The sequence below is a fragment of the Vidua chalybeata genome, chromosome 19, assembly GCF_026979565.1.
Source record: "Vidua chalybeata isolate OUT-0048 chromosome 19, bVidCha1 merged haplotype, whole genome shotgun sequence".
NCBI classification, from domain to species: Eukaryota; Metazoa; Chordata; class Aves; order Passeriformes; family Viduidae; genus Vidua; species Vidua chalybeata.
In genome coordinates this window covers 9,129,258-9,703,226 of record NC_071548.1, presented here as the reverse complement: position 1 = coordinate 9,703,226, position 573,969 = coordinate 9,129,258, and the positions used below count along the sequence as shown (strand labels likewise).

Genomic DNA, 573,969 nt, shown 5'->3' with positions numbered 1-573,969 from the left:
AATCTGGATGCCTTATGGGAGGTTGTCAGTGCAGTAATAAGAACTAATGAAGAATGAAGGGAAAGATTTAAAAAAAAAAAAGAATTCAATTCTAAGAAAAATATTTTTTTTTTACAATTCAGTTAGAGTCTCCACCTTTTAAAAAGCCACTTTCTGAATGCAGCTGGCATGTTTTTCTGTGTGTAGTTGAGGATTGAATTCTTTTGAAACTGTGAGCTTTCCCCTTGGCCATCGTCGGTCAGGAGCAGCCGGAGGTGATGCTGCCCTGCAGCGAGCTCAGCCTGGCCTGGAGCTGCGTTCTGAGGTAACATTCCCACCTCCTGTGCTGCAGGACCTGCCCGTGGTGTCCTGGCTCATCTGGGCTATGCTGTGGGACGTGGCTGTGCTTGTCCCCAGCCTGGGTTGCCCTGACCCTGCAGCTGCCAGCCTGTCCTCAAGGACCCGGCGGGCTCGGGCGGAGGTTTTGGGGCACGTCCCTGTCTCTTGGTCAGTGCTCTGGCTGCTGGGGCCCCTCCAGGGTGTGCTGGTGTCCTCTGAAATACCTGCAGGGCTGGTGTCCCCAGGATGGCTTCAGTGTGTCTCGGGTGTGTCAGCAGTGCCAGGCTCCTCAGAGCCCAGAGTGGGCTGTAGGGACAATTCCCCTCCATCCCCCTTTGTGCTCACGTGGCAGCTTTCAGTGTTTCCACAAGACAGCTCATAAATTGCTGTTTTGCATAAAGCTGGCTGCTTAGAACCAAGGCCCCAGCATCCATATTTTCTCCTGGAGGTTGTCATCCAATACAGTTTGTCCTGGATTTTTAATTGTATGGGCTGTGGTGTTGCTGACCCTTTGCAGGATGTGAGTCCTGCCACTGACTGCGAACCCTGCGAGTGCCATTCCCTACTTTGATTAATTAATGTTTTGTTCCCAGATTTGTCAAGTTCAGCTGTTTTTTTTTGCAGAGATCGTGCTCCATAAGCAATTCTTTTGCTATGTATGTAGTACCTCAGTGCTATAAGTAGCACCAAGAGCAGTGTTTGACCACTCCAGATTTTCCTTTTAGACTGAACTCAAGCATATCAGAACCTGCACATTTCCAGGGCAGCGAGCCCAAGATGCTTCATGCTCTGCCCATATCATCCTTCAACTCATTTGTTTTGTTAGTTTTTAAAGGTTCTAGTTTTCCTAGAAAAACTGCAGACAATTAACTTGTCAAGACAGATGGTGATGATCTATGGTGCCTATGAAAATTTGCACATCGTATTCCTTGACATGAAATATGGGCTATTTCTGTTGGTGTAGCAATACTTGCGCCAGTCTCTTTTTGCTGGCTGTGTCAGGGAGCAAGAGCTGAATCCTTCTAAATTTGTTTTTTTCTTTCATTCAAGAGGAGTAAAAGGATTTGCAGCAGCAGCAGAAGCAATGGAAATGTCAGTTTGGTGTGGGGGTTTTTTGGCAACTTTAGCTGAGAAATGTTGAGGAGTTTTTACCTCATTAAGGATTAATAGATGCTTCTGACAAATTATAGAACGCTCAGTGGTATGAATTATCCAAGACTGGTTAAAAGATGTTGTCAGTCCCTTTTCCAGAAGACTTGGCTTCCTGCTGGAGGGTAAATACCTCAACAAGACCAGCTGTAAAGCCACTGAGGTGCTCCCAGTGAGACTGGTGATACTGGGCACGAAGCTGAGCCACAGCCTGCGTGCAGCCTTGCCAAACAGAATTGTGCTGCTGGTTCTGTTACGTAGAAAATAGTCCAGAAATCCGAGTTTATTCCCTTCTCTGCATTTCTTTGAAGAAAGCAGCAAAGCAGCTCAGTGTCTGATGCAGAGTGGGTATGTGTGATGTCTGCATGCCTTGAATTTATGTTCAATAGCTTCAGTGGAGCCCGAGCATCGATCAAGTGTGACAAAGCAATGACAATCTCATCCTCTACTTCAGTCAAAACAAAGTTGTGACGCTCTTTTCTTGTCCCTTGGTGACAATGGAAAGGGGAAATAATTGGAATGGATGCTTTTAGAGCAGGTCCCACTGCTGAGTGTGTTTTATGGTACAGAGCAGCCTAATGCTCCTGTAGTTAAGTTATAAAGTAATGCAGTGTTCCAAGGGGCACTGTCCCACTGTGGACAGAGGAAGCTCGTTTTAAATTAAGTTTAGGCTGAGGTTTATTCTCTAACAGTTTCTGCCTGTGGTCAGGTTCCTGGCATGTGACTGCCCAGCTGCAGCTCTGGACAGAGCCCAGGGGTTCCATGTGAATCCCCAGAGCCCTCCCCAGGGCTGGCAGTGCTGCAAACTTCTCCTGACACTCCAGTATCAGGTGTGCTCCTCAAGAGCTGGCAGGCCCAGGTGAGAGTGTCCCTCTGCAGTAGGGCCAGGGATCTCATTGCAGGGGGCAATATTCCCAGATCTTCAGGGCTTCCTGGAAATAATTTCTGAGTGAGGAGAAAAAGGTGGTGACCCCAAGGAAGTCACAGAGTGGAAATGGCATCAGTGAAAAAACAAAAAGTAAATTAGTAAATACTTGTGCCTTTATAAACAGTTTGATCAGGGTGATCAAACACCTGAGCATCCTGCATGTGCTGGCTCTTTCTAGGTTTGGACTAAAGGAGAAATAGGGGTGTGTGCCAGGATTTCTGGGTGAAATCCTCGCTCATGCACCCGTCTGTGCTGAGCTCTTCTCCCCCCACCCGCTGGTGCTGGGCTGTGCCTGCAGAACCTCGTTGCAGATGAAGGGTGTTCAAGAGCTCGGCTTGCTGCTAAACAGGCAGTTTTCTTCTTCAGGGTTGCTTGTCTGACACCTTTTCTGCACATTAAATTCACACAGCACAGCATTTAAAAACAAGGGAAGCAGATTCTCTCCACGCCTCACAGCAAATCTTACATAAACAAAAACCTTCACGTCTTCTGTTGCGTTGACTGTGATTTAACACTGGGGCTTTGGCAGACTGGAGCAGCCCAAATCTCAGCACTGTGCCCTTGGGCAGTGCCCTGGGGCATCTCTCCGTGGCTGTCTGAGGAGGGGACAGGCACTGGTCTTGGATTAGGGAGTGACAAATGCCCAAGGAGCCCATGACTGAAGGTGTCTGTGGGTCTGGCAATGGCAGGGCCAGCGCTCAAGATCTCGTGGTGGCTGGTGGTTGTTCCTTGTTCTACAAACTGATTTCCTCTCTCTCTCTCTCTCTGGTGCCTGTTTCCCACTCGGTTCTTTGGCTGTGTCCCAAACCCAGGAGTGCTCCTGTTGGATGTGTAGCAGCTGGGTTCCCATCCCTCTTTGGCTCTGGTGATTCCCTGCTGGTGAGGATATTTCCTTCACATTTTCATGGTACATTCCTGAGGTTCTGGTGGCTCTTCCCTGCTGTTTGCTCAGCTGAGAGAATGAAAACTGGAACTGGTTACAGCTCCCCCCTCCAACATTATATTCCCTTTCCTTTATGAAGGCCAATTACTTTTATTAACTCTCTTAAAACACATTATCAGCTCTGGCAGAACAAACCTGCTGCAGGAGCAGAGCCCTTCCCACCGTGAATACCAATGCCTGATTTAATGGATGGGTCCCTCTTCAGCAGTTCTTAATATCAGGAAGAAGAAAATGAAGTTATCCATGTGCTTCTCAGTCTGGGAGGGACCATACAGAGCAGGGAATGATCACAAAGCCTTAGCCTGGAGCAGAAAGAGAATAAAACTCAGTGAATCTTAAGGGCTTTAGGAGGCATCTGGCTGAGCTGCCTGAGCTCTGGCTGTGGGTGTGGGTTCTTGATGCCATGAGCTGTGTGTTTTCTCTGCCTCGTGAGTAAAGTGATCCCAGAGAGGCTGTAAAACCTTGGCTCCAGGCCAAAGCCCAGCACTCACCAGGAATCTTTCCACTGCCCTCACTGAGGCTTGGATGAGGTGGGTCAGGAGAGTGCAGGAGATGGGTGAGACCTTCCAGGGTGTGTTTGTCTGAAATGTGAACGTCTTGCTCTTGAGTATCACGAAGGGGACTGAGCGGCATCTTGACTGGGCAAAAAGTTGGCCCATCAGGATGAGAACCCACCTAGAAATTACTTTCTCCCAGCAGAGGTATTGAAAGAGAGGCATGGCACTTCAGAAAAGGTGTGGATGGGTGAAGGGCTTCCCAGGGACACAGGATGTGCCACTGCTCTGTGTGGGGTGATGAACTCAGACCCCTGTCCCCAAACCTTGCTTATCTCAACCCATGGTATGTCTGAGGTGATGATGAGGATGATGATGATGGCTGAGCTGGGAATGCTGTTGTTCCTGCCAGCTGCTCTGCTTAGATAATCTTTGCTGTGTAGGTTTGGATGTCCCAACCCAGGGTCAGCCACCCTGGTGGTCACACTGACTATTTTCCTTTCTGTTGTTGCATGTAAAGGTTCTCCCTAGGAACTAGCCTCTGTTTTCCTGAACAATGAAAATGCAAATTCAGGATGTCAGCTCTGTACCCAAAAATAAGATTTCAAAACCATTTAGCATTTCAGAGTGGTTCTGTGACAACGTGAAGACTTGCAGTTGTCTCTCATGATGAGAGACAGGCAGAGCTCCTCAGCTCACACTCAGATCTGAGCACCAGTGAGTGCTTTATCCCAAAACTTTATAATATATGTGTTATTTGTAGTGCTTTTCAACTTCAAAGAGCTTGGAAAACATTAATGCAATTTCACAAAAGGCTTCTGTTCTCGCTGCCACTCTGCTGATGGGGAAAATGGAGATGAGCCTGAGTCTGGCTGGGGCTGCTGGGGCTGAGCCCACCCCGACGGCGGGGCCGAGGGCAGCCCCTTGAGCCAGCACGGAATTGCTGGGGAATTTCTCCACATGTTGAACATGCCATGATTTCAGACCTCTTCAAATCGACCAGAGATTTTTCTGTTAGGAATTCTGGTTTTCTTTAGGATTGTGGACAGAGGAAAGAGCACTTCAGTTCCCCTTTCTCCTGATTTTTTAAATGGCCAGGTGAAAAGAGTACACTGTAAGCCAAGTACTTTTTTCTGCTTGGTGGGAAAATGCTGAGCAGATTCTGAAAATTGAACTGTAAAAAAAAAAAATAAAAGAAGAAACACCCTGCCTCTTGGTGCTGGGGGACCGTGAGGGTGAAAAGGGCTTGCCTGGAGGGGCTGGGTGAGGGTGTGGGGCTGGGGGACCCCAGGGCTGCTGATGGTTGGATTGGGGGACCCCCCAGCCCCCAAAGTGCTTCAGGCAGCTGTGGCAGAGCCCTGGAGGCTCTCAGCAACAAAGCAGCGCCCGCAGCATCCCCCAGCCCTGCCCGGGCTCTGTGATTCTGCAGCAGCAGCGAGGGAGGCACCGCCAGGGCGCTCTCAGGGCTGCCTCTCCCGGCTCCTTCAGGCAGAATCCTTTCCCTCTCGGCAGCTGTTCTGAAGGATTTTTCCTGAGATGTAGCTTTGTGTACACAAGTGCAGTGAGCAAAGCAGGGTGCTCTTAAAAAGCTCGTTCACGGGGAAGAAACGAGAGCTCCATGCAGCAAACAGCACCCAGCACTGCTCTGCTGTCCTGGACCTGGCAGGATCTGATGGGCCAAGTGATTCATCCATCAAAATGATTTTCCAGAAGATCATGCTACCAGAAAATTATGCTTTTTATTAAAGGGAAATATCACTCTTCATGTTCTGTACTTCTTGGCTTTGCCACTGAAGTTTAAGCAAAACACAAGACTCTGTTTTGTGGGGTTTTATGGTTGATATAAAAGAATGGAACTGCAGGGTGTAAATTTGGAGGGAGGATTTTTATCCCAATGCTACGCAAAGTTCTGTTTTGTTTTTTATCAAATGTTAACATTTTAATAGAAAGCATAAGGATCTCCAACTTACCCTGGGGGAACAAGCTAACCCTTCTGAGGGAAGGAGTGTGGCATAAATGGGGACGTTGATTCCCCACAGAGTCTCTCTCTGACCAAGTAAGGTATAAAAACCTGATATCCCTCATGGATCTATGCCCAACTGCACCAAACATCTTCCCCATGACAAAGCTGTCTCCTCTGTGGCCCAAGCTGTCTCAGACACACATTTCCCCTCCACTGCATCAGCACAGGGCAACCCCAAATTGGTACAGAGCAGTGCCATTTGCAGGCACCCATGGTGGCGTTGACTGGTCTTTCTGCTTTCTTAAAAAAAGAAAAGAAAGAATCAAAAAAGAGAGAAAAAAGAAAGGAAAACAAAGAGAGGGAAAGAAAAAGAAAGCAATGATTGCAATCGAACATGCCTTGGTTCAGTAATGACTCACTTGATGGAGAGCACATTGTGTAGTGAGACCCAGACGTTTTAAAAAATACAAATATTTTCAGAACAATTTCTGGATATTTTTCATGGGTGCAGGGAACATCAGTGCTCGGGTTCTGCATCCATGCAGGTCTCCCAGGGGTTCTGGGGGAAGCGGGGCAGCGCGATGAGGAGGAGGGCGATGCCGCAGACGAAGAGCAGCACGAAGGAGGCACAGGCACAGGCGAAGGACCAGGAGTAACTGTACTTGATCCAGGCTGTCTCCTTGCTGTCAATCATCCTCTTCACGGATTGTCTCATGACTTCAACAGAGATGATGATGCAGAGACCTGAAGGAAGATAGGAGCAGTGGGTTGAATAACCAGCTGTCAATTTTTCATCCCTAATTAACCGCCTCATCTGTTGTTTTGCATACAGGAACTGCAGTGAGATTCACAGGTGAGTCACTGACTTCAGTGTTTGAAGGAACCAGTGCTCAGAGCTGCCAGGAGCTCTGCCATAACTGAGGTCAGCCACTGACTTGTTGAGTGTGATCTTTTAGGCAGTCTTGGATGGGAAATTCAAAGTGGGGGAGGAATAATTGCATTCCCTGGGGATCTTTTTCAGAGGTTGAGGAAGATTTTATATTGAGGTGACAATTTGCACCTCTGTCTTTCGCTCATTGTGGCCTGTCAAAGTATTCCTGGCTCATGTACAAGTGCAGTCTTTGTGTGTTTGGGAGACATTCGTGTATTTTGAGCCTGGATCAGCAGTTTTGTTGGTTTGAATCTTAATAAATGAGATAGAATATTGTGTGTCCCTGGTTCTGACTGGGACTGACAGTGAATATATTAGAAGGGAGTGAATATACTTTTAAAGGGGGGTTGAAGAAAACACAGACCAGCTGGACGTTCTCACACCACGCAGGGACCTGCAGTCTGTGGCCAGGAAGAAAATGCTTGCAGGGCATTTTTTGAAGTGTCTCTGTCCCTTTGGGATCTATCTTAAGTTTCTCTGTGTTGTCCTATAAATGAGCACAGAAATGTGAGCAGCCCTGTCCGTACCTGCGAAGGTGTAGAACATGGATGCTGGCTTCAGCAGATAATCCCTCTTCTTCCTGAAGGACAGGAGCACACAGATCGTCCCAATGATGGCAAAGCCAACGCTGAAGATGGCAATGGCTGCAGCTGAGATGCTGTATTCTGCCAAAGGGAAAAAAAACACCCAAAAATGACACAGTGTGCACATTTTGAGCCCGCTGCCATCAGCTGTGGGACGTTGCAGTAGCTCACTCTGAGAAATACGTGCACCCCTGATGCTAGGGAGAGGTGGTTTTGGTGAATTATTTCCCTCAAGTGAAAATGGGGGCAAGTATTGGCCATGTATCTTTTGAATGTGAAGGGTATAAAAGCAGAGCAGAAGGGGAAAACACTTTCTGAACACACCCTGAGGTAGCCCAGGGCACCTTTGCTCACCAGCCCACCTGTATGGGGCTGCTGGAGCTGCTTTGGCTCTACCGTGGAAATGTTCTTGCCAAAGCCTTGCTGGGCTCCGTGCTCTCGTCCCTTGCATCACCCCACACTCTGCTCCCAGAGTAAATAGGCAGCTCTCTGCTGCTTTTATTCTGTGCTTTCTGCAGAGCCCTGGCCCGTGCACGGTGCTGCTGCTGTCCCAGTGCACGGAGAGCTGAGTGCTCCGTGGGCCCAGCACACCAATGGGCACAGCAGGCTAGGGGTGAAGTGTTTGCACAGCTCATTTTTTATTCCTTTGCCTTTACAACAGTGATTTCCAGCTCTGTAAAAACCCAGCTTCTTCAGGACACGGGATTAAACCCTCCCCAAAAGTCCTGGTTTTTGTAAGCCCTGTGCTGGACACTTCCCCAGCCCAGCACTGCTCAGGGCCTGGGTGGAGGGGGAGAGTCGCTAATTGAGTAATTCAGGCCTTCATTTGCATGTTGTGTTCGTTTTCAGATTGGTTTAATGTTTAACACATGTAGCCATGCATGGACATCACAGTGCCTGATGATATTTGCTTTTCAAGCCATTAAAAAAAATATCTCCCAGGCAAAATCATGAAGAATTTTTTTGCCAGTTACTAATTAGCTACCATCCAAATGAGCTATTTCTGCAAAGGGGAACAGCAGATCACTCTTTGTTCTCACTGCTTTTCATATCACTGTTTTATTATCATTTTCTAAATGTTTCTCTTTTCTCTGTGCTGGAACTGCCTGAAAGTGTTCGTTTCATTGTAAAGTCTTTTGCTGGGCTTAAGATTTTCTTTTTGCCCCAAAGAAAAGAAGTTCTTCCTGTTGGTGTTTTTTTTTTTTTTTTTTTTTTTTTTTTTTTTTTTTTTTTTTTTTTTTCTCCTGAAGAAGAAGTTCTTCCTGGTTTTTTTCTGCATTGCCCTGAAGGCATTGGGTGCATTTTGAAGATCAGGTGGCTGGATCAGATAGCAGAGAAGTGAGCAAAAGCAGGTGACTCAGATATATGCTTTTCTGCCTAGTTAAAATTCCTGCCTTTCCTGTCTTAGGAAGCTACTTTTTTAGGAAACCTATCTTCAGGGTTTTCCACCATTACAATTTCCACTAGAAGCAAAGCAGAGTAATACATGCAATGTATCCAATGGCTCACATTTTCCACAGTAAATATGTTGTGTTGCAAACTATGAAGGAGTTTGTCCCCAGAGAGAGGATGAGAAAGAGAAAGGACCATGTAAGGGGAGCCCTCAAAATATTTGGATTTATTAATGATGTGAAATTTGTCCATGGAAGACAATTTTGCTGTAAACACTGACAGTTCATGTCTTTGCAGGATCCCTGTTCCTTCCATTCATCGATTGCTCTATTTTTTAACGTGACTTTAATATAAAATCAATATGAACCATAAAATTCCTAATGGTCTTCAGAGAGCCTCTGCACTTCTTTTCGGGTCAAGACTCTGCTTGGGGTATGTTTTATTCATTTAGGTTTTATTAATATCTTCCCCTTCAATGGCAAAGGCTGAGTGTCATGGATAGTGCCAATGTTGTAAAGTCATTTTTATCCTGGAAGGACTTTTTGCAATTTTCCTGGGTATTGACATTGTTATATATTTGTGGGACAACTTATGTAAAATCATGTTTATGGGTGTGATCATATATAAAAATAATTGTCCCCAGGAAGCTGGGATTTAACCTTGTCCAGGGCATTTTCCACATTTTTCCCAGCTGATGGTGCTTGTTAGAAATCCTGCATCTTTCACTGAAATCAACAATGAGCCCTCATTTTGGGGACCCCTTTTCCTTAGATCTCGTGTGCCCATCACTTCATACAACATTAGGAAAATATTCTTTTGGAATTGTACCTTTCTGGGTGGTCACTTCAAATATCTCTGAGGTCTCTCCTGGAGTGAAGTGCTTGAAGTAGGAGCAGTTGTGGTCTGAAAGAGAAAAGAAAATTCAATTTCGTGTTCTTGGAAACCTCTGATAAAATGTAGTAAGACTGAATTAGCTTTTTATTGATGTACCAAGCTTGCAGTGGTTTTGAGGCTCCCTACCCTTGGTGATACCAAGGAACTGGGTTGGATCTGATTTCCTTGGGAGCAGATGAGGACACCAGACCCAGCACAGACACGGCTGGAGCCCCTCTGATACCTTTTGTATCCCTCTCAGAGCTGATTGCTCTCCTGTTTGAAATATGAATTACAGATGATTTTTCTCTTTCTGTCTTTGGCCATCACTCATTTCTGCCTCTCAGTGTTGCAGCATTTCCTGGGAATGGGCCCTGCCCTGCCCACAGCTGAGCTGGCAGCTCCCTTCCCTCAGCAACCCACACCATCGGGGTGTGGTGACCTTGGAGTGCAGGCAGGGAGGATGGAGTGTCCTCACCCACCTTTCCCTTCTGGCTCTTCCCTTCTGCAGCTCACAGATCCTGTGTGGCACTGGCGGGGGGTTGCTGCATGCAGGAGGTTTGCTGATCTGGGGGTCCCAGAGATGAGGCTGCTGCAATGCAGCAAAGCACATGGTGTTTTACTAAAATAGGGATGCTAAGAGCTTTTTTTTTTTTTTTTTTTTTGGCTGTCAGTAAAAAAAGAACAAAGCAAAAAAGACCGAAGCTTTTTGAAGCCCAAGCAGTTGCCCAGGGAAGGGAAGGCTGCATGAGCCAAGGGCAAAGAGGGTATCATGCCAGGCATTATCCAAGTTTGATCAGCCTATTAAGTTAATTTGATAGGACAGCAGAGTTAGATAGAGGGAGCTTTATGAAGTTCCTGTCTCTGGACTGCACATGAGCACAGTGCCAGGTACGGGGTGTTTGTAGGGGGGTGGAGAAGCAAGCAGGGATCAGGACTGTGGGGCAGCGGGGTATGGGGATGAGGGAAGTTGCTAGCTGGGTCTCTCGAGGGCCACAACCCTGTTTGCTCCTCAGCCTGGCGAGGGTCAGCCGGGGCAGCAATGTCACTGCTGCCAGCAGACACAGAGACTTCAGCCCCGGCCCCCGGCGGGACGGGAAGGCTCTGGGGAGAACCTGCTGACTCGGGGCTTTGGCAGCAGCAGGGTAAGGGTGGAGGGTGTTCTTGCTATTTATAACTGATTTAATTGAGGCTTTGGAGGGGTGTGGAGCTGGGAGAACAGTTGCTCACCAGGAATTTGGCTGGAAGGGTGCACTGGTGGGGACATGCTGAGCAGCACCAGCCCCGACCCCGCCGTCCTGCTGAGCTGGGCTGGCTGGGGGGACACACTCAGCACCTGCCCCAGCACCCCTGCAGCACCCAGGGGGCTCCCAGTGGCCCAGGAAACAGAGCCAAGGCTGCCTGAAACACAAAAATAGGGGCCCCTTCCCTTAGGGGCATCTCTTCTGTTAAGTAACCAAGTTAGCACCAGCTTCCAGAAGATGCTGCGAGGAAGCCTGGGAGAAGTTGTGGCCCTCTCCACATCCAGGCTGGGACAGGCTGCTCCAGCACAGGGTGAAGCCTGAGCCAGGCTGGGTGCAGGAGCATGCAGGGACTGCTGTGGGTTTCTGCCTGTGAGCATTTCAGTGGTTCCTTGCATCATTAATTTCTCTGGCAGAAGATCCCTGTGCTCTACCTGTTGGTTCTTGTGGGTTTTTTTTCTGTCACGTAAATGCTGGCTGCTGGAGTTGGTGACTCAGGGAGGATTTATTTTCCCTCTCCCAGGAGATAGGTAATTGCAAAGCAGCGTTTTTAGGCCTGCTAGGGGAAGATTCCTTGGAGAGACTCTTATCTACTTAAGTTTATAAGCTGACTTTTATTTCATCTGCAGATTCTCCTTGCTGGAGACAAGGTTAATGTTTAGCTCTGGAATCTCCTGACCTACTCTTTATTATCCTTGCAAATCACTGGAAGAAATACATTTGAACTTAGCCCTCAGTGACTCTGTGAATTTTGGGCCTTAAAGCAGTGGTTGTGTGCCTCCACCAGCAACTCAGTTGGTGGCAGAGGCTGAGCACTGTGTCTGGGACACTATTTTGGGATTGTTTGGTTGAGCTTTTAATGAATTCTCTAAAAATCCTGAACTCAAAGGAGGCCCCCAGGCGTGCAGTACAAAGGTGGGGTGGTGGGAGCACAGCACAGCTCTGTGTCCACTGCAGGGGAACCAAACCAGGCCAGTCCATCCTCCATCCTCATAAACCTTTCAGAGGTGGACTTGTCTGCAGGAGATGGAGCTACCTCTGTCCCTTATGGCCCTTAGCAAAGCTCTGCCAGTGTATGATAAAAGGGGTCATCACACAAGTGGGTTGGTGTTTTTGGAAAATACACTTGTGGGAAAATAGAGCTAGATTTGTTTTGGTGAAATGCTGAATTGTTTCCAGTTTGAAGATGCTCCCATGCTCTCTTGAGCTGGGGATATTTGTTTCAACAAGTGTGTTATTCAGCAGAACTGAGGCACTGCAATGACTCTGGTGCCACCACGAAAAAGAGAAAAGCCCATTTATGTCACAGCACGTTCACCTATCAGACAGGATTTACACTGGGGCCGATAATGGATGGACACTGTGGCAATCTTCCTTTCTCTCCACCCCAGCTGCATTATCTCTGCCACAAGGTCATCCCAGTGTGCTGATGGGGACAGTCCAGGGGCTCTGTGGTTGCACAAACTTCAGGGTTGTAATGTGGTTTATCACAGAGTGTCCTCACCCCTCCAAGACACCCCCTCACAGCCTTCCTGCTCCCTTCCCTTCAGATCCATCACTCCTGGATGAAGCCATGGGATGCAGAAGTGCAATCCCACTGAACTGTGGTTGAACCTTGGGGAGCTGCAATCTGGAGACTTTGTGAGGGAAAGAAAGGCTGGAAAGACCATGAGATGATCAGGCCATGCAGAGTTTCAGGTGGCAGCTGTCCCTTGTAAGCATTGGAGTGACAGGCTGGGAAAGGGCTGGAGCCCACCTTGCTCTGGAGCCCGAGACGGGCAGAGCACGGGGAGTTTGTGGCAGGGTGGGTGGTTGGAAAATCCTGGGTTTTGTGTGGGGTTTCCACTTGTGATGAGTTTGGGAGACAGGACCTTAGAGGATGTGTTGAGGTGAGGGCTGAGCCGTGGAAGGGGCCAGGCCTTGGGCTCTGACCTGGCTGATGAAGCCTTTGACACACACGGAGTTTTGGAGATGGTCTCTCCAAGCAGTTTCATTTCACACCTGTCTTGCAGGGTGAGTCTCGTGTGACAGGGAACAGAGCCCTGCTGACAGCCCATTTGCTCGAGCACTCCTCCTCTCCAGTTGCCTGTGCTCAGGTTCCTGTATTTACAAGGACCTGTTTAAGCTCTTGAACACCCCTGCTGCTGCCCAGGAGCCACTCTTCAGGACAGCACCAGCACCAGAGTTATGGGCAGTGACACTGAGCTGGCAGTAAAATGCCCCAGTGCCCACTGACCACAGTTAAAAATGTCTCAGTATTAATCTGAATTTGCCTGGTTTTAACAACCATCTCCCTGATATTTTTATTTGTTACAGCAGGATGCTGAACCCTTTTCAATTTGTCAACGCCCTCGGATGGGTGCTGTAAAATTTTAAACCTCTGCCTAAATCACAGCCCTGCTTTGTGGACTGCGAGCCAAGTCATCCTCCCCACTCTGCACTGTGCTGAGCTCAAAACCTAATAAATAACGTTAATCATGCCATCCATTTCCTCCACAGGGAGTGACTGGTAAATGGTTATTAATTCAGTGATAAATTCTGATGCCTCTTTCCCAGTCCTGGCAGTAATGTCTGGTTATATCTCATGATTTTCAGGAAAAGCAGCGCCTGCATCTGCTCTTTTACTGCGCGTTTGTTCATTCACATTTTCTTGGCTGCTGCAGGTTTCACAACCCTGGTGTTTCCCTGCCGACATCCCTTCCCAGAAGTGTGAAATCAATCGAGCAGGAGCCGTGCGGCCGCAGCCTCACTCAGCAGCCCCAGCCCCGGGGCTCTTCTCCCCTCCCCTTGCTCCGATCCTTTCCCGGCTAAAGCAGGGATGAAGGTATTTATGTTATAATTGAGGTGCGAATTTCACCCTCTGGAACGTGGTTACCATGCAGGCTGTCATCCGAACTCCTAAATATCTTTAAGAATTGGGTGAACCAGCTCTGGTGTGGGGGGCAGCCCAGCCCCTCCGCAATTCCCAGTTACTCTGTGCCTGGCGGAATGCGGCGCTGGGATGTGATTCAACGTCTGTGCAAGCACATGCTGATGTCTGTCAAAGATAGTGGCTGCTTTCCTGTGCCCTGCCTGCGAATCTGCTTTGTGCAGACAGCTGGATATTTATGAGTTTTATATTTACCCCACGGTCGTGCAGTTTTGCTGTTTATCCACCAATTTCTATTGTTTTTCCTTTTGTGGGAGTTCTCTGTGCGTGGGGGAAGGCGTGCAGCGAGGGATACGTCTCTAGGCACGTAAGTACCTTGCTGAGAGACATTAAGCATATGGATGACACACTCCCAAGTTTGGTTAGAGGCAGATCCACATGCTGAGGCTCAGCTCCTCTCTTCACAACATGTAATTTGGCCAAAGAGATAAAGAATTGCAGTAATACAGGCAATATAGAGTCAGCCCAAGCAGGAAGATTTTTCACAGGAAATTTTCAAATATGTGTTAACATATATTTCATTTCAAGCAGTGAGTCTAACACGAAGGCAATCCTGTTATTTCTGTTCTGGAAAGCATCCAGTACCCTCTAAGCCTTCTAAAAAAGCAGCGTGGCTCAGTCACAGAGGGAGCGTATTAGAGCAAACAGCGCGGATGTTGCTGACTTGGCAATCAGCAAAAACATAATGAGCTCCTTTAACCATGGGAATGGAGCAGCCTTCCCGGAAAGCTGCCGTGCCCACTGCCCTCCCCATCGATTGAACTGGAGGTGGAGACGTGTGTGGGAGCAGGTGCCTCTGGTGAGAGGTGAGGAGGCTCTCTATGTCCTTGAGAAATTGATTCAATCTCCATTTATGACTCTTTTTTTTCTGGAAGTTGACAAAGCACCCTGCAGGTCCTCTCCCTCCTTGCCCTGAGGAATGGCTGTTATTGGAGCAGCTCAGAGATAACCTAGTGCCCACCGTGGATGGGCTGTTCCTCCGGGATTATATGGATCTGGAAATCCTAAAGATCCAGCTGTGTTTGGTGGACCTGTAAATCCTCTCTCTTGCCCGCTGCTGTCAACATGTCTGTAGGACCCTTGGCTGGGGTTCATCAAGATTCCCTCCATCCCAGTCTCCCTTTGTGATTCCCGCTGTGCCCAATCCTCCTCCCCTTCTCCCCACCACTGTCACTGCTGCACGGGAGACTCAAATATGGTCACAAACAGACCCAGGCAACAGAGCAAAGCAACCCCAGCAGGAGCTGGCAACGAGGTGTGTGTGTTTGCACGCCAACACGAAAACAGCCCAATGCACCCCATCCCAAACTCAGTGCCCGTTTTCCTTCTGCCGTGAGGGACATGGAGCCTGTTTTCCTTTGCCATGTCCTCCAACCTCCTAAGCAAAGCCTGCTGTGAGTCCTGGTGCGTGTTCACGTACCTCCTGGCAGGCTGATGGGCCCACAGCTCTTCTCTTTGGGACCTTGCTCCTGCATGAAAATGCGCTTGGTGCAGAGTCTCCAGAGCCCGAAATGCGCCGCCTCGCAGGCGGTGGTGTTTTCCTCCACGCTGGGGCTGAGCACGGCCCAGTGGTCAGTCACTACGGCCGCGAAGAGCAGCGAGATGCCCACCAGGATCACGGAGAACGTCAGCCGGACCTTCAGGGGTTTGCTCTCGTCCATCTCGCTCCGGACCGGCGCTCCCAGCGGAGCGCGGCGGGGGATTCGCGAGGGCTCCCGAAATCCTGGCGCATCTGAGTGCCTGGAAATGTCAGCCCCGGGCCGCGGGCAGCTGCTGGGCTGTGTCAGGAGGCTCCCGACGCACAGCTCAGCTTTCGGCCCCGTCCCACCCGGTTCGTTTTGGATTCCCACGCCCGGCCGGGCGGGCGCTCGCCGGAGTGGCTGCACCGCCGCGCAGGGGCTGAGATCTCTTCACTTGCAGCATGCCCAGAAATAGGCATTAATAGGATGATTAACTTTTCAGCGAGGTTATAAAAACATCTGTGTTTATAACAGTGCTAGGCCTGAGTGCAGACTGATCCTAAACAGCATAATAGCCCTGGAGCCCTGTCACCCCATGCCTGCGGCTCGCAGGAGCTCAGAGGTGGACCTGCCTCCAGAGCCCAGAACTGTGGCAGAGAGTGATAAAATAAGCCAGCTAGTTTATGTCTATTTTATTGTTTATTTTTATCATAGTTATTTTTATTCTAAGCTTTTATTATAATATTTTTTAATTAACCTGAACTGTTCTGAGTTGTTGCGGGCTTTTTGTGGGTTCCAGTTGTCGTTGTTGTTGTTGTTTTTTTTTGTTTGTTTGTTTTTTTTTGTTGTTTTTTTCTTTTTCTAATGCAATACCTCTCAAATACTTGTTTGCTTTCCTATCAACCAGGTTCCCCTTGATGCCTGCAGTAGCTCCAGCAGCCACCCAACACATCCATTCTTCTCTCCAGAAGTGACTTCTCTCTTAAGCCCAGGTTGCTGGAGCTGGGCCAGCCTCTCTCCTTCCCTTTGATATTTCAGCTGACTGTAAAGCCAATTTGATGGTAATGTCAATGCAGAGGCCACTGTGGAGGTGACATTACAATTGTGATGTCAAACTGAGGAGGGTGACAGTACCTGAATGTTAAAATAATGGTTAAAAAAAACGCCAGTGGAAAGCTGCAAATATCATTGTGTCAAGATAATGTCAGAGCTACTCCAGTCCTGCTTTATTAACACTCCAGTTTGATGTCAAAATAAAGGTGCAGAGGTGTCAGCTCAGGTTGATGAGGACTATGTGGAGCAAGGAATTAAAGTGTAGGGAAAGGGAGAGAAAATAAAGTGTAAATTCAAAAACTTACACTTAAAACTTAGTAAGTAAGTAACTGAAGTAAAATAAAATAAGCAATTGAAATATAAAAATTGAAACATAAAATAAAATAAGTAATTGAAGTATGACTTGGGTTAACATTACTCTGCTTGATGTGTGACAGGGACGGCTTAGACACCCCTGTGGGGCTGAGGGACATGTGGACACCCAGGATGGCATCTGGAGCCCCATTCTTGCTGGGATGCAGGGACTGTGGGCAGGAGTGAAGGTACCTGGTGCAAAATTGGAGGGGAAGGGGACCAGGGAGGGCAGTGGGGACATGGAGACAGGGACCAGGGACCACAGGCACATCCATGCTGGGGCTGGCAGAGATATTAGAGGCTTCCATTTAAACCAGAACCAAGCGTGAAAGCAGAAGGACCTAAAAGGAGCAGACTTTAAGCCTGAAAAACACATTAAAGATGTAATGCTTTTTCCCTTGAGGTAGACTCTTGTTAAATTTCACTAGACATCAGCTGATCTCAACTTCAATTCCTTGATGCTACAAACTCCACAGGTGGAGCAGAGGGAAGTGGATGTGCGTTTGCAAATGTGGGCACAAAGTGAGGCTCTGGTTGCTGGAACATCAAGTGCTAATGATCCTGCTTTAGACTAATTACAACCTACAAGGACTGCAGGGGTGGGAACTCATTCATTTTTTTCCCCGGTGTTGGTCTTTGTGCCTCTTCCACTGTTGGCAAGAATCACGCTTTTTGTTCTCATTTAGATCCTTCATTCTGGAGAAGTTCTGTGGGTTTGGTTTGGCTTTGAGTTTCCTAATTTCCAGGGAACTGAAGTGAAATCAGAAGTGAATAATTGATCCTTTCCTACTGCTGAGTGGAGCTGGGAGTGTGAACAGGTTTCAGTGAGCCCCAGCATGGGCAGCAGTGGCTTCCCAAGCTCACATTGCTGCAGCTGAGGTGAAACACTCTGTCCAGCCTCCAAAAATGACCTAGAGCTGCCAGCCCATGGAAATAAATGGGGTTTGTGGGTTATTTGTGAGCATTTGGCAAATGCAGAAACAAAACTGATTTCTGGAGGAGCACAGGACTAAAGCAGAGCCTGCAAGTTTTCTGCACATCCAGAAGACCACGATACCTAATCCTCTGGGAATGGTTCCTGCAGCCTCCCTGTGTCAGCTGGTAAATATTCACATTTAAAAATCGATATCACATGAAATATAAACAAACTATTAATGAGGACCTGTTGGAAAGCAGAGAGGGCTGCAATCAGTTGCACTTCAGCAGCAGTGAGTGAGGGACACAATTCTGTTTCTCTTCTGGAGAAAATGCCAGAGGAGGCATCTGAAGCCCAACTACTGTGTTGGTTTTTTTCCCTGGCAGAGGTGGTGACTTGGCTCTGCTCCCCAGCACTTGCACTCTTCTGTATTTCTTCCAGACCAGCCTCAGCGTTTAGCACAAGCAGATTAACCTCACTCTGTGCTTCCCTGCTTGCAGAACAACGCTCTGCAGAAAACCCATCCCAGTCAGAATAACCCAGAGAGGGGGAGGCAGCACCTGCTCTGCTCTCAGCTCAAATGGGAGTTCAGCAAAGAGCTTTGTTCAAACAGGGTCTCCTCAGTACTATTTGGGCTCCCCAGCATGCATTGCCCCAGTGTGGTGAGACCACTGGGATCGGGGTGGGGTCTGCACAGCCAACACCTGGGAATGCCACCAATGGTACCCTCCGAAAGCTCCCCGATTCTGGGGTGGCAATCATGGAACACAAGAGCTAAATGTGTGAGTTTTGGCTGGCTGCTTTATTTTGCAGTAGACTCCCACCCCGCTGTGTGTAGCTGGCCATCCCTGCTGCCCCTGTGAGTGACCCACAGCTCCGAGCTCCCCAAACACCGCGGGCGGTGCCGGCTGTGCCGCTGGGGAAAGCGATCCTGGCTCTGGGGGCACGGCAGTGCCGGCTGAAAGCTGAGCTGGGCTGCAGACAGATGCACAAACTCTCCTTTCTCTTTCAGACACAGGCACTGCCCGTGTCTGTTGGTTCTCTCATTCCAAGGAAATGCCTTTTTTCCACTTTCCGAAGTCTGTCTCTGTTTCCCCCTCCTCAAACATCACTTTTCCCAACACCCCTGTTCACAGCGAGGCAGCCACAGCTCCTGGGGTCACCTTTTACCCATGGACTTACTCATAAATGTGGGAAAAACCTTTATTTATTTCAGTCAAAGGGAAGCAGCTTTGGGCCTGAGCTTTAAATGGCTTCACTACGGCGTGTCAGAGGCGTTTGAAAAGATGAATCCTCTGCCACCCTCCAGACGTGCCAATTCATCGTGAGCCTGGGAGAGGTGGGCAGAGACAGGCAGCCAGTCCTCATCTTTGGAGACAGTCTGGAGGCTGAGGAACTGGGAGGTGAAGTTGAAAGAAGTATTTGAAGAAGGAATCCTGTCTGTGACTGGGGGATGGCTGGGGCTGTCGGGGTGGGGAGAGGCTGCTCAGCTGCTGACCCGCGTTTGGCACCGCTCGTCCCGCCGGGATTTCATGGTGCTCATCAGAGCAGGGCTGTGTGGAGCTGCAGCACCTGGGGCCAGGCTTCCTTCAGGCAAGATGGGAAAGATCAGGGAGAGGAGGACGCTCCAGGTGAGTTCATAAGAAAGCTCAAAAACTGGAGGAACTTAGAACACACTGGGCTGTTTTCCTCAAGGGTGGTTTGCAGTGGCCTCTGGCCACCACAGCAGGCTCAAACTGGCCACTGAGACCCATATGGGACAGGTTTAAGCTGGAAATGAGAAGGTTTTTCTTGATATCCAACCAACTAACCAAAAATATTGTGAAGGTAGCTAATCTTGGAGATTTTGTGGTCTCTGGGACCACAAGAATAATTTTATCTCCTCTGAAATACTGGCACCCAGTAACATGGCCAGCTGCAATCAAACAGTGAAAAACGTGAAAAAATAACCTGAAATCTCAGCTCAGAGAATCTGGAAATTAAAAATCTGTATACCTTTCTCCACACAAAACCAAATACATTTAAAATGGTTTATTTAAAAAGTAAGGATTAAGTACATTATACATGGTTGTGATTATACCAGTAGAACTGAAGCACAGTGGAAATAACACTTTAGAACTGCAGACAGAAATGTAGCCTCAAGGGACATGATATATTAGCCCTTGTGGATATGTGATCCATACAGAGAGAAAAAGAAACAGAAAAATAGGTTATTGTTAGATGTCTGGGCAGCTGAAGTGATTTCTCCTTTTACTCCTATTGTGTATGAGAAACAAGGAAAAAAGAGCTCATGGTATACCTGAAATTTTTGTTTCTTGGAAAATCAAATCTGATCCAATAGCATTTTTTTTTTTTTTTAATTCTGTTGCTACAGTATGTTATATACCAAAAGACTGATTATTGTTAATGATATGGGTTTATGATATCTGCAGGCTTTGCTGGGAAATGGGGCTCATTTGTTCGATGGTGTCCAGGGAAACCAGAGAGATGTGGAAGAACAGATTATTTTTTTAAACTATCACTGAGTGGTTTCAAATCACAATCTAACTCTGTTCAAATAGATCAACCATGGAGCAAGACTGCTCTTGGGCAGGAAAGCTGTAAATTTTTCAGCTTTGTCAGAATCAAAGTTTTTCATGGGAAAGGACGGGGGGGTTGAGTTTTTTTTGTGGTTTTGTTTTTTTGTTTGTTTGTTTGTTTTCTGGAATTGTCAAATGAATTTTTTTTTGTTTTGACTTTGGTTGAACAATTTGCTGCACTGCAACTTAACTGCTGAGTTTTCAGTCGCAGCCCTTGTTCCACAGGACAAAACCTCTGGTCCCTGTTATGTCCAGACGATTTTGTTCCCTGTCCAGACCCCATGAGCATCTCCTGATCCCTACTCTAGCTCCATTTCTTGAAGGTGCCTGCTGGAGAAGGAGCAGATGCTCCAGCTTGGACCAAAACAGGGCGTCACTCCTGGAGAGCTGCTGGACCCAGCCCTGCCCTGGGGGAGGAGGAGGCTCTGGCAAAGAGCAACATCCCAAAACGCTCAGCAAGACTTTCTTTTTTCTGCCAAAAAATACTGCATGTGCCTCTGCAGGTCTGAGCTGGGCTGAAGAAAAACCTTGGACTTTGGAATCAGATGGGTGGTTTGAAGCACATTCACTGGAGAACGACGACTAAAAGAACAAAACCCACGCGCGGAGCAAACCTCACACTGTCCACTTCCAGTTCAAGGTACATGAGTTTAGAGAAACAGCCTATATCTAACTCCTGGTTTGAAAGGGAATGGTTTTATTCTTAATTACAGTAAACACGGATGAGGACTTAGTTCTAACTATTAGTTTTTTAACACAGTGGGAAACAAATAGTTCTGGGAAATTGCACTTGAAAAATACATTGACTATAATTAGATGTAAATTAATTAGCACTTAGTATGACACACTAATGAGACAGAAGGTTGGTTTTTTTTTCATTGCAAACTTCTACTTCTATCATAGCTAATCAAAGTATTTTAATATTACGAAGTCTCAAAAAGTAGGAAATAATTTATTGTTTGAAAGCATAAAGATTCTTGTAAAAAAAACCTTTCATCAAGAACTTTAATAATTTTAGAACCCTTTTATGTTGTCCTAGCCGAAAAGTAGGTAAAAAAGTTTTCTTTTCTGCCTCTGTTTGAATTTTTTTAAAAAGCTTGTGTAACATCTTTCTCCATAGTGTGTTGATACAGAAAGTAGCACAACATTTTCTAGTTTTAAATCGTTCCCATCGCTCCATTCGCTTTAGCTCTCAGAGTTCAGAGGTTTGAAAAAAGGATCCCAGCGGAGTTTTAACCTGAATGGAAACTCTTAATGAGCAGGGATGAAGGCTCCAACCCACCCCTGCCAAAATAACGATGTGGCTGTGCCAGGCTGAGGGCCAGGCAGAGCTTAACAGTGACTAGGGGAAGACTGTCGCTTAAAATTGAGAATTGTGTCTTGGTTCTTGCAAGGAGAGAGGCTTGAGTGGGTTTCTCTGGGGGGAGAGGGGGTTCAACTTCCTTTTTGGGATGTTAAGGCAGCTTCTCCAGGATTTCCCTGGAGGACTTGGTTCCACTAGCTGAAAGCCTCATATCCAAACCACCACTGAGTCTCTGGCCCTGGGGCCATCATAGGATAAATTAAGACTAAAGAGGTTTTAACAGTTTGGCTGAGATCTCCCACTACCAGTGACCCAAACTTTCCAAATTATGGATTTTTTTTCTTGTCACCACTTGTCTAGTGTTCTAGCAGAGATTTTCTGGACAAAGATGATGGGGATATTCAAAGGAATCTACAGGAATTAGATGCTCCTCTCTCACTGCATCTAATTCATCTGAGGGGAATCGGGCACCTCATTCTCATATGGCTTGGTCGAGTGGTCACTAAAATCAGCATGAGTACTATTAAATTAAATTACCTTTGAGTCAGGCCATCAAGCTTTGAGATCCAAGCCTAAGTATAAAAATTGAAAGCAGGAATTTATAAGAAAAGAAAATAATATTTCGGACTCTTTTAGAAACATACAGAAGCAAAGGGTACAAATTAGTTCCCTCCTTACGTGATGCATAGAGTTTGCTGTGGGCTCTCTGCACGTAAGTAGATGCATCATTACAAAATAAATTAAATTAGGTCGAACCACCATTTCCATCTAGAAGCAACTATACCTTGCACCATGCGGCACTTAATTCATAATAAAAAGAGTTTAATAAATATCTCATAAACGGTGAAATTTTTTTCCTTTTTTTTTTTTTTTTTTCTTTTTTTTTGTTCTGTTTTAAAAAATACAAAGTTGTCATCTGCTCTGTTAACACTCGGCTCCCGTCGCTGTGGGAAGTTTCGCCAGTCCGGGCGCGTTCTCTTCTCGTTGCTCAGAGATCTCCGTTTCCAGTAGCGTTAGTGTTGCACTTGTGAAGCGTAAGGAAAGCAGGAGCGCGGTGGCGGGGGAGCGGCGGCTCAGCCCTGCTCCCTGCCGCGCTCGGGGAAGTCTCCAGGGGCTCCTGACAGCACTCAGCACCTTGCCGGATCAGGCACTAGGGCTCGTCAAAATGAGAATTCAAGTTTTCTAAACGTTAGGCAAGAAATGACACTTGCAAATAGGCTCAAGTCCCACCTACTTTAATCTTTTTCCCTTTCTAGGTGTTTCAAGACGCACCCACCCTCTGCTCCTTGGCCTGTGTTGCCCCAAGGGATGCCTTACCCCAGGAATGGGAGACCCCCTTCCCACCCCATCAGAGAGTCTGTAATGCTCAGTACGTGGGTGCTCTATGGTTTCAGTGGCACAGGTCAGTTTTAGAAAGTGTTGCCTTCAAAAATATTTTCTTTTTTTTTTTCCTTTTTTCTTTTTTTTTTATTTTGAAAGAGGCAAAGCTTACGCCGTGTTGAAGGAAAGTGGCTCACTTGATGAGTAGCTCATTTTCATCCTTGGGCTTGGTTATAAATTATATTTGCAAGTTTGTATTAAGGGATCTCAATATTAGAAAAAAAAAGTACAACAAATTTTCTGTAATCCTTTAAAACACACTGGTGGCCAGTCCTTTGCAGTTTCTCTAAGACTGTGTACACACTACAAAAGTGCAGGAACATGAACTGCCTTCATCTTGTGACACCAAGAACGGAAATAAACAAACTCCAAATAGCTTCAAAAAAAGCTACGAGCGTGTAAATATCTTTATGTTGGTCCAGAGGATCTCCACTTGCTACCTCAACACATGCCACAATTAAAGAGGTGAGAGGGTATTTTAACATCGCTCCTGACAGATCCATTCTGTTTGGGCATCTCTTCAAAAAGCACGAGGAAGGAAGGTGCTTCAAACCGGTGTTGTTCTCCTGTTGACCATGTTGACGTGGAGTCCTTCCTTAAATTCCTTCTGGAGGAAGTTGTGGACCTGCAGGAAACTGGCTTCTTGGTCTGCGTTGTAGCTGGCAGCCGTGGTAACCTTCAAAGGCTCCCTGGAAAGGGTGTACATGGAAATTTCGTTCATGGGGATGGTGCCTGCTATCTTCATGCCAACTGGAGAAATGTCCCTGGATGGAGAAGGCTCCGTGGAGCGGGAGCTGGATCTGGATCTCCGCCTCCTGTACCTATAGCTTGGCATCCTGGCATAAGGAGAACTGGAAGAAGTCTTAAGGAATTCCCTCTTGGTCTTAAACCTCAGCTCTTTGTTCTTCTCAATATAAATGTTCACAGCCAGAACACCTATGGTTTCGGCCACAATAAAAGACAAGGCTCCAAAATAAAAAGACCAGCCATAGTTGTAATGGTTCTTTTTGTCCTCATCTCGCTTGTCACTTGGGTCACCTGCATTGCTCGAGATGTAGACAATGATCCCTATGATATTACTTAGACCTGGAGGAAGAAAAACATAAATCAGTGTTTATGTGGCTGGGGAGGTAAGACTCAAGCCACGTAACTTTCTGGACCTGAATGGTTCTAAGACTGGGACAAGGAAATTTTGTTACATTTATTTACTCTTACATTTATGTCAAGGACTCATTTATTCCTGAAAAACAACCAATAGATCAACATATGGATCACATGTGCTCACATTGATCCCAAAATACTCAGCAGGACTTTTTCCCATCTCTTCATTGCCACAGTGGAAAAGCAGCAGCTTGTGAGAGCTTGCTAATATTGTGAGGGGGGTTCTAACATCCAGAAGAATGATAAAAATACATTTGGAGCTTAGGGCTATGGCTGTTCACCTTGATCAAAATAAGTTCTCTTCCACCTTGCTGAATTTTCATCTAAATGCTGCATGCTTAATCCAGGCTGCAGGGAGAGCTATGAACAATGGGGCTGACTCTCTCAGATGTTTCTAGTGTGAAAAACGGGCTCACCTATCGGAGGTGAATGTTTTCTGCCTTCATATTAAAAAAAAAAAGGCCCTAGGTATAAGGGATGCCTGATTCATCTAATGTTTAATACATTTTAAATAGTGTAAAACAGGCTTGTTACTGAAATTCGCTTCCTTCTGCAGGAAAACCAAAAGCTTTTCTAGAATATACTTATTGTGGGGCTTCAAGAGCATAATTTTGTCTTGAGAAATTTGCCTGCTGTGGTGTTGTTAATGCCCTCAGCCCAGGAAAGGGATGCAGGGAAAGCACTGCTGAAAACAGCAGCACTTCTTAAGAACTCAATTTAAACACAACATACCTGCTGCCACAAAGAGAATCCCAGCACTGAGAATAATGTTGTTTTTGCTGTTGTAAATCCTTCCTGCTCCGACACAGAGTCCTCCCAGCAACAGCAAAATTGTGCTTAGGATGGGGAACACGCTGGAGGCACGGACGATGCCTGCAGGGAGACAGGGAGGAAGGGAATATAGAGCAATCATTTTGGGTGCCTCCTCCAGTGCAAGTGTGGAGATCAGAGTCTCAAAAGCCCTGTTTTTTTCCTAAAATTGTTAAGAAGAATGATTTAATAGAACCAGAGAATTGTTAAGGTTGAAAAAGACCTTTAAGATCATCAAATCCAACAGTGAAACCAGCACTTCCACCATGCTTACCACTAAACCATATTCTTGAGTGCCAGCCACATCCACACATTTTTTGAACATACTCAGGGACACCTGTCCCAGTGCTTCATAACCCTTTCAGCAAATAAATTTTTCCTAATATCTAACTTATTATATTCTTTATTCCTTTTTGCTAGAATTTGCACTGATTCTGCATTTCTGGGCATGCTTTTAGGACGACAAAGCCACGAGGTGGCCAGTGTGACACAGACTCTCAACTGAGTGGCTTCAGCCTTTTGAGCTTTCTGCCAGGAAGTCCAGCATTATTGGCATTTTCTGATGCCACCGTGTGCAGAATATTTCTGGCAAAGCATGAGATAAGTGACAGTAAGACCCAGCACCATGCAGGGAGTAGCAGTGAAAAATTCATGAGCTGGCTATGAACCCTACAACGTTTGGGACAGCTGGCGCAGACGAATCTGTTCCGTGGTGCACACACAAGGTGAGCAAATTACAGCTCTTGAAGTCAGCAGCATCCACGTTGCCAGCAAGCACAGCTAATAACCCCTTTTTCTTTTGCTGGATATTAAGGACATTGAAACCTTTCAGATTTCTAAGGAAGGAATTTTAACAAGTGTGTCTTAGATGTTTGTGTTTAGTTTCCCGACAGCAAAGTAGTCATTTAAAATTCTGCATGCTTCAGTCCATTCATCAGCATATTAAACCCCCCACAAAAATATTAAAATATCACTTCAAGCCAGCTTTCAAAGTCGGGTCACAACAAGACAGAGCAGCAATCGACTGGGAAGTGGCAGGGAGGGAACAAAAGGGCTGAGAAAAAATAAACAAACATGAGAAGAGAGATGTCTGTATTGTAAAAACCAAAGGGGTAAAAGATGGCAGGGGTTCCTGAAAGGCAGAGTGAGGAACCGAGTTTTATTGCTGTAGAGAGAGGATTTATTTTTTGAAGAAGGGGAGATAAGGTGCTGAACACTGCTGTGGAGAATGGGATCACCCTGAAGCTGGGGAAAGGCGAGGGCACGGAGGGCAGCCCTGCCACAGCGAGGGGTGCCAGGCTGGGGGGATCCCAAGGCGAGGGAGAGTCAGAGGCTGCTGTCACAGCAGCATGGAAGCCCCTCAGCAGACTGGGAGGCCGCGGGCACCCCGGGGCTGAGTGAGCGGAGAGGAGCAAACGCCATCTGGGCCGCTGCGGTGCCGTGATGCGGGTGCATCCTCCTGGCTGACGCGCACGGCCAGCGGCGCCCGTTTCCCCGCGAGAAACGGGCAGATGTTCCAGCTGCTGCTTTCTCATTTTGCTCTCGATGGCCGCGGCGTTCCCGACCCAGTGAATCTCTTCCTGACGATTCCCCTGGTAAGTGGTGGCAGAGCTCCCAGTGGCTGCGGGAGGGACGGGGCGGGGGCTCCGCACCGGCATCGCTCCCTGCGCCCCGCACGGCCCCCGCTCCGCCCGGGCCTCGCAGGGACGGTGCGGACACAACCCCAAAAAGACAGCGCCTGCCTGGGAAGCTCCTGCCTCTATCGATCTGCAGCGGGGAGAAAAGTCCATCCTTTCCCAAAGTGGCAGCGTCGCTGCACGTGTCCTTCACAGATGGGGCAGTTTCCAGCCGGATCTGAAGCCGGGCCAGGCGGGTGCATTGCTATTCAGACAGCGTCTCGCAGGAGCTGCCAAACCCAACTGATGTGAGTGGCTGTAAGGTTTCTTTCTGCTCAAAGCCTGTTGAGAGGTGAGAGCCTGTTCCCTTGGCCTGGGTGTATCCCCACGTGTGTGGTATGAATTAACAGCACTTTGGCTTTTGGGTCAGTTTTTTTCAGTCAGTTAGAAATTGTTAGATTCAAAGTCAGTCTCTGCTGCTGGACTTTAAGGCACCCCAAATCTCTGTCTGTTTTTGTGCCCTGGCTAAAGGCTTAAAATCGCCTCTGGCCTGCCCTTCCTGGTTATTGTTTCCTGCACTTTATGGTCATGCTATTTATAATGATTTCAGTTAAATCAAAGAGCTTTCCCAAAATGTTTCAGTGATATCATTGGAAGGAACTTGTCAGATGTATCAAATTTAGGGGGAAGGTTGTTTTATTTGTACTAATAATCTTCAGAGATAATTTTTCTATAGTAGGTAATTAATGCAAAGAGAAACAAAACACACAGTGTTCTCTTCCTGAAAAATTCCACAGTATATTTTTTTCTTACAATGTGTACTTTTAGCTCTGAAATTTCAAAGGAAGCTCATAAGGTACCACGTAGGATTTACATATGTCTCCTGATACTGGTAATAAAGTGACAGCACATCAGAAAACATTAAGGCAATCTGGTTTTTGCTTTCTCCCTGGCTTTTCTCCCGCCCTTGTTTACCGTCCTGTCGGTTTGCATCGCCTGCTGTGCACCGCTATGTGTGGTGACACCTTCGGTGCAGCCGCGGCGCTGCTCCTCCCCATGGGGCTGCAAGCCCTGCTCGGCTCGGGCTTTTAATCTCCAGAAAGGCAGGAGCCGAGAAATGGCTTTGAAAAGAGGATGCTGTAACATGCAGGGAGGAAGGGCATGAAAGTGTAGAGATGCCCCTGAAGCAGGGTGCTCCTGCTCAGAGCCCCGACATCCCCAGCGCACAGCGAGGGTGAGATCCCCCTTCTGCAAAGGGAGAGGCGCCCGTGCTTCGTGCGGTGCTGGATGGGAGCAGCTCGGGTTTTGTGTGCTCAGAGGGATGCGGGAGAGGAGGGAAGCAGGAGACAGGGAGGCAGGAGACCGGGGACCAGGGAAGCCGGGCCACGTTTGCCGCTGGGGATGTGGTGGCAGCCCGGGGTCTGTGCTGGCACTGGGACATCTGCTGCTCGCTGGGGCCCTGCTCAGGCATGTGAGGGGGATTTTTTTACACACACAGATGGGCGTGTGTTGCCGCGGGGAAGGTTTGGATAGGAAGGGTTTTGTCTGAGCTCCTCTGCACGGGTCAGCTTGTCCCATGCTGTCCTTTGCTTGGTGTTGCAGGGAGCAGCTTGAACATCAAGGGGCAAAATCCAAACTCCTGCCTCTACCCATTCCCTAGACCAGTCTCCCAAAATTAGTCATTTTTTGTCACTGATTTCCATGGGGTTTTGAAGCAGGGCTCGATCCTACTGGCACTACAGTGTTTGCATTTCTCTGAAGCCCGAGTTAATTTGGGGGCTGTGGAAGAGGCTGAGACCCCTCATGCTGCTGTTTCAGGAGCACAAAATACATGTGTGGGTGCCTTTGTCTAAGCCAGGCAGGAAAAAGAAATATTAGTCCCAACATGTCCCTCTGAGAAACTGTGCCAAGAAATTGCCAGAAATAGTGGAGAATGGACCCAGTAGACTGCAAAAGTGTTGCAGAGGGCAAAAACAGGACGGAAGCTCTCACGTCCCCGTGAAACAGGATGCAAATATTTTCCTGTCTTAGACAATGATTTGGTCCCTATTACATATAGGTATGAGCTCATCTCCTCTGGATTAGACATGTTACCTTCCAGTAATCTCTAAATCAACTCTGTGCATGGGAAACTGCAGTTTTCTTATGAAAGTTAAAGCCACGGAGCCTTTTCTCCATGCAGACTCTGTGAGTCTCCCTGCTCTGCGGCGGGGGAGACACCGGAGACTGATTTTGCAGAAGACATAAAGGGTTGGACCAACTTGTTTTTAAGATCTGTACTTAGTCATTTTTGCAAACAGCTTTTAGGAATACCTGTCACAAGCACACTTACAAACAATTTACCAGTCTCATAGCTTAACGTGGAGCTGGAGACTATTTTTCTCAATTCTCACTTTTCTCCATATAAAGAAGGCATAATGTGCTTTTATCAAGATGTTACTTAATTCCTCTTTCCTTTTACTAATGATGTTTGTTTCCTAAAGCTGACTTGGCATCAATTTAACATTAGTTCCAAGGCTTTGTATGAAAGATAAATTCAGCTGTGCTCACACTCTGCCTTTGCCTGAGCTCTGAAATTGTCACCCGGGTGCTATGACTGATCTAAATCGACAAGAGCAAAGAGGAAAAAACATCTGGGTTTTCTGGTGAGGCAAACTTTTTGGAGATTTTTTTCCTTCTTAATGTCTTAGCAACAAGAAGTTGTTGCCCAGAAGTGAGCAGAAGGGCAGAGTGGTTCTCTAAGTGGTGTTTCAGGTAATGAATATTGTAATTGAGGAGTTCTCTGCCTTGCCAGCAGTGTTGTTCTCTGCTCCCTGATTTCCCAACACCTTGTGAGCTGCAGTTCCTCTCCCTGGCAAAGGGCACTGCTTTCAGCTTGGCTGCTCAGCTCTTTCATTCACAAGGAGCAACAAGGCAAGGAGTCCTCTGGGGAAGGGGAATCTAACTCCAACTTGCAGGCTTCATGGGTGGGTTCCAAGACCTGCCATCAGCTGAGAGAATGGTCATGTGGAGGGGATGAAACAACTGCCCTGATTCCAAGCACCAGGTTGGTGGGTGGAATCCCTTCTGGGGGGAATTACATGCCAGCCTGGAGCAGCAGTGGCTGGCTGGCCAGGCAGGGAAGCCACAGCCCCTGATCATGCTGGGATTTTGCTGTTAGCTGCAGAAATTTCAGCTTCCTTCTTACAGTGCAGTTATTTCACTGCAGGGGGATGTGGCTCACCAGCTGCAAAGGCTGAGGCTTGAGTAAGGGTTAGGTTCAAGCATTTGGTAAAGCTTCCTAATTGGCTGGAAGCCATTCCTCAAACCTGTTTTGTTACACTAACCCTATAAATACTCCCTCTGTAAAATGTCCTTGCTGGTCTGGGCATGATAGCTGCAGTTTTCATTTGACATTTTGTCATATGATGTATAGACAATCGGCACCAAAATTGTGAGCATTCCCCTGGCTGAAGGAAACCCTTGGAAAAAATCCTTGAAACCCCATGGCAAGAGGGTTGGAACTAGATGGTCTTTAAGGTCCCTTCCAACACAAACCATTCCTTGATTCAATGACTCTGTGAAGTGGGGTCCCCAAGGGTGGTGATAGTGTCAGCTGCTGCATGAAGTGGACACGTGGCACCACTGGGCTGTGCAGCCCAGTTTGGGCCAGTCTGGCAGTGAGTGAAAGTGGGGTTGCTCTCTGCAGAAGAAAAGCCCAGGGAAGCCCCTGTGGCCACACCTGCGTGTTAGGTATCACTGCTCACTTACGGAGAAGGTACTCTGAGCTGTCGTGGTCGTAGTCGTTGTCTTCAGGGAAGTGGTTGATCCGGAAACAATGTCCTTTGTAGATTCCTAAATGGAAACAAAGCAAACAGAACCCATAAGGAACAGAACCAGGTAAATGTGCTTTATATAACTGGTCAAGAAACCATCTCTAAAGTAATGAATTTTGGGCTGAAGGAAGGGATAGCCAGGATTCCTGGGCTCTTTCCTTCAGCCACTTATATCGTTCTCTTGAGTTTTTTAATCTCTAAGTGCTTCACTTTATCAGCACTGTGCTTATCTTACACTGAGTTTGCAAACCTTCTTTTTGTTCCCAGAGTAGCTGTCAGGCTGGGTCCCTGCTCCATGGCTGGGGCTCCCAGTGCCAATCTTGCTCCCATCACCCTTCCCATCTCACCCCAGTGAAGTGCCAGTAAATGCTGAATTGTCTCAGGCCTCTTCAATTACTCTCTAGGCTGCAAAAACAAGTCCATAAATCTCTTCCTGCTGCAGTTTAAGCCTGTATGTCCCACTGAAGGTTGGCTCAGCTTTTAATGGCATATTTGTTTAGCTAACTGGGAGCCTGTGCAGTAAAGTCAGAGCATGGTGTGCACTCCTGCTCCCTGGAGAGACAACACCAGAGCTGGCCGGACAAACCCCTGGCTCGACTGGACACCTCAGCACTTTGTCCATGTAGGTAAAGCTGTCCATGAGCATTTTGTGCTCTTTCCTGTCACAGCTATCCACAGTCTGAGCTGCAGTTGGGTCGCTGTGGTGCAGGGAGCTACACGGGGAGCTCTCCCCAGAGAGCTTCCTGCAGGAGTGAGCCCTGAGCTGTGATTGTGCCGTGCTGCTTTCATTATTCATTAACCAGTGCTCTCCTGCTCGGGAGCACATCACCCAGGCTGAGTTATCCCTGCACAGGAGTCTCGGTGCTTACAGCTCGAGCTGGCAGAAGGATTTAAAACCCATCACTTAATACTACTTTAACAGAAGCACAGCTGCAGTCTGTAGGATATAAATGTGGATTTATTTCACTACCTATTACCAATGATTACAAAAATCTCAAAAGAATTACTAATCCGGAGGATTTAAATTGCACCCTGTGAGTGTCAACTGCAGGTTTGCTACTACAGCGCATTAAATTCTTCCAGTAAATGATGTATCAGCTCTAATTGCAGCAATGGCTCAGGCTTTCTCTGCGCAGCACTTCAAAGGCTGGGAACAAGATGCAAGTGGCTCATGTCACATCTGGAAGTGACACACCTGTCCTGGCTGCCAGGTGGGAGAGCACTTCAGCTGGGCCTGCTCCTGCTGAGCCTGTGTGCCTGTGCATCCTGTGCTGGCCACCACGGGCTGCTGCTTGCCACGGCTCTCGGGCAAGGCAATGCAAAACTCAGATTTTAAAGATCCCAGTGCTTATTTTCAAGGCAGTTCACACAACAGAACTGAATCACCCCCAGCATTACAGAGCCTTTGAGACTGGATGGTCATTTCATTGAGTCTCTCCATTAAGGTGTGCAATTTACAGGAAATACATTCAGAGTGTGTTTTTTATCCTATTTTTTAAGGAAAAAAAACTCTAAATAATTTTCTCATCCTAATTTCCTGTGGAAATAGGCGTCTCAATGACTGTGCTTGTATGTGTATGAGTGGGGCCATCTCTCTGTCTGAGGGTGTTGTATTCTGTGTCCTTCTCACACTAACAGAAGGCAAGGTTAGAGGAGATAAAGGGTGAAATCCCTCCCTGTGCTCAGAGAAGCTGTGGCTGCCTCATCCCTGGAAGTGTCCAAGGCCAGGTTGGATGGAGCAGCCTGGGATAGTGGAAGGTGTGGGTGGAACTGGGTGAGCTTTAAGACCCCTTTGAACCCAAACCACTCCATGATTCTATGGTTCTCCAATAAAGGTTAAGGCAATTGGCTGAATTTTTCCAGAGCTGATATAAAAGCAGAAGTATGGCAGGTCACTGAGCTGCAGTGCAGACAGGGAGATGCCTGAAGGAGGGAGCTCTGTGTCCCCACCACAGGCTCCTTTTGCACGTTCACAGTGTGGACATGGCAACAGCCCAAACACCTCCCTCCAGAAACTCACTGAACAGATGAGGAGTCTGCAGGACTGAAATGTTCTCAAAGCCTCTTGTGTTGCAGCACTGATGGACTGATGGAGGGGTTTGGGCTCTGTAAAATGGCTCAACATAATTAAACTGCTGAGTGAAATGGGCCCCTCAGCAGAACTTTCACAGAGGCCATGAAGCCATTCCTTCCACAGCAGGGCTGGAATGCACCAGCAGGACAGCACTGATGAGACCTTCATTTCCTTTCACATGGAAGAGTATTAGCAAGACTAGCAGAGGTAAAAAACAGGTTAATCACCTCTCTGCCCTGTCCCCCTCCCTCAGAAAAATCTGGGTGAGCTTGAGAGTTCCTTTTTATTTTCAGTTTTTAGGAATACTGGGATTGGTCATTCTAATTGGTCATTATTTATCTGGCTAAATTATTATAGAAATTGCAAATGACTGTGAAATTTGGACCTGTGTCAAAGCCTAGGAATTCAAAATATTCAACCCCAGTATTTTTTATGTAGTTCAGACCAGAGATACTGGTTAAGGGTTCTCTCTAGTGTCTGTGATGTTTGATAGCTAATAACAGCAGCACACTGAATAACTTTTTTCTATAAACTTAACAAGTGCAATGTAATTCAGCAACAGCTTATTAAACTCTCAGTGAGGCTTGAAGTTGCTATCAAGAACTCTGATGACCTACACAGTATTGAGGCCTCTTTCAATCCACAAAGTATCTGAAATAAAGGTTTGCTAGGAAAAGTAACAATACCTCTTCATAATGATGGACTTTGAAACTCAGATTTGGCAAAACTAGCTGGAGAGGCTACTGAAGCAGTGGTCAGCTCTAAAAGCTGACAGCAGAGTCTGAGTTGCATTTATACATACAAAATAGGAGCAAGTCAAAGCTGGGCTTTGGTGGAATATTCATCTCCATGCCCTGGCATGTAAAGCAATGCATAAAGAATAAAAGTCATGGAATGGCAGAGGTGGCAGAAAAGGAAAACCTCAATTTAACTCAGTAACAATCATTCTGCAAGCATCTGCACGAGGGCTGAGCTCCTTGAACCTCTTCTCCAAGGCTTCTCAGGAGCTGCCCTGAAGAAATGTGCAGGCAAATGTGGCCACAGGTCCACACTCACTGAGGCACACAAAGCCATTTCCCACCCCAGGAGGGGATGGGGGAGAGAGATTTTCCTTCTTGCTTGAGTTTGGGGATACAGTCCCTTATATCCTTGGGAGAGGAAGATGGAATATTTAACTCCTACTGCTGTACCCACTAGAGAGAGATAAATAAACTGCAATCACTGCCTAACAGATACTAAAATATTGAGAAGCCTTCTGGATACCTCTTGAGAGTGAGATATAATATCCCACTGAGATGCTGTAAGTATTGCTTCTTTCTTTGAATGATTACTGATACGTTTTTAATGATGCTTTTAGAAATACAAATATTAGAATGCATTTTTTCCCCTCATAATAACAAAAACTTTGTTCTGAATTTTGAGCCAGGACTTCAGGATCTGTGTTAATGATAATGAAGAGGTAAATTTTCTGAAGTGTTGTTGATGGTGTAAGAACAATTTTTTTCCACTGGCTGCAGCATACTTAGCTGGCAATTAGGAACTAAAAAGCATTTCTGACTTGGTTCTACTCTGTGTTCAAGGGCTTCTCTGGCAAGGTTAGTACTTCTCAATCTCACTAAGTGTTGTTCAGACAACTATAATTAGAGTGTGATGTACTCAGATAACATGATAAGGGAGGCAACTGTAGTGCCTAAGTGAAGATTAAGCTTTGTTTTGGGGTTTGAGATCTCAAAATACATAAAGGTTTCAACAGCAAATCAAAGTAGTGATCCCAAATTCTGATGATGTACTGCCTTCTCCTTGCTCTTTCTCAAATAATCCTTTAATAATCCTGCCTCTACCACTGCAGATTGTTCATTGGGTTTTTATTTTTTGATGACTGAGAGTGAAGGTTAATGCTTAGGATGCAAATGCTTATTAATTTGGTGGCCATGCATTACATGATCCTGTTACTGTCCATACCATCAGCCATGTCTTTGAGACCAGCCATTTCCTGTGGTTAGTGTTTATCAGTGACAGCATTCCCTGATGCCCTGGAAGTGTTTGCAAAAATCAGCACTGGAAAACAGAGTCCTCAAATGTCTGACAATATTTGTCAATACAAAGCTGGACTTTTGTTTTCTCCCTGCCCTAATCTTGAAAACTCTGCACAACAAGATCTTCCCATAGCATTACTGCTCTGTTGTCATTTAAAATAGGTTTCCACCACTCCAGACTCGAGCAGCTCTGCAGCAGAGGGCCCTGTCTGCGGGGGACTTCTGTCAATAGCGATTTTTGTCTCCCCGTGCTGAGCAGGCTCGCGGGAGGCGATATCTGATAGCAGTGGGAGACTCGGGGAGAGGGGGGCTGAGCTGCTCCCTCCACCATCATCTTCTGCAGCTGCCAGCCCTCCTTTATGCAGAAAACACTGGGTTTGGGACCTGGCAGAGAAGCCTTTCTCGTTTTCTCATGGGACACCAGACATTTGCAGTATCTTGGATCAAACCTCCCCTGCCAACACGCCACATTCCTGTGGCTCTCGAGCAGCTCTGGATACTTGGAGCACACACGTGCACACTATTAATAGTGTGAGGCAGGGGATCCTCCCAGAGGAGTTGCACTGGTGGGATGAGGGCTGTGAAAGTCAGCTGCAGAAGTGGCCACTTGGCTTCAGCAGTCACCTGCAGGCAGGTAAATACACCCACAGCCATCCACCCCAAAAGCTCACCAACCAGCCCATCGCTTTCTGGCAAATGTGGGACTTCTGGGATGGAGACATGGAGTGAAATTATTTTCAGGATCATTTGACAGCAAGTGCTTGCGGAAACAGGGAATACAAGTTGCAAGGAGCTGACTGTATATTAAAAACAAGGCAATTAGTAAGGTACCATGGGAAATTTGGACTGATGGTTCTGCTTGTTGCATCTATTCTGTGATTAAATACTGTGCCTCAGTTCCAGAGCCAGCTGTCAGCCTGATTTACTGCAACACATGAATATCTGAATGTTTAAATGACAAGTTTTCTGAATATATCAGCACAGAGAGGGCTGACTGACAGACAGCGTCACAGACCACGAGAAAAGTGTGACAAGCAGAGTGGGGCTGTTGTAACAGGAGTTGCCTGAACACAGTGTCCATCCCAGCACGTTGTGCAGGACTGGGTTTCCTTAATGGCATGGCTTTACACTTCCCTTGGACATCAGTGGAGAACCTCTATTTATAGGGGTGAGAGTGTCTCAGTGCTGGACTCTGCCAGGGGAGAAGAGAAACAGTTGTGTATTTTTTCCTTAGGAGGATTTCTCTGCTGACAGGTTCTGAAACCCTTTGCTGAGTGATTTGAGCAATAGTGAGCAAAGGAGATCAGACATGCCAAAAAATGTTCATCTCCACAAAAATATCTATCTGTGCACTGTGTTCATTTGTTTGATTTTCCACCAGTACAGCTCCCCTGTCTCACTGCACTGACACCGCAGCACATGCAGCTGCTGCCTTTGCTTTCTTCTCATTCCTCTTGTCACAAAATAACCCTCGAGAAGAGGAATCAAGGGTGCACCTCCTTTTACTTTCAAAACCTGCTTTGTGGTGCTGCTGGTCAGACAGGGGTTATTCTAGTCCTGAGCTCTCCCCTCAGTCCACAAGGAACAGCATTAGATATTTTCCTGTAGCTTGGAACTTTTTGTGTTAAGCTGTCCCAAGTTTGATTATTTGTCTCCTGCTGGTTGCTGAGGGTTTCACAAGCCTGTCCTTAAGTTACTCGAATGAGCACAGATCCCACGAGCCTCTGCCTGGAGATGTTTAATGCTGTCGTTATAAAAGAAATCATGAACTATTGATGCAGGTCATGTGCAAAACACACCTCATGTGAATTTGCTTCTCCACAATGCTGCTGTGAGCCACCTTCATCACTGTGGAGGATGCAGACAGCAGAGGAAGAAGCCTCAGGAGGTTAAATACACATTTATTGGATGTCTGCCTTTGAAAAAAGTTTGGCTGTTGTAAGAGCTGGAAACTTCAAAGCACAGGCTGGTTTTGAGACAGATTCTGTCTGACACCCTCGGAATCCTGCCAGTCCTGGAAATTTGTCCATATGACAGTTTGTATTTTTGTTTCATCCTGAAGATGAATTTGATGAAGAGCACTGCTTGTACCTGGGGTCATTGCCATACTTTTGCCAGGGTTGATCCTGTGTTCGGAAAATGCTCAGGACATAAAAAGAGTAGGACTTTATTCCCATAACTGTGGGCAACCCTGGTGCCATAAACCAGCTGGGCAGGACAAACTGCCTGTGTGTGTTGTGGTCAGGCCAAAGCAAATTCAGCTCAGCTTTAAAAGTTAGAGTCTTTTTTCATCCTTATTCCTAACCATGTTTCTCTACAGGTCTTGAGACTGTGAAAAAAAGAATATTTTGTTTCCCTTATAGAAGTCCTTTTCTTCTTTATTGTTCATTCCCTAACTCAGAACTCATTTGTTTCTCATTGCAGGGAGAGGAACTGCCTACTTTTGGGCCAGATTCTGATTTCCCTGTACTGGACTCAAATCTGTCTCACCCAGTGATATCAGAATCTGGCCTACTCCCTTTCGTTTGCTTCCCATCTACTTCCTGGGCAGAAAGACAATTATTTTAAAATGTTGAAATGTATGAAATTTGCCCCACTTTCTTCCTTAGGAGCTGTCATCTCAAACAAACCCTTTGGGTTCTTCTTTTGATCTATTTTCAATTGTCTGGTGGGCAAAGCAAAACTCCTCCTACAGTCTCTTATTTTCTTATCTTCTGCTGTGACATGAATTTCCCCTTTTTCCAGTCCTCCCCCTCTGCTGCCTACAGACCTTCCGCTGCTCGGAGCTTCCTGGCAGTCCCCTCCGTGTCAGGTGAGGAGCAACCACTCAGGATTTGCTGCCTGCTCCATTTTGCTCCTCTTTAGGGCTTTTAAAGGCAGAACACCTTCCTGGTGTGCTCAGCACCTCGGGAGGGCTCCCAGGAGCTGGAGGAGCCGCCGGAGCAGCTGCTGCTGCCCACGCACTGCAGAGGAGCTGGGGCTGGCAGGGAGCTCTTGCCTGGCCTTTATTTAGTGCTCCCCATTCCCCTCCAGCCTGGCAGGAGCACGTTTTCTCCAGGAACAGGTCTTGGTTCATCTTGTCATTGATGTGCTCACTCCATTCTCTTCCCTTCACATAGTAAATGTTCCCTCCTGTATTTACTGTAGGCTTTCTGTGAGAGAAGAGACTTCTTACACCACGAGTCTCCAGTATTTAGAATATCCTGATCTGCTTTCCCCAACTTGCCTGCACTCTGGCAGTGTGGTCCCATTCCCTTTTGCTGCCTGCAGCCTCTCCCTGGTGCTCCTGCACAAAGCCCTCTCTGTTGGAGGAGAGGCTGCTGACAGCCCTTCTTTCAGCCCAGCCCCACAGAAGGAAGGCTGTGCTGCTCTGTCCTTGCATTGCTGTTTTTGCAGTGCTCTCAGACTGCAGTGGAGCTCATGCCTGGCGTGGCAGAGGAGCCACCTCCACTGCTCTGAGTGCCAACTCCAGAGCTGCAAATAGCGACTGGAGAGGTTCCTGTTTGGGCAGGTCGACCTTCATGGCACAGCCACCCCTTTTTGAACACTCCTGAGTTTCCTGTGGCCTTAGCTGATCTCCTCCAGATGCCAGGGGATGCTCACTATTTCCCAGGGAAGTTTATTCCATAGCAGAAGGGGTACTTTGCTTAGGAGGTAAAAAAAATCCACTGCTCATGGAACAACAGAATGGTTTGGGTTGGAAGGGACCTTAAAGCTCATCTTGTCCCAATCCCCTGCCATGGGCAGGGACAGCTTCAACTGTCCCAGGCTGCTCCAAGACCTGTCCAACCTGGCCTTGGACACTTCCATGGATGGAGCACCTCTGCTGTTGTGGGGGGGGGTGACTTCTAATTCTGGCAGGAACAATTTTACTCTCTGAGCAAAGTACTCTTGGTTTTTGTGACATTCTGCAATCCAGGATGCACCAAGCACTATTTTATACAGCCTGGTAAAGCATCTCTAGATTCTGGATCACCTACACCAGAAGATATCCCAGGAAATGCCTACAGAGGCTCAGTCACTTATAATTCATGTGGAAAACACAAAGCCTCAGCAGCTGACCTCCTGTTTTCAGCTGGGCAAATATCATCAGAGATGTTGTGCCTTTGTATTTCTGTGTAAGAAATGAACAGATTCAGAAAAGATGCTTTGCCAAAGATGCCTTTCAAATTCCACGACAGCCTTTTGTTCCATTATAAGATTTTGAGACCTTGAGCGATGTTAGAAAACTCATGGCAGCAAAATTAATTTCCCAAAGATTCACCTCACCTGCACATCTGGGAGCTAATAAAACACATCATAGTGTCTGGCTGCTGTCCTTTGAATTCTCTTCAGTCATTACAAAACTCCTGCCAAAAGTACGAAGTGTCCTTGTGCTACCACAGTGAATACCAATGGTACCAGGGAAACGCAGGGCAGTGGCAGAGCAGGGGAGAGTTGTATGTTACCTGTTGGTTTAGGCTTCTCACTTTCCAGTTTCTTCAAATGTTTGCCTCATCAAGCAGCATTTTGGCCATGGAATTCATGACTGAGGTTATTCAGCAGTGCCCCTAGCCCTTCCCAGCTGCCTTTCCTTGGCCAAGCAGCAGATAACAGAGTGTGCTGTGTAATTCCACAAGCCCTGCTGATGGGTCTTCCTACTACAGTTTGCAATTTTCTCCTGCTGCTTGGATGGCAAAGTGGGGCAAATTTCAGGGGGTTCTGTTTTAGTCTCTTTTGTTGTACCTTTTTACAGAGCTTATTGAGGGAGTGACTCTGTGTTTTCTAGGGAGGAAGTCTGACAAACTTCCACCCCTGATGCTCAGTTTGCATTTTGTAAATTAACAGCACAGGGAAATAGGGGCAATCCCTCAGCCTGGGTATGCCGTGGTTGTTTTGGGGCAACACTGGTGATGCTGTTTGAGGAACATTTTCAAGTCAGACACGAGTCAGCCCTGCCACGGTGAGCGTTCTCATGCCTGGCTCAGTCCCAAGAAACTGTCAACATTTCTGGTTTGTCGTGGGGTTGTTAACTCACTTCTCTGTGTCTGCTTTTCTCTCCACCACCCCGGCCCACACTCGCTGTGCTCTGCCTTCGCACCTCGTCTCGTCCTGCGTCTCCTGCCTCAGTCCTTTATCCCGGCAGCCCAGAAGTTTGTCTCACCACTCACTTCCATATTTTGCTCTGCTGCCACTTTGCTGAGGCTGTTTCTGGGTGGCTGATATAATCCCCCTCATCCTTTTCAAGTGAATTTGGAGCTTGGATAGAAACCTCCATTAGAGTTCTGTAGCTGGTTTTTCCACCTTAGCTAAAATTAGTCTAACACTTGAGGAGCTGGTGTTGGCTTCTTAGGTGAGAGCCTCCATCCATCAGAGCTCTGAGCTGAGAGTCATCCTCCGATGAGTTTCCAGCTCTTACTCACATTCTAGCTCCAAATACCTTAATTTAAAAATGTACTTTAGTAACTGGCAGTGATTTTGGCACAATATACCAGAGACTGAGCTGTTTTTCAGAGTTGTGAATGGCCGCACAGTGACCATCACCGCCCCAACACCTCAGTGTGGGAAATGAACCGCACTGGCCTGAATCTAGCCAGGATTTGCACCAAAAGCTGCTCTTTCCCCCCAGTATTCTTGACCCTGACATAGATTCAGTGGTACAAAGACTCATGCAGGGAGGCTGCTGCCAGTCCATCAGACTGAGAGGGCTGAAGTGCCAAACTGTATCGGGTGCAGTTCTGAGAACAGGCCCTCGTTCTGCCTGGTGAAGTTCTGCAACTGAAGTTCTGAATATGCTGCAAAATGACAATTCATGTTTATTTTCACAATGTCAAACCATGCCTTTTTCCTGCATCTGCACAATTGCAATCAAGTTTCCCTTAAGGGGTAGTTTGGTTTCTACCCATATGGTTTCCCTTCCTTTGGTAAGTCATCAGTTCTCCCTCATTAACATCTGATCAACCAGGGCTCGGTGGCTTCACCTTTTAGGATCACAGCACATCTGCACATCCTGTCCCATGGCTAGGCATTGCCTGGGGGTGGAATTCAAGCAAAAGGACATTGATGTCTCTTTAAAGTCTCTACTGAGTTTGTAATTTGAATCACTGTCATGGTCACCTCTGGGGTGCTTCCTGAACTACCTGAAACACTTCCAGTGCAATGTGTGATGCTTAATCCCCTCTATTTTCTGCCACTTCAACTTTCACATGTGCACAACCTGCAGCTGTTGCCTTCCTGCTCTTAATTTCTACTTTTAGTTTCTCTTAAACTGCCATTTCTCCCCCATTTTCTGAAACATTTTCATTTCACACCAGGCAAGGTTTGCAGCTGGCATACAGCAGTCTAAAATTTAAGAAACAACTCTCCAGAATTCCCCTGGGAAAGCCTTGGGGATATTTGGGGTAACTTGCACAGAGTGCACCTGGTGTCTTCTTCTCTGATGGAAAAACCTTCCAGATCTAGTCAGTAGAGAAAATTATTCATATCATTAATGCTTCATACTATTGATATTTTATTAATAAGGAGATGGTTCATATTATTGATGCAATCAATACTGAGAATTGATAATTGATTGTTCTGATTTTTGATGGTGAGATCTCTTGGTGTAGCAGAAGCTTGCAAGGCACTAAATAATTACCTCTCTGCATTAAATGAGTTATTGTCAGCTCCAATAGCAGGGAATGTCTGTAACCTGACATCTAGAGCTGAACTTTCTTTACAAACTTTCTTTTGGCTCATTCATACATTGCAAAGTTGGGTTTTTTTAATGAAAAGGCATGAAGTTTACACTGGAAAGTAGTGATATAAGACCTTGCTAGCGAATTGATTAGGAATATGCAGGATATTTGGACATTCCTGGAATCTTGTAATGATTCCACATCTCTTCAATCCATGCAGATTCATTGTAAGATGATGGCACTCAGAAAAATAGTTGGATATTGAAGAAGCAATAGGGAAATAACAGTCCATAAATCATCTTAGTTGAAAGGAATGCTTGTAATGTGTCTGTCTTTGGAATGCAGTGACCTTGAGCTGGATCTCCATTCGTTTTGGAGCACACAAATGAGTCTTCCAGGTCTCTCTGCCAGCTTGTTGAGTTAAACATAGAAGCGAAGCCTCTAGAGATTGATCATGCACAGTCAGTGATGCGGGACAGAAACAAGGCAGATGACAACAGGGAATCTAAAGGTTGGGAGAAAGGGTGGAACTGCCAAACCCTGCTGATGGCTGGATTTGGGAAATGCAAGGCAAAGGTCTCAGTAATCATCTACATGATGTACCAGTGTGAAAGACACTCCACCAAGAGAGATTAGTGCTGTGCACACTGTCGAGCTGAATACCCAGGGCTGATATCTAACCTTGGGAACAAATAGCAGAGCTGCTGGAGAGACTGAGCAGCTTCCAGTGGGAGAAAATGAAAGGAACAAGAATATTTCACCATTGTTAAATCCTGGAAGGGAATATAAAGGCAGCATGTAGGATTTTAACTTGAATTAGAGTTACTACTGCCTTGGTTATTCCTGATTCCCAGCAGTGTGTGCAACCCAAAAGGTGCTGCAACTCGTGGAGAAAGGCTGAGAGTAATGTGAAAAAAAAGAGCAAAGGAGCAGAAAAAGAGCAAAGGAGCACTTTGGGGCAGAACATGGAGGAATGGGAGGTGGTTCACAGAGGAGGAGGAAAAGAAGCTTGGGAGAAAGTGGGAGGGAGAGAAAGCTGAGGAGATGGGAAGGGCAGGCAGGGGGTGGCTGGAGGTGAGTGAGGGGCTTGGGAGGAGAGCAGGGGCTTGGCTGATTGGAGGGGCCTGTGGAAATGGGGAGCAGAGGGTGACCCAGGTCCTCCCTGAGATCCCTGCCTGCATCCCAGCCCTGCCTGCATCCCAGCCCTGCCTGCATCCCAGCCCTGCCTGAATCCCAGTCCTGCCTGCATCCCAGTGTTTCTGAATCCCAGCCCTGCCTGAATCCCAGTGTTTCTGAATCCCAGTCCTGCCTGCATCCCAGTGTTTCTGAATCCCAGCCCTGCCTGAATCCCAGTGTTTCTGAATCCCAGTCCTGCCTGCATCCCAGCCCTGCCTGAATCCCGGTGTTCCTGAATCCCCACCCTGCCTGCACCCCATGTCTGCCTGCACCCCAGCCCTGCCCAGCTGAGGAGCCAGTTCTCCTTCCTGCCAGAAGGCAAAGGGATGCACAGCCACTGCCTGATGAAAATTAAAAGCCTTAAACTTTCTAATTCCCAGGACTGATTGAAATGATTGCAGCTAACAAATGACCTAATACATAAAAATGGAGACAGCTACCAAATAGATCTGTTTAAATGAACACATGGAGAAGAGATTCCATTTGGCTCCTGCACCTGAAACTTCCTATTTCCTAATGCAAACTAAGCAGTGACAAATAAAAATGAGGCTGCAAAACCAGCATGACCTCTTTAAGCTTTAATTATTCATGAGAACTGTTTTCTTCTCTGCTGAGATTCAGAGCAACACATTCAAGCGGGTTCCTCTCAGGTTTATGGGAGACGTACGTTCCTTGTTACACCAGCTAATAAATGCAACTAAACACAATGACCCAACAATATTTGTAGAAACAGCATTTGGGAAAATGTGTTTAATGAATCAGAAGAGCCTTAATCTAGTCAGTCTTGAAAAGCAAAACATATCATGCAAAATTACAATGCACCAAAGCACAGACTCATAAATATTTTATGGTCGAGATTTCTGAGTTTACTTTCAGTATTTCAGGATTGTGTTCTACTATGAAATGTCTCTACCTGCACTGGGGAAGGGCAGTGGTGATGGGAGCTTTGAGCAATCCAATTTAGAATCCCAGAATTTGCTTTAAATAATGTATGTGAGACTCCCAGCCCTTACCATCATCAGGCACATCTGCCATTGTAACCAGAATTGCTCCCTGCCTTCTGCTGTCCTGGGATGGCATGGAAGAAGCCAGGAATATTTAGAGCTGGGAGGAGAAAACCAAAACATTTTCCTTTTGCTGGGAAGACTGGGCAAAGGACGGGTGCCCCGTGCCTGGCTGTGGTGTCTGTTGTGCCACTGACTCCCTCAGCCCTTTGTGTTTCTCCCTGCCCTTGGATAACAGCACCCTGGGGACCTGATTTCCCACTGAGTTTAGAAAGCAGGGGAGGACCAGTCTGTCACCCCTGCGGTGACACCTCCTGCCAGATCCACATCAGGAGCCATGCAACAACTCTGAGTGCCCAGGAACGCTGCCATGCCCAGGGGGAGATTTACAGCTCCTCTCCCCTTCAGACACCTCATCTGGCGTGGTGCAGAGCTGACAGCTCCTCATTTCCATGGAGTGCAACCTCCTCTTCCTCCTCAGGAGCCTGGGTGGGCTGTTTGGGGTCCCTCAGGCTGAGTGTCCCAGGGCAGTGTCCCTGCCAGGCCCTGGCAGCCGGGCAGAGGCAGCCAAGGGGCAGCTTTCCAAAACCCGCTCGACGGGGCCGTGCTCTGGTACTTACTCAATCTTTACAACTCAGTGATATGCTGCCAATATATTTTTGCCAAGGAGACAAAAATACGTCTCTTCTTCCTACTCCCTCAGCCTATGAAAAATCTCAGTTGTGTGCGCGAAGAGACGCTCTGTGTGTGTGTGTATGTGTGTATATTTAGAGGGGGGAAAAATAGAGTTTCTGTTAACTTATTTTCCAGTTGAAAGTCTGCCTTGTAGCCAGGGAAGCACTGTTTTCATTGGTTATAACTTTGGGCAAAAAAGCCTTACTTTGTGCTGAGCAGAAATGGCAGTGAGGGAAGTGGGAGCAAATCCTTTGACTTCTCCATGGTTTATGTTCTCTGCTTGAGGATGGATGTCTGATGGCTTAAAAATAATTTGGGGATTGATGGGCCCTGTATGAGCAAAGTTGCCTAATAATGGGCAAAGAAGAGAGGCATGATCCTTGCAGGGTGGTGGGGTTCAGCTCCCCAGGGGCCTGAGGGACTCCAGGTGTTTCACATGTTAATTAAGACTCTTCCACCCAGCCATGGCTTGGAATTCCAGCTTTGTTTTCTGAGTGGTTGGGGTCCTTTAAAACCACCTGGTACAAAAAGGAGGGACTTGAGGCTTTTTCTAAGCTTCCCAGCAACTTTACTCCAAAAAGGTATATTCCTTTTCCCTCCTTCCCCTCCCTTTCCCCCCAGACCTTGCATGACTTCAAGGCATCAAATGTTAATGAAAGTTTGCCAGGCTTCAGGGGCTGTGAAATGGAAGTTAAAAATCCTGCACTATAGGATGGCTCTAAAAATACTCAGTCATGTCGAAACATCACCCAGCTCCAGCAGCTCTCCTGCACCCAGCAGGATGCAGCAGGGCTTTCTCTCCCAGATAAGCTCTGGACAAAGTTTGCCCAGTGACTGTGGATTACTTCTGCTCTACAGACTGGAATCACCGGGTTAAGGCCAGCAGATACCTGCTGGGGACTGAGGATCTGCTGCATCAGTGAACTCTGGTGGTGCTGCCAGGGCAGGGATGGGCTGGGCACTCCTGCACTGCTGCCTCCAGCCAGAGGGCTCTGAGATGGGATGTCCATCCCTGGGGATGAGCACAGCCCCAAACAACCCTGTGGGCTGGAAAGGGAAGGTCTGATGTCAGCCTGCTCACCATGAGGGTCCAGCTCCTGACTCTGCTCTTCAGTGTCATTTGTTGTCCAGGGTGCTGGGGTTTATAGGCTGAGCTTTGACTTTTTAGGCACAGCATCACCTAAACTCCTCTGCAGACCTAGTCCTGCAGGCTCTGGAGCAGGAGAGACATCTGTGCTTTCCTGCAGCAGCTCCCTACAGTCCTACCCAACATGTCCTGCTAACCTGCAAATGCTGGATACACCAGGGGTCCCTTCATGGACTTCTGGGGGGCTCCAGCAGGGATAGTGCCATCCCCTTGTGCTTTAATGTGGTTTTTATTGGATTTTTTTTTTTTTCTAACAGTGTTCTCATGAGTGAGAACCTGGGAGTTGCTTTTCCCACACCACAGCCTCCTTTTTCTTCTCAGAGAAGTGCAAAGTCCTTTCTCCCCATGAAGCAAAGGAGGAGCCTGAGCACCATGGCTTGGATGGTGATTTGAAGGCCAATCCCAGCAGGGTGTCTGAGCTGTTCCCATCACAGGAGGAGCCACGGAGGCTGTGACAGCTGCACCTCTGAGTCACACAGCCTGATGAGCCCCTGCTCCTGGGGGACAGCACTTTGCCTTTGGCCTCCAGTGACTCCAAACGACGGCTCAGAGCTCAGCAAGATGTCTGGACCCCAACCTCTGGCTGTTCCCTGATGACCCGTGCCCAGGAAGGGACAAGGGACACTCAGAGCGTGTCCCCAGCCCACAGTGCAGGGATGCAAGGCGGGGCGCATGATCCAGGTGTGTGCAGAAAGTTCTGTGTGCCCAGGCCTGGCCAGGCTGCCTGGCCACGCCCCAGCCCTGTGTGAACACATTGCACAGGCTCAAATCGCTATTTTTGAGCCAATCACTAGAAATAATTCATGTATGTGCAAGTTAAGATTCTGCTTAAAAATTACCCTCTGCCTCCGAAACTTAAAACCTGAGACATCTACAGAGGCAGATGCAGAATTTCATTTTACAACTTTCTTTCCAGCTGTTATGGTAAGCTTAGAACCTCATCCTGCATTTCTTCACTTTAAGGATCTTTTTTTCATTCAAATACCTCCACGTTAATGCTGGCAGGAGCCGGGGCAGGTGCAAGTGTTGTGAAGAATCTGCCCCTTTTACTGGACTAGATAAAGTCTTGCACCAATTGCCAAGATCCATGATATTTCTTAAAAGGAAAGTTCAAGTAATAAACATTCAACTTTTAAGGGCTTAACAATAAATTTGTGCATGTGTCATTAATTTATTTGATGGTATGAACCAAGGTTTTGGAAAGCTCAAGGTGCAGGTTTGTGTGTGTTAACTGTAAGCAACAGTGCAAAAGGAAAATGCTTTTTTATCCATATGAGCTTCTGTAAAGTGTGTTCTAGCCTTAGGAGAGTAAACATAACACACACACACACAAAATGTAATCATTTAAACCTTGCAGGAAAGGAAGAAGGAGTGATGGCAACCTCTGAAATGATAAATGTATGGATTTATTTCACTGCCACTATGGGGTTTTAAATTAGTTTTATTTTTCTTTTATTTCTCCTTGTTGACAAGCAGGGCTGCACTGCTCTGCAGATCTAATGTTTACAGATAAGGAAATATTGAAGGTCAAAAATTCTATTCTTAGTTATTCTTGTATAAGGTAATCTCCTTGTGCTGGTACAATGCAGAGTGATCTCATGTCGCCATGGGTACCTGAATCATGCCTGTCTAACAGCAACATTCCCCATTCCCATCCCCTCCCCTGAAGTTCTTACGTAGAAAACCCAAAGATATCTCCAAGAAAAGCTTCATGTGTGATGCAAATGATGGACTGGAGCAAACACTTCCCTTTGAGACAGTGCCCTGTGCCAGTACCTCCCTCATGCACAGTTGGGGTGATGAATTAGTTTGCATTTGACTGTGACCAGGAAGAATTTTGCCAGGAATGCAGGCTGAATCCAACGTGTTATGAGTGTTCATTTAATCCCTGCAAATAAACATCAAAACTGATAAATTCAGAAGGGTAACTTTGTCCCTCAGATGGGTGACTTTGTCCCCATGGCATCCTCGGCCAGGGGGATGCACAGCAAGCTGAGCTGAAATCCAGATTTTGGGGGGGAGAAGCGACACCAGCATCTGCCCACGGCAGATCATGGCAGGGAGGAGGCAGGGGAGCACAGAAGTGTGGTGAAAAGAAGTGAAAAAAACGCCAGAGAAACATTAATTACGTCTTCCCATGTCGCTGTAGGTTCAGCTCAGTGCTCTCTAATACCCACAGGATGTAGCTTTCCTTGGCAGTTCTGTAACATCTAAAGGGAAGAAAAGAAACCAAAGAGGAAGCAAAGGGGGCCTTGGTGGTGACAGGGCTACAGCTCTTTGAATGCCAGCTCTTCTCCCTGCTGCAGCATGGAAGCTTTTGGTCTCTGCTTTGAGCCGATGTGGATGGAGCAGGCACATGAAAGACCAGCAGCAACAGCTGCTAGAGGCTGACAGCAGGGCTGTGGATCAGGACTTCTGCCTTTTCCTATAGCAATGGAAGGGACTGAAGTCTAAATCTGGGTCTTTGTGCTCACAGCCTTGATATGAACTTATTTTAAAGGGAAAAAAGAAACCCACAAGAAGAAGAATACTCTCTGGGAAGGGGGATTGAGCACTGTGAGCTGCACATTCTTCTTAACATCAGGATTCCTTTTTTACTAAACCATTTCTGACCTCAGCAGTGTGCAGCAGGCAGGAAAACCAGGTTGGACTTGGAGCTTCTGGAGACAGGATAGAGGAAATCAGATAAACCAGCTTGTACCTAGCACCTTGCTGTGAATTAGGGCTGTCCTTGTGTTTCACTTTTGTACAATCAATTTTCAGAATAAAAGCCTTTCTTCTACACGGCCAAGGGTTTTAATTCAACCCTGTAATAAATGGCTGGCTAACAATGGGCCAAACTCAGCTTGGATGTTGCTCTAGTTAATTAAGAAGAGCAGCATCGGGGCTACATTTGGCAAGAAGTGTGAAGTGACTGCCTTCAGAGGCAGGGAAGAAAAACCCTTGCTTAGCTCACTGCACCCAGCTCTTCAAATGCAAATTAACCTGTCAACATCTGCATGCAGCCACCCAGGACAGCTGCAAAAAGGAGCATCCTGCACCCAAAAGAAGGGCTGGAAATGTTTAGTTCCAAACAGCTATTTTCTAAAATAATTTCTAGTAAATAAGAATACATTTAAAGTAGTAAACTGAGCATCTGCTGCATGAAATGAATGGAGGACAGCATGTGAAAAGAAACATATGTCAAGTATGCACTTCAGATGCATTGACTACTTGCCTCTAAAACAGAGAGAATTTAAACATATTTGCAGCAAACACACACAAAAAAACTGCCTCTGCAACCCAAAGAAAAGCCTCCAATAACAGCACAAGTTCAGTTTGGCCATACCTTGCCTTTCCCATGGTGGAAGGGAGCAGTTTGCTGGATTTCAGCTGCTGCCTGGCTTCTTTTCCTCAGGCACCTGTCAGGAATGCCAAGCCCAGGCAGCTTTTGTTTGGAGCAAACAACGCCCCTTTACCAGTACATTTAAAAACCCAGAAACCAAGTCACTGCTGCAGCCAAACCCTACCAGATTTGCTTCACTGGAGGGAAGACAGTAAAACACCCCTGTGCCTTTCACAGAGTGCCCTGTCTGCAGAGGTGACATCCTGCCTGGGACCGAGTCGCGCTCCGCGGAGCCGCTCCGGCGCTGGAAGGGCGCTGCTGGTGACTCAATCTCTGCCTTCAATGCCCTGCGACTCGGGGAACTTGCATTTCAATATTTCCTTGAGCCCATCATCCTCAGACAAAATCTCTGCTGACTTAACTGAAGCTCTTACTTGTAAAACAAGTACAGGGCAAGGCCCCTTCAGAGGAGGAGATTCCAGCTCTACAGGGTGGAACTCTTCTTTGTGAAGCAGCATGTGGGAATATTTTCCAATATAACAGGGCATGGGATAAATTCTGATGTCCCCTTTTTTTAGGTCAAGGGAATAATCTCTGTTCCAAAGCTGGGAGAGGTGTGCTGTCCTTCTGTCTGTCTGCTGAGGCTTTGCTAAGGGTTTGGTTCTGCAGCAGTAATCTCATGGTGCAGCCATCTCCTGTGGTTCCCTTGGGAGGGAGGGGAAACAAGCCATGAGCAGCTTTTGCAGAAACTGCTTTGCTATGGTAAATATGTGGTGTAATTAAACAGGACTCAAAAATCTCAGAGTTATAAAAACCCATGGCTTGTACCAACACTTTTACTCATCTGTGGGTTTTCAGGCTGAATCAGGGCTGAGCAAAGAGATCATGAGAAAAAGATCTTTGACTCAGTTGATGGCATTGGTCCTGTTCACCTTGGTATGTTGTAGCATCTTGATAAAGCAATTAAGAAGAAAAAAAAAAAAAAAGAGAAAAACCTCTGGAAGATCCAGAAACCTACTGGTTCTCAAGGAGAACCTCAAAATGGCAGTATCTCTTCCTGTCCCTCCTTTGCTTGGGTTTGCTTCAATATTTTTTTCCCCTGATCCTGGAAGTTACATTTCCAGGAGCGATGAGCTGCCATTGTACTGGCACTGAACTGACAGGGCCCAGCAGTGGGGCTGGGGCTGCATCCCCTTGGCTTGCAGGGCAGCACAGAGTTGCTATTGAGTGTGTGTCCACATGGCAACAGCAGTGGTGCTCCAAGAATTTCATTTCCACGGTGCCCCTGGAGTCTTCACTGCCTTGACATCTTCATTGTTCCACAGAGAAATAAAAGGATTGAAATCCATGGGTAGGGTAAATGCAGTGCAAAATACAGAACACCATAGGACAGGGTTACTTAATGGTTAATTTAGAAAGGAACATATCATTAAAAACGTATGAAGGTGGCTACATATTGATGCTGTATAAATATTTAAAGGGATGCTTCTCGTAAGGGCAGAGTTCCAAGCTACACCTAAAATAACGTGTGCGAAAGAAAATTAAAAGAATATTTCACCATTTGGACTTGTTTAATCTGCCTTGGAAAGGCTTTTTATGCCCAGCTACTGAGCATTAGTATGGGAAAGGAAATCAGACAGAACTCTTTTCTGGTGTAATTCTACTAAAGTCAGCAGAGTTAAACTGAAGATGATTTTTCTGGCCTTTTAAATAGAGTGTAATTTTCTCCATGGGTAGTTATTAAATGCTATTGAGAGAGACTGCGGCTGCTGTTGGAAGGGCTTTCTGGAGAGGTCACTCTGTCCCATGTGAACAGCACCAGTGAAAAACCAGGAGCTTTGTAGGTTTTTACAACTTGAAGAGTTCCTGGAGGCTCTAACTCCACCACACGTCACTGCCTGACCCAAAGCTAAGAGCACATATCTATTCTGAGTTGAGATATCCTGGCTTGACATCCACTCCTACATCACAAGAATTCTGCCTGTAGAAATTGCTTAAAATATTGGAGGGGGCATTGCAAAAGATATTTGTGTGGACATTTGGTCCATCTCTGTCAGAGAGGACATATTCCTTAAATACACTTTCTGAGGCTCAACTGCTCAGTCTTGACATTTTGGGGCTGTTGGGGTTTGTGTGCTTTTCACCAGCTCTCCTAAGCACTGGCTGAGGTGGCCCTTCCCTGTCCTTGTTATTTGGGGCCCAGATTCCTGCAGCCTTGTCTGCACGTGGACCAATTTGAAGGGTGTCAAAACGCCCAAAAGGTACCTCCTGCATGGACACAGGGCTGAATAAGTCCTAGACTAAAAGGTTCCTATTTTGGGGGGGATTGGGAAGATGTCAGGATCTCTCAAAAGGCACCTCAAGGGTCTGGCTCTCCCATGGGTGGCTCTGTCCCTCACATGGAGTGCTGAGCCAGGTACCCAAAGTGTGGGGCTGGGCAGGATCCAAATGGGTTTTCCTCCTGCCTGCACACCAAAGGACTCTGCCCTCTCTTACAGAAATTAAGCTCAATCCTCAGGCAAAGCAGCAGCAAAATTTGGATCATAAATCAAGATAAATCTTGGTTTTAACGGGGGGCAGAGCCCAGAGAATTATTTAGCCATTTTACAAAAAGCCTAACATCCTCTTGGGATGAAATGGGAACACATGAGACCTCATAATTTATATATGTATTAACTTCCCACTGGTGAAATTAAAATGCAAAATAGTGTCTCTAAACAAAACTGTGAAGCTCTGTCCCTCGAGAGAGTTAAAAATGAAATGGGCAAAGCATCTCCCACAGGATCTGTTCTTACCCTTGTAGGGCTTTGGGCTGGATCGTAGGTATTTTCTTTCTCACAGGCACAATGCTGAGCTCCAAGAAAGGATTTGCCTGTGCAATACAGTGAAGCCCAGCAATAATTACCCATTGTGCTCTGTGATGAGCCATCCCTTTGGTTCTTCAGTAACCCGTGCACCTGGACTTTAACTAAAACCAAATAATATGCACAGAAAACATTTTTATGTAAGAGGAGGTGAACATCACTAAAAATCAGAGAGCCTTTGTACGGCATGCCAAACTGCTGAAGCGAAAAAATGTCTTCAGTGAAAGGGCTCAGATGTGAGCATGTTTCAGTGCACAGCTCCAGGAAAAACTCTGATAATAAATGTGAGCTTGTTATCGTTGCTTTTCAGTGGGAAGTAAAGCCGGAAGCAGGGTCGTGCTGGCTAATTGAAGCTTACATTTCCATTCAAGCACTGCATTTTAATTATAAACTGGTGACACAAGTGTCACTTAGTTCCTACCCTGTTTTAAGTGTGCACACGTATAAAAAATATTTTCAGTTATTAATTTATTCTTGTGATCATGTTCATTATCCTGCATTATGTGTACCAGGCACGTGTCTAATGACATGTTTGATACACGCTAATTCTTATGCCTCTTTTAATACAGAGCTTACACAGACATTTTAGGCTGAGCATGGTGCCAGTTGGCCACCAAAACAGGTGCACATTAATGCTATAAAATCAGCATTAGGAACTGTGTACCCATATTCTGGCCAGCTGCAAGCACTTGCTCAGCCCTCCCAGGGCACAGCAGTCATGCCAGAAAATGGGATAACCTGTGGGAGTAGCTGCATCCAGTGCCTGGAGATGCTGATGGTGAGGTCCTGCTGCCCAGGTCTGGCTCTGATCCTGGACCAGGGTCCAGCTCTGGCGTGTGAGCTGAGCGTGCTGGCTCTTTGTGTGGCCAAAGCCCAGGGTTAATGCTTAAAATTCAGGTGGAACATTTCTGGCCTGTTTTTTCCTTCCCTATGGGGTTTTTGTGCTGTGCCCAAAGAATGTCTCCAGCTAGAACACTGCCATTTATACACAGAAATTAAAATAAAATGAGCAAAAAGGTCACTGGGAAATGGCTACCAAGAGACACCAAGTAAGTCATTAAGAACTCAGGCCAGGAGCACAAGTGAGAACACGGGAAATATCCCTAGAAAGCAAATTATGAAGGTAAACATCTTTCAAAGGCATGGATAGAACAGGATAGCTGCGTTTTTCCCCTCTTAATTTGCTGCCAAACTATAAAGAGGATTCTGTTTTAATAAACACAACCATAGAGGGACACTGCAAATGAATTGTTCGAACGGCTGTAATTAGAAGTGGTGCTGTGAACATCATTCCTAAATGCGACATGGTTTATTTCAGGTCTTGCATCTTTAAGGATCCCAAAGCACCTCGGAACCATCTGCATTTGTCAGTGCTGAAGGCAAGGACAAGAGCACAGCAAAACGTGCAGAGCAAAGGAGAAAAGCTTCCCATCCTCTGGAGCAAACCACAGGATGTTTAACCTCACAGTGAGCAGGTATTGGCATAGTCACGGAGAAATATCTTTTGAAACACCCAAGTAACTTAAAAAAAATGAAATTTGGCTGACTCTCAGTGCGATGTAAGCTTGGATAGAGGTCGGAAGCCTCACCCTTTGGAAAGTCTGCTCACTGTCTTGGAGCATCTTTTGTCCACAGACAAAAATGTATTTTCACAGTGGGCAGAGCTGGGGGGATGTGGAGCAGCTCTGATCCAAACACAAGGTGGGAACATCCAAGCAGCTCCAAGCATGAGCCAAGAAAGTCAGCTCCTTGCTACGTTCATTGGCTTGGGTTCAGTGTGTGCAGAGGGGTTTTTGCACTGGGGCTGTCTGTGTCCTACTGCTCCATCTGGAAGGGGTCAGTCTGCTGCAAAGAGCACTCTGGTAACCCCCAATTCGCTGTCATGGCAAATAACTGAGCCCCTGCTGGCTGGCAGAAGGATGAGGGTAAGGACCCAACTGGTTTGGGTTAGCAGCTTGGTTGTAAGAAACATTTCCAAATTGTTACTGAGCTCCCAGATTTATTACTTGGTATTTTATCATGTTTAGGAGAGCTCTGCCTGATACTGACATTTTCCAATAGTTCCCCTAATAAAACTCAGTTGAAATAGTCCTGAGCTCCAGCTGTACAGAATAACCTGCCTTCAGCCAGGTGTACATCAGGTGGCAGAATGGGAACAGGGGATGTTAAATCTGGGAGGAAGCAGAGCCTGGGCCTCTCCCTCTGCAATGGAAATCAAATTCCTGAAGTTTTGGTAGTTCACAGCTGCCTGCAAATCACCTTCCCACACTCAGCAGAGCCATATCTGGAGTTTAACTATCCATTTTGGGCTATTGGCTTCAGTGGCTCCAGTAACAGGCCTCTGTTCAGTGAATTTGAGGGATTCAACCCTGTTCACAGTCCCCGTGGATGAAAATGTGATGTGACAATGCAACTTGCTGTTTCATCATCTGGCTAAAACCAATCCAACACACAAAGAAACCAAGTCTAGCGAATTTTGCATTAAAATATACACATTATGTAAAGGAGCATTGCTATGGCTTACTTGAATTTAGAATATCCACTGGACAAAGATGATTAAAGCCCACTACTGCCATTAGTGAGTCATGCACGGAGGAGTATCACAAACTTTCATATCTGGGTACCTTTGAAAGCTCAGCCTAAATAGTCACACGGTCTTCCAGCATTGAGAGTTCATTATTTCATTTGCTTGCAGGCAGTTGAATGCTGGGGGCTGAGCTCTAAAAAACCCCAACAGCATGACAATTCTTCCAGCAAAGTCATCCAGTGCCTTGCTGTCAGCTATCACTGATAGGCAGCGAGCTGTGAGATAGGTGTGCACAGCTCTGATGGGTGTTTGCTATAAGTTACAGTTTAGATTTGATTACATTTAGGCAATGTTCCTCTGGCAGGATCCTATTTCAAGTCATAATTGCGACATGCCATGGTTCCTTTTTAATGCCTTGCAGCACCAAGAGATAAACTGTGCCTCTGGGATGCAAGGAAGACAATAACAACCCCAGTGTTATTGAATGCTATATATTTGGACAGGAGAAGACATCCAGTCATCCATATTCCACACAAAACTGCATCATTTAAAAAGTATAAATTGGAGACAACTGATCTGAAACCCCGGTAGAGAATTGGCAGTGACTTAAAAATGGTTATTAACTTAATCTGAAAAAAACCCTGGCAGCTAAACAAGGGTGCTAATTCCTGCCTGAGCTGGGTCCCTCTCCCACTCGAGCAGGGGATGCTCAGTGCTGCTGAATATCTCAGAAACATTTGGCATTATCAAGCTAACAGGACTGGCTAAGTGAGAAACATTCAAAGGGCACAACTAAGTGGCACAATTCCAAAACAGCAATTAAAAGGCGGAATGCTTGAAAAAGAACAATAAAAGAGGTTAATTTGTATCAGGGCTTGGCAATTGGTACAGGAAATACTGTAATTCCATAACGTGATCTCCCTTCACCCATCTCTTCATACCATGACTGTGTGTTAATAATCTATCATTCCTTCATGGACAACATTTGACAAGAAATGACTCAATTCTATTGAAGGAGAATTTACAGGGCTATTTGTTAAGTAGGCAGGAGCCTGGATAAAGCCTGGGAAACAAGTAAAACAGGTAGAGAAAAAGAGAACCCAGACTATACCTTTGGACAAATAAGTGATTACACATTTTTCATTGGCAGGATGGCACAGAGATGGTCAAGAGTTAAGAAGATAAATTTAAAAAATCTTAATTTTCTACCTAGGGTGGTATCTACTTATTTTCTAGAGAAGGACTCATGCCCTGTCATTGAAGAGCTAATTTCAAAGGTATCTCTTTAGCAGAAGGAAGGTTATAACATTTTAGCAAGGTGAGGAAAAAAGAGGAAGAGAACAAAGATGTTGAGATGACAGGATGCCACAGGAAGGAGGAGAAAGAGGGGCTGGACTATCTGCCAGGCTAAATCAAGAACTGCTCCAACGCTTCCACTGCATTTGACTCCCAGCATGCAACAACTGGCAAAAATGCCCCCAGATCTGAAGGGAAATCTAGCTAAGTCTGTCTAGGCTGGGCTATCCATCCTGCAGGCAGCTTGCCTGGAGGCTTGCTATTTTGAGATAGTAGAGAGGCTACTTGTCATTAATATTATGATAAATCTTAATATAGAGGAAACTTCAAATGTTGCTGTTGTCCACAGCACTTCCATGTGCCCTGCAAAAAAGAAAAACCCCACACTGAAAAAAAAAAAAACCAGCTGAAGCCCAGGACTGAGCCACCTTCCGTGTTAAAATGTTGAAGATAAAACGAGCTATGTGAGTGAAGACAAATAACTAAAGGAAAGAGCTATCTGGGAGTAGAAGAGGGAGGACAAAATATATTGCAATTTAACTGATCAAAAGCCACTGAAAAAGTGAGAGGCTTCAGAACAAGGCAGAAAAAACCAAGAAGTCCTGCCCAGTACTGGTGCTGTCTGCTGCAAACACCCTTTTGTTCTGAAGTCATAAATGTGTACCAGCCTCTCAGACATATGGGCAGTTGTGCATTTATCCTGTTTATTTTACTACTCCTGTGCATCCTGCCTTGCCATCTGTTGGGAAGAATTTGGATGCTGAACCATAAGTCTGAGACATAATAAATACCAGTAAACAGAAATCTAAAATGAAGATAAGCACCAAGTAATGTTTGGAAGCAGGACCAGTTTTTCAGTTTGATAGTTTGATTTATTTCCTGAGATGAGTTTTGGCTCAGAAAAGAAGGACCAGCAGGAAAAGGTCCAATTGAAGGGACAAATCTGCGATCCCTTCTCTTATATTGGCTTCATATTGGCATAATTCCACTGCCTTCCTAGAAAGCAGTTAACTTTACGTAGGTGGAGAATCAGACTTAATCCTGTCCCTCAAGGAAGACATGCTTAAACACCAAATATTGCATGTATAAAACATAAGTTGCAAGCAGAACGCATCAAACCCAGTTAAAGCCCTGTTCCTGCATCTTCCCCGAGCTGGGCAGCCCTCTCGCCGTGTCCCAGTTTCTCCACATCTTCGTTTCCATTTTATTATTAGAATGAGAGGGAAGTGGGTGGAAAGGAAGCACAGTTATCCCTCCTAGTCAGGGGCAGGAAGAGAAAGCAACTGGCCCCAGATAAAGCAGGAAACCTACCAAAGCCCAGAGTCACAAGCCCATCCTCCTCCTCCTCCTCCTCCTCCTCCTCCTTCCTCTCAATTTTCAGTTTGGGGATACAGAAATTCTACAGAAATTGCTGCTCTTTAGCACATAAACCACAGAGACACCAGCTAAATATCTGGGAGCTGAGAGGTGTTAATAACAGACTTCAGATTACACTCAGTACCTAAGTACTCCTACCTCCTCAAAGGAATTAGAGATGAGATGAAAGCACTTGCTTCTCTTCTTAATATTTGTTCTTTTTTTGCTCTGTTTCTGCAAAAATACACAAGACTACAGGATGGAGACATCAGGTACACTCCCCTTCCCCTGAGTTTTTTACAAGATGTTTTGTACCTAGCAAGACTGACTGAAGCTTCAGGTGGGACAGCACGACCTGAGCAGAGGTGACACTGTGTGACCCAGCAAATGGGACAGGGTGTACTGGAGGAATAATCACTGTGTTGAAATGTCACAGGAGCAAAAGAAATACCTTGCTGTATTGACTTGTTTTACCAGTTTACACTGGTGAGGGTCAGTAGAGCTGCCAGAAGGAAGGGCAAGCCCGGGCAGTATCTAAAAAGAGCACTAAAAGCCCATAAAGGTAACAGCTGCTGGACAAAGCCCAAAGACTGCATTACATCATTGCAAAGGTCCCCACAAACCCCAAAATGAGTTACTATGGCTCTGACAGATCCTACCACAAATGCCATCTGTCAAGTCCTCAGAACATGCAGTGTAACTATATACAGAATAAAACAGTAACTGCAGCACAACACAGCCACGAGGATCCTGTTTGTACAATCCAGTGCCTCCTTGACTCCTCACAAAACATTTCTGAAACCCCCCCAGAACAATCCTGAAACCCAGGTGAGATTAATATCCTCCACATTGCATCCTGCACAGTAGAAAAGAGCTTTACAGCTGGATTACAAATGTGCTTTCATTGGTCTGCAGCCTTGGGGGAGCATCACTAATGCACACAGAGTCTTTGGGATCTAAGTTTTGCACTGGGATATCTGACATGCTGAGAGCCACGGAGGAAAAACCAAAACCTTCGTGTAGCCTGATAGCTCCCTACTGGCTATAGAGTAGATCGAGTTCAAGAAAGCAAATTAATTCATTAAAGTGACATATATTCAGTCAATTAGCTTCAGATCCTTGTTTCATAGGGCAGGGAAGAACGGATGTTTTCTGACATCAATAAGATCATTTGAGAGCCTCTGTATAAACGTTCAAAGAAGTGCATTGAGGAGACACATGCTCTTTTTTTTTTTTTTTTTCATTTAAGAATAGATAATACCTTAACCCATCCTCTGCTGGCAGATCCTCCAGCACCAAATTTCTCAGTATTTTTAAGTATTTTATACAATGGACAATATTTCAAAGGGATTGAACTCTGTGTCCATAAAGGCAGCTCCAAATTCAGAAACTCTAACAAATTGAATGCTCCTGAAAAAAAAAAAAAAAAAAAGACCTAAAACTGGTGTTAAAAAAAATCCGTCCATCAGTTGCCAGCAAATCTGCTCTGCTTCAGCCAGGGTTGCAAAGCTGACATTGGAGTGCTAAGAATTGCTGTTGAAAACAGTGAGTAAAGCACATGGACCTTATCAAGAGCATGTGTTGTACCAAGGCAACGGAGATGGCATGAGCAGGATGTATGGAATGAAAGAGTTACAAACATGGTCTGCAGCTCAGCAGAGTCCTTCTCTGGTGGGTTTATGTTTGTGTTGAAAGATTAATGGGTGAAAGTTCACACTTCAGGAGTGCAATAATAGGTATATATTGTCCTAGAAACAGACTACAGCATCACAAAATAAGTTTTTCAGAGCAGAGACACCCATTTGGGTATTCTTCATTTGCAACCACTTTTCTTTCACAGTGTGAGCACAGGCTCATGTGCCTGCACAGACTGAGAAGAGCAACCACCTCTTAATGTGCCTGTGGACACAACCTCCAAGGCAGGTCATGTCTGATCTTAGAGGGATTTAACATTTGCTCTACACCAAATAACACTTAGGCCACAGCACTGGAAGAAAAAGTCTGCATTATATTCAGTTTATTACAAACAGTGGTGGTGCTGGAGCTTCATAGCTGTGCTTGGAGAATACTAAGGAATATTCATTCTTTTCAGATGAGCCATGAATTTGCAGTATTGATGGACAGCAGCCTGCCTTTATTTGCTTGCCTCAAACATTGGTATAAGCATTTTCATTTTGTTTTCAGGGGTATCCATGGAAGCGGCGCATGCGGGTGCCGCAGTTCCCGTGTTTGTGTGCATTCATCCAAGCTGGAAGACTTGCAAATAATTGTGCAAATGTGTGTTTGTGCAAGTTTTTAAATCCATAAATGATTTTACTCGATCCTTCCTCCCCATTATAAATGTTCCAGCCATGCAGCCAGGAAGGACACGTGGGCCCACGTGAGTTAAATAGCCAATTGCACCACTTGAAAAGTAAATGGCAAACAGGGAATACTAAAAGCAGTAGACACAATGGGTTCAAAGAGATTCATGTGCTGAAGTGTTTAATAAAATACTCTTTGAATAAATTTAAATTACAAGTACATTACTTGATTTCCTATCTTGATGTCACAGAGCCTGCAGAGCGCTCTATTGTGAGCTGTCCTATTAACTTCGGCACGATTGTTCACCAAGATAAGCAGTTTCAGTGGATAAAGTGGTGTTTTTAACATTGTTTTTTCCTAGGCAAATATTTTAATCAGATCCTCCTCGTGAGAGAGACCATGCAAGCTGTGCTGCACATTTCCCATAGGGGCTGCTGGGAAATCAGAGTGGTTTCATCCCTTTCTGGGCTTAGGTTGACCACAGAATGGTTACTCACAGGACACAGCATCTGCGGGGTTTGCAAAACCCTGCTCTGCACCCAGGGACCCAGAGCTTGTGACAGCCACCACAGCTCAAGTGTGGACATGGGACAGAAGAGCAGGACCCAAAATGGGGCTGGTTTGCTCTTGTGAATCTGTGGGTTGGGGTGCAGGTCTCAGGTTGATTGGCTGCATGGGATCTGTCAGAAACTCCCTACTCCAGTGGCATTTTAACTTCAGCTGCCGAGGCTGCAGCTATTGTGGTTATCTTGGGCCCAGAAAACCAAACCCCAGCTTTGCCAGGGAGCCCTGGGCCACCCTCAGAGGCTCGGCCACTTCTGTTCCTCACATCCACACCAGGAATTATTTCACTTTCCCACTGAAGGCAATTACCTTGGATAAAACTTTTAAAAATCCACACAGAAACGGCACAATTATTTAAAATCTGCTCAATGAACCTCCTACCTCCACCTTTGACAAACACACTAAAAGAACAAAATTGGGATTAGACAGGCAAGAGTTTGAGTGATGGATCATTAATGCTGCCTCTTGAGTGACTAAGCTCCATAGTAGTATCAACTACTAGAACTGAAACATGATTTCATCCCTGCAGCTCCAAACAAAGATAATGTGCTTGATCCCTAAGCTGCATCACTCCAATTACGATGCCAATTTGTTGTAAAATATTGTTTCAAAGAAAAACAGGAAAACATCGAGGAGCACCTGATAATTGAATTATCAGGTTACCCTTTTACATCCTGTTTCAGCAATTTTGTTTGAAATCTTGGAACCGGGGCTACAGAAGAAGTGATTGCTCATAATCCAGCATACAGTTTAATTGATAGAGCTGAGAAACATTTTACTGGGAAATTTCAATTGACCTGAAATTTGCTCAGCAAAATGCTTTATGTATGTCAAAAGCAATTTCAGAGGCTGTTAAAGGCATTTTCAGCTTCTGCACATTTGTGTTTCAGATTTGTCTTTTTGACATAAGAGTGAAATGGCAATAAAGACTATTAAAATAAATTAAAGAGGTTTTAACAATTATTTCTCCAAAACACCAGAAGATTTCTAAAAATAGGTTTGAAGCCAGACCATTTAAACACATGTAAAAATCCATAACTGAAGCTATTTCCCTGCTATGTATCTCCTCAGAATTGCAATATTACCTTTAGATTACTAAAAGTCTCAGCCACTTCAAATGAGCGAGGCTCTGAAATGGTCAAGGGAGTGTTGTTTTAAATCAGCTTCTAGAAATGGTTTTATTATTTTATAAAACAAAGGAATGGTTCCATGTTGAAATCCAAGTCCCATGGCATGGTTTAAAACATGAATAATTTACTGTATCTATAGATTTTATCTTACAAAACAGAACATACTGAAAAAGGAGGAGAGAATGTAGTCTTTGCTCCTCAGCTCTGTGAACAGATGACAGCTTTCTCAAATTGGGCATTCTTAGCACATATTTGACAACTTTAAAAATTGTAACTTTATAATTTGATTATGAGCATTTGAATTTTGAGCAGAACAGCTCCCTTGCTGTCGGATTGATACGTCCCATGAAAAGGCTTTTTATCCCCTGAACTGATGGGGGTTTGAGCTTCATTGGCACACAGCTCCTGGGTGCAACTGTTCAAAATCCCCTGGTGAGTGCCAGGAGGGCACCGGCGCTGCCCAGTGCTGCAGCCAGGCTGGAGCTCGGCCGTGGTGCTGGGAGCTGCCTCAGCACTGCCCGTTCCCTACGGCTCCCCTGACTGCTGTCCTCCTAAATAAAGTTCTGACTTAAGCCCAGGTGAAATCAAGGCAGAAATCCCACCAGTTTCAGTCAAAGCTGCACTTCGCTTCTATGAATGGTGTTACTGGGAGACCACAGAGAAATCCTGACATTGGGAAACTCAGGGATTTTTCCCAGAGGTGACAGGTCCAGCCTAGCTGAACAAGCTCAGCAACTCCTGCAAGATACAAACGAACTTATTTTCCATGAAAAACGGAGGCTGAAGACACTTAGAACAAGCTCAGTGAAGATCACAAGATTCAGTTCAAGTGGAGGATGTTCAGCACCTCTCAAGCAAACTCAGGAGCTCTCAGATGCAAGCCCTCATTTTCCAGGTGCCATAAAAGCCCATGCTGAGTGTTAGATTTCCTTTAAGAGTCATAAAGCCAAGCATTGCTATTACCCATAAACCTTCACATTTCAATAATTCTTTCTCTCTTTAGCATCTAAAAATATTTCCTTTTCCTACAGCTCTTCTATGTATGCCTACTATTACTAGGTAGCAAATCCGGTATTTTAAGAGAAAAATCATGTTACACTGTAGCCTTAAATCATTAGCTAGAGGAGAAGATGAGAGCAGACGTGAGAATGAGGTGTTTTCTACCATGCCACAGCCTGTTCTGGGCAGAAAAAAACCATCTGAACACAGCTGCGACTCTGAACCGGAGCTGGGCTCGTCTGGGCTGAGCCGTCTGTCAGTTGGAATAAAGCACAAAGGCGGGTTTGCAAAGTTCCCGTGAGCTAAGCCGTGCTGATGGAATGAGGTGCGCAGCAGCCCGCCCGCCCAGCGCATCCCTGTGGGGAGCAGGGCTCCGGTGCCCCCATCCCCCGAGCCACAAAGCGGCTCGGCACAAGTCACCGGCGCTCCTCCGCCCTCCCTTTCCCCCACGCTCTCCTCCGGCACCACGGAGGCTCTGCTGGCCGTTCTCAGAGAGAATGGACCAGCAGGTGAGAGGCTTCAGAGCCACCGTGGCCACAGCCCCCGCTGCCAGCGCATGTCCCTCCTTTCCCAGGGATGTGCCCCATTCCCGCGGCCGGAGCCCGGCGCTCTCGGCTGACAGATGTGCCTTCCCATCTGGGCTTTGCGACCTGCTCTGCCAAATGCTCGCAACACCCATGTGCTTCTTTGTCCCCGCAGTTACCGCCGCGCCTTCCCCACAACTCCATTTTCAGAGCGGGAGCCACATGTTCGGCCTCTGCGGGGAGCGGGGTCCTGCTGCCCAGCTCAGCCGCTACAACACCCATCTTTTTATTGTTCCCATCCTTCAGCCTGGCCCTCGGGCTGTATCGAGGAACCCCGAGTCCACACTGAAGCACCTGAGCGGTGGCAACACCCCCTCCACGCGAGCTCCCGGTGTCTCTGTCTGAGGGCAGACTGGGAGGAACTGGAGTTCCCGCTGTCCTGCCCGAGAGCTGTGGTTGAGCTCCAAAGCTCCTAAAGCCGAAGTCCCGGGGGGAGGGGGGACAGGGGAGACCCAGCCCGAAGCCCGCAGGGCTCAGGTGCGCCCCAAAGCACCCAAAGCCCCGACCCCGCCAGGAGCCCCCCAAAGCCCCGAAGCCCCGGCGATGGTCGCGGAGCGAGGTCGCTCCCCTGGGCAGCGCTCCCCTGGGCAGCGCTCCGCATCCCGCCGCCGGTTCCCATGGCAATGTCGGAGATGCCGGTTGCCACGGTAACGCCATCCTCCTCCTCGGCCGTGTCCGAGGCAGCGGCGCGGCTCCGGCTCCGGCCCCGGCTCCGGCGGGGCTCAGCCCGGCGGCCCCGGCTCCAGCTCCTGCCGGGCTCTGCCCGGGCGCTGCCCGGCGGCTCCGGGAGCGCAGCCGGGTCCCCCCGGGGGAAGTCGCTTCCCCCCTCCCCGGCGCGGCCCCGGTACCTTCGAGGCAGCAGATCCTCCAGAGCCCCGAGTGCGTGAGATCGCCCCGCGCCCGCCGCGGCGGCCCCTGCGCCTCGTCCGTCGTGATGTTGGTGCCGTTGCAGATGTGGGCGCTGGAGTAGAGCCAGTAGTCGGTGCCGATGGCGATGGCCATGAGGCTGAAGGCGGCGAAGGCGCCCACCGTGGTCAGCAGCATCTGGACGCCACGGTCACACCACACCATGGTGCTTCATAGTCCCCGCACGGGCGCGGGGGGCCGCACGACACCGCCCGGCAGCCGCCGCGCCCGCGGGAGGCTCCGAGTCACGGGGCGGGGGGCGGGGGCGCGGCGGGCGGGCCGGGCGGGGGGAGCCGCTGCCGCCGCCGCGGGGCCGGGCTCCGCCGCCGGCCGCGCCCCCGCGCACCGCCCCGGCCGCGCAGGCACCGGCCACGGGCGGAGGGAAGCAGGCAGGGAGGGATGCAGGCAGGGACGAGCCTCCCGACCCCCGACGTGCCGCCGCCCCGCCGGGGAGAGCCTGGCCCCGGGCCCCCGGTGCGCGCCCGCCGAGCATCGCTCCGGTCCTTCGGTCTGAGCGGGCTCCGCTGCGTTTGACGTGTTCCATCCCGGGAAGTGCTCGAGGCCCGCTGGACGGGGCTTGGAGCTACCTGGTCTAATGGAACGAGATGGGCTTTAAGGTGCCTTCCAACCCAAACCGTTCTGTCATTCTATGAAATTCACAGGGGATGAAGGTGTGAGTGTGAACCAGGTTGGCTCTCCGCCCTGCAGCATGCCAGGATCTGTCTGGAGAGCAGGGAGGTCTCACCCACTCTAGAGGTGCAAAGCTCTGCACCTTCACTGCTCTTTCTTGGGGGGGTTCTCCATACCTTCCTTCTGCTGCATGGGTCGCCCTGGAAATCACCGTGGAAACGGTGCCAAACACAGTGGGGATGAGGGGTTGCAATTCCAAGAAGATGCCCACATTGCCAGGGAGCTACAGCAGAGCCATCAAGGGGGTTTAGCCATGATTTCCTCCTGCAGCCTCACTCTGCAATTAATTACCCAAGGAGGTTGTAGGCAAATGTTTGGGTTGCTGGTTTGCTCCTCTTTGGAAGGGTGTGGAGACAATCCGGCACCTGAAAATATTTTCCCTTGGAAAACCAAGGGGAGAAATATCTACACCATTTCTGTCGCACTATCCTGTCTTCCACCCCTCACTCTCATCACCACGAGTTGACAAGTCGGTCCTGCCTCCACCTCATGCAAGTGACAAGCCAGATGAATGGGAAGGCTTCCTGATCAGCTAATGCATTTGTGTGGAGGGAACGTGGCAGCACACCAGTTTTATGTATATGAATTAGGGAGTGGGAGGACAAGAGCTACAAACCTCGAGAAATACAGTGCTCTTGCCGAGCAGTGCGTGGATGGCTGCAGGTGCTGGTGTGACTCCAATGCTCAGCATACCAACGCAGAGAGGCTTTTCAGCTGCTCGTCCATTTCAGAAAAAACCCTGGGAGAACAAAAAGCAAATACAAATTAAAAGCTGGTCTTTATTTTGCAGAGACTTCGGCAAATTGCTCAGACATGAAGCCTATAAACATAGAACAGCTCCAAAGTCAGATGCTTGGTTTAAAAATGTAAATTATGCTTTTCTTTTCAGTTGTGGTTTGTAGGTGTATCAGTGCCTTTGCAAAAATCACCTTCTAAATTAATGTCTCTCTTAGAAATGGAAGAATGAAATCAGGTAAATTCAAAAGCAGAGTGAAACATCATTCTGGAAAACTGGATTGAGCATTTAAGTTTAATGAGGTTCAACAAACTTCTCATTTGAAATATATGTTTGTACCTCTGGGCTTTGGGGGTTTGGACAGAGTGGGGAAATGAGATACTGAAACAGCAGCAGAGAAGCTATTTCCATTGCTTTTTAAACCTATTGAGCCTTAATTAATATTATTTATTTGTGTTACTGTATTGCTGGGAGAGATGCTTATGGCTGGAGCAGAGGGAGGGGGAGGGCTGGGTGGGCTGTACCCACAGCAGGGATTCCACATGGCACTGAAACATCCTCCTTGAGCACTCCCAGTCCAGACATGCCACAGGACACAGGGAGGGTGGCTGTCCTGGTGGGTTCTCTGCAGCCTCCACCAGCAGAAAGGGGACACACAGCACCAGGGTTTCCATGGGCTCAGAGCCACCAGCCCTGCAGCAACGCTCCTATTGACTGTGCAAGGTAACAGCACATTAATGGCATTTATTAATAAAATATCTTGCTCCTCTTCCTCCTCCTCCCATTTTTGCAAAGAAGACATCTGTTTCTGTTTCTCCTGCCCTGAGAGAAATAACTTGGGCTCCTGAAGGGTTACAGAGCGGCATCCAAGGCAGGCAATCATTTTCTGCCCAAGCTATCTTCTTTAGTTTAAAAATGTTCTCTATTCTTTTGAAATGCATGAAGTAGATTGTGGGAGAGCTAATATTATATTCCACTACAGAAAGCTGGTGGAGTATTTTACATTGATGTCTGGCTGTAGTGATTTTCTAAGGATTTTGAATTCATTAAATCCAACCATTGAATAATCTCCATTCGTGGCGGAAGGAAGGCAAAAGTGCTTACTCTCTTCAGCAGCAGAAAAGCGTGTAGTCTTTTCTGAAACACAAGATCTCTCTGACCCACTGCATGCAGCACAGGTTGCCCACCATGTCACCTTTGATTTGCAGGCTTTGCTTATGATACAGCCTTACAAAACTGCCACTGAATGTAGCAGCAGAGAGCCTTGGCAGGGTGTTTTGCACTGCAGTAGCCTCCTCCATCCTCAATCAGAATTAAGATCCAATTGTTCTAAGCTCAGACCAGAGGCAGAAGCTCAGGACAATGAGAAGAGAAAGCCCCACAGGGTCTCCCTGTAATTCAGCACAACAATGTGCAAGGACAAGAGTCCAAACCCAGAAATAATTTTTACCCTGGAGAAACAGAATCTTGAAACAGAATTGTTTTGATTCCTTGACGTTGATGTTCAAAGCTTTAAATGAAATCTTGTGCCTGATCATTTTATTTCTGAACTGAATAACAGTTACTTTGGAGACAAAACTTTGGCTTTAACTGAATTCAGTGAGAGCTGTCACTAATAAAATCCTGCCCCAGAGACACCACTGATATCAGAAGAAAACTGCAAGATGTTACCATTTAGCATTACTGCTGGTAAGTGTCAAACATATTGAGTTTAACAGATTAGGCTTTCTTAGATTTTTTTTTTTTAATCTATCATCTAGAAAAATAACACTAGCATTTCACTGAAAGAAACTTTTGGAAATTGCTCAAGAAGAACTCAAGAGAGTTCTTTCTCAGAATGAAAATAATCACTTCAATTAAATAGGGCTTTTGATGTAGATACAGTCTAACCATCATCAAAGCCTGGAACAGATATTTCATCCTCCCTTGTTCTCTCTCAGCTTTTAGCTCTGTGCATGTGAGAATGAATTTTAGCATCTAGGAATGTCCTAAGACTGTTGGTGATTGTCATCTTCCATGGGTCTTGGTGTCTTTCCTATCTAATTTAATGCTGATATTGGGGAAAAAATCCTTAATAACCTCCTTCAGATTATGCTGTGTATGGAGAACTGGATGTTTCATCCATTTTGTACAGTGTTGGATAATCTCCTTTTATCCCCAGGGCAGTAGTGGGATTTGATTAAACCACGAGCTCAGCAGCAGAGCTTCACATCTCCAGCCTGAGCACAGGACCTTGGAAGACCCTGGGATGTGGCAGAGGGTGTCAGTGGGTCACAGGTATGTGTAAGAAGGAGTACTACTAAAATTGTTCCTGCAACTATGTTTTCATGCACTTTGGATCAGATGTTGCAGAATATTGTGATATCTACTGAACTACCTTAGGGGATCTTTGCAGGGCTGGATCCAAATGATCAATCTCATAAATTCTCATTTATGTAGTGAAACAAAGGTTGAATTCACTCATATTTAGGGATGGCACAGAACCTGACCCACAGACTCAGCTATTCCTTCGATCATAATTCATCATAAATTGCAAGGACATTGTGCCTTTCACCTCTGAGGGCCCCACTCTGTGCAGAGGGCATTCTTTCTGCAGCCAGGCTGGCAGACAAGTCACCATCACATTTCAGAGTGTTCAGTCTAGGAAAGAGTGAACTTGAGTTTAGTTTGAGGCGCTAAAAAGCTGAATTTCTTTTTTAGTCCTTTCAAAGAGCATCTGGAGTGAGGGCAAAGAGTTTCAGATTGTCCTTCAGAGCAGAACAAATGGTCATTTTAAAGGAAAGATATTGTCATTCCTTGCCACTTCAGGGACAACAGCTTGGCCTAGATTCTATTATTCCTTTTAATATATTAAATATTCCTTGGCTTAGTCATGGGAAGAAAAGCAACACAACTGCTTTCTAATAAATAAAATGTGCTCAGAAGCAACTCTGAAGCTTTCCAGATAACTGCATTTTGAGTTTGCCAGGAAGCCAGATGCTGCTATTGGAAAAGTAGCTGCTATGGTTTGTCATCCGAGCCTAGAAATTGATACCCAAGAATGATATGATGAGACAGACTCGATGACAGCACTGCTCTTTCTATAAATAATCTGAAGAAAACTTTTTTCATTAAAAAAAAAGAAATGTTTTTTGTTAGAGACTTGCACAGCAAACCAGAAAATTAAAAAGGATAGGCATGCTGTGTTTGAATAGGGCCAACAAAAGAACATGATATACGCAATTTATAGAAGAATATATAGCAGCTCTCACACATTTTACACTACATAGGCTCTATTTTTTCCTAAAATACCAATAGTTATGAAACTCATTATCTTTTTGACAATGGAAAAATGGAATATTATTCCTTTACTGGCTTGATCATGTCAAATGTCAAAGCAAATTATGAATGTTTGTCCTTCAAACACTCAGCCCTCCTGGTAAGATATTTAATATCAATATCATTCACATCCAGCTACAGAATGAACTAATATTGCACACGTCTCACAGATCTAAAGTTCACTGTACCTGTTGCCTGCCACTGCAATTCCATGTCTCAAGTCCTACCTCTTGTCCCTGTCCTAAGCATGGGAAAATTCATTGCAGTGCCAAATGGCACATTAAAAATTATGTGGAGAAGGAGTTAAATCCATGAGCAGGAGTTATTTGTGAGTTTAAAGTGCTAAAAAGGCAATGGGAGAAAGAGCAATTGGTTAATAGGAGTCGTGATTTTCATCATACTTCAAAAGCTTCAGAGAGGAATGTCCTGATGAGACGTTATGGGAGTTTCTACACAAGAAACCTGCTGAGGGGCCAGTGAAAAAAAAATCATAATCTTTTCAGTGTTGGAGAAACAGATGTGCTGGGTGAGGGTTCACCCAGACAAGGCACTGCTGGAATGAGCTGTGTTCATTCTCAGGGCAACATCCAGAGGGAAATACAAATTCTCCTTGGGAATACAGTGCAGTGATGGGGAAAGTGGAGAAAGGGGAAAAAAATCGTGTGAGATCCTTTCATTCCACCCATTATGAGCCACCTCTAAGAAATAATTCTGCACCTGTTTGTGCTGTACAAACACACCCAGAGCTACTCCACACAACCCTACATGAACTGCAGCCAGACTGGGAGGTGGGAAAGGGAATGGGATGTCCTGCTCCCAGTGGACTAGGGAGTGGGATGTCCTGGAGATGGGTGGTGTTTCCAAGGGCTCTCCCTGAGCCCACAATGCCTGAGCTCAACCTGCCGGCACTCCTGGGCACCAGCTCCTGATCTCCCCACAAACAAAGCAACATTAGTCTCTTTAATGGCCCTTAGAAAATAAATATATAAATCCTCTTTGGAGCAAATGCTCCCTGTCAAACCCAAGGGGGAAGATGTGTAGAGCGGCGTGGCTGGAGTCACAGGAGGGTAAAAAATGAGGCAATCTGGTGGAGAGCTCATTGCCTCTGAAGCACTGCATCACCCACAGCCCCAGAGGGGGCAGGAGAATCACCCCTGGCCAGCGAAAGGGAAATTGCTGCACTCAGGTGGCTTTTAAACCTGAAAAAAAGGAGCTTCAATGGAAGCGTGTTAGGAGGCGGATTGAGCGAAACAGGTTTTTAGGATAAGTCTTAAATACTTAAATCAATCACGATAACTTGCTGCACTGAATTTATCTCCTAAGCTGCCTAAAGTAAATTCCTCAGATCTGTCTGAATAATTTGGAGCTGATAATGCAGCATTTGAGTAGGAAGGCTGTTGGCCACTGGAAGGATTTTCTCATTAGAATTTCAGCCGATTATTCACCAGAGAAATGGCCTTTCAGGAGCACACTCCAGCAGCTCCCTTGAAAAAGTTTTATAAACACTCAGCCTGCTAAAAAATGAAATTAGAAGGTGAAATTACAGCTACTCATTGCTTCTGAGAGGTCAGGGATAAAACAAGCAGCCACAAGTGGGTTTATCTACTCCTCCCTGTGCTCTGGCTTTTTTATTGTACACAAGACCAGGAAATCCTTTTGGATCATTTGGACCTGCAGCCTCTGAGCACGAGCTATCAGAAACATGCTCTTGATCAGATGTTTGTAACAGGGGTCTGAAGAGCTGTTTTTCCATAGAATGACATTTAGGAGATGGATGTTGAACCAGGTAGTCAGAGCTTTGCTGGGAGGCTCCTAGCTAAGAGAGAGGCTAAAGAGAGAGGCTTTAAGCCTGTCCCTGACAAGCATTTCTCATTCCATCGCTCTTCTCCACTTTCAATGCAATTATTTTTCCAGACAGAGAAATCAGCAAGTGAGGGGAGGTGGGAGGTGAGAAACAGGGGAACTCAAGGGGAAGTTTTGCCAAGAGGAAGAACAGAACTTTAAACCTAATCCCAATTCATGGGTAAATTGAGGTGGAATAAATGCTGGAAGAATCCTTTCACCTCTTCCTCATTTAGCAACTGTACTTGGAGTGGCAGAAACACCTTTCCCCAGACCATTATGTGCCAGAAGCAGTGAGAAGAAGAGAAAGAAAAGCTGTAGCAATAATTACAAAACACGGTGTTTTAAGTGAGCTATAAGTACAGCCAGCAGAATTCCAGGAAGCCTTGCTGTCCACATTGCACTGGAACTGGAATTTGTGCTCTCACTTCTTAAAGCCACACCAATGTCTCCATGAAGTATTTTGTTTGGGCTGAGTAAATGGTAAATGGTGTATTTATTGATTTTTATCTCTCTTCACACCTCAAATGCTGCCTGTCTGCTCAGAGCCAGGTCACAGCGCACTTACTCAGCAAACACCTCCTCCATGGCTGAGCCATAAACTCTCTGGGACAGCATTTAATCACCACAAGGTCCCAGGGGTTTCCTCTCCTCCCCTTCTTTTTCCAAGAAGACTCAATGTTGCCCCTGATGTTTTTTTGGAGGAAAAGCTGGTAGGACCAGTAACACTTTGCATCCTGTTAATGCCATGTGTAAAAATGGTTTAAACTTGGCACAGTTTAAGCTGAAGTTTCTGTACTCAACACAGTGATTAAGTACATCCATCTGGTAGCACCTGTAAGTTGTGTTTAAATTCTTCCCTCATGGTGGTGTGGATTTTTTTTTTTTTTTTTTTTTGGGAGTGGGAGAAGAGCTCTACAACAGACATTTATCAGTAAACTATAAATGCAGAAAATTCTGTAAGAGGGCTTTTGTTACAGCAGCCAATATATGAACCAAATCAAAAGCAACACCAAATAAAAACCTCTTAAAAATGTCAAAAAAATAATAAAACTCAGAAGCACCTTGAAGCAACATGACCTTCTCTGTTCCCCAACAAGCTCTTCTCAGAAAAATAATTAGAAGAATGTGGAAGGGATTAAGAGATGCTGGTGGAGCTTCACAGCCCTTCAGGGATGCTGGTGCTGAGCTGGCCGAGCTCCAGCACCACCAGCATTGCTGCTGGGATGGATGGGGTGTGCCAGGGCTGGGAGAGCCCAGCCCAGCACCTCCCTCATCCCAGGGGAAGCACTGATTTGTCACCAGCTGGGAGTGCAAGGGTAGCTGCACCAAGGGAAATTTAGATTAGATATTAGGAGAAAGTTTTTTGCAGAAGGAGTGATAAAGTTCTGGAATGCTCTGCCCGGGGAGGTGGTGGGGTCCCCATCCCTGGGTGTGTTTAACAAAGCCTGGATGTGGCACTGGGTGCCAGGGTTGAGTTGAGGTGTTGGGGCTGGGCTGGACTCGATGGTCTTGGAGGTCTCTTCCAACCTGGTCATTCTGTGATTTTGTGAATTATTTGAGGAGCAGCAGAGCCCCATCTGGTGGGGTGGGCAAACCCACAAGGTGCCAGCCCTGAGCTCCTGCCTTGGCTTCCCCGTGCTGGGTGTGCAAGGGGCAGTTCCAGGCCGTGCCCTCCAGAGCTCACGGCACCGGGGATGCTGCCCTGGCACAGCGCGGCTCTCAAGGGCTGCCAAAGAGCATCCAGGAAACAGGAGGTTCTGCCCAAGAGAAAAGCCTCATCAGCTCAAAAGGAAAATGACTTTTGGAGAAAGACAGGGAGCTGCAGCAGCCAGAGTTGTGAAAAGCCTTGACAAAATATTTAACACAGAGGGACAGAAAACGCTTGCCAAGTGTTAGAGCCTTCCTAATGCAGGTTATTAGATGGTTACTGCCACTGCTATTAAAAAGACACAATTTTCTGAGTGATCCATGCAAAGAAGGGCTGGAACACACCTACAGCTTTTCCGTGTGCTTTTAGCTCTGCTAATGGAGGGAAAAAAAATCCTCGTATATAAGACTCAATTGATTAATTATTCAATTCAATTAACAAATAAGTAATGTCCTGTTTTGTGGTGTATCCATTAAACTTGTGCAGAGGAAATTCAATAGATAAATCTCTAGAAAATCTTTTAGGTTCATCACACGAATGTTGGTGCAGCCAGATTTTTTTTTTTTTTTTTTTGTGATCTATGAGTAAACTGTTAAAGAATGAGCATGGGGTTTCAAAAAGATGGAAGGAATTCCTTTTCCACTGAACTCCACACAACAATGGCATCATGTGAATAATTCTACTATAATATACTTAGTAGAATGAAAAATAGCAGCAGCGATTCTGGTTGTAAATAACCCATTTTCTCATAGCAGAGAACCATTACCAGGTCAACATCTACTGTCAGACTTCATGATTAAACTCATTAAAACTGTCCTGCTTAATTCTATTCTTCAAAGAAAAATCATGCCTTCAATGGGATTTTTTTTTTGGCCAAAAGTGCTCCCTTTTCTTGAAATAGATACATGTTCTTACACAGAACTTAGAAATCCAAAATATGAACATCTGATCCTTCCCTATCCTCCTCCTGTCCCTGCCCCACCTATTCCCATTCAGGTCCTTTTTTTTTTAATTTTTTTTATTTTTCATTATTTAGGTGAACATTTCTAAATAAATGTTTTTACCTTTTACAGGATATTTTACATTTTTTTCACAGGAAAGCATTCCAGCAAGATCTCTGTTAACACAATGGTTTCTAGGTAGCAAGAAAAAAAAAAAACAACAAAAAAAACCAAAACCCCACAGCATCTCTACTGCAAGAGCTGGCAGATGTTGACTTTTTCCCTATAACAGTAATGCCTCTATAAAAAAAAGTCCATTCCAGTCTTACAAGCGTTAAAATGGAAAATAAATAGAAGTGGCAAATACGGCACAGCGAAAATTACATGTGAGGGAACAGAAATTCCAATCCCCTCTCAGAGGGGACATTGCGGGGGTAATGAGAAGATGCAGAAGCTTTTCGATCTCCCAAATCGGTCCCTGGTGGAACATGGTGGAGGCAGACAAACCAAACGGGGCAGCAGGGGCGGGCAGGATTATTTAATGAGCATTGGCTGCTGCGAGACACCCACGGCCACCCCAGACTGCAGCCTCGTCGAGGAAAGTGCCAGAAGCCGTTCCCATTTGCCACAAACTGACGATGTGCCGGGGGTTTTCTTCTCGGTGAGACAGAGTGTGATGTCTTATTTACAGTTCTGTGCAGGCTTGTGGAGGTGGGGAGGGTGTGAGGGATCCCTGGGCAGTGCTCAGCTGCAAACCCCACACAGACCCCGTGGGTTTGGTGACGGGCAGAGCAGGGGCTCCAGCACCATGCTCACAAAACGATATTTTAAATCCCCCACAGGGCTGGGGGTGCACAGGGTTTTGCTGTTCTCCATCCTGGGGCCAGGTAGGGCAGTGGTTGTCACGCGGTGTGGGGACAGGCTGGGGGACCGCAGGGGCTCCCTCCCTCCGAGGATGGGCAGCGGGGTGTGATTGCTGAACTCTGAAGCAAGCCCAGCTCAGTCAGCGTGTGGAAACCTGCCTGGCTGAGAAGAAGGGCACAGCCAGGTCCAGGCTGCACACACACACTCTCTCTCCTGCCTTCTCTGGGCTTGGAGCCTGCCAGGCACCTTTTTGTTCCCCCCCACTTCTGTAGCACAGCCAGCACCTGTCCCCACAATCCCGACCCAGGGCTCAAGACAAAACAAGGTTGGAGAGGAAAGAAAGGTCAAATGGATTCCACTCTGTTGCTAAAAGCTTGGAGTAATTTGCACTGTTATAATTCCAGCAGCTGAGACAGTCAGAAAAATACATTTAATATTTCATTTTTTTTCCTGCTTTTTTCCCCTAAGACATTTTTTCCCCAGTTGAGGAGAGCACTAACAATGACTTCAATAGCAGAACCAAGTTTAAAGCCCACATCTTTCCAATTCTGCTTATTCCTTTAAGCTATTCCAATCCCCTTTATGTTCTTTCTGCATACACACATCTGTCTTCTTCAAAGCCTTAACCATCTCTGACACACCTGACCTTTCCATCCAAGTGCAATGGTTGGATGCAAAGAAAAACCCTTTACCTGCAGCAAGTAACTCTTTGTTTTGCCAGTCCCACGCCTGGAAATTTTGCTGCTGCAGGAAGTAAAACGGTGAGCAGCCTTCCCTTGGCTTTTGATAAATGGAACTGTCATCTCTTTGAGAGAAATAACAGCTTGTCTTTATTTTGTCAGACATGACTGTTAGTTATTAGAGTTGTCTTAAGAACATGCTACAAGTAGAATTAGGACAGTATTGTCACAGAAATGTCAAGAGTTCAGAAATTAATTTGACAAGATCCGGGAGATCTCAGATATCTAATTAAACTTCCTGTGACAGTTATGTTGTGTAAATACTGGAAACCTCTTAAAAGAAAGGATCAGGTAAAACTAGTTCCATATTCAATTAATAGATATTAGACCCATTCAACAGCTGTTACTCTGATTAAATCCATTCAGTTCATGCCAGTAAATATAATTTCATCTATTCAGGCACAAAAGGTTCATCCATTTTTAACAAAAACATTCAATAAATTTATTGCATTAGGTAACACTGTATTGTTTTTTATACCCTATATATACACTATATTTTTTGCTGGAGTTTTTATAAACACCCTTCTCCTCCACTTAGTGAATGACAGCATACATTGCCTTATGATAAGAGCACATGCAGTTCTGGTTTTGAAGGTTTTAGAATAATTTCTGTAGGAAAAACATATTCCATAGATGAAGGGAATTTAGGCTAAGAGGAATTATGGCTAATAGATTCTGACCTCAACAGGCTATAATGCAGGCTGGATTTGCACTCAGCAATACTTGCATCAAGCCCATATCTCATAGCTGTGTTAAATCATATCAATTCATCATTTAAAGAAGCCACTACATCCATTAGTAAATTGTTTTAATAGTTAATTATTAGCAGAATGAAAAGGATGTGATTATCCCCAGCCTGAGTCTCCAGAGGCACTCTCAGCACGTGGATCATGCTGCTGCTGCAACTCCCATTCAAAGCCAGCAGTTTAATGAAACACGAGAAACGCTTCTGAAGCTAAAGGTGTTGGACCAAAGCTGGGTATTGGAGCCACCAGTCTGGGCTTAGAGCCTAAACGGGGCTCAGACTTAAACACAGAGCTGGCCCAAGCCCATCCTCAGTTCCCTCTTGCAGCCCAGCACTGCTCTGCCTGGTGTTTCTGCCCGAGCACGGGGAGGCTGTGCATCCCCAGGGATTGCTGCCAGCTGGGATGAGGTTGCTAAGCAAGTTCATCAATACCCATTAATCCTGGAGGCGACACTCCTGCACACGAGCGCGGCCGGGAGGGGCAGGGTCTGCAGCTGGAGGTGATTAATAACCCCGGCCACCGCGGTGGCCCTGCTTCCACAGCACCGTGAGCGAAGTGGAAAGTCACCAGGGCAGTCCTTGCTGCCAGCCAGACCTGCAGAGTCATCCTCGGGGCAGGCACACGGGCTCGGTGTGAGGAGCAACGCTCAGACACTGTTCAGTGCACAGTGCTTGTGTTTGACACAGAACAATATCACAAACCAGTTGAGTCCATTATTTGCTGTGATTTCTCTCGCTGATCACTCATCTCCTTAGCACTGGGGCTGGCTAGGAAGAAAGCCTGTAAAGCTTTTGAAAGACATTCCAATCATTTAAATCAATTCCCTTCCCAAAGTGCTTTCTGATTCAAAGACATGAAAATTATGAGCTGAATTTCAAGTTCATTCTGTTGATAGCTGAACATTGCTTATTTTTCAACTGGTGTTTTCTCTCTGCACCCTCAGCTGTTCCCATCTCTTTTCCAGTTAAGCTTCATGTTTGCATTGCTTGGCCAAAAACACCTCAGAGGGCAGCTACCTCTGCTGGTCCTTTGGGGCTGGCAGTCACCTCTGCTTAGGTGGCCAGAGGGGAAATGTGCATCTCTCCAGCAGCACTCCCAGCAGAGCAGCTCAATGCCACAGCCTTCATCACCAAACAAACCCAGTGAACCTCACCCTGTGCTTCCACTGAGGGGGCAGGATCAGCCTGAGGAGCTGAGAAAGAGGAAGGTGCAGCCAGTAAAAGGATCTGAGACTAAGAAGGAAAAAGAAAGAATGAAGATAATTTTTTTTTTTTAAGTTTAGAGTGAAGGGTTCTTCTTTAAAGGTTTTTCTAATGATTAAGAAAGGAAAACCCAAACCCCCTACCAGCATGAATTGTTCTGGAGGCAGGATAGAACAACAACAAATCCCATAAGCAATTTTCAGGGCTCTCTTACCAAGCACAGCCTGGCAATCTTAACTCCCCGCCTCACTTAAAACAGCATCTCTGTTCCTGGATAACCCCCAAACCCATGGCGAGTAATGAATAAGAAAACAATTGTTTGTTGTTTTCTTTCTCATTCCCAACACTCACTCTGCATTAGGCTCCATCATTTCACAACTCCCTTGATGTAACACGATGTGGCACAACGTACCCTGATCCAGAAGTGAACCCTGATGCAAGGCAGAGCAGATGCCTTGGACTCAAACTGCTCCTTCCTTGCCTCTCCTACCTTTGATCCACCATTTCTGCTTGTGACAGGCTGTTAAATAAATATCAGTGACAAGGCTTGGTATGCATTTGTTTTTCTGCAGCTTGTTTTCTTTTTGTTCAGCTCTCCAAGCCGAGCATCTTGTTGACAAATATACACACTCCATTACCAATTAATGACTTTATCCTGGTGTCCTCTACTCTCCTTACTCCCCAGTGCCAGTTCTACACATTAGCCTGGGTAACATTCAAAGATAATTGTGTTTTGTTTATTTGTTTTGGGAAGTAACAGCAATCAGACGGGCAAATCCCAGTCCTTGCCAAAGCTGCAATTCTGTTTTCAATGTAGCCTGCTCCGAGGAGAGCTGGGGAAGCACACGTGGCATTTGCTCAGGGTGAAACTTCACTTTTCTTTCGCTCTTCATTTTTTTGTTCTTCCAAGGAAAGGACGTTTTTCTCAGCACTCAGGGCTTTCTGCAGGCTTTGCACATCTAAGGCCAGGTTTTCTGCAGCCTCTGTGTTTGTTTAGTCCCTTTTTAAAGCTCACCCTTGTTGCATACTGCAGTTAATTGGAAATGTGAGGTCATTCTCAGTAGTACACAGACTCACAGAAGAGGCTGAGGTGGAAGGCACCCACAAGGATCGAGCCCAACTCCTTGCCCTGCACAGGATCATCTCCGAGAGCCCCACCATGACCTGAGAGCTTTGTCCAAGCTCTCCTTGGGCTCTGTCAGGCCTGGTGCTGTGACCACTTTGTCAACTCCTGCACACACATGTGGTCAGGATCCCATATTTATGCACAGAGATCTATTTCAGTGCTTGAAGAAACATCTCATGGATATTTTCAAGTGGCCATTGACTTTGGGTACCTCAATTTCCAACACAGTTGAAGTAATGTTATTTTTGAGAATTGGGTACTTGGGACCTTTGTAATGAGAAAACCCAGAAATCCAACCCCCTCAGGAATCTGTGTAAATGAAGTCCTCTGTGGAAGAAAACCCATTTGATTAACACTAAGTGCAGGCAGAGGTGGTACAGCCTGAGCTAAATTCAGCCTCCTTTTTCCTCCTTTTTGTGCTTGCAGAGATGTAAAGTCTTGCTGAGCAGCCGTGGCCATGCTGCACATTAACCGAGGAGACACGGACACAGTTGGCGGAACACATTAGCATCTTCCGCTCTGATAATTAGTTTAGTGAAAAATTATTGCATTATCTGTTTGGTTTCATTAGGGACCAATTGCATTCTTAAAAAGAACGGCTCACATTAGGTGCTTTTAATAAGACAATAAGCCCTATAGTGTTTCCAAACAAGATTTAAAGCCCATTCAGCACGTGAGTAATTAGCACAAGGCAGGTTGGAGGCCAAATGCATTATTTAATAATGGAATTAAATTTCCTTAGAAAGAAAGAAGCCCATTAAAATCCACAGAAATGCAGAAGTGTCAAGGCACTGTGTTTAAAATATACTGCAACAGAACCCTTAACTTCACAGTAGGATGTGGCTCAGATTTTAGCAAACAGGCACCCAATCTTGCAGGTCAACAATGGAGATTTTACTCCAGCTATGTAAAGAGAATGAATCCTACAGAGCCATATTGCACAGCAGGTGTTCATCTTGCAGATGGGTTGAAATCAATTATCAGCACTGACTGCTGTGCCATTGGGTAAGAAGGCTGAGATCCTCTGAATTACCCTCAGATTGTCCCCATTTTCATCCCCAAGACTCACCAGAGATAGCTTACCTAGCACAGAAAGTACTGCCCTTCCTTACAAAAGTAACCTTTTCTTCCCAGGAATGTGACACAAGGCTGCATTTTCCTACATGCTGTATTTTAATTTTTGTGTGGCATGAGCAAATATAATTATCAGTACAAAGGATTCAGAAAAAAAGCCCTATGCTTAGCAACCTCCAGCAAAACTAGCAGAATGCACTTGACAAAACTTGCGCTCTGTAATGAAATTCCTACGAAGGCATTCGGTGCTTAAAAAACTGGGACAAATTATGCTGTAAGGAGCAGAATATGTAAACGTGGCAAGGAGCTGCATTTTATATTCTGGCTTCAGAGGGGTTACAGCCAGCTGACAGCAGTGTGAATGAGACCAGGGCATGACTCACGTCCACCAGCAGAGAGACAGTGCTGGATTTCCGTGTGGGAATACAGAAACATCCCTTAACCAGGTCCATGTGTAGGGAGTTCTGAGAAAGATGGAGTGTTTGCATCTCTGCCATGAGTACATGCAGACCCCCTCTTTTATGGCAGCCTAAGAAACAACAACAATTTTGGAGCCAAACTACCAGCTCAAGCACACGAGTGACTTGCCAGCTCATCCCTGTGGTAATTCTGCAAGCCCAGTGATGCACGTACCATGTACCAGGACCATGATCATTTCCATAACAGTCAGCCAGCAGCGACAAACGGAGAACAAAAAAGAGAGGAGAAGCAGGAAATATGGCAGCTCACTTGGCCCTAGGGCTGGTAGCCCTGGGAAAAGGAAAAGATGACTGTTGATCTCTGCTGCAAGAATATGAGGCTTCCAAGAGTTCCAGGGGACCCACAGGTTTTTCTCCTTCAGACCCCTCAGCTCTGGGGCTTTTCCTATGAATGTGCCTCTCCAGGTTCCTTCAAGGCTCAGGTTCTCACTGCAAATCTGTAGCAGAGCTGGGAATTGGAAGAGGTGCCTGGCTCTTCCCATCAGGGCTTACAGATAAGCACTCACTGCAGAGTGATTTATGTTCCCAGGATTTGGATGTAATCCTGCCTCCCTGGGGTAGCTGTTTACTTTCAGAGCCAATTTCCCTGATGGAGCAGGAATATCCACGTCTTGCTTTTCCTCCTTTTTTCTTTCCATCTCTGCTCAGAGAGCAGGGAAGGGATGGGGTGTTCAGCACAGAGGGACTGTGCTCACCCAGCCACACACCCTGATCCTGGAGGAGTTCTTGCTGCCTTCACAAAACAGGCACAAAATGCAGAACATCTCTGGCTTGCTATAAAATTCAATATATTGAATTATGTCAATTATATTCAATCAATTTTCCCCAAGCAGCTCATGCTGTTGGCATCGTATTCTGCAGCTTGAAGTCAACCATATTTACTTCTCAATCAGCCAAGTGGAGAACCCAGAGCTGGCTGGGACACCCCTCACCAGAGCCCCTGCCAGGCCTAACCCATGGGCAGGGCTGCAGGAAAGGACTTGTGCACATCTCCAGCCCACTCCAAACCAGCTTTTGCTCTCTGTTCACAGCAACACACTGAGACACAGAGACTTCTCTGCAAGGTCTGAATAAAGCTTAAGCACAAAACAGCCTGACAGTCCTGAAAGAAGCCAGGGATCTAAGGAAAATGGGTTTGTAGGTGATGCAAAGCTCTCACAGATTCACTCTGAAGCTGCTGAGCCTCTTAACATCTTCAAAACCTCTTTTCTCCTCTGGGGTCACAAAGGAAGCTGCGTTTCCTGGAAGGCAGCTTTGAGAGGTTTGAGACTCCAGGAAAGTCATGACATTAGCAAAAGTTCTGACACAGCTGCTTGTAAAAGCTGGAGATTGAGCTCTCTGCAGTCATTCATCCTCCTTTGAGGCTCTTGCCCTCATTTCTGAGCTGTCCACTGCAGCGAGGAGCCATCCTGCCAGTGCTGTTGGACTCCACAGGCAGATTTTGTGCTCTTTTTTTTTCCACACTGACCCTTCAGGCACATTCTCCAAAGGCAGCAGCATCTCAGGGGTCTTCTGCTAACAGTGCCAGCCTGGCAGCAGCTGGGCTGGGCAATGCACAGTGAGGTTGGCATGGGCAGGCAAAGTCTCATCTTCCAGCCAACCCCCACTCCCTGCTGGCCCCAGGAAGAGCTCAGAGCCCCCAGCCCAAACTGGAGTGGCAAAACCTCAAACTTTGGACTACAGGTCATTAAGGCCATGAAAGCATTTCACCATCTTATGAGTCAGGTTGGGCTTTTCCAGCATCTAACCTATTTATTGAGAGCCTTGGAAATTTGGCCAGAAGTGAGTGTGTGGCCTGAAAAGCAGTTTTCCATCAATACCTCACCCACTAAGAGCCCTTTTCCCAGCACTTCTAGTGAGTTCAGCCATTGTGCAGCTAACAATTGCCACACCCCAAAACCCAACCAGAGTCCTTGGCTGGGGAGAAAATGAGACATTTTAATCACCATCATTACTAAAACAGAGACCTGTGAAGGATTACTTGCATATTATAGCAAACTTCAATTGAAATGGGCCATTACTTGCCTCATTAATATTTCAAGTGTGTTTGAATGCTCTATGGCAAAAATATATGACTCGGAAACAAATCCAGGTGGAAGGAAAAATCCCCACAAAACAAATTTCATTAAATAATGAACATGCATTACTCAAACCCATCCTGAGATTCAGCCCAAGAGCGTCACAGACAAAAAAAATCCTGGTGCTCTACTTATAAATAAGGCAAAATTATCTATTCATTTAGGAAAAAGTAATCATGCTCAGTTAGACACACCAGACAAGCATATGAAAAGAAAAATGGCTTTGAAGCTGCTCCTGATAGAAGCCTTGACAGCTTTGGAAGAAAATTCTGCAATCCACTTTTTTTTTTTTTTATTTTTTAAAGTATACATTAGGAAGTCCATTAAGGAAGTGGCATGAATTGGTAATTTTTTGTTGCATAACAGTTTTGAATCTTTAAGAGAACATTAATGCAATACAGCTCTTTTTGCCAGCACCCCTGCAACTCATTGGAAAACAATTCCCAGCTAAAGGTGCTCCTTATAAATTGGATATTAGCAGGGAATGGAGTAGAAGATACACCCCTGCTGCTGTCCTGTTTGTCTCTAGATAAAGCATGGCCTACTCATTTTCTAAAGTTACAATTCAGCAAAGTTTTCTCTCATTTTACAGTTTGGAACTACCAACAATTGTTCTAACGTGGGTAGGGGAGGTTTGTTACTCACCTTTATTTGTTTGTAGTGTCAAGGAGTGCTACTAAGATCAAGCATTGAAAAAATAAGGCTTTTGGTCAAAAACCTCCACCACGGATTTCAAAGGATCCAGATCTACCCTAAGTTCAAGGCTTTCCTCTGAATTTGATAAAGAAAATAAACAAATAAAGTATCCTGGTATGTAAAGAACAATCATCACCTGGAAATTCCCTGTTTTGGGAGATGGCAGCTGAGTGAAACCCTCCTCAAAATTAGATTTTGTCTGAGATACAAGTTTTGACCAACAGAGCAGAGGGAATGGGTGATGATCAACATCAAGCTGCAGCCTGACAATTAGGTGAGAACTGAAAATCCCAACTGCCACACAAGCTCTGCTGCAGTGAAAGATGGTTCAGGGAATTAGCAGCAGGGTTTATCCACTCAGGAACTGACCACCTGATCACAGGATTCTCTGACTGAGAGCTGCAAGAGCCCATTTGTATTTTTAATTCAAGTATTTCTCACTTAGACCATAATTATTTTCTCTGGCTTGTGTCCCACATCCTTCTCCTGCTCTGGGTGCAACATCTCTTGTCTTTATCCACATATGATCCTAATATATAGATATATAAGTATATACATGTGTAGGGATAGGTAGCTAGACAGAGAGATAGATATAGATAGGAGAGCTTTTTTCTATTTTTGAAGACAGGAACATTAAAATATGACTTTTAAAGCCAACAGACTTCCCACCAACAAGCCCTCTTCCTTCCCATCAGGCCCATGGCACACTCCAGCACAGCTTGGACCTTGCAGCAGCTGAGACCACAAGATCCAGGTTTGCTACCCCAGAGCAACTTTATTTTCTAGGCAAGAAGCCTCTCCTGAGACTCAAAGTGCAGCCCCAGCAAGTTCTTCAGCACTGCTGGGCATAAGCAGGGCACCTCTGCTGATGGTTGCAGAGGCTCCTGAGGAAATCAGGTTTAAAAATAAGATAATTTTTAATTAGGAAGCAGCAATGCCAGAGCAGAGAGGAGGATTCTTACCTGAGCCACTGCCCTCCTCCACCCAGCAAGGCAGGTCCCTGTCCACAGGTGCCTCAGTGCTCACTGCAGAGCTTCTATAGCCCCACACTTCCCATCTTTTTGGCTCAAATTGCAGGGACCAAACCACACAGGAGCCTGGGAGCAAACCTGCTGTCCAGGGCAGGCAGCAGCTCAGGGGAACAGGATGTACCTGAGCCTGGCTGAGCTCAGGGCTCTGAGCAGCTCTGGAGGAGGCAGCAGGCAGAGAGAGGCACCTCCTGTGCTGTCCTTTCTTGCTAATGAGACCTTCTGCTGCAGGTGATGCTGTGGGCACTGCAGTTGGAGCAGCCATCCACAGGGAAGTGATGTCTTCTCTTTTCCTGCACTGGGAAAGAAAAAATTACTGTCCTGCAAAGATGCAGAGAAAAAAAAAAGAAAAATGCAGATTTGTCCTGCCTGTGTTGCTTCTTGCATGGGCCATGCCAGGATTGGTTCCATTGCTCTGTTCTCGGATGTCTCTTGGGTGCTGGCTATATGAGCACCTCACCAAAAAAAACCCCAAAGACTGAGAGAAATGTCATAAATGGAAAGATTTTATTAAATCCTGATTTGCCCTGTTCTTTTCTATGTCTGTAGCTTAACCACTAAAAGCTAACAAATAACCAAGATATTTTTCACAAGAGAAGTTCTCAGGCTTTAGCAAACCCAGCCTTGTTTCTCAGCTTAGCTCAGCTGTGGGTGAGGTGCTGCTTTTCCAGCCTGTGCCAGGCACCGTGGGGCTGCTGCCCTGGGCTGGGGGGTGGGAGCCACCCAGAAATTCAATGTTCCTAAACTTCTGAGTAATGTCACAGCTACTCCTCCAGGCACTCAGAGCAAACTCGTCTGCCACCTTCTGTCCCTGAAAGGATACAACTCGCATGGAGGAGGATTTTGCCATTTTTTCTGTGGGCAGGTTTGGTATGTGGGGAGCAGTGAGAGGAGTTTTGGGGCTGTTTGGATGGTTTGGGGTTCATCCCATGTCCCGTGCCACAGCTTGGGGCACAGCCACAGGCCAGAAACACGGGAAGCACTGGCATTTCCAGGCTAATTTCCAAAGAGAAGGAGGCAGATGAATGATGGGTGCCAGGGCTCGCAGTGTGTGTGGAGGCATTTCCCGGGTGGAAATCTCATGGAGACAGGAGCTCCGACCCAGAGAGAGCCCGGGCTGGCTTTGTGGCACAGCAATGAAAAATGACAGCTGAGCATGGCCACAGGGCCACAGACCCTCTGCCTTCAGCCAGACTGATGGATCAGTGTTTGCTTCATGATGGAGCTGCCAAAGAGGCAGGAACGAGCCCTGGTTCCCAGGGAAGCTGAGCTACCTCTGGAGAAGGGATGAGCACCCAGCTGCCTCCCCAGGAGCAAGGCAAAAACCAATGGGGCACTTTGTCCACAGACTTGTGACTGAAGGGAAAATGGAAAAAAAAAAAAAAAAAAAAACCCAAAATCAAGAACAACCAAGGCTCGACAATGGTGGCAAATTGGGTTGGTTCTCTCAATGCTCCTCAATTACTGGGCACAAATGCTAATTGCAATGGTTCCTTTCTGTGCCTCAGTCAGCACAAATCTCAAAGCCTGAGATAGTTTTTCTTCTGCAAGCCATCTGTCAGGCTAATTCTCTTATTGCTGAGAGTTGAGGCTTGTTTTTTTTTTTTTTTTTTTTTTTTTTTTTTTTTCCTTTATCACCATTACAAAGAGAGAATGCTGTTTCTCCCCAGCCCAGCTCCAGGCTCCTCCATGGATGCACAGAAACCAGCAGCTTTCCCCATGGCCTGAGATCTGTGTGCTGCAGGGGGTTATTGGAGTCAGGGGAAGCAGGTGCCCTCCTGCAGCACTGACCTGCACACCTTGAAATTGCTCTGAAGAGTGCTTGAAAATAAGAGCCCTGGCTGATGCTTCTTTTTCTGGGGGATTGATTTATCCTGGTACCTGTGACTGCATCTCAAAGTGCATTTAATGATTCATTCCCTTTAATACTGCAAGCAGATATTGAAGAGGTCTTTGGCTTCCTCAGACAGGCTCTTTTAATAATAAAAACTACTTTCATTTGTTTTCTTTTCAAAATAATAGCAACAGATAAACCCAGGGGAATTCTTGCTCTCTGCACATCCTTAATTTATGAGGAATTTTCTGAGCTCTCTCCTCCTGCCACACTCTGGTCCTCAGCAAGCCAGTGTTGGATGAAGGAGGATGCATTCACCTGCCCTTGTACAGGTGCCCTTGCATTTTCTGCCCCATCTTCCCTCCTTTTCTTGGCCTTTCTTCCTTCTTTCCTTGCCTTTGGGGAGAACTTTTTGCAGTTTGGATTGTTTAAAGAATGCCAATCTGATTCCAATACTCCCATTTTACCTATTTGAAAGCCTGATGGGTCATATTGAGTAGTACAGGATCTAAGGGCTGTCAACAAAATAACAGAAGATCTATATCCCAGGGTAGCAAATCCAGATACTTTGCTAGCCTGCTTAAGACCTGAGTTAACTTGGTTTACCGTTTTATATCTGAAAGATGCCTTCTTTTGTCTCCCTATCCATGAAACCAGCCAGAAAAATCTTTGCATTCAAATGGGAAAGCCCCAAAAGTGGGCGCAAAACTCAGCTCATATGAACGGCGTTGCTCAAGGATTTAAAAACTCCCCCCCTTTGTTTGGAGAGCAGCTTGCAGAAGACCTAGAGTCCTGGGAAGCTCTGTGGGTTCTCTGCTTGTTTTTTCTACCTCTGTCGAGGTTGGGATTGAAGGCACTTGAGACGGTGTTTCATGTTTGGACTCAGGTGTTTATTATTTCTGATCAGTGAAACAGCCTCACAGCCGTGAGTTCTGCAGCCTTCCATTTGCAAGGCACAAAATGGCCAACTATCTCTTGTCACGAGGTCTTTTAAGACTAAAATATCCAGTTAAGAAATGACACCTAGATTATTTTCCCCTTTTAACCCAATAACTGATCCTGCAAAGCCCGCAGTACGGACCTTTCTGTCCAGTTACAAAACATCACCCAAACCCATGAAGAAGAAGGTGAAGAGGAACAACTTTCTTCTGCCCTAAAACCTTCATCTTGCTTTATATTTGTTTCTATATTCTAAAACCCCAAACTCTAAGTTTTCCACCCTGTGACATTACACACTTCTAGCCAACTACACACCCGTAACCCCAGTGCTGTTAATCAATTTTGGAAGTCTTCTCCACAGCCTCAGGTCAAATGCTCTCCTGAAGGTCTGTGCCTCTCAGCACAGAAAGTTTAAAATTCTCAGCACCCAGGATTCCAGCAAGCTCCACCAGAAGAAGGAAGGCTATTGCAGTATGTAGATGATCTAAATGCCACCCAGATGAGAGAGGTGTGTGTGGCCTGGACAGAAAGCCTCTTAAATTTTCTAGGACTCCAAGGGTGCAGAGAATCAAATTCTGTGGGATCATTTCCCCTGATCCCCCTGTCTGGTGTGTCCATAGTTAACCAGGAGCTGCCCAGTGCTGCAGCCTGGCTGGAGCAAGGCAGCTCTTATTAGGACAGCATTTATTAAAGGGTCAATTCTGTCCACACTGAGGCTTTCAACTGTTAGCAACAAAATCCATGTGTTTTGTGCAGCTGTCAGCCCGAGGTGGCTGCAGAGGCCACACAAATCAAAGCTCAGCTGGCAGAAATCACACCAAAGAGCTGTTTATTGACACATTTCTTTGCCAGAATAAAAAAAAACCTGCTCCATTATTGTATGATAAATATAATGCCCTGGAGCTATGGACCTAGAGAAGGGCAGGATATTCTCTGTGGCAGGCTCTTTCCCTTTTGGGGCATCTGCTTCCATTCTGCCTTCTCATGTCCAGCAGTGTAAATGTGGAGTATCCTCAATGTCTAAGCAGAAGCAGGAGTGAGATACCTGTCACTGGATGTCATAGACTCAGCATTTCTACACTGAAAATGTGGCTCCACTGCAATCCCCAGCAACCACATGTGACAGCATCTGGCAGCAGGGTCCTGACACCCACAGGGAGGGTTTCCTGCCAGACCCAGTGCTCAGAGCCACCAGTGAGCTGAAAATACAGAACAAAATCAATTATCCAGGTCCAAGGTGCTCCACGTGGGGACAGGAGGGCTGGGAATCTGTGCTGGATGGGGTGAGACCAGCACCAGGGGGTTCTCAGGCTGTCAGGAAAGTTTTACCTGCATATTTGCTGCTATGGCTTTGATGCTGCTTTCCAGAAAATCCCTGATTCCACTTTTCTGCTACCACCAGCACAGGCCTGGGTGCTGCCCCACTGGTTCCTCTATTTCTGTGCCTTCTGATCCCTTTTTCCAAGCCAACATTCTTGTTTGGCTTTGACTGCTCGAAGGTGCAACATCTCCCCTGTCACAGCACTACTTAAGTGACACTCCAGGGGTCCCTTATTCTGCCCTTTCATATTTTATTGCCTTTTCTCTGACTGCTAAGAATTTATAACACTTTCAGCTTATTTTTATTTTCCATTCCTTACGAAGAAAGCCTGTTTTGTGTGGTCACTGTGTGATGGTCCACAGACCTGCCAGTCTCTGTCTGCACCTTCTGAGCTGTTTCAGTTTGCTGCAGGATCCCAGCTGGAGCAAGGTAAGAGTGCTGCAGAGTCACTGCAAACAGCTGGATGGAAGAGGAGGAGGCTGCTGAAGCCTCTCCTGGAGGAAGGATTGCTGCAGGAAGGAATCTCCAGCAGACATCAGAGAATCCACCCACAGCCCCATCAGAAACCGGCCTCTGGTGGTGCTTTCATTGCTTGTGTCTCCCTTACAACGTTTTTCACACCCCTCCAGCAGCCCCAGGGTTTCTGCTGGAGCAGGGACATGCCTGGTTTAAACCACAGTGAGCAGCTGGGACTGTGACCACTGCAGGACCACATCGGGAGCACTGCCCAGAGCTGGGGAAGGTTTTCTTCCTCTTTGGTCACTGTTTGGTCCCAAAACAACAGTTTTGTCACCAGCTGAGTGATTTTACATTTTTTAATGCCTATTAGTTGTTCCTTTCTGCTCTTAAGCAGTATTTATCTATACTTTTTAAAATCTAAGCCTACCCTAGCATTTTTCTTGTTCCAGTTTTTGTCTTCTTGTTGTCTTTAAATATTTTTGCTTTATTAAATTCCTGACAGCCTGTGCGAATTACACCTGAGAGAGGACTCTGAGATTTGCTTTTACTTTTTGAAAAAAAACCCAAAGAACTTCCTGCAGGAGCAGCATCATTTCCAGAGGGCAGCCCCCTCCATCGCCTCTCCAGAAAGAGTTTCACCTGCATTTTTAGCAGCCTGGGCTCCCAGAAATGATAAGTGGGGCTCAGGTCGCTGAGGAGCATTTATTTACAGGATCGGTGGAGATGGAAAAAGCAGCTTCTGGGAGTCTCGCAGCCCTCGCGGCTGCTGTTCCGCCGGAGGAGCAGGAGAGGGTGCTGCGAAACCAGCGGCGGCGACTGCGGGGACGGGGACAGGGACCCCCGGTGTCCCTCGCCCCAGCGTCCCCCCAGCTCCAGACCCTGAAAAGATATTTTCCTCTAAGGGGGAAAAAATTACTAATTAGTCCCTCTGGAACTCAGCGTTTCAGCTACGAGCAGTTCAGGGTGGAAGCCGGTCCACGTGCTCATTCATCAATATTTTTTATGTAAAAAATAAAAAAAAAAAGGAACATGAAAGTGTTCAAAACTCCACATTTTAAACATTCTCAGCTTTTCTTTCTCTGGGGTTAAAGATGAACTGTACAACCTGTTGTGTCTTTCATGAAGGAAGGATGGGTGGGGGCTCTCCAGCTGTTATTTATCCATCCCTGCCTGGACCAGGTGCCAGCACTGGAGCTGGCAGGGGTCGCTCCCCCCGTGCCAGAGATGGGCTCCACAGGCTGCTCCCTGCTGACAAGCCCTTGTCCCAAGGGTGACAGCACCTTTCAGCTGGGTACTTGGCAGCCTGGGGCATTTTGCAAGTGAAAAAAACAAATGTCATGGATTTCCAGCGCTGAAGCCCAGCCCTGCACAGGGCTGAGAGCCTGTCCTGCCCCTGGAACTGCGGGAGGGATGTGCTGGGCAGGGCAGGTCCTGTGTCCTGGCACTGAGGAGGTGCAGGTTTTACCCCTGCAGCTCCCTGCACAGAGCCTGCCTGGAGTCAGAAATCCCCCAGTGTTTGGGGAGGGAGGAGCCCAGCAGGGGCTCAGCGATGCTGGCTGCTGGCACACACTGATCCCACACTGCCAATCATCCAGTGAGTCTGTCCCACATCACCCCCAGCTGCTCTTTGCTGCTCTCCTTCAGCCACAGCTGGAGCACAAATAGAGCCTTCAGAGCAGGACAGGCCCTCCTTGAGGTGGCTTTTAGAGAACCATCCTGGCTGCTCCTCAGTATTTCAATCCCTGGGCCTCCCCTCAGCCTTGCTGATGGTCCCTCAAGGCCCTCCCAAGCACTTCTGGTGTCACAGAATCACGCTGGCTGCCTGGAGTGTGACCTGCTGGCACATGGGCAGGGGGCAGGGAGCTCCCTGCATCCCTCTGCACCACCAATAATTGATGCACTGATTGCTGCAGCTGGGATGCCACAGCAGCCACTGCTGGCCCCAAGCCCCACTGTGTGCCCAGGATGTTGGGAACAGCCTGAGAGCCTGAACAGCAGCACGGCTGCCGGGCTGAAGCTGAGACCAGGAGCTGCTCTTGAACACTTTTAGTTGGATTTTGCCCCATTCCATCTCCTCCAGCCTTTGTCCCCTAGACTGGAGGGTCCTGTTGTATCCAAAGTCGTTCTGTGTCCAATATCTTCTGTGCTGTGCCCATGGTCCCCCCAGGCTCTTTTTGTTTTAAACACCAATTCTTTACAAAATTCTTTCCCAATTTCTTTGTATATTGTGAAACTTGTTAAATCCATTGCTGAGGGAGTGTGAAATAGAGACTGGACTTCCCAGGGGCTTCTGACCTCTCTGTCCTTCCCAAGCGTTATCCCCCTGATGGGAAGCCAGGGCCCCTGGGGTGGGATGAGCAGATTCCTTCAACACCATGAGCAGGCAGTGGGATGTGCCTGCTCCTCCAAACTCTGGGGATGCAGAGTGAAATTGCTTCCAATGAAAGAGGCTGGAGGAGCTGATGATGGAGAAAACCTCCTGAGGGAGAAACCCCCAATATCCCAAGTCAGAGACCAGCCAGAGGGTCAGGAAGGGCAGTTGTAGGGTTGGCTGATGGAAACACATGTTGGATTAGTGCCCTCACCTTCAAAAGTCCCAGTCTAAAGTGTTCCCAGCATGACAGGAACAGTGGAAGATGAAGGTACATATCATTTATGTGCCAATCTTTTAATTGATTTGCCTAAACAGGCCCTGATCGTCCCAAGTTTTAATTGTTACTCTGAGCTAAATGAAACCTAATTTATTTTACAGCATCTTTCCTGACACCTTAAAAAATTCAAACAAACACAGCCCAAGGACCCTCAAGCAAATAGGCCGGGCTGACAGATCTATTTTCACACTACTTGAAACTGCATTTTGATCTTCCTAACCTCTTTTTCCTTGTGCAGCTCCAGCATGGGGCAGGCAAACAGCTGCTCCTTGCCAGCTGGGAAAAGGTGATGTGCATGGAAAGGACAATTCTACCCCCAACACCATGAGGAATAACTAACCAACCAAAAACTTCCAGCTGATGACATCAGTTGATACAAGGGCAGACTTGAGAAAGGAAAGGAAATAAAAGTTTCTTTTGACCATTAGTGGCCCAGTGATGGCTGCAGAGGAGGCACTGACCTGAACCCACAGCCCTGTCTTTGGGAACTTCAGGGCATCAGCTTCTCACCCTCCTTCTCAAACCATAGCCAGCTGCACCCAAACATTTTTTTTTTCCCCCTTATTACAAATAATAATTCCTGCAGAAAATTAGGAAAATGTGGCAGAAAGCCCCATTTTTTAAGCTTTTTTTTTTTTTTTTTTCCCTTCTGCCTCTACTGCAGGCCACAATTTTTTGGTAATGCAGGTCCCTAAGACAGCCCTGACCCTGTTGGGACAGTTTCTGTAAGCAGCTCCAATTTCTGTTGCAGGCCCCACGCTGGGGAGGGAGCATCCTGTGAAGAGGAGCTCAGTGCTGATCACCATGCAGCACAAACGAGCCATTAAACCTCCTGAAAAGAAATCATTCATTATCTGTGTGCATGCTAAGGGCAACACGCTTCACCCAGAGGTCCCCAGGTGCCAAGCTGCCAATCAAGAGCACATTTTCTGGTTTATTAATAGGAAAGCTGAGTCAGAGATGTGTTTTCTTACAGGCTGCAGCCCCACACATTCAGGGCAGTACCTGTGGGGTGACCTCAGCCTCAGAAGCAGCTCTGATTTGCCCCAAAATATTTTCCTGGACTGGATGACAGTGCAGATGTTGCTGCTGAACAGAAGTCCAGGTACACAGCAGGAGAGGGCCTTGTGTTGTCCCTTGTGCAAGGTGATTCCCAGCTTGCTCCAGAGCTTTTGGAGCAATGGTAATTGCCTTGGGAAAATGCAAATACACCAGAACTGGCTGTGGGGTGGGAGTAGGGAAGAAGAAGCCCCCAGGAGCGTGGAGGTGGCAGTGTTGTAATCTCAGCCTGTCATCAGTTTAACATTATTAAACAACTCCTTAAAATAGCAGCCAGAGTTATTCCTATATGGAGCTCAGTCTGGAGAGCTTTAAGCTCCTTCACTCCTCTGCTGCTTCACTTTCCTGCTCCAAAATGTGTGGTTTGGGGTCCCACAGCCACAGCAGAGGCGTGAGGGAGCTGCTCATCCCTCAGCAGGGCTTTGCCCAAGGAAAAGGGGCATCAGCCTAACCCAGTTTCACCAGGCTCAGCTCTGTTGACATGAACATAGTTTTTGTTGCATTTTTAATTGTAAAAATGTATTTACATGAATAAAATACAGCTCACTTGGGGATATGACCTACTTTTTATGGGAAGATAAAACAACTGTAGGTTTGTGTTTTTATTTCATGTATTTCAGCTGTTCTCAGTCAGACAGGGCTGCTGAAGCAGATCAATAGGAGATCCACAGCCACCAGGATGCTTTTTTCCTGTAAATAATCACATTCTGATCAAGATGACAGCGAGCTGCTGCATTTCCATGATGAAGCCCTTAACCTTCAGATCACTAGAACAGTTTTGACAGTACATAATTTATATGAAAATAAATAATTTGATGGGTACATTTTATATGTACGTGTTCTCCACTGCTGGAGAGGCCTTCTCTGCTTATCTGAATTATGAATAATTACACTAAATAATATATAGTCCTACTGTCCTGGACAAACACGGGTCATCCCAAAATTCAAATGCAACAGGAGCTGGGGATGCTCTCTCCAGAAATAGACCCTGTAATTTCTGCTAAAATAAAGCACAATTTGCTTTTCCAGGATAATCAAGAGCTCTCACTCAGATATTTGACCTTGTTTAGTGTTGAAGGAAGGCAGCTTTAAAAGCCATATTATCTGAATTGAATATGTTGGATGGGCACAGCACAGCCTTGGCCACTGCCACTGATTCTTCTCTTATCCCCTCACTTCAGCAGCCTTTGGTGAGCTGAGCTGGAGACAGATTAAACCAGCATTAAGACCCCACAGCACTCAGTTATGCTAAAGCTAAATGCCACAGATTTACTCATTAAACATAGATAATTGAGCAGGATCTGACCTGCACTGACAGGACAGACTCTGCTCCTTCTCCTGCGTGACACCGATCGTGTTCGCTTTCCCACGGAGGTGAACTCCCCACACTCCCCTTGGGAGCAGCTGAGTGACATTCCAGTATTTATTCAAATTAGCTGTTATTAATTAAATAACACCTTTCAGCCTCCTTGGCAGGTTTTCCCCTGCAGTTGCAGCGGGAAGCTGGTGTGTGTCAGGATGTCAGGCAGATGTGAGATCCTCAGGGTTATATTTTTGTGAACATGCACCTCATTAAAAAAGTTATCACTGTAGAAAATAATAAATTGATGGTTATGTCTCTGTACTGTCTCCTCTTTTGTGCCTGCCAGCTCCTCTATACAAAACCCAGCTACCAAGTGCTGTTAAACAAAGGCAGCTCTTGTTCAGCAGAGCTTTGCTTGGCCTTAATTTTGGCTCTGAGGTGGATCCTGCTGGAGTCCGAGGGGCTTCAGCACGTGCCTAAACACTTTGCTAATTAGCAACAAAGCTGAATCTCAGCTCTGGGGATTTATCTACATGCATATTTAGAGGTGTTTGATGGTGTTGGGGACTAATTGGGGTAGGAATGACTTTGATCCAAAATGAGCCATTTATCCAGGACTGGCACTGCCCTTTGGGCACACGGAGCTGCAGCAGCCTCAGTTTGAGCAGCTGCAAACCTGGGCAAGCACAAGCCATGGAACACCTCCTCTGCACCCCTGTCACACCTGGTCTGCCTTAAGAAAATGAATGCACACTGTCCCAACATTAAAGATTAAAAGCAGCTGCATCTCACCACAGCCAGGAGATTTGTCCAGAGCTGATGACAAAAAAAATGGCTTTTTGGGGAATAGCCTTGACTGCTGGTGCTGCATATTTTCAAGGCATATTAATCACAATTTCTGTGTGAATACTTCTCCTTTCACTGGAAATGGAGAGAGGGATGAAGCTTGGGGAGTTCTGGAGTGGTTTGATTAAAAATGCTGGGCAGAGCCCACAGAACATCACGGCACAAACTGCTCAAGACATGAAAATGTCCAGTTAGAATCAAGGCATTCCTTGAATCCAGCCCTTGGGATAAAATCTGGCAACACAGGGGTGTGGGGCTAATTTTTTGGTTGAAATAGTGCTTTCCTGTATTACGAATTATAATAATAATTTTAAAAGAGTCTTTTTTCTACAAAGGCTGAATTGACCAGAGATTCAAAGATGAAGTGGCGTGAAAAGCAGGGTTATGTTTGGGAGACTGGCCTGCAATTAAAGACACACGGGGTAATTGCTGCAGCCACCTCCTGCCCTTTATAGCCACTGCCCATGGAGGCCACCATAACCCAAAACCTGAGGTATATAAAACCCTACATGAAGATAAAGCAATGAGGCAGCTCTTCTCTCTCTACTTTCCACTGTATCCATGGGAACAGGCTGGGATTTGACATCTACACAGTAGCTGTAGACAGAAACCCTGCAGTGCACAGAGCATTCCAGCCATGCTGGCACCCACGGAGCAGCTGGGGCACTGGGGACACCCTGGGGACACCCTGGGGACACTCTGCTCCCTGCCCAGCAGTCACAGCTTTCCTGTGTGCTGTGGTGCAGCCAGTTTGCAGAAAGAAGAGTTAAAGAGCTGATGTGGTTCTTGGGCATTAAGAGCTGGTGGAGCAAAGGGTGGGGTGAAGGAGACCCTACCAAGACCCCAAAACTGGATGAGGAAAACAAGAAGGAAAAAAAGCTGTTTTTTCTAGATAGGTTTGACTGTTAAATTGGGGGGGGGGGGGGGGAGGAAATAAGTAAATAAATAAATCCCATGAGGAAGGAAGAAGAAGAAAATAAATATCTCTCAGCTACTTCTCATTAGTGGAGGAGTATTTACTCAGGTGAATATTCTGCCTGCTCACACAGCATCCCCAGCACAGGCACACCAGCTCTGCACAGCTAACAAGCTATCAGCAGGGAAGAATAAGACTATTTAATTTCTTAGCACACCTTGAATAGCCCATGGGGCCAACTCACATTTGGGAAAATGAATACACAGCCTTGATGAATAGCATTAATAATGCAACACAAGGACTTGAGAGCAGAGCACTGTGAGCTGGAAACCCCCATGCTGTGTACACCAAGTCAGCTCCTGAGCCTGCCACGGTGATGTGTTTTAGGGAAAACACCCTAAAAAATACCTTTGGGTCTTATCTGCTTGAAGCTGATAAAGGGCACAGGTCTTTCACCTGTGCATCCAGATGATGCAACAGCAAAGTTCATCTGGGGCTTCCCCAGCAGAAGGATTTGCTCTCCCCCTGCCTACCTGACCAATATCTCCATGGCCCCTCCTGGGCAGGAGCAGCACCAACCTGCCTCAAAACACCTGCCCAAACATCTCACCACAGCAGCAGCTTCAGCAGGGCTCTTGGTCTGCATCCTTGCCTGGAGTGGGGGGGTTACTGCCTCACAGGACCTCCTGCCTCACCTGAACCTTCCCAGTGGCTCCTTGTGCCCACTGCCACTGCAGCTGCAAGGGGAGCAGCACTGGAGGGCAGGTCATCTACACCTATTTGTGAATTTATGTATTTAATCATGGTTTTTTAAGTGTGCAAGAAAGGACTCTGGAGCCTCAAGATGCTCCAGCAGCAACTGAAGGAGAGCAAGACCCAGCACATCCTTGTTATTCCTGGCTACTTCATTACTGCTCGTGATTGGTCTTTAATGAACCTCTTACATCCACACCTCATGGTTCAGTGAGGGTAGTCAGGACACTACTAATGGGAAAATGGTTCCCCCCAGGGCCCCATCACACCTGGGGCCATGGGAGTGTTGTGGTGTAAAGGGGGAATGAGGAGAGTCCTGGGAATGCTGGCAGAGGAGCTTTCATGTCCTAGAGATACCGGCCACAAAATGCCTTTTTGGGCTCACAGAAAAGGGATTTGATTAGAAAAACCCAGACACAAAGGGGCAGGGTGGCTTCTGGGAGTTCCCTGAGATCTCAGAGCATCCACCACCCTAGGCAGCCTCCCCTGAGCTGGGGGTTCACTCACCTCCCAAGTGTCATTCCATCAGTCAGCATCCATCTATCCACCTGTCCATCCATCCATCCATCCATCCATCCATCCATCCATCATCCATCCCCCATCCACCCATCCATCCATCCATCCATCCATCCATCCATCATCCATCCATCCATCCATCCATCCATCCATCCATCCACCCATCCATCATCCATCCATCCACCCAACCATCCATCCATCATCCATCCATCCATCATCCATCCATCATCCATCCATCCATCCCCCATCCACCCATCCATCCATCCATCCATCCATCCATCCATCCATCCATCATCCATCCATCCATCCATCATCCATCCATCCATCCATCCATCCATCCATCATCCATCCCCCATCCACCCATCTATCATCCATCATCCATCCATCATCCATCCATCATCCATCCATCCATCCATCATCCATCCATCCATCCATCCATCCATCCATCCATCATCCATCCATCATCCATCCATCCACCCAACCATCCATCCATCCATCCATCCATCCATCCATCCATCATCCATCCATCCATCCATCCATCCATCATCCATCCATCATCCATCCATCATCCATCCATCATCCATCCATCCATCCATCCATCCATCCATCCATCCATCCATCATCCATCCATCCATCATCTATCCATCCACCCACCCATCCATCATCCATCCATCATCCATCCATCCATCCATCATCCATCCATCATCCATCCATCCATCCACCCATCCATCATCCATCCATCCATCCATCATCCATCCATCCATCCATCCATCATCCATCCATCATCCATCCATCCATCCACCCATCCATCATCCATCCATCCATCCATCCATCCATCCATCCATCCATCATCCATCCATCATCCATCCATCCATCCATCCATCCATCATCCATCATCCACCCACCCATCCATCCATCCATCATCCATCATCCATCCATCCATCCATCCATCCATCCATCCATCCATCCATCATCCATCCATCCATCCATCCATCCATCCATCATCCATCCATCCATCCACCCATCCATCATCCATCCATCCATCCATCCATCCATCATCCATCCATCCATCCACCCATCCATCATCCATCCATCCATCCATCCATCCATCCATCCATCCATCCATCCATCCCCAGGATCCACAGGACACCCAGGCTGTGGGATGGAGGTGTGTGCTTGTGTCCCTGCTGATGGCAGGGACAGAAAAACCTCCACCTGCTGCAGGCCTGAGCAGCACCTGGAGCAGGGAACTGCACCAGGATCAGGCTTTATTTACCCCTTAATCCTAGGCTTTATTTAACCAGGCTTTATTTCACCCTTAATCCCAGTAACTCGCTCTGCTGCTGCAGTTCAAGGAGCTGCAGCCCTGTGCACGAAGACTCTGACACCAATTAGTCATTCATGCAAAACAAGTTTTTTGTGCTTCTCAGTACAAACCATTTTCTGTGCAGTGTCAGACAGCAGTCACCTTCCCACGGGCCTGGGGGAGGCTTGGCTCATCTGTCGTGGGGACAGGACATTTTCATGCTCATTATCCCAATCGTGGTTTTTGTTCCCTGTCCTCAGTTTGTTTTGTCTTCCTTCCCCCCCCCCACCCCCGGGGCTGGCTGCTGCCTTGCCGCTTAGCTTGCTTGCTGCTTTGCTTGCTGCTGGCTGCATGCTTTGCTGGCTCTGCTTTCCTCTCTTTTTTCTCTGCTTTTCGCTGGCTTGCTTTTTGGCCATTTTTTTTTTTTCCCTTTTTCCCGGTTTCCGTTGTTCCCTTTCCCCCCCCCCCCCCCCCCGAAGACATCGGACCTACTCCGGGCAGGAGCTCCCCCGGGGTCTGCGAAAGAAGCTCCGTACCCTCTGCGGCGAAGAGAGATACAGCTCAACTCCCTTGGACTGGTGAAAACATCTGTGGTCGTCTTGGGCTATCTCTCTTGTGCTGGGGAGTGTTTTTTTGTTGTGCCTTAATAAACAAGTTTTTTCCACTTTCCCCTCTGAAGGAATTCCTCCCGAACCCGGTGGTGGGGGGGAGGTTGCGGAGGGTTTGGTTTCCTATAGGGGGCTCCTTTGGAGGTGTTTTCCCCTAATTTGTCCAAAACCAGGACATCATCCCATTGGGTGAATTTAAGGACTCATGGGGTAAAACCTCTAATTTAATTGGTAGTTTACACTCAAAATCCACTTTTTGTTTATTGCAGTCAAAGAAACAGACACAGAACACAGCGAGAGGGCATGACTGAAGTGGGTGGGAGAGAGACTGAAGGAAGGGACTGAGTGCTGTTCCTCAAGAAGGGAGGCTGTGGGGTAAAACCACGCCAGGTGATTAGAAGAGGGGATAAAATGATTAATTGGTGTCCTAAGGGGGTGCTGCATGTATTTACTAAGCATTTATTGCTTGGGGAGCTGCAGCTCCAGGGTGGTTCTTGGGGCAGGTGAGCCTGGCAGGGTGGCTGGGCTCACCCCAGCCCCTCACCCAGGCCACGGCTCCAAGGATCCAAGGCTCTGGGAAAATTTCTCCACAGCCCACGAAGGTGTGATAACTGCATTAGGAGGCCCACAGCCACCCACAGCGAGAGCTGCTGCCACAGCAGGCACTTTGGGAGGGACAGAGCAGCACCCAGAGGCACAACCATTGCTGCCTGTGATTTGCAAACACCACGTTATCCTACCTAAAATATACATTTACTGAACCAACAGCAAGCATTTATTTTAACAGATTTTTTCTGGCAGTCCTGCACTTGTGCTCACTGGGTGAATGTGTGAACTCCCAGGCTCACAAATGCAGCCACATGATGAGAATCTCTCCAATGAATTAAAATAATTACTTTTCTAATTTGCCCCTAGACTCTGCTAAACCTTCAGGGGCCTTGAGGAAGGCATGAAGTTCTTCTAATTTCTTCTACTTGTGTAGTCAAACATTTAAATTTACAAAATGAATAATTCTGTATTTAATCAGTGCAAAGGAAAATTCCACTCGGGGACAGGGACATCTCGTGATGCTGCACAGGATTAACCACAGGATGACTCCCCAGTGTGAGGAACGTGGCCATGGGAGAGCCCTTGTGGCTCTGGCCATCAGCAGTTTTGGTGACCCTGAACATCTCCCTCCCAAGAACCGAGAATATCAGCACCCATCAAGAGTAACATGCAAAGGCAACAGCCTTTGAGCCACCAAAAATCACCAGCATCAAGCCCAGCAAACCAGATCAGCCCCTGGGAAATTCAAAATGATTGCTTGTAAACTCCAGTGGTTTTTTGGAGCCAAATTCACACTGAATACGGGGATCCTGATGGCAAACTGATGGTTTGTCAGGCTGGGGGCAGTTGAGGACCAGCAGATTTGTTCCTGGAGGGTGGGGCCGCATTGTGCTTTAGTGCTTGAACCTTCCCAGCAGCCAAGCTGTCACGTAGCACTTAAAAACTGGGGCTTAACTGAGAACACAAAAATGCTTGAGGGTCATACAGAAACTGAGGGTGAATAGAACTGTGTCTACAAAAAGATGCCCTGATTTTAAAACTTTGCAAATTAGGAATCTACCCAGATATACACTAAATATGCATTACTTGCTTCTCTGGAGGAAGTGGAGAGGAGTAATCCTGTTCCAGAGCTGGCTGGATACACTCCTGCAGTGATGTCCTGTGGAACAGGTGCTGTAATGGATGCAAACAGTGGTGCTGCACCAGGACTTGACCCCTACTTTGGAGGAGTTTCTAAAGAATAAATATTTAATAGCAAATAATAAATAATAATATTGAATAATAACAACCAAGAGGTCCAACATTCATAACGCAGTGTGCTACAAATGAGGTTAAAACTGCATATATTCTATTTCTTTTAATTAACAGTAAGACAAAACAAGCTCAAACATACCAAGAATCCCCAGACAGTTTTGTTTTGCAGAACGGAAATTTTCAGGAAGGTTTAAAATAACAAGAACAGAAATAAAGTTTGGGCAAAGCTCTTTCTCCTGCAAGGTGACAAGCTGGGGCTCGCTGGAGGGATCACAGCCTTTTCCTTCCGTGCCCTTTGTTTTCCACCAGTGGCAGTGGTGTTTTCCCCTGGCAGCTGGCTAAGGCCAAAATGCCAAAGCATCAAATGGAATTTTCAAAACTAAAACCTCAAAATAAACACACACACACACACACACACACACACACACACACACACACAAAAAAAAAAAAAAAAAGCAATGAAAATACAATTTTCTTGCCAAAATGTAAAATAAGCCAACTACTTTTCTGCAGTGGACTTGTACCAATGATCTCAGCTACATCACTTGACACCAGTTTGGGGTCCTGCCTCTCACTTAAATAACTTCTTTCCTCTAAATCCTGCACCTGGCGTTTCCCATGGGAAAGGTTTAGGTTGTTTTCCACCTGATGCTGCATTGAAATTCTCCCATTTATGCTTCAGGCTTCTTGTCTATAGGACAGCAGAGGAAATTTGGGTGCTGGAGCCATCCCTCCAGTCCAGCTCCCCAGAGTGCCTCCAGTCTAACATGGGATATTTAAGCAATAGTTTGCAAGGGGCCATAGAGGAACAACAACCTGCTGGTGTCCAGGCCTGCTGAGGTCTCATGGAAGGATGGCTATTTCCCATTCCAGCAGTGAGAGGTACCAACCAGTAAGTGTTCAGTCAAGACAAAATTTGTATTTTTCTAATGCTGGTTGTTTCTTGGAAAGTTACACAAATCTTTTATGCCTGCTGGCGCTCAGGCCAGTAAATATAGAATTCAATGATACAGTCGAATGCACAAACTTTATCAGCCTACCTACCTACACCAAAAAAATACACCTTTTTTTTCCTTAGTTCTACTCTGTTTTCTTTTTCCTGCTCTCGAGTCCAGCCTAGATTTATCCCCCAGGCAGAACTGCTGTTTGCTCAGCGGGATGAGCTATGAGAGGAGGACTTTGGAGAGATTCTTAGTTATGCAGGGAGGAATAAAACAACCCAAAAAACAAAGAAAGGGAAACATCCCAATTCTCTAGGTTACACTATTGGTTATATAACCAATCTCTCTGGTTATATTTACGCTCCTATAAATAGAGAATTGGCCAGAAAGAGCGGCCTAAAAAAAACGACAAACGGAGTCGGGGCGCGGCGACCACCGGAGCGGGCGCGGGGCCGCGGGGCTCAGCACGGGGACGAGGACATCTGGTCGTAGTCGGGGCACTTGAGCAGGGCTGGGTAGTTACTGTTCATCTGCAGGGACGCCTCGCTGGAGATGTCCGAGGGGCTGCGGCCCCGCGCCCACGCGTCCGGGTGCAGGAACTGCCCCGAGTAGTCGGAGCAGTTGCTCAGGCGGGGCCGGTAGAAGCCGGGGTGGGGTCTGTAGAGGTCCTCGGCCGTGTAGCGCTTCATGAACAGGTACACAGACATCACCCCGGCACTCTGCGGGACAGAGACACACGGCTGCACCGCCACCCGAGCAGGACAGCCCAGAAATCGCCCGTTTTGTGCTGTGCTGATGCTCAAAAGCACCCGAGCGCCGTCACGTCCCTGCCCCGTGCCTTGGGTCTGTGCAATGAATAGCGTGGCACAACCACATCTCTGCTTTTTGTGCCTGGCATCAAACTGTGACCAAATGTCCCATCAGTGCTCCAGGTTGGGATTGTCCCCCCTTTACGTTATACATAACCCCCCTACCCTCACAGCCCTCCCTTAAACCCTGTCTGAGCCCCCTTTTTGCCAACAGCCTCAGTCTGCCCACCCCTGGGAATGGGATACACTTATTACAGGGCGTGGGTACCTCTGTGAGAAGGAACGAGATGGCAGAGAAGGCAAAGGACCACCCATATTTGTAATTGAAGAACGACTCCGAGTCCTTGGTCCTGTTGAGCATCTCATCATTAATGCTGGATATGTAGAGGACCAGCCCCACCACCAGTGACAGACCTGGAGAAGGACAGTGGGAAATGCTTCAGGGATGAAGCTGCTGAAGAAGCACCTTCCTGGTGCTTTGGGGGAAAGTAAAGGCCTGGCTTTGGGGGAAAGTAAAAAACTTGGGAGTGTGCTTGTAATAACTGGGGAAAGGAGCTGCCCTCCTGCTGCTCCAACACAGGGCACTCCTCTCATTCCAGTCAAACATTCCCTGCTCAGGGAAATCTGTGAGCACTGGGAGGAGAGATCTGGCTCCAGTAGGAGCTGCTTCAAAGCTCAGCTGTCACAGCTATTTGTTTAGCACTTGCACAACACCATGAATAAAACATTCACTTTTCTCATGTAGACACAGCCCAACTGAGCAGTTTGAAGTTTCAGATCTCTCCTGTGACTGATATGCCATGAGAAGCGTCCTCTCCCCCGGCACCTGCTCCTGCACGGGCTGGGGGGGCCCTTTCCCACATTTCCACAAAGCTCTGCATCCATCCCATGAGGTCTGATCAGGTTGTGGGACTGAGCTGGGAGTGATGAGCCTGACAAGGAGCCAGCAGGGCAGGTTAGGAGAGCAGCAGCAGCTACTAAAGCAAATGTGCTCCACGATCAAGGGCTGTCAGGAGAAAACCTGGCTTGCAGAACTCACCTGAGAGGATGAAGAATATCCCCGAGACGAAGGCGAGGATGGTCCTGTGAGGCCGGATGTGGCCGATATTGCTCAGGATGAAGCCGATGAACATGAAGAAGAGGCTGACCAGAGGGAAGGGGGTGGCAGAACGGATCATCTCTGTTGAGAGAGGAGCAGAGGGAAGTGAGAACAGGTTAATATTCCCTAAACAGTCTGAGAAATGTGCTTTGCTGGGTGAGAGGTTGCCAACCCTCCTGCTCAGACCATGCTGTGTTTGAGTTTTTCTCCTTGCTAATGAGCTGAGTAAAACATAGAATTATGGAATCACAGAATGGTTTGGGTTGGAAGGGACCTTATGTTCCAGCTCTCTGCTATGGGCAGGGACACCTTCCACTATGCCAGGTTGCTCCAGCCTCCATCCAACCTGGCCTTGAACATTTTCAGGGATGGAGCATCCACAGACTCTCTGGGCAACCTGTGCCAGTGTCCCACCTCCATGGTGATGACTCTGCTGATGTTTGCATTTCTGAGGGTTCCTGTGTGAAGTGTTGCATAGGCAATCATCAGAACCTGATTTTTTTCTCTAGCTTCACTGCATGTTTGCAAAACACTTCTATTTATTAATTCAGAAATAACTGCAGAATTCATCGTGAGAGCTGTGACACTCCATCCTCAATTCATCCTGCTATATAATGTGTAAAATTGCAAGGGAATAAATACAGCTGCAAATTATGGAGAGGAGACTAAAAAGCCAAACACTTTGATAAACATTAGTGCTGAATAGCCAGTGACAGGAAACTGTACAGCTTAGAGCCTCCGTGGCCATCCTGCCATTAGAAAAGCTTATGAGCACTCTGTGCAAGTCCCGTAGTAAAAAACGTAGTTGTGTCATTGTGTGGCAGCACTGTCGAGGAACTCAGAGCTTCTTTGGCAAGAACACAAAGGGGGTTTCTTGGGGAGGGTCCCTAGTGCTTGGGACTTGGTGATTTGCAGGATGTAAAGGGTGGAACCCCACCAAATAACTTACTCAGGACATTGATTGTGGATTCAGATGTCAGCTGGATGTTCATGGGCATGACGTATTCGATGGTGAAGCACCGGCCACGCTCCTCACCTGCGGCAGACACGGACAAAAATGTGACCTCTGAAGCCAGGGGGTTTAAGGTCATCCCAGGGGCCATGTCAGAGCTCCTCACTTCTCTCCTGACTTCTCCAAAGCAGCTGAAACTTTGTGACATTTCAGGTTGGTCACTTTGAGATTCCCGTTCCCTTGGGTTCTATTTAACTCTGTCCCTGCAGCCAAGTTGCTTCATCAAACTTGGCACAGGCAGAGGGAATGGTCCTGCTGACCTGAATCTGAATTTTGCAGGGATGAAATGGAAAGTTTGTAGCTGCTGCCCAAGGCATTGTGGCTACAGCTCTGGAACAGGGCAGGGAGTCTGGCAGGGCAGCAGCAAACTCACCAAAGCCTGTGTGCAAAGGCAGATTTATCCTTTGGGCTGTTAAAGTCGGGCATGAACAGATGACATTGCTTGCCAAAGGTTGGGCCTGAGTTTGGAAGCAGGGATGGGCGGAGCGTCTAAAAATCCCATTTTTCTCGGCCCTTTCCTGCCGGGTGGCACTGACACACAACAAACCAAGGGGATGTTTTTGGCCAGGAGACCGTACCTGCCAGAAAGCAGACCCTCCAGAGCCCCGAGTGCAGCGAGAGCTTGATCTCGGCCGTCTGGTTTTGGGGCTGGACGATGCCCTCCTCCAGGTAGAGCCAGTAGTCGGTGCTGACGGAGATGCCCAGGAGGCCGAGGCCGCAGACGGCGAACACGCTGCTGAGCAGGGTCAGCGCCTTCCTGCTGCAGGCGCTCATCGCCAACAGCATCGGCGGCGGCCGCGGCTGCGCGGGACGGGAGGAGCGCCCGGCACGGAGCCTGCAAAGCTCTGCCCTGAACCCAAAGGAGCCGACAGAACCATCACTGACAGACCCAGAGCTTGAACCAAAGCCCAGCCCACTGCTGCCCGCGCCGGGCCGGGAATGGGAATGGCACAGCACGGGCGGGATGGGAATGGCACAGCATGGATGGAATGGGAATGGCACAGCACGGATGGGATGGGAATGGCACAGCATGGATGGAATGGGAATGGCACAGCACGGGCGTGATGGGAATGGCACAGCACGGGCGGGATGGGAATGGCACAGCATGGATGGAATGGGAATGGCAGAGCACGGGCGTGATGGGAATGGCACAGCATGGGCGGGATGGGAATGGCACAGCATGGATGGAATGGGAATGGCACAGCACGGACGGGATGGGAATGGCACAGCATGGATGGAATGGGAATGGCACAGCACGGGCGTGATGGGAATGGCACAGCACGGGCGGGATGGGAATGGCACAGCACGGGCGGGATGGAAATGGCACAGCATGGATGGAATGGGAATGGCAGAGCACGGGCGTGATGGGAATGGCACAGCACGGGCGGGATGGGAATGGCACAGCATGGATGGAATGGGAATGGCACAGCACGGACGGGATGGGAATGGCACAGCATGGACGGGAATGGGAATGGCACAGCACGGGCGGGATGGGAATGGCACAGCATGGACGGGAATGGGAATGGCACAGCATGGGCGGGATGGGAATGGCACAGCATGGATGGAATGGGAATGGCAGAGCACGGGCAGGATGGGAATGGGAATGGCAGAGCATGGATGGAATGGGAATGGCACAGCACAGGGGGGATGGGAATGGCAGAGCATGGACGGGATGGGAATGGGCAGAGCATGGACTGGAATGGGAATGGCACAGCACAGACAGGATGGGGAATGGGGATGGCACAGCATGGACGGGATGGGAATGGGAATGGGAATGGCACAGCACAGACGGGAATGGGAATGGCACAGCATGGATGGGATGGGAATGGTACAGCATGGACAGGATGGGGAATGGCACAGCACGGACGGGATGGGGAACAGGAATGGCACAACACAGATGGGATGGGGAATGGGAATGGCACAGCACGGACGGGAATGGAAGCAGCTCTTTCCCTGGCTCCTGTTGGGTTTGCTGCAGGTGAATTCCTGCTGCTCCAGCCAGAGCTGGCACTGATCCCCCCAAGGATGCAGGCAGCATCTTATCTTATCTCCCTGCAGAGCCTTATCAAGCGCTGCCAGTCCCTGGCACAGGAGCTGCTGATGATCACGGACACCACGATCAGGGATTAACAAAGCTGCTCATAACTGCTGGACCAAGCCCAGCCCCGAGCAGTTCCCATCACCATCCCACTTCCCTCCAACACTGCCACTGTTCCACTTCCATGGTAGATCTACCAATTAGGAGATCATACTAATTTTGCAAAAGCCACACTACATTTATGACACCATCAAACAACTTAATGGCATGACACAATAATCTGCTTTTTTTTTTTGTTGTGTTGCTCTTGCCAGAGCTGCCACTACCCTCCCTTGTCCAAACCCACCTTGTTGTGCTCTAGAGGAAGGCAGGGAAATGGGCACAGAGAGCTACAGCCAGGCCCTGGGCAAACTCTAGAGGAAAAGCTTCCCCTATCCCCATGTCAATTGTGTAGAGCATCTTTTTAAATTATTATTATTTTATTGCACATTTGCTACTTTGGGCAAATTAGAAGTTCCTATGGTGCCCTGCAGACTGATAAAATAGAACCAGAAATCAGAGTTCTTGGTGCAGGGGAGAAAAAGTGAAATTGATATGGGGGGAAGGGGTGGGGGGAACCCACAGCAACACAAGATTAAAGGAATAAGAGCAAGAAGGAAAAAGATGTGTGTGAGAGATGGTCTTGTGTGGAGTAGCAAGGAGGCAGATAGTGCTACTGACTGCTGCTATAAAGGCAGAATGAATCACAGATAAGTGCCATGTCATGTATATTTTCCAAGGCCCATTTTGCTACTATTCAGCACTGCAAGCAATGAGGAAAAAAAATCTAAATCCAGCTAGACAACAAATGCTACTGACTTTCTAAGCAGGCTGCATCTTCCTTGGACTCCCTTTAGAACTGCACTGGTTTTGTTCCACACTCTCAGGAGTGGCTCCATCACTCCTGTGCTCCCTTGGTGAACAGACTCCTTGGGAGAGAAGTCCTGTTGCTATTATCACTGCAGTAAAGGTGGTGGGTTTAGTGATTAAATCAGGAGACACAAATCCTGCCTGACCAGGAGGTGACAACTCTCTGTTCCAACACGGCCAGACTGGAGGAGGGTGTTTTTTTTCTAATGCCTCTGATGCAAATAGATTAATTCTCCCTTGCTTACACAGACTCTCAGAGATGCCAAAAAGTACACAGCTTGTACTTTTACACCTGAAAGCCTCCAAGGATAATGTTGTGCCATAATTCCCTCATGGTGAAGGTGAGTAGGTGATGCTGAGAGAGGTTTCTTGCTCCTCCAGTGCTCTGGGGAGCTCTGAGCTCTTGCAGTGCTCATCCCCAGCAGTTCTGTCTCACAAATCCACAGCAGCAGCTCCCCACACCCATCCTGGGTTGTGTTTGCAGCAGTTTCATTTAGATTAACATGAAGGAAACTTGTAGTTACTGTGGAGTCCAAAGAAAAGGCATTTACTGAACAGATGCAACATCCAAGGTCTGTGTGCCCCTCCAGCTCACTGCTCTGGGCAGCAATAAGAGAGAAAAGCAGGAAATGCTGCTGGAAGAGTATCAAATTCTTGAGTGAAAGACAGAGAAGGAGAGAGAGTCTTTAATTATGGGATCTGACCCCGAGTCCAAAGCAGGCAAGTACATCTTGGTAGGAAGCAGATGTACTCGCACCCTCAAGCGCTGCAACAGCTTTGACAATTCCCTTCCATATGAAATTAAGAATTTGGCTCTTCCTACGTTCACACTGTGCCTTTTCCCAGAAGGTTCCAGCCTACAGGAAGGGGATTGCTGTCTCCAGACAGCCCAAGAAAGTGCTCCAGCTCACACTCCTGCAAGCTTTCCCTCCACCTTTGGCTTTGCTAACCAGCCTCATTTCAATGTTATTTAATGCTTCCCTCAGCTCAAGAAAAGTAGGATGTGCTCCCAGGAGAAATACCTCCCTGCTAGGGGAGCAAGGAGCCAAGTGCTGAGAGGATGCTCAGATTTTTTTTCCCTGAAGAATTAGGAGGCAGCAGCCTCCTGTGGTGGCTGTGGGGCAGAGAAGCATATCAGCCCTGTGCCTGCCATTTCCCAGGGAAGATGCCATTTCCCATCTCTATGGATTCCCATTGGATTCAGCAATCAAACAGCCAAAACACAGATCCTCTGGCTCATCCATTCTTCTCCCTAGCTCGGCCAGAGCCATATTTTCTAGCTGCTGCCTCAAAATGAACAGCATTTACTACAGGGTGTCTCATCCCTCTTGGCATTTTGGTGCCAAAATGGTAGAAGGAACTGGAATCTATTCTTGGCTCATGTATCATCAACAACCATCTTCCCTGCACATTTTAGCTAATAACAAGCCAAAAATCATAATAGAGAGTATGTGAAGGTCCAGATAAAGACACTTAGAGGGGAATAATGAAGTATTTCCTGTGATTTGTTGTCCACCAACATCAGGCACTGGAAAATAGACCCATTTGGGCTCATTTCTGCTGGTGTGACGTGAACAGCAGGGACAGGAGTCGGGCATCAGAGCTGTACATCTCAATTGCCTCATTCCTTTCCCTCTCACACTTCAATTTCCATGAAATCATGGATGTGTTAGAGACTGGTATCTATTTCTGCCTCGCTGGCACATAGAATTCAACCTGATGTGATGGGGAACAGGGGTAGGGGTGGTGCAGAACATCTGCCTGAAACAAACCTTCCCCAGGTCCAGCGCCTGGAGGATTCACAGGGCTCCCAAGTGAAAGGTTTTTCAAGGACAAGAACAGGAGCTGGCTTGATTATCAGGAAGGATTTAGTCCACAGTGACCTTTATCAATTGTATTATGCTCCCTATGGCTGTTTGGTTTCCAACAGGAGCTGGATTTTAAATTAAATGAATAGAGCCCCAACGACTTCCAGGAAATAGAACCTTAGAACTGCTCCTGCTCCTTCGATCACACTGGGCATCCTGGTAGTAGTCCAGGGAATAATAAAGGCAGTCTGCAACGTAATCTGCAGTCTTTGTAATGAATTTCTCCTTGCCTTGGAGCAACAGTTGCTGGTGGAAACAGCACACGGCCCTTGCTGGGCCTGAATCCTTTGGGAAATGAAATGAGCACTGGCTTCGTTTCTAACGCAGTTCACCCAGATTTGGAGTAAGTTCTTACCTGATGCTCCACAGTCACAGAAAGGAAATATCCCGGGCAGATTTCTGAGCCCACATCTGTGGCCTAATGCCAAGCACCAGCCACTGCTCTGGGCTGTGTGGGTGGGCTGAGAAAAATGAATATATCACTGGTCAGCTGCCTGGACAGGATGGGTCACCTCAATAAATCACTGCTCTGGGTTCACCAGAAAACAGCAGCTCCCTCCTGCCCTGGGTAAAGGCAGAAGGAGCAGGGCCAAGCCATTGATTTTTATGTGACATCATTTCCAATTTCCTGACATTTGTGAGAAAGAGAAGCGCTGCCAAGGTTATCAGAGCAAACAGGAGGGAAGGGTTTCTTTGTGGAGGGGTGCTAAGGTCCAGGACAAGCCTGCTGGCCTGTGGCTGTGAATATCTGGTCCATGCTGTAAACCAAGGGCCAGGGGAAATCAGAGATTCAGCCATGGATCTGGAGCAGTGGGAGAGGCTGAGCAGAACATAAAAGAGAAGGGATGAAGCCAGTGAAAGGGGAGTAGGAAACCCTCCGAGTGAGCAGTGGATGTACAAAGAACACCAGGGACCTGGGTAGGAGCAATCAAATGCTGGAGAGCGTGAGCAGAGATGGAGCTGAACTGAAAGGACCAGATCCCACTAAGCTGCAACAAGAAATTGGGCTGGCTAAAAATAAAGGGCCTTCGAGCAATGTGATCCCTTCATCAGGACACAAGACAGGCCATGGATGTGTGCAAAAAAAAAAAAAAAATAGGTCAAGGAGAGCAGCTCTTGCAGAGTAAAACTTCTCAGAGCTGGCAGTGCTTAGGCAGGCAGGACTGTGCCCAGGCCACCACTGCACTGTCACCCTCCAGACAGCACAACTCACCCTGGCTCCCTCGGGGGCAAAGCCAGGAAAGGCTGATTTGGTCATTAATAACCCTGGTGAAATACAATGATCCCACTGAGCTCGTGGAACACCCAAAGGGTGCAAATTCCTCAGTCCCAAAACAGGGTGTGAAGGATGCAGCCTGAGGGCAGCTGAACTGGTGCTCTTTGGGTTGGCAGAGAAGGTTGGACCAGTGTGAGGAGCACATGGGGAGCTGACTTTAACCACAGCTGAGGAGAGGAAGAGGAGGAGATGGTGAGGGCAGCACCCATGGCTCCACCTGGGACCGCAGGAGAAGCAGCTCCACAAACCTGACCTGGAAAACTGGGCAGCTGGGAAAGATAGTTCTGGTTTTGGAATTACTGCTTGGGAAGAAACAGTGCCTCCTGAAGCTTGGAAAAGGTGTGCTGCAGGCAGGAGAGGAGCACAGGGCTGCTCTGCTTCCATACAATAGCTGAAGAGAGCAGAGATGGCTGCAGAGACAAGCAGTGTCTCCTGCTTTTCATTGAGAAGGAAATTTCCAAAGAGGATATGGGCTGGAGCTGGCCCACAGAGTTCCAGGTGCCCTGTCCTGGGCTGTTGGCACCCACCACCTCTCCTGGCACATGGGGAGACTGAAATACATCAGGGCAGCTTTAAGAGCTGCATTAGTGTCACACAGAAATGTCAGCTCAATTTCTGAGACCAAAAATACGTGTTGGAAAAATTAACTGCAGAAATAAATCTTTTTGATGTGGAGGATGTTTAGCCTGATATTAAGAAATAAAACAGCCCATCTCATGGCAGTTTGAACAAGGGCTTGTAACTGTGACTATGAGCAAACAAACTTCAAAGGGATCAATACTGGGCTTGAAAGCTTCCCCTCAGCTGGGAGCAGCAGCGCGGCGCTGCCATTACCGACACATAGACACAGCAGCGCTGGATCAATGGGCACACAGGCTCTCCAGGGAGGCTTTAAAAATAAATAAATGAATAAAAAGAAGGCTGGTTATGAGTTATTTAATCCCAGATTGAGCCACAGCAACAACAAACCTATTAATTTTGTGCTTGTCATCACACACCAGGAACACCTGATAAATAATCAGTAAGAAACCACATGTGAGCTCACACTCTGCAAGGCTCACCACTAACTGATTTTGGTAATGAGATTACTTGGGATTGTCTCTCTTAAACTTGACTTACATAATTTTTCTGAGAAGTCCTCTTTTCCTTTCCACTTCCTGTGCTTCATTTCTTGCCAGAGTTATTTTTTGCAGTTTGGTGAAAAAAATCTGGCTATGGCAGTGCAAGAGCGATGGAAATGCTGTATAGAAAGCACCATAACTTGAATCTCCAAGGCTGACCCACTTCCCTCTCCTTCTTTATCTCACACCAGCCTTTTTGCTGTGGACTGCTCCAAACCTGCCCTTTTGCCTGGGTCAGGTTTGCAGAGGCTTGTTACTGATAACTCAGCCCACCTCAGCTCCAGCACCAAATACAAGGAGATCAAATGATATTCCTGAGGTCAAAGGAGAAGTTACTGAGATTTATTTCCCACCCCAGCCCTCAATGCAGACCCTTTCCCAAACTGGGCACCTCTGCCACGCTGCTGCACTCGCTGGCCCTGCTCCAGCTCTTTCACACGAATGGCTTGGGATGAACCCAGCAACTTCCACAAATAAAATCATCCACCAAGCAGCCCAATGGTCCTAGTTCACAGGCTGCTGGCACAGCCCATGTGTGTACAGCCAGTCTCATTCACATGGTCCTTCTGGATCCACAGATATCCCCCACAAAACTTTTATAGAACCCATCCCACCCACGTGTCTCCTTTTTCCTTGGTGTTTCAGGCTCTTACCTCTGTTAGCCCCAGCTGAAGCGATGCTTTGGCAAGTGGAGAACCTGTGATGGGGCTGAAGGTGGGAAGAGCAGTTCTGGCAGATCAGCTGCAAGGATGAGGGTCCTCACTGGAGGCTTCAGCTGCTGGATGGTCTGGGAGGAGCTGGGAGTGGGATGGCTTTGGAAACAGGCAGGACCTGAAGGGAGGGCACAGCCTCAGCTCTCCCCCTCTGACTGACCCACAGGAGGGCTGCAGGGTGCTGGGACACAGGAGGGCCAGGCAGATGGCAGGCAGGTCTCTGCATCCACGTGCTGGCAGCTCCTGCCCTGGGGTGTTGTAGAAAAGCATTACACAAAGTGCATTTCTCGAGAGGGAAACAGGAGCTAAAGCTCTGAGATTGCAATTTTGCCCACACACCCGGGTCCAGCTCTCCAGGCCTAACCTAAATATATCTGTTCAAAGTTTACAACCCTAACAATAGCTGAGCCCTGCCCTTTGCAGAGCTCTTCCCAAAGCCCTCTCTCCCTACCAAATCTGACACAGAATTCTCCTACTCACAGTGTGTCTGAATGCTCACAGGCAGGGACCTGAGCCCAACTGCTAGTTTCAATACCCTACAAAAAGCTACAAAAGCAGAATGAAAGAGGGAAATATCTAATGGTGCAAAGCAAACCAGCTGGGGACTGTGCTAGAGGAGCTGCAGAAACCTCGCTGCCATGGGAGCCGTGCCTGCCCATTAACCTCTGCCTGAGGTGCATTGTGGCTTGTATTTAGATCCCAAAGACGTGAACTGCAGTACCCCCACGATCCAGTGACCCTGTTCAGGCTGCAGCACCGTGCTGCCTCCTGCTCTCCTCGGCTGGCACAGCGACAGAGCCAGGGATGAGGGAGAGCAGCTGGCTCAGCTGTGCACATCCACTCACTCCAGCACCAAGCTTGGGCTGCTCCGGTGGGCTATTAACAAGCTGGCTCTTGTTCACTTCCAAGTATCATTCAAGTTGGCACGAAGTTCTGTAAGAGCCTTGTAGATTAAAAAGGGGAGAATAATCCTCTTCCTTGCAGCTTTTCAAGGTTTCTGTGTCCTTCCAGCACAAGGCAGGTTACGACTGAAGTACTCAAGCCCCACTCTGTAAGATATTGATGTTGTTTTGAACTGAAGTGGGTGTGAGCAGAGCCCCCAAATTCAGTGCAAGCACTTCAAAGGCTGTCCATGAAATGTCTCTGGGCTATAAACATTCCCTGCTGTGGAAGGTCTAAGAAAAGCCCCAGGTGCAGCCCGAGCTCAGGAGCTGAGGCTGCTCGGCAGAGAGGGGCCAACACCCCCGGTTCCTTCTTTTCCCCTTAACGATCAGTGCATAACAACTTGAGCTAAATTAAGCTTGCTAGGAGGTAAAAATAGCATCAAGAGCTAATTAAAGCTCTTGCACTCCCTGTGTCGGTGGGTACCTGAGCTGGGGAGGCAGGAAGCCACAGCTCTTCCCCCACTCCCGCTCTTCTCACCAGTGCTGGCAGCTGGAGGGGTTTTATGAACATTTTCAGAGTGAGAAATGAGAGGAGGCAGAAATCCCCCGAGGGCCCTGGGCTCTCTGAGCACTGAGGGCTGCAGACAAGTGGCACACTGGGCAGGCAGCACGTGCTGCCCACGGCTGCAGGGACCTGCGTCCCCTCGGCGTGGTTAAAGATGATGGATAGAGGGAGCAGTGCCTCGTTAGCCAGGAGACTGCATTCCCTCTTCCCTGCTTAGAAACCAGCTTTACTGCAAAGCCTCTGAGCAGCCAAATGATGGCATAAAGTGCACAAGGGCTGTGTCAGCCACACCTCTGGCAAACGACTTCACAACCTGGTGACACTCGTGGCTGCCACTCAACCCAGTGACCAAGGCCAGCAGCTGCTCCATGTGGCTTTGCCCCAGCATCTTGGGACACAGCTCCTTGGAAGCTGTTGGTGATGTCTTCATGCACAGCTCCCCAGGTCTGACGCTGAGCAGCCGCTAAAGTTTGGTCCCATTTTCACATTGGAAAGGTCTTTATGCAGCTTCTTGGGTTTCATAATTAGTAATTTAATGTACATAACATGTATTTATACATCGCTGGAGGTACTAAACTTTCTACCACCCAGATTTTAGCAAGGTTTATTACCAGTTCCAGTATTTAATAGGTCAGTCAGGGCAGGAAAAGCCATGCATGTGGTGGAGCAGCCTGAGAACAGGCACAGGCACCATGGGCTGGTCAGGAGGCCATGGGCTCAACTGTCCTGCTCAGCACAGGGAAGTGCAGTCACATCCTGGGAAAGTCTGTGGGAGCAGGCAGGGAATGGACTTGGTGTCACTCTGCTCCATCTTTCCCCCAGGCCAGCACCTCTTCCCTGGTGAAACCTGGCCTGGCTGTGTGTGCCTGGTCTCTGCCTGTGCTCCTCTCCCGTTCCCTTTGTACCCACCCAGCAGCACCTCTCCTGCCACCTACACCCGACCTGATATTCCCAGCCAGAGCTGCTGCAGGGACAAGGAACATCTGTCAGAACCATTTTGTGTCTCCTGGGAAGGAGCCAGGGCCACCTGTAGGGCTCTGGGGCAGGTCCTGCCCTGGCAGACCTGAGCCTCTGCTCCCCGAGGATGGGGATGTCATCAGGAAGCACTGGATGGGCACTGGGTGGGGAAATGAATTATCCACAAGTTGTCCTGGGTCAGTGGATGCAGCTGCTGTGCTGCTCCAGTAACGCCCTCGGTGCAGCCTTGACACAGCTCTAGCAAGGGTTTTCACTGATAAGCAATATCTGTCTCATTAATAAAAGAAAAACTGTAATTCCTGTCTTCCTAAAAGACCACACACAAACTGCACTCATCAGTGACCGCCCATTTTCTGAGCCTGATGAAGGCTTGTGTGTTGTCCTTTCACAAATTCCATTTTGCCAGCAAATATTTTACTACAAATATCAGAAGTTGTGGCTCTACAGCTTTAAAAATCAGTGTGACTTTAATGCCAAACCATCTTTCTAGAACACACCTAGAACCCAAACTGTCTTTAATTTCAGTGAGTTTAAGATCCCCACATAACTAGATGACGGGGTCTAGGTCAAAAGTTATTTTTAAAATGTCATGTTAAACCCAGGGGTTTAAAACCCAGGGCTTTAAATCTCCCCAGCTGATTTAGGCAAAACTCCTGGTGCTCACTCCAGCCTTGCACAGCTCACAGCTCACTGATACCATTGAAATCTCTGCAGTCTTGTACATTATTTCTCTTTTGTATTTTATATTCCCTCCCCTCACCATAAATAAAGCTGAAGCTGCAAAAGCTGTGCTATGGATGCTGCCAGGTGGAAATTCATTCAGCTCAATGAATATATTCAACAGCTACAAGAATACAGCAAGGGATCGGAGGAACCCCCACGCAGAGACATTTCTGTCCCCTGGATGTCACTTGGGGCAGCCTAGGGGCAAGGTGTGATGGCACAGGATGGGCTGCTGGGAGCCAGTCTCCTGCCCTTGGGCTTTTTACGTGGGTCCCGACATGACAGACTGAAATGTGCTGCTCAAACAGTGGCAGAGGAGCCTCTGAAAGGAGCCCAGACACGAGGCACTTGTGAGACCAAAGGGCAGCAGTGATGGAAACACGGGAATGCTCCTCCAGCAAAGCTGCCAGCCTGGGTCATGCCACCAGCACTCACTGCTGCTGCAGGAAACTCAGCAGAAATTCTCTTCTTTAGCTGAAATAGCTTTTGCAGTGTTCTGGCTGAAGCTGTGCTATCTTCAGGGAGTGCAACTTGCTGCCCTTTCCAGCATTCAGGGAATGCCCTTGCTGCCCTTTCCAAAGGCTCACCTGTACCGTGCAGGAGCCCACCAGCTCCGACGAGTCCTCCTCTCCCCCAGGGGGATTTGGGGGACACGGGGACACAGTGGTGACAGCGGTGCCGAGGTCAGACCCGCTCCCCGGGCACCCTGAGGAGCTCCTGCAGCTCCGTGCCTGGAAGCCCCAACCCTAAAAGCTGCAAGCAGCATCCCGCGTCAGGGGCTGATGAAGTTCTACGAACATCCGGCAATTAATCAAGAGCCAAAGGCCGTGTCAGAGCCTCCCTGCTCGCCGCGGTGGCTGAACCACCACATCTCACATCTCACATCTCACATCTCAGATCTCACATCTCACATCTCAGACCTCACCACCTTCCCCAGGCTGTGGATAAGGAGCTCGTGGAGTGAGGACAGGCTCCACGTCCCCGTTCCCTGTTCATATGGTAACACGCGATCCAGCCTTTCCCCTCACCCCCGGCACTTCACTTAAGAAGCAGGTCAGGTTTTTCTCAGATAGCCTCGCTCAATTCTCACTCCCCTCTCCAAGGGGTTTGCTACGCTGGAAAATATTCACAGCCTGACTTCCCGCAGATTTCATATTCCCTGGGAAAAATACACATCCGTTCCTCAGCAAAACGTTCCAAACTCGCCGCTGAGGACGGGGATGCTCTCAGCGCCCGAGACATGGCCTCAGTTAGAGCAGCCTGCGGGGGGAAAGCCCAGGGATGAGGTTCTCAGGGAAGAAGTGCCGGGATTTTCCGGCTTCCTCGTGCTCAGGTCCTTCCGTCGGGAATCGGGCGAAGTCAAACGCCGCCACCCGAGCGGTGCCAGTCCCCGGGCAGGGCACACGGGCACCTCACCCGGGCACCTCAGCGCGTCCGGCCGCGCCCGCCGGGGCTCGCTGAGCTCCGGGGATGCGGCGGATGCTGCCCGGGGCGGTGCCCGCGCCGCCCCCCGGCCGGTCCCCACTCCAAGGGGAATACGGAAAGCACAGGGATACCTGCCCTGAGCCCTGCGGCTCCGCACCCTGATCCCTCTTCCCTCGCCTTTAAACTTTCAGGGCTTTACATCCAATTCGGAGCCCCCACGAAGCCACCTCCTGGACCGTCCCCCCCCCGCTCCCGGGGCAGCCTGGTCCGGACACGGGAAGGAGCTCCAGCCTTGCCCTCCCCATGCCAGTCCCGGCACTCACCGGCCCCGCGGGAGCTGCTCCGCGGCGGGACGCGGCCGGCGGCCCCGGGGATGCTCCGCTCCGCTCCGCGCCGCGCCGGGAGAGCCCGGGGAGGAGAGGGCATCACATGGCGCCGGCGGGGCCAGCCCACCTCTCCCTCCCCTCCATGCCCCCGTTCCCTCCCTCCCTTCATCCCTCCTTCCCCTTCTCCATCCTCCCCTTCTTCCCTCCCCCTCCCCTCCCTCCTTCTCCATCCACCCTTTCTTCCTCTCTACCCCCCACCCTCCGCTCACTTCCCTCTATGCCCCCTTTCCCTATTCCCGCCTCTCCTTTCACCCTTTCTCTGTATTTCCCCACTTTCTCTCTATTCCCCGCTTTTTTCCTCCTTTCCCTTCTGCTCCCACCCATCCGTGCCCAGTCCCGGAGCTGTGGCTCCCACTGGGGCAGGGCTGGGAGCCAGCCCTGCTCCTGCCCCTCTGCGCCTCCTCCCTTCCCTGCACCCCACACCTGCAAAAACTCTGCTCCAAGCGCTGGGGAGGCTGCGCTTCCCGGGACACGGCTCCTTCGGGAGCTGGGGAAGGGGAAGCTGGCTCTGGCAGCAGTGTGAAATGCACAGCTAAAGACACAGCAGACAGCGGGCAGGGCTGGAGGGCAGCAAGCCCAGTGTGCTGGACAGAGCCAGCTTGGCAGGGCTGGGACCGAGGCAGGGAGAGAGCCAGGGCTAAAGGAGAGAGGGACAGCAGGGGCAGATGCTGTGGGCTCTGGAAACCCCTGCCAGACTGGGTGATTCAGCCAAAACACATCGAAAATAAGAGGCAGAGCCAAGAAGAAGGAGGCAGCTCCATGGAGGTGTCCAGCAATGGGACACTTCATTGAACAGAGCAGGAAGGGCAAGAAAAGGGTCATGCACCATGCAGGAACTCCTGCTGCAGGAGGTGCCAGCCCAGGAGCAGGGCCCAGGGTGCTCATGGACCCCATCCCAGCACCTGGAGCTCGGGACTGTATGGAAATATCTGCAGGGACAGCTCATTCTCTGCAGGGGCTTTGCTCACACACCACAGTCCCCAGCTCCCTGGCTAAAACGTGCTGCATCTTCGCCGAGGCGTCCCCAGTTAGCAAAACAGGACTGCTTTAAATAGAATAGCTCAAAATAAAGTGAGATCTGAGATGCGGAGGAGGTGTTGTTGGGTGGCTTGTTTGAAATCAATGGAGCCGTGTGCTCAGGCTTGGTGAGCTCTGTTTGATTTACAGAAAGAACAGAAGCTGATGCAGATGTGGAGGTTTGGATTTCTTCAACCAGAACGTGGTAGAGCCCAAAATAGGCAAGTTCCAGATCCAGACTGGTAGAAAACTGCCTCCCAGTAAGAGGTTTCTGCTTATTTATACATATTAAACTCATACCATAACATAGATAACTTATATAATAAGTTCTTTCACACAAAGTTACAGTAATACTTAAATTATAGTGAATTCAGCATGTTTTCCTGGGCTCTTATTCCCATTTGAGGAATAATTTAAAGCAGCAAATCCCTTGAGAGTTTGACAGTAGGGACAAAGCAGGGATTTGGTCAGCAGAATAGATTCTGCACTGGAAAAGCAGCCAGAGAGGGGCAATGCCCTCTGGGGATCCCAGGAGAAAGAGGTTTCCCTGGGATGGAGATCATGAGCAGGGAATTGCCAATAAAACCACAAATCTACAGGAGGCTTGTTAGAACTGGATGTTCCCCATGTGCTATCAGGGGGGATGATTTTATCACAGTAATTGGCTGCTCATCGTTCTTCTTTTCTCTATATCATTAAAAAGAAACCCAAACAAAGCAGACCTTCATTTTTCTTGACAGACAACCTGCTCTGCTGCTGCCTGGGCTCTGGGCAGGATCACTGGAGTACAACACAAATAAAGCTACAGCTCGCACAGTGACATAATTAACCACACAGTGTGAGAGGCCCCCAGCAGCCATGCATATAATCAATTAGAAATACACATTTTGAGCTTCAGCTTCTTCCCCTCCCCTTTGCTTCCATGCAGATGTAGTTGCACTGAAACACTCGGGTGGATTTGCTGCTGCTGCTTGTCCCACACTGCAGCTTTGGCCCTGGCAAAGCACGTGCACAATGGCAGCACTCACACCACAAGCGTTTCCCACAGCCATTCCCGGGCCAGGATCAAAGAGAGCACCAGCGATGCCTCCCAGAACCCCAGCAGCACAGCTAAACTCTCCCACCTCATTAGCAGCTCTCCAGAATTCCTCCCCATAACATGTGTTTCCCTGATGATGGGAAAAACCAGTGAAGTGGAAAATCCTTCTCTTGGACAGAAGCTTGGCATGGCTGTCCCAGACAGGACAATCAGCACTTTACATCTTCTCAGCATCCCCCCAGGCCTTGGGGCAGGACTTTGCTAAATCCTGCAATGGCTGTTTCAGTTTATTGTTTCACAGAACACCAGCTGGCAGCATCATTTATCCTTCCCAATTTTCACTGTTCCTTCTGGGCTCTTTCCTCCTGTGGATCCTCCTCTACAGCCACACGTGGGGCAAGTGAAGCTGGGTGGGACCTTGCCCAGGTCAGGATGTTCCACAGCTGTGCCAGACTCTGCAGGGCTGGGCTCTGCCCCAGCCAGAGCAGCTCTGCCAGCCCTTGGCCACTGCAGCAGCCTTTTGTACCACCCTTTAATCAGTGTGGAAGCTTGAAGCTCCATGGACACCTCAGCAGCAGCTTTTAGGATGCACCCAAGGTCAAACCTTATTACTGAGGAGGGATTTGAGCTTCATTAGTGGCTCAGAGCAGAAGTGATTCGTTACAGCAGCTCTCCCTGGGCTGTCAGCAGTGCACTGGGGGTGGTGGGCACGTCTCATTTCAGCTACAAGAGTTTGATTCTGACAGGTGACATCTGCAAGGATGCTTTTCCCTGGTCTTTTCCCTATCAAGAGAAGCCACCTTGAAGGCACTCAGGTTATTATGAAATAAAAGGTCTGGTCCTGTCAGCTTGGGCCACCAGCTGGTAGGAAACCTCAGGTTTGCCTCCCCTTCTATTCCCTCAAATTTGATCTGTGCTGAATTATTTGGACAGCAAATCCACCCAGCAAAGGGCAGCCACCGCTGAGCCCACCCATGGCTCTGATCTGGTGTCAGACTGACAATTTTACTGAGCAATTTTACCTGCACACCAGGCTGGGAGAAGCATTCTGGGCACAGGGAGGGGAGGCCAGCCTCAGCCAGGGGTTGCAGCGTTTGCCCGAGGGAAGAGGAGGGCGAGCAGGTGAATGCAACAAGCTGGGATGCTGGAGCTGCTGTGACTTGTGTGGGAGGTGACGGATGCTCCATGCCAGCTGTTCAGCTCTTGCTATTTTTTGTCATTTCGTGGGCAGCATGGCCGGGGGGAGGCCCGGGGGATGCCGGAGCACGGCAGAGACGCAGAGCAGCCTCAGCAGCCTCAGCACCACGGCCAGGGAAGCCACGGGGCAGCTCCCAGAGGCTGGGAGCCACTCGCTGAGGGAGACTTGAGAGATTTTTGTTTCTCCTGGATGGTGTTTGTGGGGTATTTCACACTGGGCAGCAAAACTGGCACCGGCATCTTGGCTTTGAGATCCACACCTGCAGCACTCGTGGCACTGTGCAGGTGGGACGAGCTGCTGCAGCCAGGTCCTGTGCAGTGGAAGGAGTTCTGCACAACTTCTGCTCCTTAACCCAGCAGCGTTGTTGTTTCATTTTTCAAACACTGAAAACAGGGAAAGACGTAAAACTCACAGCACCAAAGAACACCAGCCCTTCCCCTCTCTCTGGGAGGGTTTTCACATCCCGCTTGCACCATGACTAAAATAAAGGAATTAACTCCGTGGGCTGTTGGAGCTGCAGCTCCATTTGCTGTTTCCCCTGCACATCCCTCTGCCTGGATCCACTGTTTGGGAGGAAGCTCAAGGAGAGGTGCCACATTATTTTTAACCCAGCACCCACATGCTGTGTGAAAGCCTGAAGAAAATAAATGTGTGGAGCCTTTTGCAGCCTCCCCAAGCAGCTCTGACTCACAGAACAACAAAAGCACACGTGTGAATGGAAGTTAGAGAGTTTATTTCAAATAAAATACCCTCTGTCATCATTTGGGGCTAAACTGAGCTCAAGAAAGAGGAGGATGTGCCAGCTGAGGAGTTTTCCAGGTGCAGCCTTTAGCCCCGTGGTGCTCCAGGGCTGGCAGGCACCAGCAGCCCAGGCTGCCCGGGGATCTGAGCAACCCCACACAGGAGAGAAGGAGTCTGAAAGAGCAGGGAGTGCCCACATCACCCCTTTCACCCTGCAGGGCAGTGCCCTACAACCAGACAAGCTGGAACTGATGCTGGCAGTGCTTTTTTCTCACTACTGGTGTTTTCTGGTATCCTGCTGCACAAGGAGTGGAGCTTCCACCAACACAGGTTCCCTCTGGGAGCTGTTCCTGGAACTGGACCCATCCAGGTTCCCCAGCACAACCCCACTGGAGCCACCAGACTGACTGGAAAGCAGCTGCTTGCAGGATGAGGGATGGCTCTGGCCACAGCAATCTGATTTCAAAGGTCATGTTTTGGAAAGAAGTTTAGATGACATTAATTATTAAAGCCTCGTAACACTGGTATTAAGGGTAATAGTTTTCCGTGTGATTTATATAGCACTGAAATTCATTACCAACCTTTTAATGATGTTAGTGTCAATCAGGCACAAGAATGCTAAATGACTTATCCCAAAAGGACCAGGAACTGATCCAAGGGCTTTTGGGATGCTCTCACTGCTGGCCTTTCCTTCCTTCTGCCCTTGCTGGTTGCTTTTATAGCTGTTTCTGGTGGATTTTCCCTGGAACCTCACCTAATCAGTGTCCCAGACACAGTTACACTTGAAGGAGAAGCAAATGCATCTTGTTAAAAGAGTGCTTTTCTTGAGCTGACCCTGGAAATGTTGAAGGTTTAATGAGGTTTTATAGAAATTGTTGCAGCATGTTTTATGTGGATTTGGAAGTCTCCCTGTTATGGGCACTGACTTTTATGAAGTGTTCTGAATAGAGGAGCAAGGTAAGGGGGGATGGATCAAGGCCCCAAATAGGAAAAATAGGAAAGATAGGACAGATGAGGACCAAACTCTCTCTCTCTCTCTCTCTCTCTCAGACACACACACAAAATTCATGCCCAGCATGTGAAGAGATAAATGATTTTTGCCAGCCTTGATGGGCAAGAGTAAGATCTAAAATATTTCTAAGCAAACTTCCACTATGGGGTTGGTTGTTTGACTTTTTGTTTTCCTCTCCCAGGTAGGGTGCTTTAAATTGGCTTTGGAATTATTTCCTGTCCTTCATCAGCCTGTGCAACAACCTCTGCTGGGGTAGGATGTCAGGCACTGGCTCAGGGACCAGTAATGAGCACTGGAAGTGGCAGCTGCTGTCTGACACTGTCACCCTGGCAGCAAATGCAGCAAGTCCCCAGAGAAGGAACCAGCCTTGACTCATTTCCCATGAGATCTGCCTCATTCCATGCCCTTCTTTTGGGAAAGAAGGGAAAAAAATGAAAAAAACCTCTGTAGGTAACTCTGTGGGTCCAGCCCTGCCACTGAGTGGTCTCCCCATCACATCCCCATTTCTTTGGTGCGGCACCACTTTGGGAAGGTGACAAGTGACAGATGCAGCTGGGGAAAACATCCATTTGAGGACAAGCCATCCACACATGGCAACAGCTGTCCTGATTTGGGCCCCTGACTGATTTGCCTTTGCTTTACCACAGCTCCCCAGGGAGCAGGTGGGATTATAATTACCTCGTGGTAATTAATGCAGTCATGATTTCAGCTACCCAAGCAGTTCTCGGAGGAGCTGGTTTTATTTGCAGCTCACACACCAGCTCTGCAAAAATATTCTGAGATTTCTGAATCAAATACCCAAATCTCTGAAGAGAGGCTGGGGCTGGGGGAGGCAGGCATGAACACTGGGTGTGATTTATTGTGCTGGAAATATTCCTGATGGAGATGCTCTCAAACATGGATGTGGCAGGCACAGAGAGCTTCAGCCTCTCCCGCAGGAGCTTTTAACACTTCATTTTCCCCAGAACCACCAGCTTCATCTTGCCTGCTTAGAAAGAGTCAAAGATGCAGTTACAGGCATTTTCCCCTTTTCCACACCCCATCGCACCAAAGCAGCCCACACAGGCTCTCACCACCCTCCTGTGACAGCTGACACATCCCACTGTGAGCTGGGGGATTGTCCTGCTCATGAGACCACCAGTCTGAGGTGGGAGGGTGCAGAGTGTGGCCATGGGGTAGCCAGAGGCTCTCCCACCCCTGTGAGTCCATGCCCAGCCACCCATGGCTCTGCCAGACTTGTTTTTCCCCAAGGAGACAGTTCAGAAACTCATGTCCAAGCTGTCACCCCAAAAGCCAACAGCCCCTTGGATGGGCACTGTGGTGGTTTGGCCACAAATCCTGGCCAGCCAAGGGGCTGGGGGTGCAGCTCTGGCAGAATGGAGAGCTGAGGACCCCCTTCCTCCTGCCCTGGAGGCACCAACTCTGTGTCCACGACACAGAGCTCAGGGCAGTGATATATCCCCAAAGTCCCTGATCTGCTCTGCAGAAAGCTCCCAAGGCCTGAGGTGTGTTCATGGGCTTCAGAAGCTGAGCACGTGAGATGACAGACGTGAAGTAGCCTGCAAACACTGACTCTTTGGAGAAAAACCCAGAATTTAACCATTCCTTAGGGCAAACTCAGCCAGACTTCTGCAAACGAAACAAGCCCAGTAAGTGAATCAGCATGAGCTTCAATCCTGTGAGAGCAGGCAGGGAAGGGAGCTGTCTGTCAAACTGTCACAATATTTGGACATTGCTTTCAAGTTTTGAAAACCAACGATGTCGGTGTGAACGAGGCTGGTGGACGGGGCTGGTGGGACTGGGACATCGTGTCTGGTCCCCCAGGAGCCAAAGGGAAGTCAGGAGTGCTAAATCAGCTATTTCATCACACAGGTGGGGCCCTGGGGCTCATCAGTGATCAAAACTGAAGGATTTTCCTTTAATTTTGCCTGTTGGAGTTCTGGATGCTGAGAATTTTAGACAATCAATCACTGAAACAGCCCCTACTCCCAGGAAGAAGCAGCAGAGGGTGGAATGAACCACTCAGGGCTCCCACACTCAAAAAGACAAATTGAATTTGAGTTTCTTGGGTCTGACTGCTCCCAAGGAGGGTAAATCCCTTGACCACCAAGTCCCACACCAAGTTTTGAAGCAAACCCTCCAATCTGAGACCTCCTTTGGCTCCTGGGGCTGTTTTTCCCTTTGGCTTTCACACCTGGAGCAGCCCAGCACCACCAAGGTCAGCACAGAGAAATCCTCTTCCAGACACATCTTTTTTAGGTAAGCTGTTTTTTTTCCTCTTGATTCATTAATAAGAGTTAAAACCAAAAAGCCAGGTTAAAATTCTGTCTCTGAAGAATCAAGGTCCAGACTGGGCAGTTTCTGTGGCTGATCACACCAACCTCTCTGCAGCCTCTGGCCCAGGGAGTCAGTTTTGAAAGCAAATTTCATCAAGGCAGACCAAACTCTCACAAAAGTAATGATCAGTATTTTTATTCATACACACTTGCTTTGAAACTACAATTAATACTTAACAAAAGCATTTCATGCAAACAAAGATTGAAGATACTGTGAATTATGAAACAAACAAACAAACAAACAAAAGATGCTGGAATTTGTACATCAGTCTTGCCCACTACACTTCCAATGGTTGGGGTTTTTTTTTAAATCTTTTGAAAAATGCATGACCTCTCCAAATTTTCTGGTAGCATCTTGCAGATAAGTATTATGAAAATAAATAATGTTGTCCTCTATATAAATACAACATCTGGGTCTTAAAATAATATTAAAAATATTATTGAGTTCAAGGTGGGATTACTTAATGTTTAAAAGAATTAAGCAGCATACAGTCATTTGAGAAGTTTCAGGTGTTCTCTGTATTGCTGTGCAAAACCACAGAGTGTTGAGAAATGCACATTTTAGAAAGAGCCAAAGAGCTTCATTTTGTTGATTTTTTTTTTTTTAACATATATTTTGATAACATGGGAAAGAACAAATGAAAGGTCTGGGGAACAAGCCATAGATTAAATTTTTATTACCCCTGCAAGAACATTGTTTTTATACTCCAAGGCCAACAGTGGGTACAAACACATAATTGTCTTTATTTAAAATTAATATTTTCAGTGAATTGGGGCTGTTGGCCAAGCATTCAGCACCCAGGGAGCTCTGTGGTTCCTGGGTGCCTTGGAAGCTGTAGTGGTTTTGGTTTGTTAATTTTAAGATTTTTAAGCCAGGAGTTTGTGAAGCTCTGGAAGGAACTCTGGACAGTGTCACCTCAAGGGGTTCAGAGAGAAGGAAAAGAAATTCAAACAGTTCTCAGGAAAATGTTTGTAAAGATCATGAACATCATCTTCCTTTCTATGAAACGTTCCTGTCATTAATAATTATAAAACGAATGAAACATCAGCTGCAGAGTGTCCAATGTAACCAGAGTGAGAAATGAGCTTCAATGGCAGCTGTGTCAATGTTGTTGCTACTTATCCTGCAGTGTTTCAAATCATTAACAGACTTAATTTATTTATTTAGGTCAACTGACATCAGTGGAAGAAAAAAAACCAGCTTCTGGAGCAGTTTTCTTTTAAATTTGAACTATGGTGTCACAGACAAGGAAAAAAAAAGAAGCACAAAGACAGATTTACAACACAGAAATACATTAAAATATCAACAGAAAATATTGACCTGTCATGGACAAACCAGCTGCACAAAGAACAGAGCTCCTCCTTCAGCAGGAGTCAGTAAAAACTAGAAAAAAGCTGTGCTGACTTTATTTACCCAAAGGGAATCTCCCCCTCCAATTTTTAGTTCTGTTAAGACTTCCATCCACACGGAATTTTTAAATTGCACATAAAAATCTCAGTAGCTGGAAAAGAGCTAAGTGCAGCTGACCTAGACAATCAGCAAGCATCACTCCCTGCCACACCCTGACTCCAGGTACAAAAGCTGCACTCCAGATTCTGTAAGAAACGTATCAGATCTGATTTTATTTCTCTTCAAACGGTTTCAGCAGAGTTACTAAAGTTCTATAAAAAAGTAGAAACAGCATGGCATAGCCAGCAGTACCATGTGAATCCAAGAAGCTGATTTAATATTAAAAATTATAATAATACGTACACAACTCTTTTCAGGTTAAAAGTGAATTAGAAACATTGCCTAAGAAGTCCTCAGCCCTCCCTCTGGGGTCAGTCAGCGTTATTACCCCCATGCTGCAGGTGAGGTAAGTGAGGCAGAGAGGTTAACAAGTGGCCTCTCCCTCTGAAGGATTTCCTGGGAACAGGAGGGCTGTAGTGCATGATCATCATCCATGATAAGGCTTTTTAATTCCCAATTGTTACTGGCACGGTGAGGGAATCACGCATCTTTATGGAGTCAAATCTTGCTTATTTCTGCAACTCAGCTATTTCACATCCCGTCTACGAGTGAGGGGCTGAGGGAAAAAAGTGCTTTTTAGCTTGTCTACTTTTTGACTACTTGGCAGCTCAGTGCCCACCTACAGAGGGGACACATCAAACACAGCCCACGCTCACGTCTGCAACGAGACAAAACCCCTATGTACAACAACTTATGCTAATGACTAAAAGAACTGAAAATCACATTAAATATTTCCAGAAGTTTCCTGGCAGGTCCAAACGCCTACTGTAAACTCAATATACTGTAGATATGCTTTCTACTTGTATCAAAGCTTTATTATTGGATTATTATTATTACTAATTCTTTCCAAAGCTATGCTTTGCGCAATAAGGAGGATCTGTCCCCCTGCTCACTGCATGTGTCTCCTATGGCATTTAACTGGGACTGCATCCAGAGATACTGGCTCAGAAAACACTTTTCAACTGGTACCACTCCACCCTTGGATGTGTCATCTTGCCAGCTAGGAGACAAGTTCCTCTCTTGCTCGACCTTATTAATTTTATAGAAGCCCAGCATTACTGAATTGGATTCACCCCAAAAGACAGGATGGATTTCAAAGGCCAGCAGCATTCAGACGTGATGAGTTTTTTTAAACTAGCAGCTGATTTCCAGAAGAACCTTCTTTAGTTTGTAAAAGGGAATTCAATTGTATTTCTGGAAAGAATGAAGAATCAGAAAGCTGAATTGCAGTTCTCTTCCAAATAGGACTAAGGAGAACTATTTTATCATGGGAATGTGCTTTCTCCTTCTCACATATGTCCAACCTTGCTCAGAGCACCGAGCCTGGCTGGTGGGTGAAATGGTTGTCCTGGAATGCCACCACCCTGCTCTGGTCACTCAAAGGTGCACAAAAGCATCCAGATGCCTGAATAATGACAGAATTTGCCTAGGAGCCAGTTAAGTCCTGTTTGATCCCTGAAAACCCCTAGGAAGTTTTATATGGCAAACCTGTGCCTCTCCCAGCAGGAATGGGGCTGCCCTGGAACCATCTGGGACTCAAGCACAGGGATGGGAACACAGCTCCCAGAACTTCCAGCCCAGCTTCAGTGCAATACAATTTTTAATTACAGCTCCCAAAACTTCCAGCCCAGCTTCAGAGCAGCACAATTTTCAATTTGCCTTTTGGGAATCTTGGTGTAGTCCCGGTGTGGGTGTTGGGACTACAGTTGCTGTCAAACACAAGTGAAAGAGAAGCAGCTCTAATGCCTCTCCTTCTGTTGATACATGTTCTCTAGAAAACCAAATCTTGTGAAAAATATTATATAAATAACATCTGTCTCTAAAAAGATATGAAAGTTCTGGCTGGATTCTTCAGGTTTTCCTTGCCATGGTAAATTTCTGGATTCTGAGCAGCCAGTGGGAGTTCTCAGGAAAGGTCAGAGCATGTGAGGGCATCAGGAAGAGCAGAGAGGGGTAACACAACAAATCCCTGCTTTATCCAGCCCTGCCTGGCTCCTGCAGGATCCATGAGTTCACAGTACCTCTTCCTAAGTGTTTCAGAAACCTCCAGAAGGCAGCACGTCTGTCACAGGCCCGGAGACCTCAGGTAACGATGCTCAAGAGGAATTTCTGCTTCTACGTCAGAAAAACTGGGAGACAAACACAAGGGCTGAAGAAATTGGGTATGAAAAGTAGCCAGAAAATGAACAGCTCTGTCCCAGTGTCAGAGCAGCCCTGTGACACCGTGTCCTGGTGTGAACAGCATCAACTGTCACAGCTGTGCCAGCAATGGGACTTCCTTGGAAAATTCAGATTTCATCAGGAAAACAGAACTGTGGCAACATCTACCCTGGAGGGGAGCTCCTGCCTGGTTTCTGGCTTGGTTCAATTCTGCCCTTGTTCTTCTTTGCTCACTCCCCAAACCTGTATACTGGTATTTCTCCCTGTATTTTCCTTTTTCAAAAGTGTCTTTTTCACTTCACATTTTAAAAACAAGCACAGTGGCACCTCTTGGCAGACTGGCATAGCTGAGAGCCCCTTCTTTATTCAAATTTGAGACTCAGTAATCTAATATCTTAATTCAATATATCGTCTTCTACAGCATTTTACTAATCATTGCCAGGCTAATAATAGTCAGGAAAAAAAAAAAGAAAAGAAGTCATGAATGCTGCATCAGGCCACATGCTTTATGGTGAATACCATCGTTTTTGAAGTACATAATACACAAAGGAGAAAATGAACTCCCAGTCTTGGATGACAACATATTTGACACAGAACAGTTTAAAAATCTTACTCCTAAAATGTTTGAAAAGTTTGGAGTCCTGTTTGTTTAGGCAATGACCTGAGTTCCTGTCAGCTGGCCAACGCCCCTGGTGAGCCACACCTTGGAATGTCAGGCTTTGATCACTCCAAGATGCCCCTCGTGGGAGCTGGGGGTCCAAAAGGACTGAGACAGGGCAACAATTGGACTTCTGGAGTGTGGAAACTGCACCTCCTGGCCCCAAAGCCGCGTTTCCCAAGGGCCCTGCAGGTGCAGAAGCTCGACACAGTCACCCTTGAATCCAACCACGTCTCCCTCAACAACTGCCCAGCTCACCCAGGCCACCCCCAGGGCCAGCCCTCCCCTCTGGCAGGATTGGATCTTTCTGACAGAATCTTTGGCACAGGTTCCATGTTTTATTGTCATAAAAGATGATTAGAAAGTAGGTTCCCCTCCCACCCCACCCCATTACATATTCTAGTATAAATTGAAGTATTTTATGGCAAATATCTTACTTTTTCAATATGTTTACATGCTGGAAAAATTGTACCCAGTCTGCATGCAGCAACAGAGACATCATGCTTCTGGCATCATCATGCACATCTGACAGACAAAAAGTGCCTGTGGCTGCTAATGGGATCAAGGCAGGAGAGGAAAAAAAAAAGGAAATGGACCAACTACTATTTTACATGCTGTAACAAAACCCAAATATGCACAAAACATTATTTACTGATATTCGAGTTAATATCTTCTGGTAAGTATTAAGAGGAAATATCAAAATTTTTTATCTAAGTGATAGGAGAGGAGAAGATTGCATTAATTACAGTGTTCATCATTGCAAATAAAGTCTATTTCCTTCTCTGCAAGTAATAAGCAGATGTGAAATGAAAGCCTAATTGAACCTCGTATAAAACCTGCAGGTAGCAATTATTGTTTAAAAGTATATCTACTTTTAAAAAAAGAGATTATACCCTAAGCCAGTAACAATATTTAAAACCTAAAGTAAAAATCAAAACAATAGCAAGAAAACATTGAGCTAAATCTAAATGGAACAAGAACTTTCACAAATAAAGCACAAGTTGTTTTATAAAATTTTTATAATACTCTTTATGCTTGATACGATTATGTCAATAATATAGATCTGCTTATTATTTATTAACCCTTATTATTAAGAGTTATTACTAAACATGCAAAATTCATTGCATGAAGCATATGTAAAACGTATTAAATTCCATTCTATCAATAAAACGAGTTTTAGGTGCTGCTTCTTTCAGGCTTGATTATTCTACAGCCCAAAGTTTTCTGAATTAAAACTGATTATTTAAGACTAAATCTCACTTGATTTTCATGAGTTATTCTGGAGAAATCAGGAAGTCACTTGGGGCTGCATTTTTTGTTAATTTAGTATACATGATGATTTCTTCAATTTACTGTCCTATGCTGCAGACTATAAATAAACACATGTACATAAGATATAAGGAATTACAGTTTTGTTTTACATTCCAGGTTAATAAATTTCATAGTAAAATATTGGTATTAGAACCAGTTAACAGTAAACTTGAGGAGTGGTGTAAATGAAACCAACTGAACAGACAATGGTACCCTGGATCACAGAATAATCTCATGGAGATTAAAAATTCACAAAAGTATTATTAAAATTATTACTATTATCATTATTATTATTATTATTAAAGACAAAATTTCACCCTCAAGTTTATCACATGCTCCTCCTAGCACAAATCCTAGAGACGTGGCCACCACCCCAGCGCTTTTCTTTGGGATTTTACAGGAATGGTTCACCAAGCCTTGGGGTCTAATTTGATTTCATCCCCCTCCCCACCCATTCCCAAGTATTTTTTTTTCTCCTGCCACATTTTGCAAACACTTTCAGTGATGTTTTTGCAATGCCTCTCCCCCCCGGAGCTGACCCTGCTCAGTCTCTGGTGCTGCCCCTGAAGTCCCCGGGAGCGCGGGGAGGAGCTCCCACCTCCCAGCATCCGCCCCCAAGGAATAAATACTTGAGGTGACTTCTGGTTCAGACCACCATCCTGTGTCAGATGTTTTTCCAACACAACGGAGTGGAAAAGGGAGCAAAAGGACAGTGGGAAGTTACAAAATATAGAACGTACCAAAACATGGGTAAGTTTCGACAAGTCAGTGGCGACTTCTAGAAGAAAAAGTGGGCACCGTACACTAATTTATCTCCTCTTAAGACAACATTGCTGCTGCAAAGCCCAAATCCTGACTAAGTGGCCCTTCCCTCATCTTCCGCCCTCTAACCCTACAATTTCCAGGGCCAAATGGAATCAACGAGGCGAAAGCCTAAAAATTGTAGGGTTACAGCTGTTCCCCCACGGCGGGATTTGTTCTGCTGTCTCATGCTACATTTTCTACAAGGGGGTGCACGAACTGGGGGTTGACGTAAGAGAACCCTTCAAAATCTGTTTGGTCTATGTTGGCAATGACCAGCTGATCTGGAGGCGTCAACACCGGCTGTCCTCGTGTGAAGAACTTATCGAAGTTTTCAGCCCCTTTGCCGCACTGCAAGGAAACAGAAAAGCAGAAAAACAGGCTGAAAAATGTCAGCAGTACAACAGGAGAGTTGTCAGGATACATGCAAGGCTTTCCCTCGTTTCTTATGAGTAGCTGAGGGAAAATTTTCTTTTCAGGTATTTCGACAAAGAAATCCCAGACAAACAGTGAAATTTTAATAGCTGAATCCTGATAAAAAGCAGTCAGAAAGGTTTCCATCCATCAGCATGAGGTGACGAGATAAAGAGCTTAAATATTCAGCATTACTGGGATACAAAAGGAAGAAGGAAATATTTTGATAAACATATGTTGGCAAGAGATACTTTCTTTGTCAAGTTGTTTCATTCTTTTTAAAAGCCTTATCATAGAAAATTAAATTTTTTGTGTTAGTCTCTGTTTCCTTTAAAACCTGCAAAAAGCTTACTGCAATTCATTTATGTGCTTTGATTCTTCACTGAACAGGCTTTGAACTCCTGAATTCCTATACATTCATAAATTTATTTTTACTTATAAATTCATAAATTCCCATAAATTCACTGAACTCCTATAAATTCATAAATTATAGCAGGGTCTCAGTCCTTGGGATGGCAGGAGGGCTGGGCAGGGAGCACATCCCAGGACAGGTCCTTGTTCCAAAACTTGCTATCACAGGTTTCCTCCTTTATTTTCTTAAGAGACTCATCTTTGGGCAAAGTCCAGCCAAGAATGGGGCTAAACACAGCTACAGCCTGAGCACAATTCAGAAAACAAAAGAAACCAGGTTTGTAGAAAGAAGAGTTTTGAGGAATGCAGAAAAGATTTGATAAGCAGAGAAGTATGACCAGAAGCATGCTAAAAAAATAGGAAGGTGGTACCAGAATGAAATTAGCTTATGTGCAAGAAAAGAAAGAATTTTTGAGGAAAATTAGGCATTGAATATTGTGGAGAGGTGAGGAGGAAACTGGTAAATGTGGTCTTTTCAAAATTACTGTAACACATCTTTGGACAAAGCAGCTGTGAGATAAAGGCAGTGAATGTTTCTTCCCATTGCTCCTCACCCTTTCCTCTCTGTCCATCCCTTCAACATCCCTGCATGTGGATGTAAAGGGTAAAATTCCATTATTATCTTCAGACTCAGAGGATAACTCGGAAAGGGCAGAATATGGCTTGTACAACAGACCAATATTAAATATTGATTTTTTTCTGAATTAATGCAACACGAGTAAATCTGTGCATTTGTAGGAGGATGTACTGGAGAGGAGCCCACTGAGGGGATTCAGAGTGAGAGGTTTGGAAACAGCCCAGGCAGAGTTTCCAACCTTCCCACAGAGCACCTGGCAGGTGCTGGGCTGGCCCTGCCATCTGAGCTGAGCTGCAAAGAACTTCTGCTGCCTCGGGCACACGTTGGCTCCCATTTCAGACCATGAGCTCAGGTTCTGGAGCCCAGTGCTCACAGAGGACACTTGTCCAGCCTTGGAAGAACACCAGCACAGGGATGCTGCACCACGGTCAAGCTAACGGGGCTCTGCTCTCTCCACCCAGGCTTCTGCACCACTCATCGAATGCCCTGGTGCCCATGAGCCTCTGCATTTTGGGACAGAATCTCTGGAAAGAGCTGAACTTTGACAAGGAAAAAACCTCTGAATTATTGGCATGTAGCCCCAAATTAAGTCGAATTAATTTAGAGGCACAACAGCCAGCTCAGAGCAGCCACAAAAGGAGATTTTTTTTATTGCTAAAAAGAAATTTTTTGCTAAAAAGATGTTCTACAGATAAGCATCATCCTGCAACAAAATTATGCTATTTTCTTTCTTTTTAAAATTTTTTCCCCTCTTCTTTTTTTTCAGCAAGTGGAAAGTATTCAAACAAGCTGGACATTGAACCCCTGAGACCATGAGGTGTCTCACATTGCTTATGCTAGTAGAGGCTAAGAAATAAATCATACAAAATATGGGTATATTTTGGGTGCAAACAGAGTAGCTTATAAATAAATTTGTATCTTCAATGATGTATTTGTCTTCACATTAAAGAGTAGCACTGAACCTTAAGGCAGTATTAGAGTACAACTGAAATTACAGGACTCCTCAAACCCCTAAACTTGGAAATACGAGTCAAATGTCCTTGCCAAATAATCAGTCTATGCCTATAACCTGTGAAATGTCAATCTGGAAGGGAACATGCTATTTACAGCACCCAACTGCTGACCCAAAATCTGCAGCTCTGTGTTTGAATGAGGACTGTGGAAGCAGCAGGATTATTCCTGCAGGAAAGCACTTCCTTGAGAAGATGTACCTACAAAGGTTTCCCAAAAAATATCACCCCAAACAAAAATACATCCATATCTTCAAACAGATTAAGGGCTGTGTGTTCTTTGCTTTCTAAAGTCAATATCCATTCCTGGAGGGATGTAAAACTTGTGTAGATGTGGTGCTTAGGGACACAGGTTAGTGGTGGGCTTGGCAGTTCTGGGATAATGGCTGAACTCAATGAATTTAAAGGTCTTTTCCAACCTAAAGGATTCTATAACTGTATGATACTGATACAAATAGAATCAGCAATCACCATAAATGAGTTGTGCATAGGGTATGTAAATACTGGACTTGGATTTTAAGTTATTTTTGTCAGGAGAGTCGGGCTCCGTGTGAATCCGCCTCGGTGTATTTTAATAGCAGCCTGTGCAAACAAACCAGGTCATGATAACCAGGGAGACAGAGCACAGCTGCTCTGAGGAGCAGCCAGGATCTGCCAGGAAGCTCTGATGGAACCAGACCACACTTCAAGCTTTTAGCACCTTCATCCTGGTGTTACTTTTAACTTCAAGGAGAGTCTAAGCACTCAGCTCCTGAGCTAATAAAAATTACAGATGTGAAGGTAGATCTGCTTTATGATCAGCTTTAAATTTGACTTGAGAAGCATGTTAAGAAAAATCTCAAATAAAATAAGCTCTATGAGCTCCCCTTTGCACAGCCAGCTCTGGGGAAGGGTTGGGCAGGGCTGGCAGCACCACACAAGTTCTTCACTTATTTACACCCTTCCCGGCCTGCAAAATCCACACCATAGCAAAAAGGTGTTTCCTTTAGCAATAAACACCCTTCTCAGCTTCAACTCTCCTCCTGTTCATGCGAAAAAGTCATTTGTATGAAAAAAGTGAGGAATAATTCAGGTATTGGTGTCTCTCTGTTCATTAGTTCGTGACAGACACTGGTGTGTCTGTATTGGCAAATAAATCAATGTAAAGAGCAGTCATCCTACACCTGAAGTGCTAAAGCCAGCCAGGATTCTCAGCTGAAAAATAAAAGGGTTAGAGAAGAAAGGTTCAATGTTAGGACATAACAATTTACAGCTGTTCCTTAAAGCTTGTGTTCTTGTGTGCAAACTCTTCTCGTTGCCTGTCAGTGAAGCACAGTACATGCTGAAAGAAATTCTGGCTCAACAAGCAAAGCTCTTCCAATTCTATTATGCAAACAGCTTTCAGGGTAAGGACATCTTTCCACTTGCTTGGATTTCTAAAATGTTCCTGTAGATACATGTCCAAACCAGTAATAAACATGGAAAATAAACCAGGGATTAATCTTGCAAACTGAGCAGACATTGCTGTAGGATGGCGAATAAAAGCCCCTGTGCTGGGCAGCCAGCCATGGAGAAATTCACCCCTCTAATCCAAATCCCTCAGTCAGATCTTGCCTTTAGATGCTGCTCAGAGGAGACAGTTGTTAACCACATTTATGACCAGTCTCAAGTGGCTGATGTGGATGTGCCAGTTTTCCCTGTGTTCAGCTCCTCACGTGGTGTGTGCCCATCCAGGCAGGGCCCAAACCACTGTGAGGCTTTTTTGCAAGGCACAAAGTTCCCCAGGTTACACCAAAGCATGAGCAGGCTCACAGACAGCTCTGCCCTCATCAAATGGCCTCATTTCAGCCATGCCCCAGATCTGCAGCAGCAACCCCACCCCTCGGGGAGCAGGGCTGCAGCCACAGTCAGCGAGGGAAATGATGCCTCAGGTTTGAGCTTTTCTATTTTTCACATTCTGTGCTGCTTCAGTCTGGGCTTCACATGAGGGGATGCTGAGCTCTGTGCACAGAGCAGGGAGACAAAACAATTCCTGCTCCAGCTGGGCACCAAGGACAAATGATCCAAAGCTCAGGCCCAAGAGCACAAACAATGTGGAATGAAGAGAGAAAAACAAGCAGGATGGGACTGCATGGGCTGGAGCTGGAATTGGACAATTAACTCCAATATGCAAATGGACCAAAACTTATAAAAATGTGAGATCTTGTGACCAAGCCCTCTTTTGCTTCCATCTTGGAGCCATCCTGGCAGAGCCACAGCTGTGGCTCTGGTACTGCCAGGGTGTGGCATTTGAAGGCTCTTCAATAAATACTCTCTTTATTCCCCTTAACTCCATCTAGCCCCTGTTCCAGCTCCTCAAGGCATCAGTTTTGGTGACCCAGATGGGACAGTGAGGCGTCTGGACCTCTGGCATCTCACTCACCACTTTAGGTTTGAAAGGTGGCTGAATCTCTCTGTTCTCCAATTTCTCCCAGTCAATTCTCCTGAAGAAAGCATGTTCCCTGATGTCTCTTTCACCTTCCAGGCCACAGCCAAGGCGTTTTGCAGGATGTTTAGTCATTAGCTGTTGGGAAGAAAACACCAAATGATTCGGTTTAATGATGGAAGGAAAGTGAGAGGGACTTTCCCCTGCCTGCAATGCTCTTGCTCCTCTCCTGAAGATACACACTGCTAGTAAGATTGTTTAGAAAAGCTAAAATTAAATTTTAAAAGAATTTTCTTGCTTCATCAGTGGAGACAGCAAATCAGCAGCAAAATTAGGGGCTGCACTGGGGAAATTTTTCCCACTGGGCAGAGGTTGCTGCTGGAGGTGCAGGTGGTGCCCAGGACACGCTGCCATCCCTGCTGTCACAACCCACTCCTGAATTTCACCTCCAGTCTCTCAGTTCAGTCTTACAGATCTCCAGAACAGCTCCTGCCCTATCTCAACAATCAATGAAACATCATAAATTCCAATGCACTAAAGCTCCATGAAGTACAACCCCCCCACATTCCCATTTCGTTTTTCTGGGGCTTGTTCAAGACATCTCATTACAGAGCCTCCAATTCTTTGGCACCCAGCTGACAACATCTAATCTGTGTTTCCTCCCTTGCATTCTTAATGACATCCTGGTCAATACTATACCCAGTTACAGAGATTAAACAGACTTGGGGAAACAAACCAGCCCCAAATCCACCAGCCTGGAGTGATTAGAAACTGGAATGTGCTCCCTAATTAACAAGTTCCTCAGCATTTTCCAATTGGTGTGTTCATTGGGAATTGTGCAATGCAGCCTTAAACCCTCACTTCCAGTTTCGTGGGGACTTTTTAAAGCTCTGTTACAAATTCTGTGTGATTAATGTACTGCTGGGAGTGATACCTCAACAGATCTTCTTAAAACCTCAGTACCACTTTAGTCTCCTTCCAAATGTTGAATTGATCTGATTCCGATTTTGAACCTAAAATAAAAGTGACTCTAAGGAGGTTTGGGAAGCAGCTGTGCACTGGGCAGGAATCACAGCCTTCTTCAAGATTTACAGCAACATTCCCATTTTTGTTACCTTTTCCAAACCCCTTGCTTTAACAGTAGGTGATAAAAGAAAATGGGAGTATTGATTCCAGTAGTTTTAATTCTTTCCAAAGTTGCTGCATTTACCAAAACCAACAAACTCTCAATCAGTGGAATGGAAGTCAAGCAGACAAATCAATTCCAAGAGCAGAGTGGGCACGTTTGTCTTGCCCAATGGTGCCCAGTCCTGGGACTGCTGAGCTACCACTGACTGCAAGGGTCAGAAACCTTCTCATATTGACTTCTTAGCTCAGGAAAAACTCCCACTGAAACCTGAGATCAATTTGTCAGTTTAGCAGATGAAGAACATGTCAGTCTCACAGAGACTTGCCCAAAATCTCAAGGTGCAGGGTAATTTTAGCTTTCTGCCCTCCCTTGACATGAGCACAGAGAAAAAGCAAACGGGAGCTGAAAACAGGGCAATTTCATCAGGTTCAGACTGTGCTGTTTGAATATGTGATTGTCACGACAAGGCAGCAATCTCAATGTACTTTACAAAAATACATAATGTTTATTTTTTGTTGGCCAGCACATCTACACTGGGATAAGCTCCAAAATTAGCATGGTCTTTCATTTTACCTTCTTGTTCCAAACACCTTTTCCTTGATGATTTTCTTTAATGGACTAATATCCAGCTCATGTATAATACTTCATAAATGGTTGAAAAGGATAGGAAGAATGTAAATACCAAATTAACTAAGTGCAGTGGTGTTTTATCAGTGTAAGTCAGACATCAAATAACCCCTAACAGGCAGTGGATTGGAAAAGCTACAGACTGATGGTGCTCTAGAGAATCACATGGAATCAAAGGAAAGTCAAATGAATTCTTTTTTCCTAAGCTAATCCCCTGAAGCCAAATCTATTATTTTCCTTAAAAGTAATAAAAAAAATAATTTCGTACCTAAGAGTAATTTAGGCCACACAGGTACCACTGGGTGAGAATTTTCCTATGGTTTCCTTGCATTTATGCTAAAGATTTTCACATAAGCTCATCTTCACCTGCATTTAAAAATGATTCTCCTGAACTCCCATGCTCTGATCCTGTCATTAGGCATTCTGGGCTGAGGACTGGCTGGAGCACCTCCAGCCAAGCTGAGAAGTCTCACCCTGCAGAATCGGGGCTGTGCTGCCGTGGTCGAGAGGCAAAGCAGGGGGAGACTCTTCACACCATGGTCCTGTTTATAAATTCTGCTCTGGATTTGGCAGCCACTGATTCTGACATTTGTTCTTTCCATAAAACAAGCAGGCACAGCGGGAAGAGCCCAGCACTTACCAGTGACACCAAGTGACAACACAGCTCAGCACTGCCTGACAGAAGTTGCACTTTAAAATACTACAGTGCTGTGTCAGAGCCAAGCAAACCCAGTGACTCACAAGGATTGCCAAAAAGGAACTTAATGATAAATAACATTTTATCTCACCCCCTTGCAGATGGAGACTGCTTCTTTGGACAGTGATTTTGGGTAGGAAACATTGTGCTCCATTATGGACTGGAACAGTTCATCTTCATCTTCCCCATCAAATGGAGGCTGTTGAAAATAAATCAAAAGTGAGTAACTTACTGAGTTTTCCTTTTAAATTCTCCACTTTTTCTGAAATGGCGTGACACCATGCCCAAAGAGATCCTTATACAGCAGTGCTCCTGGTCCAGGAACACCTCCCAAACTCACAGAAATCTGCAGCCTGGATATCTGCTGACCCAGAAGCTTAGTGTTTGACAGTCTCAGATTAAAATCAAGGAGAAATGTTCATTTCTGTCCCCAAAATGGCAGCCGGGTTAATGAAATGTGTGCAGGATTATCTTTGTGATCAACTTTAATCAGTTTTTAAAGCTACTGTGCACCAGACAGGCAAAATACTTCAAAGGGTGAAGTTTGGAGAATAACTTTCAATTACCTGGTGCTAAGGTATATCCATTCCTCACTTAATTCCAGTTAAAGTCCACTTTGTTTTATGTCATGGCTGTAGATTCTGCTTCTGAGACTATCACAAGAAAGGGCTGCACTATATTTTAAAATACAGGGTGGGAAAGTGCCCATGGATAAATCCCCAGGATATGTGCAAGACCCAGCTAATGGCAAATCTCCTTTCCTCCAAAGCATTCAGATGGCCAATATTTGCAATTCAGCCTGCAAATGTTAACAGCTGCACTTGCTACACACGAAGACTTTTAAATGTCCACTGGAATTCTGCAGAGAAACTCTTAAAGGTATTTGTTACAAATGTATGTTTTAAGCTTGGGAAATGCCTGCCTTTACCTACCACTCACTGAAAGCCAACTGCAAGAATCTTTTTCAGCTCAAGACTAACAGAGCTCCTTTAAGTTGGTGCTTATCTGCCATTTTTTGCAGCACAGTGTTGTTTCCCCACCCGAGTGACTCAGAGAGCAGCCTTTCATTAACTGTGCAGAATGAGGGGTCTGCAACTGAGCACATTTCCAAGTGCTGAGACCCATATTTTACCCCCAGGACATACAGTACAAAAACTGTATTCCTGGGACTTAACTGCAATGCAGAGCTTATCCACGCTCTTATTATGCTTCCCCGTGGTTTCAAACTCCTAAATGGTATTTTTTCCACTTGACATGCATTTTCTTGCTCAAGTGTCTCCCTTTCAATCCTGAGGATGGCTATTTATAACATTATTGCAGTACAAAGGAGCCGTATTCAAAGGCAGAGCTTGATTATGTGGGTGCAACATAAAGAGCTTAAAGCCTAAATACATTCTCAGTTGAGTCAGTCAAGAGTACAAAGAGATAACAGCAGAATGAAAGGCTTCAATCCTATCCTGTAATGGTCTAAACCTTTAGGGAGCCCTGAAACAGAGCAGCCTTGGAGGGCAGGAGGAGGTCACAGCAAGCATGGGAGGCAGAAGCTTACCTGGCCAGCCAACATCTCATAGAGCAGCACACCATACGCCCACCAATCCACAGACTTCCCATAGGGCTGGTAAGCAATAATCTGCATAATCACAAAAAACAACAAAGGGAAAACCCCTGTGTTAACTAACCCCAGCCTTGTGGTGCATTAGGTATATGTGTGACATGCAGAGAAGGACAGATTTCCTTGAAAAAGGCCAGGAAGACAATCCTGTAATCCTCACTCCAGCTAATCATGGGTTTCAGTGGGAGTTAAGATTATTTTGCAAGTGTTAGGCTAAACCCACCCACGCCCTTGGTACCCTGATATCTTGGAAAATACAGCTCAGAGACTTCTTGGGATGTGATTTGAGGGCAAAGGAGGAAGTACGGCAGCACAATGTAGGAGACAAAGCAAAACTATTATCCCAACTGTTTGTGTCAAAGTCTGAAATCATGAGGCTCACTTAACTTATGGACTATCAATAATTAAACCTTTCTTTTCAATTTTTATATTTTTGTTTTGCTGTAAAAGGAATCAAAACTTAGGAAAAGAGCAAGACTCGAAAAACCTCAGTTAAGTTTTCCCAAGCTGCATGATTGTGATACTCAGGATGAAATACCAGCTACGCCAAAAAGAAAGGGGGTTCTGCTGCTCAGACTAATGGAAATGTCAAGTATTTTCCATGCTCTGGGTTCACACCTGACTCACAGAGCAATACAAATTGAGTTCTGACACAGGGAAAGGCTGCAAGCGCCAGCAGCGCCCAGGTCACCTCCTGCGTCATCCTCTTTAATCAGGGCCTCCTCAGAGATCAGAGTTCATTTATTGAAGAGCTGCATTTGGTGATGGTGTGGAGGAGTTTGGAGGTGCAGGTGTTCCTCAGATCTTTTTAAACAACTGTGAAGGGATACTGTGAATTGTGAAGGGATGCAGGGCATGCCAGTCCCTGCCCATCCCCACTGAAGGCAGCATCAGAGCCTTCGACTCCACTGGAACGAGCAGGGAACTGAGGCAGTCAGAGCTCCAGAGGGGCTTGCATTTCATCTTCCTGTTTGCTCCTGTTTTTATGCTTTGTGAAATAAATTGCCCAGTCAAGTACACATCACACATCCTAAATTTTTTAGTAGTCTGAAAGAGAATTTGAACTGCCAAGTTCTGTAGTTGCTCAGGAAAATAGTGAGTCACCAGTGCAATAAAACAGGACTGCCTGGCTACTAAATAAAATTATGGTCTCTGTGTGGATATATGTCCTTGCCTGAAATACAGCAGCACATAATTTAAAAATTACTGCAATGTTTCTAACCAAAGGATTTCAAAATCAATTGTGCTTTGGAATGTATTAGACAAGCAGAGATAATAACAAGATTCTCATCTGGAAGACCCTACATAAAGGCAGTCCATGTTAGTTGTCTCTTAGCAATAATATGGGCTTAAAAATATATATTTGGGACATTCATTTCATCTTATAGTAACATACTTGGTTACTCTCCCTTCATTTCCATCACCAGTAAGTTCCTGCCTTTTGATTTATTAAATCAATATTGCCTTTTGAAACACCAAACACTTTCAAAGTTTCATCCAGGAAAAATACTGGCCTTTACACACAGAAAATGACAAAACATTTCATCCTCAGTCCTTTTCTGACAATGTCTTCCTGCCTTATGGAAAAGAATATTTTATATGAAAAAGGGGATATTTTTCAGGTCATTGATTTGTAAGGGCAGAACGTTTTGTACAACAAGCGCAGTCCAGGTATGTGGCTTTGGGAGGAACAGCTTCCTTCAATTAGCAAATGAGAAAAAATGGATCCACAGCAGTGAGAAAGAAAATGCTGCCACACTGCCAAGGTTCTGTACCTGGCAGCCAGGTCTGTCCAGGAGCCCACAGTGCACTTCTGTCCCTGTTGTGAGGGAGTCTGACGGGATTATTGAGAGGAGGAAATCACTTAAATGCTGCAATGCAATGTCCTACAGTGAGAGTTGCAGCAAAGCACAGACTCAACAGTGCTGATTTTTCTCCAGCAAGAGGTGAGTCAAGAATGGATTCTTCTCTAAACAGCATTCCCATCAGGAACTGCAACCTCCCCTATGAAATCTGCCTTTGGGAGAGAATATCACACAGAATCATCAGGAGAGGCAGAATTAATATGGAAAAAGCTCCAATGGATGGTTAGAATCACTCCAATTTTTCTGCTCTCCAATTTTTTTTTGATGCCACATCTGGTGAGCATAGCAGTGCCCCTCTGAGCTGGCACACACCTCTCTGACCTGGATGGAAGAGTGGGAATTGAGATGTAAATACAGCCACCAAGGCTGCAAAAGTCCCACTGCAAATGCAATGACACCACCTTTTCCAGTGAATTATCTCCGTGTAGGAAAAGGTGGCGCTGTCAACTGTCTGCTGCTGCACGTGGGGAGTTTTCTACCTTTAATCCCATCTAAATACCCCCAGTCTGAATCACCAGCTGGGTCCTGGTGAGGCTGTGGCTCCAGGGAAACCCAGACCAGCCGTTCGCCGCGTCCCGCGCGGAACCCGCGGATGAACTCCTCGGACTGGGAGCTGCTCACAGCACTTACTGGGAAGTGCAAGCCAGAGGGAAGAATGCTCACTTCAAAGGGAGGAATTACATGTGGGAGGAAGCAGATGAGCCTTCAATGTACAGTCAAACATGCATTGGTACAAAGTCAGCAAGTTCTAAACGTGGCGTTTCCAGTAGCTCCCTCCTCATCACCCAGAATTCATCGTGTGCCACCTCCCAGCTGCTGCACTCAAAGCCCTGCGCTCAAACCCCTGCCTGCCCTGCAGCAGCTGCCAAAGCCATTCTATCTGCATGTACAAATTCTGGTGTCTATCAGAGCAGCTGGGGTATGTGAACCTGTCCTGTCTCACCACAGTGTGCAGAGCAGACCCAGCAGTGAGGGAGTTCCTGTCCCTAGAAATGAAGAACTGCACCCTCCTCCTCCACCTATGATTTCTGATTTTCACTGGCCAGACAGCAGTGGAAAGCTGATGGGATCATTCTCTTCCCCTCCTTCTCCATCATTAATTTAAATAATTGCCTTTTTCATGTCCTTTTGCATTTCAAATGTCTCATTTCACCCATCTATTGCCATGCATTAAGAGCTTCTGCCTTTCCAGGTTCTGTGGATTTGAGCACTCAGAAAGAGCTCAGGAATTTCTCTCATCAAGCAAAATTGGCAGAAGGAGTTGGTTTTTTTCTTTTTTTTTTCTCTACTTTGCCTCCAAGGAAGGCACAGTTAAGAGCAAGACACAGAGATTAATATCAGCAATTTGTAAGAATGTTTAGATCATTGCAGCTAGTAGCCAGTTGGGATGAAAAGATTGTATCCCAGAGGCAAGAGGAAATCTTTTGTGAGCATATATGATGTCTGCTGGAAAAGTTAAAACTCAGTTATTAAAAGAAATAAATATTACTATCACAAGAAACAGTCAAATGCACTTTCCAAATCTTTGTAATACCTATTTGCCTCCCACAATCCTGGCAAATTCAAGGTTGGAACTGAAGGTTTTGCGGCTGTGAGATGGAAGAGAAGGGAAATGGAGTTTCTAATTTGAATTCCTCTGAAATTCAGAATCAGCACTGAGGCTGCTGCAGGGATGCTGATGGTGGGGTTCTGTGCTGGCAGAATCCCTTCCCCCTAATCCTCTTGACATCCATCTCCTCCTGTCTCTCTTGACTGGTCAAGGAAACACAAAGTACTAATTGATTTCACAGCTGTTTTGCCACTCTGACCATAAATATTTAAGTTCAGCACATCAGGAAATACTCTGTACAAGATAACCACTTTCTGCCTGAGAGAAGCTGTCAGACCTGGGATCCCAATCTCTGCACACTCCTCAAATTGCACAGTGTAAGAAAATTAACAATAATTCCAGCCCATTATACACCCAGGTAATAGCAAATGGCAACTTTCCCACTCAGAAGAAAGGGAAAACATTATTTTGCAGCACACCAAATTGGGGGGTTCACTTGGCTGAAGGCAGCACTGCATTCCCCTGCCTTTCCACGCAGAGCTGGGACAGGGGACCCCAGCTGAGCTGTCCCTGCAGGGTCCTGGCAGCTGTGTGCTCCCTGATGCATCTGTGGGCAGGTCCTGCAGAGGCAGCGTGGGCTCCCTCGGGCCCCACGGGAGTCACCACATTCTTCCCCAAATGCTGCTGAAAGAGCTCATTCTCCATGCTGGAGTGCAGCCCACTCACAGGATTCTACTCCAGATACCTTCAAGAGTTTATTTAGATTTAGCTCCTTTATCTCCACCCAGCAGGGAATGTGACGGTGCAAATGAATTCTCATTAAAATCTATTAGAAATTTCTAAATTTTAGCCCATGGAAACATAGGCTGAAACACCCCTGCAAACAAAACAGGAATCCTCCTTTGAAGTTCACCACAGAGCTAGTTAGCAAACTGTCAGTCACAATAATGTCTTCAGAGACAAAAGAAAATCAGCCAATTAAACTAAACAAAATCAAATCTGTTTGTACGATAACAGACAGATTTTCTCTCACTTACTGGATGTTTTGGTAAAAGGTTTATTTCTTTATACGAAATTTTCAAATAAAGTAAAATAATTTGCTCCAGCATTGAGGCACACTGAGCATTCTGGTATTGACAAAATGTTCTTTGGCATTAACTGGCACAAGACAATTGCCACAGAAAGGACACTTTAATTTGTAATATTGGCTTCATTTATGTTTTGACAGAAGAAAATGAAATACTACTCTGGTTCTGATATCCTGCTGCAAGCAACAGCAAATGGTAAAAAAAACAAGGGTGTTTCACTCTGAAAAGCATGAATTAGCAACCGGGAAAAAAACCAAACTATTTTTCATTCCAATTTCACAGAGATGACAAAATTCAACTTAGACACTAATTTACTTGTCTGTGTATAAATCTCCCCTATTCCAAGAAACATTCAATTACAGCCAGAAATGCTCCAGCCAGAGCTGCCTCTTGCTCAGTACCCAGTGAACAACTGAGTCTCTTGGATCAGGATCCAGCCTCTTGCATCAAATTTGCTGCCAAACAAATCAAGACTCTTGAAAGCTCAGTATGCACAAAGACCAGATTTTAATATTCATATATTTGAATTATATCCAAATCACCACATGTGCTTGTTTTCAATTCTTTAGACCTCAACTACTGAAATACAAATCATATCCAGACTCAAAGTCTTAACTAAGCTTTTATTTATCCCAGTGCCTTAAAGCACAACTGGGCTTCTCACGATCATACTTTCATTTTAGACCCACTGCAGTTGGTTCAGGCTTCAATGTCATTTTCAGTGGCTTGAAAGCTGCACAGGTATGGCCAAGTCATGGAAAACTCGAGGCAAATTATGGATTTATTACAACAACTCCACTCAAGGCTTGATGTCTCAGCTTTGGGAAGAGGCCTTCAATGACAGGAGCTTTCCTGAGGTGAGAGCAGCAACTCGTGGCACCTGTGCAGCACCTGCAGGACATGGCCTGGAGGAGACCACGGTGGTTTTACAGAGAAGTCTGCAAAAAGCTTCAAGACCTCATGAGTCCCTTCCCAAAAACCGGTGAGTGGTTTGTGATTTCCTGAAAATGCCAAATAATCCTTTCAATAAATGTGTGTTGGCAGCTGTGTGAACCTATGGAGGAGCAGATTAAAGCAGCATTGTTTGCTCCCAGTGAAATATTTGCTGATCTCAGCAACAAGCTCAGCAACACCCATGATGTTTGTATAACCTCACAAATTGCAAAGTTTGGTATAGTAATATTTCCAGGCTACAAATTGAAGATCAGAAGTTGGTGAGCCTGTTTTTTTAAAGTTTTTTGATAAAATGAGCAAAATCTTATCTCATAAAAAGTTAGTTTTTCAAATAACTAGGTATTTCTTAAAATAGTGAATAGTCTTGTTGATTACATTGCATTAATTCACAAATATACCCAATACACCTGCAGAAGTTAAATGGTGCCATCCATGGAGAATCTGGAGTTAGAGCCATCCAAACCCAGTGGTATAAAATGTGGAGGGACAATTTCCTTTAAGAGACTAAAAGGTTCTTGAAAGGGTCAATGTTTACCTCTGGTGCAATGTAGTCTGGAGTGCCACAGAAGGTCCTGGTTGTTACTCCATCTAACATGTGCTCCTTGCACATTCCAAAATCAGCAATTTTAATGTGTCCTTCTGAATCCAACATCACATTATCTAATTTCAGATCTCTGAGAAGAATCACAGTAATTTAAGGTTAATGTTTGGGATCAGCTAGGGTGAGCATATTCTGAGTAAGGAATATTTGCAGCTCTTTGGGGGTGGAGGTTCAGGGTGCACACGTGGGGCTGGCTCAGCCTGGAGAGAGCTGGGCAGACATCTAAGAATGACTTTAAAATCCTGGAATGGGTTGGAAGGGACCTTAAAGCCCATCCAGTGCCACCCCCTGCCATGGGCAGGGACACTTCCACTGTCCCAGGCTGCTCCCAGCCCTGTCCAGCCTGGCCTTGGGCACTGCCAGGGATCCAGGGGCAGCCACAGCTGCTCTGGGCTGGACAGTGAATGAAGAGGTGGCTGTGTCTGACCCCTCACCTGAGACTTTTGAATGTGTAATATTATTAAACATCACACAGAAATACAAAACATGAAGTTTCCCATTTTCAAGAGGTTTGATTTGAGCGGGGCAGAGCACAGGTGTCAGAAAGCTCAGGTAAAACAGGGCTTGGGTTTCCACCTCACCAACAGCAACACAACAAAAAGAGCTCTACCCTGATGGCTTTCTGTTTTAAAAATACACTGAAATGTTAAAGAAACTGATCATTTGGGGATTTTAAAAATAGTTCAGAAATTACTTATGTCAGATCACACTCACCTATAAATAATCCCTCTGTTATGGAGAAAGAATAACCCAATTGAGATCTCAGCTGCATAGAACCTGTGTGGGGGGAAAAAGAAATCAACAGATTTCTTATTGCCTCATGATTTTCTTCTGGCAAAATAAATTGGAAATGAATCATGGTAAAGGATGATAATATAGTAGCATATGAAATATGTAGTTTATAGTGTCTATATACAGGTGACATAAGAGACATATCACTTCAGCTGGACCTTAACAGATACATTTTGAGTATTTGATGATAAAATAATGCAGAATCTAAAAAAAAAAAAGGAAAACGGCTCCCTGGACCACAAAGAATGGTGCAGATGGAGCACAGCTTTTTTTGCACTAACTGTGCTGCACAGGTCCTTATCTCTAATCACAGATTGATGAATTCAGGATGCAGCTCCATGTACATTGCAATTCATATGGCATGAAATAATTTGCAGAAATAGCGTTCCTTTATACAGCCTGTTAATGGATTAATTACAAAAAGCTAATTAAAATGATTACCATATAAAATATAATTGCTGAATGCAGTTAAGAGGTATGGAATTCTGGTGGCTGTTTGAAGCTGGTTGCCGTGGAACTGTGCAAATTATGAGCAAGAGGATTATTTAAAGATGAGATTCATTTTTAGGCTCAGCACAAGGGAGAGGAAGCAACTGAGCTCTGCAACGCTCGATCAGAGGTGTTTGTGAACACGTGTGAAGATGCAGCACGGGCAAAAGCTGTCATGAAGCACCACAGATTTTGCCAAGTGTTGGCAAGTTGCATTAGCTGGAGTCAAGGATGATCTGCCACCATCTTGGCTTGATTTGGTGAGTTGTTAAAATGTTTATCTGCATCTGAAACACTTCTATTTAGAAGGCCTCTCCTTTAAACAAGCCCTGATTGCTTAAATCAAAATGAGAAATTATTTTAACTGAATGCTTGAAGCAGTTGGTCACCCTTGATTTTGAAGTTTCATTAGTAAATGACTTATGAAACACTAACAAGTGGTGATGAGGTATTATAAGGATGGCTAAAATGGTACTGATGGATCTATTCACTCTCAAATATGCTACAGATCATTTTCAGTTGCTCACTGATGTGCCAGATGTACAATTACCTGAAAAGAATCATGTAGATAAACAACTTCTAACTCCTTATTAATTCCTCACAAATATATCACAGAAATTCTTACAAGCCATACATTGAATTTATCTTGTATAAACTGTAATTTATATTACAGTGCTGAGTCTATTTGTACTGCCTTTCTCTATAGCACTAATTCAGACTGAAGTGTTCCACTCACTTTTTTTTTTAATATTTGCTTTTAAAAACAACATCAGAATATGAAGTAACATCTTTAATTTCCTGCTGCCCTGCTTAAATTCTTGTCACTTTTCAATACGCCTCTCCTGCCTTTGTTTGTGCTGCATTTTTGAATAAAGGCACAGCTACCTTTGGTCTGTGTGTTCAAACAACATTTTCAACACAAAGTTCAGATTTTGGGCCTTGAAAACAAACAAAGGCCAGCCCGGACTTCATCCTGAGCCTGGGAAGAAGAAGAAGGAATCAAATCCTCCTACAGTGTAGCATCAAGATGATGGTATGATTTAAATACATGAACACTCACACTGCTTGTGGCTCCTTAAATTTTCCTACTTGCTGGATGTGATACATGAGATCCCCACCATTGACATACTCCATCACAAAATACAGCCGGTCCTAGGACAAAGTATTAAAGAGGCACATGAATACATTAGAGACAGTATTAGATATTCACTGATCAGCCAAAAAAAAAAAAAAAGTCACTAGCATGTTATTAAATAGCTTTTAGGATTATTAGGACTGGGAAAAAATTATAGATCAGGAAATGGAAGTGGAATGTTTTGTGAAACCTTCAAGAGTAAATGATTGATGAGATCTGTCTAGTTTTGCCAATTTTAGTGCCATGCTTTTACAGATTATTTGTCTCCAATGGTTTCAAGAATTATACAAATATAGCTCAGTCTGAAAAATCTGTTTCTAAAAATAAATGAAAAAAAAAAAACAAAATCAAAGATGGTCAACAATTCCAAATTGCTTTGAGGCCATTTCTGACTGATGCTAGGAAGTTTTCCTTTGGAAGATGGTGGATGAGGCACTTCAGGACATGGTTTCATGGGGAATGTGGGCTGATGGCTGGACTTGGTGATCCTAGAGGGCTTTCCCAGCCTCAGCAATTCCATAATTCCATGTCATCCAAGAGGCTGGCACAATGACACTGGGCCATCAGATCCAACCTCAAATGTGTCACTGGGAGATGTTTTGGATGTGATGGGCCAATATCCACTTCATATATTTATAAGGAAAGAAGAAAAAAAAGCCCCTGTGTGGCACCAAGAAGTGACAGAAAACGAAATTAAATCCACTGACACTGATTCATGACTAATAAACCCACGATGTAATAACAGCCCTTAAGACTTTTCAAGTACTATCCTCAGAGCTTTAAAAGTATTTGGGAACCTTTGGGAATCTGGGTCTGAGGCTCTGACTTAGCAAAGCACATTTAGGAATTGTCATGCTGGCCTGCCCCAATAAATGCATGAAGGAAAATCTTTAAAATTATTTTTTATATTTAAGATACAAGGATTAATTATATGTGGGATTTCTTCACCATTTTCTACGTGCAGAGGCTACCATACATGGGTTGGATGATAATAAATGTTTATTGGAGAGATAAAATCCACGAGCACGCAGCCTGGGAAACATTGGGGTGGCAAGAAAGACAGAGCTCACGTACAACTGTCTGGAAACAAGAGTGGAGCTGTGTCAGGAACGGGGGCTTATCCTGCAGTGCCAGGACTCGTTTCTCAACCATGGTGCACTCCACATCATCATCCTGGATCACCACGTCTTTCTTCAGGATTTTGATTGCATAGAGCTCCTCTGTGCCCTTCCTGTCCGCCAGCATCACCTGCAGGACAGAGAAACAGCAGCGTGGAAATCCCCCAGGGCAGGGAGGGAAGGTCACTCAGATGCCTGAAGATTTAGAGAGATGCCAAGCCAGCTTTTCCTTTAATTTGTACAGACAAACTTGATCAAAACTCCAAAGCCATGATCCTTGCACAGTTCAGACAGCCTGTGCCCAAACCCGCTGGTTGACTGCGGGCTCGCTGCTGAAGGGCTGATAAAATGTTAAGTCCCAAGAGACTTCTTCAGTAAAGGGCAAAACTTTATCACCTGAGTTTTGTTCAAACAGGCAGGAAAATAGCAGTCTGTTCTCTCAGCTGCTGGATTTCTAATATATATACACACACTATTCCTGTTTTTTTCCAATATTCACCCTTACCAATGTTGGTGACTTCCAGGACTGGCAGAGTGACCTAGGTATTAAAGCCAGAAAAGTAGATGTGATTTCCTTGAAATTGCCTAGAAGTGCGGATCTGAAAGTCAGCAACAAGTTCTCATCTTGCCCAACAGTCTGAGTTTTTAAATTTATTTTTATTTTTTCAATATGCCAATCAGGACTAAAGTCTGCTAAGCCTTAGGGGGAATGACCTTATTCCTGTTAAGAAATCCTCAAAAATGCACATCCTTTTGACTCTGGACTTTGATTCTTAGAGAGCCATTTATTCATTCTTCCTCAAGGAAAAGAAAAAAAAAAAAAAAAGAAAAAAAGAAAAGGAATGTGAGTGGATTAATTCTGAGCAATTCCTACCTTCCCAAAGCTCCCCTTTCCAAGAACCATGAGAAAGTTGAAATCTGTCAGCTTCACCCTGTCCAGATTGTTGGATGGCACACTTGAGTTCTTGTCTTCTGTTGAAGTAATGACTTTGTTACCAGCTGGCCCAAGTTTGGCTTTCTGAAGAACATACACACACATACACACACAAAAACAGCAAAGTGAGAACTGCCCGTTTTCCTGGCAGAAGGGAGCTCTGGGTGGAAGTTAGAGCTGGAAATGGCCAGGTCTGAGGTGGCATTCCCAGGTGAAAGTCTGCATAACAAAATATGCACAGACACACCTTCAAAGACTCATTCCAGCAATACTGTTGACATTATTGAGGGAATTAAAGTGGAAAACTGTGCTCATGTATAACCAGATAAAGCAGATACACTTATCTGGTTAAAAGAGCAAAACCAAAGCAAAGCCCAGAAACGAAATAAAAAATCATCATTTATTTTCATGCCAAAAGCACCTTAAATGGTGCTTTTGTTCTGAAAGATAAAAAGAAAAGAAGAAGCTATCCAAAAATACCATGCTGTAATGCACATTGGGTATTTTAGGATATAAACAACCTCCTCAAAACATTCTCTTTTCAAATGGAGTTCTTCAAGTCACTGCATAGCAAGAGTTAAGAGAATTTTGACATGCACTAAGAAGAAGAACCTGCATTAAAAATCCCACAACACGTGAGAATTAATGCAGATGAACATGGCCACTTTCAAACCAGCAGTACAATCAACTTTGATTTTCAATCAGGGGTTGATCTGGAAAAAGGAGGAAGGGGAATATTACAGACAAGGGCTCTACCAGACACTCTGGTTTACAGGAGGCTGCAAGTCTCAGTGTTTCACATGAGACCCCATGGCATGGCTCAGGTAAGCTGCATTTCAAATCTCAGAGTTAATAGAAGAGAAAAAAAGTAAGACTCACCAAAAGATAATGCAGGCTACAAGATAATATCCTGTTTTTCCTCAAAATAATCCCATAAACCAGCAGAAGCAAAGCCAATAAGGTTTAGTAATTCTTTGGGATATAAGTGCTTTCCCCATCTGTCTGGTGTGTTGGACTGGTTAATAACCTCTAATATGGTTAATTTACTTTTTGCCAGTGATGTATGTTGGACAATTCAGGATGACTACTCTTCTCTCTGCTTCACAAAAGGGCAATATTTGTATATTATCCCTCTTTCAGAGATAAAGAAAATTATGGAAATGGAGGTTTATTCAAAGTCACACAATACCTCCCTTTAAAAGCCATGCCTGGCTTACACCTTTAGCACTGGAAACTGGGAGTTACAAACTTTCCCATCCCCAGAGGAGTTTAAAACCATAAAATTGAGAGGCACTTGATTCACAGCCTCCATCTACTCCTGCAGCAATGCCAGATAATCATCTGCCAAAATAACCTCCTGTCACTTGAAAACCATATTCAGCTTGGATGACTCTTCCTGCAACTTTATAAGTGCAGAAAATCTTATGCCCTGCCACAGGGATATGAATTTTGCAAGTTTAGATCTCTTTATTAAAAAATTTGTAATACAGCTTAGAATGGGGAATTTCCTCCACAGCAATGCTATTACTTGTTTGCATGAAAGCAGCACTTGGAGCTGCTGATCAGGATCAGGTGCTGTGCAAACATTTAGGGAGAGCCAGTCCTGGATGTCAGCTAAAATCCCTGTTTCTGCAAGGGATGTTCCCAGGACAGGTCTGGCTGCTGGGACAAATCTGTGCTGGAGCTCTTTGGCAGCACAAAGCTCCTTTTGAGGCCACACAAGATTGAGCCATGAGCAACAATAAGGAAAAAGCCCCAAAATCCCAATATCTGTTATTTGTACAAGATACAGTCGTGGCTCAAGGGAGCAGCCTTGCTGGCTGTGCCTTTGTGATGTTCCACAAACGGGATCTCAGATAAAGATCTTGCTTTTCTCATGCACAAAGCAATTTCAATATCCTCCTTTTCACTGAGTAATGGAGATCCAAATCAGGCCCTGAATGGAAAGCACCAGCTTTATTTCTTACACGTTTAAACCCACTGGGCAGGTTGTTGGCAGTTTGTTTGAAAAACAAAAATCATATTTTGCTCCAAGGCCATTTTTTTTTCCGGGTACAAACCTGCCAACCGGGCAGGGAGCGCTCTCTGCAGCACTTCAATCCCAGGCTCTGGGGTTTCCAGCACTTTTTCCATAAAAAAGCAAGGCAGATTCACCAGCAGGCTCCTGTGCCTGCTGCTGGCTCCAGAGCTGGAGGCACTGCACTCAGAGTCAACACGGGCTGGAATTGTCAGGATCTGAAGGCAGGATCTTAAAATAATATTTGAGAACCCAGCCAAGGCCTCCCTGCATCCTCTGAGCACTTCGATTCAATGAGCAACAGACATGCTCCTCTCACTCCCATTTTTCAGCTTTTTAAAAGTCAGACGTCACTCTGGTTGAGAATCTCTTCTTGCAGATGGCAGATTTTTGAGGAGAACACGGGGTTCCTCCTGTGTGCTCTGAGCTGTCTGACCCAGGCAGGAGGTGAACAGGGCAGGAGTTCATGGATGTGCTGAGCTGTGAGTGACCTGTGCCCGTGGGACGGTGACAATCCGGGGTATCTCCTGCCTGAGCTGCCATGAGAGGGGTGAAGAGAGAACCCTGCTGCCAACCATCTGGAGAAACCAGGGACAGGGAATGCTGGGGAACAACCAGACTGACTCAAAGGAAGCACATAGCCCCAAAGTGGCAGGAAGTCATTAAATAATCATAACCTTATCAAAGGTCCTTATTTCCCATCACCTTGACCAGCCACCACCCTCTCAGAAGCATGCAAAACCCCCTTTTTCACATTTGGCATGTGAATTCCTGTTACTGCTTTTTGGCTTAAGGTCCTAGTGGAAATAAGAGTGAGAATTTCAAGACGTTTCACTGAGCTCTATCATGAGTTTTATATCTGAAACACCTTGGCTGTAGCAGACAGAAAATGCCATGCAGCCAATATCCTCCTCCCGACTGCCAGAGCAAAACCAATTTTGCAGCTACAGAAGGGACATAAACTCAAATTATTCCCAAAAGCTTATTGCAAAAGACTGATATTTTGCCTTTCCTACCATGACTAAAATTGAAAATTGCAGAATCCTAATTGAACCCTCCTTTATTTTTTATGGATATTAAAACTTGCTGAAGTTGAAGACAGTACTCCAGGCCCTGGATTAATTTTCAATCCACATTCCAACTCCTTGGCTTATTACCTCGGATAAAAACACAGTATTGTTACAACGAAGCCAGCTTGCAGCAAACCAGCCAGGAAAACAGAATGTTAAAGATAAATTAGTCTGCACTGGGAGCAGGAAAGTTAATCTAAAAAGAAAACAAGACATGCACATCATCTTACTTCCTCTGCTTTGGACGCACCTTATCTCGGCCAGTTCTTTTACCCTGAAACCACAGGTGAGACACATCTTATATATTCAGCCCAAACTCACTTCTCCATCGAGTGCTAAGAAATTAAAGTGTGCTACACTGGAGAGACTCTGGGAATTTGGTAGGTGCTTTTTGGAAAAGATATCTCAGGTTTAGCAGTAAAAACGTTTCAGATTTCTTATTAATCTAAGAGTAACAATTGTACTTTTAATTAAATAGGAAAAAAAGTTATCCAAAATCTAATGAGAAGTGTGATGCAAAGAAGAAACAGAAGTGATTTAGGGAATAGTAATTCTTCAATTTTTATGGCAGTTGCAGTAATTTTTGATGATTCTTTTCAAAACTTTCTGATTCTCCCCTGTGAAGAAAATTGAATTGGACAAAGCAATAAATTTGAATGTTGGTTCTTCTGCCCTCTGTGTATATCTGTAGTAGAGAACCTTAGGAATTACAGAGCTAAAAGACTGAATTGGTCATTTTCCACATTAGCCAGTAATAAATAAAAGTTGTGAGGATTAAAAATAAAAAAAATACAAAATTCCCTTTCTTACTCCCAATCTCTTTAGGGCAATGAGTCTCTTTCCAAGATGTCAGTGCTTTAACACTTTGCACTGCTCTCCTCCACTGCTTCTCTGCTGGTGGGTGAGATTGGCTTTGTTCCCACGTGGGAAACAAACACCAGGATCCAAACTTGCAGCCATCCCCTCCTACCCCCCAAGCACAGCTTCAGGAGGGAGAAACCCACACCCTCTCCCATGGTCAGGCATCCAAGCAAACACAAAGCTTCGTGTGCAGCTCACTAGAGAATGTGTTCCTCGGTTGTCAGGGAAACTCACTCCCAGCGAGTTCCCAGGATCATCTCTGGCACCACATTTTCAAGAGGAAAAAGTGATAAACGAAAAAATACTTAACAACAATGCTGAATTCCCTCCACATGAGCAGAGTGCTGCGTGGAGAGCCACAGTCCATCCTTTATTTATTGGCCCAACCACACCTGCTGGGGAGGTAAATCCAGAGCTCTGCTCCCAGCAGCTGAGTGCTCTGGATTCTCCCAGCTCTGCTCCACATGGATGCCAGCATTCCCTCCTCATCTTTCCAGGTTCCACCCACCACCCCTGCTCTGCCCATGCTGAGAACAGTGAGTGTGTGATGGAACAGGAGTCTGTCCAAACCCCACAGCTCCTGCACGAGGCTCAGCAGGCCAAGGAGTGACTGCACAGGGCTTGTCTCAGGTCACAGAATCACAGAACAGCTTGGGCTGGAATGGACCTAAAAGATCATCTCATCCCTCCTCCTGCCATGGCAGGGACACTTTCCACCAGAGCAGGCTGCTCCAAGCCCCAGTGTCCAACCTGGCCTTGGGCACTTCCAGGGATCCAGGGGCAGCCACAGCTGCTCTGGACAGCCCAAGAATTGAGATTTGTAGAGCAGGAATGTCTCCTTGCCACAACTTAATACCTCTAAGAATTCTAACAAAATCCCTGCTTCTCACATGGCAAGAAGTTCTCAGCAGCTCTTTGCCAGACCCTCACGTGCTCCTCAGATGTCCCTGAGTGAAGGAATCAGGCACCTCACACTGCCACACCTGGAGCCAAGGCTTCTGCTCCTAATTCTTGAATTAACCCAAAGCCAATGCAGGTAACACTCTGCATAACACTTAGAAAAACTGCAAAATGGATGGTGAGAGGTGAGGATGGAACAGCCTGAACAGCAAAATTCCAGCTTCACTATTCCAGCCCAGGGGGCTGCAGGAGTGAAACAAATGCTCAGTTCTGCCTGTTGCTACCTGGATCTTGCACAGGGAGCATCAGAGCAGCTCAGATCTCAGACAAACATCAGAAAATGTCACTGACAGAACCAGCAAAGCTCAGACTAAGGATGGGAAAACTGAAATAATAACGATTTCTTCAAGTCTCAAGGAAGGACCCATTCAGGTTTCCAGTCATGTACACACCAAGTGGGAACTTTGATCAATGTGTTGAGCCATTAGCAAGCCTTTAATAAAGCAAATAAATCCAATAAATTTCAAGTCAAAATCTGGAAGAAAAGCCCTCCCATTCAGTGAAATGTTCTCTGTCATTGTGGCAGCTTGTTTCTCACATTATTGCATTTCCAATTCCACGTAATTATAGGTGCTATGATAGACTATCAATTTCCTACTTTCCACAACTTAATTACCAGGATGCTGAGAATTTGAAATGAGGAGAGTCCATTTCTAAGCCCCAGCAAGACCTAATGCTCCACCAGGCTGAGGTTTAATCTCCATGCCATAACCTAAGGCCAGTTTGTAACTCATCAGCAGAGTTTTGTTGGAAACCAGGGAGGTGCCCGGTACCAGGGACAGCATCAAGGATTCAAGAGGTTCACACACAGATTTCAGCCATTCCTTGGTGAATTTACACTGCAGCAACCCTTCTCTGCAGCAAGGGGAACAGTGGAGAGATATAAATAACCGAAAAGCTGTTTATCAGCACTCTGAGATTCATTTTCATGATGGCAGTGTCACTATGGTGAACTAGGATGTAATTAGTAAAACCCACAATATATCAAAATGAAAATGCATTTTTCCTTCAATGGCTAAAACAGTTATTGAAAAAAGAGCTGGGGAAAAAATCATAGCATTCCCATTGCTAGCCAAAAGGCATGAGGGTAAATGGGATGTTTCATAAAGATATAAATGAGTGTGTGATAAAAACTCTACCTGGGACTTAAATACCAACTACTTTATATCTTTAGTTTACTTTTCCTCCTCCTCTTAAAATTGTTTCATATTTACCCCGTTAATTACCAACAGTAAGTTTATTTAAAGGATTTGCCTGCAACAAATATTTGTGCTGTTTATGAACGGGATTAAAAATGCCTTTTGCAGAAAGCATGTCCAAGGACAGGGGAACCCCACTCCTGAAGCCACCAAAGTGCTGGGCTGAGCAATCCTGAGGTGAGCAGAGCAGTGCCTGCTTTTACACCTGCAATTATGAAATATTTTGATTAGAGGGAAAATTCTCATCAGTGCCAGTTATCAAACGTGAATAAAGGGCTGTGTGAAAAAATGTTATACCGAATTTAACTGAAATTGTGGATTAAATTAACGGGTTTGTATTTTCTAAGGATATACATACACAAACAATGTGGCTGATTTCCTTCTCTTCGGGCCTTTTGCAGGAGCCAGCTCAGCTCTGGGAGCTTTTTTCCTGTTCTTTGCTGACCTCTTGTGGTTTCTCACTCTGAGGAGAAATTATTTTCTCAACCTCAATTTTACTTAGGATAAAGGAAAAAAAGGAATCTGAAAGGACAGGACCACAATTTAATAGATCATGGAGCTCCTCAACAGACCTTTTTTGGGGGGTTTGTAACAACATTCCCTATTCAGTTATTTTTCTTAAACTTTTTTTTGTCCTGCTGGATTGAAGTTAGAACTGTGTGAAGTACCTGAACATAAAATTTCTAAAATATTCCCAAATGTGCCAGGCACAAGGTGAAGGTAACCATATGCCCTAGAAAATGGAGACAGCGAAGTCAAAGGACTATGAAAGGCACTGGGAAAGGGATGGATCTATCCTCAGACAGGAATTCCAGGGGATATTGTCCTGGACAGCAATGTCTGTCTGTGTGAGCTGTGAAATCCAGAGAGGGAAGAGTTTCCAGGTCCCCATTTGGCACTGTCAACATGTTTAATCTGTTTAATAATCCTGCAGCCACCTGAGTCCACTTTGTTTCCTGCCTTTATTGCCAAATACTCTCTCTCCTGCAACAGAGCAGTGCCTAACGAGATGAAGTGTAATTAAAGAGGCTGCCTAGGAATAATATTCAAGAATTCTTGCAGAAGTATCCTGTGGTGGTGGTAATAAAAATCCCCAAAAGGAAATAGGATGCTACAAAGCAAACCCCTAAGTGTCAGAAGAAGAATTGCTTCTCTATATGTTCCTCCATTCTTTAATTATGCAAATTACTGCTAGCTCTCAATAATAAAAAAACCTAGAGTGTGGAATTTGCTTTTAAGCATAAACCTTATTTCAATAAGGGAAAAAGAAAATTAAAATTATGTTCTAAAAGAATTTTTAAGGACTTCAGTTCTCCCTGATCTTAGAGCAAATCCCTGCAATCAAATCCCACCAGCCACACAAAGCTGCAGAGCAGGACTGACTTTAAAACCTTGGGATTCTGTATCCAAATCTTAATGTGCTCTGAGGTGATTTATCTCTCTCTCTCTCACACACACAGATGAAGGTGTTTTCTGCATGATGCTGAGAAATAATCTGTTTAAACACACACTTTGCAGTGGGACAAAAGCAGGATAGGTGTGTGGCCCTTCCCGGTGTCTGATTATTCCATACACAAGTACTCACTATATCTCCCATCTGCTGTGATATTATAAACTAATTTTTGTACATCTACGGGTTCCTCCTAGCTCAGAATTGTTGTGTTCTCCTCAGGAATGCTGCCCTTCCTCCTTCACTTGCTCCTGCTGCTTCCTTTCAGTTCCAGCCCTGCAAACTTGGGGATGAAACCTCCCCAGCAGCCCCACAGGTCACTGCCAAAGATGCTCCTGGAACAGGGAGCTCCTGGACCATGATCCTGACCCAAGGATGCTCCTGGGCTGAGCTCAGGGCTCGGCAGCAGGGAAGGGGAGTGGTGGTGATTTACTGAGAAAAGACAGATCATAAACAAGGAAGCTTTTTTTTTTTTTTCCATGAAATACCCTGAATTCCAGAGTGGCCCCACAGAAACAGAATGCCAGCTTTCCCCGATGGAATTCATGTTTCTAATGCACCAGGACTAAACATGAATTCTGCCCCTGAAGCAGCAGCTGTGGGAAACCCTTCAGTCCTTTTTTTGGGTGCACTCCTGTGGTGGAAACATGAATTAACCAAGGACTTTTGTCAGCTTCTATCAGTGCTCTTCAAGGCCTGGATTTCACAATGAGGTGACAAAACTTCCTATTTCTGCCAAATGCATTTTATCAGGGTGACTTTTGCTCTGGTTTGAAAATGCATTTAAGTAGAGAAACTTTCAACTTCCAGCATCAAACAGGTTTCACCAATGAAACCACCATGTGATTTTATTTTCAAAGTGAAGAGGTGTAAAGGATTGAGGAAGGGCAGCTCTCTTCTGTACAGGCTTTTCTGACATAAAAAAATCAAGGTTAAAGAAAGTGATTCATTTCATTTTTCTGGTTCAGTGTTAGAACATTTGTTAAAATCATGCATCAATAATATAAACAACTCTTAAAAAATAACATCTGTTTTTTAAATTAAGTATTATAAGCCTTGAGTGATAATGCAAAGTGCTCCAGGTCAGCTTCAGTTGTAAAAATACTATTTGAAGATGATAATGGCTTCAATAATCTTAGATCCTTAGAACACAGTTTGCAACACAGGAGCTTCAAATTTTAATTCAAATTGTAACTTAACCAATGTATGAAACGGAAAGTGTGGTTTGTGCCAGTGGCCTTTGCCCTAATAAAGCAAGAGAATTTGTTAGAGATACATGCAAATATAAACAAAACACATGTAAGTTCTCAATGCTGAGATGTAACTTTTATGGCAGTAACTCAGTGATGTGGGGAGCAGTGAAAGGAGCAAAATGAGAAATAAAACAGGTGAATTGGTATTTCAGGTATCAGAGCATCTGTGCACATGGGTAATATCTCCTACAAGATAACAAATAACATCCAGCAATAGATGTGCTATGTGAAATCATAAAACATGCATGCTCTAAATTTATCTATTTAAATATACAGTGACCATGAGCATTCTTTTATCTGTGAGTTATTGGAAGTTCCATGAATGTCTTTCAAGTTAAAGATGCACCTTTTTCCATTATGCATGAGAAGGTGGCACTCATTTAACTAATTCCTCCAAAAAGAAAGGCACACTGCACCTGCTCACGTTTGATCACTCTTTTTTTTTAGTAAAATTCTAATCTGGGGATCCTTTTATGACAAATTATGGAACAAACTATAAATACTTCATACTGAATTTTTTAAAATATTTTTTTAAAAATATTATACTTCACAATAGTTAATGAATATGAAAGATCATTATTATGAAGCATTATACAGATGAAGTATTTCATGAATATGAAATATTATGAAGTATAATACTTCAATTATTTATTGACAATTAAAATCATACTTCAATTTTAAATTTTTTTAATACCAATTAGAAAAGCTTCAAGTGGAAAAAAATCAAGTGCATCCTTAAATGACAATGAAATTACACTGAATAAACTTCAGATGCTGGTAAAGGGGGTTGTGTGTAGGAGAACACCAAGGAGAAAACTACCTTGAAGAAGTGGATATTTACATGACAGTCCTGGAAGAGACAGGAGAGGGAGAAACACTGCGTGGTTAGTAACGGGCTGGCACAGCACAGCAACCACAATTAGTAGCAGAAATAAACAAATACAGACACAGCAGCAGCGGGAATACAGAAATGGACACGTCTGTTAAGCACAGGAAAAACCCAGGACAAAGAAATCGCTGTTGATCACCCGAGCGGGGCAGGGAGCACAGGCAGGGGCTGTGCTGCTCCTTGCTGGGACCTCAGCTCACAAACACACACCCCATGCATGCAACAGCCTCGTGGCAAAGCCTCCAGCTGTGCACAGCTGGCCAGGGGCACTCGGGGCTCTCAGCCCTAAAAGAGCTCGACAGGGTGACAGCACACAGGGATTTGGGATCTTTGGCCTTGCCTTGTTTTGCAACACACGTTTCACCTTCACGGGGAAATCCCTGCCATCAACGTGGTTTTTGATATTCTTCACCTCAAATCACAACCCACTGAGAAAAGCCTTAAGGAAAGCAGCAAACCGGAGGCAGAGATTTGTGCCATCTAGTTAAGGAATTTCAAGTTCTCCAGTTTGAGTCGTGCAGAGTGGATGGGAAACCTCCAGACAACTGCATATGGGAATTCCCCCTGCCAAACTATAGTACAGAACAGATGGAGTCATCTAACAGCATCTCTATAAGGCTGCAAACTATTCTCTAATGATTAAATATGCACAATTTAAAAATAGGAATGAGTGCCATGGCCAAAAAAAGCAGCTCTTCTTTTTATATCTCTTTATGCATAATGAGTGTGGATTGATGTGCCAGTGATATTTTGGCTGGTCATGATTTCAGTGTGGCTTAGTTTCTGTTTCCTGAAAAGTAAATTTCATCTTGTCATTTGCAATTTGAAGTGTCAGCAATGTTATTTCTCTTTCCAAAGGTCCCCTTTGCTGACCTGCCTGAAGCTTCAAAGTGGGGATGCATACTGGTTAGAGACAGATATGGAAAATACTGTATCTTTTATTTATTAAAAAAAAAAGAAAAAAGAAAAAAAAAAGAGTAATGTAACTGCAGTATAGCAGCTCTGGGGCAAAGATGTAAAGTAATGTTTCCTTCCCAGCCCTTACAACATTTACAAAGAGCTGGAGAATTTAACGCAGAAATTGACAAAATCACAAGCTCCTCTTCAGTTCATCTTGGGGGTTTTGTGGTTGTGTGTTTTTTTGGGGTGGATTTTCAGAATGAAAACAGATTAAATTAGAAAACTCACTGGGCTCTTAAGAAGCCACTGAAACAGTCCCTGGAGGATCTGCTCTGGCCCTGGCTATGCAACTGCAACATTTCCACCCAGCCTCCAGCTCACACTAAAAACAGCTCTAGGATGTCCTGGCTATTGATTAAAGGAAAGAAATACAATGTTCTTTTAACCTGAAGTTTTTGTGAGTATCAGAAAAATTCCAGATTAAGAAAGTTCTGGCCTTCTCATTTCCAATGAAGCAGACAGAAATGGCTTTAAAAAAATTAAGAGGAGTGGTTAAGATCTAAGAAATGCAGGGCCTGCACGGAAACAATCTGAGCTGATGTACTGATGCTCAAGAGAAGAAATTATAAATAAAAGAAAGAAAGAAGAAATTATAAATAAAATTAAGGTTTTTCAGCATTAGAGTGTAACAGCAACAAAACTCATCAGAGAGTTTTAATTGTGCCTTGATCTCTGGGGACAGTTTCTGGCCTGTTTAGCACCAGCTGTGCTGCCACAAGGAGAGGCCTGATGGTGTAAATCCACATGAGCTGTGTGCACAGATACACAGCCCGAGGCTTCTGGCTTGGAAATTCGGGCTTGCACAACGATTAACACACAAGTTTGGTCAAACAAAGTGCTGCCCTGCATCCTGGAGGAGCTCAGGAGCAGAAATATCTCTCAGATCCTGCGTCACTGGAGAGGTTCCAGGTATTTGTAACCCAGCCTGATGGCCAGCTCCACATCCGTCCTGTTATCTTTCAAATGAGAAGGTATTTCAGAAGACATTTTCTTTAGGATCACAATAATGATAAGGCATTTCAGAAGACATTTTCTTTAGGATCATAATGATAGTTTTGTTTAGAAGCACTCAGAGGTCACCGAAATGTCACCACTGATTGACCACTTCCAGTGCTCAGACACGACATCCACCCTGTTCTCAGCTCTGCTCCCTCTCCTCGTGTTCTGGGCTGCAAAAAGGAACTCCATCAGCAATTCCATGGTCAAAGCAGCTGGAATCTCTCACACAAACAAGACTCAAAGCCAGGGATGTGGATGTGGATGTTTGTCCCCTCCCAGGGTCCAGGGACAGTCCCTGTGGTGGGACAGCAGTCGGAGCTCTCAGAAATTAAGGGAAGAATTTTATTTCTGCCAAAGCCACCCAGAGAGCTACACTAAAGGAAATAATTAGAACAAAACAACACATCTGACATGTGAAGAGTGTGCACCAGGAGGACCATTGTGTGTCTTCCCAGAGATGCTCTAAAATGAGGATTTTACGAGCAGAATCCCATTCCCTCACAGCAGTGTGCTTGGATCACTGCAATTGCCAGAGCTGGGTGTAGTGACTGAGCCTGCTCCCATCACCAACACACCTCGTGCTCAGTAAATGTGTCCATGGGTAAGGATTATGGCTGCTCTGTTCTTTGTTTAATTAAAAAAAAATCCTTTATATGGACCATAACAGCTGCTTTATTTTTAATAGCAGTTCCCAGTGCTGGTGATGTGGAAAGAAGGGGAAAGATCATAAAACAATTCACCAGCCTACTTTTAAATCAGTATTATTCTGTTATTACTCTATGGTGATATTTAAGTATCAAGAAGTGCTTTACTAAGCAGGAAAAGTAAAAAGGGCTTGGCCAAACTCAAATAATTTCCCACAATAGAAGTTTTAGAATTTGCACATTTTTTCCCCCAAATTCAGGAAAAAAGGAACAATGCCCTAAGTGGCAAAGGCATCTAACTGCTCAAATCACAACCAGGTAGAAAAAAATACCAGAAGGTTGCATTACTTCAATATTCTGCTATTTTCTTTGACTAGAAAAGTACTGGAAGAAGGAAACAAGTACATAACCAAGAGTAGATGCTGCAGTTAGAAGATTTCCAGATTTCCTAGTGTGGGTCCATGGAGGCACCTGGGACTGTTGGGAGTTCCCATGGCAACTTCAGCACGGACAATTATGGAGCAGCCACAATTATTCTGAATATGCCTGGTGAGAAGGGAGTTCCATTTTGAGATGGCCACAAATAATGCCATTCCAGAGAGAAAATTCACAACTAAAGGTTAAAACCAACTGAAAAATAGTGACAGATTTTATCCTGCCTCCACTTCCTACAGGAGTATATTTTTATCTCTAAATATTAATAACGATGTATCATGTATAAATCACTGAGGACAGATTTGTTCACACTGCTAAATGAGCAGATAATACATTTGTTTAGTTTTAGTGAGAGGTGAGATCCAGAAAATATGTAGATTGAATACAATTTGTTGTGCACAAAATACTGCATTGCACCTCTGCATAATATCCCTCAATTTCTGCACAGGCTCATAGAGATTATACACAAAATGCAATAAGAAAACTCCTTGCAATAAAATATAAAAGGTAAAAAAAGCACAATTCTCAATTCTTTCTTTTCCAATTTTGGTCCCATTTGTTGGAGAGGATCCATTCTGGGCAAAGGTTGGGTGTTAATTTTTCAGCTGATTCAGATGTGGCAGAATGGGCCATGAGGAAACTTCTCATGACAAATAGTTTTTAGCATTCAGTTACAAATATAAGTGAAGAGAAGGTTTCAATCTATTATTATTTACTTGTTTAGAGTCTTTAAAATATTTTATAAAGATTATATTATATTATAATTGTATTTTATAATATTTTACTGTAGATCTACATTGAATAAATGACTTAAGAATAAGTGCCAGGAGGTCCAGTGAGCAAAACAGCATTTCCATGAGATTTGTGTGGCTAAGAGCCACATTTCCAGAAGAAATCTGGGCTGTGAAAGTGATGTGCTAAGAAGGATGTGATGATACTGTGCAAATGGTTTGAGATCAATGAGAGCTTGAGGCCGAATCCTAAAGCTGCCTGTTGAAATACAGATGTAGGCAGATATTCTTAAAATTCTCATTTAAATGGGAGGTAGCTCTGAAGTGGTCTTGGAGGTCCTCCTACCCACATTTCTAAACTTTAGTTAAAAGGGCAAAGTCAATTTTCAAAACATCTTACAATTTTCAAGATTTCAGAAATTCTACATTTATTGGCTCTCTGGTCTTTTCTAAGCTGAAAATAATCTTATTCTTCCTTAATATGAAACAAATAAACCCTAATTCTAAAGTTCCTCTACTCTTGTGTAGCTTAAGTTTGTATACGGCCCTTTACTCTGAAGGTCACCATTATTTATTTTAAGTATTTGATATAAGTAATGCAGTATTTTTGTGGAAATTGTTGTCATTTTGTACTCAAAGTTAAATCAGTGTAGCTTGGCTACCAATTACATGGTCATATATCAAAAAATAGACCAAGCACTACAAGTGCAGACTGGACTGGGAAGAACTCTGGAGTTACTCTGTCCCTAAACTGATAAATAGGAAGGTGGTGCAGTGTGACCCCTGGTCCATCTGTATTTTTAATCTCCTGACAAATTCACTCCCCCAGGAAAGTGACAGTCGAGACCTGCCATCTTCTTCCTGTAAGGCTCCAATACTGATTTTAGAACAGTGGAAGTATTTATTTAGATGATGTCATTAAGTCACAAATAGCAGCATTTTTCTCAGTGCTGTCTACTTCTTCCTTATTACAGGGCACTTAAAATAAGATGCCTGTGCAAGCCAGGATATAAATGATAACAGAAATAAAGGAAAAGATGATCAGAGTCAGCAGCACTTGTGTGCCATACCAGAATAGCTAATAAGTGAAATACCACCATTCAGACATCTGTGCTGTGAATTTTCAGAAGCCATCACAGTGATGCCCCTTGAAACCAAGGAAGAATATTCCATGGAGGGCTCTGCTTCCCTCTGCTCCTTCTCACAGTGATAAACTTTGAGATGGGAAAGAGAGTGAAGCCAAACCCTTCAGCCATGGAACACCACACTACACCAGCCTTGGCCTCGGGACAACTACAGGGTTTGTTCAGCGACCAAGAGTCTCATTTATCATCACTAGGTTTTAAAAGTGTTCATTGCCCAGCTTGGGAAATTGCAATTATTGCAGACACCATGTGCCTACTGAAGACCCAGTCCCTTCCCCTGGATTAATTCAGTCACTCAAACAGCACCAAGCAGACTAGCCCAGAACAGGGAGAGCCTCAAATTCAAAGGGCTGAGGCTGAACTAATTAGACTTTGAGACAGACTAATTATTTCTGAGGCAGAGCTGCCCCTTGGTGAAGCTGCTGGGACTAGGTCCAGTAGTTTTACATGAATCCTCTCAGGATTTCTACTCCACTTCATTGCAGGACATGGATAAACATGGAGGAACATGGACTGTTCCTCCTGCAACCAAAATATTTACAGCAGGATTAAGAATCAGCCTCAGAGACTGTAAATTCAAGATGCAAACACACTGCATGTAATATCTGACATTTTTAAGTGGACAATTTTAGTGACTTGTCTCTGTGCTGTCTCTGACCTGAGAAAAAACAGGTAAGTATTTATACCTATATCACCAATACATAAATATCCACCCAATTCCAGACTCTGTATAATGCACAGAAACATGGACAGGATTCCTTTTGAAGCTATTCTTTCTAGGGAGGATAAAAACCAAAAAATGATCTTGAATAGCAAATGACCTAGTGCAGCAAAATGAAATCACACTGGTCAGATCACGACTATAAAGAAAGGAAAATGGAATGGAGGCTCAAATACTTTTCAAATGTGTAACAAAAATCATAGTTCATGCTGCAGACATGGGAGCTGATCCAAATGCGTTCAGAAGAAATTGGTGCACCTTTTCTTTTTCCTTCTTGAAAGTTGAACATGTGCCGTTTTTCCTCACCTTCCTGGGTTAACCCATCTTTTATAATAACAATGGAGAATTCTGCCTGATGGTGAACATAGAAAATTGCCATTTCAGGTGGAAAGGAACAGGCAGGTTTGTTTATGCACAACAGGTACATTCATTATGTTTTGGATAAACAGCTTGGCTAAGGTTGTACACTGTGCAGACTGGAATATCTCCAGCTCCCGGCTGTGTGTGCAGCTGGGAGGGCAGGCAGGGGAGAGGAGCTGCACCAGCAAACCCCTCCCAGCCCAGGCCATACCTGTCCTGCTCCTGGGCTCAGTGGCCAGCAAACATTTGGCTGTAATTCTGGCTGTGGTTCTCAGAAGAGGCAGGGTCTGATCATTAACAAAAAAACTCCTTTGTGTGGCACATGAGACCATCCTTGTGGCTACCAACTTCCCCAGCTGGCACCACAGGAGGCAAGACACTGCAAAAAGCATCACTTTTCTGTGGATTTTCTTTTTTTGTACATACTCAGCAATACCTCTGATCCTTAAAAAAACATCAACATCCTTCCCCACACTACAGAGATGAGAGTTTCACATAAAAACCTTCTGCAAAGACTTTAAAGCTCCAAAGTGTGAACATTGAAAGTATTTTCTTAAAACACCCCAAGCTGCAGTGTGAAACATTCAAAGTATTAAAATACCATTGTTTCTGAGAATTTCATTTGTCAAATAATGCAGATATCAGTGATAGTGGCTGGCAGATTTTGCAGCAATTGTTAAAAGACATTGAAATTATTACATATACTTAACATATTTTAAAATACCAACTTCCAAGTGTCATAGCAGAGAAGCTGAACTGTCAGGAAAATGATGCCATCTCTGAATTAAACCATTTGGTCCAATCTTCAAGAAAACCACAGACACACAGAGCTGTCACAGGGACAGAAATAGGGACACTCTAACATATCCATCATTTAACAGATTTTTTTTGTAGTGAAGTGAAAAATAAAGGCAATATTTAGTTGCACACATCTGTGTGTAATCCTCACCTCAAACTTCTGTCGGAGTTCTGCATTTCCATCTTCATCAGCATCTGGAATGGGAACGTTGTAGTATTCACCCTCCTCTTGATTCAGCAGCTTGTACCTGTGGTAGATTTCAGAAAAAAAATGGTGACTTTATGTTTTTTTCCTGATAGATTCAAAATCTGATTTCGTTGTTTATGTGTGGCTTCTATCAATGTCACAGTTATGCAAAGAACTGATCTCAAAGACCTGAAGCAAACTCAGAAATGGAATATATTCCACCTGAAATCACACCTTTCATTCCAAGCTATCTGTCAAGGCAGTTTAACGGCCAAGGAGATTCTTCCCACTCCTCCTGGGGTTTGATGGGAGACACCAACCCTGAGGAGGAACCTTTGCCTTCCACAGCCCTACACAACTGTCATTGAAGCGATGTCCTTTTTGAGATGGGATGAGTTCTACCCTCTCCTGGCAGGTAATGAGGTGGCATTTTACGAGATCAGTTTCCATGTGCTTTGAATTTGCAGAGCTATATATAACATGATACACTTGGTATTGAACACATCGTATTGGAGATAAAAATAAAATTTGTATCACAAGACTGTGTTCACAGAATTGAGTTTGCAGCAGCTCTTGGCTCCAGCAAAAGTTTCAGGAACACCATAAAAGAAAAGGAATTGTTTTATTATCCCCCTTTGATATATATAGCCTGTGTTTCCTAGGTTTAGTTGCACTTCAGTGAATTTATAGCCTGAAACACAGTGAAAAGCTCAAAAAAAAGGTAGATCACATTGAAAAAAATGATGGGTTTAAAACTTTCGGTGATATATTCTCTCCTTCTCTTTTCAGAAACTCTTACCATCCACTGGCTGGCATTTTCATAAGCTCTGACACTCCAAAAGAGAGCGACCCCATGAAATCATTCCTGGTGGTTCGATCCCAGTCCCAGACCTCCACGGATAACCGGCGATCTTTATCTGTGGGTTTTAATTTACTGAACAAGGAGAGAAATGGAGGAGCTGTCAACACCAAAATAAACTGAATGCATCCAAAGACCCCCCAGGAAATCAGGGTGCTGAACTCACAATGTGAATGACTCATTCCAGTCCGGATTCAGGGTAGAACGGATGGTTTTTGTTTTTTGTTTACTTTCATTCTTAGGATCTGGGATGAGCTTCAGTTTGACATAAGGATCTGAAAGTCCATTTGGATCCATGGGAATGAGGTTTTTTGCTTCTCTCACTGTCAATATAAAACACAGGATTACACATCACTGTTAAGAAAGAAATTACATGTCAGACCAGAGCTATTGAAGCACGCTGACAAATAAATAAGATGTGAAACCCACCTGTCAGACTTGGCATGGGAGAAACTACTTGTTGTAAAGAAAGGTTGTACTGAGTGATATTTATAAGAATAGCAGGGAGCAATGACAGGAGAGAAGAGTGATTCACAAGCAACACACAGCTTCCAGGCAGCTCTCCCTGCAGTGCAATGATTAAATACCCAAATCCATCACTGCAATTTTTCTAAGCAGGTACCAAGTCTTTGTGCTTTTGTTCCCTCATCACTGTTAGGTTATACAACCACAGATTAGGAGGCAAATACTGTAAGAGCCACGGGCAGAACACAGGGGATTGCAGGGGATCAGGTGTTTGACACAAGCCCTCTTTGGAAGGTTTCTACCACCACCCTTCCCACGGATTCACGGCTCATTAGCTGTCAGATGGAATCCTTGGGAGCATTGTCATGACAGCAACCCAAGGAAAAGTGCAGGGAACACAAGTGGAGCTCCAGCTTCACAAAAATCCCAATGCAGCTTTCTACTTTGCCAATGCCAAAGCAAGAAACAAAGGGAGTTAATTTATCTCGAGCTGTTCCTGATCCCCAGGGAGAGAGGGAGCACTCGGGGAGCTGCAGGGGGGGAGTGCAGGGTGTCCCAAAGGGTGAGCACAGCCAGCACTGCCCTCCCTCTGGCACACACCTGAGCAACAGGTACACATCCTGGAAGAAGAATGCTGAAGAGTAAAAGGTGAATTTCCCTCATGCTGTGAAACCCACCCAATCCCATGATGGGATCCCAATCCCAGCCTGATGAACTGGGATCAAGCTGGGATGGGGAATTTGGAGCTCACAGCTGGGCATCTCAAAACTTGGGGGCAGCAACCCCCTGGGCTTGTTTGGGAGAGAAAACAGCTTCCAGCCAGGAATTCCCTTGTGACAGTCAGAGCTCAAGGTTAGAACTGTCTCTGAAGGAGGACTCCAAGAAGCTTTGGGGTGCCATGGCTCCTAAGGGAGGAAAGAACTCCAGCCCTTGGGAGCCACCCAGAGATTACCCAGGGCTGACACTGCCCTCTGCCACTGCCTTCATTCAGGAGGGCTTCCTACAATTTACCTGCCTAACTGAACAAATCTGAAGGGAAATTTAGGAAAGATCAACCGTTAAACAACTTAGTATTTCTCAGTGTAAAGTGTTTCCTACAGGAATTTGGAATTTAGAACCACTTAAAAGTCAGTTAGAGCTAATGAAAAGAAAAAAAAGAAAAGGTGTCAGGATCTTCAGCAACAAATATTTACTGTTTGCTCAAGACATTGTCCTCCTCTTCCCCCAGATTTAAATGGCATTTTCATACTACAACCCCAAAATTCTAGACCTTCCCAGGATTTCAATCTGTTGTTTCCCAGCATGGAGGTTAAAAGACATCCAAACAACAGATATATATAGAATAAGAGGAGTACAGGCATGTGAGCTACTGCTTTGGAAGACTCTACTTTGTCAAGATAATTCTCATGCAGAACAGATACTCTGATGTAAATTAATTAATGAAATTAGATCATGGCTGGAAATGAATCACATTAACTTGACCCAACAGTTGATACTGATTAAGTTTCTTAAATTTCTGGCTTTAAAAGTAGAGACAGAAAATGCTTATGGGCTAAAATTTTAGAATAAAGTGTAATTCTATTCACTGTGTGTATTCCTCAAAGAATTCTATCAGGAAAATAATCACTGTGTGTTAAAAGAAAAGAACAGAACTGTGCATTTTTCTTGCAGACCATTTCATTTGTACTTTTCTACAATCCATGTGTAAAGCTCACAGGGTTTTGCAGCTGGGGAAACGATTAAACAATTCCTTTCAGGCCAGAGAAATTGTCCCCATTCTCATTTACTCCAAGTTTGCCCTCTGGGGGTCTTCACGCCTGTGGTCAGCTGGAAAAACATTTCTTTTCAACCCATGAAAAAAAACAAAACCACACAGTTTTTAAAATTTAGTGCACTGAAAAGAATCTTCACATACTTCGAAGGAATAACATTGAGATTAAATAACTTATTTTAGCTAAGTTTTTACAATCCCAAAGGGACTAAGAACCATGAAGCAAGTGAAGGATGAAGTGACAGCTTTCAGTGCAAGCTGCTTTCTCTCATCCTATATTTGGGTTTATTATTGCTTTTTTGGTGGGCTTTTTTTCAGTCTTCTTCTGCATGGTTTTTGTGACTGCACTGCCAGGTTTGGCACAAGAGATACTACTTAAAAATCCACTTTTTGATTTTTATTTCTATGCTGCACTTTGCCATAAGTGAGGAGCAGAACTCTCCACGTGTTCTACAGCTTCCTAAAAATACACTAGTAACTTTTCTGCTAAAATTCTCAGAACAAAATTGCTTAATTTTACCATCTCCAGGCTGAGCTTTTATGTTTAAATTTTCCCTGCAGAGGCCCAGCGTGAAACAGGCAGAATTTTGAGTGATGGGCTGGGTGGATGTGGAGGTTCTGCCACAGAGAGATCCCTGGACAAAGCCACCCCTGCCCAGCCCTGATAAAAGCTGCAAATCAGCTCTGGCAGCAGGAGGACGTGGCAGCATGTGTAAAATTGCTGCTTTCTCCTGCAGCAAACACAGAAAATAGAAAAAAACCCAAAAAACTCTAAATGCAAGAAAGAGAAGCTCAAAGATTAATTGGGAAGGAAAAATGCAACATGTACTAAAACCAGGCTGCTAATGAAGTCATTATCTCACTCCCTGGTTTAAGATATCTGGCCCATTTGTACTTTTGTCTGCATAATTAATACCCTCAGACATCTTTTTCCAACTGACTTAGCACTTCTTTTCCTGAGGAAACAGCGTGATGATACTTGTGCTAAATAGTGCTTATCAAGAATTAGCATCCAAGTGGTTCATCTCTTCAATGTGCTCTATTTTTAACAGGACAGATCAGGTTTCTCTTGGAGAATTGACATGAAGAAGAGATCCCCCTCCCCACCAAAGGCAACATCTCTTGTGTGTGGTTGAGAAAGGTAAATGAAAAATAACTCCACGAAAATAAATCAATGTACAGCGGCTGAATTCTGCTCTAAGTGTAACCATAGCAAGCAATCTCATCCTGCTTGCTAATTATTGGTTAATTAAACTCAACACTGTGACAGAGATGCTACTCTAAATTAGAGAAGGTTGAAGGGAGGTGAAGTTCAGCCTCAATTTTGGTAGAAACCTGAAATACTGCGTGTCAGTTTTCTGTCATAAATATTAGGGATGATAACTGAGGAAAGCAGCTGCCACCAGGTAAATTCATTAACATTTTGTCCAGACTGGACTCTTAATGGGGACTGAGAAAGCCCAAAGATAAAAAGACAAGAAAGAGAAGCATGGATTGATGTCTCCAACAAATCCAGTCTTGCTCAGGTTTTCTTCTAAAACCCAGAAAAAATGATCAACTTGCATTATGGACAAGATGTGCCATTCTCCTCCTCCTTGTTAATGGAGATCATAAATGTGTATTCAGTGGAAAATCCAGATTATTTGATGACTGTCCTACAGCTCTTCTCTCAAGTACTGATTTTAAACCTGCAGTATGTATCCAGGAGCCATGGCTAAAATTGGGACACCCACTTTTCCAGGAATAGTGTAAGGACATGAGCAAATACAGAGCTGGTTCTTAGGTATTCATCCTTTAAATAAAAACCTAAATAAAACAGAGTGGGCTGACAGAGAACAACCAATATTTCTTGTAAACAGAAGAACTTCAGGCAGGATTTTAAGGAATTCAAAGAGGAGATGACAAAGCTGAAACTTTTTCTATGAGATTGTGCAGGTCAAGAGCTGCAAGCCAAGCTGTGGATTTACAGCTTCTTGAGGTACCAGCAGATAAATTTAAGTCATGGGAGTGACTAAATAAATGTTTCTGACCTAGGACAAAGCTGAATGATTCAAGCAGGAGTCCACTCAGTTCCTTCACAAGTGAGTCACAGCCCCCTTTTTCCTGAATTCCCAAATGTGGATAATAGAACAGTTTACTAATCCCAGCAACCATTTCTTGCCAATCTTTTAGTCCTGCAGGCAGCTGAGACGAGCAGAAATCTCTCACCCTCGTGCCAAAAGCTGCTTTTAGGAGACACTGCAAGACTCCAGTGGTCTCACCTGGCATGGTACCCAGAGAAAAGAAGGAAAAGTGGGACTGCTCTTAGCTCCAATACATCATAAAGTTCCTCTCTTCTCCCAACAAAGCATTCCTAAATTGTTCCAAAATTCTCACTGCCTCCTCAAGAAGTTTCTGGTGCAGATTTTCTGACCTGCCCAGTTTCCAGATGCCTCAGTGAGTGACAGAGGATCTTGCATTCCCAACCAAGGAAGTTTCTCCCCACTATCCTCCTGCACCCCTCAATCACAGTTTAAAAGATTTACCCATTACTGAAAATAGTCTTTCTTCCCATTTTTTGATTGGTACTCATCGCATGCAAAACCCAAAGCTGCTGCCAAAACTCAGCTTTCATGGAAGATTTATTAGGAGATTTTATTAAAAAATCACTGCACTCTTCCTTTCTGGAGCTGCTTGTGACTCACAGGTACAACTGACTGAAACAAATCCTGCTTTCCAGGCAGTTTTCAGTCTCTATGGTTTTCATCACTAAAAGGGCTTTCAGAGATGAGACTCTTCTCTATTCCATAACTACTCCCCTGCCCAGTGAAGATTTCTTTTCATGCCTTTCCCAAGCCTGAGCCCTGGAAAATGGCAGCAGAATGAGCACCTGCACTGTACAGGTGATGTACAAGGGACAGCTGAAGAATATCCTTGTCTAGAACAAGAAGAAGAATGAACCAATGTTGCATGAGACTTGATTCCTCTCCATTTATTGAGATATTCTCTCCTCCTAACAAAAAATGTGCCATCATCCCTAGTACTTCTTCCTAAGTTCTTCTGTCTGCAATAGGTTCTCCAGCTTCAAGTTCACCTGGAAATCTCTTAGAAACAATTCTATTTTAGTTTTGATGGAGATTATCTTTACAAAAAATACCATCTTAAAATATATGCACTACTGAGCAGGACAACTGCCAAATGAAACAAAAATCTTACCACAAGATGGATCAAATAATCTGGAAAAGGCTTCAGGCTGTTACATTTCTAATTCTTATCTTATATAAATATATAGGATCTAGTTAATATTTTTGGATGCATGCACATGGCCATTACTGAAAAATTAATGTTTTTTTTAAACACCTTGCATTGCCTGTTCCTTCATGGTAAAGTAAATTTAATGAGTGAAGTGGGAAGGAAGCTTTTAGTTGTCACCAGGGCTGGCATTGCTAAAGGCACAGCTTTTCCTGTAATGACTGCAGCAACCCTGCAGATTCTGGGAATGTCAGAAAGAAGATATTAGTGAAGTAAAGCATGAGATTCGTGGTTTTTGAGACGTTAAAAATGTCTCTCACATGGAAACGGTTATTTGGGATCCCTTTATAGGCATTTGGTACTAAAAGCTGGTCAAACAGCCAGAATATTCATTTATGTTCCCTTTTAAAATCAGCTGCAGATACTATGAAATTAATGCTAACAAAGACAGACACTACCACTGACCTAGAAAATCAAAATAAAATTATCAGAGTGTGCACGGTGGGGTCTTTTAAAGAAGCAATTTTGATGAGAATCTTGAAACGTGCCAAAACTGCAGTTTGTGTCCCCAGCCTGTCTGGGTGCAGGCTCCTGCCCCAGCTGCATGACAGGACATTAATATACAGTGCCAGGAGATGGCTCAGCATTCCTACTCATAAAAAATCTGGGAGATGTCCAGTGGGGAGCACGGAGCTCCTGGGGAGGTCGTTGCTGCAGAGCCTCTCTCCCGTGTGCTCCCAACCTCTGCAGGCATCACTCACAGCCCTCCTTTGCTTTTAAATAACAGAAGCACCACTGGAGAATAAAACCAGATCTTCTGACCCTTGCAGCTTAGGAAAATACAGTTAAAACCCCCTTGAAAATTCTGGGCTGTGCCTATATGTGTTTTAATCATGGAGTCACCACCATCCCGTCTCTCAATGAGTGTCAGCAGGGCAGATCCTCCCTGTCAGCTGCTGTCACATCCAACTTCCAGTGCCTGAGAGGTCACAGTTTAAAGTCCCAATATCGTGACAGCTTTTTATATATCAGTGCACCAGATGGGGTTATTTTTCTCCTAAAGGTTATTGTTCTTTCACTATAAAAATAATTCAAAAAATAAAGTAAAAAAAATCAGAACTGTGATTCAACCACCTACGAGCTCACTCAGAAGAGCCCTAAATTATAAGATGGGTCAAGGAGTAAACTAAGAGTGAAAAAACTTTTAGCACACATCAGGAGGAAGAAAATTCAGTGTAAAAAGCAGAGATTAAGAATAGCAAAAAGCACTTTACTATGCTTAAGAGCAAACCCCCCACGTCAATCCAACCTGTGAAAGGGTCACGAACTCAGAGATTTCAGAAATATGCAAGAGTGTTTCTATAAAAAGAAAACTACCACATTTCTGTACTGCAAGTGCCATAAATTATTAATATTCAACTCAATTCTCAAGCAAGTAACTCAACCATTGAAAACAAACCACTGATGTTTAAGAATTACAGCACAAGTGAGCATTGAATGGGGCAGATTGAGCAGCCCTGGAGAGGATGGTGAGGTTATGGCACAGGGTATCAATCCAAAATTGCACCTCCTCTGTGAAGAAGTGCTGCAGAGTCTCTACAGTTCCCACAGAAAAACCTGGGTGTCCACACTGATGCACCTGGGCTGAAGATCTGACTTCACTAATTGGAATTAAATGTGTTTATACACAGGACTGAATTATTCCCACCATTAACTGCATTCAGAACCTGCCAAGTTGGAGATTGTGGATAATCTGAGGGAGCCATTGGGCAGCTCCTTCCTAGAATTCACTGGGAATTAAAAACCAGCCCTATTTCCAGCATGTTCTCAGGAAAACACTCAGAGTGTGTGTGTGCACTGTGGGGCTTCTTGGAAACAAAAGGCACCACAAACCCCCCCAGAGAAGCAGGCAGAAAAGAGAAATTGGGATGTGCCAGATAAACCATAGATCAGTAATAGGTTAGATCAGATCCAACCAGATAAACCATATCCCCCAGAGGACCACACCCTGCAGCTGTGCTCTGCCAGCCGTGCCCTGGCGGGGCTGCCACGCTTGGGGTGCCCAGGGAGCTGCAATTTGCCAACACCAGTGGCAGGTTCCCTTCAGCAGCACAAATGCGTTGCATGCAATCAAGGCTGGCTGGGAAGGAATCAGCAGGAACTAATTAACAACCCAAACAGGATGCAGAGCAGGGATATTGAGGAATTCAGCTGAAGGAGTTCAACACCTACAGAGCAATTCCTTCGCAACAGATTCACACAAAGGCTCAAACCAAACAGTCAATCATTGGTTATTTTTCCTGCTGTTCCTAAACCTCCTGGACATTTAATTCACCTCCTTTCCCAAAGCTAAAGGCAGTGATGTTGTGCCTAAGAGCCCTGAGAACTGCATATTCTAACAAAGGTTTTGTCAATAAGTATTTTAGAAGCAATGGCATTCTAGGAGAATATTTTTGCATTTTGTAATATGTCCATGAACTGGGAATTGCTAATTTCCTTTTCAGTTAAACATACACGAAAGGCACCTGAAATGTCATTTTGGCTCGGTCCATATGGTATTTTTATGTAAAAAACAAAAAAGCAGCTTACTTTCAGGACAATCCTCATTTTTATTTAAAGCGAGCTTGGAAGTGCTGACAAGCCTCAACGACAACAGCACTGTAATTGTTTTATACATAACAAAGTTATAGTAAACATTGTTCTTGTTGTCCAGAAACCTACTTAATTGGGGGAAGGAAATGTTTTCTTTATAAATACAATAGAAATGCCATTTGCCAAGTACACTCACACCTAAAAGAGCCTATGGAGAAAACCTGTAAAATATCTGCTACATTTTTTCCATGCTCACCTCCCAGACAAGACCTTTTCAAATAAAACTCTGAACTAAAAGAATCCTTGTTTGTATAATCACTTTACAATGCCTTGGTTCCACAATGACTTGTGATAAACGCTTTTGTCCCTAAAAGGATTAAAAACCAACTGAATCATCAGGAAATAAGCACATGTTATTTGTCAAATTATGTGTTTTATTGCAGAAAGTTTAAGCCATATTTAAGAGCCTTGCTGCAAAGCGGCCCAGAATAAAGCAAATATTAGATTTTGTCACTTGGATGATTTTTAAATTAATTCCCTCTCATGGTACAATTACTTTTAGAAGCTGCATCACCATCTCTGAAACGCCTCATTACTAAGTGAAACCACCTTCTGCTAATGACAGTACCTTGGACAAATTTCCCCCTCCCACGTTGACAGGAAGCTCTTTGAGAAGTTAAGCCACAATTAAGCATCGCTTGGGATCTATTCTGATCCTTTCTAACTAAATTTTATCAAACTTCTCCTTTTCAATGCATTTTACAGGCTTTGACAGGAGAATATGGAGGTATTTGGATTTAGAGAGAACAAAGCCACGGAGGAATAATGTCAGCAGGGCAGTTTGCTGGGTCTGGAGGCTGTGAAAATTCAGTGATGGTCTGATTTTCTCTGTGCAAAGGAGATGTTCTAAGAAACCTCCAAATTTCTCCTGCTCTGACTTTGCCCCCGAATTCAATTCCATTTTACAACACCAGACAGGCAGCAATAAAAGCACTGTACCCTGTTCTGGCTTCAAGGAGTGTGTTGTGGAATTCCAGGCTTGGGGTGGGTCTGTGGGGCTGTGGGTGTGCACCCCTGGGTGTGCACAGCCACAGGTTATCCACAAATCCTAGAGAAATGCTTCCAAGGAAAGCAACTGCCACCCTCTCCTTCCTTCCTTCCTTTCTCTGCCTCCTCCCCATCTTGGTAACCTTCAACTTATAAAATGTGAGAACTATCTCTTTTTATTTTAAAACTCACTGGAGTAGTATTTGGGATTGAATCCCAGTTGCCTTTGTTTATTCAATACTCTCAAATACAGGAAACAACTCCTCAGCTGATGAAGGTTTAGTGTATCTCTCATGCTCTGAAGATGATGGGTAACTTCCTGAGCAGCAATTCATCCTGCTGGGCTGCTTCTGACAAGGGAAACTGACAATACAGTGATTTTCTAACTAATATTTCCAAGTTTTTAAAGCTGTTACTACAGATTTCTTTTCTACTTATTTTTATGAACACGACTTCATAGGGTTTCTTGATCCAAAGCCATGCTGTATGAAATTCTCGCCTTTCTGGAAGAAAATTCTCCATCAGCAGCTTTAATGCACAAAGATCTGACCAAGGTACGCAAACTCACAGTGTGTATCACACTTTTATAAAACCTGAAACGCTCCAAAATGAGCTGTTTACCTGTCACTTCCAGTTTGTCACCAGTGACTTCAGCTTTCAGATAAATCCTTCCTCTCTTCTCTGTGTGGTCCATGCCACAGAGGCTTGGGACGTTTATCACACATTGCTTGTGGACGTTCATATCACAGGCTGTGGACATAAAAATGGTTCAGACACCCACGAGAAGCTAAAAATTTAGTGAAAATCTAATAAAAGTGAAAATTAAGACTAAATGCTTAATTCTTGGCAAGACTTTCAGATTACAGCTGCCTGGTTTTCAACCAAACGCCACGGCTGCTTTCCATCTTGCAATTCTTTCTGTAGAGAGTTAATACAACAGAAAATAAAATAATCTACTTCAGAAATCTAAACATATCATTAATGAAGTGCAAGGGGGGAAAATGTGAAAATGGAATAAAGACTTGCTGGGAATATGACTAAGAAAACAGAGCATTCACGTCAGCAATGAAGGAAGGCGGGTTTAATTGATTATTTGGTTTTGATAGTGGGAGTCTTCCAAGACAAATTAAACACAAGGAAAATACCAGACCTTGACTACAAACTGAATTGAAATTCCAGTCTTTGAGAGTGTATTCACCCAGACAGTGCAAAGAGAGGCTTTCTCAAAATTGCCATGACAAAGGCTCTTCAGCCACAGCAAACTGAGTACACCATGTTCTCAGCAGAAGAGGTGATTTTAATTACTAAGTTATTATAGTACTGAAATACCCACTTGAAATATACCAAGACTATAAATAGCTGACATTTGAAATTGTATTTTCCAGAGAAACGAAGTAAGAAGCTGTTATCCAGGGCTTCCACTTCCTTTCTAGAACAGCCCTCTGGCAGCAGAAGGAAAACTTCACTCACTGTCACATTTCATCCCCTGGTGCAGGAGCCCGTAGAGCAGAGACCCACAATGGTCACAGAAGGTGGGGCTCCCATAGGTGTGGATCTTGAACTTGTGCTTGCTTCTGGGATCCTGCAGGCAAAAAAAACACAGATTCTGAGTCCTGAAAGATAAATTGACACACCTTTAATTTATTACTTCAAATACCAAAAGCTTTCCAGCTTTGCAAATTATGCTGCAGGAAACTACGTTTCGGTGTGCATCTTGTTCACAGCCTTGCAGTGGTACCTGCACTGGCATAGGCACGTTGCCCTCAATTCCTAATTCTCCTTTTTATGGTGCTGTAAGAAAAAATGCATCAGCTCAGGCTTGTTCCCATGTTTTATGGACACTAAAATTCATTTACTGACTGCTCACATACATAAAATTTAATGACATTTATTTCAGCCTGTGGCTGAGGACTCATAGACTAATTACAGAGTGTTACTGTCACTGTTCTGAAATGTGACACAAAATACAGCAGGAGAACTGAGAAGAAACTGTCCATGGGCTAATCTGGAATACATTCCAACAACTGTAAAATCAGGATTTTACAGATGGGATCATCTTGAAATGCTGCAACTTTATAATCTCTATTGTTGTGAATGAAAGGGAATGAATTCTAACTTGGCATATGGTAAATGTTTTACAGAGATTGCTGTACCCATCTGATTTTTGAGCAGAGAAACTTAAGAGTGAGGACATTTTAAGGCCGCCAACAGCTTGGAAATGTTTCCTAATTTAGGCCCAGTGAAAGGGAATACACCCAAATCACTTAAACACTCGACACATCCAAAGGCATCTGCTGTTTCTGTAGGAGTAAGGGTCCCCTCTGGAAAACCAGGAACATTTATTTCAGAGGAAGAAACCACATCTTCCATATGTTCACCCACGCCAGGCCCATTGCAGAGCTCCAGATGTGCACTGCCAAAACAAACGTGGTGATGGCCCTGTCCTGGGCACACCCTCTTTATCCTCAAATCCTTTATGACCCCTCCCTGCTCCAGCTGCACTTTAGTCAGACCCATCCCTGCACAGCCTAGGTCAGAAACTGGGGAGAGCAGTAACTCTTCATTAAAAACCACACTGGGCTTTAAAAGCCATCCTTGCTAACTCTTTTCAGAAAGACCTTGGAAATCATGAAATGCCAGGTCTAAAACACCCTCAATGAAAACACAGCTGCAAAACGAGACATTAAAATGTTTCCCTTCTGTCTACATTTTGTATGATACCTTTGTATTGGGTAAGAACTGTTGAATTGCCTTATAAATATACTGATTTTTAAAATCTACCTGCCTATCAAAGCTTTCCAAAAAATCAAAAGGGAAGCCCAGCATGTTACTCAAAAGGGAAAACCTGCTGAATCTTTCCTCAAAATGAAAAGGCCTCTCTAGTATAAGTGCTTTCTGAAGAAATTTGGGAGCTTTGATTAGTAATTCTCACAAAAATATGTCTATGAGAAGGCAAAACTTTGCCTTCAAATTTTACTATTTTGCCATATTATCCTTTGTGAAGGTTTTTAGGGTTTTGGTAGCATTCTTTATGTGAATTCATTTTGGTATTGATTGTGAGTTCTGCAGTGAATCTATAACCACTACTTTTCACTGTATGGAAAGAAATCATAGAGCACGCAGGATAACAAGTAAAGACTTTACATCACAAATTCCAGTCAAAACTATTTCAATAATTCTGCTCGTTGTACAGCCTGAGACACGAAATGCAAACTGCTACCAACTGTATTTATTTTGTAAACACAGTGAACCTCAATGGAGTGACAGCCAGGGCTCCAGAGAACATCTGCTTCATTATTTATTAAAGGCACAGCCACGGGCCTGGTGGCTCAGGGTCATGGGAACGTGGCTGTGCAGAAGGGCTCTCTGGTGGCTCGGTGACTATGTGCCTTCCAAACAATTTAAACCACAGTTGGGAAGTTAATTCTTCCCTAAATTGTTTTGTTTAGATGACAGAAGGGGACTTGTTGCCTTACAAATATCTACACTTAAACATGACTCTGGTAAGACATCTGTGGCTGAGAAGGACAAAAGCCACAGCTCCTAAGAATAAACAGTTTTAAGGTTGTGTTTCACATCTGGCACAAGTGCTATTTATTAGTATAAAGTAATGGTATAGAGGGGGAGGAAATTATTACAGTCAATGTCTACTAAATAAAGTGAACCTGTGTATTAGACTGAAATTATGGAGCACTGCCAAATAATTTCATTCCAAACAATGGAATGTGCTGGAATTAAGTTAAGCAGGGGTGTGTGTGGCTTACAAATGTTGTGACATGTAAGGACAATGTTCTGCACCCACTGAGAACCAACAGAAGTGAGGGCTCATGCCTGACTATGAAGCTCTGTGTGGCTACAAAATCCCAGGAAAAGCATTCTTAGAAAACAACAAAAACCAGCCACATGAATAAATAAATAAATCAAGCTGGATCAAACTTTCGGAGTGTGAGTTGAGTTTTGAGCCCTGTAGGACTCAATGGATATAATCTGAATCAGTGTTTGCTTTCTATACTGAATCTTAGTTTTCTATTCTTGTTTGAAAATTCCAGCTGTGGGGCCTTTCAAATCAACAATTTTGATATGGATTAGATTTTGTAAGGAGAAACAAATATGTTCTGACTTATTAGCTATTATTTTATATGCACACACAAAGTCCTTCATAACAAGAAGAGGACAATGGAAAATAGCACCAAAACTACTCCTGAACTGGAAACTTTGTAGGAAATCTGTCTTTTAAGATCCCTTTAATAGAATGTCCTAAAAAAACATTTAAAGCCTGACACATAAGAGAATACATTCTTCATCAGTATTTTATCCTATTTTCTGCTTCAATCAAATGTTTTTTGAGTTTTTTTTTTTTGGTAACTTGAAGTCCAGAAGGTACTGTTATTTAGGAAGCAAGTCCAAGACCATCTAGAGAAAGCCCAGAGATCACTATCCACCTATCATAGATGACAACATTTTTCAACTTCCCATATTTACAAGGATTTCTCATGCACTTAGAACTACCCTTGAATCTATACCTCACACTTTAATTCTAAGCAATCATATTAATAATAATTACTACATTGCCAGCTGTAATTACTTCTATTAACAGCAGTTATTTTATCAGTTGTTAATACAGGTTCATACTTCCCAGTGTTAAATATGCATGAATGAATTTATGTGCATCATAGAGGAAATCATGTTGTCCTCAGCATTTTTTTTTTTTGCTAAAGGCAAACTGTGGAGCTAAAGGAAAGCTCCTGTAAATTTTCTTCAAAAATCCCTTTTTCCTCAATGTAAACTTTCAATAATTCCCAAAGCAGAGCTGGCAGCCCCATTTTGTAGTAAACACAGGGAGCCAAGCCAGGATCTGACAGATGAACTGCCAAATAATGGCTGCTATTTGCAAGAGAATTGAACTTTGCATTAAACTTGGCATAGATTAATTGTGAAACTCTAAAGGGAAAACCTACTTCTGTTTCCAAAATCCATCAAAGTTCTGAGCAGGGAAAGTGGCATTGGGAAAGCAATGGGGAAGTACTTGTTCAGCAGTGATGGATGATGTGCTCTATTAAAATTCGTGCTATTTTCCTGCTAAAAAGTGAATTCTCCAGTCCTCCATTTTTGCAAGTACAACTTAATGCAATACAGTGTAATTAAATGGGATAAAAACTTCTGGGCAATTGACATCACAGACATTTTGTTATTTTTCTTTGAAAAATCTTTGAATTTTGACAAAAGTTTAGCTCTGCATTTGTATGCTTTCTAATAGACTAGAGTTTCAGAGCCTGCAATGACACACAGGGGTGTAGCACCCCTATAAAGATGAACCAGGCATCTACACCCCACACAGCTCTGCAAAAATCAGAATATTATCCACCAGTCTCAAAGCTGAGATGTGATTACAGAGAGGAGCAGCCCCAGAGGGAGGGATCCACCAGGAGAGGGTTGTACACACTGGCACCAGGTGGAACAACTGAAAAAAACCCAGAAGTGGAGCAGAAACAAAATAAATAATGAGTTTGCAGAAATGACTTGCCCAGACAGCTCAGAGGGGTTCAGCCAGGAATCCTGCCACGCTCCAGCAGAGGGAAGCAGAAGAACACAGAGGCATCTCCCCAAACCCCACACATTTTTCCATCTATCTGCTGCCTCTGAGATACATCCTGCCCCCCTGCCACCATCCCTGCCTTCTTCCTTTGTTTAGCACAAATGAGCCCATTTCCTTTATTGAGCAGCAATGGAAAGCACCCCCCTGTGAGGAATCATTCCATCATTTCTGTGGCTCTGAGGCGGGGGTGTGCAATAATTGAAAGTGCATGGTTAACCAGCAGCACATGTCACACTGTGCCTTAACACAGCACAAAACAGCTCAGGAGCATTACAGCTCAGAATTCTTCCTAAAAGCTCCCTTTTGATCAGAATTTTGTTCCCCCTGATAGCAATACTGAACCTGCTATAATTCTGCAGGCATTAAATCACCACACTGCCTTTCATTTTACAACACACAAACCCCACTTTGCATGATGGTGCATCAGTGCAGGTTTCACATCGGATTATTCATTACTTGGGAGCTCTTTTCATGGGATGCAGCTTTGACTGTGCCAACAACTGCATCAGCAGGGCCAGGATCCACCCTGCCCTGGGCTCTGATCCCCAGCATGGGCAGCAGGGCAGGGGGTTCTGCCCTCTGCCCCTCAGCTGAGACCCCACCTGCAGAGCTGCCCCAGCCCTGGCCCGGCACAGGAAGGAGCTGGAGCTGCTGGAGAGAGCCCAGAGGAGGCTCCAGGATCATCCCGGGGCTGGAGTCCCTCTGGAGCCAGGCTGGCAGAGCTGGGGGTGCTCACCTGGAGAGGAGAAGGCTCCAGGGAAACCTCAGAGCCTCTTCCAGGGGCTAAAGGGACTCCAGGAGAGCTGGAGAGGGACTGGGGACAGGGGCTTGGAGGGACAGGACACAGGGAATGGCTTCCCACTGCCAGCAGGCAGGGATGGATGGGATATTGGGAAGGAATTCCTGGCTGGGAGGGTGGGCACACCCTGGTACAGGTGCCCAGAGCAGCTCTGGCTGCCCCTGGATCCCTGGCAGTGCCCAGGGCCAGGCTGGACGGGGCTTGGAGCAGCCTGGGACAGTGGAAGTGTCCCTGCCCGTGGCAGGGGGTGGAATGGGATGGGCTTTAAGGTCTCTTCCAGCCCAAACCTTTCAGTGACTCTGTGACCTGTCAGTGCCAGAGCCTGGGCTGGTGATTAAGGTGTAAGGAAAAAGGACCCTTTTCAGTCACAATGCCAACACATGAATGTTAACAAGGTGTTAGGCAGGAGATAAGATTAACGTATTAAAAATTGCCTATGGTTGGTAAAAGGTTTTTTTTGCCTTACCTGAACAGCTATTTCTGTGATCATGAAGAAGCAGAAAATGCAAAAATGCATATGTAAAAGCATTTTTGGAGCAACTGAGAATTATATTATTCATTACAAAAAAACCCTAAAGGAGTTCTGCAGATGAGTTGTGAGGTCCTCAAGTTGTATCAGGGCCTACTACAACAAAGAACAATTTTGTGCAAAGAAATGCAAATGTACCCAATTTTCCATATTGTATTTCCATAACAGAACCACAAGATTATTCTTCATCCCCAGTCAAATTTCCATGTATATATGTAGTTACTAATTTAAAAGGTGTACAGGGAAAAAAAGCCTAACATTTTCCAACTACTTCACTTAGACAAAAGAAAAAAGTAATTCCTGAATGTCAGTAGCACAAATTTTGGCATGTTTGTGTGTTTCTACTGAAAACATGGGTGGCAAAACCACCAAAAAATATATGCAAAACTACTTACAAATGGTTACAAGAGATAGGAGGTCACTGCTCCTCTTCACCAAGGGAAAAGCCCAGAAGGACTGGCAGGTGTTTTCCCCACTTTGAAACACAGCCTTTAACCATTCCCTGCTGTGACAGCACCACTGAATCCTACATCTTTCTTTGTCCCCCCTCCAAATAGCTTCAGAAGCATGGACCTGCTGCAGCAGACCGAGGAAAGCACTGCAATTTGTACTGCACATATTTCCCTTAAAAGAGCTTCAGCTTCCCCCAGCGAATACCAAGTTAATAAAACATATTTGAGAATATATTTGAGTGTGGTTTGCTCTGTACAGAGCCAAACCCTACATTCAGCCCACGCTGTCCTCAGGCAAATTTCCCTCTCAGTTCTGAAGGTCTCCAGCTTTTCTCAACACCTTCCAAGCAGTGACTGCAATATCCAGGATCCTGCTCAGATACCACACCTGTCTGAGACACTCTCCTCTGTTTGCTATTTATTTTTGCACTGAGAAAACAAAAATATTGAGTGGTGATTTGCTCTGCATCCTAATTTAAGAAAACAGCTTCAGCTTTGAAGCTGCAAGAGCCAAGGAGCCAGATGTGTCTACTGGAAAGAACTTCCAGGGCTTAAAATATGGTTTCTGTCATCAGAGCTCAGGAGAAAGGAAGAGGAAAAAGTCCTTGTTTAACTGGTCAGCAGCTTAGTTCTTCCCTGGCTGAGTGAGACTGGGAGCAAAGAGAATCTGAGACTCTTGGGAAGGATTAAGATCATACAAATTTTTAATATAAAATATAGAAATGCTTAAATCTTGTTTGTTATTTTCCCTCTCAGAGCTGCAGGGCAGAAAAGCTTTATTGCTTTCAGAAAAGTGAAATAAAAGATCAGACTTCAAAATCAGACTTCTACTGCCTCAATATCAAAAAAAATATCCCAAAAGGGCTGAGGCTGGCTGGGATCTCTGAGACTCCTGAGCCCAAACTGGGCTCAAAGTGGGGCAAATCAGCAGGGTTTGGTTCATGGGGTTACTCCTCCCCAGCTGCGAGACACCTGAGAGCTCCAAATCCACCTGCAAGCACCCAAATAAATCTTCCCCAGGCTGACACACCAGGAGCTCCTTCCTGCAGTGGAGGAGGACAGGAATGGCATGAGTGTGCTTTCCTACTCAGTGAGGAATTACACCCAGGCTCTTTCCAGGAATCTACCTCCAGGCAGAATGTTTGGAGTGACTCAAAGGAATAACTTGGAGAAAGAATTCATTCATTCAATCCACTGACACCTGCAGGATGGGAAACCTGAACATACTGGGAGATGTTCAGAGCATAAATAGAGTTGTAGTCAACTCTACAGTAACAGTGTAATGTGCTGGAGGGGTAGGGAAATAAAGACTAAGCAAAAATAGCAAAAATACAGGTGATTTAGCCATTGCAAACCCTGCTGTGCCTCTGCCAGACCTGCACCAGCACCTGAAAGCAGCTGCAGCACAGCAAGTTCAAAATCCAGCCATTCCTCCCTGGCCTCGAGGGCTGGGATGACATTCAGAAATGAAGAACGATTTTCAAGTGCTGCAGAAGAAAAGTCTTTCATGATTATGAATGACACCCCAGCCAAAAACTACAACAAAAATATCTTTTCCCATTGTGTTAATAAGACCACTTTTATTCTTTACTACTCTAAAGAGAATTAAGAAAGTACACAAACAGAAAAAAAAAACCTGTCTTTAAAGAAAATTGAATTTTTTCAATCAACTGTCTCTTCTCTGTAATTGTACAGAAGAGCACAATGTGAACACAGTTCAAAATGATTCAAAGGCAGATTTTTCAGTCCCCTCCTGGAATTCACAGTAAATTATTATTTTTAATTAAAAGAAACAGGTGGTCATTGAATCAACTGATTTTGATTGCTGCCTTTTGTTCATGTTCTTCCTCTACAGAATAGAACTGATTGGGCTGGCAAAGGGAGAAAGAAGATCTGCATGACTCTACTCCCAGGGATTTGTAATTTCCTAATTACTAGAAAGACACATAAATCCGGAAGGGACTCGGTGTTTACTGGCTATTTTTTCTTTATTCTTTTTTTAATGAAAAAACTGCAGTATAATTACAGAAAGTGCACAAACAAAAGATCCTGTTAGAAAATGATTCACGACTTGGAGAAAGGGAGAGAGAGCTTGTTTCAGACACAACTCACCATCGTGTTACTGTGTAGAAATCATTTCAATAAAGATGAAATCCAGGGATCTGGATTCAAAAGGAGTACTAGAAAGCCAGAGACAGTCTGTCTATGTCTTGCTTAAACCCCTCATTTACTGGCTTTATAATTTTGTAATATGTTAATTAATTTGTCAAACAGGTACACTTTTCAACACAGAGCACGCTTTACACCTTGAATACATATTACAAAATACAGGTTAAACTGATCAGAAGCAAGAAGTAATTTTAAGAAATTCCTGCTGTGTAGAAGAGTATTGCTATTTCTCCATAGGTACAATATGGTCAATTGTCCAATATTCCAAATTACAGTGGAGTTTTTGTGCTTTCTAATGGATCTGCAGTGGGGTTGGGTGCAGTGATAAAGGACTTAATTGTGTGACAGTAAGTTGCATGAGAATTATTCTACATTAACATTTCTGTACAATAATTTCTCATCACTTCTTAAATATTTCAGTATGTTTGAGTACAAGACCTTCCCATCATTTCTTAAATATTTCATTACTGGCCAACTTGCTCCTGATAGAGATGATACAACTTTGTTTTTCCTCATTATCCTCAGCTGGAGCTCGTATCATCCATCTCTCATTCTCCTAAACAGAGAATGAAAGGAGGTAAAGGCTGAAAACCAAAATCACCTGGAATGCCCCATTTCCCTGCCAAAGTGGTGACCCTGAGGGCAGAGGCATCAGGTCAAACAACTCAACGTGTGCTGGAGCTGGAACGCTGTTCCTGCAGGGAATTGTATGGACATTGATCCAAGAATTCAGAGGCAAATGAAACTGGCTCCAGCCACTCTTTAGGAAGCAATCCCAGCTCTAAATGAAGTTCACTGCTGGCAAATGAAAGCTTCAGAAAGAATCTTGGTGACCCCAAACTTCCTGACCGCAGCCAACGGCAACACTGAAAGAAACTCCAGCTTTTATTTGTAAAGCCAAACCAGCCTTCAGCTACTCCTCTCTAAGATGGTTTGAATGAAGGTTTTTACGACTATTAAGTGACAGATTTGAGCCCAGAATCCTGAAATGATTTGCCAAAAAACCCCCAGAGCACAGCGGGAGCGGCGCTGTGAGCGCAGATAGGGAACGCAGCTCGCTGAGCTGCTGCCTCTGCCTCTGAGCTGATTCAATATGCAAGGCCCTGAATAATAACTGGTTCACATTTCCCACTCCTCCTCTGTTTTCCCCTCTAAAATGCTGAAGAACCCACCAATTTGTAAAGGCACACCTTACTTGTTCTCACTAAACCCTTACCCACCTATTTACATCGCTCCTTCTCTTCTTCCCACCTCCCACAGCAGCAGCTGCACACTCCAGCAGATCTCCAAGGGAAAACATTTTTATGTCTGGATGCATTGCTACCAAACAGGAACGTGCAGCATCCATACATGCACCAACATGAGCTCCAAAAGCTGAAGCTAACCCCACTAACTGCTGTACAGATTTGTTTTGAGGGAACTGAGTGCTGCAGGAGGGTGTTCCTTGTGCAGTGAGAAGGAAATCCAAGGAGAAGTTGGTCTGTCCCAGGGAATTACACAGAATCAGGGAACATCCTGTGAGACACTCCCCAGAGCCCTGCATCTCTCCTTTCCTTCTATTTCAAGTTAAGAACTGGCACATGCGTCGTTATTTTTCTCCTCTGGAATCCTGCGTTGATGTTTCAGCAGGTATCACATCCCTGTCAGTCACACACAAGCTAATAAATACATTTTATAATTTTCCTGCCTTTTACAAAATGACCCATCTGTTTATTCTGGTACAATGGCAAAACAGCGCTGAACTGAGCAAAAAAAAAAAAAAACAAACCCAAACCAGAAAGAGTGATTTTTGAAAAGCCTGAGAAATTTTTGATTCAGAATCAGTCAGAATTTCACAACTCAACAGCTCCCTCACACAAGAACCTGTGGGGTGGCCTGCTGCTTTCCATTTGACAAACTTTATTAGACAGACATGAATCTGAAACACCCGAGCAAATTGCCTTCAAAGTTACTCACTGAATAATTCATTTTCTTGCCTGATATTTTATACATTGGTTAAGCACCAAAATAAAGGCAGGAGGGAGGGTAAAATATGCATAATTTAAACCCCCATGTCTCTGTTCTGTTCTGCATCTCAGCTCTGTGTTTTCAGGGATATGAATGTTACCACCTATAAACCAGGCAGACATTTCACCACACAGGCAGAATTTTGTCCTCCAGAGACAAAAATTCCATGAGAGATCTCTACCTACAAATCCCATCAATGATTGAAGGATTTGATTCAAATATGTTTATCTCCAAATGTACAGCTCAGTGTGAAAAACACTGCTCTCAATAAATCATAGCCATGATCACACCATGGGAGATGCTCAGGCACAGAGTCCTTGGATGGTCTTTTACATTGTATAACCACTCAAACACTATTTATTTCTGCATGGAACAGATGTTTTTCCATATGTCTAAATAACCCTTCTTCAGAAAAGTAATTCAAGCATATTAAATTTTGCAGACCAAGGAATATAGACATCAGATTTGTTAGTATTTATAGAACATTTGGGATCTTTTCTATAGGGAAGTCAGTATTTCTCTTTGTAAAAAGTCACTAATCCTACTCCTCTGTATAAAACATAAATAGGCAGCTAGGAGTGAATGTGCAAGATGCTCTGACATGCTTTAGCACTCAGATCCTGACCTTACAATGGCAGAGATCCCAGCCAAGCTGTCTGGCCCGTAACATTTTCCCATGCCAATGTAGCAGTTGCTATTTATTAGCTAATTAAAAATTCAGAAAACAATATTGAAACTGGAAAAAAGAGTTAACGGTGCACAGTAAAACCCCTGAAGGAAGGACAGGCTTTTAGCACAGGTTCCTGATCCACCAACATTTGGCAGCTGTGTTTGTGCTTTAAACCCAAAATTCGATGCCACTCTCAGGGAGAGAAGTGTTTCACTGAGACCACAGCTGAGGGCACACTCAGATTAAAAATAGGAATTGACACAAATCTGTCCCTTGAGTCAAATTTGACCCTTTTGAGGTTTTCTAATCAAAAATCTGAACACAATAAGGACTCTTTAATCACATCAGAGGAGTGCTGGGAGCCCTGGAAGAAGGATTTCCTCAGGGCTGCCATCGCCGTGTTGCTCCCAAGGCTGGATGAGCCTGAACTGCTTCACAGCACCAGGAAAAGTCCTCCCAGCATTTAGCAATGAATTATAATGAAATCTATAAATATTTAATGTCTGGCAATTAACTCTGCCCTCTTCAAAGGGGAAAAAAAAAGGAAGTCTAGAAAGCCTTCACCAAACCAATTAGTAACATGGCAAGTTCCTCCCCCAGCTATTTCGAGTGTGCCCATCCCAAACCAATCCATGGACACAAATTTCAGTAATAAGCATTTTTCCTTCTTCTTTAATGAGAGTGTTTTTCTCAAGGCTGTTGATGGTAAAGGAGTTTCCCAGATTACACTGAAGGCTCTGGGTTTGGAAGAGAGCCTGCACAGAAATGTTTTGCTGGCACAGTGCTCCCAACAAAGGGAAGGCGAGTTTGGATTCCTACTTTTTATTTCTCAGAAATCACTTTGTGGATAAGAACATCCCTCAGAGGAGTCTCTGATGATGAAAATCTCGCTGCAGAAAACACTGCAGTGTTCACCTACACTAGGGCAACATGAATCTTTATAAATATTTCATTTTCCTTGTTATTTGGAACATAAACTAAAAAAGCACAGCCAAACTCTCCAGGAATCCTCTTCTGTGACACTGACTGTAACAGTTCTTGATTTTACAGGTCAAGTAAGACTCTTCAGCAGACATTCCTCTTTCCTCCTCCTCCTCCTTGGCCTGAGAGCTCCCAGTCAGTGTAAATTTATGGTGTCCTCAATGCTGCTGTGCCTGTCATCCATCATTGCTAAAGTTCGTCCTCTTGAGTGCTACCAGGTCTGTTTTCTACAGAAAACATATATGCATGAGCAACAGACCAAAAAAAACCAAAAAAAGAGTGAAAAATACATAAAAAGCTTTAATTTAATAAATAAATAGCTTTGTTTTGTTCTCTTTAAAAAGGGGAAAAGTTGCGTCCTTTTGGCTCCATCCTCATTTCACAAAATTCAGTCACCAAACACGGACTGGGAGTCCCTGCAATGCCAACTGTAATCACAACTGTAATTAATTTGCCAGCACGAGGCTGGACACTTGTCTGCTGGTTGCATCATTTATCACTTAGATTCAGCCTTTAGCTGGGAGCTCTGATATTGCCGTGGAGGAAATAAAAAATTGGAAAGATCTTATGTTCTATTCCTAAAAGGTATTCCAGAGCAATGTTTATCAGGATTACAGCAGGCATCCAGGAAAATTGCTTGCACGGATGGCAGCAGCGTGAGGGCATTATTCCTCATCTGCAAGTAACGTAATTTTTTAAAAGAAGAAGAAAAGAAACTGCTCTTCCTCTGTAATACCAATCTACAGATTAACAGAGGCTTTTTCTGGCACTGCCAGCTAAGCCTTTGTAAGGCTGCATCAAAAACAATTATTAAAATTAATCCCAGGTACAAATGCAATTGCATAATATTAATCCTGCTGAAGGGAAAAGCTGCTGTGATAAACCTGTAGAAAACTGACATGAGGAGCAAAGAAAACACCTTTGAAACCCAGTTTTGCTAACACTGCTCAGGTGCTGGGCCTGTAGGAGCACAGGAACATCCTGGTGGCAGTCAGGTGTCCATCCTTCCTTCTGAGGTGGCCACTTTGGCAACCATCTGGATTTCCACAGCCAATCAAGAAGCAGCTGGAGGTGTTTTTTTAGCTGGAGATTAAACTAAATTTAAAACCATGGGAGAAAAATGCTTCCATGACTAACAGCACTATGTGTACAAGATAGAAAAGCTTAAATGCAAAGCAAATATTAATGAATTAGCAGCCAGAAATTACAATTTCAGGGGTCGTTAAGAAAATTCACTTCATCCCAGAAAATGTGTCCTCGCCATTACATGAGGCAAACCCAATGTGTGCCCTCCAGATGAACTTTCACATTCCAGAGACAACAAATGGTTTCAGATAATACTTTTACAATGTGCATAATCTAAATTATTCGATGGCAACATAATGCAATTAGCATGACAAATCTTAATACTAATATAAATCCTTCTGTTACAGCTTATATTGAGAATTTAATACTCAGGAAAAATTCTGTTCATTGCTCCTCACTGGGCCTTTGGTTTTTATAAAAATAAATTAATTGATGGGTTTTAAGTTTGCACGAAAAGCTTCATCTGTTGCAATAAACCAAAGATGTGCTGCATCAGGCAGATACAATATTTTAGTGCATTTTATTCCCTGTGCTGCACAGGGATCAGAGGTTTTGCACAACAGAGCTACAACCATGGTGCAAAATGTACTGTAGTTCCTCTGGCCCAGGACTGCCATGAGGTGTCTCTGATCAGAGGGGACAGGGGAAATCCATAAACTTCAGCAAGTGGAGAGGACAGAAGACACGAAGGTGTAGGACTAAGCCTCACATGACTGCTGCATTTCCAGTCAGCTTCAGGGCATCTCCATCAAATTCATGGAGTGCTTGTGCAAACAGAAGACAATACCTGGTGCAAAGATTTTTTTTTTTTTTAATTCAGATAAAATCAACATCTGAACCTCTTTCCCACATTTTGGATATTCCTGTTCACTCTAGATCATACCTAAGTGTTAATGCTGCTTAGATTTTTGTTAGAGCCCTCTCCATTACCCCTTCCTGAGACTTATGGCCAGCTTTAATGCCTTGAAACAGAGGCAGGACAATGACAAAGCACTTCTGTGCTCCAGCACACTCAGCCTTTGCAGGTGCCTTTGGAATTTGACACATTTTTGAAGCCAAAAGTGGTCGCTGACTTTGCACCTCCCACCCTTGGGATTAATTCCACACAAATAGTGTGGGACATGAGCCAAGGAAGGGCAAACCTCAGCTCAGCCACGAGGCACAAATCATCCATTCCACAAACAGGGATTTTGCCCCGCAAATGAGGATAATTCTGGCTGCACTGCAGGGCTGGAGGTGCTGAGAACGAGCTGCTCAAGCATTTTCTGCAAATGAGTCGCTGAGGAAGGACAGGCCACGCTCTGGAGATCCTCTGACTCCAAGAAGTTATCTGAGAATTTCCAACAGCCCTTCATCACAAGGAAATGAATTTCTCTGGTACCAGAAACACCACCACCAACCCCCACTAATTCAGCATTTCTGCTGCCACGCAGAGCAGCAGCAATCCCCATCTCAGTGTGCATTTGGGGCGAGGCAAGGGTCTGACCCACCTTGATGTGAACGTACTCTGACATGCAATCAAAGCCAAATCAAACCCAATTCCCAGCCTAGACAGACTTTTTCTGCACCTCTGCCAATTATTATTGCTGTGCCTTAAGATTCTCCTCCAGCACTGCAACAGGCTTGGGCTTAACATTAAAAAACCTGCCCTGGGTTATTGTGAGCAAGGTGACAAAAGTCTAAACCACAAGAAATCCACAGCTGATCGTGACTGACTGCATCTAGCACAGAAATCTATAAAAATGCATTATTTAAGAAAAAAAAATTGTAGCTCAGAAGTAAGATCAGTTCAAGCTGAAATAAAAATGTAGTTTCATAAAAAAATATCAGTCAGAAAAGTCAAATTAAATTTGCAGTAAAATGAAACATGGTTACAACATATAAAAAGTAATGATAGTGTTAAGTATTTACAAAATCGTATTATCTCCCCTAAGATAAACATGGTTTTAAAAGTGGTTAAAACAAATGTGTCTCCATGAACCACTGTTACTTTTAGTCCTAAATTCACCAATTTGCTTTAATTCATTCACTGCCTTCTCCCCTTGCCCACAGTTTCTGCCATTACCTTTGTGCCTGCCTTGTCAATCACAGGATCAGAGACTGGCACCTCTCTCCTTCCATTCATCACTTTCCCATTTGCCTTCAGCACTAGGCATCATTAATTTATCAACTCTCATTCCCTCCAACTCCCACGGCTACTTTAAGTGTGGCAGAGCATGGTCTTGTGCTATTATTTTTATTTTTTTTACATATTTCCTGTCAGGCAAAACAAATGAGGCTACTCTGCAGCAGGAACACAACATCAAGAGAAAAGCTGTTACCAGAGCTTAATAGAAGTTTAAGTACACGAAGTATAAACACAGCTCTGTGCTGTATTATTATTTTTATTATTAATTTTATAATCATTATTAATGGGGAAGCACCTCAAAGAACTCCAGAATTTTCCCTACACAGGCAGGCACATTCTCATCTCTGAATTATATGAACTATCTGTAAAGCTCTATTAAAGCATTTAGACATGTTTTATTACCACAGCAACGACATTTTTTTCAATAAGTTCTTCAGAAAAAGAGTAAATTTTGAGCCTGTCAACCAGTAAAATAAATTGTCCAACAGAAAACAGCAGCGGGCAGTTCAGCACAATCCAGTTAACTTATTAGTCAATGCCAGGCACGGTGGAAATCTTCCCCACAGAGTGCTCTGGGCAGCCTCAAAGGTCACAGCAAACCTGGTTTTTGACATGCCACATCACATTCCCAGAGCAGAAGCTGTACCAGCATAGCCAGGGTTTTTTGGTTCTTTTTTTTAAAGATTTTGCAGTTAACCACTGTTCTAAACCCTCAAAAGTAAATTTAAAAAAATGCAAAATAAAGGTCTCCCACCTTTTTTTTTTTAATCAATAACAAAACAATTCCATTTGGAAGGCACTGAACTATTTTGCAGAGATATGACATTATACAACTGACAGTGCTCTACCAGCAAACCAGTCCATACCTAAGAGAAAGAATTACAACAGGTTTGATCAAATATGACATTTATCTGTACAACAGCCACCACTGAGCCATTTATTTCACAGCTAAATACAGATGCTGGGAGTCAGATTTTCTCTTCCTTATTATTTTTTGTATGACACTGCATTATAGATAAGAAAGAAAAAACACCTGAGTCTCACCCTGCAAAAAGAACAATTCCCAAGTGCCCCATAAATAAAACCCCAGCAGTTCTCCTGATGGAGAGATATTAATTTGAAGTCCCACATCTCTGCATTTTTTTTTCCCCCTATTATATTTGACATGGTTCTAATACTGCACTTCATCTCCAGCAGGGCTTTGGCTGGGCCTCACTGTCTGCTGGTGATCCATGGGTGGTGAGAGAGGTTAATAAAATAAAGACTTAAAACTGTACAAGGGACTTTATCCGAGCACTTGGCTGATCTTTTTTCCCCTAACTACCAGCTCCTCTGTCAATACATTCACCACTCGTGTCTGACTTCTGCTCCTGATGCAGCTCAACCTTCTGACTGACTGAACAATTTCATTTTTTAGTCTGGCTTTAGTAGGATTCAGCCCCAACACTCACAATCAGCACAGATATGCTCAAGTGTCTCTTAAAATACGCAACCTTGTGGGACTTAATTTTTTCATATGCCGTGGTTGAGAGGCCTCAGTTTAGAAAACAGGTTATCACCGAGCCAAGCTTTGATTTTGTAGAGAATAAGCTTGTAAAAGCAGTGGTTCCCAACAAACACACAGAATGTAATTAATGTAATGCAATTAAGCAGTTTTTCTGCCTCTCTCAAGACTGTACTAAGCAAGTCTATTAAACCCAACAGAAAAAATGTTCTCATGTCTAATCAGACACAGTAAACCAGGTAAATACTTTTTAAAATCAAAGATTTCCCTGTTAAATAAAGAAATGTTGAATACATGGACTGGAATAAAGCCCAAAATACAAATGCTGAATGTTTGTAAAGTAAGATTATATATTTAAAACCTCCTCTGTAGAGAACTGTCTTTACATAAACTGCAGGTTAACAACTGAAAAATGACAAAAGCTGTGGATGAAAAACTCTACAGGAATGTATTAATTAGTCTGGTGTTAATGAAAAAGAAACAAAAATCCTTAACCTAAAGTATCCTATAATGCTCCTTGATAAAACATGCATTTGTGCTCACATGTTTCCAGTTTACTTATCATGCCCACAGCATCATGAAATGGAGAGTTCAGAGTAAGCAGTCAATCCAATAGAATGCTGATTTATTTGGAAATGCAGGGTTAAATGGCAATATTGATTTGAAACACAGCTCCCCCATTCAGAGAGAGACATCTCTGCACAGAGTCACTGAATGTGACAGGATTGTTTGGGGGAAAATATGGCAAAGGAAGAAGGAACAGAAATTGGAGACAGTAAAACTGAAGCAGAAATTTGGAGATGTCACAGTAAGTGGTATGGGAAGAGCAGGTTCTCTTTGCACCATCCTACAGGGATTGGATTACTGCTCTAAATACATAAATACATAAATACAAATGCATCTCCTTTCCAGCCCAAACCATTCTATGATTCTATGATATAGCTGAGGATGCTGGATCAACCTGGAACAGTGATTATCCCAAGCAGTCAGAACAAATTTCAAAAACCACCACCACACCCCTGATGTCTGAAAATGAAGTTTTAACCAATGGAAAAAGCAATTTGTCCAGTGAATTGGTGGGTGCCACACGACTCTGAAATCAGTATGCCTACAAGGAGATACTCCCAGTTTTGGGGCCTTATGATTCCTGAAGCAGACATCTGCTTCCAGATCCCTGGGGTTTTGAATTATTTTTAAACTCTGAACAAAGAACACTTAGTACCATGTACTTCCAGTTTCACAGCTGGGTTATTTTAAGGAGACAAAAAACTTATTGGATTTTTTTTTTTTTTAATTTTGCAACATTTTAGCTTGAAGTTATTAATCTGTCCCTGGAGAATTCAGGACCTCCTAGAACACTCATTTTAAATATTCTATGTCTTTCAAAGATACAGAATATTTCAAAGTCTTCTCACATGGCCTTGAAATAAATGCCTGAAATATCTCACTGCAATAACCCAAATGGAGCCCTTGTTAAGGAAGGGGTTGGGTTTCTTCTTGATTAGAGAATCACAAAATGTTCTGAGGTGAAAGGGGCCCACAAGGATCGTCGAGTCCAGCTCCAAAGGGAACAGCCCAAACAGGGATCAAACATAACCTTGGTATTTCTGGCTCCAACCAACTGAGATCATGTCAGACACCAGAAACCTTAATCTCCAAATCTCCAACTGGAAAATGTAATCCCCATAAACATTTCCTGAGGCTGAGAAGCAAAGACCTTTTATTTTCACAATGCTCTGTGAAGGCACAGAGAGCTCTGCAGAACAGGGGGTGCAGAACCCATCTGAGGTCAGGGCAGTGGGAATTCTCTCCAGGGTCCTGTGGGATCCAGGCAGGACTCATTTCCTCTGTGTCTAATTAGCAGTTTGGAAAACCCCTGTGTGTAAAGGTCCTTCCCCTGCAGGGATGTGCTGCCTGGGCAGTTTGGGGTGTCAGGCTGAGCCCTCCTGGCTGGGGCTGCAGAGCCTCAGGGGTGCTCATCACCAACCCAAACACAGCTCCTGACTCCTGGGGAAAACGTCAGGAGGACAAAGCAGCAGATGGAATCATTGCTCTGACATGGCTTAGGAGGAGAAGTCCAACCTTGAGGATGCACTGAGTCCCCTGACATGACAGAGGCAGTTTCCTCCCAGAATCAGCCCAAAAAGTAGAAATGAGAGGCAAAGCCTCAACAAAACCTGGGCTAATATTGAAAGCCTGCTTTTGCATTTGGTAATGATTCATTACTGACTTGATGATTGTTTCAAAGTTCTTAATGAATTCAAACTCAATTTACTCGCAGTCACACGGAGCTTTAGTAAATTTACATCTTACATATTTACAATGGAATTAAATGTCCCTCTTTATTGCAAGATGATGAATTTTGTAGCTGTCTCCAAACTTCAAATTGCTTAACAGATGCTCAGTCAGCCTCCACTGAATCACCCAAATAGTCAGTAAAGATTACTGCTTGTCTTCTCTGCTGTTCTGTATCACAAACAAAAATATTTTTTCTTTTTCTGTTTTTTTTTTCCTTTTTTTTTTGGAATAATTCAATTTCTTTTAAAAGATCATTAAAATGAGTTGTAAAGAAAATGATGGAATATTATTGCACAGTCTCAGGATATGACCACAGAGGATATTCTGGAAGCAGCAAGTTTATGCAAGGTCAGGGCAGTGAATATCCCAAAGGAAAACCCAACTCAGTAAAGCAGCACAAGGCACAAAGTGCTTTAGTCTCAACCATGCTATTAAAGATATGTTTCCTTAAGACTGACAGTTCTTGAAGTTTGATGAAGAGTTATTTACAACTAATTAATCTGAAGAATAAAAAATTTTACTTTTTCATTTTTATCTCACTCTCCTGGATGAACTATAAATAACAGAAGTATGGGAATCTCAGGAAATTCATTCCTGTTGACAAGACCTGAGCCCCTTGCTGTGTTCACCAGTTCTCACTCCTCCAAGGAGAGCTGCAAAGGAGCTCTGAAGGCCATTACATCTAAATGATTTGCCAAACAAAAAGATTTTATCATCTGAGGGAAAGGTGGTCAACTGCTCAAAACTTCTGCCAGCCAGTTCATGAGGACACCTTGGCAGCATCCTCTGCAGAGACTATTCCCAGCAAGAAATGAAACACCATCTGCATGGCCAGAGAAGGGCAAACAGGGGGTTTGTGTTGAAGAGGAATCCCTGATCAGTCATTCAGGATGAGGGCAGAGTCAGGGCTCAACAGGGAAACAAACATTTAAAAATGAATTCTGTTAAAAACTGAATTAAATAGAGGAAACAAACACAGAAATGAACTAGAAGTATCAACATCCACTGAAGTGAAATGCCTTGAATCACAATAGAAGAATCAAAAATCTTATTTCATTTTACCCTGAGAAGAAAAGAACTATTACGTGTGACCACCACAGTCAGTGAAGGCAGGTCATAACTTTAAAAGCCATCAGCAGTCCCCACACTTTACTGGTTTTATCTTCTGCTGTTTATCAAGAGGACATGCCCAGAAATCCCTTAGATAGGCATAAAACTTAGGACACCACCTAAAGCACAGATGTAGTGGAATAATTCAACACTATTGATTATCATTAGAAAAGTTAGAGAGGAAATACTGAAACATGTCAGGATTTTCACATCTCCCCGTTTTAGGCATCGTATGGAGCATCTGCCAAGTCAGGATACAAAAGGAACATTTCTGTTGGCCAAGTAAAATATTCTGTCTGCAGTAAGGGCAGCTTTGTTATTCCTTGTGGAAAACTGGTCCTTTCACCCTCACCTGCCCAAAGAGCCCTGAAAACAAACAAACAAACCAGTAAAACCCCACAGCAAAGAGCTCAAGGAGAATAAAGGCTGAGATGAAATGCCATTAAAGGAGGGTGTCAAAGACTGCTTGGACTGGTTGTACTGCTCCTTTCCACCCGATGTACCTCCACAGGGGTTTCACTCTTTTCTTTGGTTTTAAATGAAAATATGAACATTTCTTTTTCATTTTCATGCAGCACCAGCCAGTTCAGCACAATCCACTTAACTTCTTTAAAAAAAAAAAATAACTGGCATTTTTTTCCCCAGCTTTTTTCAAGCAGACAGCAAGTATTGTCTCAGGAGGTAACAAGTTATCTTGAAGAGACTCTGCAGACTAATAAAATGCTTTGAAGAGTATTCAGGAGGTCAATCTGTCCAATTTGTTTTAATTGAACTAGACACAGATGGTATATGGTTTAGTTTAATTAGGCTGTAGATAAAGAACATTTCAACTTGCCAGTGAAGGATAAATCACTAAATAGCAACATATACTTGAAAATATATAAGGCAGAAACCTTTGCTGCATAACTGAGAAATTGGAGCAATTTCTATCAAAGGATCAAAAGATTAGTCCCATTAGAAAGAATAAGGAAAAACTTCACGAGGCCCTACGTAAATGATGGGTAAATTGAGAAAATTGAAAAATACATTCTGAGAAACATTTATTTACTACAAAAGTAATGCTGGTTCTTTCATTACAGGGACATAATACAATAAGGCACAGTAATCTATCACAAACTATAGTTACAATTAAATAGATTATTCTACCCATCCATTAAGGAGATCTAATTATGGACTATCATTAGCAAGGACATAATTCTTTTTTTTCCTTTGTTTTTTCGATTACTACCTATTTGTTTTCTTGCTTTATTGACAAACTTCACTTCTAAGTCATCATCTTTTAAGCCAGAATAACATTAACAGTCTTTTAAAAACTGGCTATAGGCAGATGATTTTGCACAAGGCTGGGAAGACTGGAGAAATCCAGTTAAAGCTGTTTTCCCTATTCTGCTTTTTGAAATTATTATTCCAGGAAGCTTTTTGAACCAACAGTTTCCTGCCACTGGCCTTATTTACAACTCCACCTCTTTTTAATCTCAATGAATAAAACATATACAAAAGCTGCAAAGCTTATAAAAAAAAGATGGGGTGACAACTGAGCTCTGTATTTTAGGCAAAAAAGATGGGGATGATGGGCACATTTACTCAAATAAACTGCAGCAAATGCCCAGCTGATGGTGGTGACTGCAGGAACAGAGACCCCAGTTCCACACCTGCAGAAGGAATTTCTCCTTGCCGCGGTTTTTTGAGTCTCCTAAATGCCAAGGACTGCGGGAGGACACCCGAAACCCACGGCAGCATCTCCAATTCCATTTCCTACTAAATGAAGTATAAATTTTTTATCTGGTTTTATTAGGCATCACTCCCTATCATTTCTCCAGCAGTTGGTGCCATCACCACCAAAGCCAGAGCTCTTCCTGCCTGGGATTTTGTAGGAAATGCTCTGAACACTTTTGTATAATCAACGTTTTCCTGAGGGCTCTGAGCAGAATAGATGCAGCACAGTTTATTTGGCATCTTTTTAGCTTTTCTTGCAGTTGTAAATCTCACACACTCTTTATTTCTGCGTTAAAGAAACAGTTTAAATAACCAAGTTTGTAAATCAAGCACAGTTCATTAAGCACCAAAGACTCCCACTGACTCAGATGCAAATTTTGTACAAATGTTAGAAATGCTTGGAAACCCACTACTTCCCAGACCTTTCCCTGAATTTCTCTTTACTCTCCAGACTTCCAAACAGTACCTTGCATTCTGAACATTCTGCAAATCTCAGAATTTGAACTGCAGTTAAGAGCAGTTCACATTTTTACTGAGCTTTCCCCTGACAAACAAGTGATTTCTTAAAACTGGAATGCTGAGCCACATAACTTTCAGTACTGCAGGTTTTTTCCACCCAGGTATTTGTGGAACTGCAGTGTGTTTAAAATAAATATATGCCATAAATACTTTTAGATATATGGCATCTCTGCATAAGTAGACACACAACTGCATAACAAAAATCCAGTGCAAATAGTAAATATCTTGTATTTTGAACAGCACAGAACACCCTCACAAACTCCCATATCAGGTGTTGATTTATTAACCTAATTTTCAAAAGCACCAAGTGCCTCCTTGCAGCTCTGCTGGGGAACACAAACACTAATGAGCATGGAAAATGAACAATATCTGTGTGCACACGCCTGCGTGTGCATGGATGAGGAATTCCACATCCCCTTTAGAGCAGGGCACAATTTGCCAAAAGGCCTTAATGAAAAAAATAAATCTCATATTCCAGATACCTTCATGCATGACGTTCTCAGAAGGCAACAAAAACCTGCTACTTGTGAAGGAGGAACTCGAGTTTTAATGGGATCCTTTTGGACCCCCAACTTCAGGAAGTGTTTAATTTTTGGAAGGCTGCATTGATTAAGATGCATTGGTCTTTTATTGCAGTGAGTAATAACCCAAATTCTTGGAGTGCATCCCGAGAGTATTGGCAAAACAAGCAGTAATGAACCTGAGGAGGGGATGCTGTGACAGGAGCGGAGCGACAGGAAAATGAAATGCAGTGCAAGGACGGCTGAAGGGAGAGAAAATAAAACGCTGCTTTTTTCCTCATTTATTTTAGAACTACTTCAAAATAAACTTTTATTAGAGGAGCCATTTCTGGCCTGTTATGTCACTGAAGTGACTTGATTTAGATACAGAACTCCTCGTGAGGAGCCTGGAGGAGTTGGGGTCTGTGCTGGTGCTGTCTCCTCGTTTGACCCCAGGGCTTTGCTGCTGCCAAACACAAAGCTCTGGGAACCACTTTGATTTGATTTGAGCTTGTAAGATCAGTAAACAGCTGCACCTTCTCACAGAAGAGCAAAGGATTAGTCTGGAATGGGAGAATAGAACATTTTCTACCCCTCTCTCTAATGCGCTTCCAGCAAATTAAAAGGAAAAATAAAAAAAAAAAGTGTGTTTCTATTTCTCTTAATTTTCCCTCCGTGTGGGCAGGTTTCTAAATAAAACATGTTAAATATAAACCCATTTGTGTCGGACCAAAGCCTTTCGTATTATTTATGGAGAGTCCCCTTTGTGCAGGAATATTGAACAAAGTCTGTTGATTGCAGAGTTCTTTTTATTTTCCTGAATGGTCCAATCATGCTCTTGGCACACGGAGAGACAAGGAGCAGATGTTAAACAAAACTCGGAGGGATTTATGCATTTCTCCTAAAAGTTACAGGACTGCTTTATTTCTAGTGGGGTTGGGGTTTTTTTTACTAGCCTTCTATGTTTTTTGGTTCTGCTTCTCCCAAAGGCTAAATACCAAAGTATTTTGACTCCTATCCTCTTTGGTATTAAAGCAGAGTATTGACTTCACTAAATTTCAAAACTGACAACTGAATTTTGATAGAACAAGATCAACATGACCAAAGGGAAAAAAAAAAAAACTAAAAAAATTTGAGAATAACCACAAAAATCAAAGCCTTTGGTCACTGAAATTCTTATTTTTCTTTCTCAAGGGAAGTAAAAATAATATAGTTTTAATATAGTTTAAAAAAGGGAATGCCATTAATATGCATTGAGGAATTGGACTTCAGGCTTCAGATTTAACAATCCAGTGTCTCTACTCATAACCAGTTCAATCTGTAGGTACTAATACAGACCTTAGAAAATAGAAGTGGATTTTGACTAAGAAAGAATTTCACAAAGCTATTTATAAGAAGGAATGTCCAGGTCTTCTTCCTGCTGTGTGGTAAGACTGCAGGACTCAAATTATCTTTAAATGTAAATAATTTTTGCAGGAAGGCAATAATAATTTGGGATAATCCCAGATTTTAAATGATTCTAGGGGGAAAAAATATTCTAGAATAAAACCTGGGACAAAGAAACAAAGAATGTTCTCCACAAACAGTCCATGTATTTATGTATGGCCTATTTAACATAGGTTTTCTATATATTCTCATGCCAGTCTGTTCCCAACTCCCTCAAACCTCATCACTGCAGTCAGGTTGCTTTTTATCCTATTTTTGGCCAGGGTAAATCAGAATTTTTATACATCTCTACTTGTACATGCACACTAAAAGGAACCATTCTCTGGTGCTCACTGGAGTCCCTGTCCAATCAATCATAATTTGCTTTTCATTCCAAGAAATCAGACTCTCAAACTGCACCTGCCTGTGATTTTCCAGGCCACTTTTCCCACTGGAATGACCAAAGTCCATCTGAAAGATGGAGGAAAAAGCTTTTTTTCCTTTTCACGTATTTTTACCCAATCTCTGGCAACACAAAGACGAAGAATATTGACCCCATGGACTCCCAGTCTGTGATTTACAATTCCCAGCATTGCAATTAGACACCAAGTGCTCAATTTAATGATAATAAGGCAATTAGGTGGATAGGAGAAAAGGCTATTTGCAGAGCAAAGATAGATCATTTCTCATCTTATTGTAACTTTTATAAAAAAGAATGAAGACCTTAAAATTCAGAAAATGCCTTTTCAAGAGGAGTTACATAGAAATCACTTTAAAAAATATACTGTTTCATTTAAGTTTAGATTTAAGACTTTCTTTTTTATAAACTCCTTAATTAATGTCCCTGAAGTTAATAATTTACTACATTCTACCAGTACTTCACTGCCAATAGGGTTTGACCTAAATAATAACCAGCTTTCAAAAAATTCCAAGTTTTGGGCTTTTTTTTTTCTGCTTTTTTTTTTTTCTTTTCTAAAAAAAGAAAGAAGAGTAGCCAAAGCTATGCAGACACTTCTAGCAGCTATTTTTGTAGAGGCTTTTATCTCCTTTCTGGTCCGTTCTCTGCTGGTCTGATGCTCCTGTTGCCATAGAAACAGACCTGAAGGTGCTTTGATACAGATTACAATGGTGTTCCCAACACCGAGACATTTCTTTCATCCTCAGTTCAGCAGGTACTGTTCTCATGGGGACAGAAAGGGAAAGGAATAAATCAATCTCTGACTTTTCCATCAATTAAGTTCTCATTAGCAGAATTTATGATATGATTCTGCCTTTAGTTTATGAGCTCAGCACTGATCACTGGTACTTTAAGGACTGAGGTTCATCAATTACACAGGCCATGCCACAGTTAATTTATTTGCAAGGGAACAGCAAAAATCAAATTATGAAGGGAATCATGACTGGCATCGTCTTAACTTCAGCAGAAGCATCAGGATTTGGTTTTTCAGCACAGGTGATGCACCACTGCCTTAAAATCTGTTTGCATCAAGTGTCATTGGGCTGCTAGAAAACGACAGAATATTAAGATAACACTTAATACACATTCCCTGAGGTCACTGATTACTTCAAGACAAATCCTATCTTTCCCAAAGGCTGAAGAAAAACCTGTGAGCTATTTGGATCTCTTCAGTGTACGACCCCAATAATGGACAGTGAAAATTAGAAAATGCAAGAGCAATGGCCGAGAAGGAAACCAAACAGTTCCTGTTCATGCAGAGCTTCCTCGACGCTCTCCCAGCAGCTGGTGGATAAATGGAGCTGCAGTGGAAGAGGGTGGCAGCTGCTCCCTTCCCAGCCAGGATGTCCCCACCTCCCCTCCCTGCTTTCCTCTCTCTCTCATCGCTCTCTTCCAGGGTCACAACACCTCACATCTCTGAAGAGCTTTGCTCCTTCCTAAGAGTGCAAGTTGTTCTTTCCTGCCCACCCCCGGAGGAGCTTCACTGCAGCTGGGATTTACACCAAGGAGCTGAGGCCACACCACTTCAACTCAGCAGAGATCAGCAAACCTCTCCAGAAAGGACAGAGCCCCAGCCATTCCCAGAGATGGGGACACTCTGGTGACACATTAAAATCACTCTGAGCATATGGGATCTGCAGTGCTTTTCAAAATTAGCCCACTTGTTTTATTCCAAATTAAGATTGAATCTAATTTTGGTGCAAGAACTGCCACCTCAACAAACAGACAGTGCTAAAATTTGCCAGCATTCTGCAAGGCTCTCTCAGTGGTCTGTCTGTGTCTCTTCCAGCTACTGAGTTCAGTGTGCCATAATCACTCTTTTTTTCTTTTAAAACCCACATAGTTTTGGGGGTGGAACCTGATAGAAATGTCTATCTATGGTGCATTTTACACATGAGATCTCATGTAACAAAACAGGTTATTAGTAATTCTTAGGCATTCTTCCCCCCTAAACCCAAATATCAGCACATTTACATGGAGTTTTAAGGATTGACACAACAGACTTTTGCCAAGGGGAAACAAAAGCTGACTAGGAAATAATGAATCTCAATCCAAATTGCACAAAACTCAATATATTCTTAACAACTGGAAAATAAGTGCTGTTGGAATCATGCCAACTTCAATTTGGGGAGTTAGAAAAAGTTTTGATGGTGAAAATCAGCACCCAGGAGCTGCTGCCACCACAACTGCACCCCATCCACAAGATTTCTTTTTACTATTGGGAATAACTTAGCTGTGAGTTCTCCTTTTATAGTCCCACTGCCTAATTGTTCTGCAGTGCTAACTTGTGAAAATCTGGGATATTTTTAGGTTCATCATTTATATACATTTCCTAAGTGTCTGAGCAGAGCTCTGTTCAGTGATTAACTCTTACCAGCATCACCTATGTTATATTATCTATTGCACAGGAAAAAGCTAGGAAGAAAAATATAAAGTCTAAATTTTATGATACAGCTATTCAGCACTTGCACTGTTCTGGATTGGGAAAATAAAAAATATACTCCTTATAAATAAAAAGCTATGAACTTTCAAATCTCAGAGGCTGTAACAAAAATCTAAACTGCACTCCCGGTGTCTCGGGCACAAACTCCATGAACTGAAAGCCTGAAGGGCTGCAGTGGGGGATGTGAGCAAATGTTCCTTTGGAGTCACACACTGTGCAGGCAGCCACCCACCACGGATTGCCTTCCCATGGGGAGTTCAAGGAGAGGATCCACACAGCTCCTTTCACGCCGCAGGGAAAACCTTTCCATGCAAATGGCCACAGAGCCAGGCTGGAGGTTGCATTGCAGGGAAAAGGTGGGATTTACCAGTACTTATAAAAGTTCATGAACCACTTCCTTTGTAATTTAATTCTGCTTTTGCTGAGGATTGTTCACTGTAGCTAAAAGCCATTTCAGCTGCAATAAAAGGAGCCTGTGCTTTAATTTAGAAATAGAAAGTACACATGTTTTCTCGGGGGATGATTAATTCAAACACATTCCAGCACAAGAACTGCTTTCAGGTAAGCTGGGAAGCTGCTTGCAGCTACTTAAAAGAAGGCATTTAGGAGAGCCTAAAAAAACATGTTTTTTTGGCCAGGGATGGGCAATGTCATGAACCTCTGTGCCCAGAACCTGCTCCCAGGGCTGGAGGAAAATGAGCCCAATATACCCTCAGGGTGCACAGAGCCCTTCTGGGCAGGTTTCCTTCTTTAATTTCTCTGTCTTCTATTAAAAAGCATCTTTCCTCTGCCCTGATTCTGTTCAAATTGGAATTTCACTGTCAACATAACCACACTTTGTAACGAGCCACTGTCACACAGCACCATGGAAAAAAAAAACAATTAAAACATTACAAAACCGAGCAACTTTCCCCCACTATTAAATTTTAGGGCTTTGAAGTCAAAACCATAGGCAAGAAACCTTTATTTCTCCATAAACTACTACTCTTCAGAGATTCAAAAGTCAGGGTAACCACAAGACAGAAAATGTTTATTTTTGTAAGAAAAATTACCTTGCTGTCCTGTAAAATTTGTTTTAAAGTACTGATGATAAATAACAAAAAGAATAAAAATTTTCAACTCCTTTATCACTTACTGCACTGACTGTGAGCATGCTGATTTTGGTATCCAGGACATGCTTCTGGGGAAAAGACTGTCATAATATAGCAAGGAACACCATATTCTGACAAAAATATGTTTGCATTGTAATAGCTTTTTATTAAGAATATTACCTACTGCCTGCATCTAATAATGTCTATTGCAAACAAAATCAATGTGATTAATAATTATCATAATTAGAAAGCACAGACTGTATATACAAACCCATTGTGTTGTTTCCTTAATCTGTAAATAGAGGGGGCTTTACACTTTCTCTGTTTAGGGAATGCAGTGAAAAATTGCATCAGAGCTGTTTAAGAATCACTTCCAAAATCTCATACAGGCTTCTTTTTAAGAGAACATTTTTGTTACTCTGGCAAGCAGTGAACTGCTTTTCGCCAGGTCTCCCTGCATGTGTGTATCTTTTGTGATGAAGCAAGAAGGTTTTCCTCTTAATTAAAAAGAAAATATTCCTGGGACAAGATTGCCTATTACTGAAAATTCAGATTAGCAATAAAACCTGGCCCCTACACCTTAGTGAGACATGGTTGGACTTGATGATCTTCGAGATCCTTTCCAATCTAAGTGATTCAATGATTCTATAATATTTTATCAAATTATATTTGTTGCTGCTCCAGTCTCAAGATGTCCAACATTTATAAGAGTTGTTTTCCATTGTAAGAAACAACTACAGAGTTAAAAGCAAATCAGACAAGCCCTGCTGCTGCATTTCATTATCCTTGGAAAAAGACTGCAAAGCTTTTTGATTAAAATCCCTTTTTAACTAGTTCTATAATAAATCTTAATACTGTGCTTCCAGTTACTGCCTTTTCTTCTCATGAGTTTGTTTTGGTTTTTTTAATTCCCTAGGCCAGTCAAGAAACCCTCTTTTTCCACTCTAAAAACAAGCCTCCTACATGTAAATATGATCTAGAAACACGATTAAACGCCAGTGGGGGAAATAAAATGGAAAAAAAAAAAATTTTTTTTTCAGCATTACCTGGAACCGAACAGAACAGAAAAAGAAATCTGGTCAAGACACCTAAGCCCTCCGGGGCAGACCAGTTATATTAATTTATTCTGGCTTAGTACAGAGGTGATTCTTCAAATCATTTTTCTCAGAGCCCCAGCCATCAAATGAGCAGTGTAACAGTGCAGTAAATGTGGGCATCAGCACTCCCTGAGCCTCAGGGCAAACCCAACCTCCTGCTGCCACTCTGAACATCAGCATTTCTGAATTAAGAGTTTCCCACTGGTCCCCCAGCACATGAATTTTTAAGGGTCAATTTTTCACCTCCCAGCTCTAGAATCACAGAAACTACAAAATGAGAATCACAGTGGAGCCTCACAGGGCTCATGTCCCATCTCCCTACAGAGCACTCAGGGAATATCCACAGCACTGTGGAGAGAAGGAAACCCCAAGAAAAAAAATCTCAATTTCTTCTATTGGCAGCCCCTTGCAGCAGTTCCCCATCTCCACACCCAAAAACCTGCACTGTTAGGAGTTATTTGTCCCTTGCCACAAGCTGTCCTTAGGAGACCTGGTCACAGTTTAAGAGACAAAAAAAATACTCAAATATTGTGCTTTAAAGATCTTTAACACTTTAGTTCTTTCCCAAATTCCAAATGAAGAGCTGCAGAATTCAACGTAAAACATCTCCCTGAAAAACAGAATCATGATTCCTGTCATACCTCTGCCTTTGTAGCAGGGGTGCACAGCTGGCCAGCACTGAGTTTATGATCCACTGGAAGTCCTGCTTCAGTTTCTTCTGAACCATTGTCTTCATGATCAGTTCACACTGTTACTTTTATTTTTGCTTTTTTATTGTTTTTTCTTCCTCTCACGAGTGATTTTTTTGTTGCTGTTTTAATAAATTGTATCTTAACACATAGAAAAAAATCTGAAATATTGTACTCTAGAATTGATTTATCCCAATATCCAACCCACTGATGAAAATAGCCAACTCCTGCAGCATCCCACAGAACCTCACAGTTGTCCACGTTCACACTGAGCTTTCAAATGTGCTTAAGATAATAAAGCTGCCAAATAATTTCAGTATCAAGAGGATAACTGACTTGGAAATTGCAATACGTCACCTTTGACATCCCTGGGTTCAGTTACCCTGCAATGATGAGAGGGTAAAAAAAAAAAAATTGCTGTTTGATTTTATGTAAGGACACATCTGGATCTTCCCATCCATTCTCCCCTAGGTGCTTAAAGACTAAAAACTCACCAAGCCCAGTCAGATTTCACATCCTTTCACTATTGAGTCACTTGCTCTCATTTTCATTTTTTAATTTCTATTCGTAATTCTCCCTTGGATTCTCTATTATTATTATAATCTGAAAGGGAAATAGAGGCCACAATCTGTGAGCTCTTGTGCACTCAAAGTCTTATAAACTTGTACTGAAACACATAATACAGTCAAACACTATTTTAAATTAATGCTTGGGGTTTTTAATTATATGCAGCATGTAATTAGGAACATTTTAATATATAACAAAGACACCTTCTGGTCACTGAATTCCATTAACAAAGAAAACAAGTATTTAACTCAATTTTTCAAGTAACTGACCAATTATCCCTTAATATTGAACAAATCCTAATAAAGGTCATTACAGCAGCACTCCATTTCTGAGGCCGCTCTTACAGTTTTACACTGATTTACCAAAGTTTGAAGTGTTTCATCTGTGACTTTGTTTAGTTTTAAGAACATCAAGCATCTCCCAAAAGCAAACACCTGAACTGGAGATGAGGCTTCCTGTGACTCTGGAGGGCACCAGCAGCAGGAACTGTTAAATTCTACTCAGCACCATCACCATAAAGAGGTGGCCATAAAGAGAAAATGAATAATTTCTGTTGAGAGCTGTTAGAGAGCAGGAAAACAACTGCCTGAGCTGCTTTTTGCTAAGAAACCAGAGCTCACACCCTGCCAAGTAATAAGGAAATGCACGATTTTTTTGATTGTGTGACTTCTTGTTTCACTGAAACAGGATATTGCTCCCCAGACACCACCACTGCAATGCCACTCAAGGATGAGCACTTTATTCCCAAGTATTATTTTCCTTTTGGCACAAACAGACATTTCAACCTCACATTTCAGCCACTCTGAGTAAAACAAGAAGAGACTCATTTTAAGCTTTCCTCTTTTACACTCACCTTTATTAAGGCATTATTTTCCAAGGACTGCCTCATTTATATTAAAAGTACAGGGCACCATAATTTAACATTATTCCGATACACAACAATTATTATTATAAAATGATTATAATTATTATAATTATTGCTCTGGAAAATTAATTTTATTAATGGCAGTATTATTCTTACAATTAATGGAAAGGTTACACTGGAACATTTGAGTACACAAAATAATTGTGCACCTGCACAAAGTAATTTAGAAAAGGATGTTTTAATATTTAAAAATCTGCTAAATGTTATGATAAGCTTTATAGCACACTACATTTCAGAACAAAGCTTGTAGCAACTGGGAGAGGAATAAATTGCTGAGTTCTAAAAGGGTTGAAATTATAGTCAAACATTTCAGTAAATTAAAGTATAATATTCTACAATCCTCTTTGTGTAATAGTCCCCACTAATGTAGCACAGTTTTAATAAAACATATTTATATTCTGATTACTTTTAATCTTCAAACTGGTTTTGAGCTATTGCTGCTGTGTAAATATTGAAAATGATCATTTGGTAACCCAAATACAGAAACGAGGCATTAGGCTGATTTATTTAATTACCAAGCCCAAAAACCCAAATCACTAAATGCAGTCAGCAATATTAAAGGCCATTAACAACATCTCACAGATTCTGTCACATGAAAAGATTCTCAATAAAATTAAATGGTCTCACACACAAATGTGTGTTCTCATTTCTGAACTTCAGGTGAACAACCCCACAGAACCATCTTATGAAAAAAAACCCAAATAATCAAGAACACTTTTGAGAGCCAAACCATTCATTATGGACACAGCAGAGCTACTCATGAGTGTCACCTCTCAATCAAGAATAACTTCCATTAATATCCTACACCACAACTGAGCACTAAGCTAAAACCAGATTTGGGTTATTCTCCTTGTGGTTTTAGGACTGACCAAAGTTTGTCAGAAATCATCTTCTGATTAGAAAATGTAGGTATATAGTCCATGCCTACAAATCATTGTTGTAGGTATGAACTGTATTCAGAGAACGAGGAATTCAGCAGATATTCTTTAACTGTTCAGACTTTTGCTGAAATTGTGGCCCCTTTGGGCCCAGCAGGAGTTTTGCCATCAACAATCTCCATCCAGATCAGGGATGAGAACATCACCCATACAGGGCTGAGCTGGGTTTCAGCCTCTCTGCAGCTCCAGGCACTTCAAATACATAACTCCCCGACTCCAAAAGCCTGCCTTAGCTGTTAACTACATTTACAGAGCCAAATGCCCTGCTGCAAAGCTTAAAGAAATCAGGAACTTTCAGAAAAGCAAAGGTACGAAGAACAGTTTTGGTTTCTTGCTCTTGCCTAATGAGTGTTTTATTAGTAAGGTCTGTATCAGCTAAACAAGAGATACTAAACAGGGTAATTACACTCCTAACTTTAGCATTTTTCTTCTGCACCTAAATAAAAATTATGTGAAATGTATTAAAATGGAAGTTTTAAAAATTCTTCTCAGTTCTTCAACATTTCCCCATATTTAAATTTAAAAATGAGAGAACTTTTTAATATCTGAAATTTTCCAAGACCCCTTGTGGCTTCTGCCCCTATATTGTTCACTGACCTCCTGGCTGGCATATTGAAACAATTCATGAGGAGCTCATTAAAAGCTAGCAGGAAAATTCTTCTGGTGCATTTTATCAGAGGAGATAATAGCCTACAATCTAGAGCATGAATATGTGATAAGAAACAAAACAAAGCCATTCAGACAAAGAACACTTGGAATGTATTGTTCCCATAAGCAGATGTTCAATTACTTCACTGTAAAGTGGGATTTATAAAACCCAAAGAAATGTTATTTTTATGTGAACAAACGAGATCAGTTTATTATTTCAGCAGGGTGACACAAAGATCCTGCTCATGTGTCTCACTAGGCAGGCAGATGTGTTGAGAGGAAAAACTGGTTGTGGACCAAAAATGCTACAGAAGTACTGACAGAGCAGGATGGAATGGGAGTAGCCAGACTCCTAGACTAGCTCAAACATGAAAATAAAATAAAAACCCAGTAAGCCAGCTGGCTCAAGATTAAATTGTCCTTTAACTGGAGCTACAGATCTTTGTGTGCAGGGAGACAAGGACCAGAGACAGCTCAAAAGATACACTTTGAGATAAGAGAGATACTAAGAAAGCTCAGAAAAAGCTTCAGCCTTTCTGGGAATTGTTAATGTCAAATAAATCCAACATAAAGCAAAGAAAATAAAATGCTGATTCATGGCTGGGTGAACACCTCAAGGTTATCACATTCTGAGGATATTGTTCTTGGTCACACATTCAAGCTTACTGCTCTTACCAAAAATAGATTTTTCAGTCCATAAATGTTCACTTCACAACTGTTAAAACCCACTTGGACTCAATTATCTGTCGTGAAGAACCCATTGATCCTGTCTGTAATCCTCTCTCATGGGTGCAACAACATAAATCTGTGTAAAGCAGTGTCTGAAATGTCAATGTACTCACATCAGTGTCGGGCCCCTTGTCAGCCCCAGGACAGGAGAAGGTAACGAATTCATGGCACCTCTTATGAACCACAAAACAGCAAACTGGAAAAAAAGGGGGAAACAACAGTTAGAGTGGTTGTTGGTGGTGTTCTTTTTTTTTTTATTTTGTAACAAATATAAAATAAAACTTAAATATTTCACCTGTAAGTCAAAGAAATCAAGTAGAGTCCCATGTAAAATAAAGACACAAGCCATCAAGCAAACACTGTGATTAAAGAGGAGATAAGCATTCACATTTAAAAACCAAGAGACTCTACACAATGATAAATCTTTAATGCTGGAGACAGCCCACAGTGCTCAAATACAGTGTGGGATAAGCAGTTCTACAAAGCCACATTTCCTGAATCTCCATCCTGCTCTGTCACAGGAACTGTCAATGTGCATCCAGGAGGCAGAAGTGAGGAATGTGAAGCTGGAATGAAACCCATCCTTGGGTGTGGGATTTGCTCCCCTGCATGCCTGGGGAAGGTCTCTACGAAAATCCAAATCTTTCCCAGTTAATTCCTTCTGTGAGGGACCAGATCTCTCTCTGAGTGAGGTTGTTCTAAGAGAACAAAGTGTTCTCATAGCACAGAATGGCAGGAGATAATGGGAAAAGAAAATGAGCTCCTGATTGCAATGTGAAGACCATTTAAAATTTATTAATGATCTCAAAGAACTTTTTCTTTCTCAGATAAAAAAGCTCCTGCCAGGGGATCAAGGCCATAGGTTGTCACACAGCATAGGACACACAGGTCCCTCCAAACCACAGCAAAAGAACAGTCTGCTTCAGGGTGCTAATTTAAGAGTCAGTATTCCAGCTTTTCACCCCCACTATGGGCTCTTTCATAATATTAAACTTAGTTCAGGTATTTTGAAATTGGTCCACATTTCGACGAAACAGACAATCAAGATTTGAGATTGAAAAAACCTTGTAATAAACAACGTGCCATCAAACAGTGAGTCAGGAGACTATAATGAAATGATTTAAAAGTAATTCACAGCTTGTTTATAGGTAATGCATTCTCTGTATACTTGAAATTTTGCATTTCCAACACATAAAAATACACTATTTCCCAAATCTCAAGAATAAAATAGACTTGAATTGCTTTAACAACTGCAAACACTGGATTTCCTCAACTTCAGGGGAAAACATATTAAATTTACTAAATTGTTCTAAAGAGCTCATTGCATGAGGCAACGTTAACACTTTTCTTTCCCATTGAAAACAGCCATGACTTTATTTCATAAATAAACAGTGAAGAGAGCTGTGACCAGGTGCACCTGCAGGTCACTGCAGACACAGCCATGATCCCATTAATGCCAGCCTGGCCTCATCCCCACCCCTAAGTCTGCCTTTAGAGTCTGATCACCCTTCTCTCCCTCCCAGCTATTTTTCATCAGTGTCCCATGCAGAAATGGTTTCCAACTGTTCTATTTCCGATGTGGCATATGTTCATTCTTTGGGCAAAGGGAATAAAGTGGGTTTTGCTCCTCTGATTCCAGATTAGCTCTGCTGACTCCACTTGAGCCACAGCTCTGGCTCAGTGGTGCTGCCCACTTGGTTGTCTAGTTTGTTAATCAACCTAAATCCCAGTGAATCCTGCAATTATCATTTTGGTGGTTTGTTTTCTACCAACTGAAAGATCACTAAGTGGCAATTACCATTAATATTACTTGCAGCTGAGTCATATTTTACTTTCAGATTATATTTTTGGTTCCAGATCTCCCAGTCCCAAGGACAATAGACTGATTTGCGTTTTCAGAAATGAAATACATGCAAAAAAAGTTTTAAAAATTAAAATCTCGGTATATCCTTCAGAAAATAATGAAGTTAACTAATTATTTTTGTAGAAGTTGCAAAATATAATGTAATAATCAATGCAAAAGATCTCAGACATATTATGGGAATATCTGGAGATTTGTAGAATGGAGCTGCTTCACCAATGCCTGCCATTCCAATTCAGACCTTGGCGTGGCTGCTCCAGCTCTGCCTTTATTCAGCCATGTGTGTAAGGAAAACTGAGTATCTGGGCATCTACTTTGGGCAGAATTTCTGGAACACCACAGCCACGTCCTATCTCTGAGCTGACAGCCTCTCAGAGCGTGTGAAGGAATTCATTCAACCAGAGACAATGTCAACCTTGTTTTTAATATGATTTAAGCATCGAGATAAAGACATGGGAACTTTAGCTGTGAACTTCCCTGGAAATGATGCTCATGACACTGCAATGGAAAGGACAATTCAGCTGCCAGAGTAAGCAAGCCACAGAATATTTGTCCTTTTGGACTTGGGCTACACCTCAAAACTGCGTGCTAACGCTTTGATTATCAGTGTTGGTTCCTGAAGGCTCAAAACTGAATTTGGGTTCAGCCTAATAACAGACTTTGACAGGAGTTGAGGACAACTCAACATGGACAGCCTTGATTCTTTCTCGTTTATTTCCCATTTGTAATGGGTGACTTATCTCCAAAGAGCCTGGTTCCTTAATAGGTGATCCAAAAGCATCAGACCTGTCTCACCTTTTGAGAATACTCCAAAGAAAACCAAAGAGTTCGACACAGAAATAAACTATGCAACAAGCAACTTTCATGGAATCATAAATCCAAAGGGAGAAGAACAACTGAAATCCATAGGACAGCCATCATTTCTGTACATATAATTTAACATCCAAATTTGTAAGCTGAAATCCAGCCATTGAACTGTATTTTAGCATTTGTTTTTAGTGTTTTCTTTATTTCATGGAGCAACACAGACCTGGAGAACTCATGTAAAAATTTACTTAGTTCAGCTAAGTGCAAACAAAGTGTCGTCTGCCTAAAATAACGTGCCTTTTTTTTTTTTTTTTTTTTAGGAATAGAGATGAAAAATAACCTCTCACTTGTTACTTGTTTTGAAGATGTTAAGAGCTTCACATCACTTACTGCAGCTGTAACGAAGTCACATCATGTTCACCACCTTCATGTAATGAAAGTTGTATTACACTGCTTGGCAGAGGCTGCCAGGAAATTTGTTCCTTTACACTTTACCATGAGCTGAAGTGAGCTGGCACACATTATGCAGAGTAGCTCGAGAGCAAAGTGGCTCTCGAGGCTGACAGCTAAAATGAAAAAGAAAATTATTGAGGTATTTTCGTGTTTTGACAGCGTGATTTTGATCTGTGGTGTATATATAGAATCTGGCAGCGAGCTTCCATCCCCTCCAGCTCTGGACTTCCTGGAGCCAAAGGTTCCCTGCAGCCCAGGGAGGGGAACAGGGAGGGATGCAGAGAACAAAACAGGCCTTGTGCTGCAAACCCAGACTAAGTGCTTGCTCTCTGCTGGCACGTGGCATCTCCCTGGCTGCTCCCTGCCCTCCCAGAGAGCAGAAAATGCCAACTGGGCAGCACAAAACCAAGGAAGAACCTGGGAAGGAGCACTCAGTGCATTCTCAGAGAAAACAAGCTGAAGATGTTCCACAGGGCTTGTGGGATTTATGGTACATAACAGAGGGCAATTCATCCTACCCAACACTGCTCTGTCCAGGCACAGCACTGAAAAGAACATGTTGCTATCAATAATACATATTTATATATATATATATATATATATATATATATATATATATATATATAAAATATACTGTTGTCACTCAGAGTTACAAGGCTCCACTGTCAATTTCCAGCTTTATTCCAAATTATGTGGAGTGAAAAGATTATCATGATATATGGTCAGGTGAGAGTTCTCTGCTAAAAAATACTGCTACTAATGGCTTTCATATATGACACAGATGGATGGGACCAGAGTGAAGTACTGCAATCATAAATAACAGAAACAGAAGCAATCTTCCCTATTAGATGATCTGTAAAGAAGAAAAGCCTTTGCTGAGCCCACACATCACTCAGCCATATGTCTGAAGAGCTCCACAATCACAAGCACTCCAAAGAACAAGGGGTAAAGAATATCAAGACAAAAGTCACATGCTTTACAACTGAGAACTATTAGAAAAGGTCAAGAGATTTTTTTTTTAAATCACTTGTAAACTCCCACTTTTCGAAGAAAAAGAACAGAGTAGGTGAGGCTTTCCACTAGATATAAATAGCTCTACTACACCACAGTATTTATTTATTCAGTAAAACAAATTCAGCTGCAAACCTAAAGGGTGGAGAGAATGTATTTGCCAGAGAGTCCAACTGAGCTGCCAGTTACCATCTACAGAGAAATCAGTGAGGCTTTTTCAAGTAATCTTTGACTCATTTTTGTAATCATACAATTATTAAGGTTGGAAAAGAGCACCAAAACCATCAAGTATAACCTTAAAACAAATCCCACTATGCCCACTGACCAATGGTCAAGACTACTGTCCCAATTCAAATGGGTAACATTTTAACCAGTGTAGAAATCACATCTTTGCCTATCTAAACCAACTCCAAAGCTGTGGCTCCACTGCCATGGCATTACTGGGTACCCCACAACAACAGGCACATAATTTGTTTCCAGGTTTCAAGAGTTGATTGTCCACAGTGTTGCAATAAGGTAGAAAAATAATTTAAAAAGGCTTCATAAAATCAAGCCTGCTCTCCTAAAATCAGTGGCTGGACTTGTCAAGGTAGCCTTTGCAAGTTCCCAAGTGCAAGCAATCCTGGTGTGAGCAATTCATTAACATAACAATCTATTCCTGGGTGAAAAACAACCAGCACCTGTATGAGCTGTTTTTATACTGTTTGATGGAAAAATAAAAGCTATCTCTCAAAAACAACTTTTCCTGCAGGTACACCCCAGGGGTTTGAGTGACCAATCAATACAGGATAACAACTTGTTACTAACCAAGAAAGTAATTGGCAAGAAAACTCCTGACCAATTGGAGTCACCCATGAGGTCTGTAAAACTGTATAAAAATGAGTTATGTGAATAAAGAATGGGCTTTTTCCACCATGAAGAAAATGGAGTCCTGTGTGATTTATTCCCATAGCAGAGGAAGCAGCATTGGAGCTCTCGTGGGCAGCAAGAGGGAATTAACTCTGTTCACACTCTGTATTTGTTGTTGGGCTCCTGCTTTGGGGCTTTTAAATAAGAACTGATCCTGAACTGGACTGAGGAGTTCCCACAGAGGTTCAGTAAGAACAAAGCCCTCTCTGGGTTACTCTCAGAGGGCTCCAGAGCACTTTTGAGTCTCTGCAGGAGTGTGGAGCAGGGAGTCATTGCTGTGCTGCTGTTCCACACACTTTGCATTCTCACTGAGGCCACAGAATTTCCCCAGGGGCCCATAGCTGTGGCTGGCCTGTGTCTTCTGCACAGCACCAAGCAATGAATGAATGAATGAATGGGGCACGTGGCATGTGTTAGATCATCCCAAGATTAAATATAGCAATTACAATCAACAGAAATAGGGTAGTACTTCAAAATAGACAAATCAATTAAATACCAACTACATTTGTTGTTTGAATAAGTACTGTTTAAATAAGTTTACTAGGAATAGATAAACAAGAAGAGCAGCAATTAAGATATAGGATGTAGCAATATTTGTCCTTCTCCTCTTTGGAACATATTATAACTTGTGAAAATATAATAAAAATCCCTTTTACATTAAATATAAGCAAGACTGCAGATTATAGCAGTCACAAGCAGCCCTACCTTTGACTTCCACCAACATACTGAATCCACTGAGAATTTTTAAAAACTGAATTATCCTAACTTTTCCAACATATATAATTTATAATACACCAGCTTTCTTTTGTGCCAGTGTTTCACCCCATCTAGAAGGAAGTGCTGTCTCAGGAGAGTAGCCAGGCTAACACTTACAACTGCTTTATGCAATCTTTCCACTTGGCATTTCCCACTCCTTTCTGACTAAACCAGCCTGGAGCCCAGCAAGACACAGTCTGTTCCAAGCTAAGACAGAGAATAAGAAAAACAACGTCTCTGCCCATCACCCTAACCTGTTCCTAAGCTTCTTAAAGCTCTTTTGTGAGCCCACAAGGTCACACAGCACCTTCTTTCTGCACTAATCTGTGTAGGGCTACACATCCCCTGGCTCGTGGGCTACCTTCATTTTCATTGTGGTTTCTGCAAAACTCAAGCTACCTTCTCAGAAACCTGCCCTGGGGGCAAGGTACAGAAATACATGAAATCAATATTGATAAATTGTTATTTCTATTTCTAAAGCTCCATGTGTACCTGCTAATAATTGCTCTGCCTAATCTCAAGTTCATACCTCTGACCTTGCCACAGATTTTCTGCTTGGTCAAGTTCAATTAGATTAAAAAAAACTCAGGTGGAGGACAGAAATAACACCACTGTAAACTCTGCTGTGTGATTTAATTTTTTTTTTTTTTTTTTTAATTTGAGAGAAAGTAACGGTTAAATGCAACAATATCTTATTTGTGTGAAAGGATTATACAGATCCTCTGGACAGTCTTAACTACTCAGGTCATTAACTCCTTTACACTAAGTAGAAAACAGATGGATGTCTCTGGTAAGCTGGCTTTGCAACTCCACAACAGTGTGAAAATACAGGCTGTGTGCCTGGCAGGGAATGCATATGCATTTACATTTACCCAAATAACTTTGGCAGACCTGGCAGGACCGTGGGATAAAATGATAAATATATACCTGCACATTTTAAATTAGAAATATATACCTAACACGCTTTTGAAACAGTTTGGATTTAGTAAAATACCTCACATAACATATTCAGATCTGTCTGAATACTATATTCAGATACATATTATACCAGATTTGTAATTTCTGCCTTCCATACAGGAAAAAGAAGGTACATTATATATTTTATTCTACTGAAACTGCAGCACAATATTTGCAAAACTGAGGAAGAGTTTCAAAATATTAGAGGATTTAATGTAATATGAAATATTCAGCACTGTTTCAATCTACTTGTTAATTATATACTTTCTGAGACAGAGACCACTGTTTCTATGTAAAGCCCTTGCTAAAATTTCACAAAACCATTAATCTCCCTCCTTTGCAGTGTCCCATTTTATAAATGAATAATAACCCAGAAACCATCTATCAAAACCAGTGCTGAAATAGCTATTTTGAGAACTCGTACCAACAAAAAAGGTGACCCACAATCATAGACTTTTTTTTTTTTTTTTCTATCACTTCTGCAGTTTGAATTCACTTCAGCTGAAGAAGCTGCTGCTGTTAATGTGTTTTCTGCAGCCACAAAGCCCCTCTGGGTGCTGCTCTCTTCTGCTCTGGAGCTGAGCACAGGCACAGCAGTGAGGAACAGCACAGCTCTTCCAATTAAAGAGCCAGCACAATAGGAGAGCCCAGAACGGCTTCCTGTGAACGCTGAGCAGTTGTTCTTCAGATTTTTCAGCTACTTCAGCAGTGACCCCAATTGCAGAAATGGGATGTTTAAAACAGAGCAGCTCCTTCAGTTTGAGGCATCAACCAGCACAGAACCCCAGGGCTGGGAGAGGGAGCAGGAGGAAGCAGCACATATTAAAATTACGTATTTTAAGGCTGTATAAAATGATGGGATACAAGCTGAAACCAACTCTCCAGAATGCAGCTGTTGGGATGCATTTTGTTCTGTAATACAGCTGGAATTCCAGACACTGACAGCAAGCAAAGGGCTTTTGGAAAATTACAGTGGCAGCCTCTACAAGAGAATCTCCCACAGCATGAAAAATGAGGTGCTCAGTGAGTAAATAATCTCTAGAACCAAGAGCAAGTGCAATGGCTTTGCTCCTACAGGAGCAGCCACTGTCCCATTGTGCCTTCTCCCAGTTCTGCCTCCAACCCCGAGCCAGGACCAGCTGGGCAGAGCCTGGCCCAGGAGCTGCCCAGAGCTGCTCCTCGCTGCCAGCCGAGCTGAAAACAGCTCCGATCACTCGGGAATGCATGAACACGAGCTTCTGAAAGACTTCTGTGGCTTCTTAATCTTTCACCTGGTGTTAAATCACCCCACGGTCAACTGCACACGGCCTGGGCCACGCTCCCCAGGAATGGCTGAGACCCCCACAGCTCCAAGCGTGGAAACCTGATGGAATAAGGCAAGCACACTCATACAGCTCTGAGGGTCTACCATGAACCCTTTAGCAGCAAGCTTATAGCTTCTTGTTCCCAGCATCCCATCCCCATCTTACTTCACAACTGAATGATCCCGAGCAGTAAACCAAAGCATTTCCTGTGAGTACCATTTGTAAGGACACCAACACAATAAGGGAAATGCCAGAGCTGACTGCCAAGAGCTGAACATTCAAGTATTTTGGGGTATTTTGATTTAGCCTTTCAGTTGTGTTTGAGAAACCCTATAACATGCTAACAAAATTAATGAACCTCCCTTGCCAGCAAACACAAGCCACGCACTAATTTCATTATTGCCAAATAATGTTTATTTTTCTTCAGGGTGGCAAGAAGTGAGGCCAGGATGACACTGAACAAGCTGTTTGAAATACAAGCAGAGCCATACCCTAAGCACTGAACCACAAGAAATAAACTTCCTGCAATACCTGTTAGGACACAATCCTGACTGCAGATTTGTATGAGGAGAGTCGAGAGGCTTCAAGGTGACAGATGATCAGCAGATGACTTCAGATGTGAAGTGATCCCCTGGAAGGTGCGAGGGAGGGGGTGGGATGATGTCACAAGATGTCACACAGCAGCAACTCGTGTTGCTCTATGGTAATGAGCCTCTCACCTCCTCTCCTCTCCAGGTTTTTGGATGACTACAACCTCACAGAGCCAGCAGCCTCCTGCCATCCCTGCCCCGAGGCCTCCACACGTTCCATTCCAAGAAAACAAAACCACACATTATTTTGGTTTGTTTTGCCAGTAATTATTCTCTGTCTGTCTAAACCTACCAAAAGTGCATCTTGAATAGAGAAAAGCATTTTAAAAGAGGAAGGTTCGAAAGACACAGATGAAATTTTCAAAGGATATGGAGGAAAAAGATCAAGTTCAGCTCCTTTTGCACGTAAGGGTTACTAATAAAACCAACTGATCATTCCTGGTTACTAATAAAAACCAGATAATAACTCCTTTAGACAATTTTCTCAAAGAATTCAGGCTAATTTTTTAAATCCTATCCACCCATTCTCTTTCAGCAGTAGTATTACATCAAGAAATTGAAGAGGTTTTGTTAATTAAAGATTTTTCCAGTTCCTGTTTCTCTTCATTATTTCCATGTTACCCAACAGATGCCCAATATTTGTTGCAAGTCTTATCCAATTACATACATCTTATTAAAGGGTCATCTGCTAGAAACTTCAATATCACTTTCCTGCTCTCATCAGTCACTGTAAACATTTCATCTCAAAGAAACTGCAACTTCTCAGGAAGAAAAACAACATACACAAAAAATGTGAACTCCACATTAGACTAATTACAGCTAGAAATTTGTTGCCAATGTAAGACAACACAGAAGACAAAACACACATTGGGAAACCAATTAAAGAATTAAGAATATTCACCCTCAGATGTCTTTTCCACAGTATGTTTGGTGGGTATATTATTTACTCATAACAAGCAGATTAATTTTGTAGGTTTGGAAGTTATCAAAATTACATGGTTGACTAAAAGACATAAGTTACATTAAATCATTCCAATAGCAAAAGTGATATTTACAAGAATTACCTGTGGGCTCAGAGATTGGCAGTACATAAATAACAAAATATGAAACCATAGAAACATATCATTTAATTATGAACGAATTATTTATATTTGCTCTAAACCATTTAATGAAAAAAAAATTCAAAACAAAGAAGGAGCTGAGATGGGAGGCTTCCAGCAAGAAAACCCTGTGGCAACAGTCAATGGAATTTTTCACCAGGTAGAATCACAGAACCATAGACTGGTTTGGGTTGGAAGGAACTTTAAAATCATCCAGTGCCACCCCTGCCATGGCAGGGACACTTCCACTGTCCCAGGCTGCTCCCAGCCCTGTCCAGCCTGGCCCTGGGCACTGCCAGGGATCCAGGGGCAGCCACAGCTGCTCTGGGCACCTGTGCCAGGGCCTGCCCACCCTCACAGGGAAGGGTTTTTCCTAATTTCTAATCTAAATCTTCCATCAGTTTGAAGCCATTCCCCCTTATCCGGTCACTACAGACTCTTGTGAACACTCCCTTTATATTCCCTGTAACTTTTAAAGGTACATTTTGAGCATGAATTGAGAACAGCTGACCAGACAGTGCCCATCAGGCTATGATCCCAGCAGCAGGAGTGCATGCAAAGCCCTCCTGAGCTGGCCCAGCCTGGCTCTGTGCTGGCCCAGCCTGGCTCTGTGCTGGCCCGGCCTGGCTCTGTGCTGGCCCAGCCTGGCTCTGTGCTGGCCCAGCCTGGCTCAGCGCGGGCCCAGCCTGGCTCTGTGCTGGCCCGGCCTGGCTCTGCGCTGGCCCAGCCTGGCTCAGCGCGGGCCCAGCCTGGCTCTGTGCTGGCCCAGCCTGGCTCTGTGCTGGCCCAGCCTGGCTCTGCGCTGGCCCAGCCTGGCTCTGTGCTGGCCCAGCCTGGCTCTGTGCTGGCCCAGCCTGGCTCTGCGCTGGCCCGGCCTGGCTCTGCGCTGGCCCGGCCTGGCTCTGTGCTGGCCCAGCCTGGCTCAGTGCGGGCCCAGCCTGGCTCTGCACTGGCCCGGCCTGGCTCTGCGTTGGCCCGGCCTGGCTCTGTGCTGGCCCGGCCTGGCTCTGCGTTGGCCCGGCCTGGCTCTGCGCTGGCCCAGCCTGGCTCTGCGCTGGCCCGGCCCGGCTCAGTGCGGGCCCAGCCTGGCTCTGTGCTGGCCCAGCCTGGCTCTGCGCTGGCCCGGCCTGGCTCAGCGCTGGCCCAGCCTGGCTCAGCGCTGGCCCAGCCTGGCTCTGCGCTGGCCCAGCTCAGCTGTTTGCACTCCTGGGGCAGCACATCCTCGGCAGGCACAGCTGACAGAGCCATCATTTCCTCAGTCACTGCTAAGAAACCACTTCACTTTGACATATGGCACACTGCTGTCAGAACCAGTGGCCCTGCCTGCTTGTTTCCATGTCCAAACACTTATGCAGTGCATTTTTTTTTGGCAATGCTAGGTTTTAGCTGGAGCAGCTCCACAAGTTAGCTCAATGCACAGCACATGGAAGCTCAGACAGTACAGAAATAGAACTGCAAGACCACCAGAGTAGCTGAGATTTATACCAGAAAAAGTATCCATCTGATAAAAACCTGTATCAGTATCAGTGTTGAAACTCAATCCTTCTGGCACCTTCAGGTCAAAGAACTGAGACAATTTCTCCACTGTGTCCATGTGGCTGACAAAGATTTCAAAGCATTTTTAAGCAGAGATAACATTTGTAGAACCTGATAATTATCTCAGAATGCTCTGCAAAATTTAGTCTATGTTTGAGCTCTTGATTCTGAGAAACAATCATGGTTATTCTTGCTACTAAGTCATATGAAACCCTGACTGTGAAAATTGTATAAGAGCATTTTCCACTGCATGCTCATGACATATTTGTGCAGTCTTTCCTGGCTCACTGAAGCAGCAATATAAACAGCATTTCTTAGTTTCTGTCAGATAGACTGAGTAGTATTCTCATGATATGGAAAGGTAAACACTAGTCCCTCTCCCATGTATTTACCAAAAGCAATATATTAGCACAAATGAAAAACGAGGCACGAATGTCAATGATAAATTAGCTGACATTCACCTGAGAATATTGCTTCCAGCAGGCCAAGAATCTTCAAGCAGCAGTAAGGGCCTGGAATTCAGTAAGCCATGACTCAAACCAAAATAAAAAAACAACAAGAAAGATGAGATTTCAACTCATTCCCACTCACCACAGAACATGCATTAAGGGTCTGCAGAGCAAAAGTGAAGCAAATCAATTTTTGTCATTACAGTCTTTGCAGAGTGCTTTTATTCAAGGCTTTACTGCATGGCATTGGCACTTTAGAAGTCAGGTCAAAAAGGCATAAAGGCAAGTGAAAAAAAATTAAAGCAGTCTGTGATTAAACATCAAATCTATAACTTGGTAAGGAAAACAAGAGCCAAAGTTTGAGCTTCAGGTTGACAGTTTTTAGAAGCACTGATTACTAACAGTTAAAGTAAGAAATCCTTCTATTTTTCATGGGGGTTTAAAAATATAACACCTTTACTAATAAAAAAGAAACCATTGAAGCCACTTGCTTTTGAACTTTAAAGTTTGTCTGACCTGAATAATACCTATTTCCCCTAACTAGCTGTCCCCCTTCTTTCTTACACTGCAACAAAGCGATGCATTATCTTACAATATGCATGTAACATAATTAGAAACTACAGCTTAACAAAGTCTCCATAATACACTTGTGGGTGCCTGAAATGTCATCTTATTCCAGAACTATTAAAAGTACTAGTGGATGTATCCATTTTAAGTGATAAGTCATTGCTAGAGGTGTCATATATATAAATCATCTCACTAGGTCTGAGGAGAAGTTAAAAAAGGCCTATTTTTTTTTTTTTTTTTTTTGCAGAAAGAATTAAACACATGTCAGAAATTTTTCACTGGACTCTCTGCTTAACTGTAGCACTCTGCTAGGCTTCAGTGAGCCAGGGGAAAGAAGGGAAAAAAAAAAAAAAAAACAATCAACAGAACAGAAACCCCAATCAAGGCACCTGTGGCACGCAGCCCCCAGGTGACATCTGGGAGCTGTTGTCACTGACACAGAGCACAGGGGCACGGCCCTGCAGGGCAGCACAGCTCAGGGGCTGCTGCCAGCCTGCTGCCACATGGCCAAACCCCTGTGCAGGCAGAACGGCGTCCACGTGTGCGAGGACAGCACCGCGAAGGCAAGGAAACACAAAGAACCGTGGCAAAGGACATATGTCAGCAGTGCTGGTGAGTGGCTCCCAGGAGCCCACTGGGAAATGACACAGAGACCAAAATTAAAGCACTGCAGAGGGACAAGGTTTCTTTGTTGGGCTCTACAGCCCGGGCAGTGACAATGGGAAAAGAAGAAAACTGAAAGGAGAACAAAATCTCCAGCTTTAGTGGACACGGTACATGATGCAGGGAGCCTGGGCCAAGTCACCCCACTGCAGCAGTTTCCTCAGAGCTCCTGTCTGTGTTTTCACACCTCTTGCTTCCCAAATCACAGAATTCAATGTTGAATTCAATATTCAGTGTTGAATGTCCAAGTTCTAGCAGAGCAGTGTCTCTGCTTGGTAATGTTGCTCATTAGACCTCAGTTTGGAAACAAAGATCATTCCACAGCTAGTCTGGAGCAAGATAAAAAAGCCACTTTTTCCCCTTGCAAGATTTGAATTTAAGTCCTTATAATTAATAGTTTGAGTAATACCCTTTTATATAATGCAGCTCATTCATTACATCTCACCCGCACTTAAATGCTGTTTCATATTTCTGATGGTGAATATTCCATTATTTCAGCCAAAAATAGTTTTTATTTTCAATCACTTTATGCCTTGTAATGCTGCACACTGCAGGGTGCTTAAATCCTTCACAAATTGAGTAAAATAATGCAATAAAACTGTATGAAAGCAAAGTGACTTATAGAGAACTGCATGCTCTCTCCATAAACAATGTGACACTGTTAGAGATGCAGATGGAAAATAACAAATTCCATGAGGCTCCAAGTGGCATGCAAACAGATGAATTCTGCATGAGTTATGCTGAAGGGATATAATAAATGTACAAGTCATTTCAGGCTTCGAAATTTGGACAAGTGCATCCCACACACAGAATAGTGTCACCCATCAACAAACTACTAGAGAAGAGACTTCCATTAATACCTGGATGCACTGTGGATTTTCAGTGTAGCTGGAACTTTGCTTTAAAGCCATCATGGTTAATTTGCAAATAGGTAATTCCTAAAGTCAGTGGAGAATGGGGCTTCAAAAGGGACTGAACTGTCTTAGACAAGCAGAGAATGTGAGAGGTCACCAAACACTCCAGCCAGATTCTTTCCATAGAAAGCTTCTTTAGAAAATCAATTTCTTCACCAGTATGGGTGAAAACATCCCTTCAAATTGGAGGGCAAAGCTACAACACCCAAAGCCCACAGTTGCAGTGCAGCAAGAATTCTCCTGTGGCACAGACTGACTGTGTTTGGTGGGCAGAAAACAATTAAAAACAAGCTTAAAACAAGCTAAAAACAAGCTCAGCCTGTCAAACCCTGCTGAAGAAAGGAGCTGTGGTTCCACAGCTGCTTCACATGGACACAAAGCAGCAGCTCTGCTGAAGGAAACCTTTCCAGCTGCTCTTTCCTGCCCTGGACCAGACCCTTGTTTTTGCAGACACTCCTGGATGAGTGGGCACAAATGCATTTTCTCATCCAAGCATTCCCTCCGGGGCACATTAGCATGGATTTTATGCTGATGTAGCAAAATATTCCAAGTTACTGCTCAGGAAAGGATTGGTGAGCAGGAAATCAGCCAGGGAAGTGCCTGAACTGCAGCTCCAGGACAGGGCCAGGCTCCTTCCAGTTTGGAGCAGCTGACCTGGGTTGTGCAGGGACACCAGAGCCCTCAGCACCTTCACGGCAGAAATCACACAGGAAAATGGGGTTTTGCCCCATTTCCCCAGCCATCTGCTTGCCCTTTTTCTCATTATCTACCCCTAGAGCCAAAGGGTGGATTTTGTAGCCACTGTTTAACTGACTGTTCAATTCTAGGCTGCCTGAGTTACGGTGGATGCGGGTGGTGAGGATTTCTACAGCTGGAAACCCAACGCATGCATTTGTTCTGCAACTCACTGACTGGCTAAAACTCGTTAAAAACAGATTTATGAAAGTGACTCAGAATTTGGAACAAATTGAAGATGAGCAGCAAAACACAATGAGCAGAAAGAATGTGTTCTATTATTTTTAAAACGTGTGGCGCTGACAACTCGCACCGACCCTGCTGAGGACAGAGCCCAGCTCCTTTCTTTCCTTCCCTTCAGATTTGCTTCCTTCTCTGTACTTCCTTAACGTTCAACTGCAGAATTAAAAGGGTTTTTTTTACATTTTTATCTTGGACATATTTCTGCTAAGCAACAGCTGACACTACCACTAATAATAGTAATGCCAGGTATTGCTGTGATCAGGAATTCATGGTTCATTTCCCTGCTGTATAATGGAACCTCATTCCCATCTCTGCAAAACAGAGTTTTTTAAACAATTTAAACTATTTCAGTTATGTTAAGCTTCTGTAGAAAAGCCACAAAAAATAGAAACTTTTCTTTGAAATTACTGCTGTGTGGTGTAAATTGGTATTTAATATATTTATTTAGTTAGTTTGTGAGGGACAACAAGAGATTGTATTTGTCTTAAAAATACAAAAAGGGCTTTTTTTTCTTTGTTTGGGTTTTACAACTGTTCATAGAGACATTAACACAGTACATCTATTAACAAGTGCAAGGGGTATCACAAGTTCAGTTGTGGTAATTAGTCATATTTCAGCTTTAAATGACTCTCTGCTCCAAAGAAAAAGATTATGGTTTTTCCTCTTCCTCTATTACCCAACTGGCATTTAAGTCAATCTGCTGAAAGTGTGTCTGCTTCAATGGAAGCTCAAAATAACCCATTAAAGTTATTCCATTAAAGGAATATGCAAATCTCTGAGCATTTTGGGATTTTTTAATACTTTAATCTAATAAGAACATTTTACATGACTAAGAAATTCCGGCTGAATCTGTTATTCAGCTCTCCTTTAGCTCTGCCATTAATTTCATTTCTGCTGTCATGAATAGGAAAAAAAAAAAAGGAAAAAAACCCCTATTTTACTGGTAAGATGTTTATAAGAAATGTCATGTTCTTGTACAGGTTGCATGAAACAAAGCTTCATCCCAAGACATATTCCTGATGTTTAGCACAGTAAGGAAAGCCTTTCCACAGTAGAAGGAATCAAAGAATCATTGAAAGATTTGGGTTGGATGGGATCTTAAAAATCATCTCATCCAATCCCCTGCCATGGGCAGAGACCTTCCACTGTCCCAGGCTGCTCCCAGCCCTGTCCAGCCTGGCCTTGGGCACTGCCAGGGATCCAGGGGCAGCCACAGCTGCTCTGGGCACCTGTGCCAGGGCCTGCCCACCCTTCAAGAGTTTCCTCCTAATGTCTAATCCGAGTCAAATGCTGGCACACACACAAGTGTTTTATTTCAGTTCAGATGGGATCCAGCACTGCAAGGCCTTCAGGGCTGCCCCCTGCATGAAAATGCTTCATCAAAAAGTTCCTATTCCCCAAATCCTAGCAGGAGAGATGACCTTTCAGCTCTGCTGTTAAAGCTGCACCAGGAAATTAATTTGGGGTGCTGTTAACAGATTTTATGAGTACATGCTGAATATAAGGAATATGGAAGGATATTGATTAGCAAGAGGTCTCCATTGCCAGCTGGGTTCTGCTCCCTTGCAGGAGTCAGTGAATCACCAAACCTTACAGAGAGGGGGGAAAAGGAGGCTGCTGTGGATTAGTGACAAAGTGCAAGTTCACTAGACTCATTACTAAAAGAAAAAGAAAAGAACCAGATCTACACCTTCAAAAAAACTGATGTGGATGAAAATATTGGCTCTTTACACTTCATAGCACTTGTAAATTAGTCATTTGATGTAAAACAAATAGAAACAAAAAGAAATAACATAAGTAAGAGTTTAACTTTGTAACAGTTTATGTTACGCATTAACTAGCTCAATTTTTTGGACTAAGATGCAACCAAATCCTGTCAAACTTCTATTATACTTGTGTTGTTTTGACAGCAGCTGGCACACACTGTTCTGATTTACAGAGATGCAGATTTTAGCTTGTTTTCAGGAGCTTTTGTACAATAAATATTGGCCTGTCGTGCTTTCTGTTGGCATCTTGATTTCCGGATCTTACGTGTAAGACTTGGTTAAAGGGTTTTAAAAATGGCCTATGGCAAAAAGAAAAGGACAAAAATGAAACCCCACACCACCTCTTCTCTGAAGTAGGCAAATTATTTCTACTTCAGGGTAGTTATTCAATTTGATTCAGGAATTGTTAAAGCCTCAGCATCCTCAGGAGACTTTCAGCCTTCTCAGTGAATGACCCCTCTTTGTGCATTTAAATTCTACTTCCAGCTATGCGTACACGTTCATCGTTCTGTCAGCCAGGAATTTACAATAAACCTTGATTTGCTTTAAGAGGAAAAAGCATTTCTGTTCATGTGATGGCTTTGCTCACAATAGTGCTAATAAATTTGTGTTAATGCCCACCCAGCTCCTCCAAACACCATGGGAGCGGAGCTAATGGACAGTGTCAAAACAGAACCAGGTTTTCATTTTTGCTGAGCAACTCATGCCTTGGTTTCTCTCTTGTTTACCACTGACATCTCTTTGTAAATAAAATTGTTATCCTTCCTGGCTGGAGCACTATGATTCAGCAGGTCACAGCAGGGGAGACCTGTCCTGGGCTGCCCAATGATTGCAGGTTTATAAATGAGCACCAGTGGGATTTATTGCATGTGCATGTTGAGACATTGAACAGAGGTTGGGTTTGTTTGAGCTCACGGCTCTGTAATCAATAGAGGGAAGCAGGCATGTCTGTTAAAGGCAGTGCTTCATCCTGATGTAAATTGCTTGCATTATGTGGAAAAGTAAAAAGGAAAAGTATTAGAAAGGATGGATGCTACTCTCTTAAAATAAATTCTTCAGGATGAGATGAATCACATCTGAGCAGAGCTCACTCCTCTCCACAGGCTACAGAGGGATCCCAGACATCTCTCAGTGTAACATTTACAACATTGGTGTTTAAATGTGAGCAGACTGATCTCATGGTATAGGTTGGATAAAGTAAAATAAGGTTTAAATTAATAGGTTAATCTGTGTGTGCACTGAGCTGGGAGCCACTCCTGCTGCTGTGCCTGGCTCTGCCCCGAGCCAGGAGGATCCCCTGTGCTGCTGGGACCAAACAAGAACTGATGCTCTGCCTCCTGCTTCCATCAGCACCACACTCACTGAAGACTTCTGTGCTGGGTTTGAGGTTAAAAACTGCTTTATCTCTGTTCTGGAGCCCGAGTGCTGCCCTCCTTCCACACAGCCAGGGCTCAGGCATTGATCATGTTGCCTTTGAGCCTCCTCCAAGCACAGAGGGAGCTGCAGGGAGCTCATTTAGGGCCTGGGTGTGTGTAAAGACAGGCAGACCAAAGTCCCCTATAAATAGAGCACCCTGACTTTCAGCCCTTTCAGTTCATTCCTTCCCTTTCTGGACCGATTTCTGGCGATATCACGCACGCTGAAAGAATAGATGCAAATTCCCCGGTGGCTATTAGTGTGTCTAGACTCATTCATTGACCCAGATGATGTCTTAATTGCCTCTTTTCTATCTGATGGGGAAAATACACTCTAACTTTTCCTGGTTGCAAGCTTTGCCATTAAGTTTTCTAACTGAAATCAGTGACTTTAATGAAAATTGGTGATACTCGGTGTTCTCTGGGATTGAGTTATGTGCAGCACTTACCACAGGCTTAACAGGACTCACAGGAAGCCTCTGCCCATCTAAATGTTTCAGAACTTCAGATTTTTGGGCTCTTGGCTACTAGGCAAGGTAGTGGCTGTTACCTGTGAAACTTATACCTTTTTATACAATATACTGGGTTAGCATGAACAAAATCATTTGAACTTACATGTACCTTTTTAGCAATATTTAACAATTTCAGGTAGTAGAAATTTAGTAATTTTCAGAGGTGTACAAATTTACAAACTGCCTGTAAATTTACAAATTCACAAACCAATACTGTCTGACCATGCTCTGCATAGAAATTCCAAGATGAAAATAAAATGGAGCCAGAAGTTTTGGTGTAACTTCTGCTACTATTATTTTTCAAGAGGAGAATTAATGTATTTTCTCTTTGTATGGCTGGGCAAACCCCGAGAGTAGCCTGCCAGTACCAACATTAGCAATGCAATTTTTGGATTAACTGGTAAGAAATTTGCATTTCCAAGTGGAAATCTGTGTTCATGTGATAGGTCTTCATTTATAGCAAGGAGCCTGCTCCTCAAATGAAGCAACACACTGGGCAGTTGCATCATTTCATGGTTTTAAGATTAAAAGAGCCTAAGAGGCTTTTGGACTGCATGCTGCATCAAATTTACACTGCTGCAACAGTCAGCACTAAAAGCCAAAAAAGTATTAGTAGATTTAGGAGATTAAAGCAAGGATGCATTTCACTGATTACTTCCTACTCATGTAATTTTGTTTTAATCACTTGAACTATTAATACATCACTTGTATCATGAAGATAATAGAGGTTCAGTGCACACTGTGCATCGTGGGTCACTTACTGAGTGCTTCTATCCCTGTGGAATTTCCACTTTGAATAACAGGCTTTTATACAAAAAGCAATCAGCAGGTCCTAACGTTAACCTTTTATTCCAATCCCTTCTCTGTGTAATGCCCAACAGAAACAGTAATTGAAAACTACTTTTAAAAAGTCTTCTAGGTCTCCAAACTGAAAGAAAGCATAAGGACTTTGCTGTTGCATTATTTGGGCAAAACAGGGAAGAAGTGGATGGCCACAAGGATGGATCAACAGCTCACCCCAGCTAAGGTGCAGGAATTCTCCTCCCTCAGTGCTTCTTTTGTGGGAGCAGTGTGGCTTAGCTGCCAAAATAGTCTTTTTTATCCATTTTTAGGACTTTATGTGTGTTCCAGCATATACATGCACACAGAAAAGGCAATAAAAAACATCCCAAAGCTGTATTACAATAAAAACTTGAAATCAGCCATGCTCCCTAACATGAAATTTTTGCTCCTTTGCTTAATGCACTTAATACTCTTTTCCATTCTTTCAACTACTATTTTTATTCTGCTCAAAACATGACTGTCTTCAGGGACAACGTGATCATTCAAAGATGAATGTTTCATTCACGGCCTTCGACAGCCTGGAAAAGAATTTGACTGCAGAATACAGAGCTGTGTATTCCCCTTCAGCCCAGTCCCATCATGAATGATACTCTTTCACACCAGTTTAAGTAATTTCCTGGAAAAATATGACTACTACCATCCTTTGCCTCTTCGTGTTTGTAATTTTTCCCTTACCATGTTCTCAAAAGTGTATTCATTTTTCCACTTACCGTTCTTCTCTAAAACGGATACATTCAGGCAGCAAATCTCTCCTTGGTGTGCCTGATCACAGCACATTTTATATCAGGGCATCTACAGAACATTTAGACTAGAGGAGGTTCTGTATTTCTATTTTGGGGGAATTTTCTTGCTTCCTAAGCTGAATTTTCAAACTATTAACATGAACTCTGAACGTAATTTTCTCCTGTAATAAATCAGTATTAAAAATGATCCAGCAAGAACATAAACAAAGTCTGTAACCAAAACACAAGGAGCCTTCCTGCCAGTCTAAATCTTGTCATTTAATTCACTTCAGAGATGACTTCTGCTGGCAGCTCTGTCCTGTCTGGATGCAGGATTTTCCCCCCACCTCAGCTCCATGTCAGGCAGGAGGAAGTTTGTAAGCAGCAAGTTACAGCTAAATTCTGGGTGCTACATAGCAAAGATGTTTTCAAAGAATTCCTGATTTAGGCCTAATAAAATAGCATTTTAACAGAACAATTATAACGGGAAGCACTGTGAAGAACTGCATGCCAAAAATGATTTTTTAAGAAAAGTTTTCTGTAAAATATGGCTATATTAATGACTCATATAGGTCCTCTTATAATGAATTTCCAGTACAGATTGAAATGAACATTTTTTCAGTAATTTTCCAGTAAAAAACTTACTATAAACATCATTCTAAAGAAATTATATCAGAAATATGTGAAGTCTGAATGTTTCAAGAGTTGAGTAAGAAAAGAAGAGCCTACAAAGAGATCCAAATAACTAAAGGATATTTATGCTGTAGCTCAGCATCAGGGAGAACAAGCTGAAACGACTCCTGAGGTTTCTCCCTTTTTACAAATATATGAAACACTTCAGTGATCTGAGGGAGCAGAACTATTACAACGTTCTCTGAGAGACATTCCAAACCTTTTACAGCTCTCACCAGAAAGTCATCCCTTTGCAGAGGACGCTCACAAGGTGAATTTTGCGGGGTGAGAGAATGAAACCACCGCCATCCCCCCAAACTGAGCAAGGGAAAAACCCCAAACACTTTAACGTTAGTCCAGCGCTTGTGGGTTTTATTTTAAAACAGCAAGAAAGCATTTGAGGCGAGGGCCTTGGAGTCCTGGATGCTCCTGCTGCGTGGAGCAGACAGATTCCAGCAGAATGCCATTTCCATTATGAGCTCCCTGCAAAATGCCAAGTTGCTGTGACAGGTACAGCCATGGAAGACAAAGAGAATCTTCTTGCACTGTGAGCCCTTAGATTAGAAATGCCTGGATGAAAACTGCAGGAGATAAAGAAAAATTTGCCTCGTTTTCTTTAGCAATTCAGAGTTTCACATTTATAGCTAAAAGGTAATAAATGTCCTTTTCTATTGTCCATATTGTAATACTTTAGAGAAGGATCATTCAAGAGTTCCCAAATATGGACAGATGGACAGAACAGACACATTTACTGTGCTTTTAATAATTACAGACAAAACCAATCAAGTGATTATCATGTCTACATTTTAAAATTAACTATGAGTGGAATCAGCTGCTGCCAGTTCCAAGACAGTTCCCTATGTACCAGAATAGTTACTGCATTTTCTTTTTAACTTTTGATATCCTTTGCCCGTTCTTTCCCCTCAACTTCAAAATACAGGTTGAGATCTGCAAAAACTGACTTGTAGCACATTTTATCTTTTGAGTTATAGCACTTCATTCTTGTGTGACAATAAAAAGAATATTTCTTTTGGACAATTGCAGAAAAGCTTGTTGGAGTATGAAGATGTCATTGCTAAAACTGGAATCAAGCCAGTGCAAGGGTTTCCTGCTGGAAACTTTTTTCTACCTTCAGTTTGGGAAGTTTTAACCTGTATTTTGGTTAAAACTAACCTGTATTTGCTAATTCCACAAATTATCCTAATTTGTAAAAACTGTGGTGAAGTGATGTAATATTGTAACCTGTACAGTTCCCAAACTATGTTTGGTAGTGTGGTAACTTGCAAACGGCTTTAAAAAAAAACTTAAAATTGTTGGCCCTTATTGGAAATTTGTATTTAAGAATTAAAGTACCATTCTAATGGCTTGTTACTGAGTTGCAGCAGAACTTCAGGACTCACAGGTTTCCAGTTTAGGCTTTCTAAGGACCCTTGTTTTCTGTCTGGTTTTGCATTTTTCATTAATGTCTGAATCAAAAGCCTTTGGAAGTTGCTGGGTGACTGCACTGAAAGAGTCCAACCAAACAGGAACAGCCCTTCTGGAGGATGAACTGAAAAGGGAAGCAAACACTGTTCACCTCGCTGCTGCCTCAGCATGAATAAAGAGACCTTCAAAGTACACCAGGACTGTTTATTCAAAACACAAATACCTCCTTTCTTTCCTCTTTTGGCACAGCCTTTGAACAACCTAACCCAACAGCAAAGCATGGTGTTAATGAATTAGGGAGCTTACACCTATGTAAGTCAGCTTCTTATAAAAAGAAATGCCTAAAATTCCATTTTTCTTGAAAGCTATAATGCTGTTCCCTTCTACAGAGAACCCATTCTGAATGTGAGCTCAAGCATTTGATTTTTGACATATTTTGTCATTTGTCATTAGTTATCATCAACCTGGATAAATTGGGTTATTTGGGAAATCAAAGCAGACAACTGCAGAACAGAGATATGAACAATAAAACAGGGAGCAGTACAAGTAAAAAAAAGGAAAACAGTAATTTAAAATAACCCCAAACACTTCAAAGAACATTACTGGTGGGCTCATGGCCAGGGTGTGGGGGTTGCTGTCCCCAGCTTCAGTGAGGAGGCCCCTCAGGACACAGAAGGACCAGAAGGTTGAACAGAATTTGCAGAACCTCTCCCCAGGTGCAGCATGAGCTGAGTGATGCTCACTGCTGTGCCATGCTGACCTCAGAGCACTGCAGGGCTAAGAAATAATGCAGCAATTTAGCCAAGAACACTGCTGGACTGCAACCCCCAATCTTTATGGCCCCTGCCTTTAAATCCACCCATACAAGAAACACTTGGTTTTAGGAAGCTTTTGACAAAAAATGTCCAAAATTTTGGACTAAAACATATTCTAGCTGCAGATAGACCTTAGACCTTTTTCCTTTTGTTCCCAAAATTTAATATTTCAAGTATTGATACATTAAAATCAGCTCTTTATATTTTTAGCTTGAAGTCTTGATTTTAGCTAAGATGAGTGATAGGTTTCTCCTCGAGCCAGGTCTTATGAGCTCTCAGAGAACTTATCACACCTGAGATAGCCCAGCTACCCCAAATGGCATAAAATTAGCAGGATGGTTTCTGATGTTGTGTTGGAAAAGAAAAAGTTTTAATAAATGGCAAAATAACAAAGCTCTTACAGAGAAAAACCAAGCCAGGGGCAAGAGGTTCTTGCTCCTGCTGAAACACCCCACAAAAGCGATTATTTCCTTTGTTCTCTTCTTTTTCTAGTGAATTACCTAGGTGGGACCTTTTGGCCTCTGTCCAATTCGGCAGCCCCAGGTTTGAGGTGAAGTCCCAAAGGTCCTATGAGGTATCTTTTTACCAAATTGAGGAGAGAAGCTCCTGGGCTTTTTGCCTTTTTAATTAGACAAAGAATAATTTGGTCACTCCGTCAACAGGAGGCACATTCCTGCAGATGAGGTTCAGAGAAACAGACAATTTTTACCTATGTACACTAAAACTTGAAAATCCATCCTGAAACACTGAGGAAGGGTTTCCCCATAAGAGTACATTTCAAATGTTTTGGAGGTTTAACCTTCCTTTCTGAATTGCTTTTGTTGTCATGCCATCCTTTGTTTCCAAGGTAGCAGGAGCAAACAGGAATCAGTGCTGAGCCAATCTTGTCTGTTTTGTGTGGACTCACGTTATTCCCCTAACTCCAATCTGTTCTTTTGTGCAAAAATACCAGTGCTGAGTTCATGTAAAATTAGGATACAGGAGTCTTTTCGAATGGTGGGGGAATTTTTTCTTCAGTCATTAGATGACAGCTAAAACCAAATTCACTGAATTACTGTATTACAACTGAATTAGGAAGAGCTACAGAACCTCTGGCTTAACATTTACAGAGAATAATACAGTGAGTTCCATATGGGAAAACAACTCTTCAGTGTCCAAGTACTTGGGTGGTGACAGCCCTATAAATGCAAGTCAGAGCATGAATCCTGAATCCCACTGCTTCCCCCAGTATTATAAGGTGTCTATGGCATCTGAATTCTCCTTATTGGCACAATATTTGCTGATTCCTGCCAGCTTTGAACAGCCAACCCACTACCTCTACATATGACAAAGAAAACTGGGGCAAACATTCCAATCTGACAGCTTGTTGGAGAGGGATAGAGGAAATCAATTAAGAGAGAGGTAAATATCTGCTCCCTCTGCTCTGGTGTGGTTCAGAGGAGCCAAGCCATGCCCCACTGTATGGGATGGCAGCAGCCCTGCTCAGTCAGCTGGCTCCAAAAAGCAAGGTTATTGCAAATAACACTCCTGACTCTGCCTAGACAGACTACTTTAAATAAAATCCAAAATGTGAATACAGCACGAATGTGTCTGCCAACAGTGTTCACTTCTTTTGAGGCTGGAGCTTAAAAAATCTGTGGAGACGCAGACGAGCAACTAGATTGCAAGGAAACAAACTTGGATTTGTTCTGAGGTCATTCTAGAAGTTCATATTTCAATTTGTCTTGCAAAAAGCCTCAAAAACAGTTCATCAAGGTAAAAGAACACAGAGATATTATCAAGAATTTTATACCTTTTGCCTCTGCACAGACTGGAAACAATGCAAGTCACCTCCTTCATGTTGCTTATCAAGCCTGGGACTGAAAAGGCACGATCACAAAAAGAAGGAAGGGGAAAGGGAGGAGAACTTGTGCTGATTTCTTCACACCAAATATATGAGAAAAGTTCTGGCCTTCATAAAAAACTACTCTTGTGCTCCATGGCACTGAGTAGGAAGTGTTCTCAGTTCACCTTTGTAACACAATAGGATTTAATCCCAACAGTCAGGTATGGCACCATATAATGTGATCAGTCTCAGGAAACAAAATTCTTCAGAAGAAGCTTATGAGCAATTGAATGACTTCTCCATTCCCAGATCCAATTACAAAGCTCCTTGTCATTACTTTAAAAGATCCTTTTCCCTACTTATCTAACTGGATTTTCTTTCTCCCCTTTTACATACATCTCTGATATGACTTTATCTTCATTTTTTCCACAACACACTCACTGTTGGGGAAATATCTAAATTTCTATAGTGAACTTCACTCATTCGATTTATTTTCAAATAAGAATTTCAAGGAGTTTTGTATTTCCTTTTTTCTCCCTCCCTTGTAATTTTCTAAATCTTTTTATTCATAACTTTCTTGTAGTATTTTCTTTTCCTGAATTTAACTGTGAAAACAACTTGACATGCAGTCAGAAAGACACCACACAAAAAGAAGTTATTCCAATGATGTAATGCCTCAGAATTTCATCATCAAGGTAGAAATGTTACTAAAAGTAACGAGGTTTTCCACGTATATTTAGTATTTATGCAATTTCACTCTGGATAGGGTTATAAAAAAATGCGCAGAGTGAAATGATAGCCACAGCCTCCCCCTTTAGTTTGTGTTGCCTGCAGAAAGAATTCCAGTCAAACACCAGATAACCCCAATCCAACAGGGAACAGAACTCTGATGTCTTTTCACATCAGTGTGGACAATCCCAACAGTATTCATCTTACTTAATATTAACTAGAAAACATTATGTAAGTCTCTTTAAAATATTCAAATGAAGCTTTGTTAAATTTTTATTTAGAGCTAGAACATATGATCATCTTAGCATCACCAAGCTATCTAATTAGCCATCTGCTTCTTGGAATTTTGTAAAATATGTATTATATACTTGTAACAAAGGAGCTTTTATCAGCCTAAATAGCCTCCTGTAATCACATTAAAGAGCAGGACCAATGAAGCATTCTCTGGACACTGAGCTAATGGGGAACCAGACATCTCAAACAATTTGCAAAAACTCCCTGAGAGCCAGAAGGAATACTGAACAACACAACTGCCCACACCAATGCCACCCATATTCTGCTCAATAAACAATGTCTGGAAACCATGGCCTGTAAAATTCATTTAACCCTTCTCTCTACTAGGATACTTGGCTATTTATTCCTTTTGATTCTTCTCTCCAGACATGAGGGCTTTGGCAAAATTTGTATTTTCAGAAATTGCTCACTGGAAGTCTCAAAAAGTACCCAGAAGTTTATTCTCCCACTTCCCAGGGGTTTGTGACTGTGTGAAAGATCCCCTTTTAAAGCTGAAGGACCAAGACTGTGAACAGAACCTGAAAATCTTCTCTGTGCTGGTACAACCGTCTGTGCCAAACCTCAGGGCTGACCAGAAACTGAAATGTGCAGCTGTTGAAGCAGTTATGAAGCAGCAATAAAACATTCCCACTGAACTGAGTCAAACAATATAGGAAGTATATTCAGCATTTTCTTCTGCAGCCCCCTCCTTTTCTTTCAGGGGCAGCATTCTCTGAGGAGCAAAGACTCTTCTCTCAAATCTGAAGTTTCTCTGCATTCTGCTGCTTTACTGATCTCTTAACCAGCAAGGGCCATTAGAGCTCAGCTAAACCAGCACAACAACCCTAATGCTATTAAGCCCACAATCCAATTAAGCCATTTCCAAGTAGTGTTTGTCATTAAAGAGAGCTGTAAGTGAGCAGCAAGTCCATATCCGAAACCCAGTAATGGGAATTTTCTAGAAATGGTTCTGCCAAGGCTTTTAGCTCAATAGAACAAGAAGCAAGAGGATACAGTTCCTGAATATGCTTATCTTTAACACTGAGGAGTATTTGTACTCTATGATAAAGAACCTTTTGGGGTTTTATACAGTGCAGTTTGGTCACAGTCAACACACAGCAAAAACGTGCTGACAAACAAGCAGAGAACTTTGCCAAAATTCTACTGGTAAAATTCTGCTGCCAGGCAATATTATCCTCTAGTAAATCTAATTCCAATACTAACTTCAACTACATCTCCAGTGGTTGTTATTTCTCTAAGTCATCCCATCCCACAATCTACTCTGCCTCTTCAGAAGATTTTTTTTTGTCTCTATATTTTCAAAAATGAAACCAAAAGAAGCTTCAAATCTGATGGTGGACTGAAAAGTCACCTTTGCAGAATACAGAAGCCACAGCATTGTGTGTTCTTAAAAACAAAACACTGCCAGCTTTCCATCTAGAGCTGCTTAGATATAAAAAGAAATGGACAGGGTGGAACCAGGAAGACACACACACACGTGCAAAGTTATCTGCTAAGCTACAGGAGAGCAATTTTTTTACTATCAGGTAATCCTAGAGGTTAGTTAGCTAGTTGTACTTAAAGAAAAATCCAACAGGAGAAATTTTAAGTGTTGGCAGATTGATCACAGGATAGGTAAGACACTACTGCTAGTTTAATTATTGTGAAATTCAATTAAGTATTAAGTCAATTGAATATTAATTAATTAATAACAATTGATAATTACATCCTTGTAATATTTAAAAAGCCAAAGCTTCTGCAAACTCCTACTGGACAAAATGGAATTATTGCTGTTGAATGTAAGAAGGCAAACAATTGCTGCTACAATATATTTTTTTTTTTAAAGGGTAAAAGAAGCCATGAATGGGCAAAACCACATCTCTGCACTGAAGTAACACCAGGATCACAGAACCACTGAGGTTGGAAAAGCCCTCCAAGGTCACAGAGCCCAACCTGTGACCGATCCCAACCTTGTCACCCAGCCCAGAGCACTGAGAGCCACACCCAGGCCTTCCTTGGACACCTGCAGGGACTCCACCACCTCCCTGGGCAGCCCCTTCCAGTGCTTTGAGAGACAATAAAAATGGCTGTTCCATTCCTTGCAGTATTAATGTTAAATCAGCTTAATATTTAAGGGCAATTTGGGCAACATGCCTTACCAAACATGATTAAAGAGCTGGGGAAGACCAGAGAGAATGATTTCTTTCTCTTAAGGAAAGATTTTGCTACTCTTTAGTTAAAAAATTACACTTTTAACCATAGATTTTTAACCATCAAGGCAAAAGAAAAAAAATTGTCTTAAGTCCCTCCTACCTGGAAAGTGTGAACAACACTTCACACTTGCAGTTCCTACTGATTTCAGCTTCAATGTATTGCTCCAAGCTCGTGTTGAAGAGATGGAAAGAATGTGCATCTAATTTCATTAAAGAGATAATTTAGCAAATGCAGTTTGTATTGATTATTCAGGGCATCAAAAATCCCAGCTGACACTGTACTACGAGGTCTGAGGTGAGTGGAAGAAATGAAACTCTTTAGAAAAAATGCAGGAGGGAAGGGAGAGAAGTGAATTTATCAAAATTTTGATCCATTTCCAAGAAATAAACATGAACAAAAGATTATGAGCTTGTGCTCTAATTGCATCTGAAAATTCTGCCATTTCTTGGAGATGACTGAATAAAGTTTTAATCATAAACCTGTATTTTTAATGGATCCACCAAAGACAACGTCTCTACCAAGCATTTTGAACCCACATACTGAGCCATGACTCATCTGAGTTACAGGCAGTGAGAGCTCCTTTGTCTTCCCCAACTCGTGCATTGCAGGAGAGGAATTCTGATGCTGAATGCAGCAGGACTTTTGCACTCTGAAATTCAGTGTATGAGCTACAAGGGGATGTTTTCAGAGGAGGCTGCACAGAGAAGCAGCTTCCAGAAATGCAGGTGTGGCTGTGAGAGCAGCCTGGGTGGTGTTTTTAATCAAACAGCAGCCTGAAGCTCCAGCCTGGCTCAGTACATCTCCCAGGATATTTTCTGCTCAACTTCACAGGAAACGATGCCAGCTAAGGCAAAAGGAGACACTGCCAACACTCTTCTTTCACAGGTCTAATACAGAGAGGCCACAGATTTACTAAATCTTTTGCCTAAAATTTACAGACAATGAAATTCTCACGCTAAACCAAAAATCTGACACCTTTATAACAGTTCCACCACTTTTTAACAGTTTGCTTATTTTACCTCCTAAAAAATTCTTTCTTTCGTATGGAAAATACATTTCTAGCCAGACCCCACTGCTTTGTTTCAACGGGAAACAAGTGGCCAAAAGACATCATGTTCTTCTCAACAAACTGCTGGGCCAACACCAAAACCCCCACAAACTCCAAATTTTCCTTGAGATGAATAATGCAACACAAGCAGGAGTTGTGGTGGTGGTGAGGAACACATAGGACATGTAACCCAGAATATTGTTTCATATCCCTGCTTGGGTTGTAAGGAAACTCACAGCTCACAGGACACATCAGACACAGGTAGAAGCCACTTAAGTTTAGAAGCAAACTACAACTCTCTCTAATAAAAATGACTATTCTTTATTTCTGCCATTACAAAGTCACAGAGAGCTACAGAAAAAAATGCCCTCCTTTAGCACAACAAAAAAAAAGAATAAAAAAATCTAAATAATGCTTTTAAAAGGAGAAAAAATGAAAATACGAGGTAAAAAGAAATGAGAAAGGTTATGAGGAATGCAAAAATTTGTTTAGATAGACAGATTTAGATAAAATTTGTTTATATAGATAAGTAAACACGGGTAGGACTAATAGATATTTCTGGAGTGGTTTTTTTGTTCCCCAGGCACATCATACAGGAAGTAATTTGGGCTGCTTGCTGGGCCATATATCCGGGTCTGCAGAGGCAATAAAGATCCCAGTCGTGCACCTTGAAGCCACCCTCGTAACAAGCCTTGTCCTCAGGACTGGCCCTGCCCTTTCCCTCCCACCCAGGACAGCAGCAGAGCCCAGCCCTGGGATCAGGAACTTTTAATGAACAGAACAGAGGCCCTGCATCAACTCCAGGTCCAGCTCAGCCCATGGGAGCACCAGAAAGCCTCAGGGCCAGACTGGTTTTACTGGGAGGGAAGAAGTAGGATTAGACTGGGCCAGTGTCTGGCAGCCAAGTGACTCAGCCTGAGGTTCACAGGATGCAGGAGGGGAAATTCCAACAAGATACTATGAAAAAACACCGGAACAGGGACGCTCTGCTCTTGGGGATATCCCAGCTCCAACCAGACAGGACCTCCAGCAAACCAACAAAACTTCAGAGCTGATCCAGGGCAGAGGTTGACCAAATGACTTTAGAGGTCCCTCCCACCTCCACTTAGCTGCGTTTCTGTTCCATTTCACGTGGAAAAGTAAAAGGTGGGGGTGGGGGGAAACAGTTTACTCTCAAAATACTCAGCTGCTTTAAAGCAGAGTGATGCAAAAGGTCAGATTATTAGACGGGGAAAGGAAAGAAATGTCACGTTCTACTTTCATTACCGCCCACTGCAGCTCTGCCGTTGACTGATGCTCACAAATAATGCAAAGAGTTAGATAAAAGCTTCATCTTGAGCTTCTGCTGACAGTGCTGCCCATACTACTTACTTATCTGTTAATTAGAGACGATGGCAAGAGCACAATAATACAGCTCAGTTGTAATCTTGGATCATTCACCATCTCCCTCAGCAGTGTGGATCAGCACTGCCTGTGTCAGTGCAGCAAATGTCTAAAAATGCCAGAAAAAATTAATGTGTGGATAAAGTGCTGAGTTCATACGGCTGCAGCTGATTTTAGAATGCTGTGGTGCATTATCTTCACCAACATCTGGATTAAAGATGAGGCTGATAAAGCCCTGAGCAGCAGGGTCAGACACCACTGGCAGGGCACCTGCCTGGTTTGGGGCACCACCACCTCTCAGCTAACACGGGGATGAATGCTGCCTTTTATCCTCATTATTGGCCTCTGTTTTGACTTCTGAATTTCTGTCATTAGTGAGAGCCAGGGTAGGGTGTCACCCATAAGCCATGGGCTTAAGCTGCTCTAAACCCATAAGCTGCTCTAAACAGCCCCACACTCAGCACTGGCAAGAGCTGCCAAAATTAAACTTAGAAATATCCCCAGAGCACAATCACACTGCTTCAGCCAGCTCAGAAAAGTGATTTCTTTGAACACTGACTAAGCCAGAACTACCAGAAGGCCGGGGCAATGATCCTGCAGCACCAAGAGCAGAAAGATTTATTCTCATTCCACATGGATTTCTAGTCAACTTCCACACATAAAAAGTGTCATTACATGTTACTTTATGTATTATTGACATTCCAGCCAAGCATGGCATGGCCTGATGTAGCTGGAAGCAGTGTAATTGTCTTGTTTGCTTTTTGTCCCTGTTCCCATTACTTTCACCACAACATTTACACTTAAGAGACATTGGGGGATGAAAAATATATGGCTGTGATTCAAGCATAAAAAAACCTACAAAAACATTCATAAGACAATACCACTGCCTGATGTACCCATAAGGACACAGACCATATTCTTGACAACAGAACTACATGAAAAAGACAGCAATTATTTTCTTTTCAAAAGAAAAAAAAAAGGGAAAAAAAGGCGAAAACTGCCTGCAATTAAAAAAGTACACGTGACAGCATCCTGCTCTTTCCAGATTTTCGTACTTATAGCTTCAAAGGAAGGTCTTAATTGTGCTAGAAAAATATATCAGGGGAAATTAATACATCTGAATATTGCCAGTGCTACTATGATTGATTGTGACTCTGCAACCAAGGAACCTGAGCACAATACACTTTTCAGGACATACTTAAGTGACTGCAGCAATACCAGATTCAATACCTTTGAAGCAGCAAGCTCAGGAAGCAGTGTATTTGTTTCTGCAGAGGAGAGTAACCCAGTTTAAGTTTTAAAACTCGCTTGAGAGACTGCACAAAGACTTGGCTGCCAAGCCCTGTGTCACCCTGAATTTATTGGCTGCAGAAGTTTAAACCTTGGGTACTTCCACTGTTTGCAGTCACTGCAACACCTCCCTGAGGCTCAATGAGGACAGCATGGAATTGATTCCATGTGTTCCCAAACCCTCAGCCAACAAGGAATTCCATGTAAGAATGGGATTTCTGTCACCTTGCTGCTGGGGACACCCCAAATCCATTTGCTGGATCCTGCAGTGCTCCGTTCCTTGCACGCTGGAGCTCAGAACCAGGAATTCAGCAGTGCATGGAGAGCTGTTAGAGTGAACCTAACAGCAACCAGATGTTCTGGAAGTCAATGAGAAGGGAATCTAAAGACAGAGAGGATGGTGTCCCCTGAAGGGTTTCTCTCAGGGGAAAAAAATGAGATCTAAGGCAAAACTGGGGGTCAGTTACTTGATCCCACCTTAATGGGAACTTGCCTTCCTGAAATGTCCTGCTATTATAAAGACTGGTCCCATCTTGAGGACTTCTGCTAGGCCAAAGAAGTGTTTGGATTCAATTGGTTTGGATTTCTGTTAGTTAAGATCTGGTCCAAGCAATGAGAAAGTCACTCCAGACAAAATGCTTTCATTTTATCTCAGTAGCCTGAAAAGCTATTGCTAAATGTTTTTATTTAAACAAGTATGGCAGTAATTAAAAAAAAAAAAAAAACAAAACCAAAACAACCCAAACCAAAACACTGAGACCAAATATTTGGTCAGTGTTTCCCAGAAAAGCCAGACAGGACAAGAGAAATCTCCACTGAGGTTGAACACAATGCTGATTTTAAAGAGGCAACACAATCTTAAATAACACAGAGGTCTTCAATTAGGCAAAGAATAAATCTTTGCAGAACATTAAAACCTTTTAAGAATTCCTTTAGATCACTTAACACTTTCCTGACCAGTTGAGGATTAGTATTTATTTCAAGCTCCAAACACAACTACAATCATGCAACTACACAAGTAGCTTGAACAAAGAAACAAATCCACTCTGACCTCCCCATCTCATGTCACAGTAATTTTCTTATTTTTACCTCAGTCTACTCATTTTTTTCCCCAGTTTCTTTTTCAAACAGCCAAAGAAATAATGAAAAAAAACCAGGAAGATCAATCAACATGTTTGTACTTTATTCCACCAACTTTTGGGTTTGAAACAAACTGTTCAGAGAGGTATCAGTCCTTATTTTCTGTTTAACAAATAATGATTTCTCTCTGCATCACTAATGGGGCCTGAAATTAAAATGGATTTTTAGTTGAGCTCCTGTTCGTACACTTGTGTCATCATCAATATCAGGCTCGCTCTAGGAACAAGATTTATCTCAGCTATCCATTACAGGGAGGCAAGCTGCTTATAAAAAGCACCAGGCATATTCCCAGGAGCCCCACAAACAGAGCCAAACATCAGGGTTACATAAAGCTCCAGATTCTCTAGGACTCCTCTCATTAGGCTTAGAAACCTAAAAATAGGGCAACCTCGGGCTCCATGTGCCTCAGCTCCTGCAAGCAGAGGCTCAGCGCTGCACCTGGGGTTAAATCCTCCTCCAGGCTGAGTTTCTGTGAAGTACCTGAAGTGCAGGGCAGCACTCAGGGTAAGCACCAAACCCCCTCCCACACAGGGGAACCTGAGCACCTCTACCAGTGATGCTGGAGCCCTGCTGCAAACTGCTGCCAAACCCTCCATTAGTGCAGGCACTTTACTGCAGGTGAGTAAAATTCAACAGCTTGCCTGAAGCCAGCAAGGTGTGCAATTTATAAACAGAGCCAAGGAAAGCAGTTTGTATCCAGGTAGTTCACTTTTTCGTTTTTTTTTTTTTTTTTTTTTCTTCCTGAGACCTTCCTTTCAGTGCTGGAGAAGACACAGGGAATTTTTTTTTTTCCCCAATCAACACATAATCTGAATATTTTAAAAACAGTGAACTATCTAAAGGATGGGAGTATCTGCACCTCCCTAAACGCAGAGCTTTTTAAAAATTATATTTATTCCTTGAAGCAAGGAAATAAGACTGGGAGGGAAGCTCCAGCAAACTGTTTAAATCCTATCTGTGTTTTTTGCACAAATAAGAGGATCTTCAAACAACCACTCTTCTCCCTCCCCCCAACATCTATAATTTAGCAACACGAGCACTCCTTTCTTTATACCTAGGGGGATATGCTCATTTTAGGTCTATTTGGCATATGAAAATGAAAGGACTGGAAAAAAATCAGCGAGAAAACATCAAAGCTGAATTAAGGAGCATGCTGTATTCTAATGAATATGAAATTACTTTAAATAGGGACTTTCAACACCTTCTGTACGTGTTTTTAACAAGCTTATGACACATTTATGCCCCAAATTGTCCTACAAATTAAGGGAAGTACTTATCTTGCTTAGAAAACCTGAAGGCAATCAGGAAAGAGACAAATATATGCAGCTTTTACCTGCCTACAAGACTGTTAAATTCTCTTCATAACCAGTGCAATTCTTCCAGAAAAAGTCCACACAGCAAGACAACAACAGAAGAAAAAGCAAAATCGCTAAACAAGAAAGGTTTATCAGAAAGCAGAACACACATAAAAGAAGTAAACAACCTAAAATAATGCAGATTGTCCAGTATTGTTCCCAATGGCCTGATTTTAAGAATTTAATCCAGGACACAACTCCTTTCTCACAAAGAGCTTGATTAGGTTAATGCAAGGATAGCCACACAGCTGTGAAGGGTATAGCCTTTGAAAGCAGAACATAAAATGAAACTGATTTCACAGAGGCCAACTATTTTGCTAATAATATCTAACATTCTCCATCAAACTAAGCAGTTTATCGTGGGATTACAAGGAGATTACTGAAATGCATCATATAAAAAAAAGAGAAAAAAAAGCCAACAACCAAGCCTCCAAAACAGATTTTGACACAGTGACAGCCTTTAAGGAGGTAAAATATACAAAATCTGGTAAAAACCTTCAATTTCATGCTTGTTTTCATATCATCATAATTTTATATTTTCACAAATATAGCAGCTTCCATACATTATAATAATAGGCTTTTAATGTCAATTATTCTTTTCTATCTCATATCATCAGCACTTACAAGATCAGTATTAACTTATTAGCAGAATAGAGCAAAATCCTGCTTAATTAGGACCAGAGGACTGAAAGGAACCTCCAAGGGTAATTGAATCCAGCTCCTTGCTCCTGCTGGCAACCATGGCCATTTTTTTGGAAGGTCATATTGAAATCACTTGGTTTCTTGGGCTGCTAATCTCTTCACAAAGCTATTCCTGGACAACTGCTCCCCAGCAGCCAGATCAGCAATTTCCATCCTAAACTTATTAACAACAAGTTTATGCTTATTTGTCCTCAAATTAACACACCATCACTGGCACCAGATCCAAGCATTTCTGAGATGAAAATGTCACTGGCAGCCCTGTGAGTGGAAAAGGTGCAGGGCAGAAAAGAAAAGCTCATCACTGAAATAAGAGGCTGGATTTTAAATGTACAGCAGCTGCCTTCAGTATGGAGTGAAAATGAACGTGCAGGATCTGTCAGCCAGTCCCACCAGTCAGAGCCCTGCCATAAGAAAGCAGAAAACTGCAGGATGGAAATGAGGGTGCTGCCATCAGAGAGGCGAGTTATCATTCTCAAATTGCTGCTGGTGAGAGAGCCAAACTTTCAGAATTCACGTTTAAAACAATTAGAGGTTAGTAAGTTCCCCATTAATTTGTTTTAGGATGGCAGAATGTGGGGAAAAAATCTAGAGCACATCATCTAAGAAATTTGGGGCTTTGCAAGACTGGAGACACAGCTGAGAACATCCATAGTTACAGAACCTTTATCCTGAGAGCACTGCAGGACCTGCTGAACCCTCTCCATTTATTATGTTTAGTTCATCAATATCTGACAACTGAAATAACTCTGACCATGCAGATTCCTGCAGAAATTACCAAATAATGCAGAACACACACAAGTGAAGTGCCAGGGAGCACCAACACCTTCCCCTCATTTAAATTTGTGCTTTTTGAAATACCAAAAATGCTGTCACATACTTCAGCTTCTTCCCTTTAAAACTTCCTGTGTTAAACACTGGTATTGATTTCAACTCATATTTAACAGTGAAAACTGCAAAGACAGTAATTAAGTTTTCCAATTTAACACTGTCTCAAATCTTCTTACATCATATTTTTGAAGATATTAATAGAGGCCCTAAAAATAAGCATCATACAGAGCAGCCAGGAGAGATACCTAATACTCAACAAAATGCAGTCAAGGGGATGAGCACTATGGCTATTTTTAGAAAACTTCTTTTTTTATAGGAGTTTAAAGACTAATTAATTTTGTGGGAAAAGGAAAAGGTTGAAAATAAAATACATCGAATACGTGACAACTGGTTGGTTTGTGGGGCTACACCTCATCCTCCCTGGCCTGGGCCATTCAGGGAGGAGAGCAACTGGTTTTGGCATCATTCATCCATTTTGCTACATTTAAAATTGAGGAAGGGAAATTACTTACAATTAAACATAAATTTACACATAAATGTATTTATATTATAACATAATACAAACAAATGCCTTAGTATTTCACTGTCAAAAAAACAGTGGCTCGTCACCAAAATCAGATACAAAGGAAGCTTCACTTATAAACATTTTGAGGTTTTACTGTTATTTAAAATTAAAACAAAGAATCAAGAAATAAATTGATATATTTCAGGATGCTAGAAACGACAATACTGGGGGAAAAGACAAAAGTTCTTTGTAATGTGACTGGAGATTGATTACATCAAGATTTTGAATAAATCACACAACGGCTTGGGGTTTAAGGGCCTATAAAGATCATCTACCTCTACCCCCTCACCATATTTCAGTGTTAAATGCTGTAATTACACCATAATTCAAATATAAATACGTTCTGAAAAATTGCTTAATTTAAGCAATTTGACTTTAAAGACAATAGGTAAAGACAATTTATTCCTAAATTTGAGCACTGAATAAAAATTTCAGCTGTGCAATATTCTACCTAAATATGGTTTATTATTGAGTATAAATGAGAATGCAACATTTCTGAAATAATCTGAGGATAAAGTGAGTTTCAACAATATTTATTTTTAATATCTGCCTTTCACCTGAGCCTATGTAAACGACTAAGACACAGGGAAATAACTCACAGCAGGAACAAACCCTTAGAACATTGCCACAACCAGAGTGGTAATATAGAAATAAAAGCCAATTTCCTCCATTCACACCAATGTGAGAGCACTGCTTTTCTTTCAGTTTCTTCAAATGATTCTTTTGAGATTGTTTCTTGGGGGATAAAATCTTCCTCCTCCCCCAAACTTTCTAATATGGTCAGACAGAGCAAGGTTCAGGGTATGTAGAGCTTTTGTTACTATAACTATTAAACTCAGGATAAGAAACCTTTACAATATTTGAGTAAACTATTTACAGGATAACTGACAAAATGGAAAGGAAGGAAAACATTCACACGAGGGAAAAAAAAAAAGGCAGGCAAGAGTATTCAAACAATACTCAGAGTGTTTAGTTCAGTGAAATATTTAATGATTTCCAACAACCAACACCCCTGAGAGCGTTAAGAGGAAGGAAACAAGGTGTTTGAAATCATCTTTTAAATTCCTATTGCAATTTCAGGAGTGGAAATGAAACCCTGCAAATAACCCACTGGAATTTGTGAGGAGGAGGAAGCGGAGGATGACACAGACAGGCAGTGCTGGGCCAGAGAACCCCGGGACAGCTCCTCTGGTGCCAGGATGGGGCTGGCAGCACCAACAGCCCTGAGTTAATTATTTCTAAAGAGCAATAATTAACCTCCGGGGCAGGCGGAGTGCTGTGCTCCACATCTTCCTGTGCAAGGCATCCCAAGTCTTACCACTCAAACCGCGGGGGATGAGGAACTCTCCTGACAACCTAAAATCAGCACAGCCCCAAAGTCAGCTCCCAAACGTTTCAAGCGCGACTGAGAAACCAAATAGGCTGGAAGTGGAACGCTCATTTGTCAGATTTTTATCCAGTCCTCAAGGAATAAAAACGAAGTACCTGAGGGCAACAGTGGTCAAACCACCACGAAGAGTGCTTAAAAGCGAAGTGTTCTGTCCCCTGGCAGAGCAAGTCCCGTGTAACACATTCAACCGTATTCCAATATGTACACAGAGAGTGTCAGAGCTTTCCTTACACCTCACAGAAGTTATCCTTCCTTATAATGGATCTGTAAATAAAAGGCTGTAATGCCGTGGTATACAAGGAAGGGGTTATTTTTAGCTCAGATCAGTGCTGCAGTTCCAAGTGTGATTTGAGTGTAATGAAAGAAAATTAATCTGACAGTAAATTAAGGAAAAATATGGAGGTCACATGGAGCTCCATTATAAAGTGATTTCTAAGTGTAAAATTAAATCAATGTACTTCATATTAAAAAATTGTTTCAGAATTAACTTCTGAAGTATTTTTTGTTTATGTGAAAGCCACTGACAGTGGCAAGGCAAAATACTAGAAGCCAAAGATCCTGTTACTAACTTCATTTTTGATGGAAATTCTAGCATACAAGGCTTTAATGAAATTAAGTAGTGCAAACCACATTTCACTTCTTGGTAATAAAAAATTGAGTAACTGAAAAAAAAAACCAGCAAACAACCTTCCTACAGACTCAGCAAGGACTAGAGGAAATGGCTTCATGTCAGATAAAATCCCAATAGCGAAAAAACAGCGGTGAGACACAAAACTGAAGTTCTTCAAATAGATGCAAAGCAGCATCGTGTGGAAGGTTCAGTTCACTGGAATCCACTCCTTCTCCAAGTGTTCCAACAACAAGAAGCCATGGAGGTGCAAACCCAGCTGCTGGCATGCTCCAGAGCCACTCCTGCCACCCTGCGCAGATGCCAGGCAGATCCCCAGCTCTCTGCTCCTGGCACTCTCCCTTCTCCAAGGCTCCTCCTGCTGCCCCTTCCCTGTTCCCTGCTCCTCCCTCCTCTGCTCACAGGAATCCCTTCGGTGATGGCGCAAGCTCAGGGCAAGTCCCCTCTTGCCAGGCACGAATTCCTTTGCAGGCTGGCAGGGAGGAGAAGGAGCCGCTCGAGTTTCACTGCCTGGGCACGGCGGGGTGAACTCCCTGCCCTGCTCGGAAGCGGCCTGGCACCAGGCTCATCTCCAGGGGAAATTATGTGCTCTCCCTTCAGCTTGAGAGCTGCTAAACCAGAAAAAAATCTGCCTCCAGTCGAGGCCAAAGGGTGTTCCTGGATGAAAGAAGCGACCTCAGGAAGCCAAAATACGTCTCAAACCCAGGGTTTAGAGCTCTGCTGGATGCTGTATTTTTAATAAATCTCCATTTCATTCCATCAGCTTCAAATAAGGAAACATCCCAAGGATGGTGATAGCATGCTGGATTTGTTGCTATCTGCAGAAATTAGTTCCTATAAATAGTTTTCCCAGGCTTTTTAAGACACAGCTGTACCAAGTTTCCCCCAGAATCAAACTCTCCAAGACATTGATTCCCTGCATCATTTGTCACTTGCAGAAAGGTTGTGACAGGATCCCAACACCATCCCGGGTTTGTTCTGGAGACGCCTCATCACACATTTTAATCCTATTATCTGTGAAGATGGAACACCATCTGCAACAAGCTTTTGAAGCATTTCTTCTCCAGAAGCAGAATTCAGCAGTGATAACAAGATTCTGTGAGCATGACTGGATAAAATTTTACTGTGTTAACCATGACCCAAAAAACAGTGCCATGGTTTAGGAGGAGGATCCAGAATTGCAGGAATATAGTACAAATCTCACTCCAACCTCAACATGTGCTCACTACTTCAGCCCTTACACACAACCTGTCAGCTGCAAAGAGGGATTTGACAAAGCCAGGGTAGATACCATCAGTACCCATAATAATAGCCAAAAAATCTCAGGCTCATATGGATTTCTCAAGTTAAATCTTGCAATGAACTAAAAGAGAGGAAACAGCTCGCTGACTTCCCAACCGAAATACATAAAATATTTAACTCTGCAATCAGGATTTAAATTCACACCTGCCAAACGAGTGATGAAATGACAACACTGGAGCAGAGACAAGCTTGGGTCTGGCACGGGCAGGGTTATTGCAGTTTACAGAAACTCATCACTGGATTGGTGCCAGCCACATGGATGATGCTGGGAACAGATTACTTGGGAGCAAGCAGCCATTGAGAAAGGTACCCAGGACACAATTATTCTCATTTGAACAACCCTTGAGTCACAGAGTGTGCTCAAGAAGGCAAAAGAGATTCAGATTAAGAATACACTCCCCATCAGATAACCAAATGGAAGAGTAAGAAAACACAATTCATTCTTTAGATGCAATAAGCTATAAAAATAATTCCTTGGTGAAAGACAAAATTGCTTCTAGGTAGTGATCTCCTCTACAGTATCTTGCTTGAAAAACTACAAAATCCCATGAGCAAAAACTCACCCCTTATTTTGCAGAATCAAGAGCAAGGGCAAACAGGGGAGAAACTCTGCTCAAGCAACACTGTACAGCCAGCTCACTGCATCAGAGGTCAGAATTGCAGGGTTCTGTTCTTATTCTGACTCATCCCTTTAATATTCACACTCCTCAGGACCAGGAGCTCGTGAAGCATAAATACATCTTTACACAAGACTTTGTATCACAGCAGTGAAAAACAAAACAAGTCCTATCTCACGTTTATCTCACGTTCATCTCCTTGGTCCTGACACAGTCTGTGCAACCCAAACACTGCTAAATATCCCCATTTTACAGGCGGAGGCACTTATTAGTCTAACACGCAAATAAAACTCAAAGCAATTCCATTTTTAGTGTTTTGGAGAGCCTTAAATCAATGACAGAGATGCAGAGTGTTGTCTAGAAACAGCATTTAGGAATGCCAGACACATTTTTGGTCTGAATACCATAAGCATGTTATGATCTGCAGGTCCAAGTGTGAAGAGACAGCCCAAGGGTGTGCAGACACAGGTTAATTAGCAAAACTAGAACATCTGGATTGCTGGTAAGTTTCTGTCTTGTAAACACATCAGCAATCTATAAATAAAAAGTTGTGCTATCAGGGATCTTGGTATCTACTCAAGAGACAGCATGCAATTTTTTTTTAACCCTAAAATCACCCACCATCTTCACAACTGGCTCTTTTCATAAAACTAACCTGGAAACCGAATTTTGAGTAACACCTTGGTTTAGTGCATTATTCTAGAGAAAGCCTGAAGTCTCCCATCAACAGAGAAACCATTTTGGACACATCTGTTTTGAAGCTGAGCAAGCTTTGACATTCTACATCGTTCAATTGAATTTTTGTGGAAACCGATCTCACAACTTAACAAAAAAGATCTCCAGAGAGAGGTTTTCGTATCCCAACTCAACTTGAAAGCAATTCACATTTAAAACAATTTTAAAACTAATTTTAGAACCATTATGCAGGTACTACACATGTTAAATAACAACCAGTGTTCTACCTCTCCTAAAACCAAAGTCCAAAATGTGCAAGAGCAGAAAGATTTAATTATTTTTTTTCTATTTTCAGTCTGAAATCTTTGAAGGGTTCATGGCTAAGAGCACTGAAAAAAGTGATGTTTTATCCTGTGTTAACAACTAATCCAGGACTCATTACCTTGCTGCACGTGCCACACCAAGGCTTTGCCAAGCCCTGGTGATGTGAAGAACAGGTAAGGGAGGCTGTGGTGCCTTTGCAGAGAGGGTGAGGTGGGAGGAGGGACCAGGCTGGCAGCTCTGTGACAGGGACACGCCAGAATTAGGACAGGCTGCTGGAAAACTCAGCAGGACATCAGCTCCTGAGAGCAACCTTCAAAAGCATTCTCATGGCAACACGGGTTCTGCCATTAAAGCAAATTAATAAAATATCAAAGCTGGGGGCTAGGCAAATGTTAAAGAGCGGGTTTGTAGCTTCATACTTTCCTTTGGAATGCAGAAATTAAGATGGCATTCCTGCAAAAACAAGGAGGAAACACACACAGACAAGTCGAGGCTAAATCAGGAATTATAAGCAACAAAACCTGCAAGTTTTAGATGTTGTGAAGTCACACAAAGCCAGGCTGCTGCCCACCAGCCTGCAGCTCAGAGAAACCCCAGAGGTCACTCACCCAACAGCCAGAAGAGCTGGAGAGAAGCCAAAGGACCCAGCTCCAAGGGGGCTGCTGGGGTTTCTAAGAGAGCTCATTCACCCCTCCTGCAGCACTGCTGGTGCCAGAGCCACTCCCCTGCCCAGACATGTTTTTTCCCAACCTATTTCACTAAAGATTGAAACTTCTTTCCAACAGATGCGTTTTGTACTCGGGTAATTCAGTGATATTTCCTGATGACTAGCTAACACAAAAGCTGGGGCTGGTTGCTCCAGAGATTGCATCTGTTACCCTGCATCGAGCCATCAGGGCAGAATGAATGCCTAACTGCACAGAGACACCACAGAAGAAGAAATTACTCTGGTTTAAAGCTTCAACCTGGGGATAAATAATTTGCCCATGCAATAAGAGCTTGAATTAAGGCTTCTATTTCTTCAAAATATGACCTAAATGGAAAAAAAAAAAAAAACCCACAAGCTGAAAAGCAACTTAAACATTTTCTTACCAATTTTACAGCTAACACAACAGAAAATACCTCTTGATTTTCTCAAGTAAGATCATCTTTGTTCCCATCAGCCCTTTGATTTTGGAAATTCTCTTAACTGCATACAACAAAACAACCTCCATGGAAGGATTCATTCACCCTAAAACTCACTGGGAACTACAGACAGAACTTGGCTCAGGGAGTGAATTTCTCCTAACACAACACACAGCAGAGCCATCACACAGCAGAGTGTACAGAGCTTCTGTGCACACCAAAAATCCCACACTAAGTGAGAAGGGCGTACCTGAGGAGAATAAGTTTTAACTGTATCATTTTCTGCTCCATCGATAACCATATCCTGAAACGAGAGGGGAGGGGATGAAAATAAATCATCTCCTTATCACTAAGCCTGGCAGAACTCTGTTTGCTGAGGAATGGTGCTGTGGGCTTTTCCTTACAGGGTCAGCAATGCGTGCCATGGTAAATCACATGAATTATTTCACAGGGTGTATTTATGTTTGACACAAGCACAGGGCATGAAGCCATTCTCTGAGCTTCCTAGGAACCAATGATTGCATCTTCTCACTTGTGCCTCTTAATTACTGCTACAAGAGATGTCTGCAATGAGAAATTCTTTTTGCCTGATCCATTTAATTGGCCACTTTCTCCTCACAAGAACCCAGTGGATGCTTCAGGTGGTGTTCATAGCTCTGCCCTTACATACAGCCATAACAAGCATAATTTAAATTATATCAACTATTTATGTGACAGAATATTTTTATGTAAAACTTCAGGAGAGCTTATCATGCTATCAAACTGAAATTTCAATACTGAGCTCAAGCAAATAATTTCCACTTCAAAAAGTACATGTGGAAAGTGAGAGGGTAATATGTGCACACATCAGCACATCTCGTGTCTCTCTAGGTTACTAAACCTCCTGTATCAAGGGCAGCTTGCTTTACTAAATATGAATGCAGAACTCTGCATAATATGAGGCTTCAGTTATTCAGAAGATCTCTGAACTGCAAATAAAAATAAACATTAAAGCCCACACTATTAACTACAGATTAAGGTCAGATCCCAACAGTTGTTCCATACAGAAGAATGTAATAGATAAACATCCACTGACCGTGATACTGATCCCTTCTACAAAGCAGATTGCAAGATCCAGGCTTTAAAATTTTTAAGAACATTTATTAGCTCAGCATGAATGCAATCCTTTACTCCCACAAAGAGTGCAGAACTGGGACAAACTGTGTTTTGGAAGTTCTGGAAAGGCACCACTTAGGCACCTGCTGGCCAGCCCAGTTTCCATTCTCTGCTCTGCAAATCTGACGCTTCTAAGATTAACCTCACTGATTTTTATCACTGATTTCCTTTTCATTTGGCCATGTTAAATGTCAAATGATCCAATGTCTGACACTACCCTTTTAATTATTACAACCAGAGCTTAAAGATGACACACACTCATCCCCTCACCCCTTCACAGTGAGGCTCAGTGAAACACAGGAAACAGTAAGAATTAAAAGGTCAATATTTGCATAAGTAGAATAAAAGCCAAGAAAGCAAGAATTATTAAGAATTTAATTCTACAGTAAGTTCTTCAATTATCACTCCGTCTAATGTATTGATTTAAATTACTAAATAAGCTTCATAGATAGTGCTGAGGACTTCATTAAAAATTACTGAACTTATTTATCAATGGTTCTTTCAGAAAGCTCATTATAAAAACCTGCACAGCCCCTATTAGACCTCCCAAACTCATTAATGATATATGAGGTTGATATATGAGGTCTTTTATTCCCTCCATCAATCTTAGGCTACACTTTTACTTATACAATCAATACTCCAAAGTTAAGGAACGTCCATAAATTCATGGCTTTGCATCAATGAATTTCTTCACTCAATACCTTCTCACACAGAGTCCCCGTCCCTGTCAGTCACATTAACCCAACCAACCACATTTTATTGCTCTGTAATCAGGATTCAAAAGCACTTGAGATGACAGGAGCAATAAAAACCCTTGAGACTTTATATGTCCATTATGGTGCCTAGGTTGTTTAAAAACAAGAGCTGCAGTTGCAGTCTGTGACTATAAATATGCACAGCACCAGCACCGAGCCAGGGAAGCTCTGGGTGCAGGCAGGAAATAAAGGAATCTGAGGTCAAAGAGCCTCTGCAGAAACCAGGGAAGGGATGCAGCGGTGACAAACGTTTGTCCTCCCTCTTCCCAAAATAGAAATAGCTCTCTTAGCAAATATTTTACAGTGGTTTATGACTTTTTCTAGTCCATTTATGAAAAAAGAAACCTGGACAAGGCATATGAGCAAGATGTCAGGGTGAGGCATTTGCGCTCCATTATGTCTGTCCAAGGTACTTGAGCAGTCCCAGGCCTCCAGGGATTTGCTGCTTGCTGGACTTGCAGGAGAACCCCTGACACTGACAGACCTTGCCTTCAGCACATTTGTTGTCAAGTATCCAAACCCACAGAAACCATGCAAAACCTCTGCTGCCACAAAACGACGGTGCAGCACTGAATAAAACACGAGCCTTAAATGTTTGCAACATAATGCATTTATATTCTGAAATGAAAGTGACGCCTGGCCTTGTACCAGGTTTAATAATATACAAGAAAATTCTGTTTTTGCAAAGGGTTCAAAGAAGCTCAAGCTCAATTAGATCATCAGCACTTTATATAAACTTGACAACTAAGCTGTTCCTCATTACACAGCATCAAGAGATGCTGACAAGACTTGGGTTTTGCAGAAAATCTCAGAGATGAGCTTTGCTGCCTTTTAGGAAAACAAGGGCAGGCATCAGTTTTACAGCTCCATCAGGCACACCTGGGTACCTGAGGCAGAACAAAACACTTAAAAGAACTGCTCAGTAAAACAACAACTGGCAAGAGCACACAGGGAGCACCAGAACGTAAAACCCTCTAATGCAACAGCCCGCTGTGCAGTTGGCATAACGACTGCAGATCCATTAGGAAACAATACAGCTTCCTAGGAAAATGTATAAAACATCTCCACCACTTGCACTTCTAAACCCTCTTCAGCTTTTTAGTGCTCCCTTTCAGAGGCAAATCATGGTACTGCTGCACAGGGGTAGCAGTTGCAGACGCTGCAGGATCTGTACTGGTGGCACCAACACACGGGTCACACTCAGACGAGCAAAGAGCTGGAGGCCCCAGCACAGGGAGGAGCTGGAGCTGCTGGAGGGAGTCCAGAGGAGGCTCCAGGATGAGCAGAGGGAAGGAACAGCTCTGCTGGCAGGAACGGTTGGGAGACTTGGGATTGATCAGCCTGGAGAAGAGAAGCTTTAGGTTGAGTTCATTGTGGCCTTCAGTGCCTGAAGGAGCTCCAGGAAAGAAGGAGAGAGACTCTTTACAAGGGATGGAGTGACAGGACAAGGGGGAATGGCTTCAAACTGACAAAGAATAGGTCTGGATGGGATATTGGGAAGAAGTTCCTCCCTGTGAGGGTGGGCACACCCTGGCACAGGTGCCCAGAGCAGCTGTGGCTGCCCCTGGATCCCTGGCAGTGCCCAAGACCAGGCTGGACAGGGTTTGGAGCAGCCTGGGACAGTGGAAGTGTCCCTGCCATGGCAGGGGTGGCACTGGATGGGCTTTAAGGTCCCTTCCAGCCAAAACTGTCCTATGATTCTGTGAACACAAAGAAATAAACTACCATTAAAAAAACCCCCACTTTTTCTCACTGATATACTGGGCTAAGAATGATACTTCAGGAAGTTTTCATATCTAACAAAACACAAAATTCCCCAGGGTCTTTGGGCAATTGCCACAGCTGTGTGTTTGTCCTGGCCACACACTGCATTAAAAACACCATAAAATACAGTTTAACTAAGCTGCACAACAAGATTTATTGAGCCTTTGCTGTGTTTTAAAGGTTCACAACTTAGGATCTCTCAGTAAGATCAAAAGGATTTCTGAGCAATATCTAGGCATCAAGCTATTTGAAACAGACCATAAATGAAATCATATTTTTCTCCACCCTTTCTGTAACATTGCAGCATTTGTCTCAATGGCACATACACAGAAAAACACCCACCCAGAGGAATCCACCTATTGCTTTCTGCTGCATCTACATCACTTGTTTTAACAGGGCAGTTTCACTCTATAAAAATACACCCAGCAGATGTAATTTGCAAAAGCTGATGATAATAAAAGGAATATATAAAACTGACATACTTGGAATAAGCTCAAATTTAATTATTTTAAAGTTTGCAAACAAGGTAGGAACAGTCCAAAATCTAATTTTACAGCACAATTCAATCAGCTAACCTGTCACAATGTGAGAACACAAAAGTAACTGTATCTACACTTTAAAATAAACTTTGCTGCTTAGTCTGTTTCTATGTTTATCATTATTTTGTAACATTTTTTTATGGGGACAAGTTCAGGGAATTGTTAGCCTGAAATCTATTTTATGCAATTCTGGAACAGGAGAAAAATGGAGCTGCCCAGAACCTGTCAGCACCTCGCAGGGTGTCACCTTCAGACACACAAAAATTCCTCTGGGGAGCAAAGCCTGCATGCAAGAAATGGAAAAGTATTTCAGGTAAGAGGTTCTAGGAGCAGGTAATACCTGTCCCAGGGAATCAAGAGATGACATGGAAATGCACATAGGGTAATAGAGGAGCAAAAATAACTATGAGGGGGATTTTTCCCAACAGCAATGCCTTAAGAAACAAAGAAACTTAAAATCAACCTAATAAAACACTGATGCACACAACCACTTTGCATAAAATAAGGATTATTTCTGCACTCTCAGAACATAAAGATTCACTTTTTAATTTTTTTTTTAATATTAAAGGCCAATTTCTTGAGAACAGCATTACTTCGAGGTGGATTCTGGCTAATCTTGCTGAGTAAAAACCAAAATAATAAACCCACACAGACTAGAAGCTGAAAGAAGATAAAGTATTATTCCAACTTCTCCTTGTACATGAATAATGGCTTGTTTACTAAGGAGCTGAAACACCACATTCAGCACACATTCCAGGGAAGTTAAAAATGCTGGTAATTTCAAAGGAAAAAGAGGAGTGAAGTATCTGTGCTTTGGGAAGAGAGTTACATTGGGAATAGCCTTCAGCACTGTTCAAAATGAGAATTTCTATCTACAGTCCATGCCTTGGTATGTACTTGTCCCTCATTCAGCAGTGAAATAAGGAAAATCAGTATTTAAACCACTTTCCAGTCACTAATCCTTTTAAAACATGTCCTAAGTAGACACTCTCATGCACATCCTGGTGTCAAAACCCAGGCACACAGAACCCAACTTCTAAACTTCTGATTCTTGTAGATTTTTTACTTGAAAATGGCAAAATAAATTGCCACCAATATTCAATTGTGCCATCAGCGCAAGGATCATTTAGAGGGATGAAAATGTTGAATTCTCAGCAACACAATCTTCATAAAATTCTGCTTCAGAATAAATGACAAGCTTCATTTAACTAGATGGAAATGCTTGCAGTGTATACAATACTGAGAGCTGTATGTAACCCTTCTAATTGAAGCTGAAGACAAATAAGGAGCAATAGCAGCAACTCCAGTTAAAAACCACTTTTTTTAAATATGAGCTATTTTTTAGCAAAAGGAAGACAACTTGACACTTGCTACACAAGGCAAATAAAGCCCTGAATGTGCAATTTGTGTTGCTCACTGTCCATCCACTGACACTTCTGACAGTGGCAAAATCTCTATTTGTAAATGCTGAGCAAATCTTCTATACCTTGACAAGCCAGTGTGTAAAGACAAGCATTAATTAGACTTTTGCAGCTTCATTTTAAAAACTAAAAAGTAGCAAACTAAGAGCAATAGTGGCTATATTTTTGGTGTTTCTGGATGAATTTGCACTTTTAGTTCAAAAAGCATGTTTCTGTATCAGACTAAACAAAAAAGGACATTTTGTAAACTAGACAGGACAGACAAAAAGAGTAATTCCAGGAGACTTCTACCTTTATAAGGACATATTCCAGAATCCTAATAAAGCTCATTTGATTAAAAGATTTTAATTAATAATGTGATTTCACAATGAAAATTAAGTCAACTGGAAGATAAGCTGAAAAAAGGACCCATGTGCCTGCAGTACCTTAAAGTCTATATTATGTAATTGCAAAAGGGAACAAAAAACCTTCATGTAAATCACATTCTAATTAAGAAACCAGAGTAAATGACACTGAAATGCACAGAAAGTTACATATGCACATTTGGCTGCCTGACTTAGAAAGTAACAGTTATGAATCACATTTATGGAAGGCATTATTCATAAATAGCTGCAATTGAAAAATTAACAGTTGATAACCAGCTCCAAGCACTCCCAGCCTCTGCAAGCCTTCAACAGGCACTGCTGGAAACAGTTAGAATTAAAATGTTCAGCATCCACAAGAATTTAAAAACACTTAAAGAGTAGTTCCTGTTATTAATCACACACAAGAGAGTCCTCTCTTAGACTTTCATGCTTTCTGCTGCAGATGGAAAAGCTGAGGAACTGAGCCTAAAGTATTTATTAAATAACTTATTATTTTTACCTCTCACCCTAAAGAGAAACAACCCACAAAAACAAACATAAAAAAACTAATTATCGATGCATCCCAACAGGGAAATCTGTTTTATTCATCTTCTTGCAACTTTCTTTCCAACATTTCATTAAATTCTGCTCATGGCATCCACAAAAATCTTGTATAAAATGAACACCATATGTGGCTGTGTAACAGCAGCTGATGTGCAGGATAACCAAGGGAGAGGGAAAAATTAAGAATATGACAAACCTTATCTTGCCCAGGCCTCAAACTGGTTTATCTGTCAACTGGGGATGAGCTGTCACTCCCACATGTTCAATTAGAAGCTGAGGAGCTTCATGGAATTACATCCAGGGCACTGGAACAGTCAGTCTCCTAACTGGAACACACTGCTGGGATATCTGACCAGTGCAGGTAAACAAAACAAAACTTCACATGGCAGAATGTGGGAAGGGTGAAGATGGTTTTGCTCTTGAAATGGAATATAAGAAATAAAATGTTTGCTGCAAGATAAGGTGTAATTATGTTTGAGGTCTGGTGAGCACAGTATCACCAAGGAAATTTTCTAGGAAACAGGAGTGCAATGCCATATTTGTTTGTTTATTTTACTGCCGTGTTCAGTGTTGAGTGAATTACACAGTTAATTGTGCAATGAGAATCACAGAATCGTTTAGGCTGGAGAAGACCTGCAAACAACCATGGAAGGATTTGGGTTGGAGAGGACATCCAGTCCAGCTCATCCAGTGCCACCCCTGCCATGGCAGGGACACCTTCCACTGTCCCAGGCTGCTCCAAGCCCTGTCCAGCCTTGGACACTTCCAGGGGTCCAGGGGCAGCCACAGCTTCTCTGGGCACCTGTGCCAGGGCCTGCCCACCCTTTCAGGAAAGAATTTCTTCCCAATTTCTAAACTAAACCTGCCCTCCTTCAGTCCTATCTCTGCACACCCTGGTGATCATCGAGTCCAGCCCTCAACACTGCCAATGCCACCACTAGACCGTGTCCCCAGGTGCCACCTCCACATCTTCAAATCCCTCCAGGAATGGTGACTCATCCTGATCTACTCAATATATTCAACTTTTGTGAAAGCACGTGATTGTAGTAACAAAGAACCAACACAAACACAAACAGAGGCACCTTCCCTGTCCTGACACAGATGTCCTGCTGCCCCTTCTACCCAGCTCAGGGGCAACAAGTCCCCATTCCAGCACAGAAGGCAATGGCTGAAAGCAGAACTGGCACATCCACATTGTCAGGTAATGCTCCAATGGGAGCACATCTGTAGAGGAAAATGCTGTGAACTAAACTCTCCATGTCAGGGCTTTTATGTCCCACGAGCTGCAGTGGGATCCAGGAACCAAAAACAAGCTCCATGCTCCAGGACCACCCAGCAACACAGACAGAGCTGGGATGACTGGGACACACATTTCCAAAGGGTTCTCCTGGTCTGAACCAGCACTGATGGGTCTGCACTCATTAGGACTCAGGAGTTTCACCCACCACTGCTGTTCTCAGGAGGAACTCAGAACACGGGCAATTTTTCAAAGATCTCTCAGAGTTCACCTGCAGAAATAGGAACAGAATCTCAACTTTCACAGGCATCAGCAATTAATGGCACCGTATTTCCTCATAAAATGGGTCAAATGTTGCAAAAGTAAGGACAGCCAAAGGAGGGGAGGAACAATAAATAGAAGCTGACAAGACAAATGCACAACAAGCGTCTTATCTCTGTGTGTGTATATGTCAAATTATCTGCAGATCAGTAGAATTACTGCCCTTTGAGAAGAGGTCCAGAAATGCACAGTCCACAGATCAGGCTGAGGGCAAAAGGCCAAAGGAAAGGACAAAGGAGAGAGAGGAATCATGGAAACTGTGTGCAGATACAATTTATGCTCCCAGGTGCTGTTTATTATTTAGTTTGGATTGTGATTTTTTGAGGAGTGTGTGTAACTGTTTGGGTTTTGCTCTGGGGGTTCCATTTTTGAACAGATACCTCCAAGTTATGTATCCTAGAAAATACATTAATGAGGCAGCTGCTGGAAGTGAGTTCCCAATTGAGAAGATTTCATGCTGACTTTCAAGCTCCACAGTCACAGCCTTCCATGGAATTAATTTCTCAATCTCAGGCTTACAGCAACATTAGTTAATGTAAACTGTAGCACATGACTAATAAATAATATAAAGAGCAACAAAGGAAAACACCCACTTTGTTCAAGCCCTGGTCTGTAATACCCCATCTCACCACAAAAATGATAATGATACAAGAGAAGCAGTTCTGGCATAGAAAAGGGAGCTTGCTTTGTGTCTTGTCCACCCTTTGGCAAAAACATTTCCAAGTAAGGAAAACAAATGATTTTTATGAGAGACAATGCTGCAATGCAATAGATTTCTCTTTCTTAGGTTACAAAGGAAAACGAAGATTGCAAAAGGAAGAAGACACTGTAGGGGAAACACAGCCATCAGGATGGAAAACCAAGTATTAAGCCTTGATCCAAACAAATTAAAAAATAAATAGTGCTGCTCCTACTATAAATATATCAGCACTGAGGACTGTGTGTCAACCAGGTTAAAAGTTTTCATTGGTTTAAATCTTCAGATCATAGAGCATTAAAAATTAGTTTCTCAACCAAATCACTACACAGACCTTTAATACAACATTTTTAATGAAAATACATGATTTTAAAATGAGGTGGCACCAAGGGATTCTTTGGTCTTTTTGTTGTAGAAGAGAGGTCAAGAATCATCAGATAAAAGATAAACAATGCAGAGGAAATGAAGTGCTGGTTTGATGTGCCAATGTTACAATACTTGAGTATTAAAAACTAATAAAATGTCCCCATTTTCCTTTTTACTGGAGGAATTGCTGTAGAAGTCTGCCCAGCCCAGACCCAGCATGGCACGAGCTGCTCCAAGCAGCTTAGGGCCACAATGGAAGGTAAAATTCAACATCCAGAGAAAACTGATCTGAAAATAAATTGAGGGAAGACAGGAAAAAACAGTGGAAAGAGCAATAGTTGCTCATATAGGGAAGCATAATGATCTGCTTTAATTGATTTCTCTAATTTTTATTTATGCAAATTAGGATGTGAAACTCTTCCTTAGCTCATTACTCTCCCAAAGCCAAATGTATTTCACAGCTGAACTACAGCAGAATATTGCACTTCAGTAAAGCCTGCAGCAACCATGTAAAAGAGGGAAAACTTGCTGCAATAACTACAAATTCTGACCATTTAGGAGAGAATTAACAACAGACCCTTGATCAGGAACATGAGCTGATCACATTTATATTACTGTAACTAAAAATATTTCTGCCCTGAGGAAATGTGCTGAGCCTTCAGTGCTGAACTTAAAACAACCTCTAAACCTACAGAAATACATGGTCTACAATGTTGGCTCCTCACATCTTAGTGAGTTCCTATTTGTTGATCTCTGTTCACCAGAAAAATGCTTCTTACAAATCCAACAGACAGAAACAAGTGTAGGTTACACTCAGAGGGGAACAGTCTATCAAAAGAATGATGAAGCCAAAATTTAACTTAACTGCTTGCTTAATTTAAAGTTTGCCGTCTCATAAGAGGAACTTTCATGCTGTGGCAGATTGAAAAAGGGTTAAATTATTCTGTTTTTCACATTGCTCTTGCAGTATTTCCAGGTGCACATCAGAGGAAAGCTTTACAGACAGCTTGCTGGCCTGCTTGACTATGTAAGAAAACAAAACAAAGCCAAAACTCCCTGGAATAATCCTCCCATCGTGTTTGCACTGCCACAGACACGATCAACAGCAAAGAGCAAAAGCAAAACAGCAGAATGAGAACTCCTGTTTCACAAGCACAATATTTAAAATACTTCATGTTTCTATAAATCAACAACAAACCACAAATATCAAATGGCAAAATGCTTTCTAGTAACAGGAATAAAAATTGCATAGAATCCCAGAATCACTGAGGTTGGAAAAGACCTCCCAGAGCATCGAGTCCAACCTCTGACCAGCCCAGAAAACTGAGTCCACATCCAGTTATTCCTTGGACACCTCCAGGGATGGAGACTCCAAACCTCCCTGGGCAGCCCCTTCCAATGCCTGACCACCCTTCCTGTGAAGAAATTCTTCCTGAATCCTATCCCTACGTGAACATTAACCCAGCTGAAGTCTTTCAAGCTGATTTTCAAACCCACACATGGCCAAAAAGACAGACCTTTTCCACTGCTACTTCATGATCCTCAACCCCCGTATCTAAAAAACTTTTCAATCATGCAACAGAATTCTGCCTCCTCTCCATGAACTAACACATCCCAGCTCCTGGCTGCAAACCTCAGCAGTCTTTCTGAGGTTCTGTTTGCTGGAATATTCAGCAGCCACATTAAAATACACCCATTAAAAAAGACAAACTACTTAGGATGTGGACTGTCCCTTGCTGAGCATTTGTGTGGTAATAATGCAATTGCACCTGACCCTCTGCCACATTCAGGGCATTAAAACCACACCAAAATTTAATTTGCTGTCTTTTGCAAATTCATCAGGATGCCATAAATAAGGAGGTGAACGTAATTATATTGCAAAATGTTTCAGGAAAACAAATGGAAATAATTCTCTTCAATTCTTAAGAGCTCATTTAAATGTCTTTATGGAATGCTGAAGCTGAACACTACAGCAGAAACAGGCACCAAAATCTGAAAACCAAAGTGATAACATACAAGTGGAAACTGGATCTAAGCAAGTCCAGTGAAAAAAGGTATTAATGGTCCAAAATCAGATCATTTCACTATAGCACAGTTTAAATTCTAATAAAATCTTTATTAAAATATTGAAATATTTTTGTTTGAGAGCATCTCAAAAATAAAACTGGGACTGCATTTTGTGTGACACTTTTTTAATGGAAGTTTTAAAAATATATAAAAACATACTACACTTGCTGCAATACTTAAAACTGCATAACAACTAAGACCTTTCGTTTAATTAAAGAACTCTAATGCAAATATTGATAGAACTGCAGTTTTTTATAGTAGAAACATCACTTGAGTGTGGTGTGTGGGACTTCTTCCCCTTTGTATCAAAGGCCAGAGGAATTTCAAACAACCTTGGAAATAACAAAACCCCCAGCTCCGAATTCTGCCTGAGATCAAGTTTGTATCTAGTGAGAGATTTTACAACACTCTTGAAAACAGAGTAGAAAAGGCTTTTTATAATGGAAACACTGAAGGACCAAGAACTGCAGTCATGCTAAGAGCTGTCACTGCAGTATTCTTTCCTTCATGTCCTACTGAAAATTCCACTTTACTCTCCATTTGTCATTCTTCTCTATAAAGACAGTCATTTCATTATAGAATTTAGTTTTTTTTTTTTTCTGCAGCCTACCTTCTAGTTTCAGACTTTTGGTTTTAATTCCTCAGTAATTTTGATCACTAATTTGACTTTCTAGCTTTAGCTGGTGAAATTTTAGACAGAAGCTTCAGGAAGTTGAACTGAAAAAAACATTGATTCAGTGGCTTAACTTTATCGTGGAAGCTTTATTTTTCAAGAGTATTATCTTTATTTTTTTTTATTTTATATTAGCTTTATTTTTCAAGAGTATTATCCCAAGAGTATGAACTCATTGATTTTGAACGCAAGTGTAATGAATGATGGTTACCAAACCCCATTACTTAAACTTGTTAGTGCACAAAGAACAGCTTGCTACAAACCATGTAAAATCAGAGCATTTCTCAGAGATTTTGACCAAGAACACAGACAAAACCACTGGATACAGCAGTCTCCAAAGAAAAAGTGTAGGTTCTCACTCTGATACAGACAAAAGTCAAGTTTGAACACATTTAGATTCCTAAAAAGAGTCACTTCTGAGGCATTTACGAATAAACAGAGCTGCTCTACTGCTTTTACCCTTGGTTGTGTCCATGAATAGCATCTGCAGGGGAAACAAGACTGACTCCAGAACTTCAGCTGGCTCTGTACAGATCAGTCCTCAGCAGCAGAACTGCTCCTGGTTCAGCAGAATGACGATGGTAGAAGGAATTCCAGGCAGAGGAAAGGAAAATGAAAAGGAAAGGAAATCCAAACCCCTGGAGATGAGCTGCCAGGCCAGGGTGGATCTGTGGCTCAGGGCAGGGCCTCCTGCCCAGCCTGAGCCCCCAGCTGGGAGACAGGAGCAAGTCAGCACCGTGCAAACTGCAACAGCTAAGCTGGATAATGCAGCCCCAATTATTTTCTGTATACCAAGAGGAATCAGTAGCAAACCTCTAAATAATTCCTGATCTAGGAACCACTGAGCTGTCCGGAATGAGACTGGGGAAATGCCATTCCATAACCACCTAAGCACTGCACACTCATCTACAGCACTGCTTTGGATGTGATGAGGGACAAAAACCTGGAGGATATCTACAAAATTTAATATTAATGTTTTGGGGCACAGAGGAAAAATCATGGATGTCTGCTTACCTCCATCAGGAAATGCTGTGTGTGTCTGCAAGGCTCAACTGGCAGAAAGAAAACTTATTTATCACTAATCTTTAAAAGGCATCAGTCTTTTGACATCCACTTTCTCAGAGGTTTAATTTCAAGAAGCATCAGCTCACATCAACTTTCACAAAAACACCACAGAATCCATCATTTCCCTAATTGCTAAGTAAAAGCAATGTTCAGGAGAGTCAAATGTGCTCTAAGGCAAGAGCAAATACCCATCAGAAATGCCATGAAAGAAGGAAGGAAAAGGCCAACTAATGAGTACACAACATGCAGCAGCAGCAGAAGTGACAGGGAGAAGGTGGAGAAGTGAGAGGGACAACAAAAAGCCTCATCCTAATTAAGCAAACATATGACAAAGGGAAAAACCTGCACTAGTTGGGTGTGGTTATTTCATGATTAAATGCTAAATAATAGTAAGTATCTGGCAGAAATACAGGCTGTGTGAGAATACAGCATTTACAGTTCTACTACAGCAGCTTTCAGTTTCTCAAGGTTAGCAGGTTTATTAAATCAGTAAATCACTGATTTATACAGGTGAACTTTTCTTTTTTTGTAATTCAGTATTACGTAAGGCAGAATTGTCTTGTCCTAATACAGAGATAAAGCCAAAGGTCCTCCTGAACATGCATTGTATGGAAATGAAAACCAGGGACTTCGGGTTATGAAAAGAAGCCATATGACTAAAAAGTGAATCCATTTTCCAAAACGCCCACACAGACAAGAGCTTCTGATGAGAAAAATGATCTCTGCAAAGCTAAACCGCACAGATTATTTCCATGAAAAGTTAGAATCTTGCAGATTATACAATATTTACTGTGCTGGGATTTAAAAAAAAAAACAAAACAATCTTTTATATTATTACAGTAGGAGTAATTACTTGATTGTTCAATGTAAATTATATAAAAATCAATCATTACTTAATTGAATAATTGCCTTCTTTTAGAATTCACATAGGCAATGATGCTTGCTTGGTTTTTCCAGGACTGTTTCTCTCTTGCTGCTGGCGAGTTTTGGGCACCTTCAAAATGAAGTGCCACCACCTGTGTGTGCCAGCAAAGCAGTTGTGGCTTACCTTGGCACTGGAATCCTTGCTTCCCAAATCCCCTGCATAAAGAAGGAAAAAAACTGCCTTAGTATGTTTGGTTTTAATTTCTATTCAATGATCTCTAAAAACATAAAAATAGCTTCATATTAAATGACTTCAGGTTTTGCTACGACAGCAGCAGATTTTCAAATACACAACACAGACCAGCCCACCCATTTCAAAGCAGAGAACAATAGCTGTCACCAGCTATGTAATTTCAGCTTCTGGCAACAATTTTTTTATTATTATTATTTTACAAGCTATTTTGGATCTACAATTATCATCATCTGTGATTGCTGCATAATATTTCAACTCGTTTCATGCCACATGTATATTTAACAGCCACGTAAAATATTCCAAGTTCCAGCAAAGGCACGTAAAACAAACCAGACTTGGGGTTTCATCCGGATTTTGGGATTACAAGCTGCTGTTGTGAGGCTCAGCTAGAGTCCAGCCCTTTGCTGGATGGAAAGCAAGCAGGGGGAAAGTTTTGCTTGTTTCAACACAAATGAGAAGCCAGGCCCCTGATTTTCATACTGATTATTCTCCAGCTTCCTTGCTTCATTTTCATAACGAAATAAATATGTGCGTGTAACACTTCTGCAATGAATACAATGACAGTGGTAACCAGAGTTCCAACGCATTTTGTACCTCTGGCAAACTCCACTGCTGTGGATTTATTTGTTTATCTTTAAGCATCTAACATTCTCTTCCCACAAAAATAACTGTTTTGAGTATCCTGCCTATAAACATTTCTCTGCCTTTTTCTTTGCAGCCTGTTTTTCATCTGAAGAGCTGGAGCTGCTCACACTCAAACACAGACAAAAGCCATGAGCTGGAGAAGCTGTGTGCAATTAACAACACACGGCTTAATTATCAACTTTATGGAAATGTTTTTTTAAAAAATGTATCAACAATTTCTCCACTTTTATTTATTTATTTATGGGAGTGACAAAACCTTCAGTGCACTGTTCCTTCAGGAGGAAGCTGAAATGACACAGCTTAGACCATTTCTCTACATTTCGCTGCACAAGTTGCTACTTCTTGTTATTATAAGCAAACCTGACCTACGAAAACCAGGAGAAAAATCAAATTATTTGTTTACTTGGCAGCACATGTGCCTATATTGTCATTCTGATGCTTTTAGCACTCATCTTCATAAAGCTCAAAAGCTAGAAGCATGGAAATACAATCGCAGGAAAGCTGGTGGTGGGACTAAGAACGTGAAACAGACTTGAGATAATTTTTAATCCTTTGAAATAGACTTATTTGCAAATATTCCTGTTTTATCTACTCCAGAAGCATGGCTCTGGCTCAGCGTCTGAGCTGAATCCCTGCAGAGCCGCAGCCCATTCCACTCCCCGAGCAGTTACAATGTAGTTTTTAAGTAAAAAGTCTTTTAAAAAAATATCAACACTCCAGAACCAAAGCAGACAGGCAAAAGTTGCTGAAGAGGAAAAGGAGGCACTAAACTATTTTGGTAAATATTACCTGATGAAATGTAATCTAAGGAAAAGAATCTATTTGTATATTTCATTGAAAGGTTGTGTTTACTGTTCTTTATACCTTCCAACATTGTTAATTGACACAAGTCATTTTGGAAACACTCAGTGGTGTGCGATGCCCATCTCCAAACCAGAAAACCAAGTTTCCGAGGTGTCAGATGCTCTTCTAAGGAATGTGAAGAGCTTCCCCAGGCTCAGCAAGCACGACAAGACAAGAGCGTAGTCGCTCTTGCCACCTGTCAGCCACAGGATACCCTTTCAATTCCAAATGCACCCTGTCATTCGTGACAGAGCTCTGCTTTTTTTTACAATTGTGCTGCTGGTGTGCACAAACACCGCTCGCAGTAACCCTGCAGCGGTTTTTCACACCTCCCAACTCATTCTGGTTTAGATTAACTTTGAAGCACTTTCTGAAGGTCTCCCACTTTTACCACACCCAACTTCACTTTTTTTCTTTTTTCCCTCCAAAAAATTTAAAAGAAAGAAAAACTCAGAAATTTGACTTGTCTCTTGTGCAGTCTACCATGTCAGCTTTCCTTCCTTACTCTGCGAATACATTTCAGTCATTTCTGGCACAAGCACAGTCTTTGCTTCAGCATGCAAGCAGAGGAAAACTGACAGAGGAAGGAAAAGGTCCGTGTCCAGACACATAAACACACATAAAAAGAGCAAGAAGCGTGCCACGGACACGGAGCCAGCTGCGTGCAGACCTTTTCCCAACTTTGGCCAAAATAAATCACAGCTCTCACTTTCGGCACCCAGAGCCTCAGTGCAAACTTGAGCAGCGGAGCAGGGCTGGAGCGAGGTGAAGGAGGGAAAGGAATCCCGAGCTGTTTGCGCCGCACGGTCCCTGCAGGTACAGGAGCCCCGAGGCTCTCCCGGCCCCTGCCGAGCCCGGGCCGCCGCTCCTCGCTCGGGCCGCGGAACGGCCCGGCCTGCGCGGAGCTGCCGCCCTGCCCCGGCACGAACCCATGGGTTTATTTTTCCCAACCACCTTAGTAATGAGGGTGTTGGTAGGGAGTTTTCCTGCCCTCTCGCGTAGGGAACCCTTCCCTCACAAAAACCACCCCTCCCTTTTTCCTTGGCGTGGACCGGAGCAGCGGTGTCACGGTGCCTGCCCGGCCTCGGCAGCCGGAGGGAGCAGGGCAGGCACTGACCACGAGTTAAGGTCGGGGGACCCGAGTTTTGCCACCAGCAGCGCCCCGGTATGACACGGGCAACCTCCGTCCCAGCGCGGCTGTGCCCGGCTGAGCCCCCCAGCCCAGCCGAACCCGGGGACAAGGGGTGACAAACACAGCTCTGGACCATGTGCGAAGCGATGGCCCCAGCGCGGGGCTCCAGACCCTGCTGGTCTCTGCGACCCCCCGAGCGCTGGCAAGTTTGGGGGCTCCCCCAGCCCCGAAAGCGGGGTGCGCCCAGCCCCGGGCCCCCCGAGCAGCGGCAGCCGCACACAGCCCGCCGGGAGGGGGATGCGACAGCGCCGGGGCAGCGAGGTGACACGGGGGGTCACCCCCAGCGGGGTCACCTGCCCGGCCCCGGCGAGAGCGGCGGCACCGCGACCCGGCTGCCCGGGGACGCGGCGGGTGGGCGGGGAACGGAGGGCAGGGCAGGGACGGCGGCTCACCGGAGCCGGGGCTGCCCGGGGCGGGGAATCCCCCGCGGCGGAGCGGGCCCGGGCGGCGGAGGGCGCGGGGGTGGGGGGGGACGCGCGCTCCGGGCTCTCACCAGATGAAGTCGGTGCAGTGGCTGCAGAAGGTGGGCTGCTTGAAGAAGCGCGCGATGAATTTGTGCTCCTTCACCTCGTGCACGTTCTTCTGCCTCAGGGCGCCCTTGCGAGCGAAGCGCCGCGCCGCCTCCGGGTCGGCGCCGGGCTCGGAGCCCGGGAACACGTCGGCCATAGCGCCTCCTCCCCACCCCCCGCCGCTCCGGGAGTCGCCGCCCCGACGTCCGCCCCGTCCGGCGGCCGCCGAGCCTCTGGCAACGGCGGCGCTGGGCGCTGCCTCCCGCTCCCGGCCTGACGTCGGAGCGGAGGAGGATCCCGAGCCCTCTCGCCGGCTGCTCCGCCCGCGGCTGAGCGAGCGAGCCCCCGGCCGGGGCGGGGCGGGCGCGGGGCCGCCCCCGCCGGGGAGCGCCGGGGGAGAACGGGGGGGCGGCCGCACCTGCTGGCCCTCGTCAGCTCCCGCAGCGCGCCCGGGGCGCTCCCACACACACACAGAGCCCAGGTGCTCTCACACACACCGGGCTCACTCTCACACACACAGAGCCCAGGCGCTCTCACACACACCGGGCTCTCTCTCACACACACAGAGCCCAGGTGCTCTCACACACACCGGGCTCACTCTCACACACACAGAGCCCAGGTGCTCTCACACACACCGGGCTCACTCTCACACACACAGAGCCCAGGTGCTCTCACACACACCGGGCTCACTCTCACACACACAGAGCCCAGGTGCTCTCACACACACCGGGCTCACTCACACACACACACACCCCCTAGGTGCTCTCACACACACCGGGCTCACTCTCACACACACAGAGCCCAGGTGCTCTCACACACACCGGGCTCTCTCTCACACACACACACACAGAGCCCAGGTGCTCTCACACACACCGGGCTCTCTCTCTCACACACACACACAGAGCCCAGGTGCTCTCACACACACCGGGCTCTCTCTCACACACACAGAGCCCAGTTGCTCTCACACACACCGGGCTCTCTCTCACACACACAGAGCCCAGGTGCTCTCACACACACCGGGCTCTCTCTCACACACACAGAGCCCAGGTGCTCTCACACACACCGGGCTCTCTCTCTCACACACACACACACACCCTAGGTGCTCTCACACACACAGAGGCTCTCTCTTACACACGCATCGGCGGCTCACACACTCACCGAGGCTCTCACACACACCGGCTCTCCCCGCACACCAGTTCCCCCCAAAACGCACCGATTCCACTCAGGCACACACCGGTTCCTCTGTCTCTCACATTCACCTACACAGGCTTCCCTCACACACAGGCACGCACAAAAGCTCCCCTCACTCACACGCGTACGCTCAGAGGTTCCCTTAAAACACGCACACAGAATCTCCCCTCTCACTTTCTCTCTCTCCCCCCACACTCTCACACACAGAGATTCCCGTGTCACGCACAGACAGAAGATCCCCTCGCACACAGACAAGGTCCCCTCTCACTTTCTCTCTCTCACACACCCAGAGGCTCCCCTCACAGCCCTGCACACAGACCGGCTCCTCTCAGCCCCCAGCTCCCTCCATGCCCACGCAGACACAGCAGCCCGTTCTCTCCTCCCTCACACACTCACACAGCCCCAGGCAGGTCACACACACACAGATTTTACTCGGTTTCAGCCGTGGAAACGCGCACCTCCCTTCCCCGCAGGCAGCAGCAGCACCGTGACCTCCATCCCTGCTCCCACCGCTGCCTCCCTCCGCTGCCCGGACCGGCACAGCCGCCCCCCGGCACAGCCACCGCCGGGGTGGTGTCACAGGGCACGGGGAGCCTGCCCCGCGCTGCCCCGGCCGCCTGCGCCACACGCGCTTCCTGCACCCACCCGAGAATCGTTATTCCTGCGCCACAACAAACAGAGTGCAGCCCCGTGCTCTGCCCCACACACCTTTCCCCTTCCTGCCGCTCTCAAACGCAGCCACAGCCGTGTGAGCGCCGAACCGCCGTGCCTCGCAGCACCACAGGACGTCCTGCCACTGTGCCAGGGATCTTTATGTATCGATGTAAATATCCCGCAGTATTTCTCACTTCAATACAAAATCCTCAGCAAAAAGAGCAGGAAACATTCGCCAAGTCTCTTTCTCTCATTAGGACATTCAGCACATACACAACAGACTTTTACCTTGGTTTTATGTCATCAAGTATTCCATAAAGTAATGGACCTGCTCATCTTCATTTATGCACATTACGCACAAAATATTCCCAACTCTCTGGATACAGAAACCTCTGCCCATGGTATCCTCTCATATTAATACACTCAGAAAAATCATGACTGTGCTAATGTAAAACCACAATATATACATAAAGAAACCAAGTATTAATCATATTGTTTTTAATAAATGTTATTCCCGTGGTTACAAATTTACACATATGGGAAATAAATGCATGTTAAAAGTTCTACCCCAGTGTAGCTACACACTCATCTGTCTGTGTAAGCATGTGTAAGATGTTTTATTTCACAAGAATGAAAGCCAGCTAATTAACTCAAATTAAGTCTTATTTGCTGATGGGAAAAGTGCACATGGACACTCAGCACAGAACAGAAATAACTTGCTACATACTATCTTAATTGAAAAGCCTCAGTTTCTGGGTGCAACTTGGCAGAACTGGAATGTCCATGGCATTTCACCAAATAACCAATGGCAGGGATGGCCCCACTTTTCTCTAAACTTAGAGAATCACACCAGATGCCCTGGAAACTGTTGCCATATGCCCTTGCTTCATGGATTTTATTTTGTGAGCAACTACTTCCAAATTTGATCTGAAATCCAATGAAATATAAAGATTTTTAATTTGGCCTCCACCTATTCTGCACATGTTTCAAATCTCTTCTTCCTCTTGAGAGGGAATAGATTTTTCTTGCCTTAATCAATTTATGCCAAAGCATGCGGAGCACCAAGAAACATTTTGTACTCTCGTTAAGGGTTCTATCAAGAAACATGAGACGTGTTTATTTCCATTCCTTTTGTGCTGTATCACAAACATAGCCACCAAAACTGGAGAATCTGAAAGAGACACAACTTGGATTACATCGGGTTTGGGGCAATCTGCTTATTTTGTTGTTCCTTAAAATCTCACAGACCTGCTGAATCATTTTGGATTCCAGTTTCTTTCCTGCCACTGACTCTGGACCAGATTCATTCACTGAAACACTGGCGAGTGTGCCAGGCTCGTGGCAGGCCCCAGGGAAGAGCCAAATGGCACAAGTCATGGCACTACAGCATCACAGTAGGATCGCTTTCCTGTCTGTCTCTGTAAAGCATCTAGTCCATCTCAAACCTCGCAATTATTTGTACATCGTGACTAGACACACTGGGCAAAGAAAAACTCCAATATGTGTGCCCAGACAACCAGGTAAACCCTTACAACACATCCTTGCCCTACTGTATTTAACACACAACTCCTTTTACTGCTGCAGTTTGGATACACGGCACTTACACAGTGCTTTCATTATATTTTCCTCCAATATCAGGCTTTGTCACCATGGCCAGGCCACTCTTACAGTGATGCTACAGGGGCATGGTGTGTTCCACTCCCAGACACCTTTGGGCTGTGCTGTTGTGACACCAGCTCCTCTTGCTGGGAGGTTTTTAATTGCCTGGACACTCATTTTTCCTACTCTGGACTCAGGTCCTGTGGGTGATGCAGGAACTCACCCCTCCTTTGCAAGTAACTGGAGGAAAGACGTCTGCCACCTCTTCCTGAGTGAGCACATTCCCCCAGCAGCTCATGGCCTGCTCTTCTGCCCAGGGGAGTGTTTGCAATTTGCTTCTGGTTCAGGCCATCTGGACGAGGAGTCAGCATTTTCACTGTTTGTGTTCAGGCATATACATGGCCATTAAATCAGAGCACCAGCTTTTCCAACCTCCTGGCCAGCAGCTTCAGAATTCCTGACTCCAAAGTGCCATTTATGGGCTCTTCTCATAGCAAATTTACTCCTGTATGGCTATTTGGATAATATCCTAGAGACTGTCACTGATAGAAGTTCCCATTGGATGATTTACAAGGTTTTTTTTTTTTTTTCTCTGAAACATTTGATTATTGCTGTAACAAGCACAACTTCTGAAGTTCTTTCTATATTTCCATCGATACCACCCTAGGTCTGTAAAAGTGCATCTGGGTTCATTTTGAAAAAGGTTTCTCCTGAAATGTCTTTGCTTTTACTCATCTGCTGGAACAGTAATCCACCGTCTGCATCACTTTTTAATCAAAAAGCAGTAAAAAAGGAAACGTATCAGGCTCTGTTCTGCCTCAGGTCCATTCAAAGGGAGCCAAGGAGAACACCTCCATCAACTGTTTTGGCAGCTGTGACTGTTTTATTATTTCCTGCTTCTGAGAAATACTCAGCCAACAGGAATAACTTCCTGCTATAAGGAGGCCTATAAGGAAGTTCACAAGCCAATTCCTTCTCACATTTCAAAGCAAATCACAACTGCTTCCCTCTCTAGAGAGTCAGGGGGACAAGTGTCTATTTTCCAAAGCCCTTTTAGGAAGGATGGTTGCAACACTGCTGCCTACAAATTATTTGCTTCACCCAATCTCATCTTCCAAAGGAATTTCCACGGGGCCAGCTCATGAGACATCTCCACCAGCAACTGTTGTGGGATAATTACTTGCCATAATTAGGTCAAAATCAGTTCCAGTTTCCATTAATTCACAGACTTCTTATTATAAACTAAGGAGCCAGGTTTTCCTAATTTATTTTTTCCATGCAATATAAACTTTGTTTCTCTCTTTGTCTGAAATCACGCATCAAGTTTAATGTTGAAGCTCCCATTCTTGAGTTTATCATGTTTTAACCAGTCCTGGTTTTCTACTACAAATTCATTAAAAAAAAAAATCCAACAACAACAAAAAAAGCATGTTCATTGTTCTTACCCCTGCTTTGGCAACAATATACCTTAAATGTTTCCAAAAAAAATAGAAAAAGGTAGGCTGTGGTAACATAAACAGATACATTTCTGAAAGAAGCTGTCTGTCTTTTATCCCAGTGGTGAGGAGATGGAAATAATTTTCTCTCAGCGTGGGTTTCTGCATCTTTCTGTGTCTTTTAGCATCTGTGTTTAGAGTCCCCACAACTTTATCCCTGTCTCTACAGTTACACTTGTCCTCCTCTCTGCCCCTTTCCCCTCAAAGTTCCTCAGAGTGCAGGTTGGGAAGCCCTGGGTCACGAGACAGGTTTTATTATTAAATTATTCCATGTGACAGACAGCTTGTTTACACAGGCCCGTGCTGCATTAAAATACAGTCAAAAAGAACACTAAGTACAGGGGAAAAAAAAAAAAGTCCTGTGAGAGATGAAATGTCACAGAAAGAGTATTTCTGAAAAAATTCTGGGGAAAAGAAAAATGGTAACTTATAATAATTAATAATTTCCCAGGGATGAAACTGCAGTCCATCAATATGTCCTAATCAGGAAAATCCTCCTTCCCATTGTGACAGATAAATGATGCTCTTATTTTGAGTTTCCTTGAAAGCCTTGCAAACCCCATTCCTCATGCAAATAGCTTGTGCATTATCCTCATAGCAGCTCTCTATAGAATTGGAAATAAATGGCTGATCATATACAGAACATTGAGTGTAAAACAGTTTTTTTTATATCAGAGTTATCAGAATTCTGAGTGACAACCCATTACTTTCTTTTCTCATATCTCAGGAGTATGAGGAGCATGGTAAAATCTCTCCTAGTTATAGAGCTTGATGCTGTTACACACTGAAGAGTGATGGGGGTCCTTTGGGATGTTTCCTGGATTTTGTTGCTTTCCAGATTGTACAAACAAAAATTTCTGCCTCAGCTGGAGTATTTGCTGTCTTTGTTGTTTTGCTGATTTTGTCCTTCCCACCGGCAGTCACTCTGGAAAAATTTTGAATATCTCTTCCAAAAAGGAATTCACACCCTTTTGAGTGCATCAGAACAATTCTCTGGTGTAGGCAAACTTTCGGTCTTCAACTGTACACACAAAAAAAGGCAGAAAGACTGAGACTTTGAAATCCAAACAAAGCGCTCAAACCATGTGGAAAAAACAAACTGCTCTTGTACCAGCTAAACAAGGGAGCCTCTGTGATTTATTTAGAGAAACATGGGGCACAGGTTTGTAAGGAACAAAGTAGATGGGTTTGGCCAGGGCCAGCTGACCCCTGGAATTCCTTGCCCAGAAGAACCAAACCCACGGGACCAGTGCTGGTGCAGGGTGTGAGCGTGGGCTCGGGGCAGTGGGGTGGCCTGGGACAGACAGGAATTAGATGCCACAGGCCAAACACAGCACATGGGTGGCTCAGAAAGTTCCCCAAGTGGAAAATGCTCAGAAAGTGAGAGATCCTCTGGAGGAACTATCAAGGATCTGGCAGAGACAAAGCACTGGTGGCCCTGCCTGAGCCACCACCCCCATCACCATTTCTAGGACCTTCTTTTTTTTCTTTGTTAAAAAAAAAAATACTCTATTACTGCCAGTTGACCAAAATAACCCTCCAAACTCTATTTTCCCACCCAGTTTTTGGATTAGAGTGTAAGCTGTACCTGGAGGGTTTAGGTTTGCAGGTCAAGGCCCTCTGTAGGTACACATGGGGTGAGGCCTTGACAAGCAGAGTGTGTCACTGTCCTGAAACCTTCTGGTGACACTGTTGGAATCTCCCAAGGGCTTTAGGGCTTTCCTGATGTTAAACTGCTACAAAGAGTAAGTGACTTTGTACTGCTGCATGGCTGGGAAACATCAGCTCCAGAATATCAGCCTGTGAAGCAGCAGAGAGCTCCTGGCAGAGCAGGACGAGACCGTTTCCTTTTGGGGTGAACACAGATCAGGGAATCCCAGAGTCACTGAGGCTGGAAAAGCCCTCCAAGACCACCAAGTCCAACCTGTGAGTGATCCTCACCTTGCCCCCAGCACTGAGTGCCATGTCCAGGCCTTCCTTGGACACCTCCAGGGATGGGGATTCCAAACCTCTCTTTGCAGCCCTCTCCAATTCCTAACCATCCTTTCCATGAAGAATTGTTTCCTGATGTCCAACCTGAACTTCCCCTGCTTGAGGCTGAGCTTTATCTTCGCTGGCACTGAAGCCAAAGTGAAATTTTCAACCATTTCAAGGTGAGCAGAAAGGTGTGGGCTATTTTATTTACCATATTCCCACAAATCTTCAATTGAAAGGGATGATTATTTTGCAAGAGCAGAATTTTGCCTTGTGAAGATGAATTGTAAATAGTTATTATGTATATCATACTGCAACTCATCATTTCTGACAGGTCAATAGCATTTATCAGAGACACAAGAAACAGCAACTTTCATGTTGTATTTTGTTTATTCCAGAGAATAAATGTAAGAGAAAAACAAAATTGTGTCAGCTGGAATATGCAGGATATTCACTTCTTTTCCTGTGCCCCCCCTCTATTATGTCATGTTGGTGCAGGGAAAGCAGAATGCCATTTCCAATGGTAAGATTTCCAATTATACCACGTCCGTCTGTGCTCTGCACAAGTGTTTACACTCCTGGAAACACTAATAACTGAAATGGCAAGAGTTTGGCTGGACAAACAGAGCTTTAAAACATTTGTTTAATTTAGAAAGACTGAGAAGTGACAACACTGACGCACAAAACAAGCTAACATTAATTTCAAAAAAACATTTCCAAAGCCCAGAGTGGTGAAAAATGAAGAGTGGAAAACCTCTGTGCCACAAAGAGGGAAGGAGAGGCAGGATTCTCTTTGCACTGAACATTCATTCAACTCCCCAATAGAATTTACATTTAAGAAAAAGAAAAAAAGAAGCAGAAGCAATCCTTTAATGACAGTGGGGACTATTTTTGGTCTTTTAATACAATATTGTGGATTAAAGACTGGAAAGATTAGCAGACTAATACATATCATAACAAGGAACATCTCCTCAGGTGGCTCTGAGTCAGTCTCATTCAAGTTCACAAGCTATTGTGACCTCAACAGCCCAAAATTTCTATCTGGATGTAAATAAAATCATTGACTATTTACATATTATTTAGAGATTTCAACATGAATTTCATTAAGATGGTTTTCTTCCAGAAAATGTAATTTTAAAAATCAAACATGTCACCCACAATGCTGTTAAGAAAAAAGAAAGACAACTCAGGGCATTCTGTATGAAAGTGCCAGTGGCTTTTATTCCAGATATGTTATGCCTGTGAGACAAGAGCTGGGTTTCTTGGTTTAAAAAGGTTTTGAACAGTGGTTGAACAAACTTGTACAGAGGAATAATATTATTTAACTTGACTATAGCCTGATAACCATGAAAAAAAAGTCCTTAATATTAATGACCACATAATTAGATGACATGAGGGAGAAAAATGAGATTTTTTTTTCTTAGAAATAATAACAAAATATGCAGTGAACATACTTGTGCTTTCTGTGCATTTTCAAGTTCTGTAATAAACACTTTGTAAAGTGTTCATGATCTGTTCTTTCCAAAACATCTGGACATCTTCTCCTTTCAAGACTTGAATTTATGAGAATGTCACTGATATCAGTCCCGGCAATGCTGGAACGATTGCAATTTTATTTCACTCCTGTTGCCAAAATGCTGGCAGCATCATTCTGTCTTCCTGGGCAGTGAAAAAAATCTCCATGTGCAATGAATAAAAGAAAAATGACCTCTGATATTTATTTTTGTTATTTTTACAGAAGATTTACAAAATAAATGCAAAACTCCAAGCAGAGCTTGCTGATGGTGCAGATCACACGACCAGAATCAGAATTTTTCGAGATTCACACACATGTGGAGATTGTCAAAGCAGCTGAGTCAAAGATTTCCAGATTGTCAAAGCCTTCTGGAAACCACAAGACAGAGCTGCATCTTCCAAAGAAACTGACACACCAAAAATGTACTTTAATAAAGTGAGCACTTTTAAAAGCATGGCCTTCATTTCATGTCCAAATAGGATTTGAGCCCTTCAGAAAATCTGATTCCAGTTATTTATACCGGCCCCTCCAAAATCTGCTTCCTCTTAGGAAAGCTTCCCCTTGGATTTATTGCTGCAGATTAGAGGCTGGAACAAAGGGAAATGAGTTTATTGAGATCTTCCTAATGGTTCCCAGCACAAAAGAAGCATCCCTGTGGTACAGCAGAAATCTGTAACAGGATCCAGACACAGAATAATGCCACGAGCATCGGGCACAGCCTCACCCCAGAGGTGGAGGAGCAGCTTCAACAGCAGCAAGACGTTTCCAGAAAAATCCTTAGCTCACCGCAAACCCGCAGCATTGTGTTGAAATATTCAAGAGCACTCTCAAACAGCAGCTCGTAAAATCAACGGTCTCCCCTCTGGATCCAACATTACGTGGAGTTTTCAGTTCTGAGACTGTTTTTAGATTCTTCAGGCTTGTCAGTCAACAGTGAAATGAGGAATCTCCCCCTTCGGAGTAACTTGCTAAGAATACTAGCATATATATGTTTAAAAAGAAGGGACTAGATACAAATGTATAAAAATATATTCTGTTTATTTAATATAGATATTTATCTTATATGTTATAAGTTTTATTTGTTATATAAAACATATGTGTTATATATTATAATAGACATTATCTATTATAAAAATATACAAGAAAAAAAATCTCAGCCAACTGTTTGTGTAGATTAATAAAGATCTGGGGGGAAAAAACCCTAATCTTGCAATTGTATATAAACTGATCCGAATCACATATTAAAACACTGATAAAACCCCATTTTAAAAAGCCTCAGATGAAACCAATGACAAGACTTGGACCGGCGTGGGAAGGGCTTGGATCACCATAAGGGAGATCAGTATCCACTTTTTGATTACACTGCACAGGAACTGAGTCACAAAGAAGGTAGATTTAATCATCCGGCACGCTCTGGCCTCGGGCCCAGGGAGAATTTCCCAGCTGATATCTGTGGCTCACACAGATCCCAGGGTCTCTCTGGACTGGGATGGATTGGAAGTCTCTGACAGGGCATTGATCCCAGACACGCCTGTTCAGCGGGGTTTTAACGTGGGTGAATATCCCAGACAGCTCCTCCATGCCTGATCCTCTTATCCATCACTTGGGAACGCCACAGAGTGGCAGGAAATAAATCTGGTGCTGGCTGGGCTCTGGGACAGCGCCGTGGCACCGTGCCAGGGCAGGGCTGGACAGAAATCCTGGCTCGGGGTCACGCCAGGGTGAGCCTGGCCAGGGTTCTCTGCCAGGGCACAGGGTGGCAAAATGATAATGACAGTTTGATGTAGTCAGTGTAAAGTGCTTTCTGGTGCTTTCTGCAGCACAGAGTGCTCCCTGGAGAACCTGCAGCAGATCCTGGCCACGCCTGACCTCTCTCCAGCTTGTAGACAAGGTGACAACCACAGGCAATACACATATATATATATAAAATAATAATATAAAAAATAGGTCAGATGCTGCTGTCACGGAAACCTGTGGCACTCGGCATACATAGAAAGTGGAAGAATAATGATGAAGAGAATCTTGAAAGCTTTGTTGCAAGCTTGCTGGGAGAAGAGAAGCAGTTTGGCTTGAGCGCGGAGAGCACCCTGGCTCTGAGGCTTCTCTTTTCTCTCTTTTTCTTCTTTTCTCTCTGATGGCTTCTCCCTGGAATGCACTGAGGAGAAGGCAAAAAGGTGGGACCAGCCAAAAGAAAGGAGAGAAAGTCTGTTCCTCCATGCTGTGCTTTTACACTGACATCTCAAAAGTTGTCCCTTGCAGATCTGCTCCCTGCAGATTCAAACTCTCACCGAGAATCATTTGCCCCTGAGGCTTCATAATTAGATATTCCTGAGGAAGAAATTTAACACAAGATTTTTTTAGACTGCATTTAGATAAATTTATCAGAGGAACAGACTGTTTCACAATATTTGGGTCACAGCAGAACTGTGAGAGAGATTCTCCGGGTTTTCTGTGCAGGAAATGAGAAGGCGGAGAGGAGGAAGGAGCTGTAAAATGCTCTCTGGTTTTGTACACTGTGAGTTTAATGTATGTGAAAACTGGAACACCTTCATGCCTCTGCAGGAGAATACAGGCCTGCTGTCACCTAGAACACTTGTGAGTGCCAGCCCTCTGACATCTCAGATTCACACAGGAATGGGGATTTTAATGCCCACAGTGGGTGCTTAAAGTGATGTAAGATCCAGGACTAAAATCATAATTATTTTGCTAACTTCAGAAAAAAATTCAGAAACATCCGTGGCAACTAGGAATGCAATTTACACCTAAAGTTTTCTACTGAATGAAAATAGTATTTTTAAGAATTATATACTCACTGTTTACTTTTCCTGTGACCAAGACATTCTGTGACTACATGTTTACCTCCAACATCAGAGAATCATTGAATGGTTTGGGTTGGAGGGACCTTAAAGATCATCCTGTTCCAACCCCTTGTTCATGGGCAGGATCACCTTCCACTAGAACAGGCAATATAAAAATAGCAATAAATTTATTTATATATATATAAAATATTTCACTGGAAAATAATACACTGCAAGTGGATCCTGATTTCTGGCTAGCTGAACATGACAACCCAGTCACCAACAGCTGGAACAAGAGAAACAGTGGGAAGAAAGCTGGAATGTGAGTATCTGACCCTTATGGGAGAAGGATGAGATTGCTGGTCCATTGCAGCCCCAAAGGCAGCTTTCCTGCCTGACAGAAATCACAGCAAGCAGGGGTTGGCACACAGGGATGGTTGCACTTTATCAGAGACACAAGAAACAGCAACTTTCATGTTGTATTTTGTTTATTCCAGAGAATAAATGTAAGAGAAAAACAAAATTGTGTCAGCTGGAATATGCAGTTTATTCACTTCTTTTCCTGTGCCACCCCTCTATTATGACATGTTGGTGCAGGGAAAGCAGAATGCCATTTCCAATGGTAAGATTTCCAGTTATACCACATCTTGCTCTGCACAAGTGTTTACACTCCTGGAAGCACTAATAACTGAAATGGCAAGAGTTTGGCTGGACAAACACAGCTTTAAAGCATTTGCTTAATTGTAAATGCACTCAGGCCTCTCCTTAATATTCTTCCTCAGTGTCCCCAGTCAGCATATTCCTGTTGATTTGAGAATCTTCTGCATCTTGACCCGGCTGTGTGGTGCACTTTGTGGTTGAAGAGAAGCCATAAAATCTTGAGAGCAGAGGGCAGTGCAGACCCAGCCCTCAGTGTCCAGCAGGACAAACCCCCAGCACGTCTGTGCCAGGAGCAGAGTGACACATCCTACACCTCCAGGAAAATCAGCATCAACCAGAGAAGCAGAACAGCAGCTTAGAGGGAGGACAGAAGGTCATTAGCTGGCAACTGTTCCCTCACTGACCCTCAGTCTGCCTGCTCCTTGAAAACCTCCTGCATAATAACTCCAGGGAGACCAATTCCAGTCGAAAGCCTTTGCTTATCTTATTATCTTGTGTCCTGATTATTATAATGTCTTTTCCTACTGTCCTGACAGCTCCAGTTGATCCTAGTGTCAATGAACAATGCTGCTGCACAGATTGCTTTCATCAACAGTTTTCTTTTATTTTTCTCTATTTTTTCCTCCTTTTTCATTTTTACCTTCACTTTCAAGGCCTTTTCTGGCTTATCCTCTTCCTCTCTCCTGTTTCTTGCAGAAACTCCTCTGATCAACCAGCAATGCCAAGCTCCATCATTTAATTGCTGCCTTTTCAAACATTCACTCTGGATCTCTCCTTCACATTTTAGCTGGGCAGTGCCACTCCTGCAAAGGCAGTTTGTTCACATCCTCCTGCATGTTCTAGCACAATGAGACTGCTGGGACACTGATCTGGTCACATCACACTGACTGAAATCCCCTCAGAGTGTTCCTGCACTGCTTTCTCTGCTTGCAGCTGCCATTTCTCTCCTTAGGATATGACATTATCCAGGGCAGAGACCAGCACTCTGCTCTGTGTTCATGAGGTCTCTGATGAAACCAAATTCTGCTTCATTGGTTTGCAGGAGCTGTGATATTAAATAGCTCACATGAGAAAGGAGTGGGCTGGATTTGATGGAAGATCACCTGATGTATATAATTGCACACAATCACAATCACAGCATAACTGGGTCGGTTTTGCTCATGCTGTGCCAAGGTGAATCCATATAATAATAGTCACATTTTCATAGAATCATAGCATCAAAAAATCATAGAATCAAAAAATCATAGAATCACAGAATGGTTTGGGTTGGAAGGGACCTTAAGGATCATCTTATCCACCCTCCAGCCACAGGCAGGGACACCTTCCACTGTTCCAGGCTGCTCCAAGCCCCATCCAGTCTGCCTTGGACACCTCCAGGGATCCAGGGACAGCCACAGCTGCTCTGGGTACCTGTGCCAGAGCCTGCCCACCCTCACAGCCAGGATTTCCTTCCCAATATCCCATCTAACCCTGCCCTCTGGCAGTGGGAAGCCATTCCCTGTGTCCTGTCCCCCCATCCTTGGTCCCAAGTTCCTCTCCAGCTCTCCTGGAGCCCCTTTAGGCTCTGGAAGGGGCTCTGAGCTCTCCCTGGATCCTTCTCTTCTCCAGGTGAGCACCCCCAGCTCTGCCAGCCTGGCTCCAGAGCAGAGGGGCTCCAGTCTCGTGGTTAACTAAGTCCCCTTCTCCAGTTTCTGGAACATGCACAGTTATTTGTAACATACTTTCAGATGTTTCTTATTGCAGAGAAAGAAGTTTTCAAGAAGAATCACAAACATTGGCAGTTACTATGCACGTATACACATAGATATTCATTCCCCTGTCCTTTCACATGCAGTTTTAAATCTCAGTTTTGAGAGCGGTAACGTTTTCACACACAAAATCGATGGAAGATGGATGTGCAGGTAATTTAACTCTTTTCCCTGTTTTTTAGTACAGAAAACGTTGGAATTCCCTGTCCAAGGCAGAGCGCGTTGCGCCCCCTGCTGCGCGCGGGGGGAACTGCGTGTGAGCGACGCCGAAATGCCCCAAATTGTTCCCATCCGTTCCCGGAATTTTAAACACAGAAAAGGACAAAATCCAAACATCGGGCAGATCCACGGAAGGATTTAAACCAGAGGAAATAAATTTCATTAAAGCAGCGTGCCTTGAAGGGAAAAGCTTCTTGTGAAAGAGAGGAGGAAAAAGCAGGCTGTGACAAATGGAAAAATTATCAGATGTAAATACAGAAAATGAAGTCAATCTTTTTCTGTTGGTTTAGCAGTGGTACTTTGCCCTTCGGCACCGTGTATTTGGTAAATACTCTGAGCAGGACATTCACAGCGTTTTCTTTCTGAGAAGAATAGCATGTTCCCAATTGTTTAATGTTGTGGCTAAAATTCATGTTTCAAATACAAACAGAGGAATTTCATAAAACAAAAATAAACAAACTATTGGAGATCCCAGCAGTAAGAGCTTGACATAACCCAACTTCTCTCAGAGCTTCAAATGTCCCTCACTCCCCCTCACAGGCTGTGAGTCAGCAGGGGAGGAGGATACTTAGATTAGAAACACCAAACTGTGGAACAATCATTACACAAATGTTATTTTGGTTGCTCTTCAGATGCTCCTGCAGTTAAAATCTGCTAAATTAGGAGAACTGCAGTGATCAGAACCTCAGCTGATACCTGTCGAGTTCTGACTTGACTTCCCAAACTTGCAGTGCCACAACAAGGCTTTATGCCACCCAAAACCCTGATTTATGACCCCCTTGTCACAAATAGGAACAGGAATCATCATTTCAGCCTTCCTGCAGAGCTGGCACTGAGCATTTTCTCTGCTGCTTTTGTTTAGCTGGTAATTGGAAGACAACAGGAATCAGATCAAACAGGGCCCAGAAGTCCCAAGTTTCAGGCCAGATCATCCTCTGTGTAAACTGGCACGAGGTTGGTACCTCACTGGGGGCACATTCCAATATCAATGGCACTCCAAAATGGATCATTTTGCCTTGGAATGATTTTGCTATAACTATCAGGAGTCTTTGGTACACAGAAATGTCCACGCTCCAGCGATAAACACGAGCCTCGGAGTGACAGTTCTATTATTCGACCCAATTTTGCATTCCAAATATCCTCATCCTCTACAGATGCTGAGAATACTGTTTTCCCCAACACCATGGGTCCCAACAGGAGATGCTCTGCAGAAAGAGGCAGAGAGGAGCCTGTGTGGAGCAGAAATTGCCGTCTGAATTCCTGCATTATGCCCCCAACGCAACATGTGATGGTTGTTTCAGCCTTTGTTAGCAGCGACACAAGGAAGCTTTTATCTTCTGTTTACTGGGATGGGAATAAACACAAAGAGTTAATGTGTAACCATCCTTTTGTGGGTTTTTAAGGGCAGAGCCCTGGCCCGGGGGGCACTCGGGACGTCGGGGACTGGCAGGATGCATCCCCTGGCACTGCTCGGGTGCCTTGTGGCTCTGAGCCACTGCGCTCTCGCGTCCAAAGGTGAGTGCCTTCCACTTCCCAGGGGCAGCCCCATCCGGAGGTGGGAATGGGGGAAACTGGAGAAAACAACGGGATTTTAAAGCCTCTAGATAATCCTGGTCAAGTGTTTTGAGCAGGGCTTTTCTCTGAATGCTTTTCTTTTTTCACTTTCTATTCTTCCCTCTGTCTCTTCCTGTGGTGAGGTGAGTGGTTTTTCCTTCATAAAATGAAGGAAAGCAGAAGAAATGCTGACAGATGTTGTGGGACCCAGGCTGCCCGGGTGCCAGGGGGGAACTGTGTGTGCCAGGAATTAACCTGCTCCATCCCTGCTCACCCCTCCCTGCCCGCACAGCTCCTGCCTCGCTTTTCCCCTCCTTTCCCCCACGCCATGAGCTCTGGGCTCTGTCTCATGTCCCCTCTCCCTGTGTTTGCCATTTATTTCTCCATCCCTGTCCCTCTGTGCTCTCCCCTCGATGGCAGCAGGAGCCTCTCTCCATGTCCTCAGCAGGAGCTCAGGCTGCACCCTCCGTTCCTCCCTCGCTGTTCCCTCCTGTTCTCACCCTCTGGCTGATGAGCTGTTCCTGCTGTCACCGTGTTAAAGCTGTTTGGGAAGCAGAGCTGGCTCATGGAACAGAGGGTCTACCCCAGTGAACAGAAAAATTGGAAAAAAAGGAATTTAATTACAAGAAAAAACCACCTGATTTCAGGCTGACCCCCACCAAACAGATTTGGATTAAAAATGAAAGGCATTTGTTTGCTTCTAAGTCCTTCTCACCCTGTTTTGTCCGAGGAAATTTACTGTAATTGAATCCACAGAATTCAGAGAATCACCAGGTTGGAAGAGACCTCCAGGATCATCGAGTCCAACCCAGCCCCAACACCTCAACTCAACCCTGGCACCCAGTGCCACATCCAGGCTTTGTTAAACACACCCAGGGATGGGGACTCCACCACCTCCCGGGCAGCCATTCCAGAACTTTATCTCCTTTTTGTAAAACACTTTTTCCTGATATCCAACCTATATTTCCCTTGGTGCAGCTTGACTCAATTTGTGCACCACCTTCATAAATCTATTTTGGAGGAAAAGTAAATTTTAGTTTAAAAAGTGACACCAAATCTAACTGGGACCATTGGTAGAGCTGCTGAGGAGAAGAAGAACACCACATTTTTTTTCTGGCTAATACTTATGGCAGCCATCAGCTGCCTCAGGAAGACAAAAGCTCAGGGCAGGGAGATACTATAACTCATAACAATAGAGAACCCTCTGCTTCAAGCTGAGAAATCAAAACAATTTTCTGTCGCTGTTGAGGCAGGGACGGGAATGAAAATGACTCCAAGTTCAGAAGGCAAAGAATGATCCGTCTGTTTGAAAGTACATCTCTCTTTTATAGAGAACATCGTGGAGATTAATTTCATTGGTCTTAGAGTAAAAACCTTTCACACCATTGGTGCACTATGAATAGCACACAGTGGCAGAACATATCTATAAACAACATGAACAGAAAGAGAGATAATAGATACTTTACATTCCTCTCAAACTTTTTCCCAGGCTTAGCCTGGTAGAAATCTCTCCTTTTCTCTCTGACTGAACTGAGAATATCTATAATTTTCTACCCAATCTCTTGTAAATTCCTTCCCTCCAGTCTGTCCCAGGCCACCAGAAGTGATGTTTGCCACACTCAGTGTAGACAAAAAGGTGTATGAAGTGGGTGAGGAAGTGGAGTACACCTGCCGGCCCGGGTTCATGCCCAACAATGGGCAGAGGAAGTACACCTGCCTCCCGACGGGCAAGTGGGCCTTCAACACCCTGCTCTGCCTCCGTGAGTACCCCCAGCAAGTCCTGCCCCTGCCTGCACGCCTCTGGAAAGGGTATTTCAGAACCCACAGGAGGAACCAGACGGATTCCAACAGGCCTCTCTCCAGTGGTTCTTCCCTCACTTGTTGGAAAACAACAGTGTGTGGAAGAGGGGTGGTGATGGAAAGGATCTTCCCATCTGTGTCCCACACCTGCCCTTCAGCCCCTGCTCCTGGATGGGGATGGAGATTGGAGCTGGACATTGGGAACCTTCAATGATCCACCCCAGCCCAGCAGGGCTCATTCTCTAACAACATGTGCTGCTTCATAACCCCTGCATTTATTGCATCACTCACACAGCATCACACAGCACACAAGGCATCTCCATCATTTCATTGCAGACAAGTCACATTCCTCAGGAAATCAAGTGTTAAAAATATTTAATCCCAAAAACTTGTATTTTGATGGAAATGTAGAACAGCCAGACATGTGGAATGTAGTACATGGGAGTGGAGAAGTGTGAAAGACACCAGGATGAACATTTATGATCTACTTGTTCCCACTATAATGAAATTATTATGTCATGCCTCATGAACTAATATGATCCTTTTTAAATATTTAATTAATAGCAAAGAGATGTCCCCCTCCTCCACCCCTGCAGAATGGGAAAATGGATTTTGAAGAGTTTCAATACCAGAGTACTGTAACTTTTTCATGTGATCCAGGGTAAGTATTCCCTTCCTTATGCTGATAAATAAACAACATAAATCACATTGTAGTATCACCCACTGCCATACTGCAAGACAGAGAACATTGAAAACTGCACATGAAAACTCACCTACATTTCAGAAATCATTTTAAAAAAGCCTGTCTGGTGATCCACCTCTATTCAGTCTCAGCTATAACATTATGGGGCTTTGCTACTCCAAAGAAAAGTCCTGCAAATACAGAAACCACCAAAACAGCAGAGATTTTATGCAAAAAATTTATTCTGGACTGCTGTCCCCTGCTTTTCAAATCCTCTTATTACATCATGAGATGAAATCCTACAGCAGAGAGTAGATAATCTCCATCAAAGTTATGCTGTTGGGCTCTGAGGACTGGAAATTGTGTTTCTATGCCTTTCCAAGCTCAGGAATTGAAAAGGTGAGGTTAATCCTAACTTACCTGCAGTAATGCACTTTTCTTCAGGGCTACTCGTTAGCTTTAGGAAAAAGGATACATTTAAAAAAATAGTTATGATAAATGCAGGGAAGCATTTGATAGTAGCAGGTATTTAATTGTACTCAGGTAATTAATGACAAAACAGGGCTTACCCGGAAGGTCACAGGTGAAACAAAGCCTAGTGCTCACTGAAAAGTGTCAAGAGCCTCAACAACCTCCTTCTGTAAAAGAGGAGCGAGATAAGGAATAAATAAATTCAACTATGACACCAAGTGTAGCAATGGGACTTGATTTGATTTTGTTAACTCTAATTTACTGGTTTTCAGCTGCGTCATATTGAAATGCCAGACACATGATTAATATTTCTTTAAAACTCAGAGTAGATGTTAATAGTGTCAATATAGAGGATGGGAGAGAAGTGTGTAATGTGCAGATGGAAATTGAAATGTCTGGGATTAAAATATAACAATGCACCTCGGTGACTTCAGTTCTTAAGAGCACAGAGTTCTTTCCAATATTTGGTCCTAATTGCCATAATTAACTGGGAACGCCTCCCAGGAAACCATACCATTTGCATTAGCAATCACAGATCAGTATTTGCTATTTACATACATCCATAGTATTAATCATTTTTAGAAATTAAGATGTAAAACTGAATATAAAGTTGAAACAACAAAACATCTTGTATCAAGAGTTCTGCCTAGGTCTTTGCAATATTTGGACATAACAGTTTTTCAGATCTGCTTCTAAACTTCCTTTGAGGTCAGGAACTGTTAAACTAGAGAAGGATTTCAGAGCTGGATTCTTGATTCTGTTTAGGAGAAATGACAGATCTTTGATTGATCTCCCTGCTCTGATAACCAGGTCTGTTTGTTTCCAGCTACAACCTTGTCGGGTCAAGAACGAGCCAGTGCATGGCAGATGGGAAGTGGACTGGAACTGTTCCACAGTGTCAACGTATGTGTCTCAATAAAAAAGAACTATCCTTATTCCGAGTCCAGAAACATTCCTTTGCTCAGAATTATATATACTCTTACTCAGAAGTCTCCTTTAGTTAAGAAAAATCAAGCAGAATGCTGCATATTTGGTTTTAAATGTGTGGGTTTTAGAGAAATACAGTTAAAAGGTCTGAACAAAAGGTCGGGATCAGGGATGCTATTTACAGCTGGAGGTAAGATGCTTATCCACTCAAATTCCTCCTCCCTGTGTATAAAAAGAGGATATTGTCATGCCTTTGTACTTATGCAGGGTTTTGCTACAACCTATCCTGCAAAAACACTTGACTGAAAAGCAGGAATATTTTCTGAAAAATCCAGCAAAACTCATGAATTCCATACTCTGAGGCCCCTCTGACACTTTTAATTTAAATTATGTTTTGCCAGCTGTGATTCCATGCGGGTTCATTTAGTCATAAGAATGTTGCTCCTCTGATTCCACAATTATTTGATCTTTAAGATTTAATTTTCTGATTGCTGTGCTTTTGTAGCGGTGACTTGTGCACCTCCCTCGCTCCCTGAATTTGGGGTCCTCTCTTTCCGTCGCCTAAATCCTGGAAATGTCTCTCATTTCCTGGACACAATCCAGTTTGAATGTGTCCCTCCTCTCGCCCTGATTGGGAACGAGACAGCCACCTGCATGGCCAATGGCACGTGGAGCAGCATTCCAGTGTGCAAGGGTGAGTAACTCACTTTTATCCACACCAAAAAATATTCCTGAGAATTGCATAAACAAAACTAAATGAACAACAATATTTTAATTTTTTTTTACAACTGTAGTTGCAAACATACAGCACAATTCCTCTGCAGCTGAATTCTGCAATCATTAAAGCTTGTGGATCAAGGAGATTGCTAACCCATGGCACATAACATGGGGCTGACAAAACATTTGCTGCAGGTGTAAAGGTTATATAAACAAACCCTGCTAAACATGGTGCACAGTGGGGAACCTGAGCCTGGCCTCCAGTGTGCAGCCAACATTCGATTCTAAGTGCTCAGATTCACCTAAGAAATAGCCAACCTTACCCTCAGTCCTAGAAACTTCCCTGCTTTTAGTTATATTACACCACGTTTAAGTCATGTTGCAATGTGTACTTCAAACAAGTAATGTTTATTTATTTGTTGTGGTTTTTAAGCTGTCTTTCCCCTGGCTGTGTTTCCCGTGAAAGAGGCTGCAATGACCCACCGTGAAAGTTTTTCTACATTTTTCAGGATTATAGTTGTCTTTTTGACCCGTGACACTGCTAAAGCTTTGGGTTTGGTTTTGTCCCCCAGTTGTCACCTGCCCCACTCCAATAGGAATAGAGAATGGGTTCATAGAGTTTGCTGTGCGCAGAACCTACCACTACAATGAGAGTGTCAGCTTTGGCTGCCAGCCCGGCTTCGTGATGGAGGGATCCAAACATTCCCGCTGTGAGAACACTGGAAACTGGTCCACAAAGCCAGCCTGCAGAGGTGAGCACACCCCATCCCTCAGAAACCAGGGATCACACTGAGCTCTCCCACCTGACCACTGCTCTGACTGTGGAGCTGTCACTCCTCTGTGGAAGAGCTGTGCTCAAAAGGGAGCCAAAAACGGAATTGCAAGGCCCTGATAATCTAAGCCCTCTCCCAACACTGGATGTTGTATGACACTGACATATCTGGATTGACTTCAATAATCAGTCATGTAACTTTATTCTGAGTATTTCCTCTCCTCTTCTTATTTCATGTTGTTATAAATTACACTGAGGCTGGATTTTCACAGGAAACTTTTGACCCTATGCTTCAGGGTCTGAATTTCTTCAGCAGAAGTTCTGTCCATATGTAGGACACATTTTTCATTCCCAAATGTCACATACACAGAATTCTGCTGGGATCTGATCTACCCCTTTTCAAACCTGCTCCTTATAACTGGATTTTTTTCCAGCACCATGTAAAATACCAGTTAAGAAAGCTGTAGTATTGTACAATGGTGAGAAGAAGAGAGTTCAAAATGACCTGAAGGATGGCATTCTGCACGGGGAAACTGTATCCTTCTTCTGCAAGAACAAGGAAAAATCCTGTGCCTACACTGTAGATGCAGCATGTGTGGATGGCAACTTCACCCTCCCTGCCTGTTTTAAAGGTATGAGCCAGGCTGCTCACAAACCAGCTCCTGGTGGGGGAATTACAACTGCTTGAGTGTGGGGGACAATGTCATAATTCATCTCCAAGCCCTACTTGAGTGGCTATTTGAATTATTGGGTATTTGAGTTATTGTGTATTCTGGAAGAAAATGGCCTGAGGAGAGAATGCCCAGCAAGAATTTTCCTTCGGTTGTGTCAGAGCCCTGCTTTAATTCCTGCCCTGTTCTAGAAGATGCTACTTAAAAATGTTACTAGCCCAAAGAAAAGGCCACATGTGAACTATTCTGGGATTTCACAAATCCTTGGATCAGCACCTTCTTTAGGGACAAAAAGCCTGAACACTGCTGCAGGTTTGAGAACCTGACACATTCCCTCATATGTCAAATATGAATTATTCCCACCTTGTGCTGATCAGGAAAACACTTTGGACCAAGAGTGCTGAAAGGCAGCTGAGAGCTGTGGGGAGGAATTGATGCTGGAGGAACAGCTTCACAGGCACGCAGGCTTTTAGAATAAATAAACAGACATTAGCAACTTTGCTAGCAAGAGGGAAATGTTTCACACTTGTTTTGTCAATATTCCTTGCATAGAATTTTCCTTGTAAGTTTTATTTTCATTTCTAAGCGAAGGAAAAGCACGGTCTATTCATGATGAAAACATCTCTCCTCACGTTTGGCTTCTGATGCACGTAGCTCAGCTTTATTAAGATAGAAAATAAAAGTGTATTTCTTCCAACAGTTTCATTATGATGCAAAGATTGACTGCACACCTCGCTATTGTTTTCAGCTGTCACATGTTTCAAGAATTTAACCCAAGTTCTTTATTTGTCTCCAACAGAACGTGGCTTTTTTTCAACTCTGGTGAAGAAAGACCCCTCAGACATGAAAGCATGTGAAGATGAAGCTTGAAGCAGAGAAATACCCCAGTACTAAATTTCTGCCTTATTGAGACAGAAAATTCCATATACAAGAGGAAAACTTAGGTCCTGTGAGTGTAACTTGGGTCTCGTAAATGTAACTCAGGTCCTGTACGTGTAAATTTCCAGGTGAACTCCGGAATCTGTGAATGCTTTCTTCCCTCCCACCATCCCCTCCAGTCTCTTCCACAAGTTACAACACATTATTTCAGCCATTAACTTCCACTGTCTTGTCTCTGTCTTCTTCCAAATCCCTGCATTAGTGCTTCTCTCTCCACATTTCCAACATTTATGCAACTGTCAATGACCTCCTCAATGGCAGTTGCTTTACAATAAAGTGATTTTCAGCCACTAGTGTGTTCTTATTTCATATTACCTAATCATCAATCAGATCCTTTATCTTCAGACAGATTTATAGCAAGAGCCCTTAATCATTAGTAATTACTGGGTTCTGATTCCATTACCACTCCCCTGTGACAGGGAGTGGACCTTTAATTATAGATAGACAGAAGGTCATGAGCCTGGGATTTTCCAGAATTTACGTAAGTAGAAAGGCTGAGATTTCCAAATGAGTTTAGAAGCCAAGAATCCAACCATGATTTAAACATCAACAGCATCAGATAAAGGGTTTTTTTAATATTTCTAAAAAAATTTGCTTCAGTTAGTAAGACTATTTACATTTTAGAGATTTAACTTCACCTGAAACTGTTTTAAACCACTGTTAATTTTTACCTCTGTTTCAATATTACACAATATAATTGCTTCAGTTTGGGTTTGGGGTTTGTTTTTTTTTTGTTTTTTTTTTTTTTTTTTTTGGTATTTTAAAGAGAAATGTACACCATTGAGCAACAGTTCTGATCTCTGATCATTAAGTAGCTCTGAAGTAAACTGTACTTTTAATTTGATTTATGATACGGGCAGCTTACTGGTATGATCCAGTTTGGCAAGTTTTGTGCTTATGTCTGTATTTTCATTCAGAAAAAGTAATTATAATTTCAACATACTAGAAAGTGATAGAGAAATATTTGTGGTACACTTACAATAAATTGTCATGAGTCATACAAGGTTCCCTCTGCAGTTTAAAAGCCTTTTCTTTGATAAAAAGCATGAGCTCCACAGTAAGTAAAAATCCACTGCAGAACTTTTAAAAGGACCATTTAACATTAAGATCAAGCTACTTGTAAGATGGCAGAGCTGCCACTAAAGAACTCTAAACATATTCTAATAATATTTTTTCTTTTTTTTTTGTAAGGCTGCATATGAATATTTTAATAGTATGACTGATATAATTCCTCCTTATGCTTCCTATTTTTAAGGAGAGATTGAGGCAGCTGTTATTAAGTTATTAAGTATTTAGTACTTTGTACTCAGCAACAATTTAATTCTCTAATGCAGAGACAGGCAGATTCATGCTGGCAACTGAAGTGGGTATTTTGTTGGTGCAGCGTGTGCCACATTTCGGTTGAACACATTTAGGTGGGATCCTCAAATGAAGTTTGCAGGCCAAGATAGCCAGAACTCCTTCTAACACATACATAGCTCAGCTGGCAGGAGCAAATTAATTTGGAAATCCAGTCTAAATGTGGTGTGGATCCATCTCTGGAATCAGGATGTTCAGGGCAGTTGCTGAGATGCCAAACACTGTTTAATATTAACTCGTGTGTCACAGCAAACCCTGTGAAGTTGGCGTAAGGCAACTTAGCATTCACTGCCACCCAAATGCAGCTCGCCCCTGAAAGGACTTGTATTTTGCACAAAAAACAGCTGCCCCAGGGAAACTGAGGTTTTTCCAAGGGAATTTTCCCAGTTCTACTTACCCATGCAGCAGGATAATGACTGAACAAATCAGCTGGCCCTGCTTCCTCACTGGATGTGCAGCACTGGAATACTTGAAAGGATCACCCTTAGGAGCCAATATTCACATGCTGAATTTGTTATCTACTCTCCTGAAGCAAGAAGAGGGAGAAAAAAAAAAAATCTGTGACCTGTTAACTCTTTGAAGTAGTGAGGTATTTGTGAATCACAACTTTCCAGACATGAAAGATTTGCTCAGAAGGGCTGAAAAATAATGTCTTGCAACTCGAAGTGTTCCAGAAGCTGGTATGAGGCAGTGAGACCTGCCTGCTTTTTTTTTTTTTTTTCTGTATTTTTGAGATGTTTGAAAAAATGCCTTAAGCTGTGTTCGTGTTACTTGTGGCAACCTGCCGAAGCAGTTAATGAGATAAGAGAACATGGTAGAATGTGGTGAAAAAAAAAGTATTGAATATGTTTTGCTTAAATGACCGTGTTTTTAAAATTGAAAGTGGGAATTTGTTCTGTATTCTGGTTGGGATATCTTTGTGTTCTGTATCAGTGTCTCTACAGTGATTTCCTCAGGAGGGTCAGAGCACATCAGTGCTCCTCATGTCCAGGCTGCAGCTTTGGATGGAGACAAAACCTCAGTCATTTCCTCAACCTTTTGTTTTTCTTTCTGTTTTTTTTTTGAACAGAAGTTATCATCAAATCACTTCAGGTAGGCTCCAACCTCTCTGGCCACCCTGGTAGTGGGTCTGCCTTGGGAAGCAGACCCAGAAACTGGATCTATTCAAGTTTCTCCTGGAGTAGTGGTTACAATCACTGATTTTGCTTGGCCTCATGTTCTTTTTGATCATGTTCCAGCAAATTCAGTTTTTCAAAGTACTTTGTGATGAGTATGACAAAGATATATTCAAATCTGAAGGCAACGTGCAAAAACACAGCTTAGTCTGCTGCAAGGATCTACCACGGATTTAACACAGATGAAAAGTGTCCCATGTTCCAATATATATCAAATGGCAACTATTTTAAATTTGGAATTTCAAGATAATAAATCATCCTTGGAATGTACTCTTGAGATTCTACCGTGGTTGAAATACTCCATCACTGATTTTTGCACTGCTTCTGTGCAAACGTGGGTTTAAGGCACTCTGAGTAGGCCCCTGTGTAGCTGTCAGAGCTATCACCCAATGAGCCCTAACACAGAATCATTCCTGCTGAAGATTAGCTGAGAAATCAAAGAAAACAGCCAATTTCCTACTGTACATGTAAGGGTTTCTTGTTTGATCTGTATGTGCACCTGAATCAAACTCAGAAGTGTTGAAGAGTTTGTTTGCTCGAGATAAAAGCACTTTAGATGCTACACGCAGAGCAAAGCCCATGACAGATTTTGGGGAAAGAGAAATGTATGAATCAAAGAGGTCAGAGGGTTTATTTGGGATCATACATACACACAATCACTTCATTCACTCAGGAAGAGATTGAACAGCTGAAAGATTTCTCTAATTCTTTTGGATTAGTTGATGGTTTTCTCGAAGTGGCTACAAAACAAGTACAACCCATGGTTTTTGTGCAGAAGTGTCAGGCTCTGAAATTCTTCTATTCCACAACACCCCCTCATGTTCCCTGTCCTGGCGATAGGACATGAACAACCCAGAAATCATCAGCAATATGGAGCATATGAAACATTTTGAAGTGAGCTCAAAATCACTCTATTACCTACAAGAATAAACTTGAACAGATTTTACTCAGAAACGGTGAGTAAAATTGGCTCTGCAATTATTGAACCTTCTCCTAAAATTTCATTATCATTTTATTCACTCATATTTCTGGCACCCCCCCCCCCCCCACTGCTCAGGCTCAAAAGCTACTTCTGATTTATTGACCTTTAACTTCAGGGTGGCAAATATTTCTTACTAAGTTCTGAACAGAAACATTTTTTCCCCTAAATGTTGATCACAATGAAGATACAAAAATAGATACAGCCAATATCCAGCTAGCAGGAATAAAATACCACATCACAAAGAACCTGGGCTTGTCCCCCACTGCTGCTGTACCCTCACTTTTCTAGTCCCAGCTCTCCTGTACTCACAAGGCAACAGGTCCATGCTCTGCGTATCAAGGACCTGGACCAATCCCATTAAATTCATAGCACAGAATTGTAGAATTGAGTTGGAAGAGACCTTAAAGCCCATCCCATTCCACCCCCTGCCACGGGCAGGGACACTTCCACTGTCCCAGGCTGCTCCAAGCCCCGTCCAGCCTGGCCCTGGGCACTGCCTGGGATCCAGGGGCAGCCACAGCTGCTCTGGGCACCTGTGCCAGGGCCTGCCCACCCTCCCAGCCAGGGATTCCTTCCCAATATCCCATCCATCCCTGCCTGCTGGCAGTGGGAAGCCATTCCCTGTGTCCTGTCCCTCCAAGGCCCTGTCCCCAGTCCCTCTCCAGCTCTCCTGGAGTCCCTTTAGCCCCTGGAAGAGGCTCTGAGGTTTCCCTGGAGCCTTCTCCTCTCCAGGTGAGCACCCCCAGCTCTGCCAGCCTGGCTCCAGAGGGACTCCAGCCCCGGGATGATCCCGGAGCCTCCTCTGGGCTCTCTCCAGCAGCTCCAGCTCCTTCCTGTGCCGGGCCAGGGCTGGGGCAGCTCTGCAGGTGGGGTCTCAGCTGAGGGGCAGAGGGCAGAACCCCCTGCCCTGCTGCCCATGCTGGGGATCAGAGCCCGGGTCACGCCGAGCCCCTCACCCATCAATACCCGAGTCCTTCCCCAGGAGGGCTCCCCATCCGTTCTCCAGCCAGTCCGTGTTTGTGCTGGGATCGGCCAAACCCAGGTGCAGCACTTTGAACTCGGCATCTCCCGTTTCTCCTTTGGAGCTCCCCGAGGCTCTGCTGGGGACTCCTGAGGCGTTTCCCGCGCGTGTCTGAGCGGATCCGTAACCATCTCCCAAGGGAATCTGGGGGAGAGCTCTGGGAGTAGCCATGACCGCACTGCTGGGCTGTGCTGACATTCATCACCCCGGGCAGGAATCACAGAATATCCTGAGCTGGGAAGATCATCGAGTCCAGCCCGTGTCCCTGCACAGACCCCCAGCAATCCCACCCGGCCATCCCTGGCGGCGCTGTCCAAACGCTCCTGGAGCTCCTGCAGCCTCGGGCCGTGCCCATTCCCTGGGGAACCTGGGCAGTGCCCAGCACCCTCTGGGGGAAGAACCTTTTAAAATCCAACCTAACCCCCCTCTGGCACAGTTCCAGCCGTGCCCTGTTCCCGGTCCCCAGAGGGAAGAGCCCAGTGCCTCTCAGAGCTGTGACTGCGCTTTCGCGGTGCCCCACCAGCACCTTCCTCGCACTCCTCAATCCCAAGAGCTTTCCCCGTTCCTGGGGCCGAACAACTCCCCAGCCCCTGCGCGCTGTGCTCGCAGTCTCCGTCCCCCGCCCGAGGCCGCCCAGGCCGCGCCGGGCCAGCCCCGGTCACCGCGGAAACGGAAACGCGCGGGGCCGGGGCCGGGGCCGGGGCCGCCGGGAGCGGGGCCGGTTTGAACGTTCGGCCGCTTTGAACGCTCGGCCGCCGCCGCCGCCTCCCCCCGCCCTGGCCGCCACCCGCAGCCCCCGAGGTAACGGGGCAGGGAGGGCTGCCGGGGACACTGGTGTGCGCCCCGGGCCGGGGCACGGCCGGGGGCCGGGGCTGACCGCCGGGAAGGGCCGTGGGGCGGGCCCGGGGGGTGCGGCTCCGCCGGCCCTGGAGCGCGCTCAGTGCTGGAATGTGCCAGGAAAGGTCCCGCTCAGCCGGGCCGTGAACGGCTCTGTGCGGTGCTGCTTCCTGACAAACAGTCCTGACTGCTTCTTGCTTCTTGTAACTATCGCTCTCTACTTGCTGTTTTCCCTCCTTTCTCCCCCCTCTTCTTAAAAAAAAAATACACAAAAACTCTCTAATTCTAAGGAATACCAAGTTAGGAATGCGGTATCACACAAACGCCTTGAGGTGTTTTATACAAATTGGGTGTAATGAATATATTTATTGTGTGGTTGGCCATTCTGTTTCAAATCTAAACAAGCACATTCTTGTAGATTACACTGAGAACCTGTTATTTACAAAGAATCTGTCCTAGGTTTGTGTTTATTTCAACATAACACATCTAGTTTCACTTCCTGTATGTTCCAAGCACATCTTCGTGTGCAAGATGAAGAGAGACTGACGTAAAACAGTATTTGACCTTTTCTACATCAATGGCATTAATTTTGCAGGTTACTTTGTGTGCTTCCAAAATGAGCAGTGAAGAGGCAATGAAGGAAAAACTGGATGCTGAATTAGATCGCTGTGTCGTGGCTATGAAGCCCTATGTCCTTAACATGCAGAACAGTTCAGGTACAGATGGTAAAATTTGCATTTAAACACTAATAACAAAGTCCTAGGGACCGACAGTTATTATGTGTAGTTGCATCTCTTAATTTAACCAGGCACTTCATCTCTGACATTACAAGGTACAGTTTTGATGGGGGCTTGCACAACTTCTAAACAAGGTGCCTGCTGCAATTGTTTGACCTTATCTGTCTTGTTTTCATGATGTAAATGTGCTTTTGCACATTTACAATACATTAACATCTATCTTTAAAAACCTAGTTCAGTAGAAAAGAAAATATTTTAAAGGGTATTGTTTTTGAGATAGCAAATATTTTTAAATTATGAAGTTGTTAACATTTGTTTGGGAATGTGTAAGAACAGGAACATTGACTAATAAATGGTGTTGCATAAATCTAATTTTTACAACAAGCTGGTTATTATTAAAGACACAAACCCTACAAATTAAGATCTTTATGTGTAAACATTTAACCAAATGAATAATTTCCTTCTCTGATAGCAAAGGTTGTGTAGAGATTAATTTTTTTAAATAGATGAGGATTTATTGTGTATTTAAAGTATTAATGCTCGTGCAAGCTGTAAGTTGTAGTTTATGGCAGCTCTTGCAATGAGTGCAGAATTCCTGGTGTTCCCAATTCCGTGCTGTTTCCAAAAGTGATGTAAACTTCTGCTAAACATGAATTTATAGAAAATGTTTGTGCAATATGTAAATTTGAACCATTGTTAAAGACTTATTTTTTTTTCTAAGTATTTAATAATTTCTTTTATTTGATTTGATCATTCAGGAATTTGGTTTTTTTTAAACTTTGGTGTAGAAGGGAGATACCTACAAAACTGGTGACCAGTGATGGCTTCTGTTTTCTGCATGTGTTTGATTTGCTCTGAAAACGTATAGTGACCACATATATCTGTATTTTCAGAAAGAAAAAGATGCTCACTATGGATTAAAAAACTCTGCAGACCTTTGGAAGCAGGCATCGGAATAGTGGGAAGGGAGAATCGAAACTTGTATGCAAAACTGCTGCTCCACATGCTGCAGAGAGGAGTTCTGAAGGGTCCCTTCCGCCAGAAACCAGAGGAAGGAATGCTGAAAACTTTGCCTGCCTACATGGTGAGTGTCCTTTCTTTATGAGACAAACTTGCTAAAATGTATCCTGGAATTGCTTTTCCATCTTAGATTTGTTACAAATGTGACAAACGATTCTGAATGGGTTGAGTGGAGCTGTGTGTGATAAATAAAGGCATTTCTTGTAATTGATGCTGGGAAAAACCTTCCAATGGGCAAAACTTCTGGAGACCCGTATCTTCAAAATTCTGGTTAGAAGGATTATGAAAATAGGTGTTTGAAGGAACAGAAAGGTAACCTTTTTCCAGTTCTTTGGAAAAAGTGTAATAAAAGGCCCTTGAGGCTTTCTTTTCTCCTAACCAGTAGATAGCTCTTGTGAAAGGAAAATTTTTCTTAAAGGTGGTGACTTTAGTAGCCTGAGAATACTACAGAACTCACATAGACATCGTTAAAGTTGCAGTTTGTTTTCTGAAGAACTGAATATGCTCTGTCAACCCTTGACATTGGCTTCAGTGACATAACAATGCCAATTTTTGCTAAAATTACCCATCCTGTAAGAAGTATTGGAAAATATTTACACTGTTGCCATGAATTCCCATGGGTTGGGAAGATGGCGTTTGCACACCTCAGTGACCTCGCTGGAAAAGGAATGATTGTACTACAGACAGTCCCGCAAGAAATGACATTAAGGGTGTGAAGAAAGCATCTGTGTAAATATGTTCTTGTGTTGATTTTGCATTTGTTCTCATTCTAGTCAGTTTATTTTGATGAACCAAGTTCACCAAAGGTTGGGAACGACCGCCCTGACTGCTTACCTGAGTGGATGGTGGGAGAGCTGGGAAACCATGACAGTAATGTATCCTCTGTGGAGGACTTATCTTCAGCAACAACTCCTGCACATGGGTAAGGTCTCTGTCCTTGCTTTAGCAGCGTTTGATTTGTATTTAATAGATATAAGGTCTGGTGGTATCAATTTGTATGAGTTTATTGCACTCCCTCATGGACTCACCATCAGTCTTTACAGACAGAAACTCTGGTAGCAGCTTCATTGTAATGAGAACTTCTAGACTGCTCTGTTCTTACTTTTCTCCATTGTGTCTTCTTCTCTGACTTCTTTACATCTCTTTCCATGTCCCATCCCCCTATCCTCTTTCTCTTCCTCTTGTTCTCCCCCTCCTTTCAGTTCTGGACACTTAACATGGAAAATCAAAGCCTACATCTGTAGTCTAAGGCCATGATGCTGAATGCAGCTGTTTTATCAAATAGTTTTTAATGGCTTTTTTCCTTATAGATTCGAAATATAAACAAGAATAGAGATGGTAGATTTAGAGGTTGTTCTATGACTGTTGTTCATGGGTTTTTTAGGGGAAATGGAATAGTGGCTCCTTGCAGATAAGCAAGTTTTGCTGAGCGAGATTAAGGTTTTGATTTGCAGCAGCCAGTGAGCTTAAACAGCATCCTCAGTCCCAGTCAGCTGAGAATAGAGCAGGGAAAAAGGGGGGAAAAAAGGGAAAAATGTGTCATTATTAAGGCTTGTTTTCCTGTTGGCTTAGAAAGATGTCTCTGCAGTATTGAAGGAGTGACAAGCTGGTCATTTGGACACTTGGAAAACTTCAGCCCTATTCTGTCCTAATTTGTGGGAATCTTAGGTAAATTTTCGTTTAATCTGCTGTTCTTAAGTATTTATTTTCTGGATTTTCTTAGTGCAACTTCGTGCTGATTATCAAGATCTGCATTCCTTTTTTTTTTCTTTATGTGGCTGCATTTCAGTCATGGATGGAATTTCCTCTTGTTTGCCCCTTTTAAAGTCTCATTAATGTTTAATCTCTCTGAAATCCTTGGTGAAGGAAGCACTCTTAGACATGGAGTGAATATTAGTCAAAGCTCAGTAGGTACTGTACAAGAGGAAGTGAGTGTTTGCTCTGCTTCTGGTTTCGTTTCATTGTGTTAGAAATACATGTTCAAGTCAAGTTTCAGAAGTCCAGTGCTTTTTTCATGTCTTCACTTACATCTTTCATAAGTTGCCACCATTAGCTGTTCTCTTGTAGGCACACTGATGTTTATGCTGTTTATCACGATTTTTCAATCATGTTTTTAGTTCTTCAGCAGTGATTTGGATAAGTGACAGATGTTGCAAGTTATATCACAGTAATATTGAGTAGCACGAAACTCTTCTGTATCCATTAACTGTGTGTAATTCTAACAATCATTTCAAAAGTTACTCTTTTGTCTGAGGTCTCTGTACCTCCTTTTCTTGAGGATTAGGGGCTCTTCTAGTTGCTTGCATTCATTCTCTGATAAGAACCTGTGGTTTTGATAACAGACTTGTGGTTTAAGAACCAGAGGCATACAATGGAGAATTTCCAGTTGAGTTATGATATTACTGATTTGGGCTTGATGATACAGAGAATTCACTGGAAAATGAATGATTCTGGTTTTGTTTCATTGTGTTAGAAATACCTTTTCAAGTTTAGTTTCAGATAGATACAGAAAATTGTTAAGAGGAGCTGTTCAGATACCCTTAATTAAAAAAAAAAATAGATTTGACATTATGAAAACAAGGAATGTATCATGTTTTAGAAATGTTTTTTGAGACCTTGGAAAAAGTTTTGTTACTGTTGTTCCATGTCAGGATACCTGGCCTGGGTCTGACCAGGTGATGTCAGTCCCTGTGAGCAGCATCATCAAGTCCAAGTGTCACTCTGGGTGTTAGAAGCAATAAAACAATATCAGCACAACTCTCCCCTGTTAGGCCCAGTTTAGCACACTGGTATCTCTGCAAGGCCATACTTGTGGTATAGAAATGCACCTAATTACTCTGAATTCCTGACTTGTGCTGTCAGCTGGGGTGGGATTTGCATATTCCTCCCTCTTCATCCCACTGGGGCTGGTCCCTGCTTGAGGAAAGCTGAGGTGCAGTTCCACCTATTCCCTCCCTTCTTTGCCATAGTTTTTCTCTCTTTTCTACCTGGTTTATAGTAGAATACTTGGAATTTGATGTCTTTTCCCACTCTGTGTCTGAACCTCAGATTCAGCTTGGCCTGTCAAAGTTCCCAAAGTCATTTTTTGGTGTAGTGAAGCTTTATTTCACTTTTCCCCTTTTATCCTGTGGGAATGAAGCAATACCTACCTTGGTGATCAGTGTGGTTCCCAAGACTCTGCTGAGTTTTCTAGCTGCACTGCAAATTATTCCCTGGATTGCAAATTATTCCATGCCAGAACAAGCAATTAAATGTAATTGAATAATGTTACTGGTTTAAAGGAATTAAAAATCAGGTGTACAGGCACAGCTCTGCCAGTGGATACTTGGGCCAAGAGTGGGGCTGTGTCTAAGAAAATCTGAATTTGTGTTGGAAAATTTTAATAGTTCTGTAGATTACATAAATTAATCTTCACTGCAATAAGAAACTTGATTTTCCTGCAAGTTTTGCAGAAAAATACTGAAGATAAATATTTCAGCTGTTGTGTTTCAAAAAAATACAAAATATTTACATATTTAATATTTACCTAAATATGACCATGTTAGGATATTACCTATATCCAACATATAGATCCTGGTTTTCTTTGTATTTACAATTTTGGATGAGCAGTCAGTGCAGGTAAAAATGCAATATATTAAATATTTCTGGATGTGCAGTTTGTAGGGAGAGCCAGCAGATGGTGACCGAGTTCCACTGTGTTTGTCTCTCTCCTCTGAATGTGCACTGGGAAAACTGCATCCATAGGCATGGAATTTGTGTTGTTGGATGAAAATTTTGAATTCCAGCCATAACTCAGTTCCTACAACATTTTCTCAGGGCAAAATAGATAATGTCAGTGAGACATGTTTGAGTAACTGCTTGATGTTCTTTATCTCAAGATTCTCTCCTTTCAAAGACCCAAACAAACAGAAATTCTTTTCATAGTGATTTTTATCTTGCAATACAGATAATTCTGCGTTGGACAATTTTGACTTTTCCATATGAAGTTGTTTTTCTGCCTAAATAAAAACCTTAGATATACAAACCTTACTTGCAAACTGGGGTGTTGATGAATAAATCCAACCAGCTGGGACTGGAAAGGTGCAGCTTTATTTTGAAATGTGAGAGGGTTGGTTTGAGAAATGTTTAGATTGGTTTGAACAGAAACCTGGGCTTTCTGACCCTGTAGGAAAATTCTACTCGATGTTTATAGAGTGTGCCTGAAAACATTGTTAAAGGTTAGTGTGTAGTCATGCTGGACCAGGAAGAATCAGTGAATTTCCCTCACTTTGTTCCTAGAAGGAATATTTACTAATCTCCTTTATTAGCAGCAAATTGCTGCCTCCTCCCGTGCCAGCTCCCTGCTTGGGCTGGAGCAGGAGGTCACAGGTTGATGTCAAAATTCTGCTCATCCTACACTCACCTGCAGTGGGAGGAAAAAGAATTAATCTTGTGCTTTTTGGAGCCTGAGTCGCATTAGCAGGAGGCTGGAAAAAGTAGTGGATGGGTGGTACATACTGGATGTGAGCAAAATTGTGTTCATCCTTAACAATCTTTTCAAATTCTGTTTGTACAATCAAGTAAAGGACCTTCCCTTTCAGTTCCTCTTCAAAAGAGCAAATACAGAACTAAGAATGCATCTAGACTTTTGTCCTCCCTTTGGTGAATTTGAAAATATTACAGGTAGCTTGGGTTGGCTTGTGTATTTGTTGATATTCCTGAATCTCTGAATGACGAGGGCATGAATTCTGTTTTCTCTCGTTTTGAACAATTGGAACTTTATTGCATTGTTAGGTAACCTGAGTATTACTCAGAAAGGAAATCTGATGAAAGAGCAGATTTACTCACAGGCAAAGATTTATCTCCCTTTAATTAAAGGTAATTTTGTGTCAAATGAAATCTTGGTAAGAAATGCAAGAGGCAGTCATTGTGTTATCATATTCCTTTTGATCTTTTTACCCCTAAGACTTTGCTTATCTAAACTATTTACTGCTTTGTAATTGTTATTGTGCATCCATACATGTTGTTTATATGGGATTTATTGGTGCTGGAAGGGAAGGTAGTCTCCCAGTTGTATTTCTCTGTTCCCTGCTGTTCTGATGAAAGCTGGGGCCCTGTGCTTCATGAAAACTTTTGTGTTTGTGTCTCTAGAAGTGACTGGTTTATATTGTACATCCAACAGTTGTTGTTCTGTTCATAAACACTTCATTCATCTCTGTCTTTTTGGCATAGCAGCCATCTCATTTGCTGCCAGATGGAAAGGAAGGGAGGTATTGAATGGTCTGATTTGACTTTAATATAATATGGCCAGTCATAGGAAGGTGAAGGGACTAACAGGAGTTTTTAATTACCTTAATACCTGTGGATCTGACAGTGGAGTATGTGCTGAAGGGTGTTTCACTACTGTTTTGGATCTTTTGCTGTGTCAACCCATCTAATAAATGCTTAGAACTTCTACTTTATTTTGTTCTTTTTCCCCCTGATGTGTGGCTGAGAAATGCCTGTGACCAGGTCCATCAGTAGCAATTCTCTTCACCTGTCTGCTGATCTGCATTTCCCTTTGCTCAAGTGCTTTATTTACAGCAAAAGCTTTTCCAGAAAATCCCTCTGCTGGACAGAGCACTTGGTCACGCTGTGCTTGTGTCCTGTCTTGTGAGCATTTCTTTACCATCCCCCATAAATTCCACTTCAGTCCATAAAACAGAAATTAAATGAAACCAAGGCAATCTCTGTGGCTTGTTCCTCTCCACCTTGGCCTTTCAAGCCACTGCCATTGTACAGAGCTGTGTGTGTCATTCTTGCCCTTTGTGTGTTACAGGATCATTTACCTTGTTCTAACCTACTTTTTTGGTTAAAAGTCTCCCCTATGGTGCAACCAACCATCACCTTAATTCCTCTTTCTTCTTTGAGTCACTGGTCTCCATCTTATGTTGTTTCATATTCTTTTGTATTTCAAAAACATTCTCCTAGATCAGCCCTCTCCTTAGCTTGGTTTTATCCTAAAATCCTTTGGGAGATGTTGGGTCATGTAGTAAAAGAAAAGCAAAGAACACTTTTTAATGTCCTGTCATGTACACAATATTTTTAGTGGGTTTTTTGGTGTGGGGTTTTATGGCAGTGTTTTTTCAAGGGAACACTTAAGGCTTTTGTTTGCCTTTAACATGAAATTTTTCTCTTTTTTCTCAGTTTTTGTTTTTTTTTTTTTTCTGATCTTTCCATCTTGACAGTTATTTTCTTGTGGATATTTTAGCCAATTCTATCCTGTGATTAACATCCTTTGTGTGCCACAAGTTGCTGAAAATGAATTCTTCTCTTTCTGCTTCCTCCTGTCATTAATAACAGGGAAAGACTCAATGAGAAGCCATCAGTAATATCCTGTTGTGTGAGCTCTTCTCACCGGACAGATGAAGATGACCTGGGCACGTCACTGTCTGTAAGATGCTTCTCCTTTTTGTCCTAAAGCTCTGCTTTCCCTGAGTTGCTTTTCTATATCCCTGTAAAGCTGTTATTTCCAGCTGTGTGGGTCATAATCCCTGTGTAAAGGTGCAGACATTTGGGAGGGAGTGATAGGGAGTGTCAGGCTTTTTTCTTCTTTTTGCCAGGGTCGGGATTAAATGTGCTAGAGGGTATTTCTTGTTGGGACTCAGATGTTTATTAGCTCTTATCTGTGTCACATTCTCACAAACACTGCAGCACTTCACTCTAACAAACTAAAAATGGAGCCCTGTCTCTCTCTACTAGGCTTTTTAAGGATAAACTGTCCAGTTAGGAAATTACACCTAAATTTTTTTCACTTTTAACCCAATAACCAACCACCTGTGGTCCACAATGGGGACTTTTTTATCCAGTTACACAAAACCACCCAAACCCATGGAGAAGGAGGTGAAGGAGAAGGAGCAGCCTCCACCCTAAAACCTCCACCTTGCTTTCTATCTATTCCTGTATTCTAAACCCCAAACTCTGAGTTTTGCCCCCTGTGATATCACACACTTCTATCCAAACTCCACCCCCACAATCCCAGTTCTGTCATTCCATTCTGGAAGCTTCTCCACGGCCTCAGGTCAGTGCAGTGTTCTCCTGGGGGTCAGAGCCTGGCAGCACAGAAAGTCTGGAATTCTCAGCAGTATCCAGGGTTCTAACAAGGGAGGACTAAAGCTCATCAAAATCTGTCCTCTGCAGTGCAGGGGAACAGAATTGCTTGTAGGATGCTCTCAGTTCACCCTAATGCTTGACCTCTCTTTAGTGTTGTGTGTTCAGTGTCTGCTGCATTGTTTTCCCCGGGCTTGGCAACGTGCCTGCATTGACATCATCTTGTATTTTGCAATAACAGATTAAAGAAAGCTGCATAGATGCCTCTGGCTCTGTTCAGTGATGGTTGACCTCTGAAAGAGTGAATTTTGGACAGTTTGTTTCATCAGACTTTCCACAACGAGCATTTTGACTGATGAAAGGGCATTGAACAGGCTTTGTCTGAAACCCTTTTAGTCCAACATATTCAATGATGTTGTTTATATAATTGCAAGCTTTGCACTGACAATTACTCCTGACAAATGTGTGATACCAAGAAATGTGCTGTTTACCTTCCAAAATGTGTTCTGTGGCCTTGCAGTGTCCTTCACCACACCTAGAGCAACCCTCACCCCTCGGTGAACACTGAATTGCCTGTTTGTTCCTCCAGCTCTGCCCACGCTTCATTTTTGATTCTAGCAGAGGAATAGTTGAGAAAGATTGCAGCTGGGCACAGTTGAGGATTTATGAGGACATGAAGTGCAAATAGGATAAACTGGAAGCTCCTTTCTGAGGAAATTTGTGTTCTGCTGTGCATCTGGAATAAAGGATTAGCAAGGGGATGGTTTCTCAGGGCAGGTTACAGGTGCTCAGTGGGCAAAAATCAGTGTCTGTGCTCTAGGCTCTGATTGCTGTGAGTGTATTTATGTGTGTGTTGATTGTATGTATACAAATGGAATTTAAATTCAGAAATGCCATCATTAAAAATAAAACCACATGCAGGCTTTACTACATTTCTCCTTATTGGTTTCCTGTTTGTTTTACTTCAGGAAATATTCCTTATAGAAGAGTTATTGTAAAAAAAAAATCTTCAGTTGAAACCTGGATTTGGGGCTTCAAAGTTTTGTAGGGAAGTTTTGCTGCTTTGGTTTGTTTATTTTTAGGTTTTTTTTTGTTGTTATTGCTGGCTCTGCTGCAGCTTCCAGGTCAGTGTTGGAGAAATCAGTGCACTTCATTGTTCTTCAGCTCCACATACTGGATTCTCCTGTGATTACAGCTCTAAAAGGGCCTTTTAAGTGAAACAATCCTCTCTTGCTTTGCCAGTTTGATAGTGTTTGGCTGGCTGGAGCAAACAATACCTTGTTCCATTGTCAGGGATGTTTTGGGATTTCACAGATGTTCTGGGCATGGTTCAGGCCCAGGTAGAGGAGCAGGGATTCTTTTAAGAAACATTAAGAGCTGCCTCAACCAAGTGTTGATTAACAGCAGCCCAAGCTCTGGTCACTGGATGCTTGTGACAAATGGGATTTAAAGAAAAGGTGCTGGCAGGCCCTTACACAAACCTCACTTCATGAGAAAAGTAATTCAGGCTTCAGTGTTGTTTTTCTAAATACCTGGGCCAAGGAAAATGTTCTATACCAGCTTTCCTCATTAGATCCATTAAATGTTGGTCGTTATTGTTATCCCACAGGAAAAACTTTTCTTCTGAGAGGCAATTCCCAGTTACTTCCTGCAGCAGCAATAACCACAGCCCTGGCTGGGTGCTGGAAATCAGGGAAGAGCCTTGAGCTGGGCAGCAGCTGCTCTGTCCTCTGCTCTGATAACCAGCCCTGCCTTGCTGTGGTTTCCTTTCATTTTTACATCTGCTTTTTTATTTGGAGGCTGATCAGGTGATCTCTGAATTCTGCATTAGCCCCAGAAAAGGCACTGTGGAGATGAATAGATGCCTGAAAATGGAGCATTTTGGGTCTTTTAGTAAATTCACCCTCTGTAAAGGAGACCATTGCTTTGCAAATAAATAAAGAAGAACGTTAAAGTGGAGGGCCAGGCTAATTTATCCTCTGAACTGCTTTCTCAGCCCAGTATCCTCTGGCAACTGAGCTGTTCAGGTGAAAACTGTCAGAAGTATTGTGACACTATTAGCAAGTGCAGTGTAGCTATGGCCAAGTCAATGAGAAGTCTGATTTTAAATTATCTATCTGCCAGCAATTTTGATATTTTCTTTGACTTTTTTATGTTCCAGGATGATCAACACAAAAGAAGCTTTTCATTGGATGATGATGACCTCCAGGCACGACTCAATAGTTGGAATCTTGGGGTAAAATAAACAGAGTATTTTACTTATTTATTAACTTGCAGTGGGAACTTCTCAGTAATGTAGTTTGCTTTCTGAGCTTAGCCAGCAAAACTTCGTGTGGAAATCAGTCTTTTAGAGATGAGTTGCTAAGGCTTGGAAAGGTTATTTATGAATGTATGAGAAGAAAACATTGAAATTTTAAGTCATAATAATCTTCACACCTTTAATATGGTTACTCACAACTCAGGCCAAAAAATGGCTGTTGGTCAAAACCAAGAGTCTTACTCTGGTAGAAATTCAGACTAATTCTTGATGACTCTGTAACATTATTTCTTATTTATACTTGTATAAATGAAAGAAGAGCTTGGCTTTCTGTGTTTATTTTTTTTAACCAAAGCAGAATTTCTAAGTCATTAATATAACTCAGTTTTTTTTTTTTTTTTTGGTCAGTGTGACTCCTTTTGAAAGTGTTCAGGAGGCTTTTCTCTGTGTTCACCTCTTCCTTTCCCTTTTAATAATTCAAATTTATTACTCTTATAAGACTTTATTCCTTTGGTTGTATTTTCTTTGGTATTAGTCCATGATAGCTCTAAGGAGACAGTGATGTCTCTAGCTGTCTCTCTAGCTGTATTTTAATGTATTTTTTTCTATGGTATTGTTTTGTCTTTTTTGTAACCCTTTCACTTGTACCACCAAATCTTTAACCTATTTCATTAGGACTAATATCCTTACAGCAATTTAATTTTATTAAGATCACTTTGATTTTAACAGGGAGGTTTCTTCTTTCTTTTCTTCCTTATTTTGGCTTATTCTCACAGGTTGAAAGCTCACAGAGTTGCAACCAAATTTAGGAGTGGTGAGAGTGAGTTTAATGAAATAGTTCAGCCTTGTTTTTTGGAAAATAACCACGTATTTTCATGTTGTCATTTTAATCAGCTGCCAAATGATCCTTATTCTTCCTACACTATTGTCAGTCCAGAGGGATATGACAGCATTTAAAAATCTTGCCTATTACACTCCAGGTTTTTCATGGATGGCCAAGTTCTCTTCAGAAATGATAACAAGTTCTCTCTCAGAAATGATAACAGAGAATATTAATGGCTTTTTGTCCTTCTTGGTGTTTCTCTTGCTTTTTCCAAGCTGAGGGTGGAGATGGGTGAAAGTGTCAGCATTGTGCAGGTGTCTGAAACAAAGGTGCAATCACTTGCAGATTTTGCATATTTGGGCTTTGTTTATCCACTGGATGATATGAGCAGAAAGCTGTAACACCTTGAGCTTTTTAAGCTGCTTTAAGGGGGAAAACTTGCTCATGGCCATTTTACAAATTACACCAACTGATGCTGACAAAGGATCTCTTAATACCCTGCATTTTTATATCGGTGTCAATCTGCCTGCCTGCTTATCTCTTATCTCTGTCATTTTATTTGTATTTTATTTCTTTTCCTAATTGAAATTCCAGTGCAATCATGTTGTGCTGATAGTGGCTGGGTATTAAACTGTGATGATCCTCTGCTGATACAGGAGCTCCCTTGGATAACAAATTGGCTACTGTGGCACATAAATCAGTTTTTCAAGTCTCCTCTCCAGGGATGGTAATTAAAGAAGTCGCTCATGAGAGACTTTGATTGCCTGATAAGACTTGTTGGGAGTTACCTGACAAAGGGGATTGGAGGTTGTAAAAGAGAGGTCTGTGAGGGGTTGTGCTGAACAGCGTTTCCCTGCTGTGGATCACGGCCTCCAGTGGGTTCTGAAAGGGTCAGGAAGTTTTAAATGGAGTGTCACACTTAAAGAATATGTCACTGCTAAAAATAAAAAACCCCACTAAATGATCTCTTGGAATCTGTAAGGTTTGAGTGTCAGATGTGGCTGCTGTTATTTGCAAGCATTTAAATTGCCATGGGAGCATCTTGCTGTCCTTTAATTGCTGCTCCCAGCTGCAAAATGTTTGGGAAACTTAATTTACAGTGATCCCACCTGAGATGTAGAAGACCCATGACCCAAAAAAATACTTCAGTAGTGGGGGAAGATAGGAAAGGAGATACAGAATGGCTTTCACTTTGAGCTGCCTGGGCTGAAGAATAGTTGTCTTGAAAAGCTTTTGAAACTTTCCTTGGGTTTTTTTGGTTATACAAGTCTTTGTACAAGGAGTTTTGTCAGTAAGAATCTGTGTAATTTTAGGCAAGTTTATATGGACACCATGCTTTTATCCAAGGATCTGCAAATACCCACATTGGTGAGACAGCCCTGGTGTCTTCCAGCTGTGAGGTTCTGCTGAGCCTTCTCTGCTCCAGCTTGGGATTGAAATGACCACTTAGCAATTGTTAATTTATTTTTACTGTTATCTTTCAGCCTCCTGCTTCTTTAATATATTCTACATTTCCACTTCTTTAAAGCTCTTGTATTTTTAAGGTCACATTCTGGATGTGTTTTCAGTTTTCATGATATGCCTATATCAGCGATTGAGATTTTTTTTAATATTATTATTAAAAATACTGTGGAAAGTTTTGGGAAATGCTTTTATAAGTTTTCTACTAAGCTGAGAGGTCAAATCTGGAGGCTTCAGATATTTGTTCTTAATAATAACATTTTCTACAGGAGAAGTAAATCCGTTGTGTTACTTTGCTGATATTGTTACTTTTTGTGAGTAATAAACAAATTTTCCCCTTTTCCTTGCAGCATTCCTGATCATCCCTATCAAGCATTTTATGATTCAAGTTCTTTAGATTCTAATCAGGCATGAGTAAATGTTTGACAAAAAAGTTGAGTTTTGATTGTGATAAATTTGCCTTTCATACATGGAATACAAATTTACATTCAGTTGACATACATTATAAAATGTGTTTTTCTTAGCTGGTATTGACTCTTATCTAAACTGCTGTGGGGACTGTCCTTGATCAGGTGTTCATGCCTTGAAGCTGCATTTGCAGTGTAGAGAAGGAGAAATCCTTTTGTGTGGCTGTTGGAAGGGAAAAGTTTCAGAAGCAGGAGCTGAGACAAATAAATACCAGTAATCTTTGGTCATGTTGTTACTTTGAACTTTTTGTCATTTTTCAGCCATCCTGGAGTATAATAAAAGTAACCTGGGCTAGGGGAATGAGAAGAACTTTAAGGTCCCTTCCAGCCCAGACTTTTCTGTGATTCTGTCTTATTTCATCAGCAGCTGTCAATAAATGTCTGCATATTGTTGCAGCTCTAGTGCACTTCATAACTGAAGGGAAGATGACTATCTCCTGTTTATGTCTCAGAAATAATTAAATATTGTGAAAGATGTGTAGTGTCAGAAAAAGAACCTCGTTGGATAATGGAATTAAACTGCCTTTTTTTCCTTTTCTTTTTTTTTTCCGCTCTTTAGCTGAGCTTTTTAGATTGTAGACAAACATAATTTTTGGATAAAAAAATTAAAGTTACATAAAGGAACAGCAATGAATTAAACCCCTGCAAATTCTTACCTCACCTGTCTGTGTCTTACTCTCTCTTTTGTGAAGCCTGTGATGCAGTTTCATTTGTCACCAAATTGTAGCCAGTTTTAGGGGTGACAAAGCATCTCTTTCAAACATCCCAGGAAATTCAGCACATCATTTTAGGTAGAAAGCACACAAAGAGATTGCACCCTGGGGAAACAGCAAAGGGCTTTTTAATCAGTGAGAACACGATTTTTCATCACTGGAATTCAGCCAGGACAAGAATTAACTCTTTAGCTTTGCCCAGAAGTGATGTGGGACTGACTGGGCGCTCAGTCTTGCCCAGAAGAACTTGTCCTGGGAAATGTGATTGCCTAGGAAAGGTTTGAGAAGACTGAGACCCAAAAAAATTCCGTGGTTGGTGGATGTGTTCCTTTCTCCTTCCTTGGAGCAAAGTGTTCTAACACAGGGTTAAGTGGATGGATTGTTGGGAATTCCTGCAGCAGCAGTGGATGCTGTGCCTGCTCTGTGTGCTTGGCTCACATCTGCCTGTGTCTTTCCAGTCTAGTTAAGCTCAACCATTTCTGCACAAGCCATTTGATTATCTTTTGTTTGGTTTCTCAGTCTGGCTGCTTACTATAAACATACCTACTGTATATGTTGTGGCCTTGGAGGGCAGCAATGCTGGAAAAATTTTCCCACAGTGAACTCCAAGTGGTGTTGTGACTTCAAAAAAATAAATTCTACTTCCATGCTGACAAACAGTCTTCATGTGCTTTAATGTCCTTCCACTAAGGCTGCAACAGCAGCACTGAAGTGAACTTCCCTACAAATTATGATGTTAGATAAGAATGTCCTTACTCAAATTTCCTGAAGCTACTCAGCAGTTATTTCTGTAGGGAACATGCTGGCTGGCTGGGTTTGGTAGATTAAAGTAAGAATTTAGGGCAAGGTTCAGTTTAGTTGTTTACCATTTCAAAGTCTTAAGTGTTCTTAACTCTTTCATGTGTGTTTTTGCCATCCTTGTTTTGAAAACAATCCCATTTTGTCTTTGATGAAGCTTAGGGGGGAATGTGCAACGAGCCTGCAGATGCAAGTGTGGGGGTTTTATTCCCTGAATCTCAATATTTACAATATTCTGTGAGTGGACTGACACGAGCTGCAGTTGGGCATTATTGGAGATACCCATCCCTGGATGAGCATTTTCCAAAGAGTGGAACAGGGCTTTGGAGGGGTAGTTTGGAACCAGGACTTCAGTGTTGTCATTGTTGTGGTATTTTCTGAGCAAAAGAGCAAAGCTTTGGTGGGAGTTTCTGGACTAGACAATATTTTCAGCCTGAGGGATTGAATGTAATTGATGAGGATGAGACTTGTGGAAGTACTTAAAGCTCAAAATTGTGCTTTTTCTGCACTGTCCTTGCTTTTGGGGAAAGCATTTTAACTTTTGTCAGTGCTTCACTCATTGCTTGCATTGATAGATTTAAAAGTAACTCATAAATATTTAGTTTTGACTACTTAAGGTGTTGTTAAAATAAATAGAAATTGCAAATACTGGGGTTATAAATTATGGTTAATTTGTCTGAAATGCAGTTTTGGAATTTTATTTTTGTCTACATTTCTGCAATACTTTTTTTTTTCAATTTAAGAATATATATATTTTTTAATGAAGTAGATTATCTCTGTTAGGTGCTGGGGATTTCTTCATGGAGATCTGATCACCCAACACCTTCACAGTTCTGGTTTAGGAGAAGGAGAAGGTGACCATTGCACTCCTCACAAATTGAAACATGATTTCTTGTCAGACTGCCTAATAGAACAGGAGAATCCAAAATCTTTTCTACAAAGACATGCAAAATACCATTTCTGTTAAGAAGTGGTATTTACAAATTAGAGTTCAGTTCTAGTTCAAATAAAGATGTCTTTCATGATGACATTTATTTGGTTCATACTCTTAAAAAAACATGTGATTTACTGCTCTTCTCATGGCAGTCCTTCAGTTTCATACATATGTATTTTGGCTTGTCTTTGACCTTTTGCTTATTATTTTTAAATTTGCATGTTTCTCATAAATACAGACTTTTTTTTTTTCTTTTTTGGGGCATTCTTTATTGTGATATTCCCTCTTTAATGTGGTTTAATTTGGAGAACAAGAAGTTTTGCAGAAGACCAGCATGAAAAGAATGAATGTTGAGGCATTAAATGTTTACAGATCAGTTTAAGTGGATATAATCCACAACAAGTAACAAAGTGGGAACATTTAACTTCAAAGCACATATGGCTGCTGTTACAAAATCAAAAAATGCAAGACTTGGGCCCTACAAAGTATTAGAGACACATTTTCCTTCTTTCCCATAAACAAGTAGGATGTACCTTAGCTTTTCAGATGGTTTTGGAGTGAAGGCTGCAAACAGCTGAATGTCATGGGCAGATAAAGGATTTTAATTAATTGTAAATATTTACAACAATTTTTATATTACTTTGGCTTTAAAAAGCCAAAGTAAAGGGTGATTCTGCATGAGAGACAGGGCTTTGGGAAATCATGAAGCTTTGAAATGTGGCTCTGCAGCCTTCTCCAGATTCCACCAGGTATTGGGGAAGGCTTCCACTGCTCCCTCTGATGCCAAACTGGGGAGTACCTTGAGCTTCTGGCAAACACCTTCAGCCCTGGGGATGATCAGGATGGAGAAGTGGCCAAATTGAGGTGGAAGTAGGAATATAATACCAGTAAAATGTAGGTAGAAAATCCTATTGCAGGTACAAATGTGTAGGACAAAGAAAATCCTCCAAATTTTTTCCAGTGTGAAATTTCTGTACTTTTTATTTTCCTCTCTCTTGATTTGCTTTTCTTTCCCCACCACTCCACTGGATCTCCCGTGGTTGGTGCTCTAGGCTGATCCCATTCCTGTATTCCTCTCCTCACACTCTCTTCTGTGTCCAAAATTCCTCATTTCTGTGGCAGTGGGTGCATCCAGGATTCCTTCATTCACTGGTGGCTGCCCATGGATTTAATGCCAACACAGGATACTTTGTGTGAAGGAAAGTTGAGTGTAACTGTTCTGGTAAACTCCCTGACAATAAACAGGTTATTGTTAAATTACTGGTTTCCTGATGCTTTCAGCTAATGTATTAAAGTTTTGGATAGCACCATTCATAGAAATTGAATGTATGTGTTCAATGTATCTGCAGCAACTTCTGGGTGAAATATGACAACTCAACGCCACACAGAAATCCTACATCACCTTTTGGGACAGGAAATGAATAATACTGTATCAAATTGAAATTTCAGAGGGATTAAGCCTCTTTTCCACTGATAAATTCAACACACAAATTTATTTCATGCTACTGCAGAAAGTGCAAGCATTTGATATATTTTCCATGCCTCGTAGATCAACCTAATCCTACAACTTTTTTTTTTTTTAATATGTGTATTGCAATCTCTTTCATATTCCAGATCTCACTGCCACATTTTACAAGATTATACCTTTGAAAGCTTTTTTTGGGCATTCTGCTTTCTCTGTGATGTGATGTTTGAGCCTCATCATCTGAGGAAATGAGATAGAGCTGTCTGATAGAGGAAGTGGGTTGGGAACAATGCTTTGTCTCCAGTTCTTAAAAATAGTGATTAAGAGAGCTGTTTTAATTATACAGCCATGTTAATGAATTATTTCCTTATGTTTTGTCTCTATAACTTACATGTGTGGCTATAGTTTCAACACACCCAACTGTAATTTTTCAAAAGCACTAGATTTTAATCAGTACAATCTGTCAATGTATTGTAGCTTTATACTGATTTCAATGAGAATTGAGCCAGAAAAGTTGGAAATCTTTTGCATAAGCCTATGTATGTAGCTGCCAAATATTTTTAGGATTTGCATTGATGGAATTTTTACAACCACAAGAGGTGAGAGGGAAAAAAGTGCAATTTTTGGGCCATTTACACTATCAAAATTGCTGAGTAGATTTCCAACCAAATGATCTCTTAGGAAGATTTCCTATTTCTGTAAGATTTAAGGCATGTTGAAATCTCATCTGTGGTTTTTTGAGTGATGCAGTTCCTGTGCTAAGTATGGTTTAGTTATGATGTCTTGGACTCAATCAGACATTGCTGACCTGCTGATTTTTCTCTGCCTTGTTTTTCAGTTAGAAAACCCCAGATACCTGCGAGAAAAACAGGTGCCAATGACTGTGGTAGGTATTTAGATTCCCTTGATTTTTCAGAAGGGCAAACAAAACTCTTGTGTTATTTTTAATCACTGGTCAGGATTGATTGTACTTGGATTTACTGGTTTTGACTTCATTGGTTGTTTTGAACTTTTTCCTCAATAGATGACTCCTAAAATTGACCCTGGGCAGAGCAGCCCCTCTCGGCACCACCAGGCACTGCTTCGAACGCAGGAGAAAGAGGTAGGATTCTTTTCCTGGGAAATTGGGCATGAACAAGGAAGTTATTGTAGCAGAAAATCTCATGGAAGAGAAATTTGCTGAAGTGTCAGGGCTTGTCATTAAATACTTCATGGATTTCCCAATTATTTAGGGAGTAAAAAAGACTTTCTGAACATATTTACTGGTCCTTTGAAAGGATTTTTAGTGGAGAGTTTGAATTCTAGGAATTTTCCGAATTACCTTTTAATAGAGGCAGTGAAACCTTTGATTTAGTGAGGACTTTAGTTTGCTTTCTATATACCTTCCAAAATTAGCAGATTTTGACCTTATTTCTGGTAGGATCTACGTTATTTCTGTATTTGCTTCATTGAGCTCAAATCCTCTTTTGGTCATATGGGGTTTTATTTTACTTCTTTGTAACTTTGTGAATTCCTGAGATTGCTGTCCAAGCTTGTCTGTCTAATTCTCTCACACCATGGGTTTTTGCTTTGAATATGTATAAAAGTAAAATTTTGTGCTCATTTTCACCTTTTTCATGCTTTAAGGATAGTGACTGCCTGGGATATTTTGTTAGAAGCTGGTCATTTTATTTAAGACATTTCTTTTTTGAAAAGACAGTGAATTAGTGGGCAGAAAAGGAAACTCAAGGTGCATTAGAAAAATGATTAATAGAACCCCAAACCCAACCAACCAATCATTTAAAAAAACACAACAAAAAACCAAGTCCAGCACTCGACTCTTGTTTGTCTTCAAAATTTCTCATTTCAGCCATATACTCTTGGAAAATTGACACATTGTGTACATAGTTCCTTACTATCCAGAAGGACCTAAACCCACAAAGTACCCCAAATATATCTGAGTTGGGGAGAAAAGGGCATCATCAGCACAGCAGGAAAATATTCTTTCATTTCCTTGGTGTCTTGTCAGGACACATGGATTGGAACTGTCCTAAAGTTACTCCCATGACAATTCAGAAAACATCTTTAGCAGAGATACAGATGAGGGTAAAATTGGTTGGCAGATGCTTCAGTTGTTAATAAAAGAATGTGTATGAAATGTTTTTTGCTACCTGCCTGCCTCACTCGATGCTCAAACCAGCAGCTGCACAATCCACGTGCCTTTCACTTTCTCTGCTCTGCTGTTGATGTTCTTCTGTATTGACAACGTTCAAACCACCAGTGCCTCAGGATGAGGCAAGGTTTCATAAGATGTGAAAATAGCCCAAGAAATAAATAAATTGAATGCCCAGTGTTGTCATTTAAACAATATTTTCAAATTAAATAAACAGGAATGCATGCCAAGGAGCTACATAAAATGCCCAGTTAATACTTTGCTAGTTCAATGGAAAAATCCTCCAAGCCACACAGTAAAAAATCCAGGACTTTTTGCTAATGGTGCTCGACTGTGGGCTGGTTTGAACTGGAAAGGTTACAGACAGTGTTTCACAATCACCATGTGTGTGCTATTAACGAGAAAACTTAAATGTGTTTTCATCTTATTTTGTTTGTGAAGCTCAATTAGGAATAAAGTCCTTTTCATTTATAGAATGTGAATGTATTAACAGAGAAATGGTGCTGCACAAAAGGGTCCGGGGGAACCATTAACTGTTTTCAAGCTCTTTGTAGTACAAGGGGAGAACATAAAATAGGATAACTGTGGGGTTTTTTGCTTTTAACCTTTAGACCTTTGTTCATAAAGCATTCCTGCACCTGTTTAGAGTCTGTAATGCTGAACACATGGCCATGAGCAGTGATAACCACATCACAGCCCTGCGAGAACGCCGATGTCATCAGGCAGCGGCTTTTAGCCAGCTCTTCCCCAAATACTTCTGACATGGATTAAACCATCTGGGAAATGGTCATTACTGAAAAATTGTGGGTTTAAACAAGGGAGATGCAACCCAACAGGAATAAATCCATGTTCAGCAGGACAGCAAAGCATGACAGATGGGGTGATTGGTCTGTCTTGATAAAAAAGGAAAATGTCCCTTTGAACTTCACCTCTGGCCATCCTGTGTCACCCAGAGCTCCACGGGGCAGAGGAGGGGGAAAGGAAAAGTCTGATTTGTGATTTTTCAGAAAAACAGATTCGGTGCCATTGCTAAGGTACAGGTTTGGAATTCTTCTGGAATGAGAAAATAAAATCAACTATGTTAATAAACTGATTTCTTTAACCTTTCTCAAACAGCTAGTTTATCTGATATATCACTTTGAGACATTCTGGTGTTTCTTTAAAGAAGTTCTCTTTCTTAATTTTTCATTTTGTCAGTCTTGTTTATTCTTAGCATTTTTTCTCAATTTCCTTCTGTTTTATTATTTTGTAAGGAAAGATATTTATTTATCTTATCTCAGCAAAGGAAGTCTAAACAAATCAGAGGCATATTGGAAATAATTTTCACTTTTCAGCTGAAGGTTATACCTGGAGTAAATCTGTACTGAATTGTATACCAGCTCTTTATTTATTCTTCAGACAAAACTGGCAAGCTCAATGCTTTTTGCAATAAATTGTGAAGTTTCATCTGTCTGGGTTAACTGAGAACATTGAGTGTTTCCAATGGTTTTGTTGACTTTATCGGTCCTGTCACTCCTCTGTTTTGATTTTTGGGAATCCAGTGATAAAACCTTTGGACACTGGAGCCACTGGTGCTTTTCCAGCCTCCTGAAGCAGCCCAGACTAAATGGTCGTGCAGCTGGGGAAGGCAGTGGCTGGGTTTTCAGGAGAACACCTGGGGGATAGCTTCCACCAGTCTGTCATGTCAGCTGGGGAATGAGGAAGGAGGAGAGATGAGATAGGTGTTGTAAGATAACAGAGAACATAGAGAATGGAAAAAAGACCTTTTTTTTTTTTTCCCCTGGAAATGCATCTTCATTGCATTCGAGCACCAGAAGTAAGATGAAGAACGAAGAGTGTTTTATGGGTTTATGATTCAAGAAGTCTTATCTTTAGGATGCAGCCTTTTTAAAAAGCTATTTAGGACCTTCATCTTTGTAATCTTTATTTCTGTTTTTCTCCTTTTATTTTGGGAATGAGCACTCCCTTTTACTGCGTGACACAAATTTTGTTTATAAAGATCATCAAGCCATTTATATGGTTTTACTGCACCAGAAGTGTTGGGATCTAGTGATATATTTCCATGAAGATAAAATCTGCAGTGCTGATACAGTTAAGTCGTGGTCTGGCTAAAAGGGCTCTGGATTGAAGGTGTTGAAAGCAGCAGATTTACTGTGCTTCTCACTTATCTGGCAGGAGATTATAACTTGAAACAGAGCAAATTGCATGAGGGCTGTGATATGGATTTCCCCCAAGAGGGACCATACAGAGAATGTAGGGGAAAGAATGCAGGGAGGAAAGAAAGTTGTAAAACTCGGGAGGGAGAGTGAATAACACTGGCTGGTGTTAGCATGGAAAAGAGAAGGGAAAGAACACTTGAAGATAAGAATCCCTGCAATTAGAAGATGGTGATCAGTGGGCATTGTCCTGCTGGGTTTGATTTCTTCCTCTTAATTGCCCTCTTCCATAGTGAAGTATTTAAATATATGAAATTAATGCCAAATACAAGCAATAAATAAAGCAAATATGGAGACAGGATCCTAAAATAAGGACTCTTGTAATTAAACCACTGTAAAATTAACACTATTGTGTCTTTAGCTGGATTTTTATATTTTTTTTTTTCATGGATTTTATATTTTTTTCCTGATTGAAAATAAATGTTTTTGTTCATATCTTTCAAGGATGGTAAAAAAATATATCAGTATTGTTCTCTTGTGTAATATATAGAATTAAAAGTGTGTGCTCACGTCTGTGTGTGTCTCTAGAGTTTGAGTTGTAGTGGATGGATATATAAACATCTGTGTATGGAATCAGGAGAGCTGGATTCAGCTCAAGGAACCTCCTTAGACGTGCTGGGGCTGTTTGTGCTTTTTAATAACAGGAGGAGAGTGGTTTTGATGAACTTTCTGAAAGCACTTGAGAGGGCCCAAAAACTGAGTCTTACAATAACTGGAGCTTCGTGTGTTGGAATTTTATTCTTGTTATCCCTCTGTTCTTCCAGTTCTCTTCTGTTCCCCTTCTTCTGTCATCCTGTTCACTGGGGACTGTCCAAGCCATACTTCTGCTCATAAATGTCATGCTGATTTCCAAGGGTGAAGATTGTTAAGGTTTTTAATTCTGGTTTTTAATTCTTGTTAAATTTTAATTTAATAATAATTTAATTCTTGTTAAAATTCTTGTTAAAATGTAACAACGTGTGTAACAACGTGTGCTGCTTACTGTTCAAACAAGTGTGACCCATATGAGGGGGCAAGAAAAGGCAGATATGACATAATTATCCCTTTCATCATGTTTTTCACTTTTCTGTAACTCTTTTTTCTTATGACAACTTGCTTCTGAAAACACTGTTTTATTTCCCCTTGAAAATATTCCAGGCAGTGACAGCAACTATTTTCTGGTTCATTTGAATTTTCTCCTTTTCTCCACAACCCCCGTGTCTGTTTTGAATGCAGGGTGTGATTTATATGGAGAATCCAGTTGTAAACTGATTCTCACCACTGAGTAATCGTCCTGGGTAGGAATCTGTTCGTTCATATTTAAAATCACAGCAATCTTGACTGCTGCTAACATAATTCCTGGCTGATTAATGTCCTGCTCCCAAAAACATGTGCAAGTTGTCCGTTGTGTTCCTTGTGAGGAAGTCACATCCTGCCTTGCTTTGATAACTCTTCAGAATGTAATGTAATAAACCCCAAACCTTATTTTATTGCTAGACTGGTGTGAGACACACAGTGGATGTCAAGATGAGACATGTTTTCATAAACTGGCTGCTGATTTATAATTCCTGATACCAGTCAGGCTGCTTGTGGAGATCTAGATGTACATGTACAGTTATTTATTTAATTTTTTTTTGCAATAGTTTGTGAACTATGTCTTTAATTATTGCACATATGGGCTGGAGACATTGAGAAAGATCAAAGGGGTAGGTTAGCAATTCAAACTAGTGTTTTAACCAGTAGAATGTCCAGATGGTTGCCAAGCAGCTGGGAATTAATCTTTTGCTGCATGATTAATCTCTACCTCAATGTGTGTCTCTCTTTTAAAAAAAAAAAAAAAAAAAAAAGAGGAAGAAAGTTTAATTTCTTTTTTTTTTTCCTGTATAGATTCTGATTTTTAAGGGAGAAAAGACATTTTAAGGGAGAAAAAGTAGGTGCTGTACACTGTTATTTCTATTGTTGCAGTGGTGAAAAGAAGGTGGGAGTACAGTTTTAGTGGCTGGTTTAGGAGATCTTGAAATGAGTATAAAAAGTTCAGTAGCTGCTGAAATGCAGCATAAAAAAGAGAGGAATAACACTGAGGAGAAGAAGTCAGTGTTGATGACTCTGTATTCAGACTCATTCACTGGACTGGGCCCTGTGCAGAATTCCATGAAATTCTCAAGTGCTAACTTTCATTATATTCTTATTTCCCTAAATCCCTCTGAAATCTGTGTGATTCCTGCATGTTCACAGATTCAGCTGGGTTCAGTTCTCAGTGCTGGCAACTCAAGATACAGCTTGGTGCATTTTTGAGCTGTCTTTTATGAAATTGCATTTAATACTGCTGTGGCTAAGCTGTCTTAATTTCTAAACATGTACTGAACTTTTTTGGTCCTTGCTGATGTCAGTGTCTCCCACTGGTGGCAGACATTTGTGCAATGTCTGAAGTGGGACCCTGCAAATAAAGCTGTTAAATAACAGGATATGTTGTAGTGCTAATATCCATGTTATGTTCACTGACCAGAGAAAACATCCTTGAGAGCACAAATACCATTTCCAGTTATTACAGTTGTTGGGATACAGAGCTGGGTGCATTTTTCCTTCTCCTTCTCTGTACTTCTTCTTCCCACCACCCCCAGCATGGAAATCCATGAAAAATACATTGTTCTCTCTTGAAAGAGCCTAATGACATTTACATATGAATAAGAACAATTGTCCATTCAATTATTTCTCTGTATCAATCAAATGTTTAATAATTTCAGTGTCATTTAAAAAGTCAGATTTTCCTTGATGGGGAAAGCTGGTAAGATTTGATTTAGCACAAAACTTTTAGTTTTTAGTAGCTATAAGAATGGGGCAATGTCATATTAATTTTTTAATTAAGGAAAGATCTAGTTTCCTATTAAAGAGTAATGTGTAAAAATATTGCAAGTGGAAATGGCAATTGTATTGTTTTTGAAGAGTAAAGATACAAAGAAGGGTAGATATGTGGTGGGAATTATAAATGTTTGTTAGGTCAAATAATCCAGTCCAGATCATAAACATGGACTTTTGTGGAGGGACCTTTGAATCTGGGCAAAATGCCATGTTTATAAAGGGGCTTTTTACATTCTAATTTCTGGCTGTTCCACTTGTTTAATGCTGTTTTTATTTCAGTCCATCTCTGGTTTCCTGAGCTCTTTGCAGCAGAGACTTTCCAAGACATTTATTTCACTTTAGTCATTGCATTGGATAAAATCATTGATGATACTCAGTGCTGTAACTGGAGTGGTTAATGATGTATTGTTTCAAAATGTAGTTATAAGTTTGTTTATTTTCTGAAATGGGAAGTGAACAGTATTTTTTTCACGTCCTGTAAACTGAGTGCAAAGTTTTCAGCTATTCCATTTGAAAATGGAAGCTTAGTTCCAATATGATTAAAATTTACATTTACTGTAAAAACTTCTCTTCAAATATATTGCCATGAAATATATTTTTTTTCCTGTTTTTCACACCAGTGATTTTCTTTTAAACACTCAGAGTGTTTTTTGTAAAATGTGGAAAGTGTTAATATACCTCAAAGCTAATCTTAAAAATTTTTGAGGGTACAGTGTGAAACAGAAATGACACAATGAGATCAGACAGCTTGTTAATGATCAAGTGAAATACACTGTTCCAAATCACCTTAGTCTGAAGTCGGTGTGTATTTATAATAAATCTTGACTGTTTTGCAAGTCCAGTCTCTCATGTCTTGGCCTTCCTGTATGGTTTAAAACACTGTATAAATTATCAATATTTATTATTTTAACCCTGCATGTGAAAATTGACTAAGCACAATTTGGTAGAAAGTTTGACTTGTTTGTTGATATTTTTTAAGAAACCTTTTTCTTCTGTGGAAATATCAAAGCTCTGTGTGCTGTGCACTGATTCCTTTTAGCAGCTGCAGAACACCAAGACAAATAACTTTTGTCGTGTACTGTAAGATATACAAGTCATTGTTCTGCATTGTTAGTTCTTGCTTTGAAGTTCTCATTTATTGTTTACATCCTTCTCCCCCTTCCTCGCTTCCTCCCTCCCTCCCCCATATATTCATAGGCTTGGAAAAAAAAAAAAAAAAACAAAAAAACTGGCAAGCAACAAGTTCTGTTTTGTCAAATAGCCAAAACCCCCAATCTGATGGATGTTAAAGCTCTGAGATGTCCCCCCTGGCCTGAGGGTGAGCCCTGGAATGAAGACAAGTGGGCGGGAGTTGAGTGATTCGTATTGCTAACCCACTTATTGATTTGCTTTTAAATCAGGTATTTCAATATTTCGACAAATTTCTGTAAATGGGAACAAGATAAATGTTCGTTCTCTGTCATGAACAAAGGAGAGATCACTTTTCCCCCCTCCCCTGGAGATTTATGACAGTTGCAGATGAGACTGGGTCAGTTTAAGCCTGACATTATTAAATGTTCCTAGCACCTGAGCTGTGCTATGGGATCAGGACAGTGAAACCCCAAAACCCCATTTTCAGGTAACTATTTGCTGGCTTTGGTGGTGTTTTGTTTTTTCAAATGAGGAAGAAAGTGTGACTAGGCACATAAAAGCAGCTCTGTTGCTACCACCCTTCATGGCTTTAAATAACAGGGACAGCACAGATGTTTGACATCAGTATTGTTTACATGGCCTTAGGGTTTAATTGCCTCATTCTCTTTGTGAGGAGGATAAACAATGACAGAAATCCAAAGGAATGATGTTCAGCCAACAGCAATGGCTGCGTTTCATACATAGTTGCAAACTTCCCAACTATAGCAAAATATCTACACTTTTTTTTTCCTTATCTGAATGGTAACATGCCATAAATTTCATATTCTCTGCTGCCTCCTTGCTGGTGATAAAAGATATTAAAACCAACGAGCGCGAGCGCCGTAAATTGCGTTTAACGAAGTGAACAACTTAGAACTAAGTTGGTTTTATCTGATTTCTCTAAAACCTGTGAAGCTCTTTGGTACTGCTGTAGGTTATTTTGTTTCTTAATATGTGTTTAATAAATAAAGTCAAGCTGAAGTGCAGAGGGCAGTGCATGGAAGAGCAGCACATGCAGTTACCTAGAGCTGTTCCACAGGAAATTGGGACAAGCTGAGATTTGACATTTGGGATCTGTGGACAGGCTCCACCTCAGCTTGGTGTGGTTTTAATTTGAAAGATATTCCTTGACTGGAATTAGTATTTAATGATGTGCTTCAGCTTTCAAATGGAAGAGGAGGCATTTCGCTCCCAGCTGGGGAGAGCTGAGCCCTTTTGCTTCCACCCCAGCCTTCATGAGATCACTGCACAAAACATGTTTACATGACTCAGTTTTTATCGATGTATGCGGTGAGATTGGGAGTCTGCCTCAGAGGGAGGGTGGGTCAAAAAGCAGATCTGGAAATGAAACCAGTCCTCCAGGCTTTGCTATAGGACGCTGTGGTGTTGTCCTCATCTTTGCTGGCTTCTCCAGCAGCTTTCCGCTCAAGAAATTGAGAGTTGGATTTTTAAACTGATATATCATTATTTTTACAGCAAATGCTCAAATTAACACTTCCAGAAGTTATGATGAAGATATATGTGGGGTTGGAACTATGGACCATTACTAAGTTTAAATGCTGTTGGAGATGTCTAAATTTTTGGAGTTTTTTTACCAGTTACTCAGTACAAACACAGCTTTCCTCTCAACACAAACTGAAAACTTCATGTGCACATCAACTGTTGAATTTCAGACACTTTAATATGGGACTTCTAAGATTTCTTTATATATGGAGATAAAGTTATTAGAACATTTCATCTCAGATTGTGGAGCTGAAGATGTGTGAGCAAAGTAATGATTCCTAAAAATTAGAAAAGTTGTGGATGAAGCACATGGGGCAGAAAAGTGCCTAGAGTGCTTAAACTTCATTAAGTTTATAGAAGTTGAGGAGCTTGAGTACTTTTCAAGGTGTCCCCTTTTTAGCCCTCACCTGATGAGGAGTTGGACTTTGTGATTTTTCACCTATTTTCTTATTATTTTATATCTAATATTCAGTGGAAAATCAACCTACTTTGTTATTACAGTGGTTGCATTCATTAAGAGCTGATTTCTGTATCTTGGACACATTTTTCCAGTTGTTTGGTTGCAATTAGCTCTCCTTTTTGGAAAGTGGTCCCAGAACTGTGACATTTTAAGAGATGGCTGTTCTGGTGGAAGGGGTGTAATGAATTAATGAGCTAAAACTGATGGGAACTGGTGCAAGTGCAAGGGTGATGCTAAGGGGGAGATTAATGAGAGGTGGGAACCAGCTTCAAGTACAGGGAGTTCTGTTGTCAGCCTGGGGGAAAACATCCTGTGGGTGAGAACAATCACCAGCACTTGAAAATATATATGTCCATCTTTAATCGGAGTGAAATTCTCGATTTTGATTTATTTTTGTATTATTTCAGTGTACAGAATAATCAAACCTAGACTAGCTCTCGGCTGATACAAACAACCAAGGATTCATTTCCATCAGCCAAGACATTCTGGCATTATTAATGAGTTTTAAATGTAATTTGTATGGATTTAGTAGCTGTGTGAGGGCAGTAGCTGTACCTCAGTCATTCATAAGCTTTTAATGTAATTCAAGTAGATTGGAGTCTCTTTCATATTTAGTTTCTGGTATTTGTGTTTTTACGAGATCTTCATATTTATTTATGGCATGTTCACAAGCTGTCTATCTGGAAGTGGATTATTACTGTGCTCTTTTTGTTAAATCAACACTTATTCATCACCTGGTACTAAGATTTTCTTCTGTAATGTCACTTTGTTGCAGCGATATTTGCATATATTTCTTTTCATATATACATATGTGTGGATTTCATGGATAGAAGATGCACTTTTATCATAATGCTTATTTTGGGAAGATAAAAGAGTTGGCTGACAGCTGGGAATATGATTTATTTTCTTTGGATTAATTGTCAACCTAATTTTTTTTCCTCCTCCATTAATTTGCATAAGTCTATGTGCGAACAGTTGGGAGATGGATTTCTTTATCTGTGGTGTAAGAAGTGGTTGTTGGGTATCAGTTGATGAGTTCAGAAAATGAAACAATTTTCTGCTCTTCCTTCTCTTTTCTCTTCTTGAGGAGCCTTCTCTCTTTCCTGCACAGCATTTTTGAGTTGAGTTGGGTTTTTGGAGCTCACATTTTCAAGTCACAATAATGTTGTGATGTTTTCAAGTCGCAACAAACCTGTAAGACAAATGAGTCATCTAAGAAATGAATAATTTGTGCTGTGTTTAGTGTTGGTCTGTGTGAGATAAAGACTCATGCTTGAATGGCAACTTTTGATTAGTCAAGGGCATGGAAAATAAAGGCAGAATGAATAATGCTGTTCATTCCTGTGGAGTTTGTGAGTTGGGATATTACAAGTCAGGTTCTGAGTTGAGCTAAATAAAAATGTGAGAGCTGGAAGTGGCTGGATGGTGATGGGAGTGCAGTGTTCCTCAGCACCTTTCAGAACACCCAAAAGTCAAAGTTTTCTGTTGGCCAAAGACCACTTAGAGTCATCTCCTGGAGGGGGTTTGGTGCTCCCTTTCTAAAGTGAGGGGGATCAGGGTCTGTCCTCTGAAAAAGCTTTCCAGTCCACTTTGCTTTCTGAACAGTGATTTAATAAATGTAGGGGTGGAACAGCCTGAGTCTGAACTCAAGGTGTCACTTTTGGTTTCTAGAGAAGCCTGAGAGACATGAAATTCTTGTCATAGCTGTCCCAAAGACTGCCTTTAACGGCATGCTCAAAACATGCAAGAGATTAAAAAATACTTGAAAGGTGGAAACTTAGACTCTGAGTAAGAATTGGCAATGTATTTTCGTGTTGGAGGGGTTCAAGTACAGCTTTGAACAAACACAGGCAGAACAGGAAATGTATTTCAGTGATCCAATCCTTAATCCCATCATAAGTCACCTTTAAAAGGAAATGTGTTTATAATGTGAACTCCATGAATAATAGAAAACAAACAAAAACAAACGTGCATCTGGGCTAAAGGACATTCTTTGTGTAAATGTAACACCTGCCTGAAGAAATGAAAACGAGTTTACCAAACTTGGTATATTAACAGAAACATTAAAGTTTTATTCCTAAATGTTTATTTAAATTAAGGATGATAACTTGTTCTGGGCAGTAGCAGTTGTGTTTATTGCCAACTAAAACATCCTACAAATCCATTTTTCTGAAGAAATGTTGTAGGATGACATCTTTGGTAACAATTGGATTGAATAAATATTAAAATATTGAGAAACAATATAGTTTTTTTCACAAGATTTTTTTGTTAGTGACTTCCTATTGCCTTGTGAAAGACATAAATGAATAATTTAAAAGTTATGAAAAGGTCATTGGTGTAATTTATTCTTTATTTAAATTATGTATCTACTGTATTTTGCTTTTAAAGCTGGAAATGAAAATGAAAATAGCAGAAGGTAAATTTCATGAAGAAAAACTGAAGTTACAACAAAAGCACGATGCTGATGTTCAAAAGGTAAGAAGTGTTTGTACTTTTTCCAAAAGCAGTGTATTAAACAATAATAGAGACTACAATTATCATAAATATTTATCAGTTGTTCTTTAGCTTCTTCACAATTGCAATTAATGTTCAGTGGAAGTCAAATTGTAGGTAACAGTTGGCATAAGCTGAGAGGAATGCAGAATATTTTTCTTAGGAAAGGGAAAGCGCTTGCAGAAAGGAGATGAAAATACAAGGCAATTTGTTTGTTAGAACAAGACAACCTATTTTACCAGCATAACAACTTCTGTGGGAAATCATAAACTCGTGATTTTTCAGTTAGAGAGAAAACGTTTGTGTTAGAGAAGAACGTGAACAAAATTAATTTTTCATGGACAAAATGCAAAACCCAACAGATATATCATATGTATCCAGGCTCATCCAGCAGCAGTGCTTGCTGTCCTGTCTCTGCTTTGACGCTGTCTTAGAGCAGAGGCAGGTCACCAATCACCCCTTGCTTTTTGTTACTGCATTTTTAAAGTTCATGCACTCTGAATTCTTGCAGCACTGACATGGCTCCAGCTCTCTGGGTTTGTCTTTACCGTGTCACATAACCCCCCTCCTGGGAGGATTATGCCCATCCTGTTACTTTTAAGCCCTGTTTTAGAGGTGGGGTGAAGTCCTGGGAGATGCCAGGTGCCCCTGGCAGGGCTCTGATCCCGGGGACGGAGCGGGAATCCCGATCCCGGCGGTGCTGATCCCGCCGTAAGCTCGGCATCACTCAGTGCCTCTGCTTTGTTTCCTAAAGACTGAGTCACAGGCTTGGAGGAAGTTGGTTGACACAACTCTGTGACACATCAAAGCCTCCTGAGAGGATGTTAATATTTGGTCAGGTGCATATTTGGCTCATCTGTTCTCAAGGCCTTGGAGCAGAAACGGTGAGCAAAGCTGAGAGTCTAAAGGAAACAGCTTTGTGAGAATAAGAAATAGTTTAAATGCTTTCTCATCCCTTGAGTTGTCATCCCTTCCTAATTGATGTTAGAATTCCGTCTTTTGAAGTCGTTTAATAACGTTGGATATTTTAGAAAAGGTTAAACAGTGTCGTATTAATCTTTAAAGACACAAAACGTTTATTGCAGATGGAGTAATATTGTTTTAAGATGAAAGCTTCTGTTTGATAAGAGATTTGGGGCACTGTTATAAAATTTCTGCGACTTTAATCTTTATCTTAAACACAAAGTTTAAATTAAAATACTATCTCAAAGTGTGCAAATATTCAAGCTTTTTTATTTCCAAACTCAGCCTGTACAGAAATGTGGGTGTAGTTACCCTCCTATACTTGCTCTGTTCCAGACCATTGTTCCTTAGGATCCATGGGAGGAATTTCAATTGGTGAAGCACAAAAGACTGTAATGAAGTTCACCAACTTATTTAAATATTTCTTAAATCTGCAGAGAATTTTAGATGCTTTTAAATACTATTAGGCAACATAAATATGGAAATCTTTTCTATTTGCAGCAGTAGCACCATGAAACTTCCAAACTCAACAAAAGCAGCACTGGGTTTGCCCAGGTTTAAAGGAAAACAAAAAAACTCACCTTAAAACATTAAACTCCTTTTTTAATCTGCTTTTTCCTACATTTGTCTAAACTAGTTCTTTGTTTATGGCTTGGCAGTTGTAGCTGGAAAAATGATTTAGGTTCAATCACTTAATCCTGCAGGACGTGAGGACTTCTTGCAGACCCGGTATCTTGTGCACTGGTTGTAGTTTGCAATGTTTTGCACTTATGTTAAAATATTCTGAGTTTTCTCTGCAGATTTTGGAGAGAAAGAATGATGAAATAGATGTGCTGAAGTCCACCTACCTAAAGAAACAAAAAGAGTCTGAGGATATGATAAGAAAACTGGAGAAAAAAGGTGATTTTTATCCTCATGGTTGTCTTCTGTGTAGTGGTATTGTACTGCATTCTCTTGTGGCTCTGGGCTTGCGTGTTCCTTCTGCAGACATCCCTTTCTTCATCATTTGCAGCTCTTGATTTATTTTTTTCCTTTAGATTCTGAGATTCTTGTCCAATTGTCTCTGCTGTTCCAACCCAAGTGTTCCAAGAGGCCTGTGATCTATTACACTGAACACAGGTTTTATGAGCATCACCAAAAAAAGTTTCTTTGATGCCACTGAAATATTTTGGCCACTTCTTTCTATTTTTTTTTTTTTTTGAATCTCTGGCTCAAAGTTCATTTTTTTATACATTCAGTACATTTTAATCAAACCACAGTGGGTTATTTTTAAGACTATTGCGGCCAGAGATTTCAAACATGAGTACTCTTGAGTGTGTCACGAGTACAAAACTCACCCTCAGAGTGGCTTGTCAGCAATTTTTCAATGTTAGTTTCTTTCAGAATTCCTTGGAGTCCATTCACACTATGGACTAAACCACACTGGAAAATAATACAGGAGTTTGTTAATCTATGGACAAAAAGGAAGAGTGTTCCATGTATTTTTTTCCTGCTTCTTGGGAAAGTAATTTGTCCAACAAGGGATCTGGGGCTTCTCTCTGTGGGCTGGTGGTTGCTCTTGGCTGGAACAGCTAGAGTTGGAGTTGCCCACACTGTTGCAGTCAATGAAAATCCTCAAAAAAAGTGGAAGTATGAATATGGACCTGATTTTCCACTAATGGTGATGCCATCACTTACAATTCAAGTTGGGGAATTTCATTTTCATGTATGTGTTGGGCATTCAACCTTCACAAGAACTTTTTCTCCTAAGGATGCTCATAAAGTCAGGTTAAAATAACTTTTTTCTTGAGGTTATACAGAGTTTTGCTGATGTATATTTACTCCTTCAGGAAGGAAAACTCTGAAATATTCTGTAAACAAAGTAGGAAAGAGAGAACACCTTGTAATGACACAGAATTGAAGTGCTGCATCTTAAAGCAGCACATTCATTAAGTATTTAAGAGCCAAAAACCATCAGAAAGCCAGGTCAGCTGGAAAACGGACATAAACTGATTGTATCTACTGCCAACACTGAAAAATCCCATAGGTCTTGAATGGTTGTTTATTTTTTTTCCATTTTTAACAGTTCAGACCCTTGTCCGTGAATCCCAAGTTGTGAGAGAAGCCAAAGAGCAGCAGATTGTGGAGCTGAAGAAGATGTGTGAACAAAGCAATGTTTGCTTGAACAATGAGTGGGAGAAAAGGGTAATGAACAATACTTCCCTCCTTTGACAGACTCCTGCAGTGTTTATCTGGGATAATACATTTTGTCACTCAAAAAATAAATATACAGAATATGTTTTAGGGGTGTTTTTTGTGCTGATTTTATTTTTTCCTGAAGTAATCAAGACTCTTTTTGCTGATGCTTTTACACCCAGCTGCTCACTCTGTTCCTGGGGTTCATCTGGCCTCCTGGCAAGTCTCTGGATGTATTAGGGAAGTGTTTATTTCTGGTTGACCTGACATGGAATTTTAATCTGGATAAACCTGCTGCTACCTGCTGTCACGGTGATTCCTTTGAACTCTTAGTCTTGCAATGGGTCATGAATTCTTCAATGTATTTTTATTTATTGTTCAACTCAAGACAGCAGCAAAGCAAAGGGAAGAGCATGTTTATTGTGAGACAGTGTCACCTTTGTCCAGATTATTGTCAGTATTTGTCTTGCTTCCCCCTCTCAGGAGAAGGAGGGTCACAGAAAGGACAAACCTACCTCCCTTCATGAAGTTTGCTGTACAATTTAATTTTTTTGCAGCCCTGCATGTAGAAATGAAGTTGGATTTAATTCTTGCCTCCTTAAAGTCAAATCATAATCATAACTCATAAATTGTCCTTTGTGATGAAGATCTCGAGGCTCCAGTGTTGAGTGTTTTTTTGTTTGGGATTTTTTTTTTCATAGAATCCCAGACTGATTTGGGTTGGAAGGGACCTTAAAGCTCATCCAGTGCCACCTCCTGCCATGGGCAGGGACACCTTCCACTACCCCAGGTTGCTCCAAGCCCTGTCCAACCTGCCTTGAACACTTCCAGGGATGGGGCAACCACAATCTTTTTTTGTTTTAGAGAAACAATATTTTCAGAGAGGACAGAAGTGTGAATACCTGGGCTTTTCACTGATTCTACTGATATGCTATAATAACTGGACACTTCTCAAAGCTAGTTACAGACGCCATTTGTTACTTTGTGCCTTTTTTTCTGGTGCAGCTCCACGACGCCGTGGCCGAGATGGAGAAGGAGAAGTTCAACATCCAGAAGAAGCACACGGAAGACATGCAGGAGCTGCTGAAGGAGACCAACGCCCGGCTGGCCAAGATGGAGGAGGAGTATTTGCAGCAGACACAGTCAACTGTAGGTTTGGTTGTAAACCTCTCACCACAGCAAGTGTCTCTTAAAGTCTTAAATCCGTGTGTTTGTGTTCAGGTGGACTGGACGTGCCCAAGGCCAGGTTGGACAGGGCTTGGAGCAACCTGGGATGGTGGAAGGGGTCCCTGCCCGTGGCAGGGCTGGAATCAGATGGTTTTTAAGGTCCCTCTCAACCCAAAGCATTCCATGGCTCTGTTATTCATGCACCTCCATCCTTACTTTCGACAGTGCAATGCAGTTGTTCTCTCCTGGGAGAGGGCACTGTCCCGGCAGCCAGTCCAACCAAGGATTTTATTCCCCAGATAAAATTAAGCAAGGTACAGCCCTTCAATCAATGTTACACTGATATCTTAGAATCAGTCCTTAATTGCAAATACTTGATTCAAGTTAGCAGAACTTGTGTCTTTGCAGGTTTGTAGACCATTTATATATTACATCTCTTTTCATAGAAACATGATTTTTTACTCACCCACCTCCTCTTTAATATCCTAATCAGGATATTAAAGAGGTCGGTGAGTAATATCCTAATTAGAATATTAAAGAGGAGGTGGGTGAGTAACAGAAGCAAATGCTTCTCTTAGATGAAAGATGATATTAAAAGGATTTTAAAATAAGTATCATTCTAATTTATTGCATTCCTTTTCTAGATTAATTATAAGCATGTAATTAGGTGTAATCTGGATTTTGTGCTTGTTATATAAATGATGCAAAAAGCAAAAAAATTGACAAGTAACCTCAAAAAAGCATCCTGTACTTTTCATTGGGATGAAGTACAAGGAAAAGTGAATGAGTGAAAAGACAATGTCGAACAAAATTTATTCCTTTATTAATGAATGTTGAATTTAAAAATTAACATTCAGATCATGTCATAGGTAACAGTAAATACAGAGAAAAATGGACACAGTCTGTCAGCAAGATTGAATTTAAGAACCATCAAAACTAGACAGATCTTGCCGAGCAGCTTCTGATTTAATAATTAAACAAGGTAGAGTTCAAGGCAGGGCTTAAGATGAAAGACTAGACTGTCACTGGAAATTAGTTTTCTTTTTTCCTCTCTCTCCTTTCTCTCTCCTGATTTTTAAATTTTTTTTTTCTGTTGGTATTTCAGAGTTTCCCTGTTCAGAGTTTCATGTTGTCAGGAATGCCAGTGCTGTTAGCAAGTGGAATTGGCTGAACAATTTCATTAATGCCATAGAGCTGATAAGCAGGGGTTTGTTCCCTGAACAAGGATGAACTTCCTTGAGGGACATGGAGCCAGCCAGGAATTATATTCAGTGCTATATTAAAAATTACTCCTTTTTTAATTATTAAAAAAAAAACAAAAACCCAAACACAAAACCCCAGAAAACCACAAGACAACCAAAAACCCCAAGCGGCCAAAGCAAACAACCCCTGGCCCCAGAAACCAAACCCATACTGAGCAGCTTGGCACAGATGGGGAATTTTGCTGTGCTGTGCCTGTGAAATCTCCGTGGCCACTTGCCAGGGCTCAGGTGACCATTCAGGTGATGTCTCAGTGTGAGGTTCTTGCATTGGCTCAGGTTCATGTCACCTCCAGTGACAGTCAGGGCAGTGGCTGCACAGGGCAGATATTTGGGGTTTTATTTTACTTCAGGAGTGGGTGAAATTTCTGTTCCACTTCCCTCATCTTCAGGCCTTTGTTAATATAAAAATAACTCTGGTACCTACTCTGGGTCTGATTTTCTGACCCCAGCCTCCTGAGGAATTCTTCCCTCATTTCCCTGCATATTACCATAAATTTAGGGAAGAATGGGAAGGCCTAGAGTAGTCTCATGCTACCTGCCTGTCCTTACTCTTTTCATTTTTAGCTTCTTTATATTGCGAGATGAAGTTCCAGGAAAAAGATACAGCTTTGGAGAGATGCTTGTAATTTACTGAAAGTTACTGCAATGAGATTTCTGGAAAGTCTAAAAATGCTTTATATATATTATCATCCATTGAGGTTTTCCATTGAAATATGGTTTTTTCTCCCATTTTAAAGGATTTGTAATTTAGAAATCAGTTGCACACGCTGTTCTGTGTAAGGGAGAAGAGATGTCACTTTGAGGGGGAATAAACACCTGCATTTTGAAGATATATTTATTTTTATATACAATGTAGAATTTACTGTCATGATTGATGACAGCTTTGCCATTATAACTCTTGTGCCTCTGCATTGCCAGAGAACCTCGTTGCTCAAGGCTACTGAATAACAACTGGGGTATTCCCTCATTGATTCTGGGCTTTTCTCAATAACTCTCTATTCTTTTAGAATGAGACAGTCCAAAAGCTGGGGGCCCGTGTGCAGCAGTTGACTGTTGAGGCAGAAAATAGTCATTTACAACGCCAGAAATTGTCTCAGGAGAAGACTGAGGTAGAGCAGCGCTACCAGGAGGTCTGCTCCCAACTTGAGGAGCTGAAAGAAAGGTAATTCAATAACAATTGCTGGTTAAATTTTTCAGAACATGGAATTTCCAGAAGCAAACATTATTAATTTTGTTCCAGGAACACACTGAATGGCATTTGACATTAGAAAACTCTCATGAAAATACATTTATTGGTGTCAAACTCATTTAGAGTGACCCAAACGACCACCTTGAGGAGTGTCTTACCTTTCCATTATTTATGAGCAGCTCATTCTGTGACAAGAGCAGGTGGCAGACGTGCAGACTCCGTGGAATTGATACTGAGCAGGTAAAATGCCAAAATATGAAAGCAATTTCCATATTCTGTTTGCTTGCTCCGTGTAGGTACAACTTACTTCAGACAGACAAGAACAAGATTATGCAGGAGTACAAGGAGAACCTTCAGCAGCTGCAAAGTAAATTTGATGTTGATAGAGATTTTCTGAAGCAGGAACAAGCTCAGGTATGCTGCCAGGTGGAACAGGCAGGAAAATGGGGTTTATTTCCTAAGTGCTCTCCTCGCCATCAATATGATGCTCACGAATAAATCCAAGGAATTGCTGAGTTCCCCATGTTAGTCATGACTGTAAGTTTAAATAAAATCGGGATTTAATTTTTCATTCCCAAATTTGACTGAAAAATCATGTGAAGTTGATTGGTTATTCTGGTGTGTGTGTGTATTTTTACAGCTGATTCAGATAAGGTACAATTAACATCCTGATTTTGTTTGTGCTTCTGTAAAAATTCTGGATACACCCTTGAAGACTTAATGTTTTCATAAAGCCTCTTCCATGTCAGAAAAAAAAAAATTCAGAAAGAAATAGTCCTGCAGGCCTCCTAGTATTGAACATTGTGTTAAATATTTATGTGTTTAAGGAAATCATTTTATATTTTGCAAGTGTAGGTTTCACCCAAAATGTAATAACTTGTGTTTGTTTCTGGAAAAACATCTGTCAGGTTGATATCTACCAATAGGTACAGGTACAGAGATGGTACATATTTAAAGTGATTTTAAAGTTAAATAATTGTAGAAAAGACTCAAGTTTTAAATACCATTTATTAATCCATAAAGCCATAGGACAAGTGGGGTGTTTTGTGTTTATTTGCTGAAATTCTCTGAGCTTTGATGATACTTTGCTGCATATCATTTACAAGGTATTTATCTTTCTACCAATTTTCAGTAGATTTTAGTAGGGATTTTTTATTATTAGGGGTGGTTTTTTGTGCTTTTGTTTCCCTTTCTAAGCTCACCAGAGGGCCCAAACTGACATATCCAGAGCTGTAAACTCATACAGGTTTTTTTCTGCCAAGCTGATAATTTTTCCATTTTCTGGGAACTTTAGAGAAATAAATTCAAAAATGCAAACGAGCTAATGAGGAGTCCAAGACAAAAGCTGCTTTTTCTGTTAAATCCAGCAGACATGTGATGTGATTGCAGAATTACGCCGTGGAATGGCTCTGCTGAAACAACAATTGCAAGACTCTGAACATCAAAGGAAGCAACAGCTGAGGGTGAGCCCTGACTTTCTTTCTCAGAAATGACCAACTCTTTTTACTTTATTTAATGATTTAAATGTTTAGATATCCCTCCTTAAATGTACTTCTGTATACCATGCTGGCTTGTTTCTGTTTTATGAATGGAAATACATGAAATGTCACATATGGTTAAAGGTTCATTTAAAAAGTGTGGCTAAAAGAGAGGTAAGAGCAGAATCTTCACAGAAGTTTTCTGACTGTTTCTTGTAGTTCACATGTTAAATAAAAGAGTTTAAATCTCTATTGATGTATTACAAAGAATACCTGCTGTCAAAGAATGATGAATATATTTTTTTTCTCGTAAACTGTAAACATTTTTAAAGTTTCAAAATTGTTTTTAATTTGCGCTGTTTAATAGTTCAGTTCAATATTCTGTCTTCCTGTAGGCATTTAAATTAATCCTTCTATCTCAGGGTAATGAGTTCCACATCTGTATCATGTATCAGTCCTGGTTGAGTTTTGGCATCTACTTTTCTTCCAATGTCTTTCATTTCATAGTTGATATAGTACAGAATGGCATTTTAATAGCTCAGGAGAACAAGTTGCTGTTTCTCTTTAGCAAATATGAATCATGACTTTGGAGATAGTTGTGTTATTTGGTGTTGGTTAAATTTTTTTCTATGTCAGAGAATTTTTTCATGATGATATAAAGTGGGTTTTTATTTTGTTATGGCCTGTTCTATATGATAGCTAATGTCTGTGTTTGATGAATGCTCTGAAATGGAAGAAAAATGGGATTTGTTGATTTAGAATACACATCTTTTCCTCTACAGGATCAAGAATACAAGGTTCAGCAGGACAAGCTTCACATGCAGCATGCGTATGAGAAACAGGTAATATTTCCAGGAAAATCTCCCATCCTCTCCACACCTCCAGTTTTCTTCTGTTCAGGACATAAAGGTTTAAATTTTGAAACCCCCAAATAGTAAATTTGGGAATCCAAGCACTTCACAAGGTTTGGAAAAATAATTGGACAAAATCAAGTAAGATTTTAAGCACAGCTGTTTAAGGACAGGGATATCACCTCTGATTTCAGGAACCTGTTGCCAGGGGATGGAGGCGGAGATGGCATTCCCAAAAAAGTGGCCCTGGAAGCCTGTCTTGTGTGTGTACACTGCTCATGGTGACAGCTGCTGATATTGAAAGGAAAATGAGCTGAATGAAACCTGGCCTGACCTCTGCCAGTGCTCATGTGTTCTCCCATACTCCTTTTCCCCCAGAGTATCTCCATTCCATCCTTCTCCACGTGTTCTCTAGATATTGTCAACAGGCATCGTTTTTACATCAGAAGCTTAAAGTAAAAAATGTAATTTTCATCAGAAACACTTCATCTTAAAGCACTTTGCAAATCCTGCCTGCTCTTTTAGACTCGGAACATCAATAGGCTTCAAATTAAACTTCAATTTTAGTGACATTATATGTGCAACTCATGTGCAGCCAAGGGGTGTCTTAGATGCCTGTTTAATTGAAAGGATGTGTTACTCAAACATGTCATTGCCAAATGTGGCAAATTTATAACATAAAATAATGGATTGTGATCCCAGCTACTTGTCACTTGGTAATAGCACTTGTGACATGAATTGTAGAGAGGTTTTGGTTTGAGTTAGTTCCTTCTGCTGACTTGAAGTCAAAACATTCTTTGTTCCAGGATCTGCCTTGGTTTAAACCTAGCCTACATTTGTCTTTTTAGTCAAGTCATGGATTTTATGTTGAACTCAAGAAAAATCCAGGATTGGATTGATTTGCAGGCCAAAATAAAAAATATATTGGCACAATTTGACAGAGGTCTGAGGATCTTTTGGGAGAAAGCTTCTAAGCATGGGGTGAGAGTGTGTCAGAAGTGCCTCCAACCAGTGAGCCCAGAGAGGGAAGTTGGAATTCTGCATCAGCAAACAGGGAAGCAGAGCCTTTCTTTTTATAGATAGCTTGACAGCAGTTTGTTCATAAATTGTGGTGTAACTGTTTTCAAACTCAAATCTTTGAGAAAGGATGAGAAGAAAAATAGCAGTGAATAATCTGTGGGTATATATCCATAAACCAGGATGGATTGGCCCATAAAATGCTAAAACAAGTAAAGGAATCATGAAGTCTCTGCTGCAAACTGTTCATTTGAAAACCTACCCATTATCTAATAATCTTTATGAGTCTGCAGTGGCTGTGGCCTCTGAGGATACTTAAACATCAAACAAATCATAGGTAGGAACCTTAAATGTCACTGTTTGATTAAATGTGCTTATCTGCTGGATCAGGAACCAGTTAGGCTAAATGGCTTTACAAGCCAAGGAAACACCTGCTTTTTATAAATAATCGACTGCTTGTTTTCCAAACATTCAGCTCAGCATCAGAAGAGTGACAGATTATTCCTGACAGCCATTCCCAAACCACCTGTTGAATATATAGAATTTTACCAGGTTTGGCAGTAGCTTCTTCATTCTCTAATAGACAGCTCATGGATTTGGAGGCTCTTGGAAGCAAACTAAGTGTTCCTGGAGTGAACACCTCCATGGAACTGCTCCCAGCAGAGCATCCCTGAATTTGTGTTTTCACTGGCCTACACACTTAGTCAAACACATTTTTCTTTATTGTAGTGTCTTAACAGCCTGGAACATTATAAATGACTGTAGGTGGATGAAGGATTTCCTGTATGTCCCATCCCCACGTTGTTCCTTGAGCAATTCTAAAGCAATACAACTCTTGGATTATGTACAAACTCTTGGACTTAACCTGCCCTTGGCAAAAAACATTACAAAAACTCGTGGTTTGGACCACACCTGGGAAGTTGCCAAATTCAAGGGGTTTTGTAACTATTTTTAGGATTATTATTGCTAATTATTCTATTATTATTATTATTCAGGATGTTTATGTAAGGTATTTATGTTTGATATTTTTTATTGTAAGAATTGATGACAAGTGATTCGCTTTGGGTGGTCACAAATTTGGGAGTGGGAGCTCTGCGCCCTAGAGAATACAGGTCACTATTTTAGGCAGTTTCCCATCTGCTTTTCTGTACTTCCATTAAGAAAATCTAGTTCCTTTTTTATGTAATTACTGGTATTTCTTTATTCTAGACAGATATAATTCACTTTGAGAAGGAAAATAGCTCACTGGCTACATTCTCATACTTCATCTCTCCTTTAATCTCTGCTTTTGCATTTCTCATCATTTTAGAAATCCATGGATGGTTGTCTGCATCAGTGGAAAACGAATATGCAAATAAATCATTTTTAGAATTTAAAATAGCATTGATTTATTTGAACTCAGACACTGTTTTGGCTAAAATAGATGGCGTTTTTTTCTTTAAATGGCAGATTAACGGCATTCAGAATGATCTGGAGAAAGAAAGAGCAGATGCTCAAAAGAAAATTTGCTACCTGGAACAGGCTGTGATGTAAGTGAATATGGAATAATTTTGAACCATCCCAGGTATTTTAAAATATTTATTTATTAATGTTTATTTATTTAAAAAAGTATGCTTTATCTCATCTAGCTGCCCTCCTATAGTTTTCTTTCCAGTTTTAAAGCTGCACCTTCAGGGTTCTAATCAACCAGAAAATTAAAAAAAAACCTAACGTAAGATCCAACTCAACAAAATTTTTTGACTTTTAAGTGGTGGGAATAAAATAGAATTAATGAGAATTAATTAAAATAAATAGAGTTAATGATGTCAGCTGGTGTTGCCCTCTCAAATAAATGGGCCCAGGTTCAATTCAGAGTTTATTCATAGGAAGCAAATAATCAAAACTAAAGACTTGCTGCTTTGGGCTCTTCTAGAAAATGGAATAAATTTGAAAGATGTATTTACTTAAAATATATTTTAATTTAGTAGATGATGCTTCTGATTTTATATTTTATGTTTAATATCCAGAAATTACAAGTCTAATGCAGATTTTTTCTCATTGATACGACACTTCTTTGTGGGAGTACTTGTTCTTCTTGTGGATCTAAAGCTGGGAGAAATGCTCTGTGGCAAACAGTTTTCATTAACTAACTTGGAACAGGTTTTTTTTGCTGACTTTGTCCATGAACAGCTAATCAGGCTGCACCAAGTTTGATGTTTTCTGAGCAAGGGAGTGGTTTATGCACAGCAGATGCACATAGGACAAGATCAACTCTTGCTATGCTCCTTCCATTCTTGATTATGTAAATTATTCTTCCCATGTGTTAATCCAGTTAAAAGTCAAAGCTGTGGAAGTAATTTCTAGGATAAACAGATTATTCTGAAACAAACCAGAAGTTATTTGCTAAAAGTATTCAGTTAATATCACTATGTACCTTATCTAGGCTGGGAGAGGCAAGTAAAGATACTTTTATTCCATAAAAGTGACAGGGCTGAAGTCTGTATTTCTTTATTTCTATAATCTCTGAGGTATTTGGCATAAATAGAGACTATCTCAAATCACTGCAGACATTAATAAAAACTCCAGCTTTTAATCTTTAAATTCTTTACACTGACTATTATTTATAATTTTGGGGAGGTTGAACTGTTATCAACTGCACTTAATCTTTCAGTATTTTACCATCTGATTTGTTGATAATGAAGTTGTATTAATTTTCTTCTACATCTTTCAAATAATGTGTCAGTTTGCACTTACTTATGTTAATAAAACCAGTCTGGCTTTGCAGCCCAGGGTTGATCCCCACATGGGTGCAGAGGAAATTCTCTCCAGGCGGTATCTGTGAGCTGCTGGGGATTTGGACCCTGAGGAGCTCTTGCAGAAGCTGAGGACATCCTCGGTTATTTCAGCTATTCCTTGGCTGTATTTAAGCTTAGGTGTAGCTTGGAGTTGGGGTAAGGATTTGAAAGACTCAAGTTTTAAGAGCCCAAAGTGCTGGTGATGCTCCAAGGGCCATGAATTAAAACAAAGGGCAGAGCTCAGTCCCAGCCTTGTACTTCCTGTGGGTCGATCCTTTGGCCAAAACTGGGCATGGGTCAGCTGCTGGGATTGAGGAGCCCTGGGGGCTGTTCAACAGGCTAAAACTCATCTGCTGCTTCCCCACAGCAAGTGGTTAATACCTGTATGGTTCTATGTGTATATACCTATATGTTCCTATATGGTTTTCAAAGTGGCTCCTAGTGCAGGCTGCTTCTACTCCTGTGGGTCGCCTCTAAATGAGAATATTCTTTGATACTGTATTTTTCCCAGGGCCACTTCCATGTCCTATGGCACTTTGTTTCTCTTATTTTTTTTTTCTTTTCATTTAAAGTTTTTTTAATTCAGGGTGTTGAAAATAATGTAGAGATTTCTAATATGAAACCAAATATACCTCTCCCAACTGAAATGGAAAATGTTTATTTGTGGAGATAGTTTACTCTAATAGAACTCTATACTGCTGCTCTTTTGGTTGTTTTATAGCAGGGGGTTTGGGTCTAATTTTAAGATTAGTAATGGAACTAGTAATGCTAATAAGTAACTGAATAGAAATAAAAATTAGCTTTCAAGTGTGGTTTTGTCTGGCTGGAGACAGAAGTTGGCAGATCCATGAGGATGGATTTAGGATCCTAAAAAGATGCTCTTTGCAGAAATGCAGTGCCCCAGTCTAGCCCAGCTCACATTCTGCTGGTTGGGATTTCAGCTCTGGGTCTGACCTCTGCATTTCTGACCAGGAATGGAACAGACTCACCTGCCCAGGACAGAGGAGCTGCCAGTCCTGCAGGGCTTTCTGCAATTCAAGCCATTCATTTAGCACCAGTGTGTCTTGACTATACTAAGATTTTTTCATACATGTGCTTTTATATTATACACAAGTAAATAATAGATAAGAAGCAGTGGTATTTATTGTGGCAGGAATTGATGGCTTCCTTATGGCTTTTTTTTTTCATTGCTGCAAAAATTACTCTTTTTAGCAATCCCTTCCTATTCATGAGTCTATAAAATCCAATAGCTTATGTAAAAATAGTTCATTTTGCTGAATTTCTTTAACTACTTGCAGAATGAAATGAGCTAACTCCAAGCTCAGGCAGACCCAGTAAATCTTTAGAAAACAACCTCACCTTGCATGAAGTGGGTGAAAATACAGTTCAGCATCTTCCACGGAAATGATGCCTTGTGGAATTGTAACTCAGAACCCAGTAGGTGCATCAGTTCTTTCTCATAAACTACTTTGATCTGAATGCACTTTGATTCTGAAATGGCCACAGGATTATATCTTGAGTAGCTGCTGAGCTGCAAGCACATAGAAAGGGAAGTGGCAGGCATTTTAGGGGATTTTTGTTATTATTATCATTATTTTTCCAGTGCTGTGACAGCAAACAGTGCTGCTGCTGTTTCAAACGTATCCACACTGATGCAGAATGAAAGTGATTTGAGGCATTGTGTGGAATAGTAAAATCCACATTTCTGAAAGTATCTTTCACTTCAAAAATAATAATAAAAAAAAAGTATTGCCACAGTTTCAATACAGAATAGGGGTTTATGTAGTTTACAGAGGGTTTTTTTCTTCTTCTGAAGTTCATGGTAGAAATACCTGTCAAAAGCACACCTTTTGCAAAAGAGTTGCTCCAACACTCGTGGTGGTGACTTGTAGATATAAAATTTATATTTACTTCTGCAGTGCATGTCACAGGCATTGCTTAATAGCAGAAGTCACTCTGAGAAGTGCTGCAAGGGCTTTTCTAGAATATCCTTTAAATGGCATTTCTATAAGAACAAAGTTTTCTTGAAAAGCTTCTCTGTAATTACTTGGGGGGAAAGGTTGTTTCTCTAATCCCCGTGGTCTGGTTGCAGAAAATGTGTCATGAGAGTGGGTTGCAAATAGGCTGAATCTTTGCTGTTCTTATCTCTCACAGTGAGAAGAGGAGTAGGAAATAGAGGTATATAATTTGTCACAGTACAAACTGAGTAGAATGAAACAGAAAATAAATGAGAAAAAAAAAATCTGTACCCATTTGCTGCTGAAGAAATAGCATGGAAGAGAAAGAAAAGGTCTTGCTGACTTTATACAATATTGTTAAACAGCTCTCAGCATCATCTCTTGTGTCTTGTTCTCTGGAATTTGGATGTTTATTCATTCAATATATTTATTTTCCCTCTGCTTATATTTTGGTAGCAGATTGTTGAATACTTTTAGTTTACTGTGAGAAATATCTATTTATGTAGGGAAATATTCCCCATTTTATTGAAGATGACAACCGCTACACCAGCTCAGTTTTGAGGTGGTTTGGTTTTGACACTTGCATTCCGGAGTCATGAGAGAATGCCAGAATGGTTTGGGTTGGAAGGGACCTTAAAAGCCACCCCTGCCATGGCAGGGACACCTTCCTCTGTCCCACTGCTCCAGCCTGGCCTTGGACACCCCCAGGGACAGGGATAACACCTTTGTGGCTGCAGAGACACATAAACGTGGTCACTCTTGAGACTGAGAGATTTTGGATTAAATTCTAAACATCCTGAATAGTTTGAGGCTGTGATGGTCTGTCACCCTCATGGGAAGTGCAGACCAGGGTGATTTCTTCAGGATGAAGGTTGTGACAGTTCTCATGTACTAGAGGTAATGATGGGATCTGATTTAATGCTTTTTGCTTTGCTTGCCTCATACACAAATAACATTTTCATATTCTCCTAAAGTACAGATTTCCTGAGTTCTTGCTCTTCACTTATGTAGTGTGTGAAGGAACCAAATGTTAAGAAGTGACATTAGGAGAAATGAAATGAAATGAAATGAAATGAAATGAAATGAAATGAAATGAAATGAAATGAAATGAAATGAAATGAAATAATGAAATGAAATGAGATGAAACTCGCCCTGTACAGGTGCAGATGCTGTAGTTAAACACCACAGCACCAAGGAATGACTGCACATCTCCTCTCCAGTGCTCCACAACCTTCTCCCTCTCACTCTTTGCCTTTTTTTTTTTTTCCCAAGTCTGTCTATGGAGCCAAATCTCAGCACTTTGCAAGTGGGGATGATACAGAGCAAATGCTGAGCAGCTGCTTCATTCCGACTCACTTAATAAAATTATTTGTTTACATAAGGAGCTACCAACACCTCTTTTTTTCCATGGCTTTCTACCCCTTGTCTGAACTTGTTTAAAATTCTGGGGAAGAAAGAGGGGCTAAACTTTCTAGAAACCAGTAAAGACACTTCTATATTTTAGCAGATTTTCCCAATAGTTTTCCCAGTAGTTTTTAAAGCACACACAGACAGTTCTCACAGCATTTTGGGGTTTGCTTTAGGTGGCAGACCAAATCTTTCCAATCATAACGTGGTGTGAAGGTGGTGCCTGCAGGTGTTCAGTAATTTCAGAAATGAAAATGATTTGCCTTTCTTTTCTCATATATACCTGTGTACATGCATATGCTTGTGTACATGTGAGTTCTGACATGGTAGCCAAGCAGAAGAAGTTGATTTCACATTGGAGGTGGTGCCAGGGAGTTTCCTCACTGCAGACTTAATAAAGCTTTTCCCATTGCTTTTCCTTATTCCAGTGTGAGAGCAATGCTCTGTGCTTCACCATGCTGGGCTACTGTTTCTAGGGGTTTTGTCAGGTGACACTTACTTATATTTTACATTTCAGGTTTTGTGTGTAGCACAGTTATTTCTGCTACAAGGTTTTGCCTCGCAGAAAATATCTGATAAAAATGTGTTAGCACCTGTATTTCCTAAATCAAGGTGGAAGAAATGTTCTTTAGGGAAGGAAATACTTTTTTGTGGTACCAGTTACTCTTCTTGAAACCTCAGTCATTTTTTAAATTCAAAAAGCTTCACTTGTCATCTCCTGGTGTGCTTTGCCAGTCATTTGGTTATTCTGGGTCATTCCTTACCTGACATTGAGCCAGATCCATGGAGCTGGAGCTATTCTCAGGCTTCTCCTGTGGTTTTCAACTTGGTATTGATGCCTGTAAAGACTTCAGAGGGTGGCTTTGATCTCAGCCTTGCTAAAAGCAGAAGTTAAAATGAAATTAGCACTGTCCTGGAGCCTCAGGCTGCCACAGGGAATGCCTGGATGGCAGCGACACCGAGGGTTGGTAAATTCCCATCTTCTCTTGTTTTGATTTCCACAAGGCCTCTGTCTGCTCTGGGCCCTGGTGCAGTGGGCTGATCTGAGTTTTTGAGAATCTGTTTTCATACTGAGTATTTTATTAAGGTTTTTTCATGCCTTGAGTATTTTATTAAGGTTTTGCTGTTCTGAGCCTGCCTGGCCTCCTCCAGCAGTGCTGGTTCTGCCAGGGGTTTTCCCAGTTCACCTGCACTGGTGACATGGGGACAAGGCAAAAATGGGCAGAAGGTGAGGTTGTCCTTTGCAGAATCTTCTCCTACAGCTGTGGCTGAGTAATGACTCATTTTTCATTGTATGGTTCTCTTTGATGCACAAAGAGAAGACTTGGGCTTGTTTGATGTGAAAAGCTCTTCTTGCTTTATTCAGAAGTACCTAAAAATGCATCAAACTTTAGCACAGGAAGTTTTATGTAAGGCTCTTCTAGTCCTTAAGTCCTTATATCTTGCAAAAATCCCTTGGTGTTTATTTAATTTTTCTTCTCTCTGAATTGCCACAAAAGGAACAGTGTAAAAGTGAGGGGACATAGATTTGAGAGAAATAAATGTTGAACAATCTGCTGCTGACCCAATAAAGAGGGAAACAGATGAAGGCAAGGAAAAATAAACATGTGAAGAGAGCTGGCAGAAGGAGGTAGAATAAATAGCAATGGAAATAATTTATTTTGTTTGCAATTTACATTTGCATAATTGTTAGAGCCCAACATTTTGAAAAGAAGTAAAATTTAGGCTTTTCAAAATATACAGAGGTTACAATTTGAAAAAAAAAGCTGTGATTTACAGTGGATCTTGAGAATTTGATTCTACCAAGCCCTTTGAGAACTTTATATTTAAACAGCTGCTCCTTCAAATCCTCTTGTATTGGCTTCTTGGAGTGGTGTGCGTCAGAAATGCCACTGCACACAGCAAAACACAACAGCCTGAGAATCATCAATGCAATGATAAATAAATAAAGGGAGTGATAGCTTTAACCACAAGATAATTTTTCATTTCTTTTTTCCTTTCTTGTTCCTCTAAGTTGAATCCAAATTCTGAGTAATTGCTTCTTGTTGTTAATATTTTCAGGGTAATTGCCTAAGTGTAGTTGTTTTCCTGCAGTTAATTCCATTTTTCCTTGAAAATGAAGTATTTGTGTGTGGAGAGAATGCTTGTCAGAATGGAAAAGCTATTACTGTTTAAAGCCGGAAATAATTAAAGGAATATGAGCAGGCATTGTCTTTAATTCCAAGTGTTGCAATAAAAGAGCATTGTTAAGAGTTTATATTCATGTTCATTGTGTTCATCATTATCTTTGATTAAATGTTGAGGGTTGTCTCATTACAGCCATTGCAATATGATGAAGAAAGCCACGTCTGTGATTTAAAAACAATGGTAATGTGATGTGGCTGAGGAGTTGGGATATAGTTTTACTCTTTAAAACTGGTTTTGGTTTTTTTTTTTTGGTAGTGTGGGTTTTGGTTTGGTGGTTTTTTTGGTTTTTTTTTTTTGGTTGGTTTTTTTTCTCCTTGAAGAATTAGTGGAAAACCAAGCAGCTGTTCTCCACTTGGTGCTTGAGCATCTGAAACCTTTTAAAGCAAACCCAGTCAAAGTTTCCAGCATATTGTAAACATTCCCTAACCCTCGCTCTAGGGGCCACAACGTGGAGCATGAACAGAGGGCTCTGAAATATGGTAGCTTTGTTTAATAGTCTCACTTAAAAGCAAAAATGAAGTGTTCTATTAACTATTTACAGCCTTTCATTTTCTTTCTCCCCGTTTCTCTGGAGACCTACTGGCAATAATGAAATATGTATTGAAAGGAAGGCTCCAGTTGTACAAAAAAAAATGTAACAGTTGATTTTTAATCCTTGGCTCTGGGACTGTTAACGTCCCTCAAGATGGTTATAGAGATATCACATGACATCTTTTTAGTGATAACAACTGTGAAACTGGTTTGATATGGCACACAGCTTATGAAATTAAAAGTATTGCCTTGTGAGGTGAAGAGCATTGCTGTGTCATGCTGTAGCACTCTATTAATTGCTGTAAATTGCTATTCTAATAATTAATGTAGTTAAGGACTATCACAATCACATTGACTAAATGAAAATACAAATAAACAACACTAATGGCAGAATTGTTTCCTTGTTACTCCAAAGGCTTCCCTCGCACATCAGTGTATGTTTTCGTATTTCTTTTCTTATTTCAAGGTTATACAATGCCCAAAACATTGATGAAATGAGAAAAGCTTTCAGTTGGCTAAAGAAAGTTGTACAGATGATTGAATTCAATTACTGATTGTTAAAAAGCATGAAATGTTTCAGGCAGTCACCTCCTTTGAGTCACTTAGAAACCATCTACAAAACAGTACAAGGAAAAACTTTGTTCCTTGTTGTTGCTCGATGATTGTCATCTCTCTACTTCAATTACATTTGGTAATCTTAATTTTGCTTTTACTTTTTATGTACTTTGTACAACTTTCCTTCAGCTACAGTACAACCAACCTTCATGGAGGAGTTGAATCTGATAATTCAAACAGTACTTTTAAGGAAAAGAAAATTGTGACAGTCCATGTCTTCTTGGAAAGAAGAAACCAATGAGCCAAGTAGACACTCATGGTTCCCCAGAATTAAATATCTTTATTATCTACTACAACATGAATATTATTATTCTGAATCCTCAACTAAACAATTATTTTAACTATAAAATTAGTTACCTTAAGTCAGTAGAATGACAGGATGAATTCTGAGCCCTTGTACCTCCTTAACAGTCTTAATCCTGGCAGTTCATCCTCAGCATCTTTGGTTTGCCAACCACTGTTGGCTCTGTCACTCTTCACACAGCTTTTGTTAGTGTTAAGTGATTCTCCTTGCCTGGCTCTGTCCTGTGCCTGGTGATTTCTCACATAGTTTGTCCTTGGATGGTTTATTTTATCCACCCCCAGCTCTCAGTGCCACAGCGCCGTTCTCTGATCTCCATCTTTGCCTTCCTTGCTCCTCTTCTTTGGGTGCCTCATGAATCTCTTTGCTGTCTGTGCCGCCTTTCAGGGCCACCTTTTAATTACAGACTTGTCTCCCCTTTTCTAAACCATTATCTACACCTGTCTCTCTAATTCTCCTCTCCGTGTTGTCCTCGCTGAGGTTTAGCCGTGGTCTCAGCATGGGAAAGCTGTGACTGTTTAATCTCTGTTCTAATCCTCCTCCCTTGATAACTGTGAGAGCCTCTGTGCTCTCTCATACATGTGGTGGATCTAAATCTTGGAGACAGTTTCTGCAATCTGGAGCAAAATTACCAAGTTTTCCTTTCCAGCCACATTTACAACACTTGCCCAGCCTTTTAACCCACATCACATTCATCATTTGGCAGTTGCTCTTTTACTCTGTTTGCACAGCACCTAGCACAACAGTGCCCTGTCATTATTGTAATGAGAAATAGTTATAATAATTATTAGTGTGTTTAACCAATGTCTGCCTAATTTGTGAGCCATTAATTTTGAATCTAATGCATTATTCTTATTTCAGTGTGGTACTGCATTATTTGCTCCGAACTCATTAATGGCTTTAAGGAGTGATTTAGTTTGTTAATGTTTTCTCATGATTTATTTAAAACATAACTATATAGTTTAAAAGAATAATTGTATTCTAAATATCTTCCATTGTTGGAGCTTACTTGAAGGAAAGCAGACCAGCTTTCTGATGTTAAACATCTCAAATTATGCAAACTGTAAACAATTTATAAATGGAATTGTGCTTTTTCTCATAAAGACAAACTCATCTTATTCTTAAAACTGGGGAACACTTTATATTTATTTCTTGCCTTTATATTTTTGGCTTTATTTCTTTGAAATGATGAAACAAGTTAGAATGCTTTCTAACAACTCCCAAATATTAAAGTGCCCAGGGACAGGATAGGGATGATGTTTTGAAGGCAATAAATATTTCAGCTTCACATTTCAGTCTTTCTTCTTTGCTCCTTTGATCTGGCTTTGGTTTAGTTATCATTCCGCTTGAATGACTTCACAGTGTCTCTCTTCCTCTCCACACCAAAAAGAAGAAGTGTTCTGCACATATTCCATATGTTTGGGGCTGGCATGGTAGGAGAGCCCTGGTTGTTCCTCGTTGTTGGTGGGAATCCCAACCTGTGCACAGGGATGCTCCAGCCACAGCTGGGATGGAGTTAGGCCCACAGCTGAGCTATCACTGTGTGTTAAAAAACAGAGCAGAAAAAACAAAATTGGTTTTTGTGTATTTCACAGATTTGGCATTACTACTGAAGCATTTTTCTGTAACAATGAACCCATTAACCCCTTCTTTTAGAGCCACGTGGTATTTTAGGCCTGAATACATTATTTATGTAGTGGAATAGCTGCATGCTAGAAGTTAGGTCAGAGGGGCTGTGGCAGGGAGTGGTTTTTACGGTTTTTGGTACTAAAAAGTGGTAGCATGGGTCTTGTATTTGGCTACAAATTTAATTAATTTGTTAAACTGCTGCAATTTGGTGGAGTCCTAGCAGTACCAGTGCATCTCCATGTGAGGGACTCTCTGGGTGCAGGAGCAGGATCATGGGTCTGCTTAAATTTCACTATGTAAAATCAAATGTATGTGTCTGCACACCAGATGGGTCCTCATATCTGTAGACACTGAAGATACTGAGGTGAAATTCCTGAATTTTGGTTTGCATGGGAAATTTGGGTATGTTTTGACACAGGTTGTGTTTTCAGCTACGCAGTTTGCTGTGTATTATATAAGAAATTGTGCTCTCCTCTGGAAATGTGTTTATATAGGGTTTTTTTTTTAGGTTTTTTTGAATCTCAGTTAATTATATGAATGGTGATAACTGATTTTTTTCCAGCATGTATTAGTGAGAGTCAATTTTTTATTTCTTGTGACATTAGATAAAAAGGAAAGCTGTGTAGAACCAACAATATCCTTCTTCAGCTGCCTTTCAGCAAGTGAATAGTTTGCAGTTTGGTGGGGAGCAAAGCAATTTTCCCTCAGAAGTAGTAATATTTAGGAAAGAGAGGGAGGAATGGGCAAAGACTTGTGTGAGTACAGCAAATCTGAGTACATAGGATTAGAGTATGTGTAATGTGGGAATGGCAGGACAGCCTGGCCTTTCCCAGCAGATCTCAGCAGCTGCAGTGGGGCTGCAGGCTCAGCCATGACTCTGCTTTTCCCATACCTCAGCCTTCTCTCAGTCATTTGATTTTGTTTTAAGTAGCCCTGTGGGAAGCAGGGAGTTGGACTCAGTGTGGGTCCCTTTCAACTCGAGATATTCTGGGATTCCTGTTTATCTCCAGGCAGAAACCCAGAGTCATAACAACCTGGGAGAGACTTAGACAAGGGAGGGAGCCTCTCCCTCTTGTGGAGTCCATCAGAATTTAAATTTCAGAAGCTCATTCAGTGGCAAAATCTATTCCTTGCTCTGCTTCTGTTCTTCAGTGCAGTTGGGATTCAGTGGGCTGTGCTGCCAGCAGGTTTTGAAAACCTGGGGGAGAATTTGCCTATTTGTGAATTAAAGCCTGGTATAAGTTTATAAGAAATCATGAAGAGTTTCACAGCCTACTACTGTTTTCCACTGAAAATCTCTCTAAAAGACACACAGGGAGCTTGGGCGTGGGTTTGCTGCTGGGATGTGAAACTCTGTCCCTGTAAAACCTTGGGGGTGAGTGTGTGCTGGCACTTCATGTCTGAAGGGTTTTGATTTGCTGACGAGGCTGAGACCCAGCCAGGTGCATCTCCTGCTCCCTGTGCTGTTGGTGAGCCCTTGCTGTTGTTCAGGGAATGGTGGGAGCCCTCCAGGAAGGTGTTAATTCATCCAAAATTTGCTGGGACATCCCAAACTTAATTAACCTTTCCTGTTAACCCCTGAATTGCCCTGGGTTTTGTTAGTGCAGTGCTGTGAAGTCTCACTGCGTTTGGTTGTTACCTCTTGGAAGACATTTTTACAGAGCAAGACAAATATTTATGATTAAGCATGAAGAGGAAGCATGTAAGATATTTGTATTTCTCATCAGTGCACTTCAGGGTGTTGATTTCTGAAACTGAAATTCTGGTCTTCACAGTCGACTTTCCCCGAGATGGTTTGTGCTGTAAGACTCCTCATTCCGTTGCCATGTCCTTTATACACTGAAACAAAAGGAATTTGCTGCTTTTTAAATTGGGGGCAAAGAGTAAATTCACCCTGTTTTTATATTCAGACCAGCTCAGCTTTAGGGGATTTAAGTGATGTAATTGTATTGTACTGGGCCCCACAACTAGTCCAACTGAAAAAAATAATCTTCAAAGTGAATATTTTAGTGCTTCATGCAAGGCACATTGCTCAGTGTCTTGGGAAAAAAAGTGAAGCTTTTCTTACATTTGTGAACTGAGTGCCATTGTTGTACAGGTTTTCTAAGCTTCTGTACAAATCTGAACTGCACAAAAAATAGAGTGCTGGCTCCCACATCCTTAAAAATGAAGTTTTTTTCCTGCTTATAATGAGATGTTGCATTTATTCATGGGATTAAGTCCTTAAAAGAAAGGAAGGTGCATAAAACCACATTCCAAGAAGTTTACATCATAATATCTCAAAATAAAAATATCTTCATGAGGACGAAGATGCATAAATTTGGAGCCTCACTATGAGCACGAGGCCTGATATCTTGTCCTTTTAAGTTTAGATTTGTTGTGTTTCCATCTGACTGGACCAAAGCTGTTGTCCCAGTGTGGGTGTGTTTGAATAAGCTTCAATTTTTGATTTTGCTTCCAGTGTGGAGTGGAATTATTAGATGTGTTTTGCAGGGAGAGAGATTTGTTATCCAGGGCCCATTACTGAATTATGGATTTTTGGGAGAAGTGGACATTTTCCCTTCTCCATGGTCTCTCCAAGGTAACAAGCGTGGGCAGAGCTCTTTCATATTCTTCTTTCTGAGGTAAATTTTATTCTGGGGGAGGGGAGTGATGTGCTTGATGTAATTCAGTGTCAAACAGCTGTAAAATAAAAATACCTGTATTCAGCAGCTCCCTGGAATGTGGAGTTTGGGGATAACTGAGCCAATCAGCAGGAGCTGATGGACAACTGATCCATCCGACAGTTCCTATCACTTTGACCTCTGGAGGTGTCACTGGTGTGCCCATTCTGAGGAATGGTGGAGGAGAAGTTTTGCACTTGGGATTTGGATCTTTTGGCTCCTCTGCAGGAGGAATTTGAATCCTAAATGGTATTTTGCCATTTGAGTTTAGATGGGGAAAGAAATGTTGAGTTTGGAAGTGATGGTTTTTTGCTGAATAATTTTTATTGTCTCATAAATGAATGGGGAATGTGATGGCTTAGATTAACACAGATGTGCTTCCCCCTCAAAGGAGTGTGGGAAACTGAATCGATGAGGCTGTGGAAATAAAGCATATCTGGAGGGGTGATAGATGCTCTCTAGAAAATTTGAAGATAATTTGCACAGGTATTCTAAGAACACAAAACCAAAACCCCAAAACAATCATCATCAAAACTGTGTTACAGGACTTTGTTCTGTTTTCCTCCTGTTTCTGCTGGGGAAAAAGGGTATTTTCCTGTTTCTGTAAGGAGAGGAGCAGTCTCCCTATTCTCAATTATTCCATCAGCTGTGAGTGAGGCACCAAAATATTTTTTTTTTTAAATATGCATCATGAAAAAACCCTCTAGAAGTAAAGAGCAATGTACTGACTCAGGGCTTGTGGCATTTCTTTGATCTCTTTGCTAATGGAATTACCCTGCTCTCCTGCACTGCAAACGGCCGCTTTGTGAAGATGTAGGATTATGTTCTTTGTCCTATTGTCAAAGTCTGGTCTGCAAACCACAGAAGAGGATGTGAGTACTGTAACTTTGGGCTTGGCAGCTTCCTGACCTTTCTGAAAGGCTCACTCAGTGCTGCAGCAGCTCCTCCAGGGCTGGCGAGGTGACAGACGAGATGAATTAACTGGGCTTTTCCATCTCTTACGTGTCAGATTCTTTGTTTTATATGGAAATAATTTCTGTCAAAATGGGAAATTTATCGTGAGGTACTTCCTCTGCCTGCAAAATGAAAATGTCAGCCCCAGGTCTGTTTGAATGTGTCTTCTGTTACAAGCCATGGGTGGAGCCAGCTTTGTCCCTCGATGCCACCATCGTGTTCTCCAGTGTCTGAACACAAAGTCAGGCAGCTCTGCTGACCTGTGGGAGTAGGAACATGTCACAAAAAGTTAATAACAAAGCCAGTGACAAGTTAATACAAGTTAGTAATATTTGAGGACTCACATCAACATTTCTGAAATATTTATAAGTTACCCAAACTTTTGTCTGTGTTGTGTCAATATAGTGAATGTCTCTGTCTTTTCATGTGTATCTTTTCATATATGTGAATGTACATAAAATATTACAGAAGCATTACTTTTGATGTACCATCCAGTCTGAAGAAACCCAGCCTGCTCTCTATAGATGTATCAGGTTTAATATGTCAGATAGTGTAGGCTGTTGATATGAAATATCTTTGCACAGAGATTTAACATCTGTCATTACTGTAAAGGCTGACTAGACATCACAGCATTATGGCTTTCTGATAGATTAAGAAGGAACCACGTGTCATGCATTGCCCTGCTTTGCATTTTGATTTATGACAAGCAGGGAATAATCCTGTACCTTGTCTGAGCAAAGATGGTACTGGGATACTTTTCTTGGTTTTTTGTTTTGTCTTTTTTTTTTTTTTAATCTGGAAAGGCAATCATGCTAAAAAGAGTTTATTTAAATATTGGGGGGTGTTAAATCTAATTTAATGAAATCTAATTTGTTAGTATTTATTTATTGTTACTATTATTCAATTTTATTAATTAGATGAGATTAATAAAAGGGGTTCTACAGTGGGTAGAGAGCCATTGAGAGGAAGAGAGACTTTGAAGGTGGAGGTTTTGTTGTGAGCTGTGGACGCTGTGTTTGGGCGTGTGAAATTCAATCGGAGAAAGCGAAAATAACTCGGGCCTTCCATCGCCTTCTTCAAAGCCCTGCAAAGGGAAGTTGGGCAGAAGCTGGGACAGGAAATTGAAATCTGAATACTATTTTAAACTGATCGGGTTAAAGGCCTCTCTTTTACACCAGCACACTTGTTCTTTTATTTGATACTTGAACTCTGAAAATTTTCTGTGACTTTCTAGGGAGAAGGAGGAGCAGCTGAGGCGGGTGACGGAGGTACAGAGGCTGCAGGCCCAGCAGGCAGGCGCTGCCCTGGAGGAGTTTAAGCGGCAGGTGGAGCTGAACTCAGAGAAAGACTCTGCTGAAATGAAACAGCGGGTGAGGAGGTCACAATGCCAGCCTTTCTGAAACTCTGGCGCAGTGGGATAGCGGATTCTGATCTTATAATGCCAGAAACATGCTCCACTTGAGAGTGCTACATCAAAATCTTTCACAATGTAGTGCCTTTGCAGCGAGTCAGAAAGGGATGGTGGCGGGTGTTTCATCTTTCTGACAAAGCCAGAATTGTCATTGTTATAAAGATATCTGCAGTTATGATACTGATTAGGGATTTTTCAGGAGTGAGAGTATAAAGGGTTAGTTTATACACCCTATGGAACAACGCTTGTCATTTCCCACTTAAATGTGTCTCTTCCTACTCTTTTCCCAGCGACTCTGTCTTCCATTAATGAGCTCCTGTAATCAGTTTGAGCCCAAACAGGGACAGAGCCATGGTGGCTGCTGGCAGTCATGTGCAGAGGATGGAAAAATCCACTTTTCTGTCCCTGAAAATCAGGGAGTTTAGTGGCTTAAATTTCTTATGGAGCAAACAGTAGTTAAACCGTTCTCCTGGGAGTTTATAAAAGCAGCCCAAGGAGTGAAAGGGAACAAGCAAAAGGTGATCAAAAAGAAGGGGAGAGAAGGGATATTTCCTAACTCCTCCTGTGGTTGAGATCTCCAGACAGAACTCCAGCTTGTAATTCTGGATTGCAAGTTCCAACCTCACCTGCCTTGACCAAACCTCACTGCTGACAGGAGGGTGCTGCAGGCTGGGACTGGAATGGGTGGCTGAGAGTGCTGCCTTAGGACTGAGGAAATTCCCTTTTTATTGTTCTCAAAGTTTTTTGAAAATCTTCACTGCTGATATTTTTAAGACCCGTGCAGACAGCGAATAATAGAATTTGGAAATTAAAGAAAAAGGTAAGAACAAACTTATAAAAACAAGATGTGTTCAGCAGACCATACCCACAAGGGCAATACAACAAATCCCACAATTTTAATCTGACATTTTCTGTACTGTGTGACCCTCCTGCAATTTCTTCATGATGACTTAAAATAATATCCTAGTTCTGCTCTAATAAAAATAATAGTTTCTAATAAAAAATTCTAACAGTTTCATTCATTTAAAAAAAACCTTCAGCAAAGAAAACCAATCCAAAACATAAGAATGTGCAGAAGAATTTGGAAAACATAGTCAACCATAATTTTTAAATGACAGTAAATTTCTTTCAGAATATTGCTGCATTCTGGGAAATTTTGAAAATCAGTTTTGCTGTACTTCATGAATCAGCCAGAGATTTACTCTTTATTTTCTCTTTACTTCTTTCTCTTTACTGCTTGGGTGCTAAAATCTAGAAATACTAAATGATATTGTGCAGTTGAGTTGTTCTATTCTGCAGGAACCAAGGTCCAAGGAAATACATCAGAGGAACACTGCTGAAGCTCTCTCTTCATGGCTTTGGCCTTTCTCATTCCTCTGAATCCACATACTCTTAGATAAATCCCCAGTACATGGGGACATACTGGAAAATTCTGTGTTTTGTGGTGAGGTGGGAGGTATTACTTACAAAACAACTGCAGTAGCCATAGCAACACTGTCCTTTGATCTGCATTAGGAATACTGGGCTCTAAACCCATTTTTGGTGTGAGATAAAGTTAATTATGGAGATGAGTAGGATGGGGTCATTTTCAGTTGTTGCAATCAATATTTGATTCTTTAGTTTGGCTCTATGATAATATCATTTATTTTGCCATCTGCTTCCTATTTTGTCAAGCTTGTGATTATTAAGAGTCACCTGATGTCCACTGGTGGGTGGGTGGCATGTGTTTAGCTGCAAGATCTGCATTTTTTCCAGTAGTAACTAAAAAAAAGAGAAATAATACATAGGCTATGTCATGGAACTGTAGATCTGGGGCTTCCTGGGTTTGGCAAACAATGATCAAGAGCCTTTGTTGCAGCTGGAAATAGATGAACGTGACCTAACGAATAAACTGCAGAAGCCAGAAGATTGAAAGCATCTTTGCATATGTTTTTACTATTTCACTTTTTAGAACATTTTCATTCTCTAAAAAAAAAAAAAAAAACCAAAAAAAAACCCCCAACTCCTTTAGTGCAGTAACAAGATCTGTTATTTTTCTGGGTTCTATTAACCTGAGTAAAATATGGCCATGGACATGCAATTTGAGTAAGTTTGGAGCTGGAAGAAAATTATTCATGAACACTGATTGCAGTCCCTTTTCTTTAAGAAAGATAGAAGCAGTGAGGTTCAGGAGCTGCTTCCTCACTGTTCTCTTTTTCCACTTTCTATTTGGCCAACTGCTCCTACTCCAGTCCCTTCCTTTCCTGCTGGAGTACTCTGCAATAAAATGCTTTTCCCACTCCGAGTGCTGCCTTTTCTCCTCCTTCCTGCCTGGGGAGTGATGTCCAGGCCAATTGGCACAGAGATCTGTTGAACACTGAGCACTCCCTTAGGCCAAGCAGGGTTTTGGCTTGTGGTTCAGAAATTCATGGGTTTCTTCTTTTTGTGGAGCAGATGGGCTTGTGGTCCTTCAAATCCCTCCACCTCTTTTCCCTTTTTAGGGACACAGTTTATTCACTGCTTATGTTGGGATCTAGATCTGAAAGTCATTGATGAGTGTGCACTGCAGCAGAGTTACATATATATATTTATATATATTCCCTTGGAAACATGCCTGATGTACAGCTAACAGTTGTGCTTTTGATACAAAAGCCTTTGTTAATTGAGTTGTGAAATTGCTTCCTTGATGCTGCGTGCTGGAATCTGTGGGACTCATTATTCATAGGCGATGACTATCTTCAGAGGACTTCACTTGCAGCCAAATAATTCCCTTTTAAGTTATTTAAAGTTATTTTCTGATTTAATGTAAACTTGCTTTAATTGTGTAGTTTATGCTCTGACTCACACATGATTTCCCTTGAATTTCCACAGGCAGTATATTTTTAAGAGAAATATATTTGAGTCTTAAATATGTCTAGAGAAAATATTCACTTAATTTTGATGGGATATTCAGCACTGCTGAGTGAAAAACGGAGCCAATCTTTTGTAATTAAGGAGTGGCATAACAGTGATCACTATGTCCTTGAGTAACTAATAATCCTGTAGAGACTGAATATTCATTTTCACTACATACAAATGGTGTTGTTATCATTCCCAACAAGTGATATTCTCCTCTTTGATGGTTTACAAACAACTGTAGAAATGTCAGAACATTTCAAGCTATGCCTTTAAAAAAAAAAAAAATTAAATATTCCCTTTCTTTTCCCATGTAGATGGCAGAGGTTGAAGCAGATCTAAGCAGATCAAAATTGCTCCGGGAAAAGCAAGCCAAGGAATTCTCCTGGCAGTTGGATGAGATCAAGAAAAGATATGAACAACAGGTCAGTTGCTTTGCTCCTCCAGGTGGAGGGGAGAAAACACCCCTTCCTGCAGCTGTAGGTCACTGTGTGCTGCTGTCCTTCCTATAAAAACACCATTTATAGATATTATATTTATTTATATATAGAGAATTTTGTGATGGGGACAGAGGGGGGAGAACCTATACAGAAAATACTTTTTGTTTCCTCCTCACAATCCTTTGTGCCTCCGACTCTTTCAAATTGTTTCCCAGGCTTACAGGTGGCAACACCTATTTTCATAATCACCAGGTTCAATTATTTAATGCATTGTCTGTTTCTCTTCTTGTCAAGAAACAGCGGTTTATTCTTTTTATCATTTTTGACACGGGGAGTGTTCGTATGAATGCTTGTTTTGGCCCACTGAACGTGATTTTCTTCTTTGTAATGTAATTTCAGGGTTGGGAAATACTCAGGAAACGTTTGGGTGGAGACAAGAAAGTTTTGTTCAGTACTGCTGTGAAATGTAAAGGGGGGAGAAGCAGGACGAGAGAAATTACTGCATGACACAGACTTGGGAGCTGAGGAGCTGCCCCAGACACGGGTGTGAGCTGGTACTTGGTCATGAAACTAAAGTGGCCTTTGTTGGTAACACCTGCTGAAGGATTGAAGGGGGGTTTTTAGTACTTTGTAGGAATGAGGTGGTTAATCCATGAAAGTTCTCTCTTATCACTGTTCTTGTGTGGATCTAAGCTTGCATTTCCAGCAGGGAAATGTGGTTTCATTTCTGTTTATCTTCTGTGCCGTGAGAGGATGAAACACTGCGGTTGGCTTTGGTGCCAGGCCTGCCCTGGTCCATCTGGAAGGGGCTTTTTCAGGGAATTAAGGAACAAGATCACTTTGGTAGGTGTTGAGAGACCCCTGCTCTGTGCTGAGGAGGAACAATGGTGTGTTTTGTGTGTGGCTCTTGGAACAGAAGGGAGTTTGTTGGGTCAGATCAAAGCAACGTCACCACTTGTGCTGCCACCTGACAGAGGTGACATATTGGCCTCTGGAAGGGTGAGGGACATCTCACAGGTGTTCAGCTTAACTGGGGGATGTTATTTACGATGATTCCTGCATTTAGTGATTCAGAAATAGTCAGAGATACTGGGGATTTGTGCAGGAAAGGTGAGGAAGTTTGGTGTGTCTGGGACTCGCTGAAAGGAGGGCGATGGGAGTGTCAGGGTCAGTTGGACATCTGCCTTAAAGGAATTTTTTATTTAGTCATATTTTTACATCATTTTAGTGATATGGTTGGCTCACGTGTTTTCTTTACCATTCTCATAATTTGTACTGCATCTCTAAAGTCCAAAGTAAGCATTTATTCAAAGATTTTGTTCCCATTTTCCCATCCCAGATTTTAATCTGTAGAGATAAATGCTAACCTGCAGTGTATCAGGAGTTACAACATTCCTGTTCTACCTACAAATGGTAATTTTTTTTTACTATCCATAGTAACATCCACCAAGCCATAGATAAAATTTTCTGCCAATATTCAGCTGACTTTGCACATTAAAGGCAAGTGATAATGTCTCATATTGTCATGGTTTGGTTTTATGTGTGTTCTTATTTCAGTCCTTCCAGAGACTGTGTCAAAAAAACCCACAAAGCAAGAAGTTAATCTGAAAGTTAAAAATGTTTTGGTGACTCTATTCTGCAACAATGTTGATATTGTGGTAAACATCAGTGAAAGTATTTTTCACTGAGATGTTTACTGCTTCCCATTTATTTTATTTAGGACAGCTGCTTTTACTGTGAGAAAGAGCAGCTAAGCTTTATGAGACATCACTGGAACCCAAGGGTTTCAGCCCTAAACAGCTAAACAATGAAAGCCTAAGAAGAATTTTCAGTGGAATCCTGTTTATGCCCTTCTTAAAAATTTATTTCTCTTTGTCCTTCATCTGGAATGTTCTTTGAAAGTTGGTGAACATGAAGAATACATGCCCCTTCCTGTAGATTGCAGGGGGTTATCACTGAGAATCAGGTTCTTTTGGGAGGCACAAAGCCCCTCCAGCCCCACCACGGAGCAGGATGAGCTCAGTTCTTCCACTCTTAAAATTTCCCTTCAGTACTTCCAACTTCTCTTTCTCTGCACTGCTCTCTATTTATGCTTCAGAACTTCTAAGCCATTTTTAAAGCAGACTTTTCCCTGCCTTGTTTTACTGCATATTTCTTTGGTTGTTACTTGGCGAGGAGCAGACTGATTTAAAGTGTTTAAATAGAGCAGTGAATTCAAAGTGGGGATACATTTTGACAGGGCTCCAGCAGATTTCCAGTTGGAAATAGACACCCAACCAAAAACCTGGATATTTTAGCTACCTGAGAAATGTAGTGATTGCTTCGAGATGTTCTGCCTCAAGTGTCTGAGTCTAATTGTCAAATGAAATTTAGACATGGATGGGAAGGGAAATTGCCCTACAGATTTATTTTTTGTTGGCTTTCATGGTGAGTGGCAGGGGTAGCACCGATGGCAACCTGAACAATTCAGTTGCCATAATTTTAATTAAAGAACCAAATTAACTGATGTGTTATCCACTTCTCCAGTCTGAGAGGCATTTTGGAAATGTAGGCACTTGGAGCAGTGGTTTCACTTCTCTGCTGTCACAGGACTCTGCTTGAATACTGATTTCAAAACAATTATTGGTGTGAACATGGACTGGTCATTGTGGGGCTGAAAGATGGCTTTGCCTGCAGATCAGACATACTGATATATTGGTATTTATCTGATATTTATTACAACAAATAACCTGATACATTGATATTTATTTATCTTTGCTTCAAAAATAATTTGGAAAAAACCACAGCAGTTAATATTTTGTTTGCTTTTCAAATGCACTCAAATCCATTAAGAAAGCAAAAGGAACTTTTGGATCTTGCAGTATTTGGTTTCAGCTGTCATGTGTCCCTCCTGGTTCCAGCTTCATCTGATTCGGTGCCACTTGCTTTTGAAGTATCCACTGAGAACACTCTTAGAGAGAGAAACTGGTGCCTTTTTTTTCTTCTTCTTTAAATATACTTTAGCTCAACTTTGTTCTACTTGCAGCTGTTAGATTTGAAAGTATATTTTGAAGAAAAAAAAATAACTCCAGCAGTACCAGAGTTCCTATCTGCTGGGAGCAGCTGCTTTCGGCACTTCAAAGCCAGTGGACAGCACAGTGAAGGCCTCAGCCTTTCCTGCCTTTGAAATGGTTGCAGTATCTGTAGTTGGGCTTTATGGCACTGTCAGCACAGGAAGAAAGGTTGTTTGGTTTTTTGCACCCCCTCCCTTTTTTCTTTTTTTCATTTTTTCCCCCTACTTTCTAATTACATCCTCAATTTAGCTCAAAATACCTGGGAAGTGTTTCTGATGAGTTCATCTTCTATGAGCCCAAATGTTTGAAAGATCACATGGCCAGACTTTTCAGTAATGGATTTTAGTCAAATTTGACAGAAAAGTTAAGGAATTTGCTGGATTTTTGTCCCATATCCTTGTCAGTTGAGCACTTTCTGAGAGCACATCTCTCGTGGGGAGTGGTGATTCCATGGCAGGGATGGGACAGGGCTTCATGCAGGGACATTCCCCAGCACACTCAAGTACATGCACACCTTTGTTTCAAGCAAATTTTCATAAATTGTTGAGAATGGAACACTTCCAGTGAACTCAATGTGATCCTAATGCTTAAATAGCATCAGCTTGTCCTTTTAAAAAAAACCCAAACCATTAATAATCACTGTGATCACTGTTACACCCATTTTTTGCTGTGAACAGTTGCTGAAGTGACTGAGTGAATGTGAAATAAATGAGATGCAAGATTAGTACGAGAGCCAAAGCCTAGGAAAGTGTATATTCCGGCATGGAGAGAACACACAAAAAAACAGTTGATGAGTTGTTGTGATAGCAGGATGGGGTTACCTGATGAGTTATGGCCATACTCTCTGAGATTAAATGCCAGCCTAAATATATAAATAATCCTTTTGGTTTGGTTCATCTTAAACTGTGTTTATTCCCTTTAAAAATAATCATTCATGCTTCCATAGGGAAGTGGAAAGTTGTTACATGATAGCTGAAGAATCTCCCTATATCTCAGGAAATCCTTTCTTGTGACATTTATTGTTGGGTTCTGACTTCTGTAAAAGTTATGAAGAAATTAGAGTTGTCATCTTGTCCTATGTATCCGAATAGGGAAGAAAGAGACACCTTCAGAAATATTTTCCTGGGTATTTAATGAAATCACTTTGAAATCGTGCTAAAGACAAGTCAATAGGCAATGCCTTTAAGTTGGCAGCAAGACAAAGGTGTGGTTAAGTTTAAATATGCCTTTTATAATAAAGAAGGTGAGGTAAAGAAGTGCAAAATAGCTGGTTAAAAGTGAAAAAAGCATGTTTGTAATGTTACCTGCCAGCAGCAAGGACAACATCTGAGGTGCTGCTGGGACACTGTTCTTGTTTCAGCAGTGTGCTGGAGCAGAGGAAGGTGTTATTGAGAGGAGAGGAAGAATATTTGTAGATCTTTTTGTCTTTTATAACTTTCTAGTGAGGCTAATTTAAAGAAAAGAGTGAGGTTCTCTGAGGCAAAACATTCACTTAGTAATTAACACTAATAGAGGTAACAAGCTCCACCTCCAGCTCGCTTTGTCCCCATACCCTTGCTCTGTTGAGTTCCTGCCACTGCACTTCCATCCTAGCTTTCCTTCTGGCCTCGTTCTTCATTTTCTGTTTTTTTAGCTTCTCTTTTACCAACCTCTTACCCTCCCAAGTGAAGGAAACACTTGCAAAGCCCAGTTTGAAATCTGCTGTTCCTCGGACAGACCAATGTGCCAAGCATTTCTTAGCTGTACATTAACCTGGCCATTTATTTTCAGAGATCCACAATCCATTTTTAGTATGCTGGTTTAGTTGTGAGGAGAGAGTCTTTGTGAAAAGCTTTGTTCCTCTCCTCTTTGTCTGTACTCTAAGATAATTGAAATACAGTCTGTTCTTGCAAGGAGGCCAAATGAGCACGTTAGTAGAAGCTCTAAATTTTTCATGTCATCAGCAACAAGCTGCATAAATTTCATTTAAAAAATTAATCTAGGATGCATAAACGTTTCCTTTGAACCATCCTAAGACACAGATGAATACCATTTGTGCAGAATATCTGAGGAATAGTTTCTTCAATCAACATCAACTTTTTACTTTATAGCTAAAACTCACAAATGGGAAAAGGAGACCAATTTAACTTCCAAGTGAAGAGTGAGTGGAAATCTTCTCCTGGTGCCATTGCTGCTTACAGAATTGTTAACCAGACAGATGGGTATTTGCACAGTCTCCTTCAGGCATCTGAGTCGTGTGTGATTCAGAGTTAAAAGCCTGAGCTCCCTGTGTAGTCAGAGAATCCACTTTGAGGGGAGGAGGGAGAGGAAGGCGATTCCAGAAACACAAACGGGTGCCTGCGGTAAACAGCGAGGCAGGCTGGGAAGGCAGCTCTGTGTTCAGAGCAGGTCCTTGCATAAACTGAATCTCTGAACAAAGACTACATACAGCAAATTCTGCACCAGAGCCTGCTGCAGACAGGCATTTGCTGTGGCTCAAGGTCTGTTAGTTGGAAAGAAATATTTCTCATTGCAGCCTGCGATGGGTTTGGTGGTGTGGGTGGGCTGGGGAGGGGAGGGGACAAACCTCCTGATGTTCATCGTGGCACCAAGTTGGATTTAATCATGGGATGCAACTCCTTTTCCAGTATATTGTTACAATAAGGCTGGAGAGGGATTTTTCACAAGGGCATGTACTGATGGGACAAGGAGGAATGACCTTGAGCTGAAGGAAGGCAGGTTTACATTAGATATTAGGAAGAAATTTTCCACCATAAAGGTGGTAAGGCCCTGACACAGAGAGGTTGTGGACTCCTCATCCCTGGAAGTGCCCAAAGCCAGGTTGGACAGGGCTTGGAGCAAGCTGGGATAGTGGAAAGTGTCCCTGGCCACGGCAGGGGCTTGGAATCAGAAGAGCTTTAAAGGTCTCTTCCAATCCAAACAATTCTGTGGTTCTGTGATTTAAATAAAATTTTACTCATGCTAGAAGATTGGGAAGATGGAATGATTGAGGTGGGGTTTATGCTGCCCATACTTTAAAAATATTAAAATTCTAAAAAGCCTTTATTAGTAAAAATGTACAGATCAGGAATATAATTTTATATGGTGAGAGTGAGACCATTCAGGTGCATTATTTAAGAGGAGGGTAAATCAAACTGCAGTTTGGCTAAAGACCAGCTTGTTTCTTTTAGAGAATTTCTTGCAATTCTTAGTTTGCAGTTGAAAAAGAATTATTAGTGGTTGGTGAAAAGGTGTAAGTATTACAGAAAACACAGTCATCCCAATTAAATTATTGCAGCCTGCAATGAAATAGAAAGTCATGTACATTACCCCATGTGTGGTAATGTGTGCTTCTGCACAGATGTATTTCTCACTGTCCCATTTGCTCCTGGCTCACTGCAGCCCTTATATCTTGGGAGACCTTAGTGTTTCAACTTATAGAAAAATCTCCCCCCCAGAAAAGTGTAAATTAAAATCCATTTCATTTACCTGCTGCAAAGGAGCTCTGGTAAGAGAGGTTCTGGTTTTCTCTCTAACTTGCAGTGAAGATGCTCCTTTTCTCCCAAAGTTATGCTGAACCAGACCCCAGCGTGATTAACACTCATTCCTCAGCCTGCTGGATGAGATTACTTTCAGCAGCAGTATTTGCAGGGATGGGTAATCCCCATATCCTCATGGAACACACAGGTTTATTGATAGGCTTAAGAGACAGAAAATGCTCCATTTTGCTGGAGTTGTTATCTGGGGACAGATCATGTGCTGTGCCCTGCCTGGGCAGAGGCTGGGGCTGGTTTTCAGCAGGGTAATCATGCAAACACCTGATTTACAAACACTTAAATGATTTTAGGATGGAAATACTGAAGACAGACGTGCTGTAGGTGTGCTGCAGAGTGAGTTTAGCTCAGTGACACGTGCAATGCATTGGTGGCTTCTCCAACCCTCAGCTCAGTCATGCCAAAACAGTGCTTATAAAATCATCCTGCCTTGCAAAACCATATTTTATATAGGTGCTACTTAAAATATTTCTGGAATTGTGGACATAAATTTACATGAATTTTCATACTTTGGTGTCAAATATTTATTGTAGCAGTTACATTTTTCAAAGAGGTAGTGAGCTAACTAATTTCCTTTCCCTCCTTTGGGGACTCTAAAAAGAATTTCAAAGGCGTGCTTGTTCTTGAGAACAAGTTGAAATTGTTCTAACATTGAAAAGCCTAAACTTAGCATGTGATGTAAAAGCAAAAACTGGGTAGTAGAAGGCCTTGTCTAAATTAGGGACTTTCAAAAGGTATTTGCTGGTGTTGATTAAATTACAAATCTTTGGCTTCTGAAATCATCTCCTGCGATCAGTGGGCTGTTTATTGTCGATCTTTGTTCTTCGGGAGTGCTAACAGCAGCAGGATTTCACCTTGGCTCTGTATTAGACTGTCTCTTGTTTTAGCAAATTGTCCTAAAGCACCTTCCCTTGTGAGTGCAATTCCATCTGCCTGTGTTCATCAGCTGAGTTGTCACTGGCCTGGGCACAAACCACGCTGCCAGATTGGTTTGGCACCTTTTTGTTTGTGTGTGTGAGTGAAAAACAAGAGGCTGTCACAATTCTTGCATTGATCTTTTTTAGCTCTTTGTTAAGAATTTAATTTTCTTCTTAACATCCTTTTCTCTGCAAGTGTAAGGACATTTATATTTCAGTTAAAAGATAAATTTAGAAGAAATTGTGTAATTAAAAGCTAAATTTAAAGTAAATAGTGTAATTCTGATGACAGTTTAGTAAATCACCTGTTGGCTGTTGCCTTGAATGTTTTTCTATCACACTGTGTGGAAACAAAAAACGAAGAATTCAGCTAAGAAGAGATCATAATTTTCAAATATATGTGTTATTTGATAACAGCAGTGGTAAGAAAGGCTCTCTCAGGTCAAGCAGACATTCCTGCTTGGTTTTGTGTCCAGGCCATGGCTGGAGACAGGAACAGATGCGCAGGGAAGGGAATGAGAGATTTTCATCTTTGGGAGGACAAGATGAGGAAACATCCAAGGCACAATGAATGCCCTGTGATTATGGTAATAGGGCACACACGATTATTTAATGAATGTTTCTTTTCAGCCTCGCCCCTAATGCCCATTGTGAACGTCGTGTTGCTTGTCTGGCTGAAATGTATAGCACCTACCAGTGCCTGAAGTGCTGCATTGGAGCAGACACTTGAATGTGATCTGTTGAAGTGCTCAGCATCAAGATCTCAACACGACAGAATTTTTGAAGGAGGTGGTTTTGTTATATCATTCATCAAGGCGCTCTCTACCTCAAAGAGGAGACAGGATCTGTCTGGTTTGTGAAGAATTAATACAATTTTCGTGCAGTTTCTTGTGATGAAGTCCTGTTGTTGCTGAAAAGCAGCATGGATTCTCTCTTTCAGTTTTTTGGTATATGTTAATTTTTTTTTTCCTTTAAGAGAACAACCCAATAAAAATACAAGAATGAGAGAGGGAGGAGTGGAAGAAAAGCCATAGTGCTTGGCAGCAGTTCTGAGGGGAGCAGGAGCTTCAGGGAGTGCTCACCAGGGCAGGGAATGGCTGCTTAGTCAATTTGTGTTCTTTATTTTGTTGGTTGGGAATGTGGAATACCTGCTAATATTCGTTAGGGAAGATGGGTGTGGGGGCCTCTGAGGGATGAAAATGCTCTGGTCCTCATTCTTTCTCTCCTCTCCTGTTTCTCCACCTCTGCTCCCTGCCAGAAACATCTTAAAGTACCAAACTGAAACCATCATGGGGAATATGTAGCTTTAAATGAGGAGAGTTTTTAAATTTTTCTTCAACAAATTTGCCTTTTGTAAAACACCTCCCCTCATGGTACCACCCTTTCTCTTCCCATGGATGAGCAGAGGGGACACCCCTCCTGCTGAAGGACCTTTTGCTCGTTCCACCTACTAAATTAAAATCTTTTTGGCTATAAATGTTGAAAGTGAAGAGATTACTAAGCAAAACAATTTACTTTGGTTGGTGTGGTAAAGGTGTACAGAGTTGGAGAAGCAGGATGTGTCCCCTGCTCCCTCTGGGTCATATTCCCTGCCTGCTGCTTTGTCTTCTGGTAAAAAAGTGACATCTCCAATAATTGAAGCTCCCCACAGCAAACTACATGGAACAACCAGCTGAAAACCCAATAATTAAGACAGCAAAATGTTTGAAGGGAAAGGCCTCTGCTGTTGACACGATTTCTTTTTAATCAGGTCTTATTTATGAAGGAACACTAAACGTTTTTTCTCCTAAATCAGGCAAAGGCTCTACAGTTATTTTAGGGAGCAACAGCTTTTTCTCTTAGGCATAGGATGGCCGCCGCGAGCATCCAAGAGAAACCAGTTTTGTACAGAAACCTTGGGCAAAAACCTGGCGTGAAGAACTTTGTGTGAGGATCCCAGGTCCAGCCTGGGAAATGCGAGGGGTAACCCCTGCAGGGACTTCAGGCATCTCTTAATGAGCTCTTTAGTGTTATTAAATAATGTAGATACGTTAAACCATGCGGTGTTGCATCTGTTCTCGCTCCGTTTGCGGAAGGATGCTCCCAACCACAGCATGGACGGCACGTTTCCCTTTTAAACTTGCAACATGCAGATCTGCAGTTTGAATAAATGCCCCTTTTTTTAAAATTTATTTTAACTTAGCTTCAAATTTTCCCCGCGGAAGCCGGGCAACCAGCTGATATCATCCCAGAATTGAATGCTACAGCTTTAAGATAAGGTGCCGGGCGCTCTCGGCGCTCACACAGCGGCTCCTCCCGTCCGCTCTTTTTTTCCTTTCTCATGCTGAAAATACCCCACCATGTTCACGATAAGAGATTTCTCTTTTTTTTTTTTTTTTTTTTTTTGTTATTTTTCTTCCTTCCCCCCCTTCCTCCTTCTCCGAAATCCACCAAAACTGAAGAAAAATCCAAGTGACTGTTCTTAGCAGCTGTGTGGCCCGGAGTTCAGTGGGGAAGCGGCTTCCTGCCGTCCCTATTCATCACCTGCTTCAAAGGCGGCCTGGCCGCTCCAGTGTGCAGGCCAGGTAGGGTGCCTTTGTGCGCAGGCGGGAGGATTAATATCAAAGCTGCAGCAACCAGGCCCTTGGTCTCAGGCTGCCATTCAGGCAAGCGGGGAGAGGCTAAGAGTGGCCAAGGTCACAGCATCCAGTGTGGTGCGGACTGGGAACGGCTCCTGAGAATAGAGGGCTTCTTATGAAATCATGGTGCAAGCTTGCGGCACAGCAGGTGCCCTTCTGGAACACATACATCTGTTTATGTTGGGATAGCGTAGCTGACAACGGGATAATAGAGCTTTGTTTTTTTTATAATTTTCTTGCTCTTTTTTTTTTTTATTTAAGGGGAAAAAAAAAAAAAAAAGACAACTCTATGCGCCAGCGTTGAGGAATATCGCAGGAAGAGCGTTCGCTTTGGAAATCATAAAGAATTCTTGCAAAGCTTTAATTGCTGGGGTGGGGGGTTGTGTGTGTGTATACTTAAGCGAAGGGGCGAGCAGGCTGCCTATTAACCATTTAGGATCCTCAGTCCTGCTGAGGAGCAGCAGCGGGATACGGGGGCACCCGCCACACAATGTGACAATGCCTCCCCTTTTTTTTTTTTTTTTTTATATTATTTTTTCGTACGCTTCCGACATTTGTACCAACAAATTGGGTAAGGATGCGCTGGATTTGCTCGGTTGTCTCCATTGTTGGGATTGTCTGGAGGAATTCTGTCACGCTAACGGTGGCTTTTTAAGAGGTGAGGTAATAGTGACGTAAAAATAAAATTGCCAACTTGATGAAATTAAGGGGGAAATTAAGCTGTAGACGAGTTGTCATGACGACAAGGATGTTCTATTGATGAACTGTACTCCTCCCTGTCCAATCAGATAGTGGAGCTGAAGCTGGAGCATGAACAGGAGAAGACGCACCTATTCCAGCAGCACAACACAGCGCAGGACTGCCTGGTCCGAGACCATCAACGGGAGATGGAGAAACTGGAGAAGCAGCTTCGCGCTGCCATGGCAGAGCACGAGAGCCAAACTCAGGACAGCAGGAAACGAGACAGCCAGGTAACGATCAATAGCGCTTGAAAGGCGCCCACTTATTAGAAATTGCTGATAATGAGTGTTTCCTGTTTGCCAGCATTGTTGGTGGTGCTCGCTGGGGGAGCATTTGCGAAACTGGCACATAAACGTGATTTCGATTTTCTTTTTTTTTTTTCTTTTTTTCTTTTTCCGCTTTCCCCCCTCCCTTCCTACTGCTGAATAGGGCTTTAACTGCAAAAACCACAGGTAGCCAGATTAAAAATCCCATGGTGCGCTATAACTCGGCCTATTTATAATCTTGTCTCATTTTCTTTCATGATGGATTTGTTTAAGAAAAAAAAGGTATCTGTTCTTTTTCCCCCCCAGCCCTCACACTCACCCCTCCTTTTCTTCTTCTTGGGCAAATCCATGTGAATTATATCTGCTTCGTTTGTGTGCTTTTTTTTTTTTGTTTTAAATCTCTGCAGGTAACTCACAAATGGCTTTATTTCCTTTTGTTCATGTCTTTTTTGTTTCAGTTTTTGTATTCTAGATTTGCATTGTGCGTTTGGTTCCGTGTGTCGGATGTTTGATAAGATGATGTGGGTTTGGGGTCGCTTACCATCACGTTTATTTTCCTACACACACGTACCCCTCCCATCCTCCATCTCTGTGGTCACTGTTGGAAGCCATTTGGCAGAATAACCCCCAGCTGAGGTAGCATTTGACTCTTCAAACTTCTGGATGAAATGCACACTGTCAGCATGGAAAATGATCTTTATGAGTTTTCACTTCAAAAACCATCTTACTGCCTTTTTTTCAGTGTATTTTCTAAGGACGGCGTGGTATATTTTCCTGAGAGCCTTTATTAAAAAGGCCTGCAATGGCAATATTCTAAAAACTAAGGTGATTTTCTAGTTTAAAGAGTTTACAGAAAATAATCTTTCCTAATCAGCGTTAGAATTGCTTATCACGCATGGATTATTTTATACCCAAACTGGACATTTTGGTAAAGCATCTTTAATGACACGTTTTCCGCGCACCACCACCTTCCCTAGGAGATGTTAGGCTCAGACTAGGAGGCATTTTCACTCTACTTTCCTGTAGGCTGGTAGGCTGTGGCTTTTACTAACACCTCTAATGGAGCTAAATGAAACTGAATTGAAAATTTACTTTTGAAATCAATTGATTTTTTACTTTGGACGGCTCAGACTATCGAAATCTGGCTTAAGGAAGTCCATTAGGAAGCAAACGGCTTCTTGGGAGTGGTTGGGAGGTATATTGCAAAGCCAGGACTTATTTCTCCTTTTCCACCATTGTGGTTTTCCAATGAAAACGGGATATACTTTGTGAGAACAGTTGGGCAGGGGATACTCAGGTGGCCTCTGAAAAAAAAATTAAACCTCGCCTTTTATTTTCCGCTGCATTGTAAGAGCGAACAAAGCCTTAAATGGTTCAAGGGATTGGTTTTTCTCTTTGCATTTTTTCTTTTTGGCCCAAGATAGATTCATCTCAGCTCTGGATCTGTTTGCGAGTGTCTTTTCAGAGTTGTAGCTTCCTCTCACCTGCATTTTTGCTGTTGGTGGTTTTTTTTTGTGGACAAAGGCAGAGCTGTAACTCCTGTGTTAAAAGAAGGCAGTTTTGGAATTATATGGAATTATTCGGTCTCCACACCAGTGCTCATCCCAGTTCCTGTGTTGCTCTGTAACACTGAATACAAAAGGAAAGGGACACTCTTCAGCGAATTCTGAGAACTGGGAGGTGTCTCTAAGTCCAGCTCTGGTTTGTGCTCTTGGGGGTCATTTCTGGCAAAGGTTGGAGCCCAAAGTTTGGTTGTGCTTTTTGTTTTCAGGGGGATCAACGATGCTACTACAGGTGCTCTGTGGAAAGCTGGGAATTTTCACAGCTATTGGGGGAATCTGAACAGTCTGAAAAGCAGAGTTTGGCCTTTTTGCAGAGCTTTTCTTTGTAGTTTGAATATCCCTGTACAGTCATTTGAACATTGCTGCCATGAGAATGACATGTAAATCAGGAAAGAAAGGGCAGTTGCTTTGACAAGAAGAGCTGTTGTTTGTTTAAATTCTAGTGAGACTCTCCCAGCTTTCAAGGATGCAGATTTTTCCATTTGGGAAAATAAATTGCTTTTCGTTCCTTCCTCTGGTCTTTGTATTCAAATCCACCTCTGTCTTTGCAGTGAGCTCAACAGACAATACTGGTGTTTCTTATGGAATTATAGCCCAGATTTTTAATTTTTTTTTTTTAATCTTCGCATGTGTTTACTAAAAATGCGTGTTTTGGACATCTGATATGACTAACGGCCAGTGTCCTTTATGAAACATTTGTCAGGCTCTAAACAAAGGTAACCCAGTCATTTAATGGGTATTTAACAACACTGCATGTTAAAAACCTGTTAAATTGGAACCATCTTTGACAGCAGTAATTTTTAGGAGTGCTTTGTGTCGCAGCGAAGGTGAGATGCAATAGGAGCGGAGGCCATTTTGCTTGGCGAAATGAAAAGTGGATTTGCTGGGTTATTTGAAAAATTTAAATAATAATTAGTGTTAATCACATAGGAGTAGCTTGGTTTGAAGGACCTATCTGCTCAGTGTTGGTTGAATGATGTGAAAGCACCGTTATTAAAGGTATCCACTGGAAGTCTTTCTTAAATCCTTTTCCATATGAAAGAGTAGTAAATACGTATTTCTTAATACACATGGTTAAAATATGTATTTCTCACTATATTCCTGAAGACAGCGATGGCTGAGTACTGCAGATCAATTTCTTTTGCTAATACTGTAAAGACTGAGTTTTCTTATTGCATATCCAAGGTCTCTACTTTCACGTAGGTCTTCAGATACTGTGAAAGACACTATACAAAATAGTTAGAATTTATTCAAATATAAATACATTTATTGATGCTTTAATCTCATCTAGAGTATAAAAATTAAGATTTGAGTGCCTTGCCGGATATTATTTAAATATAAAACAATGTTACTTTTTTGTGAAGTGTAAGTCTAATATATTTTCAAGAAAGGAATTTGATTGAAGCGTTTCACCTTTTGTGTAGATGATAAATTTCTGGGTAACGATTGCATTCTGCCTGGATTTCACCATTTCTAGGAGTCTTGCTCTGATTTTTTCACCTGGGGTTATAATGCTTGGGGAGGAGTAAATTGACTTGTAGGTCAATAAAAGTCAAAGCAATACAAAGGCTTTTATGCCATGCTGTGTTCTTGTAGGCTTTTAAATCCTGTACGTTTTCTATGAACTGCCATAATGTTGTTATTCTTTAAAGAAGCTAATCACACATGGATTATGTTTTTTTAAAGAGTAGTTTTGAATCACTACTTCCATTTAATTTAGATATCTGAATTTTCTTTAGGAGCATTGTTAAATTTGCTCATACATTCTGCACCTCCCTAAGTAATTTTTGTTTATCCACCAGTTCACAAAACAGGGAACTCCTTCTGTGATGGAGACCTTCCTTTGTTTTAATAAAAGCATTCTTGCTACGGAATCAGTGATTTTCTGAAGCAAGTCTTCAGGTCACAGAGAATATATCCAGTGTGCTTGGTGAAATGAAATAGCAAGGTTAGGAAATTTTAATAACTGAAGCGGAGGGGTCTGTGGTACCAGTTGTGCCCTTATATTTCCCCTCTGTCCTTTGAATGTCCTTCTCTCCCCAGCATCTGCCACGTGCCCTCAACCAGCTCAAAGATTTCCATGTTCCAGCTGCTGTGCAGATTTGGATCATTTTCCTGTTTGTTCTTCCACCGTTGACCTTTGGGCGAGAAGAAGAAATAAAACATACCCCTGTAACATCAAATACAGCGCTTGGCTCTAAAGGAGAGGAAAGAAAGTTTCCATGAGGAAGCTGAATCCTCTTTCCAGGTTCTGTTCTGAGATAATTGGCCAGGCCACTGTGTTCATCCAGTCGTAATTGGGTCAAGAGCAGCTGGAGTGCTTGGGCACGTTCTGCCCGCACGTGTCACTGATGTCACGGTGTTCAATTTTAACAGGCAACGTTTGTGCTCTCAAAAATGAGGCTGCTCGAAGAGATCACTGCTCTTTTGGGGTGTCTTGGGGCTCTCAAGAAACCCTTATTGGTTGGGAAAGAAAAACCTTGAGTAGTTCTGAAGCTGCGTGGATACAGACATTGAGAGCGGAGCTTGTTACAAAAATCCCCGACAAACAGGCTGGACGTGGTAAGAAGAGTTAATAAGGTGTTATCCCATGGCTGAAGGAGCCGTTTCCTTTTTCCTCTCTTGCTTTGTGAACTTTCCATCATCCCCTTGGCCTTTAGCATCCTGGTTTGCTTTCCCTTCTCAGAAATCAGCGGCTCCTCCACTGGTGTCCCATGTACAGCACATTCCATCACTTCTTTTCTGCCTTCTCTTTGGAAATTTCTTTCTTTGCACTTGGGATCAACAATCTTTCTGCAGCTATTGCTTTGCACCTGATTTTGTCTGAATTAATTTGAGCCTGTAGAGTTAAAATAAAAAAACCAGTAGCAATCACTATTTTCATTCCAGCAACGATAGTTATTTTCATTACAGCACATTCCTGGTATATGTTTGTGGTTCTGTGTAGATAATTAATGTATCAACCAACTGGGGGAAATAGAGGACATTTATTGTGGCTCCATAAATGTATGAAGGGTGGCTGTGCTGCTGTGTGTCTGCTGCAGAGCTCTATCAGCTATTGACAAGAGAAAATACAGAAAAAAACCCAGTAGAGACATTACCTACTTGTTTAGAGATAGCTAAATACCCAACTCATGCCCAATTTCTGCCTGTATGCAAATACTGCTGCTACAGTAACTTTGCAGTACTACACTATTTTAATAAGAAGGATTTGGGGAGCATTTTTTTTTCAGAATAGGACACTCTCTTCAACTTTGATTTGAAAGAACCTATTGTTACCTACAGTTAAATCACTGATCAACTCTTCTGCTTCATGTAATTGTTTGAATATCTCCAGACACAAGTTCCCACATGGTTATTCTCCCAGTATCAGTGGAAGCAATTTGCTTGAGGGGATCTGGAGGGTACAGATAGAGGTAGCCTGGGAAACATTCAGATGCTGACAGTGCTACTGAAGTCACTTCTGTTTACAATTTGGAGTAAATAAATTATATTACTCTTTTTTTTTTTCTTTTACTTCCTTTCCTTTTCTTAGCAGAAGATGTCTTTGGCATGAGAAGAAATGCACTGCTTGCAATGCAGGCTTTCTCTGCAGCCAATCTGAATCCTGGAGTTGCAATCTAAATATTTGTTTGTTGTATTTTACTTGGAGAAGGGCTCTTGGGCTGCCAGTCAGACTCCTGTAGACAGACAGCCGTTCCCTTTTAGCCTTTCCCAAACAAAAGCTTTTGGCTATATTGCAGCATGTTTAATTTACCACCAGTCAGCCCAGGATAATGAACATGACTGTTGATGTAAAGTACCAAATATTTGTTGCAGCCCTTGTGTGGTTTTCCTTGGTTGTTATTCACAGTCTGCTGACTCAGGGCTGCCATGGATCCCATTGATGGGGAATATCTGCTGAAATCAGGGATCTGGTGCTGGGTCCCATGGAGATGTTTACACTGGGCTTTCACTCAGAACATTGCTGTGAAATGGTCAAATGCAACAGTTCCTTGTGGAAATACTCAAATACTGGGAACCCACAGAGCTGGTTTTCACTTGAGTAAATGCAGGGGAGTTGTGGGAAGAGTTTGGGCTGCAGCATTGGCATAATCCTTGAGATAAGAGTTAAAAATGAGCCTTTGCTCTGAACTGGAGTAGACAGTGCAGGCTCAGCGTTCTCTCCATCAGGGTCTGGGTCTCCTGAGCACATCCCTGCTCAGGTGAACCCACCTTGGCACGTTTGTGTTCCTGTCCCACTCTGGCTGAGCCGCAGCCTCCGGCTGGGACACCTTTCAAACACCTGTTGGTCCAGCTGTGAACATCTGCCACTTCCTCACTTCATGCACCCTTCAGAGTGTCCTTGTGCCATGGTGGGTGATCATCTCTGATGTCTCCAGCGTTTTTCCTCGATTTTCATCTTCTCATTAGAACTGAAGTTGGATTGTGAGGAATTTGGGGTGGGAAATGTGACTTCACTCTCTCCTTTTATACTTCAGTCAGCCCAGCACTTGAAATACTTAAAGACATTTTTGGAAGGCATACATAATCGTGCACAAATTGTCATCTGCTGATTAAAAATGTTAAGTTAACTTAGGAGACAACAGACATTTTGTGCTGTCTACAGTGTATGTAAAAGAGAAAGCAGTTGCCATAGAAACTAGCTCATCACATAATATGAACTCTGAATCTGAGATGGAGTTCTTTTCAGCAAAATGGACTTTCTGTGTCTATAATATGAAATTGAATATATCTGGTAATTATTATAACATTGCAATCAGTGTTTTTATATTCTTTTTTGTTTCATTTTAAATATTGGCAGCTGAAGGTGGAGTGTATAATTTCACTTGTCTAGGGGCAGGGTGTAGATCATATAGCAGTAATTTTATTTTATAGCAGCACTCCTTGATTAGAAAGAAGTTATTATTTCCTGCATAGGTGTTAATAAACATAGATTAATTTCTCTGAATAGAAGTGAGATCAGTTTTGCTCATGAGTGAGATGTAAAGGATCTTTATGCCAGGTTTTAACACATCCACTAGGTGTGGCTTTGCAGGCAGGGTTTGTGTGTGATGGCCGCAAGGAATGATTTACACTAATAGACAATAAGCTATGCGTGGTGTGAAACATTTTTCACATTAAAGGTACATTAAGGAATCCTGGAGTCAGAAATGATCAATTACAAACAGGTGCATGTACAAACAGGTAGTAACTGCAGCATGTGAGGTGGTATAATGTAATTTCTAAGCAGAGGCAAAAATACTGTGTTAGTCTGCAGAAACAATCGATTTACAATAAAATCTCTTGATTTTGATTTGATTGATCTCTTGATTTGGTTGAAGGAGCTTGTGCTTTCTATGTGAAGATCAGTGTATAGCAAAGCCAGGCTCTGAATTTGCTTATTGATATTGCTTCCAATTGTGTCCAAGTCTTCAAAGTGTAGTTTCTGTATTGGATTGTTCCAAATATTGCAACTAAACAAATTCAGTAAATGTCTGCTGCACGGAGGAGGGAATGCTTGCTCACAACTTTATTAATGGGTTTTAGTTCTTTTGAAAATTGCTTTTTCTGTTACCTTGTAATGTGTTTGCGACAGTTGTTGAATAGAAGGAAGTTGACTTCTAGTTCATAGAACAAGTGCAGCAATTTGGAAAACAGCAGTGCCATCCACTTCAAACGTTCCCCTGAGTGCTGAAGGGACATCCTCTAATGGGAGACCAGCATTCATTCTGGAGTTTTTTCACAGCATCATAGAATAATTTGGGTTGGAAGGACCTCTGGAGGTCACCGTGCCCAACCTCCTCCTCAAAGCAGGTCTGACTTCAAAACCACATCACGTTGCTCAGGGCCAAGTCCAGCTGAGTTTTGAAGAACCTGCACTGGTGGAGATTTCGCAGCCTTCTTGAGCCAAATGCTCCAGTGCTTTACCAATCCAGTGTGAATTCCCTTTTCCTGGATATGCAGCTGGAATGTCTGTTGTTAAAATTTGGATCTCTAGGTTCTTGCCCTTCCTTCAAGAAGAGTCTGCCTCTGTCTTCTCCACAATTCCTTACGCTCAGTTGAAGACAGCAATTTGATTTCTCTTTGGTGTTCGGTTCTGCTGGCTGAATAAACCTGGCTTGGTGAACTCCCTGCAGGTCCTGGTGGTCCATTCCTCAGCTTGCACAGTTTGAGGTCCCTGTGGATGGCACCCTGCTCTCCACACTGACTGCTTACCCAGGAAATGCCATCTGCAGTAGGGCACAGAGTCACTTGTCCATCATGCAGGGCTTTGCAGCAGGTGTTCAGCTCTATCAGCCCATTCTGAACTTGGAGAAGTGCCACTTGTTGGCTGACTCTTGACTCCTCCTGTCCTCCTGTGAGTTCTCTGCTCACACTCTGCTCATCCCTCCAGTTTGTATCCCTTCAGTTTGACTTACACACCCTGTAAAGTCTGTATCAAAACCTTGCTGAAGATAAATGACACTGACACTTCTCCCTTTCACTGCAGAAGACAATCACTTTATTCAAGCCTGCCTTGCCCTGGTTTATCCAGCTTGCTGTTCCAGTGACCCCTTTATGCTTCCTGTGCCTGGAAATTAATTTCATGGAGTTTTACACCGTCATTTTTCTAGGGATGGAGGTTAGGGTGTCCTGTCTGTGATTGCCTACTAAGGTACTATGTATTGCAAATTAAGCAGTTAAATTTCTTAGAGTGTGCTTTTTCTCCCATCCCTTCTCTAAAGAAAGATTATCCAAAATCAATTTAGTCTCTCTTCCTTAGGTCATCAGATGTTAATTCCATTCACTCACTGCCACCATAAATCAAGTTTTGAACAGAAGTCTGGCTGTTAAATGATGTATATCTTGATAGGAGAGGTTCTATGATCTGCTCAGCTCCTCAATTCAAAGGTATTTTAAATACCAAGTGAAAGAATGAGACACTGGGCGAGAAATGGTGACAATCTGTAGTTTGGAATGTTAACACCACTTGTTTTGGCAGCAATACTGCTCGTAAAACAATAAGATCCATATGGATGCTAATTTTCCCAATTTCGAGTAATAAATACAACCTCTTTATGGTTTAAGTAATGATATTACTCAATACCACTGCAGGGTCCAGTAGATGGTTTCATGATGAGGTAATAAATAGCGATTTTGGAGAGCTGATTTATTTGTGTTTTTCTTTTATGTGGTTTCTGATGGGGGAAGAAGAAATCCCAGAGCCAGTGCAAAGCCTTGCCTTCTCCTGTAGCTGACATACTTTGGCTGAAGATATGTCAGCTGAGAAATATGAGCCCATCCATACAGCTCTGCACGCTCCCACATTAAAGTATTATAAAGGAACCTTCAAGTGGAAAACCAGTAACAAATTGCAGCTGAGATGCTTATGGCAAATTGCACTGCCCTGCGTGCCCCACCACTGCTCTGCCTGTTCCTCCACACGCTGCTTTAGCCTGGAAGAAAAATGGGAGCCTCCTCTGGTTTTCCTGTGTTTCACAGACAGGAGCTGCGAGGGGGACGAGCCCCAGGCCCCCAGGGTGGGTTCTCTGCAGGGCTGGGATGATGTTGCTGGCACAGACACGGGCTTGAGTGTTTCACCAGTAAAATCTCCGCAGCTGTTTCCCCACTGGTCGAACCCCGGCGTCTGTAGCAACTCCTCCAAGTCTTTGCTGCCTCAGAAGTATGGAATTTGCTGTCCCATCCCATGGAGGGGCAGCCAAATGCTGTGCACTCTTTCAGCCCTGCTCCCAGCCCAGTGCCATGCCCGGTGTGTGCTCCCAGCTCCAGCCCTTCCGAGCTGCTCCAGCCCCTTTCCCACCAGAGCACGGACTCTGGGCACACCACACCCCACACAGCCGTGGGCTGGGGTTTGTCCCCTGCCACTTCTGAGCTGTGGGTGACAAGGAGGTGCCAGCAAAGGGCCCTGACAGGGTTCTGTGGGATGTGCAAGCCAGGGAGATGGGGCAGCGCAGTGCAGTGCCAGGAGTCTGTTGGACCTGGGTGGTGCAGCCCGTGGGGCACTGGCTGTGTGCTCTGGGACCATCCCCTGCAGGGGCCCAGCTCAGGAGATCCCATTTCCCATCCCCAGCTCTGAGCTGTGGGCTCTCAGGCAGGAGCAGCTGCCCTGGCACAGCCCTGCAGAGCCCACTGAACAACCAGCATGGCCTTGCTATCGCTCCACGCTTCCATCCCGGTTCCTTATCTCTTGTCTTTTCTGCTGCCATTTGGTGTTTCTGTTTTCCCTCACACCCAGATAAGAGCAGGGATTTTAGGTTCTGCTTTTGGGGATATTCCAGATAGAGAAAACATCGTGAGTCCTCAGCTGAGGGCTGTGGGCTTGTGCTGGCCTCAGACATATGAGCTCACAGAAGTGTGCATACCTTCTCTGCAATTTTTCTTTTTCCTTTTGAAAACATTTTTCTTTTTTTTTTTTTTCCTAAAAAACAAATTAGAAATAAAATCCATTCTTTTAAAGTACAGTGATTATTTTCAGTATGGAGTCAGAGAGCAGAGCTGTTCCTCAGCCCAGTCACCTTTGAAGAAATGATTGTCACCTTACCTGAACAAAAACCGTTTCTTCATTTGAATGAGTGGCACAGACTGTGACAGTGATTTAAGGTCTTTAGTGCTGATTTCATGCAAGAAAATATTTTTCACAGTATGACTTGAAAGTAGACTTTTTTCCCCCAATTACTCTACATGTTGGCAGCAAATTAGCTTTGAGGGAATATTGTGCACATCACAGTTCTCCGTTGATGTACTGGGGAGTCATTTTTGGATCTTTTAGCTCAGTCAGACCAATGACTGACGTCGTTCACGTCTTCCCTTTCTGTGGATTTGAAAGACTGCCTTTTGACAGGCAGGGTGAGATGGAAAAAAAGCAGCCAAAGTACAAGAAATGATTGGCAAAGCGATGATATCATTGAGTGTTCAAAGACTCTGCAAATTGAAGCTTATTAAGATGACATTTTGTCTTCTATTCAGCACTAATTGGAATCATGCCTGGGTGCATGATGTGGAAGGTACTTAATACCTGAGTGTTTATCATGACAAAATGACAGGAATCGATGTCAGGGATGCTGTAGATTTCTGTTTCATGGAGAAAACAATATATTTCAAACTGCAATTACATATCTCAGCGTCATTTGTATTCATGTGTCTGAAAGTCCTCCTAAAATAACACAAATAAGAAAGCTTTACTTTTGACCCCTCAAATATCAGCCTGATCATGAATATTCCATTTGCAGGTTTTAGAGTTGCTCTTCAGAGTTCATAAAATCATCACTAAGGTAGTTTAAGGGGGAAAAAAAAGGTAAAAAAAGGGACAAAACCCTCTGACACAGTGTTTTCACTTGAAACAGATCTGAAAATCCCATGAAGAGTGAACTCCATCTTCCACACAGGTGATACAATTCTTCTAAAGTTGCCTCTGACAGCTTGAGTTCTTTTGTAGACTGTGCTTTCTGCTGTATTGGCATCTGTAAAATGAATTTAGAAAAGAGAAACAGAGGAGAAAGTGATTTTTGGAAAGACAGCTGCTGCAAGCACAGAGTACACTGTACATTTGAAGGAAGCTGCATGTTCTCCTGCTGTATTTGGTATCCTTAGGGATTTGTGGGTTGGAGGGCACCTGTGTCATGGCTGGGGTAGCAGCAGGAGCAGTGTGTTACTCTACATCTTCATCTTGGACCTTACGAAATTCAGATCTTCAATTAAACATCCAGTTTAGTATAAAATTAATATTTATTCAGCAGCTGATGAAAACAATAAGCTGGTAGATGACATTGTTACCTGAGGTGCTGTTTTTAATGGAGTAGGGATTGGTAATTGCAGGGTAATATGTTTTTTAAAAACCCAAACAAAACAGAAACAAGCAAAAAGCCCACAAACAAACAAAAGGGAAAATGCCACCCCAAACACAAATCAATGGAATGTGGATGCTCACAGGAATTACTGGTCATTAAGTGACTGATCCAGCTGCCTGGGTGTCCCTGTGAACTCCAGCAGTCCTGTAACTAATGAGATGTTGACAAGCAGTAGTTTAGGGGCTGCTGGTAATTATTTGTATTGCTGGAATCCTCTCGGGGGTCTGAGTCTATGTTGTGTTAGTGAAAACATGGAACAACAGACAGTTCCTGTCCCTGAGAGCTGATACCATAATTGTGCTTGTGGGATGCTGCAAGTGGGGGCAGCAGAAGGTTGGGGACCTGAGATAAACAAGGTTTATCAGTTGGTTTCTCTGTAGGCTGGTGTGGTTGGAGCAGGGAAGCAGAAGACACAGCACACGAGCTACCTCCTTTGAGTGCCTCTAATAGCATCAAAAAATGCCCTTGCATGATTTGTCTGTGGCTCTAAGAGACAGCTGAAGAGCGCTGGCCCCTTGCCATGTCTGCAGTGGCTGCTGCTGTCAGAGGTTCTTGTGTCACTGTGAGGAAAAGGAAAAGTGACTGAGGTGGGAGATGAGCACGTGAAGAACATTTTTGTTCAAAGTTTGGGAACCCCTGCAGTGATTGCCATGCTTACAGACATGCTTGGTTGTTCAGCCTACTCAAGTTTGATAGTAACTGACTGGAAGCCTTCTGAAGCTGTGTATTGCATGGATTTCCTCATGGGAAAGCAAATTTAAGAATAATTTGTTATTGTTCCTTTCATCTGTTGGATGCTGTTGTTGGGGAGTGCAGGGGGAGTGGAGGAAACAGAACCCAAGCTGAAAATATACCATTGGTAATGTTAGACAGAAAATATTAATTCTTTCCTGCTAAAATCAATTTGGGATAAGTGAGGGAGTGTGTTTGTGTATCTATGTGTGTCTGAGTGTGTGTACATGTATTATTGCCCTCTAATGGATAGAGTCTGAATGGCTCAGCTTTGTCTGCTTATATGGGGCTTGTAGCAAAACATTATTTTCAGGATGTCTGATATTTCCCATTTTAGAAGAACTTTATGATGTTTATTCAGAATTCTGATGCATCTTTTGTGAGTAACGTTCCTTTAGTTAGTGTAATTAATTTGGAATTCTGTAGAAAGTCCCACAGCTTAGAGAAGTGCCTTTTCTTTGTTCTCTGGAGGTTTATTTCAGCTCAGCCATAACTGCTTGAAATTCAACATTTTATTCTGCTATTTTTACCACAGGGCAAACATAATAACTGAATTTTGAACAGATTTCTATACAGCAATGACATCAAGGGCCTTTTGGATGTGTAGATCTTGCTCCTTTGCTTTCTTCCATCCAGAGATTGTTCCTGTCCCAACACTCCTGCTGAGCACCCCGGGTATCCAGGACCTGCCCAACTCCTGAGATGGGGATGGAAGAGGGAATGAGCTCTGCTCTGGTTGATGGGTGTTCCCAGGGGCTGCTCCACCCCATCCTGCTGAGCAGCTTCCTGCCTGCTCCCAGGTGTTATTTGTTTTCTAGGAAAAGTGGCAAAAGTGTGTAATGAAACATTAATTCAGACCGAGTTTTCAAATCTACATGAGATTCATGATAAAGCCAAGTGGTCTAATGATGTGTGGTAGGGTTTGTGTTGCTTTTTAAATGAAGCTGTCTTTGAAGGTAACTGTGGAATGACTCAAGGAGGAAGGCTGCAGGTTAGCTGGGAATGGGAATTCCATTGTCTGTACTGGGAGTTGTCCAATTCTCCATGTTCTTTATAGTGGAATCCTAACTCCGCCATGTTTCTTCCGAGCAGAGCTCTGTTTCCATTCAATAAATACTTGTGGGGGGATTCCATTTCAGAATTATGTTCTTTTCTCTGCATTTTTCTCCATGTTCTTTTCCTTTTCAAACTTTGCAGTGCTTGCTTTTGCAGCAGGATAACTGTGCAGTGTTTGGGACACGCGGCAGAGCAGCCCTGGCTCACGGCTTCCTTCACCTCCCGCTGCAGAACCACGGAGCAGCGAGTGTCCAGAGCCACCTCCCTCCCCTCCAGGAGGCTCCTGAGGGGGGTGGTACACAGACATTCCTGATGGACATGGATTGCAGCAAGCCAAATATTCCTACTCATGAAATCCTGCCAATATTCAGGGCAGAACAGCAGCTCATTTCACAAAGCTCTGCTACAGCACCTCCAATCTCTGCACGCTTTCAGCTGAGTCCATCACATTTCTACTTATGATCCAATTACAAGCTGAATGTAGGCTGGAAGAGCAGAAAGAGCAGCACATTAATCAAATTCCCTTGTAATGACTGTGTTCTCATGTGGGTGATGCTCTGAGGTGTGGTACAAGGTAGGGCACACAGTGCTGGCTTTTCCTGTCCCTGCCCAGGGCTGGGCTGTCCCTGGGCTGTACCTGCTCAGCTGGGCAGGCATCCACAAAAGGCTATTGTAGTGATGGGAGAGCTTTTTCCTGACAGCAAAAGAAATTGTCCCTGTGTTTCAGGCTACTACATTTTCCATTTGTGGGGAAAATAGAAAAAATTTGCATATGTTAAGAGAGAGATGAAGGATGTTGCAGGAGCATCTTCTCAGCCCAAGATGGGGATTTTATCTGCATTTCTAGATATTGGTGTTTTTCTTCTGAGCATGATGTTTCCTAGCAATATGCTTTTTCCCTTGGAAAAGTTATTTTCCACTTACAATACATTGGCAGCCATTGTTTGTATTGTTCAGGATCAACCCTAGGATTTTTCTAAATGTTATTTTGATTTGATGACTTTGTTCATCAGTGAATTATGAAAGCTCTGATTGTTTAGGGCACGAGAAGGGCACAATGCATTACTGGGTCACATGCTCACTTAATGCATGCACATTGTGGTGGCAGCAGTAATAGCTCCATTAAAGAACAAAAGGTAGCAACACATCGAAGCTCTGGATCTGGCCAATCCCCTCAAATTACCATAAATATTTGAGCAATCTGAATAGTTTCAGACTCTGTAGTAAAGCTTTCCTGTTTTTATCTGGCACTGAAGGAATGTGGAATAAAGTATTCATTTAACAAAGTATAAAAATATGTGTGCTATGCAGTTATAATCATGTGTCATTAATCAGAAAATACTGCAGAAACTCTGACAAATTAAAAACACAAGGATGTGTCTGCAAGGGCTTTTTCAGTCATTAAAAAGCTGCTTCACCTCTCAGGCAAACTATTTAATGGCAACTCCTTGCTCAGTGTACTGACATCTTCAAAGGCTCTGACATCTGTCGGCCTTTGAACTACCATTAAAAAATATTATCCCATTTCCATTCTTTTATGCCCATTTTTTTAATTATAGTCCTTCTTTCAAGTTAGGAACATGGTTGGTTTAAATGATGCTGTCCTTTCGTTTTCAGCCACCCAGCTGCGGTTTGAATAAATTGATGTAGAATCAAAGGCGGGACTTTAAAGGGAAAAGGTTTGATGGACTTGGACTCCGAACCAGATGAGGTTTTATGATGAAAAGGGTTTAATCCCAGCACAGGCATCGCTTCTATCAGTCGAGCAGTACAAAGCGATTCATATATATAGGTTCACGAGAAATGATCTATTTTTTTTTTTTTTTTTTTTTTTTTTTAAACAGCACAGATCTCTTCAGGACTTGCAAATGTGGCATTAGCTAATATTCAGAGAGCTGATTTCCTTTCATCCAGCAGAAGCTTATGATTATAGTACAGTTCTCGAATTGGAAATGAGAGCTGCAACACAGATTTAAAGCTCTGCTGTCTGATTTGTATTCAATATACATGTCACTGCGGGACAAGGCAGTCTAGGCCGAGCTGGTTCAATGAAGGGAAAAACAGTTTCAGCATCAGAAATTCTGGGGGGGGTGGGTGGGAAAGGTACCAATTAATTCTTACCTGCTCTACCTGAGTATTGTGTGGGATACTTAGTGGATTACTCTCAGTGCTGAAGCTGTGCAAGCAAACCCTTGTGATAAGGTTTCTTTGGCATCTCTGGCATCAGAGGCTGCGAGGGAATACGCAGGATTTATCACTAATGGCTCCTAAAGCAGCCATTTCTATGGAAGGCAATGTTTGTTTTTCTGTGCCTGAGTTTCAAGGAGGTTTAGCAGAGTCAGCCCTGCTATTCCTTTATAGCCATAGCCTTCATTAATGTGGTAATTAGGCCTGTGTGTGGGGAAAGCCAAAATCTCTGTCTCACAAGTGCATCAGAAGCCATTTGTCATAACTACCACCTCAAGGTATCCAAGATACAATTTCTCTACTAATTCCCTGATCTTTGTGTTAGTAAAAGTGTGCTACAAAATCATTTATTTTCACAGAGTAAGATTGTGTCCTTTAAAACAGTGATGCTTTCCAGAGAAGGAAAGCAGCAGGTTTCAAAAGTCTGCAAATTCTGTCCCCTTAGAAGGCTGATGTACAGAAAGGAGCCAGCTCCCTTTGGTGCTCTGCCTCCAGTCAACGGTTTCTCCTTCAAACCCTTCCCACAGCTGTTGTTCCCTGCCAGAATATTCAATTTAGGAGTAGTACATTTTTCCTGACTTCTTATTGCAATTTTCAGGTTGTGTTTTGAGTTTTTTTTTTTTTTCTTGAGACATAGTAAATACAAACATGGGCCTTTATAAGTGGGTTATTTTATTTGACTTATATTCCACAGTCTGCATGTTTAGTATGTATTTAGATTTTTATATTTAAACTGTGTATTAATATTTATTCAGAGTACAGTAGATCCAAAACAGTTGCATAAATAAATCCAAAGAAATTCTTGCCCCAGGATGCAGTGGCCTATTTGTCATTCAGAAAACGAAGTGGCATCAACTGAATTCAAGGACAAACTGAGAAGGATGAAAAGGACAGAGATCAACAGAAAGGTGCCAGAGGAAGATATTGAGCCAAAAACCCTCTCGATTTCAGGAGAAGAAATGTTAGGCACAGTTTTCATTTATTTTGAACAGATCATCCTGTGATTGATGTCACCTTTCTGAGCTGGCAGCTGTGGAGCAGGAGGCTTCCAAAAGGTCTCTGGACTCAGGAGAGCCACTGTGGAGGTGGTGGGAATTGTGCAGCCAGCACTCGAGGGTGAAGATGCAGAGAGGGAGACTTGGACCAGCATCAGCTGGGTGTGTGTGGCAGCAGGACCATCACCTGATGCCCTCAATGCCAGCCTAACCTGAGTTGGTTAAAGACCACCTTCTCTAGGATTTTCCTCCTCAGGTGGAAATGACACATTTGTGTGTTTGATATCAGGATTGTCTCCAGACACAGACTACCAGAATGTGCTTCTTCCCATGAGAAATTGATTTGAAAAGAAGAAAGCCAAAAGCTGGACCTGTATGTGTAATTGTTCATCTGATTTGTGTAAGCAGCTAACATGAGATGAGAATTTACCACAACTAACTAACGGGAATGCTGCAGCTTTTGTTGCTGCTGTGCAGAAATGAGGGATCCATACAGTCAGAAGCTGATTATTTCTTTCAAATCTAAGCCTGTGAGTGATACAACTTTTATTTCTGGAGCTGTTGGATTTCAGGATTCCTGCCCACACATAATGCCAGTCATGAGGCTGAGAACAAGGACTTCATGTTTGGTTAAAGACTGTCACCTTTGCTGTAGCAGTGTGACATCAGAAATGAGAGAGGTTCCTGCTGCTTGGCATCCTTAACAGAGCAGAATAGGGCAGGTGGTGCTTTGAAATCCTGTTGCTGGCCCAGAGAATGACAGCATTGGGTTCCTTAGTTGGCTTCCTGTGATTATGCTGGAGTTTTGAAAACTTTCTCTTTTTCACCTCAGTAACAGTGAGGGCAGGGCTTGGACAGAGGTGAGAGCTGGGAGCGTTCCTCAGGTGCCTGTGGAGATGCTCCTGGCAGAGGCCTGAATGGGAGCTGCTGTCCAAAGTGGGCTTTTCTACAAGTATGATCTTCAGAAATTAAAGATGGCAGATATGTGATGCATGGACAGATGATTACTGAGGCTTTTTATCTGCACCTTGTCTTTGGTTTGTCCTGGCAGGTTTTGTGTCTGATGCTATTTCTGTTACAGTCGTCATAAAACCCTTATGGGATGTGTGAGGTAAAACTTGGGAATATTCAAAAGTTGTGGGTTTTGAGCAACAAATGCATCCAAGATAAAAGTGTGTGATGCTTTTCTAGATGTTTTTTTTTGAGTAATGGGGTTGTTTTGATTCTTTTAGTTACAGTGAAATCTTTTCTATAGTTGACAGACAAACACATTCTCATAGACAATGCAGCGTGTTCCTCTTCTGGGGAATTACAATACATTTAATTTTGCTGCCTCATAGAGATGAATGTCTGTAGTAATCCTTAAATCTGCAATACATCGTGTCTGCATTTAAATTGGAATTACACATTGTTCCGGAAGTGTTAATGCTTTTAAATTTAACGTGTGGAAAATTTAAATGCAAATGTTCTTTAAAAGCTTTGACTTAGGGGATGCTGGACACAAAATGGTCTGAGATTGACAGGTGATTCTTCCCAGTCCACTTCAGAGACTGGGAAGCTCCATTTCTGGATTCCCTTGCAGGAAATTCCTGTCCTTCCTTAAATATCAGCAGCTTTTCTTGACTTTCAGAACAGGCTTTACTCTGATGTTATTTCAGAACTGAACATAGCTGTAACATCCATCTGAGAGGAGTATTTGCCTTTCACATCCTGAAATGTAGAAATTAAAGCTTTAGAGTTTTTCATAAAGGAAAACAGGGAAGATGTTTGGTGTCATTTTCATCAGTCATCATTTAGGGATGGATTGTTGTGATTTGTACAATGCAGAAAACCTGGTGTTATATGTAGATTTTCTTTTTTTAGCCACTTCATTTTATTTATGTTTTGCTCTCATAAGTTATTTTGGGGGATCACTGCATTAAATAGGTATTTATGACTGATTTATTTTCTTATCTGCATCATATTTAAGTTCCATTAATGCAGTTATGTAGGTTGTTATGTGCCCATTTGAGTGTCTCCATTATAATTCTGGGTAGAAAGACAGAAGGAAATGAGTCCTTTCCTGGCAGGTCCCTTAGCAGTTTTATTAGAATCATTTTGTTTGTACAAGGAAGAATACAAAGGTAAACATTCCTTTCATCAGATAAAAGCAGAGGAGAAAGAAGGCGGAATTTTTAATTTTTGTCTCACTAGTCTGTTTCAAAGCAAATTCAGTAAACTGGGGAAGGAGGAACTGCTCTGGATCAGTCTCCAAGGCAAGAGGGCCAAGTCTGTTACAGGTCTTAGAACAGTGAAATGGAAAATGTATTTACATTTATCTCAGTTTCAGCTCGGTGAGTAATCCTTTGGCTCAGCAGTTCTCTGCATTGTTTTGTTACACGTGTAAGCTCAAGGTTCTCCCCTTCAACTAAAACTCATTTTGTTGGGAAGGCAGTGACAATAACCAACCTAGATGAAGTTCTGCTTTCCAGCTGCTGTTAACTAAATTGGAATCAAATGTACTTATGTAAATTAAGAAATGGAAATAATCTCCATTAATTTTAAGCTCTTTGTGGAGATGTTCAAATGGATGTCTGATTTTCTTTCTTACCCCCCCCCTCTCCTTTTTTTTAAGCCCAGTTTGTAGCTTAAGTGCCATTTACATTAACTGGGATTTAGGCAGCTGACTGGCTTCTGTAAAAGTCCAGATCTACTTCAGTGCACTTCTTCTGGGAAAAAAAAATCATCAAAATTTGTGTTGTGCTTAATGCCATGTCACAGCAGACCTCAAAATTGTGCTGCCTCTTTCTAAGATGTAGAAACCAGAGTGAGGCCAATATTTTGATTGTGACTTTTTCCTGCTGGCTTTTTGATACCTGTGTGTTGCTTGTTTCTTTTCAGCCTTCATAAATACCTGGCCGAGTCAGTGAACAGTTTGGGGATTAAATTACCTGTTAATTGTTGCCTAAGTGTGTTTATTTATAGGAATGGCACAGGCAGATTAGTTTTTCCTTAATTTTGTTAGAAGTGGAGCTGAGCAGAAGGTAACTGTTGCTCTTAGTCAGTCAACATTTCCACTATGTTTCAGGAAATTCTAAGCAGGATTAGGCAAGACAGAACACCTAAATTCCTAAAAAGTAAAATCTCTTCTTGAAGGGTGCTGGACCTTCCTTGGGATGATGTTCAGTGCAGGAATTGTGGTGAGGGGGATGTTGGCCATGGTTTGGATGCCAGAGGTGAGTGGTGTTTCCCTCCAGCAGCACTGTACAGGTAGGGTGGTGTTAAACCAGTCCCCACACCAAAGTCAGACCCTGGTAGATACAAGATAAGCAGGGTTAGTAGGAATAAACTTTTATCAGATTCATAAATGTTGGAGGCATTTTTCAGAGCATGCACAGTGCTGGAATAGCCCAAGAATCTTACCAAGGAGGTTTGACCTTTAAAATCAGCTTAATGCTGTTAAAATTAATGAAACGAGTATGTAATTAGCAGCTCAACGCCTCCCTTTACAAATCCCAGGGGGTATTTTCAAGAGAGGTGTCAGAGGTGCATGTGCAAAGGTGAGAGGAGGTGAGGTTATGTGGGGATGGAGTCGATAGAACCTTTGCATAAATCCTGAATGTGGGGATTGAGATCTGACCCTGCTGAACTGCACATTTCACCCTTAGTGTCACCTGCACTGCTCTTACTGAGGTTTTCCACTGGATATTCATCTGTGTGAGCCTGAGGAGCTTCCCCTTCTCTTGTGCTGTGCAGGTGCAGATCGGTGAGTGCAGCTTTGGTTTGTGTCAGTTCTCCTCCAAGACCCAAACTTGAGAATATCCAACCTGATTTATAAACTGAGGACGTTTCACTTATGAATGTATTAATAACTTCACCCCATCACTGCAATGTAGTCACATATAGGATATATAGAGAGAAATTTATATAAATAGGATGAAGATGGCTCCTTTTTAAGAAGCTCTGCAATAGAACCAACATTCTGGAGAGAATTTTTTTCCCCTCAAGAAGAAGAACACTTCAGTGTGCACAAAATACTATACAAGCATACAATAAAATGAATCTCTGAGTATTGAAGCTGATATTTGAGTGTTTCCAGCAAGTCTTAGACCACTGTCCAGGACTATTTATAATGGTGGGGGTGCTAATTTCCATCTTTTCCCCTGGAAGGGCTTGCACAGCCCCATGCTCTTGGAATGATCTGAGCCCAACCTGCTGGTCTCTGAACTGTTGTTCATTTTCACTTCATTTCACACCATTTCATTTATCTGCTCCCTTAAATACCACATTTATAGGCCTGTGTGTTCTTACCCAAAAGGCATTTAAATTTGACAGTGTAATAGATTGTGCTGTGAAAGCTAAATAGCTGTTTATTACTTATCCCTGCTAATTTGTGCTCTGCCACATCGTTACCCATGTGATAATGTGCCACTGGTTTTCTTTGCAAATGAAATCTCATCTTTTAAAGTATTCATAATATTGACAAATTGCTGATTTTAGGAGTCACGAGAGAAAAAGGCTAATAAATTCTTTCCATGTTTTAATTGAAATTGCCATGGTATAGAATATTTTTAATATAGTTGTTTAAATGGACATGATTGAGTTCATACAATACAAAGGAGCCACAAATAGCTGCCAGCTGGCTGGACTGGCCAGTTGGAATTCCTTTGGCATGGAGAAAAGCAGGTATAGTGGGACCAGTGAGTCAGACTCAGTAGGATGATTTATGGACAGAAAGATCAGAAAGATTAGGACTGTGCCTGGCCCTTGGTTGGCAGGGTCCAGAGGGTAAAAATCATGAGAATAGTTCCTGCAAACTAAGATCAGTTAAGAGAAGGATTGTTGTCCCTTGCAGAAGCTGCAGTAGAAAAACTCATTAATATAAACCAATTTTGTTCTAAACACAAAATCAAAATTATACACATTTGAAGTTCTTACAGCTACACTTTTTTCTAAGCATAGAGCTGCAAATATTTGTTTATTTTTCAGATTTCTTTTATGTTAAATGCATTGGTTTTTTTTGTGATGGTAGAGAAACTTGTATGATGTTCCCCAGCATTTGATAAAGCTTTGTTTGCTCACAAGAAAGCTGAAGTCGTTCAGATTCCCACTTTGAATAGATAATCCCCTTTCCAGGAAATGTTTTACAGTAACTGTGCCACCAGTCACTGCATGGCTGGGACAGGACACTTCATGCCCCTCTTCTGGGACACTGCCCTGCTCATGGGTAGGAAGGGAGTTGTTGTCACCACTGAATCACTGGGTGTTCCTACTTTGTTCCTTATTTTCCTTTCACTTCATCATCAGAGTGAGATTTATTTTTATTGCAGACTGTCTTTCCCTTGCCTGGACTGATCTCCTTTCAAAAATAATCCCGTGCCCAATAACAAATGTTATGGATGCCTCATCCATCACTGTCACACCACGGCAGCATGGCAAGGCACAGAGAGACAAATGTCCCTTTCAGAAGGGCCCAGCTGATGTTCCCCAGCACACACTGCTCATTTCACTGATCCTTTCTAAGGAGGAAATGCTGAGAAGGTCTTGGCACACCGAGGCAGAAGCTGCTTATCTGTGGTCAGATAGGGCTGTGACTTACAGGCTGATATTTGAGGTTGTTATCCTAGAGAGGATCTTTGGGGTCCATGCTACTGCTCAGTGGTTCAGGGGTTTCTTGTAGGTTTTTTAAAACATTACATGCTAGCAAAATTAAACAGCAAAGTGAACCCTGTGCAGTCATCTCTGACTGGAGCCAAGTTAACCCAGCGCAGAAAACTTCTGAAACTCAGTTTGAAGAGTTGTCAGGAGCCCCTTGAGAAGGGCAGGGGTGTTTAACAGTGATGCTCTGTTCCAGCAGCCCGAGTGCTCCCAGCAAGGCAGGGCAGTGAGGTTACTGCAGCTTCATCTGCTGGCAGATCTTAGTCACTTACTGTAGATCTGCTGCGGCAGCACCTCAGCGCCTCTGCATCTGCACCACGGGGAATAAATTAGGAGTGCATTTCATCTCAACTCTCCTCTTCCTTGTTTTTGTGACTTTCAAACGCCCTGGCCACTGGAGCTGAGCGTGGTGCTGGGTGGATGTGGTTTGGTGTGTAATGCACAGGGAGGAGGGAGACAGCGAGCTCCGTGCGCTCATCCCCGTCAGGGTGGAGATGCCGTCATGCTCCAGCCTCTTCCTCAGAAACTGATCCAAGGAAACGCTTCATGGGGGTGAAGCAGCAGCTCCTGGAAAATAAAGGGAATTTGTGTTATTATTGTTTTTAATTAGGCCATAGTCATTCGGTCCATTTCTCATCCCTGTTGCCTCTAAGTGGAACAGAGTTTCAGACATCAGCAACAGATTTTAATTTAAACTTTTTGCCAACTTTATATTTTCTTATGCAATTTACTTTTTAAAATTGAGAGCACATGTTTTCCTTCCAAGTAACACGCAGTACATTTATTGGCATTTTAAATAGGCCAAAGTGAGTGACCAACCTTCTTCTTTTTCTTTCAAGTCTATTTTTTCCCTGCAGGCAAATTGCTGTGGGCTTATGACCCACCCTTTTTATGACACTATTTCAGCACAGATATTCTTAGTTAGAATTCTTAAGTTATTTCTTTGAAACAGAAATAGAAATCACCACCTTGGCCAGCAGTTTCTTCATCTAAGGGACATACAAATATGTCACATAAACCTTTATGAAATCTCTGTCACACGGTTTATGTATTTTTGTCCCATTTGGTAAACTGTGTAAGCTGGTGTTGTCTTTCTATTTGTTGTCCTGTATGTGGATTAATGGTCATTTTACAAAATGCTTCCTTGTTTGGGGCATGTTCCTGTGGCATGTCCATCCTGGGAATTGCTACAAACTTCTGCATCCTTTCTAAAATAGATACAGATCTCTTTTATTTCATTTGCTTGTACCCACACCACCGAAATAGAGACTACAACACTTTGATCCAGAAAAGGCAGCAAGTGGCAGTAGCATTTTGGCTCTATTACATACTGTCAGCCCTTATTTCTTATATTTAATCCTCGTTTAGCACAATAATAATTTGCTTAGATGGGGTGTTTAAGGTGAGTTCTTCTAACAGCAGCTCTTGTACTCAAGCAGTTGTTTGGACCATACAAACCATTTGGTTCCCAAATAGAGATTTGGGCAGCCAGAGGAGAATTTGAGAAGCCAAGACTGAGAAAGAGGACTCAATGTTACAAAGAAACCATCCTGCCTTTGGATCTGGAGCCTGAGAAGTGAGATTTTGTAACTGCAGCTTTTAGTTTCCCACAGAATTGTTAAGAAAAGACAGTTGCTCATAAGTTTTGTGTTTCATGGATTTTTTGCAACAGAGAATTAAGTCATCTTGGGGCTTTTTTTTTTTTTATTCCCTAATTTGCCTACATTTAAGTCTAATAATAGTTTATTAAACCTGGCATGTGGAATAGCAGAGTCTTAGTGCTGGAAAGTTTGGGATTCATTTCCTACAGCAGTGGGGACATATCCATGTCACACAAAGTTGTCTCGGGCGCTGAGTTGGGTGTAAGCTGCTTCTGCCACTGACTTTGTTTATGGGAAAAACTAATCTGCCTGTGAGAACTGGACTTATTTGAAAGTAATTGACAAGAGCTGTGTCTGTGATCCCCAATATAAGCTTTTTCCAGTCACTTTGGAGAGATTAGATGTCTCTTAACATCATCTTACTCGCAGTGAAGTTGCTCCAAAGGGACTCCTTTAATCATATTAGTTTCGCTGCCATCACCCCGTCTTCAGACTCTTTCTTCTTCCCTAATAGAACCAAATCTGCTTTTGCCATCTATTAGGTCCAACATTAATGCTCCTTTGCATATTAATTACTGTTGCTTTACCTATAACATTCAGCTCACTCTCAGCAGTCCCCACTTTTGGCTCTGAAGGCCGGGAGCTGTTACTTCCTCCTTACAGAAAACACTGGATTGTGTTTCATTTTCTAATGACTTTGTATAAGAACCATTGAATAAAGAAGGAAGTAAGGCTTAAAAGGTGTAACAGGAATTCACCCAGTCTTTATTTTGGCTTGTAGTGTCATTTGTGAATTAATTTTCCTTGTATTATAAAAAGTTAGCCCTGATTTCTTATCCTAAATATTTTAACAAACTTTGTAGGGAACTTCTGAGCAATGTAATTTCTTAGTTTCACTTATGTGTGTGTGTTGGGGGTATAACTAAAGGAAGTTTTTTATTTTAAAATAAGAGAAAAGAAAAGGAGAGTAAGGGAATGAGCTTTCAAAAAGAACTGTCACAGATTAAAAGATAATTGTGGCTATTTCAGGCAGGACTTGCACTGGGGCAGCTGTTAAAAACCCCAAATTTTCAGTGTGTCAGTTTGGAACTCAGACCATATCACCCATCAGCAATTGCAGCTCTTATCTTCATTGAGTTAGTGCTGCTTTGGTTAAGGAAAAGCTGGGCAGGCTGTCATGTTCTTGTGATCTGAGATGAAATCATTTTCCGAAAGAATTATAAAAATACATTGTGGATTATAATTATACACCGAAACTTACTTTACATTTTTAGTCTGTATACAGATTTAATAAGAAATTAAACATGTGTTGAGGAAAAGCTCAGGAAAGGAAGGAAAGGATCTAGCACAGATTACAGTATATGAAACATATGTTTGAGATAATGCTGATAGGGCTGAAATATGTGGCCTGTGGTAGAGTTCTGTACACAAATGACGTGCTCATTCCTTCTCCACCATACACACACTCTTACCTTTGACATAGTAGGGACTAGTGCCAGTGAGTAATTAAGAAAGCATGGAAGCAAAATAAGTTTCTGAGATGGTTGATATTATTTAATACATGTTACAGCTGGGATAGCTGAAGGACAAACTGAAGGTTTGAAGGGAGATGATGTCTTTTATTACACCATATAGTTCAAATAGCTTGAAAAAATAGGCAAACTTTCAAGCCTTGATTTTTTTTTTCCCTCCTCTCTCAGATCACAGTATTTATAGGAATCTGTCTTGGGAGATTAATGTACAAGGCAATAGATCTGATAGTCATTCATGGCCCAGCTTTGGTCAGAAAGAAATGTTTCCTTTTCAGAGTTTTGTACTAATGTGGTTCTCAGAGGCTGCAAATAAATGATGTAGCTGAGTACAGACAGTGTATTAAAAATGTCTGAAGAAGAAAAATAGTAGTTGGAGAGAAACTGGCATTCCAGGACAATGGGAACTTTAAATACACACTGCTTTTCCTCAGATTTTCCTGTGAAACCTTTAATAAGCTTGAGCTGAGTCACCTGCACTTACTTGGTAGAACATCAGTTTCTGCTCTCAGTATTGTCACATCCTCTGTGAAAGGATTCCAGGCAACTGCAAAGTTTCTTGTGAAACAGGGAGGAGAAAGGGGGAAAATCTGTGTGAGTTTTGTAGTGAAAATGCTCATTTTCAGAATTACATTTATGAATGAATGCATAGATGTGCTTTGAGTGTCATCCATCACACTTAGCTGTAAGGACAGTGCTTTATGTCCCAGATGTGATGCTCCTGTACCCCAGTGAAGGACCCGCAGAGGAAATGGAGTTAGAAAAGTAACTCGTGAGAGTTAGTAAGTGCAAGCTGAAGTAATAGACCTGTATCTACTCCTGTGGTAAAGTAGCAGAGTGAATTCTGTGGAATTAGGAGTTGATAGAACCCTGGTTACTGAGAATTTGAGACTTTCTATACTGACAAACACTGACCCCCAAGAGAACACTGCATTTGACCTGAAGCCATAGGGAAGACTTCCAAAATTGAATGACAGAAATGGGATTGTGGGTGTGGAGTTTGAATAGAAGTGTGTGATATCACATAGTAGAAAACTTAGAGTTCAAGGTTTTAGAATATTGTAATCTATATGAAGCAAGATAAAAATTTTAGGACAGAAGCTAGTCCTTCTTCTTCACCTTCTTCTCCATAAGTTCAAGTAGTATTGTGTAATTAGATAAAAAAGTCCACATTGCGGAGCACAAGTAGTTAGTTATTAGACTAAAAATAAAAATAATTTAAATAAAAATAATTTAATCATTTAACAATAAAAATAAATTTTAAATAAAATAATTTTAAAATAATTTAATAAATTCTTAATTAGACAGTTTATCCTTAAAAAGCCTTATAGAAAGAGAAATATGTCTGTTTTTAACTTGTTAAAGTACTGTAAAACTCACAACTTGTGAGACTGTAATATAAATAAAACCCAATAAACATCTAAATCCAAACAAGAAATACCATCTTGCACATTTAATCCTGACCCTGACCTTAGAAGAAAAAAAATAAAACTCAACAAGGAGTGCCACAGCTTTATTCCTGTCCCTTCCATCCCTCCCCCTTTGTGTTCCCCCACTGGGGGCAGGCAGTGATTGATAAATGATTGATGATGTTCTGATAGCTCATTAGAAGGATGCAGGTCATTCCTTAAGGATAAAAAAGGAAGGCATGGGTAAGATATGTAGTGATTATATGCCACGAGCTCAATTTCTCCTCCAAAAGTGTCCATATCACCAGTGCTATGGGCAGGGGGAGCTGTATTTATCCCTGTGCAGGAAGAGAAAGAAGAAGGGGCCAGGAAAAGGGACAGAGCATCCTCTGAGTCTGCTCCTCCCCCAGGTGACAGCCTGTTGGAGGAAACCAAGTGGGTTTTGTGTTGTGGCTTTGGGTTTTGTCACTTTGTTTGCTCTTTCTCTCAGGTGATGTCTGGTTTGGAGAACCAAATCCGCAAGCTGAAGGAGGAGCTGATCCAGGCGAGGGCTCTGCGGAGCCGTCAGCTGCTGGACCTGAGCCTCCAGCGGGACGAGGAGAAGCTGAGGGCATCTCGAGACAAGGAGGCAGCACTGAACAGGCTGAAGATGGAGATGGAAGAAGTGATATCAGACCTGAAAAAGAGGCACACGACAGAGACAGAGGCAGCCTTGAAAAAGGTGAGGGATTCACAAAGAGCAGCTCTGCGGGGCAAAAGGGGAGTGAACACCCCAAAGGTCAGCTGAGCAAAGGTTCCCTAAGGAAAAATGTTCAGGGATCCCTTGAGTTGAAAAAACAGATGCAGACCATGGGATGCCAGAGTCACAGCACGAGTGTGGGGTGTTCTGGGGTTCTGTGATGGAAAGCTTTGCTCTGGACACACTGGGGCTGGGCACCACCTCCAGCAGGGATGGAAGGTGCCATGAGGTGCTCAGGAGCCAACAGCACTTTAAAAACACAGGTGATTTCACAGGTAAAGCCAGCCAGGAGCAGGCTGATCTTCCTCTGCTGGAATAGAGACAGTGGAAAGGGTGGTTCTGCCTAGCCAAGCTTTTTTTTCCCTTAAAAAGAGGGTGAGCTCTTCAGGAGGGAAAAACTCAGGATCAGGGTGCAAGGAAATTGTGTCTGGTTGCTCACAGTGGCTGCTCTAATTTTGCCTGTGGTGTATATCAGGTGAGAAAGAACTCTGATAAGATTTGAAAATAGAAATGAATGTTTCAGATTGATCAAGGCTTCCCTCCCATTCTGTTCAGTGGGGTCACTGCCCACTGTTTGCTGAGCATCCCTTGGACTCCTGTCTTGAATTCAAGTATTCCCCCCATTAGGGAGGTAAAACATGCACGTTTTATTTCAAAAGCCAAAAAAAACCCTACTTAATATTTCTGGTAGCCTCTGTGTATGTGTAAGCAGATAGTTGTGGAAGTCTCTTTTATACATTGCATTAAGGCACTAAATCACACATTTTCTTGCAAGGGGATGTGCAGTGGCACAAATTAACAATCTGCATGGAGTGTTTGAGCAGCCTTTGTGCAAGTGACATTTCATTTACCTGCGTCAGGTTCTTGGTCTGTAATTTTAAAGAGCATTCGGGGGATTATGTTGGAAATCAGCCAGCCTGAAGCCATTAAAATGGCTGTGATCAACAATTCAGAATCTTTTCTGAATGTAAGGAAAGCTCTGCTTGGCATAATTATTTAAAGCCAAGGTCACAGAAAGTATTTAAACCTTTGAAATTCATCATTAAAGGATTAATTTTAACTCAGGAAGACATTGTCATTTTTGCTTAAAAATGGAATTTGAATCTCAATTCTTTTCTTTCTTTGATCTTTTTTTACATGTGTAGTATAGTAAAAGAAAAGTTAACTTCTTTACATCCTCAAATTAAAGTTACAAATAATCCTTCATAGGGCAATATCTCTAATAGTCTTGAATTGTCATTTCTGTCAGAAATACTGGTTTTCTTTAATTTGTTGGATTTTTTTTCTATTTTTCAAAAAATTTGCTAATTTTAAGCTATATTAACTGCTATTGTATTTTTTTTTCTTTAACCTACTTCCCTATTTTTACCCTAATCTGAAGAGCACATGTTGAGTAAAAGATAGGAGGGGAAAAGAAAAAAGTATCTCTGTTGAAAAGTCTTTCACAGACATGTGAAAATACCTGGCATTACCTTCAAATCTCCATTCCCCATTCTGTTTCATTTCTGTCTTGCAATTGTGGAACTGTGGAAATTGGCCACGAAATCCAAAACTCGAAGTAGCTTAGAGGGCAAACTTCATTTAAAGCTCAAAAGTAGTAGTTTCAGCGAATTTAGTTCAAATCTTGGTCCTAGTCCACAGAACCTTGATGAAGATGACTTATATCCATCAGGGGGGAAAAAAAGCACCTTAATTGCAGCATGAGCCGTGAAATTTGTTTTTGAAAATATTTTCTACCAGATCTTGTTACCTGGAAATTTAGGGCAATATGAGAGAAAAATTTGCTCTCTAAATTTACTTTTTTTGGTGCCAATTCAGTGAAGATTGCTTAAAAAATCCAGTGGGAAGCTGAATTTCACAGTTTAGGCGTGGAACATCTGACTGGCCAGATTTTCTGAAGGTCACTCCATTCTCAAGTGAGGGATCTCATTCCTCTGTGATCTGCTCAGGGAATAATGTTCATTTCTGTGTGGATTGCATTGTGTCATTGTGGACTGTTGTTAACATGAACATGAGGAAATAGAAATGATTCATACTTCAATGACAAGAAAAGCAGAACTGTAAATGGGTGAGGAAGATCCAGGATTCCTCTGGCACTGCCCTCCTGCTGCTGTGGGGGCGAGAAGGAGAAGAGTGAGGAGCAGAGACAGGGGAAGGAAGAGTCTTCATTACAGGCACACTGAATATTTCAATATTGGTTGGTGTTTGTAGACATCCTTTTGAAACTTAGGGACACATGATTTACTGGCATCTTTAATTTCCTGTTGTTTAAAAATCCCATCTCTAAGGCTGGGACATTGTTTATTGGGATGTCAGTTCCTGAGCACTCCCTTAGCACTTTGGGGTTCTCAGCATTGGTGTCCAGTGGAGATTCCTGGGTCATTGTTAGGATTGTGCACCTTTTTTCCTGCTTTGTTCCTGTAAGATACAGGGGTTTTTCAACATTTTCTGTACTTACCTGGTTGAGCTGACAGAAGTTTTAGGATCATTTTTCTGCAAAGTGTTTCGCTCTATTAGGAGGGATTCCTTCCCTGTCAGGGTGGTGAGGCACAGGGTGCCCAGAGCAGCTGTGGCTGCCCCTGGATCCCTGGAAGTGTCCAAAGCCAGGCTGGACAGGGCTTGGAGCAGCCTGGGACAGCAGAAGTGTCCCTGCCATGGCAGGGATGGCACTGGATGGGCTTTAAGGTCCCTCCCAGCCCGAGGCATTCCGTGATTGTTGGATGTTCAGGACACACAGCCCTGGAGCTGCTGCCTCCTGCTCTGGGCAGGGCCAGGTGTGCTCCAGGTTGCATCAGCAGCACTTGGGGCACGGGCACTCCTGAGCCAGGTGCAGTGGAGTAAAAGCTGGGAGCAGTTCCAGGTTTGCCAGGAATGACTGAAAGCAGGAGACAAAGTCTGAGTGTGTGCAGATGTGGGGCTTGGCCGCCGCCGCTGTTTGTAACGTTCTGTGGGATTTTCTTGGCAGAGGAAATGAGCATTCAGCAAGCACAGCCCGAGCAGAGCACTGGACAGGCTAACAATGCTCAAAGGAAGCAACCTTGGAACACTGAAAATATCTCATAAAAAAGCTCCCTTTGAGCAGAACACATGAGTAAACTGGAGTGGGAGAAGATGATGATGGTTTTTTTTTTTTTTTCTCTCTAAATAATTTTCAACATTTAGCTTTTTATTGACTTCTTTTCTATATTTAAATAGATATTTTGACTCATTCTGTTAAAGGTTTATGCAGGTTCCAGGAACATCTAATTCTCTGTCAGTGCTGCTTTTCTTGTGGAGAAGCAATTTACATTTTTGTGTGTTGACTGTACTGAACACATATGAAATTTGATTAAAGGACAAATCTTTAGTCAAAAAAAAAACCCAAAAATAAGTTAAACGATTTATTTTTGGGGCTACTTCTGATAGAAGGACGCTGCAAAGTTGTTCCCTCTGGAGAGGTGAGACACCAAAGTGCCACAAAACCTGGTCACAGCCATGCAGATCCCGCTTGTAGAACTTTAATGCTGTTGATGTTAGTTGTACTCTGAGATTTCTGTGATTTTAAATCAAATCTGATGTTTACAGTTTTTACCTGGTACAATCACTCCACCTGTATCTGGTGTGAAGTCTACATAAAACTCAGATACTCGAGGACCTTAAAATTAAAGTGTCCACTTCCTTAATTAAGAATAACTATTCTATATAACAGTTTTGTTATATAGAATATAATGTTTTTGTAATGGGACCTTTTCCAAAATTCTTCAGACAGTGTCCTGTAGCTGGATACTTATTTTCTGAGCAAATTCTTGCATATAATTTGCAAGTAAGGTACAGATAATGTGCCCTAGGGAAGATTTCAGTCCCTCCTTCAGCCTCAGGCTCTGTGATGTTGGATTAATTCCTCACCCAGCACAGCCCTAGAGCAGCCCAGTTGGATGGAACTCCCTGGGCATATTTTCATGCTGCATGTGCAGGAATATCTGTGATTCACAGGATCTGTTCTGGCACTGTTGCAGATGATGTCACACTGTTCAGCACTGGCAAAGAGAAGATGAAGGGAGGGAATATGACATCTTTTGAGATGAAAGATTCTCCAAGAGATACTTGATTAAAAGTATTGAGTTTCCCCCAAACAGTTACTTCTGCTCCTAAAGTACAAGCATCTTGTGCCTTCCGTGTGTTCCCATTTCTGAGTCCTGTCTCTCCAGCTCTGCTTCTTCTCTGCCAGCTCCACATTTCATTAGCACCAAAAATGGTTCCATCTTTGTCCCTAAGACCTTCTGAGAACTGGCTGCGATGGAACCTTTGATCTGACACCTTTCACTTCATTAACTTGGAGACTGAAGCCACAGTTGCAGATAACTTTGTTTGTGGGAGCACTCAGAGGAGCTGTTGTCACACTCACTGCAGTGATTCCCTGGTTATTTACATGGGGGCAAATAGGTCAGCCATAAAAAGTGGATGTATATTCCTCCCAAGTGTAATGATCTCATTAAATTGTGTCTAATTGTAATGCAGACCTGTTTGTGTCCTTGCTGAATGCAGGCAGGACCCCCACCACTTGTAGATGTGCCATTTTCTTAAACTTGTTTTGAGCCTATTACATCAATTATTTAACTTAGGCCCCAACTATGAATAATTTAAAGAGCCCTCCAATTCTTACCAAGAAGAGTTGGATGTTTCCCAAGTCTCTTAATTTTTTTCATTATAATCCAAGAACTGTTGTCTCTGATATTATCTCTCTGTTCCAGAGCAGTAATATTTTTATTGTTTTTGTTTTGTGGAGCCTGTGTACTTTAAATTACATTTGGTTCTTGAATGTTTCTGACACAGCGATAGTGATTCACCAACTAATATTAATAAAAATGAGTGCAGTATATTTGGCTTTGTTGGAGAAAATCTAGCAAAACCAGAAATGTGGTGCCAAAAGATCAAGTAAAAGCAAAACATAATGCCAAAATATCAAATAAAAGCAAAGCATAATGCCAAAAGATCAAGAAGAAATGTATTTCACAAAGAGGAAATATTTTTAATGTATATTAGCACAAAGAATGCAGATTATTTAATCTGTCTTGATAGTACCTTTCAACAAATCAATTTAAAACCCATTTCCTTTGTAGTGTGTCCCTTTTTGCACTGCTCCTTCTTATTCCTCCAAAGAAAAAGCGGGATGATGGTGGACCAGGAACATGGTCACAGGAATTGCATCATCCCTCAGGGGAGCCATTTGGAAGAGTCTTCAATCAACAGAGCCAAACATGAAGAAAAAGATGGTAGAATCATCTCAGGGATATTTCACTCAAATAGGACTAAACTGAATTTATGGCGCTCTCCCTACTGGAGATGTTTCAAAGCAAGAGCTGCAGTTATTCACAGAGTTACTGTACAGAGAGTCCTATCTCCTTTAAAAAAATAACAATAAAAACTCCAGAAAAACAATCCAGAAAACAACAAGTCAGATTTCTGCTCATCAGCTGTATTTTTGAATCTGGTTCCAGAGTTAGGAGCCAGGAGAAGTTGGTATAAATGTCGCTGTGGGGAAAAAAAATGTGCACCCATGAGCAACAGGCTCACTTTTTAATATCTTCATTAATGTCTGCAGGGAGATCAAGCACCATTATTTGCATTCACAAATAGCACCACAGGGTTAAAAATGAAAATGATCGAAGCAATGCTGTTAAGAAATGAGAGCCAGACAAGAGCTAAATTATGACAAAATATGGAATTAAAAAGATGGCTTTCAGCAGGGCAAGGACTGATATGATTAAAATTAAAGCTCAATCATGTGGCTCATCTTTCAGCACACTTTACTCATGTCCTGTCATATCAATGATAGCCGGGTAGTTGTTGGAGGAGTTTGCCTGGGTTTTTTAGGGTTTAGTGGGTTTTTAACCAACTGGAATTCATCTGAAGTGTCTGTTGAAGAAGCATTCACAGGTGGGGATTTTTTGTTGTCTCTGTCTCCTCTTTCTTTTTCAAGTGTGTGCCCAAACGCCCCTCCCCGTTCTGCAGCACCTGGGCACACGCTGCCTCTTCTCCATGCCAGAACTTCCAGGTTTCATCCTTCAGAGTGTATTCATAAGATCAAGACTCACAAAGTCATGGGGATGGTGGATAAGGTGAATGCTGAGGTTTTGCCAGTGGCAGAACAACTGTTTTAATTATTTTTTCAATCATTTCCCGAGCCTTTCTTCACTCTCCAAACAACCTGTAACACACCAACTTTATCTTGTAACACACAATTGCTTATTATTTCAGCTTTATTAAATAGTTTTAAAAGCCCGGTTGAATCATGACCCCATTCTCTCCCTTTTTCCCCAATACCTTGTGTCTTGGAAAAGGCTGATTGCTTGTAGGTCCAGTTTTGTCTAATTTACCAGATTTGCTTATCCTTATGTTCCTGGGTATGTGATCATATTTGGAAAACATTGGCTGTTTTCCAGTATGATGCTGACTGTAATGTGCGATTACTGGTGGATTTTTTTATTTTAACAACTCAGCCAATTCATTCTTAGATTTGTTGAGAATTCTTCAGTGAGGTCTGGGTTCCTGGGCAGGTGTGACAGGAAGGATTCCCTGCTCCTGGATCCCCTTCCCTGCAGCCATCCCTGCTGGTTTCACTGCGGCTCCTCCGTGGTTTTGGTCATGCAAACAACAGTAACTGGTGTTTGTTCCTTGGAATTAGAAGTAGAAAATCCTCCTGTATCCACGAGCTCCACATTCTTACTTTGCTTGGGAGTTTCTGGGATGATGCATCCTTTGCACAAAGACTTTCTCAAGTCCCCCAAACCCCAGAGTCAGCACCAGCCACTGCAGAAGGTGCCCCATGGAACATGTCCATCACATCCCTGCTTAGGTCAGCACAATAAAAAAAACCAGATTTCCAAATAGCTTTGTTTAGGAAAAAATGCTCAGTGATCAAGACCAAACTAATGTAAAACATAATAATTGTGTATTTAAATACTGGCATGATTTGAAGACATTGTTTACACTCATTTGCTCTTTCTTCATATCATTATAATAGAGAAAAGCTGCAGGTGGCTTTTTTCTTCTTCTTTTTGGAGAAGGAGTGTTTGGGAAATAGGGAAGAGGTAAAACAATGTTATTAGTCCTTCAGAGTCATTAATATGAAGAAAGAAAAGTGCTCCAAAATGACTTGCTTACAGCTGCAGAACATGTCATGGAGTAAAACCCACCTTCATTAAATGGGTGAGAAAGAATTCTAATTGTTTTGAAGTTCTTATGATCAGTCTATATGTGCTTCATTGTAACGTGATACTAAAGTGCCTCAATTATGATTTGTATATTTTGGTGCCAGAAGGGTTTTTTTCTTATGCTAAATTATTAAGTTCTGTCAGCTGCTGGGCTGTCATATAGAGATACAGTAAATCACATTATATTTTGTCATGGATTACACAGAGCAATAAATTTGGGAACAGAGATCAAAGTAGTTTCACAATCACATCTGAGTGTAGGAGGGGTGTTTAACTTGTAGAAAATCTGATTTAGGTGAAACTGTTGCAGTTCTTGTGTGAATTTGAAATGAATTTGGATGTTTGCTTGAAAATGAATAAGGTACAAATCCCCAAAAGAGTTCTCCTGTATTTAGTTCAGAGGAGTTAATTCTGACCTACAGCTGCAGGACAGAGAACAGATAAATAATTAAACATTGGGAATGTTAAGAGTCTTGCAATGCGTTATTTATGTTTTTAATTGCTTTGATGATGGAGCAGTATATTCCATTTTCTTGTTAATTGGGCCTTTGCTGGACTTGGGAAGTTTCTCCTCAGCTCAGTAACGCGCTCTGGCTCCGGGAAGTTGTCGCTCTTTTGGGGAAGCTTTGTTGTATTTAAAATACAAAAAGTAATCCAACATAATCTTGCTAAGGAGCACTGATGGCTTCAGATCACAGATTTGTTGGGGGATATGGTTGTGTTTTCAGTGTCTGTCTTTCCAACTGTAGAAGCTTAACTTTTGTTGGGCTCTTGTCTAATGATGTAATTCAAAATACTGAGGTAACTTCATGATACTGAGTTAATTTAGTGATAGCAAGTTAATTCAGGGGTACGGAGTTTGTCCTTTGTTCCCACTTTTTCTTCTATTTAATAGCAAAGATTCTGTCTTAAAATTACACATACATAGAATATTCTTCTACTCATTGTCCTCTTAATAAATGTTTGTTCTTGCCACAAAACTCAACTTAAAACAGCAATGCAAAATCTAAAAACGTCATTCTTATCCCTTTATAATTCTTTCAGGAGCCTTAAAGTCTCTCCTTGGCAAAAATCAAGGTGTGTCAATTTAGCTGATAAATTATGATTTATCAGTGCCTGGGTCTCAGAAATCTCCAGTTTCTGAAAGAATCATGTTTTGTTAAGCTCAGATTAAATAGTCTTTAAGTGAGTCAAGTTGTGGATCAGTGTCATATCTTGAGACTGTTGCCTTCTATGTGTGGAGGAAGCTTTAGCTTTGACTTGCATCTTCCAAGGTGTTCCACAGCCTGTCCCCTCGTGGTTTTGCTGGGTGTCAGCTCTGTGGGTACCAGAAATGTCTGGGCCTGAGTGATTCTGGAAACTTCTTTATGTCAGAGTGGGGGAGAGCCCGAGCCCATGAGAGCAGTGAGGTGCCTGCATTTCTCAGGGATAAAGGCAGCTTGTAAAAGCTCAAATAATTCCTGTTGGCTGCACATTTTCTTTGTTGAAGCTCTGAAAAAGAACATGCCAGCACTTTCGATATAACGTCTTAAACTCAGTTTAAATAACCATCTTTGTTTGGTTGGACAGAAGAGAAGAAAAGCAGGAAATATTAAAATGGTGATCCAGGAATGTGATTTAGAGACTCTGAAGTGGAGAGTGTTGCAATCTCCCCATCTTCACCAGGTTTACCCCATCTTGAGTGTGGAGCTGTGGGAAGAATCGTGCCATTATATAAAACCTGACCCAAAGCTGGTGAAATAGGAAGATAATGAGAAATCTCGAGCCCAGCTGCCCGGTGGGATGGATGGCAGATGAGGAGCAGTGACATCTGTGATGATCATTTGAATCTCTTCATTTGCTCTGTCACCACAAAACACCACACTGATTTCACCAATGGCCATCTCACAGATGATTGGTGAGAATAAATCAAACAAAAATCAGTCTTTGCCTGTGCTGTCCATGATCCCAGACCTGAGCTTATCACACCCAGCAATCTTTTGGCAAAATGTTCCAGAACAACTTCAGATTAAACCACAATTCTCTGCCAGCCCTTTGAGTGCCTGATAAACTCAGTATTGTCTTCTGTAAAGGGTAGTTCAAGCATTAAACAATTGCATGTGGCAAACCCAGGCTTTTAATCTGGTTTTAAATACTTGTCTTGTATGCAAGGCTGGTATTTTAGGCCAGTTTGTTTGAAATAATGCACCTGGCTGTCAACAATATTGACTGGAAATCAGCATTAGTGATGCTGGGGAATATTTAGATGCTGAGTAAATCCATTTAGATGAAGGTGATAATTATGTCCTGGTGCAAGGCTGGTGTAACTTGGGCACCAGCCACCCTGCAGCTGGAGTCCCACAGAAGACTTTCTGGGTGAGTTAAAAATGCCTGTATTTAATTCCTCTGCAGAATTTCAGAATTATTACAAATACTCTGTTGGTTTAAATGAGAAGTCTGGAATTTGGGGTTTTCCTAAGGCACAGTTTGCAGAAGCAGTTTCTCAGTGGGCCCCCATTGAGCACAGAACTGCAGAAAGGCAATTCTCTGTGCAGGTACTGTCAAAGTCATTTCTATGCATTCTTGGGTTTTTCCCAATGAAAAGTACTTCACACATGAATGAGAGAGTTTTTTCTCCTAAAGATGTAAGTTTAATGAAAAAAAAAAATAAAAAGGAAAAGATTTGTAGACCTCCAAAAGTGAAATGTAAAATAGAATATTAATAGGATTTTGGGATTTCTATCATTCATTTTCAAAACCCTTGAAGTCATTTGGTACTTGACTAATTATTCTGTTAACATCACTTTGAGTATTCAACTATTTTTAATGGTCTTTTGGGTGGTTCAGATTACATATTTGAACTGTGTGTGCTATTTTCACTGCTGAACAGAGATTTAGCTTTCATTTTTGTCTGATTGGTGGGGAGAGCAGGAGAAAGAACAGGAGTTTGGTGTAGGAAGTCACCCACTGTCAGTGTTAGAGGCACATAAGGAAAATGCATGTTTCAGGCTTTGAGTCCAAATGGAATTTTTATGTACAATCAGATGAACTTTAAAGGTGATCTGCTGATCTCTGAAGTTTAAACAGATCTTGTACAGAGAGTTTTAACATACTTAATAACAAAGATTACCACCATTAGCCATTCTGAAGGTCATTTTCTTCTGACATCTATCAAATTACACAATCTTGAATTTTGGTACAAAGCATAATGCTGTCAAACTTAAAATAGAAATATTCCAGAATGTGGAGTGGTGTGTTGTTTTTTGAGGTAAATGGGCCCCATTTACATTAGTTCTTTGATGTTAAATTCCTTGCTGCACATCAGAGAACAGTTGCTTCTTCCCTGGAGCAAGTTTTCTTTCTTCTTCTTCCCCCACCCTTTGATTTTTTCCTCCTTTTTTTTTCTTTTTCTACTTTTTTTTTTTTTTTAACTTTGCTTACACTTTTATCTAACTAATTATGGAGGATCAGCTTATGGATGGCCACTTTTAGCTAGTTGCAGGCATTTTGAAAAATGATTCTTTCATACTTACTACCCTAAACAGAAAAGTTCTTTAATCTGCTGCTTCTTTATCAGTGAATATGGTGTTGTGTGTGTGTGTGTGTGTGTGTGTATAAAACTCTAGTTATGAGAGCTCTTTCCAAAGCTGGAAGATAGAGAAATATGGAATTACTCAGATTGGAAAAGATCTCTGGGGTCATCGAGTCCAACCATAAACCCAACACTGCCAAGCCCATCACTAAACCCTGATTGTTGGGGTTGGAAGGGACCTTAAAACTCATCCAGTGCCACCCCTGCCATGGCAGGGACACTTCCACTGTCCCAGGCTGCTCCCAGCCCTGTCCACTGCCAGGGATCCAGGGGCAGCCACAGCTGCTCTGGGCACCTGTGCCAGGGCCTCATCACCCTCCCAGGGAAGGATTTTCCCCCAATATCTTACACAATGCACAGATTTGTAATGTTTCAAGGCTTCTGGACAATTTCATTCTTGAGAAATATCCAAGAAACCCCAAATGCCTCCATGGGTGTTGCTGGAGGATGGAATTGTCCACGTGGCTGCCAACCCCAGAGTGCAGCTGGAGCAGAGGGACCTGGGGGTGTTCAGGGCATGTGCTCCATCGAGTGGAACTGGGACTGAAAGTTCCCTCTGCTGCACCTCATACCTTCAAATAGCTTATAAATACTTGGTAATTAGGGTAGGACACGGTGTGCTCCTGTGATGTGGTCCTGTCATAGATCCTGTGCTCTTTTACTGATGCTGTTCTGTTCCATGAAAGGAGAAAGTGAAAATGGGGCAGTGTTAGAAGAGCATCCATTTAACTCAGTCTCCACATCTGGAGTGCTAATAACTGCTTCAATTTTTTTTGTGAAATGTTTTGTTGAAGTCGATGCAGTTTTGCTCAGCAACCACAATATGATGCTTTAAGGCTTGTTAAAGAATTACAGTTGGTTTTTAAAACCAATTAACTGCAAAAAGGATGTAATCTTTTTAATGCAAAAGTTCCCTGTAATATAAAATAACTGCATGTAAAATCATCATAATCAGATAATTTTAGCTAAAATATGTATTAATTGTGTGAAACTAAACAGGAGCTTGTTTTTGAATCAGTGGAATTTCTCTGCTGCTTATCCAATTTAAACCTTTTTCATTATAAAAATGGATATTCCAATTGATATTTCTGACAAGCTTCTGCCAAGTGGGAATTTCAGCAGCCACTTCTCGCACACGGAAAACTGGTTTCAGACCATTAACTCTATTTGTAGTGCTGCCCATTGCTATAAAAAGAGCTTGACTTTAATGAACACTGGCTGACCCTCCAAATGTTCACCTTCCACTTGGATTCTTATTCATTATGTTTCTGAAATAGCAGCTAACCTGAAAGGGAGGGAATGCCCTCAAAATAATTCAGAAACAGCTCATGCTTCCTCCAGCACGTGCACCCAGCAGCCAGCTGGAAAAGAAGGAGCCCATGAAACTGCTCTGTGTGTGCACACCAGGCCAGTGTGAACCTTCTCATTTATCAAGATAAATGTGATATAAATCCCCCCTGATGTTCCCTGTACACAGCTCTGTGTGTATTTACTCATTCCTTAAAACAAAAAAGAGTAAAAAGTGTAGCAGTGCTACCTCTGCCCCAGGGAAGGTGGTTTATGTCTCCCTTGGTTGCAAAGCAACAGTCTGTATGAAGAGGTACTAAATTAGTTTTAGTTGCAGGTTTTAAGAAAGGAGAAGCTTCATATTTCTGCAGTTAAAAGGTGGCAGTGGAAAAGAGGGTGCCCAGGCAGCCCCACGAGTTGGATCTTTTCAGTGCTGTAAATTGTGGTCTCTGCCCTCATCAGAGCTGCTCGTGTGGTTTGTGATGATGCAAGAGCTGCTGGGTGTTACAGACCTCAGGGAAAAGCTGAAGTCAGCAGGAGCCACAGAATTATGGAATGGTTTGGGTTGGAAGGAACCTTAAAAATCTCATCTCATGCCACCCCCTGCCACAGGCAGGGACACTTCCACTGTCCCAGGCTGCTCCAAGCCCCATCCAGCCTGGCCTTGGGCACTGCCAGGGATCCAGGGGCAGCCCCAGCTGCTCTGGGCACCTGTGCCAGGGCCTGCCCACCCTCACAGGGACCAATTCTTTCCCAATATCCCATCTAACCCTGCCCTCCATCAGTGGGAAGCCATTCCCCCTTTTCCTGTCACTGCATGCCCTTGTGAAAAGTCCCTCTCCAGCCTTCCTGTAAATCCCTGTTACTGGCAGGGACTGTCCATTGTTTTTAGTGCCACAGGGCCAATATAACCAGTTTTAGACAACCAGAGCCCATGGGGCTGTGCTTGTGCTATTTCCAGGGGAAGCTTTGGGAGCTCAGTACCTCTGCAATTTTCCAGGGACTGGAAAAAAATGTAAGAATTCATGGTTTGTTGGTGACTGGGAGACAAAAATTAGAAATATTTTGCTAGCTGGAAGTTGTTAAAGCCATTATAAAATAAAATGTTGCAATTCCTTTTAAGTAAACTGGTAGGATATCCTTTCTTTGCCTTTAGTTAGGAATAAAACAGTGAAATTCAGAGTATCTTTCTGTTGGATCACCTCTGTCCTGTCTCTCAGAGGTCAGCCTGATTCTACTCAGTGTGAACAAACAAATTCTAATTTGTTTATGGAACTCATAAGTGGTTCTTCATTATTTATTGGGATTTCTTCTGTGGGTTCAGGAGGTTATAAAGCAGCATCTATGAAAGATGAGGACTTTTACCCCAGGCAAGTTGAGCGAGAGCAGCTGTAAGGTGATCTGTGCAGTGCCTTGCTGATGAGTCCCTCTCCCTTTCTGGGACTAACAGTAATTTATGCTACTGCTGTAATTTATTTTTTTACTTCTTTTCTCTAAAGATAAACTGGCAGTTTCAGTCACTTTATGACATGCAGTGGTGGTAAAACATCATCTGAAACTAGGCTGCAGTACAATGGAACGAGTGTTAACGTGGGTCAGCCCGAGTACAAGGAGAAACAGAGCATGGACAGAGCTCCCTGGGATGACTGGTGCTGTGTCACCACTCCTTTTATTTATGCACTCCCACCATGGGCATTACAGTGTTTGTGGTCCACTTTGAGTGATAAATGGAGAAAAAGTGAAATTTAATTTCTCTGGTGCTCCAGAATTCTTCTCGATGCTGATTCAAGCCAATGTGTATTGCCATTATCTCTGTTTATAACAAGACCAAGTCATAATGTTATCTCAAAAATGATGCACAAATTTGATAATTGGTTTTGATAACTTTTTTAGTAGATTCCTTAGTACCAGCAAACAGATGTAGACATCCATATGTTTCATAATTTTGGAATTTGAAAGGATTGAGGATCTGAAATTGCAATTTCATGTAAAGTTTAGGATTACTTTGAACTGGCTGTAATATTCTTACGCTGAGCTGCACCTTACAGAGCTGCCCGGATTGCCAAGGATCATTCCAGCCCTACCATGACGATCCGCGGCTCTAAGCTCCTCGATTTATAGCCCAGTAAAATCAATAAGACTCTTTGCCTGCCTGAAATCCCTGGAGTTTGCAGAAATGGAGCCTGAGCCGGATGCACGGGGGGTTCAGAGGCTTTGGGGGCCCCTGTGGGTTATTTTGGTCCCCCCAAAGAGGGGCTGGCGGGAGCCGGCGCTTGGGCGCTGGATGCGGTGCCGTAAAACTAAGGCCGACAGATCAAAGGTTTGAGCAGGAGGTCAGATAGATTTTGAAAACTTAATCAGCTTAAATTTGCTTCAGAACTCAGCTGCATGATACTCTGTCCCCCCTAAGAAAATATTTGCCTTAGACACCTGTCCTCAAGTTCGAGAGCCAAGGAGAGAGCGCCGAGCAGTTCACCTGAGGACAGCGTGGTGAGGCTGGGCTGGGCTGGTTTCTGCAAGAAAAATACAAAACAGGTTTCTCTCCTGAAATGAAATTGCATTTTTTTTAAATTAATATCACTATTATCAAATTATTTCTGAAATTAAATTATTTGAGGGGAAAAAAAACCTTAAGAGCTGTTTTTCCTGGGGTTATAGAAATATTTGCTGATTTGATTCTGGTATGACCAAGCAGCCTTGTTTTCAGTTTGGTTTATTCTTTAGCTTTGAGTTGTGAAAAAAAAAAGCTGGGGGTAAGGAAAGAGCTGTATGTCCACACTGGTTCAGCTGCATCTTGGGTGGATTTTCAGTGTTATTCCCACCTTTCCCTAGGGAGGGATGAGCAATGGGAGCAATGGGAGTTGCAGACACATAACTGAGAGGTGAAGCTGCATCCCCCATGTCACATTGCCTGGGACTTTCTCCTCATTTTCCCCCCTCTGTTCAGAAACAAATTCATCCTGATAAACTCGTTTATGTGTGTTGCCTCCTTCCCCTGCCCCACACACACACACACACACACACACACACACACTCATTCTCTCCTTTTTTTTTTTTTCTTTTTTTAATCCGCAGAACTCTTTATGTTTTTCTAATAATTGGCAGCAGAGGTACAATTTCTCCCCTCTTTCAAGTGATGAATAGTTGGCCCGAGATCAAAGCCCAGCCCTGGCGGTTTTTTGGCTGCCACAAAAGGGCGTTGGGGCTGGCGCGGGGCCGGCGCTCGGTGATAGGCATGTGGAGGAGGTGCCAGGCCCAGGGCCCGGTGGCAAAGTGTCTGTGCACGTCCTGTGTCTGAGCTAACGGGGCTCTCTTTTGTGTGTGTTCCAGGCCAACAGGCGGCTGAAGCAGACGGAGGAGGAGTTCAGCCACAAACTGGCCAAGGCCACGCAGGTAGGTGGCCAGCACACAGGGAGCTCAGGTGAACCTGTTCCACTTGGGAACTTGATGAAAAGTTGAGTTACTGCTGGTCTTGACAACCAAGAGAAGTCGTATCCCGTTGCTAAATCAAACATCCAGTGTCTTCTTGCAGATTTTAACTAAAAAACTGCAGAGCATTAAGCTGGAAAATAGAGGTGGGTTGAGTTCCGAATTTCATCTTTTTCATCTCCTGGGGACCCCAGAGCACTGAGACGTCCTTCAGCCAGTGGGAAGGAAGGTGAGGTGGGTGGGTGAGGTGGGTGAAGGTGAGTCTTCCTTCAGCCAGCACATCTCACAAAATCAGGAGCCATTGCACAGCCAGGACTTGCATTTCATGTTAAAGGTGGTGTCACCCGAGGTTTTTTCACCTTTATCATTGATCCCCACCAGTTCTGCCCAAAACAGTACCTTGAGGAATGTCAGTGTCCTGGAGGCAGACTGGTTTTGACTTGAGTTTTTGGTCTTCAGAGAACTCAAAAGAAGAAAATGAGTGTTGAATTCACAAAAATGCTTAAAAATAAGCTGGATAATTTTTACATACTTCAGCTTTCAGTTTGACTGACAGGTAGCACTGAAGTGTGAAAAACGATGGAGGTGCAACCAGGAGTTAAGCTTTTAATAAGAAGAAAATTGCCACAAGGATTTATTTGGAGGTGTCATTCTCCTCATTGCTCCCAGCCACAGCAGAATGTCTGCCTTGCACTGCAAAGTGAGTTTGCAGCCAATAGTCCAATAATAGTCTTTTAAAATCAATAAAAACATTACAAAGAAGGGTTTAGCAGCCTCCAATCTAGACAGAAATGATCAGTGAGACAACAACAAGAAACTGCAAACTTTACTGTTTTACCAACACTTCGAAATATTTAAACCCCTTGATTTCAGCTTTTCAGCTCCTTTGTATTTTTGCACATTTATGTGCATACAGAGAGGTTGTAGAGTCTCCATCCTTGGAGATACTTAAAACCTGATTGGGCTGATCCTGAGCAACCAGCTCTGGGTAATACTTCTTTAAACTGGTCCATTCCACCCTCACCAATTCCACGATTCTGTGGTAAATAGAGATAATGTTCTCTTTCCAAAATACCCTTCCAGTAATTTTAAATTAGTAATTTAGTAATTTTAAATTAGTAATTTAGTAATTTTTGAGAGCCTTATTTATAAAGAAAAAAAGAAAGATACAACAAAAAAACCTTCTTTTTTTAATCTTTCCATCTAAACCTGAAAAGCAGGAAATGGTTAAAGCTCAAAAAGTAACATTTAATCCATGTCAGACCTGAAGGAAGAGATCCCTTCCATTGCTACCTCTATTTTACCTTTTGTCATTGTCACCCACATGTGAGTGGAATCAAGGCAGCCTCTCCATGCCAGACACAATCTAGTGTCAATACAAAAATGGTTCTTGGTCCATTTAAAGACAGTTGGAACAATTTTTTAAAGACAGTTGGAACAATTGAAGCATTTCTGAATTTTTAAGCAAGGGATGAGGGAAATTGCTTTAATTGTTGCAGTGGGAACACGTAGGTAGGGCAAGGTAAGAACTTTTTAACCTAAATGCCATAATAAATTTTGTCACACTGACAAAATTTATTCTGTCTTATAATATGTATTGGCCTGCTGAACCGTCTCAAGATTTGGGGACATGTTTTATATTAAGGTGGCTTTGCTGTAGCTGGGGCATTGTACTGGTGAGAGCTGGACCCGGTTCCTCAGCACTTTCTGGGGCAGACACAACACATCCATCATCTGTCAGGGCTGTTTGGCTCAATAAAACAGTTTCACCCTGATGTCTGAATTTCTTTACTTGTATGGGTTTAAATCAAATCCCTCAAGTTACTTGGACATGCTTGGCTTTGGGTTTTTTTTTGTAGCTCACTGTTAATAATTGGTCGATTGCAACTTTTCTTGTGGTCGCCTTGCTGACAACATCTGTCCAATCTTTCTCTCTGTGGCCTCTTGGAACATTCACTTTTAACACCCACACAGAGAAGATATTTCAAGAAATGTCCTCTGAAGTTTATACAAAGTAAATAGAAATTTTTGCTCTGAAAAATACTGCACAAAGCAGATCTTTCTTCATCAATTCCTGCTGAAATTTCCTTGCTTGGATTTCAGAACTCCTGTGCTAGACCAGGGTCTCAACCCAGTAAAAGCTTTAAATCTCAGGTTTGTGTTATACTGAGGAGTTTGCTGCTTTGTTTTCTTTTTAAAATGACAAAATGGGACATAATCAAAATGCTGTCATTTTGCATGGCTTCAAGTTATTATCTTAAAAATTTATAGATTCCATTGCTTTCTTCTGCTTTCTCCTGTGCATCACACACCTGGTAAAACCACATTTCTGCAAATTATCTGTCTTCTAAACAATTGCCTGAACTGCAAACCCTGAGACACTTCTTAATCCTGGCTAAAGAGTTACACCCTATCCAGATAATCTCTAAACTTTGGCATATTGGTCTCAAAAACCCTTCTTTTTGATGGGCATTATATTTTGAAATATGCATTTCTTTTTTAGAAAAGCAATATAGAAATACAGAGGTAGGTTTTACACATAATCTGGGTTACTTCCTGGCTTCTTCAGGTAGGTAAAGAGAAATACAGAATTTTAATCAGGCTTTTCCCCTTTTCTCAGTGATTTTAATACCTTCATTTGTAGCACAGTTCTTCTTACACTGGTTCTGGCCTATTATTAGGTTTTTTTTAACTTGATTTTTTTTTCCTAAATAACCATGTAATTAATATAGATAAATGTTTTTCTGCCAGTGAGGAGGCCTGGCAAAGTCTAAGCACTCTGGTAGTCTCTCCCAGAACTGCCTGTGTGCTAAAGTGCTTTTAGAATTATTCTGTAATATGCTGCTACAGCAGCTTAACCTTAAGCTTGAATATATACATTAAAGTCAGTGACTCTCCCACATGTTTAAGTGCTTTGCTGGGTGATGACATGTCAGTATAAAATTCTGTAAATATGCCTAAAGGATCAGGGTTAGTTATGACTTTCCCCAGTGATGAAAAAGGTAAAACAAATACAATTCAACAGATGACAAGTGAATCACCTAAAAGGTCTGGATGAAGGTCCTGGATGTGGAGTCAGGTCCTCACTGTATTGCTCAGCAAAATCTGCTCCTTTCAGCAGCTCAGAAATGTCACTGTCAGGTTTAAATTTCATTCCAGTGTGTGAATGTGGGCGTTTTTCTTCTCAGCAGTATCAAGGTGTAAAATATCGCCCTGGAAAAGGAGCAGCACCATCCCAATGTAAACTCACACTCCAGCTTTCAGAGAGGTGCAAGATGGGGAGCAGGCTCCAGTTTGAAGATCACAGATGTGCTTTGTTCTCATGAGTAAATATTTTGGAATGTCACAGTGGAAAACACTTCCAAATACTTTGTGTTCAGCGATTCTTGTCATTGACAGCCTTGTTCTATTCCTTTTCTCTGCGTGGAGTTCCATGCCCTGCTAGAGTGCAGTGTGCTAATTTCAAACATCCAGCTCGCACAGCAGAGCTTGCCATTGCCGTGTTTATATTAAAAAAAAATGCAAAATACATGTCTTTTACTGAGGGGAGCTTCAACATGCTGCTTTCTTTTCAGGAGATAGCTGAACTGAAGACAACCATTTCCTTCCTGACAGAGGAGAACAGCCGGCAGCAGCTTGTGATGGAGCAGCGGCTCCGGGAAGTTGCGCAGAAGTTGGAAGATGAGAAGCAGCAGCTGATGACAGATAATGACAGAGCAGTCAAGGTAATCTGGGGATTTCAGTCGCTGATGCTGCTGCCTGGGTGAGGGTAATTAAAAGTTCTGAATGCAGGGATGGTTCCTGTTCACACAGAGCTCACCCAGTCATCCCCAGACCTTGCCTTTGATGGAGCTGAGTGTCAGGCTCCCTCTCCTCTAGCTGATCCTGTGCCTGCATAAAGCACCTGGATTTGGCAAATCTAATCCATCCATGTCTGTCAAATACTTGAATCTTTCCTGTTCTCTTTCTTTTTGTACTGGCCCTGATGCTTTAGTGTATTTTCAGCACCTTTATGCTGTGCTTTCAGGGCTTGAAAGAGAGGAAAGGTGAAAAATAGGAGTGTGAGGCAGCAGCGTGGCCTGGGCTGCAGCCTGGTTTTCACAAACCTTCCCAACTTTTATGTGGAAGGCTGCATTGAAGGACAGTTTGTGCATAGCTTCCACGGAAATATACAAGCAAAGTCTGTGCTGAATGTTAAAGGAATAGAGTATTTGTTATCTGTAGTTTTATACATATTTTATCATATTTTTTCAGACATATTTTGCATCAGAATTTCGTTCTTTGGCCTTTCTCATTGCTTTAAGGGACGGAATAGCCACATTGTGTTCTTGCTGCTTTGACACCTTGACTCAAAGTGGCTGCAGAGAATCCCACCTGTAGAACTGAGCAGAACTGGCTTTTAAACATTTTTTCTTCTCAGAGTTATAAAGAGCAATGGGAAAATGTTGAAACTGTCATCTGCTCTGTTTGACAAGAAAAACACCTCATGGGAAGTTGTATAGAAGAATGAAATTCCTTTTCCTTTGTAAAGGCATTCAATCATACCAAAGAATTACATTATTAAATGTAAAAACTCATGGAAAAATCAACTCCTACAGTTTACATAATTTTTTTTTGTGCCTGACAGATACCGTGGAAGTTTTTAAATGTTGGAAATCCATTGGATTATGGTGCAGTTAATGCTGTCCTCTATGTTGGAATGACTTGCATTAGGTTGTCATTACTGTCTCATCATCTGCAGAGATTTTTCCTTTCTTTCATCAATTTTTAGTTGTCATTATTTTTTCTTAAGGAGAATGTCTGCCTTTATTTGTGTGCTTGTTGAGGAAAAGAATTTTCTTTCTGCTCATTCTGTGAAAGGTGTAACTATAAAAATGCTGGCTGTAATCTGTTAAGCAGGTGCAATCACCACAGGTAGGTTATTTTATCACCAGGCTCTGCAGAGAGAACACAGGTAAATCACATTATTTTCAGGTGCAGGTGAATTTTTACCACTTTGGAACATGGACTGTTTGTAGTTCACTTTTCCAGAGGCCACCAAGATCTGCAGAAACCCCGTGACAGTGGAATCATCTTCCACAGAGTCAGAAATACACTGTAATTCAAGTTATCATGTGCTTTCTTGAGTTACGTGTTGGAAAAACATGGTTTAGACTCTTAAGCAGCATTTTTCTTCTGGTGCAAACTCTACTCTTGAATTTCTGGATTCTCTTAAGTCACACGCAGTGGAATAATTCAGCTGTTGGCAACACCAGTTTTTGAACAGTAATGATTATAGGTGGTATGAAACCCTTCTGCATGTAAATCTGTTATAAACTTCATTTTGATGTTATTACTTTACAATGTAATGAAATCCATAAAAACCACAGGGAAATTCTGCACAGGATTTGTGAGCAGTGTCCCAGGGAGTTTTTAGCATTGGTGCTGGGAGTATGTTTTAAAAGATTTTGTCAACTTGGAGAAGAAATTGGAGGAGCTGTTTTGCTTGGAGTTCTTGAATTTTGTTTAGTATCATTAATACTGTATTAAAAACAAATCTTCCTTTGAAACCACTGATTTAATGGAAATTTACTGAAATCCAGATACCCAAGCAGAAAATTCCTAGGAAGCTAAAATGCTGTGTATACTTCTGGAAACAGAAAAAGGTGGTTTTAATATTTGATCACTTTGTATTTTTAAGAACCACACATATTTCTAGGCAAGCATATGCAGAAATACTTTGCTTTTTATTAGCCTGGGGCAAAAAAAAAAAAAAAAAAAAAAAAAGGGTTTTGGTGAAAATGGAATCCTGGATGTCCTAGAGATGGGGAACAACATCTAACCTAGGGTAAGCTGAAGACCTTGATTAAAGAAACATTCTACAAACAAAGCAATTCTTAATATAATGCAAGCCTTTGAGGAGACTCGGTGTAGTAAAAGCTATTGAAAATACTATCATTAAAAAACAGCCTTTCCTAAATGTAACATTGATTTAAACTAACATTGAGGAACAGATTGCAATTTCCTCTATTGGTATTGGGTGGCTTCCTGTAAGACCTTCCAATTATTATTTCCTTTCAAAGAGAGAAATACATTTTTACAGAAACCAACTGGCTCTCAGAGAAGTTTTGGATTTAGGCAGTAAAGTGATATCCAGATGTGGATGCCATAATACATGATTTTGATGTTAATTCAAATTCCTGACTCTCTTTGCTAGTAAAAGATTTCTGATTTGTTATTATTGCACAATTGCATCCATCTCCTTCAACTCAGTATTTTTTAAGGTAGTATCTTAAATATTAGTCAAAAAGAATAAATGAAACTTTCAAGAACATTCTTTTGACAACCTACAAACCCAGTTTGAACAAGGCTTTTTGCCTTCAGATGGCCTCAGTTTGGGTCAGTTTGAGACAAATGCTTGAAGACCTGTGTTAGGTCTGGCCTAAGGGCAAGTCAGACTTGTCATCACTCCTAACATCAGGACAAACCTTTGGCTCTCACGTTCCTCTCTTGTGGCTCACAGGGTGACCCCTCTGGTGCCACAGAGCAGCAGAGTCTCATGGCAGAGCCCTCAGCAGCTGAGGTGTGACCCCAAACCCAGAGCCATGGACGTCCTTGCTTTGGGCTCTCCAGGAGTTAAACTCAGAGCAGAGCCCAAGGACACAGAGCAGAGCTCACCTGGTCACTGAGCTGTGCCCAGAGATCAGGAGTCACAGTCCCAGGACCAGCTGGGATCACAGCTGTGTGATGTTTTCCAAACACCCTGCAGATGTTTGGAAAACCTGCCTGAAGTGCCATGTCTGGTACCCCTTTGTGATGCTTCAGCTCTCCAGTGAGGGGCTGGCACTGAACTGGCAATGTCTGGGCACTGGTCACTGATGTTTTTAAAAATTATTTATTTTTTTTATTAATTTTATTATTTTTATTTTTTAAATTTTTTTAACTTTTAAAATTATGTTTCTTGCATCCTCATAGTGATCTACCCACAGCAGCCTGGAGCTTGATAATTCCAATGGTCAGAGCATTTACCAAACTTCTCTGCTGCTTTTGGTTACTGGACTGGGCAGAATAAGAAGTTGGTGGCATCATAAAGATGCCTTGAGGTTATTTATGAAATCCCAGCCTTGGTTGTTTAGGCTTAGTTGTTCTGTTTTTTATGAAATCCTTTTGGATCCTGGGATTGAAAGTACAAAACATTTCCTGGGATTGGAACTGCAAAACATGTTCAGAGCATTTTAATGCTGAAGTTGATGGCCAAGTGGGGACTCCACATCAAAAAGTAGATTCTGGAAAGAAATGGATGATGGAGAGCATACAGTGACAACCCACAACAGAAAAGGGGGAAAATGCTGCTTTTTTTGCCAGATGAACCACAATTGTTGTTTGATTCCTGTTACAGATTCTAGGGAGTCTGTTAAATCCCTGAATTAACACCAAAATTCCATTAGCAAAGCATGGTTGGAAGATGACAGATTTCAACACTTTGTATGTCAGCCAGCTTATGATCAGATTAATTCTGTTAATAAATAAGACTTAAAAGATTTCTAGGAAAGAATGGCCTATAATAATGTTCCCCTTTATGTGAAAAATTTTGAAACAGTTGTTTTTCTTTGTTATGTTTAAAAATGTTGAGAGGGGGGAAAAAAAAGTCAAAGTGTTTTATAGCAATAGGAGAGCAAAGGGAAAATTTTGGGGGTTTAAATTGTCTGGGCCTTTGTGGGCATTGAGTATTCCTGGCATCCTATATTTGTTAAATGCTGCTGTATCTTGGAGCCAAAGGATCTTCTCCTCTGCGAAGAACTGAGGCTTTTATCAACACAGTGAATTTCCTCCATGCAACTGTAAAAATTACCAAATTTTTTGTATCAAAAACCTGTGTTTTTAAAAATTTGATTCACGAGCTAATTTTGCTTGTAGTTCTATTTCATCATCAGCCATGTTTATTAGCAAATTCCACTGGTAACTACAAATAATATTCTTTATTAAAAGGAAAAGCACATTAGGTCTCTGGGAGCATTAACTGAGTGACTGCAGCCCTGCAGAGGTATTCAGTTTTTTGTCCTCAAAACACCTTTTGGAACACCAGCATTGCTCTCTGCCAGAGCCAGGGCTAGAGTTGGTAATAAATAAATAATTCTAGTTTACTGGTTTAAAAGTCCCCAGCAAAGTTAAATCTAAGTGGTTTAAATGCCCTTAATTAGTGCTTATGAAGGGATGAGAGGCATCTGAGAGCACCCAACCTAAGCTGCCCTGATGTGGAGAAGAAGCATTTTTAGTCCTGTTTTAAAAGGGAGACAGGAGGGCAAAGCCTTGACTTCACCCAAGGGTTGTGGCAAAGGTGGAAATGAAGGCTGTGATCCTGTGTAAGTGACAGCACAGGGGACATTAATTAGGGCAGAAAAGCCCTGAAAGCTTGGTGTAAACTCTAAATGAAAATCTAAAACTCAGGGTAAAGGCATATATTGTGTCAAGGGCTTTTTGGAAAGGGAGTCTTGACTTGCTTTATTCCCCAGGATACACTGAGGTGGCAGAATTAACTGCTACAACCTCAACTACTAGCTCAGGATAAATTTTGTCAACAGACCCATATTATGGATAAGATTTTTAAGATATTTTGTTGCATTTTCTGTTTTAACTTGGATGAAGGAGTTTTTTGGTTGTTTGGATTTTTTTGTGGGTTTTTTTTGTTGGGTTTTTTGGGGGTTTTGGGGTTTTTTTTGTTTCTTTTTTTTAGCCAGCAGTGCCTGTAGAAAGGAGGTCAGCATTTCAGTGTTGGCACTGGCTCATGTCTTGTAAGACATCTGGTCAGAACATGCCCCACTGTTGGTGGTGGCTCTGTGGCCACAGCCGTGCCAGACGCTGTCAGTCACCGCAGAGCCTCGGAGATGTGCGTGTCACAAAGTTCTCCAGAGGCACTTCTAATCCTTCTAATTGCCTTTGTGCCCAAGCATTACCATGATAAACCATTTGGCATGGTGAAAGAAAGACTTGTAAGGGACCATCTTGATGCTAAATGCGTGGAGTGCTTTTTCATGGATCTTTATTTCTTTGTCACTGACTTTAGCCTGTAATAACATTCATAACTCTGCAGTGTCTTTTATTAGCAGGGAATTACAAGGCAGCAGCACTGGTGTTTTAGCATTGGAAGGCAGACTTTAAAATTTACCAGGCAAATTACTTTATCTTGCTCATAACTTCCTATATTGTGTTTGATCAGCAGAGGAAGTCACATCTTCCAAAAGAATAGGTAAATTAAATCTGCAGGTCTTTTATGGCCTTGCTTTCTCTGTTTCATGGGGTCCTAACTCTGAGGCACCTGTTTTTCACAGTCTTTGTTGATGTAAATGGTAGTTTCACCCAAATTCTGTCTGTTAGAGAAAGGAGGGTTTAGCCCTGAGGTTTTCAACTCTTGCTTCAGCTCTGTCTCTTGATTTCATTACCTGGTTATCTTTAAAAGCTGTTATTGACTCATTCCTTATAATGATAATTAAAATAGGCTGACTTCCGTGTTAGGCTTAGATAGCTATTGATCAGAACTGATATTCTGATTTTAAAAACTCTTCCTTTCAGAAGCATCTCTCTTTTTCTGCTGCCACAGAAATTATTTCATTGTCTGAAGCATAGTACCTTCTCTTCAGAATTACAGGGTTTCAGATGTTTGGCCAGCCAGGCAATCCGAGTGGCTGAGCATCTGTAAGTACTTTGTAATATCTTTGACATGCTTTGTGAGGCAAAGAATTGAGTCATCTTTTTTTTTTTTTTTTCCTGCAGCAAACTTTGCACTCTGGCATTTTTCTTGACTTTTCATGTCTCAACACATTGAAGAACTTACCATGGCCAACAGCAAAATCAGACTTACAAGTTTTATAAAAGACTAGAGCTAGTGCCTGCCTTTTCCTCTGAACTGCAGTCCAGATTTATCTGACAGGTTTAAAAGTTGGTATTTTTACTTTTTCCTACATTATCATTGTTGTCCTCAATGTTTTATTTTCCCTCCAGAAGGCACTTAGCTGCATGAAGTCCTTTTTATTCCTTGTTAGCCCCAGAAGAGATGCCACCTGTCCCCACATTATGCAGTTAAAGATTCTATAAATGCAGAATAAAATATTAAAATAAAGACAGCTAAACTGTCTTGCTTTTAATAATGTGAACTACACAAATTTTGCAGTGGAAAAATAGGAAAAATTCAAAACCAGCCATAAAATTCACTGTTTTTAATTGACAAGACAAGAATAATAACACTGAGAGGGGTCCTGGGTAATTAAAAAGGTGCAGAAAAAACACTTATTATTAGTAAGTGTTAAGTAATACTGATAGAAGCACAAACAGTTTGTAAAGAAGGGCAGACAAGGTTTAGAACTGTGTTATAAGAAAATGGAAATCAGCTTTCTTAAGGCTGCTGTGATGCTCAGAGTTTACTGCTACATTTCAAAGGCGTTTTTCTCTCCAGAGAGCAGAAGGAGAAAGTGGTGCTTAAAAAAGACAGAGCTGGGGAGATACCCAGGAGTTAGGAGGCAGAATGCCCAGGAGGAAGAGCCTGTGCTCCAAGGTCTGGGACTTTACTGGAGAGGGGGAAAAAAAAAAAAGATAAAGATAAAAACAAGTGTCTAATGCCGTCCAAAGACGGGGCATCTGTAAAACAGTCTGTGCACAGGGCTGTGTAGGCTTTCCAAGGGCTGTGCTTTGTTCCAGTTCCAGTGTGTTCCTGGAACACAGCCTCCTTCCCTGCTCCTGGAACAGCCTTGACTGCAGGGCTTCTCCAGCCGTGGAGGTGGAAACACAATCTGTGTGAGCCACGGCTTCCACCAACAAAAGGGTGCCGGGGAAAGCGACGTCTTCAAAGCGAACCTTCCGCGGGCCACAAACGTTTATAGCTCTGCACTGAAGGGTTTAAAGCCTGCCACAGCAAGGCGAGGTGCAGGGTTTGGCAAGCAGGGCTTTGGGGATGTGGGCCTGCTGTGTTATCAACATCTCCTTTCCCTGAGAGATCTCTCTCACGGCCTGGCTCATCCCAGGGGCGAGCTGGAGCAGCACCAGGTTGCTCTGGCTGATGCCACTGTGCCTACACCACTTCCAGCATTTGTGTCCACATCCTTTTTTTTTTGCAGAGCTGTATGTTCTGCTGTAGGTTGCTTTTGATTTTGTGCTAATTGTGGTGCTGGCTGCTCCAGGGATATCAGCAGGAGAGAGTCACTGAGGACTTCAGCTTTGTGCATTAAAATCCTCCTGCCAAAATGAGTGTTGACTTAAGAAATCTTCAGATTCCACTTAGAATTTTCTGCTGGCTCTCCAGCTTTATATGTAACTGAAACTCAAGAAGATCAAATATCAAGAGTGTTTTTTAAAAAATGACTGGCTAACACTTTTGAATGGCACATCACAGGGAAATAGAAATATCTTTGTTAAACTTCACCATTTTCATAATAGTTGGGCTTTTCTTAAGTGTAACAAGAGAAACCTGAAGAATCTGATACCTGTGCATGGTAACTATTTACCAATATTTAAAGGCAGGGTAGAAGAAGAATCAAGTGGTCAGTAGGATTTCTTGAAAGGCATTGCCTTAATTTTCTATAACTGGAATGCTTTTTCCATCCAAAATGAAAATACCTATTGTTCTGTTAGCATTAAAAGATTATTTACAAAGAGCTACAAAAGGAGAGCAGCCAAAGCTGCCATATTCCTGCCACTTCCTTGCGTCAGCAGAGTTGAGAATAAAAGAACTTCCCAAGTTACAGTGCTGCACTTGAAAAGGGAGAAAAGTCTGTGGCGACTTTTATCTGTGTGTTCAGCAGATCAGATGGCAAACTCACCCCAGAGCCGAGCAGGGGAGCAGCTCCTGCCTTTCTCTGGAGCCCCAGTGGTGTGAAACAGCACCAGGTACGACATCAAAAGGTCCAAATAAAAGCGTAGAGTTTGGGGTTTTTCAAAACACCTGTCTAATTAGCTCAGCTCGGTGTTTGCCAGCTCTAGCTCTGACTTTCTCACAGTTGTGTGCTCAGCAGAAGTGGCTTGTTCATCTCAGAGATTTGGGTAAGAGGTTAAACCTACAAACACTGTCACCAAACCTGACCCGTCGGCTCCTCGGTACAAACCTATCCCATTTCCTCGCAGCATCAATCACCCCATTGTGCCCAGCTAGGAGAGGTGAGGTGGAGCTGTTTTGCCAGCTTTTTCTAGAGGAACAAGATCATTTTAATTGAATGTTATTATCAGCCAGTCCTTGTGGTTTGACATGGATTCAAAGTGAAGCTGCTCATCCGCTTAGAGAACGCGTAGGCACTCATGGAATAACCTCAGCGAGTTTTCGGATGCCTCCATCCTCAGGGAAATTGGTTTGATTTGCCCTTCAGTGGAAATTTTGTGTACTGTTGGCAGCCAAAATAGCACTGGAGTCCAGAAGGAGGAGAAAGTCTATTCTGTGTGTTGTACTCTGCTCCTTTTCCCACTAAAATTTCTGCAGTGAATATTTTCTGTTTGTACACCGCGTTGCCTTTCAGCCCAAGGAACTTGCCTCTGTGTGTTCATACAGCACACATGTATATAATAAGATGGAAAACTAGATTAGTTTTATTTAAAATATACTTTATTCTTCGAGCCTGTTGCATGTGGATGTGCCTTTTGTGTCCATCCTCCATCCTGCACTGGAGAGTGGGATGCCTTTCCTGGGAGCAGTTCACTGTTGCTGATTCTTGCACCATCATGTCTTGATTCACTGATGAACAGGATCTGAGACAGTAAATATTTGATTTGTTGACCCTTGAACATATGCATGAGGAAGACTGAGGGCTTGAGGCTTATGGAAAACACTGTGAACTTCAAGGCTGAAGCTTTTTCTGAAGTGTTTCTGTGCAGGCATCTGTAGTTTTGGATCTTTGGCCTCTTCAGGAAGCCTGACTGATTTATGGGGCAGAGAGTTCACCTGTTTTCTTCTTCAGGGGTCTGTCTATGAAATTTATTCTCAGGAAACAGAAATAAGTGTTGCCTACAGGATAAAATTTAGGACTTTAAATGAATTTCTTGGCAGCATCCCCTCCAAAACTGCCAGACAACAGAGGAGTGGAAGAGCAGTAAAGCAGGGATGAATCAAGGACAACCAAAACCTTCCTACTCCGAGTAAGGAGGAGGACACAATCGTTTTTTAACTTCTTCTGTTACTGAAACTGCCTCTGCTTATTTTTAGTTTAAGCCTTCACTGCACTGAAGTCAATAACTTCAATTAAATCAACATGTTTTAATAATTATGAAACCAAATTCTTCAGCACGGATGCACCTTCATGTACAAATCTAATTCCTGCTACACCTCGAAGAGTGACCTGCAGTGGTGTTGGAACTGCTTCACTGATTCTCTTTTCTCTGCTTCTCTCACAGCTTCTCTCAGGAGAAATCCTGAGAAAGTGTCTCTCTGTTCAGAGGGTATGTGAATGCCACACTTCACTGGCCTGGACAACCAACTGTGAGACCCAAATTTGTATTTCCAATGTTGAATTTGTCTCCTTTGTTTGACACCTCCAGAAAATAAATCACCAGTGAAAACCCCAGATTGCCAATTATGAAGAGTTCATTAACATTTGCTGAAGTTCAAAGCAAAAACACCAGTTCCTCGCAGGTCAGGGCAGCTCTTCTAATGGTTCCTGCTTTGCCTCCAGCAGAAGCTCATCCCCAGAACCTGTTTATTTTTCTGCCAGGGCTGTTGGCAGGTGAATAGAGTCACATCAGATCACCTCACTTGTATTTTATGCTGGAAACCCATGCCCTGGATATGCCATTTTCCTGGCCCAGCATGGCATGAGATCATGGATTTCAAACCAGGCCACGTTGGCCGTAGAAGACAAAACATGCAATGCCCTGTTCACTTCCCTCTTGAGATTTGCCAGGAAGTCCCAGTTCAGTCTTGCCCTGGGGTTTGCTGTCTCACAGCTCAGATCATCCCAAAGGAATAAAGCCTGGTGTGGGGAGGAAGGAGAGCATCACTCATCACGTCCTGAAAACAGATCATTTGTAATACAAAAAAGAGTGGATGCAAGTTCTTCTAGAACCAGATCAGGGGAAAACAAACCAGTCCCTTTTCTAGGGAAATAATTAGTTAGAACATGGCAGCACTAAAGCTTCATACAGCTGTCCTGTGGTTTAGGAAAACACATCATTTGTGCACTTGCCAGGTGGGCAGTGGTGCTGGTGCAGACTCACAGAATCATTAAGGCTGGAAAAGACCTCTGAGATCTCTGAGTCCATCCAGGCTCCTGAGAGTCGCTGTCTCAGCAGCACAACATTTGAATTTCAATGGAAGGTTGTGCTATCTCTCTTTCCAACTAAAATTGTTGAAAATATGTTCAACCCTAAGTGCTGTAATGTTTTCCTTTCCATTTTTTATGTCAGTGCCCAGGGACTGCCATGAGCTCCCAGCTGTGGTGGCATGAACCCCCTTGGTTTTTTCATTCCCTTGCCACCCTGCACCCACCTTTCCACAGCAGGATCCCAACTGGAGGCGACCCAGGAAGAGGATGTGCTCACTCAGGGGGGGATGATGCCCACAAGGAGTGTCCAACCCCCTGCACCCACAGCAGGAGCCCCGGGTGCTCCCCCTGCTCTGCTCTCTGCCAGCATTGTTATGTAAGAAAGGGTAAAAGTACAAGCAAGAACACTGAACATGAAAAGTGAGTTTGTTTGCTTACTGAGAAGCCTGGCAGCGGCAGAATGGAGCTGTATAAATAAAAATTCAGGCCGACAAATGTTAGGTACCTGCAGGAACACCTGTACCACTGAACCAAGGCAGGAGTCTGCAGGCAGCTGGAAGGAGAAATGCAGGGTGGGTATTGACACTCTCTGGCTCCAGAAAACAGCTCTATGTGCTGTATTTAAATTCCCCTTGCTTTTGTTTCTACTGTCAATATCATTCATGTCCTTTCCAGTTTTGCACTTGTAATTCAGCAAGGTAGAACAGCAATTACTGAAGACTATTTAACAAATTGGATATTATCAGTGGATTTTAATTGTCTGCCTGGAAACACCTTTGACCACAGCCCTGCTCTGAACTCCAAGGGACTCCTACCTGATGTATTGTTTTCCTCCTGCTACCGGAATAACACATCACTTTTACTCAATGTTTGTGTCTGTTCATAACCATTGCATGGCAATGTGTGTTTGCAAATGAAGTCTGGTGTTGCTGAGCACTCATTTGTGTTTCTAACTCAGCCTTGTGGTGAGTGTGAAGAGCTGATGTGCCTTCTCCATCTCAGCAGAGGCCAGGCTCATTTGTGCTTCCTTATCAGATCCTGAAGTAGACTGAGTTTTATGAACTTAACCAGTACTGGAATTCTTAGATTTTTCACATTATGCCACATTTCTTCTTGTTTTTCCTTCAGTTTTTGTCTCAGTTGTGATAAGGGGACGGTTTTGAGGTGCATGAAGTAACTGTGCAGTTCAGCTGAGAGATGTTAATGTGGAGCTGCACAAATGAGAACCTCATGGTGCTTCAGAACCTGATCTGTTTTCTGTTCTGTTTAGTCCTATGTCGTCCATATAGGAATGTTTGGGACTATTTACATACATTTTTTTAAAAAGCTTTGTGTGCCTTTTGGGGGTATCTCGGCTGCCTTGTCAGGACCCTGTGGGTGTTCCTGGGAAGCAGAAATGGGGATATCTTGGGGATGCCTGTTAGAGTCACAAGTAACTCAGCAGGACTGAGCTCCTCTCTTCCTGTGCCTTTTCATGTAAGACTTTTCTGCCACAGCAGAAAGATCTTCACACTGAAACAGCAGAGTTTCAGCTCAAAACTAAGCTGAGACTTAACAAAAAAACCCACAAAAACAAACAAACAAAGCTCTCAATGGAAATCAATCTGCTTTGTCACAACTGTGAGAAGAGCTCTTGACACCCCACTAGAACTGTATCTGTGGCACAGCAATAGCTTGGCGAGAGTTTTTCCCCCCTTATTCTCTTCCTAGCTCAACTGTGTATAAATTACACCTTATTCTTACCTCTACTGGAGAAACTATTAGCACCAAAAAAATGCAGCATGGGCTTGATTGTTTAAATAATTGCTTTTAAGGGAAACAAACCCAATAAATTTAAACTAGACAAATTCTGATTTTTTTTTTAATTGATGATTCCAGTTCAGCTGTAAAGAATACAACAGAGTTAAAGAAATACAGTGGTGAGGACTTCCAGAAACGAGTTCTGCAGTAATTAGAGTAAAATGCTTTGTATAAAAAGCTATCAGAAATATTTAAATAGGTCATGGAGCCTAACATTGTTCCATGCTCTGTGTGTATGTGTCTGTCTATCTGAAATATTCTACACTACTTTTGTAGAGCTTTAAAATGGACAGAAAAACTTCTGAAGAAACTGAAATAGATCTTCCCCATGTCTAATTTGGGAAAAAAAAAAAAAAAAAAGAAAGGATTTTAGAAATGTTTAGAAACATTGGCATTATGACAGCAAGAATCTCTGTCATAACGTCATATGATTAACTAGATCAGAAACGTTCTGGGATGTTCTGATCAGTTATGTTAATGCCTCTTTTAAAAAGTATAAAGCTAATGCTCTATAAAATAGATACTTGAAAAACAGTTTTGGTTTTCCTCAGGCTACTGAGATTAGAGTTTTGTAATCTGTTTGACCAGCTGCAGAGGACGTTCTGTTTCATTTTTTCTTTTTAAGTAAATGAGCTTCATCTCAACATGATTAAAAAGTAAAAAAAAAATAATCAGGCTTCAAAAATACTCAGTTTTCACTCATACTTTTAAATAGGAGCAACTGCATTGTCATGTCTTGTTGCAAATGTAATTGAGTTGGAGGTCATTAAAGACTTTGAATAAAAGAATTTCCAAGTTTCCAAGTGTGCATCCTCCCCTGTCAAGAATCGCCCCATTTTTGGCTTCCAGACATAATTTTAGCAGATATTACTTTGCTGCCTCTCACATCTCTCATGTGTTGAGTCAAGCTCGCTCTTGTTCAGTTCAAAAAGCAGTGGTTTGCCTTGCGAGTTAATTTTGTTGATTAAGGTTACTTTGAAAGGTAAAAAGACTTTATTAGATTTCTTTGTGTGTGCCTTGTGTGCAAGAAAATGTATGTTGTTTTATGTAATGGGAGAATTGCAGCAATACTGAGCACTTGATTGCACAAAATAAATAGCTTTTCTTTCATTCTTACTGGGAATCAGATTGGCCCATTGATTAGAAATGTTTCATATTTCTGTTTTAAAAGAGCATAATGAAATAAAAGGCTTTGTAAGGCCTGTTAGAATTGTTTATATTTCCATGTCTTCGTGTATCCGTGAGGAGCAATGCATTTTAAAGAGACATTTGTAGAGCACCAGGGGTCTGCTGGAGCCTCTGGGCTGGCTCCAGGTGTGAAGTATCTGAACACCCACTTAAAGTGGCAGTTTGGTGATAAACTTGGTTGGGAATGAAGCCCCGGGCAGCAGAAGATTGCCTCGTTCAGCCAGGGATTGAGAAATCTGCTTTATCACGACTCAGGTTCTCCAAGTCATTGCAGGAAATTCTGCCCGAACCCCTGATGTTTGTTTTTGCAGAAGTGATGTTAAGAGTACAGCAAGCAGCAGAACCAGATGTTTTGCTGGTTAATTTGTGTTCACAATAGCAGTTTTTCAGTAGCACGGTGTTGACACAACGTTTTAGACGTTCTTGAGACAGAGCATCACAAATTCAAGAAGTTGCCTGAAAATGTCGAAGCCAACATCATGTCTTCACGGGAAAACTGCTCAGAGAATGGCAGTCTCCTCACCATTCCATTTGATTGCAAAGTGCTTAATAAAAAGCAAATTAGGAAATGAAAATTGTCTCGCAGATCAATCAGGCACAGGGGTTCTGCCTGCTCAGCATTATCTGTCAGACATTAACCTGATGGGGAGTGTTGTATTTTGTATAACAGTCTCAAAATCAGACTGAAAAAATACCTGATGTATTTTGTGTGTGCTCTGAGGCTGATAACAAACTCTGCAGTTCAAGTTTTAATAACTTGGGGGGAGCTAAGAAACTTCAAAAGCTTCGTGATAAATGTTTTTGACAAAGCGTCAGCTGAACATTAGGCAGAGTCTTGGTAAATCCTCTCATAAGTGGTTTAAAATGGAGTTCTGAACTTTTCTTTTATGAGTGTATGCTTAAGATGTCATGGTATCTTTGGATTTAAAAGATTCATTTTATCTGGTAAATGTGCACCACTGGTGTTTCTGCCTAAACCTGGGTGAGTGCAAGGGGGAAACAGGTCAGGGCTTTTCTCCTTTTGGCAGCCTCTGCTCTGCTCTTGACCATGACACTTGTGCAGGCTGGGAAAAAGGGGGAGCAGTGTTAAAGCAAACTGCAAAATACTCCAGGTAGATATTACAGTAAATCTGTCAGGCTTTTGAGTGACTTCATCACAACAGCCCCAAAGTGTCCTGGTCATAGACAGAGCAGTGCTTGGACATGGCAAGTGCTTGTTGGGTTTTGTGGCCCGTTGAGAAAAGCAGATGAAAGCCAGTTTATTACAGCCTTTGAACCTTGCCTCCCTTTCCCTCCTGTCACCTGAGCCACTAAAACAAAGCAAAACCAATTCTCTCTTTGGCTCCCCCTGACAAAAATGCCCGACTTTACAATTTATGCTGCTGTTTTCTTTGAACTGTTATCTCTGCAGGACCTTATGGCATCCTTTGCCTTTCAAAAGAATTGAGTTTATAATGTCCTGCAGTGAAGCCCTGACTCAGCAAAATGCTTAAGCCCCTGCCTAATTTTATGTCTACAAATAGCCCTGCTGGTGCCATGAAGGTATTTTAGGGATGTATCTTAGAATCATGGAGTCTTGAAAAGATTTGGGTTGGAAGAGACCTTAAAGCCCATCTTATCCCACCCCCTGCCACAGGCAGGGACACCTCCCACAGTCCCAGGCTGCTCCAAGCCCTGTCCAGCCTGGCCTTGGGCACTGCCAGGGATCCAGGGGCAGCCACAGCTTCTCTGGGCACCTGTGCCAGGGCCCCACCACCTTCACAGGGAAGCATTCCTTCTAATAAGACCTAAAGACTTTGCAGGAAAATTATTCTAAAATTTTGGTCAGCTCAACTAGGTGTGTAGAGAAAATGCTGAGAACACATCTATATCTTCCAGGAGCAAAGCAGGAAAAGTTAGGCATGTTGAGAATGCCAGCAGTGCTCAGGTGATCTCCAAAAGGCACCAGATGAAGTCTGATGTGGAAGTGTTATGGGACTGCTCAGGAGCTAATGCTGATGATCCCAAGTTTATAATGTACTGGCAGTCAGTCTCTTGCCTGTGAATTGTCAAAAATGAAAATAGCTTATATTAGAGCCTGCCACACTGCAAAATGTTTGCATGTATTTTTCTTTTATGTTAAATGACCTACTTTAAATTTTTTCCCCTACTGCTGGAAAGACTTGATTCTTTCCTAGAGTCAAATTATTCCTTTTCTTCCTGAGCCCCTTTCTTTCTTTCTTTCTTCCCACAGTCCCTCAAGGGCAGGATTTGTTAGACTTCCCAGGGGCATCTCCTGCTGGCAAATCTCTGAAGCCACAGCCTGGTGCAGCAGGGAGCTGCCTGACTGGTGGGGATGGGCAAAGCCCCCAGCTTGGAGAATTCTGCAAGATCTCCATTCCCATTTTAAAAGGTTAACAAAGTGAGCCAAAGTTCCCAATGTGCCATGGTGTATATGGGAGCTCGTATTATTCATACTGAATTCTGTGCCTTTGGAAATTACACCTTTTATCTGATTCCTGACCCAGGATTTTTTTTTTTTTTTTTTTCATTATGGCAGCAGAAAATGGGCAACCAACTCTTGTAGGGACACATTTGCAAAGGTATTACCAATTTGCATTTTCATTCCGTGTTGTAATTCACGTTCACTCTTCATGAAATAGTATTTAGTGGTTAAAATTAAATATTAGGCATGAAGAGTCACAGATTTGCTGTCACTGCATAGTGGGACACTGTGAGGAGCAGCCTTTGCAGGTCTTCCTCTTTCCCCCACCCATCCAAACATGTTCCCAACTTCACCAGATCCTGAAGTTGGACTGATGGAGGCTGGGAGTTCAGTGAAAGTGAAATAGGAAAGAGAGATGTCAAATATCGCTTAAGGCATTTTAATTTCTGTTCCTGAGGAGCAATAAAGCCTAAATTTTCTGTACAGTCATAATAACAATTGTAATGTACCTATAGGACAGAGAAATAATTTATGTCATTAAACACCGTGACAATTTTCTGTGTAAAATAATGGATTTTCTTTTCTCTTGCAGTAATGTTGGCCCCTGCATATAGGTTGTGAAAAACCTTGTTTGCAAAAATAAAGCCGTTGTTTTAACAGAAACTGCAGAAATTTTGCCTTTCATATTGAATCAGTAGCATAATGAGTCGTGGAGCAATAGTTCAACATCAAAGGAAACTTTTTGGATATATTGTGTGTTGCAACAACAGCGAAAAAGTTCCCACCAGAAAGGAATTTTGCCATATGTGAGCAGCAAACATATGTATTAGGTTAAAACCAGAAGATTTCCTTTGCTTTGCACCAAAACCAAGAGAGAACTCCAAGTTCAGAGGTTTTTGTGTGCAGTGTCATGGGCAGGAGCTCAGTGAAAACCCAAAAAGCGCTGAGGATGCTCCAACAATTTGGCTCAAACATCAATATTTCACTTTTAAAACACCCTTGTTTTGCTCAGACTCATGGCATTACATCAATGGTCTTCACAGATATATTTGCCCAATTTATTTATAGTAGTAATAAACCCAGATCAATCTATTTATCTCATGAAATGTTGTAGAAAAATTAATGACTGTTTTTAAAAGTCTGGATGGGATTCTTGGCTGCTTCCTTTGGATAGAGTTGTATTTGACTCTGAATTGTGAGACCACTTAATGTAAAGGAGTTTTTGCCCAGACACCCTATAATTCTGGCTTCACGGAGAGATAAAGATTTTGAAAATTAAATGTTTTAATGACAAAATTTTTAATCATCTCCATGTGTATTTCTGGAAGAAAAACCTCTTTAATTTTTATTAACATTCACATGGGACTTTTTTTCCTCAGAGTTTCAGAGATTTTCTTCTCATGAACGAGGAGAGAAAACACATCAATGGATGTAAATTGAATTTAGAAGGCACTTGAAGAAAGGCCTGTATTCAGAATTATTGTTGGCACATGTTTTGAGGATGTAAAGTGGAAGCCTTCTTCTGTGGGCATTAGTAAGGAGATAATTAAAACTACAGTAGGTAATTAGAGTAGCTTTTATTACTGCATCTTTCATTAACTAATTATATTAATTTGGTAACATTTGAAAAATTCTTTGAAGATGAAAAGTGCTAACTCTCTCTACCTTTAGTGGTAGCTTTACTCTGCACTGGTCATAAATTTCCAGGGCTTTTCTTGATACAGATGCACATCCATATGTGCAGAGTTGCTAATAAAAATTACATATTTCTAATAAAAAAAGATTGACATTATCTGGCATAATCTGATCAGGATGAGCAGCAACTTTTCTGCTGGCACTTTCTGTATCAAAGTGAAAATACATTGATCCTTCAGTTTTTTAGGAAATTTTCCTTTTTTTTCAAAGTGTCACTTATTTATTCAACCCTCAGAGGAGAGAGACAAGTGGTTGTGATCCATGACTTCCCATTGATGTGATGGGATCAGGAATCAAGCCTTATCTGCTCTCAGGAACATACAAAAAATAGGAATTATTTCAGGTTAAAGAAAGAAAACATGTGACATTTATAAATAGTTTCTTCACAGTTGTAATCAATACATAGAAATTAAGAATTGTAATTATTTCTGTTTATGTAGTTCTTCAGAACTGAACTTTTTTTCAGGTAATCAAGCACTTTTGAAAAATACCCTGTGGTTAAAGGATAATCAAATCAGTTTTCAGATTTTAGAGACCAAATCCTTCCTACATTCCTGTTCCATACTTGTTCCTGGGATTCTTCAAACTCTTACCAGCTTTTAGTTGATTTAGATCAAGCCCTGTAACTAACACCAAAAATTAATTCCTGCCTTGACAAGGGATTTTGGAATGCTGGCACTGCACCTTTTTGTCTCTTTAGGGCTCCTTGTCAAAACTCTGTGCTTTGCAAGTTGGGTTTTTTTTAAAAACCACTTTTTTTTCCCAGCCTCAGTCTGCCCCTCAGGTATCCCACAGAATTCCTCTGATCCCGTGCACATCCCAGCTTTCCTGGAGCCACAGGCCCAGCTCCACAGGCAGCAACCCCACGTGTGCTGCTCCCTTGGGGCTGAAATCAGCTCCTTTTGGGGCTGGAATCAACTTAATTTGAGGCTGAAATCAACTTAATTTGAGGCTGAAATAAACTCCGTTTGGGGCTGAAATAAACTCCGTTTGGGGCTGAAATCAACTCCATTTGGGGCTCAAATAAACATCATTCAGGGCTGAAATAAACTCCATTTGGGGATGAAATAAACTCCTTTTGGGGATGAAATAAACTCCTTTTGGGGCTGAAATAAACTCCTTTTGGGGCTGAAAAAAACTCAGTTTGGGGCTGAAATTAAGTCCGTTTGGGGCTGAAATCAACTCCATTTAGGGCTGAAACCAACCCAGTTTGGGGCTGGAATAAACTCCATTAAACATTTTGCTGGAGATAATCCATCCCCAGTGGGATAACAGGGGGAATAAAAGGTGCCTACCCAGAAACGCAGCTCAGAGGTTCCTTTCTCCTTCCACATCACGGCTCTGGATCACAGTGACTGGGATGGGCTCATCCACAAACTCCAGGTCCCAAAATCTGCCCGGAATATTCCAGCGGCGCCTTCTCAAAGCCGTTACTTTTCCCTTCATCCTTCCCCTGCCTCTCGATGCTGTGTGAGACCCAAACAATATGATTTTATTTTAGGATCCTTTCCATTTTTAGAAATAAATCAAATGAGTTTTCCCTTTCTCCAGCTGTAATTCACCCACATTGTTGCATTGGAGCTTATTATCTCATTTACATTTTTAAGAGCTTTTCAAAGTGTAGGATATCTGGGCTGGAAAGCAAAACATTTGATTTCTTTGTTCTCTGGCCAACACAAAGCACTTCCAAGGTCAGGTATGGTGTAGACATTCAACAGCAAACATGTTTACATGGCATTTGAAAGCCCGTTCAACTGAAAAAAAAAAATAATATTGTCTTTATAAGAGTGATGCAAGTCAGCTTAGCACAGCTGAGGGACAGGAATTCATCCGAAGCTGGAAAAATTTAACTAAATAAGTTAAGTTTTGTTTTCTGTTCAGGGGAAAAAGAGCCTCTGACGCTTAAAAATTGGCCTGGATTTTTATTTTTAATCCCTTTTTCCTCATCTCGGCAGTTTTTAATCATAGGCTCTGCTGCTCTTTGGGCAAAATGTGACACTTTGAAGTAGAATAAAAACTGCATTTCTAAACAAAACAAAACATTGTTCAGTTTTATAAAAGAGATGTTCTGGGGTGTACCTGGGGTAAATCCTCTGCTTTTTTAAAAGTGTTCTATATGGCAAAAGCTTCCCTGTCTGATTCAGAGAAAGATCTGAGGTTCTGGTAGCTTCAGGAATTGCCATCAGCATTCAGGCTCTGGCCACTGCGTGTGAGGCTTTTTGACTACAGAGAGAATTTTCAGTGTGATCTTCAAAAAGGTGCATTATTCATGACATCTCTCATGATCCCTCCTAGAAAATCACGAGCAACAAACTTGCGTACTTCTAATTGCTATTTTCAGAGTTAATCACATGTAGGAATCTGCAGCAACCATGAGATTTTGATGTTACTTTTTCATTTTGGCACGGCTTTGATCAAATGCTGAACTTTTGGTTTGACTTTTTTTGCCATTGTGCTGATACAATATCTGGAGTACTCAAATGAACATTAATTACTCGTGGAATTTATGCAGCACAGGAACAGTCCAAAAAGGGTCCAGTAAAGGTATTTGTGATTGATCCAAGGAGTTAGCTGAGTTGTTTTTTTTGCCATCCCAATACAAAACCTGCCAACAGCCAGTTATGATGTGATTGGAAAAATCTGGGAGTTCATACAGTAAATTCTGGTTTGGACAAATGGTGAATGGATAGCTGGAAGAGTTGTTAGTTTGCTGTACTTACATGCTATAGTAAAAATACTTTCTTTCTAAATTTAAATTTAAGACATTTTCTGCTCTCCTAATGAAATAAAACATATGTGCTCTGTGCTGGCAAACACTATCTAGAGTAGGTGAACCTAACAAAGGCTGTGTTATCTGAATTTCCCAAATTAAATGACTTTCAGATGCATTGCAAACCCTCAGATTTAAAGGAACCTCTTGTTTTATCCTCTGCAGGAGAAGTTTGTTTTAAATAAGAGATGTAAAAATGGAGAAGGGAAGGAAGGAAGGAGCAGGACACCAGTTCTCTTTGCCACCCTGGGGCTGCTGTCCTGTGCAGGAACAGTTTGAGATCCAGTTTTGTACTCAGGACCTGCAGATGGGGGTGATAGAAATCTGTTTTCTGGCACATATATATGGACTCACATGTATTTAAACATTTAAATGCTATCTCTTGGCCAGCTTCAAAGTCCTGTGAAAGGGTCAGACTTGCTCTTGAGCACAAGAGAAGGATGAGTGATGTGTGATGAAGTTTCTTCCCTCCTTGTTTTTCACCATTTGGGCTGGAAAAGCTGATCCTGAAAGAGCAGGAGAAGATGGGTCATACTTTGTAGTTTATCCAAAATGTGCTCCAGGAATGTTCCTGAGAGTCATCCTGGGCTGGTTATGAATGGACACTCTGGGGTTATGGCAGGATCTTTGTCTAATTAATTGGGTTTTTGGTGATCTTCCTGAAATGTGGAATGACCCTGCTCCTTATTGCATATCTACACTGCTCATTTTAGCTTTTATGTTTGTTTGTGTTTTACCTCACAAGATAGATGTACAAAAAGCAAACAAAAAGCCTACAGTTCACATATAATTCCCACATACATTTCATTATATTAATGCAAATTCCTGGTCCTGCAAGACTTGTTGAGTACTGAAGATGGGTTATGTATTCAAAGCCTGGATTTCAACATTTCTCAGAAGCTCTGATAGCATAAAAGTCCCTGGGCAGATTTGAAGTTCATGCTTGGGTCTGGTTACAATTTTTGGCATCAGAACATGTAACAGTCTTACAGCTATAAGACTTTAAAGTTAATGCCTGGCATCACTTCAAAACAGCATGCAAGATCTATCATAAGTAGTCCTCTTATCTTATCTCAATAGCAATTTTAGCCTGTAAATTATTGGAGAGTGCAGGATTTCGGTGCTGTGGAAAAGAGCGAGGCATTTTTGCTGTTAAATCTTTGCACTATGAGGGCTTTTAATGATCCTGAGTGGTGCACAGGTACCCTGGGCTGCTGGAAGCAAACATAAACCATATGGCAGGTCCTGCAAAGCTCCCTGAGTCCGTGGGGTTCTTGGTGTCTCCTCTCAAGGGAAATGCAGGAGCAGCAATGGAGGTTTAGGTTGGATATTAAGAAAAAATTCTTCACTGGAAGTATGGTCAAGAACTGAAAGGGAAGTGGTGGAGTCACCATCCCTGAAGTGTTCAAGAAACAAGTGAACGTGGCATTTCATTATACAATTTAATGACCATTGTAGGGTTGGTCAAAGGTTGGACTCGATGAGCTGGGAGGTCTTTTCCAGCCTGAAGGATTCTGTAATTCCAGGGTGCTTGCAGAAGGCCTCTGTGCAGCTCAGCTTTTTTAAAAGCAGCACTGGAGGTTCCTTCAGTGGCATTTGCAGCACGAGCCCCTTCCCGGGTCCAGCCTGGTGCTGCTTTTCTGATGGGTATCAATGCCCCAATTTCCTGCCATACAAAAGATAACTCAAAATATTCCCTTTCTGCAGCCACAGCCGCCTCTGTGTGGGTGTCAATCCCCCATCCACATTGTGCACTTTGCTTGGAGTCAGCACTTGCAGTTAACAATGCCTTTATTCAAGCTGACAACATTGCTAAGCTTTTAGTAAATGTGTAAGTAAATGTTAAGCGTGTATTCAAACATCCAACAATGAGGAGGAAACTTTCAAAACAAACAAAAAAAAATCTTTGAAACTTGGTATTGTTTGTTTGGTGTGTATCTGTTAGCAATAACACAGACTATCAGTTCCTTGGGGCACGCTGTTCCTTTGTTAAGCATGTAACAAAAAGATCAAGGCTCTGAGTGACTGCTGGAATAAAAATAAATGTATAAGGAGAACAATCATGACAAAATAGATTTGTCGATGCATTTTATGAGCTTGGTTTTGGAGTGATTACTTCTGAAATAAATAAGGATTGGGTAGTTGTGGTAAAGTGACAGGATCATATTATTCCTTTTATTTATTGCCATTTATACTTCATTTGTAGATCACATGCTAGATTTGACTACAGGGCAGGAGGGGAGCCCCTCATCTCGGCCAGCATCCCACTTCAGTAATATGGAATACATTTCCACTCCAAATTCCAGACATTGTTTTCCAGAGAGAAGATTATACTGTCTTAAAGAAAAAAACTGTTGGTACACTGCAAAACTGCTCCTAAGAAGCTCAGGTTCTGCAGATAGGACGACAGCAAAAACCTGGGACATTTGCAAATGCAAATGGTGCAATATTTCCATTTGCCTTCCAACCTTTGAGAGTATTTCTTACATTTTTAGGATGAATAGTCCATAAGAAGATATAAAAATAATATATTTTTAGGATGAGTAGCCTATAATAAGATAAGACTTCTAAGATGTAACTGTTGTTCAGCCAGTGGTCCCACCTGTGCAAAGTAACTTTTCTGAGAGGCCAAACTGCCTCTGTCATGCCTCAGCACCGAGTCCAGCTGGGCTCACAGTGCTCCACGTCCTTCCCCAGCTCGTTGAAGACGTGACCTGGAAGTTTTGCTGTTTCTCACGTGTTTTTTGCATCCCTTGCTGTTGTTGCAGGCCTTGCAGGACGAGGTGGAGAATTACCGTGGGCAGGTTTATGATGCTCAGAGGAGGCTCCAGCGCAACGAGCTGAAGGCCCAGGAGCAGGTACTACTACTGGGTGCTGTCCCCATCCCTTGAGCTGGAGGTGCAATGGTTAAAAATAATCCCTTCCTTCAAAGCAAAAGCACATCTTTTCTGCAGAATTCTCAGCTAGCTTTCTTTTCTGTTTTGTTGGTAATAAAAGAGAATTAAACTGTCTGAACCCTTCAGGCAAATACTTATCTGCTGCTCTCTATTGCAAGTTGGTATTTCAGCTATTCTAGCTGTTAAATGGTGCATTTATTTGGAGCTGACTGTTTGCAACTGACTGTAGTGTTTTAATGAAGGTTTCTGAGACTATTCAAACCTGTTCTTCAATGGTTTGTATGGAGAGAAGTAAAATTGGACAATAACAGCTAAAAATAATCTTTAGTCCTGATCTTCTGCATTTATTGTCCAAACATGTCTGTAAACAGTTTCAGATGATTAATAGTGCTAATTTTTTTCTGGACACTTACAGTGAAGTCAGAGATTATTTAGTGTGCTTTGAGCAAAATAGAGTGTGGTGTTTACAGGCAGTGTTGGAACAGAAAGTCAATGATCTGCATTCAAACCAGATTAAATTGAAATATTCAGAAGAATATGCAGGTGATGAATGCCTGAATCAGATAGGAATTTATGTATTCCTAAAACAAATAGGGGTTTGAAGCATTTGCAAACTTGATTTGGTGCTGAGTAAACAGTATCAACAGCATGTATCCTTCATAAAGCATTTCTAACTCTATACCTGCAGGAATAATCAGCTGAGGTGGGTATAGAAGAGTAATAATCATTAATTTCAGATATTTTTTTATTCAGTTTTGTCATCCTACTGGCACATGGGGATTCTCTGTCACCCTTGGTGTTTAATTGATGTATTTCCTCTCTGGAGTGTCAGTGATGAGCTGTTTGTTCCCTTCTGTCCCCCCTCTGCCTCCCAAACCCAGATGTTGGGCCAGGCTCATCCTTAGCTGCAGAGCCTGCAGCACTGGAGGAGTTTGGTGTAGTGAGTAGCTGGCCTACAAATGTTGCATTTTGGCTTCAGAGTCTCCTGGAAAAGAAGGAGGAAAATCAGCTCTTTAAAGCATGGCTGTCCCCCCCAGGGAACAGCACTGGCTGCAGGCTGGGAGGGATGTCCTCGTCCAAATTTTTTCCTTTTTTATGTTTTTCTTTAGTCTCTGCCACTGCCATTTTGCTTTTTTTTTTTTCTGACCCATTTTGAGAAGGGTCCAGAAGAAGAAATAAAAAGTAACTCATGAAATACAGAGGTAGAAAGCTGCACATGCAGATTCACAGGGTGCCTTCAAGGTTTCCTCCTACATGAGCGTCTGCTCCAAACCAACCTTCAGAACTCTCCTGTCCAGACTTAATTAATGAAGGACTGGTTCAGATGGTAACATCCTGTTCCCCGGTATAATGGAACAGGAATGGTATTTAAATCACACTGTGCTGTCCACCTTTGAGCTTGATGTGTTGGCAGATTTGGTAGAGCTCATATCCAAGTTCCTCAATGGTCTTGTCTCTGCCTTCCATCCACTGGGACTTTCTGAAGCAGCTGGAGCCACTGAAGCTGGTTTGGTTTAGGTGGCTTTGGTCTATTTTGCAGACAAACATTTTGGGAGTTGTTACTTGTCTCCTCTGTGACTGGTTAATTCATTAGTTCTGCTTATCTCTCCAGAAGAAAAATGCAAAAGTGACAGGTCTGACATGCTTCCAGTTACTGGGTTTGGCCAGGCTACCTGTAAACATGTTCATCAAGTGTTAAGAGTAGTTAACAACTCATCAGCTGATCAGGGACTTGAAATATTCAGGGCAGTAACTTGATTTCTGCTTTTACCAAATACTGTGTGAATCAAAATTGCATAAAACATGGAGATTTGTGCTGGCACCATTACAAAAGTCACTTTTCCAAGCTTTTACGTATCTATAAATAAGGAGGAGCGAGGGTTAAAGAGCTTCTGTTTCTCATTAAAAGGAAAAAATCTTGTGTTTTGATTCTATAACAACAACAAACAAATGAATGAGACATGAAAAAACATTTTGTTGTGTTTTTAATTAAAACTAAAAAGCTGTTTCTCGTTTTGGCTTGTTGGGTGGTATCTTAGTGCTCCATGTTGGCCGTTTTTCCAGTGCAATGTCCTCATAACTCTTCAGCCTTTAAGAGTGACTGACAGAGCCACCAAGTTTAACTCTTTGTCACAGTGACCCTCTGGTGATCACACAGGCTTAACCTTCCGTTGTTAAAATCATCCAGAAAGACAAACTATCCTATAAATAAAGGGGAGAAGATGCTTTGGGCTGTCAGCAAGCCCTGAGCTGCTCTGGAGGCGAGCGTGGCGCTGCACTGTTTTTGAAAGCTGTTGTTTTCATGGAGCTTTTCCACTCCCATACTTTGTGTTCTTGGATGAACTCATGTTTACTCCTGTTTAGTTTTTCTCTCCCATTTTACAGTGTGGGTCGGTGCAATCACTTTGTGTCTGTGTTGTCTCACCAGTGGTGCCATATGGCAGCGATCTCTGGTTGATGGGTTCCAATCACATTTCTCAAAAGTGCTGGCTTAAATAATTTTATCTTTTCCATAAAGGTTGTCCTGTCCCTGTCTTGGTTTTCCAGTGTAATGCTGCACTTCGAGAGTGGAGTCATCTTTCTTCAGGTCAAAATGTTGGATATTTCCTTTAAAAATAACATGTCCAGCATCTTGAGACATAAATAACTGTATTCATGGAAAGTGGTAAACTGGCAGTAAATGTGAAAACTGTAATATATAGTTTTATCTATATTGTTATTGTTGAATATATATGGCCACAGGACTGTTAAAGCAGTCTGGGAAGGTTTCTGGCAAATTTGGGTGTGTCCAAACCATTTCCTTGCAAAGCAGCAGTGAAGTTTCTTGTATCTCAGTCCTACATAACTTTGGGATCAGCTTCCTGTCCAGTGATCCCATTGTGTTCCCGTGTCGTGTACTTCTGGAGTGAATGTATCCCTTGGTTGGCTCTGATGTGTGCCTGGATCTAATGTGAGACAAAATTTCCTACTAAACATCATTTCTTAAGTCCTGTGGCTTTGTGCATTTGTCAGTCATAGTGAAAAAATCCCCATTGTTCATACAGGAGGGTCTACATCCTGTGAATGTGTAATTAAAAATGACACACATCACTGAGAGCTTAATGAATCCAGGAATTTAGGCATGTGCAACAAGTTTTGCTGAATTGGGGTCTGTATAAAAATTCAGGGTAATGATATTTTTTTTTCCCTATACTACATAGATTTCTTTAGCATTCATTTCATTTCAGATTCTTTTTTGAAGGGTAGTCACCCCAACTCAGTTTACTAAAAAGCTCCAAGAACCTGTTGTCTGGGAATTACACAAAAGAATTTTCTCAGAAAAAAAAAATCCTATTCCTTTCATTCCTTGTTCAAATGTTTCTAGCCATAGATTTGGGTTGAGTAGGATATAAAATTTGGGATAAATTTTATATTAATTTTTTCTCCTGACAGAGGAGAAAAAAGTTCCTCAAGTTTGCAAACAACTGAAGTAGCAACACCATAGATACTCAAACCATGGGGATACCTCCAAACAGTCAAGTCATAAATAGAGTTTTAAAGGAGATTCTGAGACAGAAAATCAATTATGTTCAATTCATTAATATTGCTGAGGAAATGAAGGAGAATAGCAATGGAGGTTTTCAGCCCTTTAATTTCTTTTTCCTGAAACCGATTATAGAAAAAGGAGAAAGGAGTTATCTGAACGAGGATGTTATAGAAGTATTTGGCATAAAATGGAGCAGCTTAGTTTAAGTGGATTTCACTCATGTTCAAATGAAAACAGGAGTGATAATTGTAAAAGAGCCATGATTCAAAAGCCAGTTTTCATTTCTAATGTTTATTATCCTGACTTGCTCGTTTTTCTTATGACTGCTGGATATTTACCACATTCAGCCCAACTTACTGTTTCCATGCCAACTAAATATGTTTGTTCTCAGATGAATGCTGTGATGCATCCTTCTGAAATTTCAGTCGCTGCGTAGCACAGAGGAACTTCTAAGGTCTGCCACACCTTCTCCTTGGTGGGAATAGTGCTGCTGCCAGTGGATTTGTGGAGCTGGGAGCAAGGAATCAGTGAGACACACATGAGCAATAGACATTGATGCCCACGGTATGAGTCCCAAGTAGTTCTTAATCTGGTGGCTGGAGCACTTGAGTAATATTAACTCTTTCATTTAGGGCTTTTGGGCCATATTTATTCTTAGAAATTATCTAGTGGAAGTTGTCCCTGCCCATGGCTGCAGGATTGAAACAAGATGATCTTTAAGGTCCCTTCCAACCCCAACCATTCCATGATTCTGTGGTTTTTAAAGGTATCAGAGAGTTTTAAATACCATCAGATGGCAGCCTGGGATGTCTGCCTCAAATTCCCAGATTTTCTCAAAGTGTTGCATTCTCAGAACATTATAGTCACCCAGAATCAGGCAAATAAGCTCTAGATTAGGATATTTAAAATCCCAGGTTGGCTTTGTGGGCAGCTGCAGGTGAGGAGGGTAGAGGGAGCCTTTGTGGCAGCGAGCCAAGGGACACTTTGGGGGCTGAGATCCAACCAGTCAGCACAGGCTGGAGGTGCTGATGAAATTCTGCTGTTTGCTCCACGTGCTTCAACCCACGGCACTGAAATGCTTCCAGAATTTCTCCCCCAGAGACCCATCTCTGCTCCCACAGAAATGGGAAGGCCAGGCTGGATGTGGAGGATCTTAAACCACAGCAGTGATTCACCAAGAGCAGCCCTTGCTGGAGCTCAGCAGCCTCTGGAGCCGTGGGGAAAAGAGTGAGAACCTGAAAGAAATTTCCACTGTGACTTTCAGGAACTGCACCACCAAGTATTGTCACATTAAAATAGTTCCTGTGGTTTCTGCCTCTGACCAGCAGGATGGATGGATTTAAAGAGTGTTTTTGTGCAGTTCTGTGTGGCTGAGGAGGGACCTTCTGTCATCTCTTCCATCCACTGCTCTGCTGGCACCCCCAGCACTGGGGTCGGGAGGGACCTGCGTGTTTCAGCTGTTTTCCTAGCATAAAACCTTGTGAAAAATGCAGGGGACCGACAGGCAGAGGGACAGAGCTCCCCACAGGCTGAAAATCGAATGGCTCCACATCTGCACAATAGAGGATTTCTTTTCTAACTGGTGAGAAAATGTCAAATTTAAAGTATTTTTATTGAAAATAAGATGTTGGAGAGCCACAGAGAAGCAGTGAAGAATCCAGTGGGAGTGGGAGCACTGCTCGGGCTGTCTGGCACACACAGACCACAACATCCAGTGCTGAGGGGGTTCTGGGTCTCTCTTCAGCCTTCCCAGTAGAGCCTGGTGGGCAGGAGTCACTCTGATCCTGGTTCTGTCTCTGTAAGGGACTTTTCATGGATATGGGTGCCCCATAGGTGTATGGCAATGTTGATTTCATAGAATTTTGTTTGGGTTGGAAGGGACCTTAAAGATGACCCAGTCCCACCCCCTGCCCAGGGCAGGGACACCTTCCAGAGACCAGGTTGCTCCAAGCCCAGTCTTGAACACTTCCAGGGATGGGGCATTGTGGACTTTAGGTACTATAAATGACCACAGACATTATTTGGAGCCCAATTCTACCCCTTTTTACCTTAGTAGGTGTCTCAAATCCATTGGTATATTCATTAATCACTTTGATACAACAGCACCTCAACAGTTTTTAATTAAGACTGAGATTGTTAGGATAAAGCAGGATTTTGCATTTGCCACGTTTTATATTTGTGTATCATTTCCTCTAATGGCGAGCTATGAAAGGGAAGAGAATTACAACGAATACAGTAAATTATTCTGTATAGCATGAGGTTTCAGATTAGCAGGAGGAGATAGAAGCTGAGATTCAAGCACAGAGAAACAGCTTTGCAGGTGGGATTTGAAAGGAGCTGGAAATCAATGGAGTTAAAAGTTCCCAGGAGCTCCATATGGCAGGAACTGCGGGAGAGGAGGCTCTCACCAACTGTGCAACTGTCAAAGGAAAAGAGTTGAAGATAGGGGTGCATGTGTGGAAGTCAGTGATCAAATGTTAGCTTTGGTAATCAGACACAACTGGAAAATACACAAATATACACCTCCTGAACAGAACAGAATGAATTATTGCAGCTTGGTGGCCAGCTGGAGAAAGAAGGCAAACAGAAAGTACAGGACAAATAGTTAAAAGGGAAAAGGGAATTGTTACCAAAAGAGAATAGAAGCATATGGCAGCATGCAGGAATTAGAGAGTGTTTTTTAAAATGTCACTTTTCTTGCTCTTTGTCTTAAATAACAGTGAGTGGGAGAGACTGTCCTTTTAAGAGGGTAGTACCTCATACTAGAGCATCTGTGGTTTATCCACAGATTAGCCATGAAGGGAAGTTTGCTCTTTCAGAAGCTGTAGAAGTAGGACTACAAGGAACTGTGATGTTGGTGCTTAATGCAGGGAATTAAAAGAAAAAGGAAATGGGGATGTCTGGAGGAGCCAGTGGATGACACAAGAACAGAGCAGCAAAACCTCATCTCCAGTTGTGCTCCCAGCAACACCTGTTCAATTAGGAAACTGTCCCAGGCTCTTTCGAGGAGATGGAGCTAAAAACAACTGGGAAAGACCAACACTATGGTGATCTTTACCTTCATGTAAATTCTAAGGCACTATTTTGCTGCCAGTTTAATCATCATCCATGGCAATTCCATGCAGGCAGTGCATCCATGGCAATTCTGCTGCACTGCCCACCCTTCCCAGCCCTGAGGCTCTGCAAGCCTGGCAGCTGCTTTTCCACTTGAGACACTGCTTGGATTTTTGTCCTTGGAAATGGTGGTCATAAAAGTAACTTCTGGTTATTATCTACAGAGCTTTGCTTGTTCACACGGTCGGTGTGAAAACGCAGATCCTGCTGCTGCTGAGCTTTGTCAGCCCTCGCTGGCCTTGGGGAGCACTCGGCACCTCCTGAATCAGGCCCTGGAACCTCTCCCTGCTGAGCCACCCCGGATGGCAGGGATTGGAATGTAAAACTGAAACGCATAAATGTGTTCCAGCACTGGTGTCAGAGATGCTCAGAGCTTCCTTTCAGACTTGATTGTCCTGATAGTGCATGAGGAATGGGCAGAGGCAGAAATTAACTCCATGTGTTGGACCTGATGGTCCTTGTGGGCCCCTTCCAGCCCAGAATATTCTGTGATTCCATGTTCTCAGCCTTGGCCCAGCAGCACTGGGGAGCAGCTGGGCTGCTTTGGGTCTGGCTCCTCTGGATCAGGGGGTGTCAGTGGGGTGTCCCACTGAGTCCCCCTCACCCTGTGGAGGGGACAGCCCTCCTGCTGCAATCCCAACCTCCTGGGCCAGCGGAGGGACGGCAGTGACAGCAGCTGAGGGGAAGGGTGTAGGGGGAACAAAGATGGCATCTGCCATGAGTCATCTGGAAGAAGAAGAAAATAAGTCCAGGATCCTCCAAATCCCAGCTGGAACAATAGCAGAGCCCTGGAGAGGGGGAGGCTGAGAGAACAGCGTGAATTTTCTAGCCACAACATTCCTGGTTGTTCCGTGGTGTTGACAGTGAAAGCTTTTATTCCTCTCCAAGTCGTGTAGTCCCAGGAATGCTGTTCTTGCCATATGCAGCCCACTGCTGTTTTTTTTTTCAAAAAGCTTCTTTTACAGCTATGAATTATATGGACTCAGACTGCTTAACTACAATCAGAGGATTTTCCAGGTGGGAGATCTTGTTCAAGAAAAGAGAGATGGAAACACAAGCCACCGAAGTAACAAGGCCACTTGGATGCAGGTTGGGAAAAGAAAAAAAAAAATGACCTGGAGCAGCAAACTCAGTGCCCAGCGAGGAGCTCAGCAGGGCTGGAGGTCCCCGTGGGTCAGTAAAACAACAAGGCAAAAATGTCTTGGATGCTGGGATGGTTTACTGGCTACAGACAGACACACAAAGGCGACGGCTATGCCACCAATTTATCTTTTATTGGAACTGTCAGGACAGGGGAGGTGCTCCAGCAGGATTTTCTCAGTGGAGAGCAACATGGTGTTCACTTGACAAAATAACTTGCTCAGCTGATCTCGCCCGGTCGCTGTTTTCAGCTGAGCCAAATCCGTGGGATTTATGGCATTCATTACTTTTCTTAAGAACTCGAGAACATTTGTATCGAGTTGCACGCTGTTCCTCCAAATCTGGGAGAGCCATATTTCAACGGCCCTTGCTCACTGAGAGTCAAAATTCCCTCTGCCTGGAACCGGACTGGAAAGCGGCGGAAATTCGTGTTTGGTGATTTTCTGCAAAGACAAATGTGCAGACCTTGATCTTCACTGAAACAATTGATACATCATTGGATTCTTCATTAGGAAAAATTATTTCAAAAGACTTCAAGCTCCAGTTAAATGTTCTCTTACAACAGAGGCCGGAGGGGTCTGAAATTTAAGGAAATTGCCAATTTTGGTTGGTTTGTTCCTGGGTTGGGGACATTGTTCAGTGTCCCCCAGGCCAGCTGAGGGAGGAAGGGGCACATCTGGACTCACAGAGGTTTTGTAGGAGTGGAGCTGTGCTCACTCAGACTTCAGGAGTGCTGAAAAGCAAAGGAGGAGTCCCTGCAATTAGGGAGGTCACAAACAACAAAATCATTCTTTGCATGTTGGATTGGTTTTTTACATGCATTTTGTTTTTACTTTTTGGTGGATTCTTTTGGTTGTTTTTTTTCTGTTGATTAGGGTTTTTTTTAAATTGGGATGGCATTGTAATATTTTGTCCTTCACTTGCCCTTTTCACAGTGCTTTCAGAAAATTCTTTCACCTGAATGAAGCTGACCTATGCATTATTATTATTATTATTATTATTATTATTATTATTATTATTACTACTACTACTGCTACTACTACTACCACCACCACCTTCATTTAGAAGGAGGAGACTTTATTCTGAGATTAAATAATCTCCCTAAGATTGAGGGGGTTATTTTTACCTTTTTGGAACCCTCGCCTGTCTTCAGATCTATTGCAGCAGATCTTTCCTGCCTCCATATAGGAAAGGATTTAGGAGAGACAAGAAATGGCTTTTCTCATCTTACTCACCCTGAAACATGGAGAAAATTTGATAATGACTAAAAGATCTTAATTATGCCTTTTGGTCACTATCCTGGTATTCCCTGGCACACATTATCCTGCATAAATATTATAGACAGGCAGAAATTAAGATACTAAAAAAGCCACAACACCCTGGTTAAGGCAACTATCTTTTGATTCTTATCTGACATAAACACAAAATTAACTTCATGCCCTTCAAGACAAGATTTTTTTTTTCTTAAAGGAACTTGAACAACTTTCTGTGGTCCTTTCCTTTACTTCAGAGTTTGTTTTGCAGTTTCCTTATGCTCCCCTGGCTCAGATAAAGTCATTTACAGCTGGAAGGTCTGGAGAAGATGGTATTTGTTTGGGGCTTTTGAATTTTGGATTTTTTGGTTTTTATGAGATGGGTATTTTGCAGCAGGGATGAACTCTGCATCACAGAGCTGTGGGATGTCAGGGGGGAAGAGCTGGGTGTTGGGAACCTGAGCAGGATCTGGTGGAGAGCATGGAAGAGACACACAACACATGGCTGAAATTCATCTGGTCACCTTGAAGATGCTCCATTCCTCCTGGATGTGCTTGGGTTGTTTCTTTCAGAAAGGAAGGAGAGAGACTGGAGCACAGTGAGGAGCCAGTGGAGCACGTTCCTGTGCACCCACCCGCTCCTAACCCAGCTCCCAGACATCCCTCTGAGGTTTGTAGAGAAGATGGGTGGCTGCAGAGCTGAGCTGTGCCAGCAGAAGACTCCAGGGAGCAGTAAAATGGAAGCTGGTTTTGCAGCAGAGCCCAGGGAAGTGGTTGCCACCATCCCTGGAGGGATTGCAGAGGTGTGTGGTGCTGAGGGACCCTGGCAGTGCTGCTTCATGGCTGGACTCGACCTTAAAGGCTTTTTCCAACCTGAACAATTCTGAGACTCTGCTGATAAGCACTGGGTTGGTTGGTTTGGAAAGCTCAGGTTTGTATATTTTTCTTCTGGAAAACCCAGCTTTTCTCTCTTTGAGAATGGTCAGTGCCCGACATAATTTCAGGGTAGTCTGTGAAATTCCAAGTCCCATTTTTGCATCACTTTATATAATTGCGTCACTATTTGTCTCTTCTTTTTTTACTGATTTACCAGGTGACCAAGCACACATGAGCAACTTCAGCTTTCTGCTGACACCAAAGATGATTGATGGTCAAACTCCAAACCTCATATATTAGCCACCAACCTGAATAAACAAAGACCAGTGTAGCAGCTTAATATTAAAAGCTGTAAAACCTTCCTGGGGGTTCATGGATTAAATCAGCTCACCAAAATAACTTTTCAAAGGAAAAAAAAAAAAAAACTTTCTCAGGACTGAAGAAAAATGAACACAAGTAAATGAAATAGAGCCATCCTCATCCAGCCGACTAAAGCCCTCCTGAGGGATGAAGAATTGCAATTTTAAACATCCCTCAAGTGTGCAAGAGGAGACACAGTATTTGTGGATCCTAGGGAGGCAGCTTGAGGCTGTAAAAGAACAAAAAAAGCCTTTAAGGCACAAAAAAACCTGTCCCTGCAGACACAGCTTTCGTTGGTGAAAAATAAGTGTTAAAAAATAAAACCTTTCTGCCATTCAAATGAGTACCCATTAGCCCACTGGATGTTATTTTTCAGTTGTAAGAAGTGATTTAGATTTTTGCCATGCACTATTTTAATCTCTTGGGTCAATAAACCTTGATAGTGACTTCAGCCAAAAATACCAGCAGGTTGTTTACCACAACACGGCAGGAAACAGCTGGGCACTTATTTTCATCATATTGTGATGCAATTACCAGTGAGCACAGCTGAGAGTAGCATGTTTTGTCTGCTCAAACAAATTGGAATTGTATCCAAAAGAACAGGTTTCACTGCAAAAAAAAAAAAAAAGTGCATGTCTTGTCTCTGAAACAGAGTAAGGGATCAGTCCCAAGCCAAACTGCAGCTACCAGGGCTTGTTTCTCATTTTCCCTCTCCATTCTCAGCTGACCCTGTAAGATATCTCCATACTTCAAAGCACAATACAATATTTTTTGCTGGCTTTCCAAGAAACACCTTTTTCAAAAGAGAATGATCCTCTGCAGCTCTGCAAAGTTAATAACAAATGTTCCCAGCATTGTGAAAGCACTTATTTAGATGACAACTGCAGATTAAACTGTTAAAACCAGTGACCTGGTTGCAAGAAAACTCTTACACAATTAGAAAATTATTATTTCCCTCACAGAGCTGTATTAAAACTTCTGTTACATCTGCATATTGGCCAGGTGATCATCCAGATCCTCTTAGCCATTAAATAGATTGTTATTAATCCAAATTTAGGAAATAAAAGCATTTTGCTGCTCTGGCTGCCTGTTTCTGATCTCGTCTCACCAAGAATAAATGGAACATGTTGAATCAACTGAAATATATGTTTCTGCTCTATCAAGGTCCCCACCCAAGTGAGCTGTTGGCTCAGAAAATATTTATCCTGGCAGACCACTTATGCATAACTTTGGAAGCCTTGATAGAAATAGTAGCATGAATTCATTGGTGTAGCTCTCAAAAACATAAATTTTGATCGCTGGCTTATACACAAGCAGAGTTCAAACGAGGTTTCCTGTCTCACCTCGTTTGTTTTTTTTTTTCCCCTTCAGATTTGCATAGTGGCATCACTTCCTTGCAGTTCCCAAGGAAAGCCTCTAATTGCCCATTTGCATAGAGATTTGGCAATTCCTCCTGCCTGTCGGGGTGACTCAGAGGGAGAATTTTCCTAACGTTTCATCAGATTGTTTTATTCCTTTTGTATTGATAATTGCACTCTGCATAATGCAGGTTCTGGCGGGAGCTGCTTTTCCCGTGGGATGGTGCCGGGATGAACTCGGCCTCGGGTTCTCACCTCTGGAAGCTCTGGAAGCTCTGGGAGCTGGGATTTGGAACTCGTGGCTTCCTCAGGTGTGAGGCTGAGGGTTGGATTTGTGGTTGCAGTGGTGAAGTTCAGCCATTTGGGAACAAAAAACCAACACCAAACGGTGTTGGTAAAAAAATAAAAGAAAAAAAAAAGATTCCGTTTGAAAGTTTCAAGATTTTTTATGAGTTAATCTGATATCGAAGCCCTTTGATCCTTTATTTACATATTCAGCTGCTAATCCAGAAAAACACCAAAGTCCTTGCTTAATTTGAATTAAGCAGTTAATCCTATTGGGAGTTAAGTACAGATGTGAGGCCCTGATTCAGCCAAGTGGGAACGTGATGGGCTGGCCTGAACCACACTCCCCAAATTATCCCAGGTCAAAACTCATCAAATCCAACCATGCTGGAGAAATAAGAAGCACAATCCTTCCATCTGATCTCTCTTCATGTAACTCCTGTTTACTCAGCATCTGTTAAATAAAGTTGCAGATGAAAGTTTCCTCCTATTTGAACCTCCTCGTTTTGGGGACTAAGATGCTCAAATCTGCTCATTGAAAGTTCTGTAGTCTCCATGAAGCTGAGGAGGACACAAAGTGCAGTGAAAAATAGTTGCAGGATGAAGAATAATAATAAGAAGTCCACAAAAGCACCTAGAAGTTGAGACATTTTGTAAAATATATCTTGGAAAGCAGTAACTCACCTTGTCTGAGGGAGCAAGGGACAAATGTCACCCCACTGAGCTGGTTCAGATGCCACCAAAGACAAACAGAAAACTTCTGACTGTCAATTTGCAAGGTGTGTCTGTGTAAATGCTCAGTTCAGATGGATTTAAGAATGATTATTGCTTCTTCAGACCATGTTCTTTTCTCATTTTTTTCTTCTCCATATATACTTTTATTCTTATGTTTTCTTTTGCCTTTCTTTGTCTCTTTTACCTCTTTTGTTCTTTACAGGTCTTCGCTGATCTTTCTTCTCTCTCCTTCCCTCTCCCTTTTGATAGCACAATTAATTCTGTGTTTGTTTGACCTCCAATTTGGGCAAAAGAAGCCAAAAAATTTACAGCACCTAAGAGCAGCCATCTCTATATAAATTTCTCTTTATTCTGTTACAGTTGGTTACTATACGAGAAGAATATCAAAAAATACTCAAAGGGCTGATGCCAGCGTCTACCAGAAAGGAATTTGAAGACACCATTTCATCTTTAAGATCTCAGGTAAATTCTTATTCTTCAGCATTTTAGGCTGGATAAAAGCCATCTCTTCTAGACAAGAGGTTATGACCATCTGAAATTTGGCCAAAAATACTGAATAAGTGTCAAAATGAAATTATGGCAGCGCTCACATGCTTCTCACTCAGTGTCACATTTCACAAAACTTTTCTCCTCCAGTTTGAGAGCTACCATGTTGTAGTTTTTGATCCCAGACTTTTCTTTCCAGGAAAAGCTGTGCTTTATTCAGTATTAGGGGTTTTTCCTCAGCCTTTCAGATACAGCTCACGGTTATCTTTCGTGTTCCTTATGCTGTTTCTCCTGAAGGAATCCTTTAAAGGCTTCCCATAAAGGGTAAAGAAGAGGATTAGAAAGAATTATATTTTCTTTCCAGCCTATGTAATAAAGCAAATTGGATATTTTTTAAGATACTTGCCTAAATTATCATTATGATATTTTTACATTTTCCTATATAAAGAGGCTTTGTAATGTTTTGTCTTGAATATTGCTGACCACCAGTTCTTCTAGATTAATGCAGAATCAGTATGATTTCTATGAACTAGACTATTAAATTTCCTAATAGGAATATCCAAATATCATTGGAAATAGGGAACTGCTGATTAATTGGGTGTTTTCCTCACACATGGTTCCCACAGAAGTTATTTGGGGCTTTTCTATTCAGAGTATTGGGAGCTGGAAGAAAACAAAATGCCACAGTTGCCTGAACTGCAGTGAGGAAGGATAAAGAGCCATAAAGAAGGGTGATCATAGCTGTGGGAAAATGGGAATGCAAGGAAAATGCCACCTGAGTTTGCAGGGCTGTGCATGTAACTGAGCTGGGAAGGACTGGGATCTGGGATCTGGGATCTGGGATCTGGGTCTGGGATCTGGGATCTGTCCTAGATGAAGGGAAGAACTGGGACAAGGACGGTGCCAAGCTGGTGGCTCAGAGCTGCCCTGAGCTCTGGGAAGGGCAGAAACCTGAGGACACGGAGTACAAGTTATCATCACATCCTTATGCCAATTTTCAGGACCATTTTTCAATAAATTATTGGTCTACAACATCTCATTTCTCTTTTCTGCACAACCTTCTCTATGGAGATGATTGGTAATTTCATGTATTTGGGGATTTTTTCCCCTTTTTTCCTCTTTGCAATGCATAAGAGTTATTCCATAGCATATTTTGCTCTGCATGAGACACTTCCCCTGGCAGAGGCCACCTTCAATGGAAGTAGGAAATTTTGACAGTGGAAACTCAACATTTCTATGTGCAAGCAGTGACACAACTTCAACACTCTGGTTGTAAACATTCTGCTTCCACCTCAAGGGATCCCTAATGGAAGTGATGCTCTTTCTCATTTAAATAGTTGTGGGAAATAAAGAGTTAAGGGTCTGTTGGGGAGATCTATTTCCAGTTGATAGTAAAAAGCTATTTTTAAAGGCTCCTAAAAGGTCTCTCAGCACTGCCTGGTAGGAAGCATCACTCTGAGCTGATACAAGAACACCACACCTCTTAATGAGTTAAAAAAATAAAAAAAAGTAGAATCCAATATCCACCTGCAGAGCTTCTGTAAGCAGCAGCAGCATTTCAAAGGAGTAAAAGTAACTCCACACATGAAAACCTGGGTGCTCTCCCAGAAATCCATCGCTGCTGGCTGCGTTCCCACACGCGCTGGCGTCGGAGACCGCTCGGGGAGCTGGGCTCTCTCTGAAGCACAGGTGTCCTGCTCTTTGAAAATTGTTGAAATTCCTGTTTGAAAACATCAGACAAGAAGGGCACTGGAATCCCTGCACCTGTCAGGATTATTTATTGTTGGAGGAGGATGAAGAGGATAGGCTGGGTAAAAGCAGCGCGCGGGGATAAAAATAAACAGCAGAAAATGAAAATACTTGAGGCTTGGGTGAAGTTTTCTAAACGTGTTGCTAAATATAAAGGATTTGCTGCCTGATTGTCTGCTCCTGGAGAGAAGGCCAACAGGGGATGCAGTGTGTTAATGAGCATTAGCTCTCATACCCTTGGGAACAGGTGAGTACCTCCATCACAAGAGCAGAAGTGCAGGGACCAAGCACAGGAATCCCATGGGAGCTGCCAGGAGAACGGGAGCTCCCGAGCCCTTGCACAACCCAGATGGTGCCACCAGCTGGGTTTGTCAACTGGTTTGACTCTGTTCCTGAAGGAGTGAAGAGTGCACAGCCAGAGCAGAGCCAGGAAAGCCAAGAGAACAATCTTCTATTAAATATTAATTCTTCTACGCAGCTAAAGTGTTACTGCATTTTATTTAGGCAGGAGAGACCAGAAAAATTCCTTTTATGAAATGAGTGCAAATATATTGATTGGAATTTTGTACCCTGTTTTCATGTGGGATGTATTTTACAGGTAAGTTTTCTGCAGAAAAGAGTCCTCCAGGAAGACCTGAACGCCTACCACGCCAAAAAGTACGGGATTATCTTTGATCAATTTGTACCATTTCACACCTGTGGGCCCCAGTTCTTGAAGTTTTAAGGCATAATTCAAACCCTCCAACATGGGTGCAGTTTGAAAACCTCCTTATTGTCAGTAAACAAGCATCTGAGAAGCTTTCCCCAGTGCTTAGTCAGTACTGCTAGAGGAGATTAGAGAAGCTGCAGGTGCTTTGCAAGTCTGGGCTTCGCCTGCGTGTCGAGGGTGAGGCGGCTCCTGCACAGCTGCGGCTCTGCGGTGATGCCACCTCCTTTAAAGATGGAAAACAATGATGCAAGGCAGAATATTACAGATCCCATCTTCAAAGGACCGGATCTCCACGAGCCTGAGCGCTTTTTTTTTGAGACGTTTACACCCTCCAATATAAATTATGGCAAGTGGTGCAGCCATAAAAAGCCTGGCTGTGCCTTTAGAGTAAGTGATTCACGTGGAGAGGTGAGTACAAGGAAACTTCCTAGGGAAGCCACTCCATCTTTACTGTATTTATAGACATTGATGGTGTTTCATATCTCACATGAGGGTTTCTGCAGCTAGGAATGTGTGCTCGTAAAAACTGTGTCAGCCTTTGTGAGATATTTAAGCAACTGTGAGAAGGTTAGCAGTGTGAGAGTTGGTGAAAATATTAATCCTGAATTATTTGTTGACAGGAATTAGCTAAAGCTAACTGGAAACTGAAAATGTCATAGATCTTTGGTAATAAGTCCAGCATAGGTAACTCTGTTAGATAAATAGAAAGTTCCAGACCCACTGCCCACTGGGCCCAGCCCTGTTTCAGCCTGCTGTGTTTTATAGTAAAAATAATTAGGTATAACTGACAAAAGTCTCTTCCTTTCCAGGTAGCTGATGAATCGGTGGGATCTCCGTGATTGCCAAATGGACTGCTTTGAATAGGTTTGAAGATTTGGCTCTTGTAAATTGTAATGTAAAGATTAGTGGTTCTTTTGTTAGCACAAAAAAATGAACTTCATGAAAATGCATATTCATGGCTCATGCCATCATGGATTTTGTTGTATCTTCCTTCCATTATTTTTTATCATTTTTTTATTACAGATTTTTGCTTTTGATACATGGTTTGACGCCATGCTGAGCTTGCTTACTGAGCAAGTAAGCTTTGCTCTACCAATATTTTGTTACTCCTTTCCAATACCATTTTTTTCACTCTTAAACATGAAGAAAACCCCATTTTCCATTATTATTGTCCAAGATATTTTAACATATTTTGACATTCTTCTGTGTCCATGTGTTTACATAATATTAAAATATTATTATTTTCTTATCTTTTTGTTTTCACATTATTGTCCTGCTTGAGCATCTCACTCACCTGAGTAGCCAGGGGAGTTTTGTGTGGTTTTGTAAAGTGTGCTGTGTTTCAAGGGATGATTTGGCACAAGGATAAGAGCACCGTGGTGGCACTGCAGGCAGCTCTGGCTGTCAGTGGGGTTGGATACTCCAGGCACAGGGAATTCTTTCCTCATGGGCTGATAACAGAGCCATGGGTGTTGTTGGAAAAGAGTCACGGGTGAGACAGCCTTGGTGCCACGTGGCCATGCGCCGGTCCCGGGAAGTCTGAGCAAATTCCAGAGGGTTTTCTGGGCTGAGGTCTGAGCGGCAATGGGAAGCTGAAGGACGTGGTCAGCTCCCAGAGCTGGCCCTGCCTCCCAGCCATGGCACAGTGCTGGTATCTCCATGGCCTTCCACTGGAACTTTGGAATGTTTGCATTTAGATCTGGCTTTGTTGTTCCTGGGCACATCCCGCCGGTGGTGTTGGGATCAAGACACAGTGCTTGAGAAGGGGCCAGAAATTCCTGTTCCAAGTCCAGCTGTGGCCCTGGCAGCACCAGAGAGACCCTGCTGGTGGGGATGGCCCCCTCTCCTGCCTCACCACGGTGTCACCAGTACTCCCGTGCCACAGCCTGGGCAGGATTTGGAGGCTCCCTGTCCCCTGAGTGCCGTGGTGGAGGCGGCTGTGCCGCCAAGTCCCAGCTCACCAGCTGGGCTCTTATCTGCTCCTGGCACCAAGATCAAGGAGGAGAGGCTTTGGCAGGCTGGCTCCATCCACCCCTCCTCCTGGCAGCTCCGTGCCAAACCCCGGCTCTGGCTCTGGCTGCTTTGCTGGTTGTCAGCCCTGTCAGGGCCTGGGCAGGTGTTCCACCTTCCTTGAATCAACAAGTGATTCTTCTAATTACAGATAAAGCTCCTCTGATAAAGGAGGAGGTGCTGTGGCAGGTGCCACAAAGCCTGGCCTGGGGGAAGAGGGAGATGTAGGAGCAGGAATTGTTGGGATGCATTGAGCTAGCTGTGGGCAGGCAGATGTTTTTACCCCGAAAGGTGCAGGGCAGTGGTGGCTGGGCTGTGCAGGAGGAACAGGCTGTGGGCACTGGGATGTTCCCACTGGGCATGGCCCCGTGTCCAAATGGCAGAGGTGGGGACAGTGACAGCTCCTCTCATGCCTGAGGGAAATGAGGCATCTTTGATTCTGCTTCTCTGCTTGTGTTTTTCCATTAAATCTGTGTGGGTTCAGTGCTTTTAACAGCAGGAAAGGGTGTGCATCCATAAAGAAACATGGACACTCTTGTCTCCACTTGAATTCCTGAATTTCCTTCTTTTTGGTGGAATTGGGTTGCTGATGTCACTGATGGTCATAAAGCAGTTTGAGAAAAGTACATGTTGGTCAATCAGGGGGTTTCAAAACTCTTGTGAAACTCTCTCCAGCATCAAATGCAGCTTGAGGACCACTTTGAAGCTGCTTATGAACCTTGTAAGAACTTAAATGTAAGTTTGAGTGGAATTCTCTTGTAGTTGTTAACATTGATCATTTTTGTGACAAGTAAGAATTAGAGTCCAAACTGGAGGATTAGAAATATTTCCACGGTTATTTCTCGCTCTCTGCCTCTCTTTCCCCCACTTGGTAAGGAATTGCCAGCTGCCAGGAGTTGGCTTCGTTGTCCCTAAACAAGCTCTGGCCAAACCAGCTTCAGTGTGATTACAACCTTGTTTCTATTTTATATTTATTTTTATATTTATATTTAATTCACCAATTTTGCTCTGTGACAGAAGATTGTTTCACCCTCTATAACCCCCCCACCAAAAAAAGTCACAGTAGCATTTTTCACCAGTACCAAGGGAGGTGACCTTTATCAAGGTGACACTTTATTTCAGTGCCACTCACAGTTCTTGTGTTACATGGAACAAAAATGCTCCTTTTTGGCCCAGCTGGAAGAAAAGGGATACAAGGTCCCTCCTTCTGCTTGTGTCTGCAACAGAGCTTTAATTGTGCTGGGGACAGCAGGTACTCCTGGTGCTTGCCCAAATCTCTCCTGACTGTGGTGGTTTCAAACTGAGAAATTATTTTGCTGCACAGAAAAAGAAAAATATTTTATAGTGATTAGAAGAAAATATTTATTGAATTTTCTGGAAAACACGCCCAGCTTTGATCCTGACACTGAGATGTCTTGATAGAGAATCTCTATAGGATCTGATTTTTCTAAAATTCTCTTAATGCACTGAAAGTCCTCCCCAAATCAAAGAATGAACTGGAGGCACCACACTGCTAAATTATACTTGGTCCCATTTGGAGGGTACAAAGGAAAAGTAAGATGTCAGATATTGTATGAAGAAGTTTCAGAACACAAGGTCATTTTAATTCAGCCTTTTTTTTTCCAAGGAGCTATCTTTTCCAAGCTTTGATATTTTCTTCAGAAAGGTCATTTCCTTTAAGCCTTTGTCATTAAAGACTTGTTCTTTAAAGTGCTCTATCAAAGCATGCAGAAATTGCAAGTTACTGAAACTAAAATGCATGATCAATTTTAAGTCTGCCTACTAAAGCCCTCTTAAAATTAGATGTGCTCTGGTACTGGTGGCTTCTTTGATAAAGCCAGGGCAAGATATGCAGTTGGTCAATTCAAATCACAAAAAAGAAAGAAATATTATAATTAAATAAAACTTTTCCTCCCTAAATTGGAAAAAAAAAATGTGAAAAAGCATTGAAAGAACTGAATGAAGGTCTGATCCTGCAAAAACGTGTCTTGTGTGAGAGGAGGGAGTGTGCTGCATGTGGGAGCAGTTTGTAGCACTTACACATAGTGACTGAGCAGCTCTGTGGTGTTATCTGGCATTTGTCATAATGTAAATAAGGCAAACCCCTGGATACAATATCATTTATTTACCATTTGCTGCCACAACTGATCTCTCCTTCACTGACAGAGAACCAGGGAACAAAAAGAGTGGAGACTGTGTCGTGCCCTTGTTCTGCCATCCCTAATCCCAATCTCTTTTCATCCCTTTATCCCATGAACTGTGGGATAGTTGGCTTCAGGTCATAAGAGCTTTGCTTTATGAAATTTAAATTTATGGCTACAGGTCATAAGAGCTTTGCTTCCTTTCAGGCGTCCTTGGGAGAAGAGATGTTTTCTTTCCTGGTAGTGCTCCATCTTCTAATAGGTAACTTTAATTTTCCTTTCAACCCAGATATGTCCATTATTCAAGGCAGTATTTTCAGCAGACTCTTGGGAAGGTGGACACAGAGCTCACCTTCCCACAAGGAGGATTTAGAGCTGAGACCCCTTTGGGCAGCTCTCTAAAGCAATTTTATCTGCAGAGCTGGGTCCCAAAAGCCTGTTTGCTTCAAGTGCTCCATGGACATACAGCTTAGTGGGAATGGAGATGAGCTTTAAATATGGCAACACATGATTCAGACTCAGTATCAGGGCTGAAAACAAGGAAATGTGTGTTGGTAGAATGAGCAAAGTAAAGGAACACCTTTATCTCAGCTGGACAGTGAAGTTGTAACAATACTTGCACCTTTATAAAATCTATTAAACAGATTTATACTTTAGGAATCTCGTTCTTCTCCCATTAAAACCTCATATCAAAGTTTAGTACCAGGCAGAGCTGACCATCTTTTCAACAGAAGGTTGTGAGTCCTCTTGTTGAAGGTTGTGAATTCTCTTGTTGTCTCAAGCTTACACGCAGGTTAAATTTGTCCAGTTTTGCCCAAATAAAGGATTCAAGGAATTCATTAAAACTCTAGCCCTAGAATCCATCAGAAATCTGTTGGTAGAAGTGGTCCTGGGCTGAAATCAAGGATATAAGACCACCTTGGCTCTTCACTGAGGAGTGCTGGGAAATGCTGGGGGTGCAGGACTTGTTCAGTGAGGTCTAGCTGGCACGGGCTCAGGTGTGTCACATGGCACTGAAGATGTGGCAGTCAGTCTCAGGACCACAGCTGAACACTCTTCTCCCAGAGGAAGTGGTTTTAGAGAGGGATTTCTCAGTGTGACTGACTCCTTCAAATTCAGAGCCCATTTAAATCTCTCACCTAAATTTTATAGAGTCATTTTTCATACAGCCAGACTCTCACTGAACATCTGAGGGTGGTGGAAAAGCAGACCTAAGGAGGCAGATGACCCCATTTGGATTTCATGATCAGTCAGAGCCTGGATGTTTGCAAGGCTGTGTTTAATTGTGCTCAGGAATGATGTTACATCTTCTGAGACTTAGCGACACTTGCTTGTCATCTTCTTGTTTGTTCATCCTTGCTGGATGAGGTCACTGACTAATTTCAGTGTAGATCTGAATCTGCAGTGAAAACTCTGAATGAGAACTCTGCTGCTCTGCTGAGGAGATCCTGGAAGCAGCCCCACAATCTGAGGTTTGCTCCAGCACAGGTTGGTGGCCCTGTGCTGCTCCAGTGCCTTTGTTCAGACCTTTGGTGTGGTTCTTCCAGCACCACTGGGCTGCTTTGCTGCAGTTTGAAATATAAATAATGGGCATGGTAAGGTACCTGCACCAGGGTCCAGCTCCCACCCCACACCCTGCCCCAGCACAGCCAGAGATTATGGACAAAAAGCTGCAGGACAACCCAGCCCCTTCCCAGAGAGGCACTTCCCACCTGAACCTTTGCCTAACTCAATAAATCCCATTTGCAAACACTTAACCTTGAGCCTGCCCTTCAGTTCAGGCCTATCCCCATCCTTGGATGTGCTGATAAATTGGGACCTCCTGGGCCTTGAGCCCCACAGCCAGGATGGATGGGTGGCTCCTGCCTTTAGTGCAGCTCATACCTGAGCTGGTTCATGCTCCCAAATGTCTCCCTGGAAGTTCCTTCTCTAAACAGCACTGCTGTACAAACAGAGTCTTTTAGGTTGGAGAAGAACTTGAAGATCATTGAGTCCAACTGTATCTGCACCAGCTTCCTGCCTGAAAAATCATTCAGCACCTTGTGAGCTGCCTGTCCAGCCCTTGGTGTCAGCAGCTCCAGCTTTGCTGTTGGGTGACTGTAGAAAGGCTGGTGCAAACCTCAGTTCCACAAAGGACGACTGAAGTTCTTACCCCTGATAAGCTGGTGGGGTTTCTGTGCTGCTTTCTGTGTGGAGTGGGCTTGTTTTTTGGTTTTTCATTGGGGTATGCTGGAATCAGCACACCTAACCTCTCTGGTGGATGCAGGAAGGGCTGTAAATGACTTCCTTTCACATATTCCTAGTGAGGGCTGCTCCTTTCTCTCCAGGCAGTGCAAACCCATATTTTAGGATAGATGCAGGAGATGTTGTGACTGTGCTCAGCTGGCCCGTGATGCTGAGCCTTGTGCAGGATCCAGCCCTTGGGGGACTTGGTGTGGTGCCACCTCAGCAGGTGTCCCCTCAGGGTGTCAGCACCTGGAGCAGGTGAGCACTGGGCCCCTCAGGGAGCCCTCCCTCCCCGGCCACTGCACTTTTATCCTCGTGGACGAAGAGCGGAGCTTTGCTGGGCTTGAGCTTTTTAATATCAACGTGGTTTTTGGTGTCACTTTGGAAAATAAATGCTGTTGTGGGAATCCTGTAGGAGAACGGATGGGAAGTGCTTGGTGGTCCCTCTGTGCTGTGTTGGCAGAAGATGCTGGGTTTGGCCCATGGGGCTGTTTCCAGGAGCATGGTCAGTGTAAGGTACAGGAGAGTGAGAAATGCCAAACGTAAACTGAAATAATATTTTTAAATTTGTGCAACACCCAGAAGCTTTCTCAATGATGTGAGCAGATCTCTCTGGATCTTTATTTTTCTTTTTTTCATATAACAGCCATTTCCAAGTAAAGGTACGTGTACCCATATGAGTGCAAAGCTGTGAAATAGCTGCATGGATGCTTAGAAACTTCTATTTAGAGATCTGAAGACTAAAAGGGACTTGGAAGTGGCCTAGGGACACTGTTCTTAAAATTTCCCTGAATTAACTTTCTGCTTCAAATCCAGTGGGTTTGGCTGAAAAAGAACATCTCTATTAGAAAAAGAACTACTACCCAAATATTACTGAAGTCCTCTTTTACATTGTTCCTGATTGTGATCAGAAATTCCTCCCCTGAATTTGATGTTAATTACCTTCTCTTTTTAATTTGTGATTATTATGTTTTGATGTCACTTTTTTGCTGTTTTCACTCCCTCTTTGCACACCTCACCTGCAATACTGTTCCATCATTATGAAAGCATAATTATACATTAGTAGTTATATATTATACATACTATAATATATATGTATATAGTTACATATTATACAGAGGTTGGTGTAGCCAAAAATATTCTGCAAACCAGAGGTTGCAGTTATCAGTCACAATTTTTTTTCTTTTCTCCCTAAGTTGATTCTTCTCCTAATTGTTCCCAGGCTGGTGGAAACCAGTTCTGTGCAGGGCCAAACTCAGAGCTGTCCTGCTTGGGCACAGAAAGTTGGGCTTGGGAGAACCAGAGGGAAAATCCAGCGGAGGAAACAGCTCCGTGAGTGGCTGTGGCTAAAGCCTTGCCGGAATCACGCTGGCAGCATGCTGGCAGTCCCCGGAGGCTCCTGCAGATGTGGTACCCCGAGGTCACAGCCTTTGCCCTTGCCTGGGAGCCGGGAGCCTTCCCGGGCTGTTCTCCTCCGGGCGGGCAGGGGGGAAAGCCTTTCCTTTCCTCGCATTTGAAGCCGTGTTTTCAAAACAGCGCTTGGGGTTTGATGCTTTGCCTTGATTTGGATGCCCCAAGGGCTCTTTGATTGAGCGTCTTCACAAGTTAATGTTCTCCAAGAAACCCAAACACCCTCGGTAATTAACGATGTGCAATTATGGGTGGGTTTATTTGTATCCTGACCTGTCATCTGGGCTGAGATGGGGATGGGGATGAGCTCCGGGGGGAGGATGGAGCAGGGGGAGAAGGTGCGAACCCCAGTCTAATTCACACTTTGCATCTGCAGGCACCGCTGCGTTTAACCTTTTCTTGCCCATGGACAGGTGAAGACGTGGTTGGTCCCTCTTGAAGCACCCGGGTCTGTTTTCCCTGCCAGGCAGAGCAGTGTCAGGGCAAAGCAGCTCCAGGGAAAGCAGTGACAAGGCAGAGCATTACAGTGGGGAAGGAGGAGTGGTGTATTTACAGCTGTGCTGCCTCCTGGATGCATTGGGGTTCTAGATGCTAAAATTTTTAAACTTTCTGTACTAACAGACTCTAACCCCCAAAAGAACACTACACTTGACCTAAAACCATAGAGAAACTTCCAATATTGATTAATAATGCTAAGATTACAAGTGTGTAGTTTAATTAGAAGTGTGTAATATCACAAGGTAAAAAACTTAAGAGTTTGAAGTTTTAGAATATCGTAATATATAGAGAACAAGACAGAAGTTTTAAAATAAAAGCTAGTCCTTCTTCATGAGTTTAAGTAGTATTTTGTAATTAAACAAAAAAGTCCATATTGCGGACTTCAAGTAATTAGTTATTAAGTTAAAAGTAAAAATAATTTGTGTCATTTCTTAATTAAATAGTTTAACCTTAAAAGACCTTATAAAGAAAAATAGTTAACCATTTTGTAACTTGTTAGTAAAATACTACAAAACTCACTACCTGTCAGACTATAACATAGATAAGAAAAAAATAAACATTTAGATCTAAACACAAAATACCGTCTTAAAATCTTAAAAACCTTCAATCCCAGCCTCAACAGAAAAAAAAAAAAAAAAAGAAACCAAAAGGTAGCATCCAGCATGGACGTTCCTGAGCACAGATGGAAGCGGGGCTGGCAGCCTCTGCTCTGGAAGCAGCCTCGGCCCGCGGGGCCGTGCCGCGTTTAACGCGGTTCCGCGAGCGAGGCGCCGCTGCCAAACCGCGTTTTCCTCCGCGCGTGGCTTGACAGAACATCGTGCTTGACCTCAGAGTAGATGGGATAAAACAAGGCTCTCTGTCAGGACTACAAATTCGTGTTTCTGTCTGCTCCTAAGCTCTGTCTTCCACTCCCAGCTGTGGCTGCTTCCATCATGGGGATAGGTAGGAGATTTTTGAGGGGACACAGCAGCCTAAATCCTTGATATTTTTAATCTTATTTAGGCGTCCTTCCAATTTATGCACCTAAACCACTTAACCCCATGGAAAAAAGCCTTCAGTCCCTAAAGAAAAGCCCTTGCAGTGATTTGCACCAGCTTGGCCCACATCTGCTCGTACACAGATGTTGCCCCAGCTAAAAGCAGTCTCCGTTTAGTCCCAAGAGTTGCATACGTGTTCAAAACATCTTGTTGAGCCCTGCATGGGAGTTAATGTGTAGCAGGGCTCTCAGCTCAGCATCTCTGAAAGCTGTCCAAGGCAAACCCATCCCCAGCACGTGGCATTCCCATCTGGAGAAGGAGAACAGGGACCCAGCTCCATCCTGCACAGTCCATGTATGGAAAAGCTCGAGTGCTGATGGTCTCTAGCACAGCTCCCCAATATAATGGTGTAATAATTAACAACAGCATCTGAGTCTCACAGTTCTTCACAGCCTGTTCCCCCCAGAGCTGATGCTGAGTCCAAGAGCCCCATCTTGATTGTTGATCTCCTTGGGGTGGATTTGAGGCATGGAAGACTTGTTGCTCGTGCTTTGGCACATCTGTTTGAGAAATCAGTTTGGCATTTCTGCTGGGAGCTGTGGATAGGGTTGCTGCAGACGTCCCTGCATGGACCAAGGTTTGAGGGATGAATTGTCAGCACCTCTTTGTTGTTCACTCAAAATCTTGCCCCACTCAGTGGTGTGGGAGAGAGCCCATGATGGATAACGGGATCTCCCTGCTCCCAGTCTGATGGATGGGAGCCGTTCATATGTGGAGCCTTCTCCTGGGAGTGGTGTGATTCCAGGGCTCTTCCAGGACAGCTCGGAGCACCCCCTGAGTGTCCTAACGAGCCCCCTAATGAGCTTTGTTTGGGGGCTGCAAGCACAGCTGCCGTGGGGACAGCTGGGAGATGCACGGAGCTCCTGGGCCCTCCATATGGATGCTCTTGACCTCTGAGGCCTCTGAAACTCCATGTGGCTGCTGAGGACACTGGAAAGGGTCAACCCCCTCTCCACACCCCCAACAAAAGGAGGGTTTGGCAGACACTGCCAGGACCAAGCCGTGAAAAGGTCCTAGAGGGAGGTGGGGGAAGCGCTGCTTTTCCGGGGACGCGGATTTGCAGCGCAGCAGAATTCCCTTGTAAACACGGGTTGGAAAAGCAGCTCCCACATGCACAAACCTCACTGGGTGCCCGGTAACTGGGGCCAGACGGGTCTAACGGGGCTGGGATCCAGCCACTGCCATCGAGAGGCTGCTGCAGCTCGGCCGGGGTGACTTTGAACCCCCTCCCCATCCCCACAGCTTTGTTATCGGGGCTATTGTGGGGCTGCCGGAGCCAATCCCCGCCAGCCCCGATTCAAAGTCCAGGTGCCAACCAACTTGAACTCTCCAGCATCCCTGCCGTGAAGCAATTATTCCCTCAGACACATTCATTGTTCTCATTACACCATAAATTGTGAATGAATTAAACATGCACTTACCACTATGCACCACAGCTGTCAAGGAAAATAACACACCAATATCGTGCGGGGCTGGATCCCGCTCCTCTCCCAGGAAGGTTTGCTGCTCACAGGGAAGGAGGCAGCAGCCAGGCTCGCTGGGGCTGCTATTTTCTTTATGGAGAGGCCAAATCTCTGTTCCCACTTACAGCAGCTCAGGGCAGGACTGTCTCCCTTGGATTTGATGTTTTAATTATGGTTTTTCTCCCCTTTTGGCCACATTGATATCGCTGCTGCGCAGGGGGAAGGCTGGTCCCGAGCTTCCAGACATCCCATGTCTAACTTGGAGCACCAGATCCTGCCATGGGTGTGAGAGGAGAAATCCAGCCTTGCTTTGGGCTGGTGGGATAAAGCCTGGAGCCCTGTGCCAGCAGCAGGACATCCTGGCCCAGTGAGTGCTGGGCTCACTCCCACAAGCATCCCGGTCCACACTGGGAATTTCACTGTACGTGACTGAGAGCTGGTGAGGGAAGCTGTAAAGGAAAGGTGATTTCGAGGGAAGCTATGAGAAGGTGATTCAGCTGCCTGACTTGACTTTAGGGTGCTGGATGCACACACACATGCAGACACTTTCCCAAGAAGCAGAATGGGCATTTATTTATTTTCTAATCTCTGCTCCACATCCTCAGAGTTTATAGAGCTGGAGCAATCTCCTGGCATGTCCAGATAAATTCCCTGATTGTTCCTGCTCCACAGAGAGGACCTGGAGCTGGCAGTTACCTTGGGGTACAATGCTGGGATTCACCAGACGGGATTACAGAGGGGGCTTTTCTTCTGAGTGCAGGAGCTGGAAGTTTGTCTGCATTTCTCTCCTTGCACCGCATCTCCAAGGAGGTTTTCACTTTCTAAGAAGGATGTTACCCACTGAGCTATTCATAGCAGTTAAATGAGAAAAGGGGTTAATAAAATACATGCTAGAAAAAAGAAAATAAGATTAGAAGGACTGATGTTTTGGCTGTGAGGCCTTCAGTGGGCTGCAGAGAGACGGAGGGGGGAAAAAAGGAACAAGATTATTATTTCTTTTCTCTGGCTCAAAGAACTTCATGGCCAGAATGGCACCACTAATCCAATTTTCTTTCTAACAAGTATTTTATCAACACCTCTTTCTTTTTTCTCCCCTCTATTCTCCTTCCTTCAGTCTCTACGCTGACATCTGATTAGCTGCATTAAAACTGGCTTCAGCTCCAGGCTGGCTCTGCTCTGTTTGTGGGGCTCTCAGGAGCTGGGGACCCTGGGGACTGTGCCCATCTTCCCCTGCTCACGTGTGCCTGTGCACACACAGTCCCTGCACTTTCTGGGCACCTGGTTCTCCCTGGCTGACCACAGCAAAGTCTCTTTTCCAGGCGCTCGGCCCCGCTTGGCAGAGGATCAGATGCAGCTCCACTGAAAGCAAACAGCCGCCTTTCCGAGGGAGTAAATATTTCGCAACGTGTTACTTCAGTCTTATTTATTATGAACATATTTTCCCTTTTATCCGGGGATTTGCCAACTCTCCGGAGTCACAAAACCTCGCCGTGGCCTCGCGAGGGGCGGCGTGCCTCTGCTCCCCCCCTGCCATTCCGGGGGGATCCGGATTTCACCCAGCCCTGGCTCCCCTCCGCGACAGGGGGATGTGCTGCAGGAGCCTGGCATCGTCCCCTGCTCCTTCCCAGGCACGCCTGAGGTGGGAGATTTGGTGTTGGGTCGTGGATCAGAGTGAGGAGAAGTTCCCATTAGGACCAGTGTGCCCCAGTATGTCCTGGAGGGGTTTTGGGGCAATATGTTACAGGAATGGGTAAAACATGAGGAGTTGCTCTCCTGTTATCTGCCTTCTCTCCTAAACCTGCTGGAGGGAGAAAAAGGGAAGATCTGCTATGAGGGATGGTGCTGGGGGAAACCATCAAGAGGAGACCCTGGAGAGGACCCTGTATCTTAGGCAGAGCAGAAAATTAATTAAAGCCTTAAAAAAATCTGATTCCTCTTCATCAGCCCATGACTCTGGTCTGGCTGGGGGAAAATGTTGCTGCACTGACCTCCCTTCCTGGAGGTGAGATGGGGCTGGGAGGGGTCCTGTGGCTCCAGGCACTGCTCCCCTGGGTAGGCTGGCTTTTAGTAGTGCTGTTCTCTCCTTCCCTCAAGGGTTAAGAAAGCAGATCCTCCCCCTGGAAGGTTTGCCTGGGTTTGGGGAGGTTCTGAGGTGGGTTTTGTCCAGCTCTGGGGCTGCTGGCACCGTGGGGTGCAGCCTTTGCCTGGGTCACTCCTGGTCCCCTGGGAGATAAAATTCCCCGTGTGTGTCAGGAGCAGAGGTCACAGGGGAGTGTGCTTGGCCACCCTGCTCCTTTCAGAGGGATTGGGATCATGTAGAGCCAAGAGATTTTCTCTACTGTGTTTGACTCTGTTCCTCCATATAACGAGCTGAGAAAAAAGATTGAGTAACAATGATAGTGCAAGAGGGGGTGTCACTGCAGCCAGCCCCCCCTATGGGATGGGGCCAGCCCTCCATGGGATGAGCCCGTGCTCCCCAGGGCCGGGGTTTCCAGCAGCTGAGGAGGCTCCCCAGGAGCTGGGCTGTGCCCTGACCCAGCCCAGACAGCCTGTCCAGCATTTTTACAGGAACAAGGAGAACTTTATTCCTTTGTTACCTCCTTGGATCACCTCCCTCTTCCCTGAGCATCCAGGTGCTGATAACTGGCCAAAGATCAGAGCAGCTGGAGCAGGAGTGAGTAGCTGAGCCCTGGCTTCGCTGCCACGATTTGGGATTACTGTTTAGGCAGGAATTAGCTGGCACAGGGGCCCCTCCTGGTCCTCTGGGTTCGTGCATGGAGGGCTCTGAGGTGGAGGAGCAATGACCCGCCGTGGCTCGGGGTGCGAGGCAGCATCTCGGGCTGTTCCCATTTGTTCCTAATCCTTCTTGGCTCTTCCCTTCACTGGAAAATGAGACCGTGTTGGAACACGACCTTGGTTCAGCATATTAATTAGTGGGATGTTTAAGATAGGTCAGCAGTTAAGTGCAGACAGGCACGGTCATGCTCAGGGTAACGTCAGGGAGTTAATCCTGCCATTCCAGTGGGGTGCACTCAGCACCAGCTGGGGGAACGACGATCAGCTGGATCTTTGCAGTCAAATTGGAGTTTTGATGGGAAATCAAAATGTTCTACAAGCAGAGGGGAGTTTCTGATTCATGCTTTTTTCCTCCCCTCTATAGCAAAGCTGAAATTCCAGGGCCAGTTTCAGCCAAACCCCAGAATGTGGGAATTCTGGGATGCAGCAGCGATCTGTAGTGAATGGACATGGTGGTGTGACATGGATGGGTGACACTGCCACAGCTCAGCCACTGTGTGCTCCTCCACTTGCCCAGGCTTCCATGGGAGATGCCATCTGGGTCTGTGAAATGCACCGAGTAAAAACTACACCTCCCATGTTGTAATGAGTTTAAAAACGAAGGTTATTTAGTTGCAATATAGTGTTTATCAGGATTTTCTCTGAGTTGGCTCTGTTTTCTTTGGGAAGCCTTTCCTGTCAGCACATTTTCCACTGATTTGATGGACAAGACAAGCAGGAACCAGCAAGTGACCCCCCCCAGTCTTGGCAGTGGCAGCCCGAGCACCTTGGGGTGCACCGGCCACCAGCCGTGACCTCCCTCTCTCCATTTCTCCATGCCAGATGTGGTGTTTGATGTCCCTGCCTGGTGTCACCTCTTTCACCAGCCCTGCTCTGGACCCCCAGTGCCACGTGCCTGCTCCACAGCCACCCCTCACGCCGTGTCTGTGCAGGCTTCGTTAGCATTTCTCAATCAACGCTTTCTCATTAGTGGCTGGGGCCACTGGGAGCTTTGAATGAAGGTGGAGCCAGGCCAGAAAAAGATCCTCTCCTGAAAAATTATAATGAAAGCAATAATGGCTGGGTCCTTGAGCAATGCCTGCCTAGGACAATTGTTGTCTGGAGGCTACTTAATTACGAAACTCTGTTCTCAGCCTCGGGCTTCACGGTCTTGTGCCTTTACTCTCTCTTGAGCAATGTTTTATTGCTATTGTCCTCAACCTACTTCGTATCAAGTTCAGAGTATCTGAAAGTTATATGAAATATATGTTGGTTTCCTATTCTATTTGCACAAATTTCTTGTATTGTGGGGTTTGTTTGGTTTTTTATCGGTATCTGAAAGCCTAAAGCTGGGATTATCTAAAGGATTATAGGAGAATTAGGCACCCAAAGCCAATTGATTTTTCGCTGTGAATTAGCCAAGTGCATTTGGTGGGCTGGAGGTTTTGGTCTGTGCTCATGGTTTCAGGTCCACCTTGTAGCATCTCGGTAGAGAGCTCAGCACAACTCGGGTGGCCTTAAAAAGGTGCTGAAGCAGGAGCAGTCAGTAGGAAAGTGCAGGTACGAAGAGGGAGACATAGCCCTGAGACATTCAACCGCCTTTGAAAATCTCCTTCTGACTCCCTGAGGCTCTCTTGAAAATGCCACTCTAAGTTACCATCAATTTTGATAATTAAGCACTGATTTAATTTTAGAGTAACAATAATTGTCAACATTTTCCAACCCAAGCACCTTAAATTAGACACGCAGCTCGGAAGGCTGGCGCGGGATCAAAGCGCGGCGGTGCGAGGCTTTTGGGAGATGCTGAGCACACACCGAGGCTGTGCTCAGGACTTCACAAACCCAGGCCATGTGGGCTTGGTCCCCTGCCAAACGAGGTGCACTCAACATGCGTTTCAACACCTCGCTTTAGGCACCTCGGATTAAAAAAATTAAAGGAAAAGAGTTGGCTGGGAGTGTTGCTCTGATTTTCCCCGGATGGTGAAAGCGCAGCTTGGCTGTGGTTCTGTGAGGAGAGGGCTGGGTCACGCCTTGGAGCCCATGCAGGGTGTGTGACAAGGATGTCACCAGGACCACGACATAGCCAGGTGGATTCTCTGAGCCGTCCTCCAAGAAGGGACTCGGCGTCCCACGGTGGCTTTGTGGTGGGTGCTGGCAGCAGGGAGAGGTGGCCAAGGACCCCCTGGCTGACAGCGGGGTGCAGGTGGCAGGGATGCTGCTGCTGCCAGGGAAGGGCAGGAAGGATTCCCTCGGGGGCACCCTACGTGGGATGGAATCCTCCCGGAGAAGGAATCGCCCGTGTCCTGCTGGGATGGCCCGGTGCCAAGGCTTGGGGACCCCTTGTTTTTGGGGCGGGGGTCACTGCTGGGGCCAGGGAGGGACCCCAGCGCCCGGAGCCCATCCCGTGTCCCGTCCGTGCAGGGCGAGGTGCCCTGGCGAACATCAAAGGCTGATGAAGCCAATTCTTCACTCGTATCTCTCCTCGCCTTTGATGAGGCTTCACCTCGCCGTGCTCCCCACGCCCAGCCCCACCCCGGGCTGGTGCTTTTGCTTTATTTTTAGCAGTGATTTGGAAATTGCTGGGGCTCCTTTTTTTTTTTTTTTTTTTTTTTTTTGTAATTTCATACCCCCCTTTTTTCCTCTTCATATATTTTTTTTTTTTTCTTTCTCCTTCTCTTTTTCTTCCCAAGGCTCTGTCATAGCTCGGTGTCCCCCCAGCCCCCCGAACCCCCAGCCCGCCGTTAAGGGCACATTCACACCTCTTTTCCTTGCCTTGTCTCCCCTTTATTCTTATGAAGCTCTCATTGATTATTGCCCTTAAATTCCTCAGTCCGGTCATAGATAAAAGGATAACCACTTCAAAGCGAAGTGTTAAGAGTTTAACCTCGAGCTAAAAGAGTGGACAACAAGGTAATTGAGGGTAATAACTGATCACAGACCTACTTTCAAAGGCACATGCAAGCCTCACTTTCAGATGGCTTTAATTTTATTAACATTTGTAGCAGCTCTAGATGCTTTTGAATCATTACAAACTTCAAAGCTCGAGGTAACACTCCAAATGGAGAACCTGACACCAGGTTTTTTGTTCAGGCCCACATCATATTGATAGTCTCTCTTGCAAGCATGTAACATCTCTTCTCAAACTATAAAAACCTAGATGAAGAAAATATTGCCAATAGAGAAGATCAAAGCCTGAACCTCCCTTTGAATGATCCCAAAGAAGTCAAAACAGAAAACAACAAGGGGGAAAATGCATCTATATTACTCCAACTGTCTTTATCCATATTTAAACTTGTCTGCTGAGGCAGATGAGGATGGCTCATTCTCTCTGAGTTTTATCAAACTATTTGGCTGATCCTCTGTTTCTCTTTGGGCATTTGGAGCAGGCCCTTTGTCTTTTTGTGGCATTTAAACCCAAGAATTTGGGAACAGCACATAGAGGAACGGCCCTGACCCAGCTGGGAGGGCAGCTAGGTGAGGCAAACAAAAAAAAAAAATTTATAAACCAAAAACACAGAGACTAAAATGAAAATTATAAAACCACCCACAGTTCTCCCTTCTCCAGCCCCTGATAATCCCAGGAATAAAGGTCATGTGTGGATGTTGAGCCAAATGGGGTCAGTGCCCTCTGTGCCCAGGAGGTGCCCGTGGGCACCCCGGGCTGGGTTTGCTGGTGCAGCTGCACAGCTCCCTGTGCCTGATCCCAGTGCAGCCATCCCGGGGGCCACACGGTGAGTGAGCCCAGGAATTGATCCAGGGTATAAATAGCCATTTTCTTTGTCTATTTTTTGTGCGGGAAGGGTTATTTTTAGCTGGGTGAGTTCCCTGAGCTAATGCCTGAAGCATTCACAATGAAGGGGGTGGCCCAAGGAAACGGGCTGGCCCTGCTGCCAAAAAACACATCCCTGCTCCCCTCTGCAGAGGGGCTGCTGCCACTTCAGCCGGTGCCCAGGCTCTGTGGAGCTTCAGTGGTCGGGGAGAACCTCCCAGCCTCTGTAAAGTCAGCAAGAGAAGAAAAATTACTTGGAATATTTTTTTTCTTACTGGTGTGTAGCAGGTTTTATAGTGGTGTGATCCTTTCCTGCTGATTTGCATCGGTGTAATAGCAGTATTAGGCAGGTTATTATTTTAGTGCACTCCAGGACAAAGGGCTGGGTTTGACTCCAGGCTGTTGAACAGTGTCTCAGCTGTGACTGCAGCTGCTCACAGAACCATGGAAGGGTTTGGATGGGAAGACACCTTAAAGCTCATCTCGTTCCACGCCCTGCCATGGGCAGGGACACCTTCCACTCTCCCAGTGCTCCAAGTTGTCCAACGTGGCCTTGGACACATCCAGGGATGGGCTGGTCCTGCTGGCAGAGCTCAGAACTCCCCCTGCTCCAGCCTGGAGGTGCAGAGCCATCCCAGCTGGAGCACCGTGGGTTTTTCAGGCTGAAGGCCAGGGCTTGGTGACCAACTCCAGGTCCCTGACCCAGAGTTTTTATCATCTCACTTGGAGCCACGAGTGACAGATCCACGTTCCCAGTGCTGGCTGGTGTCAGGTGTATCACAGGAGAGCCTCATTATCCGTGTTCACTTCAAGAGCAGATGTCAACGTGTCTGAGCTTGTGGAAACCCCAGCCTTTTAAATGTATTAAATAGCTCTGTCTTGAGCCTGCTCTGATATTACATTCTCCATGAACTGAAATCAATTTAATATAAGTTGTTCTCTCTGTTCCTGGGTTGGGCATGTGCCTGTGTAACGAAAGGACAATGGTGTATTGCTTAAATCTATGGAATTTATCTAATTTTATTGTCTAAAGTTATGGCTGGAAGAATAATCAGCTATTTCAGCATTTCTTTCATTGAGTCCATTATCAGACAGGGTGGATAACTGGAACCCAGCACTAAAACATGTTACAGGTGCCCAAGGCAAGCCCTTGCAGACCTGGACCTGCACAGGGTGTGCCCAGAAATCGCTGCCCCTGTGGCCAGTTGGTTCCACTGGAGCTGCTGCCATCCCCCAGGCCAGCATGGAGCAGGAGGTGCCCCATTCTCCTGGGAGCTGATCATCATCCCAGTGACCTTCATGGCAGTGCTCTCAGTTAGTCTGAGCAGCCAGGCATGGGATGGGGATCATAACCAAAGTGTCAAGCTACGTCAGGGGAGGTACAGGTTGGATATTAGGAAAAAAATTTCACCAAAAGGATAATAAAGTTCTGGAATTGTCTTCCCAGGGAGGTGGTGGAATCACCATCTCTGGATGTGTTTAAGAAAAGACTGGACATGGCACTTGGTGCTATAGTCTGGTTGAGGTGTGAGGGCACAGGTTGGACTTGGTGATCCTGGAGGTCTCTTCCAACCTCATTATTCTGTGATTTCCATGATTTCCAAGGTTTTCTTTTCCATTCCCAAGCAAACCCCTTCATCCATGATTGAGATGAGGTAAGTGTTCTCCTTCCAGCTTGCAGGGGGCTTGAGTGGAAGCTCTTATTTCCATTCCATGCACAGAGGTGAACAGACCCTAAATGTATCTCTGACAAATTCCTCAGAACCAGTGCTTTTGGAGGTGTGAAACACCACAGCAGTGTGGTTGTCCTGCCTCTGCATCACCCACAGCAGGATTTCAGCTTTTACTGCTTTCTAGGAGTTTTTAGGGCTTCCCCCAGGTGGAAATGTTCCCATTGCAAACGAAACTTGTCTCAGGAAGCAGCAGCTGGGACTTAGGAGGTGACAGCAACCTCCTGCTCCCCTCAGTGCTTCCTGCCATGGTCACCATCCCCTGTCAGGGGCTCCCCCTGCATCATCATTAATGAGCTGATCTGCATCTTTGATTGGAAGGGCTTTGATTAGATGTGTGGAGGGGATGTGTTGGCCTTTTCCAGGGGAATAACAGCAAGGTAGGAACTGCCTCAGTGCCAGAGGATCCTCCTGGGGATGGGGTTTGTTCCCTGGAATGGTTCTTGGAGGAACAGGAGTGCTGGGGAAATGATTATCCAGACACTTGTGACTGCTACCAAAAAAAAAGGAGGGGTGGAACTCTCACTTGTGATGTGAAAGAGCCTGGATTATGCTCTCAGGATAACAGGAGATTCGAGTTAGAATTGTTTTCAAATATTAAAAAAAAAAAAAAAACAACCCCAAAGTGTTCTAATTTCAGGCCTGCTGGGAAAAGAGGGAAAAGCCCAGAAGCCGGTTTGGAGCTGGGGATGCAGAAATGGGGATATGTCTGGTAACACTTCAGTTTCTCCTGAGTTTCAGTAGTATGAGGTTCCCAGTCCCCCCAGTTTCTTATGGGGAGAAAGGATACTGGGTAATTTCCAGGCTTCTGTGAAAGGATTAGAAAGCAAAAGGAAAAAAGATTAAAATAGTGTTTTGATGGTCTCTCCCCCAGCATGAAGATTTCTAGTAAAAAGAAAAAAAAATCATTAATGAAATGTATGTCCAAGCAGCCTTTTTGGGTCTGGTCAGGAGAGAGACTGACCTCACACTCAGCAAGTTTCCCTTCCTTTTAATGAAAAGGGAAAACAAAGCTGCCAATATTAATTATTTAAGGATTATGGTGGAGGTTCCCACAGTGGAAGAAAACACCTCTTCATACAATCAATAGGGCTTTGGCAGAGGAAGATACAATCTACTAAAAAGAAATGTAGATAAACTGGGAGAAGAGGGAGCAGTAAAATGTGATTTTGGGTGAAATGGCACCAATAATTTGGTGCTGGTTTGGACACAGGTGCTCAGGAGGGGTGACCTGAGGATGTGGGGGTGAGGCTTTCTCCATGCAAAGCCTCCTATCTCCAGCCTGCATTTCACACCTGGAAACAGAGGCATCCTTAGGAAAATTAATGTTCCTTTTGTGGCCTCAGGACTGGTCCAGCTTTTGAGAGGCATCACCCAGCTCCTGACAGCACCACGGGGGCTGGAATCTCACACCCTTCACTGTCCTTAATTCTGAGAATTGAATGGACAGGCAGAAACAAACCAAAGCAGGTATAATTTTAGGGTACTCAGCTTTGACAGCACACCTAAAAATAACCGTGCACAAAGGGCTTGGGTTTGTTTTTTTTTTTTTTACCCCTGGAAGTGAAAAGTTTTATTTGACTTTATGATCTGCAAGTTTTCCACTAGTCAGAAAAGCCTGTTCTCTCCTAAGTGTTGTCTCTCCTCCTGCTTTTTCCATTACCATCCTGCTTTGAGGGCTGTGTGGATCAGGATATTCGGGTCCAGGAAGTTTTTTTGGGATGCACAACAGCAGGCAGGGTGGGAGTGGGCTGTGGCAGCCCAGCAGGCACCGAGCTGCACGCAAAGGGTTAAACTTCATGCTGCAGCTGCAAAGCCCAATTTCTTTATTTCCTGTTAATGACATTATTGCCTACATAAAACCATTGAAACATGTTTCTTTCATTTGTTTAATTTCAAATTCTGAGCACACTAGCTGGAAACTATGTTTAATAGTTAAACTCAAAACATTTGGATTTCCTTCCCTTGCTGAGATTTGCAGGGAGTGCACTTCATCCTTAGTTGGGTTTTCAAGGAGCCATTTTTACACAGCCATAGGAGCCAGCCAGAAAACAAACCAGATTAAATTGCAGAATCAAATCACATCAGTTCAGGCTGGTAACACATCATATATTTCCCTTCCTCTGCAGTCAGGCCAAGATACCATCAGCCCCAAGTCGTGTTCTCCTCCAGGAGCATCCAGAGCCAGGACACCCCTCTGTGCTCGCAGGAGAAGGGCTTCCCTGAGCATGCCTGGAAAAAATGTTCCTGTTTCCATGAAAAAATGGAATGGAATCTCCTTCAGGCCCTGCTGGCAGTGATGCTCCTGTCACCTCCCCACGTTCCTCCTGCTGCACCTCACGTGCCTGAGCAGGGCGATGTGGGAAGGAGGAGGGCACGTGGAGGTGGATCTGAGCCACCTCAGACTGCAAGGGAAGTCCTTAAATCTGAGCCTGTTGGGCAGATAAAGCTCCAGGCTGCCAGAGACACGGTGTCTGGTGATGATTTCAGCAAAAGCTCTGGGAGGGGTTTGTCCCCTCAGGGTGATGGACAAGCTGTTGTGTAGAGCTGGTTGCTTGCTTGGTGGAGGGTCTAAAAGTCACTTAATGAACGCTCACAGGATTAGAGCATGGAGAAACTGGGCTTTGAACCACTTCAGATCCAACTTCTCCTTGGCACCGTGTGCTAATGAAGGCCAGAGCCACTGTTGTTTAGCAGAAGCAGTGAGTAGAGGTGGAAAAACGGGGAATGTGGCCCTGAACAGGATTTTAAGGAGTCATCACTGACATGACAAGAGAACCACACTCATTGTTCTGCCATGGCAGCATGGGTACATCCCTGGGACCCACAGCAGTGCTCAGTTTCCCATCAAAAAATCCGTATTTGACCAAAAAAAAAAAAAAAAAAATCAAGAGGATTTAAATGTTACATTCAAGGGCCATATGCGGGGAAACATTCTATTAGACCAGGTTGCTCCCAGCCCTGTTCAACCTGGCCCTGGACGTTTCCAGGGATGGGGAATCTTGCAGCCCTGCTGTCCTTGTTACAGGAAGGTGGCAGAGAAAGCCATGCCTCATTTGTGCGTGGTGAGGAAAGGGTTGTGGAAAAAATAAGTCATGGGAAGCTGGTCATAAATATCCTCATTTGCCTCTTTTGCTCCCACCCTCTCTTCAATCACTGCTCTGTGCAGGTGATGGAAGGAGTTCAGAAATGTTAATAGATAGCAAAGTGCTCGTGTGTGTTTTATCAGCTCTCCTGGAACGGTTAATGCTGATACGGTGCCCCTTTCAAGTCTGAAAAATCTGGGCAAGCGTGTGCAGATAGCAGGGAGTGCACTGAACAAAACATCAAGGAAAAGAGTCTGTAGGGGGGAATGGAAATGGTAAAAGGATTATAGGAGAGAAAATGTATCGGACTTATCTGGCGATAGTCGGTAACAAAAGTGTGTCAGTTTATGAAATGAACTTCAAATCCCACAAAACTAATTGTGTGTTTTCTTGTCTTATTTGTGAGTATCTCTGGCAGTGCTCTTCCCCCCCACTGGAAAAGCATGTCTTTGTGTGGATAATACCCTGTGCCTGCAGTATATGGGGAGATTACACAGCCCATCGGGTTCATACCTCTTAAACTAATGATGTTAAACTAGTTTATTAAAAAAAAAAGAGAGAGAATAACTTCAAAGGTTCACATGTGGGTTGCAAACCTCTCATGTCTTCTGTATACAGGGTCTTCCTCTTATTTTGATCAAGGCTGTTCCCAGTACTTCTGTTGAAATAGTCCCAAGCCTTTGATCTTGTTATCAACGTGACCACCAGTGCGAGCGCGGTGACAGAGGGTGACATCAGCCACACTCGTGGGGCTGGATCCTCCCCTGTGTGGGACCTCCCTGGGCTGTGCCTGTCTCTGGGCAGTTTTCCTGCTGGGAAAGTGACTTCTAGACCCCGAGCCCTTGGCCCACTCTGGCTCAGGGTCTAAATCCCCAAGGTGGGAAGAGTAAATAGGGAAGGGCAGGCACAGGGATGGAGTGGGGGGCAGGAGGGGAGGGCTTGGAGGGGTCTTGGAGGCGATTTGACCCCCAGTGGGGGCTGTGCATGGAGAGGAGGGAGCTCTCAGCATGCTTGTTTCATGTTTCCTCTTTATTTTCCATCCACATCCTTGTGACTCCCTGGAAGCATCCAAGGCCAGGTTGGACAGGGCTTGGAGCAACCTGGTCCAGTGGAAGGTGTCCCTGGCCATGGCAGGGGCATGGAACAGGATGAGTTTTAAGGTCCCTTCCAACCCAAACCGGTCTGGGATTCTATGATTCAATGATCCTACCGTGGTTTTAGCCAAGGTGCATCAGCAGAGTCGGGGTCAGGCAGCAGCACCGTGCCCTGGTCTGATGGTGGGGGCTGCACAGGCTGTGCTGGCATCTCTTGGTGGGGCTGGACAGGCTGTGGTGGCATCTCTTGGTGGGGCTGGACAGGCTGTGGTGGCATCTCGTGGGCTGGACAGGCTGTGCTGGCATCTCTTGGTGGGGCTGGATAGGCTGTGCTGGCATCTCTTGGTGGGGCTGGACAGGCTGTGCTGGCATCTCGTGGGCTGGACAGGCTGTGGTGGCATCTCCCAGGTTTTTTGAGGTTCCCCGTGAGGAAGGCAGATCCCTGGCCCACGCTGTGTCCCTGTGCACAGGGAAGGACTCTGATTCTGTCCCCTGGTTTAGGACTTGTGGCTCCTGACAGGCACAGTGTGGGCACTGCTCTGATGTGCTGGGGCTGCTGGATTTGCTTTGATTGAGCTCCTGGTCTCCTGTCACCTCCACAAAGCCCCTTACAGGGAGCAACAGAACAGCCCTGGTGCAGCCCCCAGAGCCTGCACACTGCTGGTGTCTGAGCTGGGCTTCTGTGGGAAGGCAACAACCTGGAGCCATCTCTTTTGGAGCAGAGCACCTGCCTCGTGGGCACAGGGGAGCCAGGTTAGCTGGGTGCAGTCAGGAGGAGCTCAGGGAGTGTGGACTGGCACATCTGCAATGCTCCTAGAGCCCTCCAGGCCTTAAAGACCTCTCTGCCTTTTTCTTTCCCACTTTTTTTTTTTTTTTTTTACTACCTGCTCTAAAAAAAGCTCAAAAGAAAAAAATAAATTTAATTTCTCTTTATTGTGTAGCTTCACTGTGAACTGATTCTTTTAATCTAAAATTATTCCTTTTTGGTGCCACAATCTGACTTCAAGCTTCTTTGCTGCCTGTGAACATGACACACAGCAGCAGGCAGAGAGGAGGGGACAGGCTGTGTCTGGCCTTTGCTGGGCACCAGGAGGGCTGAGCACGGCTGGAGGACACTGCTTTAAACAGCTTTTTGCAGTCCTTTTCTCCCTCATTTGACTGAGTTTTTGTCTCAGGTGCAGAGAAGGGCTAACAAATAAAATATAAATAGTTAATTTCCCCCTCTGTTCAACCTGGGAATTCAGATTCAAGTTTAGACAGGAAAATCAGAAGGAAATTCAAAGATACTCCGCTTTCTTGATGACTGCAGCTGCTACCTGAACACAGAGATTCCCTGTAGATCTGCGAACAAGGACTTCCAGAAGCTGATAAAGATGAAGAAAACTCTGGAAGACCTTCCTGTACCTGCCACCGCCTGCCTAGTTCACGGGATTGCTTTCAAATCCCAGGCACTCCGCGACTCTTCCCTGTTGGCAGGAGGAGAAAACAGACTCCCTGACTGGACATGCAGAGCATGGACGGGGCCACCGCCGCTCTGGGCAGGACAAGCTGCTCCCTGGGCACCTCCACACAAAGCCACGGCCCCAGGGGCTCGCCCTCCCCTCGTTTTGTCCCCTCAGTGTCCCTTTGTGGTGGCTGGCGCAAAGGGGGTGGTGAGTCAGGCAGGTGTTTGGGTGGGCTGCTCCTCCGCACGTGCAGTCCCGGTCATTTGGGAAATGAAGTCCCTGCCTGAGTTCCTGGGTTGCTCTCCCAGGGCGGTGTTATTGCACAAGGGGATTTGGAGAGAACCACACGGTTAAATGACATTTTTATGAAATAGGATGAATGAGACTTAATGAGATTTTCTTCCAAAGGGAACGAGTCTGAGGTTTTCGGCCTCCATTATAATGGCTTAATTTTCTGTGCTGGAGCAGTAAATGGGACTCTGAGAGGTTTTTATCCAACATTGTTTCAAAGAAAGTTGTAAGGAGAAAGAGGTGCTCAAGTCACCTTCTCATGGTTGGAGGTCCTGGGCTGGAGGCGACACCACTGTCACCATCCCAAGGGGCCCAGAGGGATACAGGCTGTTTGTTCTCCCAGGAAAGGACCCTGTTGTAGGGCTCAGTAGCATCTGGCATCGTGGCATGTCGATATTTGGCATTATGAGCAGCAAAAATATTAATAATCCTAATAATTCATAACTGTTTTCTGTGCCTTGAAAGGGCTTTTACTGTTCAGCTCGTGGGCTTGGCAGGACACTTGCTTTCCATGTCCATGGTGGCCATTCCCAGGCCTGGATAACGTGTAACTGGGCAGCAACAACAAATTCACCCTTGTATTCTTTCATTATTAGCCCAGGTTGCCCAGCCCAGGCATGGTCAGTTCATGGCACTGTGTGAGGCTCCCAGATGGATTCAGCCATTGGGTGGGTGACAAAATTGTGGCTTCAAAGGACATCACGTCCAGGGCCACCACGGCACTCAACCTCTGGGGCCGTTTGCTTTTTGTTCTGGTGCAGAGGGGGCTGAGCAGGGCCTGGGGCAGGAGGAGTGGGAGCTCTGTGGGGCCGTGGGGTGAATGCAAGCTCTGGGTTTGGGGATGGTGCAAACCAGCAGCTCCTCCTTACAGAGAAGGGTGGGAAGGGAGAGGGACAGGGTTTGGGGTTTGATCCTGGTTTCTGAACCCTCGTTTAGGATCAGCCTGTCCCTGGGACCAGCGCTGGAGCATCCCCGGGGTGCCCACTGCTGTTGTCCCATGTTCCCCATCAATCCCTTGGGATTTCCTTTTGCAGGGCAGGAGGACCGGGGTGAGGCACTGGCACAGCCGTGGTGCTGGGAGCAGGGTCTGTCTGGGCTCCAGTTCCGGGCTCTGGGGTCTGTGCTGCCTGGAATGGGCACCTCTGGACTGTGCCCTGGATGTGGGACAGGGCAGTGTGTGACCCCACGGCCTGGGGACAAGGGCTGGGCCAGCGAGGGGCTTCACTGTGCCCTTGCACTTCCCAGGAGGTGCCCTAATGATGTTCAGGCACAGCCAGCGTGGAAGGTGACATTTCTTTGGCCAAAGGCTTTGCCACCTGCCCTGCCTGGACTGACTAAGGGCAGAGTTACATTGATTATTAGGAAGAAATTCTCCCCTGTGAGGGTGGGCAGGCCCTGGCACAGGTGCCCAGAGCAGCTCTGGCTGCCCCTGGATCCCTGGCAGTGCCCAGGGCCAGGCTGGATGGGGCTTGGAGCAGCCTGGGACAGTGGAAGTGTCCCTGCCATGGCAGGGAGTGGAATGGGATGAGATTTAAGGTCTGTTCCAACCCAAACCAGTGTGTGATTCTATAATAATGATAAAAACCCAGCCAAGCTGGACCCCATCAGCTCTGCCAGCCGGACCAAGGTGGGCTCTGGACAGAGGGACAGCTCCTGATGGGGGAACTGTGGAGCCCCCGGGTCCAGCCTCAGAGCAGGATGAGGAGGAGGAGGGCAGGAGGCTCCTTGGATCTGGAGGGCAGGTTTGGGGGCCAACCCCTAATTAAAACCTTTTGTATGAAGTTCCAAACCCTCCATTCCGTGCCTGGTTAATATTTAACAGCTGGGGCCGGAGATGGGAACACAACTGCGGCCGGGCTTTGGCTGCTGTGCCAGTTCTATTGCAATCAGGGACTGTTTAATTAGCCTGCAGAGCGAAAACAGGCCCGCAGATTTTATTTATATATATATATATATATATATATGTAATAACACCGGGACCCGCCCCATTTTCTCCCTGACATGAAAACTTTTAGCAAAGTTTTTAATGCCGGGGAGTCGCCCCGGCCCTGCAGCGCTGCCGTGGGCTGGGGAAGGGGACGGGAGATGCGCGGAGGTTGCGCGGGCGCTGCGCGGGGCGGCGCAGGAAAAGGGGCGCCTGCGCCTTTAAGGCGGCGGAGCGGCGGCTGCGATCGCTTCCCTTTGATAAGGTCCTGGCAACTCTGTAGCCGCCGCGGGATGCCGCGGGAAGGGCGCAAAAAATAAATCCTGGCCCCCAAAAAATAGAATAATTTGATTTTCCTCACCAGCACTCACCTACGCACCCTTCCTCCCGCCCCCGCCCGCGCTGAAGCCGCCCCCGCGCACGCCTCGCACCGGGGATGCCCCGGGGCTGGGAGCACCGGGACGGGCAAGGGGTGCTCCTCTGGCTTCTCCCTCTTTCTCTTTTTAATTTTTAAAATTCTTTGGGGCCTTTTTCTCTTTTTTTTCTCTCTCTTTTTTTTTTTTTTTTTTCCAGTGCGCTACCGCCCTTGCAGGACCGCTCCGCCGGGCCGCGCTTTGATGCTGCGGGGGGAGCCCGGGGCGGGGGGCGGAGGGAGGGGGGGGGCGGGACCTGCGCTTTTGTATTTAAAATAAATAAAATAAATAACCAGGGGAGGGAGGGAGAGGAGGGAGGCGCGGATCGCAGTGGGCTCCTTCCCTCGCAGCCCCCCCCCCCCCTCCCTTTACCCCCCTCTCTCCCGATGCTCTCCGATGCGGTTGCACCGCCGGGGAGGAGAGGAGGAGGAGGAGGAGGAAGGCGAGGAGGAGGAAGGCCGGCGGGGGGAGCGGGTGCAGCCTGCGCGCTGCCGGCGGCGGGGAGCGGCGGGGCCGCGGGCGCGCAGCGAGCTCCGGCTCGGCGGTGAGTGGCAACTTCGGGGGCGGCGGCCGCCGCTTCTTCTGCTTGAGATACGGCTTTTCCTCCTAATTTCAGTTATTTCCTAAAAATTCTTTTTCAAATTTTTTTTTTTTTTTTCTCCCGCGGGGTGCCCGCGCTGCCGCCCTCCGCGGGCGCGGAGCCTCCGCGCCGCCCGTGCCCGCCGCGGCTCGGCTGTTGCTCGCGGCTCGGAGGGCTCCAAGTCGCTCCGGACTTTTTTCCCCCCCTTTCCTCCCCCTCCGACCTCCCTCCTCCCAGCCCGTCGCCATTTCTGGAGCAGGTTTTTATTATTATCATTATTATTTCGCACGCCGGGAAGCTCGGGGCTGGGGGTTGCCCCCCTCCGACCCCCCCTTCCCATTTATTGCCCCTTTTCCAGAGCCGGGGTTGCCGTCCTCGGCTCCAGGGGGGATGCGGGGGGCCCGGGATGCCCCGCAGCGCCCAGGTACGGCCGCCTCGCCTTAACCCACCCTCGGGGGTGTTTTTTGGGGAGGGGGGGGTCCCCGCTCCAGCCTGACTCCCGCAGAGGAGCGCCCCAAGATCCCTTCTCGCTCAGGGGGGGACACTCGGGACACACGCGGGTCGGGCAGCGCGGGGGGAGCGGGGCTGGGGTGAGGGGCAAATGGAAACCAGATGCCGGGGCAGGGACGCCCCGAGCTGCCCAGGGCTGCGGGGGGGCCGCGCTGACACCCCCGCGCCGGCCCCGGCCCCGCTAAAAGTGCGCCGGGAGTTCAGCGGAGCGGATCTGATAGTCGCGATCGGGCTGGCGATAGAGCCGCGCTCCCTCTGCCCTGCCTCCCTCTCTCTCTCTCCCTCTCTCTCCTTTTCTTTCGTCCTTTTTTTTTTTTTTTTGACTGTGAGGAGTTGAAAAGCCTGTTTACTTTTTTGCCTTTGATGTTGGGAGGATCTGGTTTTGATTAGATCAATACTCCTTTTTTCTTTCCCCCCCCCCCCCCCTTTTTTTTTTTTTTTTTTTTTTTTCTCCCCTCCCTTTGCAGAGAGGAGGCTCCGAGGATCCCCTGCTGACTCCAGGCAGAGGCAGGCAGAGGCACAAGGCAGCTCCTGAAGCAACTGGGAGCCCCTCTCCCCAGCGAGCTCCGGAGCCATGAGCAGCGCCGTGGTCCTCGCCCACCTCCCAGACCCCAGCAGCAGCTTCAGGGAAGACGCCCCCCGACCCCCTGTCCCGGGGGAGGAAGGAGAAGCACCATGCCCGCAACTCGCCAGCTCGTTTCTCCCCAAAAGCCAAAGCTTCAAGGCCATGCCGGTGCCTCCCGCCCCGCGCAGGAATGAGAACGGACTCGGGGAGCCGGAGGGCAGCGCGTCCCCAGACTCCCCTCTGGCCAGATGGACCAAATCCTTGCATTCCCTGTTGGGAGATCAAGATGGTGCCTATCTTTTTCGGACCTTTCTGGAAAGGGAAAAATGTGTGGATACCTTAGACTTCTGGTTTGCCTGCAATGGCTTCAGGCAGATGGACCTTAAGGATACCAAAACTTTACGAGTAGCCAAAGCTATTTACAAAAGGTACATCGAGAACAACAGCATCGTCTCCAAGCAGCTCAAACCTGCTACCAAGACCTACATAAGGGACAGCATCAAGAAGCAGCAGATAGATTCCATCATGTTTGATCAGGCACAGACTGAGATTCAGACTGTGATGGAGGAAAATGCTTACCAGATGTTTTTAACTTCTGATATATACCTCGAATATGTACGGAGTGGAGGAGAGAATCCCGCTTACATGAGCAGCAATGGACTGGGGAGCTTAAAAGTTGTCTGTGGCTATCTCCCGACCTTGAATGAAGAAGAGGAATGGAGCTGTGCAGACTTTAAAAACAAAATCTTGCCTTCGGTAGTTGGACTATCCAGCAAGACGTTGAGGGTTACAGCGAATGTCAGAGCCACGGAAACGATCGAGAACGGATACAGGTAAGGGAACCCCTGGAAACTGTGCTTTGTTTTAACTTTAAGGACTTTGAGAGTGTTTTTCACAAGGCTGTTGGGGTGGGAATCGAGGGGAGGCAGGGCTTGCAGAAGGGCTGGGAGCACAGCTTCTTCCCCACACCTCCAAACACTGGAATTTGTGGGGTGTTGTCTGAGTGTGGGGGTTTTCCCCCTCTACAGAGGAAAACAGGATCCTGTGCTCTGAAGCCCTATTGGCTCTTTCAGTTCTTTTATAGATCAAAAACTTCATAGCAACTATGTCCTCCGGACATACGTTAATTATTGGTTCAGCTTTCAAACCTATTAAGAGCAGTAGTGGAGTGGATCACAGAGACACATGAATAATGTAACCTACCAGTTCCCCAACTCCACCATCAACCGGTGTTTAACGATGTTGGTTATGTGGGAAGCAATTGTGCGGTCGTGGAAGAGGAAATGTGTGCACTGACTGCATCAAACTCTGCAACTTGGGCAGAATCTGCTTTTATTTTGACTCTGTGTGTGTGTGTGTGTGATGTGCAGCTTCTCCGTGGCGTGGGGTGTCGGTGTCATGTCAGAGCCATGCAGGGAGGTTTTGAGCCAGTGCGTACAGGAGGATACCTGAAATTTGAGTGTTTAAGGTGGTAGAGGCATTCCAGGTGTGGAGTAATAGATCTCTGGTGCTCTCGTGTTGGCCGTGAGCTCAGGGTTAAGCTCGCGAAGAGGTGGCTGTCCCCTCGGGGATGTGGGGACGTTGTGCGGTGACAGGCTGTCCTTGTGCCCTGGTCCTGGGGTGCATCTGCATTGCCACAGCCTTCTCTTTTGTTGGAAATGCTGATGGCACAGCGGTGTGAGGGTGAGGAAAGCAAGAGCCATCTCGAAGTGCAGGGGGGGATGGGAAAGAGAGACTCTGATGAGCAAATGATGAGTTGTATAATCCTCTGAAAATGTATTCTTTCCTCTCCCCACCCTTGCCATAAATGTGGATTGTTGAATCAGGGCTGAGAGGAGAGGGCTCTGCTGCAGATGTGCGCTCTCCTCCGCCGGCCCGGCAGCCTGGGGGTTGGTATGGTGAGTGTTTGACATCTCGTTTACAGGAATTTTGAGAGTGTGTCTGTGATTCATGGACATCAAAGGGCATCAGGCTTCTCCCGGGGAGGCTTTGCTGGAGCGCTCCTCTCCTGCCCCCGGAGAGCTTCCAGCTGTGCCGCGGGGTGCTGGCAGGGTGCTCCAGAGCCGCTTCGGTGCTCTGCTGTGCCGGGGGCTGTCCTGCCAGCGGGGCGGGATGGAGCTGCTGGCCGTGGGGACAGAAGGGATGCTCTCCATCCCGGCGTGGCCTCCGGACCCCTCCTGCGGGGGGCTGCGGGGGGGCAGCGCTGGCAGCTGCTCTGTGGAGGACTTGGGCTTTGGGATCCTCATCTCGTGCCTGAGCGTTTCTGCCCGAGCATCTGCTGTTCTCCAGAACTTGGTTTGAACTGCTGCCCTTCGCTGGCTTTCCAGGAGGGGGATGTTTGATGCTTTTATCTCTGAGCCTTTGTTGGGATTCAGAGCTGGAAGGGTTTGGCTGTATGTTCTACCAGAGCTGCAGGCCCTGCTAAACCCACATGTGCCTTGTCCAGGAGAGCTCTTGCAGTGCCGTGGCTGCTTGCCTGATTAGTGCTGGGCTTTTTTTCCTTTTCTTCCCCCCCCCCCCCCCCACCCCCCGCCCTTTTCTTTTCTTTTTTGTCCAGGGATTAATGCAGCTTGCTCCTCACATGTCAGATCTACCCTCCTAGGACATTAGGTAGTGCGTTTTGCTTTGATCACCTTCTGTTGAATTTCCAGGAGCTTTTGCTCTCCACGGGGCCAAGAGATCTCAATGCAAAGAGAGGGGAGGTCAAGCTGAGATGCTGCTCAGTTCCTCCCAGTTGTGAAGCCACTTGTGCGTGCATGTGCTCGGAGCTGATGAGCATATGGATGGGTTATCTCTCATCACTCAGCATTTAGGATCGCGGCTAGGATTGGAGCTGAAGCTCGCACAAAGTCTTTCCTGGTGAGTGGCCAAACCACACCTCCCTCATGTGTGTGTTGGAATTAAGGAATTTCTGCTCAGTGCGCTCTGGTTTTGAAGGGCTGTGCAGGCTCTGGCCGTTCGCTTCGGTGGGTTTCAATGTGATTATCCCAGTGAAAGCCCCGAGCCCACCTGACAGTGGGAGCACAGTGGTGCCAGGCCAGCCTGGTGCTCGCAGGGGAGACCACCTGGAAATCCCAGGGCACGGAGTCACGGCCAAACCCACGGCAAGCGGGAGACAGCAGGAACCGGACAGGCTGAGAGACTTTGTTTGGCCCCAGTGCCGGTGATGGACAGGAACAGGAGAAGTCAAGTGAAAACACAGAGTTTGCACCTGGCTGGGGAGCAGGCGCTTGCAAACTGCTGGCTGTGTATCTGGAGCCCTAATACAGGGAATATTTTAAAAGCAGGACCTCCCTCTTGTCCTCCCAGGCGACTCCCCTCCCCTCTGGGCTGTGGTGTGGTTAAAACTGGCCTCCCCACGCTGCTGTGCTGGACCTGGCCCCATGCTCCAGGAATTCCAGCTATTATTTATACGCGCTTCTAAATTTATCACGCACGACTTTGTGTACACAGAGAGCGCCTCTTCCTTTGCTGTGCCGCCGGGGCAACGTGGGTTTGCTCAGCCCAAGGTGGACTCATCTGCCTCCCATTAGGCTCTCACATCAGTGGGACTGGCCTTGCTGGGGGAAGGCTGGGGCTTGCAGATGGCCTTCTGCCGGCTCCCAGTGCTTCCTGGCCTTTGAAAGGACCCGCTGGTGCAGCTCCTTGTGTGTGAAGTTATTGGAACCAAGTTTGGCTTCAATTATCAAAGCAAATGATGCCATTGTAAAGCTATGCTCCAAGCAGTGTTCTACAATTAGAGCGTGGAAGCTGTGATTAACATAGTTGTGTTAAAATATACTTTTTTTTCCCCCCAGGTTTGTGCATGTGTGGTGTTTTTGCCTTTTTTTTTAAATGTTTTTAAACCCATGGTTGCCCAGTGTTGTTTGTCCCAAGAAAATAATGAGATTCAGTGCTGCCTCCAACTGCTCCTTGTACAGTTTTTCTCTCTCTGTAAAAGTCTGTGGTTTAACCTGCCCAATTGCTTTTACTTCTGAAAGCAATCTGACAATAAAAAAAAAACCACCCCCCACACTCTGAAACTGCACCCTCATAACAGGGGATGTAACCAGGAGCCCTTCTGAAATTTTCATGGTATTATAATACCTCTGATATGGCCATTGCCTAACATAGCAGAGAGAGAGAGAGTTACATGCTGTGTGTCATCGCATCAAGATAAGAATAGGCTGAGAAACATCAGACATTCTCCTTGAAGCTCCAGAGCAACTGCTACCTGACAGCTGAAAACACTTTGCATGTTGAGTTTGGAGCTGGGCTGTGTTTGTGTGTGCAGCATCTGTGGCAGGAGACCACCGCTTTCCCTGGAATTTAAAACCCTTGCAGGCAACTTGATGCATCTGGGTGCAATTACTGGAGTAAGGTGGTCAAATTAAAAAAGGGGGGGGGGGGAATCCAAAAACATTAAACGTAGCAAAACAGCCCCCACTGGTTTTCTGAAAGGATGGGGAGATTTCTGTGGGGCGGTGTTGGATGTGGAGCAGGAATGAGGACTTTAAAAATATGTCAGCTTTAGGGGTTGTTATTTTTTTTCTTGTCCACGAGGTGTTGGTGGGTGAACGATGCTGCAGTGCTGCTGGGAAGATGAGTTAGTTCCGGCCACTTTCTCTAATTATATGTTTGGACACACCTCCCTCTCCCTGTGCCATACCCACACGGACCTGCTGCCTCCGCCCCCAGCTCAGCCTCTGCAGGGATCCTCCTGTGAGAACAGCATGGCAAATCCATCCCCTGGGTGTGACAGGGGTGACAGACACCTCCCAGCAAGGTGCTGGTGCTGTGCTGGGGGGCACCTGCACCCCTGAGCCTCGTGGAGCATCCTGAGCCTTGTGGTCCTCAGGTGCACTCTCAGGTGCTGAGATGGTTTCAAATCAAAGAGTGGGAAGAGCTGCATCCCTTACACGTTGACCCAAAAGCCCACCAGGGCCCTAGGCAGGGTCTCTGGGACTGCACATCCCCCTGGTCCAGAGCAGAAGACCCCATGGTTTTTAGAGGGACTTTCTTGTAGTAGCAGCAGGATAACTTTGCTTTCACCCACATGTGGAATTAATTTGTCTTTGAAGATTTAACTTCTTTCCTGTGGCATTCCTTACTATCTCATTTTTTTCCCTTCTTCTTCTTCTTCCCAGTTATATATTTTTTAACATCTTGATCTCCCCATCAGAAATGCCTTGGCCTCCTTGGAAAGGAATGCAGCCCTGGCTGGGCTGAATACCTGCCTGCAGCCAGCCCCACACTGCTCATACCAGAGAGGCCCATCTTCCCCACCAGCCTTCCCCCTCCTTTTTTCCATTTTTTTTTCCCTTCCCCTTATTTTTTAAAAACTTAAGCCTTGCTGAGGCTCCTGCTTTGGTGCTGGGGGAGGAGGGTGGGTTGATGGGGGCACAGGGATGAGGATGGAGATTGAGAGGGGGCAGTGGGAGGATGTTGCTGTCACTTCAACCCAGCTGGTCCCTCCAGCCCCAGGGGGGGGCAGGGAGATGGAAAGCCCATTAGAAAAAACCTGCCGAGCCTGCTGGCACATTCCTTAGGCCCCCAAGTCCTGGGTAAGTGGCCCTAATTATTAAAATCAGCAGTCCTTATCAGATGACAAGGCCTTTTGCTTTGATATACAAAGGCAGAAGCTTAACAACCCCATCTTGCCCTGGAAGAGGGACAAAATGTGCACCTTAACATGCAGCTTCCAAACCTCCCTGCATAATCCCCTTATCACCTGCCAGGATATGTATATTGGTCCTGGCTGGGAAGTTGGAGTGGTGGAGGCAGCGGGCAGGGGGATGCCTGGGGCGGGGGGGGCCCATGCAGTGACCCTGCCATGGTGACCTGGCCCTGCTCCATCACTGCCTGTGAATTCTTCACAGAGCTGCTCCTGGGTGCTCAGCTCAAACATCCAGGCTGGACTTTGGGTTTGCTTTTGTGGGTGAGGAGGTGTTTGGGTCAGTAACCCCCGTGCCCATTAATACAAAGGCCTCTCCTCACATCTCCCATCCATTCTCCTCTTCCCCACCCAGCTCTACGCCAAAAAACACCAGTAGGAGGTTCTCCTAAAAGCTGGGCTTTTTGGTGTGTGTGTTTTTATAGTGCATCTGTCCTTGGGAGGCCAGGCCTGGGACAGCAGATCTGAGCCGTGCCTGTGCCTGGGGGTCCTGCCCCTGTATCCTGGTTCAGGCAACAGAGGTACCAATAACTTGTGTTTCCAAAGGGATCCTAACCCTTGTCTTCAAAGCAGAACTAAGCATTGTTGGCTGGTTTCTTGTGACTTTCAGTGGGACTTGAGCTGTGAATTCCTTGGACTTTTCCCTGCTGGTGCCAACAGCAAAACTCCTGCTGACCTCAGCAGTGCAGTGTCAAGCCTTAAGGACTGAGTTTTTCTGGACATTAAAGGATGCAGAGGCGCTTCCTGGGATTTTCTAGAGCGCTTTAGAAGACCCTAAAAGTCTTTAAGGTTGTGCTCTGGGTGTGTTTAGACGCAGTGTCCTGGTTTAGGCGGTGTGCTGGCTGAGGTCTGAGCAGCGGATGGTTGGTTGGTCCTCAAGAGGTCGAGCGTGGTTCCCATAAGGATGGTGCTGCCACGGAGCCCAGGACTGTGTGGTAACTGGGTTCCTGTTCTGCCTGTGCCAGGTCCTTCAAGAGGAACGACCCCGTTAACCCCTACCACGTGAACTCGGGCTATGTCTTCGCGCCGGCCACCAGCGCCAACGACAGCGAAATCTCCAGCGATGCCCTGACGGACGACTCCATGTCGATGACGGACAGCAGCGTGTGAGTACCTGGTGCTGGCCACGTTTTGGGATGGGACACCTGCAGATCAGCTGTGTGGGGCTTAGGGGAGCGATGGGCATCACCCTGCTCGACCCAAAGGGGGTGTGTGCCCCAACCAGGGCATGGCAGCCTCTCTCTCTCTCTCTCGCGCCGTCGCCGCAGGTATCGGATGCAGGGAAATAATGAATCCCTCTCTTGCCATTTTGCAACTGCAGCTGAGCAAACATGTTCTGCCCTGCCTCATGGTGCTGCCTGACTAACCCAAGGAGTGAATGAATCTCCCTGAGCCTTTGTCTTAAGGCCAGGCTTCCTTAACTAGTTATCAGTCATCAAAGAGGAGATTACTTCCTGTAGGAAGTACTTTCTGTAATTAACATTCATCATTAGTGTCAGAATGTACATTAATAGGGCCGGTGACCTGAAGGGGCAAATAGCTGCTCATCTAGTGTGGCTGGGGCAGTCTTCAAAGAGCCATTTGGATGGAGCTGCATGGATCAGGTGTGGGTGTTTCAGGAGCATACAGGCATGAGAGATGATGCTGTGGCTGAGCCTAGGAATTGCAGGATCTGTCTTCTCCTGGCTGCTGAGGAGTGTGCAAGGTTTGACTGTCAGTTTGCTTTCCCCAGCAGGACAGAAATGGTGCTTTTGTTTCTGTAGAGGGGACAGTGAGGCTCACTTGGTGCTCCTAAGGACCATTTTCTTCAGCTGAGCAGAAGGCAGATGTTGCTGTTTGTGTTTCATGGACTTCACTTAAGTGCTCTAGAAGAGCCCACCTGTAAGCAGGGTGCTGCATTGCTGGTCTTTCATCTTGAAACTTCTTCAGTGTCTCTGTCAGACATGTCCAGTGGTCCCTGTGTGCTCCTCAGAGAGATTTCCATGCTGGGTTTTTGAAGTCAACATGCGTGAAGATGCACAACGGAAAACAGGATTTACCAAAAATCCTCGATGCATAAACAAAAAGCCCTTTTTTATTTTATTTTTTTTAAAACGCACATGTGTGTTTTGAACTGATATTACGGAAAAAAAATAGTTTGTTGTCCCAGCAGATTCCCTTATTGAACAATATTGGCATTAAATAAAAGAGCTGAATCATAGGGTGACTTCTTTATTTCTTCTTGCTGGCTCTGGTTGTATGTGATCATGTGTCAACAGAGCATTCATTGGGTTAGTCATTTCTGGACCAGTGTAGGGTCACTTGGGATTCACAGGGCTAGGATTATACCCTCTCTTCACAGCAATGCCAATTGTAGGCCTTATACAGATGAGAGCACTGAGTGAGAAATAAAGTGCATGGTGGATGAAAGGCTTAACTGAATCGCTTTCAGCCCATTGTTAGTCCAGGGGAGCTTAGCGGGGATGAGAGGGCAGCAGCCCGCTTTGAAATTTGCTTGAACAAGTGAATAGGAGCTCCCCATAAAGCAGCGCCTGAAAGGAGCTGCCTGTTTTTTCCTGCCGTAACAATGGCCCGCGCAGGCTGTGAGAGTTTGGGGAAGCTTGGCTGATTAAACTGCCCGCAGCTCCGGGCTGGGGGGCGGCGGCGAGCCCGGGGGTGGCAGAGGGGCACATTTCCTGCGCCACGCTCCGGCCCTGGGGCTGGCAGCGGGCGGCTTTCGGCAGCTGGGAGAGGTAAAGTGGCGCTCCTGGAGGCTGGGCTTAAAGTTGAGGCTGGTGTAAAACTTCCTTCGCAGAGGAGGAGGGCTGCTGCCAGCATCTCCAGAGCAGCTGGGATTTTTGGGCGCTCTGCTGGAAGCTGGAGGTGGTGGGGGCGTGCTGGGGGCACAGACCCACCCTGGCTGAGCCCAGGTGCTCAGCCTGTCAGGTTTTATCCCCCCTGGAACGGGGGGCCTTGTTCTGTTCCAGCAGTGTGAATGCAAATTAGTTCTTTTGGCTCATATTGGTATCAACTGAAGAGGAAAAACTTGTTCTGGAAAAGTCTGTCAGACACAGCAGTAAAGTGAGTTTGGAGCTTTTTTTTTTTTTTTTTCAAGTAAATCTTAAGTCTGAACTGCACTGGGATTAGGAGAAATCTCCAAATAATGCATGATCTGCCTTTTTTATTTTATTCCAGAAGCCAGGGATCGGTCTGTCCCTATATATTTTGTAATAGCCACAAAGCATCATGCAAATGTCTATTTCCATTTCTTGATTGGGGGGGGGGGAGGAAAGGGGATTTTTTTTTTCTATTTGCTTATATCTTATTTATGGATTTACTTTGGACACAGGGGAATGCTGCTGAGCAAACTTCAAATATTACCTTATCTTACAAACCAGGCTTTTGATGTTGGCAAGATCAGAGGCTTGTTTCAGAGCCGTTGCCAAATGAAGATGGGAGTGAATGCATATGCGCATGAGTCTGATATTTCAAAGCAGCAGTAAAACTACATTCAGGTTAGGTCAGGCACATCTGAGTCAAAAGGCTAAGATAATTGGCTCAGCTTAAATGGCAGCTGACTGGGTAGAAGACTTCAAGCTAGTGTTTCCCCCAGAAACAGATTGGCTTAGCCCCAGCCTGGTTAGCTGAAATGTTTATAATTAAACTCTACTATTTAGTGCCTCAACTCTGTAGCTCTTCAGCCCGCAGCTTTTAGTAGCCAAGAAAGTGAGTGCAAGTGGTGGCTGTTGGAGCAGGGGGAGAGGTGGCACCTGGAGAGCTGGGGTTAACCCTTGGCCTGCCCCGAAACCTCAGGCCAAGTTCAGCCCTTTCATTTCCAAGGTGCTTTCCCCTGCTCAGCATTAGGGCTCCCCCTGCCCCCCATATCTCTTGCTGGTGGCTCCAGCTCCATCCATCTGTCCCTCCTGCAGTCAGGGGCCACTTGGTCACCCCTTCAACCCTGGCCTTGTCCAGTTCCCCCCCTGTTTTCCAGGAAAGGGTTTAGACAGCTCTCAGCAAAGTGGCTGCTGAAGTCCCTTCCCATTCCCCAGGCTGACTTTCTCAAGCTGCTCCACAGCTTTCTCATCCTGGAGAAATACCTCTGGGATTTTTTCATTCTTTTTTTTTTTAATTCTGCACGTTGTTACAAGTTGCAGAACTCTTCTGCCAGGGCAGGGCTGTGGAAGCAGGGAGCTGAAGGTTTGATGTGGGGCTCTCTGCTGTAACCAGAGGAATTTTAGGGGGAAGGAGCAGTTCTTATGTCAACCTGAATGAGAGCAAATTGTAAAGTGAGGAACCCATGCTGTTGGATCAGTGTTGCTTTTCCTCCTCCTCCTTTACAAGTCCAAACTCCTGCTCCATAGCCTGTCCCAGGACTGTCCCTTTGGGCAGAGATGATCCTTGTGGAGCTGAGAACTTGGGGATACCCCACGAGGAGATGTGTGCCACAGCAGAGGGGTTGGGGACAGCTTCTAGTGCTGGCAGAGGTGGAGGGAGGTGGGGAATGCAGGAGGGCTGCAGGACTGCCTGGTTGAATCCCTGTGCTGGACACACATTCCTTCAGCTGCTTCCCTTTCCTCCCCATCTGGCCTCTTGGACTTCGTGGACAGAGGCCATCTCCTTTTCCACTGAGTGTGTTAATGGGATTCATCCTGTGGGTTCCTATGCTCATGCTGGCATTTCTACTTTCCTTTCAAATGCCTGTTTTACTGGGCATTCTCTGTGCTGAAGGTCTTCCCTAAGAGACCCTCATCTCGGGAAGCCCCAGTTAACAAACACAAGGTACAAGTGGTTTTATCTTCATCTTAGATTTGCTTTTCCCCCATCCTCACGCAAAACTAAGACATGTCATGTGCCCCAAGGCCCTTTGCCCATGGGTTTATGGAGCAGAAATGCTTCACAGGGAGGTGCTTGCTGGCCAGCAGTGGCTGTGTTGGCTGTTCTGTGCTGGGCTGCTCCTCCAGAAAGCTCCTGGAGCCCCATGTTGTGCAGTGGGGACATGGGACAATCAGTTCCTTTCATTTTCCATGTCACATGTGCTCAAAAACATGGGACAATCAGTTCCTTTCATTTTCCATGTCACATGTGCTCAAAAACTGTGTTTAGAGGAGGTGCTCACCTTGGGGCCTCAAGGGCCTCCCAGCATGCTCATTTTTATTATAAAGATTTTTCCAAGTTTATTAAGATGGGATTGTTCTGATCCTTCATTCCAGGCTTTGCAGCTTAGTCCTGCTCATTAATGGCAACTGAAAGCTTTGGCCAAGATCTTCACAAAGCTCTGCCGTCACCTGCTTCGAGCTTTGCGTGGTGGCATCTGATCATCCTCCTCCAGGGGAGGGGCATGGTGCCTCTGGGAAGGTGTCCTGGTGCCTGCCCACCATGCCCGTGGCCACAGGAGGGGACACGCAGGGACACTGTGCCACGCTGGCTCCTCTGGCAGCAGCGTGGGGCCAGCGCTGTCTGCTCCTCCTTGGGCTGGAGTTATTTTCTCCTCTCAGGAGATGAGTCAGGTGTGGGGGCAGGTGGATGAAAGGGATGGCACTGGAGATCAAGGTTCTTCAGGCAGTCTGAGGAAAGTGGTGGAATTAGACATTCAGGATCTCCAGGCGTGCTCTTCCGGCTGGCCCCGCTGTCTGTGGACGGCCCTTTCATCCTCACTGGGGTAATTTTTTGTGTGGCCGGGTAAAGATGCCTGGAGTGGGACGTGCAGGGGGCTGTTCCCACTGGAGAGCCTTGAGCTCCTGGCCTGGTCTCTCCTCGTGGCCTCCTGGCAGGAGCTGGGGTGGCTTTGGGCAGCAGTGTCCTGTCCAGAGGACAGGCCATGACCGTGTTTGTGCCCCGAGGTGTCCTGTAGTGGCCAGCCTCAGGGCAGGGGAAGCATCCTGGATCTTAAATGGGACTAGAGGTGGGGAGCAGCCTCTGGATGGCCATCCATCCTCAGCCTCTTCCTTGTTCCTTCCACTGTGCCAGCAGTTCATGGGGTGTTCCAAAGCTTGAGGAACGTTGTGGTCCCAGAGAGCGTAATTGGATGGGGAAGAATGTGAAATTAAAGGTCAGAAGCAGAAACGTGGTGTTGGAAGGGCCTTGGAAGTGAAGCTGATGGGATCTTTGGACGTCTGCCCATGTGGAGTTGCCTTCAGCTTTTCACTTTTGCTTAATTACTGCACATCCATGTGCATCCTTTGGTGACGCAGGCACTTCCCACACCGCCGGATATTTGAGGCTTCGGGTGTCATCCAGAGGGCTCAGCACCTCTGGGAACGAGGGCCTGCGGCTGCCTGGGTGGTTCCAGGGGGGATGGAGAAGTGTCTCAGAGCATGGGGACAGCCCCAGCTGACAGTGGCCTCTCTTCCATGTGCAGAGATGGGATCCCCCCGTACAGAATCGGGAGCAAGAAGCAGCTCCAGCGGGAAATGCACCGGAGCGTCAAGGCCAACGGTCAAGTTTCTCTACCTCATTTTCCGGTGAGTCCAGGAGGGAGCTGCGGGGTCTGGGTGAGCCATGGGAAGTGCTAGGGCTGGGGACAGGCACACGTGGAGGGGAGGAGAGCATTTCCATCTCAGGGTGCTGCTGGGTGTTGGGCAGGAGCCACGTGCTCTCAGCATCGTTCCAAAACCCTGCTTGTGCATGGTCACATCTTGGTCCTTCCTGAAACCACCTGCTCATTAGGAGTTTTCAGAGGCACTGAATTTTGTCCTGTTGGTTAAATCCCAAGTGGAGATGTCCCAGTTGGGTCTAGTGGGAGCCTTGGCTCTGGCTGCCACCCTGACACTCCTGCACTCCTGAGCAAGGCTGGGCCTCGTGCGGATTGAGAGCTGGGTGTGTGAGCTGGGGGCGAGCAGGAGCTCCCAAAAGAGAGAACTGGCAGCAGATCCGTGCCTGGCTTTGAGGGGATGCGATGCACAGTGCTGCCCTGCTCTTCAAAATTAACTCACTGACTTGCTAATTCAGTTGACTTGCAGCCTCTCGATTCCTGCAGTGAATAAACTGTTTACACAGACAAGTGTAAACTTATCTTGTCTTGAGATTAATATGCTAAAATTCCTCTTTCTGCTGTCTTAAGCAGCAAGAAGTCATAGATGATATTTCTGGTGGAAGGTCGGGGGGTGGTTTATGTGGTTTTTCTTTTTGGTATTTTTTTTTTCCCCTTCCTTCCTAAAGAAAGTTCTATAGCCTGAGCTTGTAAATTAGATTATTTTGTCCCAGGGCGTGCAAATCGACTTTCTCTGTAAGGCAGTGCTTTGATCAGGGACTGAATAGAGCCAGCTTGTGTAAGAGTGACAATTTCCAGCAGAGTGGCCTTTTTCTACCCTCACATCATTTCTGGAGCTAAGTGGTTGCCGGAGAGAGGCCCCACCTCATCTGGTGGGTAGTATGTGAAAGAGTTGGCAGTTCAGCTTTCTGCTGTCGGGGGGGGGAGAAAGAGAGACAGTGGGGGCGAGGAGTGGGGTGTGTGGGGATGGCAGGAGGGAGGGCAGAGTCAAGTGGGTGGTTTCTTTTTCCTCCTTTTTTTTTTTTTCCCTTTCCTCCCCTTTTCCTGCCATGTTTGCTTCTTTTGGCAGAAATTCGCGTTTTGCCTTTTTATATTCTGCACTTGATTTGGAGATGTTCCCTTTTTCCCTTGATAGATCTGCTTGAGGCAGCCAAGCTCAGCAGTGTAGCACCGCTAGCCTGCAGCAGCTTTCTTCATTTTCTGTACAAAGAGATGGAGGGGGGGGGAAGAGATCTAGGACACTGTTGAGACAACACTACCTCAAAGGTGCCCAGTGTGTAGCCAGGAAATAAATTACCAGCACTTCTCTGATCTGCAACCGTTTGACTTCTTTTTTTTTTTTTTTTTTTTTTCTCCCTCCTTTCCCTTTTTCTCCCCCATCTTATTTTTTTTAATTTCCAACTCCTTTCTGTTTATACTCACTTTATTCCTTTAGTTAAAGTCTCTCTCCCTCCCACCTCAGAGGTTTTTTTTTTTTTTTTTTTTTTTTTTTTTTTTGATGTTTGACAACAGTCTTTGAAGATTTTCTACTTCAGAGTAGCTACTGATGGGCTGGTTGTACTACAGAGAGAACAAGCGGGGTTCCTCAGAGTGCGACCAACTGCTCCTGCCGAAGGCAAACGCTGGTGGGGAGGATGTCACTCCATGAGGCCACAGCACTAGCTCATAAAAATCCAGAGCAGACCATGCCTAGTTGCGGTCGTCTTTTCATCCAAACATGGAGACACAACAAGCGTAGCGGGGCCGGCGATGCCGCAGCGGCGAAGCGCCCGCGCCCCGCGCCGCCCGCTAAACATTGCCTTGTGCCTTCTGTCCCCGCTCCTTGTAGAGGACCCACCGGCTTCCCAAGGAGATGACCCCGGTGGAGCCAGCTGCCTTCGCCGCCGAGCTCATTTCCCGGCTGGAGAAGCTGAAGCAGGAGCAGGAAACCATGGACTGTCTGGAGGAGAGACTGCAGCAGATCAAGGAGGTAGGATTAGCGTTCCCAGAGCTCCGCGTGCCACCCGGCCGGCCGGCGGGAGGGGGCCGCTCCCTGCCCGCGGGGTGGCGGGGGGGACATCCCGGCGCGCGCCTCGCCAGCTCCCGGCCCCTTCCATTCATTCCCTGCCATCCCTTGTCTGGCAGGACGAGGAGAAGGAGGGCGCCGAGCTCCCTGCCAGCCTGCAGAGCAGTCGGGACGTGGCCAACCCCCAGCACCCGCTGTCGCTCCTGCCCTCGGGCAGCTACGAGGAGGACCCCCAGGCCATCCTGGACGAGCACCTCTCCCGCGTGCTGAAGACCCCCGGCTGCCAATCGCCCGGCGTGGGCCGGCACAGCCCCCGCGCCCGCTCGCCCGACCGCCTGCCCACGGGCAAGCTGCCGCCCGGCACGGCCTCGCTGGCCGCCTGCGCCCTGCTGGGCAAGGGCTTCATCACCAAGCAGACCACCAAGCACGTCCACCACCACTACATCCACCACCACACCGTGCCCAAGACGAAGGAGCAGATCGAGGCCGAGGCGGCGCAGCGGGTGCAGTGCTGCTGCCCGGCGGGCGGCGACTACTACTGCTACCCCAAGTGCAAGGGCCACCCCAAAAACACTGACCCCCCTCTCTCCCCGCTGGAGCCCTTCGGGTAAGTCACCAGCACCTCCACGGCACCCGCCCCAAACATCGCCCATCGTCCCGCTGCGCTGGGGCTGATGGAGACGGGGGCTGACCAGGGCTCGTGTCCCTTTTTGCCACCAGCAGGACGGGGACGCTGCTGAAGAGGCCGGGCCGAGGAGTGGACAGCGTGGCCCCGGCGGCCGGGGACGGGGGGCTGCCCGGCCCTGGTGGGGTGCAGCTCCCCGGGGGCGAAGCGGATCGGGCGCAGAACGTCTGGCAGTGGATGCTGGAGAGCGAGAGACAAAATAAGCACAAGGCCCATAGGTAAATACGCAGCTGTCTACAGCAATATCGCTCCCGGTAAATATTTATATATTACATGGGCTGTCTATTTTTACAATCGCTAAAAACAAATGAGACTCTTTGCTCCTCCGGTTTAATATAAAAGCTGTTCCGCAGAACCAGAAAAACCACAAAAATGTCATGTTTTTGGCAATAAACCTCCTTTCATGTTATGACAGACTTTTGAGAGGGAGCGAGCAGAATAGGAGCTGCTATTAAAGTCATATTTTCCAGCTTTTCTAACCCGACTTCTTCCCTTCCCCAAGCATACAAAGCACAAAGAAGGCCTACAGCTCCGACTGCGCCAAGGGGGCCCCCGGCCGCCACCACCCGTGGGGGACGGGCAGCCACCCCCGCGGGGCACAGCCCGCCCACCCCTTCGTGCAGGACCCCGCCATGCCCCCGCTGACGCCACCCAACACCCTGGCCCAGCTGGAGGAAGCGTGTCGCCGCCTGGCCGAGGTCTCCAAGCCGCAGAAGCCACGGTAACGGCCGCGGCCAGGACGGTCCTCGTCCGCCGTGGGGGCAAACGGGGCTGGGGGAGCTTTGCTGTGGGTGGACGGGGATGTGTCCTGCCCGTCCAGGCAGAGGGACAGCCATGGGGACGTGTGACAGCCATGGGGACGTGTGACAGCCATGGGGACGTGTGACAGCCATGGGGACGTGTGACAGCCTCCTGGCCGAGCCTGGAGGATGAGCCTCTGTGTTCCAACCCCACCCTGCACCGGCACAAATAGTTGGAATCCGAGGCTATTACTTCCACTCTTTTGATGGCTGTAATTTGCCTGTTTTTCCTCTGGGACAGGCTCCAGCTACATACCAAGTGGGGAATTGGACTGGTTATCGTTCATTTGGGTATGGAAGGATAAATTAGCCCACAGCATTTTTAATTCTTCCTTTGATTGTTTACAACATGTGAGGCTTGATACAAAGAGCGAACTTAACGACCCACAGGAGACTTCAATTAAGAAGATTGTATTTCAACAATTTTTTTCTTAAAGTTTGTTTTTTTCTCTTTTTTTCCCCCCCCCCGCCTCCTTCTTCCCCACTTGCTTTCCCCCTCCCCACTTCAGATGTTCAACCTCAAATCAGCAGAGGGACCGAAACCACTCCGCTGCCATTCAGGGGGGAAGCTCCCCTTTCTGCAATGCAAGTCTAACGACAGAAGAGTGAGTATTTGCACGTGCAGAAAATGAATGGGAAATATATATATATATATATATAATAATTATATTTTCATTAAATGGATTGTGCTTTGAAAAGAGAGGAAATTCTTATATCTGAAATTTACCCTTTCAAACATTCTTCTTAAAGAAAGAACAAAACATTTTCAAATCTTGTCTCCGGCTCTTTTTAACTTGCATTCCTGTAAAGTGGACAAAGATTGGATTAGTCTAATTACAGGATGGTTCTTTTAACAAGAAATCTGCTACAGAGAGGTCTAAAATGGCCTAAATAATTAAAGTTTTCTTTCTTACCCTCTTCATCTTAAGCAATGAGTAATGTTTGAAGTCCAGACTGAGCCACCTGACTAGAGCCTTTCATTTTTAATTGGTTGACCTTAAGTCCACCAGCTGTCTTTGCTAGCAGCTTTTTTTCTGAAACCACTCTACAAAGACTTAGAACAAATTAGGAAGACTAAATTACTGCGGACTAACACTTTGTGACCTTTTGACATGCCAAGTGTACATTGCCTCAGAAGCAGTTGTAGATTTGGCTGCATGGTATTCACTAGAGTGTTGCCATTTTGCTGGGTAATATTGTTTTAATTATTCTTTAAGAAGCGTTGCTTGGGTGCAAATGGCAGAATCCAGTTAATTTTATCCTCACTGGGAAAAATAAGATTACCTGGGTGCTTGAGGTGGAGCATCTGGCAGGGGGTTTACTTTGGGGCCTGGTGGTTGCAGGTGGGTTTGGGCATGAGGGGATGTTTTATGTGAGGGCAGATGAAAGGAGCCTTTAAAATCCTGGGGGTGCAGTCCTGGGGCTTGTTGGGGAGGGTGAGCCCAGCCTCCATCCCTCAGCTCCCCCGCTGCCATGCCATGATCCCAAGGGGGAATGGCTTCAAGCTGAAGGAGGCTGGATTTAGGTTGGCTATTGGGAAGGAATTGTTCCCTGTGAGGGAGGTGAGGTGCTGGCACAGGTGCCCAGAGCAGCTCTGGCTGCCCCATCCCTGGAAGTGTCCAAGGCCAGGTTGGATGGAACTTGGAGCAACCCAGGACAGTGGAAGGTGTCCCTGCCCGTGGCAGAGGGTTGAAACTGGATGATCTTTAAGGTCTGTTCCAACCCAAGGCATCCTGTGATTCCCACTGTGGAAATCCAGCTGTGCAAACACATCCCAAGCAATTCCCAGGCAGTACAGGAATATCTGATTTTCAGGGTATTTCTGACAGCATTCACCAGCTCCACTGCTGGTTGGAGTGAGGTGAAACAGCCTGCTCTCAAATGGAAAACCAGAGAGTTTTGTGTGTGTTTTCTGTTTTGCAGTCACAAAGAGCCAAAGAAACTGCCAGTTGTTCACACCTCTCAGTCTGGTGAGCTGGTTGTCACCTATTTTTTTTGCGGAGAAGAAATTCCCTACAGGAGGATGTTAAAGGCCCAGAGCCTGACACTTGGGCACTTTAAAGAACAGCTGAGCAAAAAGGGAAATTACAGGTAAGAATGTGTGATTTGTTTGTCCTTTGGTGTGTTTACAGCAAGTCAGAAGAATTAGCAGATATTTTGCAAGGCCGCTGCAGTGACACTGTGGATTTTCAGAGGCTGTGGATCTTCTTGGTCTCTTCCCACTCAAAGCAGGAGCAATGTGGAGATGGAGAGAGGAGCCTTGGCTGTAGGGCCACCTCCTCCCTTCCACCCCAGCCTTTTCCAGTTGCATTAGGACCTGTGCTCCAGCCCTTCTCCCAGAAAGATTCAATAGCAGGGAAGTGTGGGATGGCTTTGTGGCAAAGGCACGGGCAGTGGGATTCAGATTCCAAACTGGGATCAGTGGGGATTCAGTGGGATTCAAAACTGGGGTCAGTGTTCACCTGGGTGCTGGCCTCCTGCTTTGCCTACTGTTTAACCACTTCATTTCTGATTATTTTGTCCAATGGTGTGGCCATAAATGGGGTCAGTGATGGGCTGGGATGGTGCTGCTGAGGGACACGGAGATGGAGCTCGCTCCCTTTTCTCTTCATTAGAGGGGAAAAAAACCTCTGCCCTGCAGCTAAAGCTCCACCAATAATACCCAGATCCTCCTCAGAAACACCAACAAACCCTGCTGCTCTGGATTCTAGCTCCCATCTCCCAGTTTAACCAGTTTGCTGCTTCTTCTGCTCAGTTTGCTGCCTTGGCTCAGCTGTGGCAGGAGCTTCACATTGGCTTTTTTGGCTGCCCTTTCCCAGTGGATCTGGGCACCCTTGGGATGCTCTGTTGGCCACTTCTCCTGCAGGGTGAGCAGGACAGAGACATTGCAGCTATATATATTTTTTTTTTTTTGAATTTGCACTGAATTTGGTGGTGTTTCAAAGAGCTGTGTGTCCTGCCCTGTAACTGGCAGCCTCTGATTTAACCTGCAAATGTTCATTTTGGTTTGGTACAAGGAATTCCCAGCTTGCTGCCCCATCACTGGCCTCTCTCTAGGTGTGGGAAGTCCACCTGTTCAGGCCAGGGGTTGGTGACCCTGGGCACTCCCAGGCTGGGGGGATGCCAAGCTGGGATCTCTCCATGGCTCTTGCACAGTGAGGCTGAAATATTCCAATTCCTCTCCAAACCATCTTTGCAGCCCACCCAGCTGCCATTGGATGGCACCAACCAGCAAGTGCATCCAGCCTGGATGCCCTGCAGGATAATCCCTGTGCTTCTGTCACCCTTGTGCCATTTTCCAGCCCCTAAAGCCTGTCCCACTGTGCTCCTCCTCATTTGCAGACCAATTTCAATGCTGCTGTGCCACTGCCCAGTGGTAGTCCCAATTCCCCCCCCAAAAAACCCAACTTTTTTTATTGTGTGTTGGACTTCTGTGACATTTTTCACGTGATGCCCAAGTGCAAGACTAGGCTCCTGAAACCTCTGTGGCCCAAAAGCCCCTCCAGGTGCAATTATTTGTGCCTTGTCGGACTGTAATTACTTTAGAAAATGTTTTTAAGTGACTGACAAGGATGAAACAACGTTTTGCTTAGATCTCACCCCTTTACACCTGGGTAAAGACAATACAGAAATTTATAAAAGGAACTTGGGTACGTGCCCAGTATTTTATCTTGCACAGACACAAGGTGAAACTAATTACACAAATGTGTGTACCTCCAGGGAATCATTTTGATCTAAGCTTTGACTTTTGGCTGGACTTTGAGTGAAACTGCGGGTGACCTTCAGGGGAGAGGTCCGCAGTGCCCGGAGTAGCGTGTGTGTTACGGGGAGGCACTAACTAGGCTGCTTTGGTCACATCTGGCATTGATTTCTTTTTAAGGCACATTTAATAAGCATGTCTTTGAAGCCCTTGCCTTTCATTTAATGCACAAAGACATGCAGAAATGCTCCACTCTCCAAATTCTTTATTGATTGGATCAGTTTGCGAGGCGGGTACCTCGGGCTCCCGCGATGCCAGAGCCCCGCCGGGGAAGCGCTGCCTTGGCTTTCCACACCCCCCCTCAAAAAAAAAAAAAAATAAAAAAAAAAAAGGAATTAAGCAGTGATTTAATACTGATGGCGTTAACAAAAAACAAACATACATGCACAGAAAAAAGTGGGTGGTGTCGGGTAATCTGGGGATGGCAGTGGTTCAAGACAGAGCTGCGAGGCCGGGCCCGCGTGCCTCGATTGGTGCCAGATGTCCCAAAAAAATAAAATTAAAAAAAAAAAAAGAATAAAAAAAAAAAAGGAGCAAAGCTTGCCACATAAAATATGTTTCAATGGAAAGCCCATTGCTGAGCAAATAAGAGCAGAGTGACTTGTTTGAAGATGTTGTGGGGGTGGATTTTTTTTTTTTTTCCTTCTGCTTTGCCTCCTCCTTTTCTTATTTTCCCCCATTTCTCTGCGAAATAAGGTTGTAATTATGTAAAAGGTCATAGCGTATTTTCTCAAATAAAAATTTTATAAACACAGCCAGAGCTTGGGGAGGAAGTTCTTGGGAAGAGCTGCTGTTATCTGGACAGGGGAGAGGGAAGAGAAAGTTCTTTGTAACTCACTCAAATTTTCCTTGGGTTTTTTGGGTTTATTTCAAGGCTGCTGTCCTGGGGAGTTGCGGCCTTGACCTGCAGCATGAAAGTTGGTGGGAGTTGGGCCATTGACTTCCCTGAGTGCAGGCTCTGAAGGACTCAAATAATCTGTTTTTTCCTTGCTGAGCCATTAAAGATGCGACATGTGTCAATTCTACTTGGAAAGACTTCACAAAAATACACCCTAACCATAGCTGGACTAATTGGAGGTGGTTTTATCTCATTGAAAAGAGGGATCTTTTATCCCCCTACCAAAATAATTTTAATGTCCCTGAAAATAAAGAGATATTTCAAAAATGCATCATAAAGCAAGTCACTAAATAAAAATGTCTGATTCCAAGGCCCTGCTGTGGCTCTTCCAGTTTTAGTATTAAAAGTGAGCTTCATTTGATCTCCTATGCCATCCTAAAGAAAATCATAATTACAAGCCCCTTTCTCCCTGACAAACATCTGCCAACCCAAGTTGTCTGGAAGCTACAGGGGAGGGCTTAGTTTTTTATATATATATATTTATTTTTATAATACAGATACATATTTTTTTTTGTCTTTGTAATCCATCTGCTGGAATATTTCCCATCCCTGGCAATCAGATGGCAAAGCCCTTTTTCCAAGGGAAAGCAGGAATCTCCAAGGAGGTGTTGGGCGGCAGACGGACAGACTCCCTAAATGCTACCCCTCTGAATGGAAGCCCTTCATTTGTGCATATGCAATTAAGCAGCCTTAGAAGGAAGAAAGCTCCAAACGGGATAAAAGGAACCTTTAATCAAGAAGCTGAACGGTCTAATTCAGGATAATAGAGGGGTCCTTACTGTTTGACACAGGAGGGGTGGGGGTGCTTTTTGTCTCTGCAGCGTTGGCTTCATGATCTAACGACCCGGAGCAAAAGAGCAGGAATGCAGGACACTGCTACTTGACCTCCCCGTGTCACGGCCCAGGGGCTGGACCAGGCTCTCTGAGTGCTCCTGAGCCTCGGGAGGCAGAGCAGGAGGTTGTGTCCCTTAGCTTGCACCCGGGAATGGGGTTGTTCCAAGTCCGGGATGTTTTTTCCAGCGGGAACACCGCAGAGTTTCAGCTCCTGCGTTGCAGGAAGCTGGGATGGTTTGCTTTTCATCCATCCTTTTAATAACAGTTGCTAATTTTAATGTTGGGCTTCAGCTTTGAAACAAGAAAACACATGAAAGAAAGAAGGTGGGGAGAGAGGGGAACCTTAAGAATGCTTGGCTTTGAAATCCTATTTATTTATTTTTAAATGAGATATTTGACCAGAAATCACAGTGCTTTCTAATTTTCTTTATGGCTGGGGATACCCACTGCCTATGTGTGTAATCTGCTCACTGGAGAAGCTGTTGTCACCCCTGAGGAGCATTCACAGCCCTGCTCCTTCCATCCCACCCCATCCCTGCTGCCCTGGGGATGCTTTCGAGCCACCAGACCCGAGCACCCCAGAGGTGCTCCTGGAGGAACGTCCTCAGGAGGGAGAGACTGGAAACGTTGTGGTTATAAGAGAACCAGCAAAGCGCCCTTTGCCTTTTTACCTTTTGATTTATTTGGTTTTTAACCCGTGTTTTAATTCTCTTTGCCACAGATACTACTTCAAAAAGGCCAGCGACGAGTTTGACTGCGGGGCGGTGTTCGAGGAGGTCTGGGAAGATGAAACCATCCTGCCCATGTACGAAGGAAGGATCCTCGGGAAGGTGGAAAGGATCGATTGATGGCATCTGCGTTTCTCAAGAAAGCTTAACCTAGGAAAATCTTTGGACACACAACAGTAGTGATGACAAGGAAAGAGGAGGGAAAAAAACAAAACAAACAACCACTCTGAAGGAACAAAGTTTTGAACCAATGAAGAAAAAAAAAAAGTGAAGTCTATGAAGACTTTGCTGAATTAGCCTTAGAGGAAAAAAATGGCATTTATTATTCATGAGTTGGGTACTGAGATGATAAAAACCCTGGACTATTTATTAGAAACATGACCACTGTTGGCTATTGGAGATGCAGACCATGTTTGAGAGACTTCCATACATAATATATGATTTCCTGGGGATCTGAAATCTATGGACTAAGAGAAACTGTGTATAGCTTACCTTAACAGTAATCCTTATTGATATTTATTGAACAGTCTGTTTTCCCTTAAGTCCAGTTTTTGGATATGCTGCTTTAACAATGGAGAAGAGAGGGGCTGGGAAGTGGGGTGAGGGGAGGAAGGAGTATTTTATTTTTTTACGTTTTCCCACTATCTAAAATTTAGGAGTTTGGCGATGAGCACATTCTTGATGGGTTTTTTTTGGTTTTTTTTTTGAAGGGGGAGAAGGGAAGGAGTGAGGTCATGCCCAGTATTTCTCCAAGTGAAGATAAAACTTTCCTAAAGAAATAATATTAATAATAATAATAATAATAATAAAAGCCGAAATAAAAATCCATTCACTTAGAGACCGGTGCATTTTAATCTATGCTGCTCTAATTTGAAATAAAGGTCTTAAGCATTAACTCTATTTAGATGCAATATAGCAACAGCAACAGGTTATTTTGTCCATGGATTTTGGCGGGGTGAGGTTTTTGCCTTGCTGCTCTCAGTGGTGTCCAAGGTAGAGCAAAACCCCGAGCCTGGGAGGGCTGTGGAAGGAGCCACCCCATTCCCATGTCCATATTTAGCCCAGCACGAGGTTTAAAAGCCCGTGTGGATTCCACAGAGCTAAAGGTTTTTAGCTGTTCCATGTTAGCACTGCTGGTGTTTCAAGGCTGCCTAGCTGCGTTGTTCAGCTCGCTGTGGAGCGTGTGAGTCCTTGTGTGGTGGGGTTTGGTTGGGGTTTTTTGGTTTTTTTTTTTTTTTTTGGCTGGGTTTTTCTCTGCCTCACCTTGAGCCCCCACAGGCCGTGGGAGATGTGGGTGAAGGCTCTGGAGCTCCGTGGGGTGGGGTTTTTGGGGCAGGACAACCCTTTGCCGAGAAAGACCTTGCATTTCAACAGTTGGGTTTTGTGTTGATTAAGTTAATCTGTGCGTTCTGTTTGCCATTGCTACTTTGTGTAAGTCTGTATATATTGTAGAAAATGTATGGTGGAAATATTAATACACTATCTCTAGTGTTTTTTAAATTTAATCAGTACAGTACCTGTGCCTGCATGGTGTTACAGACCATGCTTCGCCCTATATTCAGGGTTCAAGCTTTCCCTTGTTTGTTTAAGGGGTTTATGTATAAATATATTTTATGCCTTTTATTACAAGTCCTGTACTCATGACTTTTGCCATGGCATTTTGTTCTACTTATACTGTAAATTATGCATTATAAAGAGTTTCATTTAAAAAAAAAATTACTTGGTACAATAATTATTGTAATTAAGAGATGTAGCCTTTATTAAAATTTTATATTTTTCAAATTAATATTGTCTTGACTTTTTTTTTTTTTTCACCCTTAGTGCCTTAAAAGGGTTTTTTTCTCATCTTGTGGTGTTAGCTGGGAAGAGCTAGTGAGCTTCCCTGCCTTGGCAGGGGCTGGAGGCAAGGCAAAGGCTGGAGCTGCTCTTCAGTGTGAGGATTAAATAATTTACAGCTCTTTCAGGTAACTCACCTGCAAATTGAACCTGGTCTTGCTTCCAGACTGCGCTGCAGAGCTCACCTGCTGGAGCCCGGGTGTGACATCCGCAGGGATGTGCTGGTCCCCAGGCTGGAGCTCCTGTCACGGCACACGCGCTGGGTGTGGCGTTGGGTTTTGGGGATGGCCACAGCCTTCCCCAGCTGGGACTGCTCACCTGCATCCCATGCCAGAGTAAACCCAGCTCTGTGAAGCTGAGGGCAGTGCCCAGCTCTGTACAGCCCCAGCTCAGGTGGCCACGTCGGCCAAGGTGAACTGGGGCGAGGTTTGCTGGGAGCTGCTGAGCAGGACGGGCACGGGGAGCTCCTGCCGTGCTCCTTCCCTCTCACTCGTGTGGTACAGAACCTATTTCATAGCTGAACGGGCTTCATTTGTTCCTCAGGGAAGCTGCCCATAGCAGGGATGGATTTGTCTCCCAGCTGTCGCCCAGACCTTCCCGGCTCAAGCGAGAAATGCTGGGAAGGCAATTGTGGAGCTGCTTTTGGTCTGTCCTGTTGTAACCAGAGCCAGCCCTTTGCTTCTGCCTCACCAATAGCACTGACTAGGGCTTTTTTTTTTTTTTCCTTCCTCCCCTCTCTCCACCCTATTTTTTCTATGAGGTTTTAAATTATCTGGGTTATTTTGTGTGTTTGAGAAGACTTCATTTAAAACATCAGTAAAACTTGTATCAAAGGGCTCAACTTCACACTGAGTACACAGAGCTGGGGACTGAATCCTGCAGTTCAAGGGAGCTGCAGGCAGTTTTACACATTTAAATGGATGGTGCCTTGTTTTAAAAAAACCATCTGAAGTTCATGGGGTTCATCTTAATTGATAAGCTGGACATAACGGATGGGTGTAGGGAGACTTCAACAACATAAGGGAAGAAAGATTTTTTTTTTTCCCCCCTCTCTCTCTTTTTTTAGTCTACCATCAAAGGTTGGGAACTTAGCACTACATCGTAGTATTATTTTTCTTCTGCTATTAAAATGAATCACACTGTGCCTAATTCTTCTTGGGAAGATGAATGTGTTTGAGGCAGCTTGAAGCCATTCAGTGCCTCACAAGCCTTTGCATCTTTCTATCAATGTTCCAAAATACTCACCTCTGTTTTTTTGGATGTCTGTAGAAACAATATATAAAATGGCTTCAAATACATGGCAGGCTGTTTAGTGGAGATGAAAGGGTATTTGAATAGTCTTTTTAAAATGAATGAAAAGTGAATACTCTCTTCTGTTTCAATTATAAGTGGGACATGGAGCTCGTTAGACACCACCTTAATATGTGACACTCTGAAAAATGTTCACCTACCTTCAGCAGTTCAGAAACATTTTGTTTTTTAGCTTGTCTTGGGATAAAGATCGTGATTACAGGTCTGGCATGTTCCCTGCTAAATGGAGAGGCAGCGTGGGAAAGTTCTGCTCTTACAGCTTGAAAGTTACATCCAACCAAATTTTTTTTTTTTTTTTACACAGTACAGAAGATTGAGAGGGAGTAAGAACCTTATTTTGACCCAAGTGAGGGTTTTTTTTTTTTTTTAAGTTTAGATGAAGTTTATCAGGTTTAACCAAAACCATGTAAATTCATGCAGAAAAAAAGGTGCCCACAGAGCTGCTTTTGGTGTCATAATATCCTGTGTTAGATCTTTTCAGAGGAGGGACCCAAAATGTTCCAGTTTGGGTTCTTTACCAGAGAAGGGACCCAAAATATCCTGTCATGGGTCCTTTTCCAGAGAAAGGATGCAAAATATCCCTGTTTGACTTTTTCCAGAGGTAGGACCCAAAATGTCCTGGTTTGGGTCTTTCCAGAGGAGAAGGATCTGTAACAAGAGCTCTGCTCCACAGGAGCAAATTTGAGCAGGGCTTGAGCTCTGCAGCGAGTGATCCCCAGCCACTGCACACGCTCAAATCATGCTAATTCTTAACACTTAGCGCATGTTTTTTGTCTTCAAAGCAGCCTGGAAAGGCTCCTGAAGCCCCACAGCACCCACAGAGGTAGGTGGCCTCAGCCTGCGGTGGATAATTGCCGGGGTGAGTGGTGGCCAGAGGAGCTTCAAAGCCATGTGTTACCATCCAACAAAAACACCAGCCCCAGTCACTGCCCAATTCAAATGTGTTGATGGACCTTTAACAGTCCTTGGGAGCATTTGGGATGTGAAGCCTGGAGGCTGGGAATCGTAAGCGAGCCCTGAGGCACTTTTTTTGGGAAAAAGAAACACTTTCCCAAGTGTTTCGCAGCTGGAATTTGTTGGGGCGTGTGGCGATCAGCCACAATGGTCTTGCTCCATCCCAAATCAAGGCTGGAAAGCAGTGGGGAGTGGGGATGGGCTGAGTGGGGAGGGACAGCTGCAGGGCTGGTTCTCCTCTCTGGCTGGGGACAAGGACCCTGGAAGCCTGCATTTGGTTTTCTTCAGCAAAATCCAGGCTGCATTTGGATGCACAAAACTTCCCAGCCCTTGCTCCTGGGCCTCTCTGCTGGCCTGGGTTGATCACAGCAGATACAGTGACACACTTTTGTTCTCTCTCTACCCTGAATGTTTGGCATCCCTGGGCCCAAAGGGTGCAAAACATCCAAAAACTGCCCTGGACACCGTGAGCTTAAAATATTTATGGAATAAATAAAAAATAAAATCCCCTCTCCCTTCATGAACAGAGACACCACACGTTACTTTGAAAGGCACCAGTACTGGGAGGATGCTTTGCATTGGTGAAGTACCACAAAAACTCCCTCCCTTCCCCAGGTGCTGGGATCAGGAGCATGTCCAGTTGCCCCCAGCCTTTCTCAGGTCTCCCTGAGGTTGTTTCCTCCCCCCTGCCCTGGGAGTTTATTCCCTCCAAACCCGTGAGTCAGCTGGGCTGGAGCATCTGCTGGTTCAAATTCTGCCTGCCTCATATTGGCAACTGCATTCCCTTCCTCTTTCACCTTCCATTAACCTCATGCTCCTCAAACACCTTCATCCAACTACTCCATTCCGGTAGCAACCTCAGATTAATTAAAAAGGAAAAAAAAAAAAAGAAAGGAGCACACTGTCTTTAAATGAGGTTCCTATCCCATTGCTTTCAAATGCTCTCTCTTAATCACAGAGCCCAGAAAACACCCACACACTGGAGGCTGGAGAATTATTTAAGGCAAATCATCTTCCTTCCCCTTCTGAAAAAAGATCAGACTAGTTCTGGATGGTGAGAGCAGCTCTGGTTCAGGTCCTTCCCATTCTTCCCACAATGTCCCTGATTCCTGCCCGCAGCCCAGCCCAGCCTCCCCACACAGCCCTGCTCACACTCCTGTCCCCCTTGCCCTCATTAGCATCTTACTAATCATAATGAAAAGTCCCAGGATGAATTTTTCTAACATTTAAACCATGGCCTGCCATATGTTTTAGCCTCTCTTTTAAATTAAATGAGTGTTGTGGTGCGTTTAATCTTCAGGGAGCACTGAACTCGCAGAGTGAGAGAGGAGGCTAATTTTGGACATCAGATCTAGGTGATAGCATAATTTCAGACAATTTTGGCTGACCTCCCTGGGCAATGCCCTTCATCTCTTTCATGAGAAGATCTATTTTTAGGGAAGAAAGCCCATTAAGTCTTGCCTTCCTTAATTCAGCTCTTCACATGATAAGATTTGACAGGTAGATCTTCTTTTTTTATTATTATTATTTTTAAAAAAAGAAAACAGAAAGACCCTCTGGGAATTCTGGCTTTCAACATTTGTCTTGGGCCCTGCAGGAGTCTGGAACATCTCTGAACCCTACAGTTGGTCCTGCTTTGAAAGCACCGCCTCGTCATTGCTCATGCACGGCTCCTCATCTGCAGTCACAGCACTCCCGGCTCCCTGCTCCCTCTCCCACTGCCCTGGCAGCTCTCCTTGCCTTCCCTTTCCTCTTGCTTCTGCTGTGTTGGCTCAAAGCAAGCTCTCATTCCCCCCAAATCCTTCAGAAGTCAAAGGATAAATGGGATTCATGGCAGGGGTGGTCCTGCCTACCTCGGTTCTTCCCTTTCCCCCCTCTCGCAGAGCTGCACCCTCAGCGTTGTCCCAGCAAGGGAGCCCAGCTGGCCCCTCAAGGTCTCAGCCAGCCCTAAAACAGGGACAGGAGTCCACCAAAATCCCTCCACCCCTCGAAGTGTCCTCAGGTGGAGCTCGGAACAAAAGGTTTGTGCCTTTTCCAAAGCTCCGGATTCCTGCAATCCTTACACCCCTAAAGGTTTCTGGGATCTCTACAAACAAACCAACCTTTTCCAGAACGTTCCACAGCAAACATCTCTCCTCTACAGGTGCAAAGGGAAAGGCTCACACAGTCACCAGTCCCAGCAGGACAGAGGCAAAGGCCAGGTTTGGGATTGGACACTGCTCCTGGGAATGATGCTGTGCCACCAGCTGGTATCCAAAGGTGACTCGGGAATAACGAGGAGCCAGCTGGTGAAATGGTCAGCGAAGAGGCCACGCTGGCTGGAACAGCTGTGGAGGGGTTAAACCATGCACAAACCAGGCAGAGCTCCGGGTTTCGCATTGAGATTCAAATGCCCAGATCAAAGCAGAGCTCCAGGAAGGAAGAGCCAATTTAGGTTGGAACCAGAGAAAACTTTCTCAGCTAACTTCTGGGAAGTGGAACAAGCAGGTTTCAGAAAGCTCCCATCCAAAGGCAGAGGAGTTTCCGCGGGAGCGGAGGAGGTGGCCCTCGCCCTGTCCCTGTCCTCCCAGACACAGAATTATTACTGGCCACCGGCCCCCTCAGGCCCTTTGCCACCCCCATCCTGCTCTTTGGGAGCTGCCACCGAGCTGTTCCTGGCCAGCCTTGCAGAGGAGGGTGAGCTGCAGCGGGTCCTGCCACGCTCTGCTGTCCCCGCGGCAGCGGGCGCGGTGGCATCCGCGTCGCGGCGTTCCCCAGAGCCAAACACCCCGAGCCTGCAGGCACAGCTCCTGTCCCAGCTGGGCTCCATGGCCCTCGGGATGGCTGCTGGCCCGACAGCCAACATTTGATGGAGTGGCCAAAATACTATTTCCAGCTTTTTTTTTTTTTTTTTTTTTCCTTCCTTGCTGTTTATTCCAAACCAAACAAACAAATGAAAAAAAAAAAAGAAAAAAAAAAGAAATGTTCAAGAGTTTAGCTTTGCTAATTTATGACTCCGTGCTCTGCTCTTTCTCCTTTGGGGTTCACTGCCCTGACCTCGGATACGAGGGGAAGAGGAAGGAGAGCTCTCACCTTGCCAGTGTGAAAGGTTGCCAAAGCAGGGAGAAAATGTCTACTCACTTATTCCAGGAGCATGCAGTGCTTTTGTGTTTCCAGTCTTTGTAGATTTGCAATGCCTTTACAACCCCTTGCAACTGTCCAGTGCGGGGTGGTTAATTACCAGGTAAAACAAATTTTTTTAGACTCCATTTAATTATTTGATTGCACAGTAACCAAAGAGTGTAAGAGGGCTGTAGCCAGAAGGCACTTCAAAGCAAGGCCTTGATGTTTCTTAGTGGGCATTAATGGTTTCTGAAGGCAGGAGATTGTTTAAAAAAAATATTAAAACCCTCCTCATGATCCCGCCAGCAATCTCAAAAAAATGCATAAACACTGGAATCCTCTGCCAGGGAAGAAAAAAAAGAGTTCAAAGGGATCTGAGAGTTTTCATGTAAAGTTTAGAGTTTAAGGCGTGACTGTTGGCTACGGAGCCCCACTGTTTGAACTCTTGTTTATTAAAAACAGTTTCCCAGCATTTCACAGGGTTCAGAAAGACAACAGCGAAGTGCAGCCTTTTTCACAGCACAGCCTTTAAAGGCTCCATTGATTTCTACCTATGTGTTTTATCTCCTTTTTTTCTTTTTTTTTTTTTTCTTTTTTTTTTTTTTTTTTTTTTTTGATCAGATGCTGAAGTTTAGCACAATATCCAAGGCTGAGCTGGGGCTGTGGTGGAGAGAACCACTCTGGAATAAGAGTTTGCCACGATTTTTAAAATACTTTTTTAACAGTTCACTCCAGACTCTGCAGTGTCCCAGAAGGCTGGATGACAGCAGCAGCAGAATTAGGAAATGACAACTTGGCTGGCCCCAGACTCTGACTGCCTTTTTGATATTATCGCCAACCCTCCAGTCTTTATCTGAGCTTCAGCTCTCAATCAATGTCCAGCCAAACAATTGGCCACTGGGAAACCAAAAGTCTTTTTTTTTTTTTCCCCTCAGGATGGGAGATAATCCTTCAGCCTGCCCTGTCTGGGCACGCATCTTATTTCTGATGAGCCCACCAGCCCACCTAGAGCAGGCTCATTCCTTTCTGTGCTTACACTTCTCCTTCAGCCAGCCTTGTTTGTCCAAAAAAACCTTCTGGTTTTTAAAGTGAAGGGTTTTTATCCAGGGTGGAGTGAAGGGGAGGCTGCAGCGTGTTGCAGCTTGGTGCTGTTGGCCATGGCTGGAGAAGAGCTGTGCTTTGAAGGGGCAGCTGGGCTGCTCACAGCAACATGCCTCAATTCCTGCAAGGGCAAGGAGAGCAGACACACAGGAGCACTGGGAAAATCCTGTGCTGTCCTGGGAAAAAAAAAAAAAAAAGCTTGCAGCTGAGTGTTTTAGCAAGTTCTTTAAGTCTAACTGCAGAGATCTGAAGATAACAGAGCTCAGAGCCGCCCCAGCTCTGCCTTGAACAACAGAGGGGTCTAGAAGTACTGCCAGAAGATGTTATAAAAGGCACATTAGGAGCAGAATTAAAGTCAGCATAAACCAAAACAAACAGAAACATCTGCTGAGCAGGTAGCCCGAGAATAAACTCCTTATTAAAGCCGTTCTGCAGGCTGAATCCTCAGCTCCGAGTCACAGGGGTGCTGCCAGGTGACATCGGCCGCGCCTCTGACGCAGGAGAGAAAGAGCTAAAAATAGTGCCATGTCAAAATCCTCACACAAACACACCAGAGGGGAGGGAAAAGGGGATGTGAGGCAACAAACAGGGGGATGTTTGAGTTTCTGGCTCGGTGCTGCTCTGCAAACGTGGCTGGGAGCCAACGAGAGATGCTCCAGAGAACCTCTCCAGGCTCGGAGGGTGCAGCGTGCAGCAGCATGGGGAAGGATGGAGAGAGGATTTCTGGGACTGCCTCGAGGGAAGAGGGTGTGTGGGATGGAGTAGGGCAGGTCGAGGTGAGATCAGGCCCTGAGCATTTAAATCACACTCAGGATTTTGCATCAGAGTCGCCGTGTTCAAACCTGAGGACAAGGAGCAGCATCCTCTGGACTGAGGAGATCTTTCCTGTGAAGGATGATGTGAAAATGTGTCACCTCCTCCTACTTATAGAGATAAACTCAGATCTTAAATGCAGTGGGGAAAAAAACTGAAGAAAACAAACAAATAAAAAATCTAATAAAAAGAAGGAGAAAATGTATTCCTGTGGACAGCTGATGGCAAAGTGCTGCTCCAAAGATGCTCCTGGGGGTAGGCACAGCCACAGTGCAGAGCTGAAGTTATCCTGCTGCCATCCCCACTCCCAGCAAAAATCTCCTCCTTCCCAACACCAGGGACTTACAGAAAATATGAACTTAATTTTGGGCTCTGTTTTCCTTAAATCGGCGCAGTTCCAGTAAAATCAGATTAAAATACCTCCAGTTCCTGATGTTTGGGGATATTTAAAGTCAGATCAAAGCACTTTTAACCAGTCCTTTTGGTAGCAGGTTTGATGAGAAACACAGGTGCAGGAATACATGAAGCTGGGCTGATTTAAATGCTGCCTTGCAATGCTGCTTCTGATCCCTTAAGTATCAGCTGGGGGTGGGAAGAAGGAATGGAGGGATGATGTTTTCATAGAAGAATACTTTTTTTTTTTCTTTCTGGATGCAATTTGAGCTGCTTCCCTAAACTTTAACTTGATGATGGTTTTTTTTTCCCTTTAATAATTACATGGAGAAAGAGACTCAGACAAGGGAGAGCCACAGAGAGGTGGAGAGTAAAGTGATTTACAGACCATAATCCTTCAAGCACAAGATGCTGATGTGCTTGTGAGGGAGCCAGCACAAGCTTCATGGCTCATGCACAGAGACCTGAAGGTCTAAACTCTGAAACAGAGATGAATTTTGGGTGGTTTTCTGCAGAATTAGCTGGTTCTGGTGGGACTGTGGGGTGGAACATGATGTGTGGGTCTGGGTGGGTGAGGAACCAGGCTCAGGGTGGGCTCAGCCCCTGGGGAATTCTCTCCAATCCCCCCAGAGCTTCACAGGGGAGCTTTGCAGGGACTTACCCAGAAGCATTTAGCTGGGAATTTTGGAGTTTGGAGATCAGAGAACAAACCCAGACTGGGTGAGTGTGAAGGGGTTTTAGGCAATTCTCTGCAGAGTTAAGCCAAGGCCAGCAGTGCTGCTGGTGCAGGGCACAGGATGCAGAGCAGAGCTGGTGCAGGATCCTCCCTTGCACAATGGTGCCAGCATTTTTCAGGGGTTCTGGGATGACACATTTCACCAAGATCAGGGGTTCTGGGACGACACATTTCACCAAGATCAGGGGTTTTGGGACAACACATTTCACCAAAAACTCTTGGTGTTCTTGGTCCCTCTCATCCTGCCTCCAGACAATACCAGCCCCATTCCAAACACACCAAAATGAAGGCAGGTTAAATGAAAGCATTTGACAACACCAATTAAAAGTCATCACTTTTACAGTTCAGGAAAATCAGTGTTTCTTAGAAAGGATTCAGCCCTGTTTGTTGACAAACGATGTGACCCCAGCAATTCATCCCCAGTGGGACAGGATGGGAAGTGCTATAGGATTTTCTCTGCTGGGAGCTTTCAAGTTTTATTGTGTGCAATTAAAATGCAGATGAATAACACAGTAAAATAATAAAAAGCTCCTCATAAAAGTGCCCCAGTGAAACAAAACTGTCAAAACACAAGAATAAAAAAAAAAAAAAAAAACAAAACAAAAGAGCAAATATTGCTTCCTCTCAAAATATCATGGAAGTTTAAACAAACTCTGTTATCAGGAGACCCCAAAGCCAGTGATTAAATTCCAGCTTCCTGCAGGCTCATCGACAGCTCCTGTGCCCCACAGGCCCCTAAAAATTGGGCTGCCATGCAAATCCCAGCCCCACATCACCCCTGGGTCATCTCAGCCCCATCACCACTGCAGCCACCCACTGCTGTCACCTGGGCTTGGAGGGACACACAGACACGTCCTGCGCCACACCAACACCCTGCTGGGGCTGCTTGCTTTTGCTAGCACGCCCAAAGGTTCACATTTGTGAACTTTTTGCATTTTTCATGTGATTTTGCTGCAGAAGGGACAATGGGAACCCTGCCAGCACTGCCTAACTGGGGAATTCTGCATTTGTGTGCTATATATAAACAGCTTTTAACAAAGTTCCTCTCAAGTTATTTAATAAGAGGCATCAAATAAGCCAGGCTTAGGCTGTCAGTTCAGCACTGGGAAGACAGAAGATGCCAGTTTTATGATTCCCACTTAAACTGAATGTGCACAGAGAGGAGAATAAAGCCAGACACCAGCTGTGATCCAGCCTGGGCTGGTGTGGCCACAGGGGACATGCCACGCCTGGCACAGGCTGGGGACAATGTGGGGACATGCTGGGGACACGCTCCTGACAGCATCACCAACCAGACCCTGGTACCCAGCCTGGCAAATCCTCTCCTACAGACCCATTCATCATTCCTTCAAACCTCACCTGGACTTTCACATGAGCAGCAAAAGCACAGGAAATAATTAATAATAATAATAATAATAATAATAATAATAATAATAATAACAATGTTTCCTTTGGGGTAACTGGCAGGGCTGAACAGAAAACAGGGCCAATAACAGAATTGAAAAACAAACAAGACACAGAGCCCAGACAGCCAGAAGGAAATCAGACACTAAAACTGAGGGACAGCAGCTCTCTGCAGGGCTCTCCTGGAGGCTTTGAGCCTCACAGCTGGGCACTCTGAGGACAAAGCAAGGGGCACTTTGGATAACACACCTGCACAAGGCAATTCAGGCACCTGATCTGGCAGTGAAGCAAAGAAAAGCCCTAGGCTGACACTGCTGGGAGGTGAAAGTTTCCTCCAGCCTGGGTTTGTGCACTGTCAGGAGAGGCTGGGGTGTGTTTTGGGTGGGTTTCTAAGATGAAATGATTGTTATTACCAGACCTTACCTTGCACTGGCTTCATCCTGGGGCTTGGAGCACCCCCAGTGCAGCAGGTCCCTGCTCTGCATATAATTAACCATTAATTAACCATTAATATGGGGCACAGGCAGGGTCCCAGCCTTGCACTGACCCCTGGGACTGCTGATTGCTCTCGTGCAGCACAAGGGGAGCTGGAAACCTGAATTCTGAGCAGTAACTTGGGGTCAGGTCATGGCTGAGTCCAGAGCCACCAGTAAAGCTGATCCCTTTGGCTGACCCAGCCAATTTGCAGCCCTGCTTCTCCTGGATCTCCCCTGTCACATCAGCCATTGTCCCTGCAGTTCCCAAATGCCAGATGCAGCTCTCCAGACTTACAACACCACAGTTTGTTCGGTGTGGAGCACCTCAGAGCAGCTCCCATCTTCCTCAGTGGCTCCTGCACTTACAGTTGTGATTTCTCTGCTCTTTCATGCGGCCATTGAACTCCCGTTATCTCCCTGAATTAATATTAATGGCTTCCTTTAAGCTTCTCCTTTAGCTCTCCCTTCTTCCAACAACTTTTTGATGATTTTGATTCCTCCAGACTCCTTTCTTCCCCTGCCCTCGTGCTGCCTGTCTGCTCTGATCCCCAGCCTTGCCCTGAGATGGCCTTGGTGGCACTTGACCCGTGCAGGGGACGTGGGCTCAGGGGCTTTGGGTGATGCCCTCAGGGCTGCAGGGGGGATGAGGGGTTGGGAGTGATGCTGGGGCAGCTTTGGGGATGTCAGGAAGATGCCAAGAGCAGATCTGAAGTGTCTTGGCCGAGTCACACCTGCCCAGGAGCGAGTGAGCAAAGTCATTCCCTTTCCTCTTTCCCTCCAAATTACAGCCAAAACACTTAAATCTATGAGGGAATCCTGTTTTGCAGGCTGTTCTGCCCCATAAAAAAGCCTGTAGAGGCCTTTCCCAGTACCAGGGGGTCTCTCTTGCACCAATCCTGCTGGCACTTCTCAGCTGTGTGGGGGCAGATGCTGTGGTGAGGCCTGAGCTGCTCCTGAGTTCAGCCCTTCTCTTCTCCACCAAAATAAAGCTCATCCCATGGAGCACTAACAGCATCTCCCAGAAAGCAGCCAGGACCCAAATCCCTGTTTGGGGCTGTCCTTGGGCTCCCTCACTGCTGGAAATGGAGCTCACGTTGGGCACTGCTGAGCTCTCATCTGACCAAGCTGGGCTCTGAATTTGGTCCACGATGACACAGAAACAGATTTTTTAAATTATTATTATTTTTCCAAACCATGAAGCAATTCCCAAGCATGTGCAAATCACGACTTTTGCCTCCTGCCAGAGTTCTGGGATGGAAATGGAGGATGCTGATGGGTTTGGTCCCAATTTACAGGCTTGGTAATGCCTTTAACCCCTGCAGCCTGCTCAGCCTCTCACCCTGCCTCTGCCCAGGCCTCTCTGCAGATGCTGCTGCACCAAGACACCAAAATAGGGGGCACAGAACAGTCTCTGGGAGGATTTTGTCCTTGTGCAGCCCAGGAGGGACGAGTTGATGCTGATCCCAGTGACTGAGTTAGTCTAAATCCATCCTTTCACCGCTCTAAAGCGTTTGCTTAAGGCACAGCCTTCTCTGGGGTCCAGGATCTCTTTCTTGCATTTTATGAGTTTTTTCCCTAATTATGGAATCTCTTTCAATCTAACCCTCCTTTGATCACAGCTGGCCCCAGAGAGAACTCGTCTTGTCTGGATCGACTGAGAAAAGAAAGAGATGAGAGGCAGGAGTGACCTGCCCGGGATGACTAAGAAAATAACAGCAAAGCAAGGAGTGAGCACCAGCTTTGCACAGCCACGGCTTCAGAGAAAGCTCAGGACAAACCTTCCTCTGTGTCATCAGTCACCACATCCTTCCAGGTAAAGCACGTTTCAAGCAGGACCCAGGGCTGAGCCATCAGGGAGAGCTTCCTGCAGCTGTTTTGCTCCCAGATGGGATGAGAATGAGAATTCCTGAGGCTCCAAAGGGAATTTCTGAGCCAGGACACCTTACTGGCACAGCAGAAAGCCATCCCAGTTCACCAGCACACAGGAGACCCTGCTCTGATTCAGCTGACAGATCACAAAGGATCCTATAGAACCCTTCCTATAAAACCCAGCTAAAGGAGATTTCTTCAGAAAAAGGCTATTTTCAGTGCCACTCTGATTATTTGCCCTCTGTTGTCCTCCATAAAGGATACTGCGAAGTTAATGATCCAGCTATGGAATTTTAAATAGCTGCTTCATGACTAACAACATGTGCTCCAGATCAGCTCCAGCCTGTATTTACATATTTCCCATGATAAATCAACATATGGTTCTTGTTTGTAACGTGGAGTTGCTCTCTTCATATTATTACCTTTTTCCCCCTTTTACTTCTTTTCACAATTACAGGGGGGAAAACCTTTTCCTTTTGATTATTGCTAGCCAAGGCCCTGTGCAAATAAGAAGCCATGAGGGTACCCAGGAGCCTGCTAATGGCTTTATTTTGGTTCCCACCCCATCCTGAGCTGGGTTCACAGCACCGCTGGATGCACCAGGTCACTCCTTTCCCCATCCTGCCCCAGGATGGGATTTCACAACCCTTCCCTGGCAGTGTTACTCTTTGGGAAGCTTGCACTAGTGGTCTGAATTTCTTCCCTTTTGAATTCGCAGTTCTAAGCACGTAGAAAATTTGTACAATTTTTTGGGGGGGTTGGTTGTGGATTTTTCCCCTCTGCCCCCTCTCTTTTCTTGCCCACATCAAAGCATTGGCTGATGGCTGGATGTAAACGTCCTAACTGCTCTCATGGCAGGGCTGGAATCACCAGAGTTGACATTTGCACCTCACGGGTTGTTTTCCCTGGTGCTCTGCTCCCCAAACTCCCCTCTAACAATTCAGCTTCACCTCTTTCCTTAGGGAGATTATTCCACATAGGAACTGGGCTCTAACTTTGAAACATTTTTCCTTCTACCCAGCCACAAAGATGATTTCCTTTATTTAATCTCATTACTCCCATTTGAACTGGGCTAAATAATTCCCATCCTCCTGGGGTATGTCCACCCCTCTCACATTTGCAGACAGACACCGTATCCCACCCTGAGTCATCATTTTGCCAAGCTAAACAGATGTAACTCTTTTAATCCTTCCTCATAAATCAGCCCAGCCCTTTCATCATTTTTATTGCTCTTCTCTGAATCCCGCCCAATTTGTTGACATTGTTCTGTTCTTTAGGTGCTCAGGGGATGGATATTCCAGGTGAAATTTCCCTGGTGGCAAATTAGGGGATTAATTAACACAACCTCCCTCTCTGATTACCTGCACACAGGCCACAGGACTGAGGCTTTGTGCTGCAGCCTTTACTGAGGAGAAAATGGACCCACTGATATCCCTTGGGATAATGAACATGGGATCCCAGGACTGAGTGCCTGTAAAGCTCAGTTATGACCTGTCTGGGGAGGTCTGGTGCTCCTGTCACCCTCAGAGGCTGATCCTGCACACGGGGCTGCCTTAGGGGAGGGATTTGCCTCAGCAACATTTGATGCTTCAGAAAGGCCAGGCAAGAATTTGAGCTCCACACTGAAAACCCACCTAACCCTCTCTTTTAGCAGGAGCAGGTCTGGGACAAAGCCCCTCCAGCCCAACTTTCCTGGGGACGTCTTGTTCTGTCCTTGGCCCTTACAGCCAGCACACCTCAAGGTGACCTCAGCTCCTTCGTGGTGCCTCCAAGTGAAACCAGAGAACAGGGGGAAAATCTCTTCTGGCACCAAACCTTAATTTGCTGATCAGAGCTTTGCCTTGAGCTCAGACAGAGCCATGTCCTGGGGAGCCCCATCCCATTGTCACACTCTCAGGAGGGAGATCCCACACCACTCATGGTCCTTTCACCTCTGACGGGGGCCTGCACCCTCCACTCTCACACCAAAACCCCCAGGGTCCTGCAGCACAATGGGAATTCTCTTTGACTCGCAGTGATGTCACCTTCATAGACTCACAGAAACATTTAGGCTGGAAAAAACCTCCAAGATTGCCAGTCCTACCTTGGACCAAATACCACCATGGCCCCTAAACCATATCACAGGTCTACTTGATTCTTCAGCACTTCCAGGGATGGCGACTCCACTGTTTCCCCTGGGGAGGCTGTCCCAATGCTTAACCACTCTTCCAGTGAAGGAATTTTTCCTCATATCCAACCTGAACTTCACCTGGTCCCACCTGGCTTAGCATTAGACAAATAGTCCAGGATAATAAATACCTCAGTGAGATCAAAAGATCCTTAAACAGCCTTGATAAAAAAAATAAAAGATCAGAGCGGCGCAATTTGGTTCTGCTCTTCACCACTTCTCTCCTCTTTGGGAAGGTAACTTTTGCATTTCAAAGATCCACGTCCCATTGTGTGGAGGGAGCCAGGCTGAGCTCTTTGTGCTTCCCAGGTTTTGTCCGGTGGTTGTCCCACTAACCAACCTCCCGCCAAGGGAAAGGGATTTCTCCCTTCTCCTGCTGACAGCAGCTTTGCTTTGAAAGTGAGAGTTGTCTGCTTCTTAATTAGTGCTGTCATGAGCTGGTCACTCCAGGCTGGGAGCGGGCAGAGGAGCTCAGCTATTCACTCCCTGCGCATCCTGGGGAAGCCATTCCAGCCCTGCCTCAGCTGCAGCTGCCAGGAGCTCCTGGGGATTCTCCTAATGGCCCCATTCAAGCCATGAAACACATCTCAGAAGCCTTGCAAATAAACGCAGGGCACTTTACGGGAAGTGCAGAGATTGATTTGTTATAAAAGAGTTTCCTTTCAGCCCCCAGGTATCCTGAGGTGCTGCACACAATAACGCGGGGCCAGCGCGGATCCTGCTCTGCTCGGAAGCCCAAAGGCTCCTCAGCCACACACACAAAAGTCATTCAGCTCTGGAGACCTCACAGCACCTGTTTGCAGAGGCACACGTGCAGTTATTACTCTCCCCAGTGCTTGTGTTTGTTACAAAAGCACCTGAGAAGAGTCCCCGGCCTGGAGTTGTGCTGTGGGATGTGCCACAGAGGATGGGACCATCCATCCATCATGATAAAACAACTCCAGCCCCGAGCTCCATCACCCTCCTGCCTCGCCCATGAAGTTCAATAAAAGCCATTCCATCAGCCTGCAGACCCTTTACAACCAGACAAGTGCTCCATAAAATCCCTACCTTTTTTTTTTTGTAACTTAAATAATATTTGACCTTGAAAATATTAACAGCAAATCAAGCTGGAGACTTTTTGACCTAACTCTGTTACAGTCACCTCTCTCCATCTCCCTCAGTGCAGATCCCCAGCTGATTGCTGGGCTCAGAAACATGCATGTTTTCCTTTGTGTGTTGATTTGAATCCACACAAAATACAGGATAACTTTCCTTTGAAGAAAAAGTGGGAAAGCAGTATGGCAAAGAGCCACTGAGTTACTTTCTGTAATTCATATTTTCTCTAATGAGAGGCTTTCCAGAAAGATATTCCCCTGGTTGCTCTGCAAGTCAGACAGGTACAACAAGTACAGCAGACTTGTAATCCAGAGAAGGCTTTGAACCCGCTCCCAGGATACAGAGCCCTCCTGAACTTGAGTGGTATTTAGATCCCAATCTGCATCTGGGCATTGTGGTTGACCATTTACCTACCCCATTCCCCCATCATATTACAAATATATATATATATATATATTTATTTTTTCAACAATGACCTAGATGAAAACACGAGATGGGAACAACTTTCGACCTCGAGACAACTTGTTGTCACCTCAGTTTTTTGACTTATCTTTGTAAAAATCAGAGGACTTCCACAAACGTGCCTAGCATATGATTTGCAGCATTTTCCTGAAAATATCACTCCATTTTGCAGATTAGCCCAGCTCAGAACAGTTAGAAAATAAAATAAAGCACAGTAGGAACACATGTAGCTTGTGTGGTTCCCATGCCAGAGCACTTTATCAAATCCTGCATTTCTCCTGCTAGGATCAGCACAGTAACTTCCTCAGGCTTGAGACTGGAGATGAGACAGGATCCTGAACAAATACAGGATTCCCTGACTTTACTGTGATATCTTCATGGGAAAAATCAAAATTTCAATGAATTCATCAAGTGGTTTCCAGGCCAGGAGGGAAAGTAATAAAGATCCATAATTCAGGCCAGAGCAGCTCCCCGAGTGCAGTCCAATAACTTACAGATCTCAGATGAGAACAATCCTTTTACTCTTTTAATGGCATTTCAGATTTACTGCTCTGAGGAGAGATTTCAGATTCTTTGGGTGAGTTCTGCCCCTGTAGCTCCACCTGCCTGTGCTACCCACAGCCCTGGGCTCCTGCTCCTCGCCTGAACACACTTGCAAATGCCCCACCCTCGACATTTCTATGAATTAAAACAATTAGTTCCCATGAATTCATCATGGATACAACTTTGAAGTGCTCCTTTTGTGAGCACTGGGGTCATTCAGAGTCACTCATTGCAGAGACTGAGGAAAGGAGTCAGGATTTGGATGGGTGGGGACAGCCAAGGAGTCGAGGTGCAATTTCTACACCTGATAACCAGCTTGGGAGAAAGTGTCCCTCAGGATTTCCTGGCATCACTTGTGCTGTTGGGATGTATTACAAGAGTGGGCAATGGCATCTCCAAAATATTTTCTCTCTAAAATTACATTTTCCATAGGCTTTAAAAATACAAGACCTTCCATTAATTTCCTTTCTCAATGGCAGAAGCACCCATGGAACTCCAAGCTCAGTTTGGCCCTCGAGCTAAACCCGGTGGCTCTCACAACCTGGAAAGCCTAGGCTGTGCTAACAGGGAGAAAAAAAATTTCTTGGAAGAGAAACTTTTCCTTCTTTTGAAGTCAGAATGGATTTGCAAGGGTCTTAAGTGATGAGGGGACAGTTTTAAGTAGAGGGGATATGTGTATAATTTTAACCATGTAAATAGTCCTTTGCAGCCTGGGAATCTTCAGACTTTTCAAAGCTTTAAGAAGTTGGCACTGCATACTTGTTAAAATCAGTTTAACCACTTGCCAAGAGGTTTAAAGAAAGACGACACCTATTTTGCATGAATAGTAATATTACTCTGATGAATTTAGTTATACTAATGGGAGAGCTTAAAGAATATGCTCCTGCCCCTGATGGAATTTTTAAGGCAAATAATAAGGTTCTGGAGGGTGTAACCTAAAACAGACATTTCATAAAAGATTCATCCTTGAACAAAAATGTCATGAAAGCATGAAATGAAAACTAGACGACAATCAGAATTCCTCTTGAAGTGCTTTGTAGTAATTATTTTTAAAAATCCTCACAAAAGGCTCTATTCAATTGCAGAATAGCAAGTGAGGTCTGGATGGTTCAAGGCCAAATAATTTCTGCAGTGGAAAAAAACAGGCTTCAGTTCTTCGGTTCTGATGTAAGGTATTTTAAATGGGCACGGGCTCCAATTATTGCTTTCTTTCCCCCAGCTTCTGTGGGGAACTGCCCACAGATAAACCCCCTGCTCTGCAAAGTGGTGACCAACATCATTTGCAGCTCGAATGCCCCTGATTCCACAGCCACACCGAGCACCACGGTCTCCAGGTGAGGGTCGGGGGCTTGTGGCACCATGCTTCATCTCTTTATTCTCCCTTCTCCTGCCTCGTGCAGGAAGAGCATTTCCCCAGCTGCCAAAACCCAGCCTTGCCCTGCTGGGCGAGCCCTCTGCACCACGGGGGCCGAGCACAGACTGGGTACAGCCGTGATTTCCCAGCTCCTCAGCAGGGAAAAGCCCTTGACACACCACGGCACGACCATTCCCATCCCAGGGCGCGTGGGATGTGCCGGGCACCGGCAAGTGGCCATTCCCCTCCTTTTGGGGGGTCACAGGGTGGATCCCTGGGGGGAAGAGGAGCAGGCAGAGCAAGACCAAGGGTTGCCACTGCTCACTGCACGTACAGCTGTTGGTGTTTCCAGTTCACTCCAAGCCTACGCCGCGCTTGCTTTGACCCGAGGGGCCAGACTCGCGCCCCGGCGTCCCCGAAACGTGGGTGACAGGAGCATCATTCTTCACCCAGACAATAGGGACTTGTTCACAGCTCGATGGCAGCCTGGTAAAACTCTGAGTTTTCAAGTGTGTTTGAGTTGGGGCTTAGCTAAACAAAACTGGTTTTCTCAGCCAGGCTGAGGGATTCTCACAGGCTGTGCGCCTCCTTGTCCGCAGCTCTGACTTGCTCCCAGAATCCTTCCCCTCTCCCTTCTTGTTTGTGCTGCTCACCCCTTTGGCAATTCTAATTTAGCACTGAAAATCCTCCTGCTCCTTCTTAAACTGAGGGCTGACCTGTGTTTAAGACCGTGGTGTTTGAAGCAGAACCCATTCTCCGCCAGAAGATTTTAATTTCAAGCTAAGTGCTGCGCTTTGTTTCCAAATGCTTTATTTAAAATTGCTTCAATGTGTAGCATTTTGAAAAATTATTTCCCCTATTTTGAGGCTTTTCTGGCTTTGGATTTTTCTCTCCTGATTTTTAGGACTTCACTTTTTTTCTTTCCTGATGAACTACTACCCCCCAAACCAGATCTCCTGCAAAAATGCCTCTGGACTTTCCTACAAATGCATAACCTCTCCATGCCTGAGTTTACATAGGTGTAAAAACCCAGGGAGCATCATTTCCCTGCCTCAGAGAAGTGCAGTGAAACTCAATTAAACCAGCTAATGCCTACAAAGGGATCCCATATCCTCAGGTGGACAATCTGTATGGAAAACATGCTTCTGAGAGAGTGCCACGAGCACTTCAGCATGGAGATAGAGCAACAGGAGATCACACAGGGACTTGGCTCTGCTCCTCCTCCTCCTCCAGCAACTCCTCAGTCTGTGCATCTGTTTCCCCTGAGGGACTTGTTGGGAGCCTGCAAGGGGAGAGGATGGAGGGGAGCTGGGTGCCTGGGTGTCCTCTGGAAGGGGATGGGGACAGAGCAGCGGTGGGAGTGCCCACGTGCAAGGCTTGTGCTTGACTTTGTGGAGCTCCTGGAGGGCACAAGCAGCTCATGCAGAAGACCCTGGATCTTCCCTTCATCCTGAGGCCCTTCAAAACCTTGGAGATGGCTGAGCTGCAGCGTTCCTGGGATGTGACAGCCAGAGGAGAAGGGCTGGCGATCGAGGAGCAAGAGCCGGGGAACGCGCAAGGTGCTCAGCCTGGCTTTGGTGCAGCTCCTGTCCCAGGCTGGGAAGGGAAGGTTTGGGATGGGGCAGGTCCTGGAGAGGGACTGGGGACTGTGCTGGAGGCTGATCTCCGAGCTGGGAGTGGTGACACGACACCACAGGGCTGGACAAGCCTTGCCTGGGGGGCACATCCAGGGGCACATCCGCGCCCGGGGCTGTCACCAGTGCCGTGCTCCACCCTGGGCACCGCGGTGGGGCTCAGTCCCACCTGCAACCAGCACGGGCACTGCTGGGTTTTGATGGGGTTGCTCTTCCCCTGGGGCAGGTTTTTGGAGCAGCCTGCTGTACCTTGCACCACAGCACCCCAACCTGTTGGGAACTGCTGCCCTCCTCTTCCTCCTCCTCCTCCCCGTGCACCAGGAACTCTTCCCAGGGGAAGTGAACTATGTTAATATGCATGAACACAACCCAAAAGCCAAACCAGATCTCCATTTTCCAAACAGACAACATGCCTGCTGCTCTCTGCAGGCAAACCCGGGCTGCCTACGTGATGAACACAAAGCCATGACTCTGCAAGCACGAGGAAATGCATATTTCATCACCACGACATTCCAGCCACCTACAACCAAAATAATTAATGACTGCTTAATGGCTTCAACAGGGTTTGGTTTGTAAGGAGATGAACTTTATTCCCAATGAAAAGAAAAAAGGTATAGATCACTTTGACCTGGAATAAATAGATATTTTATTATTCACTGTTATGTATTTATCTAGGTCTGTAATTTCTGCATGACTTAAATAACCTGGGCTTTTTTATTTTTTATATTTTGTACAATGGTATTTTTCCTCAGTGTTGTTCTGAATTTTTTTCAGCCAGAAGGAAACACTATTTTTGGTTTACAAGAGTTTTAAGGAATGCCAGTGGAAATGAAGCTAAACCAGCCCCAGTGACAGGATGTCCCTGACCATTTTCCCACATGAGCCATCAGCATCCATGGTACCCGCAGGAATCCCATTCCTGAACAGCCAAATCCTTGGAAAGAGTAGTTGGGATGCCATGGGGTGAAAAGTGTTGTTTTGTACAAAGCCTGAAGGAATTAAACTCATTTCCTGCGTTCAGAAACCTCAGGTTTCCCATGCTGGAGCTTTACCCTGCCATGGTTCCCTCCACTCAACACTTCCCCTGTCCTTGAGGGACAGCAGAACCCTTGGAGCCATGGCTTCCCTCACTGCCATTTCAGGAGAAGCAGCCACAAGATTTTTCCTACTTTCCTTCCACACTGGCTTGTTTTTTTTTTTTTTTTTTCTTAATTTGTCAGTCTGTCTCCTGTGATTTAAGCAAGATCTAGGCCAGCAGCATGGGAGGGTTTGGGAAATCCCTGCATCTCTGCCAGGGTGTCCCAGGTAATTTGGAACATCCAGAGTACCAGCTATTGTTACGTGCTGCAGCTTTATTGCCAAGTGTCACTACAATATTTATGAAGTGGTTGGCACTCCTGTGCTAGACTGACACTTTCTGAGAAGTCATAAACAAATCATCTTTTCAAGTGGAATTGAAAGCTGTTTTGCAGCATTGTGTTTTCTCTAACAGCCCCATCACTTTTAAGGCAGAAACGTTCAAAATTCAAGTCCTGCTAATGCACTTACTACTCCTTTACTACTCCTTTACTACTCCTTTACTACCATGAGCATCAGTATTACTCAGCTGGAGAACAGGATCAGACCCCATCTCACCACTGGAACCACATCCAGCCCTTTCAAAGCTCTGGTTTTAGAACGAGCTGTGTTTCTCCTGACTGGCTCTGTTTGAACGATATTTAAGAATATTTAAGATATTTTGGTCTCCCTACAACACATCCTACATTTCATCCTACATTTGCAAAGTGAATTTGTGCCTTTCTCCAACAGTTCCTGGAGCATTTCACAACAATGACAGGCAGAACACATCCTAACCTCTTCCCATCATGATGCCTGCTCTTCCAAAATGCATTTTACCCAATTTACTGCTTTGCCCCCAGTTTCACTCTTCCCTCCAGGTCCTGCTGAGCAGGATGGAGACCTGGTGGTGCTTTGATAATTTTCAGCCAGCTGCAAAACTGGACATAAACACACACAGGGGTTCAAGCACCACTGAGCAATCTCAGCACTTAACTCCAAATACAAGGTGAGTCTTGCTGGAAAGTTAAAGCTATCAAGAAGCTCTTAAAAGGCATTTAAAAATAAAATACAAACTTCAAACAGTTGCCATGGGGACAAAATATTCAAGAGACAGTTTAAGCTGTCAAACATTAACTTCTGATATTTTTATTGCCTTCCATTGGCTACCTTTGGCACATCACCCATCCCACTAATGGCTGTCCTGTTATTAACGATGGATTTCATGGTCATTAACTTGAGTTCAGCAAGTCACAGATGACTTTATTAGGCATGACTTCAATAATCACCATTTTAATTGCACAAGCTGTCCTCTGTGCCCACCCTGAAAACACAGGCTATTTTTAAGTTGAAGCAACATTATCCTTTCCACTGGGCATCATCACACAGGGCAGCCTGCCAGAAAAAAAACACAGACCCTAAATAAAGTGATTCAGGGTAAGAGCTCACCCATTTCTCTGCTGCTTTGAGGTACAAGCCACATCTGATAAGGCAGAAATGAGGCCACAAGAACCACATTCTGCTCAAGGTTCCAATAAAAGAGCTAAAGGAGAAAGGAGGTGAGATTGGGCTCAGCTGACAGACTGCATCAGGCTCTGTCTGCTTCAAAAAATACCAAAAAAAATCATTTTACAACAATCCTGTAATGAGTGGCTGTGCCCACCCTACAAGGGTGGCATGAACAGGTTGCACCAGGAGCAAACACCACGTTGCCCTGCTGAAAATTCCCCCATCTTTATGTCACTGTGGACCCCCAAGGTGTTTTCCAGGATGGGCAAACCAACGCCCTTGGCTGGGTCTGGCAGGAGAGAAGTGATGCTCTCCTGCCAAGAGAAGGGGGTTTAAAACTAAATCTGAAGCCAGAGAAATTGGAAGGTGGAAGGTGTCCCTGCCCCTCTCAGGGGGGCTGGAACAGGATAGTATTCAAGGCCCCCTCCAAGCCATTCTATGAATTTATGATGATTCTAGTCAAGAACTTGGCCACCACCTTTGGAGCTGGCTTGTGCCTCAGGGGCAAAGCAACATCTCCCTCTGCATCATCAGCATGAATAAAACAAATCTGTTCTCAGCACTCAGCCTCTCGGGGTAGGAGTTTTCCTCCCCTGATCAAAACCAACCCTTTGAGACCTGGATTTCCATGGGGATAGTGACCCAGCACTCTGCCCTCCCTCCTCATCTGGAGGGAGCATGACCTCTTTCAGACACCCAAATTCCAAACCCAACATTTAAACAAACAAGAAACCCACCCCAAACAAACCAGAAAAAAAAAAAAACAAAAAAAAACAAAAAAAAACCCAAAAAAAACCCCACCAAAACAAAACAAAACAAAACAAAACAAAACAAAACACTTTTAAAGTTTATTTTTTTCCTACTGCACTGTGACCAGCCTGGAATATGATTTTTGTGAAACTTCAAATTTGGAAGTGTAAGAAAAAGTGGATCAATATCCACCAAAGTGGATTCTGTGCCAAGCTGGGCTGTATGGCTGGCATGGACAAATTCATTTCTGCATGAACTGTGCTAAAGCACATTCACATCCCCAGGGCATGCAAATGTGAGGTTACCATGCTGCAGCTGACAGCAGCCCTGATATAATCCTCAGCTCTCAAAAAAACCCAAACCTAAGAAACCCCCAAGAACTAAAGCACAGCCATCCCAGGTCAACAGATCCTTCCACAGGCACAGGAGGCCTTCAAGGATATTCCACAGGATCACAGCCTCAGATATCCCATTCAATCCCAGCTGCATCACTCCTGCCTTTTACAGACCCTGAGAACTTTTACTGCACAGTTTAAGAACATAATATAACATGTAATAAATAATTGTGTTAACCCTGCATCCATGAATGGCTTTAACTCGCAGCTTGTGCTCAGTAATGAATGTCAAAAAGATGTGTTAATAAAAAATTAAATCACCAGAGAGCAGTGTCAGGATACACACTTTGGTAACCTAATGCTGTTAAGTTTTTATGTCATGTGAGCTGCAATGTACAGTAGCAAGGAACAGGCATTCCCATTCCCTTTGAATTTTACAGATGTTTTGTGCTCCCAGAGAATATCCTAAAGAGAGACGTATGCTCTTAGTATGTATCTATTATAACATTATTAGCCACACTCCTAATTAATCCTTAGGAATTCCAGGCATTTTTCGTTTAGTTCTTAGCAGAGGAAAGGGAAAAAAAAAGGTGCCTGAACAACTATTTGTGTCGTAGAGTTCATAAATGAGCCCATCACCCTATACCAGGACTGCTATAATTTTATCGGAATGAAAACCATTCTCTTTGATCTCTTTTAGTTCTTAAATCCAGCAGTTGTGTATTCAAACATCAATGGAAATGTGGTTTCAAGCTTCCTCTTTCATTATCTTTCTCAAAGATAAAAAAAGAGCAAAAGAAAAAAAAAAGTTCTGAGCTTTAGAGATGAGGCAATATTTTTACAGTAATTTCTTTATCTGATTTCATCCTGTTTACAGAAGCTGCTGTTTGGAAGATCTCATCCCCCCTCCTCATTTTCGAGATGGCTTTTCTTTAAATAAACGTATATTAAAAAATAGAACAGACAACAAAGTCGGCTTCCTGCTTGCTCTTTATTGTAAAGGAGATAAGGTTGCTAAATGCTGCGTTATCTGACTTTGGTTCGGTGCGTGACCTACATGGATCAAGATGGAGATTTAATGATTAAACTTAACTCCTTTATCTTCAGCAAAGGGGGATGGGGGGAGGAAAGAGTACCCAAACAAACTACTTATGTTCTGGCGTGATAGAATTACAGTTCAACACAATAATTAACTATCTGACACATTCCTGCGAGGCTGCAGATGTCAGTAATGGCTCTGAAATGCCTCCTCTCTGTTGTCATAACCCAGCAGCCAAAACACGCACGTACTCGGCAGGACCAGGGCTGCCAAAATGCATTTCATCCCTCCTCAGCTGATTCACACAGACCACAGGTGTGTTTCATGCTTCAGGTACCACTGAGAGACAAATTTAGGAGCAAATTCAATTAAAACAAAATGCATCCTTAATCTACCAAACCCACAAAAGCGTTTTAATCTCTTCCGTCCAAGGCCCTGGACTCCAATCTTCCTGTAAGATTCTTTACAGCTCTTGAAATGTATTTCAAACTCTCACTCCCAGATAACACAGCTCATTTCACCAACCATTGCACATCCAGTGTCTCTGAACAACCCAGAGATGATTCCCAGCCTCCTCCTCTTGCACCCTATCAAGTTCCTCAGAAGTAGATCCTAAAAATCTTGAATTAATCTGCTACACAAACTTCAAAAGGTCTGGCACTTCAGTTTGGATGGCTTGTAAAAACTACACCTACCTATGCGTGCAACACTTGTGCAAAAAAAAAAAGAATGACTGGCAATGAAACCCAAAAAATCTCCAAGCCCAACACAGGTTCACCACGGAGCCCTGGGGTTCTGCACAGCTCAGGCTGTGGATGCTGGCAGAGGGATTTTTTATGCATGAAGGCCACATGACAGGCAGCAAGTTTAATGAAGTTTGTTCTTAGCATTATTTCAAACCTCCAGGGCTGCTGTCACCCACGTGGATCAGAACAGCAGGATTTATTTGCATCAACTCCCACTGGAAACAACAAGCAGCAGCCATGAGCCCCAGCTCCTGCAAGATCTGGAAAAGCAACGAGCTCCCTCCAAATCCAGTGGCAAAAACATGGGGACATCAAGGGCAGAACTCACTCCCCATCTCGGAGCACCAAATTTCATTAAAGCAGAGAACAAATTTAGGATCTTACCTTCTAGAAAATCCCCACAGAGCTGCAAGACCAGCTGTTTGAGGTGCCAGAGGAGTTTCCCTGCCTGAAGTCCCAAGGCAGCCCCAGCAGCACTCGTTGCCTCCCCTCTGGGAGCATTTACCTTAATTAACAAACCCACATGGGGCTGAGAGAGGCATTTCTGCCCCCTGCTCCTCCTGAAGGGCTGACATCAAACCTGCCTGCCCCTGGCCAAGGGGGGCTGATCAGTAATAAGAGGTTCACAGGAGAACTGGTTTCTCCCTGCCACCTCCTCCCATGTTGGAACAGAGTGGGAAGAGCGAGGTTCTTGTGCTGCTGGTGGCACTTCCATTCTCTGATAAGCAGCTTGAGTGAAGACTGGAGTTATTTTATCACTTCCCAGAGCCTTTTTCTCCTATCTTTAATGGGCTTCCTATGTTTCCCACCTCCCCCTGACCATCTAATAGTGCAACATCCCAAAAATCTGACTAAAAAACAAATGCCAGCTTAATCCCATGGACTATTCCCAAATAAAAGTGCTGGAAGGAAGCAGCCTGCAAACACAGTGCTGAGCCCTCATCAGGGGAGAGAATTTCATCCTGAAAGGATGAAACTGAATCCCATGAATGCTGTCACAGCCAGAAACTGAGCTGCTTCCAGAAGATGCTCTGTAGCTTGAGGGGAGATGCTCAGTGAGGTTATGTTGGCCTCTGCATCACCTGGTATTGATCATTGTCTTTCTTGTGAGCAGATTTAGATTCCTATGGACAACCACCACGGTTTGACATTGGAGTGCTGAGGAATCAATTAGCTGGTAATGGGAAAGCAAATTTTGGTACAAAAATGAAAAGAGAAAAGAAAGAGGGGACAACATTCACTGATCGCTCCCTTGCTCCCATGTCTTTCTAAGGAAGTGTGGGAAGGAGAGTGGATTTAGGGGGGTAGCCTGGATGGAGAGATGCTCTGATGAGCTACAGCTGTCTTGGACTGGGGGATGGGAAATTCAGAGGGTGCTCAAGTCAAACATCAGGGACTTGAGTCATACATGGAGCAGCAAACACAAACTGCTTTGGTATTTGGGGACATCTGGCCTCGAAGCTGATTCAGTTCCTAAACGTTTTAATAAGCTTCCTAAAAATGGCAGCATGAGGCATTTGGCAGGGGAGAGCCAGAGATGGAAAGCAAATCAGAAGGGTTTCCACGCTGCCACACGAGCCATGTTGCTTGGCAGGCTGATGGATTGGGGCCGTTGTATGAAATAAAATGCGAAACAATTAAATGGCACGTGACTGCAGGAGGGGGTAGGTTTACTTTGCAGGATTTGCATCAACATTTTCTTTGGCTCCCATCCAGGTGGCTCAGCACCCCTTGGAGTCACTTAAACAAACCCAACTTTGAAAGCAAAGCTCTGTCAGAAGTTCTGAGTCTCGCCCAGCTCCGTGTTCGCATCAGGGGAATGGCGAATCCCACATGAGGTGCTTGCAAGGGCCACAAATCTCCCTGAAGGTCTCTGCTCTCGTCACACACACACTGCTCTCCTCATAGGAGTCCTCATGTGCTTTTTAAGCCTTGTGATGGAGACTCAGCACAGCCCCGTGCAGTCCAGTAGGAAGATTTCTGGTCAGGGCTCTAACAGAGAGATAACGCCCAGCTCCACCTTCTGTCCTTTGGGAGGTTGAGAGGAGATGGTCAGAGCAGGGATTTTGGAAGAAGGGTTTAGGGGGACCTAATGTTGGGTCCAGATGTGCCCCCTTTCCCTGATGCTGAGAAGTCAGTGGATGATTTGGGGCTTGACTTCAGACTCGTGAGTGACAGAAGTTTTGGTGCAGAAAATAACCTGGTGCATATCAAACCCCAGCTCCGTGTTTGTTTCCAGCAGATAGTTACGGTTTATCTATTTTATGGCATGGTGTGCAAGTGCAGAGCAAACTTTTTGTTCTGTAAATTTGGGAGCAAACTGCTGGCTCACACTAATAACAGTATTTGGGGCCTCGTGATTATTTTATTTAGAGCTATTTTTTGCAATTAACCTCATCCCAAAAATCCTTTCTGTTTTGATGAGGTTATTTTCATATGGTGCAAGTTGAAAGGCGGGGGGGGGGGGGGGTGAGACAGCTACACACATGTATTATAATCATATTTGAGCCATTTTTGTGCTTCATCTGTTTAATGTCATCTGCACTGCCAAAGCAGCCAAGCTCCTTCAGGGCAGACTGGGTAATGGGAGCCAGCATTCCTGATTTTCTGTCCCTGGAGCAGCCTTGGGAGCAGGGCACTGCTGGGAGCAGTGCTCAGCTCTCCTGCGCTCATCCCTCAGTGACCGTTACTTTTACAACCCCGTGGTAACCTCGTGGTAATCTCGTGGTAACCATTAACCACTGTCAGTTGCTGCATGTGTACACAGCCTCTGCTTGGAGGGAAGCAAATCGGAATCTGGTTCTGGATTAAAATCACGGCTTGGGCTTGTGCAGCACTTTGGGAGAGCTACGAGCCCACAGGCTAGAAAGTTTTAGCCAGTAAATAATTGGAGTGAGGAAGAGTTTGAATAGAGGCAGGTCCTTCCTTGCTGCTGGAGTCAAACCCTTCCTTGGGAGGCAAACACCACCCTCAGGCTGCTCCAGCTGAAGTTTCCAAGCCTGGATCCTTTTCACACATACGTGATCAAGCTGTGGATGGGAGTCAGCTCCAGCCTTCTGGAAAAGATGCATGGAGGGGGAGTTTGCATCACATGTTCTGGTTTAGACTTTTCCCCTTCTCAGTAAATAAACAAATGTAAAATGGTGCCTCCAGAATCCCCTACACCCCAAAGTCACAACTGGTGGATGAGAAGAGGCTGGAGTTATGGGATGGGTCCCCCCTTGCTTCAGGAAGACATTCAGAAATTTGCTTCATCCTGAAACTGCTTGGGGGAAAATAATTCTGTAGAGAGAGGGGACAGAGCTTAATTTTGCCTCGAGACTTTTGTGAATGAGATGTGTTTGTCCCCACAGGCACTGCAAGCCCTTTCTCATCATCTCCACCTTCCTCCTTTACTGCTAAGGCAGCGCTGACTAATATAGTTGAGCTGTAGTACTTCAAAACACGTCACCAAAATTCATTTCTCAGGTCCTTCTAATTTTTTTTCATGTTCCCTGAGTACACACAGATATTTAATGACCAAAAACTGCAATTGAAGCAATTACTTTAACACCGAGGCACACACAGGTGTTAGCACCCTTCCAGAGCAGCCCTTGGTGCATTTGCTTAATGATTTTAATTACAGTTGTTAATATGACAGATTGATTAGATGTTTGACAGCTCCTGTTTAGGTTGGGATGTTCTGGTACCCAGCAAATGCTTGGAAGCAGCTTCCTGCCCAGGACTCAGTGTTACTCAGTCAAGCCATATCCCAGGACACTGAAGCAGATTGAAATTACTTTTTTCTTCTCTTCTTAATGGGGAGTTTTTCCTCCTTCACCTCCCAGTGTGAATGTGGATGTATGAGCAACAAACAGCAATGGGAAAGGAAATGCAGAGAAACCACACAAAGATTTACTGGGGCTTTAGCAAAATATTATCATTCTTAATGTTTGTCGACATGTGGCAATTTACTTTGAACCGGGAATAGTTCAAATTCCTGCTTGCTTTGAAGACTTAATTTTCTCCCATAAAAATTATGGAGACTGTCTTGGATAATTTTAGGACTAAGGCACACTATTTGCTGAGCTCAGGCATGTTTTGCACTGTGTATATTTTATTTGCCACCTGCCAGCTCGTGTCCACATTTCCCCAAAGTCCAAGGAAGAGGTCCAGGACAAACTCTGGGGGAAACCTTGAGCTCTGGCCCATCCTTTTGCTGGAGGTGCATGGCTCAAGCACCCGCACGCAGGGCAGGCACAGCTCCTCAAATAACATTTCCAGGGACAGAGAAAGCCCCAGCCCTGCACACAGGGACACCTGTGAGTAACTTTGCCACAGGCCACGTGCCAGAGAGATGACTGTGTCACAAGGTGTCTGTCTGGTTGGTGATGCAGAACCCCTCCAAGCTCAGTGCATTGACAGGCAAGCAAGGCGTGAACCTAAAGATTTAGAATCACAGAATCATTAGGGTTAGAAAACACCTCCAAAATCATCAAGTCCAACCTTCAACATCTCTATTACTCTGATTAAAGTGGGGCCAGGACTTCAGCCACTCTCTGGTTTGGCCATGGCAGAATGGACAGGTAAGATTTGGAGGTGACATGAGGAATCATGTGCATCTCTGGGGATTATTACCAAGCAGAAGATGGAGATGAGGTGTGAAAAAGCGTGTCAGTGTAAATCACAGCTCTCTGCTTAGGAGGGGAACACCCTGAAAAGGAACAGCAGAGGAAACCCGAGGCAGACAAACTCAAAATAAAACCTGTAGACACAGCAGTCGTTGTGGAGTGTTTGTGAATGACTGTTGTGCCTGTGCTTGTGTCTGCAGATGGTTAAGTAGAAAGGGATTGTTGTCTTTACTCACACACATTCCCTCGCCCTGAGTTAACTTCCTCAGGCAGAAGAGTGCCCAGAAATAAACTGTCATAACCACCAAGTTAAACTGCCAAGGGGTGGTGAAGTGTCCAGCTCCAATGTCTTCAATCAGGACCGGTTTTCTCCTTTGAAGATATGCTTCTGCCAAGCACAAGTTGTACCTCAGTCAGACGCCAGTTATTGCACTTGATACGGGTGAAATCTAATGGCCCACGAAATAAAGGTCAGCAGAAAAAAAGATTATTGAGTGGTTTCTTGTGGTCTCAAGTATATGAATCTGTGAAAGGTTGGCAACTCGTACCCACCGTCATGGTGTTTTTCATGGTATCCTTTGATAACGGGATTAGGAAGCACCAATATTAGTTCAAAAAAGCTGCTGAAAAGTCCCTGACATTTGGTCATTACCAGTCTTCAGTCACTATTGATTGGGGTCTGTGCTGGAGGCAGTAATCCATCACAGGGAGGGATCCAGGGTGGCTGCAGATAGGTGGGGATCGATACGGAACTGCTGACGGGATCCTGGCACCGCTCTCCCTGCTGCTCGTGGTGGGACCCTGACACTTGCTGTGGGTATTTGAACAAACCAGCCCTGATTTTCTTGTTTTTTAGCAGATTATCCTGCCAAGCAGTTTGGCAGCATCCTCATTTCTGCAAGCAGAGGAATCACCATTTCTCTTCTCCCAAAGCATTTGCTGTCAGAAGCAACCACCCTGCCTGGAATGGAGCTCCCAGAGCATGAATATTTCATGGGACTGGTTTTGGGGAGATTACTTATGGTTGAGTTTTCATGGCCAATAACTAGATTTTCGTGACTATCAGCACTTCTTTGGTAATTTAAAATTTACTTGAAAGGGAAAAGAAGCAAAGTGAGGCTGGATGGGTACAACCAAGGTCTTGTGCTCCTACAAATACCGTGATAAAAGTCTATTGGTTCATAAGGATACTTTGAAATATTTAGGAGAGCATCAGCAGGAAGTATAAACACATGTATAGGAATAAACTAGCATTTTGTGAAGTGTGTGGGAAGAAGAACATTTGGGAGTCAGCACATTTCTTACCAACCACATTAAGTGCACCCAAGGGTGAATTTTTTATTTATTTGGGTTTTTCTTTAGAACTCCCCCCTACAGAGCTTCGGATTTCTGAACACAAAAAATAACAACAAACTTTACAAACATACAAGTTGTCAAACCCCCCCAGTGATGCAAAAAAGGTGCTGAGCCTGCCCAGCCCCTGCCTCTGGACACAGCTGAGGAGGGCTGGTCCCAGAAAGCTGAGATCTCTCCCCAAAACAGTCAGCCCTGCCTGCACCTGATAACTGGGATGGTTATAAGCTTTTCCTGCTCTTCCATGAGCCATCCCACCATAACTCTCCCATGGCAGGGAAATATTTATTTTCAAGGCAAGCATTCCTATTTAATGGGAAACATCTTCTTTGTGTGGAAATCAGTTTGAAACATCCCTGGGCTTGAGTGGTGCAGAAGGCTTTGACAAAATATTAGAAGTATGTTTAGCTCTTTGGATGTATCAGCCTTGCCAGAAATAAAACCATGTTGATAAGCTCTCGTTTGGAGAAATTTCTCATCTCCCTTTTGCTCCCCAAACAGAATAATTAATAAACCAGGAATACTGAAGACTCCGCTGGCATCCCAAAGAAGCCTCTCCCTTGCTACAAGAGAGGAGATTCTCTCAATGTCTCCTAGTGGGATTACTCCACTTTCAGAAATCAGCAAACAGCCTTTTTTTCCAGGAACTTGAATCAGATTTGTCCTGAAAGTGCAATCCAGGAATGGGTCAGGAAACACAAGGCAAAAGCTCTGCAGGTTTTGTCCTAGGGTAGGACAGTCAAATTGCCATTTTCCCTTCCTCAGGGCTGTGTGGATGGTGCCAGTGGAGCTTCTCCTGCTGGCCAAAGATGAGAAGTGTCACAAAAACTGGCTCCTCCTGCCTTTCCCCAGCAGCCAGCCAAAATCAAGCTACTCTTTTCTTCCCTCAGTCTCTCACTTTTAGGGTATTTTGCCTTCTCATTAACTAGTCAATGGCCTGGCTCAGTCTTGTCCAGGTTTGTCTCCTCTCCTTGCATCCTGTTTGGGATGGAAGCCGCTGCCTGGGCATCAAGGTCCACGGAGAGCTCACAAAAGTGACCCTGAGATCTTCCTGACCCTCGCTGTGTTTGCTCATTTCCTTCTCAGCTCTCTTTCTATTGCTTTTCAAATTAAGGTGCACAGGAAACCAGAGCAGTTTCTGATCTCTCCTCCACCTAAAAAATTAGAACATCAAAACCAGTTTTACCAGCAATAAACGAAGCTACTTTGAAAAGTGAGGCAAAGGGATCTATCTGGAGTCAGTAAGACATTGTTAGGATCTCTTTGATCGGGAGCCTTAAATGAAAATTATCAAATGGCGCTTTAAAACATACACCCTTTTGTTTGATTAGCCTGCTGCAGATAACCTTTATTAAACCTGATCTAAAATTACAGCCATGCACTGGTGGTTCTTTGATGCCTTGGCTGTTTCATTTCCTGTTTATACTATGATACACGTTGCACTAGGAGATAAAGCACTTCTGAAGGATATTAAGACATGAAAGTCCCTTGGCTATTTGCTGGCACTGTTTTGATGTTTTCTTGCTCTCTAGAAATTAGCATATCCTTTTCAAAGACTGCCTCTGATGAGAGTAATCCTTTGCCATGATGTATTTGCTAAAAGTCATAAATGATAGTATATTGTGTAAAGAAATGACACATAAAAGGGACGATGCTAGATTATTGATAATGAGGCAACTTGTGCAACTCTGCTTTTGGCTTTTATAAAACACATTTTTGACACCATAAATACATTGAGCTTATATTAATGAGGATTTAATACTTCTGAGATTTTAGAAACTTGCTTAGAACAACTTTTCAAAAGAAGGTTTTTTTGGGAAGTTTAATGTTTTCACTAATTTTGATAAGATATTCTGTTAAGCACGTTTTGCTGCCTTCATAATGAGGAATGATGGAAAGGGTTTTAGCATGGCTTTGCCAGAATTAACTGTACTGGAATATTTATTTCATTAATTTGTATAGTGTCTGTTGCCATAGAAATGAGGTTGATTAATTATAGAAATTTGCAATAAAATGTTACCTTTCAGAAAAAAAAAAAAAAAAAAAAAAAAGAACTTTGACATACATAAAAGCAAAACATAAGGATCTGGTATCTGAAGGTGTAAATAAGTATCGCTCCATGGAAGCTTTGATGTGACATTGATTTACATCACCAAAAGATCCGTCTCCTGTTGTCACTAACAAATGACCTGAGCACTTTCACAGGAGAGAAAGCCATGCCTGGATGACCTAGAAAATAAGGACCAGGGTGTTGGGATGACAGAGGGGTGAGGAAGAACAATAAGGGCATGGGGATCTTCACCAGCCTCTCTTCAAAGGCACTTTTTTGGGACTCTTCAGAGTGCTTTGCATGACAACGTCTAAGTTAAAGTACACAATTTCTACATCTGTATGAAAGTCACCGTAATATTCCTTGAGTTGTGTTTGCAAAAGCACTCTTCCATCACTCACAGGGGGCTGGCACAAGATCTGGGCTCTGATGGAGGTGGCGTGTGCCAGGTGTGGTGTGGTGACTTCGCAGAAGTGTGACAAAGATTTACTCTTTGCCTTACAGAAAGTGCTTTCTGTAGACAGTCACAGAGATAATAATTTCGTATTTTCCAAACTGAGGGATCCAAGTTACACACCTGAGGCCGGTGTGTAACACCTGTGGATGAGGATTTCCCTACCTGAATTTGTAAACAAGAATTTGCAACCGACTCTGAATACCTGAACTCACCCTGCCAAAAATCCAGTCCCTTATCTATGCACCTTTCTGTGGAGCTGAGTCCTCACCTTAAATACCCCAGGTTGATAATCCTGCCCTCAGGAACCAAAGATCTCATCTGATACCCACTGAAATCAATGGAACAATTGACTGTGGGTGGCTGTCCCAAGGAGCCCTGAAGGCATAAAGGTCACAGCCAGCTGGGAACAGAGGCAGAGCTCTGCTGCCACCAGCTCCTCCCAGTAGGCACCAGCATGGACCAGTTTGCCACCAAGCTGATCAGCAGAGAGCACTGCTCCTTTTCTCTGTGCTCCTCATGAGTTTGGGGCAGGAGCTGGAGTTTTATGAGTTCACGTAAACTGGAGCAGGAGATGAGAGGAAGGAGCAGTTGGAAAGGCAGAGACAAATTATACCTCCAGTGATGAAAGCCACCTTGACTGCAGCAGGGCAAAGACACTGCCAAGATGATTGCCAGTTAAGCATGTATTAAGCAAATATCTCTCCTTCCTTCCAGCTAGGCCTCCAGTGCAATTGCCTTCTCCTACAATTTACTGGATTGAAAGTGCATTGAGTGACAAAATTACTTTTTTAACGGCTGCAAAGAAAAAAAAAAAAAAAAGAAAGAAAGAAAATCACAAACAGTTGACAATTCAAGAGAAAAAGACTTTTAAAAAATTGATAGTGTTTTTTCTGTATCCTTGTCAGAAAGGCTTTCAACTTCCCTCTTGGAAAGCAAAGACATGAAGGAGGTACTGGGAAAAGGATTTTTGCACGGGCACCTGCTGTTATTACCGCAAGCGGTAACAGGGAGCGGAGGCATTTAGGATTAGTCCCTAAGAAATGGTGATTATCAGGACTTCTTTCTGCAGGACCTTTGCTCATTGGTCTTCGTGCCAGCCAGTAACAGGATTTGCACGACTCCAGCCAGCTGCCTGGGGAATGTGTCCCATTCCAGTGCTTTACCATATACCATGGAGCATTCACGGCAACGAGCATGACTCATGAGATCAGCTCACGCCTGCATAAGGTTTTCCACAAATTTGGGATGATTTAACTAAAATACATGCAAGGCTCACGCTGAGCTCATATTCTAACCCAAATAAAAAGGAGCGAAGAAAGGCGACGAGCAGAAATTGTGTGGTGTCCTCAAAGCCAAAGGGATTGGTCTTTCTTGGAGGTCTTTGACATCCCCCTGCTGCTGTCCTTGGAACCATCCAGAGGTCTCCATGGGTCCAAGGCAGAAGAATCCATCCCTGCCTGGCTCAAGTGGCCCAAGAGGCAGCTGTGATCCAGGCCAGACACTCCCTGCAATAACGGCTCCTTCCAAGAGCCTCCCCAGCACGGGAGCCAAGGGCTCTCCCTGCCAGGATGTCACAAGACTGTGAGTCAGGGAGGATCACAAAGTGTTGTTCTCATAATGGAGCTTAATAACGGCCAGTGTCAAGGTAAAAGCACCTGTAAATGAGGCGGCTCAGAGCTTTACAGCCTGGCAATGGCACTGCTGGGCAGCTCCAGATCACGGGGCTCTGCTCTCATTCCATCCTGTTCTCAGAGCAGCTTTTTGGTCTGTCATTGCCACAGGATGGGTCGTTTGCACACCAGTGCTGATAACGAAGCAGATAACCAGCTCCTTCCTCTCCTCAGAGTGCGGGTTTGATTGGTGAGTGACAGCCAGTGTGGACAGTGAGGAAGCCCAGCTCTGCTGCCTGGGCCAGCTGCAGTGAACACGCTGTAAATCGGACTGGTCCAGAGCAACGTGTCCATGGGATCCACCTGGCACTGCCGTGACCCTCTGGAATCCCATGGCTGGACCACAGCTGGCACTTCTGAACACACCATCAGGTTCAGCCCTGGTGATGGTCAGGGAGACCTCGGTGAGCCCCAGTGTGCCTTGTTTGGTGGGGTGAGGAAGAGGATGTTGCAGTCACCGGTGGTCCCCTCTTGGCCTGACAGTCATGGTGATTCTAAAATGTCACCTCCTGCTTTCCACTGGCCTCAGTGACTGTGGGTTTTGCTGATCTCCAGCAATTCTCTGGCTGCTCTGTTCACTCTAGATCCTGTGAGGGATGTCTCCTGCCCAGCAGTATTCTACACGGCTTAACTCCTTCCATCAGCAAATCCCTCTGTCCTCCCCATCCTTCCACTTTACAGCTTCAGGGAAACTCGCCTTCACTTTCCTGACTTCCAGGTAACACACCCAGGTGCTGCCACACCCACCTGGACCCTTCCAGCCAGGCAGGAGGTCCATGAACAGCAGAAAGAAAGTCATCACCAGATAACCATGGCTAAAACTGCCCGCTCCAGCATCTGGGTGAAGACATCTCAACTTTCAATTTTCTTGCTGATTTCCCGGAGCTGATGGTGCCCTTCACTCCTCCTTGGCATGTTCAGGGCTGCATCCTAAGCATCCAGACAGTACCCACGAGATCGGTGCAAAAGGTGACTTTTCCCTTTGGAGCTCCTCTGAGAACCCACCCAGTGCACATCTCTGCCTTTGTTTGTCTCCCGAGCATCGTTAGGGTTTGATAATGATCTCAGAGGTGCTAAGCTGATAATCACCTACCTCAGCTACTCCCAACACTTTGTCAGGCAGGTCAGTAATGAAAACACAAAGTGTAAAGATATCCCCTTCCTAAGGTAATGGAAAACCTGCCTGGAGATTGACATTAGAAACAAGATAGGCAGAGGGAGAAGCCGAGTCAAAAGGAGGAACATCTGGTTCCGTTTTCCTTTGTGAAATTATCTCACACTGACCAAGCAGTACCTTCTCTGAAGTATATAAACGCTGAAGACACACACATGGTTGTTATCAAATGGTATTGTGCAAAATTAAATTGGCTACTTTATGGTGAAATGGAGAAGGAAAGCAGGCATTTCAAACACATGCGTGTCTCTCAGCGAGGTCTGGAAGCTATCACGATGCAAGGATGGCTACTTTAAAATATCTACAAATAGTTAAGGCCATTCTGCGAGATGAATAAGCTGGGGCTGAATTTAATAAAGTTATCAAGGACATAATAACACAGGGGCCAGTGCCTGAAACTAATAAGTGGTTTGGTGAGTATGAGATAGTTCATATGTGCAGAGCATTCCTCCAGCGCTGACTTGCAGAGGTAAAACACCAGGGCAAATTCTCTAACCTCACCCAGATGTGCTGAGCGTTTGCCCTTTGGCCAGCTGGGCTGGAGGGGACACTCAGTTTCTGGCCAAGGGACAGTCACAAGCCCTTTGCTGAGCAGAGCTGGTGGGTGCCCACAGCAGGCACGTGTTTGCCCTCAGCACGTGTCGGTAGCACTTTTCTGCTACCGTGCCAGTCGGTAGCACTTTTGTGGTTTAAGAAGAGAATTAAAAAAACCTTCACCAGAAACAATCTGTTACAGCAAATTTTTATCTGATGTTTTTCATCAGTAGCTTCAGGGCAGGTTCCTTAGGGATCCAGACTTGCTGACCATCCCCAGCCACAGCCAGGGAATCTCACTGGTCCCTGGAGCTGGGAAGGACACAGGGGCACATCTGAACATTGGGTGTGGAGAAATGTTCTCCTTCGCGTTCTCCAAAAATGATAATTTCCATTAGTGGAAAATCCCACATCTCTGGTTTTATTTTTACTTTTGTTTTTCTAACTCAGAGGAATATTTTAGATATGAGAAATTTCCTCTGGATGAGAAATTCCCATTACTGCACATGTCGGGAGGAAAGTGTTTAGTTTTTCCATCAGACAGGTGGTAGAGCAGGAGAGAGGGCTTGATTTTCCTGAATTTCACTCTAGAGACTGGAGTTCACCAAGCCATGCAGTGACTGCAACACTTTAGTTTAGATAAACCCACCTTTCCCACAGAGCTGCAAATCTGGGCAAAGGGTGAAGTAAGAACCCTACTTATTTAATTTTTATTTTTTTTTATTTTAGTTTCAGAAGCAGAGACTCAAGAGCAGTGCTGAGGCTGTGCTTCGGGGAACACAATTCTCATTCCTTTGAAAATTCTTGTTCTGCTGGTTGGGAATTTTGTTCAGCATTTCCCTTCCCAGCTGGCATCATAGAGCCTTTCTCAAGGTGTTGACTGTGTGGAAAGAAGAAAAAAGAAGGGCAGATTTCATCTAGCTTGGATTTACCCGGGGAAAGATTTTCTTCCAGAGATCCTAATCCGAAACCGCTTCTTCCCCGTGGTAGTTCACAACCTCTGACGTACATCCACAGGGGTGGACTCTGCATCTGGGAGCACCAAGGGGGCTGGCCACAGGCTCTGGGAACAGATGGATTGGCATTTTGGCTCATGAGATTAAGAACCAATTCTACTCCAGCCACGGCTGCGTCTCAGCACCGTGGAAACCACAGCATTTATGTAAAAAGCATTTGGGCGGAATTTACTCACCTATCACCAATTTTTCCAGGGTAAGGGAGTTTAGTTGAGTTTCAGGACATCTCCCAGAGCTGGTTCTGTTGTGATTAATTTTAAAACTCCTCACTACAACCCTCTGGAAAGGTAGGAGAGGTGGCTGCAGTCACATCCCTTGGAGCAAAGGGTTACTGAGGAAACTTTCAAAGTGCCTTGAGAAACACAGCTCTGAGCCCCAAGTTTCAATGGAAATGCAGTGAAGAAAAGCTCAAAAAGCAAACTACAAGCTCCTCTCCCAGATTTCCTTTTCCTTTCATGGCGCAAATTAGAGAATACAAACTTAGTGGAATTGCAAGCATCTAAGAATAGCTTTGATTTTCCTAAACATTTACAATTCTGTTTTATGTACATCGTCAGAAAAAGAGCAAGGAAATAGAAAATGTAAATCTTTAAATGAACCTGAATACCAAGGAGACTTTACATATCTGCTTGGAACAAATGGGATGTTGCAGCTAAATATCAAACAGGGGAATCAGAGAGTTTCAATAGCCATGGATGTGTAGAGTATGATCAGACATGGGATGTCTTGTGTAGGGTTCTTCCCTCCCTCCCTCCCTCCCTGCCTTGCAGGTTAAGAAAATTGTTGTAACTTGCTACAGATTTTGCTGCCTGTTTGGTCTCACAGCTCCCAGAGCCAGAATCCCATCTCCATTTCAGAGAGCAGTAACTCCATGCTAAGCTGGATGTCAAAATCCTGCTGGAAAGGGGCTGGGAAGGTGCTCCATGGATCCTGTCCCCATTAAACGAGCACCAGGCAAGGTCTAACGAAGCCAGCAGCTGTGGATCTGAAACACCTCCAGACATGGAAGATTTGCAGGAATTCCAGAGAGCCTGTTGGGTACCTTTGATAAAAAGTCACCTTTACAACAGGGATATTGTTCTTGGTTGTACCGCAGTGCTGAGAGGAAAGCTGAATTTGGGGGAAGATATTAGCCCTTTCCTCAGCAGGACAGCCCTGATAGAGCAGAAAGCATTAAGAAAGCAATTTAAAAAACATAATGCTCAGGAAGCACATAATTTTACCACCAGCTGGGTGTTAAATTAATTGTGTGCAAGTCAAATGCGACACGAGATGGAAAAGTCAGGCTGAAAACGTGTGTCCTTTTCTAAGAGCAACTTTGTTTCTTGGTTGAAAACAAGGGGTGAATCTCAAGGAAAGCGTCAGTGAGTGATATCCTGATGGATTAGCCCAGCACACACTTGCCTGGAAGTGCTGTGGGGTCAGGAGTGGGTTATAACTCTCTCCAACACTGAGTTCTGGGCACCCTCGGTGTGTATGGGGAGGATTTTTGGGGTCAGGAAAGAGGCTGCCTATGGATGGGCAGAACCATGACTCGTCTCAGCAGGCTGAGGGAACTGCATTAGTGAAACCTCGGAGGCTGCAAAGTGTTACCACTCCCATTTTCTCACTAGGTAAACTGAGGTCAGGGATGCTTTTTGACTTGCCCAAGGTCATGCACAAATTAGTGGTAGAGCCAGAAACAAGACCTAAAAGACCCTGTTTCCTTTCATTGCCACAGTTTTCCATTGCAGATGCAGAAATGTTGCGGGCCTGTTGTTCAAAAAGAACCCATTACCCGTCTGCAGGGCTTGGATCAACCTCAGGGGAGATCAAATAGCCCCGTGGTGAAAAGGCATCCCAGAACAGCTGCTGCTGCTGACTGGTTTTTAGGCTGAGATTTCCTCAGCAGCATCGTTTCTGGTTCCCACTGAACACTTAATTCAGATTGATGGAGGCATCATGCAAAGCGAGAAACTTTCACTTACAGATATGCAACTTCTGCACTTGTTCAGAACAGCCAGAAATGTTATTTATACCAAATTTACAGCTCAAAGCTATCAGCTGCTAAAGCCCCTCCCTGCCTGCTCCTTCCATCTATTTTTTTCTTCTTCTTTTTTTTTTTTTTTTTCTTTTTTTTTTTTTTTTTTTCTGGTCAGACTCTTGTTTTGGAAATACCCCAGATTGTAATAATTTTACTTGTACTGCATTACTCGGCTTTGTTCATCTACTGATGAAGTGCCAGCTCTGAAGTACTGCCAGATGAGAGTAGGCATCTTGCAGCACTGAAGGGAACTTTCCTGGGATTATTTGCTGGTCGAGTCACCCTGCAAGTGCTCTCAACAGGGCTCTGCCCTCATGGGGTTAAAGTGGGAAGGTGCACAGAAAATCTCATGCACTGCACCCATCAAAGCCCAGGGAAGAGGTTGCAGCTTCAGCTGGACCAGCTCTGGCCAAGTGGATGAGAAAACGAGCAGCAGCAAAATTTTAGGAGTGATTCAGGTTCCCAAGCAAGGCTATCCATGGTGTGAAGCAGCAATGGGAACGGGGGAAATCCAGCCATGGTCCCACTCCAGACTCACCTCCCAGCTGCTTTGAACTCCAAAGCAGGGTTAGTTCCGTTCTCAGGGCCAGATTCGCTCCAAAGATCTGAGTCTTGATGAACATTTTAACTACCTTGGCCCAAACCCCCAGTTCATAAGAGAACACAAATCCAGGCACTTTGATGTGGTCTGAGGTTTTGTAAAGAAAGGTTCAGCTGGCTCTTGAGTTGGCTTCGGGTTTGGCTGCTCCTCCTGGGTCATTCCAGCCTGCAAGGGCTGGTGTGGGCTGGCCCAGGGCTGCTGTCACTGTCACAGCTGGGGACAGACCAGCTCTTGTCACTGCCAATCGCAGACAAGCAAGAAAATAGTGGGACAAGGATGCCATTAACTCTTTGCAGGCTGCACTGTGATCTGCTGCAAGGCCTTCTAGAATTTCATCCCCTCGATGGCTTCCTACAAAGAACCCACCCTCTGCAACAACAGAATTTAAACAAGCAGATCATCTTACGTGCTTTTCTTGGGTTTGAGTAATTTCAACAGTTTAACTTGCCTCTTGGTAAGATCTACTGAGCTATTGCTGCAAAAATCGGAATGCCACGGTTTTCCCTCATTATTCTCCCTCACACAGATTTCAGGGTGTGGGTGCAATATCTTAGCAAAGAAGAAGGAATTTTTTTCTCCTGGGAAAACATGATGGACAGCAAGTGAAAGCGAGCTCCTGGGGAGTGAAGTCCTTTGGGTACTCGTGGATGTCACTGCAGTGGCACCCCAGCTCACTGACCAGTAACTAGCTTGGTTGAAGTCTGGCTCAGCAGATCCAACTACAAAGACTTGCAGTTTTGAAGGACTCCTTTTTTGCAAGAATATATAAGAATCCTTTCTAAGAGCAACTGCTTAAGTCCCTCCTGTGATCTCCCACAGTAGACCTAAAAAGTAGATTAAGAAAAGTAATAAGCTAAAGGAAAAAAAACAGTGCTTTGCTCATTTATTTTATACATTAAGGGGAACACTGACCTTCGAGATCTCTTTTTTCCCTAGAATTCATGGTGATGAATAGAATGTATTCTGACTTTAAATGAAACAGAGTGCTTTGAAAAGACAGAAAATTAGCAACATATGGGCCAAAGGACCCAAAGAGATGAGAAAAAAGGAGGGGGAAGAAAATGAAGGGAAGTTTCAGATGTCGCTGTGATCCTGCAGCAGAATATTTTAATGTTTGTGCTATGAGGGGAGGTCAGGCCCCCTTTGGACATCCCCTGGTGTCGTGATGAGACCTTTCTGTGTCCTGGGCAAATAGAAATTGCACTTCCTTCACTGCAAATGTTCCTTTAGACCGAACCAGAGGATGCCACAGAGGAAAAGGACAAGAAGATCTTACAGACAAGGTGATTTTCCCCTTCCTTATCCCCCCTCTGCTGTCACCCAGATGTGGTTGATCATGTGTGATACAATATCCCCTTCCAGATTCCCCAAAAACCTGGGAGTCCCTGGAGTTTGGTCCCTGGTTCTTAGCCTCAGACTCTTCTCTGCTCTGCCCAGAGGAGGACTTGGACAGGAGGCAGATCAGTGGATGTCCTTGGCTGTGTCTGGGTGTCCCTGGACATCTTCACACCGCAGATCAGCCAGCACAGGAAGCTGTACTGGGTCATATCCAAAGGGACACCAGTCCTATTAGCTGGGCACCAGCACTGCCCACATTCCCATTTTCCACAGCCCCTTCTTGCATAGCCCAGCACTTCCTTAAGTATTTCCCCCATCCACAACACCCCTGGCACTTGCACCAGAGACAGGCCCTGCTTTGAACTCACCACTGACACAAGCACTTGCTGAGTTTTACTCAATTAAGTCAATTTTTTAAAAAATCATATTGCCAATTATATTCCTACTATAACTTTTCCTTGCTTTTTTTTTTTTTTTTTTTTTTTTTAAGGAGAATTTCCATGTTTTTCTCAAAAGTATATTTGAAATATTCCAGTTCTACTGGAGTAGGCAGCACACTCTGTAAAGGGTGGTAGGTTAAAAATAGCCTATGGCCCAATCAAATGCTAATTACCTGAGCCTTTTGGATCATCATCAAATCAGGAGTTAGCTAAAGCAGGAGCTGCAGTATCAAACTCTTCAGTTAACTTTGTGTAATCACTTAAGCGTCCTATTAATTGATTCAATATTCTTAATTAAATTAAAAAATACTCCCATTTTAATTAAGGTTTGATTCAAGCCAGCCAGAGCAAGGGAACTTGGAGTGAAGGCTCCCAGCTTCACCCCTGATGCTACTGCAGCACATGTGCTTGGAGAGGCCACGTGCTGACAGGAAATCTCTGCAGTGGGAGGGAATTAGTGCAGAAAAATCCAACCTGGCCATTCCTGTCACGGCTGTGGTGACACTGGCAAGTGCCACATTTATACATTATGCAGACAGCTATGAGAGACTAAATGCTACTTCTTTTTCCCCAAGTGAAACCAAATCTGGGTAAAATTAACATTCTATCCTGCGAGTACAGTTAGTCCAGATCCAAGTCTGCTTATTTTTTCCATTGTCTCTGTCATTTTAGCTCATTTGTCTCTCAGAAAAAAAAAAGAAAAGTGTGGGGGGGGAAGTGCTCTGCTGTTGCATAAGCATGAAAAATTCTGTGCTCCCCAAAACACCCCTAAGTCCAGGTTACCCCTTCACATACAGTAATATATATATATATATATATATATATATATATAAATAAAATATATATTTTATATATTATATATATTATATATATTATGCATTTATATATATATAATATATATGTGATATATATCTGGTTACAAATTACTAAATTACTTTCAGCTTTGCTTCTTCTCTTGGCCATTGTGAAGCTTTGCACTTGCAGAGGATGCACAAATATTTCTACAAAAGTCTCTTCTTAATTTTTTTTTTCTTTGCAAATGCTGCTGCTTCCTTCCAGAGCTGCATGTGCTTAAATCAGCAGAGTGTTAAAGCAGTGAAGTAAATAGGAAGCTTGTGAGTGAAATGCTTGATCCAAGAGCTCTTGCAGTAATAGCATAAACCCCTTTTGGCATTAACTGTGGCCCACTTTGGGCAAGGACAGGAGAGAAATTAAGCCCCTCTGGGCTTTGGTTTCTGTGCCAGGCCTGCCTGTTAAGGTCCTGCTTTGTGTGAGGTTGTTAATGGCTCATGGATTATGGAAATTCTTTAGCAAATGGGCTCTCTGAGCAGGTCTTAGGTGTTTTTCAAAGAGGAAGTCAAAGTCCTGGGATGGGGTTGAAAATTACAGATGCCAGGCCCAGCCCAGCACAAACTCCTCCAGATGTTGGTGGCACAAGTCATGATTTGAACACTGCTGGCTCTTACACAACTAAAAGTTGCTTCTCAGTGTTTTGCCTGGTCCAAGCTCCACCTGCCTCCTGCAGTGTGGAAAGAAAACCCACCTCAGCTCCTTGTCCAAACTCACCGGGATATCCCTGCCCGGGATAAAACAAGTGGTCACATTTTGCCCTCAGACCAGTGTTATCCAGCTGGTTTCAGCAGGGAGGACATCGGCAGCCTGGGGACACCAAGCCATAAATGTGACCACAAAATGACATCCTGGGCCCTGTGACTCGGCCTGGCAGCAATGGCAGCCCCTGAGCCTCTCCCGGGGTGCTGTGGGACAATTTATTTGCAGATGGGCTCATTGTCAGTGAGCTGCTGGCTCTTCGCACAGCCCAGTTCACACAACCTCACACAGATCTGCAGGTGAGCAGAGAAGAGACCTTAAAGCTCGTCCAGCTCCACCTCCGTGCCTCGGGACACCTTCTGCTACCCCAGGCTGCTGCAAGCCCCATCCAACCTGGCCTTGGACACTTCCAGGGATCCAGGGGCAGCCACGGCTTCCCTGGGCATGATTTTCCCCTCAGGCTCACTCACAGAACCTGAGCACTGGTATTTGTGCTCTCCACCAGTTTCTCCTTTGCCTGTCAGGTCTTGCCTTGCGGGCCAGGAGGGCTTTGGGCCCGACCCAATGGTACCCTCACCTGGCTGAGGCTCCTGTGGGACAAATATCCCCAGCCAACCCTCATCCTCATCTTCATCCCCACACCAAGCGATTCCAGGAGCAGAGGACACCAACCCCAGCTGGCCTGGGATGTGGTTATACATCACCTCTGAGACAGGAGGCCCCACAGGAGCTTTTTCCCACTGGCCGCCTTCCCAGCTCCCCCCAGCCTTTCCACACCGTGCAGCACACGGAGCATGGAGCCCTAAGGGCCATGCCCTCAGATAATGATTTTTAGGGTCAGACAAACTCTGCCCTTTGCTTCCCCTTTGCACCACGAGGACCCCACAGCCGAGAGCGAGGCCAAGAACACCAGCCAGAATCTCCCAGCCGTGGATTTGAAGTGACATCATGACTTTATCTGGGGTTTTTTGTTTTGCTTTGTTTTATTTTTTTTTTTTTCCCCAAAAGGATCTTTCCAAACTCACCTCTTGTGGTTCCTTGCACTGATGTTGCTGGAAGAGATAAGGCTGGGTTTTGGCCAGAGTCCAGCTCAACTGTTGATGGAGCCGTGCAGTTCAGCGCCGAGCTGCAGGACTCTTCCTCCAGAATAAAGGCTCCTTTTCAGTTTAGAGACACAAATACGTGAATAAAAGCATATTTCATGCGTGATGTCTAAGTGTATCAATCAGATAACTGGAACTGGTGTGCGTGTGGAGAAATTTCTGACGTAATACAACTGTACAAAGAAGAAAGGCGCTTTCATTAATCTGCTGCTTGGAATGTCACTTGTACACCAACAAGTGATTCAGTAAGAACTTGGAAAAACAAATGAAGCCATCGCTTTCAAATATGCAGGAGCCTCCCAAATTACAAGAATGAGTGAGTGTACGGGATTCACAAGCAGGAAGAGACTCCCAGATCCCAGAAAGGTCCAGAAAAATAACTGGAAAATGCGGGTATGCAGAAATGATGCTGATGCGCCCGACAGAAAATAGATCAATTCACCCTGTTGTCTCTTTTTTGGGGAAAGGAGGAAATCAGCACAAAAAATAAGATCCTGAGGAACAAAGTTTGCAAAAATCCTCATGCAAATTGCCTTTGTAGTGTGGGTACAGAGGGGACTTGCTGACTCCTGCCAAGATTAAGTCTCCTGCATTCAGATCCCGTGTCCTGTTGAGATTTACAGCTTGTCTGTAACATGAGGACAGAGTCTTCCATCATGTCCTCGTAGCCCCAAGAATGCACACTATTCAAGACTCAATGGGACCAGCTCACACAGATACAGGTGGTGGATCCACACCACAAAATTCAGCCCTGGATATGGATTTAAATGCCCTGAAGAATGGCGAGCTTGGATTTACTAGAAAGCACTACATTAAACTTAAAGGGAAGGTTTTATTTGAATCAAAGAAAGGAAATTAAAATTAGGTGGAAATTCCACCATCAAAAATTCCTGCACCGTGTTTCAGTGTTTTGTCACCTACAGATGGGTAAATACTGTTCTGTCCTTGAACATCTACACTCTATCTTAAGTGACTTTTGTGTAGGCACAAAATATTTAATAATATTATTATTTAATCTTAAGTGAGAAACTGCTTCTTTTCTCTGAGAATTAATGATTTCCTATCATCTTTTTTTATTCCTCACAGGTATTTAAAAGGTGTCTGTCACACAGGTATCCAAGTGCCAGGTTTTTTCTTGTTAAGAAAAATGAAGTTCTTTGATTACCTTTTTAAAGGTAATTTCATACCAAGCAAATTAAGCTTTCATTTAAGAGGTATTAAAAGAATAGTTGTAAAAGGAGGAAAAAAGAAGAAACACCTCTCCAGGGATAATAAGAAAACTGTATCTGCTTTACAGCTGTTATGGCCCATTCCAGTAGCTCCCCAAATGTGGTCTTGCACCACTGATGATCCATGGAATATTTGCTGGAGCTCCACAGAGATCTCGGCTGTCTTCCCCATTTTCAGGTCCTGAAATATATATATATATATAATATAGAATTTAAAATACACATTATTCTTTCCTAATGCAGCTTTCCACTCCAGCATCCATTGCTCTTGACAGAGGGAAGTCTGTCGGTCCTTAGTGAGACAGGCATGCAGTCAGGAAAGGAAGAAAGGGGCAAGGAAATCTGAAATTTAAGAGATAACTGGGAGTAAGGGACGTTTCCCCCAGAACAGGCTGCTGTCCATACAGGAAAATGAAGCTGTCCCACTGTTGGGGTCTGGTGGCACTGTTTGCTCTTGCTGGTGATGAGTGAAGGGGACACACCCAAAATGAGCTCAGCCAAGTGTCCCGTTGAAAAGTGCCGTTTCCCCACAAAGTGCAGAAGAAACTCTTGAGTCCCTCCCCTGTCTTGCAGGGTAGGTGCAGAAAATGGGGCTCCAGCCACCAAAACCATCCTTGGTGCTCTTAGCGCTGGATCCTTCTCCAACGAGGTGTGGAGTAGCAGCAACAGGATAAAGGAATGCCGAGTTAAAGGCAGCTGGTCAGCAAAGGGTTAATCCCCCAAAGACCAGCACAAGAGCTAACAGCACCCTGCTAATGACAGTGCTGGGATAGCAACTGATAACAGCGACAGGGGCCATCCAAAATGTGTCAAATGTGCCATCCAAAATGTGTCAAATGTTCCATCCAAAATGTGTCAAATGTGTCGATGCTCTGGGGTAACCTAACTGATTTTAGCGGCTGCACCTCACACGCGGATAATGTTTTGGTGACTTTTATGCCATAGAGAGGGGCGCAGAGGAGAGTGGAGTTTGCAGCTTTAGTGCAGCCTTTCTTTTCGCAGGGAGGATGGGAATCTCAGTCTGCCACGGGCATGGATGGAGCAGCAGCTCTGGAGCCACCCAGCCTCACCTCTCCCTCAGTCTCTGGTTCTGTTCAATCCCACCACAGAGAACAGTTTCCAGTCAAATCCTCCTGTACAAAGGTTTAGCTCAAACCCTGTGTGGTGTTGATAAACATCTCGAAGTCACTTGGGGCAGGTGCGTTGAGGAAGGGACATTTTCCAGTGCCGCCGTGGGTTTGCACAGGATGAGTGTGAACACAGAGCGAGTGCCCAAGGACCAGCCCAACATTCCCATAGATTTATCCTGTGCCATTTTGTCCCCGAGTGCCCAAGGACCAGCCCAGCATTCCCACAGATTTATCCTGTGCCATTTTGTCCCCGAGTGCCCAAGGACCAGCCCAGCATTCCCACAGATTTATCCTGTGCCATTTTGTCCCCGAGTGCCCAAGGACCAGCCCAGCATTCCCATAGATTTATCCTGTGCCATTTTGTCCCCGAGTGCCCAAGGACCAGCCCAACATTCCCATAGATTTATCCTGTGCCATTTTGTCCCCATCCACAGAGCAGTGACATCTAAAAAAGCTCTGCCCATTCCAAATGGAAAGGTTAACAATTATGCCCAGCTAATTATGTCCTGATAAAAACACCAGCTCCATTATGCCATCCCAGTTCTTATTTTCATATCTAACTTCTGTTTATTCAAAGTAAACACCTTCAAATTATTATTATTATGCTTTCTTAAAAATACAAGATACCCCCCAACCTTATTTCCAGGGATACATGTACATTAGAGATAAGGTGATTTAAAAAAAATAAAGTCATTTTATACTGGTAATTGTAAGCAGAACACAATAAGCTCCCCATGAAAATGCACAAATAAAGCAACATACCGGCCTCAAATGCTAGAAGTTCAGTAATTGCTTTTCTGATAAAATGTTTTCAACTTCTTAATATTATTTTTATAGCTAGAAATCTCCTTTTCAGACAATGGGCTAGGGGCTGGCATTCCTCACATGTTTTAGACAAATAATGCACTCCTGATCGAAAGCAATGGAAGAATCGCTCCTGCCTTGTGGGTATTATATTTTTTAATCTACCAGTAAGTTTGGTTTTTCTTTCTTTTTTTTTTTTTTTTTTTTTTTTTTTTTTTTTTTTTAGTTTTAGAGAAAGTAATTCCAAACTGTAAGCCACGACTGACCTAACTACTTATTAAAAATGCTAATATGCTTTTGTGCTTTGATGTCTGGTGAACAATAAAAGGGAGAGAGTTACTCTGGGACACTGTAATCCTTTATTTGTCACTAAGTTATGACACCCAGCAGAGCTGTGTGACAGTCCAAATCAATCATCCCCCGTGCACTGCAGGCCTTCTCTGCCTCCTGCAGAGTCTATGCAGTTTAATTAGCTTTTTTTCACACTAGCATAATGTACATCTGCAGCTTCAGCAAGAAAAAGAAATGGAGGATAGTTCACTGGGATACAGTGCCTTAAAAAAAGTTCATATAAAAAAAAAAAGTCTGAAAGAAGAAACATCACAATCCTTTGTAGTTTACTTCAGAGGAGTTTGCGGTAGAAATCTACAGGACTGGGTACTCTATATTGTTAAATGTAGATTTTTTTTTTAACCTAATAAAGGGCTTTTCAGCTAAAATCTCAGATGGCATTTAAAGCCTTGTTCTTTTCTAATGGTCTATATCTTTTATACCTTCTTCTCGCGGTTGATCATGCAGCAGCTCATTATCTGCTCCTCTCCCCCTCCCCACGGTGGGCTGGCACAATGGAGGCTTCAAACCGATATTTGCTGGTAGAACTCACTGCCCCATCGCTGGCTGGAGGAGGCAAAGCCCTGCTCCCTGCCACCAGCACCGACCCCATGGCCAGAGCCCGCTGCACACGCTGGATCCACAGTAAATAAGAATTCCCCACAATCAGCCCAGCACGAGCCCACGGGAGCGTGGGTGGAGAGGGGCAGGCAGGGGCTGAGCCTGCCTGGCATCTCCTCAGCCGCCCTGCCCGAGAGCAAGCGACGTCAGGGGAGAGAAAACCTTCAGATAAATGGGATTCCGTCATCCTAAGGAAATATTTCTGCCCTTATTAGGCTCGTGGTCGGATCTGATGACACATTCAGTCAAATGAAACCGACTCAGAAGGGCAGTATCCCTCTCCAGCCATTCCAGCTGAGCCAATAGAACTTGTTAAATGATGGTACAAGCTAAACTGCCTGGCTTTTATTTGTCTTTTCTCCCCTCCGTGTATGCTGATGAAGTTTAAAGGCCGGAGCGACCCTTCCTCGCACTGTTCCTCCGAGCGTGGCCACAAAGGAGTCACCTGCAGGACTTGGCAGTTGCTTTATACAAATGCTAGATTACATTACCAGAGGCTTGTCACTCCTAATAACCTCCCAGCAGAGAAATGCATCTGAGGAGACGACGGGTTGGGTTCAAATGGGATCACTCCACAAGAGCCAGCACTTCCCACTGCCCGGTTGGAGGAGCTGGGCCGCGCTGGAAGCGCCTCACAAAGGCTGTGTCTGCGCATGGATGAGGTCCAGTGGGTCACCCTGGTGGAGACCACCACAAAGGCTGGGGAGCAGTCAAAGACATTTATCAGCCTCTTGATTTTGAAGCAGAACTCTGCCTTCAAATAGCAGCAATTTGCTTAAGATCTGTTCGGACTGCTGATGTTCCCCTCCAGCGCCTTCGCTCGCGAAATGCGGACGTGATGCACCAGTTCTGGGCTCTAATGAAAGAACAGGAGCACTTGGCCAGACCTACTGTCAAAGACCCTTTCAGAGCTGTACCTGAAACTGTCTTTTAAACAGCACCTCTGTAATCCTTCAGTGCAAAAATACTTTATCCTCTTGTGGGAATTATACATATTTCCCAGTTCAAAGAGGTATAAAATATAAATGTACGTCTGTACAATTCAGCATTAAGAAGAGTAAATAGTGTACAGTGCCTTTTCATCTTTAGATTTCAAGTTGCTTAAGCATTTAGAGACTACAGTTGGCATTTCTTGCTGTGCTGCTTCTTGGTTTAATGCTATTATTGAAAATACTTTTATCCTGGGCCTTGGCTGGGGTAATTCCTTTGAAAAATCTTATTCCACACTTACGCCAGCAATTCTCCTCTGTTTCCCCCTTCTAAAACAGATAATTCATTAAAACCATAATATGCAGTTTTATCATATTTCCAGTTTAATGTTTAATGGAGTGCTCCAGTTTGGGGTCTGGTGGACAAAAGCACTGGATTTCTTGCTCAGAAATGAAACATTTTGAAATGATGACAATAACCCAGCTAAGTCCCCTCTGTGCAGAGCGAAGAGCAGCCATGCTCCTCATGAGAGACTTTTTCCCGCAGGACCCTCTCCTGGGTGTTTCAGTGCAAGCAACCACTTCCCTCCCCAAGCATCCCAAAGATGGATTTTCAAGGACTTGGAGAAAGACAAGCAGAGGAGCAGCCCTTGTCTCATCAGCCACGCGCTTGGGAGACCAGAGCACGTTGGGCTCCTCAGAAACACAACCAGGAGGAGACACACACACTCCTCCTGCTCTTTATCCACACACCAGGGGACTTGCAGGGACACTTCATCAGCCAACACCTTTCTCCTGGCCCGTGTGCCCAAACCACTGCACTCCCAGTTCCTCTTCCCAGGGAGAGCCTGCGGGTTTTTCTTTTCATTTCCACCCCCATCCTTCCTGGCCAGAGGACAACCCTCACCCCAGAACAGGCTCCAAGACAGGTAATGCAGGGTGCCAGGGAGTGTTGTTTGATTAGAGGAAAGGATGAAAAGCGAGATGAAACCTCACTCCTTCCTGTTTCTTACGCCTTGTTAGTGGAAATCTTCTGGGGATGACGAAAACAGAGAGCTTTAAGGCTTCCCTGTAAGAGAGAATTTAGAGCAGAAAAGAATTTTTCCTTGTAATTCAGCAGGTTACACATTGAAGTAAAAGAGTTCCCAATCAGATAATAAAAAATAATTTGCGAGCCATCTGATGCCTTGCCTTGTGTGGGGGAAGCATCGTTTTGGTGAAGAACAGCCTGAGGAAGAGGAGCAGAGGCTGGTTCTGGGAAGAGGATGAAGTGATTGATTCTCTTTTTGAGAAAGTTAGGGGAGGGTGGGTGAAAGCATCGAACTTCCACTGGAAGATGCCCCAGTTACACATTGAAGACAAATCATGGCATTTCCCTCATTTGCCACGCCATCATCTTCTTCAGGGAGATCCAAAAAGCAGAATTTTCCTTGTCAGGGCTCAGCAGGCGAGACCTGCAAGAGCTTTCAGTGCTGCCACTGCCCTGTTCTCACCTTGCCCTGCCCCTGCGAGGTGTTCCTGCTCCCGTGGCACAGGGAATCAGAGGCTCAGCCCTGCGGAATCTGGGAGAAAACCCTCCCTCCCTCCCTCTCCATGAAGCTGCTGGGTTTCCCCTGGAGAGCTCAGGGTGCCAGCACAGCTTTGCTCTTCCAGCTCTGCCGGGGAGGGGTGGGCAGGGGTAGGACAGAGAGAAGGGGAAGTGGGGGTGTGATAACATCTCCAACCACCCCAGCAGATCTGCTGGGATTCACCTGCCAGCCCCTGAGTCAGAGAGGAGGTCAGTGCGACCCATCTCTGTGGTTGGGTGGTTGCCTCCAGCAAAGCCAAGACCTGCTGTTCCAGTGAGGGAGCAGCACAGGGATCCCACCCCGCGCCTGATTTTGGAGCTCTCAGTTTGCTGACACTGGAAAGGCATCAGAGAAGATAGGAGGATAGTTATGCAAAGACTTCTATCAATGGGGAGGCCCATCTACAAAGCTTTGATTTTACCAGGTGCTGGCACCCCTTCTGAGAGCTGTTCTTGCTTGGGGGGATTCCATCTCAAAGTCTTCACATCACAGGAAGGGGAGCCCGGCTTTGAAGAGTCTCACCAGCAATGGGCCAAACCTCCTATTTGCATTTCATTTTTGGCTGTGTGAAGCTCGTTGGCACCAAACAAGCGTTTTGCAACCTTTTTAAAGCAACAAGGAGCAGTGTTTGCTGACACAACTCAACACCAGGACTTGTACATGTGCATACAAATGGGAAAGTCACCAGCAGTCTGGGCAGGTGTAGATGAGCGAATTAGAGTTAGAACAAAGCAGTGGTGCATTTGGAGTATGCCCATCAAGTTGCAACAAGCTGAAGTTAATGTTAAATTAAGGGATGTACTTCCAGCATTTGCACTTGGCAGCTGGTTTGATTTCTGAAGTGAAGCAATGAAGAGAACTTTAAGTTGAGCTTATTTTAAGGCTCTCTTGTTTGAGTGGCTTTGCTGATGGTCCTGGGAATCTGTGTCACATTGGACTCCAGCAGAATTTCTGCTGGATCCTCAGCACAGCCAGTGGGGCCTGCCTGGTCAGGGAGCAGCATCTTGCAGTATTTCAGAAGCACAAAAGGCATTGCCAAAGGCCACTCAAACTTGTTTTTAACTTCAACTTTACAACTTTATCCAACTCAGAGATTCTTTAATTTCCTAAAGGTTCTTAGAATATAGGGCAGCGCTGACATAATCAAAGCAGCCAAGTCTCCTGGCTCAGACACCGGCTTTGACCTTTCCATGGTTCATTTTCCCTCTGTCACTTACTTTCCAGTAGAATTACAGAGCTTCACTCTCTAGTGTCTGAGGAGGAGTTTGGAAGGCATTTAAGAAATGAAGGTCATTAGATGTTACCTTTCCTGCTGCAAGCCCTTGCATGATGCACAGAGAGGATTATTATGCCCTTGCCCTTTGGTGTAAACAAACCTTGGAGCTGTTCTCTGCCATGTAACCAGAACAAAGCCCTTTGCATCGTTAAACCTCCAACATGAGAGACTCAAGGAAAGCCTATTTACCATGCAGAACACAAGAAAGCTTCCCAAATAATCCAAGACAAAACGTCTGTGCTGGGAAAGTACAGAGGTGGGACTGCTGGTTTCCCTTTTATGAGGATCCCCATATTCCCCAGCTCCCCACTGGGCTGGCACAAAGAACCTGGAGCTGCTGGTCCTCCCTGCTCTGCTCGCTGTCCACAGAGGACTTCAAGAAGATGCAGCAAATCTTACATCATGCTCAAAAATACTTTGTGTAGTGGGTGATCTCTTGGTGCCTGGGGACAGGTTGACAAAAAAGAGGGTTCCCAGGGAGGCAGAGCTTTACACTGAACCCTTAAGACATAGAGAAACCGCTTTGAACTGCGTGTGACTTGGGTTCTGCTGCAGCACAGATTGTTTGGTTTGGCTGAGGTTGAAGCCAAGGACTTGGTTCAGGTCAATATACCCATGGAGGGGGTCAGAGCCAGCTCATCTTCCCACAGAGAAGCCAAGGCCAGAACGTGGCTGCTGTGCCAGCAGGACCTAAGGAACTTTCCAGCCTAGTGCCCATCCAGCATCCTTTTCGTGCACAGCAGTTGTAAGCACAGAGGTACAAACCAGAGCTCCTTTTGCCATTTCCCATCTTTCAATCCTTCCCCTTGGCCATCCAAGCAGAGCTTGGCTGTGTGGGAGCACGAGGAGACAGCACTGGGTGGGTGTGGGATGTGGCTGGCAGGGACTTTGCAGGGCTGCTGCTCCCCCCATCACACGCGTGGCAATCAAAGCCCCGCGCTCAAAGCGCCGCGCTCGGCTGAGGTGCTGCCCGGAGGGTCTGCAAGGGCAGCTCTCCTGCTTCTTTGTTTAAATGCTGGCCCATTTGTTGACTCGGAGGCACCCACTCCTTAGCAGAGGCAGCAGCACTGAAATCGTGGCTCGCTCTAATGAGCGTCCCTTCAATAACCATTGCCCTGATTTTTGATACCTGGAGAGAAGATGCACCAGCTAGGGAAGAATTTATCAAAAACACGCCACTGACTAGACATCAGAGAGAACCTCAAAGGGACAGTGAACTAGAACAAAGAACAAAAACATTTACAGAAGTGCTACGCTGAAAAAAAGGGAAAGGGAAAAACCGTACTAACAACAGTAACAAGGTCAGCTATAAAACCAGAATTAAAAGGCACTGCTGGGGAAAAGACGACGACTCAAAAAAGCACCAAGAACTAAGAACACAGCTTGCCAATCAGATCTACACAGATTCCCCTTGATATCTTCCCACTAACAGGCTTTCCTGCAGGACAAGTAAAAAGTTTAAGCGGCCGGCTCTGTGAAGGTGGGCTGGAAGCAGGAAAGCAGATTCACAGCTTTTAACACAGATTCAGGTTCTCCATCAATGGGATGGCTCAGCGGCTCGGAGGCTTGGCAAGCGGAGCTGTGCAGTGGCCAGGAATGTGAGCAGCCCTCCAGCAAAGCCCATTTAGGGCAGTTGGACAATTTGAATAATTATTAATGGAGGCTGACACATGAATGGATGAATGTACTGGCTGGTACAGAGGCTGCTGCTGCCTCTGCCACTCACAGCCCGGGGTGGGGGGGACAGTGCTGTAAATCAGTGCAAATAAAGGTCCAGCCCCAAACTCCACTAAACTGGGACTAAAATTAGGATGGGTTGAAATCCTGCAAAAAAAAAGCACTTCTTGCAGAAATGGAAGCTTTCTACTCCATGGCAAAATAATTTAATTTCTTTTTTTAAATTTCAGTCTCTGGTAATATGAAAGCTTTCAGGATTCAAGGAAAATACCCAGGGGCTTTTCTACAGAGAAATGTCCTTGCACAGCTGCTCCCTTTGCCTCCTGTCCAGATGCACTCATGCCACCTTCTGTGCATCCAACCAAAGGGAGGGCATTTCTCTCCCTCCCATTCTTATACATACCACAGAGAACCTCTGGTTCCCTATGGAACATTCCCAGTTATGCCCCACATGAAAACCAGGGGAAGAAAACCAACATGGGACTTCAGTCCTGAATTTTCCCATTCCCTCATTGCTGATGGGATCAAAAAAGATTCATGGCCAATACAGGCACCAAATTGTGAATATTGTGGGCACAGATAACAAAGAAACTTCCAGAGGCAGATCAGCTTCTCAGCTTGGACCTGTACTCTGGACTCCTGAATGCTGCCTACAGAAACTTCAAGAAAATGGAGTGACTTTCCCCCAGAAACAAGAGATTTTCAGTCTTCTGAGCCCTGATATGACCCTATCTCATCCTGCCAGCACGTCCCAGCTGGGGTGGAGCTGTGCTTGCACAGGGATGAGCAGATGGAGCCTTTTCATGCCCTGGGGCATCTCCCTGACCTCTGCACACTCCATGTCCCACCAGCTGCTGTTGCACCCACCAGCCTGGGCAGATCTCCTGAGTGACCTGAGGAGTCCAGAATGGCATGAAATGTGTACACTGAGGTCACAGAACAGCTCAGGAGATGTCACAGAGCTTGAACTGCCTTCCACAGGGATATTCACTGCACAATCAGGGGAGCTGGTTGCCCTGGCTGATCAGTGGGGATGGACAGGTTCCTCTGGAGGAGAATGAGAGCAGGAGCTGACCTCCACTGCTCCTAAAGGAGCCGCTCTCTCCCTGGGAAGCTCTGAACACCAAGACCAAACATCAGGCACTGTGAACACCCTGTAATCATATGCCTCCCACCAAGAGCTCTCCAAAATCAGGACGGCTTCTATGGGCTGGGCACTAATATTCCATTTTTAAAGCAGGTCCTGGCTGCTTTTTTTCCCAGTCCCTTCCCTGTGAAGCTGTGCTTGTTAGTGAAAGTGAAGAGACTTTTGATTTCTAAAGCCAATGTTAGAATGAGCATTTCCCCGTGAGAGCACCTGGTTCTCATGTTTAATGAGTAAACACAAGGAAACACAGGCTTGAAGAATGATTGTTCCCAACATCATTACTTCTGAACCCGACATTAAAGCGAAGTAAAAGACAACAGCACAGCAGTTCTTTGTTTTTCCACCACTCTCCCTAAAAAATACCTTTAATGAGACACATTTGAAGTCTAACATGGGGCCGTTCTCCTAGATTATAATTGATAAATCTTCCAAATTGGTGTGGGGGGAAAGTATTGTGTAATAATTACTTGTTCCTTTTGAGGAAATAAATAAAATATGAAAAATGTAATTACTAACCGGCAAAATGCAGCGAGCGGCTTTCCCGCGGCTCCGCCGACCAGCGAGCGCGGAGCCGGGATTTCAAAAGTCTCTCTGCGAGTGCAGCATGACACACAAGGATGTTGCTGCTGCTCGTGTTTGTTTTCCAAGTGCCAACTTCTCCAGTCTGAGTCACTGGCTCGTTTGAAGTCCTCGCATTTACTCCTGCGCCACAATTAATTTCGCTTTAAAAGGGAACAAATTGCTGCTCTTGTCGGGCGGGAGCGCGTGGGGAGGGCTCTCCCAGCTGCCAGGGAGGGGACAGGGATGTGTGCCTGGGGTCCCTGGGCTTGTGGGGGTGTCAGGGCCCTGTTCCCCTGGCACGGTGGGAGATGTGATTCCCACTGTGCTCAACACACACACGGGTTTCCCAGCACGCCAGCTCCTCCTTACCCCACTCCCTGCACTCCCACAGCAAAATTTCATATAAAACCACTAAAATTTCACCTAAAACCATCTCCAGCATGTCTCAGCTGGGGCAGTCCCCCATCCTGCTGTGTTCTGGGGGGTTAATCCCTGATCCTGCCCTGGGAGAGATGTGCACACCCACCCGAAGCCCATAACAGCAGCTGCCAGAAAATGGTTTTCAGCTCCTCGTTTTTGTGCCTCTCCACGAGGCAGCAGAGACCTGCTGGCTTTGGCAAGGTCATCACCTCCCTCCTTTCCCTAGAGCATAATTCTTGCTCCAGCTGCTTAGGGAGAGACAAAACTTACTGCAAAGGTGCCTAAAGACACTTAGACCTGAGAAATTCGCTGTTTCTTGTGAGACACAAAGATTTTCCCTGAACTTTCAGCAAAGTGGTTTCACTGCCTTGTCTCTGGCTCAACTGCATCCAGTATCTTCTGGGAATGACCCTCTTCTTCCCTCTGCAGCCTGGAAAGTTCATGCTCTGCTGCAGTCATTAATCATTCAGAAATTCTCAGCCAACCAACAGATAAAAGTTTCGTTCAGCCCTAAATTAGTTCAAGTTCCAGACTTCTGATTCTCAGATAAAGCTGTCAAATATAAATTCAAATATCTATATTCATGCCTTCTAGAACTTTTTCTTTTCTTGCTTTTTTAACCATTGCTTTGAACAACAACATGAAAATTTAATGGATTTAGAAGATTTCAAGCCAATTCTCCCCTTCCTAATTTTGTAAAATGTTACCATAAATGTTTTATGATGTTTTTAAAAAAATAAATCGCTCCTTAAAGTAACAATTTGAATTTTTCATGCACAATGAAGACCTTTATCTTATTCACAGTTGTCATTTTCTGTTTAGCATCACAACACAATACTAATAAAAAAATGCATTTGGATTGCCTTAAGCAGTTTTGCTGGTTTTAATGTATGGTGCAGCCTTGTTCATGTTATTACTTTCTATAGAGCATCCTTAGATCTTTGTTCTCCAAGAACATAATTTATTGGTTTTTAGGGAGGGCAGGTTACCTACAGAGCATGCTTTCCCTACAAAAAAAAAAAAAAAAGAAAAAAGGTGACTTTTTGATTCAAATACTGAGTGATAAAATTCTAGCAAAGACAACCATCAGCACATTACTGTAGTTTTCTGAATTATAATCATTCATTTTGGTCCTGAGCCTGCAAATACCAGCCTGATTAATACCCAAGAGCAATTTTCAACAAAGTGGCAGAAAGTATTTCACTACAAACCCAAAGTATTTCACTATAAACCCAAAATATTTCACTGCAAACTCACTGCTGGCCTGACGTGCTGTCAGCAAAGCAAACTTTTCTTGATTGATGTCTCTCTTCATCCGTTGGTCAAGAGTGTTTGTCCATGAATAAAGGTGGAAAGGCCCTGAAAACTCCCAATTTAAGCCTGAGCTGCAGGTGAATTAATCCTGGAGTGACCTGGGCACGGGGCAGGGTGCACAGCACACCTGAGAGCAGCCTCAGTATCCCAAATCCCCCTGCGGGGCTGAAGAGAAGGAACAGATCTGTTGGGTCTCCCCACTGAATAGATTTGCAGCTCTCCAAGCTCTGGGCTCAAAAGTGCAGCTCTTTCAAGTTCCCAGGCTGCAGATTTTTCTCTCCATCTTTTGCTTTTGAGAATTCTAGGAGCATCTTCCATTAAATACGAAGATGTTTAGCCTTTTAACCCTCTAAATGCAATACCACAGGCTCGAGTGATCTATTGTCAGTTAAATTCACCCTCTACACTCTCTGCTCCAGCCTCTCTCTTGTATTTTCCTCCCTGCTGCGTGCTCTTATCCCTGCATTGAAAATATGCTTTTAAACTAACACATGCTATTAGTTATTTTTAGGTATCAAAGACATTTTTCTCAAGATCTTTCTTCATTAATTCACTAATTCACTTTTTTTTTGTCTTGATCCCATTTGCCCCATGTTCTTTATTGTCTCTTAACCCCGATGCTCAAAAGGCATCAGCACAGATTAACAGGGAGCCTGAGAGCTTCTGGAGAGCAGCATTTCATGTTCTCCTGCATCCTTTTAATCAGGTTTAAACTCTTGTGGCCTTCTGTTTAAGTTCAGTTTGAAAACAGCTAGCAAGCCTCAAATGAAAGACCAAATAAAACACATCAGCATCCCTTTTTCTTCTATTTTGACACACACTCCAAATATACAGCAATGTAATAGGAGCCAGGAAAAAAAATAATGAGAAAGTTTTGCCCTTTCTATTAGATCTGCAAATAATTTTGCTTGAGCTGGTCAATAAGAGGGAGGTATCATAATGCTATGACAGAGAAAATCCTCCTGTCTCTCCTCCCGAATGGTAAAATAAATGTTGAGGGCAAGAGATAAGTGCTGCAGAAGATGTGCTGTAGACCTCTGGAACAGACATCTCTGGGAATCCACAGTAATAGATCCCACACCTCAAACTCAAATGCTTCTCTGCTCAAATGCTTCCCACACTGGGGTTTTCAGTATTCAATCCCAGCAGTGCCTCTGAATCTGCAGCCTGAGTCCATCTCAAATGGCAACCTAGTCCTAAATAATACATTATTGCAAAAACTGTAACTCTATCCCCCACAGACTGCCTGCCCCAGTAATAGCTTCTTATTCCCAATTGCTTTTCCCATACCAGAATGAGGGAAGGCTGAGCTGGCAGTTAAAGCAGGGGATTGTGAGCTGGGGGTCTGGGGTCTAATCCCTGCTCAGCTCCTCATATATTTTGGGGAAACACTTTACTTTTCTGACCTGAAAAATAAGGGGCACTTCTTTATGCTGGGACTTACTTAGTTCACCAAACTTTGCAAATGGATTTGAAATCCGTAACTGAATAATACTCTAAAAGGTCAGAGTATAATTAGGAAATAGCTAATAACCTCTTCTTATTTTCTATTGCTGGGCCTGGCATAAGAAAAATAATTTATACTAAAACCTCAGGGATCTCAGAAGACTCATGAGAAGCCTGAACTGGCACAAGTCTCTTCCCTATGGATGTCCCAGCAATTGATTTGGATGGGTACAGTTTGAGAGTTCCTCCTCTGAGAGTTCCAGAATGTTTCCCAAGGCAGGGAGAATGAAGAGGCTGAAAGGAAGGAGAAGTTACTTTGCCTTTAGGAAAGGGACCAGCAATGGAAGAGCTGTGCAGCCTTGGGATGAGAGGAAATCTCAAAGGGAACTTCTGCCATTATTGTCTGTTCTGAGCAAGGCCTTGGCAGGGATGGTAACAGATGATGGTAACAGAGACACTGAAGCAGGAGGAGGCAGGAGGCCTCGGGTCTGTGACTTGGCACTCAGTGCACAGAGCCAAGGACGTGCCCGGGCTGCAGGGAAAACGTGTCCTCAGAAAGCACCAGCAGCTCACTGGAGCAGTGGAGACCACGAGTGACTTCATCCTCAAGCTCAGGGCTGAGCACTTTGGGAAGGGCTCGCTCCATGGGGGTGAGAGAGGCAGAGACCTGCTGCAGCCCCACTGTCCTCCCCGAGCCACCACTCCAGCTGCCCGCGTTACATCCTCTGCTGGTATCCAAAAAAAGAGAAGAAAAAGTCTCAGATTATGCTAAGCAGCAGATCCTTGTCACCCCACCTCTGCCAATCACCAGATAAAAGGAATCATTATTTTAAGACCCCTGCAGATGTCTGTCTGTCTTTTGTAATGAACCCATGAGCAGCCGCGATCGCCGTGGCACCGTTAATTGGAGCACCCACGGTGCCGGCTGCTGAAGGCTCCTGTTTGTGTCACATGAGTGATTCCTCCTCCTCCAGCAGCTCTGGTTTACAGGCAGGCACACATGTCTGCACGCATTTGGATCCAGGTGGCTCCAGAAAGCCAGACCAGGCTCCTTTGGGAGGGCAATGTCTTCCAGAAACCTGCTCTGCGTCTCCTCCGGGGGCTGCGGGAGACGAGGTGTCCTGTTGGCTTTATGGAAGCCAGTGCAACTGGCCACCCAAGCACTCAGCTCCTGACTGCCTGCCACCTGCAGCAATAAGCTCCATCAGGTAATTAATACCAGCCTTTGCTACCTGCACTACTAGATCTGCTACAAAGAAGACGGTTTTGTTATTTTTTAAAGAGCTTTCATGTGGTTACTGGGGCTCGTGGGGGGAAAAAAAAAATCCTCATTCCCCTCCAACAGCAGTCTGTACAAGTTGCTTTGTATTTTCCTCCTCCCATACCCCCTTCCATGACTTTGGGGCTTTCAAGTCTTGTAATGTTTCGACGTGGCACTGGGAGAACAGTGAAAGAACAGAATCATCACAAGGATGTTTGAAAACTCTACAAAACTCTTCAGCAGCAGGGCAAGGTTAGTTAGCAGCTTTGTTTAGTTCAGTTTCATCGTGGAATTTATTTACCAGAGAAAATTGAGCTTCAAGATGCCACATCTGGTTTTCCAGCGAGGGTGTTCCAGCAATTTTTTCTTTTCCAAGAAGCAAGGAAAAGGAAAAAGCCCAAACCTATGGTTGTCCAGAGGGAGCTTTACACTGCAGCTAGCCCAAGTTACACAACCAGCCAGTGGCTGAGTATTAAATCAGAAAAATAACATGTTTCTTCACCCCATTTCCATCACTGCTTTGCCCCTTCTTTCTTCTACCTCAATCCCTGGGCCATCCAGTGCTCTGCTTGGAGAGCAGCAAGGCAAGAATTCAGAGATTTCCTTTCTGTTTAAGCCATGTGGTCTACTATTTCCTATCAGCCTTTGTGAGACCCTCAGAGATGTCTATTGAACAGGTAACTTAGAGCTCAGGGGCTTGGGTGACCTTCAAAGAGCTAAGCTGGACTTGAGACAGCCTACACAGAAGATCAGGTCTGGACCAGCATCCTGGAACTTTAAACTTCAGCTTAAAGTGGCCGTCCCTACAGAAACTCAAAGGATGTTGTGATGATTAATTATGCTCTGTGCAAAACTTCTCATCTTATTTCTGCCTTGACCTTTGGTAGCTCCATCTTACTGGATCTTGCTATTCTCTCTCCCAACCAGAAGTGATTACTGTGAATAAAGGGACCTTCTGCCATCTTTGCTGCTTCAAAATGAGAACAAGGTGTTTTCTCAGCAGTGTAATCAAGGGGAACCAGATGTGAAGAGCTGCCACCCTGCAGCAGAGCACAGCTGGATCCAAACACACACCTGCAGATGTGGCACAGCTCCCACAGCACCAGTATGGGCACGAAAACTCCCAGCGAGGAGCTGCCTTCAGCCACTGTGCTTGGTTTTCCTGTGGCTGAATTTCATGCAGGTTTGTCAGGTGATTTATTCCCCCTCCAGCTTTCAAGAAAGGATCAGCATTTTCAAGAGCAGCCCAGAAGTGCAGCCAGTGGAGCTCTTCAGGCCTTGGGAGGGAGGATTGAGGAAATCCTCAAAAAGTGATCAGACAGCCACAAATTACAGCTCAAGAAGGGATGTCTGGACCTAAGCACACAAGGGATTTTGTTTAGGGTTTCTTTCCTGTTGTTATTTTGGAGTTTTTATGAGCTAACATGAAGCTATCTCCTCTCTGAAATCAGGTTTAGCAGTTGAGGGATGTGATTGAAGTGGAAGTCAAGGCTGACAGTGCCTTTTCCTAGTTCTAGGAATAGAAGGAAGTATCTGGTGTCTACAGGGGAGACACCAGAGTCTATCTGGTGTCTATGCAGGGGAGAGGAGAATTATTCCAGCTCTGCACATCCCAAGATGAACCTGGACTCAGCCCTCACTGCCTTCTCCTCCCCACCAAGGCACTGCAAGGTGGGATGGTGCAGTTGAGACCTCAGTGGGAAGGAGCACATGACTCAAAAGCAGTGGGAAAGGCTTTCTTTTCAATTCCTCTGAATAAAGCATTTCTTTTTAGATAGAAGTTTGCTGATTCCTGATGTTCACATTATGATCTGATGTATCAAATGCCCATGAGCCACATCTGACCTTACTCTGAGAGAATGTTCAGGCACACATTCTTCTGAAGGGTTGAGATGAATACATGAAACACAAGATTTCCCCAAGTTCTGCCTTATCGAAACCAAAACCCTTCTGGAAATCCTCCAAGGCAGCTCCTGATTAGTTAGGCACATAAATACCTTTAAAATCATGGGCCTGCAGCTGGGATCCATCCTGCCACATGCAGGTCAGGTGTCTGGTCTGTCCAGTCACACAGGCAGCTCCTATCATCGGTGGAGAGTGGACATCACCACAGGGCATCTCCTCAGCCTGCCCTGAATGTCAATGTAAGGGCTCAGACCTCTCCCTTTGGGGCACTGCCTCTGTCTGTTCATTGCAGAGGGAGCCAAGATGTCTAATTTCATCTGCCTAAAAGTTGTGTCTAAGTTAAAAGAGACAGATCCCACCCTTCCCAACTACACTGATGAGACGAGTCAGTCATGCTGAAAACCTTCTGCAAGGCCTCTTCTGAATCTGCCCACGGGACAGGGTGGCAGCACACAAGGTGCTTTGGGCTGGTGTCTGGAAGGAATGCTCAGAGTTCACCAGCAGGAAAGCTCTCCAGTAATGAAGTTTGAAGTTTAAAGCCTTGAATGTTACCCAAAAGCAAATTTCAGATCAAATATTTCAAGTATTTTGTTAGTCAATCAGCCAAGTTAGTCAGGAGGAAAGAGAAGCTATACCATACGACAGAGGTATTTTGCCAGCAGTGATGGAATGCTGAAGTTTATCTTTTTCAGAATAACCACAGAGAAGAAATAAGGTACAAAGACATGGAGAAGTAATTTAAAATAATGAATAGAGGTGATATTCTCTTTAACTGACCATCTGCAGCAATGTAGCCTCTGAAAAACTCCCCACTTCAAGGAAGAAGTTCATCATCTTTTTCTTCGGACATCAGCGTTGAAAACATCAGCTGCAGCCTGAGAGCAACCAGTTTGACTGGGAAGTGAAAGCAGTGGGGAATTGTGGCTCACTCTGAAGCAATGGAGCAGCAGAGGATCACCTCAAGGAACATGCCAGGGAGTTAGCAGCACTCCCTGGAAAGGCCACTCCAACAGCACAGCCTCATCCATCCCGGACAGCTTTACAGCCAGCAGGGACCAGGCTGGTAATCACAACACAGAAATGTGGCACGCAGGGTATGGCAGACCAGGTGGCACCGGGAGGCACAGCCTGAGGGCTGGGATCTGCATTTCCATCCTGGAGGGAGCAGGGGCCGGCCCTGGCCTGGCTCGAGGGTCACTCAGCAGGGTGGGCACGATTGCCTCAGGTTTGAGCTTTTCTATTTTTCACATTCTGTGCTGCTTCAGTGTGTGGGTCTGGGCTTCATATCAGGGGATGCTGAGCTCTGTGCACAGAGCAGGGAGACAAAACAATTCCTGCTCCAGCTGGGCACCAAGGACAAATGATCCAAACCTCAGGCCCAGGAGCACAAACAGCGTGGGCTGGAGAGAGAAAAACAAGCAGGATGGGACTGCATGGGCTGGAGCTGGAATGGGACAATGAACTGCAAGGTGCAAATGGAGCAGAGCTGATCCCAGTGAGAGCCCCCGGGAGCGCTCGTGCATTTTGGGACCATTTTGGTTGATCTTGGGTGCAGCCCTGGCTGGGCTCTGGTGCTGCCCAAGGTGGATCCATGGAGGAAATCCTTTTAATAAATCCCTGCTTTATTTTTTAGCTCCGTCCAGTCTCTGTTCTAGGTCAGCCTTCACAAGGCATCAGCACAGCCCTGCTCCCTGCAAGGAATCAGGGACCTGAGCACCAAACACACCAAAGGCACCAAAGATACCAAAGGCACTCCTGTGCCCTGCTGGGCCACATGGACACAGCTCCTGGACACCTGGACCCCCTGTGGGATGGGGACTGGGAGACCTCTCCCTCACCCTGCAGCACTGAACACACACCAGGCCAGGAAAACGAATGGGAAGGCTCTGCTGCTGGCTCTGCTGCTGGCCATGCTTGTCTGCATCCAACACACTCTGAGCAGCAGCTTTAAATCCAGCCCAGGCTCCAGGACACTGTGCTGGGATCTCCCTCCAAGTGCAGGGACCTCAGAGTCTGGGAAAGCCGATGCCTGTGATAGAACTGAGATCTTGAACTGGAATATCCTCATTAATTACGACTTTGCAGGGACGTTGCCAATGGGAAAGAATTTTACAGATGCAAGAGCTGTATCTTACTCCATCCCTTCCTTTTATGCTTCAAAAGATAGGCCAAATGATCTGGTAGCATATGAAGCTTCTAATTATTCCCAAAGCCCTTGGCTCTTCCTGCATTAAGGGCCAGAGTTAAATTCTCCCTGGAAAGGTAACAGAGCATGGATCCTGGCATGAAACCAGCCAAGAATGCAGGATGTTTGGAGTCTGTGAGAAAGGCCTGAGACCCTGTATGTCAATATTTAGAAGTCCATCCAAAATCCCGAGTTCTAAACTTAGCTCCAAACATAGCACATCCAGATCTGGATCTGTTTTGTCTCTGGCAAAATACATGTCCTGCAAATTTTATTATTTATTCATCTCATTTGTTTTCCTTGGTCATAGGATGGGAATTATTTTTCAGACAGGATTCTGGGTAGAGGCAATTAGGCTTTTATCATTACAGGAAAAGAGTGTTCTGCAAAAGTGAGATTTGGAGAGAGGATATGAAGGCTTCCCAAGGCAGCTGTGGCATTTGACACTGGCTGAGCAGCAGCTCCTCAGTGTGAGGGGACAAAGCTCTGCACCTGCCCAGTGCAGTGAGTGTAGGATTTCTGAGGTGAGACAGGATTTTGGAGCCTGGCAGCTCTGGGATCAGGTCCTTCCACCTGCACAACACAGCTGCAGAGTGGTGGATGCTGGACAGCCCTCACAGAACGCAGTCTACTTCTCTAACATGTGATTCTCGCAGGAATTGCCACCTTAACTCTGGTTTTCAGGAGGATCTATGGTTCTATCCCATGGATTTGATCACTGCAGGGATCTGCCCAATGGACTGATGTCTCCCAGGATGTTTGGGGAGCACAAGCCTTGTCAAATACCAGCTCAGGACATCACTTTCCTTCCCAGTTATCCTTTGATTTCTTCAGCACCAGAATCAAGCAAACTTCAACCCCTGAGAGGAAAGAATGACCTCAAAGCTCCACTAAAGCTTCCCAAAGAGAGGCTGGACTGCTCCAAGGGCTTGCTGGAGAAGGGGAAAGGACTAACACTGAGTGTTGGTGGCTGCTTGCCCAGGTGCATCCAGAAGAGTCCACAGCTGGGCAGATGCTCGGCTCAGGGGTGTGATGGAATTACAGGAGTGGCCACAGCAGTCAGAGCACAGCCCAAAGCAGATGAGGAAAAATAATCTGGGCTCTGGTGTCTGAGAAAACCAACAGAGATCCCAGGACCCAGCCCAAATGCAGACACTAGAGGAAATCCCACTGTCAGGGAGCAGGGGCTGTGCCACAGAGCACGGCCAGCAGTGAGAGCCACGGGCTGGACAGCCCAGCAGCTCCTGCTCTGCTCCCAACAGGAATGCTGGCAACCTGTCTTTTCCCAGGCCTTTGGTATGAGGAGAGCAACGGCTTGGTTTTGTTTTAGTTCCCATGATATCAGGAGTTAACTGTAACCAGCACATTCCCTCTCCCAGTGCCTCAGAGGGCCGGAGCCAGGGCGGGGAAGGCGCTCGCCTCTCTTGGCTCCGCGTTCCCAACGTGCCTTTGAAACTATTTGCATTTTGTAATTTCTGTGCTCAGGCTGTTTGCTGGTGATGAGCTCAGCTCACAGAGAGTCCAGGGCAGAGAGGGGAAGGAAGTCCTGGTGTGGTCACCAGGAAAAGCCAGAAAGCTGAGCCCAGTGTGCTCGAAATCACCCGAACCCAGGCTGGGGAGGACAGATAAAAGTGTCAACAAACATTTGTGTCAGGAATAAGTTTGCATGCAACACATAAAACTGGTGAGATCCATTCAACAGCCACACATTCAGCATGGAAAATGTGGTTCTTTGAAGAGCTGCTGGTTAAAGCAAGAGGCCCATCCCATCAGATTGCAAGGAGAGCTCTCCCAGCCCTTCAGCTCAAGGGGGAATGGTACAGCTGATAGAAGGTTGTTGTACTAATATTTGTAATTCCTTTGAGAGTCTCAGATCACGAGTACCACTAGAGGAGGGCAAAACTTTTTATTAGCAAGAGCCAGTTGTCATCCCCCTCTCTTGTGGCCTCTTGCAGGTGGTGGCTGCTCCATGGATGGGCTGTTCCTGCTGCTCAGTATTTTGTTTCCTTTTGCTTTTACCCTGACTGAAATCTGGAGGCTGGAAATGCCACGTGCCTGCATACACAGGGACCTGCTTCCCTGCTCAGCAGAGGCAGCCTCGACCTTCCCCACATCTCCTCCCTGCTCCCTTATCAGTGAGCTCTACCTGCTTTAATACAGGCACAAGAAAGGGAAGAGCCTTGAGCTGGAGCATGGGTTCAGTCCAACACTTAGATCCTGAGAATGGAAAACTCACAGTCCCTCAAGAGGAGAGAGGCTGGGTTGTGGTTTCTGGGGGGAGAAATTTAATACAAGCTTGTAGAGTAAATAAACTGCAACCTCATCCCTCCGTCTGGTGTGTGAGAACCTTCGGGCCAGGCAGAGGGAAAGAAATCCTGTCCCTAATGGTGCTGGAGTGAGGAGCAAA

The 573,969-nt window shown here is 43.8% G+C and overlaps 7 protein-coding genes and 4 long non-coding RNA genes across 22 annotated transcripts; 5 read left to right on the top strand and 6 right to left on the bottom strand.

Annotated features, from left to right (window-relative positions):
• Nucleotides 1-5,604: 5,604 nt before the first annotated feature.
• Nucleotides 5,605-15,482, bottom strand: CACNG1 (calcium voltage-gated channel auxiliary subunit gamma 1). The gene is made up of 4 exons (XM_053960284.1): nucleotides 15,166-15,482; nucleotides 9,531-9,605; nucleotides 7,254-7,391; nucleotides 5,605-6,539 (listed from the first exon to the last, which is right to left on the bottom strand). The coding sequence occupies exons 1-4, from the start codon at nucleotides 15,404-15,406 to the stop codon at nucleotides 6,313-6,315; spliced, it is 681 nt and encodes a 226-aa protein (XP_053816259.1). The 5' UTR covers nucleotides 15,407-15,482; the 3' UTR covers nucleotides 5,605-6,312.
• Nucleotides 15,483-19,544: 4,062 nt separating this feature from the next.
• CACNG4 (calcium voltage-gated channel auxiliary subunit gamma 4) lies at nucleotides 19,545-62,990 on the bottom strand. Its single transcript, XM_053960279.1, has 4 exons — nucleotides 62,758-62,990; nucleotides 30,128-30,211; nucleotides 24,684-24,824; nucleotides 19,545-23,876 (listed from the first exon to the last, which is right to left on the bottom strand). The coding sequence occupies exons 1-4, from the start codon at nucleotides 62,978-62,980 to the stop codon at nucleotides 23,338-23,340; spliced, it is 987 nt and encodes a 328-aa protein (XP_053816254.1). The 5' UTR covers nucleotides 62,981-62,990; the 3' UTR covers nucleotides 19,545-23,337.
• Nucleotides 26,492-58,753, top strand: LOC128797575 (uncharacterized). The gene is made up of 3 exons (XR_008434181.1): nucleotides 26,492-26,685; nucleotides 52,468-52,624; nucleotides 58,513-58,753. It is a non-coding gene; the product is annotated as an uncharacterized LOC128797575 (long non-coding RNA).
• A 34,551-nt stretch (nucleotides 62,991-97,541) lies between the features above and the next one.
• Nucleotides 97,542-115,587, bottom strand: CACNG5 (calcium voltage-gated channel auxiliary subunit gamma 5). 3 transcript variants are annotated; one of them, XM_053960281.1, is made up of 7 exons: nucleotides 115,511-115,587; nucleotides 110,067-110,374; nucleotides 102,780-103,051; nucleotides 102,139-102,225; nucleotides 101,130-101,270; nucleotides 100,359-100,504; nucleotides 97,542-100,000 (listed from the first exon to the last, which is right to left on the bottom strand). In XM_053960281.1, exons 3-7 carry the CDS (start codon nucleotides 102,985-102,987, stop codon nucleotides 99,743-99,745), a joined length of 840 nt encoding a protein of 279 aa, XP_053816256.1. In that variant the 5' UTR covers nucleotides 102,988-103,051; nucleotides 110,067-110,374; nucleotides 115,511-115,587; the 3' UTR covers nucleotides 97,542-99,742. The 3 variants fall into 3 exon arrangements, with proteins under 3 accessions (XP_053816256.1, XP_053816257.1, XP_053816255.1); XM_053960282.1 differs by lacking the exon at nucleotides 115,511-115,587 and adding an exon at nucleotides 115,025-115,112 and having other exon boundaries at nucleotides 110,067-110,244; XM_053960280.1 differs by lacking the exon at nucleotides 115,511-115,587 and adding an exon at nucleotides 115,025-115,106.
• A 6,963-nt stretch (nucleotides 115,588-122,550) lies between these two features.
• On the bottom strand, nucleotides 122,551-269,868 carry PRKCA (protein kinase C alpha). 2 transcript variants are annotated; one of them, XM_053960270.1, is made up of 18 exons: nucleotides 269,690-269,868; nucleotides 266,448-266,479; nucleotides 210,107-210,189; nucleotides 176,391-176,502; nucleotides 175,542-175,670; nucleotides 165,981-166,137; nucleotides 165,755-165,889; nucleotides 164,920-165,016; nucleotides 157,907-157,936; nucleotides 148,217-148,360; nucleotides 147,299-147,472; nucleotides 146,150-146,241; nucleotides 144,523-144,585; nucleotides 143,743-143,881; nucleotides 137,689-137,769; nucleotides 136,231-136,338; nucleotides 133,684-133,824; nucleotides 122,551-129,221 (listed from the first exon to the last, which is right to left on the bottom strand). In XM_053960270.1, exons 1-18 carry the CDS (start codon nucleotides 269,860-269,862, stop codon nucleotides 129,057-129,059), a joined length of 2,055 nt encoding a protein of 684 aa, XP_053816245.1. In that variant the 5' UTR covers nucleotides 269,863-269,868; the 3' UTR covers nucleotides 122,551-129,056. The 2 variants fall into 2 exon arrangements, with proteins under 2 accessions (XP_053816245.1, XP_053816246.1); XM_053960271.1 differs by lacking the exon at nucleotides 157,907-157,936.
• Nucleotides 269,869-284,967: 15,099 nt separating this feature from the next.
• On the top strand, nucleotides 284,968-292,383 carry APOH (apolipoprotein H). Its single transcript, XM_053960183.1, has 8 exons — nucleotides 284,968-285,075; nucleotides 286,698-286,874; nucleotides 287,479-287,575; nucleotides 288,894-288,970; nucleotides 289,500-289,688; nucleotides 290,284-290,463; nucleotides 290,918-291,115; nucleotides 291,954-292,383. The coding sequence occupies exons 1-8, from the start codon at nucleotides 285,012-285,014 to the stop codon at nucleotides 292,022-292,024; spliced, it is 1,053 nt and encodes a 350-aa protein (XP_053816158.1). The 5' UTR covers nucleotides 284,968-285,011; the 3' UTR covers nucleotides 292,025-292,383.
• Nucleotides 287,594-294,889, bottom strand: LOC128797533 (uncharacterized). Its single transcript, XR_008434174.1, has 3 exons — nucleotides 293,850-294,889; nucleotides 288,166-288,234; nucleotides 287,594-288,053 (listed from the first exon to the last, which is right to left on the bottom strand). It is a non-coding gene; the product is annotated as an uncharacterized LOC128797533 (long non-coding RNA).
• Nucleotides 294,890-297,335: 2,446 nt separating this feature from the next.
• Nucleotides 297,336-455,601, top strand: CEP112 (centrosomal protein 112). Of its 7 annotated transcripts, none has more exons than XM_053960179.1 (27): nucleotides 297,336-297,431; nucleotides 298,063-298,183; nucleotides 299,098-299,288; nucleotides 299,998-300,146; nucleotides 305,552-305,636; nucleotides 308,454-308,528; nucleotides 316,049-316,096; nucleotides 316,235-316,312; nucleotides 327,938-328,024; nucleotides 329,806-329,905; nucleotides 331,071-331,189; nucleotides 332,186-332,329; nucleotides 334,617-334,771; nucleotides 335,095-335,212; nucleotides 336,166-336,261; nucleotides 337,059-337,118; nucleotides 339,594-339,673; nucleotides 354,398-354,533; nucleotides 357,766-357,873; nucleotides 368,798-368,980; nucleotides 396,045-396,275; nucleotides 411,675-411,737; nucleotides 415,349-415,498; nucleotides 438,633-438,722; nucleotides 451,769-451,870; nucleotides 454,242-454,300; nucleotides 455,162-455,601. In XM_053960179.1, the coding sequence occupies exons 2-27, from the start codon at nucleotides 298,084-298,086 to the stop codon at nucleotides 455,163-455,165; spliced, it is 2,811 nt and encodes a 936-aa protein (XP_053816154.1). In that variant the 5' UTR covers nucleotides 297,336-297,431; nucleotides 298,063-298,083; the 3' UTR covers nucleotides 455,166-455,601. The 7 variants fall into 7 exon arrangements, with proteins under 7 accessions (XP_053816154.1, XP_053816152.1, XP_053816150.1 ...); XM_053960177.1 differs by having other exon boundaries at nucleotides 305,546-305,636; nucleotides 336,169-336,261; XM_053960175.1 differs by having other exon boundaries at nucleotides 305,546-305,636.
• Nucleotides 455,602-482,154: 26,553 nt separating this feature from the next.
• Nucleotides 482,155-506,937, top strand: AXIN2 (axin 2). 2 transcript variants are annotated; one of them, XM_053960639.1, is made up of 11 exons: nucleotides 482,155-482,208; nucleotides 483,222-484,152; nucleotides 489,938-490,078; nucleotides 495,310-495,412; nucleotides 497,270-497,410; nucleotides 497,566-498,053; nucleotides 498,170-498,349; nucleotides 498,634-498,852; nucleotides 499,441-499,536; nucleotides 500,855-501,022; nucleotides 505,145-506,937. In XM_053960639.1, the coding sequence occupies exons 2-11, from the start codon at nucleotides 483,329-483,331 to the stop codon at nucleotides 505,269-505,271; spliced, it is 2,487 nt and encodes an 828-aa protein (XP_053816614.1). In that variant the 5' UTR covers nucleotides 482,155-482,208; nucleotides 483,222-483,328; the 3' UTR covers nucleotides 505,272-506,937. The 2 variants fall into 2 exon arrangements, with proteins under 2 accessions (XP_053816614.1, XP_053816613.1); XM_053960638.1 differs by having other exon boundaries at nucleotides 498,167-498,349.
• A 30,871-nt stretch (nucleotides 506,938-537,808) lies between these two features.
• Nucleotides 537,809-541,813, bottom strand: LOC128797865 (uncharacterized). Its single transcript, XR_008434260.1, has 4 exons — nucleotides 541,605-541,813; nucleotides 540,923-541,104; nucleotides 539,868-540,031; nucleotides 537,809-538,956 (listed from the first exon to the last, which is right to left on the bottom strand). It is a non-coding gene; the product is annotated as an uncharacterized LOC128797865 (long non-coding RNA).
• A 178-nt stretch (nucleotides 541,814-541,991) lies between these two features.
• LOC128797863 (uncharacterized) lies at nucleotides 541,992-544,886 on the top strand. Of its 2 annotated transcripts, none has more exons than XR_008434259.1 (3): nucleotides 541,992-542,073; nucleotides 542,154-542,948; nucleotides 544,417-544,886. It is a non-coding gene; the product is annotated as an uncharacterized LOC128797863 (long non-coding RNA). The 2 variants fall into 2 exon arrangements; XR_008434258.1 differs by having other exon boundaries at nucleotides 542,002-542,383; nucleotides 542,698-542,948.
• Nucleotides 544,887-573,969: the final 29,083 nt, after the last annotated feature.

Excerpts from the sequence above, each read along its gene's own strand:
- PRKCA (XM_053960270.1), bottom strand. The coding sequence starts at position 269,862 with ATGGCCGACGTGTTCCCGGGCTCCGAGCCCGGCGCCGACCCGGAGGCG. Across the intron at positions 147,473-148,216 it reads GAAAGGGGAGCTTTGGGAAG|GTGATGCTGGCGGACAGGAA; the intron begins GTAGGAATTGCT and ends TCTGTCCTGCAG. Across the intron at positions 137,770-143,742 it reads CAGACTACATTGCACCAGAG|ATTATTGCTTACCAGCCCTA; the intron begins GTAAACATTGAC and ends GTGATTATGCAG.
- CACNG4 (XM_053960279.1), bottom strand. The coding sequence starts at position 62,980 with ATGGTGTGGTGTGACCGTGGCGTCCAGATGCTGCTGACCACGGTGGGC. Across the intron at positions 30,212-62,757 it reads GAGGATCTGCTGCCTCGAAG|GAATCTACAAAGGACATTGT; the intron begins GTACCGGGGCCG and ends GTTTCCATTTAG. Across the intron at positions 24,825-30,127 it reads CAGCTCAGAGTACCTTCTCC|GCATCGTCCGTGCCTCCAGC; the intron begins GTAAGTGAGCAG and ends GTCTCCCTGCAG.
- CEP112 (XM_053960175.1), top strand. The coding sequence starts at position 298,084 with ATGAGCAGTGAAGAGGCAATGAAGGAAAAACTGGATGCTGAATTAGAT. Across the intron at positions 329,906-331,070 it reads AAGAAAACTGGAGAAAAAAG|TTCAGACCCTTGTCCGTGAA; the intron begins GTGATTTTTATC and ends CATTTTTAACAG. Across the intron at positions 335,213-336,165 it reads TGAAGCAGGAACAAGCTCAG|CAGACATGTGATGTGATTGC; the intron begins GTATGCTGCCAG and ends TGTTAAATCCAG.
- AXIN2 (XM_053960638.1), top strand. The coding sequence starts at position 483,329 with ATGAGCAGCGCCGTGGTCCTCGCCCACCTCCCAGACCCCAGCAGCAGC. Across the intron at positions 495,413-497,269 it reads TTTCTCTACCTCATTTTCCG|AGGACCCACCGGCTTCCCAA; the intron begins GTGAGTCCAGGA and ends CGCTCCTTGTAG. Across the intron at positions 499,537-500,854 it reads GCAAGTCTAACGACAGAAGA|TCACAAAGAGCCAAAGAAAC; the intron begins GTGAGTATTTGC and ends TCTGTTTTGCAG.
- CACNG5 (XM_053960281.1), bottom strand. The coding sequence starts at position 102,987 with ATGCTGTTGGCGATGAGCGCCTGCAGCAGGAAGGCGCTGACCCTGCTC. Across the intron at positions 100,505-101,129 it reads GATATTCTTCATCCTCTCAG|GTCTGTCACTGGTGGTGGGG; the intron begins GTGAGTTCTGCA and ends GTCCTTCTCCAG. Across the intron at positions 100,001-100,358 it reads TCTCGTTCCTTCTCACAGAG|AGTGCCGGGGTGATGTCTGT; the intron begins GTACCCACGCCC and ends TCTGTCCCGCAG.
- CACNG1 (XM_053960284.1), bottom strand. The coding sequence starts at position 15,406 with ATGGACGAGAGCAAACCCCTGAAGGTCCGGCTGACGTTCTCCGTGATC. Across the intron at positions 9,606-15,165 it reads GCCCATCAGCCTGCCAGGAG|ACCACAACTGCTCCTACTTC; the intron begins GTACGTGAACAC and ends TTTCTCTTTCAG. Across the intron at positions 6,540-7,253 it reads CATGTTCTACACCTTCGCAG|GTCTCTGCATCATCATCTCT; the intron begins GTACGGACAGGG and ends ATCTTCCTTCAG.
- APOH (XM_053960183.1), top strand. The coding sequence starts at position 285,012 with ATGCATCCCCTGGCACTGCTCGGGTGCCTTGTGGCTCTGAGCCACTGC. Across the intron at positions 286,875-287,478 it reads CAACACCCTGCTCTGCCTCC|CAAAGAGATGTCCCCCTCCT; the intron begins GTGAGTACCCCC and ends TTTAATTAATAG. Across the intron at positions 288,971-289,499 it reads AACTGTTCCACAGTGTCAAC|CGGTGACTTGTGCACCTCCC; the intron begins GTATGTGTCTCA and ends GTGCTTTTGTAG.